The sequence below is a fragment of the Podarcis erhardii genome (genome assembly GCF_964252035.2).
Source record: "Podarcis erhardii genome assembly, chromosome: 10".
In the NCBI taxonomy this organism is placed as follows: Eukaryota; Metazoa; Chordata; class Lepidosauria; order Squamata; family Lacertidae; genus Podarcis; species Podarcis erhardii.
The window spans coordinates 72127474-72704189 of NC_138500.1; the positions used below are offsets into that span (position 1 = coordinate 72127474).

At 43.0% G+C, this 576716-nt stretch overlaps 5 protein-coding genes and 1 long non-coding RNA gene across 22 annotated transcripts; 3 read left to right on the plus strand and 3 right to left on the minus strand.

Annotated features, from left to right (window-relative positions):
• Positions 1 to 319: 319 nt before the first annotated feature.
• On the minus strand, positions 320 to 250080 carry LOC309351465 (guanine nucleotide-binding protein G(t) subunit alpha-3). 8 transcript variants are annotated; one of them, XR_014160849.1, is made up of 9 exons: positions 249745 to 250080; positions 202162 to 202204; positions 200775 to 200916; positions 198807 to 198964; positions 197101 to 197229; positions 195419 to 195548; positions 195039 to 195192; positions 193397 to 194056; positions 320 to 413 (listed from the first exon to the last, which is right to left on the minus strand). XR_014160849.1 is itself a non-coding variant. In XM_081879201.1 (9 exons), exons 2-9 carry the CDS (start codon positions 249797 to 249799, stop codon positions 193866 to 193868), a joined length of 1002 nt encoding a protein of 333 aa, XP_081735327.1. In that variant the 5' UTR covers positions 249800 to 249833; positions 249972 to 250080; the 3' UTR covers positions 192361 to 193865. The 8 variants fall into 8 exon arrangements, 7 of the variants coding, with proteins under 7 accessions (XP_081735327.1, XP_081735329.1, XP_081735325.1 ...); XM_081879201.1 differs by lacking the exon at positions 320 to 413 and having other exon boundaries at positions 192361 to 194056; positions 249745 to 249833; positions 249972 to 250080; XM_081879203.1 differs by lacking the exon at positions 320 to 413 and adding an exon at positions 243905 to 243954 and having other exon boundaries at positions 192361 to 194056; positions 249745 to 250079.
• On the plus strand, positions 116162 to 120398 carry LOC309351481 (uncharacterized protein). Of its 3 annotated transcripts, XR_014160851.1 has the most exons (5): positions 116162 to 116429; positions 116895 to 117115; positions 117303 to 117518; positions 117760 to 117975; positions 118997 to 120398. XR_014160851.1 is itself a non-coding variant. In XM_081879234.1 (3 exons), exons 1-3 carry the CDS (start codon positions 116956 to 116958, stop codon positions 117915 to 117917), a joined length of 534 nt encoding a protein of 177 aa, XP_081735360.1. In that variant the 5' UTR covers positions 116162 to 116955; the 3' UTR covers positions 117918 to 118988. The 3 variants fall into 3 exon arrangements, 1 of the variants encoding a protein (XP_081735360.1); XR_014160850.1 differs by having other exon boundaries at positions 116162 to 117115; positions 117760 to 118910; XM_081879234.1 differs by lacking the exon at positions 118997 to 120398 and having other exon boundaries at positions 116162 to 117115; positions 117760 to 118988.
• On the plus strand, positions 125595 to 146029 carry LOC309351467 (guanine nucleotide-binding protein G(i) subunit alpha-1). 3 transcript variants are annotated; one of them, XM_081879212.1, is made up of 9 exons: positions 125635 to 125756; positions 127230 to 127339; positions 135197 to 135239; positions 135321 to 135462; positions 136705 to 136862; positions 138227 to 138355; positions 139281 to 139410; positions 140249 to 140402; positions 143168 to 146029. In XM_081879212.1, the coding sequence occupies exons 2-9, from the start codon at positions 127264 to 127266 to the stop codon at positions 143356 to 143358; spliced, it is 1023 nt and encodes a 340-aa protein (XP_081735338.1). In that variant the 5' UTR covers positions 125635 to 125756; positions 127230 to 127263; the 3' UTR covers positions 143359 to 146029. The 3 variants fall into 3 exon arrangements, with proteins under 3 accessions (XP_081735337.1, XP_081735338.1, XP_081735336.1); XM_081879210.1 differs by lacking the exon at positions 125635 to 125756 and adding an exon at positions 127097 to 127128; XM_081879211.1 differs by lacking the exon at positions 127230 to 127339 and having other exon boundaries at positions 125595 to 125756.
• A 1149-nt stretch (positions 250081 to 251229) lies between the features above and the next one.
• CD36 (CD36 molecule (CD36 blood group)) lies at positions 251230 to 323392 on the plus strand. 6 transcript variants are annotated; one of them, XM_081879170.1, is made up of 15 exons: positions 265137 to 265157; positions 273886 to 274012; positions 288749 to 288982; positions 301764 to 301924; positions 303974 to 304118; positions 305563 to 305745; positions 306555 to 306646; positions 308406 to 308452; positions 312371 to 312440; positions 313197 to 313384; positions 314704 to 314822; positions 316392 to 316465; positions 318809 to 318863; positions 320478 to 320642; positions 322818 to 323392. In XM_081879170.1, the coding sequence occupies exons 3-14, from the start codon at positions 288863 to 288865 to the stop codon at positions 320640 to 320642; spliced, it is 1419 nt and encodes a 472-aa protein (XP_081735296.1). In that variant the 5' UTR covers positions 265137 to 265157; positions 273886 to 274012; positions 288749 to 288862; the 3' UTR covers positions 322818 to 323392. The 6 variants fall into 6 exon arrangements, with proteins under 6 accessions (XP_081735297.1, XP_081735300.1, XP_081735299.1 ...); XM_081879171.1 differs by lacking the exons at positions 265137 to 265157; positions 273886 to 274012 and adding an exon at positions 251230 to 251370; XM_081879174.1 differs by lacking the exons at positions 265137 to 265157; positions 273886 to 274012 and adding an exon at positions 255110 to 255129.
• A 22464-nt stretch (positions 323393 to 345856) lies between these two features.
• SEMA3C (semaphorin 3C) lies at positions 345857 to 476495 on the minus strand. Its single transcript, XM_081879141.1, has 18 exons — positions 476324 to 476495; positions 470293 to 470434; positions 417614 to 417774; positions 410754 to 410816; positions 404524 to 404643; positions 401620 to 401710; positions 393182 to 393301; positions 392285 to 392427; positions 389796 to 389910; positions 388901 to 388970; positions 381325 to 381469; positions 373578 to 373800; positions 366769 to 366857; positions 362555 to 362596; positions 361256 to 361413; positions 355032 to 355099; positions 352680 to 352810; positions 345857 to 350819 (listed from the first exon to the last, which is right to left on the minus strand). Exons 2-18 carry the CDS (start codon positions 470393 to 470395, stop codon positions 350406 to 350408), a joined length of 2256 nt encoding a protein of 751 aa, XP_081735267.1. The 5' UTR covers positions 470396 to 470434; positions 476324 to 476495; the 3' UTR covers positions 345857 to 350405.
• A 58944-nt stretch (positions 476496 to 535439) lies between these two features.
• Positions 535440 to 570517, minus strand: LOC309351504. The gene is made up of 3 exons (XR_014160872.1): positions 570364 to 570517; positions 536549 to 536650; positions 535440 to 535782 (listed from the first exon to the last, which is right to left on the minus strand). It is a non-coding gene; the product is annotated as an uncharacterized lncRNA (long non-coding RNA).
• Positions 570518 to 576716: the final 6199 nt, after the last annotated feature.

Consider the following 576716-nt stretch of genomic DNA (forward strand, 5'->3'; position numbering starts at 1 on the left):
ATTGCTTCTTCTGTCGGTTTCGTCATGAATATCGCAGACAAATTATGAGAATTGTATTGAGAGTATAGGGACGCGGGTGGCACTGTGTGTTAAACCACAGAGCCTAGGACTTACCGATCAGAAGGTCAGCAGTTTGAATCCCCGGGACGGGTGAGCTCCTGTTGCTCGGTCCCTGCTCCTGCCAACCTAGCAGTTTGAAAGCACGTCAAAGTACAAGTGGAGAAATAGGTACCGTTCCGGCAGGAAGGTAAACGGCATTTCTGTGTGCTGCTCTGGTTCGCCAGAAGCGGCTTGGTCATGCTGGCCACATGACCTGGAAGCTGTACGTCGGCTCCCTCGGCCAATAAAGCGAGATGAACACCGCAACCCCAGAGTCGGTCACAACTGGACCTAATGGTCAGGGGTCCCTTTATCTTTATTGAGAGTATATGTAGGCAAAAATTGAAACCAGCTTCATTAAAACACCCACCATCCTCACCCTCTTTGTTTCTCTCTCTGGTTTTAATCCTTGTTGATCCAGAAGCATACGGAATAGACACTAAGATGAACAGAAGCCAGAAGCTTGATGTATTTGGGGTTGTCTATTTGGGATATACAGGACTAATAAGCACCTGCACTTTATATAAATGGAGCTGTGAAATAAAATAAAAATATCAGCAGAAATTGCCATAATATTAGATCGTTTACACCACAATTCTATACATGCCTACTCACAAGTAATCCCACCTACAATCACACACACACACACACACACACACACACACACACACACACACACTAAGCGAATGGGTGAGTTCAAAACATTTCAGAATGGTCAACCTTTTATCACAGTATCCAATGTGGTACCCTGCATATATTATTGCAGACAGCTAGACCAGTGGTCAAGGAAGATGGGAGTTTTAGTATGATGACATCTGCAGTGCATCAAGAAGGCTACCCCTGCTTTCTACTGTAAAATAATACATGGAATATGAAGTGGTCCATTTTTGTGGGGAGTGGGGAGTTCTTATACTTGACACCCTCTTGGAGTATCTTATTATTCCAAAGAACAGAACAACTACTGGACGTAAGAAGCATTTCCACTTTAAAGCCGAAGTCCTCCCTCCCAGCCAAGCATAATATGGAGATCAATTTTGTGTGCAGTAAACGTGATGGAGGATAACCAATCTTGTTCAAAAGGTTCAACACTGGGGTGGATTTTGATACTTGCTTTGGACTCAAGAGGAGTGTGTGAACCAACCTTCCTATGGGTCTTTCTCAGAATAACGGTGTTGCTGCTGATTAAAAAATGGAAGGGACCTCTGTGCACAGATTCTTTCCTACCACATCATTTCTGGTTTGTGATCAGACGCCGCAGTGGTGTTCTGGTCCAGGCACACTGTTCCCAGTCCCACCTCTCCCACCCTTATTATTACAATCACTTAAAATGTATTCCCCAGCTGACAGCGGATGCCTCAAAGAACAGATAAAAGTGTCCCTTGAGCTCGCTTAGAATTTAATGTGTACGAGCAAAGTACTTTCCTGTGGCCAGACTTTGATATTTTATGACTGAGGTTCACTTCATTTTACTGTTTAGCCAGCACAATTTGTTCCAGCTGGAGATTCTCATTTGGATTACCCAAGGAGAGTGGCTGACATTGTCCTGTGTTCATGCCACACATATTTTGACATGAGTATGTTGGGTTGGATCCAGGCTACATTAGTTGTACTCATATCCCACTGACATCAATGAGACGGACAAGGCATTATTTAACGTGCCCTGCTGATTTCGATGGAAACTAAGTGCAACTAAAAGTCTGGGTCCAAAAGCAATCATAAAGCAGGGAACCTTTAAAAATATGTTTCCCATAGACAGCAATAGACATCACTCTCCTTCTTCCTCCCAGAACCCAATTAATCTTTCCTGGACACACATTCTTTCTCTCACTCATCCTCTTCCCACTCAGACAGGCACATAAAAAGATCACATTAATTAATGGAAAGAAGATAAATAGTCAGGAACAAAGTAGGGGGTGAAATGGGGAGAGAGGGCTTGTCATATGGAGAGAAATCACCACTTTCTAAAGTTAAATTCTGAGAGGTGGGGAAGAAAGGCATGGCTTGGCAATAGGTCCCAGCAAGTTCAATGGGATTTGCCTGTAAATCAGAAGCCCCCTCTTCACATGTAACCAGTGAGCACCCCTGTGTGATTGTAACCTCTGGAAGATCAAGCTAGTGACAGCATAAAAACTTACTAAGGAGCTTTAGTTCGGTTCAAATTCATTATTTTCAGAAATGGGGGGGGGGTGTCTACTGGCTGGTTACTGACTCTTTTTGGGGAAACAGAGCCACCCTATTAGTGTTGCTAGGCACATTCCCTAAAGTGGAGGAGGATACGGATTGTCTGTGTGCATATATATGGGGGGGGGGGGGGAGGTTTTGCATTCCAGGGAAATCAGCTGCGGAAACTGTAGAACTAGGACTCCATGGGAACTTTTAAAATGATAGACTCACATTCTTCTCCCCCGTGTAAATCAATCATTTTTCTGACATAGGACGGGTACCCTTTTTCTCTATCTGCCGTTCATTAAGTCCAGAGACACAAAAGGATGGCTAGTATTCTCTTATTGTCTCAGCATTACCTTTGTGAAGACAAACACAAAAATGCCACTGTTTAAATAACTCAGTGCATAATATGTAACATCATATTAAAAAGTGTGATACTTCCCCCCCCAAAAAAAAAGAGAGGGCAAAAGAGGACATGACCAATTTTGCATAAAATCTTCACACACAAACTAATCTGTATATAATTACTGTAAGTTACGCAAATATATAATAAATCTCCCCAGAATGGGGAACAAGACTGTGTGCAGATGGCCCATGTGCCTATTGGTGCCTGCAGAGTCTGCTGTTCTGGTGTTGATGGACAACTTTAAGGCTCTCCTTAAACCCAGCCAGATGGGCAGGGTATAAATAATAAAGTTATTATTTTTATTCTTATTGTTGTTATTTATCTTTAAACAGGGCATGGACTGAACAGGTGTTCAAATAAAAGACACCTAGGACTATTCTCTTACAGGTCTTCTGACAGTGGACTCTGTAAAGTACGTCTAGTCTAGCTAACTGGTACGTAAATATTTTAATTGCAAGCAGCTACAGTAGCAATGATTGACTCATGCCCCATTCAGTCAGATCCTAATTATTTGCATTTCATTTTTTTATCGAAAACATTTATAACGTCCCACTAGTTCTGCATACAAAGCAAGAAACACAGTGGTTAAAACCACAATGAAAACAAATATATTTGAAATCAGAGCCTGTTGCAAGTCAGCTAGTGTCCACATACTAAGAATGTCTCTGCCTAGGCGTGGGCAAATCTGTAAATTTCAGTTCCTCTCAGTTTCTCATTTTAATGTATATTTATCCTAATGTATACATTTCGCAAAGCAATTTCCTTTAATATGGTGCATTTTCATATTTTATTTTCGTTAATATATGCATTTATTTGCAGATGACATCTTAGTATGTGCATGGTACTTGGCTGGAGAATTGCATTGCAAATTTCAGATATGTGCCAGTCCGAAACATTTGCTTATTGTTTAAGAAACTGCAAGATAGGTAGGTTTGCCTTTAAATATGAACTGAAATGATATTTTCTCCAAACTCTACCTCTCCTCCAAAAGCAAAACAGAGCTGTCGATTGTCTGATAAATATATAAACCATGGGATTGTCCTTGGTGGAAAAGGTCAGCTGGAGCATTTGGCAAGAGCTTTGTTTGAAGTTTCCTGTGCATATTATATTTTGAAAATACCAAGCAAGGAAAAACGTCGTGGGCAAATATATTGTTTTTGAACAACTACTTGGTCTTTATATCCCTCTTCTTTCCCTCCCACAAACATATTTAATTTTATGACACTCCACTTCCTCCTTAAATTCAATTTAGATCAATTTAAGGCTATTCCACTCCTTCCTTTATGTTTCAAATAATCTCTTACCAAAAAAAAAAAAGGGGGTTCCAAGGAGACATAAATCACCCAAGGAGGCAGTATATAAGGAGCCATTATTTGTAAGCACAACATCCTGTTCCGTACATCACCATTTCCCCCTCCGCCCCAGGACTCATAATACAGATATATGAGGAAGCATTGGAACAGCTTTGTGAAAAACAAGCAGCGATCCAGCAAGTGAACTTTTGCTCATGATTTTAGCAGCTGAGATACACTGCTCTTTCCCTCTGAGCATGATTTATGGCGTGTGTGTGTTTGTGTATCTTCATTTTGGGCTTTGCACACCAAAAAAAGAAGCCAAAGGCATTTTAAAGAACACTTTACAAGCCATGTCTCTCATTTTCCAATATTAGACCCATCAGTGAATATCTCTTCACTGTAACCAAAGCAGCCATGTCTTCAGTACATTATCAACATTTTAAAGGTCCACCTCTGGCTTGTCTAAATAGACAATTTTGCATGGGGATGCGTGCGCGCACACACACACACACACACACACCTTACAGCCTTTATCCTGAGTCATAAACAGGGATGTTTGAAATTGCCATCCCCCCCCCATTTTTTTGTCTTACATCTCTCAGGCTCCATCTGTACTATACTGGGGGCCCCATCATGTTCTGGGCCCCTGCGCGCATAGTGAAATTGTGTAAAGTGGGCAGCACCCACTAAAAAGCTTCTAAGAAGCCTCTAAATGCCTATTTTTGCCTGCTCTCCAGCTCTCTCTCCCACTCCTTCTCCAATCCAGACCAAAATATCTAGAGTTGATGAGCTTTAGAAAAATAGTGGAATGAAGTTATATGGCTTTGGCAGAAATGTTATGAGGAACTAGGTACAGATAGATTGTTAATGTATTAAAGGGAAAAAAACAAGGTTAGAATATGTTAAGATTAATTACAGGACAGAAAACAGAGGAAGATGGAAAGGATTTGCTGAAACAGTTAATTGAAGTGGAATACAAAAAGGGAGGCGTGAGGAAGTCATTGAAACAAGTGAATGAAAGATAAGCTTGAAAATATTGGAAGTGTTTTTAATTGTTTTTGTTTTGTTTTGTTAATTCAATGTTTTATGTAGTGTTTTTGTTTCTGTTTTTGTATTGTATTATATTGATTTGTTTAATTCTTTTTCTTTCTTGTAATCTTTAACCTCTTAATAAATATTATTTAAAAAAAACAAAAAAAACACAAAATATTTAGAGTTGAAGCTTTGGGGTTGGCTGGGAGCTAGAGGATGTGCAGGAAAGCTGTTGCTGCTGCTGCTGCACTAGCCCACATGTCAGCTGTTAGGTGGGGAGGCTGAGAACCTAAACAAAGACCTGCCTCAGGTCTCTTTGGGGCTTCCTCCACCCTCACTGATGTCCTCTTTGGGCTCCAGGGAGGGTCTCTTCACAAGCCACAAGAACTCTCCAGCTCTCTCCTACCGTTTCCTCGCATGACCCGCAGGTATAGGGTGGTATACAAATTTTATTATTAATAGGTATTTCTTTCCAGGTGTAGCACATAAAAATGGTCACACATGTAAGTGGGGGGATGCATCATATCACTTCAGACATTCATGACTTCTGCCAAAGAACCATGGGAACAGTTGTTTGTTAAGGGTGCTGAGAGTTATTAGGAGACCCCTTTTCCCCTCAAAATGTAGTAAGATATTTCTCCCTGTTGTGGCTGGTCATCTCTGTTGCAGTTTTGGATGTTGGTCTGCCAGTGGTTATTATGGGTTCCCAAGAGTCAGTTGTTTTAGTATAGATTGATGTTTAAGGGGAACTTACCTATTTGTTCTGGGCTGCTATAAGAAATGGATTTTTAAATTGCATATCTGGTGATGTTTTTCTGACATAAACTGCTTAGATATTTATTTGAAGTATGAAGCAGTGTACAAGTTGCCACCTTCTCTTCCTCCTTCATCTGGAGCCATATTTATTTCTCTTTGTCTCCACTTGTTTCAGTTTGCCCCAATTCCCTTTGGACTGACTTGAAGATGAACCTTGATTATCTTTCTCCCATATTGGAAATACATTTTCTGTTCCATTTAGAGGCTTCCCTGCCAGCCAGCCCCCTGATCCCCAAACACCCTCCCTGCCAGATTCCTGCTCCTCAAAAATATATTATCCTTAATGTTTTATTTTAGCTGGTGGCTAAAATAAAAGTCTGTCTGTTCTGCCTTGCCTACTGGGTTGCAAGGCCCAATGACTCATGGGAGATGTAGTTCACCCAAGAGCCAATTCAATTTCAGTCATCCTCAAAAGGTCTGTATCTCCCACGGTCCACCAGACCTTTTTGGGAAGAGTTGGGGAATTGGGAAGAGAGATACCTCCCTTTCTCCCTCCTTTGAGGTGAGCTTTTGCAAGCCCCTGTAGTTCCTTGGAGAATTTCACCAGCATTCCTGTTGACATGACTAGAAAACAAAAAAGACCGCAGTAGCCACACAAGGTTTGTGAGCTCATCCTTGGATTATTGGGAAAGATACTTCTTCATATCCAACACTGCCACACACTGCCCCTGGGCTCTGCAGTGTAGCTAAGTCCTATTTGGTACCTATTTCTGTCCAAGGGTTTCTCTCGGAAGAAGGCAACATAATGCTCCAGAGGTCACCTCAATTCAGCTAGTGTGAATGAGCTGCAAATGATAAACTGACACTAATTAACCTCAGGTTGACAGGAAGTGGTGAAACTGCAGTAACCTGATGTTTTATAGTGAAGCAGTTCTCGCTCCTTCAAATAACAGTGAAATCTATCCTCAACATACTCTTCTTTGGCTGAATAGCTCAAAGCCCTTTTTTTGCCACTTTAGGTATCACTCCTGCCCTCTCAATGAGAAAGCAAGTGAATGAGGATAGACTCTAATGATCTACAGTCATGCTATGTTACGGACAGGCTAGCTGAATAAGATTGTGAGTGGATGGGAAATGAGGTGGTTATGGAACCTGTACAGCAGGGGTAGCCTTGCAGATGTCGCAGGACTACAACTCCCATCACCCCTGACCATTGACAATACTGGCTGGCACTGATGGGTGTTGTAGTCCACAAATATCTGGAGGGCACCATCTTGATTACACCAATGGGGATTGTCTGTTTAAACAAACAAACAAAAACAACAACAACCTTTCTTGTATGCTTTTATTTTCTTTTTAGAAAGCAGCAAAAGCTTCTACTGAGCAAGCAAAACCCCATCTTCTGACAATTAGCAGCCCAGCAAAGAATGTCTCACTTTATTACCAACACAAAAAGTCACCAGATACTCATAAAATTTTGCTGAATTTAATCAGCAGAGAAATACACCCTTTAAAAAAATGGAAGAACTGATGATTTGGATATTCATTTTACTGGTGCTATGGCTGATATGATGGGGGATATGATTATTATTATTCAGTGATCAAACTTAAGAAATGTCTGGTTTTGCAAGTATTCCATCAGCATAAGTGAATGATGCAAATGGGCATTTGATTCTGTATTGCAAATTTCCTTTTCTGCTTCAAGTCCCTTTTCCTTTTGTTTCCTGGTTTTATTTAGATTATGAGCCCAGGAGCCATATCAACAAGTGATGTATTTAGGTGGTAAAAAAGGATGAAGTTTATGTAGAACAATAAGCTGACTCTGTGCCCTTCCTTATTGGCATTGTAAGGACAGTATCTGGCTGTCACTGGAGTCGAGTGTTTGCTTCTTTTTCATTTTTGGCTCTAATTCTCTAGCTTCCCTTTGTCACAAACAGAGAGAAAACAACCCCACTTGCACTCTTAAGTTGTAACTCAAAGTCATGCGGAAGGGTTATGACTCAGGAGTAAAACACCTGCTTTGCATGCAGAAGGTCCCAGGTTCAATCATTGGGATCTCCAGGTAGGACTGTAGAAAGCCTTGTCCGAAACCTTGGAGAGAGCTGCTGGAGTGTCGAAATTACTGAGCTACATGGACCGGTGGTCTGATTGGTATAAGGTGGCTTTCTGTGCAGTTCTCAGGTCACTGTTGTTGGCATCTGTCTGTCTCAAGAGACAATGGAGTGTGCCTCTGTGGGTTAAGGCAAACTGCTTCGTTAGCAGCACTGAAGTGACCTCCCTGAGATGCAAGCCTGGGCTGAAGGTCCTGGGTTGCCCAGATGTTGAGACCCCTTCTTGGCTTCGCTGATGTGGTCCAAAGGAAAGCAGAGCAATACATTTGGCTGCAGGAGTTGCCAGAAGGTGTACAAGGCACCATCCAAATCCACTCCAGATTTGTGTAGGGTTTGCTCCTTAGCCTTTATTTTTCTCCTGAAGACATCAACCCAGGAAATGGAGGTTTAGGATTAGCGTTTTCCTTCTCCTAGATGGGCTGCCTGCCCAGGTTAACGAGCCCCATCTGCCCCTCACTTCTCTCTACAGCACATACAGAAACTGCCTTCTGGATTGTTGGGTCCACTATTGATTTCATCCACTCAATCTGCCAGAACCTGTCTTTGCATGCAGGAGGAAGTCCCTAACTCACCACAGATTGGAGACCCATTGGCTACCTGTGGTTATTTTCACCCCCCTCCCATTGCGAGAATCTCTTGACAATGTTTTCAGAAAGGAGAGGGCGGAATCTGCTCATCGCTTCTTCCGCTTCTGCCTGACTCTGTGGGCATCTGAGTGTTATCTGTGTAGAGATAAGATGACTGCATAAGAACTGTAACACTCATGCAGTCCAGTAGCCTCCTTTAGTCTTTTAGTTTATTTTTAGTTTGCAGGAGCCGTAAGAGAATAAAGAAGTTATGCTTCAGAGCTTTTTTTCGTGTAGTTCATACTCGGCTGAGTTTGGTGCTCACAGCTCAAGGTTGTGGGTCTGTTGCACTTAGACCTGCTCTCCTGCACTGGAAGGTCTCTGGAAGTGCTTCCCAGTTCGCCTAGCCCAGTCGGGGCAGAAGAGGTGGAGCCCAGTCATTGGCATCGGCTCAAAGGCGAAGCTGACACTACCTTCACCTGGTTTAGCCAGCCTGTTGAAGCCATTCCTGGGGTGTGGCCACTGTCACGAGGAGCCACAGGTGGGAGCTGAATGCAGGGTGGGGACCAAAGGTGGACATCTTCCAGAAGGATCATGACCTGCCCACCACCAGAGGTGCTACCCCTCCCCTAACACCCCTCTCATGTCACAGTTGGTCATTATCTACATTCACGTAGGTTTATTTAATTTGTCAATCACCTTCCCTAACAAAAAATTCCAATAGAATAAGAATAAGGGTACTTGTTAGCCACCAGGCCAGATATTCTCTTACATTATGATTAAGACTGAATTCAAAATTCACCTTTAATTGTGAACTGAATTTAATCCCCCCCTAACATTTTAAAGCGACACAGTCATTCTATGCTCCTCCCTTCTTGTTGTATCCTTTATTTCATTTATTTATGAACCATAAAATACTCCAAAATGATTTAACAACAAAAACAACAGCAAAACAAATATCAGGACAATTTCAGTCCAACTGGGATAATAAATCTCCACCCACAATGTTTATTTGACCAGGAAGGTTTTCTACACTGATGTTTTAGTTGAGGCAATTTAATTCTATTTGCATTAAATTTGCATTTAAAAAAAATGTATTCTTGTATTCTAGTGTTCTCAGTCTGCAAGCTGCCTTGGGGGCCCTTTGGGGAGCTGAAAAACAGGGTAGGCATTATCTAAATAAATAAATAATTTAGTATTCACAAGCGACAATTTTGGATTCCCTTTCTTTCCCCCTTTAAATCTAGTTACATGAAGGGTTTGATTCATTACACCCTTTTGTCTAATTTATCCATTCTCACTGTTGCCTCCAAAAAAACACAATACATCCCAGACTAAGTAAAATATCTAAATGAGATAATTAAATGTGAAAGGGACTAAAAATTATTTATTGTACACTGTGGTAACAGGGTGTGTGTGTGTGTGTTATCTCTATCCAATCTTCACCAAACTACTTCTCCATAAAACTTTTGCTATGGAGCTATGGACACAAATACATAAACAGTTTCAGTTCTTCACAAAATTGGCAGGTGCTTTCAAGAACAAACTTATCCTATGACAAATATGCAAGTTGCAACACAAAAATTGAAACCTGTAAAAGTTTAGCTTAGCTATAAAACACAGTTTCATATTTCCAGTTCCCCAAGTGGCAGGAAGTTCCAGGGCAGGTCCACAGCATCCGTTTTTCTCTGAGAAGACGCAGAACTGGAAAGCAGAGACTGTTTCCTTGCTGTTTCTTTACAAATACGCTGATAAGAGGCAGAGCCGTGGGAAGTCAGGCAGTATGTTGCTGGAAAGCACAATAAATCCACAGAAGAAGCGCTATAGCCTGCCCAAGCTGGCCCTTTTGCTAGTTCCAGAACTCTTCCCCTAGCTGTGCTTGTTGATTCTGCTTTGAAACCAAGATAAGAACGTTCTGATAGCTGCACATTGTCCATTTTTTAAATGTATTTTTTTTGCCCTTTATTATATGGTTACTATAATACAATATGCAGCTATAAAAACACAGGTCACTACAAGTATAAAATAGGTATAATCCTGAAGTAAAATCATTCCAAATGGAACACTAAAAATTGGGGCAAAAGCGGTGGGTCCCATGGAGCAAATTTAACTGTCAATGGGTAAAGAGGTATGTCTTCAGCATGTGATACGTACAATGACCGCTCCCCGCTTAAAACGGGGGGCGCCCTTTGCGTGGATGCGTGCAGCCCTGGATCTGGAGTGGCCCCATCAGCATAGGCTTTGCCTTCCCTCAGGTGGGATACCTGGAGGTCCCCGCCTACCCCAGTGAGTTGTCCAATCCCACCTGGGGGGAGCGTTGCCAGGGAAACCAGGCCAGGTAGGGGGCGGGATTACCTGTACAATATAGACACACAGCTCTGTAGGAGATCCACAGTTCAGATACTTGCACACCTCAATGCTGCTTCTTTTTTTAATAATATTTTTTATTAATTTTCACAATTTAACATGATCATCACATAAGTATAAAAGAATAAACCACATAAAGTAAAAAAAATAATATAGAAAATAAAACCTTTTCACACCATAATGAATTCCTATTTTGGGATTACTTAGATCCCTTGCCTTCCCCCCCCACTCCCCCCCTGGTTCTTTTGTATTTTCTTCATTTATACATGTCAATAATTTCCTTATCTTTAATTATTTCCGAATTTAAACATTCTCCTTAATATTTCAAGTGGTTTTTTAAACGACGGTATGAACTTCCTTACAACATTTTCCCTTCTTTTTTATATTTGTTGTCGCCTTGATTTCTAATTCTTCCACTTAATTTAGCCATTTTGGCATATTCCATTAATTTAAGTTGCCTATCTTCCTTGGAGAAGATTGGCCACACCTCATACTTCTGAGGGTGAGGAACTAGCAAGAGAGACCCCTCTGTAGGTGGTTGAGACCCCTCTGTAGGTGGTTGAGGCAGCTGGCCTTTCAGGTATTGGGGGCTGAAGTCATTTGGGGTTTTGAACATGAATGGGATCACCTTGATTTTGCCCTGGAGAATTTTCCTCTGGGCAGCAGATAAAGCATTGAGTCTCTGCAACTTCTAAGAACTGCTTGAGCTGGCAGTGACTTTTCCAGAACAGCCAAGTCCTTGCTGCTTTCAGAGGTATTTTCAGAGCTGAGTTGATCTTTGCCAGTGTATAAGAAAAGCAACAGCAATACCAAACTACAACTCTAGCTGAATTAATCCCAAGTTGCATTTAATTAATATATATTTTAAATGGGGAAATATCTTGCCGCACACAAGAGGCCTTTTGCCGTGAAGCTTTGAGTGATATGCTATACAGTACTGCCTGGTCTGCAGCAGAGCTGCTTGGCAGACCCTACAGGTTATTGCTGCAAGAAATCTTGATGAGCAGACAGCCGAATGTAGGTTACATTAAAACCAATAATGAAAGCCTGAGCATAACGTCCTTTGTGACCAGAATTGCTATTGATCCCACATGCCCATCAATCGTCCTCCGCTCTAGATACTTATGTCCATTCCATATCACTTTTCCAGTTCCCTGTATTCTAAATTTGGTCATCGGGTAGATGAGTTGCAGCATAATGGTCCAGAGTTGTCAACTAATGGTGATGAAGGAAATAACGGGTTCATTGGATAAAGCATCACAGGCAATGTCAAGGAAGAGATTAGCTTGTAAGAATTCGATCTTTTAGTGTGGCATAATCTTCATTCTGGAACTTCCCGCCTACTGATGACATCAGGCACATAGGTGCCCTTTGCCATTCTCTTTTGGGTGTCTGCTTAAAACATTTTTATTTAGGCGAGTATATCTGGATGTGTAGAAGTTTCATGTGTTTTATTTCTTTTTAGCTACTGCTGATTTTAATAATCTTCTGTGAAGTTTTAAACACCTTTTAAAACTACTTTTTTATCAATAATGCTAATGTTTTAAATGTTTATAAATTTCTTAGAGGTCTTGGAGATTTATTTTTAATTTTTACAATCAAGCGGTGTATAACTTTTTGTAAGTAAGTAAACAAAACAAGCTGTGCTGCTACTACCCAGTCACACAATAAACAGATGTTTGGGGTGTCGGGATACTGCCAGGGAGATATGGCCCATCATGGCCCCCACGTCGCCTCCGGACGATCCATCGATCTCCCGTAGATACAGTATCAGCAATTAGCGACACGAGCTCCAGAAAATAGCTTGCCACATTCCAGAGCTGATGCACGCTCTATCAGCAGAATTCGCACAGCGAAAGATGCACACAGGAGAACATTATTTAGAAGTTTATTCAGCGTTGGTCAGAACAAAGGAAAAAACATGACTGCCTGTTTGTGTGTTCAGGCACAGAGAGAGAGAGACAACAGCTCTATCAAAACAGAAACATCCTGTGATCAGGAAATACGCAGACTCTGTGACTCACAAAGCCTGCTCCCTTTTAAGGTGGAACGGAAATATCCTAACATCGGGCTCACCGAGGCTCTTCATATACAACATTGGGAATATGTTATTAAGATGAGAAGGGTCTCTGTAGCTAAAGTGACCAGATGCAAAGGACAGCAGGACTTTTCCCCCTTTGGAACTTTTGTACATGACAAGGGAATCTTGCATGTGGGGTATGCCACTCCAGTACTGCTGAAATTCTCCCTTCTGCACCCTGAGCCAGCGTGGTGTAGTGGTTAAGAGCGGTAGTCTCGTAATCTGGGGAACCGGGTTCGCGTCTCTGCTCCTCCACATGCAGCTGCTGGGTGACCTTGGGCCAGTCAGTGGGACCAACTGACGAGAACGACACAGATTGAAATGCCCAGTTGTGGAAATAGCAAGAAATAAAAGCTATAAAAACGACAGACCTCTCCGCTACTGTTTGTGTGTGAAGAGAGCAACTATGCGACCCTGATGGGGAGGGGGAGAGGGAAATTTATTATGTATTGGAATTCTATGTGAAATTGTGGAAATTCTTATAAAATATATATTGTTTAAAAATCCCGGGATGAGAAAGAAAGGACTATTTGTTTGTTTGAAAATGTGTATTTAGATTTTCAATATAGCTTACAAAAGGGAACCACAAAAGAAATAAATATAAAACAGATCAAAGAGCCGGCTTGGCTCATCTCTCCTGTTAAAAAGCTGCACCCTAGGAATAGCAATGGTCCATTGACCTCAGTGTTGTCCACATTGTGTTTCCTTTGCATTGACATGAACAGGGTGGAATAATGTACCGTACATTTCCTCCTGGTGCTGGTGTTCCTGTCTGTCTGGGCTCATGTGAGTACTGAGCATTTCACTCCCTAAAGGGAGTGAAAGGCGGGATATCAAATCCAAACTCCTCTTCTTCTTCTATTAAAAGGGCAGGTACCCGTCATCCTTGTTCATTCTGTGTTTGCCCTGCAAATTTATGATCAGGTGCTGGGGAGGCGGGCTTTCACTGGCAGAAATTAGGAGCACGCTGGACCACTGACATCTCTTGTTAACGGGATTGGGTGGTAGATGGTGGGAAGTATTTCTGTCTAAGGCTTTAGAGCAGCGATGGGAAACCTGTGGCCTTCCAGATGTTTCTGGGCTACAACTCCCATCATCCCTGATCCCTGTCCATGCTGCTTAGGGCCGATGGGGATTGGAGTCCTACAACATCTGGAGGACCACAGGCTCCCCATTCACTGCTTTAGAGTGTCACTGCTATTTAGAATAGGCAATAAGCAGACCAATGGTTAGAGAGTCAATAAAAAGCAGCTTCCCAACTCTTCAACACCAGTAGGCAGAGTGCCATTGCATTTATGTCCAGCCTGCAGACTCTCCATGCACATCTGTTTGGCCACCATGAGAGCAGAATGCTAGAGTAGATGGGGCACTGGCCTGATCCAGGACGCTGACTTTATGTTCTTAAAGTGAGGTTTTAATTTTGGGGCTATGTTGATAACATATAAGAATGATCTTGGTTCTCTTATTTTCAGAGTCATTAATCTACATTTCACCAAAGTTCACTTTTGTCTTTATTCTGCTCCTCTTGAAAGGGATGCTAGAGAATTTTGTCAGAAATGGAAATGTGAGTGGAAATGGTTGCAATTCACATGTTCACATGTCCACCCGAGGTCAGGAACAAAAATCAGGCAAGTGAATACAAGTGGTATTTGCTACCATTGTTTTTTCTTCTTCCTTGAAATCATTTTTATTGATTTTACAAATACAAAGTACAGATAAACAATTTAAAAACAAAACAAAAACCTATCTATATAAAGAGATTCTCTGAATCTCGGGGCTGCCCCCCCATTCCCTCCATGGGGTCTCATTTAAAACATCTACAACTGCATATCCACCCATACTCCATTTTTATAGCAAACCATATTATCCATAGTGATTTTTATGCTACAAATGAAATAAAAGTCCTGCTCTTGTTTCCATTTGCTTACAGTGGTCTCCTAAGTAACTTGTAGTTTTTCCCCATTCTGCTACCGTTGTTTTTTCAGTGCACAGACATTACAAAATGAGGCCATTTTCCAAATAGGTTTTGATGTTTCCCTTTCAGTGAGACAAAGAATGTAGGTTCTAAAGGTAAAGGTACCCCTGCCCATACGGGCCAGTCTTGACAGACTCTAGGGTTGTGCGCTTATCTCACTCTATAGGCCAGGAGCCAGCACTGTCCGCAGACACACGGAATGCCGTTTACCTTCCCGCTAGTAAGCGGTCCCTATTTATCTACTTGCACTTAGGGGTGCTTTCGAACTGCTAGGTTGGCAGGCGCTGGGACCGAGCGACGGGAGCGCACCCCACCGCGGGGATTCGAACCGCCAACCTTTCGATCGGCAAGTGCTAGGCGCTGAGGCTTTTACCCACAGTGCCACCCGCGTCCCTAATGTAGGTTCTAGCAGAAGCCAAACTGTAGTGGAACAGAAACAGTGCTGATCTTAATGCACACAGGGTGGGGTGAAAACTGCTGCCTAATTACATCCCTGCTTCCTCGTCACTATTAACCCTGGCTGAGAGGCAAAATCAACCACGCTGCATGTATGTGAAACTGAGCTCTGGCGGTCAGTGAAGGGTTTAGAATTACATGTGCAAAGTGTGAATGGTTTTATATACATGGTGAAAAAGTGTGTGAATTACTGAATGGTCAGTTCTCTCCTCCAAGTACCATCGGCTGGTAGTCCGCTCTTCTACCCAACAGCAGTGCCGTGTTCCTACATACAAATTTTATCTGCACTGCAGAAATCATGAACAAACTCATTTCTGGAAATTTAGAATAAAACTAAACTCCTCAATAATAATCTGGGAAGTGACTAAGCCAGCTGATTGATCAATTAATTAATTAGGTGACTCTGGCTCTACTATGTCTTAATTAACAGCTTGTAATTTTAACAGCTTGTAAGATTTTGGGCCTACACTACGGAAAGTCACTGGATATTTTGGACAAAAGAATTGAGATCTACAAGGATATTCCTAAACAACTGCTAGATCTTAGATCTAACTATTTGGAGTTGACAAGACTACTAAGGAAGAATTCAATCATCTTTAGGTGGGAATTTCCTCAAGGACTATCTTTTACTTTTAGAGGGAAGAAGATCAAAATCAGAACATCGGAAGATAGAGATAAATTTCTGAACGTATACGGGGAGGACCTTCACAAAGGAATTGACCAACTTCCAGGGCCTGAAACACCAGAGGTACCTGCACCCTTGGACCCTGAAGATCCTCTGAATAAGATACCACCCCTTGAAAAATAACCAGATTTATTCAGGATGTCTCTGCAACTTATGAGTTGGAACATTAATGGCTGCAACATCCCGGAAAAAAGAAGGAAAATTTTTCATATATTAAAAAAAGAACAATTGGATATTATCTGCTTACAAGAAACACATGTGACTAGGCTCCATAGAAAGGTGTTAATAAACAAAAGACTTGGTCAAGAATTTATATCTTCGGACAGAGTAAAGAAGCGAGGAGTGGTGATATATGCAAAAGAGAGCCTGTCACCTAAATTCTTATTCAAAGACGAACATGGAAGAATATTAGGAATTGAGATACAACATCAAGGAGAAAAGATTCTGATATTAGGAATTTATGCACCAAATGACGGGAAATCGGAATTTTACAAGAAGTTGCATGAGATCATGCTGGACTATCTGGACTATAACAACATCATTATGATGGGAGATATGAATGGGGTCGTATCGACAAACATGGATAAGTCACAAAATCAAAATGTTACAAAAGACGGCAGACTGCCAAAGACCTTTTTTGAATTGGCTGACAATATGGACTGGATTGACATTTGGAGAACTAAGAACCCCCTGGGAAGAGAGGGAACATTCTTCTCTGAAGCCCAACTGACTTGGACAAGAATCGACCAAATATGGATATCTAGAGGTCTGGCACCCAAGGTCAGAAAAGTGGAAATCTGCCCAAAGACCTGCTCCGACCATAATGCGCTGAAGATGGATATGACACTTTTGCCAACCGGCTCCTTTAGATGGAAGATGAATGATAGCTTGTTTAGAGACCAGGAGATCGTTAAGAAGGCCCAAAAAACTCTGAAGGACTATTTTGAAATAAATATGAACACTACGGTGGAAAAAAGAACTATCTGGGACACAAGCAAAGCGGTGATGAGGGGGTTCTTGATACAACAGAACACTGTAAAGAAAAGAACACAAAATGAAAGGAAAGATAAGATTTTGCAGAAAATCAAAGAATTGGAGAAGAAATTAAGATCAAATCCGAAGTCACAGCCGATTCTGAGAGAAATTAAACTATATCAAGCTCAATATTCCAAATTGATAAACCAAGAAATAGAATGGAAGATTAAATTAATGAAACAAAAAACTTTTGAATCGGCAAACAAATGTGGGAAACTGCTAGCCTGGCAGTTGAAGAAGAGACAGAAACTAAATACAGTTACAAACCTAGAAATTGAAGGAAGAAACATCCAGAACCCCATGGAAATTAGAAAGTGCTTCCAGAGATACTTTAAAAAATTGTACACTCAAGGGCCGCAAGATGAGGTTGAGATTAAACAATTTTTGGAAAGAAATGGACTAACAAAGTTGTCACAAAAAAACAGATTAATCCTGAACAACAAAATAACACAGCAAGAGATTGAACAAGCTATCCAGAACATGCAATTGGGCAAATCTCCAGGGCCAGACGGTCTGACCTCCAAGTATTATAAGACATTAAAAGACTATCTGATCCAACCATTGATGGAGGTCTGTAATGAAATTATGGAAGGGAAGAAGGCGCCGGAATCGTGGAAGGAAGCTTTTATCACATTGATACCAAAATCTGAAGCTGAAAAGACACAACTTAAAAACTATCGTCCCATCTCCCTTCTGAATGTGGATTACAAAATATTTGCAGACATTTTGGCAAGTAGATTTAAAAGAGTTCTTAATGAAGTAATTCATAAAGACCAGGCAGGCTTTCTCCCAGGCAGACATATGTTTGCAAATACTAGGAACATTATTGACGTTTTGGAACTTTTGCAAACAGATATAAATACAAAAGCAGTGTTAATTTTTATAGACGCGGAGAAGGCCTTTGACAACATTTCTTGGAAATTTATGAAGGGAAACTTGAATGAAATGGGAGTGGGACGGGGGTTTGAGAATGGGATTGACGCAATATATTCAGAACAAAAGGCTAAACTAATAGTTAACAATGTGGTTACAGAAGAGTTCAAAATTGAAAAAGGAACACGACAAGGCTGCCCGATTTCCCCTTTGTTATTTATTTCGGTTCTGGAGGTGCTCTTGAACTTGATCAGAGGGGACCGGTTGGTGGAAGGGATTCAGGTCGGAGCGAAACAATACAAACTGAAAGCTTTTGCAGATGACCTAGTTTTGACTCTGCAGGAGCCAGAATCTAGTACGAAAAGAGTATTACAACTGATACAGGATTTTGGTCGGGTGGCAGGATTTAAATTAAATAAACAGAAAACTAAAGTGTTGGGAAAAAATTTGACAGATATAGAGTCGGAAAGGTTTCAGAGAGAAACAGAACTAACTATGGTTAAAAAAGTAAAATACCTAGGGGTAAACATAACAGCAAAAAACCTGAGTCTATTTAAGGATAATTATGAAAAATGTTGGTCTGAAATTAAGAGAGACTTGGATAGTTGGACAAAATTGAAGCTTTCTTTGTTAGGCCGAATTGCTGCTATCAAGATGAATGTATTGCCAAAAATGTTGTTTTTGTTTCAAACATTACAGATTGTGGACAAAACGGAGTGCTTCCGGAAGTGGCAGAAAGATATATCCAGATTTGTCTGGCAGGGCAAAAAGCCCAGAATTAAGTTTAAGATATTAACAGATGCGAAAGAAAGAGGGGGCTTTGCCCTGCCAGACTTAAAGTTGTACTATGAAGCCGCAGCTTTTTGCTGGCTAAAAGACTGGCTACTTCTCGAAGACACTGACGTGTTGGACTTGGAAGGTTTTAACAATGCTTTTGGTTGGCATGCATACTTATGGTATGATAAAGTTAAGATCAATAAGGCCTTTAAGAACCATATTGTCAGGAAAGCAGTGTTTAATGTCTGGACAAAATACAAAGACTTACTGGAAAATAAAACTCCAAGGTGGCTCTCACCTCTGGAGGCTAAGGCCCTAAAAAGACCCAATATGGAGGCCAAATGGCCAAAATATTGGGAAATATTAGAAAAAGATGGAGACAATTGGAAATTGCAGAGTTTAGAGAAAATGAAGGATAAGGTGCGAGACTGGTTACATTATGCTCAGATTAAAGAAGTTTTTAAAAACGATAAAAAGTTAGGGTTCCAGGTGGAGAAATCGAAGTTGGAAACAGAATTGTTAGAACCAAAGACTAAGGTATTATCTAGAATGTATAACTTGCTGTTAAAATGGAATACACAAGACGAAATGGTTAAATCGGCTATGATAAAATGGGCACAGGACATTGGGCATAATATTATGTTTGAGGACTGGGAAAGGTTGTGGACCACTGGGCTGAACTTCACCGCATGTAATGCTCTGAAGGAAAATGTAATGAAAATGATATATAGATGGTACATGACCCCAGTTAAACTTGCCAAAATATACCATTCGTCTGATAATAAATGTTGGAAATGTAAAGAAAATGAAGGAACATTCTTTCACCTCTGGTGGACATGCCCTAAGGTGAAGGTCTTCTGGGAAATGATATATAATGAGCTGAAAAAGGTATTTAAGTATACCTTCACTAAGAAACCAGAGGCCTTCCTTCTGGGTATTGTCGGCCAGAAGGTGTTAAAGAAGGACCGAACATTCTTTATGTATGCAACAACGGCAGCAAGGATTCTTATCGCAAAAAACTGGAAAACTCAAGATCTACCCACACTGGAAGAGTGGCAGATGCAACTGATGGACTATATGCAACTGGCCGAGATGACTGGCAGAATCCGTGACCTGGGAGAAGAGAAGATGGAGGAAGACTGGGAGAAATTCAAGAAGTATCTACAAAAACATTGTAATTTGGTTGAATGTTAAGAAGGATGCTAGATTATAAAAAACTGGCCACCACTAAATTAGATTTGAAATTTGATGATAAGTGAGACTAAAGAAAATATAAAATTTTTTGGAAGAAGTGTTAGATTATATTTGAATGAGTGGACATGAGATTGTAAACAAGTTGATAATTTGTCTGGAAAAAACCTTTAACGATGTAAATGGGAGCGGGAGACGTGAGGGAGTCCAAAGAAGTGATGAAACTATGTCTGTGATAGAAGTAAGATTGTTTATTATTTGTGCATTTATATTTAAAAACTTTAATAAATATTTATAAAAAAAAAAAAAATATAGGCCAGGAGCCAGCACTGTCCGCAGACACACGGAATGCCGTTTACCTTCCCGCTAGTAAGCGGTCCCTATTTATCTACTTGCACTTAGGGGTGCTTTCGAACTGCTAGGTTGGCAGGCGCTGGGACCGAGCGACGGGAGCGCACCCCACCGCGGGGATTCGAACCGCCAACCTTTCGATCGGCAAGTGCTAGGCGCTGAGGCTTTTACCCACAGTGCCACCCGCGTCCCTAATGTAGGTTCTAGCAGAAGCCAAACTGTAGTGGAACAGAAACAGTGCTGATCTTAATGCACACAGGGTGGGGTGAAAACTGCTGCCTAATTACATCCCTGCTTCCTCGTCACTATTAACCCTGGCTGAGAGGCAAAATCAACCACGCTGCATGTATGTGAAACTGAGCTCTGGCGGTCAGTGAAGGGTTTAGAATTACATGTGCAAAGTGTGAATGGTTTTATATACATGGTGAAAAAGTGTGTGAATTACTGAATGGTCAGTTCTCTCCTCCAAGTACCATCGGCTGGTAGTCCGCTCTTCTACCCAACAGCAGTGCCGTGTTCCTACATACAAATTTTATCTGCACTGCAGAAATCATGAACAAACTCATTTCTGGAAATTTAGAATAAAACTAAACTCCTCAATAATAATCTGGGAAGTGACTAAGCCAGCTGATTGATCAATTAATTAATTAGGTGACTCTGGCTCTACTATGTCTTAATTAACAGCTTGTAATTTAAGCTTTTAGAAGTCTAATTTTTTTGCATTATATCCACAATTACCACAAGATGTTCAAGCAGACATACTGCAAGAGCAGCTGGGAATTGTATAGAGAATTATCTTCCAATTACATCCTTCTGAGCTGCTCTCGCATAAACTGAAATTAATGTAACACAATCAGGTGGGTGGCTGCGAAACCTTTTCAAGCATTTTTTTTTTTTTGCTTGCAGTTCTGTTACTATATTTCATAGTGGAATTAACTTCTGAGCTGAAAGGAGAAAAACATACCCCGCAACAATGGTCAAGTGCTTGGATTGAGATTTGGAACGCATAGTTGTTGCTATTTGCTCTAGGCTAGACACCCCTGATATGTACTCAGATAAATGTTTCCTTCCTTGCCCACATGGCTCTGTCATGTTAGTCTGAGAGAACTTAGAAAAATGCACATCCACAAAAATCTCTCTGAATCAAACAGTATGGGAACTCGACAATTCTGCATGTAGCTTACAGGCAATAGATGAATATCACCAGGTGTCACCAAACTGGAAGCCCCCTTGGTGGAGAAGGAGAAGGGTTGCAGGACTCTACCTCAGGGGTGGTGAACCTTTTTGAGCCTGAGGAGAGCATTCCTTTCTGGGCAACTTTCCAGGGGCCACATGCTAGGGGTTAGTGGGGCCAGAAGCAAAAGTGAGCAGAGCAAGGAACGTGAGCTTTCCCTTTATACAGGAGCCTTCTTTCCACACATGCTCCTCTTTGTCTGCCACCCAGGCCAGCAAGAGTCATTGTCAGAGCTTTAGGAAACTTTCCAGCCAGGCAAAAACCCTAAAGAAGGGTGTGAAGCACACAGGGGGATGGCCTATGGAGGGGGGAATGGCTCTGCATGTGGGAAATCTCAATGGCAAGATAGAGGAGCTTGCAGAGCTGCATTTGTCTCATAGGCTTGTGGTTGCCCACCTCTGCTGTGCTATTTGATCTTGTCATTTTTGTTTGCCAAACCACAAAATCTCAACATCTCTGTACTGCGTGTGTGAATGCGTGCGCATCCTTCCAAGCTGCACAGGGTTGTGGGGAAAGAAGAAAATGCGGGAGGTGGGGGAAGTCATTTCAGTTGCAGTGTGGCTTACATGCAAATTGATGAAGTGCAACTCATTCTAGCTCTGTTTGTTCATTCTCCTGGTGGGGTGCAGTACTAGCAACAAACATCAGTCTATTTGCATATCACAAAATGACAAAAGGTCTTTGCCAAACTCTGGTTTTACGTAGAGAGTAACTTATGTCTGCTTTGTCTTTCCCAGCATTATAGCACCATATTTTCCCTGGCAAATCGGGATAATCGTAATAAATATTGTCATGATGCACTCACTTTTTTATAGCTGTTGTAAGTAAATAATACAAACTAGAAAATGACAAACAGCAGAAAGAAAATGCCTTGGGGACTATTGCTGCTCAGATATTATCTGCTTGCATGTTGTTCACTTTGAAGATGGTTAAACAAAGATGTCACACGTTGGAAGAAAACAACAGTGGATGGTGTGGTGCTACAGCTTGTCTGGACGTGGTTAGAGTGGGGTGGAGCAACAACAAGGTTGGAGCTGTGTAGACACACCAACAAAGCCTATCTGGTGCTCCTGTCAGTGTGTCCACACACACCCAATCTTGTCACCCCCCCCCCCCGCTCCACAGGTGTACCCCATCACACTAAAGAACATGAAGTATTTTTTAATAATTAAAATTTTATCCTTATGCAGATAAGGAGGCAATGGAAAGAGTCCATGGAGGTGAAATTGTTGCATATTTTTTACCACAGCACTCTAAAGCTGCACTCCTAAAGCCTGGTCCAAACAGATCTATAGATAAGCTTCTGTTTGATCTTTAAACTGATTTTTTTGCATGCCAGTAATTTGAGAAATCAGATCGCTAGGCTACAGAATCATCATGGCAACCCACCTGTACTGTATATAGAAGTGTGAATTTGATTCTATTCTTCACTTTGTGGTAAAGGCAGGGTGCTTATTTGTGGGGTGGGGTGATTTTGGAACTAGGTAGCATAGCTGATGAAATTCAACAGAGAACTGATACATGATAGGATATACATCAGGTACCAGTTTTTGATCCACCAACAAAATGGGAGATGAGGCAGGCATGGCTTCTTCAACAGATTTCACTTGGGTCTTTTCATTTGCTTCTTTCCCCACTTGCTATGGTGAGCAGGTGGGATGTGAATGAAAGAATCATAGAATGACAACAGCTGATGCATCTTCCATGACATTGTGGATTTAAAGGAAAATAGCAAATATCCAAGTTGGCAATTGAAGTTTGAGCAGAAGTGTTTGGTTTGGGAGTAGTCAGGTGTGTTTTGAGAAGCTATATTGTTCTCAGTGCTGCCTGTGTGCCTGCTTCAGCACTTTCGCAATACCAAGGGAATAAATTCAAATCTCTTCACATTTAAATGCATATCCTAGTGTAAATTGTGCATGTGACTGCATATAGTAGTAAAGTTAATATACAAAAATTCCATTAGGAGAAAATGCTTTACAAAAATATATATGTTAGGCAAAATTGTGTACCAACACATGTCTGATAGGAAAGATTTACACTAAAATGCTGATGGATTTTTCACCAGGACTTCCACAAAACTCATGTGGAAATGTGGTGAATGGAACTGAAGAAGAAAAGAGAGAAATGGAAAGAAACTGAAATGGACACCTTCCCTCATTCCAAATAAAGAGAAAATCCAGTGAGATAAAACAATTCTTGTTCAAGATGAAGCTCAGTTCTAAGGTGAATTTTGTATGCTGGTGGAATTTTCCTTGGAAAATGGCAGCTATGACATTTCCCCCTTGAAAGCCAGACACCTGACAGAAAATATCTTAGTACAGAAGCAAGGAAGTTTGGGCTGGGTGGGGGGGGGGATACAGAGGGAGTAGAAAGCATGCTTTATATAGAATACAGACGTTGCAGCATGTCAATACTTTGAAGTTGACTCTATGGTTCTGCAATATTGATTTCTATTGTTGTACTTTTATAGCTACTGTGTTATAAGATTAAAAAAATTTTTTGCTACTCAGCATCTACTTTCTCCTTGGGAGGAATTGCAACATATTCTGCTGACATTAAAGAATCTACTGTTTTGCCATACCAGTAAAATGGATTTATATTATATACTAGTTCTGCTGTGCACTTGATGCTCTATACGATTAAGAAAATTGTGCTATGATCAGAGGCTACCAGATAAAGTCTTATTAGAAGCAACTTAGCATCCTTTTTCAGTGTCCTCTCTTACAGAGTTCCAGCTGACATTAAGGTGATAGATTATATCCTCCTACAAGAATTGACTTTGGCTGGCTTCCAAAGCAGTATATAAATCTATATACCCTAGATGAAACTGCTCTGTGCTTTGGACATTTGCCATCTCATTCAAACAGGAAATAGCTGGAATTGCAGGGCTGGAAGAGCTCGTATGGCAGAGGAATAAAAACTGATGCAATTTTATCCTGCACCACCATATTTGAGACTTGGTCCCAATGATAAATCCTATGGATATTAAAAGTGCCATTGTGTAATCAATATGTTGAACAAAACTTATGAATGGCTACCATAGTGCCTTGTCTTGGTTTCTGAGTAGAGAATTCTTTCAGGAATGAGCACCGTGCCACCTGGAGGCGGTTGGAGGTTGGATGGCGGCTAACAGATTGAGGTTGAATCCTGACAAGACAGAAGTACTGTTTTGGGGGGACAGGAGGCGGGCAGGTGTGGAGGATTCCCTGGTCCTGAATGGGGTAACTGTGCCCCTGAAGGACCAGGTGCGCAGCCTGGGAGTCATTTTGGACTCACAGCTGTCCATGGAGGCGCAGATTAACTCTGTGTCCAGGGCAGCTGTCTACCAGCTCCACCTGGTACGCAGGCTAAGACACTACCTCCCCGCGGACTGTCTCGCCAGAGTGGTGCATGCTCTAGTTATCTCACGCTTGGACTACTGCAATGCGCTCTACGTGGGGCTACCTTTGAAGGTGACCCGGAAACTGCAATTAATGCAGAATGCGGCAGCTAGACTGGTGACTGGGAGTGGCCGCCGGGACCACATAACACCGGTTCTGAGAGATCTGCATTGGCTCCCAGTACGTTTCCGAGCATGATTCAAAGTGTTGGTGCTGACCTTTAAAGCCCTAAACGGCCTCGGTCCTGTATACCTGAAGGAGCGTCTCCACCCCCATCGTTCAGCCCGGACACTGAGATCCAGCGCCGAGGGCCTTCTGGTGGTTCCCTCATTGCGAGAAGTGAGGCTACAGGGAACCAGACAGAGGGCCTTCTCGGTAGTGGAGCCCGCCCTGTGGAACGCCCTCCCATCAGATGTCAAAGAGATAAAGAATTACCTGACGTTCAGAAGACATCTTAAGGCAGCCCTGTTCAGGGATGTTTTTAATATGTAATGCTGTATTGTTTTTAATACTGATTGGGAGCCGCCCAGAGTGGCTGGGGAAACTCAGCCAGATGGGCGGGGTATAAATAATAAATTATTATTATTATTATTATTATTATTATTATTAACTTGGGCACAGAATTGTCTGATAGCAGACTTTAGCCCAGGAGTGAGGGTTTATATTCTATATCCACCAAGAAAGCAGGACCAGTCCATGGGCTGGATGAGTGTCACGTTAGTTCTCAGACAGCAGAGGATCAAGTGGGTGGTGGTTCATTAATTCAAAGTGCTGCTTGTCTCTGCCATTTGTGCTGCTTACAACCACTTGGCTTCATTTCAGCCTACACTACAATGCTGGCAACACTAGATCAGCAGGTGCAGCTTTATATTTATTTATTCTTAACTAATTAGTAAACATCACTGCTTATGATCTCAGCCTGGGCCACATTCAAATAAAAACAATACAAGAATATGCAAAAACAGCAATGAATAGCAGAACCATTCAAGTCTATAAAATGGATTTGAGGTGTACTGCTTCTTAGGGCTGTTTATGTATTAGATTTGTCAGTGGTATAATAAATTTGCAAGATTGTGCTGAGTTTTCCCATCCACCTTTGAAACGTGGAATTTCCAAGGACCTGGTGGTGTGACACTCACCTGACCTCTGAACTCAACATCTCTGCTGTTTACTGGGAGGTAGAGCAGGAGGGGAGACTGTGAGGTCAGTGCAGTGCAAACCAGCAGAGTTAATCTGGCACTCCTGCCAGTGCATTTGCACCGCACGGACCCCATCGCTGCTTCCATCTGTACCTCCTGATAAGAAGCAGTGGCACAACCCACTGGAGGTCAGGGGAGTGCTGCCACCTCACCATGTCGTCTTCTGCTGCGTTTCACCTCCATGTCAAATGTGCACTTGTGACAGACCTGGGTTTGCCATACAAAATGGCCTCATATAGCACAAAACAAACAGTGACTGGATAGAGGCATTCTTCTGTGTTAGGTTAACTTTCCCCATTTTTGTGCCCTCCACAAGTTTTTGACTACAACTCTCATCAACCCCAGCCAGATGGCCAATTGACAAGAATGATAGGAGTTGTAGTTTAAAACATCTGAAGGGCACCAGATTGGGGAAGGCTGTGTTAAGAGGATGCTATGGCTACAGCTTTATATATATATATGGAGTCATTGTGTAGCTTCTGGACTTCACAGCACTCCATTAGCATTTTTCAGCTCAAACAGAATTGTATGAGTAAAGGATTCCTGATGAATGCATTCTCAGAATCTGCTCCCGAAGCATTATAGTTTATGTTCGCCATCTACTCATAGGCATCAACCAGAGACATTTTGTTCCCATAAATGTTTACTGAACAGATCAGTCTGAGAGGCCTGACTGAAAGTGCAATTTCTATAACAACCATTATCCAATCCTAGTGATCCACATAATATATATGTTTGTGTGTTTTGTAATCCCGACAGATACATAGATAAAATGTGCTGCAGCCTGAATATAACCTCAATAGCTGTAGAAGACACAAAGGCAGCACCTGCAACAGAAAAGGCTGAAAGTTTTATCGAGTACAATTAGGTTGCAAAAAAAGGAGGAAGCAAGAAGCCATTGCATAAATGCTCCTCCATATTAACTTGGGGCATCCTTCCTTTACCCCAACGCAAAGAATAATGAATGAGACCAGGATTAATTACATTTTAAACAACTGTGCTAGTGTGACAAAGGTGAGGCAAATGGGCAGCAATGTTGAACACCGCTGGCAATTTGAGATAACCTTCTTTTAACCCTAATTCTACCCATTAGGAGATGTTGCATGAGTTGGGAGACCATAAATCACTTATGAATAGTAATACGGCTCATTTATCTTTGTAAGACTTGCCATGTGGGAACCTCATTAAACCAAAGGACTAATTTACCACCATGAGGGCCAGTGTGCCTTTGGTTTTTTAAAAGGAGAGGCGAAAGGTAGGGGTCTTGTAAACTTTTGTTTTCTTAAATAGCTTTGTTTCTTCCTTCCTTGAGGGATGGGAAAATCCATGCCAGTATTATATGGCCAGTTTCCTTTGGAGTCGAGAGCTGTGGTGATTTCAGGGTCCCTCCTGACACGTCTGCATGCAGGAGGGTGGCTGATGTGAAAGGAGGGCAGCCGGCAGAAGACAAAAAGTTGTTTGTGGAAGCCATCCCACCTTCTCAGGAATCGTGGCTGCCACCAGCACCAAAGCTAAGGAAGAGCATAGGTTGCTTACCACAGAGTTTGGTTCATCTACTCTGGAGTAACATCAACTCTGAGCTACCTTTCCCCATTTATTTATTACATGTATACCCAAATTTTCACCACCTAGGTCTCAAAAGTGGCTTAGAATGACCAAAAAAATTTCAATATGCAAAATTTAAAACGTGAATCAGGAAGCCTAATTACTTTGACCCTGAATTTGTAACAAGCAGAAGCCCCCTCCCCAGATTAGTGGGGCTTTAAAGCCCCACCTTCATCCCTGCTATGATGGCCCACGGTGAGGAGATTTCACCCCTCCCATACCCAAGAATCTCCTGAGAATCTCCTGAGGTCTCTGCTGACTCTACAGAGAGGAGGAGCAATGTACTGCTCTCTACTTAATTAGTCAAGTGAGTAAGTCAGTCTCTGTGTGAGAGAGAGAGTCAGTCAGTGTGTCGGAGAGAGAGTGCAAGAGATTGTGTTTATAGATAAGATTGCTGCTAAGAGCAGCTGCAGGCACTCAGAGTATAGCATTGATTTATGCTCAGAATATTTAGCTCTGTATATAGTTTTGTATTATAGCTGTAGCAATAGAATAAAAGGAAGATATTCTACAGAGCTGCTCTCCGAGTGGTTTATACTCTGCAAGACTCTGCAAAACGCTGCTGCGCAACGACTGTATCATTGAGACAGTGAATCCGGTGCTCTCAGCTCCAAGCTGTGAGTCCACAGCACTGTGACCTGTTCCTGTGGGAAAGGAGGTCTCTGGCAGTGCTACCCAGCTCGCCTAGCCCAGTCGGGGCTGTAGTGCATGAGTCCAGTTGGTACACTGGCTCAAGGGCGATGCTGACACACGGGAGGTCAGAAGAAGGTTGGCAGGGCTGGGGGAGGGACATCTCCACCAATCCAACTTCACCTGCCAGATCAGCACAAAAGGAGTTTGGATTGCTCTGTACAATACCTGTACCAATCCAGGCAAGCTTGCCATGTTTGCAGCAAAGATATATGATGGCATGGCTTAGCTGTTAACTAAAATGTCTGCCAGGCAAATTTGGCATAAGGAAAATTAATGAAGCAAAGTTTTGAAGTGGAGAAAATTGCTCTCCAAACATGGCTGGCGTCTACAACTGGCTACAGTTTTGTCCATGGAGGATCACAGATATGTGGAGTTATTGTAGAACAATTGCTGGCATTCGCTCCTGTTTGTCCCTATGAAAAAGCTTGGCACCTTCCCTATTTAGTCTTATGAAGGAGAAGATTTGAGGTGGATTGTCAAAACGGTTTCCAATTAGAAAAATAAATTTGATTTCATCACATTGAAGGGAAAATAAAATGGCGCTTTGTAATTGGATTTTTCTCAACCTGTCAAACTGGGCTCTCACTGCTCTGTCTGTCCCCAAGAAGAAACCGTTCTAGCAATTGTAATTTTTATTAGTGCCTCTGATCAAAGCAAACTTATGGATTTAAATCGGGGACAATGTCTTTGATGGGAAATGTAAATCTGAGGACATCATTATTATCTACTGGGGGACTCTCACGCAGTGGGAGTAAAAACATAAGTTCCATCTAGCTGAGGCAGACAGGTAATTTTAATGACTGAGTTGCTAGGCAACACCCTTTTTGAAACTATGTTTTCATTTATGCAGAAGGAAAACTGGATGTCCGCCTCCTCCACAAAATCGGGAATTGCAACCAGATTAACCTACGTAAAAACACCTGAGAAGGAATCAGGGCTCCCACTTCCAGAGAAAGGGAAAGTCTTCAAGCTTGCAATCCTGTGCACTTACTTGTGAGACATTATGAGGCTGGGGGAGAAAATCGATTTCCTTTTTAATATATCCACATGTATTAGGATACAGTGGTGCCTCGCAAGACAAAATTAATCCGTTCCGTGAGGCTCTTCGTATAGCGGTTTTTTCGTCTTGCGAAGCAAGCCCATTGACAGCTTAGCGGATTAGCGCTATTAGCGGTTTAGCGGCTTTTAGCAACCAGCTGTTAAGCGGCTTATCAGCGGATCAGCTGATAAGCGGCTTAGCGGCTTAGGAAAAGGGGGGGGGAGGGAAAAAAACCCGCAGGAACTCGCAAGACATTTTCGTCTTGCGAAGCAAGCCCATAGGGAAATTCGTTTTGCGAAGCGCCTCCAAAACGGAAAACCCTTTAGTCTAGCGGGTTTTCCGTCTTGCGAGGCGTTCGTCTTGCGGGGCACCACTGTATGTGCGCACAAAAATGGATATATTGGTGAAAGTAACATACAAAAATGTATTACATTAGGGGAAATTGCTTGCAAAAATGTGTACCGTAGGCAAAACTGCATGCAAAAATATGTAAATTAGGGAGAAATACTAGTGATTTTAAAAATGAAATATTAAGACTTTTCATAATACAATAAAAATGTACTAATCTAAACAAAAATAAAAAAGAGATAGGAGAACGCAAAGTCCTTTCTCGCAGGTATGTTTACCTTAATCTTTTTCACAGTCAGAAAAAGGTGAGCCCTCCTAGCTCTCACCTGGAAGCTCACCTGGAAGCTTTCCCCATCCTCTCACCCATGGAGATCTCCTCTTCCCTGTCCCTCACACAGGGTCCTTCACCAACTGTCCGTCACTTTCATCTGCATGCAGTTCTTGCTTCCTGAGGGGAAATTAACTTTCTGGATCTTCATGACCTCACTGGTAAGAAAGTTCAGCCCAGAGAAATGAACAGCAAGACTCTACATAGGGTCAAGGGAGAAGGGTCACTTCTACCATACTCAGGTATGTTCTGCTTTTGGACCTCAGATAGGCGCCAACAGTGATAGCCTTGTATCAGGGCATAATACCGCTTAAACTAGAGGTAATGTAGCAATACCTCTTATAGTAGAGGTATTATACAGTAACCACTGATAGCCTTACCTATGAATTTGTCTTATCTGCTTTTATAAGAACACAGTTTCATAGCACTGATGTCTTACCACACAATTTTATGGCACTGAAGGCTGTTTCATATACTACATTTTCTGGTGTGAATATGAATTCTCAAGTCATAAAGAGGAATGTGTGATCACTCCCTGGGATACGGACGTCTCTAACAGTGCAGATATGGGAGAGACATTTTGCAAGAATTACAACTAACTTTGCTAATGTTCCCTTAGAGAGATTTATGAGACTACAGGCTTTTTCTAGCGGTATCGAACAGCGGGCTTTTTTGGTGTGTGTATGGCAAGCCGCCAATTACATTTCTTCCTCAATTTAATATGCTTGGATTTCCGTGATATGTTTATGATAGTCACTTAGCTTCTTGATCCAGACCATGAACATCATTTTCAGTTAGCTAATGCAAAGATGAGATGCGCTTTTAAATGATCCTTATTTTTTTCTTAAAATAAAACAAAACTTGATTTTCTCTACAGCCATTAGAAAAGTTGATTGAAGAAGGGACAGTTGTCAATGACAAAATAGTATTAACAATATATGTTAAATTTAAGAAATTAACTGGCAGGAGAAATCACTAGTAGGAAAGCCCACAGACAGAATTCCACTGACATGCTTGACATTTTCCCCATGTAGTGTGCATTCTCATCATTCACTATATTCAGTAGTGTTTTATGTAATGTACATGGTTTTTAGTTTTAAAACTGCATAATAATAAATCCCATGGTTTGAGACTGTCCTTGTGGCAGTGGTTCTGTGGGTAATGTACCCCATTATTTCTTTTATTGCCCCATATTGTCTTTGATCTGAACTGAATTTTAAGACTCACTTATTGTGGAAAAGGCCAACTGGTCTGAGCTGCAAATAATTGGTGTTTTGTTGGCTTCTTGTAACAGAATAACTCTTTTAGCTGGCAGAGCTCAAACCTATTTTTTTACTTATCCATAATGTGACAAAAAATTTTTTTATGTTACTGTGAAAATTATTTTTGTTGTTTTTGTTAATTGCTTTCTTATCTCCTGTTGTAACCTATGGTTAAAACCTTGAATACTAACTGACTGAAAAATACATAAAGCCCCAGTTCTTCTAACATGATGAACATTTTCAGATGATGTCACATTCCATAACATAATTCGCCATCTTATAGCTTCGCATTGAGTTGTGTTGAAAATTTCATTTTTGACTGTTTGTTGGATTGGTAGGAGCCAAATGAAACCTGCTTGAAAGAATAGACAGGGAAAGTAATTTCCAGGAAAGCGTGCCACCTACTTTATCTAGTCTTATAAGTTTGCCAAGGGCTTTATTTCTACCACCACCACTAACATAACCATAGGAAGGTCCCAGACCTCTCACAGTGCCAGAAGGCTTGCCCCCATGTCATACTGCACAAATCCTAAAGCTGTTGGGAAGCCGTTTTCCACTGGCTGACTTCTGGGCAAGACCTAGTAAAGTAAGTTATAATCCCCTCCTGAAAATGTCAGAGAAATTTCCCCAGTTTCAAAGGGGGGTAATATTTTTAGAAAACAGAGGGGGTGTGGTGTGTCTTTGGCTCAATCTTAGCTGTACAACTACTGAATCATTCTTGCAGCTGTGTACTGGGCCTTGGCACAACAGGGGGACATATTAAAATGTCAAGAAATGATTTAGCACAAAGTGGTGAAAGGACCATGAGAATGCTGATATTGCAAAGATATGTAGATAATGCATGCTGATGAAAAAGTGCCTATGCTGAAAAGTTTCAGGCCCAGGGTGAACATGTAGAGGTTTTGGCCTTCAGAATGGTTGCCATGTCGGCATAATGAAGGCTCCATTTCTGTTTATTGGATGTGCAATGTTGAAACCAAATCCCACTTCCTGCAGATTTTGTTAGCCACCCTTGAAGCCTCTGCCTTGATTGGTCTTTGTCCACAGATGTGTAACAGGGCAGACCAATCCACTGTGCTGAAGTGGGTTTGGGTCAGGTGCAGGTGTTGAGCTCTGCTGGGCTCTGTCATGCTCTGCCACTGGGGGACTTTGGGAATACCAGAGGTCCCTGTTGCACCTGACAAAATTCAGCTGAACACCCACACACAATGGAGCATTTCTGGGGCATGGAGGCAGCAGAGAAAGAGTCAAACTAGATTGGTCAAAAATCTGCTGGATCCTAAGCAGGTCCAGCTACCAGCAATGGCCTTGAACTGGATGCCTTTGCTAGGGGCTAGCACAAATGGTAAGGAAGGGGAACAATGGGGCCAAACTGTTTGCCCTCCACCTTGGCCAGCACGAGCATCAGAGTTTGGGATGTGGCGGCGGCTCTCCCACTCCTAGATGAAAGGCTTGCTCTCTAAGTGTAGTTCATAGCTTCTGGACTAGTGTACGCTGCTGAATATGACACTTTCCACAGAGGATATTTCTTTTCCAGGCCCTCTGCTTGGTTGTTTTAAAATGTATATGCATCTCAGAGCACAATGGTTACGTTCGCCACATTCAGGGGTAGCTCTGCCCCTCCGTCATGGCTGGCTGGGGTATGTTTATGGTGTTTTCATTGTCAATGAGATGGGGCTGGTTCCCACAGGAGAGATGAACTGTAGGACCCCTTCGTGCATTTCCATCATGCATTTAGGCCCTGGGTCCTGAAGACAGGACTAGGGTTTTTGAAAACTGGGAAGATGTTAATCAAATGAAGTGTGTAAGGGGAGGAAAAGAGGGAGGGGCAAATGCATGAACACCAGGCTCATTCATCTAATCAAACCGTGGCTTGCAGCGACATTTGCAGTATTTCTCCCCACCCCTAAAATCTAGGTTCTTAAATGAAGACTACTCTGAAGACCCGCTTCCACATTTATAGCCTGATCTTAAGCATATTTATCAGAAAATAATTCCCCATGGATTCAGTGGGATTTACCTTTTAGTAAGTATGCTTAGATTGCAGCCTTGCTCCATATTCAGACAAGCCCTAGAATTAGTCTCCTCTAGGCTCAAATGTCCCCCAGATTCAAGCTTACTCAGCATTTTGAAACAGACAGAGAAGTGATTACTCACAGTATTGACCAAAAACATGTTTATGAAAATCGGATCAATACATGATTTAGAGACATCCAATTTCACGTATTTCATTTGAAAATGGTTCATGGTAGATTTTATTTACTTTATTATAAAAAGCCTTTGGCCTTATAGAAAATCAATCCTCTGCCATCTAAATGTTGGCATATAACTCTGCATGGTCTTAATTTATCCCCCCCCCCTTGTGTACCTAGTAATGGAGCTTTATATTTGAAAGAGCAGCCAAGAAAGCGCTTAGTTGTTTTGCTGGAGGGATTGTAGAGATTTGGAAGAATAATTGTTAAAGATTACTGTACCAAGTTCGTTAATATTTATATAAATATTCGTTTAGTTTTTAGAACGAACGCTTCATTAATCATGAGTGTTGCCACAGATATGAATAATGTGATCAGCTGCCACAAAAGCAATAATTAATTAGTCTAACAAAGCTAGACTTTGGATCAAGTTTCCACCCTCTGAGATGTATTGATGCAATTTCATATTATCATCCCTTTGGAAAGAGAGAACGAGCTGACTCAGACATCATATCTTGGGCTTAATCTGCCTTGACCCAGAGTCAGTGCCCTAAAACCATGCCTTCTGATCTGAGATATTTGACTCCTAATCCTATTACATACATCTGGAGTTTACGTTGTCAGCAATATGCTGACGACAAATAGCTCTGCTTCTCCTCTGCATCTGCAGGTGTGGCAGTGGAAGTGCGGGATCGTTGTGTTGCCTCAGTAATGGACTGGATGAGAGCCAATAAACTGAAGCTCAATCCAGATAAAACTGAGGCAATATCAGGGGGAGTTCCCTAGTCCAGATGGATGGGACATTGCCACCCCCCTATTGTGCAATGTGAAGCACAAGAGCAGTCAAGTACAACCTTCCTAGAGTGAACATGTTTACACATGGGGAGGAATGTTTGTCCAGCCAGCAGGTAAACTTCCTGTTTCCTTCTGGGCTGGGACAGACTTCCTCTGCATGTGACTAGAGGTGGCTGTGGCCTCACCTGCGCAGGTAACGACAAAAGCACAGGGCAGGGCAGCCATCTCTCTCTCTTTCACTACATGCATCGAAGAAGCAACATCTGCTTAGCCAAAGATGCTCTCTTGGCTCCAGCCAAGAGAGGACAAAGGGACTGTCTTCTTATGGAATAGTTTCCAAGTGTATGTTACAGTGGTGCCTTGCAAGACGAAATTAATCCGTTCCGCGAGTCTCTTCGTCTAGCGGTTTTTTCGTCTTGCGAAGCAAGCCCATTGACGGCTTAGCGGATTAGCGCTATTGTGATGGCCTCGGATTCCGATTCAGAGGCTGAACCAGAGGAATCCCAGCCTGCACAGGAGTCCCCGCCTCCAGGGCCGGCTGAACTGGGGCAGGGCCTTGATTCTGAAGCGCCTGCACCTGTGCCGGATCCTCAGGAGCAGGCACCAGGTGATTCCACTCCGGCTCCAGAGGTGGTTGAGGACTCAGTGCCTACAGGTGAGCGTCCCCCTGGGCCCAGTAACCCTTCAGCCTCTCCTGAACTGCAGAGGCTCAGGGCAGAGAGGCGAAGGGAACTGGTTTCTCCCAGGAGGAGTGCTCACCTTAAGGCCAGGAGAGGCGGGTCTCCTAGGGGCCGGGACCGCCCCTGGCCTCAGAGAAGATAAAGGCCAGTCAGCCCGGTCCCAGGTTGCGGGAGCAACGTCGATGAAGAGCTGTTTCGGCCAGCATCCAGTCCTGTTCCTCCAGTGTCCCTGTCCCTGCCCGGCTTCCTGCTTCGGACCTCGCCCCGCTCCTTTGGAACTGTTTCCAGGCTATTGACCTAGGACCGGACTTTGACTACGCCAACGGTAACCTTCCCCCCGGGACCAGCACACTCTGCTAAATTGTTAACACAAGTTGGAAAAGGATATAATCAGACAATATATCCTCTCCTGCATCCCTGAACATTCCCACACCTATCAAGTAGCTTGGGGCAGTACTCCTGGATCCTTTGATGTCACTTGACACTCAGGCAGTCTCAGTGGCATAGAGTGCCTTCCATCAGTTTCGGCTGGTGGCCCAGCTGCATCTCTGTCTGGACAGGGATAGCTTAACATCTCTTGTCTATGCTCTGGTAACCTCTAAGTTTGATTACTGCAATGGATTATATGTGGGGCTGCCTCTGACGATGGTTCAGAAACTTCAGCTGCTGCAGAATTCAATGGCCAAATTGCTCAGCAGGCCAAGATAGTATGATCTTATTACACCAATCCTGGAACCAACTGCACAGGCTGCCAATTAGTTTCCAGGCTGAATTCAAAGAGCTGGTTTTGACCTAAGAAGCTTTAAACGGCTCAGAACCACAAAACCTCAAGGACCGCCTCTCCCCATATTAACAGACCTGGACTGGTGACGAGCAGGGTCAAGGTAAGTTTTCATTCTGTCTTTTGGTCCCATGCTCTGGTGTGAGCCAGCTGACTCGTGTCATAGCACGGAACCAAAAAATGACCGTCTTTTGGTCCCGCGCTCCTGCACAGCCAGAGCACGAGATCCAAAACAGGACATCTGGGGTTGGGATCAAAAGCTGGGGTGGATTCTGTCAATCTGGAATGTCCCAATTAAATGGGGACACTTGGACGCTATGCACTTCACCTTTCCTCACACAGAGCTCAAGGCATCTAACAAGAATGAGTCAAAACAAATATAATGATCAGCTGAGTACAAACAGCAGTTGAGAAAGGAAAAATATACAAAGCTGTTAAAATCAATTTTCTCAACTGTTGTGTGAATTGGTTGCACATCAGAATGTAGCATGCACTGAACTTAGAAAGAAACACACACACACACACACATCATCCCCAGTAAATCAGCCTAGTTTTCCATAGCATCACAGTTTTGCTGAGGTTGTTCTCAGCTACTCCACTGCTTCACACGCAGGCTATACAGGGCATTAGGCTAAAAGGGATTGCTTTGCTTCTGTTTTTCCTTGCTCTGCCAGTGTCTCCTACTCACATTCTTGCAGCAGATGTTTGTTCTCTCCAACACTGTGGTCTTTTCTGGGGAGACAAATCTTCTAATACTCCACCCAGTCTCATTTGCGTAGAGGCAGCAGAATGGAACATCTGGTCCCTCCCTGCCGTGATTAAGCAAAGCACTCCTGCCATAAAAAATGCCACCACAATCAGTGCCTTCGCTTGAGGCTTTGAGAAAGCAGGGCTGAGTCAATGCTCTGGCCTTAATGAAATGGCTCTGTTGCATTTGAGACTCTCCCCGTTAAGGCAGCACAATATGCAGAGCACTAATGCAGGACTTTAATTTTTAAAAGCTTTTTGTGGAGGGAGCCCGAAGCTCTCTTAAAAAATTTATCGTGATTCAATAAGTTCATTAATCACTTCCTAAGCTCTAAGTGCTAGAAGAACTTTGGGGCTCTCAGACTTCTTGTTTCTCTTGTTGCTCTCCGGGTAGCTGTGGGGATGCTATCATTTTTCAGGAATGAACATAAATGATAGTGCCAACCAGCACATATTCTCACCTGTGGTGCTCTGATTCCCTTAAATGTTCACGTGCCTAATTCTGCCCCTGCTATGACATTTGCTTATGTGCTTACTCTCACTGTGTAAATACTGTAGAAACAATCCTGCAACCAATTACTTGATGAGTAGCCCCATTGGTAGTCTCTAGGGGCCTTTGGGAGGGTGGTGTCTGCAAAGCAATTTCAATAAATGCAGGCGCAGCTGTTTTGAGTAAGACTAACTGTTAAAATATTGACAAGAAACATATAGTCTGAGAAGAGAATTTATTGCTAATGTGCAAAGCTCGAATCTCCACTCCTTATTTGGTTATTAATGTAATTAGCTTCATCATGGGCTGCTTTAATAAGACATGGTCAAAAACAAACATCAATGTGACCAATGAGACACAGTCCCAAGCCATGTGCCTTATTATTATTATTATTATTATTATTATTATTATTATTATTATGGTCTCCTTAGGTGGGGTTAGAATGATACTGGTGCTGCTGCAACTGGGTTACACCGTATCTTACACTCTGCTGTAGTGATATGTGTGGGGCAGTTGTAAATACGGGGGCAGCTGTTTTTCTGATATTTTCTCCCCATCACTGAATTTAGCTGAGAGAAATATGACACTGGTATAAAGTTGTGCTGTTGATGGGTGTTTGGCCATGGATTGAAGGGCACGGAATAAGATCTGGCATAAGTTTGCTCCTCCCTGTGTCACCGACATTCCACCCCTGATTTAACCCTGTTTGGGCCATTTTGGTGGCAAGTTTTTGCTGTTGAAACAGTGTGCCAACAGCCTATCTGGGGTGCTCAACCAGTGTTACCTTTTGTACTGGCTGCATATCTTGGGTTCTTCCAGCACAGTGGAATCCTATAGCCCTTCAGTTGGCAGATCTCAAGTATAGGATCACCCCCTTAGTTACTCTGCTAAAGCATTTTCCAAAACAGAAGAATGAAAACAGGTGAACCAACTAAACTAGTGGCATGTGAAGGCCTAATCAAATAACTGGGGCCAGATCATCTTGTTGCAATGGCTTCTTTTTACCTCCCTTCTCCCATAATCCTATGCAAGTACTGCTAACCTGGGCAAATGATAAAACTATATAATCAGAGACAATATTGTGTGACTGGCTGTGCAAAGCATTGAGGAATGTTTATTTACCTGTTTGTTCGTTCAATTTATATCCCAGCCATCATAGGTTCCATTGATCCCAGGGAAGGTTACTTCCGAATGCATGATAAAACAATCCAATAAAATGTTTATTAACGAAAACACCAGCCAACTAAAATGCAATGGCAGGCAGGTAGCTGGGAGCAGTCCCAACTGCTTCACCTCACTCCGTCTGACACAGCTGGGTGCCAACAAGATGCAAGAGCAGCCTGGAGGTTCTGACTCAGCCCCTGCCTACATCTAAGGCAAGCAGCAGGAAGAAGAAGCAAGCACAGGGAGCAGAAGCTGAAGGAGCTTTAAGAGCAATGTCACCACAACCAAGAGGCGGATTTAAGGACTGTGAGTGGAGCAGCAGCACAGTTGTGGACACTGGAGTGGGGAGAGGGTCTATAAAACTCTGGACAAGATTAAAACTGTAAATTAAGGCTCTCAGGAATCTTACGACGAGAAGGTTCTCAGGAACCACCCCCCCCTTATCAAAGGAATAAGAGTCGCAACAAATCACCTCTACAAACTTGAGTAGACTTGGGGCTCTGAAGGACGTGGGATGTAAAACTGCAGTCAAGTACAACATTCCTACAGTAGACATGTGACTTGAAGTGGGTGTGGTCTGTTGTCCTAGCATGGAGGAGCACACAGCTGAACATTTTTGTTGTTGCTGTCTGTTTGGAGAAGTGACTGCTTAGCCGCAGTCACTTGGGACTAACTTCTTTATGGAATAGTTCTAGTCGTTATGTAACCTAAGCCTGCCTTCAGGGATGTGTCTGTGAACCTGAATGAATCTGTGAATGAACTATTTTTCATAGAATCCTAGAATCATAGAGTTGGAAGAGACCACAAGGGCCATCGAGTCCAACCCCCTGCCAAGCAGGAAACACCATCAGAGCACTCCTGACATATGGTTGTCAGGCCTCTGCTTAAAGACCTCCAAAGAAGGAGACTCCACCACACTCCTTGGCAGCAAATTCCACTGTTGAACAGCTCTTACTGTCAGGAAGTTCTTCCTAATGTTTAGGTGGAATCTTTTTTCTTGTAGTTTGGAACCATTGCTCCGTGTCCGCTTCTCTGGAGCAGCAGAAAACAACCTTTCTCCCTCCTCTTTATATATTTTTTATATTTGAACATGGCTATCATATCACCCCTTAACCTCCTCTTCTCCAGGCTAAACATGCCCAGCTCCCTTAGCCGTTCCTCATAAGGCATCGTTTCCAGGCCTTTGACCATTTTGGTTGCCCTCCTCTGGACACGTTCCTGTTTGTCAGTGTCCTTCTTGAACTGTGGTGCCCACAGTTTTATATTAACGTTAATCAGATTCTTGTGTTTATTCTTTTTAAGAGGGAAAGGCAAGGGATTTTACCAGGAAGGAATCTTTAATAGTGAGACTCAGATGTGTCAGCAACAAGCTGATCGCTGCGTAATCTAAAAAGGGGGATGTTTGGAACTCTGCTAGAATATGGAACTTGCTAGCACAAGTTTGGAAGAATATTATTAAATAATACATTCTCTCCTGCCTCCCTAATCATCCCCACAAAGGAATCCGGTTATGCCACAGCATCCTTCAATGGATAGACTAGGATGACAGCAAATAACAATACTGCAGTGAGACTGCAGTAGGCCATTGCTAGTGGCTAGTGGGGCATTTACTCAGCTCCTACCCAAAAGCCTGGGCAAAATATGCGTTTGGAGGAAGTTTGTAGCCAAAAAACAACAACAGTGTTTGCCTTACCTCAGTCTCAAAACCAAGGTGCCACCATGGAGACAGTTCTTTCTATCTCCAACATGCCCCTAGCAGTGGAACTTCTCACGGTCCTCAGCAAGAAGTGACTCCTCTGCAGATCTTAATGTCTGGTCCTTCCTTCAGAGAATTGGGTCCCAAGTCATTTAGGGCTTTATAACGTAAATCGGCACACTTGAATTGGGCTTAGCAGGCTACAAGCAGCCAACACCATCACACAGAAATGACACAGTTCTTTCCACTGAGGGTTTGGACTCAATAACCTTCATATATGTTCAGTCTTAAATATCTATTCTGTTCTCCCTGGCAGCTTATTCAGGTCTGCTGTAACACAGTCACCTGCCCTATCACAGAGTTTCATAATGTACTTGTGGCGCTAGTATTTAAACAGAGGCTCTAGGAGAGCAAGTGCACTGGGGTAGTTGATGTGTTGGGTTGAATTTGGTCTGGGGAGTCATGGACCAGGTGAGAAATTCAATATTTATGAAGGCTGCTATGAACTCCCATCACTATTCTGATACAGTCATTGGCTTAAAAATTGCATTCTAAAACACAGTGGAGGTTGGTCTATCTGGGCAAATGGGGCACAGCTCCACCCACCTCAGTCTGGCTAACTTAGCTAGACCCCCACCTGCCGACCTTCCTATTTACAAGCTATCCAGGGGCTGCCAGGTTCCTCCTCCTTCCTCCTAGTTTTGCTGGGAAGGAAGGGAACAAAACTCGAAGTAGTTGGCTCAGCTTTTCATTGGCTCTGGCTCCTCCTATTATTCATTTTCCTACCTCCTGCCGGTCCCAATGGGCATCAGTCCTCACTGCTAACATGTGTATTTTGTGAAAAGGCATGTTTAACTTGGCAGATTTTGAGAGAAAATGCATTCAGAATGGCAGGTTATGAGGGTGGGAAGGAGCCAAATGTAAATGCAAATGTAATTGTGCAGATTTAAAACAAATTGTAGATTAATGCAGAAACGAGGCAGGAGGGATTTGTGTATGAACACCTGCAAAAGCAACATGGACTGAAAGTGGACTGATTGGTTCATGCCTATCGGCGTTGTATCCACACTCAGCTTTGAAATGGGATATTGTGGGATAAATCACTCTTCCTTTGTGGAATCTATCTTGCAGGGTTATTGCGACTGCAAATAAAACTATAAGTAATCTCATGTATAATGCCTGGAGTTCCTAGAGAAAAAGGCCAGTATATATAGAGGATTGTGGAAAACAGCTTTTAATTTTTAAAGGAAGTATGATGGAAGCTGCCAGCTAGCTTGATGCCATACTTAGGAAACTTTGTCCTTATCCTAGAATACTACAAATAAATGCTTGAGGGCTTTTATTACATATGTATCTTATTCTCTCTCCTTATGCTTCGCTTCACTACCCAAACTTTCAGATTCTTTCACATAACAGAACCCTGTGACCCAATGTTTTCAGAATTATTATTAGGAGTCCATTTCTTTGTTGTGAGGGCACCTCAATCAATACTGCAGCTGAGAAAAGCATGGTGAGCGTCCCTGGTTTGACAGCTTCTCAATAATTCTGGCCTCTGGTGCAAAAGGTCCCTAGAAGGTATTCTCATCACCTAGACTAGGCGAGCAGATGCTGGCTGACCTCACTAAGGCTGGAGGGAAGCAGGTAATAAAAGCTTGCACGTTTATGAAAGGAAGCAAACCAAAGGCAGATGGTTGGGAGAAAAGCATCCTGAAATTTTAAAAAAAGAACTTGGATGCCCATCAAAGTGTGTGGCAAACAAATAATTAATGAGAGCTTACTATTAGGGCTGTGGGACACCAGGCACTTACCCCAGCCGTACACCTTGTCAGTTTCAGACAAAATATTCTCCAGAAGTTAGATGCTTCTTCACCTTCCCCACTTTTTGCTACACGCACAGAGTCTTCCACCTACTTTTCGGGAAGGCCTTTGGAGAATGTAAGAAAGCTGAAAAAGCCGAAGCACGTGTTGTTCTTACATAAGGAGCCCTCAAAGGGAATTGCTCTGCTTTCTGGAAGACACCTCCTGTCCTGGTGTTCTGAACTGTGAGTGCTTAGAAATGGTGCATCGAAGTGGAAGACCCAGAGAAGGGATTGTGGATAAAGCAGTAAGGGATGCCTTCCTTTTTTCTTGCCATGGGTCTGTCTGCGTGACCAGCTTTCAAGGGTTAACTGTTTGGACTTACAGTGGTGCCCCGCAAGACGAACGCCTCGCAAGACGGAAAACCCGCTAGACGAAAGGGTTTTCCGTTTTGGAGGCGCTTCGCAAAACGAATTTCCCTATGGGCTTGCTTCGCAAGACGAAAATGTCTAGCGAGTTCCTGCGGGTTTCCCCCCCCTTTTCCTAAGCCCTAAGCCACTTATCAGCTGATCCGCTGATAAGCCGCTTATCAGCTGATCCGCTAAAAGCCGCTAAACCGCTAATAGCGCTAATCCGCTAAGCTGTCAATGGGCTTGCTTCGCAAGACGAAAAAACCGCTATACGAAGAGCCTCACAGAATGGATTAATTTCGTCTTGCGAGGCACCACTGTATTCAGAAAGCTTGTGCGCGTCATAGCAAGGAGTTCCCATTTGGTCTTGAACATGCCTCTTAGCTAAGAATGCCGTTTCTAGGGCAGGTTGTGGGAACGCCTAGGGCAATCTGGCCACCTGAGAGCTAAGCAAGACATTCTTATGTGGTGCACTTTGTGCCTGCAGGTGGTGTGCTAGAATCCCCCCCCCCCCACATAAATCACTCCCTGAATATAGGCAATGACATCATGAGAAGGCTAACCTAGAACCCTCCTCGCTGACAAGTATAAGTAGGAAACTTCTTTCCATTGGGCCTCTGAGGAGAAAGCATCATAGGAATTGATCCAGACTTCAGTTCTTTTTCTGACATCAATATCTTGACATTCCAAAGCTAGAACTCTAATATGTGAGTTCTTTTTGTTTGAGGAAATGCCATTTAGACAAGGCCATCTACAAACCCCATTTGGTGTCCTCTATCTGCAGTTCTATCACAGTTCTATCACAGCTGACATTTTCCTTCACCTGCTCTTGCTTCTATTTTAGTCACATGGCTGAGTCCAGCCATTTGGGGACCATATAGTGAGAAGTACGGCATTACAAGGTTATTAAGCCCATCAGATTTGTCTTTTTGTTCTGATGCCGCTATGGTCCATTCAGAGTTTGCTTCCCAAACTGGAAACACTTTTGAAGCAAATGCCAACAAAATCACTGGAAATGGTTTGGGTTTTTTTATATATATTGCTGGAAATGTGGATAAAAACAGCAGGTACTTTGGGTCCCAGTGTTAATGCCATTTTAGCATTTGTGTGTACAACTCCTGTACTGAGCAGGAATGAGTTTTCAAAAGTGTCGTCTTCTGTTAGTTGAGGGAATGTTTATTTTAGATGAGATTGGGCAGGTTATCCTGCTTGCAGACTTCGCCTGTGTGGTTGCTGCTTGCCAGTCATGTGTGGTTGAAGGAAAGCCTGCTGCTGGAGAGAGCTGACAAGCAATTGTGAATTACAATACAGTGGTGCTCCGCAAGACAAATGCCTCGCAAGACAAAAAACTCGCTAGACGAAAGGGTTTTCCGTCTTTTGAGGTGCTTCGCAAGACGAATTTCCCTATGGGCTTGCTTCGCAAGACGTTTTCGTCTTGTGAGTTCTTGCGGTTTTTTTCCTCCCCCCCCCTTTCTAAGCCGCTAAGCCGCTAATAGCGCTAATCCGCTAATAGGGGTGCTTCGCAAGACGAAAAAACCACAAGACGAAGAGACTCGCGGAACGAATTAATTTCGTCTTGCGAGGCACCACTGTATGAACATCAGCTGGGTAGTGTACAGATCTCCAGATCATCTCCAAAACACATTTGCTCTCCTTGGGTAGCAGTTGTGGCATGACATAGCAGCGCAGATTCAGTAGCAATGTGCGAAGACCAGCCTTGGCTAGCCTGGCACCCTCGGGACGTTTTGGACTATGACTCCCGCCAGCCGTGCTTAAGCGCCCATGTGTTCATGGGGCCCTATCCTTTGCTTTCTGTCTTAACACCTCGGTGAGGGAATTCTCTTCTTTTTAAAGTTGCCTTTAAGCCAAGCAGAAAATATGTAGAATCAACTTACAAGAATTCATTGAAAGTAACATTATTTATTTATTTATTTATTTATTTATTTATTTATTTATTTACTTACTCACTCACTCACTCACTCACTCACTCACTCACTCACTCATATTTCAGATGCAGGGAGTCCAGATCTTATATATAGCACGGCTGTCTCGGGATGGTTCTCTTGTATTGACAATGACCCTCAATCATTTCTTAATGGCCCTAGTTTGGCCAGGTCTTTTTACACAGGCAAAACCCGGGAATTCCTCTGCACCTTGTTATTTCTCCCTTCACATCCCAAATAATAAAAATCCTGATACTTCTTAATTACTAGGATTTAGCCTGCACCCCAAAAAACCTTATAACAATACACTAATTTAAAGCTCAGCTGAAATCTCCATTTAACTGTCCCATTCATGGGTGGGAAAACAGTGTGCGTGTTGTGTTAGAATTTTTTTAGCAAGAGAGAAAATACCACCTACCCAATCACTTCATGTATTTGACACAGAGGGCTATATAATATCAAGCTAGAAATAAATATGTCTGTCTTTAGGATGCTGCAGCAGCAGGACTCATTTTGACGCAACATACTAAGCATGGCAACTCTTCTGTAATTAATGGAGTATTTCAGAGGGCAGGCCATTTTGGCAGCTTGTGTGTGTGGGAGGAGAGGAGGCAAATGTTTTGCATAGAGTAATTCCTAAATATGATTAATTAGAGGGGCTTTGCACAAAAGATGGCAAGGGATTCTAGAGACATGAGTTTTCTTCGCACAGAAGTATGACTTTCAAAATGCAGGCTACCATGAACTCCCTCTTTTCACTCTCCTTGTATTTGTGGCTGTTTTAAAATGCCCACATCAACAGCAAATCCTTTAGAGTTTGCAGAATCAGCACAAAATGTACCCTGAATTTCAATTAATTGTTCAGTAATCTGCTGCATCATTTGAGACCTTCTGAAATTACAAATGCACATCAAATTGGCCGTTTTCAAATCTGATAAAAGGCCTTTATTAATTGCTTTAGGCAACGCTTTGGAGGAAATGATGCAGGAAAGGTGAATTTAACCCTCTGTGTTTGCTGATTTACTATGCTAATATCCTCATGACATACTCAGAAAAGGTTGGTTTTACAAAGTAAGGAACAAATGTGTCTACTTTAAGAGATTCTTTGGGCAGTAGCTTGTAGAGCTCAATCAATACTTCTCCTGGTTAAAGTTCAGGAAAGGTATATATATATATATTTTAATAAATATTTATTGAAAGTTTTTTTTTAATTACCATACAAATAAAGAAACAAAATAACACATATCGTAACATATTTTCCTAGCTTCTTTGGACTCCCTCGCATCTCCCGCTCCTGCGTTCCTAATTTATAAATATCTAACCAGCAATTTATCACCTTATTTCCATTCTTGTTATCTATTTTTCCAATGTTGTGTCTCTAATTTTAGATATCATTTTATCAAACCTTAAAAGTTTAAATTTAGCCTAATAATTATCCAAAATTTGTCTTTTCTTAAATTTAACTTATCTTCATATTTCACTTCATCTAACTTAATGGTGCCAAGTTATTTATAATCTAGCATCCTTCTTAACATTCATACAATTTACAATGTTTCTGTAGGTAGGTCTTGAATTTCTTCCAGTCTTCTTCTACCGTCTCCTCTCCCAGGTCTCGGATTCTGCCGGTCATCTCGGCCAGTTCCATGTAGTCTATCAGCTGCATCTGCCATTCTTCCAGTGTGGGTAAATCTTGGGTTTTCCAGTACTTGGCAACGAGTATCCTTGCTGCTGTTGTTGCATACATAAAAAATGTTCGGTCCTTCTTTAGCACCCTCTGGCCGACAATACCCAGAAGGAAGGCCTCTGGTTTCTTGGGAAAGGTATACTTAAATACCTTTTTCAGCTCATTATATATCATTTCCCAGAAAGCCTTCACTCTAGGGCAAGTCCACCAGAGGTGAAAGAACGTTCCTTCGTTTTCTTTACATTTCCAACACTTGTTATCAGACAAATGGTATATTTTTGCAAGTTTAACTGGGGTCATGTACCATCTATATATCATTTTCATAACATTTTCTTTCAAAGCATTACATGCAGTGAAATTCAGCCCAATGGTCCACAACCTTTCCCAGTCCTCAAACATGATATTATACCCAATGTCCTGTGCCCACTTTATCATAGCCGATTTGACCGTTTCATCTTGTGTGTTCCATTTTAACAGCAAGTTATACATTCTTGAAAGTACCTTAGTCTTAGGCTCTAACAGTTCCGTTTCCAACTTCGATTTTTCCACCTGGAATCCTAACTTTTTGTCAAGTTTAAAAACTTCTTTAATCTGAGCGTAATGTAACCAATCTCGCACTTTGTCTTTCATTTTCTCCATACTCTGCAATTTCCAATTATCTCCATCTTTTTCTAATATTTCCCAATACTTCGGCCATTCGGCCTCCATATTGAGTCTTTTCCGGGCCTTAGCTTCCAATGGTGAAAGCCACCTTGGAGTTTTACTTTCCAATAAGTCTTTGTATTTTGTCCAGACATTAAACACTGCTTTTCTGACAATATGGTTCTTGAAAGCCTTGTTAATCTTAACCTTGTCATACCATAAATATGCATGCCAACCAAAACATTGTTAAAACCTTCCAAGTCTAGCACATCAGTGTTTTCGAGAAGCAGCCAATCTTTTAGCCAGCAGAAAGCTGCTGATTCGTAATACAACCTTAAGTCTGGCAGGGCTCTTTCTTTCACATCAGTTAATATCTTAAACTTGATTCTGGGCTTTTTGCCCTACCAGACAAATTTGGAAATATCTCTCTGCCACTTCCCAAAGCACTCCGTTTTGTCCACAATCTGTAAAGTTTGAAACAAAAACAACATTTTTGGCAATACATTCATCTTTATAGCAGCAATCCGGCCTAACAAGGAAAGTTTCAGTCTTGACCAACTTTCTAAATCTCTCTTAATTTCTGACCAACATTTCTCATAATTGTCCTTAAATAAACTCAAATTTTTTGCTGTTATGTTCACCCCTAGGTATTTTACTTTTTTAACCACATTTAACTCTGTCTCTTTCTGAAACCTTTCTGACTCTGTAACTGTTAAGTTTTTTCCCAGTACCTTAGTTTTTTGCTTGTTTAATTTAAATCCCGCCACCCGACCAAACTCTTGAATCAATTGTAATACCCTTTTCGTACTAGATTCTGGCTCCTGTAAAGTCAAAACCAGGTCATCTGCAAAAGCTTTAAGTTTGTACTGTTTCGCTCCGACCTGAATTCCTTCAACCAACCGGTCTCCTCTAATCATGTTCAAGAGCACCTCCAGGACCGAGATAAATAACAGTGGAGAGATGGGGCACCCTTGTCGTGTTCCTTTTTCAATATTGAACTCTTCTGTCACCACATTGTTGACTATCAATTTAGCCTTTTGTTCTGAATAGATTGCATCTATCCCATTTTCAAAACCCCTTCCCACTCCCATCCCTTCCAAATTTTTCTTCATAAATTTCCAGGAAATATTATCAAAGGCCTTCTCCGCATCTATAAAGATTAACACAGCTTTTGTATTGATATTTGTTTGTAGAAGTTCCAAAATATCAATAATGTTCCTTGTGTTAGCAAACAAATGTCTACCTGGGAGAAAGCCTGCCTGGTCCTTATGGATTACTTCATTTAAAACTTTTTAAAATCTACTTGCTAAAATGTCTGCAAATATTTTGTAATCCACATTTAAAAGGGAGATGGGACGGTAGTTCTTGAGTTGTGTCTTTTCCGTTTCCAATTTAGGTATCAATGTGATGAAAGCTTCTTTCCACGATTCTGGCGCCTTCTTCCCCTCCAAGATTTCGTTGCCAACCTCCATCAGTGGATGTATCAAATAGTCTTTCAGTGTCTTATAATACTTGGCAGTGAGCCCGTCTGGCCCTGGAGATTTGCCCAGTTGCATATTCTGAATGGCTTGTTCAATCTCTTGTCATGTTATTTTGCAGTTCAGGATTGATCTATTTTCTTGTGATAGTTTTGGTAGTCCATTCTTTATCAAAAATTGCTCTATCTCAACCTCATTTTGCGGCCCTTGAGTATACAATTGTTTGAAATATCTCTGGAAGCACTTTCTAATCTCCACAGGGTTCTGAATGTTTCTTCCTTCAATCTCTAAATTTGTAACTGTATTTAGTTTTTGTCTCTTCTTCAACTGCCATGCTAGCAGTTTCCCACATTTATTCGCCGATTCAAATGTTCTTTGTTTCATTAGTTTAACTTTCCACTCTATTTCCTGGTTTATCAATTTAGAGTATTGTGCTTGGTAGAGTTTAATTTCTCTCAGAATCAGCTGTGACTTAGGTTTTAATCTTAATTTCTTCTCACATTCTTTAATTTTCTCCAAAATCTTGTCTTTTTTCTCATTTTGTGTCCTTTTCTTAACAGCATTCTGTTGTATCAAGAACCCCCTCATCACGGCCTTACTTGCGTCCCAGATTATTCTTTTTTCCACCGTAGTGTTCAAATTTATCTCAAAATAAGGAAAGATAACTTAGGTGGACCCCTTCTAAATATAAGGCTGCTTCTGACCTGCTTCACAAATCATTAGCTAATATACACAGGCCTATTTTTAGTCAGGGTGAGAAAGTCTTGCCTTTTTTCTGGTATGTTACCTCTGTGCAGAGGAAGGAAAACAATTGATGCCCTTCCATTACTATCACAGTTCAGAGGTCAGAAGCAGACAACATGGTGGGTTCCTTGCTTCCACCCTTCTGACCGTGGTGTCAATGCAACTCACCAGGAGAGTCCAGGAGCAGTGAGGAGGCTGGGTCTGGACAGGTGGGTGGGGCCTGGGGCTGGGAAGCTTTTGGCTTGATTTTGTTCTTGATTTTATAATGCATTTTGTGGTTTTTTACTTTTATGTTGTGACCTGTTCTGAGAGCTACAGATGAAGAGTGATATACAAATTTTATTCTTCTTCTTCTTCTTCTTCTTCGAAACAATCCAACATGGCCACCAGCGTACAAACACACTCAACCTCAACCCCTTTCCTGCTTCACCATCCTGGGAAGTGCCAGCCAAGCTGCTGTCAGGAGGACTGTGGTTGACCACTGCCCCAGTCCTGCTGGTTTTGCTCTGAACGCTCTGGTGTGTTTATTTAAAACTCTTCTGAGTCCTGAGTAAAACTAGTGCAAGCTTATTTCACTCTGGGGTCCACCTTTGGTGGTTAGCCACTTTCCCATTCTCATTGTTTATCTCCATAAGCAGGTGTTAACAGGTGTGGGGAAGGGCCAAGGTGGGGGGGGGGGTTTGCCTGGGGCAGACAATCCAAATGGGGCCCTTCCAATTCGTAAATGGATTTTCCAGTGGGCTGGTTGAGTCTTTACATTTGGCTGATTTAAAAAAAAAAAGTTTAATATGGTGCATTTCTTACCAGCCGCGTGGTATATCTCTAATATGAAATTTATTTCTGGAGCTTTAAGAGGCTATTGATTAGGCATGGGTAGGCAAACTAAGGCCTGGGAGCCGGATCTGGCCCAATTGCCTTCTCAATCTGGCCAGCGGACGGTCTGGGAATCAGCATGTTTTTCCGTGAGTAGAATGTGTGCTTTTATTTAAAATGCATCTCTGGGTTATTTGTGGGGCATAGGAATTCATTCATTTCCCCCCCTTCAAAATATAGTCCATCCCCCCCAAGGTCTGAGGGTCAGTGGACTGGCCCCCTGCTGAAAAAGTTTGCCAACCCCTGGATTAGGGTAAAAGTCTCCAAGTTTATATAATACCACTGTTTCCCACATAGCAAATGACCTCATTTGGCTGCTGTGTGAAAGGAAGAGTGTTGAGATATCAGGATTAAAGCGGAATCTAGAGGTAAACGTTTCAGTCTCCATTCCTCCCAGAGGAAAGAGGTTAACAATGATTTTGGAAAGAGGTTAACAATGTCTTCTGCTGTCTTGTCCATTTTCTGAAAGGGGTGTGAATACATAAAATCTTGATCTCTATCACCCCCCAATTTTAACCATAGGATCTGATCTGAGCCTTGTAAAATCAACAGGATATGCCAGTAAGTCATAATGAGAGGATACACAGCACACTCTGTGCCAAACCAAAGCATGGTGAGCTCCCAAGAGACATTGTTTGCTTTAGCAACTTCATCATTAAAAAATGACTTATTTCAGAAGTTCAGAACACTGGAACACTGGAAAAAATCATAATAGAAAATTCAATAAACATCTACCAGGATCTCTGTGCAATTTTTCATTAGGCATGAGATGGCAGGGGGGCAATGAGGAATCTGCTAAAATCTTCACAGCCTTCCTTCAGCACTTGCAAAACTCTGCCAATTACAACTTTGGATCCAATTCATAGTTTTCTTTTGTATTCATTTCCCTTGGTATCCTATTGACAGTCAATAAAAATAAGTATGTTAAAAGGGGAGAAATAGCTTAGATTTAATCTGCCACTTCAATAATGTGACTAACTCAGTACCAGAAGCCTGACAGGTGTTCCTCTTTGAAATAAACATGACTTCTCATATGGGGGACAAATTATATTTTACATTTTGGAATAAATAGCTACAAATCAAAACGGACTCCCCCCCCCCCTTAACACCCACCAAATTTGACTTTTAAAAACAAACAAAACAAAAATGCCCAGGCACTCAAATTGAATAATGAAAATGGATTACAAAGCTTAACCTGGCCAAACTAACAAAAAATAATTCTGCCTGCAAAACGTAATACAGCAAAGGTAATGATTGCTGAACACACTGATTTTGGAGAAGAAAAATAGTAATAAATACAGAACAAAGTTTTGGGGGAAAAACAAGGGGGGAATCAAAACAGGCAAAGAGGAATGAATAATAGAATTGTAAATTTGGATGGGATCCCAAGGGTCATCTAGACCAACCCCTTGCAATGCAGGAATATCAGCTAAAGCATCCATGACAGATGGCCATCCAACCTCTGCTTAGAAACCTCCAAGGTAGGAGAGTCCACAAACTCCCAAGGGAGACAGTTCCACTGTTGAACAGTTCTTACTGTCAGAAAGTTCTTCCTGATGTTGAGTCGGAATCTCATTTCTTGTGGCTTGGAGCCATTGGTTCAGAGCAGGAGAAAACAAGCTTGCTCCATCTTCCATGGGACAGCCCTTGAAATCTGAAGTTGGATATCATCTCTCCCCTTGGTCTCATCTTCTCTATGAATTATGGCACCATATATCTATTCGCAAAGCACCATCCACTTTGACACTTAACTGACTTTTCCTTCCATTAGCAAGACAACTTCCATGTCCCAGCCACCCCAGAGGAAGGATGGGGAACCTGTGGCCCTCCAGATGTTGGTGGAGTGCAAATCCCACCAGCCCCAGTCAGCATTGCCCAGGGTGAGAGATGATGGGATCTGTAGTTCAGCAACATCTGAAGAGGCACAGGTTCCCCACTCCTCCACCCAAGGGAGTGTCATAAAGCCACTTCGGTTGGGTGACCATTTTTGAGAACTTACAGATTTCCCAACTGGTTCCATAACACCAGTTCCCCAGTGATGGAATAACTTCCTGGGATGGTATCATCTAATTTAGTCAAAGCCCCATTTTCATCCCTATAATGGCGTCCTTTTCTTATATGGGTTTATTTCCTCTGAATGGAGGAACTTCAATAAATTAAAGAAATTTAAAATGAGGTTGCGCTCAAATCCTGTCATTCATGAAACTAATTTGCTTCCTCAACATATAATATAAACTGGGATCATTAATAACGGCTAAAAACTTTTATTAACTCTTCCATTTGATGAATTCTGTAATTTGAAATACTGAGCCAGTTTTCTAAATCTTAAATAAATGGAAACAATTAAAACTTTTACCCCCACACAATTGATCAAAATCAGACAGAGACAATATAGTTGTTATTAAACATAATGTCCTCTTAACTTCATTTTCTTTCTATACATTTATTCCTGGCAGTCAATAAGATATAGCTAGTTAATAATGCTATCCTCTTGACAATAAATATGCTTAATTAGCTCAGCTTTTAACAGAAAATATTTGTACAGAAATAGAACCCAATGTTACCAGCATTTATTTGGATTTCCCCACCAAGTGCTCATCCACACTTAGCTTTTGCCCTGCGCTTTCTAGGCACAAGTCTGTGCTTTAAAGTGCCAAGTCTTCTGGTTGGTGTTGTTTTCCCTGGTGCTTTCCCTCTGAAAACCCACTCTGTCACTGAACCAGAACAATTCGTGTTTGCTCCGATTCAGTGGCAAAGAGTGGCTTTTTGCAGGGAATGTGCAGACTGCAGACACAGCACTTTGAAGCACAGACCTGTGCCTAGAAACACGACACAGATTTGGGAAAATAACAAATTCATGGGGGGGAAATGGAATGTGGCACAAGAGGAAGTCTTAATGAGCCTTTAGATAACAGTTCAAAGGATGCTGATCCATTGTAACTCTCACAATATTCATTTTTATGAAGAACCTGGACAATTTATTGCTGGTTACCTTCACTCCTATTTTACAGAAAAGAAAACAGATACTTGGGGGGGGGGGGAGAAAGAGGAACTCCTAAAGGTCATGACAAAGGTTACTTTTGCTCCTATTTCACAGTTGAATTAACAGATGGAGGGGAAGAGACAGTGATGCTTAAGTTCATTGTGAACACTGAGATCTGAAGCTAAATGTATCATAGAAGCTAAATATATCATGGAATAATATAATCATATGCAAGTGCTGCACTCTGTGGACTCAATCACGCTGCCTCTCAGGGCCAAACAAAACATGGTGCTAAATGCAGAATCTTTGTGTTTAATTTACAGGGTTCTTAAAAAATGAAAATCGCGTCAACAGAGGAGGGTATTAATTTACAGAACCAGAGCAGGCATGGAAAGGGAATTTAGTATTTTCCTCCTTTGTCGTGTGGTCCTGAGGAACATTCTCATCTGAAGCTATTATTTGCATTGGGACGAAATTCCCCATAGGTGCCAATCAACCATGGTTTCATTCAGACCAAGAGGTTAGTAATCAGCTTCTGGGCCTGCCCCAACTACAGCTTCTAGCTTGGTTTGGTAAATGCAGACCATACACTTGAAATATACTTGGTGAATCTTGATTAGAACAAGAGGAAGAATTTGAGGGCAAGGGATCATTCCTCAGAATATTCTGAGTTTGGAAAATCCATATTCTTATTTCATTATTGTCAAATTTCAGCAGCGTAGCATGTCCAAAATATGCCAATAAGAATACAACTCCTTTTGGATTCAGGTAGTAGAACTAATAGGTACAGTGGTACCTCAGGTTAAGTACTTAATTCGTTCCAGAGGTCCATACTTAACCTGAAACTGTTCTTAACCTGAAGCACCACTTTAGCTAATGGGGCCTCCTGCTGCTGCCGCGCCACCAGAGCACGATTTCTGTTCTCATCCTGAAGCAAAGTTCTTAACCTGAAGCACTATTTCTGGGTTAGCGGAGTCTGTAACCTGAAGCGTATGTAACCCGAGGTACCACTGTATCTAAAACGGTGCTGTAGAATTAGAAAAAAAGATGGGCTGGGTTTAAAATGGCCACTCGCAAAATTAGTATTGCTTAATTTCATATGAAACACAGCCCCTGTTGTATTTTACATAGAACAATTAAAAATTGTTGAGGGAGCAGAGAGAGGGGTTGTGGGGAAAAGAAACAGCTGGCGGCTGTGAAGAGGGAGAAATAAGGGAGAGAAAATGTTTCTCCTCCCCATTGGGCAGCACTGCTCCTGCTCCTGCGACACCTCTGTGTGACCATCCTCGTTTCCAGGTGTTTGTGCTGCTGGAGCTTGGAGCTGCTTTCCTTTCGTTTTCTTTTCAGGTAACAGTAGATTTCTCCAGTCCCCTTGCCAGACGCCCGCCCATCTGTTCCATGTTGCTCCGGCTTAATGATTGCTGGAACAAGCAGCCCTCAAGAGCTTTCATTCAGCATTACGCTGACTAATAAGGACTGCAGCTGAATGTCATAGAAAGCCTGCTTTAAAATGTAGTGTGCGAGCAGAAAAACATTAGCTTTAAGCAATTGCACCATTGCCATGAAAAGAAACCCAAGCGAGCAAACCAAACAGAGAGGTCTCTCCAAGGATGGGGTAGGGGGCAAGAAAACACACACACCATACAATGTTAAGCACCATATTAAAAAACACTAATATGTGCAATATATTAAATGGTACAAGTAAACACAATGTATTTTAAAAATTTAAAAGGATGTAAATTATTTAAATCATCTGGGCTTTGAGAAGGGATTTAATTTATCTCTGTTATGAAAAGATGGCATAAATGGCATAACAAAATACTTCATTTAGTTTTCAAAATAGCCTCCCAGACGTGTCCCAGAATCCTAGTCTCCCACCTGCATGCTCCCTCCTCCTTTTCCCTCTTCATGTCCCCTCTCCACTGCCCTTTTGAAAAAACCTCTGCCACCCCACTTTAAAGATAGAATGAACATGTCCATGCAGAAGGAGCTGCTTCTCTCTCTCTGTCCCACCCACAATTTTCCCGGCTCCCCTTTGGGTACCATCTGAGGCTTTTGCATGATGCCTGCTGGCCGCTGCTGTTTATCTTTTAAAAATCTCCCCTGTAAACAAATTTCCCCCCCACCGTTAGTAATACCCCCCCCCTAAGAGCGCCTTCATTTTACACAGAGGGATCAAGAAATGCAAGAAAATAGCAAAATAGCTGTATGGTAGGTTTGCCTGGAAGCGTATGTGTGTCCCCTCCTGTTTGGTTTTTTGCTTTTTCATAACGCACACCCCCACCCAAAAAACCCCCACCAGACCAATAACCTCCCTCCATTTTTGAGAGTCCCCCAGTTCTATAAAGAGGGATCTAAAAATAAATCAGAAAGTGAGGGGTGCCTTCTGTGTTTCTCTCTTCTTATATCCCTCCCCCCTCGTCTTCTCTACCTCTCCCACCCAGGCAACCTCCTTCTCTCCCCCCCCCCCCCCCCGCTTGATGGAGTCAGGGAGAATGTCGAAGGAAAGGACCATTTCTGCATGTATGTCCTGTGCTGTGTTTCTCGCTTCCATCCCCCCAATAACATATTTCCCCCAAATGTGCACACTAATTTCGGGAGAGGCTGGCGCTGTCGTGTGGAGTTCGTCAGCTCAGCCCAGCCCAGCAGTGGCATTGCTTGGGTTCCTGTTGGTTTGAACGGGGCTTGTGCAGGAGAACTTCCTGCTTGGTTGGATCTTGTGCATTTAGGACTGGTGCACATTATCACAATGAGATCCCATCTTTTCTATACGGAGCTCAATGTGGTGTATGTGGTTCTGCCACCCCAGTGCCCACTCTATCCACACAACAACCCTGCAAAGTAGATCAGGCTGAGAGGCAGTGACTGGCCCCAAGGTCACGCCCAGTGAACTTCACAGCTGAGGGGGATCTGAATCCCTAAAGCTGCCCCAGACCCCCAGGCTGGTTTGATCATTGCCCCTTTACTTCAGTTTTTCCAACTCTTCAAAATGGGGCAACCAGAGCTCTTTGCTTGATTGCAAAGCCACACATTTAAAGAGAGGTGTAGACATCTGTAAGACATTTAATTTACTCTTGAGTAATATTAGAAGCAAGGGACGCGGGTGGCGCTGTGGGTAAAACCTCAGTGCCTAGGACTTGCTGATCGTATGGTCGGCGGTTCAAATCCCCGCGACAGGGTGAGCTCCCGCCGTTCGGTCCCAGCTCCTGCCCACCTAGCAGTTCGAAAGCACCCCTAAGTGCAAGTAGATAAATAGGGACCGCTTTATAGCGGGAAGGTAAACGGCGTTTCCGTGTGCTGCGCTGGTGCTGGCTCGCCAGCTGCAGCTTCATCACGCTGGCCATGTGACCCAGAAGTGTCTTTGGACAGCGCCGGCTCCCGGCCTCTTAAGCGAGATGAGCGCACAACCCTAGAGTCGGACACGACTGGCCCATACAGGCAGGGGTACCTTTACCTTAATATTAGAAGCAAAAGGCCACAAAGGTTGGTCCTCTCCAGGGTTGCCTCAGGCCATAATTAAAAGTATTCCCCACCCTCACCCTGCTCCAAATAATAAAGCATTTCTTTACTGTCATTATTTACATGCTGTCCAACAGAAGAACTTTCAATAAATAGAACTGTTTGGATAAAAAAATAACATGTCATGTCAAACTGTAAAATCAAGGCAAGTGTTAACAATGATGGCATTCTCCTACGACTGCCAGTAATTGTGGCAGCTGAGTTTGTTTTGGCCCTAAGTTGCCTGTTACTGTATTCCTTCTGCTTCCAGAATTTCTTGCCACCGAAAAAGAAATACGAAAAGATTCTTTAGTTTGGCAAGCACTACTTAAAAGCAAAACAGAGGAATCCCCACTTGCACGTGATTGACATGTGCGTTCCCGCTTATATGCTCTCCAAAAGTGGGTGGGGCTGGAATGGTTGGAATCCTGATTTACGAATGTCCCAGTGACAGGAATGGTGTCCCAGAATGGACTTCCCACATAAGTGGGGATCCAGTGCTATTTTTCTAGAAAAATAGGGGCCAGAACACTTTTGTTCTCTTATAGTGGCAATGGCGCCCACCTGAGAGGGTATCCCACAGGGGAGAGTGTGGTTGGTCAAGGGAGCCATGGACTCAAAAAGGTTGAAAACCACTGCTCTATGCCACAGAGTGATATAATCCATGTAGCACATTTCTCTTATTTACTTGGGTTGCAATGTTACAGAATGAAGCAATCCCAGTGACAAAGCCATGCCGTCTATGATTTATTCCCAGATAAATGTGCACAGAATCGCAGACTGAAGATGATGTAGAGGCAGTTGAATCTCTGACTTCTCTCCTTTGAATTGTCAGAATTTCACAAGTCAAGGGACAAACTGAACTTGCTTCTTCCTGTGCACTCCTGACACGGCGATGATCTTCCTTCTTGCATCGGCTCCTGTTGATCCGCAAGGAGCGCCCAACACCACAACAAGGCTTGGCTGGGTTTTGTCGGCCCATCTGCAGATCTGCAGCTTTCTCAACTCTTCATTCAGCTGTGTACAGAACAGTTTTCAAAAGCAAAGATATAGGAGACTGTGGGCAAGGCTTGGAAGCTTTGAAGACACACACTGCTATCTAGTGGCAAAAAGGGGTGGCATCATCCAGCAAAAAGGGGTTGTGACAACAGTAGCTACTTCTTATACATTGATTTTTGAACATGATTTTTGAACATCATCTGGCTTTATCAGTAATTAATATTCTATCAGAGTACCGTGTTGCAACTAATGCCCTTCAGCTTGTAAATTACGTTGGCTAGTAAATTCCTGGGTAGCTAGACTGAACAAGCAGCCTCTCATCCCTGAGGGCAGAATGTGGCTTTGCCTGGGTTTACTGAAAATATATTGTAGTGACTGCTAATCATTGTGGGCGCACTAGACAGAATCTGCTTGTGCATCTGCACAGCCACAACTTCTCCCCTGCCCTAATCTGCTCCACCACATGGGCTGCTATTGAATAGCAGGTATAGGGTGGTTTTACTAAGGACTGCAGTGCATGGGCAAGGGAGATTCAACTCTTCAGTGCTGCAATCCTGATGAAAATTCCTCCCTATCAGTTCTATTAGCTCTGGAATGTGTGTGTGCATTTTTCATCAGTCACAGCACAGAGGAAAGGACTAAACCTCTCCTCTCCTGTGCTGTAGTTCTATCCCCCCCCCTCCACCCTACTGCCAATGGGGGCTTTGCTTCTGCGGATAATAGCAAGCCAGGAAAGAATGGGTCAAGCTTTGCCTCCCTGCACCCAGCAATTGTGACACACACACACACACACCATCCATGCCTGTTATCAATTAGAAACAGCACCTGTGCAGACATGGCTGCAAATGATGCATTCAGCAAAGTTTGGCCCTCACATACAGTGTGCCCATCTCTCCCAACCCCTCTTCCTCACTTTCTTTCTCTACCAGTAGCTTGGGCTTCCCCTACTTCTTCCTGACTTTTTTTCAGTCACCATTTCTCCCATCTTCTCTCTGGTCACATCCACAGTACACATTTAAAGTCCTCTTATATCACTTTAACGGTCATGGCTCTCTTCCCCTCCACACACCCCCCGCCGCAAAAACAGCATCCCTGGAACTGCAGTTCATTACGGGTGCTGATTGTTGTTATGAAACCTCATAGAGCTTTGATTCCCAGCAGCCTTAGCAAACTGCAGAGTCTCATATGTTTTTAGGTGCCAGACATCTAGTCCTTCATTTTTTTACGTTATCTCTTAGTGGGGTGCAGTTAAGTTGGATCTGAGATTTTGTTGTTGTTTATCTTTCTTTCTAATGTTCATTTTGGAAGTCAAGAAGCAAATAGATAATAACCTGGTGGTTACCAGAGCATAGACAACAATTTGAGGTGATGTGAACCTTTCACTGATTTTAAAACGGCACTGATTTTTTGTTTCTTAGAATTCCCAAGGAACACTGGTTCTCGCAGAGAATAATGTATGTAGCTTGGGGCCTTGAGCAGATTTCCACAGCAAGTCTTGCTATCCATGTCAATTCCACTCTTTTACTATTATCAGATGTTCAATTCATTTAAGAGCTCAGTATATTTTCACACATTCATTCTTCCCTTGCAGACAGATTGCACTATGTTGGGTTTTTTCATTTGCAGTCCTAAGGATTTGTAAACAGAGTTCCACGCTTGTGTATTTTGACTGTGGCTGCATTACAAAGGCACATGCATGGGTATCAGGGAGTGTTTTGTTAAGGCCCTTGCCAGATTCAAAGAGATCATGAAATTCAGAATGTTCATTGTCACTGAAGAAAATCACTAGGCTCTTTCTGGATAAATCAGCATGAATTGTATGTATGATTCATCTGCCAGCTGGTTTGCAACTTTTCTGCTCTACTAGAAGTGTGCATTTTGAACAAAATCCCACTTTAAGTAAAACAAGATGGCACATTCCCCATGCTGTCCTTACCTCAGGGCATTCTGCTGGCTCTCACCTCCTACGTTGCCCTAAAGAGTGTTCTCCTTCATGGAGAGCATGTGTTGCGATGGGGTCTAGAAGTCATCCCTCTGTTGCTGAGCGGGTAAATTTAGATGGCCACATTTGCGACTGGCTCCTCTATGTTGTTGTGGAGATTTTAATGTTGCTATTTCTGATTGACAGCCTAAAAGCTTTATATTCTCTGAACACAGTGTTGAGCTTCCTCATTTTGCTGCGCGCATCGGATCAGTGAAAGGAGCTACTCAGATGGCTGTATTGTCTTGGGCTGTTCATTGCATTTATTGCCTTTGAGTTGTCCTTATTTTCTTTTCTTTTGAGTGCCCCGTTTCCCCACCCTCTCCTTTTCCTGCCGCCTTATCCTACCTCACCCCCCCTTTCCCCCGTTTCTTTATTGTTTTATTTCTCTCCCCCCCCCCACTATCTCCTTCCCACACTTTGTCCTAGGTCTTCCCCTTACCTCAGTGGCCGGAGGGCTGCTTCCTGGCAGCGTGAGAGGAGCCCTGGTGCAGATCTTCAGCCGCCTGTCTTCCTTGCTCCAGCCGCTTCACGCCTTCGTGCTGCGTTTCGGCTCCAGTCGTTAGTCCTCTCCCCCAGCCACCTTCCCTCTATCTGTTGGCGGCTACTGCCACTTTGTTGGCAGCGTCAAGGGAGTGTGGCTGTAGCGCTGAGTTCTGGCTGCCTTCCCCTCACTCATTTTGATGGCTTAGTGCTGTGTCTCCGGGGAGTGTGGGAGCACAGCCTTGGAGTGGAGTTCTAGCACTCATCTCCCTTGGGGTTTGCGGCTTGGAGCTGCTTTTTGACGGAGCGTGGCTTGGGAGTTATGCCATAGGCGCCGACTCCATGGGGCCTGAGGGGGCCCGAGCCCCCTCAAAAATTCGTTTGGGGGGGGGCTCTGCCCCCCCAATAATTTAAATTATTAGTTATATTATGCTTTGTAAAATCACAAAATTATGTTGGTATTTTTTATTTTCCTTGTTTGACGATAGTTACCTTTTAAAATACATTCAGTAATGAGTTAAAACAAATAATTATTACGGTAGTAAGCAGGTTAACTGAAAAGAGTGGTGTGAATCATGATAGTGTTACGGTGCTGCGGACACACTTAGAATTTGTCCCGGTGCGCGAACCTTCGTGTAAAGTCTGGCGGGCCAGCGCTGCGGCCGCGGCGACATCAAAAGGACTGGAGCAGAAGCGCCTGGAATCCTCCACCTCGCGTTGCCTTGACGCTTCGAGACATTACGACGCCGCGGCTATATAAAGCCCACGCCCTGCTGGCGTAGTCATTCAGTGTGGATAGTTTCGTTCAGTGCATGCTGCAGACGTGTTTAGCGTTCCGACTTTAGTGTTTAGTGGACTCTTTTATATGACTATATTTTATTCGTTTACTTTAGTCTCTTAGTGTATTGTGAATTAAGTTTGCAAGGGATAAATTTGTTACCAAAAAGGCGTGCTTGGAAGTTGATGATACTGCAAGTCAACCTCCGACAATAATTGTGTCGTCAATTGCTTCGTCGTCTTCAGGCGAGAACCGTTCACAGCCGAAACCTGGACAATCCGGTAAGGGAAGATCATTTCAGAAGTCTTGGTTGATCAAATATACATGGCTAGAATATGAAGCATGTACCGAAAAAGTTTTTTGCAAAACCTGCAAAGAGGCAGATGCTAAAAATCTATTACAATTTTCTTCAAAAAAAGAAGATTCATTTATTTCCGTAGGGTTTTCTAACTGGAAAAAGGCTTTGGAAAAATTCCGTCTTCATGAAAATACGTTTACGCATAAAGAAGGTGTTCTGAAACTAAATTCCATCACTAACCGAAGTGTGGCCTCCCAATTGAATGAACAGTTAGATAGTGATATGAAGAAAGGCCGTTTAGCTCTTGAGACAATTTTTACTACCGTGCAATTTTTATGCCGACAAGGACTAGCAATTAGAGGGCACGAAGATGTAAACTCAAATTTTTTTCAATTGTTGGAACTCCAAAAGTTAAAAGAGTACCTGAGTTACCTGAGTTAAAAGATTGGTTAGGGCGTTCGGGGTATAAGTGGACGTCCCACGATATTCAAAACGAGATCATTGATCTACTAGGAAAGTCTGTGTTGAGAAAAGTATTGGCTTCAATCAAGAAGACTGAACATTTTTCTATTATGGTTGACGAAACAAGTGATTCTTCGATTCACGAACAAGTGTCATTTTGTATTCGTACTGTCGATGATTCCTTAATTATCAATGAAGACTTTATTGGCTTATACGAGACCCCCAACACTGAATCACAAACTCTGTTTAGTATTTTAAAAGACGTATTTGCTTGTCTTGATTTGTCAATGGATAACTTAAGAGGACAGTGCTATGATGGTGCCTCGAATATGAGAGGCAAGTTCAAAGGACTAAAAAAGTTAGTTTTGGATATACAACCAAAAGCACGTTATGTGCACTGCACTGCTCACAGTTTAAACTTGGCAGTTGTAGACAGTCTCCGCCATCTTACGTCTATGAGGGATATTATGGCCTTAGCCAAGGACTTAATAAACACCGTAAGGGAATCCAACAAAAGGATGGGACTTTTCAGAAGCATACGCTGTGAAAGCGCCAACGACCAAGCTGGTCTACGACCCCTTTGCCCGACTCGATGGACTATGCGAGCTTCTAGTATCTTGAGAATATTGAAAAACTTTGAAGAACTTCTAGAGTTTTTTGAAACATTTTCTGCAGAGGACAAAACAGAGGCAGGTTACAAATGTGCAGGCTACCTTGAGTCAATGTTACAATTCAAAACTTATTTCTTTTTACGTCTTTATTGCCATGCAATGAACCCAGTAGAGGATGTCAATGAAAAAATTCAATGCCCTCATCTAAGTGTTGCTGATCTGGAAAAAATATATGAGGGCTTGATTTGTATATTGAATGGAAGGCGTGATAGTTTTGAACACTTTTGGGAATTGTGTTTAAAAGAAAAACCTTCACAAGTTGATGATCCTTCGCTTCCTCGGAATCGACGTATACCAAAGAAGTATGAAAACAACGAAGCCAGCTCACCGCACACTTTCAAAACCCCAAAGGAATACTACAAAGCTATTTACATTGAAGTTTGTGAAACGGTGCAATCTTGCATTACTGAGCGGTTTGCATCAACTGGATTCACACAGGTCATTGCAGTTGAACAAGAGTGCTTGCTTTTAGTAAACAGAGGTGAAACAAATTTTGAAAAATCAACTGAGTTTTTCAAAAATGACCTAGACATTGAGAGACTGCGCTTACACTTGAATATGTTAGCTGATATCGCTAATAAAAAACAACTGGTCTTAAAAAACATGCGTGATGTGAGAAAGTACATTACACAAGAGCCTGCAGTTGGAGAAATGTTATGTGAAGTAGTGAAGTGCATTAAGCTTCTCCAAGTAGTTCCAATCACGACAGCAACAGCAGAACGGTCATTTAGCGCCCTTAGACATCTGAAGTCATATCTCCGATCAACAATGGGACAGAAGCGATTGAACAACTTGGCTGTTCTTCAAGCCCATCGAGATGTTTTGGATGAATTGGATATCCGACCAGTCATCAACGACTTCATATTCAGTAATCCAGTCAGACAGTCGACATTTGCACCTTTCTAAAGACACTCTAGCCCTAATAATGGTATTTAGAGCAATATTAAAAATCTTTATAAAATAGAGAATTAAATACATACAGAATGTTAAATTTTCAGTTTTGAAATATTAGTACTAGTTTAGTACTGTATTTCTATATTACTATAGTACTGTATTAGTTATTTTCAAATACTTAAATATTTTTAGGGTGTAAGACCCAATTAAAGCCCGTTATTTACATACAGTATTACAGTATTTACATACAGTATTAGGCATACTGTATTAACTTTATTAACTGTATTAAAGCATTAACTTTGAGATATTATTTTTATTTAATGAACCCTCAGCCTTATTCAAAGTAAGCTTAAATTAGCTATTTCACTTATTAATCAAAGTGCTATTACTGTGCGACAGCAATATTTTATGTTTTATTCTTTTAATGATAGTTTAGGATTTATTTAAATATCATTTCAGTCTTTTCAGAGCTATATATTCACTGCTCTGTAATAGTCTATAAGCATAATTGTTACTGTAAATTAAATTAGCTTTTTACGAAAATACCGTGCGTGTTTATGTTTTGTTTCTTTTTTCAAAGCCAAAAAGTGTTTCAGGCTTGTCGAGTTTCCCAGAGTGTGGAGTTATAGAGAGTCGAGTTTTCGGGGTTCTAATGTTGATCATATGACTCTAAAATACTTTTAAAAAACTTTAAAACTCACTAATTTTCATCTAAAATTTAGAAAACTTCCCGGGGCAGGACCCCGGTATGGGCCCCCCCAGTATTTTTTATAAGTCGGCGCCCCTGAGTTATGCCCTGGCCGTCTGCCCACTTCCCTTCGGCCATGTGGGGAGCTTAGCCTCAGGGAGCCTGCCTGATCTACCTCACCAGCTGTGTGGGGCAGCCGGTGTTGCTCTTCCGGCGGCGCTTTGCACACCGGCCATTCCTGCTGCAGCCCAGCTCTCTTTGGTCAGTGGCGTGCCGGCTTCGCAATCGGGGGGGGGGGGGCACCCTGGATAGGTGCCTGCTTCTGGTGTGTGGCTAGCCCTGTCCTTGTGTGCCATGGGCTTTGTAATTGTCACTGGCTAGTGGCTTGCGCAGGTGGGGGGGGGTTACTTTGTCTTTCAGGAGGGAAGCTCTTTAGACAGGAGAGCCATTTTAGGTCTCCTTTCGCATTGCAACTGCCAGTTTTGGTGGGAACGCCATTTTAGGTCTCCGTTCTCCTGGCAATATTGCAGACTTCAGCCCCTATTGGCCGTGCTGCACCTTCCATTGGGGGTGCAGTGTTAATATGGCCTGACGGCTGCTTGATATTGCTGCTTAGGGGTTGGTTTCTGTATAGCGGCCCCTAGTGGTCAGTTGTATATGTTGCTTTAATTTGGCAAGTTAACTTAACTGACAGGAACTGTTACATTGCTATTGATTGGTTTTTCTGTTCTGTACCTCATTCTGTTTGTTCACTGGCAGTTAGTATGGCTCCAAAGAAGGTTCCAACGCGGCCTGCCTCTACCACCCCACTGAAAAGGGTGATTCATGGACCATCTCAGTCACTCAGCTCGCCCTCTCCTGGTCAATTTACCAATCTTCAGTCCTTGGTTGCAAGTCTAGCTGGCGATCCGGTAGCGTTCTCACGCTTTGTGTAGGAAGTGGATGGTCTCATTCAGCGCTGCTCTTCCCGGCCCAGTTCGCAAGCAGAGCTTAATTCCCCAGCTGAAGTTTCATCTCCTGTTACCTTGGCATCTAGTGAAGGAGAGAACCTTACAGTGTCTGGAGTTTTATTTTCTAATTCACAATTTTACTGTATACCAGTCCCCACCTCTTCTCAGGGTTGTATGCAGGAGCCGGGGGGCCCGACTCGGCAGGCCAGCGGAAGGGGGGGCATACAAAGGCCCCTTCCGGGTCTGGGGTGTCTTCCCAGTCTTTAGCTGGAACTTCTGGGTCGGGTCATTCACCTATCACCTCTCTTCAGCCTCTGCCAGGTACCAGGCTCCATGGTCCCGTTTCCAAATCTTCTGCAGAGGACAGGCTTACGGCCAGCCTGCAGGCCCCGCATCATCGGGTTCGCCTTTCAAGTGGAGTGAAGGCGGGTCTTCGGATTTGGCTGGAATTCTTGAAAGAATTCAATAGAGTTTCTTTGTGGCAGGATACTTTGAATCTTCACAATGACTTTCAGGTTCATTCCGAAGCGGCTGGTTCATTAGGTTTCAGGCTTTATTGGAAGGGTGTGCCATGCCTTGGCCGCCAGCATGGCAAGGGGAGGCTATTACGCGGGATTTAACTTTTCTTGAGTTTTTTCCTATTGCAGTAGTTGTTCATTTGTGGGTCAAGGAGTTCAAGGACCATAAAGTCTGTTTCTGGTCCGATAATCAGGCTGTGGTGAAGGTGTTGACCAAACAGTCTTCCCGCTCCACTAGGGTATCAGCCCTTCTTTGGGCTTTTGTTCTGCATTGTTTGCGTTTTAATATTGTATTTTCCCGTTTTCAGATGGAGCGATTCAGGTCCCTGGCTCCAGAGGCGCAGCAACTTCTGGAATATTTCCCAGATCATCTCTGGAATCTTGGCAGCAATTAGTATTGCAGGGAGTAGCCGCGTACATTTCCCCTTCCACTCTTCGGTCTTACAAGAAAGCTTGGACTGATTTTCTAATCTTTTATCGTCAGTCCTTGTCAGCTGAAGTCAGCCTTCTACTTCTCAGGTGCTGCAGAATTTAGTGCATCTTTTCCAACTGGGTCGGGCTGCAAAAACGCTTAGGATTCAAGCGGCCTTAATTTCCTTTTTTTGCAAATCTTTCTTTAATAAAGACCCTAGTGCTAAGTTTGTAGTGCATAAGGATTTGGAGGGATGGGGTCGGCTCTGCCCTCCACGTCCTGCTGGTAGGAGACCCATTGCTTTCAATTTGTTGACCAGGATGTGTGCTAAATTGACGAGAAATTGCTGGTCTTAATATGAGGCTAGGCTTTTTTTCTGCAGCCTTTTCCATAGCATTTTTTGGTGCCCTGAGGGTAGGTGAGGTGGTTGCCAGGAGTGCATGCAGGAGCCGGGCCCTGTGACCAGTAGGACTTTGCAGGACTGGGGCCTTCCTAAGTTTGTTCTGAAGAGGCAAGGCACGGCCGCACAGGTGAGGCCAACTGGTAACTCACAGCACCTGGTGGCAAGAGCCGGGAAGGGATATAAGGTCAGCATTTTGGTGATGGCCTGGGATTCGGATTCGGATGCTGAACATGAAGAATTCCAGCCTGCACAGGATTCCCCTGAGCCAGGGCTAGGGCATGAGCCTGAAGGGTCCTCACCTGTGCTGGATCCTCAGGTGCAGGCACCAGATGAGTCGGCTCGGGCTCCTGAGGGGGTGGAGGACCCATTCCCTGCAGGTGCTCCACCCTCAGCCCCGTCAGGGGAAGCTGAGGTTGCCTCTGGGTCCAGTAACCCTCCAGGCTCTCCCGAGCTGCAGAGGCTCAGGGCAGAGAGGCGGAGGGAACTAAGTTCCTGCAGGAGGAGTGCTCGCCTCCAGGCCAGGATAGGCGAGTCACCTGAGGATCAGGGCCGCCCTGTGCCTTGGGGCAGATAAAAGCCAGCCAGCCAGCCCCAGTCCCAAGTTGCAGGAGCAACTTCATTGGCTGACAGTTCCTGCCTGAACCCTGTCCTGCTACCCTGCTGGAGCTCCTGACCACACCTGACTACCTGCCCTGCATCCAGCTTCAACTTTTACAGACTGCCGTCATACTGCACCTTCGACCTCAGACTGGACTCGGACCTCACCTCTCGGTTAGCCCACAGGACCAGCACAATTTCCCTTCGGCTCTTTGCCACAGCAACACACTTCCTGCCTTTGGCTTCTTGACGTCTTGCTTCCTGATCCTTGGATCTGTTTCCTGGCTCCCTGCTTCTTGATCCTCGGACCCTTGACTTCGTGACTCCTTGCTTCCTGACCCTCGGACCCCTGACTTCTGGACTCTCGTTCCTGCTCCCACCCTGCCATCTTGCCCCCCGGTCCCGACGTCCTCAGCCGGGACTTTGATCACCCGTAGACTGGATTGTGACAGTGGTCCTGGAAGTTTCTTGGGGTAGGAACTCTAGGGGTTTGCTATCGCAGGATGTCATCTGGTCCCCCTCTGAGGTATTGCTTACGATTAGGAATTAAAAAACTGACCAGCTGGGTAGAGGTGCTGTTATTCGGCTTCCTGCTACTGGGAGGGAGGACCCTTGCCCTGTGGCAGACTCCTCCAGGTACTTGGCCCTTAGACGTCCTAGGGATGGTCCACTGTTAATTCATGAGAATGGCATCCTGTTGACGAGGCATCAGTTTGCAAAAGTTGCAATGTGTGGCTATCCGGCCACGGATTATGCCCCTCATTCTTTTTGCATTGGCGCTGCTACGACTGCAGCGCATTGGGGTCTGTCTGCAGAAAGGATCAAGAACCTGGTTGTTGAAAAGCTGATGCATATAAAGGATATGTAAGGGAGCGGCGCTGAACAGCATGTACTTATATTTGCTTGTCTTCAATTCTTAGGTGTAGCTGCTTTTCGTATCTGGATTGTCGGTCACAGTGTTGTCCACTGGGCTGGCATCAGAGCATGGGAGTCTGGACTTGGACTCTTCCCCAGCATGTGCAGGTGTCCTGGCTGTCCAGATGTGGAATGCTGTGGGCTGAATTAATCCCAATGGTTCAAAAGCGTGTGTTTGGAGCCCCCCCTATGACAATTGTGCTGCACCTGGGAGAAAATGATTTGCCTGCCTCAGATTGCTTCACCTTACATTCCTCAATTCAAAAAGACTTGGAGTTGGCAGCCTTTTTGCCAGATGTAAAAAAAATTTGGTTGCAGCTGAAGAGGCGCACGTGGCGTGGTAGTCGTTGCCCAGCTGCCACTGAGAAGGCTAGAAAGCGCACTGCTAGTGCAGCCACAAAAAAGGTTATTGCATTGGGTGGATCTCTGCACCCCAATATTACCTTCAAGGCTGCTGCCCTTTATAGGGATGATGGGGTACATCTTTCTCCATTGGGGAATGACACCTGGTTGAATGCTGTTGTGTTGGGGTTGAGGGTATGGTTGCATATGTGAGTGGTAGGCGGCAAGCTTTGGAGCTCGATTGGCAGTTAGGCATTGGTTTTTATGAATTGGTTGGTGGAGGGGCATGGATTGGCTGTGCCTGCCCCTCCAATGCTGCAAGGGTATTCCGTTAAAGGAATCCAGGGGCTCGCCATGCTCTTGTCCAAACTCCTGTCAAGGGGCTAGGGCCACACAAGAGCCCCTGGGAACATTTGGGGAAAGGTGAGGGCCTGGCACCCAGCTCCATTTTCTCCCCAAAATTGTTTTCCCTTCTGACCTCCGCAGGCGTGCAGATGTCAGTTCTGTCCCTGGGTGGGGACAGATAGTCGCAACAAATGCCTAAGCAACCACTCACATTTTTTTGTATTTTTAATAAAGTTGTGGCCAAAATTATGCCAAAAACCTTAATCTAAAATTCTGTGTGAATTGTGTTTATTTGAGGGTGGCTTGGGGACCTCGACACACAATACTGTCAATACCTCCAATTAAGGCAAGTTAATAAAACGGCTGAAGCAAGAACTAAGCAATTTCACACAATTCCCTTAATTCCCATTATATTTTCTTGCTGAAGTAGTTTTACTGTCTGAGATTATTTAAAACAAAAAAACAAAAACAAAGAACACTGATAGTTTCCTGTGACCATTTCATAGAGCTAGAAACGTCAGAGGGCATGCAACAACAAACTGTTATGTTCTCTCCAATTTCTGAGCGGTGAGAGATTTCAGGGGTGCCAGCACATACCCCAGGTTTGGTTTCCTTAGAATGAGGGCCACTGATGTCTAACCCCTATTAACCATTCTGGAATTTAAGTGCTATGTAAATTGATTTAATAGCAATAATAATCAGGGCTTTTTTTCCGCCCAAACTCAAGATGGGCCCCATTGCCATTATAAGAGACCAAGGGAGGCATTCATGGTGAGTTTCGGCACCTTGTTTTCTAGAAAAATAATACTGATAATAAGTATTATAATTCTTTGAGAAGCTACTTGAGATATAAGGCTTCAGAATCTCCAGGTAAATTTCCAGATATTACCCTGGCCGTGGCAAAATTTCTCTAGGAGGTAATAAGAAATAGAAATCTACACGCTCAGGATAAAACATAGTGATTGCCTGGGAATCTTTTCCCTGTATCTCTGCTGCATTTTGCGTTTGAAACTGTTTTTGTGGGTCTTTGGACCGTAATAAAGAATATGTGTATAATTATAATTTGTATTATTATTATTCACCCAAATGTCTGGATAAGCTACTGCATAGTGTGAAACCTAGCGTTCTGTCACAAACATCTGAAATCACCGGAAGCTGTTTTTGTAAAATTACTAATAGTGTTGGCAATTTATTACAGTCTATGGCAGGCTTTGAAAGCATCATGGTGTAAAGAAAAACTTCGCAGGAGCTCTGTGGGTTCCAAATCTACATGGGATATCTTTCTTAAATATCATTTTAAAGTACGGAGAACATTGATTTAGAGGCCTCGGCCAAATGATTCTACAGCTGGACTCTCTCCTTAGAGAGAGATCTTCAGCAGTGATTTCCAGTGGCATCTAAAACTGCCACAAGAGTCCTGGCAATTTAATGCCTAGATATGATTACTAGCAAACACCTGGATCAAATGACTCCTTGAATAAAACCAGTAAATAAAGCTTCTTTTAGTGACAAAGAAAATGCTTAAAGGTGAAGCTGCAAAAAAATAAATATTGCTGCACATAACTCAAGAGCATAGTAAAAAGATTACTTGGAAGTGTTTTATTTGCAGAGCTTGTGAGAAAAATTCCCTTCCGAAACACTTCCACTCCCTACTACCTTATTGCAGGTGACAGTGTTGAACAAGGGTCACTTAGTCTTTCCATTTATACAGCTTGTGAAATGTACTCACAGAAAGGATTGCATTAATGCTTTATTTTAAAATACTACTAACAAATTAATAAAATGATTAAAACAGCTGTTGCTGCTGCTAAGATTCCAGTGAATACTATTCATTCTCCTCCAATCCCCCCACGCCACTGCTTTCCTCCTTGGAAAACTCAAGGATTACAGAGATCTAGGCATCTTTCTTATTATGCCATGTGTGATGGCCTGGGATTTGGACTTGGAGGCTGAACCTGAGGAATCCCAGCCCCCACAGGATTCCCCGCCTCCAGAACCAGTTGAGCCAGGGCTGGGGCTTGAGCCTGAAGGGTCCTCACCTGTGCTGGGTCCTCAGGTGCAGGCACCAGCTGAGTCGGCTCTGGCTCCTGAGGCAATGGAGGACCCATTGCCTGCAGGTGCTCCACCCTCAGCCCGGGATCAGCACCCCATGTGTGGAATGCTTCTGTTTAGCACTCCAGCCAGCCAGCTATGGCTTTCTCTGAGCACTCCATTTCCCCTTTCCCCATTGGTTTTACATTCCCCCTGCACAACAGACACTCAGTATTCTGTGGCCACTCAGTATTCTGTGGCCACGGAGCACGTTCAGCACTCCTTGAACTTATTTTCTGGGGTGGTGGTCCCCCCCCCCCGGATATTTTTCCCCTTCTTCCAACCTTGGGGCTCCCCGAGAATGCTGACATCTGTCCTTTTTAGCAGGCCCATTTAGGCTACATAGTTACTATCACTCCATACTTGAAATCAGTGCTCTTTCCCCTTTAAAAATGTTTAGGGGTACTCTCATTATGACTCAAGAAAATCACAATTTTATAGTTCAAATTGGGAAAAATAAATACAGTATATGGACAAAAATACAAAGAATATGCATTACACCGGGAAAGGAAATGAAGTCGCCATCGGAGGCAGTAACAAGAAAACCACCCAATCACCTTGCTAGATTCCAACTCCTACTTCACACCTTAAGTGCTCGCTTCTGTCTGAGACTCGGGAAACGCCGTGACAGGAAATGAGGCCGCCATCAGAGGGAGCAATGGAACCGCCGATTCACCGTGCTAGAAGAGAAACTATTTTTTTTTTAAAAAAAAATAAGTTTCTTTCGTTATATTCACAAAATGTTTAGGGGTATGTGTACCCCAAGAAAAAAAGCACTGCTTGAAGTTATATATTCTAATCTACCTATGGCTCTCTGTCTATGGATGTATGTATCTGTGATGGATACCTGGGAGAGTATCATTTAGGGTGGCAAACATTGGGTGCAGGAAGGGTTCTCTCATCACCTGTACATGCCTAAAAATTTGACACCACTTTATGCATGATTGGAGCAGCTTTATTAAATGCATCTCTGCCATCACCTTGTTTGACCTCCACTCTGTAAACAAGAAATACATCCAAAATGCAGTAGTTCTTAAAGATAACCAAATATTTTTTCACAAAAGCATTTTTTTCTTCTATTCCTTCTTAAAACAATTAATTAGTCTTGTCTCGGCTGGATATTTGTTGTTGATTTTCCCATGGACTAATTAACAGTACACTATCTTCTGAGAATTTCTCATACATGTTTCTTGTGGCTATAATCATTAATGATAGTACCATATTTTCTGGCGTATAAGACGACTTTTTAAGCCAGGGAAATCTTCTCAAAAGTTGGGGGTCGTCGTATACACCGGGTGCTGAAACTTCATAGAAGAAGAAGAGGAGGAGTTTGGATTTGATATCCCGCCTTTCACTCCCTTTAAGGAGTCTCAAAGCGGCTAACATTCTCCTTTCCCTTCCTCCCCCACAACAAACACTCTGTGGGGTGAGTGGGGCTGAGAGACTTCACAGAAGTGTGACTGGCCCAAGGTCACCCAGCAGCTGCATGTGGAGGAGCGGAGACTCGAACCCGGTTCTCCAGATTACGAAACTACCGCTCTTAACCACTACTCCACACTGGCTCTCCACACATAGCTGAACTGGAGAATCTGCGGTCACCGCATATGGTGGAGGGAGCTCAAAACTGGCCACGGCTGCATCCCCGCCGTATGTGGCGACCATATGAAAGCAGCAAGGGCGGCTCTGTACAAGCACGGTAGAAGAAAATCCACTCACCAGGATTCGTGGAAAGAAGTGACAACGCGGTCCCAATGACGAGGTGAGGGGGCGCCTCACCAGGAAGGTGAAAGGCGGAGCAAGCTGCAGGTGTCTGGGACACCCAGGGTATGGAAGAGAGAGATAGAGTGGCGGTGTGCCCAGTAAAACACGCTTCTTTCACCCATCTGGCCCGCCCTTGTATCCTATTACCGTACCTCCTTCTCTGCCTCTCAGATCTCGCTCCTGAGAACTGCAGTGAAGTGGCACAGGCGCACATGTGCGAGATCTGAGAGGCAGAGAAGGAGGTACGGTAATAGGATACAAGGGCGGGCCAGATAGGTGAAAGAGGTGTGTTTGTGCTACCGCTCTGATGGTCTTGGAGTCAGGGAGGGCTGGGCAGGCAGGGAGAGCTGACCCATCCAAGCAGGCTTCCAGCCAATCGCCGGTAAGGTACATATAGTACAATATACAAATGTCCAACAGTCAAAACCCCATCATGGCTTCACCAGCAAGAAGAAAGAAATATGAAGCCAGTTTCAAACTTAAAGTTGTAAACTTTGCCATGGAACATAATAGCTGCACTGCTGCAGTTGGAGTAACAGAAAAGATGGTTCGGGACTGGAAAGCAAATGAAAAAGTGGTAAGTGTGCATTAAGAAGAGGCACCCCACATTGGCCAGAACTCAAAAAACATGTAGTAGACATGGTGAATGAGCATCGCCAAAAACGGTTATGTAGTGACATGAAATAAAATACGTTTGTTTGCATTTCAGTGGGCCAAATCTAACCCAGATCACAGCAACAAATTTAAGGCCACTGTATCCTGGTGTATTAGGTTCATGAGAAGGCATTAATATGGTACTGAGGCAAAAGACGAAAGTTGCCCAAAAAGTACCTGCAGATCTTGATAGCAAGGTAAATAGTTTCCATTGTTACATAATACAACAGCGCACTAAACATGGCTATGCGTTAAGTAGTATTGGAAATATGGATGAAACGCCAATGAATTTTGATATGGTTGGAAATAAAACTGTCCATCAAAAAGGCGGGGGGGAAAAAACAATTTTAATAAAACAGGACACGAGAAGTCCAGTTTTACAGTGGTACTAGGATGCACAGGTGATGGCGCCAAACTGAGACCAATGATTATTTTTAGAGGACTTCCGGGTTGGCGCCATCGCCGAATGGCGGACTCCCTCAGAGCTCCGGAGGGAGCCTGCTCGGCAGGGGCTGGGTCCCACCACGCCGGCGACGCGGGGACCCTCAAAAACCATGGGCGCTGAAGCCCATGGACTTGGTGACTCGGCGGGCACCGTTTGCGCCCCCCCGACCTGCGAAGGAGCCTTTTTAAAGGCTCCGGAGTGGGGGACGGGGGGTGGTGTGGTGCTATGAGTCCTCCGCTTCCCCTGCCGAGCGAAGCCGCATGCCATTTGACGGAGAGCGCTGACTTCTTCCATTGAAAATTTGGACTAAAAAGAATAACCTGTGAGTAATTGGGAAATCGGACTTAAAAGGAAAAAAAAAAATTAAATTTGGAACGCGCGGGGGAGGTGCAAAAAGGAAGTCCGTCTCCCCCCTGTTGTAGAGGATTTAAAGCAAGGACCTGGCAACTAAGATCGAGAGAAGGGTCTACTTTTTATTGATTATTAATTTCACGATGGAAAACTATAAGATTGTGCTGGAGGAGAAAAGTGGAATGTGTGAGCTAAAGTGTAACCCCCCCCCCCCGGGAACCGGGAGTGATCCGAGAGAGTGCCTGGTGAGGAGACATAGAGATTTTGACAGCTGTCAAAGTAGCTGTCAAAGTTGAAGAATAAAAAGAGAACTTTGTTACAATGACTTTGCCGGTTATATTTGTTACAATTTTGATATAAATTGTTGAAAACAAGGGATAACAAGTTACTTTGACTTTTGGGTGTGATCTGGAAGGAAACTGAGTTACCATAATCCCTCTAGAGGGGGCCTTGGGACACTACAAGAACTGCTACAAGTAGAAAATTACGCATGGAATTCAATGGGACTTTTTATCTTCTGGGAAAACTGCAGAAATGAAACATTATTTTGTCTACAGAGGTCTCTACACTAAAGGAGAAAATAGATTTATCTATTGAAGAATGGAAGGGACTTGACGCAAGTTTTTGTTCCTGAACAAATAAAGCCTCTGTAGAGGAATTAGAAGCTTTTGGAATTAGAACGTTTTTGCAGTGGAACAGGAAAAGAAACCAGAGGAAAGTGAGGAAAGAGAACAACAAGAATTGGACAAAGCTGGAAGTGGGAACATTTGGGACATTCAGATTTAAAAGGACTAAGAAATAAAATTTGAGTTTTACTTTTAAATATAAAGATCAGGATGGAAAAAATGGACCTTCTTGAGATAGAATCCTTCCAAGATTGGGTGTTCGAAACTAAAGATTACCAAAAAGATGGCAAAGACTATTAAAAAGACGGCAAAGTGGAACAGAGAGAGATTTGGACATAGATGCGGGGTCTCCAGGTTGACAGCAGACATTGATGGACATTGGGGATCATAACCGGGAAAGGGGGGAGGGAAATTTGGAATCCAAAGGGTGTAAAATTATACTTTGTTCTTTCTTTTTTTTAATTACATTCTGCTCTGCGTATTAAAGAGGGGAACTCGTGGAAGGGAACAGGGGTCGATTTTAGGGGAAAAAAATATTTTTAACACTGGGTCAATGATAATAAGCATAAAATTTGGGGTAAGAACTTGCTGAACTAATGTAATGGAATTGGAATATAAGAGGGGGTGAGGTGGGGAAGTCCTGGAAAGACGCTAATGAAAATAAGGCCTAAAAGTAAATGCTTTTTTGTTCTTTTTTTCTTTTTCTTTTTTCTGTTATATTTGGAAATTTCAATAAATATTATTTTTTTAAAATGATTTTTTTAATGATTATTTTTAAAAGAAAAACAATGCTGAAACTCAAGTTCCCTGTTGGCTGTTTTGTACATGTGAATGAAAAAGGCTGGATGGATGAAGGGGTAAAGCTATGGCTTGATAATGTATGGAGCAGGCTACCAGGTGGATTTATTCAAAAATGTAGTCTACCGGTGTGGGATATGTTCAGGGCTCGTTTAACTCCCAGCACCAGTTGAACCTCTGGTTACAAAGTTGACATTTTTTTCACTAAAGCCCCCCTTGTGAGCCTTCTTTTGTTCACTTTTTATTTCGAGGCAGTGCACACTTATGTTTGTGGAACTGCAAACCTTTCCAGTCATGTGCTACTCCAGTCAAACAATCTCTTTGCAAATTGCATGTGTGGCTACTCTGATGTCTTGCTTTTCTTCTTTTTCAAACAGAGAAAGATGGATGGAGGTGGAGAAGACATTCCTTCGCAAAAAGCAAAGAAGTTGTGCAAGTATCTTGAGGAATGGGAAAGCAAATTTAGCTTCATGAAGAAGAGCAGAGTGGGGCATGGTCACACATTCTGCACAGTTTGCAGTTGTGATTTTAGTATCTCCCATAGGGGAAGGACCGATGTCACTCAGCGTGAAAAATCGGCCAAGCACAAGCACGGGGTAGAGGCACAGAAACACGCCCCGATGATGTCCGCATTTGTGACTAGGAACACCACAGAGGCTGACCAGGTCATAAATGCAGAGGTTAAAATGGCCATGCTGTGTGCCAAAAACAACATTTCTTTCACCTTCTGCAATGACTTCAAGTGTGTAGCTGACACGTTCCCGGACTCTGCCATTGCACGAAAATATTCTGTGGGGAAAACCAAAACTACGCAAATCATAAAAGGTAAGTTGATTCAAATTAAGGAAACAATGGTACCTCGGGTTAAGAACTGAGGTACCACTGTAATAGTGTCAGCTTATTGTTAGCTAACATTACTGTGCTCTTACTCAACAGGTGCCAAAGCAGCAGAGCTAGATGACGAGTTGGCCAAAACATGCTGATCTCAGCCCTTTTCATTGATGTGTGACGAATCGAACAACAGAAAAGCAGACAAAGAATTCGTCATCATGGCTAGACTCTACGATGAGTCCAGTCTGCAGGTTGTTACCAGATTATTGGAGATGCCCATATGCAACGCTGGAAATGCAGAAAATCTTTATGAAAAGCTGAGTAAAGCATTAAAGTAGGGAAGCTGCACTGTGTTGATGTGTACAGTAGTTTGCTCTTAACTATAACCTTACATTTTGTCTGATATTTTCTTGCATTTTTTTTCTTTTTTCCTATAGAAAAAGAGGCATTCCGTGGGAGAATCTGATAGCCTTTAACTCTGATAATGCGAGTGTCATGAAAAGCAAACACAACTCTGTTATCAGCAGACTGAAGACCAGGCAGCCCCACGTTCAGGATCTTGGCTGCATCTGCCACCTAGCACAGCTGGCCACTGGCTGTGCCATCAGAGCAGCACAGGTACCCCATAATGACCAAACCCCTAAATGTTAATTACAGGGGGCACGCTAACAATTAATTTTTAATTTTTATATTTAAATCCTTGTTATATTGTCCCTTGTATTTTTGATATTTTTTATGATCTGTGATATTGTGTGTGTTGACGCTGGTCTGTGACCGTATTAATAAATTCATTCATTCATTCATCCTGGTCAGAATATACACCCACTTTGATAAAGGGTGAATTCATGTACATTATTATTAGATAGGCCTTGCAAACATACACATACATATCCAGCCACTAACAAAATTATTTCCTATACAGTATTACAGTTCAAAAAGATGTGAAATCTACAAGGAGTTTGTAGATTTTACTGATTCAGACCACCTGAAGCTGCTCAGGTACGCCAGTACCCGATGGCCGAGTCTGTTACCCTGCATCCAGAGAGTGTTGAACCAATGGGCCACACTAAAGGTAAGGATGGTAAGTGCAGCAGATATATGCATGCTTTACTATGCTTTGTTTTCATTTTAATTATATTCTGCAGGCCTACTTTAACAGCCTTGAGGAGGTGGAGTGCCAAACTTCGTGATCTAGCCAGCCATCTGGGTGATCCGGTCATGAAGATCTACTTCATGTTCCTGTCTGCTGCCCTTAATCCTTTATCTGAATTTAATACTGCCTTCCGGGTGGGTACCAATGACATTGTATGTATGTGTGAATAATAGTTATAAATAAATAGGATTGTGCTAATTGTAGAATTCCCAATTCCCTGTTTTTTGACATTTTCTGCAGTCAGAGGAAGTGCAAATTCACAGGCTGATCAGGAGGATCCTGGGCTACCTGATACCAGCCAGGGCCATCGTGGGTGTACCTCTCAGGGAGGTGGAGTATGGAGAAGGAAATCAGTTGGCTGATGAAGACCTCTTTATCGGAGCAGACACAAAGGCGTTCATGAGAAGAAAACCTTTCAGTGAGTATATTACCCAGCAGTTATGTAATCATGATATCATCTCAGTGTATAGGCTGTATGCCTAAAATGTTGCCACTAATCAGTTTTTTCACTCTTATGCTGTTGTAGATCTGTGAGAAGATTCTATGAAGCAGCGCTTCAGAAGATGTCCTCCTCCTTTTCCCTTGACAATCCACTCCTGAGGGACTTGAAAGTGCTGGACCCTGCTGCTCACCTTGACATTACTCCAGGGGCAGGTAGATGTTTGGGACAGTTTCCGCATTGACAGAATGATTGAGTTAGTGCATAGTTTAGATCAGCAATGTTCAGTTAAACACTTGTTTTGTTCTACAGTGGGAAGGCTAGTGGCCCTGCTCCCTGTTGAGCTTGAGTGAAGATAAGCTGAGAGAGAAACTCATTGACTACCAGCTGACAGACAGCAAGCAACTCTCGCAAGAAGAAAAAATTGACAGATTCTGGGGCCAGCTAGGGAAGGATGTGAGGTTCAGTGAGCTGCCAAGATTAATGAAGGCTTTACTCTGTATTCCCCACAGCAATGCCAGTTCTGAAAGGGTGTTTAGTATGGTGAGAAAGATAATTACAGAGAATAGGATGTCATTAGACAACAACACTGTGCTTTGCTTGCATGTAAAATCAACCACTCTGGCCCAGCCCACAAATACACTCCTTCCAAAAGAGTGTTAAAGGATGCAACTTCTGCAACACATTTGTATAGTAAGTCATTAATGGATGCCAGAGAGCCAAAAGAGTGAACCTGATCAATCCCCTCATGAAGAATTGACGCTTTTGAATTGTGGTGCTGAAGTCCCGTTGACTGCAAGAAGATCAGACAGATCCTGAAGCATCGCATGAGAAGCGAAGACTCCCTGGAAAAGAGACCCTGAGGTGGGGAAAGATGATGGTGTGTAGCCTTGTGGGGACAACCGAGGACGAGATAGTTGGACAGTGTTCTGGAAGCTACCAGCATGAGTTTGACCAAACTGCGGGAGGCAGTGGAAGACAGGAGTGCCTGGCGTGCTCTGGTCCATGGGGTCACGAAGAGGCGGACACGACTAAATGACTAAACAACAACAAATATATATAATCAGCTTTGAGGGTTCTTTTCCAACCCTCCAGTGAAGCAGGTGGGGGAGATTTGTTGTGGTGGGTTAGCCATTCTGAGTGCGCAATGATTTAGTTGTACACAACCCTAGGTTCAGACCTGTGCATTAGTGTAGGAAATGTGGATCAGAATTCATAAAGAACAACTTCAACCGTCCAGAATTTAAATATACCTTTTAAGCATATTTCCCCATAAAATACTCAATTTCTAAAAGAAAGGAAAAAATCAGTGGAAGCAAGTTCCACTGAGCTCAGTGGGACTGTCTCACTGGCTGGTAAGTATAGGATTTCATTAGACTCCAATACACACATGAGTTGTAAAGGTGTGAATTTGATCAATTCATATCAGATGCACAAAGATCAGATTTCTCAAGCATTCCTAAATATGAGGACCACCAAAGATGGCTTTTCTAAATTAGGCGCTCAGGATGTTGGAATAAGAAAAGGGAATGACTTCTCCCTGGAACAGATTTACAAGCCTACACAATTTGCAACAAACTTATTTACCGCCTCAGAACCTGGTTGAATTTACACGTGGGTTCACGGGGCTTCACCTATAGAATGTCTTTCTCTTCTTTCTCCTGATTTTACTCCTGTGCAGTAAAAAAACATGTGTGGTACGACATAGTTGCATGAAATTGGGGCGCATGCACTGGTCTCAAGGCACAGTGCTGCTCCTGCCTGCATTGAGTGACTCCTCTCACTGACATGAGCGTGGAAAGTATTTCATCAAGTGCTGTGCAGATTGGAGCTCCTGTGGCTGCTTGAAATGATGGATAAATCTAAGTGCCTGATTACTAAATTGCCTCTGCTACGTTTTATATGGGTTGCTATCACAATGCATATGGGAAGAATGCTGCTATCTTGCCAGCATCCTTTCACTTGTTGGTAATAAAAGTGTGAAAAGTTTCTAAGCCACAGAGATAAAAGAGCTTAATATTGCTGCAACACAGAATTTTTACTGACCAATAAGATTCTTGATGTGCTGAATGCCACGGTTTCTATTTTTTGCTACATGACCCAGTCTTCCCAGATATTCTCCAAAGCTCAGCAGTTTTTAAAGTTGCCATTTCATGAAGCTGGTACATAATATGCTCTCCTATATCCCTTTGTGTAAGAAATTATTCTTTCGAAATGTAAAGATAGAATTCCCCTCCCCATATTGCTGACTGCACTAGAAAGAAGTTCCTTAAAGTATGGCTAATATACTGATGTTTCCTGTCACAGAACTAGTTGTAATAAATGACGTTGCATATGATAGAACTGTTGAATTTCAAAAGCCACTAATGTTATACTCAGAGTTCTCCATACAAGGACTTCTATTATCCTTTGGGAAGAAATGCAGGATATACATTTAATAGATCACCACCACCCTATTTCTGAAGCCAGATACCAATAGCTCCTCACCCCAGGGAGCCAAGATGGCGCCGAGGCAAGTCACGCTCCCTGGCACTCACTTTTATTCTTTTAAAACCTTATCTTAATTGCCCTCCGGATGCCAATTTTTAACAAACGGAAAACATTTTAAAGACTCTGAGTACTTTTACAATTCCTGCTGGCTCTGCGAGCTTCAGCTTGTCTTCAGCTTGTCTCAGCCTGCTCCCTCCCTCCTTATCAGCTGACCGGTCAAGGTTGCCAGGGAGGAGAGAACGCTGCCGCCTGAACTGAGAGCAGAGAGAGAAGAGGTCTAAAGATAGAACTGGGAACTGCTTACCCAACCAACGGTACCTGGAGAAGGAGGGAAGTTATTAATCTATACAATAACTCTACAAAAGTGCATCGGATAGGACCCTCTGGAGGTTTGGTAACCGGCTTCAGCAAGATTTCGTTCTGGGCCCGGCCTTATGTGGTAGGTCTTGAAAGACTGCTTAGAAGGAATCAGTGAACCAGCCCATAGGAAGTTTCCCTTCTGGGGCTCTTGGCTCTTCAACGAACTGCGGAGAAATCCCTGGAGCTAAATACTCAGCTGTATAAGCTAAATCATTGACTGTGGTAAGAAGTCCCCTTCTTCTCTCCTGTATTATTTACATTATTTAGCTCATATATACTGTGGCTATGGGCAAGAGGAAACGCCTCAGAGAAGCAGAGGAATTACTACTTCTCCCTAGCCCTAAGCTACAAGCTAAAGAAAGAAGAGACCAAGCAGCAGCTATTACATACAATAGATTCCTTCCACTAAGTGACTTGGATGTAGCTAATAACATTCCCAAGTCCCAAAATACCACCCTACACACTTGTAATCTAATGAGCACTCCCATCAAGGGTGGGCCCGAGCTGGATGGGGAAAAGATCCGAGACAAAGAAAACCAGCTGGGAAATGAGTCCTCCCATTTACAACTAGTCATTAGGACACTGGACTGTATTTTTAAAAAGATAGACTTCCTGACGTGCTCAATTTCCAAGCTAAGGGAAAAGTGATGGATATGGATGCCAAAATTGCCCTCAAAAATAACTACCAGAGGTGACCTCCAGTGATAGCCCCGCCAAACTTTGGGGCAAAGGGGATGAGAAAATACAAACTAAACGATCTCATGTGTAAGCAAAATCTAACACTGCAACCTAAGAAGGTGTGCCTAACAATAAGGTCTGAGATATGGGATTGGTCAAGCTTGGAAGGAGCTAAAACTGCCCTAAGCAAAAGCCTGAGAATAAGCATAGCTCATATCGATCTTCATGCTTTACTTCCGCTAACTCAATCAAATGGCCCTTACAAAGTTATTTTAGCCTTCCGTTCGCTGAGATTACCCTTATTAATAATAAGACAAAAATGGAAATTTATAAAAACCAAAATTATACCAACAAGGGTTTTTGCGGACAGTATAGTAAAACCACTACTTGTGGAAAAAGAGAAAGAAATACTAGATTCAGAAACAAGCTCTACAAAATCACCAGACAAAGAGATGTTGTTTTCCCCACTGAGAACGGAGGAGATTGCCTGCAGTCCACAACCAAGGACGAATTTGGGTGGCTCCAGAATATCCAACGATGAAAGCGCTTTTATGAATTCATTTGACGAATTACAGTCACAAGAAAAGGAAAAAATAATAAATAAATTAGATAAATTAAGAGAGAAGATGTCTCAGGCTAAAAGCAAAATAGGAAACAAAGGAATTCAAACCAACAGGGCCATTGGAGGCTCAGTGGACCTTCTCAAATTCAGCCCACAGCCCCAAAATAGTTCCATAAAAGCCAAGACAACGATACAGACAACCGTCTCGCCACCCCTATTAGTTAATCTGGAACCAGCTCTCCCTGCATCTGCTGAAATGGTTATACCTACTCATCTCACTTATACCGAAATCAGAACTTGAAAAACATCAAGTCAGGAACTACCGCCCTATATCACTTTTGAATGTGGATTACAAAATTTTTGCAGACATTTTAGCAAAAAGATTTAAAAAAGTTTTGTTAGAGGAGATTCACAAGGACCAAACAGGCTTTCTACCAGGCAAACAATTGTCAGATAATGTGAGGAACATTATAGACATTTTGGAACTTTTGGAAACTGACATAAATAGAAAGGCTGTGTTGATTTTTGTGGATGCAGAGAAAGCCTTTGACAACATTTGCTGGAGTTTTATGAAGAGGAATCTTCAAGGGATGGGGGTAGGCCAAAATTTTGAAAACGGTATAGGTGCAATATATTCTGAGCAAAAGGCTAAACTAATTGTAAATGGTATGGTTATGGACGAGATCCCAATTGAGAAAGGGACACGACAGGGATGCCCAATATCCCCCCTATTGTTTATATCGGTACTGGAGGTCTTGCTGAATATGATTAGAAGGGACCAGCTGGTTAAAGGAATACAGGTCGGAACTAAACATTATAAGTTAAGAGCATTTGCAGATGACCTAGTTTTGACATTGCAACAGCCAGAAACCAGTACAAAAAGAGTTCTGGAATTAATTGAAACATTTGGTCAAGTAGCAGGTTTTAAATTAAATAAACATAAGACAAAGGTGCTGGAAAAAAATCTAACGATGGGGGAAAAAGATAGTTTCCAAAGAGAAACTGGTTTGGAAATTGCAAAAAGAGTGAAATATCTGGGGGTGAATTTAACATCTAAGAATGTGAACCTATTTAAAGATAATTATGAGAAATGTTGGTTGGAAGTGAAGAAAGATCTTGATATATGGTCTAGGCTGAGACTTTCCTTGTTAGGCCGAATTGCTGTTATCAAGATGAATGTATTGCCGAGATTGTTATTTTTGTTCCAGACATTGCAAATTTTAGATAAGATGGATTGTTTCAAGAAGTGGCAGAAAGATATATCTAAATTTGTCTGGCAGGGCAAAAAGCCCAGAATAAAATTTAAGATTTTGACTGATGCAAAGGATAGAGGGGGTTTCGCCCTGCCGGACTTAAGACTTTATTATGAAGCAGCAGCTTTTTGCTGGCTGAAACAATGGCTACTTCTTGAGAATACAGATATCTTGGATCTGGAAGGCTACGACAATAACTTTGGTTGGCATGCATACTTATGGTACGACAAGGTAAAGGTTCATAGAAACTTTAAAAACCATATTGTCAGGAAAGCACTCTATAATGCAGTGTTTCCCAACCTTGGGCCTCCAGCTGTTTTTGGACTACAACTCCCATCATCCCCAGCTAGCAAGACCATTGGTCAGGGATGATGGGAATTGTAGTTCAAAAACAGCTGGAGGCCCAAGGTTGGGAAACACTGCTATAATGTATGGAATCGATATAAAGATTTGTTGGAGAGTAAAACCCCCAGGTGGTTGTCACCAATGGAAGCTAAGGCGGTAAAAAGATTGAACATGGATTCAGACTGGCCAAAATATTGTGAAATTATAGAATATGATGGTGAAAAGTTGAAACTACAGAGTTTTGAGAAATTAAAACCTAAAGTCCGAGATTGGTTACATTATTACCAGATTAATGAGACCTTTAAGCAGGACAGGAAACTAGGATTCCAGAAGGAGAGGTCAAACAGAATTGTTAGAACCCAATACTAAGAATTTGTCTAGAATGTATAATCTGCTGCTAAAATGGAACACACAGGATGAAACGGTTAAATCAGCTATGATTAAGTGGGCACAAGATATTGGTCATGATATCATGTTTGCTGACTGGGAGCAGTTATGGACCACAGGTATTAAATTCACGGCATGTAGTGCCTTAAAAGGGAATATAATGAAAATGATCTATAGGTGGTACATGACCCCAGTCAAGCTTGCAAAGATATTGTGATGGTCTGGGATTCCGAGTCTGAGAGTGATCCGGAGGAATCCCAGCCGGCGCAGGAGCCCCCGCCTCCAGGGCCGGCTGAACTGGGGCAAGGCCTAGTTGCTGAGGAAACTCAAGAGCAGGCACCAGGTGAAATCATTCAGGCCCCAGAGGTGCTGGAAGACTCAGTGGCTACAGGTGAGCCTCCCCCGGGGCCCAGTAACCCTTCGGCCTCTCCTGATCTGCAGAGGCTTAGGGCAGAGAGGCGAAGGGAACTGGTGTCTCCCAGGAGGAGTGCTCGCCTTAAGGCCAAGAGAGGCGGGGCTTCTGGGGGCCGGGACCGCCCCCGGCCTTAGAAGAAGATAAAGGTCAGGCAGCCCGGTCCCAGGTTGCGGGAGCAACGTCGTTGTGAAGTATCTGCTTTACCCAGTCCTTGTTCGGCACTCCCAGTGTGCCTGTTCCTCGCCCGGCTTCCTGCTTCTGCCTTACCAGTGTTCCTGTTCCCCGCCTGGACTCCTGCTTCTGCCTTACCAGTGTTACTGTTCCCCGCCTGGACTCCTGCTTCTGCCTTACCAGTGTTCCTGTTCCCCGCCTGGACTCCTGCTTCTGCCTTACCAGTGTTCCTGTTCCCCGCCTGGACTCCTGCTTCTGCCTTACCAGTGTTCCTGTTCCCCGCCTGGACTCCTGCTTCTGCCTTACCAGTGTTCCTGTTCCCCGCCTGGACTCCTGCTTCTGCCTTACCAGTGTTCCTGTTCCCCGCCTGGACTCCTGCTTCTACCCTACCAGTGTTCCGGTTCCTCGCCTGGATTCCTGCTTCTGCTCTACCATCGTTCCTGCTACCCCGCCCGGCTCCCTGTTGATCTTGGCCTACGGTAATAGTACCTCATCCCCCCTGGGACCAGCACAGATATATCATTTGCCCAATAACAACTGTTGGAAGTGTAATGAATGCGAAGGAACTTTTTATCATCTTTGGTGGACCTGCCCGAAGATTAAGGCCTACTGGGAAATGATCTATAATGAAATTAAGAAAATCCTTAAGTGGACATTTGCAAAGAAACCGGAGGCTTTTCTCTTGGGCATGGTAGGCCAAATGATTCCAAAGAAAGATAGAACATTTTTTATGTACGCAACAACAGCAGCAAGAATTCTTTTGGCAAAGTACTGGAAGACTAAAGAACTACCTACTCTGGAAGAATGGCAGACCAAGGTGACTGAATTTATGGGACTGGCAGAGATGACCGGCAGAATTCGTGACCAGAGGAGAGAGACAGTGGAAGAGGACTGGAAAAAATTTAAAATTTATCTTAAAAATTGTTGTAAAATTTCGGAATGTTAAGATGTCAAGGGATTTGATATAAAGAATTACAGCTGTAAAAATTTAAGCTTAAGAAGAAGAAGAAGAAGAAGAGTTTGGATTTGATATCCCGCCTTTCACTCCCTTTAAGGAGTCTCAAAGCGGCTAACATTCTCCTTTCCCTTCCTCCCCCACAACAAACACTCTGTGGGGTGAGTGGGGCTGAGAGACTTCAGAGAAGTGTGACTGGTCCAAGGTCACCCAGCAGCTGCATGTGGAGGAGCGGAGACGCGAACCCGGTTCCCCAGATTAGGAGACTACCGCTCTTTACCACTACACCACACTGGCTCCCAATTAAGAAAATTTTAAAGAGAATTAAATATAAAAATGGATGAAGGATTGCTAAAAAATTTTAAAACAAGGATGCAGTGAAGGGGAGGTATGGGGAAGTCGGGTTATGTTTGTTTGTTTTTTGTTTATGTTGTAAAATTAATAAAAATTATTTTAAAAAAAAGAGAAATGGTTATACCTACTAAAGAACAGCAAAATATAAACAAAATTTCGACACATTCCTCAATGCCTGACCTGGAGTCATCATTATCGGATGGAGAATCTCTAGCTGATGATTTGGAAGTTCAATCTGCTATCGATACAGACTGGACAGAAGACCCCTTGGGCCATATAAATAAGATGATATACCCACAGAAGGAAAATCTAATAATAGTTAAAACTTGTACCGACTTAATCTCTGCTCCCCTAGATGACAAGCTCTCTGATAAAACAAGGGATTTCAGAGAGGAGACTAGACCAAACCAGGACACTACCCCTATAGGACCGGGCGAGCAGAGCATAATTACAAATAGCTCAAGAGGCACACCTGCGCCAAAAGGAGAGAAGTCATTTACTATTAGCCAAAGGAAAATTACTGACTCCTTCAAATTTGACAATCCACCAAGAAACGCGTTTCCCCCTTCTCCATTGTGACTACCCAAACCTCAGTCAAATTCTCCCCCCTTCTCCCTTTTAAGCTGGAACATAGCAGGTTGGAAGGGGAAAAAATCTGACCCGGATTTTGTAAAACTAATAAACTCACACCAAGTAATTCTCCTGCAGGAAACATGGGAAGAGGGGAGAGTAAATATTAATGGTTTTGATGCTATATCATTACCGGCATGCCCGTCTACTAAAGGAGGCCGGCCTAGTGGAGGATTAGTTATAGCAATTTCCTTGAAAATACGGGCAAAACTTACGCTTGTAAATGCTTCCACCCTTGCAATTACAGCCCTGATTACGGGGAAAAACTTCGAACTTGCTATAACAAATGTTTATCTTCCTCCTGGAGGCAACATTGCAGACTTATACAATAAATGGGGAATCTTGGAGGAACATCTTATTCTTTGTCACTCCAAATACCCCAATATACCCAATGTTATAGCAGGGGTTTTCAATGCTCGCATTGCAACAAATTGGGAGTCCTTAATCAAAGCCAAATGGTGGATAACCCCAGAATTCATTAATGACCTCTCCCTCCATAATCAAAGACTTTCCAAAGACAAAAGGGTATATGAAGCAGGAACCCTTCTTTACCAATTGGTACTACGTTTAAACTTAGTGATTCTAAACGGGAACTGCCCGCCTGACGTACCGGGTGAGTTCACACACATAAGCTCCTCTGCAAACAGTGTCCTGGACTATATGCTGGTATCTCATGATATATTCCCCAAATTTTCCCATTTTAAAGTTGAAAATATCCAACTGAGCGACCACCTACCGTTGGTCGCCACAATGATTATAGACTGGACCCCAGATGGAGACAGACATCCAACACATTTGATTACGAATTCAGTACTGCAAGTCAAAAGTGTAAAATGGTCCGAACTACAGGCTCAAAAATTCTCAGCATATTTCCAACAAGGACTAAAACAAGCATTTTCAGGCTTAATTGAGGATTATCATGATTATGACCAAACTCTAAGACTATTCTCGAATCTGTCGGAAGATCTAACGTCTTTTTTCTCTGTCCCGACGCATAAAATAAATCGAACACAAAGGAAGATAGGTGCATTGTGGTTCAACAGTGCTTGTAAACAGGCTAGACAACTTCTTGGTAACATCTATAAAGAGTACAAAGCCTCTGGGGCAACGGTCTTGCCAAAAGAATATTTCCAAGCAAAATCGGCCTACAAGCAAATTCAAAAGGGTGCCAGACTGGAATGGCAAGTGAATCAATGGCGGGCAATTATAGAAGCCTCATCATCATGGAACTCCAGACAATTTTGGCTCCTGGTAAATAAAAGAACTAAAAGATACCCTTTAACTATTATTCCCGCCCCGGTTTGGGAATCTTATTTAAAAAATTACTTTGCCACAACTGACTGTATCGTTAACACAAGAGACGGATTTCAAGATCAGCTTCCCCTCTGGCCCCCCACCGATCCGGAAGACATCCATGACTTGATCATCAAACTCAAAACAGGGAAAGCGCCTGGGCCAGACCTGATCCCGGCAGAAGCTATAAAATACCACGCGGACTGGTGGGCCAAGGTCCTGGCGACCATCTTCGATGCAGTTAACAACTCTGGAATGATCCCGGAAGTATGGAAGGACGCTATTATCGTTCCAATCCACAAAAAGGGCTCACCAGATGACCCGGGGAATTACAGAAACATCAGTCTGCTCTCAATAGTGGGGAAACTGTATGCCCGCTTCCTGTTGAACAGACCTATCCAATGGTCCGAAGAGAAAAAATTAATTGGGCCCGAACAAGCTGGATTCCGCCCAAAACAGTCAACAATTAATCATATTCTAATTTTACAACATCTTGCCTGGAAATATTCCACCCCAAAGGGTGGCCAACTCTGTGTGGCATTCATTGACCTAAAGGCAGCATTCGATAGTATCCCCAGGAGCATCCTCTGGGAAAAACTCACCCGCTGGGGCATCGACAGAAGGCTTCTCTGGCTAATGAGAACTCAGCGGCTAGAGTGAGATTCACCCCGGAGGGTGATCTCACCAATTCAATTCCCATTAACAGAGGTGTCCGACAGGGTTGTATATTGGCTCCACTCCTGTTCAATTTGTTCATAAGCGACATGAGGACTCCCCTAATAGAGGCCCAAGAAAGGATTCATGCACCCCGCCTAGCACTTTATCGCTGCCCTTTGTTACTATATGCGGATGACGCAGTCATTCTTTCTTTTTCTAGAGTAGGTCTCAGGAGGGCCTTAAAATTTTTTGAATCATACTGTAACGCAAATTCCCTTACAATTAATTATGGAAAATCTAAGATCCTGATTTTCTCAAAGAGCCGGAAACTCCATAATTGGAGAATTGATGGGAGAGTCATCGAACAAGTCTACAGATTCCAATATTTGGGAGTTTGGTTACAACATAACCTCAGATGGAAGGCCCATGTAGCCTATGTTACAAATAGAGCCAAAGCTATCTCCTTGGCGATCTTGCGATTCTTCTTCACCGATGGGGCCCTTCATATCCCATCGGCGCTGAAAGTCTTCAAGGCCAAGGTGATCCCGACAATTGTTTATGCCATCTCTATTTGGGGGACTTTTGTCAACCTATCTCACCTGGAGGTCATTCAGAATCAGTTTTTAAGAGGGATATTGAAACTGCCCAACTGTGTAAGTAATACAGCGTTACGCATGGAACTTAATATTGTATCCCTGGAAAATGCTCTGTGGAAGCACATACTTTGTCACTGGTTATCTCTATGGCACAATCTCCCAAACTTGTACTTGATACAATGTATGTGGAGAGATGATTTCCAGAGCCCATGGGTAAAAAATTTACAGCTGAAAATTACGGCACTGGGAATCTCCCCATCCAAATTACTAGAGCAGGACATAGTCCCAGCTAAAAGAACAGTAACCTGTAAGCTAGAGGAGATGGACTTACAGCAGAAAATGGTCTTGGGCAATGGTACCTGCTCACCTCTAAATCTTGGTTTATTACCCCTCTTAAGGCTCCCAAACTATTTGAATTCCTTAACTTCCTCAGCTCATAGATATGCCTTTGTAAAGGCAAGATTCAACACCTTCCCATCGAACGTGCTGAGAAATAGATTCTCCAATGGACAGGTATCGCTCCTATGTGATTGTAATTGTGGGGCACCGGAATCGTTACATCACATATTTTTTGACTGTGCTTTTCACTTACCGGCCAGGAGCAAGTTTCTTGCTCAATATCTTAAGGGAATTGCCGATGATACAATTGAAGCCAAACTGAGATATCTACTAATTGATGATGACCCCCTAAGATCACTCATGGTTGCCAGATTCTTGATCAGCGTCCTATCCCTAAAGAAGAGAAACGGTCTCCTGTGTGGCTCGGATAACCCCTTTAAACCATGATCTATGTTTTAGGTGATATCACCATTGTTTTAAACCATGATCTATGTTTTAGGCGATATCACCATTGATATCCTTGATTAATTTATGAGCAGAGGGCGATGTATAGGTTACAAATTTATTGTAATGTATGATGGTGGTCTTTGTTTTTGTTTTGCTTCGGTTCCTGTTTGTCTTTTGTAAGTTTTGGCGATTTTAAATTTGGAGGTTTAAGTATAATATGTTGGTATGGGAAACTGTCGTGTAACGGGCCAATGGCCGTAATAAAGATCAATCCAATCCAAATCCTCACCCCAGTGTGACATAATGGCTAGAGTAGTGGACTGGCACCTGGGAGACCAGGATTTGAATCCTCAGTCGGCCACGAAAATTACTGGGTGACTTCCCCCTCAGACTGGGGGCTGGCAGTCATAATTCCCATTTTTAAAAAAGGGTCAAAGACTGATCTGGCAAACTATAGACTAATCAGTCTACTTAACACAATTAGCAAGCTCTATGCAAGACACATGCACAATAAATTCTTGGATTGGCTGGAGGAAGAGAGCATTATTCTAGCAAAGGAACAAGCTGGTTTTAGGGAAAGTTGATCTACTATCAATCAATGCTTCATTTTACACAATTTGATTGGGAAATATTCCTCTTGTAATACAACCTCATTCTATGCCACCTTCATAGACTTTAGAGCAACCTTTGACTCCATATCTTGACCCACTTTATGGAAAAAGTTGGAGGCATCCCTCTGCCTAATAAGAATGTTTTGTGAAGGGATTTCTCTTAAAGTAAGATATACTCCTCAGGGCCATCTTACGAGAGCAATTAAAACTGATAAGGGAGTTAAAACAAGGCTGCATACTGGCACCACTTTTGTTTAATTTCTATATCAACTTGATGGTGGATTTTCTCCGCAATGCTAATTTCCATTCCAGACATTGCTGCCCTGCTCTATGCAGATGATGACACCATTCTTTCAAGAACTCCCATTGGCCTTACGAGAGCACTGAGAGCCTTCTCTCTTTTCTGCAAACAAGATAACCTTGTGCTCAATTACCAGAAACTAAAATTAAGGAATTGGCAAAAAAACTTAGGGGACATTGCTGGACTTTAGATGGACGTAAGACAGAACAAGTTTCCTGCTTTAAATACCTGGGTATAGTTTTTCATGCCCCAGGAAGTAGAAAAGTACATGGGGGCCATGTTTCTAGCAATGCTCAGAGGATCTCATTGGATATAAAAAATTCTTTAGATCCAAAGGAGGCTATTATATACCAGCAGCACAGAAATTATTTGAAGGTCATGGGGACAAGTGGGACTGGAATCTTATACTTCTTTCTTGGAAACCAAGTGTGATGGCCTGGGACTCGGGCTCGGAACCAGAGGAGTCTCAGTCTGCACTGGATCCTTTGCCTCAGGCATCATCTGAACCAAGTCTGGGGCCTGATCCTGAAGAATCCCAGTCTGCCCAGTCTGTTCCCCTGCCACAAACACCAGCTGGGCCAAGTCAGGGGCCTGAGCCTGCCCTGGCTCCAGATGCGGGGATAACCTTGTTGCCTTCAGCTGGGCCATCACTTACAGCTGCTCCACTACCGGTTTAGTCAGGGGAGGCTGAGATGGCCCCTGGGTCTAGTAACCCACCGACTTCTCCCGAGCTGCAGAAACTAAGGTCTGAGAGAAGGAGAGACCCGAGTACTTGCAGGAGGAGTGCTCGCCTTCAGGCGAAACAGGGAGGTGAGTCGCCAGGGGATCAGGACCGGCCGCTACCCCAACAAAGATGAAAGGCTGTCGGACCCCGCCCCAGGTTGTGGGAGCAACATTGCTGTATGCTAGATCCTGCCTCAGATCCTGTACCTGTCCTTGCCTGGTTTCCTGCCTCATGTCCTGCCCTGGCCCTGTCGAACTGACTCCCAGAGGAACCTTCAGATTCTGGACCAGTTCTGAACCGCATTTCACGGGTTACCACTGGGCCCAGCACACCAAGTTTGATTGTGCTAGTCGCGGGGGGGGGGTGTTACCCTGAGACGTGGTCAAAGTCCAGTCCTGGGCCGAGGGTCTGGGGACTGTCCACCAAGGGGGAAGCGGGGTCCAAAGCAAGAAGCCGGGCTGACTGACAGGCCTTTATCTCCTCTGAGGCCAGGGGCGGTCCTGGCCCACAGGTGACCCGCCTCTCCTGGCCTTAAGGCGAGCACTCCTCCTGAGAGAACTTAGTTCCCTCCGCCTCTCTGCCCTGAGCCTCTGCAGCTCAGGAGAGGCTGGAGGGTTACTGGACCCAGAGGCCACCTCACCTCCCCCTGACAGGGCTGGGAGAGGAGCACCTGCAGGCAACGGGTCCTCAATCACCTCCAGAGTCAGAGCGGATTCATCTGGTGTCTGCTCCTGAGGACCCAGCACAGGTGCAGGCCCTTCAGATTCTGAATCAGATTCCCAGGCCATCACATTGATAAAGGTCAAACTTGTTGGGACTTTACCTAAAGCACAAGCAGTACAACAAATGAGGAATTCATTTCTCAAGTGGCTGAAGTTTGCCCACCCCAGTGATGAGCCACTCTGTGGAAAAAGCTTTCCGCAAAACATTCCCTCCAGATGTTAGGGACTAAAGCTCCCATTATATCCCTGACCATGGTCTACCCTGGCTGGGGCTTTCTGGGAGTTGCAGTCCAGAGCTTCCACCAGGTTAGGCAGGCTGCTGTAAATTTTGTCAACCATTTTGACATTTGCTTGGTTTGTACAATCAACTGAGGTGTAAATGTTCCGACATAGATAAAATAAGTAGAAATAGATTAGTGGAGTACACTGTACCACAGCAAGATTGTACCATTTAATTCTGCTATAGATGTAGAACATTATACATAATGAAAACAAAATAAAAAAATTCCTTCCAGTAGCACCTTAAAGACCAACTAAGTTAGTTCTTGGTATGAGCTTTCGTGTGCATGCACACTTCTTCAGATACACTGAAACAGAAGTCACCAGACCCTTCTATATAGTGAGAAGGTGGGGAGGGGTATTACTCAGGAGGGTGGTGGGAATGGGTGATTGGCAGATAGCTGTGATGAGCCTGTTGACGACTCTTAACGACTGCAATAGGTCTTACAGGAAAAAGCAAGGGGTGAAAAGGTGAAAAATGGCTATGTCATGTATAATGAGATAAGAATCCAATGTCTTTGTTCAGACCAGGTCTCTCCATGGTTTTAAGTTTGGTAATAAGTTGCAATTCAGCAGCTTCTCTTTCCAGTCTATTTCTGAAATTCCTTTGTAATAGAACAGCTACTTTGAGATCTTGTATAGAATGTCCTGGGAGATTGAAGTGTTCTCCTACTGTCTTGTGATTCCTGATGTCCGATTTATGTCCGTTTATTCTGTAACATTATACATAATGGATACTCCCACGATTCTGGTGGCACTTACAGAATAGTGCTAATTATGCCAAATGCTGTCAAAACCTCTGGGGTTTTTTCCTAAACTCTGAAAATACATATCTTGTTGGGTTTGTAATGGTCACCTTAATATGATATAATCATTATGAGCCAAAAGTGCTTTGTCTTAGATAAAAATCTGAGCTAGAACAGAATATAAGCCCTTCCTTGTCTCTGAGGCCCCTCCTCACCCCCAATACCAATTTTGGCTGTCCTGGCAGTAGTAGAAAGAGGACTTGCTCCCACATCCCATCTGTGATGTCTGGCACACTTCTCTAGCACTGGGAAAATTGCATTTCCCAGAGCTCCTTGTGCCTGGCATGTAACAGAGTGCCAGACATCACAGATGGAAGGGAGAGAGGCCTGCTTTCATTCTCCGGTTGCTGCTACCATGACATCAAGGAGGAAATGGGATGGGCATGATGCAAGGAGGCTTACAAATAGGGCATGGTTTTAGAAACTCACCAGAAGTCGCTAAGAGCTATTAAGCTTTTGAAGCCTTCTAATTTGAGAATATCATCATACTAGAAGTCTTTAAACATCCAACAATATTTCCCTCCAATTATCCTTCATGGTGGGTGTGCTTACCTTGGGTTATAACAGATTCATAATCCTGAATATTGAAGTGAATGAACAAAGTAACTGTTTTGCCCGCCTCCCTTCAGGTCAGTTACTTAAGAGATCTTACAAAGCTTGTTTGAAATCGAGAGTGGATTTCATGCTCTTTATTCAGCTCATAGTGGTGAGGAGGAATGGAAGTTTCCCCAAAGTATCTGCTTTATACAGTGGCATCTCAGGTTAAGTACTTAATTCATTCCCGAGGTCCGTACTTAATTTGAAACTGTTCTTAACCTGAAGCACCACTTTAGCTAATAGGGCCTCCTGCTGTTGCCACGCTGCCGCCACGATTTCGGTTCTCATCCTGAAGCAAAGTTCTTAACCTGAAGCACTATTTCTGGGTTAGCGGAGTCTGTAACCTGAAGCGTATGTAACCTGAGGTATCACTGTATACATTTTTTACACAATGGGCTGCACGTGATTGGCTAATTCCGAGATTCTCCTGTAGGCCAATCAGGTTGTAGATTCACTTCCACCTGGAGCTGGATTGGGTGGCTCCTGCAGACCAATCATACTGCTACATTGTTCTAGGACCAATCAGACTGCTGCATTCTGAATCCTATTGTTCTAGGACCAATCAGACGGCTACATTTTGGATCCTATTCAACTCAGTACATAAATTGTTAATCTGTAGCTGTTTTCTTAAGAGACTCTTTACCTGCAGGACACAAATATATTTAGAAATCAAAAAACTGAAGAGGAGGAACCCATGTCAAAAAAAGACCACATGCAGCCACCAGGTGGCAAAAAAGAGTTTCCAAGTTCTAAGCATTAGAGTCTTTTCAGTAAGAAACTATTTTTAGTTATGTTCTCCTAAAGAATATGTCTTGTGCTGGATTTATCCATCTGGAGCTCATTTGTTGTTCGCCCCACATCAACGAGCAACATGAATAATACAACTGCAGTGCTAGGTCTTCCGACCCTTGGGAAAGAATGCTGATGATGACAAGAATCTGATTTGTAAAGAACCCTTTTCTTTAAAAAATAATCATATGACACACAGGATGACGATCACTGAATAACACATCTGAACTAACATTGCCACATCACTGAAATCATTACTGAAGGAAAACATGAAACATACCGTATTTTTCCGTGTATAAGACAATGTTCTTTTCTAAGTTCTTTTCAGTCAAAAATTTGGGGTCGTCTTATACATAGGTTAAAAAAAATCATTTAGCTGTGCAGCAACATGGGGGCTCCAGGGTGAAATTCATTTTAAAAAGCTGAACAACTTTGGGCTATCTTCTTCCCATGGCTGCCATGAAGAAACTGCAAGAACCACCATTTACCACTTGCGTTGTGAGGGCAGCATTTTGGCATTATTACAGTACACTGCAAAAAAATATGTTGAGCGCTGATAAAAATGGCAGAAAATAAAAAGCGATTATCATATTATTGCAAAATTCAAGTTAAAAGTCATCAATTATGCAAAACAACATGGAAATCTTCAGAGAGGCTGTATGGACCTCTTTCCAATGAGTGTATGATCAGACAGTGGAGAAAACAGGAAGAACAGCTACCCAAGGTGTCAAAAAAGAAGAGGGCCTTAAGAGGAAAACCAGCAAAATGGCAAAACTTGGAGCAGAAGCTTAAGACATGGATTATGGAGGAATGTCAGGATGGGGTAATTATGTCTACCAAGTTTATTCAATAAGAAGCAGAAAGGTTTGCAAAGGAAATAAACATTGCTGATGAGATGGCCTGGGACTCGCGCTCAGACTCAGAACCAGAGGAGTCTTCATCTGCACTGAATCCTTTGCCTCAGGCATCATCTGAACCAAGTCTGGGGCCTGATCCTGAAGAGTCCCAGTCTGCACAGGTTCCACCACAACAAGCACCAGCTGGGCCGAGTCAAGGGCCTGAGCCTGCCCTGGCTCCAGTTGCGGGGATTACCTCGTTGCCTTCAGCTGGGCCATCACTTACAGCTGCTCCACTACTGGTTGGGTCAAGGGAGGCTAAGGCGGCCCCTGGGTCTAGTAACCCACTGATGTCTCCCGAGTTGCAGAGACTAAGGTCTGAGAGAAGGAGAGACCCGAGTACTCGCAGCAGGAGTGCTCGCCTTTGGGCGAAACAGGGAGGTGAGTCGCCAGGGGATCAGGACCGGCCGCTACCCCAACAAAGATGAAAGGCTGTCGGACCCTGCCCCAGGTTGAGGGAGCAACATTGTTGTATGCTAGATCCTGCCTGAGATCCTGTACCTGTCCTTGCCTGGTTTCCTGCCTCATGTCCTGCCCTGGCCCTGTCGAACTGACTCCCAGAGGAACCTTCAGATTCTGGACCAGTTCTGAACCGCATTTCACGGGTTACCACTGGGCCCAGCACACCAAGTTTGATTGTGCTAGTCCTGGGGGGGGGGGGTTTACCCTGAGACGTGGTCAAAGTCCGGTCCTGGGCCAAGGGTCTGGGAACTGTCCACCAAGGGGGAAGCGGGGTCCAAAGCAAGAAGCTGGGCGTGGGGGACTTCGGGTTAGCGCCATCGGCAATGGCGGAATTCCTCTGATCCAGAGGAACCCGCTCCGCGAAAATCGGGTCTTGCCGCCGCAGCGAAGGCAGAGACCCTTTAAAAATCCCAGGCGGAGGAAGCCTGGGAACGTGGGATTCGGCTGACACCAGGGAAACCCCTTTTTCGGGGATCCGAAGCAACGTGGCGGTGTTTTGAATTGACCGCTATTTTTACGGAGTGAAGCCACACAGCCGTTGCCGGAGAGCGCTGACTTTTTCCTGTGGACAATTGGACTCTAAAACAAGTACCCGTGGGTAGTACAGGTAGTCCGGTCCTGGGCCGAGGGTCTGGGGACTGTCCACTAAGGGGGAAGCAGGGTCCAAAGCAAGAAGCTGGGCGTGGTCGGGAACTCCAGAAAAACAGGTTTGGGTCAAGGGAGGCTGAGACGGCCCCTGGGTCTAGTAACCCACCGATGTCTCCCGAGCTGCAGAGACTAAGGTCTGAGAGAAGGAGAGACCCGAGTACTGGCAGGAGGAGTACTCGCCTTTGGGCAAAACAAGGAGGTGAGTCACGGGGGACCAGGACCAGCCGTTACCCTGACAAAGATAATTGTTGCAGGAGCGACATTGCTGTACGCCAGAACCTGCCTGAGATCCTGTACCTGTCCTTGCCTGGTTTCCTGCCTCGTATCCTGTCTTGGCCCTGTCGGACTGACTCCAGATTCTGGACTGGTCCTGGACCGCGTTTTAAGGGTTACACCCCCCCCCCAGGCCCAGCACAGCTGAATTCACAGGAAAAGCAAAATGTTGCTTCATCTTCATGAGGACATGAAGCAAGTTAGCACAGAAAATGCCATCAGCTTAAGAGTACAAAATCCAAGAGTTTTACTTCCTATGTCATAAAACACCAGAAAAAAATTTGCTTTTGAACCAAGTCAGATTGCAAACATGGATGAGTTGCTTCTCAATTTTGATGTGCCTTCCAACAAAACTGTTGATATGAAAGGGGTCAAAACAGATGGAATCAAAACAAGTGGTCATACTGCTGTCCTTTCATGCTGTGCAGACGGTACCCAACTGTCTCCTATGCTCATTTTTAAGAGGAAAATGTATCCTAAAGAGGCCATACCACCTGGCATTCTTGTCCAATGTCATGAGGAGGGCTGAAGGAATGAAGAGGTTATGGGTATATCGTTTGCAAAGACTTGCAAAGACCTAGAGGGCTCTTGAAGAAGCCAGTTCTGCTTGTGTTTGATCAGTTCTGAGAACATTTAACAGAAGATTTGCAAACACAGCTAGCAGTTATTCCTGGTGGACTTACAGGTCAGCTACAGCCACTAGATGTTTCAATCAAATATAAAGCACTGATGAAAGAAGGATGGAAGAAATGGGTGCAAAAGGCAGGTGCTCCTTCATATATTTGCCTTTTTTAGAACCCACTTATAATTAACATACACATTTCTTTATGCAATTCTTTCCTTTGGAGAACTGCGGCACACCACGAAGGAGAGAATTTCAAAGGATAGCTGCATTTTGGTAGTGCCTTGGCTCAGAGTGTGAATTAGGTTTGTCGGTCAATTTCTTCCCTACACTGCATCCCGCCAATTTCACTAAAAAGTGGGTTTTAGATCTGGGTGGGGGACAGCAAGCATATAACATGTTTGCAGAAGAGAAGTGACCCAAATTGAGAGAAGTCCCCCACCAAACAAAAGATTGATTAGTTAGATGTCGGCTCATAAAATTGAGAGCAATCAATAAGGGTTTCACAGAAAGCAAGAGGCTGAATTCTTTCAAATGAATGATAAAACAGCTGGATGGCTTTGTGGCTCATGTAGTTTCACAGGTAGAATTTGACAGAGGTGTAGTAGGACGGACGGACCCTGACACCAGCACCCTAGAAGCACCCAATCAGCATGGAAGGAGGCGAGTCAGCCACCATGGGCAATGTCTCCTTCCATTTCCATCCTTTTTCAAAATCTTAAGCTGGTATCTAGGTATGGTAAAGAGTTAACCCAGCTCAGAGAAGGCACAAGTCTGTATAGCAAAGGACAACTTCAATCAGAATTCAAAGACACCCAGCATGATAACGAAAGGTGGGGGGGGGGGAGGAAAACATGTAACTTACTTTGCTTGATACCTGGAGTGGAGCTAGCTACTGGATTGGAGGAATGGGGTTTATAGAGGGCAGTGGTGTAGCATGCATTGCCAGGGCCTGGGGCCACATGGAGGGAAACAGATGGAGTACGCATGCGCATTCAACTGCCTAGCAGCCCCCACGAGATCGCAGCCACAGAGATAAGGAAAGAAGAGTTGTTCCATTGTCTGGAGAGAACACTTCCTGGTTTGCATGGAGAAGCCATTTTCAATGGAGTGTAGCAACAGAAGTGTGTAGCTGCACTGAGGCACCATAAGGTGCTGAAATTTTGCACCCAAACAATTTAGCACCTGGGGCAACTTCCCCAGTCCCTCGCTATACCACTGATAGAGGGTGCAGGGATACAAACTAGGGGCATTTAGATGAGTTGTATAAGTGTGCAAACAAACACTGTGATTCGAGGAGTTCTGAACGTCCTAGTGCAAGAGTAAGGGATTCACCAGTCTCCCTCAGTTAATGCCAGAGGGTCTTGGAGCTTTAAGGATCTTCTGAGTGAAGAGAAGAATGTGAGCAAAGACAAATTAGGATGGAACTTTACATCATATGGGGGGGGGACCCTAATGAGGGAAGTGATCAGGCAATATTATGCGTCTGTAATGTTTTCAAACTGCACAGTTAAGTCTATGATTAGCTCTCTTCCATTGGACTTCAAAATACACTAATGCTAGCTGAATCATGTCCAAGATAATTAGAGTTTAAAAAGAAGGTGTGCAAATAACATCAAAGTATAATTGCTTGCTGACAAATAGATTTTAATTTTCTAACACGTGGGGAAAGCGTGTTCCTATCCGAGTCCATTCAAATTAGGGAGTAAACAGGCACAATTTAATATGGAGCCAGGCATGTCAAATGTACTTTCAACTAATCTAAACTCTTGTGCTAAAAATACAATTGTTCTAAGCAATCATAAATTTAGTATTCAGCTCCATAATTTTAGTGCCTGTGTAGATTTACTACCCGTTTGTTATTCAAAATAGCTTCTGTGTGAGGTTTGAATCAAGCTGCCTGCCATTCTTGTCCCTGAGGTAAGTGTGTTGTTTGATCTTCTAAGAAAACCCTGCATTTTAAATGCTGCTCAAGGCATTGTGTGTGCTTGACCAAGAAAATATTTTTTATGTCTTGAAACACTCTCATTCACATGAATAGAGAGGAAACAAAGTAAGGAGGAAACAGAACTCGGGCCAAGTGTTCACCATTGACCTCTTTTAGGCTCCAGCCTAGATTCACTTGGCTGTTTTGACCCAGAGGGCAACACTACCAGAGCTTACTACAGATACAGAATGGACAGAAAATAAAATAAGTCTAAACCAAGCAAGTGCAGCATGCTTATAGTTTTGCTCAATTTTTAAAGACCCGTGGTGGTGCTGGTTTTTAAAAAAAAATTAAAAAAAAAAAAGATTTTTAAAATGTAAAACTTCATTTCAAAGGGTTAAGACTCATTAAGCCTTTGGAATGTATAATAAATTGTAATTACTAGGCCCTGCATGCTGCATGTTTGCTGACCACGCCACTACCCTCATATCTACGTGTGGCGCTTAGTAAGTGAATTTCTTTCTTGCAAGCTTTACTCCCAATACATTATGTCCCCTGGAGATGCAATGTTCCAAAAAAAGAAAAAGGAAAGAGGAACATTCATTTAGAAATGCTGTTTCAAATAAAGGAACATCTGGCAACCCTTATATAAACTAAGCATGAATAAATGTAATTCTGAAAATCAAGATGGGGGGCTGGAGTTTCTGAACATCACAGAAATAAAGTGACGGACTATTCTTTCTCAGGTCAAGAAACAGGCGAACTTTAAAGTGGGGCTCATTCATGCTATTATTTTGATATGCCATAGATATCCGAGAGGCAGAATGTCTAAGGTATTTCAGGGAAGCAAAAAGAGTTTTGATAAGACCAGCATTTTCTTTTTTTAAGGAGTATTAAATTCCTTGCTTAGGAACCACTGGAAATATTTCATGCTGTTTCTTAGTCAAGCTGTTCTCCATTTGACTCTCATGTTTCCTTTTCAAGACCCCAGAAGTGTCCAGCGGAACAATGGAAGAGGAGGACAAGGCCCAGGACCACAACTGCTACTGAATTTCTCTCAATGTTGATCTTTGAGGCAAATCTGAGAGTTCTTGCTGAGGAGAAACATTCAGGAACTTGGGAAGAATCAATGTGTTTTGATAAAACTCAAGAAGCTTTTCAGGAAGAAATTCTGAATCTCTCGTTTTCCGGAATGTCTGAGGGAAGAACCTGAATTCATTGCCACCGATTCTGCTCCTGGATCTCATCTCAGGGCAGAAGAGCACTTCAGGGAAGAGAGAGCTCTTTATTAAGGGCGAGATTGCCAGAACCTCCACTGACACCAACTGTAACTTTAAGAGCCTGTGGCTGAGTTTGCACCCCCATCCCCATTCCTTGCAAGTCTTGTCTTTTTAGATCCATACCCCAGGACAGAGACTTTCTTAGAAATGACTGTTGCTGGCTACTCTAGGGCTTTTTGTGGCTAAGCGATAGGGTATCAATTCTGCTAATGAATGAATGAATGTTAGCATGTCCCGCAGTGGGGGGAGCAGCTGATTGCCTGCCAGGTGCTGCTTGATTCTAAAGTGACTATCAGAGGGATAATCCAAAGACTGCAGCCACCGCCCAATATAAAGTCCTAAGCTTGGTGCCATTCTCACCCATATGTAGACCATACATGCAGAGAGTATGTGACAGAGAGTGTCTGAGAAAGGAGGCTCTTTTTTGTTGTTACATTGGTGCCAGGAGTTAGAAAGGATAACGCTTGGGGTCCTTTCTAGGCATGTAATTCTGTGATGCTGAAACACCTAACAAAGAGGCAGGTTCGTGATGAATTATATTGAAGAGTTGTTTACATTACGCAAAAGCAAGTGTCTGAGTTTGCAAGTAAGAAATGGCTGCCAGTTATGGATGAAGAGGTAGAACAATCAATTTTAAATGTGGACGATAAGTCCTACGTTGCATTAGCAAATTGACAGAAACCTCTTCATAAGAGCAAGCCTATTTATTAATCCCCACCCACACACTCTTACTTGCACTAAAAATACATTTTTAAAATGGCATTTTAAAAAGAACAACCCTTGATGGCGCCGATATTGCTGTAACTTAAAAATCATATTGGCAAGAATGTCACCTTCACCAATGCCATTTCTGTTTGGCAACACGTCCATGAGATTCAGGATTTGAGAGTGCATTCCCTTTCTTTCCCAGATGACAGAAGCCAGGCTCATGTTTATTAAGCAGAATTTATGTGAATATGTGCAAAATGAGATGTTTTCCCTGCCAAATATTTCCAGTCCCTGCTGCCACCGATTCTGTTTTATTTACCAAGGCAGATGGAGACATTATGTGTTAACAGAGTGCTATGAAGCTGTTCAGGGGTCTCAAGAAGATGTTAAGAGTAAAAAATATTAAATATTTCCAGGACCTTATCAATAACCATCCTACTCTTAAATGGCTAATCCGGGAACATCAAGCATTAGCAGAAACTGAGAGAACCAAAGGCCAAATCATTAAAGTAGGGTGAGTTTCCCATATCTCATCTGGAAGTAGCTTCAAAATAATCTGTGATATTCAGGAACCCTCAGGAAAACATCATCTCCCACAGTCCCCTGTGTTCTGTGTCATGCTGTTAACCAGCACTGCATGCTAATAGAGAGGAGGGAAGGGCAAAATATGTCCATCAACTCTTCTTCTGCTTCTTTATTGCTGCTTTCACTGCTGACCAGCTTCAAGGCAAGGGAAAAAGAAGTCATTCCCCCCCCCCACCACCAGCTGGGTCAGTGTCTACAAGACATGATTAACAACCAAAGCAGACAACAATCTGGATTAAAAATGGCCACAACTTTATTGATTACAGTTTTGGCTCAGGCATTGTGTGCTGGTCCGGGGGGGGGGGTTTACCGTGAGGCGTGGTCAGAGTCTGGTCCTGGGCTGAGGGTCTGGGGACTGTCCACCAAGGGCGAAGTGGGGTCCAAAGCAAGAAGCCGGGCGTGGTCGGGAACTCTGGAAAAACAGGTTTCCAACGTTATTGCTCCCACAACCTGGGACCGGGCTGACTGGCCTTTATCTCCTCTGAGGCCAGGGGCGGTCCCGGCCCACAGGTGACCCGCCTCTCCTGGCCTTAAGGCGAGCACTCCTCCTGAGAAAACCCAGTTCCCTCCGCCTCTCTGCCTGAGCCTCTGCAGCTCAGGAGAGGCTGGAGGGTTACTGGACCCAGGGGGAGGCTCACCTTCCCCTGACAGGGCTGGGAGAGGCGCACCTGTAGGCAATGGGTCCTCAATCACCTCCGGAGCCAGAGTGGATACACCTGGTGTCTGCTCCTGAGGATATGGCACAGGTGCAGGCCCTTCAGATTCAAGCCCCTGCCCGGCTCAGCCGGCCCTGGAGGTGGGGACTCCTGTGCAGGCTGGGACTCCTCAGGTTCAGATTCTGAATCAGATTCCCAGGCCATCACACACTGGGTGTATATCCATTCCCGCCTCCTGCCAGAGGGATGGAACTGCTACAGGGTCGTGCCAGGATTATGGCCTCCCCACTGAATACCTTAACCACCACACGAGGTGATTCCCTAAGACCCGTCACTGTGAAACCACCTACAGCTGCAAGCATTCGGAGATACCCTGAAACATATCGGCTAACCAGCACTCATTCCCTAAGAGAGATAGGCGAACGCCGTCAGGTCTCCAAAAGTCAAACTCATCTAAATTGATATCAAAATAAGATGCCACAATGCCTTGTTGATTTCCTGAAGAGAATAATTTCTATGTGCAGGTTCATTTGCTCGCCACCACTCTTGCAAATGAGCTGAAGGAGCTCTGACAACAGAACTCATGGAGACCCAAATCATTTTTGCCCAGCTGGTGGTCCAGGAGATCTGGCGGGCTGTGAATGGCAATTTCACAATTTAGTTTTGGAAGGGTACCCCACCGCTAGCCATGGTGTCCCATCCATGTAAACTTTGCAATGGGCTGAAAGCCAAGGCACATGCTCCAGGATAACACTTCAGCATGCTGTTGCGCCCAATAGTCATTACTGTGGCCCAGAATCCAAACATCCTTGCCTGGGTTACCGGAAAGAGAAATTATTGAAAGGATGCATTAAGAGAGGGACTGTATGGATGTACATAGATCTTCTATGCTCTAGACCTCCAGGGTTGAAATGTTTTTATGTGCTCTGCCCATAGACCCCATTTGTATGCTGTGGTAGCAGCACCAATGCAGAAGGAGTGACTCACATAATCTTTGGGGTTCCGTCCACACAACCTTAGCTTTTTGCAGTACTGGAGCAAAATGGCTATACTCTACTACATAGAGCTGTACTGGTTTTTTGCGCCCAAAGGGGGCAATCGCATGAAGGTCTTAACTGCAAGAACATCCTGGTGTCCTTCACGGGGCAAGGGCCATTGAGAGAAGAAGTGGCACCCGTGCACTCGCCGACACGAAGGGCACAAAATAATGTATTTTGATTACTATGGAATCTCATTAACCGAGGCCATGATTAATTCCATCATTTAAGAAGAAAACTTCCAACACCACATTTTGGCTGCTTAACCAAGGATGAATGTGGTGTAACAAAATCACATTAGAGCTTCCTCTTCATTTTGCAAGGGTGACCCCCCATGAGGCAATGTGTGCTGGTCCCGGGGGGGGGGGGTGCCGAGAGGCGTGGTCAGAGTCTGGTCCTGGTCCGAGGGTCTGGAGACTGTCCACCAAGGGCGAAGCGGGGTCCAAAGCGAGGAGCCGGGCAAGGTCGGGAACTCTGGAGGAACAGGTCTGGGTGCTGGCAGAAACAGGTTTCCAACGATGTTGCTCCCGCAACCTGGACCTGGGCTGACTGGCCTTTATCTCCTCTGGGGCCTAGGGCGGTCCCGGCCCACAGGTGACTCGCCTCTCCTGGCCTTAAGGTGAGCACTCCTCCTGGGAGAAACCAGTTCCCTCCGCCTCTCTGCCCTGAGCCTCTGCAGCTCAGGAGAGGCTGGAGGGTTACTGGACCCAGGGGGAGGCTCACCTTCCCCTGACAGGCCTGGGAGAGGCGAACCTGTAGGCAATGGGTCCTCAATCACCTCCGGAGCCAGAGTGGATTCATCTGGTGTCTGCTCCTGCACAGGTGCTTCAGATTCCAGGCCCTGCCCTCTGGTTCAACCTCTGAATCAGACTCCCAGGCCGTCACACAAGGTGAGTCAACCGCATCAGTCGGCAGGATCTACATGGCAAGGAATGAATTGCCCACTGCTGCTGTTGCTCTGGTGGCAGCAAAAGGTGCGGCACACTCCTTGGAGGTCAGATCTGCCTCCTCCTCCTCAGCAGCCACCCCTCCCCTGAGCAGTCTGCTAAGCCACTGCTAATCTTCATTCACCCCTTCTTCCCTGGCCAGGCAGGGGACCTTGTGTGGTTCACCTCAGGTGCCCAAATGTATTGGGCTGGCTCCAGCAGGTATAACACAGTCATTGTGTTAAGAGCACAGAGAGAATAGAGGACTAGTAAACAGGGAGAAATTGATATTTCAGTTTATTGCAGATATGAGAGAAAATGGTCCCATTTCTGTTAGAGACAGAACAGGCAACGAAGTTTGACCTATGATTGTTTATTCAAAATCTCTCACCCCGTTGCTCAGGATAAATATTTGGTTAGTAGATGACAAAGTGTGAGTTCTCACTTTATTATAAAGCTGCTCTGGTTTTCCATTTTATATATTAACTTGTGTTTTCTTCCCAGAGACTGTTTTGTTGCGTTCAGTGAAAGTTAATAGGTATATATATATATATATATATTTGCTTTCGTAGATTTTCACGGGTACAGGAATGCAGGTTTTGGTGTCCTCGGGTGTCTTCCCGTGTAAAAGTTGGGGTGTCTAGGCGACGTTTCGACGAGGTCTCACTCGAGACACCCGAGGACACCAAAACCTGCATATATATATATATATATATATATATATATATATATATATATAGACAGCTCTGTCTCAATTTGGATGAGAGGTAATTTGTTACCCATCTCTGTGCCACAAGCGAAGCCATTGGAAAAGTCAGGAGCAGAGTCCAGATGTTCTGCTGTCTGGTTTTATGCTTTGAACATTGAACTATGGTTTTCAGCAATCAAAACATACTACCTTTTGCAAGTAACATTGTTTTCTGCAACTTGGTACATTATTTATTTGTTCCATGTATTGCTTTTTCTCACAAAAAGGGACTTAAAACAAAGTATAGAAACCAAACATTTAAAAAGGGTAAAAAAGCTATCTCAAATGCTCACCAATAGTATGTATAGAAAGGCAGATCCAACTAAAACCCACCTTCAGATACCTCTCACTGACCCACCCCATAATCAAGGCTGTACACACTTGACCGTTCTATAGGTTAAATGTGGGCAGACTTCAGTCTTTGGGGAGTGAAATCCACTTCTTCTTTATTAGACCCAGGAAGTTCATCTGCCAGAGGAAGACACAAAATGGTGGCTCAGGAACAGAGGTGCTACAACTGTGCCATGGCAGGTGATCTGCTGGACATTTTGGCTTTTTCAAAACCATCCACTACATCTACTGGCTCTGGTTCAATGCAGACACTGAATGCTATTTCATGGCCTGTCATGCCTCGTATCAAACTAAAGACTGACCTGGCAAACTTGCCCATTTACCATTTCTACTACAGACCGCTTTGGCACCTTATAAAGGATTCCACAAACGCAGTAATTATCCCTCATTTGCATGCAAACGTGCATCCAATTTTAGTGGACTTATTAGTACATTCAAGACTTGAAGGCATCACAGGAGTCTAACAGAACATTAGATAACTGGATTGTTGTTGAACATTTCCCCTGTGGTAATTGCAGCGTCTGTTCGGATTGTAGTAATAAAGTATGCAAATTGACTTTGTTTACACAGGTTTCATTTTCCTTGGCACAGAATTCAGATGAATTTTGTGTAGCATTTTTTTAAAAAATTAAATGGTAGAGTACAGACAACTATATAGCTATGGATTATGGATATACAATTTACTGTAATCTTCTGCTGAAATAGCTCCTAAAAATCAAGTCCTTGTCCTCAGGTTTACACAATCTAAAATACATGAATATTGTTGGTAGACCAATAGAAAAGCCAGAGGCGGAGCCCACCTGTTTATAAAAGGGCTTAGCCCGAGGTTTGGGTTGGTTGATTGGGAAAGCAGTTGGCAGGCAGTTGGAAATAGACAGTTAATGCAGTTGGTTCTTGTGTGAGGGGAGGTAGAAGAGTTAGAGACAGGATAAAAATAAGGCTAAGAAGGTAAAGAGTAATGATGTTTTAAATGCAGTTAAAGTTTATTTGTGTTTGCAATAAACTACACTCTTCTTTGTTAACTTAAGAACCTGACTGAAACGAAGTGATTTACCAGGGAAGACCTGGTTCGTAGCAGCGGATTAGTGGTGTACGGGTCAAAAGTCCGTGAGACGACCGGGGGCTCTGTATGAACGCCACAGCCTTGCTGATGTGGTCCAAAGAAAGAAGAGCAATGTTTGGCACCCTCTTCACTGCAGGAGTTGCCAGAAGTAGTAGCATAAAGGTGCCATCCAGCCATCTTAGGGACTCCATTCCAGATTTGTGTTGGGTTTGCTCCTTAGCCCTTTCTTCTTCCGAAGATATTCTGCAATGCAGTGGAGGTTTAAGATCAGTTTTCTTTCTCCTAGATGGGCCACCTTCCCAGGTTGACGAGCCCCACCTGCCCCTCACTTCCTTCTACTGCATGTGCAGAAACGACCTTGACCGCTGGACCCACTATTGGTCTTGTCTGCTCAATCAACTTCGCATGCAGGAGAAGTCCCTAATTCACTAAGACTGAACGGCTGCCCTCACCTGGTTTAGGCAACTGGTTAAAGCTGTTTCACTCTTGATTGCTAACAGCTTCTAGGAGACACGTGTGAGAGCTGAGTGCAGAGTGCGGACTAAAGGTGGACAAACTACCCCAGGAGCATGATGTGCATCCCACCAGAGCTATTACTCCTCCCCTAACACCCACAACCCCAAAAGACATGGAGGCCACACCCCTTCTCACTCTGTTCCCTTCCAAGGCCACTCAACCCCAAAGAGCTGTTGGATCAATAGGAAGATACATGACTCTAGAGCAGTGTTTCCCAACCAGTGTTCCGCGGCACACTAGTGTGCCGCGAGACGTTGCCTGGTGTGCCGTGGGAGGAAGGCGGTCGGGGGGGAGGGGGCGCCGCACGCACCCGCGTCAGGAGCCAGCACTTACCTCCCACGGTGCATGGAAAGACTGTAAGAGCGTCGCAGCAACGCGCACGCGCAGAGCAGCCGTAAAGGGAGGCGTGTGGGTGGAGAAAAGGAGGGAGGGAGAGAGAGAGCGGGAAGGGGAGGGGGGAATCCCCCTAGGCGTGAAGGGAGCGCGCGCCAAAGGAGGGAGGGAGAGAGAGAGAGCGGGAAGGGGAGGGGGGAATCCCCCTAGGCGTGAAGGGAGCGCGCGCCAAAGGAGGGAGGGAGAGAGAGAGAGCGGGAAGGGGAGGGGGGAATCCCCCTAGGCGTGAAGGGAGCGCGCGCCGTACGTTCCAAATTTAAAGGAGGGAGGAAAAAAATCCCCACGTGACGGCTTTTGCCTCCAGGACGGCATCTGCCTGCGCCAACTCGCGGCTGAGCCAGGACTTTTCGTACACGTGTGGGCGCTTCGTAGCATGTGCTCGGCTTTGCCCGGAAGTGCTACGGAAAGCGGCTTGGATCAGAAAGCCTGGGCTCTTGCCGCGCGCGGCATTGTGTTGAAGCGTGCTGGTAGTTAGTGGGTTGGGAGAGCCGCAGCACCCCATTTTTTTTTTCATACGAACATGGTTAAGAAGCTTTGTGGAGTGTCAGTAGGTTGGCACAAACCATGAAGTTTGGGGACATTAATCTAGCTCAGGGTTCTTAATACCCTGAGACGTTGCCTGGTGTCCTCTTTGAATAAGCGGGGCCTGAGCGTTCCACCAATTTAGGCCTCCTGCCCGGATGTGATATGGCTCCACCTTCCTCAAGGTGGTTCTGCTTTTAAATATTTTCCACCCTGTCACCATGAGGACTAGCGACTTCGTTTTGTAAAATATAAAATCGCTGCTCCTTGCTCTCGTGAGACTGTGTGTTTCAATTCGAAAAGGGTGTTCCGTGTACATTTGTGCGAGCTGTGCTGTAAAAAAAAGGGGTCTGTATCCGTTTGTCAGTGGCAATTGGATGGCCGGATACTGCAGTGATGGAAAAGTTTTTGAAAAGAAAAGAACTGGACTCTGAACAAAATTTGGAGCCGGATGAGAGCCCAAGTATGAGTGGGCATGAAAAGAAAGCAAAGATGGTTAGCTCAAGCAAATTCTCTGGCACAAGGCAATATAGCGAAAGCTATATTTCATTTGGATTTACTTTCACCGGAGATGCAAACCAACCAACTCCACTGTGCGTGGTGTGTGGTGAAAAGCTAGCTAACAGTGCTATGGTCCCAAGCAAACTTAAACGCCATCTCCAAACGAAACACCCTTCGCTTCAAAACAAGAATGCGGACTATTTTGTTCGCCTGCGTGAAAACACGGAGAAACAGGCAACTTTCATGAGACAAACCTCAAAGGTAAATGAAAGAGGTCTTAAAGCTAGCTATCACGTTGCTGAACTTATAGCCAAGTCAAAAAAGTCGCACACTGTGGCAGAGACATTAATACTTCCCGCCTGCAAAGCTATTGTAGAGGAGATGCTCGGACCTGAAGCAGCTAAGGAAATAGCCAAAGTCCCTCTCTCAAACAACACAATTTCCAGATGTATTAATGACATGTCTGCAGACATTGAAAGTGTGGTTTTGGAAAAGATCCATAGCAGTGAGAAATTTGCATTACAACTTGACGAGTCTACTGATATCAGTGGACATGCTCAACTCTTGGCCAATGTGCGTTTTGTTGATGGTGATGCAATTAGAGAAAACTTCTTTTTCTGCAAGGCATTGCCAGAAAAAGCAACAGGAGAAGAAATTTTCCGGGTCACATCAGAATACCTTGAACAAGGAGGACTTAAGTGGGAAAACTGCACAAGTGTCTGCACCGATGGAGCTGCAGCCATGGTTCGTGTGTATGAGCTGCGGGAGGAACTTAAAGTGTTTCTGACAAATGAGAGGTCAGAATACGCAAAGCTGCTTGCAAGTGATGAGTGGTGTGCAAGGCCGGCATACCTGGCAGATATATTTCATCATCTGAATGAACTGAACACACGAATGCAAGGCCGAAATGAAAACCTGCTTACAAGTACAGATAAAATAAATGGATTCCGTTCAAAGGTGCAACTCTGGCATCAACACGTGGAAAGTGGCAATCTTGAAATGTTCCCACTCACCAAGCAATGGCAAGGTGTTCACACTGCTGCACTGTGTGAGATAATAGGTAAACATTTAAAAACTCTCGAGGGGAAGTTGTCATTTTATTTCTCTTCAGTCTCCACTGAATGCCTTGACTGGGTTAGGGACCCTTATAGCTCAGCATCAGTTGGTGGAAAGGACATGACTTTACAGGAGCAGGAGGAACTAACTGAACTGAGACAAAATCGTGGTTTCAAGCTAAGATTTGCTGATCTACCTTTGGACAGTTTTTGGTTGGAAACTGCCAAGGAGTTCTCCCTTCTGGCAAACAAAGCTATTTTGACATTGCTCCCATTTTCCACTACATATCTCTGTGAGTTGAGCTTTTCAAGCATGATTGCTATAAAAACTAAATACAGAGAGAGACTGAGAGCTGTTGACGAAGAGCTACGTGTGTGTCTTTCTTCGGTTCCAGCCAGAATATCAGCTTTGTGTTCAGCCAAACAGGCCCAGGTTGCGCACTGAATAAAGTATTTTATAATTTTTCATATTTCTGTTTACTTACTATTTCATAATAAAGTAATTATAAAATACTATCTTTGTGTTTATTTGATTCCTATTAAAGAGAGTTACTTTATATATAGTCAATATAGGCACAGAGTTAATTTTTTAAACATTTTCTAATGGTGGTGTGCCTCGAGATTTTTTTCATGAAACAAGTGTGCCTTTGCCCAAAAAAGGTTGGGAAACACTGCTCTAGAGATGAACTGGCTATATAAAATGCCCCCGATACTTATGATTCATTATTGATTTATCTTACTGTTGCCTGAGCACACATATATAAATGTATTACCAGTCAAAGTTTCAGGGAAAGCATATGTCACAGTCATGCTGTGAATACTTTGCATTAATTCTGTGGGAGTCAGACCAGGATTTAACAATTTAACAGGTTTCATCCATGAGAGACACTAGAAAACAAATATAAACATCAAGCTAATTTTCTTGGAGACAAAAGTGCTACTCTTCTTGTTACACAGGCGGCATCAAGCCCTAGAGAAAGGGGGGGGGATGTAAGTCTGTGCCCCAAGGGCTGCATTTTGACCTTGACCTAATTCCATGTAGGTGACGAGGAGGGGGCAAACAGGAGGAAGGGGGCTGGCAGAGACAGCATGCAGAAAGTGGTGCCCTGGCCGCATTTGACTTCAGCGTACCCATTTTGGGTTTCAGTCCTCATGTTCTGCAAGTGCATCACCCTTAAGGGAATGTGGTTCTCAACAGAGTAAAGGGTTCCTCAGAAAATCAGCTACAAATTTTCTTACAAACATCAGATCATCAGCAACTATGTTATCCTTAAAGGTGCAGGTTCACAGTTTGTGGGGGTTTCTGTGTCCAGATCTATCACTGGAGGCCCAGATAGCCTCCGTGCCTTTTACCAGCTGCACCTGGTTCAACAACCACGGCTATTCTAAGACCAGCAAAGCCCTGCCACAGCAGTTAAAGTGTTGGGTGCTTCAAGTCTGGATTGTTGCAGTGCACTCTACGTGGGGCAGTTAGTTTAGAATGCCGAAGCTCCCCAGGGCTGGCAAGGAAGCAGGCAGCTTGCCAGAGTAGCAGCCGCTGCCCCCCTTCCAGCCTGCCTTCCTCTCTCTCCTCCAGGCCAAGACCGCTTGTCAGGAGCCCTCCGGCACTTGGCATCCTCCCACCTGGCCCTCTCTGCTGCTCTCAACCCTTCCTGGGCTCTGGCTCAGCTTTGCACACTGCAGACCCAAAGATCCTCTGCCTTTTTGGGCCTTGGAGCCAATGGCTCACCTTTCCCCGCCACATGATGCCTGCCTGAGCCAGCCACACGTTACAAAAATAGACACCTATTATGAAGGATACTACTCATTTCATACAAACTGAATCAGACATTTTCTTCCCCATGGATGTACACTCCTTGTATACGTCCATTCTCCTAGATGTGGCCAGGATCTGTCAGGGACTGGTTTGAGGAGGAATGGCGGGGACCACTGCCCCCCGCACTTCCCAGAGAAGAGGGAGACAGTATAGATTTACAACAGTGGGTTGCAGAAGATCATAGTTCAGAGGCTGCAGAGGGGAGAAGCTGGGAAATATTGGGAGATGAGCAGGAGGAAGAACAACCAGGGGAGAAACAGCTGACAAACTACGTGTCTTTAGAAAGCCTTCCAGATCCCCCCTCTCCCAGGACACGGCGGGCACTGAGAGTAGGAGAACAGAAAGCTCAGAGGCAGAAAGCACAGATCAGCTGACGCAGGGATGATGTATAATAGGAGAGACGGAGGGGGTGAGACTTTATTCAGAGCAACCACCATTATCTGACAGATGCATCCTAAGTCTCTCTCTGTGAATGTTGAATAAAATAGTTTGGTAAGAGCTTCTTGTTTTTTCCATTACTGGCAGCCTGCCATGAGGAGGCAGATCAGATTCCCTGAAGCCTGACAGGACCATTCTGATAAGATATATGGGAATGGAGCTGTAAGTTGGGCTAGTCATAAACAAAATTCAGTAGCTCACTCTTCAGCAGAAGCAGAGTATGTTTTTGCTGAAGAAACATGCAAAGAACCACAAAGTCTTGACAAGATTTTAGAGGATCTGGGAATGCCAGATTCTAAGCCCATAAAGCTTACGGAAGATAATCATTGTCTTAAATCGGTACAAACAGAGAAGACAAATACACATACACATAGCCCTAAAATGCCATGTGATAAGAGATTTGAGCCAGACGGAGGGGGTGAGACTTTACAGCACAGTGGTACCTCAGATTACATACGCTTCAGGTTATAGACTCCCCTAACCCAGAAATAATGCTTCAACCCAGAAATAATGCTTCAAGTTAAGCATAATGCTTCAGGATGAGAACAGAAATTGTGCTCCAGAAGCGCAGGAAACCCCATTAGCTAAGGTGGTGCTTCAGGTTAAGAACAGTTTCAGGTTAAGAACGGACCTCCGGAACGAATTACAGTGGTGCCCCGCAAGACAAATGCCTCGCAAGACGGAAAACCCGCTAGTCGAAAGGGCTTTCCGTTTTGGAGGTGCTTCGCAAAACGAATTTCCTATGGGCTTGCTTCGCAAGACGAAAATGTCTTGCGAGTTCCTGCGAGTTTTTCCCCCCTCCCCCCCTTTTTCTAAGCCGCTTATCCGCTAAGCCGATAAGCTGCTAAAAGCGCTAAGCCGTCAACGAAAAAACCGCTAGACGAAGAGACTCGCGGAACAGATTAATTTCGTCTTGCGAGGCACCACTGTATAAGTACTTAACCCGAGGTACCACTGTACTGTCCAACAATGAAAATGATATTTTAACAAAGCCTTTGTCGAAAGAAAATTTTGAGAGTTTATGTGCTAAATTAGATGTGATGAATTCAAATTAGGTACAGTGAGAATACCTGGCCTCTCGTGAGCAGAGCTTTGTGCTGTACTCTAGAATCGGCCCCTCCCTTCAGGTTGTCAGTTAGAAAAGGCTGTTCCTTGCTTCAGTATGTTTCATTTCAGTTAGTATGTTACATTTCTCTACTATTAAAGCTTTGTTTCATATATATATACATGAGCTGTTTACTTCACTGGATGAAGAGACAAACTCTGCTAAAGAAGGAGAAGGTGTAATATCTTTTACTGGGTGAGTGAGAAGATATTTCCCTGACAGGAGGGCTGATTTTTAGTCACCTTCTCCACAACAGCACATGCTTATAGGGCCTCAGCAGCAATCTTGGTGATGGCCACAGTTTCCATATTATGAATAGAAAGGAGGCTGTTCCTAAACAAGTACAGTGGTACCTTGGGTTACATACGCTTCAGGTTACAGACGCTTCAGATTACAGACTCCGCTAACCCAGAAATAGTGCTTCAGGTTAATTGCTTCAGGATGAGAACAGGAATCGTGCGGCGGCGGCAGGAGGCCCCATTAGCTAAAGTGGCGCTTCAGGTTAAAAACAGTTTCAGGTTAAGAACAGACCTCCAGAACGAATTAGGTTCTTAACCCGAGGTACCACTGTGTACTCCTTCCTTCCTTTGGAATGTCTGCTGCCATAATGCCTAAGAGGAAGGCTTCCTTTTTTTTTTGTAAAAATTAATCTAAACCTTTTATAAAGTTCATTATAAATAATTTCCCAAAAGCTTTTGATCTCTTTACAGTTCTACCACATATGATATATTGTTCAGCTTCTTGGAAACTCGTGGGCATAGCCAGGGGAGAACAGCTGCCCCAAATCAAGTATATAAATAAAAATATTTAACTACAAGTAGAAATTATATAAAGATTTTGACAGATTTTTCTAAGCATTTGGGGTCAAATGAAAGTAATTTAAAACTGTTGTTGAGACATTTCATTCCAAATCTGCTAGACAGAGGATTATGACCCCCCCAATCCTGGCTACATCCATGTATATATGTATATTTAGTGTATTAATAATTTTACTTCACACACACACACACACACACACACATTGACAAATGCACTGTTATCAAATCTGTTTAAGAATGAAATCTGAGCAAACAAAATCCTGGACAGCTGCTGTAGACACGACACCAGTCCTGGTGTCTGCAAACAATTCTGCTAATAAGATTTAATGGTTCCAGTGAATTATTCTCAGCTACCTCCGTTCTGCCACAAGCTGTGTTTATAACAATGCCTGATAAAAAAAAATTCAACAGAATCTGTGAATATAATTTTATTCTTTCTTTGAATACACTCTGATGAGCATGTTTTCCCCCTCAAAAACAAACATATTTATTTTATGCTGGGTATTATAGCCTGAAGGTCGTTCACGAACAGGTTACTACTGCAAACAGGGCTATGTACAGTGGATAGACTTTAGGTCTCTACAGAAGCAGCAGACGGGAACATGGGAAGATGAGGAACCTATTTCCTTCTCCTCAGATTCTAGTTGTATAAGATTTGGTAAAATATATTGATGCGATGCAATGGAGCTCAAATTTAGTGACATCTACCAGAATATCCCAATCACAACAGCTTCCTTGCTAATAATCTTAAATCATTAGTGAATCAATATTATACAATGATCACTGAGTGATTAGTTTCTTGTTTATCTACAATGGCAGCTTAATGCAAATTCTACATTAACATAGCAACAGAAAGAGCACCATTGAGTCATGCAATGGCTTATTCATACTTTGCTGCATGGAGGGAAGAATCAGAATGTATTGCATCCTTTTCCCTGGCTTCATTAGCAATAAATCATGAAACCATGATTTGACCCTTGTTCCAAAACAATGAATTTAGATTAGCTCAATTAATTGGTGACTTCTGAACGGTATCTATAGTCTGATGTAGATGTATATAAAGGACTCCAGTTCACATCACATGTGAGCACAGCATTCTGACACTTATAAAGTCCATATGCAGAGACCTGGTGTCTTTTTAGAAAATCCTTGCGCTCAGAAAAAGTTGATGGGAAAGTATTTAAAAATAATGCTCAGTACTCACATGAGCCCAGACAGACAGGAACACCAGCACCAGGAGGAAATGTACGGTACATTATTCCACCCTGTTCATGTCAATGCAAAGGAAACACAATGTGGACAACACTGAGGTCAATGGGCCATTGCTATTCCTAGGGTGCAGCTTTTTAACAGGAGAGATGAGCCAAGCCGGCTCTTTGATCTGTTTTATATTTATTTCTTTTGTGGTTCCCTTTTGTAAGCTATATTGAAAATCTAAATACACATTTTCAAACAAACAAATAGTCCTTTCTTTCTCATCCCGGTATTTTTAAACAATATATATTTTATAAGAATTTCCACAATTTCACATAGAATTCCAATACATAATAAATTTCCCTCTCCCCCACTGCCCCATCAGGGTCGCATATTTGCTCTCTTCACACACAAACAGTAGCGGAGAGGTCTGTCGTTTTTATAGCTTTTATTTCTTGCTATTTCCACAACTGGGCATTTCAATCTGTGTCGTTCTCGTCAGTTGGTCCCACTGATTTACGGCGTCTTTTCCAACAGCTAAAGCGGGGATTTTTTTCCGACCTTCCGCCTACGTTCGCGTAATCTCCCAATGCGCCTTGCGTGAGGGGACTCAGGTCTTTGCCCCTCCTCTGACTCGGAACTTAACCCTTGCACGGTCTGTGAACTTGCCTGTTCACTTTCCTGCGTCTCTTTTCTTTGTGTTCCCTCCCCCTCCATGGGCTGTAAATCCAAAAAAACCCCTGCTTGTTCCTGGCTCTCTTTCATCTTCGGTAGCAGGGTTTGCTATCTCTTCCTGCTGCTGCCTGTTCAGTTCAGCCTCACTGGGGTATCATATGCTAGGGGACTCAAGAGTGTTCTGAAGTCACCCTGACACCTACTTTCCATCCCGTTTTCCATGTTTTTTTTAATTCTATCGCATTGCTGCACCCTAACTTCACTTTTTTGTATCATAGCAAAACTACAACAGTCTCTAATTATTTCCATTGCTCATACGTCAAATCCTGCTAGCGAATTCGTGGTATTGTCATATTTCTTCAAATAGTCCTAAAAAGGCTTCCATTAAACATAAAACAGTCATGGTTGAGTTCTGTTATTTTAGCTGCCAGCTCTGCAGATCTATTCTTTGCTTATCCATTTTTTTCTGCTGGGAACTTCTTCATTTTTCCATTTCTGTGCATAGAGAATCCTAGCGGTGGTAGTCACATACGCAAATAACTTAACCATATTTTTAGAACTTCTGACCCTATAACCCCAAAAGCTTCAGTTCTGTTTTGTTTGCTTTTCTTTGGGGAGGGTGTATAATCACTTTGAGCTTCCTTTTTATCTCGTCATATATCATTTCTCCAAAATCCCTTGCTTTCTTTCCGGTCCACCACACTTTCTCATCCTGGTCTTCTTTTATCTTCTTCCAGCTGCCCATGATTGTCAAGGAGGTTTACCACCATCTCCATAGGATCTGACTCGAGCACCAAAGAAGAAACGCTTACGGCACTTGTCAACCTCGCCACAAAGCATCTCAGCCCAGTGATAGACAGCTTGCTGGAGTGCTCAGCAGAGTGCAATGAATAAGGGCCTCTAAGAGATGAGTGTGTTACGGGGAAATAACATATAGAAAGATATAAAATTAGGGGACATTGCTTTGCAAAAGGTATATGTGATGGGATAAGGGGCTGCTTGTGCGTAAGAGCTGAATCCCTCAGAGCTTTGCAATAAGTCTCAAAGCTCTCCTTTTGCGCGGAGCCATCTAAGCATGACTCCCTCAATCGCTGGCAGAATCTGTCAGTGGGCGTTTCCGGAATTTACGCCAACATAAGAGTTCCTTAACGGAAACTCTCCTTCGGGATTCTCGGCGTGACAGTTTCCTGCGAGGAGTAGGTGTTCCCAGAGGAGGTCCTGAGACCTCCCCGCTGTTTTCACTGGAAGTATCTTGGAGCCATCCCTCCGACTGAGTTTCTCCAGGAACTCTCTCTCTCCCCCTGCTGGTTCCTTCCTCCGCATCCGAGGGTCTCCTAGCCTCCTTGAGCCCCTCCACCACCTGACTCTCCGATGGCAGTTCCCTGACAGTATATATGCCAATGTGCAAAGTTTTTGTGATGTGGAAATGGGAAGAGCTGAATTTAATGCACGTGCCATATAAAGTTTAAAAAAAGGCCTGACTTTTTTTAAGGGAAAAAAGAAAAATTCTCTTTGAAAAATTGCAGAAGAGCCACAGCGATATGGAAGGCGTTAGCCACCGATCCTTATTCCAGCAGCAAGCTGATGAAACCCATCCTCAGAAGGCTTCAGGATAAAGACCCCAATTACAGGCGATGCAGCATGTCACAAACTCCAATAGTGGTACAAAACCATTCAGTTTTTCTCTCCTGGATTGTTCTTGAATGGGAGCTGGATGGGGGTGGGGGCTTCTTGCTGGGAGGGGGGGTAGATCTTAATAACTGGCCTAGCAGCATCTTAGTGGTCCATCGCTGTGAGGCTCAGTGGCAGAGCACCTGCTTTGTATGCAGAAGGGCCCCAGCATCTCCACGTTGGGGAGTCCCTCAGCTGAAACCCTGGACAGCCACTGCTGGTCGGTGTAGACAACACTAAGTGAGATGGACCAGGGTCCTGAGTTCCGTCCTGCATAGAGTTGGGAGATCTTGATCTGATGATGACCTCTGCTGAATGCCGTTCTCCTGTCCTGAAAATACGTATCTCAGGCATCACAGGCCGGGGTAAAGAGGTGCACCTTCAGTGGAACACTTAGCGGTTCTTCCTGCCAGCTTCAGGCTTGGGCATCCTTTGTCTCTTACTCTGATGTTTCAGGACCTTGTTCACATCACCCATAGAACAATGCAAGAACATTGCCAGACTGGCCAGAGATAACATGTGCCGTCCGAACACTAAGAAAAGAGCCATAGGGGTGTTTCAAGACCTTGTTCACATCATCCCAGGGGCAATACAAAAGCATTGCCAGACTGGCACGGGAATATATGAGTCATCCCAACTCGAAGAAAAGAGCCATAGGCATGGCATTCTACTTGGAGGTGAGGGTCGGAAATGAGGAACGTCTGCAGGCACTCCTGCTTTGAAACAACTGTGGGGGAACACAATCAGGTGGGCGGGGTTCAAGTAACCCTGGTGGTGGTGGTGGTGGTTGTGCAGGAACACTTAGCAGTTCTTCCTGCCAGCTTCAGGCTTGTGCATCCTTTGTGTCTTACTCTGATGTTTCAGGACCTTGTTCACATCATCCACAGAACAATACAAGAGCATTGCCAGACTGGCCAGAGATAACATGCGCCATCCCAACTCAAAGAGCCATAGGGATGTTTCAGGACCTTGTTTACATCATCCCAGGGGCAATACAAGAGCATTGCCAGACTGGCACGGGACTATATGCGTCATCCCAACTCGAAGAAAAGAGCCATAGGCATGGCATTCGACTTGGAGGTGAGGGATTCATTTGCAAGATACTGCCCTGCACCCTCAAGCATCCCTTCCTTAACAGAGAGAGCTAGATATGACTTGGGTGAAATCGGAGAGGAGTAGAGGATAGTGACGGGGGGGGGGACACAATCAGGTGGGCGGGGTTCAAGTAACCCTGGTGGTGGTGGTTGTGCAGGAACACTTAGCGGTTCTTCCTGCCAGCTTCAGGCTTGTGCATCCTTTGTGTCTTACTCTGATGTTTCAGGACCTTGTTCACATCATCCACAGAACAATACAAGAGCATTGCCAGACTGGCCAGAGATAACATGCGCCATCCCAACTCAAAGAGCCATAGGGATGTTTCAGGACCTTGTTCACATCATCCCAGGGGCAATTCAAGCCCATTTCCAGACTGGCATGTGACTATATGCGTCATCCCAACTTGAAGAAAAGAGCCATTGGCATGGCATTCTACTTGGAGGTGAGGGTCGGAAACGAGGAATGCCTGCAGGCGCTCCTGCTTTGAAACAACCATGCCCAGGCAGGCAAGGAAAGCAGAGGGTGTGAGAAGATCTCGTGGGGGGGGGCACCATTTAGGGCTAGCAGGCCTGCACTCTGCCTGAGGCAGCAATTTCTCCAGGCCTTGGATATGAACAGAGGGCAGCGCGCATTAACTAAGGGCCATCCTCAGAGCAAATCCACCAAAATCGTTGCACCAAAAATCGTCATGCCTATTAGCTGCAGCTTCTTTGCCTTTAGCTCAAAATTGCACAAAGTTGCTCTGTTCCCCCCCCCCTTTCTTTATCCTTTTCTTTGCCAGGGGCACTCATACTCTCCAACATTCCTCGGGTGAAAATAGGGGGGACATTTTCTGTAGCCAAGGTTTGTTCCTAGTTTACTGAGTATGGTCCCGCGAGCCAGGAGTAGTGAAACAGGCACAATTTGCTTGCACACAGTAAGTGTGCTTTATGTCAGTGATGAACCTGTAGCCCTCCAGATGTTACTAGATTCCCGATCCCATCACTATTGGCTATTGAACATAGAATTTGGAGTCTAAAAACATCCCTATTCTAAGACATACAAATGGAGCTAGTATTCCTCATAACTGCTTTTTAGTGCTTCAGACAAGAAACAAAACAGTAGAAAAGTATAACCAGTTAAACAATCCCAATGGCAGTGAAAAAGAGTTACTGGTAGGTTGTTTGCCTTGCTGTTGGGATGTGGACGCAGCCCTGTGGTAGAAAGCACAGCATCTAACAGAAGCTTAATGTGCCAGATATTGTAGTAGAAGACAAACTCTCTAAATTGGCCCAAACAGTGGAACTTATGGCAGAGAATGTTAATGCTGCATGGGAAATGGCACAGGCCAACAAAGAAAAAATGATGGCTTTGCAGGAGCAGACCAGGAAACTGAAGGTACACAATAAGCATGTTAATTATAAATTAATGGACTTAGAAAATAGAGCCAGAAGATCGAATTTACGTCTAAATTTTTTTTCCAGGGTCAAAAAATATGGAGAAAGCGATCGAGTGGATGGCCAATTTGTTGCCGGAATTGGGAATTTTGAAAGACGCGCTCGACCGCATACATAGGGTCGGAAAGCTGAGAAATGAGTCAACTTGAGATGTGGTAATGTGCTTTGAGAGATACAGAGAGAGCAGGTATTCAAGGCAATGAAAGACTTGGATAGACTTGATAAACTGTTGTATAATGGCAAGAAAGTGATGGTTTTTGATGATTTATCTCTGGAAACAATTAAAAGATCAAGGCAAACTGATAGAGTACTTACAATTAGCAAGGAGAATGGGGATAGTGAGAGGAAACTCAAAACAAGTAAATAAGGAATAAATAATTAAGGAGTATCTCAAAGGGTACTGCGACAATACTGTAAAAGCTTCCTGGCAGATATTGAATGAGCCATGCAATACAAAGTATCTGTTAGAAAAAGTTAAATTATGTTAAAGAAAAACAACTTTACATAACTGTGTAAATAATAGTTTAATTGTAAATCAGCACAACGGGTTTAGTCGGAAGTTTCTTTTCTTTGCAGATTCACACATAGTGTTTACTATATTTGATGGTTGTAATTTACTTCTTAATATGTATTTTAAAACTGTTTTTTCTATCTACACTCATTTATTTTTCTTTCTTTTCCTTCTGTCCTTTTTCCTATCTATATTCTTTATAATCTACAATTAAGTGAATGTTTGTTGGTATTGTATGTATTTTAAGATTTCTCTTGCTCAATAAAAAAAGAAAAATAGAAAAAAATTACTGTGGTTTTTCTATGTTAAGTACTATTGAATGTTTCATAAAGTTTCGTCTGTGTCTTCTGGGGGGAAAGAAACAAAAAAACTGTGCTTTCTCAATGCAGTTCTCAAACAGGAGAAATGTGCAGTTGTTCCACTAGGGACACTGCAGGGAAAAGCCTCCAGTTTAGTTTGTGTACCTCAGACCTCCAACAATTGAGTAATTGTTGGTATACAGAAGGTGATAGTTTCTGTCCTCCTCTCCAGCCTTAACTGACAGGTAAGAGGGTAAATTTGTCTGACAAATTAGTTTCTCTTTTGTAACCCTTAAATGATGCCTGATATCTTTGGGATCCCTGGATCCTGAATTAGAATTTGAGGATGAAGTCCGTATTAATTCTGATGTGCATCTTGATTCTGGGGAACCCCAGTGTGACACGAGGAAATGTCTTTGTAAAGCATGCTAAGAAAATGTTCCAAATACATGGAGAAAATGTCACCCTTTACTATGAACATCCTAGAAAAGCAGCTGACATGTCCCTCATTCCAGGACTGATCAAGGATCCTGATAATGTGTTGGCAGGCCCACTGTATAACCAAAGTGGCCTTTTTGCTACACCTCCTTCTGAATTGAATGGCACCTCCTAGTGGTATTTCCAGCAAAACCAGGCATGAAATGTGTTGATAGCAGGTGGATTTACAGGACAAAAACTGACCAGAATGGTAAAATAGTCAGGTACAAAGCCAGACTAGTGGCACGTGGTTTCTCTCAAAATACCTGATCAGGACTATCATGAGACATACTCATTGACGATAAAGTTTGAGAGTATTAGGCTGTTGATGAAAATTGCTGCTAAGGAAGGTATGACTGTTACTCATCACGATGTAAATACTGCGTTTGTATATGGAATTCTCACTGAGAATATTTACGTGTTACTGCCAGATGGAGTGCAAATAAAACGGAATGGTTTGTAAACTGGAAAACAACAACAACAACCACCACCTTGTATGGCTTAAAACAAAGCACATGATGCTGGCACCCCAAGCTGACAGAAGTGCTGTTTTCCCTAGGTTTTCAGCAAGGGAAGGCTGATTCTTGTGTTTTTGTGAAAGAATCTAATCAGCACAAGCTCTACTGCATTTGCTTTGTAGATGATATCTTATTTTTGTGGAAAGATGAGAATATTTACAAAAACACTCTAGCAAAGCTGCAGAAACGTTTTGATATGAAAGATCTCAGAGAAGTCAGCAATTATCTCTCACTAGAGGTAGAGACAAACACACAAGGTGATGTTTTACTGCATCAGACACACAAAATCAGTGATGTTATTGAAAGGTTGAACCTGAGTGATGCTAATGCTATAGACATCCCCATGGTTCTCAGGTTATCAACATGATGCTGATGTTTTGCCTGATACGCTTTTCAGGAGTGTATTAGGCAAACTCAGTTTTATCGCAAGCTGTACAAGACCAGATATTGCTGTAAGTGTAAATCTGCTCAGGAGACATGCAAACCAACCCAGTTTAAGACTGGAAGGCGCTGAAATGCATAGCAAGGTACTTAAAAGGCACTGTGCATTACAGGTTGAGGTTCACCAGCCAAAAATCTGGAGGTCTTGAAATTTATGCCGATGCCAGTTTTGGCAGTGATGCAATTGATGGTAAAAGCACTTCAGGTGTGTGCTACTTGTATAATCAATGCCTATTTGGTCTTGTAGGACGCAGGCAACAGTAAGCATGAGTTCTTGCGAAGCAGAACTTAACACTTTAACTCTTTCCCTCATGGACAGTGGTTATTACAACTGTATGAGGATGTAAAAGCGAAATTTACTTGTCCTATTCAAGTCCATCAGGACAATAAAGCTTGTACAGGTATAGCTTTGCTCCACTCTCAAGGATGCAAACAGAGAACAAAATAGCTACAAATTAAGCTTCACCGAGCTAGAGAATGCATCCAGAAAGGAATTGTGAAAAGTTTCCTATATGCCAGGGAAAGAAATACCTGCCGATGCACTAACCAAAGTTGTTAACAGAGAACAACTTGCTGTATATGCTCTGGAGAACTGAGGTTAAAAAGCTGCTCTTTTCAGGTAGCTCACTGGTTGCAGGCTCATTTAACACACCAAAACTGGATTTAAAAGGATAGTTAGCTCATTAACTGGGTTCCCTAAAGGAGAAATCTAATGAGTTACCGGTAGTTCACCTAAATAGTGAGGTTCAGAGTAAACGTAAATCCTTTCACACTATACTTTTGGATCACAAAGTGACACAAATAATCACTTGTTTTGTTACTCTAATACACATTTTAAGGTAGCATAAGAAATATGTAAGTTTTTTGGCACCTTAAAGAGTAACATCACTTCTAAATCCACCTCCATATGATTGAACATTCTAATCCATTGTGTGTATATCATATGCATTTACTTTGCAACTAGCTCTCAGTTTAAAAGCCATGAATATAATCGTTATTTTGTACTTTGCAAGACACAATTACCAGCAGAACAGTTCAAAATATAACTCAAGACCAGTGGGGATTTTAGGGTGCACTCAAGGGTATGCGGTACCGGCACATCTTTTTGTTGTTAAAAAGTGTGACACTTGCTGTAACAACTTCATGGTGAGTACTGGCACCTATTTGTTTTAAAGGGGGGGGGGAGCACTGCTCAAGACTAAGGTTATCAATATTTTTTTTTAAAAAAAGGACTAAGGTATGAAAATGCAAATTGTGCATTTGATGATGCTTTATTTTTCATGAGCATGCACTTATGCTAGAAATTACCAGGGGATTTAATTTCTGGGCATCCCTGAGGTGGTCACCACCAAACAACACTAGCAGCACATTTGGGCCCCACTCCTCAGGCTTCTTGCCTCTGACTTATTTCAATCAATGTGATCTGTAAGAAGGTAGATGCAAAGGCCTCTTTACTTCGTGTCTTTTGTCATGGGAACAACTTGCAAGATCAATTCAGGGAACAAAATCCATTACTTGAAGAAATATCCCTTAGTGAGCCATTATGTCTAAACAAGTGGATACTGGGTGAGTGCTGCAATTAATGAACTGACACCTGGATGATTATATAGCCTGAGGTAACGGATGGGTATTTCAGGCTTCATTACACCTGCTTTTCTACAAGTTTGCAGGCAAATTTGAGGTCAAGAACTTCCAACAGACTTCCACCTTTTTTTCTTCTTTTTTTGGCATTATCTAATTATAGGTCACCTACTTCTCAAAATGCTGTGCTGACACAACACTGATAAAAATTACTGGAACTTGCTACTCTAGATTGTTCAGAGGACTGCAGGTGTTTTGTATAATTAGGCAACTGTTAAATAAAATATTTCAACACTGATGTTAAGGTCATCAAAAGGAAAGACCAGAAATAACTTTGTATCTGAAGAAGTGTGCATGCACACGAAAGCTCATACCTAGAACTAACTTAGTTGGTCTTTAAGGTGCTACTGGAAGGAATTTTTTTATTTTGTTCAGAAATAACCTAATTACAACTCCTGCTGTGACAGAGCACATGCTAGACCCAGAGATTTCTCTCTTTTTTTAATAATATTTATTAAAGGTTTTTTGTTACAACACACAAAAAAAACATACAAAAATATCACATTTTATAACATATTTTCTTATCCTCTTTGGACTTCCTCACATCTCCCGCTGCTGCGTTCCAGATTTATAAAAATTAATCCAGCAAATTTATCACCTTATCCCCACCTTACAATCTAGTTTTCCAATGTTATATCTTAAATTTTAGATATATTCATTTCACTCTATTAAACCCAGAGATTTCTCATTTCACTCTATTAGACCCAGAGATTGCTCATTCAGTAGCTCATTTCACCTAAATTATGTTGTAATTGTCAATATTTCACTTAGTGGAAGAGTTCTGCATAAAGGATAGTGAAAAATATGCATTGCAAAGCAGTTACATAAAACAGTGCTTTATTACTTCCACCATTTCACTGTATGAGTCAGCTACTAGTAGGTCTTTATGTAAAAATGCACCCACGGACTTGCTGTCTGATCTCCCCCCCCCCCCAAAAAAAAAACATTTACTACAAGTTGTTATTATGGAGTTGTCTTTTGATGCATTATCTGTCCCACCCCAATTTATTCTCAAAGTGACCTACTGGTAGTTGCCGAGCACATAAAAGGCACGACACTGTTCCAGTATAAGGTTCAATAGCTAACAGGACAAAAGGAATGTATGGTGCAGCTGTATTTCAAAAGAATTCAAATTAAACCCAAGAGTTTCTGACCATAGGGGCCTGCCATTTTAATTTTATTTGCATTAAAAAGCACCTTCCTCACGGCCACCTTTGTAGCAAACATTCCTCTCCCTGCAAAGGAGTTCAACCTTAAAGCTCCCTCAGCTTCTTGTGTTATTTTCATTTCTCTTCCGTGCCCTGCATTCATCTTCCACATCACAGCTTTAAAGATAGCCCTCCATTCCCCGCTTTTAAGATACGTGCGGGTTCTGCACAGGACCAGCCCGCCGAAGCAGCAAGGGGAGGGCAGTTAATCCCCCGGTAGAGAGAGCCTGACCCCCGCCTGGTTCCTGAGCCTCATTCACCCCTCATTCACTCGGGCAGGAGCAGAGACCACCGATTTGGCGCTTCGCCTCAGGCGGCACAGAGCGAGGAAGGAGCCCTTGGAAAACGGCCTGCGCCATGGAGAGCTTAGGCATCGCCAGGAAGCCTTAAGAGAGAAAACCGCCTCCTCTCCGTCACCCAAACTAAACCTCGAGAGCGGTAGGGCTGTTATTGCTGCAAGTTTTAAAGGTGGCGAGAGTGTGGGCGGATCACAAACTAGTTAGAAAGGCGTCAAGAGAAAAAGCCCCAGCCAGTTCGGTCTCCTGACTCTCCAGAGGAGCCTTCGAGCGCCCGGGCGCCTCTTTCTGAAAACCCCCAGCATTTATCCTCACAGGAGCCTAGTGAATATTCTGGCACCTCAAGAGCTGCCGCCCCCTAACACTCCCTTCGCTACTAACAAAACAAATTCCTAAATAGTGAGGTTCAGAGTAAACTTAAATCCTTTCACACTATACTTTTGGATCACTAACGGTCGCCGTCGCCACCTCAGCGCCCGCGCGCCCATCCCTCCCCCGCCTCAGCCACCCCAGAGCCGTTGGCCGCCCCAACTGCCGCGCCGCTCATCTATTTAAACATCGCGCGCGCCGACGTCACGCGCAGCCCCCGCCCGCCCGCCCACCCACCAACGGGCTGCTCCCCTTCCCCAACTACCACCCGCCCCAATTATCCCCCGACGCCGCCACGCCCAGTCCTGCACATGCGCACCTGACGCCCGCTCCCCCTCCCCACCTTTCCTTTTTAAAAAAGACACGAGAGAGAGAGAGAGGGGCAGGGGAGGTGCGCGCGTGCACGCGCCGCCGCCGAGCGAGGCTCAACAGTTCCGTGGGGGGTGGGGGGGGTGGGACGCGCACGCGCGCGCACACACACACACACACACACACACACACACGAGGCCCCGCTCTCTCGGCCGGCTTGGCCAGGGGAGCAGAGCAGAAGAGAGGCGGCCGCGCGCCTGGCTGGGAGCGTCTTGGCTGCCCGCGCGGCCTCGGCCTCGTCCCGCCTTGGCGGGGGTCGCGGGCGCGCGCGCGGTGCGGTGCGGTGCGGGGGGAAACTGAGGCAGAGCCATTGAACTGGGCTTGTGAGGAGGGCAGGCGAGGGGCCGCGCGGGGCTGGAGGGCGGCGGGTTGGGGGTCGCCTGGCGGCTTTTTCTTTGGACGAGCGAGCGAGCGCCTTCGTCCCGAGCCTTGGCTATATATTATTAAGAGGCTTGAGGGAACGCAGCTCCGGCGCCTCCGTCTTCTCCCGAGGGGCTTTCCCCTCCCTCGGTGTCTTCGAAGCCGAAGCCCCCCTGCAAGATGGGCTGCACGCTGAGCGCCGAGGACAAGGCGGCGGTGGAGAGGAGCAAGATGATCGACAGGAACCTGAGGGAGGATGGCGAGAAGGCGGCCCGCGAAGTCAAGCTGCTGCTCTTGGGTGAGGACGGCGGGAGAGGCGGCTGCTGCTCTCTCTCTGGCTTTGCTGCTCTCCCCCCGCAGCCTTGCCCAGAAATTGAATTCTCCCACGGCAGCACCCAGCATCTGTTTTAGCCCCGTGTGAATGATCAGTTGCGTGTCAGATCACGTTCCTACCTCCTCTGCAGCACTGGCAGGGCAGCCCCACGCCTGTCTACTCAGAAGTAAGCCTTGCTGAGCTTGGTGGGACTTGCTCTCCAGTAAGGGCTTGCAAGGCTGAAAGGGTTGAGACTTCATCATCGAGATCATCATCCCTTGGCCTCGCCTGCCCCCTTCCACTTTTTGCCCTGCCAGTTAACAAGTGATCAGCTTCTTGACCTCAGCTGAAAGGTGCAGGGGAAGGAATTTGCCTTCTGAGCATCCTAATTGTGATTGGGGTGGTGGTGGTTAAAGTGTCGGTAAGATAGAACACCTCTTGTGTTGAGAGATCTGTGATGTGTGGTCAGCTGTGAAGGCATATTTGCCATATTTTCTCGGGTACCATATTTGTAGCCCTTACTGCAGTATGTCACTTGGGCTCCTATTGTTTCCCTGAATGGTCTGCTTCTGTTGATGGCAAAAGCATAACTACAGGGCTGTGTAGGTGAAATGCTCCTAGCATGAAGGCTGCAGTTCAGACCTGAAGGTGAAAATCCTTTGAACTCAGGTCAGTGGGACTTACTCTTGGCAAATAGGATGGGAATGTTCATGGGCTTGACTGTAAATTTCTTAGAATAGTTGGATGACTGGTGTCAGGAATAAGAAATGGCTTAGGATTGCTAAATGAAAATACCCCTCCATAAAGTAAACAAGTCCACATACACACTGTGGAACTTAAGTTAGTTTGGGGTACTGGTGTTAGATGAAAATCATTCTAAATAAGGTGCATCTGGAAAACTTTACAGTAGTTTACTATACTTAATATACTAAATGTTTAGTATGGAAGGAAAATACTTGGGTGCCCCACCCCCATTCCAGAAATGTGTGTTGCTGCATTAGGGTGTTGCTTATGAAAGTTTATACCAGATAATAAAGCTTGTGCTGCTTATTTTTCATACGTATTCCCCTGTCCTGCACACCATGGATAACTTACTGCATTTCAGAGCACTTTCATTCATGCTAGTTTTCCTATATTGATATTGTTTATGTGTTGATAAAAATGTGTAAATCTGTCATGTGTGATAAATACAAATATATTTATCCTTTAAATTGCTGCCCAATAGTACATTCTATGCTGAAGTGATATCTGTGGTCTAGGAAAATTGTCATTGGCTATTGTGGCCTTTTTAGCCTGATTGACTATGCATTTATGACTACATTTATTCAGAAGTGACTTCAATGGGACTGTCACCTAGGTACATAAGAACAATGGAAGCTGCTTTATACTAAATCCTACCATTAGTCCTTTTAGCTCAATATTGTCAACACTGATAGTATCAACTTCCCAAATTTTCAGACAGGATTTTTTCTCAGCCCTGCATCAAGATGCCATGCAAGGGATTGGCCTTGGCTCCTTCTGCATGCAAAGCATGTGCTCTACTACTGAGTTACAGCCCCTCCCCTTAGGTAAGTGTGCATAGAATTATAGCATGATCTTCATATTTACCGAGAAGTGCGTCTCGCTCCTGCATGTGAGTGCATAAGGTTACAGTCTTATCTGGAAGTACATCCCATTGAATTCACTGGAACTGAATAAATATGCATAGGGTTGTTCTGCATATATACATATCTAGAGTATTCAAATAGGGTATTTTAAAAGCTGGTCACTTTCAAGTTACGAGATTAGAATAGGAGAGTGATACAGATTAAACAAATAAAAGTCTTAATTTGCGCTGCTGTTCCTCATTTAACTAAATACTGTTCTGGTTTGCCTATATTTCCATATTTTGACACTTAGGGCCAGATTCAACTCACCTGGTACACTTGCAGAAGCCAGTGTAAGGACTCCCAGCAGCACAATGGGGTTCCCTCCTTGCCCCCATTCCTTTGTCAAATCTGCTCTGGAGGTTTAGAACTGCTGCAACAGCACACCAGGGTGAGAGGTTGTTTCATATGGCAGATAAATGCTTGTGCTGATGGAACTCTACCCTTACTTTTGTTAGGCTAAGTATTTAATTGTGATTACCCACAGTTTGGACAATGAACATAATAATAGGCATTTATATAATGCTTTCATGCATTCAAAACACTTCACATATATTATATTGTAGGGTAAAAGGTAAAGGACCTCAGATGGTTAAGTCCAGTCGGATTTGACTATGGGGTGCGGCACTTATCTCTGCTTTCAGGCTGAGGGAGCCGGTGTTTGTCCACAGACAGCTTTCTTGGGCATATGGCCAGCATGACCAAACTGCTTCTGGCGCAACAGGACACCATGACAGAAGCCAGAGCACATGGAAACGCCATTTATCTTCCCGCTGCAGTGGTACCTATTTATCTACTCGTGCTGGTATGCTTTTCAACTGCTAGGTTAGCAGTTAACCGTTCAACAAACATGTAAATAGTATATAAACTATTCTGTGGGTAAACCCTATCTCCACATTGCAGATGGAGGAGGTTTTTGGTTGTATCCAGTAGAGTAGTTTGCCTAAGGACATGCCATGAACTAATGGTAGAAGTGAGATACGAACTGTGAGTGCTCTGATTTGTGTCTTAGAAACCATGTTGTTGTTGTTTAGTTGTTTAGTCGTGTCCAAATCTTCGTGACCCCATGGACCACAGCATGCCAGGCACTCCTGTCTTCCACTGCCTCCCGCAGTTTGGTCAAACTCATGTTGGTAGCTTTGAGAACACTGTCCAACTATCACGTCCTTTGTTGTCCCCTTCTCCTTCTGCCCTCAATCTTTCCCAACATCAGGGTCTTTTCCAGGGAGTTTTCTCTTCTCATTAGGTAGCCAAAGTATTGGAGCCTCAGCTTCAGGACCTGTCCTTCCAGTGAGCACTCAGGACTGATTTCCTTCAGAATGCAGAGGTCTTGCAGTCCATCGGACTCTGAAGAGTCTCCTCTAGCACTATAATTCAGAAGCATCAATTCTTTGGCGATCAGCTTTCTTTATGGTCCAGCTCTCATTTCCTATGTCTTCTAGTGTGAATTCCATTGAATTCAGTGGGGCTTCTAGGTAACTTGGGCTAGAATTGTTGCCCAAGTTACTCCTGTTTAGTGAAATTCATTCTGTGTTGAAAAAGGAGTTTGCGATTTTCTTCTATTATTTATACTGCTTAATATGGAGGACAGCAACACAAGAGTGGGCCTTTTCTTCGGTGGCTCCCTGCTTACGGAATAATAATAATTTTTATTTATACCCCACCCATTTGGTTGGGTTTTCCCAGCTACTCTGGGTGCCTCTCCCCAGGGAGGCTCACCTGGTGCCTTTGTTACATATCTTTAGGCACCAGACAAAAACATTCCTTTTCCAAGCCTTTAGCTAATTAAACAACCTATGGCATTTTAAACTACGGGGGGTATTGTTTTTGTTCATTACTGTGGTGTGCATTTTTGTGTTTTTATATTGTAAACTGCCCTGTGATCCTCAGATGAAGGGCAGTATAGAAATTTAACTAATAATAATAATAATAACGATAATAATAATGTATGACTGAAAGCATACAAGGACTACGGTTTACAAATCATTGTAATAAATTACTGTTGAAAACAGTTCAAAGTGTATGGAATATTATCATGGAAGTTCCTCTCATTCAAAGTATGCCAAATCTCATGCTTAACCATATTTCAGAATTACTGGAAATTAGGACCTCAGGCCCAAGGGCCAAACACATCCCTCCAGGACTCTTTAGCTGGCCCTTGGGACACTCACCAGGTGACACCCCTCAGCAGCTTTGAGGCGGTCTGTACACCTTTTCTCATATATGAAGCTTCACCACCTCCCCAGACCCATTTAAAAGACCATAGATTGTTCAAGCAGCCCAAAACCTGGTTGAAGAGGCTTAAAGATATGTAATGAGGGTGCCAGGCGAGCTGTGGATGCAAGCAATTTTACCCTCAAAATGCTTTCCAAACAAGTCATGGTGAGCTACCGGCTCCTTCCAGCCAGTCTGTAAAAGACCCCACACTTCCCAGAAAATGTCTGCCGGACGACATAATAAGGATGTAATGGAGGCAGGAAAGTATGCCTTCTTTTTGCCTTCACTGTCACTAGTTAGGCTCAACAATGAGCTCTCACTAGTGTTTGATAGCATTCAACTAGAGTTTTTCTTCACTTGCATGCAAGCAGTTTTCCAGTTTGTTTCATTGCCCTAAGCTCTTGAGTATATCAAGGAGCCAGGCAGGCTCTATGAAGTGGGAGAGGGCTGTCAGGGGCAATGACCCATGGACCTGTTGTTGTTTAGTCGTTTAGTCATATCCGACTCTTTGTGACCCCATGGACCAGAGCACACCAGGCACTCCTGTCTTCCACTGACCCATGGACCTATTTAAGCCCAAATAAAAAAGACCAAAGAAAGAAACTTGCCCCCTCAAAGGACCCCACCCTATAAAGCTAATAAATCCCCTGCCCCAAATCTTGAAAATTCTATTTTAAAATATCAGGAGGAGCAGGGGGTCTCAGTTAAACTATATATATTACACAGGGAGTACGCAGGTGGCGCTATGGTCTAAACCACAGAGCCTAGGGCTTGCTGATCAGAAGGTCGGCGGTTTGAATCCCCGTGATGGGGTGAGCTCCCGTTGCTCGGTCCCTGCTCCTGCCAACCTAGCAGTTCGAAAGCATGTCAAAGTGCAAGTAGATAAATAGGTACTGCTCCAGCAGGAAGGTGAACGGCATTTCCGTGCGCTGCTCTGGTTCGCCAGAAGCAGCTTAGTCATGCTGGCCACATGACCCAGAAGCTGTACGCCGGCTCCCTCAGCCAATAAAGCGAGATGAGCACCACGACCATAGAGTCGTCCGCGACTGGACCTAATGGTCAGGGGTCCCTTTACCTTTTACCCTGTGTAATAGGGTACTAATAGCACTCCTTCCTAATGTGAATTACTTGGGGGTGTTTCTGATTTAATTTAAAACACGCAAATATGTGGTCACAGAATCATGGTTTAACAGGAACTAAGGTTCTTCTTTTCTCAGTTTCAACACTGATGTGATTTTTCAGTGATTCCACCTCCGACCCACAATACTCATTCTCCATTAAATAGGCCCATATGTTTGTTTGCAGCCTTCTGAAAAGACAAATGTGTTCAATGTAAATGCAGGCTGGTTTCCAGGTAACAGAATGAGGAGTTCAAATTGAAGCGAACAGGAACACAAGTACCGTAAAATAATTCAGACTTGAAAATATATTTGTTAAGTCAACCTGTAACGTCTCTTACAAATATATTTGTTAAATCAACCAGTAACTACTCTTACTTGTTAAATCAACTATCTGTATATTGATTTAATTAAGGACAATAGGGCACTATATTAGTATGTCATTGGATATGTCTACAGAAGGATCCAACCAAATTCTGTTGGCAAAGTTAATATAACAAAAAAGATCTATGGAAATGTGTGGGTTATTAAATGCTCAAGGTCCTGAAAGTGATATAGATGAAATGTGTGGCAGATAATTTGGAAATTAGAATAGAATGGGGCTTATATTTGATTTTTGAGATAGTCTGAATAAACTGGGGTAGTAAAATTGTTGCCAGATTTTTTTTTAAAAAGCGAAGATTTTAAAAAAGAAACAATATTTCTGCATGAAATTACATATAATTAAAAAGACAGTATGATCTTGAATAACAATAGGAAGCCATTTTATGCTTTCTTTTGTGGTTTGAAATGAGTAGTGTACTTGATATTTTGGTATATTTAAGCTGTTGGTCCCTTACCTTTCCCGCCCCGACCTGGCGACAGTGATCCATGTGACGGTCATCTCCAGGCTTGACTACTGTAATTCGCTCTACGTGGGGCTGCCCTTGAAGCTGACCCAGAAACTCCAGCGGGTGCAGAATGCTGCAGCGAGGCTCCTCACGGGGTCTCTGCCATGGGAGCATATTCATCCAGTGCTTTTCAAATTGCACTGGCTCCCGGTAGAGTACAGGGTCAGATTTAAGGTGCTGCTTTTGACCTTTAAAGCCCTTCACGGCCTAGGACCCTCGTACCTACGGGACCGCCTCTCCTGGTATGCCCCACGGAGAGCCTCAAGGTCCATAAATAGCAACACCCTAGTGGTCCCGGGCCCTAAGGAAGTTAGATTGGCTTCAACCAGAGCCAGGGCCTTTTCAACTCTGGCCCCAGTCTGGTGGAACGCTCTGCCTCATGAGACCAGGGCCCTGCAGGATCTGATTTCTTTCTGCAGGGCCTGTCAGACAGAGTTGTTCCGCCTGGCCTTTGGCTTGAAGCCAATTTGATCCCCTCCCTCTCTTTCTTTCTTTTTTCCTTCCCTTCTGCGATTTTAATATTTTAATGTTTCAATATTTTAATGTTGTATTTTAATGTTGTTTTTAAGTTGTAATCATTCAACTTGTTTTTATTATTGCTTGTAAGCCGCTCTGAGCCCGGCCTTGGCTGGGGAGGGCGGGGTATCAATAAAATTTGTTGTTGTTGTTGTTGTTGTTGTTGTTGTTGTTGTTGTTGTTGTTGTTGTTGTTATGTGGCTGGATGGTCTTCCTAGAGATGTAATGAAGCTGTATCAACTTCTTTTAAATTTTGAGATACTACATTAATCTATCGTCTTCCACTAATTTTTATCTTAATGGTACAGCTATAGAGACTTGTTTTGTTTTTGATAATTCACATTTCAAAAAAACGTGATTTTTGATCTTGGCTTATTAGGAAACAACTTTAACCATCATTATTTTCTCCAAAGAATCCTGGAGTTTGTTAAGGGTGCTGAGAGTTGTTAGGAGACCCTTATTCCCCTGACAACACAGCTACACTTTCCAGAGAAATTTAATGAGTCCATCTTTGTAGGGAATTCTGGGGATTAGAGCTCTTTAATGGTACCCCCCACATACACACATGTCACACATACACTTGATACTGAAATCTGCTACATTTATCTTTGATTTACTAGAAAGAAAACATCCCTGGTAAGCCAGGATGGAAACATGTGATGTAATCATCCCAGTGAATTTTAATATAGCCGCATAATTTTTCTTAAGTGGTGAAGTAATTAATGAGAAAAACCTGGTGTGGACAGACTTCAGGCTTGCAGTGTTTTTTGTTTTGTTTTGTTTACTGGAACCATCTCCTTCAAATGGTGCTTAGGTACAAAATACTGGTTTCACCCCAAGCTTAAATAGGCAGCCCAGAGTAACCAATGTGGTACTCCCCAGATCTTAGACTGCCATAATTCCCTAACAGAATGGCCAACAAGCAAGTATGATAGTCCAACAACATTTGGAGAACATCACTTTGGCTGTCCCTGAGTAGCCTGATTTTGGAAGGCTGTCTCTGGCTTAGAAGCAAGCATCAGACTTGTGCATCTTCCTCCTGTTGGGCTGCTCACCTGTCAATTACCTGATGTCATCATGATGTTAGATGACCCAGCTTCAAAGGAAAGAAGCAGGAGTGCACTCCAAGTTTTTAATGTGATTTCATCAGTAAGATGCATTCATGAGAAGGGAGCATAATTGGAATCCATAGAGTTATATATGTTTTTATTCAATATCTTACCTATGCTTTACTGCAAGGTCCCAGGGTGGGTTAGAACAATTGTTTACCTCTTCTGTTCAAATTCACGAAATCTCAGAACTGATAGTAAGAGCTCTTAGTTTTATAAATCATTAATTTAGTTGAAATTTAGTGAAAAACTTTAAAGTATTTAAATACTTCTCTCCAACAACTTTAACATATATTGGAATAGTAGTGTGTGGATGTTCACATGTAAATATTGTAGCAATACAATTGTTTCTTATGTCTGCTCAGGCAGTGACTGTAACTTGGTAACAGAACATATGTTTTGCATGAAGAAGATCCCAGCTTCAATTTCTGGTGTCTCCAGGCTACTGAGCAAAATGGAGCCACAGTCTTTGCTCAGTATAAGGCAGCTTCCTAGAATTATACAGTGGTACCTCAGGTTACATACTCTTCAGGTTACATACGCTTCAGGTTACAGACTCCACTAACCCAGAAATAGTGCTTCAGGTTAAGAACTTTGCTTCAGGATGAGAACAGAAATCGGGCTCCGGCGGTGAGGCAGCAGCAGGAGGCCCCATTAGCTAAAGTGGTTCTTCAGGTTAAGGACAGTTTCAGGTTAAGTACAGATCTCCGGAACGAATTAAGTACTTAATCTGAGGTACCACTGTATTGGAATATGAAGCTTGCCATGTTCCCAGTAGTTTACCTACTTCAGTTCTTCTCTGGTAGCAAGCAGCCAGGCCCCTCTAGCCTGTACGATGGTGATATCCTCTTGTTTTGTGTTCATTCTTTGGTATTTTGAATTATCCTGGCTCTCGAGTTATATTCCTGACTCACACCCAGGTTGGAATATTATCTTCCAGGAAGTAATTTGCAACTAATCAGATTATGGTATAAATGTGAAAAGAAACTATTGATAACCATAATAATGTGTGGTGGTGTGTGTGGAGAGAGATTGCCAATAGGTTCAACCTTTACTTAGTAAGTTGGTTTTTGTATGTGCAGATTTAATGCCATTGTTTTAATGGCAGAGGTGTAAACTTCATTATTTCCATTAATAGCAAACTCTAGTGTGTTGAGTGCTGAGTCTAGGAATCAGAACAGATTCACTGACAAGAGGGCGGTATCAACACGCTCAGGGGAACCCTGAGACAGGCAGACATTCCAATAATTTAAAAAATCCTAAAAGGGCTACTCCACTCCAAACAATATAATAAACAGTACTTGATAGTGTCACGGAACCATGCAGTTAGAACAGAGAAATGGGAAACGGGGAGTTGAAGGGAGAGTGAATTGGCCTCTTTCAGATTTCTGGAGGGGGGGGGGTATGACCAGATTACCTCTTTAACAGGAGTGTTCCTAGGGATGCACTTTTAGTATTTGTACAGACTCCACTTGTTTTTCCTAATGATGAAATTGTTAATATAAGTAATTGAAACTCCCAAATGTGCAGAAAAAAAGGGAATTTTAAAATGTTCCACACATAAAATGTTGTAAAACACATTTAACAGAATTCAAACTTCCTACAATCAGTTTCACACTGATTTCCAAACATTGCATTGTATTCTACAGTTTGTATAGTATGCTGGCAAGGCGTGCTTAGGCCTCATGCATGAATTGAGACACCAACATAGATTGTGCTCCATAGTTTCCTATAGCTGGGCTTCGCAAGTGAAGATCAGTAGTGGTGGACAAACTATTTTGGTTTTTTAAAAGGAATGTGGACTACTATTACTGATATTTTGTTTGCACAACCTCTCAGTCTCAGTGGAAATAAAGCTTGAAAAGTGCTGATATATGGAATGAGCAACAGGCTTTTGGTTAACAATGTTTTGGGTGTTGTTTTTTATAGGAGCTGGTGAATCAGGAAAAAGCACAATTGTCAAACAAATGAAGTAAGTATGTTTTAGGAGTGAAAACAAAGTTAATAGATGACTTTTAGTTAAAACAAAGACTGATTTTTCTTTCTTTTTTAGGATTATCCATGAAGCTGGTTATTCAGAAGAAGAATGTAAACAGTACAAAGCTGTTGTCTACAGTAATACAATTCAATCCATTATTGCTATCATTAGAGCAATGGGGAGGTTGAAGATAGACTTTGGGGATTCTGCCAGAGCTGTAAGCATTGATGTACTCCTTACTTAATGTTCACTTTCATTGCTGTACTTCTGAAATCCATTTACAAGAATTAGTGAACTATATTATATGTGAAATAGTTAATCTTTTTCTTTCAACACATCTTCTCTGACTGGACAAAGAGTCAGCTTGCAAAATAGGGCAAGTTTTCATATCCCAAAATCTTGGCATAGGTGAAAGAAGTAAAAGACTAGACGAAAATAAAGTCAGTTAATTTCAAGACCTGTGGAAAATTTAAGGCAGGACAAAGAATCTGTCCCCCTTCATGCCTAAACAAGGTGGAAGAAGCCAGTTAGATGCCATTAGAGTACATCTCCTATCATCTGTGACTTTTGACCATGATTGCTGGGGCTTATGGGAGTCCAATAACACCTGCTAGGTCACAGGTTCCCTACCTCTGCTTGAAAGTCAACTTGTATCTGATGGTTGTATAAAGCTTTCGAGAAGTAGTATATTAAATAATTTGGCTGCATTAACAGAAGTATGGTGTCTAGATTAAGGGAAGCAGTAGTATCACTCTATTCTGCCTTGGTCAGACCACACCTGTAATACAGTGTTCAATTTTGGGCACCACAATTTAAGAAGAATTTTGACAAGCTGGAACATGTGCAGAGGAGTGCAACCAAGATGATCAAGGGTCTGGAAGCCAAGTGTTATGAGGAATGGTTGAAGGAACTGCGTATGTTTAGGCTGGAAAAGAGGAGATAGGATGGCCATCTTCAAATATCTCAAAGGCTGTCACATGGAAGATGGAACAAGCTTGTTTTCTCCTACTCTGGGGGGTAGGACTCAGACCAATGGCTTTAAGTTAAATGGAAGGAGATTACAACTAAACATCAGAAAGAACTTGTTCAGAAATGTAAGAAATGTTCAGCAGTGGAGCAGACTCCTTCAGGAGGTTGTGGACTCTCCTTCCTTGGAGGTTTTAAAGCAGAGGCCCTCTGTCATGGATGCTTTAGCTGAGATTCCTGCATTGCAGGGGGTTGGACTAGATGACCCTTGGGATCCCTTCCAACTCTACAATTCTGTGACATTTTGGAAATCCCCATTTTCTTAAAAAGGCTTTCTTGTAATACAGATGTTAATGTTTTTTGTTTAATTTTATTTATGTGAATTGATTGTCAACTTTGTAGAAAAGTAAACATCTGTTTTGCTATTATGACAGTTTGAAAGCTGAAATAGAGTTTCTGGGAACCTTCACAGTTTTTGTTTCTTTTTTAACAGGATGATGCTCGTCAACTCTTCGTTCTTGCTGGATCAGCAGAGGAAGGCTTTATGACAGCAGAGCTTGCTGGAGTTATCAAGAGACTGTGGAGAGACAGTGGCGTTCAAGCTTGTTTCAACAGATCAAGAGAGTATCAGCTTAATGACTCAGCAGCATAGTAAGCTTAAAACAAGAAACAGCATTGCTGTGATGGCACAGTTGCCAAATTCATTTTGCTGCTGAAAAGAGAAGCAGCAAGCGAAGGATACAAGTGAGGGACTCTTCAAAAAAAAAAAAAAAAAAAGTCCAAAGAGATTTTGAGATGAGCACATTCTTATCACTATATTTTTGATTAAATCCCTAAACTAGCTGAGCAAAGTATAGCAATACATTTTATTTCCAGTATAGTGTCGTTGTTCTTTTAAAAAGATGTTGCCAAATAGATGAAATACATCTAAAATTAATAGTACTGTCAGTCTATGATGAATTGCTGTCAACTTTGCCAGGATAGAAATAATCACAATGGTCTAAAGTTGTCATTTTATACATATATGCATAAGGTAATACAATATTCAACATTGTTTATACTCGGAGTAGACCCATTGATAATGTTAAATAATTTCAATACATATTTATGCATACATTACTTACACACACACAAACATATGTAATATAAGATAGCAAAATCCATAGGTTATATTTACTAACAAAATGGCTACACCTGGATAGTGGAGTCAGATTAACCTGGCAAGGTGGTAAAATAAACATAACCTTGCTTTTAATCTACTATTACATACTACACATATTCTGCAAACTTAATAAAGCAAATAGTATTTCTTGCCATCTCCACATGATGATAAGCCAGAATGTGTATGAAATCAGCCTTATTTTTTCCAGTGGGTTTTTACATGTAGAATCAACCTTAGATTTAATTAATTGGTAAATCAACATTTAGTTTAATTTCCTGTTGGCATTTCATCTAACATATTTATTTCCTCTGAGGTTATAATCACTATCCTACTAATTGTACCTAAAAGTGAATCCCACTGATGTTGTTGGGACTTCCCCCGAAGAAAATGAACATATATACGAATGTAACCTTAGAGCTCAATTCTATATCTGCTCAGAAGTGAGTCCTACTAGGTTTGGTGGGGCTGCCCACCAAGTGTGTGTAAGATTACAGTTTTAGGTTGTGTGCATTCTTACTTGGGAGGAAACCCCACTGACTACAGTTGGACTTGTCTCTGAGTACACGTTCATAGGATTTTACTGCGAGTGTTGTTGAGTTTATTTACTTGTTATTGAGTTTATTTACTTGTTAAATCAAGGTAAAAATTTTGCTACTGTATTACCTAAATGTGTCAGGTGGTGTAGAATAGAGTTATTCAAAACTGCCCATAATTTATCTGTACCCTACCAATACCTGAGTAGCATGAAGTTGGTATTTACTGTCCATGCCATTTGTTTTAAATTGCATGTTATGCTTAAGTATCAAACGGTTGATTTTTATTTTTATTTTATACATTAAAAAAATACTTCTAGCTACTTGAATGACTTGGACAGGATAGCCCAGACTAGCTATATCCCGACACAGCAGGATGTCCTCAGGACTAGAGTGAAAACCACAGGAATAGTGGAAACTCATTTTACTTTCAAGGATCTCCATTTTAAGTGAGTAGTCTCAGGAAATATGATATGTATATATTTTGTGTAACTATTTTGTATAAAATGTTAATATTTTCAAAGAGTAAAAGCTACTTACATTTTACAAATGTAGATACTTTCCTGGTGTCAATTGGAAAAATCCTACTATCTGTTCTGAGGCATTCTATAGCAAGCAAAGAGATATATTAAGAGTTCTCTTTTCCAAGAGTTTCTTCTAATTCCTACTTTCTTTGCTGGATATCCTTAACTTCTATAACATGCCATTTTTCAGTTTGCTCTTCATAACTTATAATTCTTCTTTATCTCCAAAAAAACAATGAATGCATGAATCTTATAATTTTCATATTCATTTTGTATTTCTGCTCTGCAGGAGGAGGAGGGGTGGGTTACATTAGAGAATTTATTTAGCAATCTTTATAAAGCAATCTGAAAAAAAATCATTGCATTTGAATGTGATATAATAAGAGGGCACTAAGCTGCACAGCACATCAGTTACACTACTAACTTTCCACCCTATTTCCCAGTGATTGGTTTCAGTCCCTTCCGTCTCTCTTTCCTGCTGTTAACATCTGAGGAAGAGAGGCGGGGACATATGTAATTGTCAGGTAAGATTAGAGAAAACTGCAGGCAAATATAGTGCTGCTCTGTAGGCAGGTATATGTAGTATTACTGTGATGATACTCTTCGGCTCATATTCTAAAATGTGGATTTATTAATAATCTGCATTAATGACCATAGAAACCTGTAATTTAAAATGTTATCTGGTTAAATTTTGCTCCCACATAACAGTGTTTGGAGGCAAATTTGGAGGCTAAAATTGCAATAGCCTACATCTTCAGCTACATTTGACCTAATCAGAAGAATCATTCTTGAATTTGGGGGGAAATCCCGCCTTAAAATAATCATTCACATTTTTTCCATTTTTTTCCAGGATGTTTGATGTTGGGGGCCAAAGATCAGAACGGAAAAAATGGATTCACTGCTTTGAGGGAGTAACAGCCATAATTTTTTGTGTTGCACTGAGTGATTATGATTTGGTCCTTGCTGAAGATGAGGAAATGGCAAGTAAACCCACTTTGAAAGAAGGAACATTAGGCCCACCCAAGTTAGTACAGCTCTTTGTGTTACACAGTAGTCCTAGGTACCCCTTCTGACAATGACAGCAGCATGAGATCTGTTACAGCATATGAGCTTCCTGTGCCACTTTCGTAATACTGGACAATTTAGGTCACCTATACAGACTCAACAATGTCAGCACTGCTCAGTTTCCTCTGCATGGAAAAAGGCATGTAACGGGTTCTTCCTATATTTTATGGATCTTCCAAAACTATTGTGTGCTGCAGATGCGAGAGCACGTAGCATCAGCTCTTACCCACCAAAGCTAATCGTGGAAGGAGCCCCTGTATTCTGTGAAACTTCTAAATTAAATACTGTCCTGTTATTTATCATCATTAGATAGGGAATGTGAGTGGGTTAATCACCATGTCTAAGCAGATGATGGTTTATAGATTTTGTAAACTGGTAATGCAACCTTTTCCAGAGTCAGATCCCACTGAAAGCAAAATGTGCAAGTCTCCAAGAATATAGAAAAAAAGTTACTGTAAATTAAGATTTAGGCGCCCATTTAATTCCAGTGGGAGAATTAAACATATAAATGGAATTTCAAAGTGTTTAACTTTAGAGTGATAGAGGCCGTTGCCTGAAACATATAATCATCCATTAGAAATTATTATTTTGCCCTTCTTCATCTAATCCATTGTCCTCCTGGAGAGTTCAGTAACTTGTAAAATGTCCTGACACACAAGCTTCAAAAAAACACACCCCATGATGTAGGCTTTTTGGATTTCATTGGGTAGGAGAGAGGGGGCTAAATTTATATATCATATTTTTCCATTGCAGAATAGGATGCATGAAAGCATGAAATTATTTGACAGTATCTGCAACAATAAATGGTTTACAGACACTTCCATTATCCTCTTCTTAAATAAGAAGGATCTTTTTGAAGAAAAAATCAAAAGGAGTCCCCTCACTATTTGCTACCCAGAATATCCAGGTATTTACCATTTTATTTCCAAAAGAAACAAAAACTGAAATAGAGAAGAGAATGTATTGATCTGATACCTTAGGTTATAACAGTTGAGAAAACCATACTTGTAAATAAGTACCAGATTACTGTAAGTCAGAGACTTTCACTGTGCAGCTCATATAGCCCACTCTAACCTTTTACAAAAAGTAGTGTAGTATTCTAATAATCGGTATTGTTTTGTTGTCTGATTAAATGAGGATATTATCTGCAGTCTGTATAATCAATGTTTGAAAATTTGATTTTTGTGTAAGCCTGAGGACAGAGACTACATTGTGTTTTTTGTTCAATACCCAGAAAAAGAGATGCTTCAAAGTAATAATAATAATGAACCAAATTCTTATATGAAAAAGCAGTGCTTATCAAACTCTTTCAAGAAATTCTATCTCTCTTTAGCAGCTCATTCGGGGACTCTGTAGTGAGGAGAAAAGTAATAGTGACAGATTTATACTTTAGTGCACAGCTGTAAGGAAGTATGGACTTTATTATTATGTATACTCTCAATTAAGGCAGAGCAGTGGTAAGCCCAGGAATCCTCTTGCAGTGCCCCATCAAAAACTCTGTGAACTGTAGACCATGACTCAGAATACTTTGCAACATGCAGGAGCTTCATGGTAGCAACTTGGGGTTGGAGCACCAGAAGAGATGAAATGGAAAGTTTTCTGTGACAGTAGAATGTTTGAAAAATAATGTTAGATGAACAAGTGTGGCAAGGAAGGTTACTTTGTACATTACTTAGCAGGAAGGCAATATACAAATTTTACAAATAAGTTACCGTAAGTATATAATGACTGTTTATCATTCGTAAATTTGACTGTCACAGCAACATCTCAGATAATCCAAATTTATTCAGGCTAAATCTTCACTACCAAATTCTTATTTCAGAGTTCTGATCTACCTATGACAAAAAAAAAAAAAAAATCTGCAGTGATAAAATTCACATAGCTCTCTTCAAGCATTCTTCTTTTTGCCTATTTCAAATGACATATCTCACTAGAAGTTTTAAGACAAAGTCTATGATTCAGAGAGAACTTTATGTTCTGAAAAATGCTATGCTAGATAAGGATAAGTGTAAAAACTGTTAGTGATTTAGGCAATAATCCTAATATGCACTGAGTGGCTTATTTCTGAGTAAACAGGATTGCACCTTAGAGTTTATTTGTTTTACAAGTTAATCGCTCTGAATGGTTTTAGGGTTGGCTAACATTTTTAGAGCCAAGGGTTTGACCCTTCAGCGGCCACATACCTCCAGTGGGTATGGCCACCAGATGCTCTCACAAACACCCACACTTATGCACACATACAAAGGCACACAGCCCATCCCTCAGGGAGGGCAGATATTTCCCCACCTTGCTCATCAAATGATATATATGATGATCGGGGAAGAAGTGATTTGTATGCCCATTAGGCTGCTAGACTGGGCTGAGAAGTTTAAACTTATCCATCCACAACAGCAGCATGTCTACTTTAATTTTTGTCTCTTTTTACTACTGAAATCAGCAGGGCCTGATGCAGGCTCCAACCCAGGGATTAGTCACCCCTGGTATTTATTAAGCATTCTAGAAATAATTAAATTATAATTTTTCTACCATTTACTATGCATAAGTAAAAACAAAGTGTGACATCCTGGGATTGACCACCTATTAGAGAAATGGACTTCTGCCGGCAGAACCAGAATGTCCCTTCTTCTTTCTGCAGCCCCTCATGCCCCTCACACAAACAATCCCAGATGTTCACTGGAGGGTTGAGAGATCCTCTAGAGCAGATTTGGGGAGCGGAAGAAGAAAGTAAGGGGCTGCATTGTGCATTCAGAAGTCTATCTGCACAATATTGGATTTTTTCCCCCAGAGTTCTTTAACTCCTTAAAAACTAACAAGACAACTATGACAATAGTTGGGGTTGGACTCGATGGCCCTTGTGGTCTCTTCCAACTCTATGATTCTATATTAATTCTTTTGTAGACTAAAGCCCACTTCCTTGGCTACAGGAAGTTTTTTTGTTTTGTTCCTGTTTTTATCATGCATTTTGTGCTTTTATATTGTATTTTTATGTTGTGAACCACCCTGAGGTCTGTGGATGAAAGACAGTATATAAATTTAATAAATAAATATTGATCTATTTATACTAGAAGACACACATACAAAAAGAGGGGGGGGGAAGCATTGGGTCAGATGTCATGAAATAGAAATTTACATTCATACAATTCAATTGAAAATTAAATGTGCAAAATAAGCTCAGTAACAATGTCAATATTTTGTTGACAATAGTGATCTTAACATTGCTAAATTACTGTTGTGGGATAGAAAATCATCATCTTAGTTCAACATTCTAGTTGAGTTCTAATTCTGCAATTAAATCCTATAGTCTCTTTTGGAAATGTGTTTGCTGTAGAATTGCCACTTTTGAAGATTGAAATGTTTCCCCATTAGTTTCTGAATGTTGCCCTTTCTAAGGTAAAGAGAGAGCTGTTTGCCATATAAAAAGACTATTCTTGATAGGTATTAGCTTAAATCACATTAGAAGATGGAGCAAATAAATTAAACTTTGAAGTTACTAGAGCTGATGTTATTAGATTCTTAATGATGTTATCTGAGCAGGTATAAAGATGATCCTTCAGATATGCCAGATGAAAATTAGTCAATCTTTCTGTTACCGTCCCTGTTGTTATATAGTATGTGCTACAATCTTCTGTTTTAGAATTTTGTTTGTGCATTTTATCTTTTTTTTTTTTTAAGGATCAAATACATATGAAGAGGCAGCTGCATATATCCAGTGCCAATTTGAGGACCTGAACAAAAGAAAAGACACAAAGGAAATTTATACTCACTTCACATGTGCTACAGATACTAAGAATGTTCAGTTTGTCTTTGATGCTGTAACTGATGTTATCATAAAGAATAACCTAAAAGACTGTGGTTTGTTCTAAACATTTATATCAAATTGTACCTTTTTTTTTTTTTTTTTTTTTTTTTTTGCATTAACCAAATGAGTCACAACTTCATTTTTTTAGACCATAAATATGTTCATGAGTGATACTTAAGTCATACTCAGACTAGACACTCTGAAATTATTGGACTTAAATTTATTGATTTCAACAAATCTACTCTGAGAATGAATAACATTGGTTACCATCCTATGTTTTTGTTTATGTAATCTGCTTTTCCTGGTCTTGATTAGGTTGAAGCATAAAATTCAAATCTACAGGTTTGTGTGGTAACTTGAAAAAGCATTGGCCAGACCAATATTGTACTAGCTTGTTTAAACAGTTTTATTTATGTTTGTTGGATAGATTTAAATAGTGTTGAATAACAATCAACACACCATGATTGTCTGTTTATGTGTGACTGTGTGTTGTTTATGTAAACATTGAACAAATATTTTAATGCATCCCGTAGAATTTTCATGTTTTAAGGACTGCTTTTTCTGTAGGAGAAAATGTTTTTCCTTTTAGATTTTTCATTATTCAAACATTTTTTAAAAAAAAAAACCCACAAACCCTTAATTTTCCATATAATACATGTGACATAGTTGTTCTTAGATTTTATTTATGCCCCTGTAATTAGCATAGTAGGCTTTTTCTTGATTATAGGATCCTTTACACTTGCTCTGGATTAAATAAGAAATGCCCCAATGGATTTCCCCGAGTTATTTTCTCCCAAACCTTTAGAGAACCACTTTTGAACATTTCAGGTTTACAGCAAACAAGCCATTCTCCCATCTTGCATACTTCTATGCCAAATGTTTTAACTGTTAGAGGAGAATTCTTGCTGTGATTCAGCATGTAGAATCATGATCCTCAGAAAGTACATGCCCAAGACATTCTAGATTTCCTTCTAGAAGAAATCCATAGCATTGATCGTGTCTCCCTGGATGGAAGCATATTTTTTTACTTGTTTTATATTTTATTGGTTCCTTTTAGCTTGTGTGTCTCGTGAGACATACTAAAAGAAAAAAGTATTTGAATTAAAATCAAGGAGTTGTGTTCAACCAAGTCTTACTGAGAGAAGACAGACTGAATTGAATGAACCTAAGATAGTCATGTTTATTAACTTCACTGAGTGTACTCCGAGTAGAATTTGCTGTGTATACCATCCAAGGGATGGAAATGAACATTTCAAGCTTCATGCAGTTTTACCAATGTAAATTTTCTTTGCCTTTTCTCAGGGGAACGGCCTTCTACTTTTAATATGTGTTCCATGAAAGCTTAATGCCAACTTTTTTAAACGCAAAGAATTTTTCATTCAGAGCAGTGGGCACATTATCCATTGTAATTGAAATACATATGCAAATAGGGGTTTTTGCATGCTTTCAGAAAGAAAATATTGTCCAACAAGTATCATTTGTGTCATACAGTAACATGCAGAGTTACTGGGATCCAGAGAGGCCCATACACAGGTGCAAGGCACTTCCATCCACACAAGGGGACAAGATGTGGAATCTTTTCCCCTCCCTTTTGGCATCAGGTTCCTTATTTGCAGATGCTGTTTTTGAGGGCCTCCAACCTTCAGAGTTACATTTGTGGAGCATAGAGTGCTCCTGCTAGAAGGGAGAAACTGGCAAGTCCCCATGTATGAGTGGTACACTGCACAGGGAGCTTTGAATTCTTGTCTGTGTAGATTCCATGGAGGTTTCATCATCATTTGCTTCTACTCCCAAAGAGGCAAACCATTATGGCCTGCCTTTTTAGCAGTTAGAGCTGCTACGGGAGGAGTCTCAAAAACAGGCTCAACTTACTATGTTGTGCCTTACTGATAACTAAAAGGTTACTTTGAATTGCAGCTATATTTTACATTGCTTTATGCTACAAGGCTGATTGTAATGTCTATACAGATTTCTAAACACACATAAACATGAAATAAGGAGCTTTGTAAATAAACGTTGACTTGGCTTTCTCTATCATTCTGTCACCTAAAATATTGATGTAGCCAAGTTGCAAATATTGTTTTCTTTTGGTATGTTGGTAGATTTCCCACAGAGAATGTGTTCTATGTTTCTGTCTATTCCTCTCTCCCCTGTCCAAATCAAACAAAACTCTGAACCTGGTCCTGTTTAGTGTTATGATCAGAAGGGTTTAGCCCAAACATAACAAGATCTCTCCTGTTTTTCAGTATTGATCTAAATTGTCACCTTGCCATCCATGTTCCATTCTGGGGAATATTTAAATTATTGGTGTAAATCCCCTTTGCATCCTGCCTTTCCTCTAAGAAACTCAGGGCAGTGTACATGTGCTTGAAAGCACAAGTTTACTAGAGAAAACAAAATGGCAGTGAAATGGTGGAAATGGACGGAACAAGTCTAAACAGACTTGAAGTATTAGCACCCAAAAAAGTGATTTGTGTACTCCGACAGTTGTGCATCATCGTGCTTGATTCGTTTAATTCTGTCACTGAAGTATTTGGTAGTACATGTATATCCTTAATATTAGATTTTGTACATTACTGCAGTTTTTTAAAACAAGATTAAACTACAAGAAAATTTCAATTTAAGTTATTTGTGCCTTGTCGAAAGAAATATTTTTTCATTGAGCACAACTAGTGAAAAGCCTTCTGTAACCATAAGTGAAGTGCAAACAAAATAAAAGTTTGAGTAAGTTCAAATGCTGTTTTGGAAAGATAAGTATATCTTAATGGCAATTGCTTGGATGAATTGCAAAACCACTGGTTACACTTGTTACTATTCTCTCCACACCTAAGAATCTTTCTTTTCCGTATAAATGTCTACCTCCCCTCTACTTATAATCTGACACTGTCTGCCAAGGTTTGGTCAGATCTAACAACCCTACTGTGGAGCAGTTCAACCATAAATTCCCCACAGCATCTGTAGTCCTTGGTTTTTATGTCCCAATTGGAGCAACTGTGGAGGATTCCATTGAGGCTTAGAAGGTATCTTCCTAACCTCACATTGTTCTTTGGATTAGAAATTTAACGCATGGGCCTGAAATTGTTGGAGTTCATATCCCAACCTAATTTATTTACTCTTCACGGTAGTTCTGTAGACATATCTAAAGGTCAGTACACTTATTTGAACAAACATGGGGGAAGAGCTATCGACAAAATTAGTCTTCATTATTCACATTTGTGAACACTTGAAGTATTAGAACAAACAGATAGTGACCACTTTCCAATATCTGTGACCCTATGTCCCCTAATAGGACACATACCAACAACTGGATCTGCAAGAGTGTATGGAGAAATACAGAGCGTGAAAAGACTGAAACGGCCTCACAGATTGAGCAGTGATATTTAGGAGACGCTATATAGAAATCATCTGAATATTCACAGCCCTGCATGACTATAGATGACTTACCTATCATCATCCCAGTATGAGTGATTTTGAAGAATTATTTAAGTAACATTACTGACTATCTTGCCATTAGGCTATGTGAGCTTGCCAAAAGTGTTCTAATTTCAGTTTGCCTCAGTATTGATCTTGTGCTGTGTTGTAGTTGTTAAATACTCTCATGCTGCCCACCAAATAGTCAGAAAGTATTTGCGACCATGTAAAGATTGGTTGTAGCTGAGTGAGTACCAGTCACATCTCTTCCCAGCTTGCTTTGCACACCATCTGTCATTCAAGTGATTTGTATGGCTTTCACCTTTGCAATTGTATTGATAGAAACTGAGCTGTAATGTCTTCATCTACTGGGGATCCAGCTCCTCAGGAGAAGAAATATATCGGAGGCTGTTTTCTGTAAAGCCTTTGTCCTCTGTAGAAAAAATGAGTGTTCGTTCGTTTTATATGACATGGTTGGAAAACATTTTAATCGGAGGGAGGCAGACTCGGGTGGAAGCATTTGCTTGGTCTAGCTTTGATGATCAAGGCATTGGCATTCCTCCCATTCAGGCTGTAATCTTGCTTCTCCACTACCCCCAGACAATTCAGAGTGAAGGCAATGTGATGCAGGAAGCACTGCTTTTGCTGGAGGCATTATTTTTGCTTTGTTTGCCTTCAGGGGTGGTATCAAAGCACCAAATCTTATATGCTGTGCAGTGCTTTGCCATTATCATGCTCACTCAGTCATCCTTGGTTGACCAGGATCACAGTGATCATGGGAAAAAGCATTGAGGTGAGGGGAAGTTGCTGAAATAGCAGAGCTTGCTTAGGAGGAGGCCTGAAAAGAGACAAATGTTTGGGTAGGTTGGGGAGTCACAGTTTGTGTGTGTGAACATTTGGTGCACTGTTAACGTTTGAAAAGCATGGATCTTCCAGGCGCATATAGAGAGATATTCACTGAATGTTTCTGCAACAGTCACTCTTGTGGGGTGCAAGAAATTCAAAGCAGACTTAATATAAGATGTCCTCAGTTCTTTGAAGCTGCCATTCAAGAAAAATATTCAGAAAAGCAAATGCCAGCTCTGGAAACAGTACTCTGGTAAGTGTTTATGCAAGCCAATAAAATATTTAACGGTGGTCCAGTGAAATGCACTCAAGGATATTATCTATGGATGAAGTCAAAGCAAAAACCACAACTTGAGTATTTCTGTTTCTAGTGAATTCTTCTTTTTAATGGGCTTTCAACTATTTCAATGCAGGCTTTTTTGTTATTCTAATTTATGAAAGTTGTTGTGCCATTTATTTTGAGTATTGGGCTGTAGCATTTTTATTTGAAATCTTGTTCTGTCTTTCCATAAGCCAAGCCTGTAGGTGGAAGCTTTGCACATTGACTGCACCATCAACTTTTTTTGACTCGGACGTGAGTGTCATTGAGCTCAATAGGGCTTACTCCCAAGAAAGAGGGAACAGACTGCATCCTTACTCGAGTATCTATTATTGCATGTTTTGTAGACAGCCACAGCTCTGGTAAAATTAAATTTAAAAGTATATAATGCTTTATTTCCAGCAAAAAGTCTTTTTTAAATGTTAAGGCTGCAAATTAGGAGATGTAAAAATCATGATTTCAAGCTCAAGGACTTAGATCCATATGCATGTTATTCATATGTACATCATCTTCACTGAATTTTGTTTGTTTTGCAACTGAATGCATGTTGTGATAGTTCCCCATTTGTGGAATCCCTTCCCTAGCACCTGTCATTATTAACATTCAGGAGGAATTTTAAAACATTCCTGTTCACCAAGGTATTTGATGACTGAAAAATCCTGTTCCTGGCATCCTTGAATAATATTAGCTATGAGAGGTGACTTTTTTAAAAAAGTTGATGTTTTTACTTTTTGATTATGTTTTGCTGTTTTGCTCATCACTGCCCCATGCTCGTTTGGGCAGGATAGAATTTTAATAAATGAGTGAAATGGTTAGCAGGAAATCCCACTGAGTTCAATGAGATTTGCAACTTGACGCATATTTTCATGTTGGAAGGAAAGGTTGCATCCCACATAGACATTAGATTTGGAGTGGCTTGAATGCAGAAATCACATTCTGCAAGTTGTGCTGAAGACTTTGTCCAGATGTCCATTTTAGATGTGCCCTATACGTTTGTGCACTTTCAGCACCTCATCAGAAAGCATCTTACTACCTCAGTGCAGCAAGGCAACCCATACAACAGCATAAGCACTTGTCAGCTTCAAGCCTTTGTGTCTTGATGGGCCTAGATTTGTTAAGAGTGCAAGAAAACAACACTGTGTATAAGTCTCAATTTCGCATGTAAATACACACTGGAACTTTGTGGTAGGCCAAGCCTTCTTTATCTTGCATTGCTGAGAAGTCTATTTTAGCAGAACTCCTTCAGCAGAACCCATTTGTCTAAGCCACTGTTATACTTCGGATCATCTTTCTCATTCTTATTTCACTCTAGACTGGTGCTTTCACCCATTGTAAGACCTTCCATCATAGTTTCTGAACTCACACATCTGGCTACCAATGCAATTACCAAAGAGAGCTAATTCTTCATAGGTGGAGCTGGAAGTATTTGGCATGCACCAGTCCTAATCATAGTAGATTGTGTGTTGACCTAGACTGCCAAATGTCTGGTATGTGCTGATGCTCATAAAGTTCTTCCCCTACCTGCATCATGACAATATGAAGCACGTAACTATTGCAGACAATCGATAGCATCTCCTGGCTAGGAATGCACAATCGCATAATGGCTGCTCTAGAATGTCATATCGGCTGGCAGCAGCTGCCCAAGGTCTCCACAGAGACAGAGATATTTACTATTACCTGTTGCCTTATCCTTGCACTGCAAAGGCCAGGAATCAAACTCTGAACTTTCTGCAAGCAAAGGACGTGCTTTACCACCCAGCTTTGGCCCCTTCAACTTTTTTAAAAAAGTCTTTTGTTTGAGTTTGACTTAAGATGACTCCTCTTTGCTGCCCTTAGGAATCTGCTCAGAATCCTGGGTTGCAAAACCTCTTCATGACCAGGACCTGGCAAGACAAGATTTGCACAGTTCCAGCTGTGAGTTCGCTGTGATGGAAATGTTAAGCCTTGACCTCAATTTCTTCTTATCTTCATCCCTTTTAAAAACATTAGGTTGATTAGACTAGGTTTTATCCAGGTGTGCTTGGCCAGACCATTGTATAAGACTTTAGAAGTGCTCTTTGATAATGAAAAACAGTCAGATCAATCAGAGAGAGCAGTAGCAAAGCATTGTTTGCCTAGAGAGATGCCTGCCGGTAAAGACTCTCAAGGTCATTTCTATAAATAGGACATCTTTTCCCTGTGCAATCCTGTGCACACGGTCTGAAAATTTGATTATTATGGCATTCAAAGGGAAGCTTTATCTTTCTTTGGTCAACTCTCACAGAATTTGCAATGATGTCAGATCCATAAAAGATGTGGGTGAGGGCATCAGAAGATGACTGTTTATTTCCTTTGCTACAATCATGCACAAAAATAGAACCAGATAAGATATCGGGCAGCTCTCTGTTTTGATGCATTTAGCAGACCGAATAGATATTAGCATGAAAGCAAACTAGAGAAGGCCTATTTTAGGCATTTTACAAGAAAACATTTTTTGCTCATAAAAAGACTGATCTACCAAAGGAGAGCTGTAATTGCAGATAGGCCTTCCTATGTGCATCGCTTGATGAATTGGGCATATTTTTCCTGCACGTTTGAGTGAAGTTGGCGCAACAGAACACTGAAACCAGAGCAGCGCACGGAAACGCCATTTACCTTCCCGCCGGAGCAGTACCTATTTATCTACTTACGCTTTTTGGCATGCTTTCGAACTGCTAGGTTGGCAGGAGCTGGGGCCGAGCAACGGGAGCTCACCCTGCTGTGGGGACTTGAACCGCCGACATTCTGATTGGCAAGCCCAAGAGGCTCAGTGGTTTAGACCACAGCGCCATCCGCATCGCACCATGCCCCTTAGTTGTGTTCTAATTCCCTATTTGAGCATAGTGTCTTAACAGGCCTCTTAAATTTGTATCAGCTTCATTAACTATGAACCCCCAAATACGGGATCCTCTCAAAAATGGTGCCAGGTTTTTGCAGTGCTTTGTAGTGAAAACCCCACATTTTGTCATGCCCCACAAATGGAGGAATAGACCCTCAAACCCGGGGGGTCATGGAGTCACCAAAAAATCCAACGTTGTCCAATTCACTCCCAACCTGTGCCAATATTTGGCAAATGTTTTGCAGTGTTTTGCAGTGAAAACCCCACATTTTGCAGTGCCCACAAATGGAATGCTAGCTTCATGTATCCCTTGATGTGCTTTCTGCAAAACCTTTGCCAACAAGAGCCACTCTTGATATGTAATGTTCTACACCCCCTCCATTGAAAGATACAGGTTGTAGACATAGGTAAATGAACCATATCTCATGAACACACTAGCCTCCATTGTGTTTTAATTTTCTGAAGGAAACACAAATCTGGGTTAAGTGCCAAGACCCCTTGAATCTTGTGCTCTGCTCGGCAGAGACTGGGGTGGCCCATAACAATACTTAGGGAAGTAGACACCTACTGTTCCAGCTGACTCTAAATGAAAGACTCAAGCTCAGATCTCTTTTTCTCCCTTATTGTGCAGTTAAGAATGGTGCAAAAGCAAAGCAAGGGTCACTGGCATAACAGGTGCAGAGCATGGCCAGGGAAGCCAAGATATAGATCCTGCAGTTGACCCTGAGCTGCTATAAAGGAGATGCTCTAGAAAGCCCAGCCCAGTCCATTTGTAAAGACCGCGGGAAGGGAGCATGCACTGTTGCTCTTCATTTCTAACCACAGACTGTTTGCACTGCGTTCCCTACCTACAAGGACCTCTCCATTCATTTGAAGGGGAAAACCATGGCTTATTTGTTTCAGGCACCTAGTCCCCACCCTTTAGCCAAAAAGGCTCTTAGAGCAGCTTCCTAAAATCAGTACTAAGATGGTCCTCTCCCTTGTTATCACCCTCTGAGTCTCAGGGCTCCAGAAAAGGGCCTCAGATGAGGATCTAAGAGTCCTAGTGAATTCATATTTTGCTCACAAGCCATTTGGATCTGAACTTTGCGACATGAAGTCGCCCTCTGCAAGCCTCCCAGGTACTAGCTTTATTGTTTTTTGCAAGAAAACCAGAAAAGTAGTGTTTCCTGCACTGTGAAAATGTGCCAGTGCCTCTGTGTGTGTAATCCTGACCTTTGTAGTGTTCTATAACATGATCAGTAACAGAGTCACAAACCCACAGGGAACAGGTGCCATGTGGTTCCAATCAGACCAAGCGCACCAAAAAGGTCACTGTCATTTCTAGAATCTTTTGCAAAATGTGTTAGGATTAACCTTTTGAATCTCAGTTCCATTCTTCTGCCGAGATGCCAGTGCTAAACTGACTGCTATATATGTGAGAGATCTGCCAGATGAGCTAACTCCATTGAATAGTGTTGGGAAAATGTTGGGTGTACCAGCCATGACATAACATCTGTCAGATCTCTTTAGCCATGTCAGTCATCACTTGAAGTTGCAATTATCAGGTGATGAGTATGCAGCTGTGGAACTAGAGGGACTGACTGTTAAAGCACTCTAGTATTCCCAGAATGGTTTAACAAACAATCCTTCACAGAGAATTCTGGGAGCTGTAGTTCTGTAAGGGGAATAGGCGTCTCCTAACAACTCTCAGTGCCCTTAACAAACTACAGCTCCTAGAATTCTGTGGAGCAGGCCATGACTGTTTAAAGTGGTATCATGGAGCTTTAAATGGTATGAATATAGCCTTTGACTCATTTTCAACCATCCTCTTTTAACCCTCTTTTCTTCCCCACTTCTATCAGCATTTTCATACTTTTCTTCCTGCATTGCTCCAGGCCTCTTGGAACCATCTCCTTTTAAAACTCTCCCATCACTTTCTTCCTCCACTGCAGAATGCTTTCTCACTCTCTCGTCTTGTGTGTTCATTTCTCTTGAAACCATGACTGTCATCTCTTGCTAACACCACAAACTTGGATTACTGACTCAGCCATCTTTCTGAAGCCAGATCTCCCAGTCACTCCATCTTAGAGCCCTCCCTTCTCCTTGTTCCACCACAGGTCTCTCTGTCCCCATATCTGTTATATCCCTTTCCTCTTCCTTCCACATCTCTCTGCATCCCTGTACTCTCTCAGCCATTCCTCTTTCTTTCCCTCTGCCAGATCTTTCTCTGCTTCAATCTCTCTGTAACCCAGTTCAATCCATTTCCCCACTCTGCATCACACAACACTTTCTCTTCTCTCTGTACCACCACAGGCCCTTCTGCAGCTCCATCTCTGTTACTTACCATGTTTTTACTTTGTCCCTCATCTCCCTGCTGTTCCCTTTTCTTCCTCCAGCCTGTAGCTTGGTTCTGCTTCTGTCCACCACTTCACTATCCCAATTCTTCATCACGGACTGCAGCAGGAACATTATATGGGCCATGAATTCCCCCAGCAACTCACACTGATGAAGGGACATCAGAACTAGCTGAGCTGTGCAGCAGAAGAGCGGCTGGCAACAGCAGACTGGAGAAACTGGCATGAGCTTTACCATGCACATCTGATCCAGAGAGGAGTGCAGATGCAGAAATCCTTTCATTTGTAGTTCCATTTTGGATGGACTTGAGCTGTCTCTGCATATTTCCAGAAAGGCCTGCAAACAATGGGTGTTTTTCACCTGAAGAACTGCCAATCTAGAAGATCTTGCAATCAACCAATGGACATTATGTTTTTCCACCGAAGGGCCTTTCTAAGTCCTGTTTTGTCACTGGTGGAAGATGCACCAGCATCATTTAGAAGTGTGCATAGGACACTAGAGGCTGAAAAGGATCCCTCCCTAAGGCTGCAGTCCAACCCCACTTTCCTGGTAGTAAGCCCCATTGAATTCAACAGAGCTTTGGGTTCAATAGCATTTACTTCTCAGTAGACATGGTTAGGATTGCACTGTAGAATACTAACTTAGACCTGCAGACAATTCTCTGTAAGAATTCAGCCAAAATTATCATCAACTGCTATGACCCAAAGTGAGCCTTAATGTTAATTCTTTCCGCCCTCTAGGAATGCAGAAGCACCTGAATTCTTCATATAAAAACTAAAAAGCCAGTTGCCAAATATCCAGCCAAATGCTGCACAGCATTTAAGTACGTAGGCTCTTGGATAGTTTTGTTGCTTTATTGTTTGGCACCCAGCCACGCTTCCCCTGCAAGTCTCTGAAACTTCTGTTTACGCAGTGTGGCTTTGGAGCGGTCGTAAAGCAATTAGCAGAATTACACAGCAGTCGTGTGTCGAAAGGGCAGTAAATAAGTCCAGACGTTTCTTCTATCCTAATATCTCTTTATTGGAAACAAATAGCGTATTTACAATCTCCAACAGAAATCCGTGTTAGGCTGCATCTTCTCTCTCTCCTTGCAGCATCTGTACTGAAAGCTTTCGATTTCCACTCAGTACACAACATTCCAAGATGCTTTCGTCATGTCCTGGCTTACTTCCCTTGTAAGCCCATCCCTTCAGACTCCAGGCATACAAGGTTAACCTTTCACTACACCCAACACCCCCTCTTGTCTCATGCCTGAGGGGAGAATCGACCTTTAGTCGTCCCAAACCCAGACCTTCGCAAAACTCCCCATGTCTTTGGAAGGAGAGTGGCTTCGTGAACCCATCAGCTAGGTTCTTGGCAGAGGGACAGTACTTCAGCGCAACTAATCCCTCCTGAACACTCTGACACACATTCTGAAAGCGAATGTCTAGGTGTTTAGTCCTGGCTTTGAATTGACCCGTCTCGGCCAAACGAAGGCATGGTTGATTGTCTTCGAAAACACGTATCGGCAGACAATCCACTCCGCAGAGTTCCTGCACTAAGCAAGCATAGAACTCTACTTCTCTGCACACCTCTGAAAGAGCACTGAACTCAGCCTCAGTGGATGAGAGCGCTATAAGACTTTGCTTCTTGGACCTCCATCCAACCACTGAGTTCCCAAACTTCACCACTAGGCCACCACTTTTGATTTCCACTCAGTACACAACATTCCAAGCTGCTTTCATCACGTCCTGGCTTACTTCCCTTGTAAGCCCGTCCCTTCAGACTCGAGGCATAGAAGGTTAACCCTTCACTACACCCAACATAGGCAGACACAGAGGTTCAAGTCCATGAATGCAACAGATAAAAACAGGTTTATTATTAGCTCAGTTGGTTAGAGCATGGTGCTGATAATGGCAAGGTTGCAGGTTCAATCCCTGTATAGAACAGTTGCATATTCCTGCATTGCAGGGGATTGGAGTAGATTATTCTCACGGTCCCTTCCAACGCTACCATTCTGTAATTCTGTGTCCTCCATCTAGCTTGCTGCCCTGTTTACCTGGTCTGACTTGCATTGTTGCTGGACCATTAACTCTGACATTATAGCCTTAAAAGTAACAGTGCTAAAACCTGATGCATAAGAAACAAGGGAAAAGTCAGGAACTTAATCCTATCATATTAATGACTCCAAATCACACCTCTAATGATCCTTCCTAGATGGCTCATACTACTTTAGTCATGTCTAAAAGCACTGCTATAGCATAGACTGGAGTTGCTGGAGGTTCTTGGCAAGAATCCATCATAATCACTGCTGGATAAGGTTTTGCCACCTCTCTATTTTAACAATTCAGATATAACTTTGATTATTATTATTTAAAAGGCTGGATTTTTGTGATTAACTTCATTTCAGTATTCTGAAGGAGTCCCATCAGTGAAACTGCTGCACACAATTGATGGATGAACGAAAAGTCTTTGCTCAGCAAGAGTCTTAGGAATTAATTATACTGTTGGCAGTGCTTTATGCTTTTAGGCTGCTGATTAATATTCATGTCTTGTTTCTTTTCATTCCCAGCACCTAAGATATTTGTGCACCTTTAAATTTCCGTTAACCATTTTTAAAGCAACAAATCCCTCTGTCTTTTGTTTGCTTGCTGTGAGGAACACACTCGTCCATGCTTGAGATAAAGGGGGAAGTGGCATGCATTACAATTTCATTTGGACTCTGTTCTGGAGTTCAAATGTTAAATCAAGGCACAGTAAAAGAAAAGAAAAAATAAACCAATTTATTTTTACAAATTTTGTTTTTCCTTTCTAAAAGCTACTTTTAAACTGTCCACCTTCACATCTCATTCAAATTCTGCGGCCTGGTTCTGGAATTTTTTAAGGCAGGCTGGCAAGAGTCTTCATATATATGAAGGACTTTCCCATGCACCACACATGCACATAACATCACAGACGATGTTAGCATTCCACATGAATGCCCAATCACACAGATGCTTAATTTCATCAAAAATGGAAGGGGAGATTGCATTGAAGAAGAGGGTGAACCTGATCTTCCACCATTCAAGGACTGTAAATATTTGATCTGCTCCTCCAGGAATAGGGTGGCAGTGGCTTCAATTAGGAGCTGCTTTCTTGCTGCAACAAGTTTCCTGCCCATTATGTTTGTACATTGATCAAACTAACAGTTCAGGGCTAATGGCATGTTAATAATTAAGGGGAGGTTGCATCTGTTTCCCCAGACTAATCATCTCTTGACAGCCGGTGCACAGGAATAAATTAGCGTTGATCTCAATTTCTATGGAAAAGGAATATTCCAAAGCGGCAGCAGATTCTCTGATTCATAAAGTTGCTGGCCTCTTATGAGTCAATCATTGATTAGCACTGGCAAGAAAGCCAGTTATTCTGCATGTTATTCCACTGACATTGATAAAGACCAAATGACTCCTCCCACCACCAGCACGTGGTCCCATTACTGTAAAATGTGTTGTACATGTGTCATTTGCACATATCCACTGACTTCCGTAAAAGCTTTTGCTTCTTTCCCCCTCTAATCTAGTACGGTATATTGTGAAAAGAAGTTGTAAAGTGCTGCCATAATACTGGGGTGTATTTTCATTGCTTAGATGATACAGAAGCCACAGTGAATATGGAGTGACTCCCATTTAATGGTCAAAACAAAATAAAAAAAATTCCTTCCAGTAGCACCTTAAAGACCAACTGAGTTAGTTCTAGGTATGAGCTTTCGTGTGCATGCACACTTCTTCAGATACACTGAAACAGAAGTCACCGGACCTTTCTATATAGTGAGAAGGTGGGGAGGGGTATTACTCAGAAGGGTGGTGGGAATGGGTGATTGGCAGATAGCTGCGATGAGCCTGTTGACGACTCTTAACGACTGCAATAGGTCTAACAGGAAAAAGCAAGGGGTGAGAAGGTGAAAAATGGCTTTGTCATGTATAATGAGATAAGAATCCAATGTCTTTATTCAAACCAGGTCTCTCCATAGTTTTAAGTTTGGTGATAAGTTGCAATTCAGCAGCTTCTCTTTCCAGTCTATTTCTGAAATTCCTTTGTAATAGAACAGCTACTTTGAGATCTTGTATAGAATGTCCTGGGAGATTGAAGTGTTCTCCTACTGGTTTTTCTGTCTTGTGGTTCCTGATGTCGGATTTATGTCCATTTATGTCCATTTATTCTTTGGCGTAAGGTCTGGCCTGTTTGTCCAATATTGTTTGGCGTAAGGTCTGGCCTGTTTGTTATTGGACAAACAGGCCAGACCTTACGCCAAAGAATAAATGGACATAAATCCGACATCAGGAACCACAAGACAGAAAAACCAGTAGGAGAACACTTCAATCTCCCAGGACATTCTATACAAGATCTCAAAGTAGCTGTTCTATTACAAAGGAATTTCAGAAATAGACTGGAAAGAGAAGCTGCTGAATTGCAACTTATCACCAAACTTAAAACTATGGAGAGACCTGGTTTGAATAAAGACATTGGATTCTTATCTCATTATACATGACAAAGCCATTTTTCACCTTCTCACCCCTTGCTTTTTCCTGTTAGACCTATTGCAGTCGTTAAGAGTCGTCAACAGGCTCATCGCAGCTATCTGCCAATCACCCATTCCCACCACCCTTCTGAGTAATACCCCTCCCCACCTTCTCACTATATAGAAAGGTCCGGTGACTTCTGTTTCAGTGTATCTGAAGAAGTGTGCATGCACACGAAAGCTCATACCTAGAACTAACTCAGTTGGTCTTTAAGGTGCTACTGGAAGGAATTTTTTTTATTTTGTTTTGACCATGGCAGACCAACACGGCTACCTATCTGTAACTCCCATTTAATGGATAATGGACGACTCCCATTATCTATAGATTAAGGCTTTATTTCCTAGTGTCTTTCTCTTCCCAATTGTATCCTGTCATACTGAATAGAGAAGACTCATGTCAAAGTTTGGCTGAAATTCAAGCATCACATTAAATTCCAGAGAATGGCTTCTGTTGCTTCTCTAAATGTCTATAATCAGTTACCCCATGTAATTTTGAGACTGTGTTATTCAAAGGAGTTTTTACAATAATATTTCCTTATTGTGGGATTAATTTTACTAATTGTGGTTGGATATCTCTCCTTTTCTTGCTTAGGGTTGTCCCAGCCCTAGACAGGTCTTTGTGTTGAATGTTTGTTCTGACTTCCCTCTCCTGAAACAGCCCATTCCTAATTAAAAGGTGACTCTTTCCAATTGAGCTGCTGTTAACGTCTTGCTCCAGCTGCCCCACACAGGATCCTCTGCAATTGCATCCCAAAACTCAAACAAGACAAGCTTTAGCCATTTGCCATGAGTCATTCTTTATTAAGCTCTTGGTTTTTGTGCTCTTATCTTGTATTCTAGTCAGCCTTGCCTTTAGTTATTTAAGAAGTCTCAGAATAGCATCTCTTAAAGTCAGGGCATATTTAGACCCAAGCCACGTTTATTCCTTTTTAATGTGTCATTCTACGTAGCCAATCTCCCAGCAGCTTCCTTGTAGCCAAGCTTTCTTTTAATAGGCTAAAGTGGAGATGCAGAATAAATGTGACTATAATAATGTTCCCCTCCCCCCAAAAATATTGGAAACAATTCCTGACTGGACCAGGCAGTGAAAATAAAGACCTCTCCGAATTGGATGCCGCCCCCGCCCCCAACACTCTGGGGAAATGTTATAAAAATGCTACTGCGGCTGCACTGGGCTCTCTACACACCCCACAAACCCCAGTAATAACTTGGGAACAATAAAGTGTGTGGGCGGGGTGGCGATTCTGATAATGCTGTGCTCAGCACCCCCACCCCGCCCCACCCTCACGTCTCCACGCACACACTTTCCCAAAGCCCCTCCCTGGCCAGAGCACTTTCCCAGTGCTTCCTCTTGGAGGCCCTAGAATGGGCACAGTGAATCTCAGTCTCCCGTCTCCTTTCAGAAAGCTATTCTATGAGCATCCAAAGCAGAGGAGGTGCAACAGAATCAGCACGTTTCCCGCCCCAAACCCCAAGGGGTAGTGTTATGTAAGGTAAAGGTAAAGGGACCCCTGACCATTAGGTCCAGTCGTGACCGACTCTAGGGTTGTGGCGCTCATCTCGCTTTATTGGCCGAGGGAGCCGGCATACAGCTTCCGGGTTATGTGGCCAGCATGACTAAGCCACTTTTGGCGAACCAGAGCAGCACATGGAAACGTTATTTACCTTCCCGCCGGAGCGGTACCTATTTATCTACTTGCACTTTGATGTGCTTTCAAACTGCTAGGTTGACAGGAGCAGGGACCGAGCAACAGGAGCTCACCCCGTCGCGGGGATTCGAACCGCCGACCTCCTGATCAGCAAGTCCTAGGCTCTGTGGTTTAACCCACAGCGTACTGAGCTTTAATCCAAGAACAATACGCAGGTAGGATCCTAGAATGCAACAACCTGATTGGCCGGCAGGAGCAGGCCAATTAGGCCCCAGGAGGAAGTGAATCAGCCAATCACACGGGACCCATTATGTAAATAATGTATATAAAGCCAGACGTTTGGGGGGAATTTCAATGACTGTTCCTATGAGTTGAAATAAAGAGCGTGAAATCACTACTATATTTCAGGTGGCAAAACGTGGGCAAAAGATTCTTGCATTGTAGGTGGGTCAGACTAGATGGAAATAGCAGCACATGGAAGAGCCAGCTCTAGCCAAGCCTGGGTGCCATTCTCTAATGAGCCAGTGGGACAACTCACATGCTTAATCCTCAGTAGGTGCTGAGCCGAGGCTTTAGCCTCAGAAGGCCAATCCTTCCCTCTCTCCTTTCTCCTTCAGTGAGCCTAGGCCATGGGTAGCTTACATGTCACGCTCCAGATGTTGGGGCTGCAACTTCCTTCATCTCTGACCACTGGCAATACTAGCTGGAGCTGCTGGGAATGGGAGTCTACAACATCTGGAGGGCATGGCTTTGGGTGCCCATGGCTTAGGCATGAAATCTAGCGACAGGTAAGTCAAGTCTCTCAAAAGTGAGGCAGGTGCTACACATTGCCGCAGCAAGTATGAGTTCCACAAACCATATTTGCCAGGGTAACATGAGTATGGTTTATAAATACTTATAAATAAATGCTGGAATTGAGTGGGGGCGGAGTGAGAGAGCATCTGCACAGAGAATCAGTGGGTATGAGGTATAGGTGATTTTGGTAATATTTGATTGGCCTTGTGGGAAATATGATGCTAAACTAAGTAGGCCCTTGGTCTGATCCTGCAGAACTCTCCTTATATTCTCAATTCTTCACCATGCACTCTGTGTCTCTTCCACACAGGCTTCCCCCATAACCAGCCTTATTCCTAGTCTTGGGGTCTGGCTGTGGAGAAAATGAAACATGTTCTGCACTAAAACTGCTTTCCCAAACTCACACTAGTGCCAGAAGGCAAACATTCCTCATAAAGTGTGGTTCCGGCCTAAAGATTCCCTCACATTTTTGCTAGTTAATAAATGCTATTATCCTGTCCACCACCACCCGCCCCCGTTCTGTGTCTTTTCCAGAAAAGCTTTTTCTGCAAAGAAGAGCCTGGCTGTTTGCCTTTGACAAAGCCAGAAGAAAATGGAGGAGGGGGAGAGAGAAGAGATGACAAGGCAAGAGCTTTTAAAAAGAAAAATAGCTACAGCGAGCAATTCCATATGTGTGTGTGTGTGTGTGTTGCATTTGCAATTTGTTTCAGGTTTCCAAATTATGCTTAGATTGGATCATATTTCAAATCAAACATGCAAAATAACAGCTTGTGTGTGTACATGCATGTGAGACTATTAGTACAATGTATGAATGCTCTTATGGGGGTAAAGCTAGTGTTGTTGTTGTCCTTGTTGTTATATGTATATATATATATATATATATATATATATATATATATATACACATACACACACACACATACACACACACACACACACACACACACACACAAACACGCTGTAGTTATATAAATAGAATCCTGAAAGACAACAAGGAAACGCCTGCAAAAACACTCATCCTCAAATGTCAATATGCAGTGGAAAAAATGAAGTCATTTTAAAAGTCAGATGCCCAGGTAGTACAGTGAAGGCACTGAAAAGAAAACTCAAAGGCCAAAGTTCAAATCCTGATGGGAAGAAAAAGATTCATGGATGGAGAGCATTTGAAAACTGCCATCTTGAGAATAGCAATGGGTAAACTTCTGTTGATTCAATTTGGCATTGGATTTGGCAAATTTCCCCCTCCCTCAAAACACACACACACAAAAAAACACCACCACAAGTCATTAGCACCTTCTCCTTTTATATGAAATTTGAAACCTGTTGTATTTCTGCTGATACTAGAAGCATGAAAAGGTTTGTTCCCACCCTTTGCATGTTAAGATCCCAAGACCTCCCCCAATAAATAAAGACACAATTGACACGGAATTTAGTTTAAGGTTATTGGCATAATTTTGGCCACAACTTTATTGATTACAGATCGTGAGTGGTTTGCTTAGGCATTGGTTCCCGACTAGCTGCACCTGAGCTCAGCAGGACACCACTGACACCTGGACTCCAGCAGACGTCAGTGAGGGAAGACATCCTGGGGGAGCATTGGACCAGGTTCAGACTCAAGATCACTCCAGATGCTCCCAGAGGCTCTGGCGTGGCCCTAGCCCCTGGAAGGAGATCGGACAAAAGGAAGGCGAGGCCCAGAATTCCTTTAACAGAATACCCTTTCGCGCATTGGAGGGGCAGGTGTGACAACCTCCCCTCCCCTCCACCTTGAACCAATGCCTAACCGCCAAACCTTACAAAGTTGTGACGATTTGCTACGCAGCAGGCGAAACCCAAGTGGCACCAGCCAATCAGCCAAGTGGGAAAATTCCTACCAGGCCCCTGTCCCAAGAACAGCTGACTCACGACGGCATAGCAAGGTCATAAAGGTAAAGGTAAAGGTACCCCTGCCCGTACGGGCCAGTCGTGTCCGACTCTAGGGTTGTGCGCCCATCTCACTTAAGAGGCCGGGGGCCAGCGCTGTCCGGAGACACTTCTGGGTCACGTGGCCAGCGTGACGAAGCTGCTCTGGCAAGCCAGCGCCAGCACCAGCACAGCACAAGGAAACGCCGTTTACCTTTCCGCTAGAAAGCGGTACCTATTTATCTACTTGCACTTTAGGGATGCTTTCGAACTGCTAGGTGGGCAGCAGCTGGGACCGCAGACGGGAGCTCACCCCGCCGCGGGGATTCGAACTGCCGACCACGCGATCGGCAAGCCCTAGGCGCTGAGGATTTACCCACAGCGCCACCCGTGTCCCTATAGCAAGGTCATAATGAACCCTAAATATAGGGAGGGTGGGCGGGTGATCCGGTGCATGAGGTGAAAAGAGGAAGCTCAATGCAATGTGCAGCGGTATATATGGGTCCCTCGGTTAATGCATGAAACCCATTGGCCAGAAATACCCCAGCAACCGAGGGACCACCAATCGGGTTGTTGTGGCTATCCAATTGCTCCCACCCACAACAGCAGTCTTGATTATCTCACTGCAATGCGTGCGGTGATCCTCCCCAATTTACACAATTTGTGATCCTCCCCAATTTACATATTTATGAACCTTGCCTGCTTGCCTTCCTCTTTACCTAGCAGTGCAGGTAGCCAGGCTGGAGACCTCTCTGTTCCTCCCTCCCTCCTTGATACTTTGAATACGTCAAAGGCAGCATTCAAGGTGCTTCAGGGGATGCAGTTTCCAGGGCACCTGAGGTCTATATTTAAGGACTCAGTCGCCTTTAAGAACTACATTTTCTGGGCAGTGCTCAAGCTGAAGGGCCTTTTCCCTTCATTGGGAAAAGGCCCTTCAAAGCCACCATATTATCTGGGCAGTGTGTTTAATGCAGAGCTTCAGAAGGACGTTGGGGGCAAATGCCACTATCTTCCCAGCATTACAGGCTAGACTAGTTTGTATTCTGAGTTAGGCCTTGGGTATCATTGCGGCTTGGGGTATCAGATTTAATCTAAACAACCCCCTGCCTTTGAATCCGGGGTAGTGGGAAAACTAATACGAGAATTCTGTTGAATATGAAAAGTATTTTGACTATCTGTTTCAGCACTAGTTGGTATATATCTACATATTTTACAACTGTGATTTAAAAAACCATTTCTGCAAGTTGCTTTGCCATAAAAAAGTGTAAAAAGATGGCTCTGTTTGGGAAAGGCTTATTTCCAGAGTATTATATGCTCTCATAAACTATGCCCTGTGATATACTGTGGGCCCTTTCTGTTTATTAGATCTACACAAAGCCTCATACTTCAAAATGGCAACAATAAACTTTATGGAGATGATTAAATTGCATCTAATTCCACCAAACCGTTTTTGACCAGCCTTCACCTTTGGCTGACAGTGCTCTAAAATATTTATATGGGCCGGGATTTATACCTTAACTGCATGCAAGTACAAAACCAGCTTAGCTTAGGGGATGAGTTATTTAGGAAATAGGTCCTTTAATCCTCAAAAGAACACCGAAATCAGCAGCCTGTCATGAATAGCTGTCACTACTCCACTGCTTAGACCTCATATCTTTAAAAAGGATCCTTTAACTACCAAGATTAGGTTTGACAACTCTCGTGCAAGGATCCTCAAGCTCTTTTTTCAATCTTGAGAAACTTAAGGTTCTTCAAAAGTCTGCAGACATGCAGTTCAACAGGTATGATTCTGCATCCCTATGAAAAGACACTCAGTGTTAGTCTTTACGGTGCCACAAGACTCCTTCGTGAATTCAAGGACAGGTCTATTCAAAATAGCACACTCTGTCATTTTCATAAACTGCGAAAATGTCTCCTGTGGTCCACGGTCCTCACAATAACTCAGACATCGAGGGATGTGTGAAATGGGCCATCACAGATGCAACGCGACAGGCAAAACCTCAAACACAGTGCCTTACAATGTTGTTGGTTCATGCATTCAGCTGACTGACATCAATCGTACAATTACCAAGGTGGCTCGTTCCAATTGTGTGCACAAGGGAGAGGGATCAGGCACGCCCCATTTGCATTGTAAGGTCTGAAAGACCCTCTGTTTCGGCAGCTGGTCATGTGGAGGGAGGGCTCTCTCCATCTAAGAAGGAACTCTGCTTTTGCCGACTGCATAGTTTTAAGAGCTCCCAATACTAAATGCAAGGAACTCAGGGTACGCCACACACACCAAACAAACATACAGGGCCAGATTAAAAAAAATTAAGGGATGTGCATGCAACATGCGAAGAACTCAATAACTTCTTTCTTCTCTGCAAAATGGTGAAAGATGCTTTTCTTAGTGAATGGATTTTTATTTGAAAATCCTCAAGAAACGCCGTATCATTGAAGCGACAGACGTTATTCCTTGCCTACAGGAAACTGACTTGGTTTATAAGTCCTCACCTTTCTTTCTTTTTACTAAAGCAGACAACTGTCGAGTTCTAGAAAGGTGACAGCACTGTCTAAAACCGGAAGATTGCAGAAAAGGATAGCCCAGGCTGTGTAGCAGGAAGTGCTGACTTGATATGTGGAAATCGCTCAGAAATCCCTGCTGTTAGGCTTGAATGATTTGGGGTGTCATGGAAAGGCAGCAAGTAGTTCTTTATACAGGGTTGTTGTTTTTCATTTTTCCTGCCTATGTAGGAGAGAAGTGATGGTGGGAATTTTCTGCCTCGAGAGTCAAAATGACTTCACCAGCCTTGGGAGAAAGCATTGGAGAAAGCATTTGCTGCTCTGGCTTGGGCTGCAAAGTGTCTTGGACTGACTTTGCACTACGCAGTTCATATTACTTTGAAAAGTCATGGGTTCTGTAATGGTTGTAAGGGGTTACTTGTGCGTAAGTTGCCTTCAGTTTCAGTTAGATTGCCTGGTTCACCATGCCTTGGCTGACAGCCCACACTCCGTGGCCGGTCAGTCACTTGCAGAATCCGTCAGTGGGCGTTTCTTGAACCTCTTCCAACATAAGAGCTGTTTGACGCCAAGTCTCCTCCTACTTTCCCTGCGCGGAACTTGTCTGCGCAAGTAAGGGGAAGGCAGAGACGTGTCAGCGCTCTCCCCACTAGTCTCTGGTGAAGGGTCTTGGAGCCCTGTCTCCCAATCCTCCATCTCCTTCTCTTCTCTACTGGTGTTACGCTGAATTCCTTCCCCCCTGCTGGTCCCCTCTCCTGCATCGTTTTGGAGCCTTGCCTCCACCTCTCGCTCTGATGTCAGTTCCCTGACAGGTTCCTTCACTGGCAGCTGTAGTTTGTTACAGGTGCTGAGAGTGACTAGAAGACACCTAGTTCTTTCACAGAGCTACAGTTCTCAGAGTGCTTTAACAAATACCTCTTCACAGAGAATTATGGGAATTGTAGTTCTCTGAGGAGATTAGAATAATAGAATCATAGAACTGTTGATTGGGTAGGGAACCGGAGGGCCATCTAGCCCAACATGCAATGCACCGTCCCCTATCCAATTTAAAATATTTTTGGACTCTGATTAGCTTTGCAAATGTTCTAGCAGTTTTATTGCTGCACAACTCTCAGCACACTTAGCAAACTACAGATCCCAGAATTATTTGGGGGAAGCCATAACTGTTTTAAGTGGTGTTATATATTTTTTAAAATGTATAATGTAGCTGGAACCTTGGTAAGAGATTTCACTCAGCCAAAATTCTCTAGTGTTTTTAAAGTGGCAAGTGGAAGGAAGACACTACACCACTCTTTAAAAAAAAAAAAATCTTCCAAACCCAATAAAGAAACACAGGATTAGCAGAAAAAGAATTCCTTAATAAACAGATGGTGATACTGCAAGTCATTTCAAGATACTTTCTCTCTGGCTAGACTAACAAACATACTTGTATATTTATTTTTATTTTCTATCTAGCTTGAGGCAATGATACATTTGGCTTCTCATTTGACATTCATAAGATCACTTTATGGACATTATTATTCCTTGTTCTCAGTTTGAGTGAGAAAGTGCCCTCAGGACAAGCATATTTTCATGCCAGAATTCTTAAAGGAATATGCCCTGCGTTTCTTAGATAAAAGAAGTGGCCCAGATCCTGACACTAGACCTCTGTGTTCACTATGGAATTATTGCATTCTGCTCTTTCAACGCGGGCCGGTGAATGGACTGAACAACCTTGTGAATTTGGGACTGAATGACAAGGGGACATTGGTCTGCAACTTGTTCACAAAGCAGGTATCTGCAATGTTCTGTGCAATTAAGAAAATCAGGTAAAAGTGAAGCTTTCATGATGAAATGGCCAAGAGGAAACAAGTTGGAGGCTTGGATTTCACTGTATACTTGATTTTCAGAGGGACTTGGGCATGCCTATTTTCTTGATATGGCACTAGAAAATCTAGGGGGAAAACTATCCATTTTATCCGGTGTGCACAAAGTGGTGAGTGACAAAAGAGTTTTGCAGGCATTGGTAAATTTGCATAGTTAATGTGCTTCCTAAGAATTTGCATCACTGCCCCAGCCATGTAATGCATGCAGATTTATGTTAGCTAGGAAATAGCTGGCATTGCTTGGTGTGGCATAACTTGCCATTGAGGACTTGGCATTGCATGACATCTTTGCTCACTGGTGTTGGGGTGGGAGTTCTGCAGCTTCACCACTTTTACGTTCTAACACTTGGGGTAACTTTGGTGCCCTTTGGACATCACAACAAGGGATGAGGGACAAATGGGATTTTGTTTGCATTTTAACGAGAAGCTAATGCACACTTATTGAACTTATGCATACTATATTGCTCTCAGTCAAGTTCCCTTGGGAGAAAGTGCTAATGTTTTCAAAAGTGTTGACTTCCAATTAACCACGTGGAAAAGGAAGGGTTTATCTTAGACTTGGATCTTTTCCTTTTCAACTTGCTCCAGAGCAGGCCCACACCATACATTTAAAGAACATTCAATGCACATTTCCAGGGCACAACTTCCGCCTGGGAACTGAACTATAGTTTCCCCTTACAGGGCTACAATTCTCAGCTCCCTTACCAGGATAGTATGGGAGATGCACTGTGTGGTTCTGCCCTTTGATTTAAGAATGCCCATAGCTTGAGCAAAATATAATAATCATGAAATGGAAACAAGTAATAGCTAGGGACTGCTATCCCAATCCATATAAATATTCTATTTGCAAAAATCTAGCTAAAAGCAGTTACTTAAAGGGCGCATGGAGCCCTCCAGATGATTCTGGACACCATCTCCAATTAGTTCCCTCCAGCATGGCCAATGACCAGACATTAGGGCAGCTGTAATCTTGCAATATCTAGAGGGCTGCGTGTTCCTCACCACAGATTTAAGGCATGAATTGTCTATGTTTCTCCTAAAGAGCTTTGCGTGTTCAGACCCAGAGACCTGCCCCTAAATAAATTCACACATGACTCAAATTTTAGTTTTGGTTTTTGGCAGAATTTAGGCCACAACTTTATTGTTTACAGAGAGTGACTGGTTGCATAGGCTCTGGTTCGACTAGCTCCCTACACCCTGGCAGGCAGCGCTGACCCAGGGCACCAGCATAGGTCAGCCAAGGGTGAACACCTGGGAAGGCGAAAAGCCGGGAACAGACTATGTTCACCACCCAGATGCCCCCCTGGACTCAGGCACAGGCACAGCCCCCTCTCAGGGGTTGACCAAACCAGTTGAGTCCCTGGATTCCTTTAACGGAATACCCTTCACATAGGGATGGCGAGAGCGTTCTCCCATCCCTATCACCTGAACCAGTGCCTATCCGCAACCTTACAAGTTGTGACGAATTGCTACGTGGCAGGCGAAACCCAAATGACAACAGGCAATCAGCCAAGTGGAGAAATTCCTGCCGTGCCCCTGTCCCAATGACAGATGACACATGACGGCATAACGAGGTCAAGCGCAAAGCCCGAAAAGTAGGGAGAGGTGAGCGGGTGTTCCGAATGCACAAGCCAAAAGAGGAAGCTCTGGTCACGTGCATAGGTATATATAGGTCCCTCAGTCCGTTTAGACTGCACCCCATTGGCCAGATTAAATCCAGCAATGAGGGACCTACCAATCGGGTGTTGTGGCTAACCAATCAACCCACCCACAACACAGCGTGTCAGTCTCCAGGTCTCACCACAACACGTGCCCTCTTTTAGGGAGGACATGATTTCTCTTTCCAAATGAAGGATTTTAAACAGTTCTGAATCTGACAGCCTCCCTTGTAACCCATCTGTAGGCAATTAGTTTGCTCTTCAGAACGCATTTCCTCATTCTTGAATAGTTGGCATTATAGAATCAGTATTGCTAGTAATGGAGATGATGCATAATCTTTATTATCATGGGCTGTGCGCTCCTGGCACTCTGAAAACAACCATGCTCTGGGGATAATGTGTACAAAATGTTTAGGGGTACTCTTACTTTCCTACTCATATTGAAATACTACTCCTTAATGAGGCCAAACTTAGATTCACAAAATGTTTAGGGGGTATGCATCCCCCCGTGTCCCCCCCCCCAGAAAAAAGCTCTGCATATATGTGTGCGTATACAACTTAAAAACAACTAGCAATCCATCTGCTTTCTTTCTGACTTAATGTTTTATATTCCTTGAAAAAACACCTTAGTAATTTTATCAAGAAATTAAAACAAGCATATCAAAGTTCCAATTGCACTTTTTTAAAAAAAAAACACCCCAAAACCCTTTATAGTTTCTTTGACACAGTTATGTTCTATTTGCAGTGTAGTTGTGGAAGTTAAGAAGTGCTGTGCTCAAATTTCTAGAAAGTTGCAATCAGTGGCTCAGTCAAATTGTCATTGTGAATGACAGGAGCCTTGTGGGCACCCGAGCCAAGTGTGGGTAAATAACACTCAGGACAGGTGTGGGTAAAGACTTTTTATTGGCTACAGTGGTACCTTGTTACAATTGCCACAGGTTACAAATGCTTCAGCTTACAAACTCCGCTAACCTGGAAGAGTTACCTCAAGTTGAGAACTTTGCCCCAGGATGAGAATGGAAATCGTGTGCCAGCTGTGCAGCGCCAGCAAGAGGCCTCATTAGCGAAAGCACGCCTCTAGTGAAGAACAGTTTCAGGTTAAGAATGGACCTCCGGAATGAATTAAGTTCGTAACTAGAGGTATCACTGTGCTGTGAAGAAAGAAGGGGTGGCATGGCACTGGGTCAGAATCTGTAAGACTTCTGATCTGAAACCCAATAGACCATCCCAGCATGGCTCCTGGGGAATGCCATAGGAGTGGACCAGCCTAGATGGACCCACCGTGGTACATGTCATGTGACTAGAATCTGCCTGGTAACTCGAAATGAGGGGCATCAGGTTTGGCCCACGGGAGCTCAAGCCTGGAACCAGGACACCTTCTCAAGACCCCTTATGAAGACACCCCTTATGTTTTGATCCTACCAAATGCCATTCCCATCCAAGTTGTGACAAACGGATATGCAGAATGCTGTGTGGCTCTGGAATAGAGCAGCCATGCATTCTGCTTTTCAGAGGACATCCTGTGTTTGAAAAAGTCCTCTATTTTAAGGGCTGTCTGGTCCAAACCTGGTTTAAAATGGCAAATCTTCAGGTGGCTTTAGAAGAGGATTAGACAAATAAGGCTGTCAATGGCTGCTAGCCATGCACTGTGTTCCATCTCTACTGACAGGATACCTATGAAGTCTCATTGCTGGGAATCACAGCTACTCCTATTTTCCTACATGTTCTGGAGACACCTTCTCTGAGCCTGGGCAGTTCTACCGCGTTATGATGGATATTCTAGCGACTGAACATTCCAGTCACTCGAATGCTGCAGAGATGGAATAATTTACATTATCCCTATCAAAGGCTGATTGGGTAGAGGCAAAACTTGGGCAGTAAATCACAGAGAGCTGTATCAGGCAGCTTATTTTCCAGGGGAGTCCAGTGGTCTCCCAGGAGCCATTCATTGATGAAATCATTTCTCACTGCACATTAGCTGTTCCCTGTTAGCACACAGCTCGGGCATTAATCTCCTGTGTGTTTAGCTCTCTGTCTAGACTTGCAGTTTCTAATTTCTTTCACGGTCAAACTTCATTGATGTAGGCAGCCAGGAGGACATCTAAAACATGCTGATAACGAAAAGTTCCGATAAACAAGATGGATTAAACTGCAATCTTACATGTAAAACGAAGACAACATTGTAGTTGGTTTCTAGGAGTTTTGGGTAACTGATATTCAGTATCTAAGAGTTAAACTAAAATCTAAACATCAACCTTAAACTAATCCTCATAATTCATCAGTGTAGTGCAAATTCCGTATAATATACATATTTTTATACAGTTTTGGGCAATATTCACATTTTCCCAAGCACTTTCCCATAATGAGATGCATATTTGCTTGTTTTTTCAAAAATAAATATGTGTATATCTACACACACTTGCCCCCAATATGTGCACTTCTGCAGACATTGGCTGAAGAACTCCCAAAGCTTGTAAAAAGATAGCTGCACTTTGTAGAAAGATAGCTGCACTGGTTCATGAAGTGCAAATGAGATAATTTCTGATTAAAATGCAAGCAGTTCTAAAGTTCTCCCCCATCTCAGCCTTACCATGTTGCCTTACATTGATCTGTTCCGTGAATAGGGACATAGTTCTGCGAACAGAGATATGGCAGGCATACACTATCTTCACTTTCCAGAAACAGTTGAATACATTTTTGTTCTGGCCAGATTTCGCAGCTCTTGGTCATGAGTATCTATTTTGTACTGTCTTAATGGCATCAGCTGCCTGTTTGTGTTTTAACTGCTTTTTTTACAGCTGTTTTATTGCACATCACCTTGAAATGATTGTGTAGAAGGTGATTAATTAATTTAATAATAATAATAATAATAATAATAATAATAATAATAATAATAATGGTCCTTCCACTCAAAACACTCAAAATTTACTGCAACAGCATTTTTGGAGTGCAGGACTCTAACCCTTCTCTTCATTCTATGATAAAAAGAGCCATCACCTGCAATTCTCAGGGGAATTTACTGGATGAAAGAATCATAGAACCTTAGAGTTGGAATGGACTTTGAAGGTCTTCTAGTCCCAGCTCCCTGCAATGCAGGAATCTCAGCTAAAGCATCCATGACAGATGACCATCCAACCTCTGCTTAAAAACCTAGAATCATAGAATCATAGAGTTGGAAGAGACCACAAGGGCCATCGAGTCCAACCCCCTGCCAAGCAGGAAACACCATCAGCGCACTCCTGACATATGGTTGTCAAGCCTCTGCTTAAAGACCTCCAAAGAAGGAGACTCCACCACACTCCTTGGCAGCAAATTCCACTGTCGAACAGCTCTTACTGTCAGGAAGTTCTTCCTAATGTTTAGGTGGAATCTTTTTTCTTGTAGTTTGGAACCATTGCTCCGTGTCCGCTTCTCTGGAGCAGCAGAAAACAACCTTTCTCCCTCCTCTATGTGACATCCTTTTATATATTTGAACATGGCTATCATATCACCCCTTAACCTCCTCTTCTCCAGGCTAAACATGCCCAGCTCCCTTAGCCGTTCCTCATAAGGCATTGTTTCCAGGCCTTTGACCATTTTGGTTGCCCTCCTCTGGACACGTTCCAGTTTGTCAGTGTCCTTCTTGAACTGTGGTGCCCAGAACTGGACACAGTACTCCAGGTGAGGTCTGACCAGAGCAGAATACAGTGGCACTATTACTTCCCTTGATCTAGATGCTATACTCCTATTGATGCAGCCCAGAATTGCATTGGCTTTTTTAGCTGCCGCGTCACACTGTTGGCTCATGTCAAGTTTGTGGTCAACCAAGACTCCTAGATCCTTTTCACATGTACTGCTCTCAAGCCAGGTGTCACCCAAGGAAGACACTCCTCCAAGGAAGGAGATTCAAGCATCTCTTGTGGTCGTTTGTAACGCAACCGCTCAAGTATCTGTAGAGGACAAAATATACTTGAGACACTCAAGTGTCAAAAACATCCTTTGTATGCTATGAAAATATTTTCCAGCAATGCTTTTTTAAAGCCTTAATTGGTTCTCATTAAGGCTAAGAAGTGTAACCAAACATGTGCCTCTTACAGGCACTTTTAATACACCCTGTTTGTTCATAGCAAGAACACTGGCAATCCTCTGTAATTAGCTTGAACCATTTATAATTAGTGTATTCTGTCTGAAGACCTTCTGGCATGTACTTATAAAATCTATCATGGAATTTAAAAAAAGAAAGAAAGCTGAATCATAAGATGCCTTAATTAAATGGGATGCAGAGGGGGGGTGGAGAGAGAGAGAGGGATTTAAATGAAATTCAGCCATGACGGACACAGGCCAAATATAGCCTTTAGAAATGTTGTGACCTGAACACAAAGGCATTTCCAAAATAGCACCAAGGGCATATTTTAAGTGCTAATGGGGGGGGGGGATTGTGATGACGAAAATGTACAACTGATATATTAAAAGTATTATTTCATTGCTGATGGCATGTTAATAAACCTTGCTGTGTAAGGATCTAATGATCATGTGAGCTCAGTTTCCAGGGGAATGCAGCTGTTTCTCATGGTTTGTTTTCAGCAGAATGATGGGGCGATGACTTGCATGCAGATCTTTTACTGAACATGCAGAGGTGTGTGTGTGTGTGTATTTTGCAGGTGTGTGGAGTTGGCTTTGGGTTAGAGAGAGAAGGAGGGAAACTCCTATTAGAGTAGCAGTGAAGGCAAGGGATGGGCTTGTGAGAGAGCCTGTGGGTGAGTGCATTAAAGGTCTTCTTCATCTTGGATTAAAATCTGAGCAAGAGAGCAGCTTCCAGGCCCATCATGCTAGCCCTGCAAGCAACAAGGCTGCAAAGCTACTAGAGTGACGCGGCGCCACACCCTCAAGTTCTTGATCTTCTGACAGAAATGGAGCCAGTTGTATTCAAAATCTGTCAATCATCCTAACTTTCATGTGGGATTGGAAAACATCAGTCGGGGTGTCAATTTTTTTATTTATTTATTTATTTTTTACATCCCCTTCAGCTATAGCTACATTCACAATTGCTGCAATGTTGCTCATCTCTATACCATGAGAATGTTTGGCTCCTGGTTTCTTCAGATGAAAAGAGCCTACTAAAGTGTCAAGAGCAGGCCAGGCTGGCAAACAAGAAGGAAGAATCTTGGCTTAAACCAAACTGCCTGTTCATGATTCTTGGTTTTGCCAGGCATTCTAACACAGTTCCAGGCTCTACCTCCTAAATGACAGAAAAATGCACTACCTTCTGCAGTGCAAACAGAGGAATCTTCAAGATATAAAATCAACTGGAGAGATGAACTCTGAGTGAGTCACAAAGATTACCTCAAAGCAATAAACAAAGCACTCTGAAAGGTCTTCTTTGCCGTGGCACAGCGATCAAGCCTCTTGTCAGAAATAGAAGAGAAAAGAAAGCAAAAGATGTATGTTAGGGTTAAAAAAAGAATTAGTGGAGAGAGTGATCTCAATAAGTAGTACCTCAGGTTGCAGGCGCTTCAGGTTACAGATTCTGCTAACCCAGAAACAGTACCTCGGGTTAAGAACTTTGCTTCAGGATGAGAACAGAAATTGCGCGGCGGCAGTGGGAGGCCCCATTAGCTCAAGTGGTACTTCAGGTTAAGAACAGTTTCAGGTTAAGAACGGACCTCCAGAACGAATTAAGTTCTTAACCCGAGGTACCACTGTACAAGCAGTCACAACTCAAAAATTAGCAAACACATTTTCCCTGCACAGGCTTGAAGGAGCAGGGAGAGAGATCTCATAACAAACTACAGTTCCCATGATCCTTTGTGGGAAGCCATGACTGTTAAAGTAGTATAAGCTTTAACGGCTGTTGGTATCCACCTGTCTTGAGAAACAATGGAGTGGGCCTCTGGAGGTGAAGTCAAACAAGGAGGAAGAAGAAAGCTGCCATCTACACAAATAGACATGTTCCCTCACAAAGGCCAGGGAACATTACACTTCAGGACCCTTCCCCATAGCAATACAAAAGCAAGTGCCAACTGCAAACCAAGGTGATGAATTGGGGAGGCCATATCAGGGCCAATTGCTTGCTAATGCACCAAGTCTTCCAGGAGGACATGCAAACCAGATCTTCTTGATGGTGATGGGCCAGGTAAAGGGGCCAAGAAGGACGGGAGAGTGTTGGAGAACGATTATCAGGAGTATGAGGGGACGCACTTTTGCATGGTCACAGCACACCTGTGGAAAGTGAGTAGGATTGTCCCTGTGGGTCATCCCTGGCGGGATCCACCAGGTCAGTCCCACCTCTGCAATCCAAGTGTTTAGCACAGAGGTAACCCATTGGTGGCCTCCACATATTTGTTGGACTACAGTTCCCATCATCCTTGACAACTGGCCATGTTGGCTGAGACTGGTAGTCCAATAACATCTTTGAGGGTACCATTGCTGCCTATCTCTAGTTTAGCACAACACCTGAAATGGAAGACTATGCATGCACAGCTGAAAAGGCATAGGCTCTCCACACAATCAGGAGACATGATCTCCCTCAAACCCCTCCACATCTCTGTCCCTCACCCTGCTGTTGAAAGTCCAACTATCATTTACCCGCTCTAAGGTCAGCCGGTTAGAGTTCCTCATTCACTCTGAACCAGCTGCACCTTGCATTTATTTCCCTTATCTCAGTCAGCTGGGAAGAACAGAGAGAACTATGCAACAGTAAAAGGAAATCTAAATTGCATCTAGTGCTTAAGGCTCTGGGAGGAACATTTAGAAGAGAAATATCAGCAATTTCATAGGAAATATTACATCTATTCCCACTTTCGTTCTCTGGGGCGAACTTCTAGCAGGGGTGAGGAACTGGATCCCGAAGGAGTGCTAGACCCAGAACTGGACCACCTTCCATGGGTGGCCTGGGTGCCCACACAGGGTCAAGGAGGGTGCTTGCAACTCCTGGAATCCTGAATGTATTTATTTATTTTAATAACACCCAGGTGTGAAATTCAGCCTTAGGAGTTTTAAATGTTGTTTGGAGACCTACTATATTGTTGTTCAATGGACAGATTGAGGCTGTCCTCCATCCCTACCCTGTACATCACTTCATTGTTTTTAAATGGACAAATAAAGCAATTTTTGAGAAGTTAGATCTGAAATGTACAGCCCTGTACAATACAGTAAATCACCAACAGGCACAGCCCACCACTGTTCCTTGTTGCTTCTCTTTGGCACAATGTAATGGTGTGTGAGGTTCAGTCGCAAAAAGACTGCACTTAGTCAACAGCCTGTCCTTACCAGTCATAGACTTTGCTTCCCAACCCCCTAATCATTTCTGCTGACACCCATGGTGTGTGTGTGGGGGGGGGGGGTCAGGCAATTCAAATGTTGAGCCTTCTGCCCTAGCCAGAATGTGTATGTGGTGGTGGCATCTCTGCTTCTCCCGTCCTCCGCAGCCCTTATCTAGGATTACTCTGCTCACCAGTAAATTGGCCCATTTTAGGGCATGCATTTACTTGGTTGTAAGGTCCATTGGAGTCAATGCAATATACTTCTTCTGAAGCATGCATAGGACTGGGCTGCATGCTTCCGAGCTATGCAAGACAAGAGACCTAAATAGAATGTTATAAAGTAAATCAACAGCTCTGTTCCCTTGGAAGCCCACTCTGCAATTTGAGAACATAAAGCCGGGCTCTTTATTATAGGGTAAAGGAGACGAGAAAAACCCCTTAGCTATATTTAAGACGAATCTTCAAAATATTTTGCGTCCAGAGCTGCATATCGTGCATGTTTCTGGGCTAGCAGCTTCCAGCTGCACATACTATAATTTTTGTGGCTACAGCAAATGATACGTTATACTTAACAAATGAGTTGGGGACAAAAGATCTATTGCAGATGGTTTGTGTTTTTCCTTAGTGACTCAGCATGGAAAGCAAACCTATGCCTGTAGGATACCAGCTGCATTTGCTTGTTTGTGCATGTGGTGAGTGAGAGAGAGAGAGGCTCCCAGAATATAAAATGCTCACAGGTGATGGAGTTTACAAGCGCGTCTACATATTGGCCCACCCAGCAGTGCTGACAGTCATAGAGGAAGTGGAACAGGAAACTCTTTGCAGAAGGACTTCCTGTGGTGGGTGATTTAGCTCTGATTACTTTTGGGACACAACAGTACTTTGCCCCCCCGTGCTCTTTTTTCTTTTCTATCAGGATCTTGGCCCAGGGAGCACTTTTCTGATTTAGTGGGTTACAATTGACCAATATACTCATTCAAAGTACTGATCACCAGCAAACACATTTGGTTACAAATTCCCCCACCCCCAGTCTTGGCTTTTGCCTGTGGAAAATTAAGGGAAGTGGTGATGTTCTTGTAATACTCAGGTAAACTTCAGAGAACACACCCAGGTGCCTTTTCTTAAACGCATTTACTAGGCAGTAGCCAAAGCAGTTTCTCAGTCACTAGAGATCAGAGAGAAATTCAGTTCACATTTAAAGGCAAACTTACCTAATACATGAGTCAAACACAACTATCCTTCAAAATCTGCACTACTCTCACGGCAATGTCAGGCAAGAAATGTCCAGCGTGAGGAATAAACTCTTTGCTGTCAAAAGTACACTTACAAGTTAGGAAAAGGCATGTCCATCAGCCCTTCGTCTCTCAGCTACTCCTAGGTTTGCACTCAGTAGCAGCAACAGAGAGGCCCCTCCCTGCCCTCAGTTTATGTATCCCCCATTCAAGGGTTAACACACATCTATAAGAAGTGCAAATTATAACTCCAGCAAAAGATCCCAAACCTCTGCATATGACCAGACATGAGTGCTGACTGCGCACATGTGAGTCCAGCAACATGACAACTTCACTGAATTTTGAAATACATTTCTCCAGCAATGTAATGTGTAGGAAAATGCATACACTTGGGTTACATGAGCATGTAAATGGATACATTAGTGAAATTAACATACACTAATGCATCGAATGAGAGGGAATTGCTTTGCAAAAATGTGTATAGTAGGCAAAATTGCATACAAAAATGTGTCTATTAGATGAAATGCACATAAAATGCTGATGAACAAGGACTTTAAAAACTGACAAACTGAAGTGGAAATGTGAATACAATGGTACCTTGATTCTCAAACGCCTTGGTTCTCAAATGCTTTGGTTCTCAAACTACGAAAGCCTGGAAGTAAGTGTTCTGGTTTTCGAAAGTTTTTCGGAAGTCGAACATCCGGTGAGGCTGTCAGCTATTGTTTCCGGGGCGCCTGCACCAATCAGAAGCTGTGCCTTGGTTCTGAACATTTCGGAAGTCAAATGGACTTCCAGAACTGATTCAGTTTGGTACTTTTGTTTTTGCTATGTATTTTCTGTTTTTGAGGTTTTTCCGATTGATTTGTTTTTGTGACTGTGTGGAACCCAGTTCAGCTACTGATTGACTGATTGATTGTGTGACTGCAGAAATGGATAAAAGCCCCCCATCCAAACAAATCAGTATAGGTAAGAAAGAAAATTAATTTTAATTTTTATCACCTACAACACTGTCTTATTTATTTTATAGTACAGTACATTGATTATTGCTTTCATTTTATGGATCAGTGGTCTCGTTCGATAGTAAAATTCATGTTAAATTGCCGTCTTAGGGGTTGTTTTTAAAAGTCTGAAACAGATTAATCCGTTTTGCATTACTTTCTATGGTTTTGGAATGCTTTGGTTTTGGAACAGACTTCCGGAACGGATTAAGTTTGAGAACCAAGGTACCACTGTAACTGAACGTAAGATGGGGAAAATGAGAAATGGCCAGCAGGGCCTGCCCAAGACATTTTGGCACCTGAGGTGCCCCCACCCCCGTGCCAAGGAAGAAGGGGTGAGATCTATATCAGGCAGTGGCGTAGCGTGGGTTGTCAGCACCCAGGGCAAGGCAAGTAATTTGCGCCCCCTAACCCGTGGATTTGCACCCCCTACCCCTACCCCTAACCCTAACCCCCAGATGTTGCGCCCGGTGCGGCCGGCCCCCCCTGCACCCCCCACACTACGCCACTGATATCAGGAACATGGAGGGCATAAAGATCTACACTGGGAACCAGGCAGGCGCCTTCTAGTCACCAAGAGGCTGTTGTAGAAGCAACACGGGGGGAGGGTGCCAAGGAGGCCCCCAAGGAATGTGCCGCAGCTGTCACTGTCACCATGGCAACGGCAGCAGAAGGTGATGCATTCCTTGGAAGCCAAATCTGCTGTCCCTGTGGATCCTGCCACCTGAGGCAGTGCCCCACCTTGCCTTGTGGGTGGACTGGCCCTGGTGGAGAGAAACCCAAATTGATTGACAGATTCAGCCATCCTTAGTCACTGCTGTGACTGCATGGAACTCAGACTTGTGCATCACATTGTTGAGACCGGGGAGTGATTCTGAATTCAATCAGCAGCATTGTTCAAAGAGAAAAAATAAAAACACAGAAGCTAGATTTGCAGTAGCTTATGCAATGCTGTCCTTGAATGCAAAGGCCAATAAATTCATTTCAGTTTATGGTCTGCAGACCATAAACATCTAATACAGTGTAGTGTTTTCAAGGCAGCTATTGGAGGAGGAGGGGGAGAATATGCACACAACACTATTGGTGTCTTTTAAAATGAGAGCATAGCAAAATCCATAAATAATCCATAAATAATATATATTTAAAATGACTCAAAAATCTTCCCTTTAAGAATTGTGACCTGGTTTTGATGGCTACTGTGAGGAATGTTGCTATATTTCCTGTGATCAGGAATGGTTGGACTCTCTCATTAAAATGGAGACATAAACTTCATATGAGTTCCCTAAGTATAGTGAAAGTCAATGAGATATAAAATGGGATATTACCGGTATATCCCTATAAAAATCACAGTATAGGAGAACACTGGCTAAAGTTGAAAGCGAGTCACTTTTTCAAGGGCAAACTCTCAGGTGCCAATTTGGTCTGGGAAAAACCTTATGTAACTACTGGTGGCAAAGCACGCTTTTCTGTATCAAGGGTCATTTGATGTTTCCGAACACCTAGCAGGTGGGTGTTCGCTGCTAAGTCTGTGGACTAAGATACACTGGTAACAGTCGACATGCTAAGGCAAACTTTGGCTTGGCTTGGCTTGGCTTGGCTTAATGCAGCCGCAGCAGCAGGAAAGACCAGAGAGGAGCAAAGTGCCTGTCAGCTCCTCTCTGGGAGCTCCCAGGTATCAGGCCAACAGGCCCATCTAGTCAAGCATCCTGTTCTCTCAGTGGCCAACCAGGTGCCTATGGGAGGCCCACAAGCAGGGCTTGAGTGCAACAGCAGCACTCTCCCTAAATGTTGCAAATAGGACACAATTATAGCTACCATAATCATAGCAGAAATAACTTTTGAATCAAAGGTGCACGCATATGCATTGATTTTTTGGGTGGCCTGGCAGGGACGCTGCTGATCTTCTTTTATCACACTATAGCTGGTTCAATGGTGCAATGATGGTATGCCTAATATTGCTGCTTCACCCTGATCTCTCTTGGAGCTGAAGGCACTAGCATGGAAACAAACCGCTTGGCTTCTGCTCCCCATTCTGCTTGATGAAATCTGCGCCACCTTTTCTGATGTCAACACTGTTGCTGCAGAAGAGAAAAAACCATCCCAGGGTCTGGGTCTGGGGATCCATCTTCTTCAGGGATAGAAAGCCTGTGGCCCTCCAAGCATTGTAGGATTTCAACTCCCATCAGTCCCAGCCAGCCTGGTCAATGGTAAGAGATGATGGGAATTGTAGTTCAACAACACCTGGAAGGCCAATAAGTTCCCCACTTCAATCTACTTCCTAAGCAGAAACACCACCAACCACCCTGTGATCTTGCATGAAGGGTAGTATAGAAATTTAATGAATAAAATAAGCACCTCACATGAAACTGAGCTGTGCTCCCCTGCCGGCCCATACTGCTCTGCTGCAGCACCTTTTCAATAAACAGGTACTTGCTTGGAAAAAGGGCAGTCCTTTGGTGGGTTTTTGGTACTGTTTGGTTATAATATTTTATATATATTATATATAGTCAACAATCTAATGTTCATAGTGTCATTTAAGTTCATTTGGTCTCTTTTATCAAACCATTTGATTTCCTTAGATTGTGAGGCCCTGGGCAAGCGATTGTTCCAAGAGAAGTGGCTTCTCTGCCACGCAGGTAACACTCTTACTTTATCAGATTTGTACCTAACATTTTGTTCACAGCAGCTCAGGATCTCTTGAACAGGTTTTCACATTTTGTGCTCAAAACTGCCTGGGGTGGGATGGGGACAGATGGGGATGTTGGGCTGAGAGATTGTGAGTGGCTTTTGACAACATTTCCTGGAAGTTTATGAAGAAAAATTTGGAAGGGATGGGGGTGGGACGGGGATTTGAAAATGGGATAGATGCAATCTATTCAGAACAAAAGGCTAAACTGATAGTTAACAATGTGGTGACAGAAGAGTTTAAAATTGAAAAAGGAACACGACAAGGCTGCCCTATTTCCCCTTTGTTATTTATTTCTGTCCTGGAGGTGCTCTTGAACATGATTAGAGGAGACCGGTTGGTTGAAGGAATACGGGTCGGAGCGAAACAGTACAAACTTAAAGCTTTTGCAGATGACCTGGTTTTGACATTACAGGAGCCAGAATCTAGTACGAAAAGAGTATTACAATTGATTCAAGAGTTTGGTCGGGTGGCGGGATTTAAATTAAATAAGCAAAAAACTAAGGTTTTGGAAAAAAACTTGACAGTTACAGAGTCAGAAAGGTTTCAGAAAGAGACAGAGTTAAATGTGGTTAAAAAAGTAAAATACCTAGGGGTAAATATAACAGCAAAAAATCTGAGTTTATTTAAGGACAACTATGAGAAATGTTGGTCAGAAATTAAGAGAGATCTAGAAAGTTGGACAAGACTGAAACTTTCCTTGTTAGGCCGAATTGCTGCTATTAAGATGAATGTATTGCCAAAAATGTTGTTTTTTTTTCAAACTTTGCAAGTTGTGGACAGAACAGAGTGCTTTCGGAAGTGGCAGAGAGATATTTCTAAATTTGTCTGGCAGGGCAAAAAGCCCAGAATTAAGTTTAAGATATTAACTGATGCGAAAGAAAGAGGGGGCTTTGCCCTGCCAGACTTAAAGTTGTATTATGAGGCCGCAGCTTTCTGCTGGCTAAAAGATTGGCTACTTCTCGAGGACACTGACGTACTAGATTTGGAAGGTTTTAATAATGCTTTTGGGTGGCATGCATATTTATGGTATGACAAGGTTAAGATCAATAAGATTTTCAAGAACCATATTGTCAGAAAAGCAGTGTTTAATGTCTGGATAAAATACAAAGACTTATTGGAAAATAAAACTCCAAGGTGGCTTTCACCATTGGAAGCTAAGGCCCGGAAAAGACTCAATATGGAGGCCAAATGGCCGAAGTATTGGGAAGTATTAGAAAAAGATGGAGATAATTGGAAATTGCAGAGTCAGGAGAAAATGAAAGACAAAGTGCGAGATTGGTTACATTACGCTCAGATTAAAGAAGTTTTTAAACTTGATAAAAAGCTAGGATTCCAGGTGGAAAAATCGAAGCTAGAAACGGAACTGTTAGAGCCTAAGACCAAGGTACTTTCAAAAATGTATAACTTGCTGTTGAAGTGGAATACACAAGATGAAACGGTTAAATCGGCTATGATAAAGTGGGCACAGGACATTGGATACAACATTATGTTTGAGGACTGGGAGAGGTTGTGGACTACTGGGCTGAAGTTTACTGCATGTAATGCTTTGAAAGAAAATGTTATGAAAATGATATATAGATGGTATATGACCCCAGTCAAACTTGCAAAAATATACCACTTGTCTGATAACAAATGTTGGAAATGTAAAGAAAATGAAGGAACATTCTTTCACCTCTGGTGGACTTGCCCTAGAGTGAAGGCTTTCTGGGAAATGATATATAATGAGTTGAAAAAGGTACTTAAGTATACCTTCCCTAAGAAACCAGAGGCCTTCCTTTTGGGTATTGTCAGCCAGAATGTGCTAAAGAAGGACCGAACATTTTTTATGTATGCAACAACAGCAGCAAGGATACTTGTCGCCAGGCACTGGAAAACCCAAGACCTACCCACACTGGAAGAATGGCAGATGCAATCCGAGACCTGGGAGAGGAGACGGTGGAAGAAGATTGGAAGAAATTCAAGATTTATTTATAAAAATATTGCAAATTGTATGAATGTTAAGAAGGATGCTAGAGTATAAACAACTTGGCACCATTGAGTTAGACGAAGTGAATTATGAAGATAAGCTAAATTTAAGAAAAGATAAAAATTTGGAAGATGTAACATTGGAAAATTAGATATTAAGATTAGAAATAAGGGGATAAATTTGTTGAATAAAATTTTATAAACAGGAACGCAGGAGCGGGAGATGCGAGGGAGTCCAAAGAAATGAAAAGATCTATGTTAAGAGATGTTATATTGTATTGTTTTATTGGCATTGTGATTTAAACAAAAAATTGTTAATAAAAATTACTATAAAAAAAAGAGAGAGATTGTGAGTGGCTGAAGGACGCTCAATAATCTTTAGGATTTAGCGAGTTTCTCTGGTCCAAACCCAACTCTCCATCCATCATAACTTGCTAGCATCAAGTCAATGGGGACATCTGTAGCATAAATTTAAAGCGCATCAAATGCCCATTTAAAGTTCATGGCTCTCTCCAAAGAATCGTGGGAACTGTAGTTTGTGAAAGGTGCTGGGGAGGGAGTGCTGTGAGGGAGAAGTTTTTCTCAGGATTCTTGGGGGGTGGGGTCAGGGCCAGATTTAGGGTTGATGAGGCCCTAAGCTACTGAAGGTAATGGGGCTCTTTATATATCCAGCTGTCCTTTGTCAATAACAAATTGTCGCTGTTTTTTGTGTTGGATATATGCTATATGGTAATTTATGGACCTAATAGGTTTCTAGAGCCATTTGCACATGTTGCCATGCAATTAGTCCATGCAGAATGTAGGCACCCAAATATAGGTAAAGGTAAAGGTAAAGGGACCCTGACCATTAGGTCCAGTCGTGACCGACTCTGGGGTTGCGGCGCTCATCTCGCTTTACTGGCCGAGGGAGCCGGCGTACGGCTTCTGTGGTCATGTGGCCAGCATGACTAAGCTGCTTCTGGCAAACCAGAGCAGCGCACGGAAACACCATTTACCTTCCCGCCAGAGCGGTACTTATTTATCTACTTGCACTTTGATGTGCTTTCGAACTGCTAGGTTGGCAGGAGCAGGGACCGGGCAACGGGAGCTCACCCCATCGCGGGGATTTGAACCGCCAACCTTCTGATTGGCAAGTCCTAGGCTCTGTGGTTTAACCCACAGTGAGCAGGCTGGCAGGCGGGGCCCATTTCTTACATCATAGGAGCCTACACAACACAAAACACTGTTGCTGTATGTAGGTTTTATTTTATTTGTTTTTTATCTTATATTTTGGAAATGTACATCCAGGTGTTTTTTTCTTTAATTATTTGGGGGAGGGGCAAGAGAGTAGGGCCCTAAGCTATAGTTTGTTTAGCTTATACATAAATCCAGCACTGTGTGTGTGTGTGTGTGTGTGTGTGTGTGTGTGTTAAATGAAAGGTGTAGATCTGCCCTTCAGGTTGTCAGAGCTGCTCAGGAGAAAGCTGGAAGAATTTGCACAGTCTTTCGGTTGAACTTACAAAACAGGCCTGCTGTTCTGACGCTGGTAAAAAATCTCCCCAGCTGAGTTCACAATGACTCTCCACAAAACCCTGATCTTGTATCTGATGCAGGAGGTACCCCCCTGCTTACCCCACCATGAAAAAGAATCTGATTGCCTGAGTGCTCTGCTTGATACTAAAGAGGAGTATTAAGGTTCTCGTCTCCATGGTGACCGATGTCAACACTGAAGCCTTGTCAGGGAGGGAGAATTCAGAACCTGAGGAAATGATCTATGAATGTAGTGGGATCAGAAGAGTTTCCCCATTGTTGTGACATTTTACATGGGACCTGTCAAGTCCACTTCTCATGAACATACACACTGGGGGGAGATCTAGCCATGGGCAGATGAAATTCAGGATTCAGCTTACACAGGCAAGCAAGCAAGAGCACCGGGAGGGACGGACAATTTGCATTAGGGGTTAGCAAACTTTTTCAGCAGGGGGCCGGTCCACTGACCCTCAGACCTGGGGGGGGGGGGGGCGGACTATATTTTGAAAAAAAGGTGAATGAATTCCTATGCCCCACAAATAACCCAGAGGTGCATTTTAAATAAAAGGACACATTCTACTCATGTAAAAACATGTTGATTCCCGAACTGCCCGCAGGGCGGATTTAGAGGGCGATTGGGTCAGATCCGGCCCCCGGGCCTTAGTTTGCCTACCCATGCATTTGGCAGACCCCAGTTGAGAAGAGGTGGGAATGTTTTCTCTGGGAGCTTTACAACAAAACAGAACAACGCCATGCTTTTCAGGGCCGGCCCAATTCACGTTGGCACCTGGGGAAACCGCAAAATGCCTCCCCCTCCCCACCAACAAAAACGGGGGGTGGGGGTGGATAAAGCTCTACACTGGGACCTGCTGTCCTTGTGGATCTTCACATTGCCTCCTGTGTGGACTAGCGTGGACTCTTTGGGGCAACAGGTTGGAGCAAGAGTTTAAGGAGCAGTACTTGGGGGACAGTTGCAGTAGGACAGAAATGAACCTGTATCCCAAAGAAAACAATCAGACCTAAGCATTTAAGGATACAGTGAAGTCTCTTTGACTTCCATGCAACAGTCCTGCGCATACATGGATGGGAATAATGCCCATTCAGCATAGTAGGGCTTATTTCAAACAAAGTGTTATACGTAGGGTCACCTCTGAAGATAGTTCGGAAACTTCAGCTGATGCAGAATTCAGCAGCCAGGCTGCTCACCGGAGCAAGACAGCATGGTCACATCACATCAATCCTGGTCTGACTCCACTGGCTATCAGTTAGTAGGAAAAACCACCTTCCGCAGAAACTGCTGCTTGGCTTCTTTCACTGTGCCATTGAGAGCGTGCTCACTTATGGCTTATGTGTGTGGTATGGAAGCTGTACTACCCAGGACAGGATGGGGTTGTGCAGAGTTGTGAAGGCAGCAGAGAGCATTGTTGGCTGCCCACTCTCCACCTTAGAGCAGATTTATGCCACAAGGTGCCATAGGAAGGCACTGGACATAGTAAAAGATCCATCGCATCCTGGTCACTGTCTCTTCGAGCTCCTGCCGTCGGGACGGAGATACAGGACGATGAAGACAAGAACGAGCCGTCTCAAGAACAGCTTCTTCTCCAGAGCGATCTCGGCCCTGAATGGGAAACCTGGACTTTGAAAGTCATCTAATCTTCCTTGCTGTATTATACTGTATTGTTTTAATTAGTGTTTTTATAGTTGTTCTGATTTTGAGTGGAGTGCCCTACCTGGGTGGATGGAGCAGCCAAGTAATTTCGTTGTCCCCGAGAGGGGGCAATGACAATAAAGATATTATTATTATTATTATTATTATTATTATTATTATTATTATTAGTTTCCGGGCCCAATTCAAAGTGCTGGTTTGGACCTATGAAGCCTTAGAAGGCTGAGGACCGCAATACCTCAAGGAACGCCTCTCCCCATATGAACCGACCCAGACCCTGCGGTAATCATCTGAGGCCATGTGCCTCCACCACAAGAGATCTGGAGGGGGGCAACAGGAGAAAGGGCCTTTTCTGTAGTGGCTCCCCATTTGTGGGATGCTCTCCCCAGGGAAGTTTGCCTGGTGCCTTCGTTATATATTTTTAGGCTCCAGGCGAAAATGTTCATAACAGTGTATGTCCTTTTAAATGTGATTGTGGAAGGGGACAATTTCCTTTCCTTTCCTCTCCTTTCCTTTCCTTTCCTCTCCTCTCCTCTCCTCTCCTCTCCTCTCCTCTCCTCTCCTCTCCTTTCCTTTCCTTTCCTTTCCTTTTTCCTTTCCTTTCCTTTTTCCTTTCCTTTTTCCTCTCCTCTCCTCTCCTCTCCTCTCCTTTCCTTTCCTTGTTTTTATTGTGTCTGCGGTTTCATCTCTACACATTAAAAAGCTTCCTTATACAGGGCTGGCTTCAGATGTCTTCTAAACAACAACAACAACAATAAAGTTCTAGATCTTTGGCTGAAGTATACAAGTTTTTTTAATAATAATAATAATAATAATAATAATAATAATAGGCTGATCATTTTGCTAGAATGTGCCCACTATATTCCTCTTTTGTAATACATAAGCTAGTATACAATGTGTATTTCATATTAAACTAGGGCCATGATCTGTTTTTCTAGAATGACAAAAGGGGGCGGGGGGAGCTTTCAGCCAACTGTTGATTGGCTTATTTTTTGTGATCTTTTTTCACTGCGTGGTTCCTAGAATAACTGCTGGTGTTACCAAAACAATTGAGAAATCCGAGGGAGAGTGTGCAACATGGATGATGCCAGCTCGCCCTCCTGTGGCTGAAGCATGTATCTTCATCCATACTGATAAGGAATCCTGTCTTATACTGTAATTTCGGTTCTGTCTTTTGCCATTTGTACAGGCTCCTGTTCTTCCCCCATCTATGATATGCAGGACATGTTTTGGATGTGTTTTCCTGCAAGTAATAACTTGAAAATGATGTGCTCTTAGAGGTTTCTGTGTGCTTGGTACACCTCCTAGAGTTTCCTAGCATGTACCAATTCACCAAATTGTGGCCTGATCTTGGCCCAGAGCTCCCAAACAAATACTAGACTCATATATTGATTCTGTGTAGGGATGTATGAACCTGTTGATTTTGGATCTCTACATTTCTCATTTTTCCAAATTTTAATTCAGGTTTCCACATTTCCTTTGCAATTTGCAATTGTGTATGCTCCTGCATAAAAAGGGAGGTGGGTGGCGCTGTGGTCTAAACTACTGAGCCTTTGGTTTGCCGATTGGAAGGTTGGTGGTTCGAATCCCCACAACAGGGTGAGCTCCTGTTGCTCGGTCCCAGCTCTTGCCAACCTAGCAGTTCGAAAGCACACCAAAAAGTGCAAGTAGATTAATAGGTACCGCTCCGGCGGGAAGGTAAACAGTGTTTCTGTGTGCTGCTCTGCTTTTCATGTTCTGCTGCACCAGAAGCGGTTTAGTCATGCTGGCCACATGACCCGGAAAAAGTGTCTGCCGACGAAGGCTTGCTCCCTCAGCCTGTAAAGCGAGATGAGCTCTGCAACCCCAGAGTCGTTTGTGACTGGACTTAACTGTCAGGGGTCCCTTTACCTTTACCTTTATGTTCCTGCATAAGGGCTGGCTCAAAGACCAGTGCTTGACCACAGTGACAACAGATAATATATGTGTATATGAATGAGATATCACAGATATTACACTACAGACACTTCATTATCCTAAAATGTAATGCTTTCCAAAGGAGTACCCTAACACATTCAGCTGCTTGTCATTATTATTTTAGTAATCAAGTGCAGAAAAGTTAATTGATGTACATTAGTGTGTGAATAGGTCAAAGTATTTATGGATAACTAATTAAAGTATTAAACTCAGCTCTTCCTGCCTAGTTCATTACATACAGGGGCGGAGCTACCTGCCCCGGGACCCAGAGTGGCGCGGGGGCGGGGCTAGCCATCCGCACGGCAAGCGTGGGGGGGGGGCACCGCTAGCTGCCTGCACGGCGAGCGGGAGGGGGGGGCGCTGCTCGCCACCCGGGACAGCAATATCCCTAGCGGTCCACTGCCCGTGCAGTGAGCGTGGGGTGGGGTTGTGGGTGGCGTGGTGATGTCACCCGCCCTCACGGCTGACACCCACTGCGCACCACACCCTCTACGCCTTCCTCCGCCAATGATTACATCTCACCATTGTTGACTGTTCTCTAATCGAAGGTTTTGAACTCATTATCCAGAAAATGCATTTCACAATATCAGTGTTCTGTACTAATAAAGAGCTTATATGAGGTTTTCCTCTTCTCTGAAAACCCAACTTTTCTGCAGCCTTCTGATGCCATTTCAAATTAAATTTAAATAGTACAGCAAATACACTATTTCTAGTTTTATTTAACAGAGTATGAGGAGCTCTTCTTCTCAGTTAGCCTCACCTAGAAGGTGGGAAGACATCTTCACCTTCGGAGTCTATCTCCCATGGGATAACCCAACACATGAGGAATTAGCAGGATGGCACAGATTAGCCCCACCCCCTGTGCCAGCAGGCTTACTAGCCAAGGTCCTGCCAGCTGCTCATATAAGGGCTGAGTGAAGAGTTCCTGTGCATACATGGACTGATCCCTCACATGGAGAAGTTCCAGAAACATAGCTTGGTAGGTGCATAGGGTCCTTTCTCACAGTTGACCAATATGCATATGGTTTAGGAGGGGTGTTTAATGGGGGGCACCAGCAGCCCCATGGTCCTCTCCTGCCTGCTTTTAATACTTTAAGGACATTATCTGAACATCCTCATAGCTTCTGGTGGGTCAATGGGGAGGATCTGCCCTCACCTATGCCCCCTTCTGGAGCTTCGGTGGAAAAAACTTGCATGATTATGAGCACTACTAAAGACAACAAGCAAAGGAATCTCCAAACTGGGTGAGCTGTCTAAAATTTCACAGAGCAGTAGCGGATGGTGTGGTCCTGCAGTGATTCTCACTTGACCTCCAGTTGGTCCTGTTGCTCCTGCTGCTTACTGAAAAGTAGGGGTGAGGGTGAGCTGATGGCTTGGTCAGCACAGTCCCATGCATTGCTGGAGCCAATCCACTGCTCTTGGCATGCATTTGCAGCACACCAACCTCACGGCCACCTTGCCCATCTCTCTCCTAGTAAGCACCAGCCAGAGCTCAAGTCACTACTCCAGTCCTGTCATGCTTTGCACTCCTGGCAAACAGGATTATAATGTGCTTTCCATAACAAGGCAGATACTTATTCTGGGCACCTGCTTATCTTTGACAAAATGTGGTAATAATTTGAATAAGGCTGCTGTTCATTTCTTTCTTTCTTTCCTTTTTAAAATAGCTATTTTAATAAAGATTTACTTGAGTGCAGTTTGCTGCACAATGATGAAAAGAATAGATGGAACCCGACTATCATTCCTTTGCATTAAGAGCATTGCGGTAGGAAGTCGAAATGTTAGGTTTTGCAGTTCCTTTTACACGCTGTTGAGCTATGCTACTGTGGTATTCAAATATTTATACTGGGAGGCTTTTTAAGGAAACTTCCTATTGACAGTATTTACTTTAGAAATAATTCATCGAACAACAGCATTCAGCAATGCAGATAATAAATCAGTGAAAGTGCTGGATTTCAAAAGCTCATAGGTGTGCATATTGCGGATGTGGCAGAGGTCACTTGGGTTAGCATATACCATGCCCTTTCACTATTGATTCACCACTGTTGTGCATGTGTCAGGACCAGAGCTTGTGCTGGGTCTTGGACTAGAGACTGAAAGAATGGCAGGGTTTCTGCCTCTGCATCACCACCTCAGCAAGGAATGAAAGGCTAACTAGCCACATGGCCCTTGTTTGTGTCCAGGGCCAGATTTCGGTTTGATGAGGCCCTAAGCTACTGAAGGCAATGGGGCCTTTTATTTGTCCAGCTGTCCTTTGTCAACAACAAATTGTCACTGTTTTTTGTGTTGAATATATGCTATATGGTAATTTGTGGACCTAATAGGTATCTAAAGCCAATTGCACATAACAAAATATGTATTTTATCAAAGTAAATCCAGTTTTTTCCCTTTAATTTTTTGGGGGGCCCCAAGAGAGTGGGGCCATAAGCTATAGCTTGTTTAGCTTATACGTAAATCCGGCGCTGTTTGTGTTGTCCGCAGCTGGTCAGGTAACACTACAGCTGAGCTTAAGTTTTTACAGGAGTGAAACGGGCACCAGGGGTCTCAGAAATGCCCCCCAAAGCACCTGCACTGCCTTTAAACTTGCTTCTTCTAGGAATGTTCACAAACGCTTCAGCCACCAAAGAAGAAGAGGAGACAGGCAGCACAGCACTGAAAGAGACAAGGGGTCACCCAATTGCTTGGCAACCAGGCAACTCACACTGTGCTGTACCAGATGAGTGGGAGAACTCTCTGTCCAGTCAGCTGAATAACTCTCCCGTCGTTGTGTTACAAACTGCAGAAGAACGTAAAGAGAGAGAGACATGCCCTGGCATTGCCTCCACTTGCCCCGAACTCTTCCTGCGCCAGACTGTGAGGCTGCAGCACAGTGCAGGAAGAGAACGAAGTGCCCCCTGGTTGTGAAGACAGAGCTCCTTTCCCCCAAGCTATGCCCATCTTCAAAGCTCCTTCAGCACTAATGAAAGCTTGTAAATGGGACTACTGATTTCACAAAGGCTTTCAGGTTAAAAGTCTAAGTAAAAGAAAATCTGCTTCTGTTGACCACCTTTACCTTGTCCCAATCCCAACAGCTCCTTGGCTGAATCTGGTAGAGGGACTTGTTCTGTCCAACTGAAATTCCCACATAAGTGTCATGACCTGGGTGCTGATGGGATTGAGTCCTTCTTGAAAGGGGCACGTCTTTCCTCCGCCCTCCCCTGGCTGGAGGTGGCCTCTGCATGTGGAAGAAGAGCAGAAGTTCATCCCACAGAGCCTCTCCAGGGCAAATGGACAATATCAACTATTTTCTACCAGCCTGGAAGACATGAAGAGTGTTATGCTATCACCTCTGTCACAGACATTAGGGTCCCCTCAATGCATTCATGGGGTAAAGGACCAGTCGCAATGGTCCACCTCTCAGAGATGGAGAGATCTGATTGGTTTTTAGAACTCTTCTGGGGATTTTTCCGTTAATGCTGATGGCTGCTCTGCAGGTGGTCTTGTCCTCCTCGAGAGCCAAAGGACCATACATGCAGTTGCTTTGCAATATGTTGCTGTGCAACATTATGTTCTACAGGTTGTCATCTATATCCATTGCTGCCTCTATCTATATGAAGCTGCTGCAAGAGATATGCTGAAGTTTTGGAGTGAGCTGACATTTCCATGCTGATGACAACCAGTTCTACTCTTTTGGGTTCCATAGCACCATCCTAAACTTGTATATGGCAGGGCCAGGGAACATGTGGCTTCCTTGATGTTGCTGGGCTACAGTTTCTGTTGGCTTCAGCCCCCATGGCCAATGGTTTGGGAAAGGGGTCAGCAAACTTTTCCAGCAGGGGGCCAGTCCACGGTCCCTCAGATCTTGTGGGGGGCGGGACTATATTTTTTGGGGGGGAAATGAACGGATTCCTATGCCCCAGAGATGCATTTTAAATAAAAGGACACACTCTACTCATGTAAAAACACGCTGATTCCCGGACTGTCCATGGGCCAGATTTAGAAGGCAGTTGGGCCAGATATGCCCCCCAGGCCTTAGTTTGTCTACCCATGGTCTGGGATAATGGATGTTGTATCCCAACAATAGCTTGTGGGCCATGGATTTCCCCATCTCTGGTGTGGTTACTAATAGACTGGATAGGAAAAAACAGCCTTGAGTTCAATATAGTCAAGAATTATGGAACTTCTAGGATCTTTAGACTTAGGAAGAAAAGACCTCATAGATCAAAATTATGTCTCCTATGGAGCATCAGGTGATCCGAGTTTTGGTGTGTGGCAGCAGTTGCTGTGGCAGCAGTAGCTCCAAGTGCCGTTTGCCAATTATACATCATCTTACATCTTCAACCTTTACTACAAGATGAGGGCCTGGCCACTGTTGTCCATGCATCTGTAACCTCAGTAATAGACTACTGTGATACAGTGGTACCTCGGTTTACGAACTTAATCCATTCCGGGAGTCCGTTCTTAAACTGAAAGTGTTCTTAATCCAAGGCGCGCTTTCCCTAATGAGGCCTCCTGCTGCCAGTGCCCTTCCACCGTTCAGCTTCCGTTCTTAGACCGAGGTAAAGTTCACAATCCGGGACACTGCTTCCTGTTTTGCAGAGTTTGTAAACTGAATAGTTCGTAAACAGGGCTGTTCTTAAACTGAGGTACCACTGTTTGTGTTATGTCAGGCTGTCCTTCAAGAGGGGTCAGAAAATGCAATAAGTAAAGAATGAAGCAATCTGTCTCTTGATGTGAATCAACAGCTGTGAATCAATCAGAAATATTTTCAAGTCGTGTTGACTTCCTATGAGCTTCTGCACTCAATTTAACTTTCTGAAGCCTTAAACCAGCCTAATACTTGCACAGCTTAGTGCTGACTTCTCCATAGAGGGACCCCCTGCTTGTTTCAGATTCAGCCAATGAGTTTTTGTAAGTTCAGCAAAAGCAGGAAGCACAACATTATCTATCATGCTCCCGCTCTGGCATTACAGAGTTTCTGTAGGCAAATTAAAACCTACTTAACCAAACAAGCTTTTGGTGATATAGCAACATTTGCATACATTTTATTGACAAAAAACTGCTTTGGTTTTCTATTAAGAGAAACCATACTATGAAATTTAACCCAACAGATAGACAAATGTGTCAGAAGACTTGCCACTTAAGACTTGGGGGGGGGGGGTTAGGGGGAGAAGACAGCTGCCTCTTATCCAGAGGATCCTATCACAAACAGTAAGAATTTCTTTTATTTATCATTTTTCTATTAATCCCACTGATGTGATAGCAAGGGCATTTTTATTTCAGCATCTGCAAGGAAAAAAAATAGGACATGATCCAGTCAACATGATCCAATGGATTTCACCAGTTAATCCACGGGCTTCATTGTCTTCCACTGTGATCAACTGAACTTAATAGTGCTTAACTTTGGCAGAATTGTGTTCTTTATATATTTTGCTTCCCCACAACTTATCATGAAGCTTGTAGCACCAGTTAATCGACACCCATGAAGCAATGCCAATCACAACTCCATGTCAACATTTTAGATAGAGATTTGTGGCACTGTAAGCAAATTTGCCAATGGAAAAGTTTAGAATTTCAGATTGCAGTAGGGTACAGGCAAACAAAAATTCTCAGTAAGATCGAAAGAATTGTGGAAGATTAAATTAGAAGGGAGGGAGAACATTGTGCCTGCAATGAAGTTACTCTACCCAATTTGGCTGTGTTAAATTGTGATTCGACACAAACATTTTAGCAAGTCAAAAAGGACTAGTATTTACAATATTGTGTCTACTTCTCTCTTTTTGCTTTTGCAGCGCAGACCAATGCATGTTTACTTCAAAGTAGGGATGGAGGAAGTGGGACGCGGGTGGCGCTGTGGTCTAAACCACAGAGCCTAGGGCTTGCCGATCAGAAGGTCGGCGGTTCGAATCCCCGCAATGACAGGGTGAGCTCCAGTTGCTCGGTCCCTGCTCCTGCCAACCTAGCAGTTTGAAATCACATCAAAGTGCAAGTAGAGAAATAGGTACCACTCCGGCAGGAAGGTAAATGGTGTTTCCGTGCACTGCTCTGGTTTGCCAGAAGTGACTTAGTCATGCTGGCCACATGACCCGGAAGCTGTCTATGGACAAACGCCGGCTCCTGTGGCCTATAGAGCAGGATGAGCGTGCAACCCTAGAGTCGTCCACAACTGGACCTAACAGTCCAGTCCTTTACCATTACCTTTTAGGGATGGAAGAAAAAAATTCTAGCTCACATATTTAAGCAAATCAACCTACCTTCCAGATTAATCCATAGATCACAATGTAAATATCCTTCAGATTTCTCAGTTCTCTGAGTTTTGCTAGGTCAGCTGAAAAATGCTCAAAGAGCATATTTTAGGATTATATGTGATTAGAAAGGTGTGCATTTGAGATAGATGATGTATTTAAATATGTATCTTGTTCAAATACATATTTTTGAACTTTCAATTTTTTTTAAAAAAATCACATTTTTTGAGAAATGGGATAAAAGAGACTTATGAACACACACGGGGAACTGACACAAACTAGTAGCAGACTGATCCATCCATCCCTACTCAAAAGTAAGCCCAAGAGGTTGCAATGAAAGCTTACTTTCAGGAATGTATGGCATCCTTAACCAGAAAGAGAGAAACAGCAGAATGAAGGTGGCCCAGGGGGAAGAGCTAAAAGAGCCCACAGTCCTTCAGGTTCTCTTTGATGATTATATCTGTCACAGCATCAAACACAAACTTAACATTCTGCGTATCGGTGGCACAGGTCATGTGGGAGTAGATCTCCTTGTCCTCTTTTCTTAAATTCAGATCTAAGAATTGGTTCTTGATGTAATTTCCTGCATCATCAAATGTGTTTGATCCTAGTCAGAGGAAGACAGAAGGAACTGTCAGTAAAATGCCACACTAATTAATTTGTTAGAAATAGCGCTTTCCCTTCCCTTGGCACACAATCTGTCGAGTTCCGCCTCCACTGACCTCTGCCCTCCTCCCCAAACAAAAAGTATGGCGTGCATTAAATCTTCAGTGCACATGTAACTGTCTCTACAATTCTCATTTACTGCATGCAAGGAATCCCTTTTTCATTCATATAGAAAAGTAATGTACCATGAGTAAGATTAAAAAATTATTTCCCTTTCCCAAAACTATCCCTTTGCATTCTTTTAATCGTTATTCTTATGGGAGTCATGAAAATGCACAACTGTGTCCAGAGATGGCCCACACAGCTGGACTCACCAAGCTGGACACAGCCTAGACTTTGGGTGCTGTGGGTTAAACCACAGAGCCTAGGACTTGCCGATCAAAAGGTTGGCGGTTCAAATCCCCGCAACGGGGTGAGCTCCTGTTGCTTGGTCCCTGCTCCTGCCAACCTAGCAGTCAAAGTGCAAGTAGATAAATAGGTACTGCTCCGGCAGGAAGGTAAATGGCGTTTCCGTGCGCTGCTCTGGTTCGCCAGAAGTGGCTTAGTCATGCTGGCCACATGACCCGGAAGCTGTCTGCCGGCTCCCTCGGCCACTAAAGCGAGATGAGCACCGCAACCCCAGAGTCGGTCACGATTGGACCTAATGGTCAGGGGTCCCTTTACTTTACCAAGGGCTTAAGAAAGCAGTCTCAAGAACATGCATCTTAATTCAGTGGTGGGAAATCATTTCAATCCGGGGACTATGTTCCTCATGAGCAATCTTCAGAAACCAAAGAAGTGAGGTGTGTAAGCCAGCACTGGCTCACCTGTGGTCCTCCAGATGTTGCTGGACTGCAACTCCCATCATCCCAGATTCTTGCTCCTGCTGGCTACGGCTGATGAGAGTTCAACAACATCTGGAGGAGCACAGGTTCTAAACTTACCATCATATTCTGGAAAGCAGACACTGAGATGAACTTTCAATATTTTTTCTTGGAAGAGATCCTTCTTATTTAGGAAGAGCACAATAGAAGTGGTTGCAAAGTACTTGTGGTTACAGATGCTGTTGAACAGGTGGAGACTCTCATGCATTCGGTTCTGTAAAAGGCAGGGAAATGTGACTATTAGGCCCCATTACCTGGTGACATGCAAAGTCCAATGTTCTTTTTTAATCAAAGAAATAGGAATTCAGTGGGTTAGGGTTATCAGAGCAGGGAATGTGAATAATGTTCTTAAGGAACCATGCAAGGTTACCTTAAATGCTTTCCACAAATTGCAACTCCCTTGCCCCCCCCCGCCCCCCATATTTGCTGTTCTGACTCACCACTTCTTCATCTTCCACCAGGACCATGTCATAAGCACTTAAAGCTGCACAGAATATTATGCAAGTAACTCCTTCAAAGCAATGAATCCACTTTTTCCTCTCTGATCTTTGTCCTCCCACATCAAACATCCTAGGAAATGAAAGAAAAGATAAACATGTACGTCCATTCACTGCATCTCTGACACTAGTTATGTTGGGCATGTGGGGGGTGTGGGGGGGTGTGAGGATTCTTTCATCACTACAAGTCTCAGAGATTTGCTGTGTGGTGTCTGCCTGAGAAGTATTGTATACAGTGGTACCTCAGGTTACAGATGCTTCAGGTTACAGACGCTTCAGGTTACAGACTCCGCCAACCCAGAAATAGTACCTCGGGTTAAGAACTTTGCTTCAGGACGAGAACAGAAATCGTGCTCTGGCGGCGCGGCGGCAGCGGGAGGCCCCATTAGCTAAAGTGGTACCTCAGGTTAAGAACAGCTTCAGGTTAAGAATGGACCTCCAGAACGAATTAAGTTCTTAACCCGAGGTACCACTGTACACAGTGAGCCAAGAAATCCTTCTATCTCCTGATCACAAATCATCTATGTGAAGTGCTATGGAAACTCAAATGCATAGCTTTTGTCAAACCAATCCATGCCTCTTGCATGGCAGTTTGTTGTTTCTTTGCTATTTGCTTGCCTAGATTTGTAAATAGCATGCAAAGCATTTCACAAATATTTATTTGCTTCCACCTCCAACAAGAACCACTTTTCAAATATTATAATTGGAAATGATATGTTCTGCATGAAATCCAACATGCCTCTCACACAGCATGATGGACACAGCAGGCAAAACAGTTTGCTCCACAGAGCTTACCAGGCAAAAATCAGAGGGGATGGGAGGGGGTGGATTTGCACATGACACCAGGCTGTACAGGTGTACATAAACTGTTGCAGGTTATGGACAAGTACAGAGGTAAGACTGGGACGAAATGAGCTAGCTGCAAGTGTACGGCAGGCAGTAGGAAGCCTGCAGTTCCAATAATGGTTTGAGTTTCTCCTGAGCACAGGCTTTTAAATTGTTCCCTACCACAAATAAGCTAACTGAGACTGCTCTGCATGTGAGATGTTTATGTGCAGTATCTTAGTTCATGAATTGGGCAGTTTCCACCATGTTACATCAAATCCTACCATCTAAATCCTCCAGCAGTTTGGAGGAAAATCACCTATCTGCATCTTGAACTGATCCACATGACGGGCCCAATGTAAAGTAATCTGCGCAGCTCAACGATAATATGTAAAGCAGCTGAGAAGAGAACAGCCGGAGATTCAGAGACTTTCCAAATTCAGTAGCCCATGTGCCGCAACCCACAATTTTAATTCTATTACTATTTTTTTTTCTGCCAACATCATGGAAGCTGACTGTGTACAGCTGTAAAGTTTCCATAGGTGGAATAGAGAGAGAGCATTTACAAAATGAATACAGCTGAGGAAACTGCAAGATTTCCTGGTAGAACATTGGATGTGGGGAGGCTCAAATTGCTGGCTGTGACCATAGCCATACCAAAGCCTCCAACTGCCCTTTAAGCTGTTTAAAATGTCAGAAATCCAGCAGCCTGAATCAGGTAGACTGCTTTGGCCTCTAATCTCAAACCACATGCACATCTATCATACTCAGGAAGAAACACGGAAGAACAGCTTTCATACCTAAAGTGCAAATCTTTGAATGAAAACTGTGTCTCAATAATTCCTGTTGTCTTTACTCGTGAGCGAAGGACATCTTGCTCATTTGGGACATAGCCAGGAGCTGTTATCCTCTCCAGATCATTGAGATAGCTACAGAATCAGAAAGAAAGAGAGAGAGAGAGAGAGAGAGATAAAGCATTGCAGCTCCATCTTCCTGCAAGGTGGAAACAGGGACACTCTTGTGCATGAGGAGGTGAGGTTGGGGCAGCGTCTGGAAGTCCAGTGCCATGGCCTGGGGGATAAGGGCAGGCCAATACAATCCAGCCATAAATAGGGCACAAGCAGAAATAAGAAACCAAATCTGCATCCAACTGGATGGTTCTACATGACAAAAGTTTTGGGGGAAGTCACGTATAGAAAATATACATTCATGCCAGGGGTGTGTAATAGTCCCAGGATCCACCTTGCATCTGTGCATTAAAAAAAAAATCCGATCTGTTTCTGAGTTACTGGCCCATCTGCACTCTCCATTTAAAACAGTGCCATACCACTTTAAATGGTGATAGCTTCCCCCAAAGCATCCTGGGCAATGTGGTTTGTTAATGGTGCTGAGAGTTGTTAGGAGACTTCTCTTCCCCTCAGAGCTACAACTCTCAGAAAGGTTTAACAATCAGTTGCAAAGTCATGTCAAAAATATTATTTTTTTACTGCTTTTTATTCTTTGTTTTTCATATCCCTTCTCACATTGCCTCCTCCTCCTTATTATTATTTAATTCGATTCTGCAGTTTATTTACTGTGTTCAGTATTCACCGGCTTGTATCAAACCTGGTCATTCCCAAGGAGAATAGACTTCTGTCCAGGCAACAAGACTCCACCTTCCTCCCTTCCCTCTTCCATCCCCTGTGCACTCCCAAGTGTGGAGGGTTGGGGGATTCTCTGGAGAAGATTTTGGGAGACATGCAGGGGGCTGCAAGGGGGAGGAGCAAAGTGAAGCCCCACCATGTGAGCAGAAGTCTTCTCATGCAATTTGGAGTCTACTCACAACATTGGTATTTCAGCATTGGCTCACATTGTATGCCTTTCGGCCTGTTTGAATGTTTGCAAATGTAAAGGCCTTTGGCCATAAGCAATAAAAAATTGAACTGCAAAATAGTAGCATTAACCATAATGGAAATGGTCTCAAAGATACAGAGATACATGTATTCAGTAAAACACACAGACACACACACACACACACACACACACACACACACAAAGAGAGAGAGAGAGAGAGAGAGAGAGAGGGAGGGAGGGAGGGAGGGGGAGAGAGAGGTTATAGGTACAATTTGATTTGTGATTCCTGCGCTAGGTGTCATCTTTAGCTGCCTGCCACAGGCACATACAATGTGAGGAAGACGAAGACAGAGGAGGAGTTGTTGAAGGAAAGAAGAGTGCAGTTGATAACTGAAAACTGGGATGTTTGGAGGGTGGTTTACAAGGCTCTACTGGAGAAGAGGATAATTAATTGTGTAATTCTGTTGTGCTTATGCTAGTTTAATAGCATCATAACAATTGCTTAATACCATAAATACAGAGCCAGCACCCTGAAGGCGGAATCAATTACGTAACTTCTAAGCATATTATTGTGAAAAACAACAGGCATTAAACACACACACACACACACACACACACACACACACACAGACGGTTTAGGATTGCAGAATTCAGTTGTAAACTGGCCCCTTACTAGGCAGCTGAGTCATTGAGTTGGTACTCTGATGCTCTTTCAAAGCAGGCCTGAATCCCTGAATCCTTCCACAAACGTTTGATGATCCCAGCCAGTTCAGAAGACATGGTGCCATCTTCCATAGAATCTGCAATTGCCAAAAGCTGCCTTTCATCTTCCTGAAACGAGATTTCTGTGAATCAGGCTTGACCATTGGGGCTGATACTTTATTTTTTAAGTAATGAAAAATGATCTACCATATTAGGAATATGGGGGTGTGGGGAGAGGGAAGCAGGAAGCAAAAGGGCATGGAGAAAAGTTAAACATCCAACACATTTATCAGGCTCTTCACCAGGGAATTTCAAATGCAGAAGCTCATTTTTTTGCTTTTGTTATCTTTAGAGATAATAAGATATCCTTGTGGTTTTGTTGTTCTTCCGGGACACAGCACTACCTCTTGCTTTTGTTGGTCTTCTCAGGTTCAGAAGAGCAGCAGGGAGGATAAATAAGGGGTCACAGAAAAACAGTGGTCTATATATGGCTCTGGGCCATAGCCCACCCTGGTGCCTGTCTTGGCATACATAAACTTATAAGAAGATAACAGCCAAGCTGGATTGTGCCAAAGGTCCATTTAGTTCAGAATCCTGTTCTCACAGCAGCCCATGGGAAGCCTGCAAGCTTCCCTCCACTTGTGATTCCAGGTGGCTGGTGTTCAGAAGATGCTGCCACCATCAGTGAAGGCAGAGTATAGTCATCAGGCCTTGTAGTCACTGGTAGTCCAGACCTCCAAGGATTTGTCTAATTCTCTTTTAAAGCCATCCAAGCTGGCAGTCAACACAACATTTTGTCAGCCTTATTCATGACTGCTGTGAACCTCTGTTCTTCAGTTGTTTTGAAGAAAGGTCGTGGCAATTACCAGGTTTGCTTAATGCCTCCCTTAACAGTTCTGCATCTAAATCTATGAGGTCACTAAAAGTACTCTGTCACCTTGTGACTGCAAGCAACAATCCTTTCTTAGCATTTTTTTTTTTTTTTGGTACAGCTCTGACTCATTATCTGAATGGTTTATGGGTCTTTCAGATTAAACTGACAGCCATAGCCGAATGTGAATAATTGAAATCACCACATTTTTTGCTCTATAAGACGCACCAGACCACAAGACGCACCTAGTTTTTGGAGGAGGAAAACAAGAAAGAAAATATTCTGAATCTCAGAAGCCAGAACAGCAAGAGGGATCGCTGCGCAGTGAAAGCAGCAATCCCTCTTGCTGTTCTGGCTTCTGTGATAACCGTGCAGCCTGCATTCGCTCCATAAGATGCACACACATTTCCCCTTACTTTTTAGGAGGGAAAAAGTGAGTCTTATAGAGCAAAAAATACGGTATGTTCAAAAGAGTGTTCAAAAGGATAAGGAAATCTCTCACTGATGTCTTATCTCTGCTGCAATAATATGAGGTCTGTTCAAAGCCACAACTTCTTCACATTTTCATTTGAAGGAGTTGGATCGTGTCTGCCCATGTCTAACCCTAACTCTTGTATATTGCATAAGAATAAAGGTCTGCACAAGAACTATGAGATCCTTTGTTCTCATATACAGAAATATATACATATGAGAATTAAGGTTTTTTCAGAGCAATGGTCACTTGGTGACCCTGAGGCTGTTACTGTCTGGGCAGAATGTCTCAGGCAAGCTTGTGAATGGGAGAATGTGCTTGAATGGCTGGATGAGGGCCAATAAACTGAAACGGACCTTATTCAACAGAATGGCAGCTGCACTTCCCAGAGGTGAACTGAATTATGGCACTGCTGTGAAAGACCAAAAAATGAAAAGAAAAGAAAAAAGAAAAGTTTGTGCAGGAGGAGAGCAAGGCTGCAATCTTCCCATGTTAGAGCATCTTGAGGTTCTGATGTGAGAATTCCAAACTGGTGTCCTGGGGTGACACTGGTTCAGAGACAAAATAATACTAGTTGAGAGAGACATTATACTCACTTTGCTTTCTGAGTTCCCATATTCAATTCCTAATGTGGACATTGCCTTGACAATGGCCAGAATGGATTGTAGCATATTGCTGTAAACCACAGATCTATACTCTCTGCATTCCTGATCTGTATAGCCATCTTTATGGATGATCCTAGGAAGCAAAGAAGGAGACAAATCTCACAATAATCTAAAATAAGAAGAGGGTGAGAGGGCAGGATTCTAAGAACTGGAACTGGGGAGAGACTGGCAGTCATAGACATGGCTGCATAATCAGATTTGAATGTCCCATTATCTAAGGAATAGCCTTCCAGATGTTGTTGGCCTACAAATCTCACCATCTCCAACCACTGGTCATGCTGGCTGTGGCAGATGCAAGTTGTATTCGATCAACATCTGGAGGGCACTGCATTGGCTACCCCTGCTCTAAGCAATGACATCTGGCACACCTGTCACTGGGGAGGAACATGAGCCCTGCCCATGCTTAAAGTCAACAGGACCAGGGCTTGCTTTCTGGAGGTACTCAGGGGTACCCAGTACCGACACCTTTTTCCCTAGAAGAAAAGTGCTGAGCAGAACCATATCATCCAGCCCCAGCCCTGATACCCACTGGTGGAGAAAGAGGAGTGCAGGGGAGCACACCTCCCCTGGCAGCGCGATCCCAGTGGGGTGCCATTGTGGCTGCCCCCCACCTGCGCTGGGTGCCACGCCCCCACAGGTGGCGTGCCACGGCCCCAGGACGTACGCCAGCCCCGCCCCTGCCTGCTTTCCACCCCCCCTGGTGCCGGAGCATGAAGCTCCGCCACTGCTGATACCTGCACACTTCCTGGCCCTGTGCCACTCCTTAAAAAAAATGATCCAAGGGAAGGATGTACTCATATGCATATTTCCATGTGCTTTGATGAGAACAAACATTATAATGTTCAGATGTGATCTAATATGCCATTGAACACATCGGAAAGTCCTGCCAATGTAAGAAAAAGGCATATTTGTTTTTGTTGATAAATACATTGAGCAGTGAATATGACTTTCAACGGCAGGAAAATAACTGCAAAGCTTTTAGGAAAGGGTGTGTGTGTGTGTGTGTGTGTGTGTGTGTGTGTGTGTGGCATCTCTCCCCTCCACCCTAATACCTATCTTAGCTGTCCCTCTGTCTTTAAACTGGTATCCTTGGCTTCAGATGGAAGAGGCCAAGCACATATTGATATATTGGGTAAAACATCAGGTTAGTGAATGAGGTATAAAGGATTGCTTTTTTACATCCTCATGTACAGTATCTGTTAGGATTAGATTGTCAAGCTTGATTTGTTTGATCGCTCCCCCACCTCACGCCCTTTGGCATTGTGCTTCATGTAGCACTTTGTGCTACCCAATGTGACATGAATATTGATGCACCTACTTCATTTGTTTCACAATAGTGCTCTTCCCTGATTCTCCAGCTCCTGCAGACAAAGAACATGCACATATTGGTCACATTTAAAGTTGTTAAAAAGGAGCCAAGTGGGAAAACGAGACAATGAAAGTAAGTGATGGAGGAAAAAAGCACATAAAAATATGCAAAAGTGGTGGGTTTGTTTGCTTGCTTTTTTAAAATAAAAAAACACTTCTACTTGGAAAAGAGGCATTCTGTTTCACCAGCACATGTTGGTCCAACAAGGCTTGTGTGTGTGTCCCTCAAGCAGTGCGAGTGCTTTAGCCAAATGGGCAACTTGCGCTAGCCATGGTTTGGGGACATTTGTTTATGGACCAGGGTATTTAGCAAACCCTAGAGGAGTATGGGTTGCCTCCAGAAACATGCTGATTTGTAGCTACAACACATTTAGCTACTCCAAACAAAAGTACTCAGTTTATGGAAGCCACTCTGAGCATATCAAGCTTTGATAAGCATCAAATAAAAGTGTTTGATCTTACAGGGCGAAGGTATGGGGAAAGTGCAGACCTGCTGGACCAGAATTCTAAGCGCCTTTATTTTACTACTCCCTAGATTTCTTCTGATATGATTGTGGGGGTGGATGTAGATAAGGATCAAATGGAAAGGCTTTCACTGCACTGTCAGACCGATTTCCCCCCCCCAAAAAAACCCCCACTTTAATATTAGTGATATATATATATTTATATGTTGCAGTAGCTGAAAAGACAGCCATAAGCAGTCAAAACAGAGAATGATTGGGCAGAGAAACCATTGCAAGGGCAGTTTTATGGAGCTGAAGAATCAAAAAGCACAGCAACGATTTCTCATTTTGTTCAACCTAAATTGTCACATATTATGAGCCAGAAATCTCAGATAATCACATCTAAACATTTTCCACCATAGACTCCTCAAGTCTTTAGACATATGTGGCAATCCAGGTTTAAGGATTTCATTTTAAGTACAGCTTTCTTTCTTTAAAAAAATAAATAAATCTGACATTAATGCAAAACCTTGAGCACATTTTTATTTAGCATATGTATTAAGAGATCTCTTGACCTAACTCACAGAACTGCAGTGGAAAAGAGGAAATTCCTTCTATTCTAGTTTAGGAATGTCAGAGTAGTCCGAAAAATACCCTCCAGATATTGATGAACTTCAAGCCCTATCAGCTCCAACCATGATAGCGAAAGGTGAGGGAAGATGGGAGTTGTAGTCCAACAACATCTGGAGGGTACCATGACAGTACCTTCCAGTACTACAGTACATTGTCTCCCCTATATTTCCTGTTTAGATGGTCTCCTTGGGAGACATCTCATGTTTCAAAAGTCAGGATAAAGAGGTGCATCTTCAGCATTTGAGGAAAACTAGTTCCACAACTTAGGGGTTGCCACAAAGAATGCCCTTTCCCAGGTCACCCCACCCAAGTTTATAAGACAGTGGGGCTGCCAGGAGGACCTCTTTTGCTGATATTAAACTGTAGGGAAGGAGATGGTCTTTCAGATATTGGGGCCTAAATGGTTTAGGGCTTTAAACACTACCCTTAGCACCTTGACTAGGGCCCAGAAATGAACTGGCAGCCATGTAATTTTTAAATTTGGAGGCAGAGGACGTCTAGGTGGAATGCCAGCCAATCTGGAAGTTACCAGAGCATGGAGTACAGCTGCCAAGTCATTTCTGTTCAAAAGAGACCACTGCTGGCAAACCAACCAGAGCTGGAAAAAGACACTCCCAGTCACCAAGGCCAACTGAGTCTCTAGGGACTATTCCCAAGCTACTGACCTGCTCCTTCAGGGAGGTGCAATCCTAATCCAGAACAGGCTGTCTCCTCACCTCTTGGACTAGAAAACTAACCCTTACACTTCTGTCTTTTAGGATTCCATTTCAGTTTATTGGCCCAAATCCAGCTCATCACAACATCTTAGAAATGGTCTAACAGCTTAGCCACCTCCTTCAATTCAGATGGAACAGAGAGATTGAGCAGGGTGTCATCTGCTTATTGATGACCATTCACTCTCAATCTCTTGCTGATAGATATCAGTTTATGGCACTCTGTAAAGCACCGAGAAATTGATGCTGCCAGTGTATTCACTTACAAGCACAAACTTAGGACTCACCTGCACATACATGTACTTTATGGATTGTTAGTCATGATGAAATTAAGTCCATTGATTTCATTGGGTCTACTCTGAGTATGTTAGTCAGATACAATCCAGTGTTTCATCACTTTCTGGCAGAATTGCCTCCACCGGAAATGGCCGAATGAGATGCAATATGGGAGTTCTGCAGGTAGCGTTCATCCACACTGCTGCTTTCAAACACAGCAAGCCATCACTCAAGGACTGCAGCATGTATGTGAGACCTCACTCTTAGTGGAACGGACCCAGTCTCAGGACCCACTTAGTTTAAAGTCGTAGGGAAAGGAGACTGGGGTGGATGACCTCCAAAACGTTTTCAGCCCTGCATCCTCATTAGTTAGAATGGAACAGTCTCAAAAAATATTGTTGAAAACAGATTTTAGCAAGTTAGCAACAGTCAACCATGAGTGATGAAGGGACAAATGATCCATGTTACAAAAATAAATGTAACAAAGAAACGGTATTATTTCTTTTTAAATGAGAAACCTTTTGGAGGCTGAGATTTTGAGCTGGGGGAAAGTCAAGTGATGTTTAACCCTTTCCCTGCCATCCCATTCCACCTCTCCAGCTTTATTTCCTCGCCATGAGTTCCAGGCAGGTGTTTACAGGAGTGAGCATATTTCTGATCTGGTGGCAGTGATGGTGAGAGCAGCTTGAGGGGTGAAAGGGAGGCACTGAGTAGAAAAATGGCTTCACTCCAAATATGAGGCTGCTGAGGTTACCTTTTATTTATTCATTCATTTTAAAAGGCTGAGATTCATGATATGAATTTGCATGTAATATGTAGCTTGCCCTAACTCAAGCAAATGAATCATGACAAATGACCAAATATATGGAAAGTGATCCCTAAAACCCACGATGTAAGAAAGCGAGAGAAACACAAGCAGCAGGTTCCATGATTAGGCAAAGTTCCTGCCTGCCAAGTTTGTATAAATAATGACAACTTTTGTCAACAAAAGTTTTGCATCTGGGACTTGCAAATTCAGAATTGCTCCCTGCTATTTCCCAAATGCATTTCTGAATAAACACATATGCCATTAGGCACAATGTTTTTACTGTGGAGCAGAAAGAGCACATGAGCATCGTATACATGCAAAGTACAGGGAAGGCTCAAGAATCACAGCAAAAATTATAAGCAAATGAAGCCCTTTCCTGGGCATCTGAATGGCAACGCTAAACTACAGTAAGTCTTATGTTGGTAATTCCCAGGTTGTGTGTCGAAGCTCTTGAATGTGCTATGAGAGTGTGTGCACAGGTGCCATGAGCCCCAAAGGGCATCAAATGCTGTGTCTGCAGCAATAAAGGACACACTGACACTTGTTTGGGTTTAAATCAGGCTACAGTTTTAACAATTACAGATGGAGGTTTGTTTGGCTTAGGAACTGGGTATCTCCCATATCATCCAGCCCCCCTGCCAGAAGATTTGTTGGGGTCAATCCTGGGATGAGATTAGCCTATGACATACATCAGGTAGGTGCAACCTTGACTGGATCACCTCGCTAGCAAATGCTATGGTCCTCAGCCTCGCCTGGGCATTTGGACAGATGTACCTCCCCTAGGATTCCTTTAGCAGGATACCCTACAACCCAGAGGGGTGGCAGAGGCATACAAGCTCCGCTCCTTCCTCGGCTAAGGATCATACCCAATGCCTACCCTGCCAAAGTTGTGACAATTGCGGTGAGGGAGGCAAAACCTGCAGAACGAGGCAATAAGTCGGGGGGGGGGGAATCCTCCCTGGCCCTAAAATATGGCAGCTGAAAAATATCAAGGTTGTAGCAAAAGACCACCCTTTGATGAGAGGGTACATTACAAGCAAAGAGGGAAGGGTGTGGGTGAGAGATCACATGACAACTGTGGCACTGAGGAGAGGAGGCAGGTTGAATTTAAGCCAAATTTTAGTTGAATTTAAGCAGACCTGAGTGAAGACTCTGGACCAATCAGGTCTGCTCTCCAGAAGCCCATCTCCAGGCCTGCCTATGATTGGCCAAATTCAGGCAGGCAAAAAAATTTGAATTCCCAGTGGCTAATAGGAGAGGACATTATGTCTCCTGCCAGCTGCTGGGTACCATCTTGTTATAGCCATATGTACAATCACCTTTATTACACTTTTAATTTTGCAGAGGTCAGCTGATGCACACATGTACATCCTTGAATTAAATTTGGAAAGTTATAAATGAGCTGAAAGAACTGAAATAAATGCAACAACGAAACAGTGGGAAATTCTCAGTGCGCAGTGGGGAAGGGCCACAGCTTAGTGTGGGTTTCCACACTAGAGTGCAAGGGGAAGATTCACCTCTGGTACTCTGCCCACATTTGCCTCTGGATCCACCCACTTTTGCCTTGGTCTCTGTCCACCTTTGGGAAAGTGGCTCCCAAAGGTTCTCTGTGAGAGAATGTGGTTCTCTACCCCTGTTTTAGCTGTAGGGATTAGAAAACAAACAAACCCCATTTTGTAGGAGGGTTAAAAAATGATGTTGCAACCTGGAATGGTAGAGTCTGGATTCTACCACCTGATTCTGCTGCACCTGTCAACCAAACTTCAGGTAGTGATAAGGAAGCAGCTGTCTGTCCTGTAAAATTTAGGGAACCATGAAATGACAGCTGTATAGTTCCTCCTTATCTTTTGCTCCAGAAGTTCAGGATGGAATCACTCCACTTTTTTTATGGCAATAAATATTCCACAAGCAAATTCCCCTTTCCACTGACAGGCGTCATTTTGGTGTGTGATGAAAAGGGTCTGTGTGAGCAGCCTGAAAGAAACATCAAATGTCAAGCTCCCATGTGGTAGCTATGATAACTCTATTCAAATCCCTGGGGTGTGATTCCATCCTCAGAGTCATGTCTTCCATAGACAATGGATTGCTGGTGAATTAGACTCCCTAAATTTTGCAGGAAAAAACCCCCAACCTATCTGAAGTAAAATAAAAAATAAAAAATGCTAATGACAGAAATTAATACAGCTATAAATGACCCCTTTCATAAATTCAGAACTAGAAGCAATATAAACAGTGTACTGTTTTCCTTACGTATACCAGGACTCTTATCAATAGTCATTGATCTTTTCTCCCTGGTGCTTTATTGCTGCTACAGGAACAATACTGACATCTGGTCCTTAATACGGTGGTAAAATAAGACATGGGCGTGTGATAATCATCCTTCTGCATTGAGCTCAGGATAATCCTTGTGAAACTATTGCAGAATAAATTGGCTTTGAGATCATTCCTAGCAAGCAATATTGAAAACTGAGTATGAATTCTTTGGTGTCCACCCACCACAAAGTAAAAAAATACAGGAGAAAAAAATCAGAAGCAACCACAAATTGTCTAAAGGAAATATAATTACCATCTACAAAGTGTCCCAGAGTTACCCCTAAATCTGGAGGTTCTTACTCTGGCAAAAAATGGAAGAAATTTCACAGGATGCAAGAAGAGTTTCAATAGCCCAACAAACCCATTTTTCTGTGGCACAGAATGCACCCCTCTCCCATCCCATCAAGGTTCACATAAAGCAAACATTTCAAGGCAAATCTGATTGGGAATTCTAAAGAAGCAAAAGGTCTAAGACTAGTGAAATTTACAAGGTTTCCACACATCCTTAGTACTGCAAAATAATAATAATTTTTTTAAAATGACCCAGGATCAGCTGAAGTTACTGAAACATCAACAAACACTACTCTGATCCACATGTGGCACTCCCATTCATTTCCATGGAGCTCCAGCCTGAATGCTTCCTGGTTTTAAACATGCCTATAAAGATTTTCAGGACTGCAGTTAGCAGCTTTTGAGCAAAATATTTTGAGCTGAAGATTTTTTAAGCTGCAGGCAGAATGTGCATTTCCCCTCACTATATCATCTGTTAAGTGTTTGATTCAACAAGCTGTAACGGCTTTATAAAACTATAAAACTAACCAGTAGCATCTGGTGTTTTTTAAAAATTATTATTAATCAGAGAAACCATTAAAAACATTTACAAGTGCTAGCTTTTAATTTTTTAGAATGTATTTTAGGTGATATGCTATATATTCCCCCCAAAAGCAGACAGTTTTACTATCAGATAATTATCCCGACAGTATACTGTTCACAATTTGTTCTATTCACAAATTCACATTTTCATATCCCAGGAAACCATATTAATCAACAGTCACAATTTGGCTAATATGATCTGCAAGCAAGTCTCTTTAGATTTATTGAAACATGTTTCTTTTCCTGTGTGCACATTCTTTTCCTGATTTATATCATATCAAGGCTACAGGGGCCATCCACTCTGAACATTCTCTGGAACTGAACTCTATGGCCCTGTCCCAGAATCATCCATGCACTGTCATTTGCTTGGCCCATTGTGATGCAGGAGGAAATGCACATTTATACCACGAGCTTTTTTTTGTTTTTTTTTAAATAGACATCTTCCATGTGCATTGCCAAGGATGCTATTCAACTCAGTTTCACCCTAAGTCGGCACATGACTAAGTTAAGGACAATAAAACTCAGTGGGTGTACTCTGAGTAAAACTCGCTGATATGGACTGTGCATCCATATCCATTCTGTGCATGCAGATCCAACAAGGGAGCGCACCTGTGAAGGCTGCAGCCACACAAATATCTCCATTGTTGGTCTGAGTGTCTGGATCATCTCCAGGCTGATGAGTGGCTTGTGACTTGCAGCAAATATCTGAAAACAAAAACCACTCATTTCCAGTTCCTATCAGTCTCTATCATTCGATTTCATGATTAAAATAAGTGGCAAGCCCTAAGTGAGAGCTCAGAACACTTCTGACTATCAAACAACTTCTCCCATTCATGCAAAGGTTAATGTAGCCGTTTCATGAATGAAATGACACATATTTACCCAACAAGAGCAACTTGACTGTCCTGGCATCTCTCACGGCATCTTCTTGGAGTCTTTTTTCAAGTTCCCGTGACCTTTTGGCTGATTCTTTAGACTCAGAGCTGACTCCACTGCCCATAACTGTGGAGCTAAATTATTAGCTTATTGTCCAAGCAAGCTGGTGATGTCTAATCACAAGGAGCCTAGTGCAGAAGTGTTACAATGGAGCTTAGTTATTTCCTAGTCAGCCTTCTTTCTGCTGGCTGCCTTCACTCCAGAGAGCGGCTTCTGGTCTGTCACATGTCTCAGAGGACAGGACAGAAGGGATTTTGTAGATGCCCATGAAGTCAGCTTGCTATGATGTCAGAAATGTAAATGTACCACAATGGTGCTTTACCTTTGGAAAAGCATGTGTAAAAAGCACAGCAATGAATGTGATGACTCTGTGTTTGTGTGACACCAGCGGTGCTTGTGGTGCAGAGCAATTTCATAGGGGAGGGGGGATATATGGTGCAACCAAAGTAAAGCAGTATGTTTTATTCCCATTGATCAAAGTAGTTAGGCACATGCTTAATAGAATGAGAAAATCAGGGACCATGTCAGATGCTGCTGTTGCTGCTGATTTATCTACCCATCACCTTATGGTCCCAGGGCAGCTTATAACATTAAAACACAGAAGTTTTAAAAAACTTACATGTAGTGTTCACCTCCATGCCTTTTTATCCTTAGCCCCCCCCCTTTTTTTGCTTCATAACTCCCACATTGTTTGCTTTTTATTCAGCTGTGTTTTTATTCCATGACACAGAAGGCTTACCTTTTCCAAATGTACTCTTCACAACAACCCTGTGAGGTAGGTTTGACTGAGCAGAAATAATATCTGGCTGAAAATCGTCCCAATGCAATTCATAATTGAGCTGAGATTTGAATCTGGGCCACCCCCACCAAAGTCGAACACTAGAGCTACTGCACCATACTGGTTCTTTATTGTAAGCTCTTTGGGGCAGGGATTTGTGTTTTGGGGAATTTAATGTCATATACATACTTGGATGGTTCACTAATGACAACAACAACTGTCAGACCACGGAGGTCAGTGGGACCTTTAAGGTGATTGGGGTGTCCCTTTGTCTGGTTGTGTCCTTTGCTATTGAGGGGGGAATAGCACTCTCTGTCAGCAGGCAAACCAACTCATAGAATCCTAGAATCCTAGAATCCTAGAGTTGGAAGAGACCACAAGGGCCATCGAGTCCAACCCCCTGCCAAGCAGGAAACACCATCAGAGCACTCCTGACATATGGTTGTCAAGCCTCTGCTTAAAGACCTCCAAAGAAGGAGACTCCACCACACTCCTTGGCAGCAAATTCCACTGTCGAACAGCTCTTACTGTCAGGAAGTTCTTCCTAATGTTTAGGTGGAATCTTCTTTCTTGTAGTTTGGAGCCATTGCTCCGTGTCCGCTTCTCTGGAGCAGCAGGAAACAACCTTTCTCCCTCCTCTATGTGACATCCTTTTATATATTTGAACATGGCTATCATATCACCCCTTAACCTCCTCTTCTCCAGGCTAAACATGCCCAGCTCCCTTAGCTGTTCCTCATAAGGCATCGTTTCCAGGCCTTTGACCATTTTGGTTGCCCTCCTCTGGACACGTTCCAGTTTGTCAGTGTCCTTCTTGAACTGTGGTGCCCAGAACTGGACACAGTACTCCAGGTGAGGTCTGACCAGAGCAGAATACAGTGGCACTATTACTTCCCTTGATCTAGATGCTATACAGCCCAGCCTAGATGCTATTGATGCAGCCCAGAATTGCATTGGCTTTTTAGCTGCCGCGTCACACTGTTGGCTCATGTCAAGTTTGTGGTCAACCAAGACTCCTAGATCCTTTTCACATGTACTGCTCTCAAGCTCCATTGGTATCTCCCTGTTCAATGAGGCTAGTTCATTAAACTTCACAGTTATGGCAGCAGGCTACCTAACAACAGGGTGGAAGCTCTGTCTTCCCCCAAAATGCTTCCTTCCCATGCTGCTCTGCATGCATGTGGCGAATGAGGCAGTTGCTTCTCTTGCAAATCTCATCCAGAAGGAGAAAAGGTGGTATTCATGTGGGAAAGTGACAACGTCATTGGTCCAACACCTATACTTGACGTTGTTGGCATTCCACTGTCTCATGAAGCAATGGAGTATGCCTCTGGGGTGAGGTCAAACCACTGGGTCAGTAGCACTGAAGTGACCTCCCTGGGGCACAAGCCTGGGCAGTGTATCTGGGGGTCCTGGGCTGCCCAGACAACACGACCCCCTTCTTGGCCTCACTGAAGTGGTCCAAAGGAAAGCAGAGTAATCTGTTTGGCACCAGCTTGGCTGCAGGAGTTGCCAGAAGGAGGCGTACAATGCCCCTTGGATTTGTGTAGGGTTTACTCCTTAGCCTTTTCTTCTCCTGAAGGTGTCCCCCAAGGCAGGAGAGGTTTAGGATCAGAGTGACCCTCTTAGCCACTGCTGTCAATGGAAGGCAATATTCAGTGCACAACAAGAGCGGGAGCTGGGCCTTTGCACAGGAATGGAGACCTGGAATCCCAGCAGTATACAAGCAGCCTGCTCTGTGAGTGGCAATTGCCCCTGCCTTGCTTGCCTTGCTACCAGTCATCCTACGCCACTGAGGTTTTGCATCCTTATTTGCATTGTTTGAAAGCCCAATGCAGTGATAAGCATATCTGGGGGCTTCATTTATTTTTCAAAATTACAAACGGACCACAAGATTTGGTTTGGACCTCACTTCTTCAGAAAACAGCCAGTTTGGTCTGGTGCTTCAGAAGCTGCCTGGTTTGGTTTCACTCCACACCCAAATCCTAGTTTCGAAAAGCAAAGTTTGGTGACTTCCCAATGCAGTAAAGGGAAATCTAGAAACAACTATGCCCCTCCCCCCCTTTAGAGTGTTAGGTAGACTTTGCAGGCACAGTAGCCCTTTCCATCCACCCAAATATCCGAGAAATAGGTCCAGGGTTTTTTGTTCCATGAATTGTCTGTACTTTTATTATTTATTATTCTTTCATTTTTGGCAGAAACTAATGAAATTTGCCTCTTTGGAGGAGATAGATCCTGCCAAATTTCAGAAAGATAACTGTAGTGATTTTTCTCACAAGGGCAGCCTTTACAGTTTGGAAATGGTTAAAAAAGGACTCACTTAATCTTCCCTATTGTTTATTAGCAATTTGTATAGTAATATACATCCAAGAAGTGCCCCTATGTAAAAAAAAAAAAAAAAAAAAAAAAAATCTGCCAAAGAGATGAAAGGGGGCTGTGGTGGGTGCTTTAAAGTGGATTTTGGGGGTATCCCTTCTCTCCCTGTGTTTTTTGGGGGAGCGAAAGGTTTTCTGTGATGAACATGGCATTCAATGAAGAGATGCGCCGGAAGAGTAACCTGCAATATTTCAGAAAGAGGAGTGTGGGGACCAGAGAGTTAAGATGAGTGGAACAAAACAGCTTCAGGATTGTGTTCTGCTCAGCTGGCACCAAAAATCACATAAACTAAATTGCAGATTTGACAGGAGCAGAAATGTGAGCCTGTGGCACCCAGGCAGGAGGACTGGAAAGCCCAGTGCTACCCAAACCATGAGCAGAACTAGCAAAGAGCACAAAACAGACAAGAACAAGGCTGGATTTAGACTTTCGGAGGCGGCGCCACCGGCAATAGCGGATTCCCTCTAACTTAGAGGGAGAAAGCCCCGCAGAAATCGGGTCCTACCGCTACAGCGAAGCGGGGACCCTTTCGAAAACCACAGGCGGGTGAAGCCTGCGACCGTGGGACTCGGCGGGCACCTTTTGCGCCCCCCCCTGATCGGCAAAGGAACCCTGCAAAGGGCTCCGGAGCGGGACAGGGTGTTTGGCGCGGTGCTGAGAGTCAATCGCTACTTCTGCGGAGCGAAGCTGCACAGCTGATGCCGGAGAGCGCTGTCCTCTTTCCTGTGACAATTCGACCTTTAAACAACAACCCGTGAGTAGGACAATTGAAAGATTGGGAGATCAAAAGAATCGCTCCTTTGATCAAAGGAACAAATTTGAATTTGGCACTGAAGCGGGAAGGTGTAAACAGGAAGTCCGCCTTCCGCTTTTTGTAAATAGACTGAAGCAAAGATCCTGAAAGCTAAATAGCCTAGAAAATTGATTCCAAGATTGAAATTTCCTGCATCTATAACCACCAAAACCAAAACCTTGACAGCAGGAGAAAAGGGGGAAAGAATTTTTGACCTCTTAATCCTGCAGAGAGAGCGAAAGAATATAAGCTTCCATTGTCCCAAACCTGGGGACGGGACGTCAGGACAGAAATTGTTGGAGATGTCCAATAATTGAAAACGGAACACCTTTGACAGACAGAAACAAAAGAGAAACAAAATAATTCTAATGCTGCCTTCTGCTTGTTTGTATTGTATTGTAAGGAAACAAAGTATCTGAAAATCGAAAGTAAATTTTCCTTTGTTGGATACATTTTAAAGATGGACGTTAAATAGATACTGTGTCCCCTAGAGGGAGCTTGCCAGCGTGTTTGCTGTAACTCACAGGGAAGATATAACAGCTGTGAAAATTAGACTGTGGGACCAGCTATTTGACCTTGAACAGAAATGAATAGGGAGGAAGTTTTACTTTCTGCCCTTGGCAAAATAAATGCTGTGCTGCAGCAGTTGGATGAGAAAGTGACTTTGATGAATGAAAAGTTGGATTTTATATCTGCTGCAGCTAGCAAATATGAACCAACAGGAAACGAAGTTAAAGAAATCATGCAACAGCCAATCCAGGAAACTGGTTTAATGGGGCAAGTCCAAGGGCAGATGAAGATGGAAGAGGTTGCGATTGCACCTCAAAAGATACAGAGACTTAAAATCCCACACGATCAAAAGTTGCAACATTGGAAGATTGAACTTGGAGAATATTTGCAAGACTCTGGAGTTAAGGAAGTTCTTAGCTCCGGTGGGACTGTGAAACAAGCTGATGATTATTTCTGGAACAACTACCTTTTGGATTATAAATCAAACATAGGGGAGTGGATTAGCGGGGAATGGGACAACCTGATGAAAGAAAATAGAGAATACTACTATATGGAATTCCCCGGAGACTCACTACCCAAGGAGAAAGGGAAGAAACTACGTAAGAACCCAACAAGGGACAAGGATGTGTGCAAGTACAAACAGGAACAAGAAAACCCACAGAGGGGGCATAGAAGGGACTTGAGAGCTTCAGATATTAGAACACCGGATTGATGGACAGGATATAATGGTGAAAGGACTGACATTACCCGAAACCAGGAAGAAGGGACGTTGGATAAAATTAGAATGAGAATTCCTTCTTATATTTTTTATTTTATTTTTGGAATTAGTGTAACACTAATGAAATACTAGAATGTGCTGGAAAGGAATTAATTGGCTTTAGCAGAAAGGTTTGAAGGAGTTAAGTTTAAATATGGTTTAAATGTAAAATTTCTGAATGTTAATGATGTTGAAATGAAATGAAGTGGTTTTAGTAACAAGGTAAAAATAGAATTTGAAAGAATGGATTGATATTAGACGAAAATTTGAGGATATAATACATATGAATTTGCTGAACCAATTTTTAAATGGAATACAAAAAGGGAGGTGTGAGGAAGTCAGGAAAATAAGTAAATGAATGATAAGAAATTAAAAAGAGGGATTTTTCTTTTTTCTTTTTCTTGTTATGTTAAATTTTGGTTTTTGTATTTTTCTTGTGCTTTTTGTGTTTATCGTTTTGTAACTCTTTTTTCTTGTTAAAAATCTAATAAAATATCATTTAAAAAAAAGGGAAAAAAAGAACAAGGCTGGATTTAGACCACGTCAAAGAAGCAATTCAGTTAAACACGTTGTAAACTCACATAGGGAAATCCAGCAGGGAAAGACAGGACTCCACAGTGCCACCTGGTGTCACAGTGTTATATCGCACATAAAATGCTTTTTCTTTATCAATCTAGCTGAGTCCAAAGTGATGCATTGCTTCAACAACCCTGCCCCAAACTTCTGCAGTTGAAGAGCCTTGGTAAAATTATTTCCTCTGATTAGAAGTTAAACCTGTCAGTCACAAAAGAGCTCTCTCCCCACCCCCCACCCCTGCTACTCTCAGCCACCCTGTCATTTCACATGTCAAACTTTGGGAACAAATGTTTCTGGTTTTTTTGCAGACATGGTGCCTTATCAGAAATGCTGGTGTATTTTTAAAAAAACAACATTTATCATCTTTGAAACATGCAAATCTAAAACACCATACAACCCTGCCCCCCCAAAAAAAACCCCTACAGAACAAATAGCATTTCGAAATGATGGTTCTATTCTCTTCCATGTGGTGGCTGGTGCACCAAAAGCCATTTTGAGCCACAGGTTGTTTTCACTGAAAGCAGAACACTGGAAAATCTTTCCATGGCTTCACTTTAAGCAAATTGAAATGACAGTATGGGCCTGGAGATCCTGGGATGTCATCATTTAGGATAGAGTGTCTGTGAGATGGCATGTCATGGCCCATCCCAGATAAAGAAGAAGCACATGCCTGATATTTTACTGTCTATTGGCAAGAGAAACCTTTGTAGCAGCTTCTGTGGTGCTCCAGATACACATGCATGCCTGCTTCGAGCCTGTAGACAGTGGTCCGCAGGTCTGGGCCTTATGGAGCAGTTGCAGCAACAGTGGGGCCCCTCTGCTCCTTTGGTTTATATAGCCTCCTCTGATGGGCTGCTTGCCCACCACCTGAGACGTTTCCTGTATGGAAGTCATTGCTGCTCTGCCTTTTTCATGCCCCTCCTGGTTCCAGGAGACTCTGGGGTGGGGGAAGGTGGGAGATCTACTGACCCATCCGTTGCCTGAACTGCCCCTTCTTCCTCAGCTACATCCTGCGCATCTTCCTCTGCCTTCAACTGCCCTGACTCTCCTTCCTCCCCTGGCTCCTGCCTTGTGGGTGGCATGACTGGTCCCCTCTCCTGGCTCACTCCCCTGGTCTCCTGCCTTCGCCACATTCTTCTCAGGAGCCCTACATGGCAGATTTGGCCCAACAGCTTTAGAACCTCAGCTTTCTTCAAGCCTAATTTTGGGAGAGGCGAGAGAGTGGGAATGTGTGGTTGCAGAATGAGCATGATGCCCACAACATGCTCTCTGGTTTGCAAATGTGCCCACGAGCCCCAAGTGTTGGAAGCCCCCGAGACTGTGTTTTTCTATGTTGCTTTCTCTCAAAATACACATTTTCAAATGCATTTTGAGAGCTCATTTGGGTCAAGAACTGGGTTAGAACAGCATGTAACAAAGTTCTGGTATGCACATTTGTCCAGGGTTGCCCTCCTTCAATAAGTGAAAATCCGGACACATATTCCAAAAAGTGAAAACCCGGACATTTGAGCAATTTGCGGCCGGACATTGTTTCCGACGACTGAATCCCAGCTATGTCCAGGAAATTCCAGGCGTATGGCAACCCTATCTTTGCCCATCAATCTGGATGAGAATTCACAAAGATTAAATTTGCCAAGCATCCCCCCAGCGGCGTAGCGTGGGTTGTCAGCACCCGGGGCAAGGCAAGTAATTTGCGCCCCATAACCCGGGGCAAGGCAAGTAATTTGCGCCCCTAACCCCTAACCTGCCGCCGCTGGGGGCACGGTTGCAACGCAGTGTGGGGAAGAGAAGAAGAGAAACTAGCAGGAGAACCTTGATTTCCCTCTGCAGCTCTGTGGGGAAGGAGGGCGCAGACTGGGCTCCTTCCTCGCCACAAGATCCTGGCTGCGGGGCGCAATTCGGGAGGCTCGGCTGGCCGGGCCCAGGCCCCGCGGGGCTCCTCCACGCTCCCCTCCCCCGGCCGGCGCCTGCAAAGGCTGCGGGTTCCGCTGCGCCTCCGTCTCTCTTTCCACTGGTAGCGAGAGTGGGTGGGAGGAGGCCACCCGGGAGCCGGAACCAGGCGCCAAATAAGGGGAGCGGGGCGGGCCTGGATCCTGGCCTTGTTTGGTGCTTCCCCTCGGCCGGCGGCCCAGCCAAGCCCGCGGCGGCGGCGCGGCGATGCCTGCGCAGGGGGGCGCCCACCCCTCGGCCCCCGCCCAGCGCTGCCGCCCCAGCACCTGCCCGCTCCTCCCAAGGGGCCTCCTCTCCCTCCCGCCTCTTCGCAGCAGTCCTCGCGGGGGGGACAGGCTCGACTCTCCCCTCCCTCTTGCGCCCCGTCCTGCGCGCGATCCTGGCCAGGCTCCGGCTCCGGACCTCCTTGCTGGCGCCTGCTGCTCCCCCTGGTCGCCCAGCCCGACCCCTCCTCCCAAAGGAGCTGAGCCCCGAGGCTCTTCGGCGACTCTGGAGGCGGCGAGTGCGCCCCCCCAGATGTTGCGCCCGGTGCGGCCGGCACCCCTTGCACCCCCCACGCTACGCCACTGCATCCCCCACAGTCCGGGATGACTTTACTGATGGCTTACCTCAGTTTAAAGCAGCTTCCTATTTTTACTGTGGCCTTGCTTAAAAGAAGAGTCTTTTTTTTAAAAAAGAATTAGAGACAGTCCTGATCTCCCTGAAAAACAAAGTCAGAGCTCTTCCAGGTTTAGTCAGGCTTCATCCTGATTTGTTTGTACTGCAGTTATACAGCCTCACCATCATTCCCACTTTCCCAGCTCTTTTCTTACCACATTCATCCATGTTTTGTTTCATTAGTTGGTTTGTTACACAAGTGCACCAAACCCAACTTAATTGTACTGTATAACTTAAATCTGTCATTAAATGATCTGAAGATCTGATACAAAATACTGCTGTTGTGCACTAGATGGCAGGATAAACACCTGCAGATAATTGCTGCGGAAACTGACACACTGTATGCAGCCGGATCACTGACATAGATGCATTTTGCAATACAAATATTATCTGAGCAAAGTGCTTCTGCAGTCAATCAAAATGTTCATATTGTTTTTTGAAACAAGAACAGCAGGCAACCCACACAACTATATCTAACTTGGAATGTGGAAAACCTCCACACCATTTGGTCTGCCGTGTATTTTCATTTGAGCCACCTGGTATCAGGTGCAGAGCACGTCAAGGTAGGGAACGCTTGTGCACAGCTCTGCCCTTCCCAAGCACTGAGCACAGGGCTTGCACAGCCTTTGAGCAGTGCTGGGTGCCAGGCGTTTGGGAATTGCTGTCAATTACCTGATGCCTTGGGACACGGGTGGCGCTGTGGGTTAAACCACAGAGCCTAGGACTTGCCGATCAGAAGGTCGGCGGTTTGAATCCCCATGATGGGGCGAGCTCCCGTTGCTCGGTCTCAGCTCCTGCCAACCTAGCAGTTCGAAAGCACGAAGTGCAAGTAGATAAATAGGTACCGCTCCGGCGGGAAGGTAAACGGCGTTTCCATGCACTGCTCTGATTCGCCAGAAGCGGCTTAGTCATGCTGGCCACATGAACTGGAAGCTGTACGCCAGCTCCCTCGGCCAATAAAGCGAGATGAGTGCTGCAACCCCAGAGTCGGCCACGACTGGACCTAATGGTCAGGGGTCCCTTTACCCTTTACCTTTACCTGATGCCTTTATGATGTCACATGACTGCCAGGTGGGTTGTCCCACCCACCTGCCAAAGTTGGTGCTTGTCAGTGAGAGAAGTAAGGATCTGGCCCTCTGTTTTCTACCTGAGCTGTTGGAGGTAAAGGGTGAAGATTGCAATCCAACTTGGGAGTAAGTCCCATTGAATTCTAAAGGATTTATTTCAGAGTAGACAGAGGGGCGTGCACTCTGTCCTGCTAATTCCGGTGAAAATCTGGAGTATTCCTCCCAGTGCAAATGATTCTCCTCATTTCTAGCTAAGCCCTAAAGCTGCAACTACCTAAGGTACACAGGAAAAGCTAATGGGTGCGCCAGGCCCGGGGTTAACCCAAGCAACACGGTCCAGGTCCAGTCCCGAATCCAAGGGTTCCATGAGGAGTCAGTCCGATAGGGCCCAGGCTGGACACGAGGCAGAAAACCAGGCAAGGTCAGGCACAGGTTCACAGGCAGGTTCTGGAAAACAGCAACGCTGCTCCCACAACCTGGGGCAGGGTCCAGCAGCCTTTTATCTCTGTCAGGGTAACAGCTGGTCCTGATCCCCCAGTGACTCACCCCCTGTCTCTCCTGAAGACGAGCACTCCTCCTGTGAGTACTCAGGTCTCTCCTTCTCTCAGACCTGAGTCTCTGCAGCTTGGGAGATGTTGGTGGGTTACTAGACCCAAAGGCCGCCTCAGCCTCCCCTGACCCAACCGGTAGTGGAGCAGGTGTAAGTGATTGCCCAGCTGGAGGCAATGAAGTAATCCCCACATCTGGAGCCAGGGCAGGCTCAGGCCCCTGACTCGGCCCAGCTGGTGTTTGTTGCAGGGGAACCTGTGCAGACTGGGGCTCTTCAGGATCAGGCCCCAGACTTGGTTCAGATGCCACCTGAGGCAAAGGATCCAGTGCGGACTGAGACTCCTCTGGCTCTGAGTCTGAGCCCGGGTCCCAGGCCATCACAATGGGTGGCAAACAGTGCAAAGTTTCCATTTTGAAGGAAATGTTAATAGTGATCAGCATCTGGGGCAATGCAACATGCTCTTTCCAAGAATCACTGCGTGGGTAGATGGGGCAATTGCTGATACAGAATGTTCCATAAATTTGTTCCTCAGTCCATTAGGTGATTGAACTGAATATTGATGCTTGCAAGTTGCAACAGGATTTGCTTTCCACAGTCTTTTAAACAGGAAGATTGCACACTTATAGTAAAACAACAGTGCAGAATATATATATATGTGTGTGTGTGCACGCGCACATGCGCGCACTACTTAAAGCTATTTTGTACCTATAATTTTCAGGGACCACAGTGCCAACAACATTTACATTCCAAGGCTAGAATGTATTTCTGGGCCTCTAGGGGTACATTTTCTGCTGATAGTGTATGTTGTCACCCAGAATCTAAGGACAGCAAAAGAAGATGAACAGAATACAGCACAGCCTTCTTTAAGAATGTCTGAACTGCGTATTTCCGTTCAGAGGGGTATGGGCCCAGCTCAACCCGGTGTCAGACCTTTTGAATTCAGAACGTTCACATCATGAGTTCCCCTCATTGTGAATATACCCCATCCCTATCTCTCTGCTGCCTTGAGGAAATCTTTGGGAAAAGAAAAGGCCATGGAGTAAACCCTACACAAATCTGGAGTGGAGTCCCTAAGATGCTTGGTACGCCTGCTACAGGCAAGCTGGTGCCAAACAGATTACTCTACTTTCCTTTGGACCACATCAGTGAGACCGCGAAGGGAGTCTTGCTGTCTGGGCAGCCCAGGACCCCAGACACACTGCCCAGGCTTGTGCCCCGGGGAAGTCACTTTGGTTTCTGGTTTGACTTCACCCCCAGAGGCACACTCCATTGTCTCTCAAGACAGAGGGATGCCAACAGCAACAACTGGCAGTGGCTTTCAAGGATTTCAGGCTGGGTTTGAACCTAGGACCTTCTGTTTGCAAAACAGGTGCTGTGCTATTGCCCTTCCTCCTTGCACCACAACATTCCTGCTCTAATAAAGCAAAGGGATTTATGTGTGGTTATGTCTTTACCATAGAGAAGCTTGCAGAAACTCTCCTCTGTGCAACTCTCACCTGATCCCTACTTCCTACGCTAATGCAAAAACAGAATGCAGCTAACCATGAGATGCTGCCCGGCTCCAAATCTTGCAACATTATCTGTGGGCTCAGCTCTAGGCAGGAACATTGTCCTGAGAGGAGAAAAAGAAGGGGAGTTTGGATTTAATATCCCGCCTTTCACTCTCCTTAAGGAGTCTCAAAGCGGCTAACAATCTTCTTTTCCCTTCCTCCCCTACAACAAACACTCTGTGAGGTGAATGGGGCTGAGAGACTTCAGAGAATTGTGACTAGCCCAAGGTCACCCAGCAGCTGCAGGTGGAGGAGCGGGGAAGCGAACCCTGTTCACCAGGTTACGAGTCGACCGCTCTTAACCACTACACCACACTGGCTCAAAAGACGCTGATACAAAAGACCTTCATCCTAAAAGAGTTTTGCCTTTTACCAGGTGCAACTCATTTTCAGTCCGGAAGCTTCCGTTAGTGCAGAATGCAGCAGCACAATTGCTGACCGGAGTGAGGCCTTGTGAGTGAGTAACACGTGTGCTCAGAGAGCTGCACTGCTTGCCAATTTGCTACAGGGCCAATTTCACAGTGTTACTATTAGCATACAAAGCCCTTAGCTTACCTACAAGATCGCCTTACTCTGCATGTGCCCAGTTGACCGCTTCAATCCGCAGAACAGGCACGACTGCAGATGCCACAGAATACCCTTGCTGCATTTGTAAGAACTGAATCATTTAGTGTGGAACTCCCTCCCTATTAAGATCTAGCTGGTGCCTTCACTGTACTCTTTTTGCTGCCTGCTAAAATCAGTCCTGATTGGACAGGCCTCCCCAGGTGCTTAGAAAGCTGAGGTAAATTTTATTTGTTTTAGTATTTTGACTTTTGTATGTCTTAAAGCATGGCTGTGATTTTTTTTCTTGATCTTGCTGTTTCATCTCTGGTACGCCGCTTTGAGGTTTTTGTGTGTGCAAATTTATGAAATAAATAAATTATATCGGTGAGAATTGCTTGCGAAGATGTGTATATTAAAAGAAATATGCACAAGATGCACATAATTATTACTGAGGACTTCCTTTTTTAAATAAAAAAAAACCACCATGAATTGATGTGGAATGTGGAGAAGTGAATTTAGTAATTGCGGGGGGGGGGGGGGGACACCACCTTTAATCCCTTGTTGCGCCCTGTTTTCCTTTGTGGCTCTTTTGAGAGCTCAAAAAATCTGACTTGTGGGTTTGGGGAGAGGAGGAAGAGCTGCCCCATCTCTCTGGGGTATGAGTAGGAAAACTGGCAACTGAAGCTCTTGGTGAAATGAGGACTCAGGAAGCTGAACGAAGTCTTAGAGAGGCCCCGCCTTTCTCAATTGCTTGACATGAATTTCCTGTCAAAGGAACATTTTGTGTCCTGCGACAAAACACCTCCACCCTAAAAGAGTGTTGGCCCCTTTAACCTTTTTCTTTAAAAACTTAATTTTAATCCCCACATCAATTCACATTTTAATCAACAGTGCGTTGCAATCATAAATCATGCCTACTCCGAAAAGCAAACCTCATTGAGTTCAGGGGGGCTTACTCCCAAGTAAGTGTGTGTTGGATTGCAGGCTATGCAGTTATATAACTTTTAAAGTACTCCACACCTATTAAGCCCTTTTTAATGATAACCCTGTGGCTCAAATTTAACACCACCTTATAAAAGGGAAAGGTTGAAGAATATGCTTCAGCCAGAGCCATTAAGCATCTGTAACTGTATATTATGGGACTAGCAAACATGTTACTGGTCTTCTAAAAATTGAATATCAGGTTTGTGGATGTGCGCGCGCACGCACACACACAAGATATTCATCAGGTTGCCCCCAAGATTGAGGAGGCCCAGCACACGTAGTACATGTATGACATCATATGTGCGAAATGCATCACATGACATCACACATGTCTCCCAACTTCGTGTAGGCTGGTGCAGCCTTCTGCTAAGCTCTGCTGGTTTCTGCAGCATCTCCTGACACCATGCAGGCCAGGGCAGCTTTCTGTGAGATTCAAACAAATATTGAGGGGGGCCAAGTCTCTTGCAAACATATTATATAAAATTGTTGAATAATACAAATAAAATCATTGACTGCCTTTTCATTACCTCAACCCACACGGTTCCAGGAAAGAACAGCAAGACCTTTCTTGATATTTACTAATCAGTTATGTTATCTTAAAGGACAGCCGAAGGCATAATAATTTGCTTTTCTATAAATATCCCTAGGCCTGGGCATTTGTTAATGGATAATCCCTTTGATTTCTGGAAAATAAATTGCTAGCAGGGTAGGAGTGTAGGGCTTCTAACCTGGGCATATTTCTTCCAAAACTTGCATTTGGATCAATATAACAAATGGCAGAAAGTAATATCTAGATTTATTTGGCAGAGGAAGAAACTAATAATAAAATATAAATTACTAATTTATTCTAAAGAAAGAGGGGGCTTTTCCCTGCCAGATCTGAAGTTATATTATGAAGCGTCCTGCCTCTGCTGGTTGCGGGAATGGATTTTGTTAAAAAATACAGATTTACTAGACCTGGAAGGTCATGATAATAGATTTGGGTGGCACGCATATTTGTGGTGTGATAAAATGAAAGTACATAAAGGATTCCTGCACCATTTGATAAGAAAATTGATCTACAAGGTATGGGATAGGTATAAGAACTTATTAGAATGGAGAACACCATAGTGGCTCTCTCCATTGGAAGCAATTTCGGTAAAAAAAGTAAATATGAGAGGCAAGTGGGCCACCTATAGAGATTTGTTAATAGAGGCAGGAAACCAATTAAAATTGGGGGGGGGGGAATTGAAGATATTAGAGAATTGTTAATGGACTGGCCTCAGTATCACCAATTAAATAATGTGTTTAAGGTTGATAAAAATGGTTTTGATACAATGAGATTGAGGTTTGAAATAGATCTGTTGGAAAATAATGTCAAAGTGTTATCAGAAATGTACAAATTACTTTTAGAATGACATACAAAAGATGAAGAAGGAAGGCAGTGATGATACATTGGGCTAGAGATTTTGGGTATAATATCCAACTTTCATCTTGGGAAAAGCTATGGAAAGAAGAAATAAAGTTTACTGCATGCTGTTCATTGAAAGAAAACTATGTGAAAATGATATATCACTGGTAAAATTGCTGAAACGTTCAAAACAAGTTCAAAATTGTGTTGGAAATGTAAAGAGAAGAAGGTTACTTTTTACCATATGTGGTGGACATGTACATTGGTAAAGGCTTTCTGGCAAATGTTATATAATGAACTAAAGAAAATGTTTAAAAATACATTTGTTAAAAAACCAAAAGCCTTCTTACTAGGTATAATAGGTGAAGAGTTACCAAGAGAAGATAAAAGACTTTTTATGTATGCAACAACGGCAGCGAGAATGCTACTAGCCCAGAGATGGAAGGAGAAATACCAAAAAAAGAAGAATGGCAGATGAAACTGATGGAGTACACAGAGATGGTGAAACTGCTGGGGAAGATCCGAAACCAGGAACATCAAGTATGGTTAAGTTATATATATATAAAATTATCAAAAACCCATATATATTTCAATATATATCTATATCTTTATCTATCTATCTTTCTTTCTTTCTATCTATCATCTATATCTATCTATCTATCTATCTATCTATCTATCTATCTATCTATCTATCTATCATCTATCTATCATCTATCTATCTATCTATCTATCTATCTATCTATCTATCTATCATCTATCTATCATCTATCTATCTATCTATCTATCTATCTATCTATCTATCATCTATCTATCATCTATCATCTATCAATCAATCTATCTATCTATCGATCTATCTATCTATCTATCTATCTATCTATCTATCATCTATATCTATCTATCATCTATCTATCATCTATCTATATCTATCTATCTATCATCTATCTATCTATCATCTATCTATCATCTATCATCTATTATCTAACTATCTATCATCTATCTATCTATCTATCTATCTATCTATCTATCATCTATCCATCTATATCTATCATCCATCCATCTCACAAATGTTCCCTTCTTTTCTGTTGGAGCATATCTGGATATTATTAGGATGGGTAACAAATTCAGGAGTCTTATGGCTCAAAAACCTCCTGCTCTTTTCTCGCAAGTTGCCTTTTCCAGATTGCAATTCTCTTTCTCTAGTTCAGGGGTCTGCAACCCACGGCTCCTGAGCCGCATGTGGCTCTTTTACACCTTTGCCGTGGCTCCGGGGCGGATACTAGCGAGGGGAGGAGGCGCATTGTGCGCCCCGACACTCCCCACTGTGGCGGGCGCTGTACTGGCTGTGACGTCGCATGGGGGCAGTGCATGCGTTAGTCACGCACCATCCCGACGTCACCTTCCCGCCCGCTGTCAGATCGCGGCTCCGGAGATATATTTGTTTTAAATGTTGCAATGGTTTTGTGGCTCCCAGGTTTTTTTTCTTCGGAAACGGGTCCAAGTGGCTCTTTTTGTCTTAAAGGTTGCAGACCCCTGCTTTAGTTGGTACAACTTGCCATTGGGCGGGTGGGTTATTTGAGCAATCTTTTAATTTGAATAACAGCTCTCTGTCAGCAAACATATGAATTAGAAACCAAAATTTATTCCATTCATCAGTTCAGATTCTGTTTTCATTATTCTGCTGGATTTCTTCACTGGCCTGTTATGAATGATCACCGCAAGATCATCTGGGGCCCTCTTCCTAGAAGAATCACCATTGGAATTCGAACTTTCCCCCTTGTTCAGTTCCTTTCCAAGTATTTTTATTCTTTCACCATTTGGTGCTTTTCCCTCCTGTCTTCACTGTAGGGCAGGAAATGAGATGGTGTGTCAATCTGAAGTCCCCAAAGTTCCATCAAAACACGCCTGATTGGGGCTTGAACAAATCAGATTAGGTGAAGGGCTGAGATCATTTCCTTGGAAGGTAGCAAGTGGGTGGTCACTTTACTCCTCTCCTGTCTATAGCCTTGGATCCAGAGGGGTTAGGTTAAGAATGAAAAGCGACTCCTCCAAGCCCATCTCTTGAGCATTCATACTGATGTGAAAGCAAGTTTCCGAGTTCAGGTTCAGATCTTGATAGATATCATTTAATTGTTTTGCTACTGTATTTCATAGGGACTTACTGAGCTCAGACCCATCCCCATCTTGATGTACCTTCAAAACTTCACTAACTTCAGCTGGTAGGTCTTTGCTGTGGTGATACAGTTTAATTTGTTGTCTTCACTAACCTGGCCAATGTACCTTTTATGGTATTCAAACCTGAAACTTCTTTTTCCAATTCTGCTAAAGATTTACTGTTTGTTTAGACAGGAGACACTGGTTGCGTAAAACATCCCAAAGTGAGGGAGTTTCAGTCTCTGTTGTGCCAAGTTTATTATTACACACAGTTGATGTTTCATTATATGGAAGAAGTTGGCGTTTGCCTGGGAACATATGTATCGGCTCCTAATAAATCCAGATCAACTGACTAGTTAGCTAACCTTTCATTAAAGGAGTATGTAGCAAATCCTCTTATTTTGAATAAGGCACCTCCAGCCCTATTCCTTGCACACTCGCCATGTAAAGGATCAAGGCTGTCCATATAAAACAGGTTAAGTACCTTTTGCCACAATTGCTTTGCAGGTACCACTCACTGCCTTCCTTGCTCCAGCTGCTGAGTCATAGTTCAGCATAAACTTCTGTATTAAATTTGGCAATGGAGTTCTGGAAGACTTGTTTGAAGCACTGTAGGTCTGTGCTAGCATGTTAATCATGATGAAAGTGTCAAAACTGCAGCGTATCCTTCAGGCAAGATGGGTGGTTAAGCGTTCCTTATCAGCTGAACACCGAGCTGAAGCAGCTGTTTTCCCATCACCTCTCCAATTAAAATATATGGCCATTAAACCCACATAGAAGTAAAACAGATAAAACTGATACACTCCTTGCCTGTATGTTACAATTAACACTGCTGAGGCAACTAGAACTATTAAAAAACAAATTTAACTAGAACAGACGGCAGACCTGAAAGACAAGCAGGCTTCCTTGTCGCTATCTTCACCTCATCTTAGTAAAAAATATTCCCTCCCTGCATGATATGGGCACCAGTGGCAAGTTTTATCCTCACATCTCACCAGGAGAAGGACAACTTAAACATCTTCTCCCTTCATATTGTGGGGAAGACTACTGACCACCTCCAACTAGTATTTAATTTTTAAAGAACAACAACATCCTAATTTTGTTACTCTCATATTGTGTACTTAGTAAGAATTTGAGTTTTCAATTTACAATTGATGTGAAATTTGAATTGGGAATTTACAGCTAGGGAGTGAGTGGAGGATTCAATTCAGTTTGCGTTTAAAGGCAAACTTATCTAATTTGGACTTTCTGAAACAATGAGCAAACCGAAACAGAGTCATCTTCAAAATTCATAATTCTCCAAAATATGCAGTGCAGTTCTCCAGCCAAGTAAGGTGTGCATAAAATGCATATATTAGTAAAATAACATACCAAAAATGCATTATTAGGGACAATTGCTTGTTAAAAAGTGCATATTGGACAAAAATGCAAAAAAATGCATTAAGTGGAAGAAATTTGCATCAAATTCTGGTAATTTTCAAAAGGACTTTTCTAACAAATATATTTAAAAATGAAAGAGAAAACATTGCAAACTGATGTGGAAATGTGGAGAACAGAATTTAGGACTGGAAAAATGAGAAATGGAGATAAAGTGAAATTGACAGATTTGCCCATCCCTTTTTCCAGTTTACAGTCCATGAACATACCCACTGCATGATATAGCCAGTTGTAGTTGCTAGTAGCAGTCATCTCAGTACCCAGACAGTAATCTGAAGAGAGTATCACATGCCCAGAATATTCTCTCCACCTCATCTAATTAATATCTTCAAGAATCCTATTTGTATTTTGGTTTCACTCCTCCAGCAGTAGTTGCTATTGCTGGAAATAGGTCAAAGCATTATGTATATGAGACGCAACTCCCTGAAACGAACCTCTTGCCGTCTTAATTCCTGTAACCATCTGGATTTAGCCAGGCTTTCATTTATGGATTCTTCCCACTCTTGATCCTGCAGCTTCTCTTGGGACAATAGGCCTAAATTCATTCAGTTCATGGCAGTAGATATTAAAAGGGACAGGTGGATGGGCCTCTACAAAAGTTCAGGTAAGCACACAAGTCAAGAGGCTGGTTCATTAGGGCAATGGGGCACTGCCACACCAACGTCATTCTGGCCTCATTCAGACCCCACATGTCTGCCTTTTTCTTATAACCAGCCCAGAGGGTGGAACTGGCTAATCAATGGTTCCTCATCATCCTGGAAACAAGTGACAAGTGGGGTGCCGCAGGGTTCCACCTTGGGCCCATTGTTGTTCAACAGCTTTATAAATAACTAGTGTGAGGGTATCAAGGGGCTGCCCTTCAAATTTGCAGATGACACCAAACTGGGAGGGAGAGCCAATGCCACAGAGGACAGAATTGGGATTCAGGATGACCTTAAGAGATTGAAGAGCCGGGCCAAAATGAATTTCAGTAGGGACAAATGTAAGGTTTTACACTTAGGCAGGAAGAACCAGCTGCACAATTATAAGATGGGGGACACCTGGCTTACTAGCAGTACATGTGAAAAGGATATAGCGGTCTTGGTAGACCACAAGTTTAACATGATGCAGCAGCAAAAAAAAAAAAAAGCTAATGTTATTCTAGACACCATCAACAGAAGCATCCAGATCAAGCGAAGTAACAGTACCACTCTATTCTGCCTTGTTCAGACCACACCTGGAATGCTGTGTCCAGTTCTGGGCATCACAATTTAAGAAGGATTTTGACAAATTGGAATGTGTGCAGAGGGTGATAGACGGTTCTGGAAAACAAGCCTTATGAGAAATGGCTGAGGCAATTTGTCTGATAAGGAGATAAGATAGCCATCTTCAAATATCTCAACGACTCTCACATGGAAGATGGAGCAAGCTTGTTTTCTCCTGCTCATGAGGTTAGGGCCAGAACCAATGGCTTCAAGTTACAATAAAGGAGATTCCAACTAAACATCAGGAATGACTTTCAGACAGTAAGAGCTGTTTGACAGTGGTACGGAGTCCCACAAAGGGTGATAGACTCTCCTTCCTTGGAGGTTTTTAAGCAAAGGTTGGATGGCCATTTGTTATGTATGATCTAGTTGAGATTCCTGAGGTTGGATTAGATGACCCTTGGGGTCTCTTCCACTCTACAATTCTATGATTCTATGAAAATGGGGACAACATTAGAATTAGTTGGCTTTGCCTGTCACTGACTCTAGCTCCATCTTTCTGCTTTATGCCCTACCAGTTCTGATGGGTACCAGCCACCTGTGACCGAAGCCAATGAAAATGTCCAAGTACTGTCACAATAATTTCATACTGACCAGTCTGCAAACTTGCTGCCATGTTCTGGATCCCCTGAAGTTTGTCTAGCAATCCAAAGGCAGACACATGCACAGAAACCCTGCATTTAGGGTGCTTCCAGGCAGTCACCATTTTAAGGTTTGGGTTCAATCTCATGCCAACAAATTCAGTTCAACAAATTCAGTTCAACCCCACACTCTGACATTTCACAAAAAGGAAAGAAAAGGGGAAATGCTCTAGAAATTATGGAGTAATGATTGTTTGATGCCTTATCATATAACCTCCTCACAAACAAATCAGAAGGAACACTCAATAAATACCCAATGTTGTTTAACCTCCCTGCAAATTTGTGCAAACTAACCAGCAGGAATATTCCATAAACAGGCTGCTTGGAAGTAACCTTAGTCAACAACTTAAAAAAGAAGAAGAAGAAGAACTCTGGTTTACACATAAAATTTAGGGCTATTTGTGGCAAAGGTTCTGAATGGAGCTCCTCATATAGCTTTGAGGACATTTATGGAGGAAAAAAGCCACTAACTTTTGGACCAGATGATCAAGGCTGGGCATCAACCATTAGCTGCTGTGCTGCTCCTGAGGTACGTTTTCCGGTCTTATTTTGGGAGGAGGGAAATGAGGCTTTCCTGTTGCTTCAAGGCAGCTGGCATTTATCCTCCTAGGCTTGCCTTTGCATTGTATTTGCGGCAGGTCTGGATGTAAGCCTTCAGACAAGAATGCAGTTAACTGGTGTATTTACAAGAGGGCGGTGGGAAAGGGCCACGTAAAGAACATCTACTTCCGGAATACACCCATTCCCATTGTAGCACCTAAGGCTGTGCAATCCATCAGTCCCCCCACCGTGCTTTGGTACACAAAATGGAACAATAAGAACACAGCCTTTCCTCTTGTTACCTTTCCTCCAATAATATGAGGGAAAATGGGCACAAATATTTCTAAGTATGCTGTTTAGGCATAGCTCATTCATTGCTCTCCATATCTAAAGAAGTTCTTTCATCTTTACATTTATGTTTACTTCAGTCCTGGGGGCTGGATGCGGCCTGTACAGCTGCCCGCCACCCACAATCCAGCCTACAGACTCCTCTTCTTGGCTTGCTCCGGGCACAGCAATGAGGCTTCTCCATTGGAAGCTGATCTTAAACCTAATTTCCATGCAGATCATTTGGATGAGGGCAGAGCATGGGGTGGATTTTAAATGGTATTGCACCTTCCTTCATATGCATTGTGACCCTCCGCTGCCCACCCCCTTCAGTGTGGCAATTAGGCTTGAATATTCATGGCAATTGTTTTCAAATTTAATTGCCACATGAATGGTGGGGGGAGCTCTGTGGAGACTACAGTTAGTAGGAATGGATTAACCCTTCCTTTCCCACATAATATTAATAATAAATATTTTATTATTTATACCCCGCCCATCTGTCTGGGTTCCCCGAGCCACTCTGGGTGGCTTATAGCATATATAGAAACATAGGAAAATACTATGTTGGCATCTCCACAAAGATCACAATACACACACACACACACAGTATAATGTGTGAACATGGCTTTGTGTGAGCATGGATTTGTGTGAACACTATCAGACCTTCCAAGTGTCCCTATTTTCCAGTGATGTCCCTGATTTAGAGAAGCCGTCCTGGTTTCTGATTTGATCCTGGAATGTCCCGCTTTTCCTTAGGATGTCACTATTTTCATCAGAGAAATGTTGGAGGGCATGCACTGTGTGTGAATGTGTAGGAATGCATGTGGGATGGGTACAAGAGAGAGAGAGAGAGAGAGAGAGAGAGAGAGAGAGATTTTTTTCTCCTGTGGGAAGGTCAGTAATACACTGAAAGGGGAACAAAGGCTAATATTTTACAAAAAAGAAGAAGAGAAGAATAGTGCCTATACATTTCTCCTCATATCTCAGGTTCCACAAATGCTAGAAACATGCTTTTAAAAAAATGAAACTAGCAATCCAAGTGGTGTGAGAGGCTGAGACACTGCCCCCTTGCACCCCACTTCCACTGCTGTGGAAGTGTCCCTGCCCACTACTGTCATGTAGCTCCCTGAAGGCCCTCAATTTTTTTGGGGGGGGGGAATCCCTTCCCACTTTTTGCCCAGGCAATAAAAAGGAATGGGCCCTTCCTTTATGTTCCTGGGCCATATTTGAGGCTCCTGTGTTGCTCTACAGAGCCCTGAACAACTTGGGCCAAGGTTCCCTTAAGGACCACCTCAGGATCCAGAGGAGCACTGATAGTGGTTCCTCCTGTTGCGGAAGCCCAACTGGCCTCAGATAAGAGTTTGAGCAATTCACAATGTTGTTCACATGTTGTGGAACACACTTCTGGCAGAGATTGGGCAGCCCGCCTCCCCTTTGACTTTCAGGTGCCTTTTGAATACCTTTTTGTGTCAGCAGACCTAATGAACTGTACTTTTTTGTTGTTGTTGTTGAAATGGTGTTTTATGTTTGAATATTGCAAATAGCCATGATATTTTGTGGCAGGATGGCATAGAAATAGTTTTATAAGTAAATAAACAGGGGAACTCACTACTGCAACTGGATCTGGATCGTGCTCATGTCTTGGCAAACCTTCTCAGAGCAAGCATATGGTAGTTGCCAGCTGTATGTGTCATGAAATTTTGATTCAGACCTCACCTTAGTTGTGAACTTAGCAGGTGGTTTCATAAAGTGCTTTCATAAAGCAGCTCCAGCCTTCCATATTTAATAGGGATAATCTATGGGGCTTTTGCAGGGATTCCTAAGAAGTGCATGTGAAACACTTTGAACTGGTGCCAAGTATTATTGTTTCTCCCTCGCCCATGTCCAGGGCCACCAAAACCTCAAGAAAGGTGTGCCTTCTCCATTGTCTGGCATTAAACTGCTTTCTCTCTATCCCTGCCACACCTTCCTCAAGCCAGGAATAATGAGTCCTGCCTTCCTGCTGGCATGTAGATAATTACAGCTGGGACCCATTGGACCATTCTGGTATTGTTGGCCTTAGACTCCTGGCAGCTGTTGTAAGCTGACGTGGGGAGGTGAAGCTGGTTGTTTGGTCAAGCCTGGTCTTGCTTATCCCTCACGGGCATCCTTGTCAGTGACTCACGCTGTCCGCAAGCAAATTATTTTCAAGGCAACACACAGCCTGGAATTGCTGAAACAGATCCCTTTTCAGGATTCTCCTCTGCCAAAGGTGGTTTCCCATCTTACTCCTGCCTGGTTAAGAATAGATGAAGCTGCCATATAATGAGCTAGACAATTGTCCCATCTGAGATGAAGGTGATGGACTACATGGAACTGGCAGAAATGACTGGCAGAATCTAAGACCAGGGAGAAGAGTCGGTGGAAGAAGATTGGAAGAAATTTAAAGTTTATTTACAGAAACATTGTAAAATTAAGGAATGTTAGAAGGATGTTGGAATGAAGTTACGTGGTTTTAGCAGAAATGTTATAAAAGATTAAGTAAAAATAGATTGTTAACTGGTAAGAATGTAAAGCTACATTATATTAAGATAAATTATTAGGATAAAAACAAAGATGGAAAGGATTTGCTGAAATAGCTAATTGAACTAGAATACAAAAAAGGGAGGTGTGAGGAGGTCAAGGAAACAAGCAAATGAAAGATAAGTTATGGAAGGATTAATTTGGGGTTTTTTTCTTAATTGTTTTTTATTTCTCTGTATTTCTGTTTTTTTGTTTTTTCCTTTTCTTTTTCTTTAATTTTGTAACCTTTCAAAACCTTAATAAATATATATATATTTTTTTAAAAAAAGACAATTGTCCCATCTGCCTCAGCGGCTCAGTATTGTCTCCAATGACTGACAGCTACTCTCTTAAGATTTCAGGCAGGAAACATTCAACCTGTGACCTCCGCAGGTAAGGCTGATGCTCCGCCATGGCCTATGGAGGGTCAGCTCGAGATCTAAGGAAGCGTTACACATCCTCTGATGGACCCGCTTCCTCTGGCGGTGAGATTACCTGGTTGCAGTGGCATCGTTTCAAGCTTCACTGAAGGGTGTTCAGCCACCCTTTTTATCTCCCACAACTCCCCAAATCAGTGCTACATCAGAGACCCTGAGGGAAATGAAGAGAGAAGAAAGAGCCAGCTGAATGGCAATGTTTGGAGTTCATACCTGTATATTTCAAGGGAGAGCTGGGCAAGCATCAACAGTGAGCCCTGGCAGCTGTCCAAGGGTGCCAGTGTCATCACTTTGGCTTTGCTCCAGTCCTGCTAAAAGGGACATCCCTGGCCCCGATCCCAGTGAATGTTTCCCACATTCCTGTGTACAGCATCTACCTTGACAATGAACATGACGGAAACATTTCCTCTCAAGGGGACCTTCGGCCACAAGTGTTACATTGCAGCTTCAGATGAAAACAAAAGCTTACCACTTATCCCTAAAAGCAATTAACATTGCATTATGCCTCCCTGAATGCTTAGATACAGGAATAATGTGTTTCCTGTCCAAAATACATGAGGCCCACCCCTCTGAGGAATTTGAAAGAAAGAAGAAAAAATAGAATAGGACTGTAGCCATACGCTTTGCTCACTTACTGGGGCTGGGCCCCTAATTAGGCCCCAGCTAAATTTGGCATATTTGATGGGATTTTGATGAACTAGGTACAGACAGTCATGAATGAGCCCAGAGGTGGGATGAGCCCAGAGCTCATCGCTTTCAGGCAGGAGGAAGAGGGAGGCAAAGCAAAAAAGTATTAATAAAGAAAAACACTGAAAAATGGTTATATATAATCATATGATATGATAAGGGCTTATCTAAAGAGCTAAATGATTTTTGTTGGTTCAGGATGATGACACTGAGTTACAACTGCTATGGGAAGATTGGTGTGACCCTTTGATTGGAGAATAGAATTTACATGTGTAATCTGGAGGTGAATAAGGATCATTGCTTGGATATGGTTCTTGGCAGCAGCTTTCTGATTTCTTTTAGGAAGCTGATCCTACATACATTTGTATTCAATAAAGGCCTATTCTTTCACTTGGAGCCCACATCCTTTGCTTTGGGGTTTCTGTGAAGGATTCATCCAGTCTAGGAACCCCTTTTAAATTTATCCATCATGGACACTGCAAAAAATTGTCTGTGTGATGAGCACTGATCCAACAATAAACAGTAAATGCCCATCACAAAGCACCCATAGAGTCTTAAGACTAACAAATATACCAAAGCATAAGTTTTTGTAGGATAGTGCCAACATTGACAGATGGGTTTTCTGCAGCTGGAGTGTTATAAACTGAGTTGAATAGGATCCAAAAGGCAGCAGTCTGATTGGTCCTAGAACAATAGGATTCAAAATGCAGCAGTCGGATTGGTCCTAGAACAATAGGATCCAGAATGCAGCAGTCTGATTGGTCCACAGGAGCCACTCAATCCAGCTCCAGGTGGAAGGGAATCCACAACCTGATTGGCCTACAGGAGAATCCTGGAACTAGCCAATCATGTGGGGCCCACTGTGTAAATAATACATATAAGACAGACATTCTGGGGGAACTTCCATTCACCACAATGAGATGAATAAAGAGCAGGAAATCCACTCTTAACTCCAAGTATATTTCATGGAGATCCATCATTTGATCAATACACAGACACATATTATCTACAAAGTGAGGTCAGATCCTCATTCAGGATATAGGTGCGTCAAGCAGAAAACAAGTTCCAGTTCAAAGAATAGAAGATCATATCAGAGTGGGTCTGACCCATTCTCAACAGGTAATGCATTAGCAAAATAAGCTGAGTAGGGTTCATCAAGACAGTATATGTGGCAACAATTATATCCTTATAATGCCTATAGAACACCACATTGAACCCATCCAGTCCTGGGGCCGATTGCACATTCACAGAGTCGATTCCTGATCTAACTTCCTCCTCTGATATATCCTTATCCAATTCCCTTCTAATTTCTTCATTTAATTCTGGGAGTTCCAATCCTTCACAAAATTGAGCCACCTCTTTGTCTTTAATTCCTTTATTTGCATACAATCTATTACAGAAACCTAAAAAGCTCTCCAATATTTTCTTAGGGTCTTTTTCCAATTCCCCTTTATTATCTCTAATAGCTCTAATATTTTTCCTTACCTGATAATTCTTAATTTTATTTGCCAATATTTTCCCTCCTTTCCCTTCAAATTCATAATATTTTTGTTTAAGTGGTACAAAGCAAGGATGCCCACTTTCAAAGCAAGGATGCTCTTTATTTAAGCACTGGAACCATTAGCAATTAAACTCAAAAAGAATAATGAGATTAAAGGATTTGAAATCCCAGGGAAAGGGAGAACAGAGGAGGAGTTATTGACAACGTATGCGGATGACATGATGGTGACAGTTAGGGACCTGGGGACCCCAATGGTGCCATTAAAAAGAATTTTGCAAGGATTTTCAAAAGTATCAGGTTTAAAAGTTAATTTTAATAAATCATCAATGATGTGTTTAAATGTGAAACCTAAAATTCAACTAGAAGCCTATAAATTATTGGGTATTCCTATAGCAAATAAGATGGTGAAATATTTAGGGGTAAGGATAACTTAAAATGTGAAGAAAATATTTGAATATAATTATAAAAAAACTTGGAGCGGTATTCAGTCAAAATTGAAAATATGGGAGAAAATGAAGGAATCAATTAGTACAAGAATTGCATTAGTTAAAATGTTTTTATTACCCAGATTAATGTATCTTTTTTATGTATTATCCTGGCACATAGTTGAACGAATATTGAAAGGGTGGTAAGGGAAAATTGATAGGTTTGTTTTTGCATCTAAGAAACCAAAGACGGCTGGTAGATATAGGTATCATAGGATCCAAGATGGAAGATGGGGGATTCCCAACTTGGTTTTATATTACAAAGCCTACCAACTGAGGCATCTTATGATTTGGTTGGAGGGAGAACAGGGGGAAGATTTGGGGTGTATTGAGCGGGAGAATTTGGAAGTAGTAGGAGGGAAAATAAGAATATTTGATAGGCAGAAAAGGAAAAGGGAAGTATATAAAATATCAGCATTTACAGGGTCCATCTGGGTATGGGAGAACTGGAAAAGGGAGCTTTTTCCTGACCTCTCTTCCCTTACCAAAATGTGGTATTATGATAAAATGGCCCCGTTATGGGAGCTCATCCCAAAGGAGGTAGGGGATAAATTAAAGGAGATATTGAGGAGATGGACAATTGAGGAGATGGAGAATAGAGATGGAGAATAGTTGGGGAATAGAAGGTACAATGGAACAGGAAAGTGGTATTTGGAATAAAATGAATTGGTTACAGAAAAGACAAATTTCCTCTCTGCTAAAGGAAAAAGAAGTTTAAAAATGTAGTAAAAGAATTATTACATCCTTTGAAGAATTAGTGAAAGGATATAGGACAGATGGGGCCAAAATAGTTTCAAAATTGTACAGTATAAGGTGTTATTAAACAAGGGAAAATCACCAAAGGAAAGTTTGTAAGAATATTGGAGGTTAGCTACTCAGGAACAGATTTTAGATGAAGATTGGGAAAGAATCTTTCGAGAACCACCCTTTGTTGCAACCTCTAGGATAATCCAGGAACAGGGGTTGAAGCTGGTACAAAAATGGTATTATACACCAGTAAGGTTATATCATTTTACAAAATCTGGAAGTAAGAATTGCTGGAGGAAATGTGGAGTGATGGGAACATACAGTCATATGTGGTGGGATTGTCTGTTAGTTAATGAATTTTGGAAACAGATTGGTATAGAAATATTGGGAATTGTGGGAAGGAACATGGAAATAACTAAATTAATGGTTCTTATTAACCTGAGTAGTACCGAGTTAAAAACAAAAGAGGAATGCAAATGGGTAAAATAGATGGTAATTGCAGCTAGACAGGTTATAGCGAGTAAAATGCAGAAGAGCTAGGAATGAACCAATGGAGGAAAAAAATGAATAATATTATAATTTTAGAATACAGAGGTACCTAGGGTTACATACGCTTGAGGTTACATATGCTTCAGGTTACAGACTCCACTAACCCAGAAATAGTACCTCAGGTTAAGAACTTTGCTTCAGGATGAGAACAGAAATCGTGCAACAGCGGCGAAGCGCCAGCAGGAGGCCCCATTAGCTAAAGTGATGCTTCAGGTTAAGAACAGTTTCAGGTTAAGAACGGACCTCCGGAACAAATTAAGTACTTAACCCGAGGTATCACTGTACCTAACTGTGAAGATACATAAAATGAAAGGGTTTAAGGTCAGTGAGAAAGAGGAGGATTGGTTTGAGAAGATATTGAATTATTTGAGTAGGTTTGAACAATTTAGGGCAATTAAAATGTTAAAAGTAAAATAAACCTTGTGGAAGGAGGAGTGTTAAGGTATATAGAAGTGGACTTATGGTTAATTTGAATATGTTATTATTGAATATTATTGAATATGTATATTATTGAATATTGTATACCCAATGTATCAGCCGCCTGGGAGGTTTCACTGTTTGTTTTTTGGTGGTTGGTAAAAAATAATAATTATTTTTTTTTAAAAAAGAAAAATCCTGAGGAATTTAAAAAATTACTAACAGATTGGTTACAGATACATCTGATTAACCAACTGTTTAAGATGCATAAAAAATGAGATTTTCCCAATTTACGATGGATTTATTAGATAAAAGTATTATCAAAAATGTACAAACCGCTGCTGGAGTGGGATAAAAAAGAGGAATTTGTGAAATCAATCATGATTAAGTGGGCACAGGATGTGGGTCATAACATTGATTATGAGCTGTGGGAGAATCTATGGACGGTAAACATGAATTTTACGCCATGTTATGCATTAAAGGAAAATATGATGAAAATGACACAGAGATGCTATTTAACACCTCCCAAACTAGAGATAATGTTTTAAAAAGAAAAAGATACATGTTGGAAATGCAATGAAGTAGAGGGATCCTTTTTCCACATGTGGTGGTCCTGTAACGTAATCAGGGAATTCTGGGAAGTAATTTACAACGAATTAAGCAAAGATATTAAAAAAACACCTTCCCACAAAAGCCTGATACATTCCTTTTTGGAATGGTAACAACAGAAGTCCCTAAAAAACCAAAATTATTACTATATACCACGACTGCAGCTATAATCTTATTGGCACAAAGGTGGAGAATGATTACAGTACCCATTAAGGAAGAGTGGCAGTTTATACTGCTTGAATATGCTGAACTGGCAGGTATAGCAAATAGGATAAGAGAAAAAGATGATAAAGAATATAAGGAGAATTGGAAAATGTTTATTGACTATTTTAAGAACCAGTATAAAAATGTAAATAACGTAACAGGCCTTGAGTAAATCCAGCAGAATGGGAGTTAGTAGAATTTAACAGAGGAAGAAATTTGAAGATGACAAATTTGGAATATGCAATTTAGTAGAAAAGTAAAGAAACCAGGAAAAGGATGGAAGGGGAGTCACTAGGTATTTAGTTGTATGTTGTGACTGAAATGAAAGTTGAACAATTGGTGGATGAGAGAAGGGGATGTGGGAGGTGTGTGTTTTGTTCTGTATTAAAAATGCAAATTATATATATATAGAGAGAGAGAGAGAGAAAGAGAGAGAGAGAGAGAGATATGTTGTTGTTATACTCCAACTCACATGTCTAGTGGTCAGACATGTGGTCCATCAGTTTTCTATCACTGCTATAAATAAATCCAACTCAGCCTGGAGCTTTGAAGCTCTGCCCCCCTCTAATGTTTCCAGTACTACATGGGCCACCAACCTTCTAAACTTGGATTGCTGGCATGCTTTATATCAGATCCTGGTTATATGAGCAATATTACTCTAGACTGGGGTAGCCAATGTGGTCTTCTCCAAATGTTGTGAATCCCAGCTCCCACCAGCCCCAGTCAGCATGGTCAGTGTTGATTGAGGCTGATGGTAGTTTCAGTCCAACATCTGGAGAGTACTGCTCTGGATACATGCTTTGATCTAAGGCCACAGTATCTTACAGACCTCCTCCTTCGCCTAAGTTCTTCATTCTGGACTTGGTTCCATGCATATGCTAAGCCCATCAAGATGGAATGGGAGCCTATCCACTCAGTGTGTAGTGTCGATTGTCAGTGCCCAGGACAAGCCCCAACTGGTCTGGCCCAGAAGCCAGTGCACTGCCAGCCAAGGCTCACACAGTGGCCTCTTTGTCTGTGCTGGGTGCTCCAGTGGCACCCACTGTGCCTTCCTTCTCCCACATGGGGGCCTTGCCTGGGGGTTCTGTGGCAGCCCCAGTAAGAGGGAGCAACTGGGGCATGCAACACTGGGGCAGAGCCAGTGGGAGCTTCTCCTCCTCCACATGTTTAGCATGAGTCTGGAGGCAAAGTACCTGAATGGGGATAAGGCTGGTAGCACTTCACATAAAAATCAGACAGAATTTCTTGTCAAGATGGAGAAATAGTTGGGCTGCCTTCAGATTTGAGGGGAGCAGTGCATCCATTACTACAAAGTGAACCGAAAGGTTGATCAGGTTGATCAGCCGTTTGAGCCCCACCCCCAGGCCAAGTTAGAAACCACTGGTTCTGGTGTGATAACATGGCTGTGTTACCAACTCAGCGCAAAAGGGTTTACTCTTCATAAAGGTGTGTGTCAAAAAAAGTTCCCATGAATTAACCATAAAGCATTATATTTATTAGATCAGAATTTTCCGAGTGCTGAATGGGCATGGTTAACTTGAGCTTCTTCTGTTTTGTTTGCTTACTACAGCCAATATGTTGATAATGTTTTTGCAGAGTCCCTGCACTTTGACTTATATTAGGTGGTGAAAATAACATTTGTTCTATAAAGGCATGCAGGCTATTAATCTGAGGCAATTTCCTAACATTGTCATTACTTCCTATTTACATGCAAACCTCCCCAAAGAAGGGGAGGTCACCTTATTGACAAAGGTGGGGGGTGGCTTTGGCTGTCCAAATGATGGTGGGTGATGGCTTTTTTATGGAATATATTACTTTATGTTTTATCAGTTTTGGGTCATTCTCACAGGAAGTAGCTTGCCACGGAAAAGTATTCAGTCCACCTTCTTCCAGACATGCTTTTTTTTTTTGTAGTCAGTTTTTCTGTATGCTATTTTTCTGTATGCCCTGTATGGAACACAGAGCCAGTTCGCTCAAGAGGCATAGCAGTTTGCCTTGGGTGGCAGGATCCCATGGGGCAGTGCCCCCACAGGGAAACCCCACCCTGGCTGCTGCCAGAGTTTTATGGTATTGGTGGCAGTGGCAGCAGCTGCAGCTTCCAGCAAAATTTAACTGCTGCCACATGACCACAATATGTGAGGCTACAAAGGGGGGGGGGCACATTCACATTTCACCTCAGGCAGGAGACGGTGTGGGCCATCCCTGGTGGAACAGTATTCAGATGTATAAATCTTCATATACAACCTGAGCAGATTAGTCTAGAGGCACTTAAAAATACTGGTTTTTCACACCACACATTTACAGTTTCTCTCTATTGTTAGTGCTGGGAGAATTATTAATTCTGAAATGGGCTCAGAAAACCACCCCCCAAAGGGCTATTTTTCTTTTCCTGTACACAATAAAATTTGGAGCCTGTTGGTTTTTCTGGGTGTGTGTGGGTTAGAGTGGCTTCCTGTGACCAGACTGCAGATGCAAAGCATTAGAGCAGGGGTAGATAAGATGGTCTCAACATTAAAAACTAAGATCATGGCCACTGGTCCCATCACCTCCTGACAAATAGAAGGGGAAGAAATGGAGGCAGTGAGAGATTTTACTTTCTTGGGTTCCATGATCACTGCAGATGGTGACAGCAGTCACGAAATTAAAAGACGCCTGCTTCTTGGGAGAAAACCAGTGACAAACCTAGACAGCATCTTAAAAAGCAGAGACATCACCTTGCCGACAAAGGTCCATATAGTTAAAGCTATGGTTTTCCCAGTAGTGATGTATGGAAGTGAGAGCTGGACCATAAAGAAGGCTGATTGCCGAAGAATTGATTTTTTTGAATTATGAGTCCCATAGACTGCAAGACCTATCCATTCTGAAGGAAATCAGCCCTGAGTGCTCACTGGAAGGACAGATCCTGAAGCTGAGGCTCCAATACTTTGGCCACCTCATGAGAAGAGAAGACTCCCTGGAAAAGACCCTGTTGTTGGGAAAGATGGAGGGCACAAGGAGAATGGGATGACAGAGAACGAGATGGCTGGACAGTGTTCTCGAAGCTACCAGCCTGAGTTTGACCAAACTGCGGGAGGCAGTGGAAGACAAGAGTGCCTGGTGTGCTCTGGTCCATGGGGTCACAAAGAGTTGGACATGACTAAATGACTAAACAACAACAAAGATAATATGGTGCCAGATGTCATGGACTTCAACTCTCATCAGCCTCAGCAAGCATGGCCAACGTTCAGGAATGATGGGAGATGTAGTCACAACATTGGATGGTCTCTGCATACGTGGATTTCCAGGAGACATTGTGCTTGATGTCCTCATAAAACCTTTGCAAGCGTTAGTGTTAAATTAAATTATAAAATTATAAAATATATTCTCTGCTGCTCTAGGAAGAGATGCAAATGGGGACACTCACCCGCATCTGCAATAATCATATCGACTTACCTTTCACAATTATTGGAAGGCAGGGATTGCTAGTGTGGTGGCGCAAGTGCACCCACGGAGTCCTTCACTGGCATTTGCCTGGTCCCCTCCCCTGCTGAAATGTGGCTTTTTTAAAAAAAGGTATGCTGTGGGGGGGGGGGGGCTTGAAGGATAGTCAGTGGTGATGTGGCAACACTGGCCTCTGTCCCTCTTTCCCTCCCTCCTCTGATGCCCTCTTGCCTCCCCAAGGCTTGCACGGCTGTTTCTTGTAGCAGCCCTGGCTATAAGCTCTGCAGGTGAAGGAAAGGAACCTCTCTTTGGGGTGGGGTGGGGGCAGCTCAGAGACCAGGGACGGCGGCAGCAGTTGCCCAGAGGACTCCCGAGGAGATAGGAGAGGAGAGGAGAGGAGAGGAGGCTGAGGGAACACTCCACAAGGGAGGGTGTTCGAAAAAGGGTGAGAGGCTACTAGGCAGGCAAGGAGTGACATAGCTGGGCTCCTGAGCCCCACAGGGGTGACCCAGAAAGAATGCAGTTGGTCAAGGGAACCATGGATGCAAAAAAGTTGAAAACATCTGGACTAGGCTTTGGAGTGTGCCTGGCTGCAGTCTCTGTGTTTCTGGTGCCCATAATAGTCTGTCCCATTGCAAACATACCCACTGTTCCCAAAAGCTTGGTAGCCCTTGCTGTAAGGAATACAACTCCCATCATCCCTAACATGACCAGTGGTCAGGGATGATGGGAGTTGTAGTCCAAAAACATCTGGCGGGCCAAGTTTGCCTATGCCTGAACTAGATCATGCATGTAATGTGGTTTGAACTCTTGGAATTGTTATTGATCTTTCCTCTGCAGAGGTTTCTAGGAATTGCTCCACACTTCAGCAACCCAGCGAAGAGCTTAGCCTTTGTTAATATGTGTCTGTCCTCCCTTTCCTCAGGGCAGAATGGGAACCATATTTAAGCAGAATCTTCTCTGTGGCTCTAAGACATAAGGAGACTCCTCCTAAAAACCTGCAGGTAGGCAGAAGGTTAATGAGACTTCCCAGAATGTGATAATGTTTCATGGGGAAGATGGGAGTTGTAGGTCAATGACATTATCTTTATTGTGTTGAGTTTCTGCACACCATTGTTGTAATGAAGTGGCATATAAACTGTTGAAATGAATAAATGAATAACATCTGGAGGACTCACAGTTTTCCCTACCTTGATTGTGGCCCTACAAGCTATGCTATACCAGCTCTGATACATCACAATCTGCACTTCTACTCAGAGGTAAGTCCTATAGTATCAAGCAGGATTTACTTTCAAGCAAGTGTAAGCTGCAAAGTCTTGCATTTCATAGTATACATTTTTAAAAGTGTGCACCTAAAGTGGTGATATGCAAAAGAGGAGACCTTTAGTAGTTGAGTAAAATGAAAAAGGGCAGAAAATGCAGCTTGTTCTGGTGTCCTCTTTTGCATCTCACCACCTTATGTGCACCTAGAAGAGGGATAGCCAATGGGGTGTTGTCCAGACGTTGTTAGGGATGTTGGTAGTTAAAATCTATCAGCATATGAAGGGCACCATGTTGGCTATTTCAGACCTAAAAATATAATATGTAACTGAAACACGCATGTTGGAAGCACATGCCAGGTTACTGTTTATTCATATACATAATATAGCTCATGTATTATTTAAGTACGCTCAACACAGATCCAAAATCCACTATAATATGTTGTCAACTGTACACAGAGATCCGAAATCAGCTGTAGAGTGCTGTCAAGTGTGGGTGGGTGTGTACACACAGAGAGAGAGAGAGAGAGAGAGAGAGAGAGAGAGAGAGAGTCCCTGCTATTTTTCTAGAAAAAAGGGTGCTGGAATTCACCATGAATACCTGTATACCTGAAGGAGCGTCTCCACCCCCATTGTTCAGCCCGGACACTAAGGTCCAGCGCTGAGGGGCTTCTGGCAGTTCCCTCAGTGCAAGAAGTGAAGACACAGGAAACCAGGCAGAGGGCCTTCTGGGTAATGGCGCCCACCCTGTGGAATGCCCTCCCATCAGGTGTCAAGGAAATAAACAACTATCTGACTTTTAGAAGACATTTGAAGGCAACCCTGGTTAGGGAAGCTTTTAATATCTATTGTATTTTAATATTTTGTTGGAAGCCACCCAGAGTGGCTGGGGAAACCCAGCCAGATGTGTGGGATATAACTATTATTATTATTATTATTATTATTATTATTATTATTATTATTACTACTACTACTACTACTACCTCCTTTGTTCTCTTACAATGACAACGGCACCTACCTGAGAGGGGCCGGAACTGAGTTCCAGTGAGTTCTGGTTGAAAAAAAGCCCTGCATACAGTACACACACACACACACACAGCGAGAGCGAGAGATACAGACCTAAATTTGCTGCCACATAATGAAAGCCCATACATCAATATCCCCTTTAAACAGATTTCATACATATGTATCTATGGTCTCATGGCAAAAATCCATCTTCTGCCTGCCTAACATCAGAAGAGAACCAGCCCCCAATCCAGTTCATAATAATCCACCATCCATGTACATAACAGTAATATTTTTGATAATAAAGCACAGTGGAAGAAAGATGAGTGCATAAAATACACAGGGACTTGGGATCCCATCGTGTTATCATACCAACTACAATAAAGTAGGGATGGCCCTACTATTAGGCTGCGTGAGGCAGCTGCCTCAGGCACCCAAATCTGGGTGTCATGGAAGGCCAGCAGATAGACAGTTGTTTCATTTATTTTTGTTGTATGTTTTACTGCTGGGGAGGGGGAGACGCACTGGGGTGTTGATAGTGCTTGGTCTTGAGAACCAGAAGCAGCTCACTGAGTGCGGTGGAACAGCTGCACTAGTTTCCCATGAGCTGGGCTGGTGTTGCTTACTGGGTGGGAGAGGTGGAGGGGCCACGTGGTGTGGAGGTTGGTGTAGCACCTTGGAAAAATGGGGGGGGGCAGTATCCGCAAGGCTTCAAAATGTGCTTATAATGCACATATAAAGATTAATATTTCCCACTCTCTCAAACCATGTCCTAGTTTAAGAGTACAAACCCAGCTATGGCAGCTGGTGTCCAATGGGGTAGGTAGAGTGTAAGGCAGGAGGTCAACAGCAGGTGGAGCCAGAGTGAGTGGCAGTTATGTGACATGATTTTTCATGACTATTTAGTCCTAGAGTTACTTGTGCATAGCTGGAAGGGGGGGGGTCTCATAATCATTAGAGAAAGGGAGTTTATACAAAAAGCAACCCAAACCATTACTTTGGGTTTTCAGATCATAGAATCATAGAATCATAGAGTTGGAAGAGACCACAAGGGCCATTGAGTCCAACCCCCTGCCAAGCAGGAAACACCATCAGAGCACTCCTGACATATGGTTGTCAAGCCTCTGCTTAAAGACCTCCAAAGAAGGAGACTCCACCACACTCCTTGGCAGCAAATTCCACTGTCAAACAGCTCTTACTGTCAGGAAGTTCTTCCTAATGTTTAGGTGGAATCTTCTTTCTTGTAGTTTGAAACCATTGCTCCGTGTCCGCTTCTCTGGAGCAGCAGAAAACAACCTTTCTCCCTCCTCTATGTGACATCCTTTTATATATTTGAACATGGCTATCATATCACCCCTTAACCTCCTCTTCTCCAGGCTAAACATGCCCAGCTCCCTTAGCCGTTCCTCATAAGGCATTGTTTCCAGGCCTTTGACCATTTTGGTTGCCCTCCTCTGGACACGTTCCAGTTTGTCAGTGTCCTTCTTGAACTGTGGTGCCCAGAACTGGACACAGTACTCCAGGTGAGGTCTGACCAGAGCAGAATACAGTGGCACTATTACTTCCCTTGATCTAGATGCTATACTCCTATTGATGCAGCCCAGAGTTGCATTGGATTTTTTAGCTGCCGCGTCACACTGTTCGCTCATGTCAAGTTTGTGGTCAACCAAGACTCCTAGATCCTTTACACATGTACTGCTCTCAAGCCAGGTGTCACCCATCTTGTATTTGTGCCTCTAATTTTTTTTGCCCAAGTGCAATACTTTACATTTCTCCCTGTTAAAATTCATCTTGTTTGTTTTGGCCCAGTTCTCTAATCTGTCAAGGTTGTTTTGAAGTGTGATCCTGTCCTCTGGGGTGTTAGCCACCCCTCCCAGTTTGGTGTCATCTGCAAATTTGATCAGGATGCCCTTGAGTCCATCATCCAAGTCGTTGAGAAAGATGTTGAATAAGACCGGGCCCAAGACAGAACCCTGTGGCACCCCACTAGTCACTCTTCTCCAGGATGAAGAGGAACCATTGATGAGCACCCTTTGGGTTTGGTCAGTCAGCCAGTTACAAATCCACTGAGTGGTAGCATAGTCAAGTCCGCATTTTACCAGCTTCATTACAAGAATATCATGGGGCACCTTGTCAAATGCCTTGCTGAAATCAAGGTAGGCTACATCCACTGCGTTCCCTTCATCTACCAGGCTTGTAATTCTGTCAAAAAACGAGATCAGGTTAGTCTGACATGACTTATTTTTCAGAAATCCATGCTGACTATTGGTGATCACAGCATTCCTTTCTAGGTGCTCACAGACTGTTTGTTTAATGATCTGCTCCAGAATCTTCCCTGGTATTGATGTCAGACTGACTGGGCGGTCATTATTTGGGTGCTCTCTTTTCCCCTTTTTGAAAATAGGGACAACATTTGCCCTCCTCCAGTCTGCCGGGACTTTGCCTGTTCTCCAGGAATTCTCAAAGATGACTGCCAGTGGTTCTGAGATCACATCTGCCAGTTCTTTTAATACTCTTGGATGCAGTTCATCTGGCCCTGGAGACTTGAATACATCTAAACTAGCCACGTATTCTTGTACTATCTCCTTAGTTATTCTGGGCTGTGTTTCCTCTGCTGGATCATTTGCTCCAAATTCTTCAGGTCGGGCATTGTTTTCTTTATCGGAGAAGACTGAGGCAAAGAAGGCATTGAGGAGTTCAGCCCTTTCTGTGTCCCCTGTTTGCATTTCACCATCTTCTCCTCTGAGTGACCCCACTGTTTCTTTGTTCTTCCTTTTGCTACGAACATACCCATCAAAGCCTTTTTTGTTGCTTTTAACCTCTCTAGCAAGCCTGAGTTCATTCTGTGCTTTAGCTTTTCTGACTTTGTGTCTACACGTGCTGGCTATTTGTTTGAATTCCTCTTTGGTGGTTTCCCCCCTTTTCCATTTTTTGTACACATCCTTTTTTAATCTTAACTCAGTTAAAAGTTCTTTAGATAGCCACCCTGGCTTCTTTAGGCACCTTCCATGTTTCCGTCTCATTGGTATTGCCTGAAGTTGTGCTTTTACTATCTCCCTCTTAACAAACTCCCAGCCATCATGAACTCCCTTTCCTTTTAGTATTACTGTCCATGGGATCTCACCCAGCACTTCCCTAAGTTTTATGAAGTCGGCTTTCTTAAAGTCAAGAAATTGAGTCCTAGTATGCTTGGCTGCTCCTTTCCGCTGTATAGTAAACTTCAGAAGAGCATGATCACTCGCGCCTAATGATCCTTCCACTTCTACCCCACTAACCAGGTCATCAACATTGGTTAGGACCAGATCTAAAATGGCTGTTCCTCTTGTTGCTTCTCCCACTTTCTGGACAATGAAGTTGTCTGCAAGGCCAGTGAGGAATCTGTTTGACCTTATGCTCTTGGCTGAGTTTGACATCCAACAAATATCCGGGTAATTGAAGTCCCCCATTACTACTATCTCCCTTCCTTTTGCATGCTTGGCCATCTGTTCCAGGAAGTCATCATCTATGTCCTCCGTTTGGCTTGGGGATCTATAGTAAACTCCCACAATGAGGTCACTGTTATTCTTCTCTCCCTTAATTTTGACCCAAATGCTCTCACTTTGGCTTTGAGGTTCTAAATCTTGGATCTCTTCACAGGTATACACATCCCTGACATATAACGCCACTCCTCCTCCTTTCTTGTCTGGTCTGTTTCTCTGAAATAGATTGTATCCCTCCATTATTACATTCCAATCATGGGACTTATCCCACCAGGTTTCAGTGATGCCTATTATGTCATATTTAGTTTGCTGTACCAAGAGCTCAAGCTCATCTTGTTTCCCATGCTTTGCGCATTAGTGTACAGACATTGAAGTCCATTAATCATGCAATGCCCTTCTGCAGTTTGGCTCAAGCAATAAATTAACTAAGGAAGAAGATGCATAAAAGCAATAATGTTAATACAGAGGCCATGCCTGTGGCAACTAATGATGAAGGAAAGTTGCTGAATGCATCAGGTTTGTGACTCCAGTGTAATGCTTTAGAAAAAAAGCTGAGTTTGTGCCATTTTAGTTTCCAGAAAATTTGCTGCGTCAGTTTCTTGCAGCAAAACCAGCAACATATCTCATGACACTTTGAAAGCAAACCCATCCACTAGAGCATAAGGTTTGTGGAGAACAGTTTGATGGAGAGTGGACTGTATCTGATACATCCATTGAAGAGGACACAGGAGCTTATGCCACAACAAATACGTTTTTATAAAGATCCAGGCTTTTGGCCTATCATAATAATTTAATAATAATAATTTATTATTTATACCCTGCCCATCTGGCTGGGTTTCCCTAGCCACTCTGGGGGGCTTCCAACAGAATGTTGTATTTTAATATTCTATTAAAAAATCTATTAAACATTAAAAGCTTCCCTAAAAACAGAACAGAGTCTATCCATAAAAATATTGTTCTATATGTGGTCCTGACTTTTGAAGAAATGTAGAAGCTTGAAAAATCAATGTCAAAACATGGTAGTGGGCAAAAGAGAAAAGAGACCAAGAGACCAGGTTGCTTGGAGTGTCAAATGAGGGCTGCACTGTTGTCTACACCTGAAATGAATTATAAACAACTTAGTATCGTGGCAAAAAGAATGAAGGATACTGTTATTGGGGGGGGGAGAGTTGAGACCCTTCTAACCCCTGGACCCAGCAAGTGTTAAAATATAAGATAGGCTGGCTTCCTGTGCTGAGGTGATTGCCTGGGTGACAGGCCACTAAGAGAACAAAAGCTCAGTGGAAGACAGCAAATGGGTGGGTCTCCCCCTCCCTGAACAGACAACGCCAGAGTTGGAAGTGGAGTTTTGCAGGAATGGGACCGAGTAGCAAGTTGGAAAGCCAGAGAGGCAGAACAATGGTTTATTTCTGTGGCTATGTGAAAACAAGACATTTTTGGGGTGTTGAGGCTGTGAAGCCCTCCATCATAGGCTCAGGTTGTATATATGTGTAAAGAAACCATGTATCATAAAGGCACCACAGCCTCCACTGCCCCTCATTCCAAAATATTCATTTGAATGCAAAGCAGCGTAGAAATGTAATAAATCAAATCCATTCTATCAAATCAAAAGGAAACACGAGTCCTGGGAAAGCGCCTGGAACCCCTGGAATATCACACCGCTTGGAGGGTGGCGTGGCGTGCGACAGTATTCCTTAACTGTGGGAGAAAATACACTGTGTAAACTAGGTACTAAACTCCTTCGGGAGGAAGGACAGGATATAAATTGCATAAACAAATACATTCATAAATAGACTTCCTGCACATGAAAAGAACACAGAACATAAAACTTGCTACTGCCAGTGGGAGGAATTACAGCAATCATTGTCACAGGTAGGGATGGGAGATTGGTTTGATTCAGTCCAGATTTAAAGGAAAACCTGCTTCTTTTGTACTAACTGATACACAGGAAACTTTCAAAATTCATGTTTGTCTGAATTTTGCAATACAGTTTTCCTGTCAAGTAATGCGTGTGAATGGTGTGAATAAAGTAAATTGTGTAAAGAAATGCTAACATTAGTGAAAATAGCCTGCAAAAATGCATTATATTTGGGGGAGGAAACTTTGCAAAAACATTTATGCAGTATTAGGAGAAGTGGCACATAGAAATATATATTTTTGTAGAATTAGCAAAAATGTTGATGAATTTTCAAGATTTTTTTTTGCTAACTGATGTGAAAATGTGGAGAACGGAACTTAAGAGTGGAAAATAAGAAACTGAAAGAAACTGAAATGAATAAATTTGCCCATCCCTAGTCATAGTGAGGTTTGAAAACCAAATATTAACCGAGGCTACAAGTTGAAAAGAAATATTGGAAAGACTGTTGGATATTACCTTGTATCTTGCTACCAGGGCCTCCAGTGACAGTGCTGGCTCCAGAAGTACCCATAGCTGTCAACTTTTCCCTTTTCTTGCGAGGAATCCTATTCTGAATAAGGGAATTTCCCTTAAAAAAAGGGAAGCTATGGAAGGACCCAGGATGCAAACCTGGTCCTTCAAAGGGAGTGCAGCTCCCCCAAGGTAGGCAGTTGACCACCATCTCGGACATGGGAGCTACTCACCTCCAGTGCCTCCGTCTTGCCAGGATTCAAGCTCAGCTTGTTTCTCCTCATCCATCTCACCACTGTGGCCAGGCCCTGATCCAAGGACTGCACAGCCTCTCCTGATTCAAATGTTATGGAGAGACAGAGCTGAGTGTCATCAGCCGATTGAGAGCACCTTGTCCCCAGCCTCCAAATGACCACTCCCAGCAGGACTCATGAGATTATCTGCGTGTAATTTGATCATGGTATGTGTGTGTGCAGGGGCGCCAACTTGAATAAAATATGGGGGGGGGCAGGCAAGCCCCACCCCACACAATCACATGACCTGATGCAGACACACCATTTGGATGGCAGTGCCCATCAACTTGCCCCCCTCAAATATTTTATGGGGGGTGGGGCTGAAGGGACCTTAGCGTCTAGGAGTTGGCTCCTATATGTGTAAGAGAGAGAGAGTGGAAAGGGGCAGGTTACAAATTTGTATTGGGAATGAGAAAAATGGTCCCTGGTCTCTGCTCTACAGGTACCAGCAGCTTCTCTGACAAAATGCAGGGACCACAGCATTGTACTTTGAGATGATGGGAGGCAGAGGTTTTTTGTGTGCAACGGTGCTCACCAGTACAGATTACTGCCTCCTCTTATTTTGCCGCCCAGGTAGCCATTTTGTGCACTGCACTTTTATTAAGATATGAGTATCAGCACTTCATTTTTTTTTTCTAACCAGAAAAAGTTTCATATATGGGGTTAGATTTCTGAGGAGTCATTCACTTTCTCACTCTCTCACACACAAATCATCACTTGATACTGAAGTCACCAAGTGACTAACAGGCACAAGAGAATCAGGTTTAAGAGTTACACAGAGGGGGAAGTTGCACTCAGCGTGGGTTGGTCTGTTTTTCTCCAGGATTTGGAAACTCCGCCTGGTGAAATTCTACTTCCTATGGCACTTGGGGGGTCTGGACCTGCCCACCCTATATTTAGCTAACCATGCTCTACTGCAAGTGTGGGGAAACTTGGGCCCTCCCATCATCCCAGACCATTGGGGCATGCTTGCATCTGCTTTGCTGGTTTAGGCTGTAATCCTAACCATGTCTACTCAGGCAAAACTTTTATTAAATTCAATGGGGCTTACTCCCAGTTAAGCAGGATTAGGACTGCAGCCTTAAACATTTCCCTGTAAGCAGAAAAAAACAGAGAAGCCAGCTGATGTGCTCAAGTTGTTGCAGAGTTTGATCTTTCTGTAGATTTCTTGGAAGTGCAGCTGAGTAAAGCTTGATTAGCATTTGACCCAGATGGAGGAGGTTAAGTACTTGAGAAACAAACTTTTAGGACACAGCTAACTTCCCTACTAGGCGAGCTGTAACTCTGGTGATTGAAAGAGTGATATGTGTATTTCATGTCCTGCTAGGCCTGAAGTAAGGTAGGTACTTACTGTGATGCAAGGTCTGGAAAAGTACATCTCTCCACATAGAGGGGAAATGGCATTTTAGGAAAATAACAGCTATTAATAATATATTAAGACAAGCATTGGTTGGTGTATGATTTTGAGATTTATTATTAAGTAGGCCAAAGTAATTGATTTATCTCTATGAATGCTTATGCTTTAATAAATCTCTGTTAAAAGTAAAGCTTAGCAAGAGTGGTTTATTCAAAACTTCATGCTATTTTTGAGCAGTAACATCTGGCAAACTGTTTGGTGAACGTTTTCCAGGAGGCTTCTGTGACACTTTTTTCTTCTTAGTAGATGTTGCCATTGGCTTAAGAACAGTATAGTTTTGGGTCCCCTCCCCACTTTCCCCTAAGTTTTGTTCTGTTTTTGCTGTGCTTGTGTGGGTATCTTGCCCACATCTTGTTTCCATAATACAATTTCATAGTATTGTCTGGACACAGTGGTGGTTGACACACACACACAGACACGTCAGAAATCTTGGGGAGAGTTCATCAAAGAGGCAGTTGTTTGTTCTCAAATTTTACTGGAAAAAATCTGTCTTGAGTAACTTTTGCTTTTTATCTAGTTAAAAGACAAAGTGGCTGGAGAGAAATTTCACAAGCTCTTTTATTTTTAGATGTGCATCTGAGATAAATTCCAAGGGTTCCAAGTAGACCTCTTTAAGTTAATTGGCATAAATTAGTAATGTGTATTAATTCCAGTGGGTCTACTCTCGGTAGAATTTATGAGGCTACAACCCTGTGTGTGTGCCGCAAAGTAACTGATAATTGTCTATAGGCCTGCATAAAGTAACAAGGTTAAATATCACTAAATGTTAGTTTTCATGAGCTTATCAAATGAGGTATAGGGATTAGAGTGGTCAACTTGCCACTAGATGTGGGGGATAAATCTGATTCCGTTTGCCTTTTAATGTGAACCTACCAAATTCATGCTTCTGAAACAATAAGTGACCTGAAATGCAACAATAAGTTCCCTGACCCCAAAGTGTGTATGAAAACAGTGCAGTGTTGTATAGTGATTAGAGTGTCAGACTAGTACCTGGGAGAACGGGGTTCACATCCCCACTCAGCCATGAAGCTCACTCTCAGCCTAACCTACCTCACACGGTTGTTGGAAAGATATAAGTGCAAAAAAACCCCCTAAGTAATAAATCGAAATGTGTACTAGGGGAAAATGTGAAAGGGGTTTGTAAAAATGGATTACCTTAGGAGAAATTGCTAGGCAAAAGTACTAGGCAAAAGGGCATTTAAAAATGTGCCCTTTATGAGTAAAGGACAGTTTCATGCACCCCCCTTTATGAGTAAAGGACACAGTTTCATTCACCCACCTCAAACTAAAGCGGAAATGTTAATGACAGGACATAGAATTGGAAAAAGGAGAAAATGAAATGGACTTATCGATACAGCCCTCATTACCTTTCCTTTAGAAAAGTTTCTTTGGAGAGGGAACAACTGAGACCGGAGAAGTTGCAGAGGTGCATAAATAAAATATTGAATAATACTGAATATTGAATAAAATATTATGGGTGGGAGCAGGCCTGGCTCCCTCAAATATTTTATTGGGGGCTGAAGGGACCTTAGCTCCTATGAGAAGTTGTAATGAGGGTGTAACACCTCCTCACCTGCTCTTTCTTTATTCCATTAGCAAATTGATATTAAGCTTGAGAACATTCTAAATGTAACCCCCCCCCCCCATCATGAAGACTGAGGTTGGGCAGGGAGAGAAAAGCCCTGGGACTCTTTGATATGTACATTTGCAGACAGTTTGCCCCTTAGAGACTGCTTCTAAGTCCCTTTATCAAAATCTGCAAAGTTATCAGGGGAGTGTTAAGCTCTCAAATAAGCAGAAATACCATGTGCAACAGCTGTGTCTCTTGAACATCATGTGGTGGGAAGGGAGAGAAAAAATGTTTGCTGAATACCTTTTCCTGGTTTTTCTTTTCTTGATCAGCACATGAGCTGTGTCACGGATGGGAGGAAAACCGCTCCATAAATGCAAGAAACTTATTAAAAGGCTTATGCAATATACTTCTGGTACAGTGGACTTCCTGAGAACGGTGCCTGTCGATATGATTTAACGATTATCTGCCTGAGACTTTCCAGTAGTTATTTTGGTCGTGCCTCTTCCCTAACCGGGCCACTAGTTACAGAAAGGGGTAAGAAAATGCAAGATGTAACTAGGAGAGCAAGAGGAACAAAACAGAAGGTTTTTGAAGCTGCAATGGTAAACAAAAAAGAGGAATTAAGATGCAATTCAAGCTTTGATTTATGAGCCTGAGTCATCCTTAATCTTGCTTGTCATGTGCTTCTCCTGTTAACATTCAGTGAACTCTAGTGAACTTCCAGTCTAAGGAATTGGAACTTTGTCCCCATTTCTGCAGATGTACAGGTCTTCGTGGATTTCACGGACGCTTACAGGGGGATTGGACAAATTCAGGGAGAGAGCTCTATCAAAGGCTATTAGATTTTTTTTTTATGGTGTGAAGGGAGTGTTCATATTCTCTTAATTTCACTTTAGACAAAATTTGGCAATTCCACTGTTGGGGAGAACCTTTGAACTCAAATCGTATAGCTCAGCTTTGAACGCTGTTGTACCCATTAACACAAAGCAAGATTGGGAGCATAATATCCAGTGCTATTTTTCTAGAAAAAGAGGTGCCGGAACTCACTGTGAACCCCTCCCTTGTTCTCTTAGAATGGCAATGGTGCCCACCTGAGAGGGGACAGAATTGAGTTCTGTCGAGTTCTGTCTGGGGAAAAAAAGCTCTGATAATAACTGTAGGTGAAGTGATCTGGGAAGGGTTAAGACTCCTGTGGTGAACCTAGGTGTCCCTCCTCGTCATGTTTATTTGGATGGGGAAACTCTGGTCCTTAGATGGTTGGCCTGTGTGAGAACCCTGAATGTCCAGAGCATTTCTTTATTAACCCACAAGGTCAGGAGGGATGGAACATCATTGTGAAACTTGGCATTTGTAGGCAATGTAAGTTGGGGGGTTTTCTTTGCATGCTTGGGCAATGCTTGTAGTTGACACTAGCATATTTTTGGGTGCAAGAGCAGCAGATGTGATGTTGTGGTCAAAGATAAGGAAAAGCAAAGCACTTTTGATATGCTTAGGTGACTGAACATGTGCATGGGAGAACTCTGTTGAGAGGCCAGTGGGTGTGAAAGATGAACGCCGCCTATGAAGTGGCTTTAAAGGAGCCAGGGCTGTGCAGCCACACCTTTGGAAAACACATCACAAGGTGGGAAGGTGGGAAATGATGTGTATGGTTTGAGCTCTCTGAGGCTCTAGTGCAAATAAAATGAGTTTCTGTGGGCAGGAAGGAGGCCAGCTTATGTGGGAGTTCATGCCGTTTGAGTCAGGCAAGCTCTCCTCCAGCCAGCTGCAAAACATTAGCTTCTTGTTAAATGACAGGCCAGGCAAATGCCTTCACTTCTGGTTTGGGGGGAAAAATGATAATGAGGCATTGGGAGTGCAGTGGAAGAGACACGTGGCCTTACTAACTGTAAAAACCTCTTCAGTTTTCAAGTTTTGCTTTCCCCCTCAAGAAGCAGCCTTGAAAGACGTCACTCTCTTGCAGCAGAATGTGCACATTTTGCATGGGTGTGTGTGTGTGGAGAGAATGAATGGCCTTCATTCGGGAATGGAAAGGCAAAACTCTTTTTTCAAAAGCAGACTGCTGTTTCCTTGCTGAATGACAAGAGGTGGTGGATCCAGAAGGCAGTGCTGTGAGTCAAACTAAATATGACTTCAAGTGCCATTTTATATTGTAATTTTATGGTGTGATTCATGCTGAGATCTATGGATGGAGGGTGGTATAAAATTTTAATAAAATAAAATGAATAAAATTTTAAACAGCATCTGCAAGACTAGCTAAATCAAGTTCTCTGGGTTTTTTAAACAGCCAGGGGGCTGGGAACAAGGTGTAAAAGGGGGAAATCAGCACTTCCTGTTTCCCCGTGCTTTCTAGGTACAGTTCTGAGTGCTTTTCAGTTTGCCCCACTGCTTTCCCCAGGAAAATCCACTGTTTACCACTGAGTTGGAATAAACATGAATCTGCAGAAATACAATTGCCCACTTTTTAAACTCAACAGCAGTTTGAAGTACAGAAAGCCAGCAAAGCTTTTCCTGGCTTGGGCTTCAAGAAACCAGACTCCTGCAGCCTCTCTGGTAGGATGTTGTTGGACCTCAGTTCCTGTCAGCTCCAGGCAGAATGGCCAACAGTAGGAACCGCAGTTCCAAATGTCTGGGGAGCTGCTGTACTCTGTGGGGTTATGGGCTGAAGACGTAGGGGTGGAACTAGTAAATTGGTACGCCTCTGCTCAGATGCATCTCTTCTTCTTTGGCGGTCACTCGTAGCTGAATAAGATTTGTCTTCCATAAATATGGTTTTAAAAGTGAGTCCGTAAGTGACTGTGGAGGCCAATTCTGGATCCACATGTCCTTCCACAGTGGGGACATGGGTTTCTGGGCAGGAGTTGATCATGGAAAGGTTTTGCCAAACGTGCCTTCCTCTTAGTTCGTTTTTCCCTTTCGTCCTGAGTTCGAGTGTCTTCAAAACCCATGACACCTTTGGTAAAGGCTGTTTTCCAATTGGAGCACTCGCAGATCAGGGTTTCCCAGTTGACAGTGTTTATACTACATTTTTTTAGATTTGCCTTGAGAGAGTCTTTAAACTTCTTTTGTTGACCATCAGCATTACGCTTTCCATTTTTAAGTTTGGAATAGAGTAGTTGCTTTGGAAGACAATAATCTGGCATCCACACAATATATGACCAGTTCAACGAAGTTGATGTTGAGGAATCATTGGTGATCTTTGCTTCTTCCAGTATACTGGCATTAGTTTGCCTGTCTTCCCAGGTGATGTGTAAAACTTTTCGGAGACACTGTTGATGGAATCTTTCATGGAGTTGGAGATGGTGTTTATAAGTGGTCCACGTTTCACAAGCATACAGTAAGGTTGCATCTACCGCTAGCTAGCAAAAGTGGTTGTGGATGAAGTCCTTTGATGGGAGATCTGTGACTGACAGCAGGCACATGGCTCAAATGTTAAACACAGTGCTTTTCTTCTAGAAAAAGAGGTGCTGGTACTGCGTACCCCTGAGGACCCCCTCAAAAAAGCAGTGGTTAAACCCTACTTATTTCACTGTGTTTGTTTCTGTTTTCCCTATTCAAAAGGACTCTGTCTCTACCAAACAAAATCCCTCCCCCCATTCTTTCAGTCTAGATTTCTTCTGCTAGGGCTTCCATTCTCTCCTTTGGATGCAATCCAAGATGCTGCAGGACTTTTACTGACCATATTCTAAGGCCTGCTAAATGAGCATATTCGATTTCTGTATAATTTAAAGATTTATTGGAACAAACAACCAAGCCTTAAAATGCTACCCAGCTGTTGCCAATGAGGACTCTCTCTCAGGCGTCTAAACTGCATGGTGTTCTGCATGGATAAGTGCTGGATAAGGTTTCCAAACTTGTGTACAGGTTAACTTATAAAATTCTTGTGCTGAAATGCCTTTCTCTCTGCGTGTAGGCATTAATATCAAACCTTTATATAAAACATAATGGCTGCTCAAGTGGGGACCCATCCTACTGGGGAGAAAGGGGGCAGGCTTCTGGTTTTCCCCAATTCTGTTGGAGCCACTGCAACAGGCCAGGTAGGCACTGACAGTGCACCCTCTTGTGCTTGGGGTGGACTTCTCCTGCACTGGACTGCAAGACTTGTTTCTGGTCTGTCGTCTTATCCCCGTTCTGAGTGCCACCATTTTCTTCATTGGTAGTTTGGGGCCACAAGGATATCGTTAGGGATGGCAGGGAAGTCGATTCAGTTCTCCTTTAAAGATTAGCCTACCTAATTCACATTTTCTGAAACAATATGCTAACTGAAACGCAGCCATTCTTTGACATTCGCTCTTCCTCTGCAAAAGTGCAAGCCAAGCCAAGTGTGCAAAAAATGCATTTATTAGTGAGAATAACATACTGTTGAATCCAACCCAGTGTCTGAGTGGTGCAAGATTCTAGCAGTTCCAGGTGCTTACCCAACGTTCATGTTTGCTTTGTAATGAGGTACAATGCAGACTATGGTGTCTTTATGATACATGGTTTATTTACATATATATACAACCCGAGCTTATGATGGATGGGTTCACAGCATTTACACCCCAAGAGGGTCTTGCTTCTTCCATAGCCACCATCTTGGATTCCCCTGCTTGGGGAAATTGTTTTGTACTGCTGCAGGTGGTGTTCAGCCTCGGCTGGTGGTGGGGAGTCCAAGGAGATGAGTCTTCTCCTGTGTTGGGCCCCTGCCACACATCAGGTTTTCTCAGCAGTTGGGTTGTGCTTGTGTGCAGGTGCAGATTAAAGCCTCTTCTAATTGTTACATACCCAACCAACTAGAAGTGTGGTTAGGCACAGCGGTGTTCTGTTTGTTCTCCTACTTCTGCGTTTTGTTCTCAGTGAGAGAGTAAGATGGAAGTCAATGTGCATCATGCATTTTGGAATTTCTCCCATCTGTTTATTCCCTAAATCAAAGGGTGTGTGGTGAAACCTTTTAACAACACTCCACAGGCGACTAGGTGTGGCCACCACATTGAACCAAAACTTTAGTGATGGATTTTATACTTTGGTAAGAAGTTAACAATTGAAATGATATGATACACACACACACACACACACTATTCGAAGAGTCTACATTTAAAATACACCGAAATTTGAATTTAGTGGCAGGTTAATTCTCCCTCTGCTGACAGCTTTTCTGGGAAGATCTACTCCTGCCTACTTCATACTGATTTGTTTAAGGGAGGTATCTTGTTGTGCCATTCTGAACTTGATGCAGATGCAGGCAACTTGCTGTCACCAAGCACCTGGTGACGACCAGCTTTCTTTGTGTTCAGAAGCCATTTCTTCTGACCCTCTAATAGGCTGCAGTTCCAGGCCCCATGAAACCATCTCCACTCCACCCTGTAAATGTGGCTTAAGCCATGTATCATGATTAAACAGGAAAATGTGGCAGTTATTTCTCTGTTCTCTTTCTTCAAGGCCTATTCTTTCTCTGTTCTGTATCAGCAAGGATGGTGGCAAGGAGAGTGATTGATTAGTTATTTCAAAGGCTTCCATTGTCCTCCAAGTGCCTTCTAGCACAATGCTCAAGGTATCTTAGGAATTCGTCTTACAGCCATAGTTTTCACCGTGCAGTAGATCTCTCCTCCCCCCTCCCCCTCCCCCCGCCCCGAGCCACCTGAAGAGGAATGGGAAGAGATTTTAGACTGGAGGTAATCGGCAGGATAGTCACCCTACTTTCCAGCAGGGCTTCAATGACTTTGACAGTTCACTGAATGATACAAGATTCAGCAGGTGACGTTCTTTCTTTGCATTGAGATTTGCAGTGCAATCCTATGAACATCTACTTTGAAGTAAACACAACTGAGTTCAATAGTTCTCACTCCAAGGTAAGCATGGAGAGATTTTGAGCCACAAAGATAAGTTGAAAAGGGCACAAAAGTCCTGCAAAGGAGTTAAAAGAAAAGGCTGGTGGCTTGCTCTTTGTGTCCAGTAGGTTTTATAGTTCAAAAAAGACCGAGCACAACAAGCTATTTGAATATTTCCACGATTGTTGTAAATGACTGTAAATGAAGCCTATGCAAATTTTGTTAACTGCCTGCAATACTATGGCACCTCTCATATTTATATGACTACTTGAAGATTTTAAAATTTTGTTTTAAGCTCCATAAAATAAATGGGATTCAATCGTACTGTGTCAAGTCCAAAGTCGCTGTACATTTGTATGTTGGCTGTCTCTAACTGTGACTGCAAGCCTCTCGCTTTTCTTCAGCCTTGGTCTTAGGTCAGTTCTCTCACCAATAAGTTCCTTATCAGTTCAATAGTCAGGTGCTTCTTAGATAGGGCTGGATGGTGTTGTCTTACAGAAGAATTGGTACATAACTCACCCACTAAGTCACGGAAGTCTTCTCGTGGAAAAAAAAGACCTTGGTTCTCTGGTGGCTGATGAGGTGAGTTTAATTATTTTGCGTGGACAGGCGGAGTCCCCAGATCCCGAGTGGTCCCCCCCCGTCATGTGGAATAACGACTCTAGACAACGTGCTATGGGATTAAATTGGCCACAACTTTATTAAATTTCAAATGTGGGTAGACCTTGGCTCAGGCATTGGGCGTTCTCCCTCCCTAGTCCCCAGCCGGGGACCTAGGGAGCATCAGGGTTATCCAGTGTGTGTGTGGGGGGGGATGGGCCGGCTCTGGAGAACATATGTTCAAGCAGAGATAGCCGCCCCCGTTACGCCACCGCAGGGGAGAGCAATGACGACCTTTCGGCGTACAGCCAAAGCCTCCCTTCAAAAACCCCTTTAACGGGGAACCCTGATATCGCCGCCGCAAAGAGGAAGATGGACTAAAGGATTCCGCCCAAGGCCTGATACCACCAAAGTTGTGACGTTTTGCTACGGGAAAGGCGAAACCTGCCAATGCAGGGAAATTCCATTCCGGCCCTTTAACAGCGACCTTATCGTAGCAGCGCCCGCATACCTGTGGAGACAGGTTAACCTGCAAAACCTATGAAGAAAAGTTAACCTGCAAAAGAAGACATTAACTGAGGGTGGGTAGGGTGGGAGAAGCTCTGGAGCCAAGTGAGGATTACCAATTAAGATCCACCCTCTATTGTGTGGGCAGGTAATCCCTCCCCCTACCTGGCCTGGTTTCCCTGGCAACGCTTCCCCCAGGTGGGATTGGACAACTCACTGGGGTAGGCGGGGACCTCTAGGTATCCCACCTGAGGGAAGGCAAAGCCTATGCTGATGGGGCCACTCCAGATCCAGGGCTGCATGCGTCCCCGCAAAGGGCGCCCCCCGTTTTAAGTGGGGAGCGGTCATTGTTTCTAAACACATCAGTTGGATTACAGTCTTTAGCATTCACATACAAGAGGTCCCAGTGATTAACAGTGATTGACAGAGTGGAGAAAAAGCCTTTGAAGTTTTTGGGGATGGTGAAGGGGGGGGGGGCGAGGAAGTTTCCAAATGCTTAAACTGGAATCAGTGACTTTTTCTAATGTTGCCATCCCTGGGGGTGACAACAAGCTGGCTGTCACTGTCATTAGCCATTCTGGGCTGGATCCAGAGACATCAAAGAAGCGTTTGAGTTAAATGCGTTGTAAATTTAAACAGGGAAAATGGGTAGAGAAAACTCGACTCCACAGCACCATCTGGTGGCACAATGTTATATCACATACACAACGCATGTAAATCACTTTTTCTTTACCAATCTGGCTGAGTCTTTGATCTTACCATTCCTTAGCTGTTCCTGAGTATTTTCCTGTCTTGCCCAAAGGCACGTAATGGAAGACATTAAAACTCCTGACCCATTTCCGTTGGCTAAGGGGCAGCTATGTGTGCACATGAGGGAGAAATTTGCACTTCTCCTAATTTTGCAATGTAGTTCTCCAGCTAAGTGATGTGCACACAAATGCCTGTACTACGTTAAAGTGTGCATAAAAATGCATGCATTACTTTAAGTAAGGCAAATCTATTTGACAAACTAGCATTGGTTTGCAAAAATGTATGCACTGGGCAAAATATCATGTGTATACTGGAAGAAATTTGGAATAAACTGCTGGTATTCCCCCCTACAAAGTCACACTTTAAACAACAACAACAGTATCACTAACTGATATGGAATTGTGGAGAACTAAACCTAAAATTGGGGAAAAAAATGAGAGACTGAGAGAAACCAAAATGGACACATTTGCCCATTTCTAGCTGCATGTAATGGGAAGATTGTGGGTATCATTAGCCCTTAGCACCTCAATAAATATAGAGATGTACCAGCCTTATTCTGTGCTTCATGAGGTGCTGACTGCAGGGGAAAAGAGAGGCTACAACTTACTAGACAACCTCCATGCTCAGCACCAGATCACTAGAGATGCAGGTTGGTGGCATCAGGGGATCTTATAATGTGCAGTTTGCTAGTTGTAGGTTGTCGTTTTGGCTAACTTGGAGCCCCTCAGATGTATTGGGACCAAATCTTCCATCAGTTCCATCCAGCATGACCATGGCACATAAATGTGCAAGGGAGACAGTTATACCTGCTTCAAAAATTCAGTTTAATCTCTCTCTTTCAGAAGGCTGACTTAGGGCCAGTGAAACATATTGTTCACATTTCCTTTTCCAATGTTTTTGTATTAAAATGGAACGTAAAAACATTTAAAAATATGAAAGGGGTGTATTGTTGCCCATTCTGCATGCTGGTTGTTTAGTGTTTCTCTTTATATGAACTTCTGTATTCCTGCATTTCTCTGTTGAAAAGGCCATTGGGCTGCATGTTTGCAATAGCATTTGGAGACATTTTGTCCTTGTAAGTTGTGGAGTCCTTGGGGCGATTATGGTTTAATACAGATTGCTTAATGCTTATGACGTTGTATACTTTAGGAACTGTTAGGATTCCACCCCAGTGCTTTGTTTTGTCCCTGCAAAAGTTTATAAGACAGCAGTTCCCTTCTATTTAATGGACTTAATATTCTGACCTTCTTCCCGTTTCAGGGTTGCCAGGAACCATATCTGTCAGCTTTCAAGCACTTGGGTCCATTGTTTTATGTTACCATATGTTCCAGAGGGCAAAATATGTCATGGGAAAATTGTCCCCAATTATTTTTTATAAGGAAGCCTGCAGTTTAAATCTTATACAGTGGTACCTCGGGTTACAGACGCTTCAAGTTAGACTCCGCTAACCCAGAAATAGTACCTCTGGTTAATAACTTTGCTTCAGGATGAGAACAGAAACCGCATGGTGGCAGCAGGAGGCCCCATTAGCTAAAGTGGTACCTCAGGTTAAGAACAGTTTCAGGTTAAGAACAGACTTTCAGAACGGATTAAGTTCTTAACCAGAGGTACCACTGTATAGCAACCACTTGTTGGGTCACAGCCATACTTGGATGTATCCCATTACATTGTTAGGTGTTTTAAAACTAATTCACTACAGCCCTTTGGGGGAGTTATATAACTTCTGTAATAGCCAATAATGTTTTGGATGGTTGGTGGAGAATCAGCTGCAGAGGCCTTGCTTGCAGACCTTGCATGGCGGGAACATGAAGTGAGGTCTTCTTCATGGTGGCTCTGTGGTAAAACAGAAACCTGTCAGAATAGAGATAGTTCAGTATCCAAGGATTCTAACTCTATAAAATAAAGGATAGAGGGGGATGTATTGGTGGTGATGGGTAACACTGTAAGTCAGAGGGCATGCAAACTAGAAAAATAAGAGGAGTAGCTGCCTCCACAGATCACTGTGGGTAGTAATTGTAGACCCAAAAAGAATTTTTTTACTGGAAACTTTCATTTCTAAAGAGGATCTCAAGCTGGAGAAAGAAAACGGGAAGTGAAACCGCTGTAAGGAGAAGTGACTTCAATTAACCTCACAGTTTGCAAAACAGCACTCTCCTGCTCTCCATGGTCAGGATGTCAGGAGGAGGTGCAGGGTTTTAATAACCCTAATTAGCTCTGCCCCCAATAAAATTCAGCTCAGGTGTTCCCCAGGTTAGGTTGTGGTGATCTGCGTCTCTCATTGGATCAGGGAAAGGGACACAGCTCTAGTATTTTCTGTTCCATAGGCCTAGTAAACAGGTTATTTTTTTGTTCCTAAACTTGTGTATGTGTCTAATATATTTCTTTAAACATTTGTGCTCTTGCTTTAGGAGTTTAAAGATTTGCAAATGTCAGGAGCTGGAGTCAATGGTAGATTAAGCAAAGAAAAACACAGTGTCAATGAAGTTAACCAAAACAGCGCAGCCTAGTGATCCCAGCACCTCTTCCCAATGAGGCAGCTGCAAGGACAGAAGGTTCCTACCTTCCCAGTGCTCCCTAAGGCTCCTTCTCTGGTTCCTTCCCCAGCAGCCTGAAGCTCCTTTGCTTGACTCTTTGCTCCACCGCCATCATTTTTCTGTGTGTTCTAGGACAGTGTTTCCCAACCTTTGGTCTCCAGCTGTTTTTGGACTACAATTCCCATCATCCCTGACCACTGGTCTTGCTAGCTAGGGATGATGGGAGTTGTAGTCCAAAAACAGCTGGAGACCAAAGGTTGGGAAACACTGTTCTAGGAGACTAGTGGGGAGGGGAGCTTATCACAGCAGCAGGAGGAGACCCCCTGGCTTCTTCAGCAGCCTGCCTCATCTTTGCTTCTTTGCCCCCTCCTCTCCAGCTTCCTCTTCTGCTTCTGATTCTGGACTGCTCTCTTCCACAGTGTCTTCCTGTTCACTAAACCCTGTTACCTCTTCAGCTTCTGACACCGCCTCATCCTAGTCTGCTCCCTCTTCTCCCTCTGACCATTCATTGTCATCCCACCACCAATCCCTTGGCTCTGAGCCTTTCCCCCCTGGGCATTCCCTTTGGGATTCCCCAGCTGGTGCCTCTCATCACTTCATCCAGCCTCTCCATGACAACAAAGGAGTGTGTGTGTGTGTTTGTGCGCGCGCGCTAGTGCATGTCATAGGTTTCCATTTACGTGGAATGTTTCCTACACTTATAGGGAGTCATAGCTTCTCCTCCATCTACTCACATGCTTATTAAATGAGACTAATTGAATAGATGCTTATAGAATAAATCCACATTGGGATTTAACATAAGTTATTAAATGGGGCTGAAATGCAATGGTTAGTTTCAATTAGAAATGCAAATAATCTGGGGTCTCAAAGCCTATACCTATTGAGCAGGGTTGAGACGACAGTTGTATGGAGGGTACAAGCCCACCTCCAAAACCACGTTGGGGGCAAAACCCCTCCAAAGCCATACCATTCAAGGGAATCTTTTTGGGGGTTTCATAAGAGGGGAGAGGAATCCTAAAATGGTGCACAACTTATGGTGAAAGGGGGTCAGCTGTCACTTTTAGTTTGTGATGGATGCATACCTATCATGTTTTCTTCATTTGGGTCCATAAATACATAAATACTTTAGTTAGGTAACAGGTTCTGCCAAACTTATATAAATGTTTGCTTAACTGCCTGAAACTTTCTGATATAGAGGACTTCTGCTGAACCTGATTATTACCTAAGAGTGAAGGAACTTCCAGATGAGCAAGGATGATTTCTGTTAGCTGATATGCCTGGCATTATCTGTCTGAACCAGAACTGCATGTCATGTGTCACATTGCTAGCAATTTCATTGGTCAACAAATAGACCTGAAGGGGTTATATCACCAATGTGGTGCATGAGGGGGGAAAGAGAAAGGACCAAGCAACGGTAGAAGATTGGAAGAAATTTAAAGACTATCTACAGAAATATTGTAAAGTTAAGGAATGTTAGAAGGATGCTGGAATGAAGTTGTGTGGTTTTGGCAGTAAATGTTATAAAGGAGTATTTAAAGATGGATTATTAACAGGTGAGAATGTAAAGTTATAATATATTAAGATAAATTATTAAGATAAAAGCAAAAATGGAAAGGATTTGCTGAAATAACTAACTGAACTAGAATACAAAAAAGGGAGGTGTGAGGAGGTCAGGGAAACAAGTAAATGAAAGTCAAGATATGGAAAGGTTGATTTGTTTTTAATTGTTTTTACTTTTTTTTATTTTGTATTTTTTGTTTCTTTTTCTTCTCTTTTTTTTACTCTTGTAACTTTTTTGAAACTTTAATAAATATTTTAAAAAAAAAAAAAAAAGAGAAAGGACCAAGGAAGAGGGGACCTAAGACCCTCTTCACATGTTTTGACCAGACCATTAACCTGTTTGGAGATTTGATCGATCTCTCAGCGAGGGCTGGAGAGTTGGTGAGACATTCTTGTTTTGTAGTAGATATTCACATATATTGTGTGAGCAATGAAGGCTTTGAACTTTATTGCTGAGTGAAGTATTCCCTTGGGCTGGAGGGTGCCTGACTATTTCTGGGAGAAATATGTAAGATCTGCTGGAGGTGATATGATTTCCTGAGCTCTGCATTTGTGTACTAAGCATCTGCAGAAGAGAGGTGAGGTGTGGTGACCCTGTCCACTTGTCTAAGACGGTTTGATGTTTTGAACAAATAATAATAATAATAATAATAATAATAATAATAATAATAATAATAATATTTATATCCCGCCCATCTGGCTGGGTTTCCCTGGTGATATATTGTGTGCATCTTCTTTCTGCACACTAGATCCAGAAGCTTTTTCCAGCCCTGTTTATTAAGTAAACATTTAGGGAATAAGTGCTCTGTTTCATTAGCTGCTGCTTACTAGAGCTTTGGCATTTGGTGGTTTTCTTTTGGTTTTTGGTTTAGCTGTTTAACGAAAGACTAAATAGTTTCTGGGCTGTATTTCCCCCCTGATAGAATTGCCTTCTCGCTTCGTCTGATAGAGCATTATTTCATGAGATCAAATTTTGCTAGACCAAAAATGTTAGGAGTGGGGACAACGTGTTCCTCAATGTTATTGTCCCACTTAGCACATTTTCTAGTTCAGGAAGCATTGGCTTTCTGCTTCTACCCTTTCCTCTCCATCCGGTTTTCATTTTGCAAATTTCTGAACTTATGACCATGCCAGAGGACATGAAAGGGGTAAGAAAATGCTTCTGGCTTTCCCCACTTGCTCATGTGTCAAAATAGAAATAAGATCCATCTCACTCTTTCCATCTTGTTTTCTTCAGAAATTATCGATGCACATCATACATGTTTTGACACTTGTATAATGGTAAGTGTGCTCTTCTCCATATTTGAGGGCTGTTTTACAGCCTAGGTTTGTTTCCTTAAGGGTGCCTGTAAAATGTGGGCGGTAAAACAATGTTGCAAGCACACAAAAAAGCCTCTTCTGTATGTACGTGCACTACATGGGTGCATGAGGCAGGAAACGGGGAGTTTCCGACAAGCAGGGGCTTGTTGGCTAACAAAGGTTTTGCCGTGTCCATGTGATGTATGAAACAATCCAAAAGATGGGAAATCTTGCAGTGAGGGCAGCAAATATTGTACCCAAATCACTTCAGCTAATTGTGTAGTGGCTGGATTGCAAGGAAAATTAGCATATTTAGATTGGCATTACTTTAACCCATAAAATAATAGGCAGTTAACCTAGTCACCTGCAGTGGTAAGAATTTCCTCCAGGTGACCAGGAAGAGCAGAGATTTTATCTTGAGGATGGTGCAAGTGCATGAAAATTTGTAGATTAACTATGCGTTCATTACCAGTAACTTTACTTGGATACTTGGACCTATTGCTCCATGATTTCTGAAGGATGAATGTTGTTAAGAGGCCTTATCGCCCCAGCACTTATCTGAATGTTTTTCTTATTAGTCTTCAGGCGCCTGATAAAGAATGCGGTTTGATTTTCTGCAGACCTCATTGAATCTGTTCCCTTCTCTTTTGAGCTTTTAACAACAAGCAATAATGCCTCTGTGTTGCTTTCTGTCACATGCTTGGAATTTGATGATTAAGAAGAGCCAAGTCAACATGTCTCAATGATCTCTTGAGAAATATTGGCCTGTCCTCCGATCGTTCATTGCCACTTCAAGAAAATATCCACAGTGCTTCTGCTTCCCCCATGAGCTCCAAACTCTGACAAAGTGAAAAGGGCCTTGCAGCCTGGGCATACTGTCAACCGAGGGACTGCTGAATGGGTTTCTCCTTATGATCTCTTTAGGTTACTACAAATTGTTTTAGCTGTGGAAGCATTTTCTGGGAAGGAAAATGTTAAGTTCATTCATGAGGGATAAGGCTAGTCACATTGGCTATGTCCTCCCTTCACTGTCAGAGGTCCTGTGTCTCTGAATACCCGTTGCTGTGGTCCACAAGTAGGAGAAGGACTGTTGAGCTTCCCGTTGGCTTCTGCTGGCCTCTGTTAGAACAGAATGCTGGACTAGATGGGCCTCTGCTCTTAGAGACCTAGTCAAAGCAGTTTTTCTTTCTTTGCCTGTTTCATGCATGCTGCATGTCTGTGCTGAAAGCAATTCACAATTTAAAGTAATATAACTTTATATGGTCTAATGGACAGAATACAGAATGAAATCTGGATGGGTAGAAAAGCTCCTTCAGGTACCAATTCTTGCCATGCAATGGCACATGGCTCCAGCCAAAGTTCAAAGGCTGTTCAATACCCCCAATAAAAACACGTGCGTTGAATAGCTGTGGTTGATAACATATCTGTCATTATGGTCTATGTTAAAGAAATCAGCTTGGGTAAAAAAGTTCCTCCTTTAGCCATCACAGGTAAACAGCTGTTCCTTCTTGCTGAAGACATAGTACTTGCCCTGTTTAACTTGCTCCTGTATCCAGCAGGAATGGGCAAATCTATTAGTTTGCTTTCTTTTGCTTTCTTACCTTTCCAGTCTCAAATACAGCTTTTTTACATTTCCACATCAGTTTATTTTTTAAAAGTTCTCTGGAAGATTCACTGGTATTTTAGAGCAGTTTTCCTCCTGTATGCAACTTTGCTCTAATCTTCGTATTTTTGCAAAACATGATGTATTTTTGTGTGCATGTCTGGAGAACTGCCTTGGAGAAGGGTAAATTTAAAGGGATTCAGTTGCCTATTGTTTTGGAATGTGCACATTAGGTAGGTTTGCCTTTAAATAAAACCCGAATTGAATTTATCCACCATCCCTAGTAGCCACTCAAGTGTGTCAAAGCAGTGTCTGTAAGAAATACAGGTTCTCCAGACTATTAAGGGAATGTGGTCTGAACGTTGCCTAAAATCCCATATCTGCTGGTGGGAACTTTGTGGGAATGGCCTTGTTTGTTTTCACTTTGGGCTATTCTGTGGCAACTTGGATTCAACAGGAATAGGTTGCATGTAGAAACGTGTCTTGCATATTCAGAACGTTTTCCCATAGAACGGATTATTTTTATTTTTAAAAAATCCTGGCTCTATTAGCACTTGATATGGGAGGGCTAGAAGCCTACCCTGCCTGCTCTTGACTGGGAATGGGCAAATAGGTCAGTTTCTCATTTTTCTAGTCTTCAGTTTTCCACATTTCTGCATCAGCTTGCAAATTGATTTTTTAAAAAGTGTTCATGAAATTTCATTATTTCAGTGTGAGTTTCTCCTAATATTTGTATGCCTAATGCATACAATTTTTGCAAAGCTATGCTCCCCAATTTTGTGCAGTGTTGCATGTATGTTTTCACTAATATGTACATGGCTATGCACACTGTACCTCGGGTCCAGTATTGGACCACTTTGACCGGATATCCCCAGCCGATGTAGACAGACTCCTCTGAGCTGGAAAGCCCACCACCTGTCCTCTTGACCCGTGCCCGTCTTGGCTGATTAGAGTGTGTCCAGACAAGGTGTGGGCCCCCCAGGGGATATCAACAATTTGTCCCTTGGCACCGGGACATTCCCAGGGGAACTGAAGGAGGCAGTGGTGCGCCCGCTCTTAAAGAAAACATCATTAGACCCTTAGATCTACCCAATTACCGCCCGATTTCAAATCTTCTGTTCCTGGATAAGGTGATTGAGAGAGCGGTTGCTGAACAGCTTGGTGGGTTTCTGGATGAAACATCGGCTCTGGATCCATTCCAGTCCGGATTCCGCACTGGCCATGGGACCGAGACAGCCCTGGTCGCCCTAACAGATGATCTCCGCAGGCAGCTGGATCAAGGCGGGTTGGGGCTGCTGACTCTTCTAGACCTGTCAGCAGCCTTCGACATGGTCAATCATGAACTCCTGGACCACCGCCTTGCCGACGTGGGGATCCAGGGCACAGTCCTTCAATGGCTGCACTCGTTTCTCTCTGGTTGGGGACAGAGGGTGGCGCTTGGGGGGGAATTGTCATCGCGCCACTCCTTGGTGTGTGGAGTTCCTCAGGGTGCAATACTCTCCCCGATGCTTTTCAACATCTTTATGCGCCCCCTCGCCCAGGTTGTCTGGAGTTTTGGGCTGGGCTGCCACCAGTATGCTGATGACACCCAACTCTATCTGTTGATGGATGGCCATCCTGACTCAGCCCCAGACACACTGATCAGATGCTTGGAAGCTGTGGCTGGATGGTTACGTGGGAGCAGGTTGAAGTTAAATCCTTCAAAGACAGAGGTCCTTTGGCTGGGTCGGGACGATATGGGATTGGGGGGGGCAACTCCCATCTCTTGTGGGGGCGCAATTAGTGCCAGAACCATCCGTCAAGAGTTTGGGTGTAATCTTCGACACCTCCCTTTCCATGGAGGCGCAGATTGCAGCTATAACAAAGGTGGCATTTTTTCATCTCCGCCAAGCTAAGCAGTTGGCTCCTTACCTCTCTCGCCCTGACCTAGCCACTGTGATCCACGCGACGGTCACCTCCAGACTTGATTATTGTAACTCGCTCTATGTGGGGCTGCCCTTGAGACTGACCCAGAAACTCCAGAGGGTGCAGAATGCCACGGCGAGACTCCTTACGGGGTCCTCGCTGTGAGATGACATTCACCCGGTGCTATACCAGCTGCACTGGCTCCCAGTGGAGTACAGGATCAGGTTTAAGGTGCTGGTTTTAACCTTTAAAACCCTATACGGCCTAGGACCCTTGTACCTACGGGACCGCCTCTCCTGGTATGTCCCACAGAGGAACTTACAGTCTTCAAACAAAAACATCTCGAAGGTCTCAGGCCACAGAGAAGTTAGGCTGGCCTCAACTAGAGCCAGGGCTTTTTTGGCTGTGGCTCTGATCTGGTGGAACGCTCTGTCACAAGAGACTAGGGCCCTGCGGGACTTGACATCTTTCCGCAGGGCCTGCAAGACAGAGCTGTTCCACCAGGCCTTTGGTCAGGGCGCAGCCTGACCCCCCTCCTCTGGCAATCTGCACAGAATTTTGCTTAATGGTTGCCATCAATTTGATTTGAATTAATTTTTATAATGAAATGTTTTTAGAATCATTGGATTATTTTGATTGTTGTTAGCCGCCCTGAGCCCGGCTTCGGCTGGGGAGGGTGGGATATAAATGAAATTTATTATTATTATTATTACCTCAGTATGCACATTTTTTATGCATTGTTTGGCTGAAGAGCTGCATTGCAAAATTCAGAGCTGTGTGAATTTTAAAAGGCTTCCTTTCGGTTTGCATCTTGTTTTGAAAAGTGCAAATTAGGTAGATGCCTTTAAATTTTTATTGATTTATACTTATTTATTAAATTTGTACACCGCCCTTCACCCATAAATCTCAGGGCGGTTCACAGCATAAAAATACAAGATAAAATCACAAGATGAAGTGATCAAATTTCTGTACTGATGACCATTGTTTTATTATTTTATCAAAGCACAGGTAGCTAGTATGTTTGGGGGACTAAGGGCTGCAACATCATAAGTTGTTGGCATTTGTCTGTCTTGAGGTGAATGGAGTGATAGCAGCACCAAAGTGACCTCCTTGGGGCGCAAGGCTGGGCAGTGTGCATGGAGGTCCTGGGCTGCCCACACAATAACCCACCCCCCTCAGCCTCACTGATGTCGTCCAAAGGAAAGCAGAGCAAAATGTTTGGCACCAGCTTGGCTGCAGGAGTTGCCAGAAGGAAGCGTGCAAGGCACCACTCAACCATCTTAGGCACTCCACTTTGGATTTGTGTAGGGTTTACTCCTGAGTCCTTTCTTCTCCTGAGGATGTCCCTGGGCTGCCTTCTCAGGTGGACAAGCCCCATCTGCCCCTCAGTTTCTTCTACTGCACATTGAGAAACCACCTTCTTGACTGTTGGACCCACTATTGGTCTCCTCTGCTCAATCCACCAGAGCCTTTATTTGCATGCAGGGGGAAGTCACCCCGGGTTTTAGACCCATCAGCTACCCTCCCCTGGTTTTAGCTGGCCAGTAGAAGCCACTTTCTGGGGTGTGGCCTGCTGACAGCTTCTCAGAACCACAGGTGAGAGCTGAATCCGGGGTGGGGAACGTGTCCCCTGCCAGAGGTACTACTCTTTCCCTAACACCCCATATACCCCATGATACGTTCGTGTGGCCAGAGAATAGAAACAGGCATGGTAAGAACTGCTGTTCTCAAAGCTGCCTTCCAGAAGATCTTATCAGCTTTTCAACAGTATTTTAAGCCATTTTATTGCTCATTGTTTTGTTTTGTGAGACAATTTGGGGGCCCTGCAAAACACTTTTGGTATCACCATGAGGGATCTCCAGAAATATTCATCTTTTTCAGAATAAGACTATTTTTAAGTGACAAGCTTGGGGGAGCCTTGATGGCCTTTGCCCATTTTTTTAGGGGGTCAGATACAGCCCACAGGTTGGTCACCCCTATACCACGGAATGAAGTTCATTCCATTTTAAGCAAGGAAGTTTTATCCTGCCTTTCAGCAGAGATGCTTTTAAAGTAGCTAATAAATCCAGGCAGTTGAAGTAACATATGTTAAAATAGCATAAAAACAAAGCAGAAGTAAATTGTAAAAGCATAGCAATTGTATAAAATCACGAGACACAAGGTTTTTAAAGGTGATAAGGTTAGGTCAGCTTTCTTGGGGTGAGCACTCTAGAGGTGTGACTGCAAGTAGACCCCTTTCTTGGTTGCCAGCTGTTTCTGGAAACTAGTGCTGACCTTCATATGCTCCCTTCATCCTGTTTGAAATGAATTCATTGTCCTGTTTGCTTCATATCTCAAAGGGAATGCAGTAACAGGTCTTCTCACAGTTTTCTGACAATTCATTGCTTCTCTGATGTTTGCAGAAAGAGTCAACTTCCTTTAAATAGAAAAAAAAAAGAGGTGGGTGATTAGAACAATATAAAAACAGACAACACAGCAGAGATACCACAGGGCTAGGAAATTGTTCCTCTCCCCTGAACTACAGAAGTGGACAGGGGTGCCAACTTGAATAAAATATTTTGGGGGGAGCAACATAATCCATCACAAGTAATGACGCATGCATGCCATTTGGATGGCAGTGCCCATCAACTTGGGGCTGCCCTCTCAAATATTTTATTGGCGGGTGAAGGGACCTCAGCCCCTAGGAGTTGGCTCCTATGGAAGTGGATTTTTTTTTAGTAGTTGCCATTTCCTGGTCGATAGCCCTCAAACCCCATAGCCCTACAGTCTGTGGAGTCTTCATTATGCACCCATCTGGACCTTGTGAAGCATCAACATTTAATGACCTGCCAGTTGTTTGTGATATAATCACAATGTGAGATACAGCTTACAAGCCCTGGCTGGTCATAAAGCACATGACTGGTGGGCTGCCTTCAGATTGGTGAGTCACACAATTTGTGTGTCCATACTGGGTAATCACTAGGGATGGGAAAATGTGTCAATTTTGATGTTTCCCAGTTTCTCATTTTCCCCCAAGTTTAAATTCTGTTCTCCAGATTTAGGCAAGTTTGTAGGGGAAAAGGTGTCAGTCTGCTAAATGCAGCATAGCATAGCATAGCGTTAATGTTAAAAAATGACAATATTGCCAAGCAGTCGTATTAACTTTGCAACACTGACTTTCAGACATTGTGTATGCAACCATGATAGAAATATAATGGTGTTTATTTGGTATCCTGGGTTTAGCTGTTCTTTGTCCAATGTAGGAAACAGGGTGCTGAACTGCCTTTTCTCTGACCAAGCAGAACTCTTGTGTTCTCATGATCTGAGTAATTGTTGAGCATGTTTGTTATGGCTTTAGACATGATGGCCTGACAAGTCCCTGAGCTGGCTGCACCACTGTAAATCCATGTTCTTTGGGTTCCTAAGAGGTCTCTTGAGCTAGGGTGTTGTTGTCTTTCAAGCTACCCCAGCTGTTTCCAGTTTGGCACCCTTATTTACGGAAGCAAAACTGTGGTGTGTTTAAAATTGGAAACAGAATTTCAGAAGGGCAACTGTGCAGATTTAGGCAGCTGTGATACCATGTATGAAATAACCTTATTGAGTGGAGTGATGGTGTATCATACACAAAACCATAACTAGAGAGAAAAGCTTTATGTCCCTTTTCCTTTTTTTAAAAAAAGAGGAAACTCCCTCTAGAACCAAGGGATCTTGTGACTTTGCTTTCTTTAAAAGTCTCTCTTGCTGTCACAGCCTGAGCCAGCTTTGCTGGCATGCTTGCTTCTCCCCACTCCGATGCCCTTGCAAAAGTGTGGCTGTAACCACTGCTTCCTGAGAGGGTGTGTCTGTTTGGGAACAGGGATGTAATTACAGGGAGCGGTTGCTTGTCACACCGCAAGCAGGCTACAAGACCTTAAGGTCTGGAGCAGTCAGTTCATTATGCTTTCATCTCATTCCCCCCCCCCCCATATAATTTCAAAAAGTGAAGTTGAATAACGACACCCCCTTTTCCCAAACAGTCTCATCTTCAGTTGCATTTTAACTGAATGCTTAAAAAAGGGCAGAAGAGAGCAGATTGTGTGCCAGCCAGGCTGAGAGAGGATCGTACAGTGTCTCTGTCAAGACATTTCTCTGTGTTGCTGTGCCTTCCTTCCTTCCATTTCCTCTTATGATGCATCCTTTGCTCCCATCAGATCTTATCACTCTAGGCAGAAATCTCTTCCTTTGGCAGCTGTTCAAGCAGGTAGGTGAGTGGCTAGCAAGTGTGCTGCTTTAGCCTGCTCATCTGGTCTGAGCAGGTGTGCCTCCTCTTTCCTTGTCTCTCAGTGCTGTTGTGGACCAGAGTCTCCCGGCAAAACTGAATCAGCCTCCTTGAAGGAAGCAGCAGCTCCACAGTTCTCCTCCGGTGTGAAGTTAGTGGAGAAAAGGAAGAGGACTGGAGACAATCTTGCTGGTGGGTTCTTAAGAGGACACTGTAAGGAGGGGAAGGGAGAGTGTTTACTTGAGACAGTGGTAATGTTCTCTCTGTAAACAGAGAGTTGGCTTGGGACCCAGTTGCCTAAAGGATCACCTCCTCCCACGCACACCTGTGTGGCCTCTCTGGATGCTCTCGCCAAAGGACACGTGGCTGGTGGCTGGTGGCAGTTAGAGAAGAGGCTCTTTGCAGTGGTAGGACATGGCTGTGCAATTAACTTCCAAGACTAGCACTTATGGTGAAGACCTTTTCTAGTCTTCTAATCTTTTCTCTCTTGAAACATTTTATAGTAATATTTGAAGATCTTTTGGGTGTTCATGGAATTCTTAAGGTGTATGATATTTTGGTGTTCCTGCTTTTATTTGCTGCATATGGTTTTCTGCTCTCTTTTTTCAGTGGTTTCAGATCCTGCCTGGAGAACCTTTGGGTGACATATAAGCATTGGTTCTATCCAATGAAGTTCCCCTGTTTGTGCAAGGCATTTACACCATGGAATGTCCCTTCCCTCAATTATCTGGAACAGATCTGAGGATGTATAGGGAGAACATGGGGAAGAGAAGGGACATTCTGTTGTACAAGTGACTGTCCTTGCGCAAACAAGGTGACTTGGGTTAGATACAACATACTGTAATGAATGGAAATGGAAAAGAGAGAGAAACATCAAAAAGGTTCTCTGGTTAAGTGAACATCTGGGAAGGAACAGCTGGACCAGAAGAACCTATGCTCACTGCTCATGGACCCGGCATACTGTTTTGACACTTAAAACAGACTTTTCTACAACTTTGTAATATCTTTGACAATGAAAAATTGCTAATTTTACCATTGTGAGCACTCCTGACCTATTATTGCCTTTGCTGAAATTGTGGAAGCTCCTTCTTGTTTTTAAAGTACCAATTTCCTTCCATCCCCATATTTAGAAAAAATAATAATTAATGAAGCTTTAGTGGAACTGTTTAAAGGGTAAGTGGCTGCAAATTTTGTTTTGAATGTGCCCAGTCTAGCTTGGCTGTGGGTTTGTAGGAAATGGTTCTTGAATGATTTCCATGGTTGCTCAACCATTTGCTCACATGTAACATGTGCTTTGCTTGGCAAGGTGGAATATTATATCTGGCCTGTGGGCAAGATCCTTATCTCTCCTGTTGCCCATGGGCAAAGATTGGCAGCCCCACCTGTCAATCTGATGCTGACTGAATTTTACAAGGGCGATTCAAAATTAAACTATGCATGGCGTGTGGCACTTTGAAGGCCCAACAATCTATTGATCATTGGGGCTTCAAAGCACTGTGCAGGGCTCTCTGCAAGCCCTGACCATCTCCTGATTTGTCTGTGCTCCCAAAGAGCTACACAGGGTACTCTACACCGTGGTGCAGATTAGCTGATTGGTAGTACTTGCAACCCCCTTTTTAATAAGTAATGTCTTTGCATCTTATGTATGACAGGGGGATGGGGCTTTCCCAAAACTCTCACCAACTCAATGGCAGACTAATTAGGCCCACATGGAAGAAGTTCTGCACTGTTGTTTTGTTCACTGGGGGGAGGTGATGGCGTTCCCCCCCCACATCCTCTTAACCCCTTCTTACCAATGCCTAACCACCACACGAGCAATCGCTCGCCGCCAATACTCTCATGTCTGAAACCAATCCCTTATCCCCTTTGCTATATCCATCAGCCAAATATTTCCAGCATCTGAGAGATGCACGCCATCAGCCAAATATCATTTCCCGCATCCGAAAGATGCACACCATCAAGCCAGTAGAGGGCCTCACAGTTGAAACGTATGCCCAGGTGGTCAATGACCCTCCCACCCAGGGCTGCCACTCTACGCACCACCACCCGATCCAAGGCTTTCCTAGCCCTATCTATGGCTATCGGGCATCTGCAATCTCTCCAAACCCGCCTTTTCATCAACGAGGCCCAAATAATGGTGACGTTTGGGTAAGAGGCCTTAAGTTCCTCAAAGTCACTAAAGATATGCCACATCAAGTCGACTGCCTTTCTGTAAGCTAACTCATTTTCGCCTAATTGGATAACTAAAGCATCGGGGGGGGGGGCTCCACTGCCGCTCTGGCCCTAATAGCGGGCAACATTTTGGCCCAGCGCATTCCCCTCCGAGAGATCCAAGGTATATAAGAGGGCGAGCACCCTCTGTGCCGGCCCTAAATAGGGAAGGCCACGCCCCCCAGCCAGCCAATTGGCTGGCTGGGGGGGGGGGAGACATGGCCAGGATTCCCCTGCTCTCGCGGGGGCTGAAACCAGCCCCTGCTCATGTGGGGGTGGAGGTGAAGCCCGCAACCCCACCTCCTGGGCAGGCCGGAAGTGGCTTTGTGACAAATGAACAAAGTGCCTAAAGGAATAAATGCTGTACCAACCATTTGCCATATTAGGCATCTCAGGTGGATAGAGGTCTTTTTTAAAATATGCCTGCCTTGTATCTTATCCTTTTGTTTTCCTTGATATTTCTGGAATATGTCCATTTTGAAAAGGAAGACAAATGTTTTCCAGCAGCGTTATAGAGCTACAAAATGTGGTGGTACTCAATTTGTCTAGTTGTTTTTAAACTGAATTTCAAAATTTTAATTTACGAAGTGGTTTACAATAAACAACAAGGTGAAACAATAAGCAGGATCTTCTCCCCCCCCCCACAAAAAAGAGACTAAAAAGGCAAGAATCATGGAATAGGAAGGAACTCCAAGGGTCATCTAGTCCAACCCCCTGCAATGCAGGAATCTCAGCTACAGCATCCTCAACTAATGGCCACCCAACCTCTGCTTAAAACCTCCAAGGAAGGAGAGTCTACCACCCCCTGAGGGAGATGGTTCCACTGTCAAACAGCTCCTACTGTCAGAAATATTTTCTGTATATTTAGTTGGAATCTCTTTTCTTGTAACTTGAAGCTATTGGTTTGAGTCCTATCTTCTAGAGTAGGAGAAAACCAGCTTGTTCTGTCTTCCATGTGACAGCCCTTGGCTATTGTCTGTCTAATCTTGTCCAGGCTGAACATATCCAGCTCGTTCAGATGCTTCTTATAAGACTTGATTTCCAGATCCCATCATCTTGGTTGCCCTTCTCTGCACATGTTCCTGCAGAAAGTCCCAAGTTCAACCCCCAGGTGGGGCTGGAAGAGAACCTTGTCTGAAAACCTGGAAAACCACTGCTGGTCAGTATAGACCAGGCATCCCCAACCTTCAGCCCTCCAGATGTTTTGGACTACAATTCCCATCATCCCTGACCTGTTAGCTAGGGATCATGGGAGTTGTAGGCCAAAACATCTGGAGGGCCACAAGTTGGGGATGCCTGGTATAGACAATGGCATGCTAGATGGACCCAGTGAACTGACTCAGGGGTCATCCAGACTTCCTTTTGTACTACGCTTTCCAGGTACAGGTCTGTGATACAGTGGTAAAACACAGGTTTTCCTGGGGAGAGCACTGGGAGGGGGTAAAAAGCCCCACTCCACTCAGACATGGAGCTTTAAAGTCTGGACCTGTGCCTAGAATTGCAACACAGAAGTAAGTCTAGGTGAGTCCTCTGTATGAGACATACTGGAAGCCAACGCAGTTGCTGGAGAGAAAAGGTATGTTAATTGAAGCTTTGGAACTTTCTTCCAAAGGGCCGTCCCACAAAGAGTGCATTGCAGTCATCTAATCCGTGTGTTATCAAGGTGTGATAACCTCAGTTTACCTCAGTTGTTTGGAGCATGAGTGATTCTGGCACATGTTCGGAGACTTCACTGCTCCATCCAGATCCAATGAAAAGGGAAATGGCATTGGAAATAATCAGCATACTGTTGGCTGGATATTTCAAACTATGTGACCTAGAGGAATCTCATGGGTGGGGAATATCAGGCTTGGGAACTGAAAGATAGGGCTGCAGTTTGGCTCTGAGCAATCCCACAGCCACAACCACAACCTTTGCTGGTCCGGCTTTACAACTTGTGCTTTTGTATGGCTGTGATGTGTCCTTGAATTCTGATAAGTCTTGCTGTTCTGGATAGAGAGGAGTATGTGTTTAGGCTAGAAAGTAGCCTAAAATTCACATTTGTTTCTCTGTCCACATTTGCTTCTGCTCTTCACTGGCATCTAGACTTAGGAAGGTGGCCCTCAAGCTGGCCTAGAGGCTTCATAGTAGACAAAATGGTACCCTGAGGAGGACCAAAGACAACTCCAATAGGGTGTCAAAATAGCTTCCTAGTGCTGCCTTCTGAAACTTACTGTCCCATGAAGCTGTGCCCTTCAGCCATATCTCCAAGTGATTTCAAGGGACCCTAGAGTTATCAGACTGCCTAAATCTCTTGGGAGGTGCAGGAGAGATCACAGTTCTCTGGATTGAAGTAGCAATTGTATGCTAACACTAAGGAAGACTGACTGGGTGGGGGAAAGCCTTGACTCGGTTGGTAATGGACCACCAGGGAACTGGAGGGATGGCAGCCGTGTTAATTTTGTGTAAAGTTCTTAAGCTTCAGACTATTACCAAGCCAACTTTTCAGTACAGCAACCTTGCTTTCCCGTGTGTCTTGTGCTCTCAGTCTTCCCCCCTCTCTCAAGTAGTAACCTGAGCAGGCTTTCGTATACTGAGTGTGGAAATAAATATTGTACCTTCCCTCTTTGTTTACCTCCCATGTATATTGGAGAGGATTAGTGAAGTATTAAGGTTAATATCTGTGAAGAGTTTTGTAGACCAAAAGTGCCACATAATTGTTGAGTGTGATTAGTGAAATTTCTTCATTCAAACCTGTTCTCCTGGATTGTCCAATCCAATATATACTTGATACCTTGCCTTTTGGTTAAAGGCCACTGTACTGGAAGAAGAGAACTGGATGCAGTGTGAGTTTGTCTTATTCCACCACCACCCCTGCTGTGGCCGGTGCTTGTTGTGAAAAGTAGGGGAAAGGGTTTACTGTCCTGACTTCTGGCAGTAAGTCTTGATCTCTGGAGACTGTTCAGCCACTCAGGCATTTAAGTCTCTGCAACTTGCCTTTTTTTGTCCCTACTGAGGCTGATGAAAGATCAACGGACTCTTGGAGAACTGGGCAGTCTTGTCGTGCCCTAGGTTGCTATAGGGTTGCTACAGCAACCTAATTTCTCTGTGAATAAGGGCTCGGCAAGCTTTTCTGCAACTCTACAACTCCTTTTGGCAGGGCTATTGAGAGAGAGAAGTTCATCCATTCTTCATCCAGGTTTGTTGGCATCTTCAGGCAAAGATGGTGCAGGCCCTCAACTAATGGATAAGCTTTGTAGTGGTCTTAGATGCCAAGGGGCTATGTGGACTGGGAGATAGGTGTCAAAACTCATCTAGAAAGCTAAATTTCTAATGAAAGGAAACTTCACATGTGAGGACTCCTAAGAGAAAATGTTAACTTGTGTGCACGTAAACGTACATATAACTTTATGTGCTCCTCTTGATACTTGGGAATAGGTGTATTTTTTATGTCAAAATATTGTTTGGATTTGGGCCTGAAGGTAATCATGTATGCATTAATGTTTTTTTAATTACTCTAAGAGGTCAACAAGTGCCAATAGATGCATTCAAATTCTAAGTTTTAATTTGTTTCTAATCCGATTGAGCTAAATGACTTCATCTAATTAATTTCTAAAGCTAATGAGTGTATGAACAAGTGGCAGTCTTTTCTATCTTTGTGAATCTGTGGTGCTGCAATTCTAAACATGCCTGCTACAAAGTTAGTACCATTTTGAAATCTATGATTGAGCAATGCAAAGTTTTCCCCTTGTTTCTAGTTTTATTCTCTTTCCAGCCTTTCTTCCTTATAACTACATAGTAAATTTAAAACATGTAATTTGAACGATGCAGCTAGATTACCATCTTAAAAAGCGTTTTCACTCACAGGAAAGCGTAAAACTAGGGAGGGCAGAGTCAATCCCTTGTATTCAATATTTCTTTTGCATATGGGAGGGTCACTGCAGGAAAACAATGACCTGGAAATATTTTAGGCATATTGCAGTGGGATTTTTTTAAAATAACGGAACTATGCAAAGTCAAGTAGAATCTGACTGGAGAGAAATGACTTTGTATGTATGGCCCTATCCTCTTGTGGACTCTTACGGGTTTTCAACATTGTGCTTTCCAGTTGCTGTGGACTACCAGACCCATAATCTTTGAACATGCTGGTTGTGGCCAATGGGACTTAGAGTCCAGCAACTTCTGGTGGGCCGCCACAATGGCTACATCTGCTCAAAGGGTTCTTCCAGCGTCAACACTTCTTATTCTTGCAGGTGTTTCTCTTCCCCCCCAGTGTGTTTCTATCCAATGATGGTTTTCGTTACTGCCCAAGTTAAGACACCTGATGTGCTGATATTGTCACACGCACCCAACTTTGTGCCACAACCTATTCTTTCCAAATAGTTTCCATTTCCTTGGAATCAAAGAGGTTAAGTAGGAGAGAGGTCAGCATAAAGAAAGTGCCCTTTCCTGCCTTGCATAAGCAGAAGTGCTTTCTCTAAGACAAAACCTCAACCCCTCCTGAAGCCACAGGGAAAGTAGCTGCACCTGCGAAAGGGCAGCATAATCTGCACACAACACTCCTTGCAGGTGGGTGGAGGATCCAAAGACAGGGAGCCACCAGAAAGGAAGCCTGTCCATGTTAGGGTAGCCAAATCTGTCAATTTGGGTTTCTCACTTTTCCAATCTTAAATCCAATTCTCCATAATTCTGCAACATTTGGTGATAGATCTTTTAAAATCCTTGTGAATACCTCCAGTTACAAATGGGATCTGTTCCAGAGGTCTGGCCTCATCCCAAGGAATTCGCAACTAGAGGACCGCTTCTGCACATGCGTGTGGAGCGTAAAGCCCTTCTGCACATGCGCGCCTGCGAAACCTCGGAAAAATACTTCTGGGTTTGTGGCGTTCGCATCCCAAAGTTTGTGTATCCAGAGGGATCTTAACTCATGGGCAAGTCGATATGAAAGGAAGTGCTCCTTCAGATATTTAGGTCCCAAGATGTTGCAGGTTTTATATATCCACATCAGCACCTTGACTTGGGCTTTGAAATAATTTGGCAGCAGGTGCAGTTTGTTCAATGCCAATAGTATGTCTGAGTTTGAACAGTTGTGCCCACTAGGATGCATTTTGCACAAACTGGATAGCCTTCAAGGCACACAAACTATGTTGCACTGCGTAGCAGCAACTCACGGGCCATTTGCCAGCCCAGGTGACTTCAAGAAGCTGGTTTTCTCCCTCAACTCCTAGAAACGTTCACCATTCTGCCCCCCCCCCATGGCTACCGTGCTTTTTAAAAACATTCTTTTCTGTCCAAAACTTTTTAAAATGGGGGAATCTCATTTTCTCCAGAACAGAAGCCTGTGCTGTCATGTTCAAACTTTCTGTGGGGGGCAAAAGCATGTGACTAGCTAAATTAACTGAGCAGCCAGATGGATATATACACAGAGAGACAATAGCTTATTTCCTTTTTGGCTCTTTCACTCTGGAGGAATTTGATTACATTTCTGTGACAAAAGAAGGAGTAGCGATAGCACTGTGGTTGCCTGCAGGATGCTCTGTTTAGCTAGCAAAACAATGGCCTTACACAAATGTTTACAAAGCTCCAGAAACTGTCTGAAAGGAACATGAAAGTGGAACATCTTACTATACTGTGTGGGAGGGAAGCAGCCTTGGGTGTGACACTTCTTACAGGGACAACTGGTCTGCTTTAGGAGTTTCCCTTCTCTCACCCTGGCCCTTGCCTTACTTGGATCACCAATTCAGCCCCCTCCTTGCAAAAAGCAACACTGTCAGTAAAGCTTTTTTCGCTGGTATAAATAGCCATTAAATGGCAATGCACGATCAGAGCATCTTCTGGCAATAAATGGAGAAGTCAAATCAGCCATCTACCCCATGAGTTAATGGATTTTATTTTTGTCTTTAGTAAGGATATGCATTTGTTCTATTGACAAAGTTTCTCTCAAACTCCTTTACAAGGAGGGGTCTCCTCTCTCTAGAGGTAAGGAGTTTCTTATGCTGGTGTTTAGAAGTTGTCTAAACATATTCAGTATTTGTGGCAACTTCTAGGATATTTCATATATTGGAAAATTTGTTTCTCTGCATTATTTGGAAGGCATCTGGCTATTTAAGCAGCTTCGGTGGGCTTGTTCTATGTGTTTATCCTTGGTTCCTTTATGATTTTAGACAATTTGAGAAATACAGTTAAAGACTCCCCCACCTTCTGTGCCGAGGGAATTCTTCTCTGAGTTTGGATTATTCCCTGAATACTCAAGAAATGCTTGGCAATTTTATTTGAGTACTTGTATTTAATATCCTGGGATATTTGGGTTCAGTATTGGGCAGCTTAGGTGTACTGGCATTTTGTTACTGACCATTTGGCAACTGAGAGATCATATTTGTTTGCTAAAGCAAGATATGCCCAGAAGTCTGGAGCTCTTTGATTTTGAATCCAAAACTTGAATGGAAGGATTGGAAACTTTTTTGTTGTTGTTCAGAATTTGGAACCTTTCTAAATACTCCATTTAGTGCTGCTGTAATTCTCACATATAAAATGGCAACACCTTAACTTGTTTATACTTAACTTATTATAAGAAAAACAAATAAACTCAAGGTCTATACAGATATCATTTTAGCTCTTTGTTGCTGCCTGATGTACTTGGGTTTCTCAGGTGCAAAGGAGGACAGGGTTTGTAGGAACAGAGGAAGCTGCCTCATAAAGGAGCCAGACTTTTGGTCCACACAACCCTATATTTCATACACTGACTGGCAGCAGGTCTCCTACCTAGGGCTGGAAGAGATGCTAGGTATTTAATCTGTGACCTTCTGTGTGCAAAGCATGCATACTGCCACTAAGCTATAGATCTACTCAAAGAATAGATAGGTGTCACTTGTCAAAAGGGGTGGGCGCCAGCTGTACAATTCTTTTAGCCATACAGGAGTCCTCATCTAATCAGACCCTACAAGGCTTCAATTTCCAAGTGTACCTATTAAATAGAGCCAAGGGACAGAGAAGGTGTCCCTGAAATTCTACCAAGGATGTCTGCAGCATGTCACTAATGAGGGGAGAGATGACTGCAGCTTCTTGAGTAAAACTAATGCATAAATATTGTGAAACATGAGGTTTGCACAAGCCTTCTGCAATATGCTCTCTGGCTCAAATGATTGGCAGGGACCCCATAGCGCTGTGGCAGCTAAATGAATATCTGTCCAGATAGAAAATCATGTAGGATTCTCTGGACTTTGTCACAAGAATTCTGTATGGAAATACAGAGACTGTACTGAAAGCTTCCTTACTTTCTTTTCTTTTCTGTAAGATCTTCTGAAACCTTCCAAGGTTTGCATACTTGTGAGTTTTACCCCAGTGGTTGTCTATTTTTTGAATTGTTTCTTTAATCTCCTTGTAACAGTAATCTGTGTTGTCAGTAGCTCAATCACTAATGGTCTCTTATTGACCCTCAACTGCAGTTATCAATAACCTTGTTACTATCTGAATACATTGAACTATTGTGAAACATTAATCAACATTGTGTAACTTGAAGGATGAGTCTCGACTGGCTGTTTTTTTACAGTTACAGTGGTGGATAGAACTTTCAGTAGTTGGCAGACTTTGCTAAATAGCTTGTTGCAAAAACTTGACAGTAATTCAGAGCAGGCTGCCCTGCATTATGTAGCTGAAAAGAAGATTATCTGCTAGCACTAATATGTTTTTCAAGAGGTGCTTTGCCAGTATATTACCATGCAGGTTCAGGAGAGTGTTGGGTAGACAAATATGGAAAAGGTGTTTCCTTCTCCTGAAGTTAGGATGACCTTTTTTAAAAAATGAACAGTGGATAGAGACTTCTTTCCCTAATCTATCAAATTGCTGCTTAAGCATCTCACAGCATGGACCCAAATAAGTAGTTATTATTAGGTGTGCACTTATAAGGAGGAGAACTGAGATCACACCTGCTGTACCTAACTTTTACATGATGATCCAACGGGGGCCTTGTGCACATATAACTGTGGGTTCACCCACTGTGCAACTGGATGAACACTTCATTCACATGTTTGGGTGACTGCATGGAGGTCAACACTGGGGGGGGGGGGGCGGGATGGGACTCTCCTCTCCTTTCTCCATATCCCCACTTCACATCCCCACTTCACAAGTGGTCCTTAGAGTGACTTGTCTGTTGCATTCATCTGCTGTTGCCTGTGTTGGAATTGCTGGGTCCAGCTGGGGTCCAATCTGCACTACGCTGTCATCAGTGGTTTGATTGCACTGGGCATGGAACTTTGATTTAGCAAGGAAGGTGAGAGGCAGGCGGGGCCCCCAAATTTTGGCACCACATAGGGCGCTGCTGAAATTTGAGACCCCCACAATCTGCCACTGCTGTTTTGAGTTTAGGAGAGTGGTTAGGCTGCATGCCTGAGACTGCCTTCTAAATCCAGCATCTAGTCATTAAGATAACAAAGGTGTGGCACAGAAGGGGCACCTCACCTGCCTGTAGTACATGTGAAAAGGGTCTAGAGGTCTTGGTGGACCACAAGCTGAACATGAGTCATCAGTGTGATGCAGCGGCAAAAAAAAAGCTAATGCTATTCTAGGCTGTATTAACAGAAGTATAGTGTCCAGATCAAGGAAAGTAATAGTACCACTCTTTTTTAAAAAAATAATATTTATTACTTTTAAAGCTTACAAAAAAGAAAAGGAAGAAAGAAGACAAAAGAAAAAAAGAGAAAAAAGAGGAAAAAACAATACAATACATAAACAATACAAAACACAACCTTAACACATTAAACTAACACAATAAACCAAACCAAACAAAAACAATTTAAAAACATACATACAATTTAAAAACATACATCATACCTTTTCCATATTCTATCTTTCATTCCCTTGTATCATTGACCTCCTCTCACCTCCCTCTTTGTATTCCACTTCCATTAATTGTTTCAGCAATTCCTTTCCATCTTTCTCTATTTTCTATCATATAAATGTCTTAACATATTTTTAATCTTATTTCCATTAAAATTAGTATACTTATTTAAGCTTAACTCCTTACAGCATTTCAGCTAAAGCCATAAAATTTCCTTCCAACATTTTTCTATCACTCATTAATTTTACAGTATTTCTATATATAGACTTTAAATTTCCAATCTTCTCCCACCATCTCCTCTCCCCAGTCTCGGACTCTACCAGCCACTTCCGTCAACTCCATACAGTCCATCAACCTGGAGATCTTATGTCCGAGGCTCTTAACTCTTTTCCACGTCCCTTCTGCCAGTCTTCTTCATAATCTTTGATGTTAAAGAGCAGATCTCGGGGAAACTCCAATCCAACGATACTTTTATTCCTTCTCGACAGGTCAGCCAGATTTCCATAATTAAAACTAGGATCCATAAAGTATTTCCGGGCATGTTTCAAAATTCCTCCAAATCCAAAGGCCCCCAGAACTCCAATCTCCTCCTGACCCAAGTCCATATTCCAAAAGTCAGTTAATCCCTGCATAGAGGGATCTTTCCAACTTTCCTTTTCTAGTCCAGGCCAGGCTCCGATCTTCAAAATCTGACTTTTTCTAGTCTCAATCATAAAGGGCCTCAACTTGTAGTCCTCAATTTGCCTCTGTAAGGCTAAGGCTCCCCCTTGTATTACTTTAGGTTCGACAGCAGCAACTTTCTCCTTCTCCTTTTCAGCAATTTGTCCTGTTGAAATAGATTCCTGTGCCAAATCCTGAATAATTTCTGTATTGGTGCTCACTTTTGGTTCCAAAATGTCAATTTTAGTAGTCATAGCATCCATCTTTTTATGAAGCTGTTCCAACAAGTGGCTTATCTTAGAAAATGCAGTCCATAAGGCTTCTCCTGTCGACATTCTTGAATATCCAAGGTCAATCTCTAGTTCTCACAGTTCTTATCAAGCAGCTGGAGCTTTCCCAGCTCCACTCTTGTAACAGTTTCAAAAGCTCCCTCTAGAGGGGAACAGTCTCCACTTGTATCAATCTTTTCCAACACAGATCAAAAAGTAAAGATAGTTTCAATTTTCAGATACTTTTCCTTCCTTTTAAACGCAGAAGTGGACAATGGAAACAATATATTTCTCTTACTTAACTGACTGTCAACATCCGTTCTCTTCGCTGTCAATGAACTCTCCCGAAACGTCAATCACTGGGAGCCCGTTCCAAGGTTCAGAGCAGTGGTAATTTAATTTTAATCACTCTCTCCTGCAGGATACACAGTCCAAAATTTCCCCCCTCTTCTCCTGCTTCCAAGGGGGGTCTAATAATTTCAATCGATGGAAGTTTAATCCTTTACATAAGGCTTTCCGAGACCTTATTTTGTAAGCTCTTTGCTTCAGTCTATTTACAAAAGGGGAAGGCGGACTTCCTGTTTTGAACCTTCCCCGTTCGATGCCAAATTAAGATATTTAAAAATCCAATTTTCCTTTTTACTCACGGGTTGTTGTTTAAAATCCAATTGTCCACAAGAAAAAGTCAGCGCTCTCCGGCAACAGCAATGCGGCTTCACTCCGTGAAAGAAGTGGTCGATTCAAAGCACCGCGCCGCTCACCCCACGTCGCTCTGGATCCCCAAAACAGGGTTTTCCCGTGAGTAGGGGATGCGCAAAAGGTGCCAGCGGAATCCCAGGTTCACAAGCTTCTTCCACCTGTGATTTCAATGGGTCTCCGCCTTCGCCGTGGCGGTTCAGAAACCCAACTTTCCACAAAGCAAGTTCCTCCCGATCAGAGGAGCTCCGCCATTACCGGGGGCGCCAACCCGGAAGTATTAGTACCACTCTTTTCTGCCCTGGTCAGACCACACCTGAAATACTGTGCCCAATTCTGGGCACCACAATTTAAGAAGGATGTGTGCAGAGAAGGGCAACCAAGATGATCAAGGGTCTGGAAACCAAGCCTTATAAGGAACAGTTGAAGGAGCCGGGCATGTTTAGCCTGGAAAAGAGGAGACTGAGAGGAGATATGATAGCCATCTTCAAATATCTCAAGGGCTATCACATGGAAGATGGAGCAAGTTTGTTTCCTGCTGCTCTGGAGACTAGGAACAGAACCAGTGGCATCAAGTTACAAGAATGGAAATTCTGACTAAACATCAGGAATAAGTTTCTGACAGTAAGACCTGTTTGACAGTGGAGCTGACTCCCACAAGAGCTGGTGGACTCTCTTTCCTTGGAGGTTTTTAAGCAGAGGTCAGATGGCCATCTGCCATGGATGTTTTAAATGAGATTCCTGTGTTGCAGGGGCTTGCACTGCATAACCCTCAGGGGTCCCTTCCAACTCTATAATTCTATGTTTCTATCATAAGCATCTTTGTAGAATTATGTCCCTGCATCTCAAGCTACACAAGTACAGTTTGGAGTGTATATAATCATAATCTCCAGTGCGGCATTTGAATCTTGAAATTAACTTTAAAAATAGATTTTAACTCCTCTGACATTTTGGTGCTCTGTTCTTGCCAGGAAGCAACGTTACACCTGTGGAAAAAACTGTAATCTTGAAAATTAGCATGCAGATATCTGCTTCTGTGTGTTCCCGTATGAACTGACCCAGACCCTGAACTCATAATCTGAGGCCCTTCTTAGTGTGCTCTTTTCATGAGATGTCCGGGGGGGGGGGCCCAACAAGAGAATGGGCCTTTTCTGAAGTGGCTCCCGGATTGTGGAATCCTCTCCCCAGGGAGGCTCAGCTGGTGCCTTTGTGACATATCTTTAGGCACCAGGTAAAAACATTCCTCTCCTACCAGGCCTTTGGCTTATTCAACAATCTATGGTCTTTTAAACCATATTTTTCTTGTTGGGTATTGCTTTGTTTGTTATTGTATTCTTTATACTGTGGTCCTTGGATGAATCGTTGTGTATAAATTTGTTGTTGTTGTTTAGTCGTGTCTGACTCTTCGTGACCCCGTGGACCAGAGCATGCCAGGTACTCCTGTCTTCCACTGCCTCCCGCAGTTGGGTCAAACTCATGTTCGTAGTTTCCAGAACACCGTTCAACCATCTCGTCTTCTGTCGTCCCCTTCTCCTTGTGCCCTCCATCTTTCCCAACATCAGGGTCTTTTCCAGGGAGTCTTCTCATGAGGTGGCCAAAGTATTGAAGCCTCAGCTTCAGGATCTGTCCTTCCAGTCAGCACTCAGGGCTAATTTCCTTCAGAATGGATACGTTTGATCTTCTTGCAGTCCAAGGGAGTCTCAAGAGTCTCCTCCAGCACCATGTATAAATTTAATAAATAATTAATACAGACCTGCTGAAGAATGCAGCAATTGATGAAGAATTGTGTGTGCAGGTTATGCTACCATAGTTCAAACTGGAGCTTTAAATGCTTTATTAAGCACGGTGCCTTTTCAGTGTTGTTGGTCCCCCATGTTCAGCCGCAGGTTGAGTGTTGAGTGACCACAGGTGAACCTGGCCCCCTAAGACCAATCTTTTGATCCATTTTTCTGACGCTTCTTGCTCCAGTTTTGGGTACAGAATTTCCTGTGTGGAGAGAGGGCTTAGTACTAAGTAGTCAGCAATCGGCACATGAGTATGCATGAGTATTTGCTGTGCTTGAGTACTTACTTATCTGTGTTGCGAAATGTAATAATACAAGCGAAAGGGTGCATAACTGAATTCTCTGCTACAACCTGCAAGAAAACGATTAAGTGTGTGTGTGTGTGTGTGTGTGTGTGCAACAATTTTTTTAATGGTTAGATTGATGTGAGTGTGTTGGGTGATATCTCCAGCTGCTGCTCATACTGTACTTTGTACTTTGATCTCTTTTGAAAGCTCATTTAGGACCTTGCTGTGTTAGAGGCTGCTGCTGCCGAGAGGGGTGCATGTGTTCCTGGACGACAAAGTTGTAAGAGCTCCCAGAGGTGGAAGAAATTGCAGACCAGAAGGATGGGCGGTTTGCTGAACTGTGGTTTGCTGAGTGGAGCAGTCATTGGAGCAATTCTAGCCATCCTTGGAGGTGCCTTGATACCACTTGGAAACTATTTTGTTGAGAAGACAGTGAAAAAGGTAACGAGCTTCGATAAATCCTGTATGTTTTGCTATTGTTTTAATTCCCTCTTTGGTCTCCTTATTACAGTGCCATCCCCCAAACACACCTAAAACAAAAGTGGGTTTACATGTGAAAAGAGTAAACCCTGTTCCAATACTAAAAATGAATTCCAGGATTGAGATGCATACAGAAGTGTCCCAATTCTATGCCCTTGTTATGCATTCTGCTTTAGCTTGTGAACTTTGGGTTTCCAGCTTGAAGTCCTCTCATCTTTCCAATCCAGCGATGCCTTGGGGGGGGGGTGTCCTGTAATGACAGCCAATGTAACTTGTCATATTCAGATAAAGGAACTTTCCCCAAATTAATCTATACCTATGAATGAGGGAGGGAGGGAGAGAGAGAATACTGAATTGCAATTACTTGCTTCATTTTAAATGACTTCAGCACTCTATTTGTGGATAGGGTAGAGGGTAGAGGGTTGGGAGACCATTTTACCAAATCTATCCAGGTAGAGGAGAAATTCAACAGTTCCTTGCAAGTGAAGCCCACCATGTAGTGTCATTCTGGGGCATTTTGTGGCATGTGGAAACAGTGAGAAGTGGCCCTTTTTCTTGAGGAGGGTGAAAGAAAACAATATAAAAATGACTTCTGAGAAAATTCAGCTCAGAAAATCAAAACTTTAATATCCCATTCCATGCTCTTTGGTATGAATTTGGAATGCATTTAATGAAATTTGAAGTTTCAGGCTGACAAGATGAAACTTTCCGCACAACTTTCTTCTGGGCACCGGAACCTGGGGCATATTCCTAATCCCCCCCCCACCCTACTGAATGTTGGCATGCATATGTCAACCCTGACAATCTCTGCTTATGTTCAGAAATTCAGACGTCATGATAAATGTTGACTGTCATTGAATTCTGGTTGGCACCAGATCAGTGCAGATCAAACTGAGGAATTTATGTTTTATTTTTGGTCCTTGGAGAAATTCATTTGGGATTGTTGGCATTTATTCACATGTGAATTTCAGTGTTCACCAAGGTTTAGATGTTCACTGTACACACTACAGCCTAACATTCAATTGTATGTTAACAAGAGCACTTTATTGAGGAAGTTAATTTGACTCCCCCCCCCCCACTAATAATATACATCTCAAATCTGTGAGCATACAGCTACTTTCTTCGAACACTAAATACTTGGGGTGATCATTGAATGCTGTGAGTGAAAGTCCACTTGTGCAATGAGACTTGCCTTCCAATCTGCTCCCCACATCTTTTCCATAACCTTTTCTGGAGGGTCTGCTACCCCTACAGAGCTGATTTTAGAAGGACACAAGGGGCTTCAATGGGGAAGAGAGGAAGCAGAGTCCTCTTTCACCAGGGGAAGTCCATTCTGCTGGTGGATGGTCTCGGCTAGATATCACATGGAGTGTTTAAATATATATTAGTTGCCAACAGCAACATGCTTTCTCAATCATCATTTAACAGCCTTATAAAGCATTATTCCATGTTGCTAAAGACACTGACAGAACAGAAGCTTTATTTGAATCTGGGATCTGCTAGTTTTCATTTTTTTCTTCCTGCCTGCACTGACCGATTTTATCGGCACTGTACAGGATTGCCAGCTTGACCCTGCGACTGTAGGTGCCCTGGCTTGTGGGTGCCGTGCAGCATGCATGGCCCTGGCCCTGAAATTTGTGGGTGCCCAGCCCCTTTATGGGGAATTTGGTGGGTGCTTAGGCATCCAGAGCCCCAGGGAATTGGCACCTATGGTGCTGTAGATGACATTTGAAAAGTGGTTTGCTTGAAATTTTTGATACCCAGTTACAACAAGCCATGTGAGATCTTAGGGGGTGGAGTTTATAGTCAATTTAAAAATCTATCCCCCCCAAAAAAACCACTGTAAAGTGCATGTTTATGTACTGCTGTGTGCTGAATTTTTCTGTTATCTTGTTCAAGAGACAACATTTCATAACACTTATCTTTTTATCGGTAGCTAATCTTTATGGCACAATACTCCGTGGTTGGTTCCAACACTGTCATAAAAGCTAGGGAACTTGAATTTAAATACAGATAAAATGGGTTTCACTCCGAGAAGATGGAATCAGCTGGTGGGATACTATATAAAATGGGTTTTTGCTCAATATTAGCTGCGGCAGAATTATTACTAAAGTGTTTTTCCAATAAAGAACTTTTGATTTCAATTACTCTTTTTGCTCTTAGAGCAAAATGAGTTTCAATGTCATGGATATTATTTTTTTTTTAAAGCATTGAGGCATCCTAAAATTTTAGAAAGCTAAATTCAGGCTGGAGGCTAGAATATTGTTGCTATTGATGTATGTTTGCCTTCCTGATATGAAATACATTTCTTTGAACAGTGGTTTCCAAATGGGCTTTTAAAAAATGGGTTAAAAAAACCCCTGGGCTTACTCTAAACTGCTTGGAGTTCCTCCAATGACAATATCAAAGGGGTTTGCCTATAATTTCTAGTCTTCTCAGAGAAGGAAGAGGAGGAGGAGGAGGATTCTGGGATGCATTCAACAAGCTTGGTGCATTGCCCAACAACAAGCTTGGCCAGATCTCCATATGAACTATATGTTTCCTAGAACACTTCCCAGGAAGCTGGGCATTACTCAGCAGGTTAGTTACTTAATGTTTTTTGTTGTTGGGTGCTCCCAGAGGGTGGATGTTGTGGGATTAGTGCTCTTCAAGCATTAAAGTTTCTTTGAAGCATCCACATGATATTTTATGTTTACCTGTTTTTAATATTGTTTAGAGCATTTGCTGCCTGCTTTTTAGCCAAGAAGGCTCCCAGAATGACTTATGAACAGTCAATTAAAGCAGGGGGGGGGAGCCATGGATCAGTCTCGCCCCCACCCCCCTGGGATCCAATATGGCTTGTAAGGTCATTTCACCCAAACCACGCACACCTGTCAATCAGTTGACATCGCTTGTGATATCAGCTGGTGGGTGGGAATGTGGGGCTCAATTCTGCACTGATCCCAGCAAAATTTAAACAGCTTAGCAGTCTACAGGTGATGGTTTAGCCCTGCATAATTTGGCCAAGCCATCTTTGGGAAAAATGTACACAGCCAAAGGAAGCAGCAACCCCCCCCCCCGGTCTGCTTGCTTTTAACTGCATGCACCTGATCTCTGGGAAGGGGCGACTGGTGAAAGCAAGCAGACATCATTGCAGAAAGGAGAAGTACCATCTCCTTAGAACTGTTTTGGGGAGGCTGGACTGTGCAGAAGGGTTTATCGTTCTCCTTTCCCTAGGAGGCATGTATTGAAAAAGGGTTAAGTTCTGCTCAGTTTTACTGCATGTAGCTCCCCAGGAAAGTAGAAAAAGAACTGCTTTTGCAAGCATCGGTCTTCCCCAAGTGCTGTGGTGAGGGGCCCATCCACATGCCAATCTTGCCACACAATGATGATATCACATGAGTGACAGGTGGGTGATCCCTCCCACATGTCAAAGTTGACCTGCCAGGCTGATCCTGACCAGCGACACTAAACACCTGACTTCTAGTTGAGGCCAGTTGGACCTCTGTAATATGACAGTGGTGCTTATGGGGTCTGGAATCATCCATTTAAGATTTATACCATTGCCAATCCAAAAACTGCATTATATCTCTTCCACATTTAGATACTGGGGTTCCATATAAAATGTTTGGTACTGCATGTGGGAAATAGAGTTGGTATGAGCAGGGAGCCACAGTGCTTGGAAAAAACCTTAGAACCTGAACACACCCACAAAGAGCACATTTTAAAATATTTACTGTGACCCACATGAAGAGCAGTCTTTCGGTGTTAGGACTCAGAAGTGGATTGGCAGCATTGTACAGATCTCTTTGCTGATTGGGTTTGTGCACTTGAACAGTCACTCAGTCAATACTTTTGAAGTGTTGCCCAAACACTGATGAAATTGTGTTCTAATGGGGCTTTCTTGTATTTGCAATTTAAATTACTTTGGGTTTTGTTTTGTTTTTAAAAAAAGTTCAAAGGGAAGAATTCAACTTTGTCCTAAGGTGCTATTTCTGCCAGGGCAAGCATTTTTGCTTGTCAGATGGAACTATCCCAGCTTTCCTCCCATTGTGTTCTGTTCCAGGGGTTCCCCAACCCCCCAAGTCAATTTCAGGGACACAGCAGGACATGGTGTGAGGAGAGGAGGAAACCCCATTGCTCAAGCAGATTCCATTGCACAGGGCTTCCCCTGATGGGACTTGTTGAATCCTGCCCCGTATTTTTAGGGGAAATCTTTGAACTATTTGTAGGACATCTGCTTTTCTACCAAAGGAAGCTGAGGTCTGTTCAGCATAGAACTTCCTTAAGTCATCTGTGGCTCCACTGCACTATTCTTGTTTCCTGTGATTTTTGTGTGCCGATGAAACACAGCTTTGCTAATGTGTCAGATTTTATGCCCCCACCTCCCCTTCCACCCAGTCCCCCATCTTCATCTACCTGTGTGATTTCTGCTTAGATGTTCTGTGCCATCTTGGAAATGTCTAAATATAGATTGTAAGCTTCGCAGAGCAGGAATTGGACTCTTTGCATTTGTATGTTCTGTAAAGCATCACACATGCTGATAGAGCTGCATACATTAAAGCAGAGGTTTTCAACCTTTTTGAGTCCACGGCTCCCTTGACCAACTGCATTATTTCTGTGGCAGCCCTGTGGGGCTCAGGAGCCCAGTTGTGTCACCCCTTGCCTGCAGAGCTGGCAGCCTCTCACCCTTTCCCAAACACCCTTCCTTGTGGGGTGTTCTCTCAGCCTCCTCTCTTCTCCCTTCTCCTTGGGAGTCCTTCGGGTAGCTCCTGCTTCCATCCCTGGTCTCTGAGCTGCACCCCCCCACCCTAAAGAGAGGCACCTCCCAGAGGCACCAGTTGCCTGTTGAGCTTATAGCCAGGGTTGCTGTGCAAGCCTTTGGGAGGCAGAGACGCAAGAGGGCATTGGAGGAGGGAGGGAAGGAAAGAGGGACAGAGGCCAGTATTGTCTGTGGCACTCCTGACCAAACTTCAAGGCACCCCAAGGTGCCAAGGTACATTGGTTGAAAACCACTGCATTAAAGTGTTCAATGTCCAGCCTTCATCCTTGTTCTGAGAATCTGTGTTGGGGAAACCCTGGTAGCAACACTGTCCTCCGAGACTTTACAGTACTTGACTGTGTGTAAACAAATGCAATATAGCAGGCCTGTAGTTCTGAACAGAAGCTTCAAATTAAAGCGTAGGACTCCAAGGCAACCTGAAATGTCCAGGTGTGTATAGAGTATCATCCAAGAAACTAAGGTGTGCCCATATCTCTATTATTTAAGAGGCTGAACTGCAATTAAGCTTCCCAGTAAGGGGTAATTTTCTTTAACCAGCTTAGGTTTCGGGGGCTGGTGGCAAGAAAATGTAAAGGAAACTGAAACAGGCTTGTTTGGGGTTTTGGAAGTAGGGAAGGAGATTGCTAAGTGGAATTGGCACAAAGGTTTTAAACTAGATGGAGTTTCTGTGTTCTCGTTTAGAAATGGGTTGGCAAAAGGGGCTTTTTAATGTGGCATTTTTGTCATATTTCCTTGAATTGCTTACTCCAGAATGAGCAGCCAAGTAGCCAAATTTTTATTGTCAGTCTAGATAATTCTTTAGCACTACTGGAAGGCATACGAATAGTATTGCAATGTGTGGTGCTATTTTACCAGTTTTTGCCTCCCCTTCTGATCTTTAAATAGTGGCTTGCTGAAGATTGACCAGCTTTATGGATTACCAGGGACAACACGGCCCAAGTCCTTTAGTCACTATACTGACACTAATTTTTAAGTGCCTCCATCTAAAGGAAACAAGACATAACAAGCAATATTATGCATAGCACTCTCGGGTCAGTTTCTTGATTTTCATATCTGATAGGCAGTATCTGGTGAGTTTTTTGTTTTGCAAAGAATGCAGTTCTTTATGAAAACTTATTCTGCACACTGCTATCTACTGATTTGAAAAGTGGCCTGACTTTGCCCTTGGCTAGATAAATAAAATGACTGCAAGCTATTCTGAGATAATGACTTGCGTTGCATAACTGACTTGGGTTACTCAGTTTAACCGGGGGGGGGGGGGAGTAGTTGAGATGCCCCTACCAAAACTTGTAACAGTTAACTCATCTCTGTTCTGCAAAAGTGAGAAAAAGCAGTTCATGAGTGTCCTGCATCAGACTCCTGATCTAAGAAATACTATGGCGTGTGAAGTTCTGTATAATGGAATTGTGGGTGATTCCCCACTTCTTCTTCCATTTCATCTCCATATTTGCTTCTGTTAGGGCTGTGTAAAGGGACTCCTGACCATTAGGTCCAGTCGTGGCCGACTCTGGGGTTGCGGCGCTCATCTCGCTTTACTGGCAAAGGGAGCCAGTGAACAGCTTCCGGGTCATGTGGCCAGCATGACTAAGCCGCTTCTGGCGAACCAGAGCAGCGCACGGAAACGCCACTTACCTTCCCGCCGGAGTGATATCTATTTATCTACTTACACTTTGACGTGCTTTTGAACTCCTAGGTTGGCAGGAGCTGGGACCGAGCAACGGGAGCTCACCCCGTCATGGGGATTTGAACCGCCAACCTTCTGATCGGCAAGCCCTAGGCTCTGTGGTTTAGATCCACGGCCAATTCAGGGAGAGTGGCCGGCAGGAGGGCCAATTGACCAGGGCCTCAAGCTCAAAAGTGGACCTCAAATGTAGACACTTGTTAATGTTTTGGCATTTGATCAGTTTTGCAACTTGTTTTTATGTGCATTGGACCAAAATGTGACATGGTCTCTCAGCTTTGAGCTGCAAATTGTAGCAAATAAGAGATGTGATTTGGTAGAAGGCATAATTATTCTCTTAGCTGGTATGTCTCACAGTCTTCTTTTTGCGGCGTCTTATTCTGTCATAATAATAATAATAATAATAAATTTTATTTATACCCCGCCCTCCCTGGCCAGAGCTAGGCTCAGGGTGGCTAACATCAGTAAAATTACACTAAAGTCATGAGTCATTGTTTCTTATTTTTATTGTGGCAAGGTACCTTAAGGACTGAAAGTGGCCTGGGCCTCTCTGGACCTCTGAGAAGTCTTGCATACATCTGTCTGGCACTGAGTCAAGTGCTACTATGCAGCCCAGAACAAATGTCACATTGAACTAGCTTAAAACAAGCCACAGTTTATTGTGAAGTTCTTGCAGTGCTGCTGTAATGTTGCAGATGAAAGAAGCCACAGACTGAATCTGGGCTCTGGGCTCATTTCTCTCCAAACTGTGAGCAGTAGCCAAGGTTTGTTTTTGACTTACCAATCATGAGCCCAGATTCAGATGACACAACAAGCCAGACTTTGGCTTGCTTCATTTGCAGCATGACAGGATTGCTGTAGGAGCGTTTGAGCACCGTGCACAACTTTGCTGCTGTTTCACATTGCAATATAGTTCATTTTACAAAAGCAACTGATGCGGAGCAACAATCAGTTATAGGTTAAATGTACATTTTTGCAAGGAGTATCAAGACACTGTTGAAAACTGGAGGCAATTTTTGGCAATGTTGAAAGATCTTCAGAAACATTTTTGGAACATATCTGACTCCTCACCTGTGAAGAATGGCTACATGTGTGGTAGAAATACACCAAGTGAACATGGTTGAACAATTGCCGACTTTTAAAAAATAGAAAACAATCTGGGAAATTTGCCAGCATTTTAGTATAAATTTCTCATAATCAACACATTTTTGCATGCAATTTTGACTAACGTACACATTCCCCCAAATATATAATGCATTTTAGTATACTATTACTTTCGCTTTTACATTAGCACACTTTCCCCTAAAATATGCATTTTTGTAAATATTGTGTGGTTGGAGAAATCCACTGCAAAACTTGTAAGTGCAAATTTTGAAAGATGGCAATTTTCATATGCTTTTAGCAAGTGCAAATTTTATAGATCTACATTTGAATGTGAACCGAATAAAATTTCTCACCCATCCCCCACTTTTGACTGCTGCAGTAGGACTTCCCTTGCAGGCTAAAAAAACTCATGTGTAGGTCATTAACTAGATGTACAGTGAACTGGAGTTGCTTCTGGCAGTGCTGAGTAAATAAGGAAGGCACCCAGAATGCTCATCTAAATTAATTTTAGAACAAGCCCTCTTTCTGGCACTGGGTGCCATTTTGGCTCAGGGATGGGGAAGCTGTTGCCCTCTGGGTGTTGCTGCCCTGCAGCTCCCCTCATCCCTGACCACTGGGCTTGCTGGCTGGGTCTGATGGAAAGTTCAACAAAACCTGGATGCACAAGTTCCCCAACCCAAGTTTAGCCTAACAATCCTAGTTTATTTCTCTTTGAGATTTCTATTGCATATGAGAGACTGACAACATTTAGCATAGCCACAGGAATGCAAGCCTCAAAGTGTTTCAGGCAATAGCTATCACTACTAGCAGGTTATTTTAAAATGGCATATAAGTAACTTCCAAGTAGAAAGTAACAATCTTGTTTTGCTATTTTTTTCTTCCCACATAAAAATGCTTGGTCTTGCAGAATATGCAAAGCCCTTTTGCCAGGAATTGCAAGAACACAATAGTCTCTCTCACCCACTTACCTCTGCCACAGTTTCACTGTTTCAAGAAAAAAGAGGAAAAATAGGATACACAGGAACTGCATGTGTATGTGCAGATACAGACACACACACACACACACACACACACACACACACACACACACACACACACACAATGTGATGCATTGAATGTGATCCAGCTTTTATATTTATCCTGCTTTAAGAGTGTTCAGAATTAATGAGGATGTTGCTAACTTGACCAACTCATTCAAAGGCCAACCCTCAGTGCTGGAGAGCAGAAGGTCTCTGGGTCAGACTGAGTAAGCCTCTTGTCTGATACCTCAGAGAGTTGCTGCCAGCCAGTGCAGGAAACTCATCCATTGGTCAGGCTCTATATAAGGCAGGTTCATTGGTTCCACATTCACGGGTGGAATGTTCCCTTGCATTTTGGGTGCTTCCTAACTCTTGCTTGGTTTCTGACTTGCCTTGCGCACCCACCCTGAGTTCTCTGACTCCAACAAGGCTTCTGAGTTGACCGCTAAGGAAAAGATGATGTCTCTCTGTAGCATAGGAATGACACACTGCGCAACATCAGTGGACGGTTGACACAAAGAGTGCTTTGAGAAGGTGGGTCTCTTTAGGCTGGTCTTCCTCTTGCCTTCCTTCTGCATCTTGAAATGTGTTTTCTTCCCTGGTAGGCCAGTTTAGGACTAGTCCCAACTTTTCTTTACATCAGCCAGGAGATGAAGCAGAATAGTCACTATGCTTTAAAAAAAATAAAAGTGAATTCAGTTTCATTGGATGTCCCCAAGTTCTAGAAGAGTAATTTGATAAGAATATAATATAAATTCTCCCTGAGGGTGCATGGTGTAATTGAGATGCTTATTGTTGCAGGTTTCCCCATGCAAATCTAGATGCCTTTTTCATAGGAAAAAGCTCTAGGAGAAAGTTGTTCTTCCGAACATGCTGCTTTTCTCTGTGTGGATCATAGGGAAAACCTGAGGTCCCACCTGCAGCTTGAAGTGGGAGACCTGTGTCTCAGGAATACCGTCACAGAATTCTCTAAATAAAATGACAGAGGGCTTGAATTTCCTGTCCAACCTCACAGCTCAGGGGAGTGGGAAGCATATTCTTTGATGTATATTTCAGGGATATGATTGGAATGGCAAGTGCTAGCATGTGCACCCTGGCTTTTTATTGCTTCATGTTGATGCTGTTAACACCCTTTTAATCTGTTTGTGGAGATTAAGGGTTGTTCTGGAAAGGGCAAGGAGGCCTTTGCTATAGGCTGGTTCTGAATGTTGAGTTTCCATCGGGGTGATTGTTGCTCCATCCCTTCCAGTTGTGGCCCAAATCAGGCTGCCAGATGTGTTTACCAAACAGCCTGACTTGAGGAATTAACTGTACCCTGTTAACATGGGATGAGCAGTGGGAGAAAGCGGCTGTCAGCTGTTTAGCCGCAGTTAGTGCCAGTGAACTTTCTGTATGTTTGTGTCTCATAGGTCATGTAAAGATGGCCTTTTCCCCTCTGAAGGCCTTATCCAAAGTCCCAGACAAAGCATGTTGACCTTTCCCCAGTAGATTCCTGACTTTTCATTTCAACTCGTCCTCCTCCTTTCTCAGTGCTCCACATAATCCCTGGCCTCCTGGGACCTGCTCAGTGTTGAAAAGCTGCAAATGTTGAGTCAGGGTGACACGAGTTTGTAAGAGAGTACATGAACAAGCAAATCTATTGCCATCAGGATTTTGCCTTCTGGAGCACTTCGGGCAGATCCTGTTACAAAGCTTTTTAAATATAAAAAATGGGTTGCCTTCTCTATGAAGTTCTGCTACCTCCCCCCACCCCCACCCCCCAATGCATCTTACATTTCCTTTCTGTCTGGCTGGCTGTAAAGGGACTATGAACTCTGAAGTGCAGGGGTTCCAGCATTCGATGGAGTTGTGGCATTTGCTTAGCAGGTTTTGACAGCATTGGGAAATGCACACAAAGTACATTGCCTGACCCTGAATAGCTTAAGCTCAGCTCAGTGCAGTGTATGCCCACTGTACAGACACAATCCTTGGTTGCATATTTTGGAGTGAAGGTTAAGTCCTTGGCAAAAATATGAAGCAATTTCCCACAGGAGCCTTATGAGGACTTGCTCAAAAGTTGCTCTTTTGCAAACTTTGAAGAGACATGTGAAAATCCTTCCTTTGTCTTCATTTCCTGTTGTTTTTTTAAAAAAATAATGGTAGTTCAGACAAATGAGTTCTGAATGGAAACCGATTTTTCTATTGGGATGAAGAAATGAAACCAGCTATATACAGGTCAGAAAAGATGGTGGCAGGAGGGGGAGCAGTGAATAGATATAAAATAGGAGTGAAATTTTGCAGGTTTGATCCTTCGGAAGGGTAATAGTTTGACCCGAATTTCATGGGATCTAAAATACAAAAGTTATAAGCGACAGAAGATTGGTGGGGTGTCCATTGAATTAAATGGGAAATGAAAGTGAATGAACTGCTTCAGTTGTTAAAATGAATAAATTATAGAATTAATGATAGTTTATCCTATCTCCATGCTTCAGTTGTCACTTGAGTAGTGAAGCCAAGAGGCAAGATGAGTATCGCCAAAGTTATGTATTTAATATCACTTTAAAAATGCTAAGGCCAAAGCCTTGGGGGGTTGATTGTATTAGCCCTTCTGTCTGCACAGAAGATTCTGATCTGCTATTTTCTTCTTCTAATTTAGAAATTAGGTCTAATCAACTTTCAGGCAATGTGCTAAAGTCTACTTCGAAAATCGTGGATTTAAGTTTTCACTTTCTTTTTTTTCAAATGAGATTTTGTATCAATATCTGTACATTACTAGTTCAGCGTCTTCAGTAAAGCGTGTTCTCCTTCAGGGAGAGCACGTGTTGCGGTGGGGTCTACTGAGCCACCCCTTTGTTGCTGGGTAAGTTCTCCAGGATGGCCAGGGGGCATTTATTGGATTGCCGAGTTGCTGGGGGAAAAGTTCTGTTGCAATTTTGGTGGGAGGGGTAAAAGGTTTAAATACTTTGCATGCAGCCTTGTACTTTCTCTTTTGCTGCTTGCAACGGATCACCCGCCCACCCGCCCTAGAATAAGGGGTTGTTGCGTTGACCTTGCTATGCCTGTCATGGGGTCGTCTGCCTTTGAGCAGGGGCCTGGTAGGAATTTTTCCACCTGGCAAATTGGCTGGCTGGGTGGTTTTTGCCTACTGCGTAGCAAATCGTCACAACTTGTAAGGTTGTGGTTAGGCATTGGTTATAAATCTGGTGGAGGAGGGGTTAGGATAGGCTGGGCCTGCCCCTCCATGGAGGGGTTAGGATAGGCTGGGCCTGCCCCTCCATGGTTGCTGCGGAAAGGGAATTCCGTTAAAGGAATCCTGGGGCTTGCCATCTTTTCGTCCAATCCCTGGAATGGGACTAGGGCCGGCAAGCCTTCGGGGAGCAGGCGGGTGAGAGTTGAGGGTCTGTGTCTCAGCTCCAATTCTTCCCCGACTTGCTTTCCCCCGCACTGTCTTTCGGTGGTGCCCGGAAGTCAGTTCTGTCCCCAGGCAGGGGGACAGATAGTCTTAACCAATGCCTAAACAACCACTCACAGTTTGTATTTTAATAAAGTTGTGGCCAAAATCATGCCAAAAATCTTAAACAAAAAATTACGTGTCCGTTGTGAGTTATTTTGGGGGGTGGATTGGGGACCTCAACACGCAATTCTTATTATTCTCTTAACTTGCAGGATTATCCTGACAAAGTGTGTTTCTCTGATTTGGGAAAGACCAGTCCTAGAACAGCTATTTATAATTGATGAGCACTATTTTAGGAAATGTTGAAGGAGAATCTTGCTAGAACCACCACAACTCCTACTGCATGTCAAATAAGATAATTTTAAGGCCACTATTCCTTAATGCAGTACAGTAGTTGAAATAGTTTCTCTTGACTTCACTAGAAGCTCCCCCTGCCCTTTCTTCCCTTCTCACACCTACATATTGACCTGGAATAAAAAGGAACAGAGTTTAAATCTGCACTGATAAATGGAGCACTTAGTTAAAATGTTTCCTAAGCTGTATTTATCAATTATTAGTTTGAGCAATTATAATCTACTTTTATAATGTATTTTCCAAATTCTTGTGTCTTTTTTTTTTTTTAAAGTAACTTTTTTTTATATCAGGTTGAAATGTATGAAGGTTCACACTACTGTATTAGCCTGATTGGAGGGAGCACAGCACACAACACTCCTCCTTTTCTCCTTGTTCTTTTCTTCTTCCAGGAAACAGTCATTGAAAATGGTACAATTGCATATGAGAACTGGCTTGTACCCGGGAGTCCAGTCTATAGGCAATTTTGGTTCTTTGATGTGCAAAACCCAAAAGAAGTGATGGAAAATGGATCACATCCAATACTCAAGCAGAAAGGGCCTTACACTTACAGGTAGGCAAGGTTTTTTGTGTTAAATGTGTGTCTCCTTCTGTTCTTTTTTGAGGGTGGGTTAGTGGGCAGACCTGATTATTCCAAATCTGCTGGTTCTAGTGTTGTGCCAAAAACCTCTTCTCCAATTACACAAAAGTCTTCTGTGAAAAATGAGTCACCCCCCCACACCCTGTGTTTTTCCTAATACCGTATTTTTTGCTCCATAAGATGCATTTTTCCTCCTAAAAAGTAAGGGGAAATGTGAGTGCATCTTATGTAGCGAATGGCACTGCGCAGAGAGGGAGAGCTGTGCAGCGCCCCTTCAGCAAAGTGGGAGGAGGAACGGAGCCCCTTCTGTTCCTCCTCCCGCTTGGCTGAAGGGGCGCTGTGCAGTTCCTGCAAAGGAGAGGCACTGCGCAGAGAGGGAGAGCTGTGCAGCGCCCCTTCAGCGAAACGCCTCTCCTAGCTTCTGCCTTAGCCACGTGCAGCCTCTTCAGGCAGGGGGAGTCTTCATCCCGCTACCCGGGAGAGGCTTGGCGCAGCTATCCCAGAAGCCAGAACAGCCAGAGGCTATCCCAGAAGCCAGATCCCTCTTGCTGTTCTGGCTTCTGGGATTCAGAATATTTTTTTTCTTGTTTTCCTCCTCCCAAAACTAGGTGCGTCTTATGGAGCGAAAAATACGGTAATCATTGCTGGGTTCAGGACTGAGTTTACCCTGTCTTTGTGAGGTGGCTATCTTTCTATTAAACACTCATTCAGACTCCCAAGCAGCCTTCATTTCCTGATTTATTTATTTTTAATCTCAATGAGAGGAACTACTTTTTGTTGCCTTCCCTGAGCTTTAGTTGGGGAAACTGAGTTTGGCCACCAACCTCCATTGCACTATTTTCATCTTTGTTTTGAAGGAGAACAAACCTTCATCTTCACTTTAAAAATAATAATAACAATAATAACGAAGCCCAGCAGTCAGGTGCACAGTAGCTGGCACCTCTGCCTTCCCCCTGCTTATGGGACAGACTGACTGATGTCACTGGGGAGGTTGCAGGAGGTGCACGTGGCTGGGAAGGCTGAACAGTTCAGGTCACTGAAGAGATGATTTGTAAAGTAAAACAAGTGTAGCACCCCTCCACCACCTCAGAACAACAAAAAGCCTGCACCCAACCTGTGACTTAGAATAGGTAAAAGAAAGGACTTCTTCCCGCAGCGCATAAATTATGGACCCTCTTCCCCCAGGAGGCAGTGATGGCCACCAACTTGGATGGCTTTGAAAGAGGATTATTCAAATTCCTGGAGGAGAGGACTATTGATGGCTACTAGCCAAGATGCCTGGGCTCTACAGCAATGCTGTTGAATACCAGTTGCTGGAAACGACAGGAGGGGAGAGGGCCCTTGTGCTCATGTTGTGCTCCCTGGTATCCCACAGACACCTGGTTGGCTCCTGTGAGTGCAGAATGCTGGCCTAGATGAGCCACTGGCCTGATCCAGCAGCCTCTTCTGCTCTTATGTAAAAAATTTTGGGGGAACTCTTCTGAAAGTATTGACTTGAGCTGGATTTTTGCACAGATACATGTTCAGGATTACTATATAAAACTCATTATGAGGGCAAATTTAATGCAGCCTTAAATATGCATTGCTCGGCTTTATTTTCTCACTGCCTGCTGCTCCCCACTTGTAACAAAGGTTCTTTACCGTAACGGGGTAAGAATAAAAATAAAGCATAGGAACACTTTTTGGAGGTGATGTCTGTGTTGTCATAAGGTGGTATTCAACTAAGTTTAACTCAGAGCAGACTCATTGAAATAAATCAGTAATGAATAATAAAAATAAGTCATGTTCATTACTTTCAGTGGGTCTATTTGGAGTAAAACTTAGTTGGATACCACCTATATATTTTTTGAACAAAGCACTGCGATGCAAACTTATACCCAAAGGAACCCTAAAGATGTTAAGAGTGTTTGGGTGGAGGGAATGCTCTGGCACTGGGAAGAAATGCTGATTCAGCTGGCTGGTGCTAAATTGGCATTCTTTCAATTCAGCTTTTGCAGTTAAATTTCTTCTTTGATTTCTAAGGGTGCGCTATTTGCCGAAAGAAAACATCACTCAACATGACGACTCCACAGTGTCTTTCTACCAGCCAAATATTGCTCTCTTTCAGCCTGATCTCTCAGTTGGGCCAGAAAACGACACTTTCACAATAGTCAACCTTGCCGTTGTGGTACGTAAGCCAGACAAATTACCTAATTATGTAATATTAAAACTTTCTCATCTTCAGATTACCTTTTTCTCACACATGCATCTTTCCAAATGCACAGGTTGAGTAATGAGGACAAAAATTGTCCTCCAGCTACAAAATTAAATCAGTTTAGAAATAGAGTGGTTGTCTTTTTGTTTTCTTTTTCCACCACAGAAAAGGCACTGTGTGGAGTTTGCGTGATTGTAGCCATACTCTGCTGCTTGAGCCTTCTTTGCCTTAGCCGCTGGGGATGGAGAACCATTCGCAAATCCCTTGTCCAGCCTATACTTGGCTTCTATGACAAGGCTACTAACAATGGTGCCAATTAGTGCCAGAGTGAGGCATCTCCAGAGCCATCCAGCCCTACTGAGACTGGAGCTCTTAAGAAAAGCACATTGCCAAACCCCCTTGGGGCCTGATTTGTAGAGCGATACACTGCATGTTTGCATCAATTTGAATTGTTTGTTTCTTTATATGGGAAGAGTGTTTCACCCTTCTTAAACCCTCTGATTGCACCACAGTAGCGCTAATTTCTTCCAGAGTTGACTGCTAAAGCAGGTAGGGCTGGGAATAGCTTTCATTTTCCCAGATTAGAATTTGAGGTTAGAGATCTGGTGGTGATCTTGATCTAATGAGACTACTTTTCTTTGTGAACTGATGTTAAAGCTGCATAGTTATTGATGATTAGGTGAATATAGTTATGTGAAGGGCTTGAAATTATCTCAGACATCCACCATATTCTGTCATACTTAATAGCATGAAATCATGTCAAGCAATTAGATTCATTGTATAATCAGAAGTTGGAAGGATCTTCGATTTGTGTGTGTGTTTAAAAATCCAGACATTTTTTTCCCCTAGAAGACTAGGGCGGGTTTCTAGTTCTTTTTGTACATGGTGGGCTTTTAAAACATTGGGGAATGCTTCAAGATTTCCTTCCAAAATGAAATACAGCAGAGTGCACCAAAACTTGAACCATGCCACTGCTCTGATTCCAATCAACCATAATGCTATTCACTAATGTTCAAAAGTTTTCATTGCCTGGTCTCTGGCTGGGTTATTGCAGCCTCCCCCCCAAAAAAAGAGGGGAGGCATCTTGGTCGCAACCTGAATGCAAGTAGGTTAGTCAGAGGGAATACAGTGGTACCTCGGGATGCGAACGGGATCCGTTCCGGAGCCCCGTTTGCCTCCAGAAGCAAACGTAACTAGCGACGGCACGTCTGCGCAAGCACGGGTTGTGATTCGCTGCTTCTGCGCATGTGCGCGACATCATTTTGAGCATCTACGCATGCATGAGCGGTGAAACGCAGAAACGCAGATTTTAATGCTCCATTACTTCCGGGTTGCTACGGAGCGCAACTTGAACGTGCTCAACATGAAGTATATTCAACCTGAGGGATGACTGTATATGTGTTTGTGTTTGTCTCAGGCTGCACCTGCTTTGTATCAAAGTGGCTTCATACAAGCGTTGTTGGACATTTGGGTGAAGTCATCGAAGTCCCACTTCCTTCAAAACAGAACTGTGAAAGAAATACTCTGGGGCTATGAAGATCCTTTCTTGAAGAAAATTCCACTTCCAGGAGTTGAAAGGGTTGTTGGCGTATTCCTTCCTGTACGTATGTGTCCCAAAAGGGAAATAAACCACTTGTCTTGGTGCTGGGGGAGAATGGAAAGGCCCTTAGAAATCAGATCTGACAACCAGGCTGGGGAAAAGGAGAGGGTAGGGTCGAAGAAGGGGAGGGGAGTGTGAAACAACTCAGCTGTGTCGTCCTCGGCTGAGCTTGCTCTTTCTCAGCCTTAAAGTAGCAAACCTGCTCCTTAGGGCCTTGTTCCGCCATTGCTGGGGGCAGCGGCAAAGATTGTCTTTCCACAGTCCACCATGTTGCCTCAGTCCACCCCCGCTGGACTAAACAGTGATCATGTACCCAGCCTGGCCTCTCCAGACCACACTTCCCATCAGCCTCGGCCAGCATGTTGGGAGTTGTAGTCTGGCACCATCTAAAGTCCACCCCACTGGCTAATTCTGATGCAAAAGGAGCAGGTGCCCACCCTTGAGAAATGAATAGAGTGATTTTCATTTCTGTGTCATCCTGTTGACTGAGGCTTTAAATTGAACATTAGTATTTCAGTATCTTACTTTGGGTTATTTTTAAAAGATGCAAATTCTTGGTGGTGTCTAACCCATTTTAAATAGATATATTGCTGATAGATCTACTTTTCTTGCCTTCAGTTTTGGCAAATCCATGCCTTAGAATGGTATGTCTGCATGCAAAAATGTGTAAGAGAAATAAATTGATTGCTAAGAAGCATGAAATGAGGAATGGTGTACATTTATTTGAACATAGAAAAGAACCCTGGGATTTACATTCATTATCAAACCCGTTTGTACTGAAAATTGTGTATTTTCTCTCCTCTCTCAAGTATAATGAGACACTGGACGGCCTTTATAGAATCCACAATGGGAAAAATGACACAAGCAAGACGGCACTCATCGAGACTTATAAAGACAAAACGTAATGTATATCTGAAAAATGTGCATAGATTTTTTTTCAATGCTTTGTAAAAGATCCAGTAATCATGTACTTTGGATCCTTTCTCACTTTGCTGTTGCAAACTTCCATGTCTCTGCATGCTTTTACAGCCACCTGTTAGAAAATTCAGGATAGAATAAAGGACTTTCTCACACAGCACATGGTTGAAATATGGAATTTCCTCCCCCAGGAGGCAGTGATGGCCACCAATTTGGGTGGCTTTGAAAGAGGCTTGGACATTGGGGGTAAAGCTATGTCCTCCCTCGACTGTTGGAGGCAGGATGCTTCTGAGTGGCCCTTGCGGGGAGGGTGCTGTTGTGCCCCAAGTCCTTCTTTCAGGCTTCCCGTGGGCACCTGGTTGGGAGAACAGGATGCTGACCTTTGGCCAGATCCAGCAGGTTCTTCTCAGATTGTTATTTCAGTGCAGAAAGCTGGAACACGGGAGATTGCTAGGCTTGAAACTACTCTATTGCAGAGATGTGTTTGACAACACTTGTTTGGGATAAATATATTCTGCTGGCTTTATGAGCAGACACAGGGCCAAGATGATTGTCATTGGGTCCATATGCCTCCCTGCCTTGAAGCTATGGAGGAGAATAAAACTTGCTACCACCAAGGTTCTGGTGCAAAAATTAACTTTAAGGGGATCACTTCTTCTCACCATAGGCTACCTCACAAGATGGTTTTAAATATAAAATCAAATGTCCTATGTATGCCTTCCTCAGTTCTTTTTTTGGAGGGAGGGATACAGATGAGATTTTAATTTTAATTTTGTCGATCAACAGCACACTAAAGCCAAGCCTTGATTTTTACACTAGTGTTCTTGACAGAGGTGAGTTTTGTAGACCTTCAAAGCCATTCCTACCTTTGGCTCATAGAAGCAGGTCCTTCAAATGCAATGTGTATATATATAGCAATGCTTCACCTAGCACAGCACCCACCCTTCTAATGCACTGGTTTGGGCAGTTCTGTTTTGTTAAATGTTTCGCTTAGGCTGGTTTCACAGTTCTTGAAAGAGCAAGTAGTGTAGAGGGCAATGGGGAAATAATCGCCTTGAAGTGGCTTCCCTCACTAACAAGTAAGATGTAAACCCAGCCTCCAAATGATAAGGCTCTGGCATATGTACCTTCTTGCGAGTATGCCATAGAATCCTAGAACTGTAGAGTTGGAAGGGACCATGGGGACCATCAGGTCCAACCCCCTGCAATAATAAATTATATTATATATATTTAGGGAAGCTTTTAATGCTTAATAGACTATTGTATTTTAATATTCTGTTGGATGCCACCCAGAGTGGCTGGGGAAACCCAGCCAGATGGGCGGGGTATAAATAATAAATTATATTATATATATTATTTTATATGCAGAAATCTTTTGTCCAATGTGGGGCTCAAACCCACGACCCTGAGATTAAGCATCTCACTGACTGAGCTCTCCAACATGCACGGCTCCTTTCCATTTAGCTGTGCCTGAGGCATGACACGGGTTGTCCATGCTTGACATGGCTGACACCTGCCAGTGTAAGCCAGGCTTGTGAATCCTGTAGCAGCCCTAGACTCTGGGTTAGGAAACTGCATAATTGAATCCGGCCTTGGATTGCGTCAGAGAATCCTTCTAGAAAGAAGGCACTGTGGCATGAATCAAACTCCTATATTAATATAGAAAAATGTATAGCAAAATGGATCTTTCTTTGAAGTTCTGTCACCTGACCTGTATCATCCCACTTTTTTTCCTTTTAAAGCACCCTTTCATACTGGGCTGGAGGTTGTGCTATGATCAACGGCACAGGTAAGTAAGTGTGGGTGGGTGTAAACTACTGACATTTAGGACCAATTTCTTACTAAAAATCTTGAGCCAGAGGGATAAGAGCACAAGTGTTCTGCATTGTCAGTACACTTAATGGTTCTTCGATATGGGTCTGTCCCAGGTTGCCACCAAACACATTCCTACATGTCATGCACCTTGCAAAGAAAGACTCTGTCCTGCAAATGCCTTGTCATATCCATGGGGTTGTTTGTGGGCTGCACTGCGGATCTCTGTAGATAGAAGGTGGAACAGCAGATCTGCCTGTTCTCACAGTGCTGTGCATGACAAACTGATGCTCCGCACCCTGAAGAGGTTTGCTTGAAAATAAGGCCATGGGCGGTGGGGGGGGGGACACAGGAGGGCTCTTCTACAACTTTGGATTTAGAGGCACAAAAATTAGTGCTGGTAGGGCCTTCCCCTGGTGACCAATTCGAGTGCATTGATGAGCACAGAAAACAAACAACTGTATGAGAAGGGCTTTTTAATTTGTATTCTGCACGGCTGTTTGCGTTGTGTTTTTGGTGGAAACTACACACACATAAAAAATGCTGTGAAAATGTTTTATTTTGAGACATTTTAAAAATACATTGAATCTTGCACAGCTCACTGTCGCCTTCTAGTGTCACATTTGTATATTGTACATTACAGCACCTTTAAAATGTTTTATTTGCAGCTGTGTAGCTGAGTCCCTAATGTGCTGTGTCCTGCCCTGAGACCCTCTGGTGCAGGGCAAGTAGGAAAAATATAACAAATAATATTAAGTAGTACACAAGGCCTGGGGTGAAAGCTTTGAAAGGTCTTCCTGGGCAGGAGCCACTCTGCTAAGAGAATCATTACTTTGCTTAAGCTTGTCTCTTCCTCCCTGTTTTGGCTGCTGCTGTTCTCCTATTACGTGCAGAAATGCACTGCGAACACGGGAGGTTGATGATGTTTGTACCTTAGATGCCTGGTGATGCCTCCTATCCTACATGCCTCACCTCTAGGATGTCTTCTTGGTGGGGGAGAGGGATAGAGAAAAATGGAGCAACAAGACAACTAAGCTAAAAGCAGACAAGTGCCAATAAACACACTTTTTGAGATTTTATTGCAGCACCATCTCTTGGGAGCTCCTGTGCGCTGTGTTTGTCCTTCAGCCAGATGCACTGGCTGTGTGTTCCCTGCAGGCCATGGAAGCCTGTGGGAATTGAAGGAGTGTGTGTTTGTTATGAGTCAATGGAGATAGTGCTCCTTATGCCATGGGGCTGGCAGCCATAGCTCTGCTGTGAAATCACATTCAGATTTAGATGTGATCAAAAAAGCTGGTGCTACCTCTGCAGCTCATTTATTTCAACAATCACAAACAGGAACACTACTTACCCTTGGAATTGGTTCAGAGTACTTCTGACCTAGAGAATGGTAATTGTTCTTACTATTGGCACCAATTATGAGTTGTTAATGCTCCAGTCAAACAAGTACCCACAAGTCTAGTTCAATGAGGTAGTAAAGTCCCATTCACTTAAAGGAATGAGTCATCTAGGAATGCTTATGAAATTTCTACTTGGCTGAACTCCACCTATTTGGGGTTTCTAAACTACCCAGCCTTAGTCCTTGGATTGGCACCAATAAATTAACCTAGCATTATCAGGTGACATCAGTTTTCTTATTCTACTGTAGATTGTTTTCCTGTAGGTGCATGTTGGGTCATGATAGTCTTTCCTCCAATTTTGTCGGTGCACGTTTGATTTCCCTCCTCAAGGCGCGGTCTATTTTTAAGCCACTAAATAGCATGACTGGAAACGTTTGCAGATATGAGCAATTGCTGTCGCTCTCCCTATATCCTACAATAAGGGTGGCTTTGGGTGGTAAGAAGGTAGCACAGTCCCTTCTGTCATTCTGCATGGTGTTACCATTTGAAATTGGTAGCTGTGCTCAGTGAATAATTCCCAAGCACTCTTAACTTGCTTTTCTTAAACACATACCAGGAGGTTGCGAGTTCTCTTACCACAGGTCTTTTTAGTTCCTATCCTGTGACTATTTACGCGCACTTTCCCCTCAAATAAAATGCCAGTAAAAGACACAAGAGTTGAAGTCAGGCCACAATTGTATTGACTACAGATCAAGAGACTTGGGATAGGCAATGGGTAACCATTTATTTCCCACCCGCCTGCCAGAAATGACATCAGGGTCAACCCAATAGTGGGAGTTCCTATGACTTACATCAAACAGAGGGATCCCCACAAGGATCGCTGCTGAGGCCCAAAGACCCTGTTAGGGCATATGGACAGAAGCAACTCCTTCACTGATCCCTTTATCAGGATACCCTATTTTTTTGGGGGGGAGCGAGGGTACAACCTCTCCTCCAACCAGGACTAAAGTTACCCAGTGCCTAAACCACCAAAGTTGTGATGATTGCTATAGACAAATTCCTACCTGGCCCCGCTAATATGGCGACCGCACCACCCATAGCAAGGCCAATTCATTAAGTGAAATACGAAATTAATGGAGTGGGTGCGTGGGTTGATCTGACACAGAAGAGCTGGGTGTCGGGGACTGTTTAAATCCCCTGGGAGAGGACCTGAGGGAAGTCTGATTGTTCCTTCAGGCCCTCAGGATTTGCAGACCAAAGCTTGATATTTTTAAACAGCTGGTGAGAAAAACAGTGACAACATACTGTTGAATAGTTTCTTTAAATGTAAAGGTTCATCATTGTTCCACCCAATGTGTATGTCTTTAAGGGGCCAGAGCAAGGGCCAGAGCAAATAACGAGACCCAGCTTTACAGCTGTGAAACATAGCAGGTGCTGCTGAGTTGCATTGATTAAGCTGTGTCATCAATTGGGTGTAGTATATAAGGAGCAGCACCTAGCTCTCCCATAACCCGGGGGGATGGGTTGGTGGTTGGGTCATGGTTGTTGATGTATTCAGTGTAAATGGAGTTTTTGTTTTTCTTATTAAAACCTTGTTTAAGTTATTTTTGAGTCCCCTTTTAATTCATGGTCTCCCCAGCAAGCTCTCTGCAGCGCTACCATACTGCAAATAGCCAACACATACCTCTGCACTCCTTTCACCATTTTGTCATTGGGAGTTTTGAACAATAGCCCAGTGCCATACACAAAAGCAGGCTGGTCAGCATTTTTAGCAGTAAGCGCTGCAGTTTTGCTGGGATGTGTGCTCATATTTAAACAAGAGGTAGTCATGGTAACCTTCAGATGTTGGCCAGCCAGCATGGCGATAGCCTGGGATGATGGGAGCTGTGGTCCACAATATCTGGAGAGCACAAACCCATTTAAATTATTAAAAAGATCCTACCTATGTGGACAGAATGTATCTCGCCTACTTTTTATGATCCATGTCTCCAGTCATTGGATGTCTCCCCTCCTGCCCCCCCCCCCAGGCAGTGAAGTAGAAAAATAAGAAAATATCTGTCACCCCTAATCATTACAATAACATGCAAACTGGTCTGTTCATTATCCTGCTTCCCTGATATCTGGGATAGCTGAGATGTGGAATCAGCCTCACTTGCTAGTCAACAAGATGTGGGTGGTGTTTGTTTAAATCCAAGGAATGGTTTCTTCTTTGCCATGGACTCTGTGTAACCTTAGATGACTTTTTGTATCTTGGCTTCAGGTCAACCAATGGGTGGTTTCCAAATTAACTCAGACAATATTTTTACAAGTACCATTAAAAAGCTTCAGATCTTGCACTCTAATGTTAAAAGCCTTGGGAAGATGTCAGATGTATGTTTTTCTTGCCTTCCTCTGAAATGTCTGTCTGCAGTGTCTCTTAATCCAGTTGCGAAAATTGGCCAGATGAGATAGATGAACACAAGTGAACTGGCAGCTGAGTTTTGCACTTACATGTGTGTTGTGCAAACCTGAGCGCAAGCTGGGAATTTATATGATATTTCTCATTTTATTTGCAGATGGGGCTTCCTTTCCCCCTTTTGTCCAAAAGACTGCAAGACTTGACTTATTTTCTTCTGATATTTGCAGGTAAAGACCATCATAAAGTCCTTTTCTATGCTTGAGTTAGGAAGAATATAATGATTAAAAGTTTGTTTTTGTTTTTTATATTAAAAAAATCTGGCTTATAGTCAGCCTGGGGTAACATTGAAGAGAACCAACAACATTGATCTGGCAAAGCTTCTGGATTGTTTGGGCCAAATTTGGGCATCACATGAGAGATCAATGACCAAATTCTTCCACATTTTTTTAAGTTAAAGGCAGGCACAGAATGCCCCAAACCACACAACTACAGTACTATTTGCAAATAGAAACTGTCCCCCAAAGTTACTATTTACCCTTATGGAAAACTAGTGTGTTAACTCTTTTGGTACCATTTTTTTTACCAGTTATTTTTCATGGCAGCCCATCAAATTTTTGGTCCCACTGTATAAAAAACTGCTGTGAGGTAGTACTACTGAAGCAATATTTCTTCAGGCCTTCCCAGGAGGAAAATCATCCATAAGGGTTGCAAATTTAAATTAGCTCTTCAAATGTGTTTAGGCTTGTTTTGGTCACCTCATGCTTTTGGAGAGGTGTTGAAAACACACTGAAAGTAATGGGCACAGCTTGAAAATAATGGGCAGGTTGAAATCTCTGGCTCGTATTTTAATTTTGCAGATAGCCACCAAATGTATGGGAAGTATATGGATAGCAGATTAGGATAAAAGAAATTATGAAATTACAGGTGCCTGTATGTTTGCTCCTAAATTAAGACACTACCTTCCTGTCCCATTTCATATCCAGATCCATCTACAGCAACTTTGACAGTGAACAGACTGTGAAGGACATCCCACTCTATCGCTTCGTTGTCCCTCCAGGTGCTTTTGCATCTCCTCTTGTCAATCCTGACAACATCTGCTTCTGCACAGAGAAAGAGATATCCCAGAATTGCACATTAGCTGGGGCACTGGACATCAGTTCTTGCAAACAAGGTATCTGCCTGCAATTTGAGATGAGCAAGCTACTGGAGTGGTTAATATAAAGATTTGGAGCTCTGGACAATATGAACTTGGGAAGTGGTGCTGCCATAGGCTGTGCCCTCTGCTGTCCAACTAACAGCTCTTTGGTGAGAACGGAGGCACCAGGGGCAAGGCTCTGTATTGGGTCCAAATTATGTTACTTGCACTGAGTTCTCACTGATTTCATTGGCGCTTAAGTCATGTCTTAAGTTGTCCCATTAGATTCAAAAGGGAACCAACAGCCCTTTCTCTATAGCAATACTGCTAAAATGGAGTTGATCTATTAAGAGTAAATCTATTAAGGGCTGCATCTGAACTCACTTGCAAGGGCACATTTGATTGAGGCTTTATAATATAAAGCTGAGTAAAATTCAACAATGGGGTACATTGAAAAAAGAGAACTGAAATACTTGTGAGAGTTTTGTTTTTATTTTTAAAAATGCAACAAATTTCATTCACTGTACACAAACTTTTAATACTTCAAATGTACACACATTCATACATCTACATATAGGTGTGTGCATGTGTACATGGAGCAGAATTCCACATTGTAAAAGTTTTGCTTGCGTATACAACAACCTGTACAACATTACTCATAAGAATTGCAGGTGTGCCTGGACTCCCACTGGAGGAAAAATGAGATGAAAATGAAATAATTTGAAAAGTCTTTCTTTTTTTGATGTTAAGCCATGTTAGCATCCTGAGCTACACTGGCACTACACATTCAAAACTTATATCTGATCGTGTGGTGGAGGCAAAACAGACCTGAATTGTGGTTGCATGTCAAAGGTTTATTAGCTGTGGTTGCATCATGTTTCTTTACAGTATAAATTAATGTACATCTAAATTGTCACTGTTGCACAATGCAACATCTTGTGCAATTTAAGTAGAGATGTCATTATACTTGCCACAATGCTTACTGTGAGTCCAAAATCCTTTTTCAACTCAGTTTTTAAAAATGAGAATAACTCAAGGACTTCTGCCTTTTCTTTCCTCACTACCTGCATACCTTTGAGCCCCCTCCACCTCTTACCCAATTAACCTGACCACTGTTGGCACTCTGGCAGCTGCAAGCATGAAGAAAATGGCCTTCAGTTCCATTCTGAGCCCCTGGCATGCTGCTGCATAGGGTCTGTTTGGTGGTGGCCCCTGGAACAGATGTAGTTTTCCCCATATAGGCTGAGTAGCATGGTTTTTAGCATGCTAGGTGCTAGAAAGAGAAGGGAGAAAGTAATCTTGCTTGCTTACTGCTGTGGGATTGTACTGATGTTTTTTCTCCTCTTCCTCCCCAGGAAAACCTGTATATGTCACACTCCCCCACTTCCTCTATGCAAGTGAAGAAATTGCTCAAGGCGTTGAAGGCTTGCACCCAAATCCACCTGAGCATATGACCTTTTTGGATGTAGAGCCAGTAAGTAATCACACTGTACCCTTTCGCTCTCTCCCCCTCCCTAAGTGCCTCAGTTCTGTCATTTAGAAAAACTAGGATTTGGCTTGCAGTAGAGCTCAGACTGATATCCTTTCCATGCATAACTTAAACATAACTTAAATGTAGCCCCACAAAGGGGGTGAGGTGGGATCTCAGTATCTTCTGTCTTGTCACACAGGATCTTGGCACCAGCGCTCTGGTGCAGTAGCAGCCTGTAACTTATGGATACTGCATGTGATCTTGGGATTAACTTTTGGGGTTCGTGAAAGAGTGGCCAGAGTGTTTGCCTCAGGAAAAGCTCCCTGAGGGACCTGTTGTTGCCAGATGTTTCTGAAGCTGGGCAGGGCCTAGTTTGCTTCAGCCATGTGAGACAAGGGAGAATTATTCTCCACTCTTGGCAGAGGTCTCCCCTGCCTCCCCTGCCCCATTTCTTGATATCAAAGAACATAGGAACCTGCTTTAGACCAAGTGAGACATCTAGCTCAGTCTTGACCACGCTGCCTGTGTGCAGCTCTCCATGGTTTCAGGTGCGGAATATTTCGAGCCCTAACTGGCAGTGCCAGAGATTGGATGTGCACACAAAATCCTTCCCATATTGAACAAAAGCCTGATACAAATCTTAAAGGGAAATGTCTTAAAATTGGCTGCCATCACTTTAGGGCTGAATTTTGCACTGTGGGCTCATGCACACCTCCTCTTGTGTGGGGCGGGCAAGCCCATGTCCTGCAAGCTGGAGCAGGCATGACAACCCTCCTCCCTATCACAGCACTTCCAGGCCAGCAATGCAGATGGGATGGGGATTGACTGCCTGTGTTCCCCCACCCAGCACTGCACAGGGGCATCGGGGCGGGGGGAGCAAGTGAGTGCAGGTCTGGGGGCAATTAGCCCTGGGAGGTTTGAATATAACCCTCAGGTCAAACAAGGACCTAGCTACTCTGATGTAACTCATGTGGAATCATGATAAATAGCCTCTGTTCAAGGTGTTGCCGCTAGGAATTCACTCTTCCCAAAAGAAAAAGTGGACTGAAACACAGCCCTCCTTCAAAATTCTTCATAGCTCTTCTCCAGATTTTTGCAATGCAGTTCTCTCGCCAAGTATTGTCTACAGAAATGCATATACGACAATTAAGTCTACGTATCAATGCATATATTGCCAAAAACATCTTAAGGACGCATTATAGTTGGGGAAATTGCATACAGACATGTAGATTAGGATAAATTTGCACATAAATGCTGACAAACATTCATGAGAGTTTCAAAATGCTGTGGAAATGTGAAAAACCAGACCTAAGATTGGGAAAATGAGCAACTAGGGAAATCTGAAATTGCAGTGGTGCTGTGATTGCCAATGTCTAGTTGCAGCTAAAGATAAATCATGTAACTTTGGCCATTTCCTGTTCAGCTACTCTAATAATAGGAAGTGCTCTAATTTTGGATCCAAATAAAAACATGTTACTGTATTTTAATGCTGCTAATTACTAGTGTCCGCCCCCCCCCCCGCGGCATCAATTGTTCATGGCACTTCATATTTATTTGTGTTGTGTTTTTTAGACCACAGGGTTTACACTGCAGTTTGCCAAAAGACTGCAAATCAATTTGTTGGTGAGGCCTACTACAAAAATTACGTAAGTTGCTGTTTTAATTGAATTAAAAAGTAGTGCATGTGCTTCTCTGTAAATTCTCAGTGTTGGGTTTGTAAGTCCCTCTGCATTCTTCAACCTGATCATTTTCAGGGTTGGACACTTTGTTCCTCAACATGTTATGGATACAATAGAAATTATCACTCATTGTATGTCTGGACAGTTAATTCGAATATGTAGTGTGACATAACTGGACACAACTCTATCCCAGGTCCCCTGCAATCTAACGTAGAGTTTAGATGACAAGGAAAAAGACAGAAGTTTCCTGGTACATAGCTCCTTTCTGAAGAATACACAGTATTCAAGTCAATATTATTGGCTTGAATAGGAATGGAGAGAAATCAGATACAGTTTTCAGTTAAAGCCAGACTTGCTGAAGTTGCACTTTCTGAAGCAATACACAAACCAAAGCACGTCCATCCTGTGATGGCAGCAGGGGCTGATGGGAGTTGGAGTCCAGCAACATCCGAAGGGCACAAAATTGGCTCCTGCTCCTTTAGGTTTTCTGCTGAAGATGAAACTTCAGAAAGAACTTCTATTCCTGCTTAATGCAACATAATTTTGACGAAAACCAAAGGAAAAGCATCACATGTGCTCTGGACACCTGTAGCTTCCCACCAGACATGCTGAAGTGAAATTTTGGGAGAATCTTTATTTAGGTTTTAACTTGGTGAAAAATGTGAGGAAATTTGTGACAAGTCATATAGTTCTTTTCTTCCATGCTACCTTGAAGAATATTCAGGTCTAGCCTTAGGACAGCACACAATAGTGACAATATTGTCTAAAATGCAATAGGAAATACAGATCATTCTCTTTAGCCGCCCATACTGGGCTGGTTCCAATGATCATAGCTATATATGTATGCAAATAATTTGGTTTAATAGAGAGATGAATGAGTCTTTTGCCTGGTCACAGGACCTTTGCTCCTCCCTTCGCAGCACAATCAATCAAACCAAGAAACCTCTGGAACCTTAGCCTCCTCTTCTGTCCAGAGCAGGGAACTATGGTTACCAGCCTCGGACACTAAGGTTAGAGTTTTTACGGTTTGATGGCTCACACTGTGAAAAGGGTATGTGTGTGGGCTTTTAATTATTATTAAAGACTGCTTCATAAGATGTGATCATCTGAACATATCAGGATGTAGGTAGTTCTTTTTAGGTTTATTCCTGTTGAACATGCAAAAACTGCTGCATTCGAAGTTGGAAACAGAGCTGTTAGAACCTAAGGCTAAGGTACTTTCAAGAATGTATAACTTGCTGTTGAAATGGAATACACAAGACGAAATGGTTAAATCGGCTATGATAAAATGGGCACAGGATATTGGGCATAACATTATGTTTGAGGACTGGGAAAGGTTGTGGACCACTGGGCTGAACTTTACTGCATGTAATGCTTTAAAGGAAAATGTAATGAAAATGATATACAGATGGTACATGACCCCAGTTAAACTTGCCAAAATATACCATTTGTCTGATAATAAATGTTGGAAATGTAAAGAAAATGAAGGAACATTCTTTCACCTCTGGTGGACCTGCCCTAAAGTGAAGGTCTTCTGGGAAATGATATATAATGAGCTGAAAAAGGTATTTAAGTATACCTTCACTAAGAAACCAGAGGCCTTCCTCCTGGGTATTGTCGGCCAGAAGGTGTTAAAGAAGGATAGAACATTCTTTATGTATGCAACAACGGCAGCAAGGATACTCATCGCTAAGAACTGGAAAACTCAAGATCTACCCACACTGGAAGAATGGCAGATGCAGCTGATGGACTATATGCAACTGGCGGAGATGACTGGCAGAATTCGAGACCTGGGAGAAGAAAGGATTGAAGAAGATTGGAAGAAATTTAAGATTTATCTACAAAAATATTATGATTTAGAGGAATGTTAATAAGGATGCTTGGTTATAAATAATTGGCCATCACTAAATTGGATCGGAAATTGACGATAAATGAGATTAAGAGAAACAAAAATTTGTTGGAGAATTGTTACACTATATTGAATTGAGTGGTTATAAATTTGCAAATAAGATGATAATTTGCTTGAAAAAAATTATTAACGATGTAAGTGGGAGCGGGAGACGTGAGGAAGTCCAAAGAAGTTATGAAATTTTGTTAAAACAAAGCAATGCTGTTTATTATCTTTGTATTTCTTTTATAAAAAACCCTAATAAATATTTTTTATATATATATATATATATATATATATATATATATATATATATATATATATAAAAACAAAACAAAAACTGCTGCATAAATGCTATTCTGACTTATGGATCTTTGCCCAATTTTTTCATTCTAATTATATTTTCATATGTTTTATTGCAGCGCCCTAAAACAGGTCAAGCTGCCATTTCTCTTTCCTATTTTGTGGCTGAATGAGGTAAATTCTGTTTGTTGTTGTTCTCTGTTGCTCTTCATTAGTTATATAAGTACTGTTGTGACTAGCTATTCCTACCCCTTTAATAATGTTGGCCAAGATTTGAAGACTTTCTTTCTATCACAGTTAATCTATATATTATGCTTGTCCTACTTCTTTAGTGTTGATGAGTTCCATGGGTGCAGCAGTGGTGGAATTTAGTTTTTAATATTGGAGGTTATTTGCAGCTGAGGCCCTGGCGACAGCAAATCCACCTGCTCCCCCTCAGATCTCCAAAGGAGCAGCAGCTGCTCCCAAAGACACTCTCCTGTGTTTCTCTCTGAGGCCTCACTCAGAGTAAAGCCTCTTCCCAAAATTCTTTCTACTGTGTTTTCTGCTTAAACTTGCTTGCAATATGGCTGGATATATGGGAAAATAAGTCTGAGTCATCATCTTCAAGTGTCGCCTTGGACCACTTTTCTGTTGCTTCCCAAATGGAAGGTGTGCCTTGCAAACTTCACTGCATGAGAAATGCCTAAAGCAGGCATGGCCAAACATGGCCCTCCAGATGTTTTGGGACTACAGCTCCCATCATCCCTAGCTAACAAGACCAGTGGTCAGGGATGATGGGAATTCTTGCCCCAAAACACCTGGAGGGCCAAGTTTGGCCATGCCTGGCCTGAAGTCATCCTGGCTCCATTAACCCTCTCCAATCCAACCTGCCGTATCCCAACACCATTGGGTGAACTGAAGTGGCACAATCTTGGATGGTGTCCCTTCCCTTCAGGGGCTCATCTTTTCTGAATGCTTTGTGTTGTAAACCAGCTGCCCTATTAAAGTTGTTTACTACAGCCTTCTCCTCTGTGTTTGGTTTCCCCAGCTGTCTTGTCTGTCTGTCTTATCTATCTGGTCCCCTTCAGAAATTGCTGAATGACATGATCCTTAACCCTTGGCCATACTAGCTGGAAGTCCCAAGAGCACCTGAAGGCCAGCGCTGCTATAGAGCACCTGGGTTCCCAGGGTGTGGCCTTGAGACCATCACTTTGTTGACTAAGCAGGTGTGAGTCTGGGTCATTGCCCAGATGGGAGGCCTCCTGGAAACCCAAAGGAATAACTTCAATCGAGAAGATAGATAAATGTGACATTTATCTTGCACTGTACTATGTGCAGCATGTGCTGGTTAAACATTTTGAGCACTGTATGGATAACCACTTAAGTCCCTGACTCTCTTCTTGCACCCACTCCTGGCTGGGTCTGTACATGAGTCTGTATAGGCCCACTGAGCCTCCCCAGTTGTCCTGCAATGCTGTATTCACTGAGCAAACCTGCCCATCATGATGCCAGGTGTGGGGCAGATAAAAGCCTGATGGCCACGAGCAGGTTTGCAGGTCTTGGGTAGCACTATGAAAGAAGATGTGACAATCAGCTGGTTGTTGTTCCTCCCCCTCCTTTCACCATTCCATTTATTATTATTTTTATGCAATGGAACTGGCTGTAATCAGGGATGTAAGCAGGTTCCTTTTCGTAGATCCAAGATGGAAATAACTTGACATTGCAGTTCCCACATGTGGGGAGGAAACTGCTTGTGGACTTCTGTGTGGAATAATGTTGCTCTTGGTCTCCCTCTTCTTCCTCCAGACGGCCATTATTGATGATAAGAAAGCTGAGTTTTTCCGAGAGAAAGTGACCAATAAGATCAAGCTTCTGCATCTGTTGGAAGCGGTGCTCATCATTGCCGGCAGCGTGATGTTCCTTGGATTCCTCGTCTCGTTCTTAGTATGCCGAGCGCAGAAATCAAAATAAGTAAGGAAACAGGACTCTGGCAGGATTTCCTTTGATGATTATTTCTGAGATTCTTTGGCTGAAATAATAACAGCAATTGGGCACCCACAGTTCTGTGTATATGAGACCATTTTGCACATGTCGAAGGCAAGGCTTGGAAAAAGATGTATTGATTTTTATCAAGCAAATCTATACCTTGGGTGAACATTAAATGTGCCGCTACTCTGATTCCAGACACCGGGTGGTATATCCAATGAAACTGTACTGTCAATAGCAGATAGCTTTTTAGAAGGGTTGTACATAGATGGTGCTCAGAAATGAAACTTCCAGTGGCCTCTTGGGCTCCCAATATCCTTATGCAGTGGCTTAAGGCTTAGTGTGTATCTTCACACAATCCTCTTAAATTTCAGCTTTAAATAAGCATACATTTAAAAACATAATGCAAGAAATAATTTTTTTACCAGTGAATCCAAATTTGCTGCAGTTTTTCAGTGAGTTTACATTAATGGGAAGCTGGAAAACTGAAGCAGATTTGGATTTGCTGGTAAAAATCACAAGTTTTGCCTCCACATGATATATGGGTTGCTTCCAAACCTACCCCTCTCTTGCCCTCACCACTCCCTTCGGGAAATCCATATAGACTAGCCTTGGTCCCTAGAAGTTGTTGGACTACAACTCCTATCATTCATAGCCAGCATGGCCAGTGATGATGGGAGTTATAGTCAACAACATCCAAGGACCCAAGGATGAGAAAGGCATTAATATAGATAGTAGTAGTTGGTCCTGGAGCACTGCTTTCCTGACCTCCCACCCACTGGGCGTGAGGCAGCAGTGAGCTTGGCATGGTGGAAATGCACCAGTGGGAGCACCGGATCCACGACTGCATTTGCACTGTGCCAGCCTTGCCACTCCCCCTCCTGGTAAGCCACAGCAATGACAGTGATGGGAAGTCGGGCAAGCAGTGTTGCCCCCTCAACCACTACCAACAGCCACCGACTCCAGCTCCTGATATATGTGGGGCGGACCATCTCCAACACTCCAGGCTTTGGCCTATAAGAAGTGTTGACATTCATAGTTCTGTCGCTGAATTTCCACATCATGCTAAGTCATGGTTTAATAATAATAATAATAATAATAATAATAATAATAATAATAATAATTTATCATTTGTACCCCGCCCATCTGGCTGGGTTTCCCCAGCCACTCTGGGCGGCTTCCATAAAAACCAAAAATACACTAAAATATCACAGATTAAAAACTTCCCTGGACAGGGCTGCCTTAAGATGTCTTCTGAATGTCAGGTAGTTATTTATCGCTTTGACATCTGATGGGAGGGCGTTCCACAGGGCAGGCGCCACTACCGAGAAGGCCCTCTGCCTGGTTCCCTGTAGATTTGCTTCTCGCAATGAGGGAACCACCAGAAGGCCCTCGGCACTGGACCTCAGCGTCCGGGCAGAACGATGGGGGAGGAGACACTCCTTCAGGTATACTGGGCCGAGGCCATTTAGGGCTTTAAAGGTCAACACCAGCACTTTGAATTGTGCTTGGAAACGTACTGGGAGTTTACTGTTAATACGCAGATCACTTTTGCTATGCTTCTCCCTAGCAGCTAGTGGAAGCAACCCCCGCCCCCCCCCCCCGCCCCTTGGCTTAGTGTTACATCTGACCTGGGGACTGTGGTGCCAAATGACCCATGCATGGCAAGCCAAGAACAAATATTGGCTTCAGATCACAATTCCCAATTCAGATGTAATGCTTAGTCAAGAATTGTTGTCTTCGCTCTCGCTTTTTATCGGGGAAGAGTGATGTGGGAGAGATCTGCATATTCATAGGAAAACATTTACTATGATGCAAGAATCCAGCCATTGTCCTCTCCCCAAAAGTCAGAAACATACTTAACAGAGTTTGCCTATGGTATGAAGGCCCTGTGCAATACAAGTTTCAAAAAATTACAGAAAGGTTACTCCTTTCCCCAAGGAATGTTGCTTTTCACATTAAGCGGGTTTCTATCTTTAGCCCAATTAATACAATGCGAAGGATGCTATCTGAGGCTTCTGATAAACGATCAAAAGGTCTTTATGGTTCTATTATAGAACCACAATCTCTGCTGTGATATGTCTGCTAAAGCCTTCCATGAGAAAATGATCCAGATACCCCGGATCTGCTGAACTAACTTGGGGTGATTTCTTTTCTCAGGTATCAAGCTACTTCAGGTATCAAGCTACTGCAGATGTAGGCAATAGTCATTTCAGACTTTAAGCAAGGGAGGGTAATGAACCTTCCGGATGAACCTTCCTGATGGCATTGCTGGACTGTGCTTTGTATGTGGCAAATCAGCTTAGGATGAAGCCCCGCCTCAGTGTGTTGAGTGAAGTGCGTGCCTTTGCCTGCCAGAACCCCAAAGATGTTCTGAAGAGAGACTATCGTTAAATCTGACTTTCTGGCATTCTATGAGCCTTTTATAAGACATCCATCAAACCTGTGCTACCGTTTATGCAGCTTGCTGCTGCTGCCACAGTCTCTTCCCACCTGGGGAATTCAAGAATGGGAAGAGAAGTTCTTTGCCTTAACTGTGTCCAGAAAGCACAGAATCTTGCTCTCAAACATGTTCAGTCATTTGTTTTTCATCCACATCTTCAAGAAGTTGAAGAAGCCTCTAAAATTAAGCTGTGCTCTTTTTTTCTCTCCAAAGATGTGATTTTAGAAGATGAGAAATGTAAAACACCATTAATTGTAACATATGGATTTCAGTAAAGAGTTTGTCAAAAAGACTGTCTATATTTCCTTGTTTTTGTACCCACGCTTGCAAGTCTATGTGCAACTACACTCCTGCTCACTGCCAAAGTGGAGATGGGTAAATCTGCTAATTTCAGTATCTCCATTTCACCTCCACTGCATTTTAGTTCAGTTACCCACATCTCCACAGCAGCTGGTGGATTTTTTTAAAAAAGAAGTCCTTGTGAAAATTCACCAGAGAATTCCTCCTAATAAGCACCTTTGTTTGCAATTTTGGCCTAATGTAACACATTTTTGCAAAGCAATTTTGTGTATTCATGTATGTTAGTTTCACTAATACACACATATTGATGTACATTTGCTTTTAGCACACATTACCTGGCTGGAGAACTGCATTGTCAAATCTGAAGAAGTGCCTATTTCAAAGGTTTCAGTTGGTGTCTTGTTTCAGAAAGGGCAGATTTTGGTAGGTTTACCTTTAAATGTGCAAGGAATCCAATTTATCCCCTGTTGCTGTGTTGCAGCCATGGAAAGTAGACTCTCTAGCATATCGTGAACTTCTCTTCACCAGATATACTGTATCCAAATGGCATCCATTGGACTAGCTGTCTGTTAGCTCTCAGAGTCCCCATCTGTGCTGCTGCAGACCTTCACATGGGAAAGTAGGGGAGCTCAGTGTTCCACATCCATTTTCATATACATACATCATCTCATAGGCTGCTATAAGAAGTGGGACACTGCACTTAGATTCGCCTTTGGTTCTTGCAGCAGGCCTCTTGTGTCTGGTCCCCAAAACAAACCCAGTGATGGTTCAGCTACAATTGCCATATTGCAAATGATGGGGCTGAGGATAAAGAATGGAGTTTTTATTTGCTTGCTTACAGTAGTTCTCTTGGTTGTCTACTAACAGATCTGGGTAGATCACAAAGATAAAATAAAAACAGGATATTAAAAGTATAAGAAAGTTGCATAATAAAAATATCCAGCAGAAAACCCTAAATCCAAGTTCACCTTGATCAGAATAGGCTTTGTTTATGTTCTCTGGACGTCGATTGCATGAAGCATATCTTATGGCATTGTGGGCAGTACGAGCAAGCAAGGGACCAACTGATCAACCCCCTACTGGCAAATTTGCCGGGAAAGTCTGAAGACTCCCATATTAAATATCTGCTGGAGGACAGGTCTAATGATATTACACTACCCGTGGCAAAGTTTCTTTTGGAAGTTAAAAGAAACAAAGCTCATCATGCTTGAGACATAACAAAATGACTGCCTCGGTTTCTCTCTCTCTTGTGGTTGGCTGTCTTAACTGTATTTTGTTCTATACTTGTTCTATGGGTCTTTGGACCGCAATAAAGATTTAAAATAAAAATAAAAATCCAATATGCAGGTAGTGGGATAAAAATTCAGATTTCACATGGTGCTGAGAAGACTGTATTTAAGGTGCCAGACAAGCTTCTCTGAGGAGGTTTATCCATAAGTAGGGTGCTATCACTGAGAAGGCCCTGTCCTTGGTTGTCATGCCTCCCCACAACCTGCGCAACCTTAGTGGCTAAGGTGAAATTTGAGTTGCCCATCTGCTCCACCTGGTCCTGCTAATGCGCAACTATAATTCACTTCTGTGCAGGACAAGTAGACTTCATTTTTGTTGCCTGAGATTCTCAGAGCTTGTGTGTTGTGACTTGTACGCTCACCACCAGAATCAAATCTTGGCCGTGGTGAAGTAATAAGCCATGTTTCCATTATTAACTAGCCGCAACATGACATCAAGGCATCATTTTCACGTTATCTGGGAAGTGTGAATGTTGAATATGTGCAACTTAAGCAATGACCGCTAGGTGGTAATGGTGCATTTCAAAGTCAACTATTTTCTTCCATGCTAGTTCAGATGAAATCTTGCACATTTTCCAGAATGCTGAACACTATCACCTCAGCAAAATGATGATGTTGAAAGATTTGGAATACTACATGCCAAAGGAAGTAAAAGATACAGGATTAATATTGAGAAGTAGTTAAGTAGTAGTTAACACAAGTTAAGGCTGAGTCAGTCCCTGTTTCACAGCTTAAGTGAAAATGCCCAGGATAGAACCAGTAGAACAAGCCAGATTTCTCTGCCATAATCTCACTAGGCTGCATCCAGATTCTTAGTATTTTGTGGGAGGAGTTCAACTGCATGCTTTAAATTAAATATAGGGTTCTGCAATTAAAGTGGATTAAAACTCTGGCACAACAAATCCACTTTAACAGAAACAGATTACTGGTAGTTTGCGGAAGTGATGCCCCAAAATGTGTGGGTCTATGATTGATAAATGGGGAGGCATAAGATCTCCAGGCAAACTTTTCTGAACAAATGCTCAATAAAGAGTGGATGCTGTAGGACAGTGGTGTCCAAACTTTTTTCAAAGAGGGCCAGATTTGATGAAGCGAAGGGCCATGAGGGCCAACCAAGGTTGTTGACCTTTTTTTAGGATTTGAAGTTGTTGAGGGTTTTTTTAGGATTTTACCCCAGGAAATAAACTGCCACAGGGGCCAGATTAAACTGACCGGCGGTCTGGATTAGGCCCCCGAAATGGACTTTGGACATGCCTGCTGTAGGATTTCCACATAAACATTCTGCAAGCCAAGCTGGATGCTGACTTGACTCCAATAGAATTGTAAAGATTACCAGGGGATAAAAAGCATGTGAGGGTTTCAAAGCGCTACACAAATGTTGTGATAATATTTGGAGGGCTCCGTCACTTTCATCATATCTTTTTCGCAAGATATTAGAATCCAAATACAGGCTGCCAATATTTGTGTATGTTTATATTATAATCTAAGGGACGCGGGTGGTGCTGTGGGTTAAATCACAGAACCTAGGGCTTGCTGATCAGAAGGTCGGCGGTTCGAATCCCCACGACGGGGTGAGCTCCCGTTGCTCGGTCCCTGCTCCTGACAACCTAGCAGTCTGAGAGCACGAAGTGCAAGTAGATAAATAGGTACCGCTCCAGTGGGAAGGTAAACGGCGTTTCCGTGCGCTGCTCTGGTTTGCCAGAAGCGGCTTAGTCATGCTGGCCACATGACACGGAAGCTGTACGCTGGCTCCCTCGGCCAGTAAAGCGAGATGAGCGCCGCAACCCCAGAGTCATCTGCAACTGGACCTAATGGTCAGGGGTCCCTTTACCTACATTATAATGTAATCCAAGATCAGGTTTGTGCAAGTATTATGCCTTTAAAGGTGAGTGTCGAAACAGTATGTGGTCCTTCATGTTTCATTTTGAACTAGTTCCGCCAGCCAACAACTTTGCCCCAATACTGAAGGCCAACCTCTTGCATCTGAAGTCAGCGCAATTAAAGGTAAACTCTACTTTTAAAACTTAGGCACACTGAACAGCTATTTAATATGTTGTGCAACTGGAATTTCTGTAGTGGAACTATTTGTGCCATAATGTGAGTTTTCCCTTTCTGATCAGAGTTTTGAATTCTGCTGAGAAACATGAACAAGTCATGCTGGCCCATTAACTCTACACTTGTCCAAACCCCAGATTATTCAAAGCAGTTGGCCTGTTCTTGGCTGTAATCATTTTTATTCAGAAGAGTTTAGGTTCCTAGGTCTCTTTATACTGTGTACCTGTTGTCTGCAGCACATTTTATGGTTCAGATCTAGGGAAAGGCTTCTGGGTGATTTTTGCTATAATAATAATAATAATAATAATAATAATAATAATAATAATAATAATTTATACCCCGCCCATCTGGCTGAGTTTCCCCAGCCACTCTGGGTGGCTCCCAATAAAATGTTAAAAACAGTATACCATTAAATATTAAAAACTCCCCTAAACAGGGCTGCCTTCAGATGTCTTTTAAAGATAGGATAGCCGCTTATTTCCTTCACATCTGAAGGGACGGCGTTCCACAGGGTGGGCGCCACTACCCAGAAGGCCCTCTGTCTGGTTCCCTGTAACCTCATTTCTCGCAATGAGGGAACCACCAGAAGGCCCTCGGTGCTGGATCTCAGTGTCCAGGCTGAACGATGGGGGTGGAGACACTCCTTCAGATATACTGGACCGAGGCCGTTTAGGGCTTTAAAGGTCAGTACCAACACTTTGAATTGTGCTCAGAAATGTACTAGGAGCCAATGCAGATCTCTCAGGATCTGCCAATAGGACATGTTGAATTTTTCAACTTTCAAATTCCAAAAATGAGGGGTGCTAAAAAGTTGTAACATGACTTGGGGATTCAATAGATATTTGGGTTAAATGAATATACCGGTAATTCAGTTTTGCTTGGCAAGTAAAATGTGTGTAAAATTGCATAGAAATGATTAAAAATGATTGCCAGGTATGTTATTACCTGACACTCTCAGAAGGTAAAACTAAAATTCTTTGGTTTTCCAAGAGCAATTTATTTGCTCCTTAACCAAACAAAGACATACCAAGCTAAATGTCCAGTCACAAAAATAATAGCAGATTTGAATCGCTCACACCCAAAGGCATGTTTTTAAGATCCCTTACTGAAGGGATGTGCAAAAATTGAGTTTCACCCCCTAAAATCACATGCACTGCTCTGCCAGTAATGACCAGATGGTCTTCTAGTTCTTCTCCAATGCTGCTTCGATGAAACTATGGATTATCATTATCTAAGCAGATGCCAATTGATTTGGGGGCGAGGAGAGATAGTGCAGAGTATATTTTGGTTCTGCTTTAGCTAGTGATGCTTAAAACGCCTGGCACTAAGTGGTTTAAATCTGATTTCTTGCTGGCATTTGCTAAAGTGCAAAATAACACTCTGGGGAAGAATTGATTCCTTCTGAGAGCTGCCTGCACTTTTGTTTAGTCCTGGATTTATCAAGACACACCATCTTTGAGCATCTGGAGTAGTAGGAGTCCAAAACAAATTGTCCGCTCCACACATTGTTTAGCCCTGGCGTGGTCATTTGATTCCTGAGAAATGAACACATTCGGCATGTGCAGGACAAACTCTTCACCTCCAAGAACGGCCGTCTAGCAAACACCAGCTGCAGAGAGTGTTGAGCCAACTGAGCAAGGAGGGGGAAGCCCAAGCGCTGTGTTCACAGCTGCATTAGCACTTAATAACCGGGATGCCTTTTAAACACCGACCAAAACTGGCCAGCAGGAATTAGGGGATTTGGGTCTTAGAACAGAAGAACATGACTGGGTTTTGTGACAAGCCCACTTGGATCACTGGGCCAGCAGCCACCCTTTCATATGGTTGCATCACCATCCCAAAGGGATACTAAATCCACCCCCCACACACACACCTCCTTGGTTTGGACAGAATGGATTATGCAGTGCTTTCAAGTAACAACCATAAGGTCAGACAGATGTAACGATCTTGCAATCTGCGGTGCAAAGTGCACCGGATCCTGAGATTGGCTTGTCTACATAGCTCTCCTTGGATAGTTATGGATACAGTAGTAAACTTCATTCTATGAAACAATTTCGCTTTCTTAAACTGCCCCAAATAGGCCTTTCTAGTTAATAGCCATTTCACCACTGAAGGTGATGCCTCAGAGATATGGCTGTGATGAGGGGATATTGGACAACTGCTTCATAAAATCCACACAAGGCAATCATGGTCACCGGCGTGCAACGAGGATTAGCCAAATTCACAGAGGCTAAGTCAGAGGCAGTGGGAATCATAGAAGGGGAGAGGGAAGGCTGTTGCCCTCAGGTCCTGTGAGAACAGGATCCTGGACTAGATGGGCCATTGGCCTGATGCAGCAGGCTCCTCCTAGGTTCTTAAGCCCCAGCCTGGCTAGCCAAAGGACATTGTATTATTTATTATTATCATCATCATCATCATTAGTAGTAGCAGCAGCAGCAGCAGCAGCAGCAGCAGCAGCAGCAGCAGTAGTATACTGCCCTATACCCGCAGGTCTCAGGGTGGTTCACAGGATAAAACCACAATATAAAAACACAAAACACATAATCAAAATAAGAACAAGAACAACCCAATAACCCACCCACCCCCAACACATTTTAAATGGGCATTGAATGTCAATTAATCAAAGGCCTGGTTGATGACGAACGTTTTTTCCTGGTGCCTAAGGGTGTATAATGAAGGCACTGTAGTCACTTATCACAGAAACCTGGCCTGGACTGTTCTCCATTAGTGTGCCCACAGCCTATGCAGGTTGTTTAGGCAAAAACTCATCCTTCCAACCCTCCAAGTGTCAGGGACAGTCTGAGATTTATAGATGTTGCCTCACTTTCTGATTTGCTCCCAGAATGTCTCATTTTTCCTTGGACATCCCTACATATTTTCATCAGAAAAATGTTGGAGTGTATGGAGTTATGTGGCACCTGAGCCAAGGATATAAGCAACTATGCAACCTTTAGAAGACATCTGAAGGCAGCCCTGAATCATTTTGTTATGTTTTTATAGATGTTGGAAGCTGCCCAGAGTGGCTGGGGCAACCCAGTCAGATGGGGGGGGTATTATAAGTATTATTATAGAATAGGACATCCCTATTTTTGTCAGAGCAATGTCGGAGGATATGCATCCTTGAGAGAGGAAGCAGGTGGGAGGTTTCTGAGGCAAAGGGATGAGGAATGGCCCCTTGCAAGTACATCTGAGTGACCTTGTTTCTAGCTGCTGGAAGAGTGCAATGTTGAATTTCTCCCACAGTCTATATGGCACTCAAAAAGCTCTCCTCTTCCCTGCCAATAACCATGAGACAGTGAAGCAGCTGCCTTTGGACAGCAGGTGCTGTCCACCATTTAAAAGCCAGCATGCTGTTGGTGCCCTTCCAGCGAGAGTTACATTTTCTGGATTTTCTGCCTTTGGGGTGGCAAATACCTTGGGCCAAATCTCCCAGTGACCTATTCTGTACGACTCTCTTCAGGAACTGCAACTGGCTTCCTTTCTCACATGTGCATGGCAGACAGAGTCAAGTCTTGATTCTGAAATGGGCTAATTCTCTCCATGCCTGTTCTGGACTAGGGGTGAGGAATGGGATCTGTCCAGTGTCAATCACCCGCTGTCAGGCAACCTTTTTGCCTGAAAGTATCTCACAGAGAGCTTTGAAAGGGGCTTCTCATGATTGCCAGTCAGCTGACTGTCGGGTCCTCCTGAACCCCTTGCAAAACACTTTGCAACTGCCTGCATTCAGCTGATTGGCAAGGCCCACACACTCCCTTTCGGTTGAGCCGGGTTTTTACCTGTTTTACCCCCAGATGTCATACACAACATCAGGTGTAGGACAGTGGGCAAGACTTGGGCAAAATGGCCTTGTGGGCCAAATGGGGAGGCCTAGGAGGTTTAATTTGGTCCCTGGGACAAAGGTTCCCAAAGCCGAAGGGTTTCAACACCTGTGTTTTGGGCTTTTCTTCTTGGCCATGAGCTGCTTCCAGGATTTTTAATTTTTTAGTTTTTGCTTGGCACTAACATGATGAAGACAGCAGACAGCAATCTGGACAGGCTTTCTTTTCCCCCTTTTTTTTGTAGGAGTGCTAGGAAAACAAACTGAACATGTGACAATCCACTTAGAAAACTTCTCTTAAGGTCTCTCTTCATCTTACAGGCCTGTCAACAATATTTGCTTGCTTCCTCTCCCCAAGCAGCTGGATGTTGAGGCAGCTGTCTGTGACTGTGTGGTTTATGGATCAAAACCCCCAGAAAGGTAATTTCTTTCTCTTTGAATTCTTAGATATAAATGTTTATAGCACAAGTTCATACTGAAGATTAAAGATGTACATAGAGGATGAAATATGCTCCTCCCCTTCCACTTTCTGTCCTTCAAACAGCCCTGTGAGGTAGGTCAGGCTGCCAGACAGTGATTGGCCCAAGGTCACCCACTGAACCTTGTGGCTGTGTGGGGAATTGAACTCTGACCTCCCAGGTTCTAGCCCAACACTAACCACTGCACCACACTGGATAATGAGTGAAGGATGACGCAGAACCAAATACAGATCTGGCTGATGTAAAACCATGAGCAATGCTTTTAAAGCAGGCATCCCCAAACACGGCCCTCCAGATGTTTTGGGACTACAGCTCCCATCATCCTTAGCTATCAGGACCAGTGGTCAGGGATGATGGGAGTTGTAGTCACAAAAACACCTGGAGGGCCGAGTTTGGGGCTGCCTGTTTTAAAGTCCTGTGTCCGTCTACTCGGAAGTAAGTTTGGCTAGAAATCAATGGGGCTTACTTCCAAGTAAGTGAGCATAGGGTGGCAGTTTAAGCTTCTTCCAAAAATAAGGTATTTATTATTTCTTTATTTTATATAATGATACGGTATTATAAGTAATAGTAATCTTAATCATTAAAATGGAAAAAAAAGCAAACACCAAGCAACACATAATTCATTCTTTTGGAATCCCCAAAGCAAATATAAGTACGAGCACATTTAATGTCTCCAAAATAACCCCCTACCGCTTTTAATTTGCTTTAGAATTGTTTTATATTGTAAACCACCCTATGATCCTTAGATGAAGATGGTATCCTCTCAGCCTCTGCTTTGTATGGCTGTTTGGAAATCTGCCTGCTTATTTTTTCAGAACTGCTTTGGAGCATTGGCAAATCATTTGGCACCAGCCCCATCTAGAGACTGTTTCAAGAATCACACCTCTGAACTTGAACTGTTCTAAAAGTGTTCAAAGCATACTTCCTGCTCTGTTCAGCAGTGCTGCATCCGAGTTGGCTAAGTGGCTATGGACCTGAACAGAAACTTGGGTGGAAGACTATTGCAAAGCCTCTGTGAGTAACAGAAGTATAATACTTTGTTTAATTATACTTTGTTGCTATAAAAAAAGTTTTTTAAAAAACCATTTCACCCAATTGTCCACTCTAAATGCCTTGCTTGTGTACCCTCAATAACCATATTCTTTCTAATCTACACTGTGTGAGATGGATGTATATCCATAAATGGCATTGGGACGATTTATCATGAATCCCTTCAGCTGTAATCAATGGGAAGCAATAAAACATGCAAGGCACGCAAAAAAACAACAACTTAAATTAACCTTAGAAGGGAACTTTGCTAAAGGGGATTTACTAATGGGACACGTTATGGAAGCATCTTGGTCACAATGAAACACATTGTTGGATAATATAGCCATATACTGCATGGTGTGTGAAACCTTCAGAAAGTTACAGAAATGGGAAGGTCAAATATCACTACTGAACTGAACACGGACCAGTTGGAGAGTCAGTTCAGTGGTTGCAGAACAAGTGAATATGTTCCTGTCTCACCCAGCCACAACATGATGCTAGCTGCTCTTCATGAGCAGCTGTCCCTAGACAACAAATTGGAAACTTGTGGCCCTCTAGATCAGGGGTCAGCATACTTTTTCAGCAGGGGGCCGGTCCACTGTCCCTCAGACCTTGTGGGGGGCCAGATTATATTTTGAAGGGGGGGGGGAATGAATGAATTCGTATGCCCCACAAATAATCCAGAGATGCATTTTAAATAAAAGCACACATTCTACTCATGTAAAAACGCGCTGATTCCTGGACAGTCCGCAGGCCAGATTTAGAAGGCGATTGGGCTGAATCCGGCCCCCGGGCCTTAGGTTGCCTACCCATGCTCTAGATGTTGTTGGACTACAACTCCCATCATTCCTGATCATTGTCCGTGCTGGCTGGGGCTGAGGGGAGCTGGAGTTCTACAACAACTGGAGGGCCAAAGGTTCCCTCCCCTTGCGTTGGACCAATCTTTCTCATTTTTCCACCCTGATAATAAAGATTAAAAGGATATGGTGGTGGTCAGATTCTTGATATCCTTTAGGGGTCCAATCTGCTCCTTGCAAAGAAGTTGTAAACTTCACCAACTTGGTCTGTGGAGCTAATATATATGGCCACTTGCACCCCTGCTAATGTTGCTGTGGCCTGGCTTTGGTCCAGAGCCTCCCATCTGAACATAGCTGTTTAGAGACAGGCAACACTTTCATCTTCCCTTCAGGCTCTCAGTTTGTTTGGCAAGCGAGAGATGTGGGCTTATGGCTGGTACTGCCTACTTGAGACAGATCCAGTTTCAGCATCAAGTACCAGTTTAATTTACGATGATTAATGTAAAGATTTTTGCCCAGGGGTGGTTTCTATTATTATTCAAAAATCCCAACTCTTGGCATTGTGCTATGAAAACTCTCAGGCAACATTACTTGTATGATTTCCAAGGGCGTTGCTGGCTTGACTTGAAATCGGTTGGGAAGATGTAGAAACCATTTCTGTTCACCTTAGAACATTTTTCTTCCTCCGCTTTCCCATTCCAAAGTATCATGCAGTTTAGCGCCTCTTGACTTGCCTTGTTAACAGCAAAGAATAAACAGGCCTGGTGGTTCTTTGCCAGACTAATGGCAACACTGAGAAATGATGTGTAATTTTCCACCCTTTGAGGTGAAATTGGGATGAGTCCAGTGGAAGCAGGTAATTTTCAAGCCTCTTGTGCCTGTGGCTCCCTCCAGAGTGGTGGGGTGTTTTTTTTTTTGCTAGTATTGTGCAGCATGTTGGTAGAATAATTGTGCGTCAGTGGTGGACTTATTCTGGATTGTCCACACATCATTCTGCTTTAATAGTTCTTCTGTGATGCTTCCCCAATGTTGCTGCTTTATTGCCATCTGGACAGGCACTCTGGGCACTATAGCGCAACAGAAGCAGGACAGGATACAGAACATCTGTGGTAGAAACTGTTACAGTATTTCCACAGGAAGTTTTGCATACCCTCCAAGTATCCTGATTTCCCTGGGACATCCCAGAATTACAGAAGCCACCTTAGCTTCTGATTTCATCCCAGAATGTCCTGTTTCCTCCCTCCAGCGCTGCCGTTGTTGAGCTCGGAGAGGAGGATGAGTCAGAGCTTGCAGTGGTGCCACGTGAGCCAGCTGGCTCCCACAACAGCGCTGTACCAAAAGGCACATGTCCTTTTGCACTGCGCTGTTGCACGGGTCAGCTGGTTCCTGCAAGAGTGCCACACCAAAAGACACATGTCCCAATTTTCATCAGGCTAATGTTGGAGGGTATGAGTTCTGGGATATGGGCCTGTTGGAAGTGAAGTGGTATGTCAGCCTTAAACTCTTGCAGGCACACAGAGTGTTAAAGTGAGATTGCCCTGTTCCCATCACAAGCACAAATGGTCACAAAAGCCCAAGGAAAAGGGCATGTGGAAGAGCGTTGTGTTCCTTCCAGCTCCAGCTAGGATACTGCAGCAATATCCCTTTTGCTTCCTTACTTTTGTTTCCTGACAGGCCAGCAGCTAAGAGGTGCCAGGCTCCACCCAAACAGCAGAATTACTGTACAAGGTACAACTTGTCACTTCAGCCTGCAAGAGGCAAGAGATGACATGTCTGACTCCTCCTGTATATTAAAAAATTCTCATTGAGTGTAGAAAACGTGCATGTGGTGACCAGGCAAAGGACCTGACTTGCTATTTTTCTATAGGCAGAGAGTTTTTAAAATCGGAGCCTGTCTTCTGGCATGTAACCCCTGCTCAGTGTGGTTCTGTGTTCCTGTACATCCGGATTCCACACTGTGATGCTGTTCTTCCTCTGGAAGGACCAGAGGTTGCATATGTGACATGTGGTATAGTAAGTATTTAACTCTGAGACACATTATGGTTATGCTTTAGCCCCTTAACAGGCTTTTAGACCTTTTAAGGCACCATGGAGACAGGCTGCATCACATCTGTGTGCATGCGCTTGACAAACACTTGTTCATAGGCTCACTTCAACCGCTGAAATGAAGATGTGTAGTTCAGGGGACAGAGCCTGCCACTGCAGTGCTGATTCTCTATACCAGTGTTTCCCAACCTTGTGCCTCCAGCTGTTTTTGAACTACAACTCCCATCATCCCTGACTAGCAAGACCAGTGGCAAGGGATGATGGGAATTGTAGTCCAAAAACAGCTGGAGGCACAAGGTTGGGAAACACTGCTCTATACCACCAGTGCATTCATTTGATATAGCTGGGCTTTGGTAGCAGTAATCGTGAATTTGGTGGGCATCATGGTTCATGCAACTTTTGACTACAGCTTGCAAGGTGCATGCCACAATAAACTATTTAATTCCCATGACCACACAACCTGCCCATATGAAGAACATGGATGCCTTGCTGGATTTGTGCCTGGATATGTCTTGTGTGCATTGGCTGTTATGCTGTAAACAGTGGACTTGAAGCACGGCTCTTTGGTTGAGATCAAGGACCACAGTCTACCTTGGCTTTGCCCAGCGCTAGTGATGGGACCCCTAACTACTGTGATGGTCTTTACTTGTTGACACTTATTTGTGGGGAATCCAACATGGCGGATGCAGCAGTGCAGCTAACGTGAACAGTTGCACTGTGGTTTGATTCCTAAAGGGAAACGTACAGAATGTCCACCAGCAGAATTTCTGAGGTTGAGCAGCTGCTAATTTAGCAAGCTGGTCATAGGGGGAAACAGATGGTCATCTGTGAGAAACTTTTGAGAATTAGTAGTGGTCTTTTGCTCCAAAGGGTTTGGGAATGGTGGGGCAAGAGCCTCAGCAATTATACGCATCTGATGAGAAACTGCGTGGGACAAATCCGATTGGGCACTGAACAGAATTCATTTGGGGAGTTGGCTGAGCTTTCCTACATCCACCTCTCCCTTGCTAATCTTGGTTTTGCACAGCTGCGTCTGATTAGAAAGATTAACTCTGGTGGAGATGGTGAAATAATCCTAGAGAATCAGCACAATTAACACGCCATTGCAGCTTTATCCCAAGCGAAACACACCCGGATTGATTAATTCATTTGATTTCTCAGCTGCCCTTCTGAAGGAGTGGAGACCAGAGGTCCACTTTGGAGAGCCAGACTGAAGCCATTTTATAAGGAGCAAGCTAAAAGCTAAAAGCTATCTCTCTTCTGTTTGCAAAAGCATTCTTTGCAAATGCAGCAAATGTGGTCTGAGCACTTCACACCTGCTCTAGCTGCTGACCCAATTCCAGTAAACAGACCGAGAATAGAGCGAACAACAGGAAGATGTAGCCCACCACAAATGAGCAACAGGAGAAGGTAGCTCGCCACAAGTCTAACAGATGGTCAATGCGGCTTTACTAGGAAGGGTATGTAGGTCAAGAGGTTTATAAGCTTACAGCACCACCTTGCGGATAATGCAGCCTGGAACCGAAGGGCCACCATCAATTCTTTAATTGGTTGAGTTTCAATTAATATGCATAAAGGGGAATGTTTGGGGGCTGGGTCAAGGGCTGAACTGTGCTTTTGCCAAAAGGTATAAAAGTTGTCTGCCCCTGGTGTTCGGGGGCATTCTCTCATTTTTCCTGAATGTACCCACTTTGCTTTGCTTGTCTGACAAATAAACCAAAGTCAATAAAAATATTGCTGCCTGGATTTTTCCATTCTGGTCTAGATTCTGAATTTACAGAATCTGAAGTCTCTAACATTTCTGGTGCCACAGGTGACTCGGATCAAGGACCTTAAGTCCTCAAAAAGACCAGAAGGCAGCTCCCTTGTCCTTTTCTAGGCAGGACGCAGGGGAAGGGCCAATAGGCCGCTTACTCCTGGCGCCACCGAGGTTTTTCTTCGGAGGAGGGCGAAGCCAATTTGACCCTTCTGCTGGATCCTGTGAGAGGAGACAACGGATTGAAGGACCGAGGTTGGGAGAACAGGGCAGAGACCAGCCGGCTGGGGTGAGTACATGGGCAAAGGGCCCTGAGGACATAGGAAACCTCCTTGGCTAAGGAGAAGGGACAGACTGATCACCTGTCCAGCGTGCTTGGTGGCAGTAAGGGTAGAGTTGGCCCCTGAAAACCACCCACACTTAAGGATTTAAAGGTATAAGGAAGGCAGAAAGGAAAAAGGGGGGGAACCGGGAGGCTAGTGTGTGGTACAGCGTCCAGTGAAAGAGGCACTTGGTGCATGTGTGTGTGTAACCCCAGGGTATTCCCCTAGGGTAGAACCAATAAGTACTTCGTTTCCCAGCAGCGCGAGCTCGACTGGGCAAGGAAAATTGGGAACTACATGTGTGTGTGTTTGGTGTTTGGGGACGCTGCACAAGGACCATATTAAATATGGGAGGGGGTGGCTCGAAAGGTCCAATAACTCCCCTACAGTGCATGCTGAACAATTTCAAGAAAGGATTCAGCGGAGTATCTGAAAAAATGGGGTCTGAAGCAAGCCAATGTAGTCCTTTTGAATGCTTTTGATTTGGCCCAAACTGCTTGCAATCAGAGAGAGGAGGCCTCAAAGGAATAACCACCCCCAAATTTTTCTGATGCCTGTTCCTCAGTCATCAGGCATCAAATCTTTCAGAAACATAGAGGCCCTAGCTGGGACAGGGCAACAAGGAGTATCTCTTTTGAGGCTGAGTATCTACTTAGGGAAGAGTTTCAGACTCAGATGCAGCTCTGGGAGCGATGGAGGGGATCGCTCCAGAGATCCCTTAGCTTATCCAAGTTAGTATATAGAACTAGAGTGTATATAAAACTTTCAGATCTCTGGACCTCAATGAAGGCAAGAGTTCAGCCAGGCAGAGTTGGAGAATTCTCTGCTGAGCTGTGGCTTTGGTAGTAAGGCAAGCCTCCTAGTTTCTCCAAAGCCCATTACTGAACTGGGAAGCACATGAGCCTTGCAGACCTCCAATAGTTTTGATCCCTATAGTAACTACAACTTGACCAGGAAGGTCAACCTAAATCCCAGAATTTAGTTAGGGAAGAGCTGGGTACCTCTGTGACCAGCGGCAGTTTGGAACACATCAGGGAAACCACCAGCAGCCCCCTAGCTTCTCTGATGACCAGTGAGAGGTGGTCTATGGCTAGGAAATACGAAATGCTTTCAGACCTATAGCAGTTACAGTTGAGACAGGGAGGACAATTTAATTGGTGTTCTTAATCAGGCACCAGCTGGATGGCTCAGAGCTCAGGTGTGTCTCAGAGAACACTGTAACAGACCCCTGGTTTGAGGCTTAGGCAGAGGAGCCTCAAGAGAAGACCTGCATCTTTGTGGCCACCACAGTTGACAAGTTAGTTGCCACAGAAAAAGGATGAGGGAACAGATGAAGAAGCAAGCCGGACACCTGAAGCTGACCACAGGGTGTGAGCAGCCAAGGTCAGGTGTCTGCTGGCAGAGGTACTAGAAGTTAAAAAAAAAAAACTGCATAAAACTAAAAAAAAAAAAAAGAGGAAGAACTTTCTCCATTTAACTTGGATGAGTTTGTGAACATGGATGAAGTTCTAGAGGTTTACGTGATAATAGAGAACCCCCCCCACCCCCCTGGCTGAAGAAATATAAGATTGATCAATGAAATTAAAGGAGCACAGGCAGGAAAACGCCTCAAGAAGCCCATTTACCAGGGATCCGAGGCAAAAGTGCCGTGGTGGCCCCTTGGGAGGACAGGGACAGCCCCATATCCTCAAAGCTCCACCGCTGCCCCGATATGCGGCCCCAGGAGCCAAAGCAGGAAAGGGGGGGCTGCCAGCCAGCCCAGAAGTACACAAGGCAGAGCCCAGTGACCAGGTCCTGGATGAATTATACCCCAGTCTTACAGAATTGAGGAAAAAGATGAGCAAATACAGAAGTTCGACCACTATGTATCGAGATGCTGCAGACGCTTATCACAGGGGTCGAGAAAAAGCCTTTTGAAAGTACCTAAAACAGTGCAGATCCAATCAGCCCACGTCCAGTGTAGAGGCAGGGACAGCAGTCCTGCCCCCCCTTCGCGTGGTTTTTGACAATCCACCACCTCCACCCCCTGCACCTCCGGCAGGGCAAGACGGTGCTCAAAATGTCCCTGCCCCACCTGCCCCGCCACCACAGCCTAGGACATTCACCCTTCAATATGTCCCCCTCACCACCATTGATTTGATGAATTGGAAGACCCACAGTCCTGCGTTTGCTGAGAAGCCCCAGGCAATGGTGGACTTGCTGTCCTCCATATTTGCAGCACATGAGCCTACCTGGACAGACTGTCAGCAATTGCTGAACACTCTCTTTACTTCAGAGGAAAGGAGGAGAATTAATACACAGGCTCTAGAACACCTAAAAGAACAGCAGGTTCAGGAGGCAGAGTGGCCTCAACGATATCCCTTAACCAACCCACAGTGGGACCCAAATAATGTGGACAATCGCAATGCTCTAAGTACCTATCATAGGACAATGTGCAAAGGACATTAGAACCAAAATCCAAAAACAGCCTGAGTTCCAGGACATGTCCAGATCTCAGCTCATGGCCATCGCCCAGAAGGTGTTTAAACAAAGAGGAGAGGCTGAGAAGAGGGAGAAAAAGCAGTGGAGGAAAGAAAAGGCAGCAGTGTTAGGCACGGCAATGGCTCACAGCCCAGGGACCTGAGGGGTCCGCCGTAGCCATTCAGAGACCCGCAGCCAAGGGGAGGAAGATGCCTGCTCAGCAACAGCAAGGCCATAAGAATTACCCCTGTAAAAGGCTGCATGGAGCCAATTGGGAAGTCTGGTCAAAATGCATGTATTACTGACTGGCAGAAAAGCAGCTATGGGAAAGTACACAGGCTGAAACAGGCGTTGCCCAGCCCATTAAGAAGTTTACAGGCGCAGTGGAGGCTTGTGAAGCAGACGTGGTTGATGCTCTTGAGCAGCCCTGGGTTGTGTGGCAAGCAGTGAAGACGGCATGTCAGGCTGCAGTAGAAGCCAGACCAGAGGGACCTGGAAGCCCAGAAAGAGTACCAAGCCCAGAGGGGGCTGAGGCTGTTTTGGGAAGTTGTTTCTACGGTTCAATGCATCTGTGTGATGGACTGTGTGTTGGAGAAAGGCTGAAAAGGCAGTTGCAAGCTGTTCCTCAGGCAATAGAGCACCCAAAAGTGGGGGTGCAGGCCAGGCAAGCCATTCCAAGAGTTCTGAGGAGGCCAAAGTCTCCAAGAGTTATTTGTCCTTTGAGGTGAAGTCCAACAGCGAAAGGCATTGCCATGCAATTGGCAGCTGGATGCAAGGCTAACATCTATACTGATTCTAAATATGCCTTCTTAACCCTGCATGCGCATGGCGCCCTATGGAAAGAGCCGGGAAAGCTCTGAAATACGGTCCAGAAGTTGAGACGTTACTAGAAGCTGTATGGGCCCCCAAAGAGATTGATGTGATGCACTGCAAAGGCCATAGCAGAGGTCGGGACATGGTCACCACCGCCCTCAACCCAGCTACCCTGTTGCCGGTAGGAGAAGGTGAGGAGCAGACACACGATTGCATTGAGATTATGGACACAAGACTGGACCAGGAGAAGTGGCCAAGGGAAATCGATTGGCAGACAGAGTGGCCAAGGAAGCAGCCCGGTAACCAGCCCCAGCCTCAGTTATTGGAGCAGTGGTCCCAGAAGCGATCTTAAGCACTGCTAACAAACCAGATACTATGAGTCCACCCACATGAGGCCAGATGCCACAACCAAGCAGCTGGAAAAGTATGTCTATATAGCCAACCTTTATCAACTGGCAGCCCAGATTTCCAGGAAATGCCTGCTATGCCAAAAGAATAATCCCAGAACTCACTCCAGATGATGTGGAACCGCGTTACACCCTTGATGAACGACAGTGGGCCAGCCAAGAAGGAGCAACGCTCCAGGAAGGACCAGACAGCCGTGTTTTTGGTGCCCCAGCATCTGGCCAGCGTGATTGTGAAGAATTACCACGAATCCACCCATTTGGGAAGCCCAGCTGCTAAAGCACATAACTAACTGCTGCTATATCCCAAAACTGTGTCCTGTGCACCAACCAAGAGACTGAGATCACCCTTTGAGCTTTTGTATGGCAGGCCACCTCCTTTCGTCCGAGACATCCCCGCCAGTTTGGGGCAGATGAAAAAATCACATCACCCAAGGACAAGTGCAATCCCTTTGTTTGTCGTGGGTGTGTTTGCTTCCTTTCCAGGTATTCCCTCGAGCGTACATCGTGCAGTCCCGCGGCAGTCTCACTGAGCCGGTTCACCAGTTCCTCTGGGTGACAGCGTCTGGCGACCCCCTCATCCCCAACTGCAGTGAAAGTAGCCGAGGTGATCCCCTGGGTACATCACACGCGTCTGAAATCCTGCTGACCCTCTGAAGCTGATCATCACCTTGTGTTTGACGCTACCGGGAATGCGTTGAGCCACGGGCAACGAGATCCTGTGACTACTCATCACAAGGACAGTCACAAAGACTTTATCTTTTCTCTCTTATTTTCTGTATTGATTTGCTCTATGTCTTATTGCCCTGACCCTACCGAGCCATACCAACCCTATTGGCCTGCTGACCTCTGCTATGACTGGTTCGTCTTGCGGGGTACCACTGTACCAACCCCATTTGATAAACCAGGCCCAAATCTTACTCCAGGTGTTGCATGGGAGGGTGTCTGAATCAGGTGCACATTAAAATTGCTGAACAGGTGCCTGTAAATTCTGCAGTCCCACCTCTGATTATTGTGGTGGCTCGAGTCTCCCAAAATCCCAGAATACTGCCTGAACTACTGGGCCTGGTAACTCCACACCTAATACCCTTGAATGTGGCAGGGTATTTTTGTGGCTGCATAAGGGTTGCCACCCAATAGACAGGGCACCTAGTTCCAGAAGAATTGGATGGGAGGGGTGCCCGAGGGCAGCGTCCCCAGCGTAGAAACTTGCTCTCCAGCAAATTTAGAGGCACCACTAGGACTTTTGGTATTGGGACCAGAACCCCTTGATATAGTCACTCTGTGTGTGTCAGGCCGTTGCAGGGGTGGATATATTCTTGTGGGTGCAACATCATTTACGTGGAAGAAGAAGCCCCTTTTGGATATAGTACTCTCCCAGGAGACCACAGGGGTCCCCACCCACCGGGAATGGTTGGGAAGTTGATCCAAGTGGTAGGAGCTTCCGAAATAAGGTGGAGAGTCACCCCTGAGGCCCAGCAAATAATTGAATACGAATATCAGTGGGCCCTTCAGCAGTAAAAGAATATTAGGAATGACCCCGAGTATTGGTGGGAGGAACTATGGAAATATTGAGGTTGGTGGGTAGGAGTGGTATGTACTGCCCTCTTTCTTTGGATGTTCATGTATTTTTGCTGGCATTGGCCAAAGCGGGAAAGAGTCCCCTGGCCTCCCATGCCAACTTTTCCCATCTGGCTCTCTATGATGTGGTACCTATTGATCCATCAAAACGAAAATGATGAACCGGAATTGGTCAGCATTTTCGTGATGGAAAGGGGGGAATGAAGGAGTGGAGACCAGAGGTCCACTTTGGAGAGCCAGACTGAAGCCATTTTATAAGGAGCAAGCTAAAAGCTAAAAGCTATCTCTCTTCTGTTTGCAAAAGCATTCTTTGCAAATGCAGCAAATGTGGTCTGAGCACTTCACACCTGCTCTAGCTGCTGACCCAATTCCAGTAAACAGACCGAGAATAGAGCGAACAACAGGAAGATGTAGCCCACCACAAATGAGCAACAGGAGAAGGTAGCTCGCCACAAGTCTAACAGATGGTCAATGCGGCTTTACTAGGAAGGGTATGTAGGTCAAGAGGTTTATAAGCTTACAGCACCACCTTGCGGATAATGCAGCCTGGAACCGAAGGGCCACCATCAATTCTTTAATTGGTTGAGTTTCAATTAATATGCATAAAGGGGAATGTTTGGGGGCTGGGTCAAGGGCTGAACTGTGCTTTTGCCAAAAGGTATAAAAGTTGTCTGCCCCTGGTGTTCGGGGGCATTCTCTCATTTTTCCTGAATGTACCCACTTTGCTTTGCTTGTCTGACAAATAAACCAAAGTCAATAAAAATATTGCTGCCTGGATTTTTCCATTCTGGTCTAGATTCTGAATTTACAGAATCTGAAGTCTCTAACATTTCATGATGAGATCCTAGAACAGATTACAGCAATTTAAAAATACAGGATTAAAAATGGTTCAATGAAACAGGGTGGACCCTAAAATGTACTGTATATATCAGGTGTCAAAGGTCAGGGTAACATCTTCGGCATACAATGAAAGCTACATAGTGAAAGTGCTAGACAGGAATTCCATAATTCAGCGGCTGCTGCAGAGAATGTCCTCTCCTGAGCGGCTACCCCCAAAACTTGTAAGGGTGGTGGATCCCACTGCTGATCTCAACACTTCAGAGTGTCTGTAGGGAAGGAGGCCCAAGTCAGGCTTTAAATACTAATTACATATCCTGAATTAGGCCAGGAAATGTACTGAAACTAGTGCAGCTGTTTTAAAACAGGTGCTTCATGAATTCTAAATAGAACCCTGGCCAGTAGTCTGGCTGCCACATTTTGGACAAGATGAAGTTTCTGAATCATCTTTAAGGCAACCCCACATAAAGTACATTGCAACAATCCAGTATGAAACTTACCAGAGCACAGAACACAATGGCTAAGCCACTGCTTTTTCAGGGATATTGAAGAGCCCATGGTCCTAGTTGGTGGGAAAAGATATACTACCCTGGACTGAGTTTTCTACTGCATTGTGTATTTTAAAAAGGACAAACCTGTGTGTGTTGATGTGCCCGTGTGATTTTAAAAGAATAGGGTGCAGAATATTATACCATTTTGATGGGATTTCTGCAACACTTGCGTTAAATGCAAAGAGAAAAAGAGACATGGATGTCCTCTGATTCAAAGAGCCTGCATTCTCTCCCCCCCCCCCCAAATCTTGCCTCTTCCAAAGAGTAAGATCAGTGTTTGATGTGGAAAGCGTCCAGAAATGAGTTGCAAGCAGAAGCCAAAGGCTAGGTCATGAGTAAAACAGATCTGAGGCCAAGATGCTTAGAAGACTGTCCACCACAGGCAAGAGGCTGAGGTTTAACTCTATTTCCTTTATTGCTGCATGCTGTCAATTTTCTCTTGACACCCTTGTATACATAATCTCTTAATATGGTAAATATGTTTGCCAAGGTTTAAGCATCTTTTAATTTGTGTCAGTTGGCATGTTTCAACTTGTTCTAGAGTACTTAGCAGTGTAGAATTTTGTTTCAAATCCCCCTTGGCTTTACACGTTAGGCCTACAACTTCCTTTAATGCAAGGGCCAAGGTATCTTCTGGTTCATATTTAAGTCTGGCATTCAGATCTGATTTAATGAAGCGGATACAGTTCGAAGTGCTCACAAAATGCTTATTTGCTCTGTACATTGACTCCAGTACCAATCCCTGAGGCACAAATGCAATCCCTTAGTTGACATGTTCGTAAGGTAGTTTTGAGTTGAACCAATTTTCTTTGCTTCCCCAAATTCCACCTCAGCCTTTAATTTCTCATTGGGCACAAAAATGTCTGATTGTACATCAATTGATTCCAGAGACTTAGAAGGTTGGAAAGAACTACTTCTCTTTGAAAACTGACAGCTTCTATGCAGAACACAAAAGACCGAGGAAGAAGGCAAGTTATAAAGCTCTTTGGTTATTTCCTTAGCCTGAAGCCTCTAATGTTTGATTCAGTTGCCATGATAACTTAGACTGTATTCAGACGTGGGGTTTATTGCGCTAGTTTTCCTACTTTTAATGCTAGTGCTTCTGTCCCAATTTCTGACATTCCCTTTGCAGTACCCGTCACATTATGGAACTGTGGCTTTTTGACTGATATGCTGCCATGTCCTAGTTAATTTTCAACAGTTTGAAAGAAGTGTATGCTACCTCATAGTTTATCACATGAAATTACAGTGCAAAACTCCTAGAATTTTACAAGTTAGCTGGTTTGCAAATGGATTTTTTAATATATATTTTTACAATTAACACAGAAATGAATTCTAAACCTTCACTAGATTTCCAGGACTGGCTTTTGCATCATGTGAAAGGTGGCATAAAACACAGAATTTGTCAGGTAAGGAAGTATCAGGAAAACAGCATAAGCTCTGGCTCATGACTGAAATAGGCCTGAATGCCTATCTTGAAGGCAGAAATGTTTTTCAGTCCGGAGTGTGTGAGAAGCACAAATGTTGACAAGGCCTTAATCAAGCTAAGATAATGCACCAGTTTGAAGAAGGTGCAATATTTGTTACTCCCTGTGGCTAGCAGCACTGAGTGGCCTTCATGCCTCTCCCTGTATCCCAATAAGACCTGGGACCATGTCCACCAGTAGAAAACTGTTTCTGCAGATGTTTACCCCGTGGCCTTTCATTTGCTAACAGAAAGAAGTTACGTTGTGATAAAAGGAGGAATTAAAGGGAAGCAATCAGTGAGGAGCAAATGGTTTCTGGGATGTTTGGTAATAGAGAGTAAAGTAGAAGTTAATTTAATCTGGCATACTGTTCTTCTGAGTAGAGTACTGTTTAAAAGCATATTCATATTCTATTTTGCATTTCCATATAATCATTATTTGCATATGTTGTGCATCATTTCTCCCTTATCCAAGATTCATCACTGCATAATGTACTTTTCTTTTTTCTTTGGTATTATGCTTATATCTGAAATGCATTCACTAGTCTTCTGTTGAGGGATTTAAAATGATTATTTCCAAACGGATTTTAGCCTCTTGGGTCCTGTTTGGCCTCCATCCATTGGAACAAATTAAGAACATCATTTCTGTCTCATTCTAGGCTATGAATTACATGTGGTCAAATGCTTCTAGCAAAAGAGTTACATTTTATCCCACAACCCCTCCATGCCCCCCCATGCAAAACCATTCATGAAATTGACCGAACACCCTTTATTTTTCAGGCAAATAACATTTGGGATATTCAGTTAAATAGTATTGTGTTACTTTTATTTTTAATCCAAGGGCTACTGAGTATTCACCGTAATTGGTTTCATCATGCTAAATTTGTACACGGAACCATACTTGGTTGAAAAAGGGGGTGGTTGGTGTGTTTTTTTTTAAAAAAAATGAAATACACATATCTACAGTAGCAATTATCACAAAGAACACATGGTTGAATGAAGATTTCAATCCAACTTTACAAACGACAACAAAGGCGTCATAAAACAAATTTCGTACACACTGATGAATAGTATTGACTTTCTTTACATTTGGCAAAGTTATGACCAGAAGACGGCATTTAAAACATTTTTTAAACAAATGCAAATATATACAGGGGGTTGCTTCCAATGCCTCTTTTCTGTTCATGCAGCAGAGTTTCACGTGCACAACATAACTTCCCCTTCCCTGAAGCCCCCTTCACACCCTCAAAATCTGCTCCAAACAGTTGCAGACACCCCCCTCCCCAATAGAGCAGATTTTGGGTGCGTTCAGGAAGAGGAGAGGAAGGGGAAGTCATAGAACCCATTGGATACAACCCTTTTGTCAGTATCCTCAAAACAGGAAGACATTAAATAGCAACAAACAAACAAACAAACCAATATTATAAACATAAGTATTCATGTTACGTATATGGGGATAAACTCTGAACGTGTAAAAACTCTAACGGAAACTACCCTGTACATGTGAAAAATAGGTTTGTTCATCACATTTTAGCAACTCTGTGTTCGGAGGTAAACCTGGTGGTAGGGTCTCAGGACGGAATAGGCCAAATATTCCTAAGGTTTGTTGCCCTTAATTCCAAATGAGAACAATGACAAATTAATCATCACGTGAGTTCAGTTCAATTGCTTCCAGTGGGACTCCAGCTTGAAGCATCTTTGTGGGATGGTGTACGCACTCGCTAGGAACAGAGCAAAAAATGAAAGGTCTGGTTTTCTTTCCATTTGGCATGTGTTGATGGTAACTTGTTAAAGAAGAGGAAGCAGAGAGCAAGAAAAACGGTCAGTTCCCATCATAAAGGGATGTAGGAAATCCTCCGCTTGCTTTTTAAACTTGTTCATAAATGATCTGAAGTGAGGGATGAACAGTCACACGACCATTTTTTTTGCAGTGGCATCAACTTATTCAGGGTGGTCAAAACAAAAGTGGATTGTGAAGAGCCCCAGAATGATCTCTCCGAGCTAAGCAAACAGGCAATGAAATGGCAAATGTAGTTCCAGGCAAGCAGGTGCAATGTCATGCACACTGCACCAAAAAAATCCTAATTCCACATATCCACTGATGGGGTTGTGGTTGGCAGCTTAATTGAAAAGACTGACCCAGTGTGTGGAAGCTGTGGATTCCGTGTTTGGAATCATTAGGAAAAGGATTACAAATCAAACCGGCAATACTGTAATACCTTTATACATAGCTATGCATTGTGTGACAACACTTGGAATACTATATACAGATCTGGTCACCACATATCAAAGGAGATCTTGTAGAGATGGAAAAGGCAACCAAAATGATGAATGGGTTGCGGCCATGCCCATAACTTGGGTTACCTACCATATGTACATATAAGACTTACTCCTGCTATCTATCTCTGACAAAAAAGGATAAACACGTTACTAGATTTGGGCCAAGCAAGCAGGCCTTGCCTCGTACAAGATGGTGAAGGAAGCTAGCATGAGCACAAGACTGGCTTCCAAGCAGGACATTTGATTTATTTCCATGACCCTGGGGTTGCTCTGCTCCACAGGCTACTGTAAAGCATAATGGGTGAACAATGCCTTAGACACATTATTGCCATCTAGTGTAAACTACTTCACAGTCATCTATAATGATTATACTTAGCTGAAGACCTGGATTTCATAAATGCTGGAGATCTGTTGCAGCGTGGAAGTGGCTATAAACCAATAAAAGGTCTTTATCTAGATACATACATTTTTCATGCAGCAGGTGTGTGGGGGAAATGTTTAAGTTTTATCCCTTAAACAGTCATACCATTGTAACTACATATAAAGCAGCTTTAAAAATATTATTATGGAAAAGAAAGCTCTACTGATTTTGTTAACTGAACTACACATATTGCCAACATTTTGTTTTTAATGAAGCATGTTAACTGTTGTCATTCCTCGGGCCTAATGGGCGCCTAGTCAGATACAACCATACTTGGCTGTTAAGAGAAATAAATTGTGCCCTTGAAAGCTTATCAGCCACCGTTCTTAATCTGGAAGCAATTACAACGTTATAAATGATATTAAATGTTGTATCAACTGTACTTTTAATGTGCTTGGTAGAAGAAGAAAAAAGCCAAACAAGTAACTGCAGCACTCAGAAAATAGGACCTATAAAGGACCAGCGTTCAGACTACAGGAGGTAGCTTCATTTTGTGAAGGCCCAAAATATTTTGGTTTTGTAACTTGGATGTCTCTGTGACATTATATAGTTTTATACACACACACACACCATGATCCCATCATGCCATGGCTTAGTGTCCCTAAATGTTGCAAGGGAAAGGAGGACAACTCACAACGTGGATTCTGTTTTCAATAGCATCTCATGAGACACATCAGGTCCTGTGCTTTCCAATTGAAAATTTGGGTGTCATGTCTCAGGCTGGACAGCACTGAGGAGCTGTGAAGACTGGAAGGCAGATGATGTAGTTTGGCAGAAGTGGTTTCTTCATGATCACTGGGAGAAGAGCAAAACCTCTGGTTGACAGAAGTTACTTGAAGGTAGAAGGAAAGAGTCTAAAATGGCGGCAGAATGGTGGTGGTCTTAAAACAAATATGCTTACCTAATGGAGGCTGTAAATTCTATACAGTCTCATAGAAGTTTTCAACTTCAAAATTATCTCTCCCCTCCCCTTATTCAAATACACAAAGGGGGGGAGAGGTGGGTGTATTTTGATACAGGGGTGGGCAGATGGTAGATCAGTGGGTGATTTGAAGCAGATCAGCAAGGTTTTCTGACACTTCGTTGCTTAACAACAATGGAAACAACAAAATGACTTTCCTCTTAAAATTATGCTGCTGACATGAGTAAAAGGGAGTGACTAAGTGAATTTTTGAATAGGAGGACTGGGAGCTCTGTTCAGTTCTGTTACTCAAAACAAATTCCCGGGCTCTTTTAACTCTAATCCTTTACCTACAGATCCACTTGGTGAGTCTCAGTGTTCCAGTAAGAAGTCTGCCCTCCCCTGTTTTAATGTGTTCAATCTCCAAGTCTGCTGGAGACATCAAAATTACAACATTGCCAAAACACAGCTGCATTGAGTTCAATAGGACTCAATCTCAGGTAGGGATGGGTGAATTTATGCATTTGTATGTATTACTTGGTTGTAGAACTGCATTGCAAAATTGAGAGAAGTGCAAACTTTGAATGATGCCTCTGTATGGCTTCCAAAAGTGTGAATTAGGTAGCTTCTCCTTTCAATGCAAACTGAATCGAATTCCTCTCCCATCCCTACTCCCAGGTAAGTGTGGATTGCAGCCTCAAAAGTGCTTAACTTTGGTCCTATTGCCCTCCTGCACCCACCTTTGCTGGTTTCCCAAGGCAAATGCCCCCCCCCCCAAATTGAAATACCAAAGGGCACAGGACTACTAATAGCAGCTCAACACCACCTGCCTCTACAGCCCATGTGATTTTATCCTGGTTTTAAAAGGTATAGTACCTGCCAGTGCTCTGTTCTCGCATTCATAAAGTATATTCATTGCCTACAATTAACTGGCTACATAAGAATCAAATAACACATAGCACAGTTTGACTCCTGAAACCTAGCAGTTCTGTCCCTGGACTGGGAATCCAAAGGTAAGCTGCACTGAAGCTTTCTAAGGAAGAAAAAAAATATTTAAAAGCAAGTGTCACATGACGGAGAGTTTACCATGTCAAAAAAGATTGGGAGTGAGCTGTACATGTAATGAACCCCACTAAGAGAGAAGGAGATATAATCATTACCACTCCCACGTTACATTTGAGAAGCCCTGAGCTGTGTTTTCAATACTAATATGAGAAACGGGCTTCTAAGTGCTTGCTTCAGAGCTTTTCAATGCAATGTACCATAAACAGAGACATATATGGAAGAGACGTTCGTACAACACTTAGTACATCCCTCTTAACCCACACGCTTCCTTTGCTTTGCCACCAAGTGTGAGATCTGGTGTGTCTATTTCTGTGTCCCTTCTCAGGAAAAGAAAGATGGCATCTAAACGTCATGCAAGAAAGTGGGTTAAGGCAAACCATCTGGTGTTAAAGTTAAGGATCTATCTGGTGTCAGTGGGCACTTCACAAATAAATCTCTTTGGATTTGTGGTTTCCCGCCTGCCCTCCTCTTTAGCTTATGTAGATTGCATTTCGTGATCTTTTATCTTTTTTCGGGCTTGCTTTGCTAATGTTTTGTCTATGATCTCAGCAGGAAAACAAACACCCCCCCCCACAAAAAACCCAAAATCCCTTGAGGGAGGGTAAGAAAAAAAGTTTGATGCTCCTGGATAAAACCTTACGACCCAGGCAATTGATTTCTTCGGTTCCTGCTTTTCCTGCTGTTGATGAGAGCCTTCAACTTGCCATAATCCCCTCTCATCTTCTGGGAATCTTCGGCCTGCTGGCCAAGTTGCCTCGTGTCTTTGCAATATTGATTAATCATCTGCAGTTCCGAGTGGCTGAAGGCTCCCGCCAAGTCCTTTGGATGGAACGGCAGAGACTGGAGTGAACTAGCCCAGGTCCACGGGGACCACTTTTCAGTCATGAAGGCCACCGTGTCTGAATCTAACACCTTGAAGTTCACCTTTGCTATCGTTTGCTTGAAGCCATTTTCCGTCGCAATGCAGTGATAAAGCCCTCGGTCGGCATCCTGGACAGAGCGAATCAAGAGCCCTTGTTCGGTTGATATGATTCTTTCATTAAGTTTGACCTAGAAGACAGACAGGCAGCATGTGATCTAATGTCATGGGTTTGAATATGACCAGTATACTAAAAGAAAAATCCATATTTATCTAGATATAAAAGATATACAAGCCAAGCAAGCCATTTTCTTTCCACTAGACAGACACCCTGCTTGAAATGTATTTCTAAGGGAGAGCTATTAAGCACAGCGGTGCTTTTATTATTATTAACTAATAAGTTTAGTCTTGTTTTTACATCCTCATTATTATTTATTAAAGGGATTAGTCACTTTTTTGCCCTGCAACTTGAGGTGACTTACAATATTTTAAGCAAACAAACATTAAAATCGTACATTAAAAGATTTCACCCAAGCAGGAAGGCCTGATGGTTAAAAGCCAAGCTGGTTAAAAACTTGGTTAAAAAGGAATGTTTTGGTTTGTCAGCTGAAGATATGTAATGACAGCGCAGAGGCAAGGCTCCCCAGGGAGAACGTTACACAAGCAGGAAGCCACCACTGAAAACTGAAGACCTGGAACATACTGTTTCTCGTGTTGTATTTCTGTGTGCCATTAGAAAGAAATTGACAACACAGAGCTCATGTCCTGGCGAGTCAGGAAAATCATGGGACTTGAACTCACAACTACATACCTCACTGGCGAGGCTTAAACCATAAAAACACATTTTCCAGAAGACAATTTCAAACTGGGGGTGTAAAGCAGAGGTGGGGAACCTATAGCCCTGCAGACATTTTTAGACTTCAGCTGCCATCGGCCTCGGGCAGCCTAGCCAGTGGGAAGGGGTGACGGAATTTGTAGTCCAGTGTTTCTCAAACTTGGGTCTCCAGCTGTTGTTGAACTACAACTCCCATCTTCCCTAGCTAGGAGGACCAGTGGCTAGGGATGATGGAAGTTGTAGTCCAACAACAGCCACATCTTCCCCACCCCTTTCCGCTTGCTATTATTCAGACAGGTTCATTCACAAAGAACAGGAGCATTTTTCCTCCTGCAGAGACACTGCTTGAGATTTGTAAATAGCAATAATTTCATTTTTTTTTTATTTAAGGAAGGATAAATATGGATCCAACTTGGATCCAGATACACAATTGCACTGTATATCATAAGAGTTGAAATTTGAGAGCTTTGGAAAGGACAGTAATGGAAAATGTGATTACACAACGGTCAGGAAAATTCTTGTTGCTGTGAGTATTTTTAGTTCAGGCTAAATCCTTGCTACAAAAGCTTTCCATATCATCTTCTCTCTCGGCTCCTCAGACTTAACTCCTCTGTTATGCCTGTTGTTCCTTTCTCACATTGGCAGCACGTTTTAACTGCTGGAGACATTCCCATGCTGCATACAGAAGGCAGCACCCAGCCCAAGCCAAGTCCCCACTGATTTCAGTGTTATAAGGTTAAGCAAATTTAGTGATAAGAGGATGCCCCGGGGTGGGAGGGGGAAAATTTATTTATTTATTTTGCAAACTGATCAATTTGCATTTCCCAAACCAAAACACAGCTATGAATTTTGTGAAATGGGTCTCCAACCAAAAATGCATACCAGAATTATCAATCTATTTGAGGAAAGTGCATACAAAAATGTTTATATTAGTGAAAGTAATGCACAAAAGTTTATTACATTGAGGAAAAGTGTTTGCTTTGAAAGAGTTTACAAACATATTATGCTGGTTGTATGTCTAGAGTCTCAGCAACTCAGATGAGTTCGGTGCCTTGTATTTTAAGTTTCATGCTACACTGCCATGGGCATTTGGAGACTGGCGTAACTCGAGAGAATATTCTATATGGACAGAAGACCCAGCCTTTATCTTCAGGGTTCCCAGCTGAGTGCACCCTCTTGCCTTCGACCCTCCAATGCTTTTGAGTGAATTTCTCACCTCTTTCCTTCTGTCATTGTCCTTCTGCAACAGCCACTTAACGGAGGCCTGTGGCGATTTTGGCGTACACTCAAGGAAGGTGGTGTTATTCTTCACTCCGTACTGAATTATCTCTGCTGCATTGCGGTAAGCTGGAATGAGAGAGAGGCCAGATGAGAATTATGCTTCCTCTTGACTTGGAAACGCATTGCACTGCTTATAAAACTGGGAAGTGCATGATCACACCTGAAACAAGGAGGATCTCAGGCAGACAATATTCAAGAGCAAGAAATCCGGGGCAGAAACATAGAACTGGAGCTGTTTTAGGAAAATGCTATTTTATTCTATTAATAGCATGGCTACAATAGATGGTTTAGTCACCTGGACTAATTAAGGATCCCATTTCCAACACTGCCCCTGTGAGTGGGATGGAGCTGGTAGTAGACCACATAATTAGATGTTTAAATATCCTAGCCTAGATTCCAAATGTATACCAGATAACTGAAATACAAAATATCCATTGAGTTGTTCAGGTTTCATAATAGTGCAGTTTAGACAAATCATTCCTGATCACCCCTCTTCCACAAAAATTCACTCTTCCATTATTTGGTTTAACCATTTATTTTTAATATTGCTTGACAGATTGCATTTTTATCCTGTTCTTCTTCCAAGAAGCTACATTTCACACCCAACCACCCCAAATCTTATCCTTTTTACTCTCAAAAACACCCTGTGGTGTGGGTTAAACCGAGATGAGAGTGACTGGCTTTGTGGCTGAGTAGGATATTGAACCTGTATCTCCTTGATCTTAGCTCATATTAGTATAAACATGATTAAAGCAACATGATTATGTGCAACTATGGTATGCAAATCCACTTCAACTCATGAACTCACAGTTCAGTTACCACTGCATCCTGGTTTGCTTTTACCATGGTCACCAAGAAACATGGATCCTATTCTTCACTATGGTTAAATCAAATCATGGAGAGGGAGAGATTTAAGATGAAGGATGGTATATACAATCATAGTTAGGGGGACAATATATGCATGTACTGGATTGTAGTATCCAGAAATGGTTAGGAATAGCTTAGAACAGCACAAACAGAAGGGTGGGAAGATATTTTGTCCCAGATGTATCCAGAGGCAGGCATTTGATACATCCTTAGTAAAAAAATAAAATGTTTTTTTTTAAAAAAAATATATTTTGGAAGCCAACAGTAATTTAGCATTTCTAATTGTCTTTGTGAACAGAATGTTTGTGTGATCATTAGCAGCCTCCAGCATTCTATTTTTAGAAATTTGTGCTCATTAAAGTCAAAATGCTACAGCTTTATATACTCTTAAATATGGGATCAAGCACGGGTTAAGCATCACAGTTAAAACCCAAGGCTGGGGAGAGAAAACCATAGACTGAGCAATAAAAGTAAATGGTGATTTTTGTTTTTGTATTTGTCCATTTAAATTTTGTTGTAGCTTCCTCCAATGACCACTCCAGGATTTTTGGGAGCCTCAGAGAAGGAGCCTCTCATGGTCACCTTTAACAGCAATGGGGGGGTCTCTAAAAATGGCTGATCCTAACTCTGAATATATTTTCCAGACGTATTTCCCAACCATTACTCTGGATTTACCTTTTTGGGAGGATATCCAATTTTTATTTTTTTAAAAAAGTTGCCAATTGCAGTATCTCAAGGACCTCCTTCCTTACAGTACAGTGGTGCCTCGCAAGACGAAAATAATCCGTTCCGCGAGTCTCTTCGTCTAGCGGTTTTTTCGTCTTGCGAAGCATCCCTATTAGCAGTTTAGCGCTATTAGCGGCTTAGAAAAAGGGGGGGGAGGGAAAAAACTCACAAGACTCGCAAGACGTTTTCGTCTTGCAAAGCAAGCCCATAGGGAAATTCGTCTTGCGAAGCGCCTCGAAAAACGGAAAACCCTTTCGTCTAGTGGGTTTTTCGTCTTGTGAGGCATTCGTCTTGCGGTGCACCACTGTATTAATTACTCCCCCCCCCAATATATATATATATATATATATATATATATATATATATATATATGGAAACACTAAGGAAAATAACAGCAGCTGTACTCCATGTGACCATGGATGTATCTTCATTTGTGATGCTGTGATACCATACTGAGACAACATTATAGTCACAGACTGTCTCAGGATCAAACCTTTTGTTTCTTGCATTGCTGTTGTTTAAAAAGATCAACATTAAATCTGCCAAACAAACATAGCACATGAAAAGGAGAAAGGAATGCTAAAAATACATGGGTACTATACTAATTTTTACCACTAAGCCACAGGGATATTATGATTCACTTATAAGAATGACCACATGTGTTTATAGCCCGTCATATTTCAGTTCAAATTACCTTTTAGGTTAAATCCTCGGCACTGAGTCATAGGGTTTCCATGCTTCACATCTTGTCTTCGGCTTCTCCTAAGATATTAAGGGAAAGGAGCAAGATGGAATTGCAAAAATGACTTTCAGTTCCTAGGTAGCTTTAAAAGGAAATGCAGTACTCAAGTCATTTCAAACAGTAAGGTCAATGAGCTTCCTATAAATAATTGCCCAGTCTCTATGAGAAGATAAAGTCTCATTAAGCCACTTTATCCAGATCATGATGAACCCTTACAAGTGATTCTATACAGTGGAAAGAATGAAAGTAACTTGCATTTCATCCAAACATCTGCCTTCAGGTTTTGGGGATTCAACAAAATGTTGTAATTTGAGCAAGGAAACTAGAAACTAGAGACTTTTGTAATACACCTAAATGTTGCCACTCTTCCACTTTTATGGAGCAGTAGCAGCAGATTGTTTACTTAGGCTTTCCATATAACACTGTCGTTCTGAATGAACGCTGTAATGTTCTGATTGAGTACCACCTACCTACCCACATGTTTACTTGGTGCCATTGCAATTTATGCAGTTCTCAAATACGATGGTATTCTTTGAACTCAGTGCTCACACAGATCCCCATTGGTTGCCCCATGCCAATGTTTCACCCTCTCCCCTATGCACATTGTGCATTCTTCCCCACAGCAGTGGCCCAAGTTCTAGAGTGCGAATGGGAAAACAAACCAATTCGTGATGCTAGAACTAAACATTACCGAAACATTATCAGAGAAGCGGGAGGAATGGAAATGTCACTTTTGGCAGAATCTCAATGTCACTTGCAATGTGCAGTTCTGTATCGATTAGCAATATGAAGTTTGGAGGAGTGGAACTTAACTAAATTGAACTTAAATCACTTATGAACATAGGAAGTTGCCTTCTATGGACCATTGTCCCATCCAGCTGAGTACTGTCCACTCTGACTGGCAGCAACTCTCAAAATTATCAGGAAGAAGTCTTTACAAGCTCTTTCTCTGGAGAGGCTTTTAAATTGGCGATCTTGTGGGCTGAACATGGGAACTTCTACGTGCAAGGTGTGAGCTCTGTGGCTGCACAAAGCTACCATACATACACAAGAGACACAGTGCTATGTAAATATTAGCACCTCAGAAGAAGGATGACAGAATTTCTCAGCCAAACCTTCACTGAGAAAGTTTCTACAAGTTGAATGTTACTCAAGGCTGGCTCAAGATTTTTTGCTGCCTCGGGTGGCTGCACTACAAAATCCATGTAGCTTCCCTATATGAACTTAAAGCACTTATGCCCAACTTTATTCATGCTCCTAAAAATATTCCTGTCCTAAGTGTCACCTGAGTAAGTGTGCAGTTAGATGTCACTATATAAACTACATATGTGTGGACTCATATAGTATGATATTTAGTTGTCTTTCATTATTGTGGTCTGTATTATAATTGCAAATGGGACAATGTGCCATATGATGAGTGATAATATTTTAATTATATATTTTTCATGGAAAGTATTCTCTTTATATGGAAGTGTGGTGATTTCCCTTTCGTTGGGTAGCAACGTCAACAAGCTTACATGGTTTGAAATGCCATGTCCCCTCCACTTCCCTTTACAGAAAACTGTCAGAATTATAGTTATGGATCAAGTTGATGGATTTCCAACAGAGTTCTCAGCAGTGTTACAAAACTGTAATTCCTACTGTTGTTGGTGGGGAGGGGGAAGATGACAAAATAGTTAAGAACATAAGAAGAACCTGTTGAATCAGGCCAGTGACCCACTTAGTCCAGCAATCAGGTGCCAAGGGGAAGGCTGCAAGCAGGAAGAACCCCTCCTGTGGTTCGCAGCAAGTAATTTTCAGAAGCATATTGCCTCTGACAGTGAGGGCAGAACATGGCAATCAGGTTTAGGAGTCACTGATAGCCTTATCACCCATGAATTTATCAAACTCTCTTTTAAAGACATTCAAGTTGGTGGCCATCACTGCCTCCAGTAGGAGCAAATGCCATAGTTTAACTATGCAATGTGTGCAATGATTAGGCAACTACACTTTCTTTCCTTCAGGGTGGTCATTCTAAGGATTCATCCCATAGAAGGAACCTCTATTTATCCATTCATAAAACCTTGCCTTAACAGAAGCCAGAAATATGTGGTTTGTATCCAATGTTCGTCATACACAGAGTAAGCCCACTGTAATTTATGGACATGACTAAGAGGCCAATTAATTTCAAGGGGTGTGCTCCGAGCTGAATTTAGTTGGATACAACACACTGGCTCTTAAAAGAAAATTATTGAAGAGAAATACTTACAGCATGCTGATCCATGATCTTTAATACTAACAATCATAACCTGGCTGGGGTGCTCTGATCATCTCAAGAGAATATTGTAAGCACAAGAAATGAGATGCATCTACAAATTCTAGCATTGCTTGCTTGTCCTCCCCCCGCCAGAAGTTCCATGCACACACTAATTCATGGAGGAGGGGGCTAATGACAGCTGTTGTCCATGATAACTATGTTCTGCCTTCAGACTTAAGAGGCTCTTGTGCTCAAATCCTGCTTGTGGGTTTCTCATGGGCATCTAGTTGGCCACTGTGAGAGAACAGGATGATGGTGGACTAGTGGAGCTATCAGACCACTCCAGCAAGCGTTTATGTTCATACTGAAATCTGCATTTTAAAGGAGCCTATAACCCTGGTGAAGAATGGACAAGTAGAAACATTTGTTAAGAAAGATGTGTCATGAGTGTATTTTGGAAATAAGGACATGATCAGATATCCTGAAGTTCTGTTTTGGGAACAAAATTTAGTAGGAATCCAAAGGGCAAAGTAATAACAAATGCAGCCTATATAAAAGCTACTACTACTGTCTAGACTTTGAGACTTGACTTCACTCCAATTACTGATGTTTTCTCAATCATAATCTGTTGTTTTTATTAAGATAAAGGAACAACTTATTTCCTAAACATATGAAAACCAGACTTCATTCAATATGCATTTATTTTTTCTCCCCACTATAAAAAGCAAAGGATATGCAAAACATTATCTCAACTAGATGATGTATTCTGCTAACATGCTGGAGATATTAAGAAATCCATAGGCATTTGTAAATGTTTGGTTAGGTTCAGTCCACACCTATACTATACTTGGCAACTGGATAAAACATCTGAAACCAGCAATTGCCATATGTCCCTTGTAGTAAGGACATGCTGCCTTACTTCAAAGCACAAGAGCACCGCTGGGAAATAAAGTAACTATAGTAACACAGGGAACTAAAGTAATGCTCTGTGTCTTAGCTTCCAGAATAGACAAGGCTTTATTGAGCCTTATTTTTGATATGGCTTTAATACCACTTCCAAATGCTGGCAGAGAAGAGAACTTAGTATTGATGAATGCAGTTGTTCATTGGCAGGCACAAATTCTGCTTTTGCTCATTTCAGAATAGAGAGATAGTAATGAGAGATAGTAATGGCTCCGTGATGAGAGCACATCTTTTGCTCACCAAATGGAGCCTATCAGCCACCAGGTAAGATGGTTCCCTAGGGACTTGTGAAATCACAGGAACAAAAGAAGCTTCCTTATACTGAATAAGGCTAATGATCCAGCTGGCTCAGGGCAGTCTACACTGATTGGCAGCAGCTCTCCAGGATTTTAGACTGGGATCCGTCAGGTTGAAAACTTCTCAATAAAGCAGAATCAGAAGGGGCTCAAATCTGCCTGAATCATCTTCCTTGGGTACGTATTAAAAATGGACACTAGTATTAGAAACTGATGTCCTGTAACTTTAGATACTCCCTCCAGATAGTGGCAAATGAAATCACGACAGCAGCAAAAACAATTTCTGATAGTCTTTAAAAAAAAAAAAAAAATGTGATCAGCAAACTATTCTGTTGTGTTGATTATCTATCAATGAAGAGTCTTCTATGGTTCTATCCAACGCTGCATGGTCAGCATTCCATTCATGCAACAAGATTTTTTTTTTTTTTTTTAAATAATTTTTATTGGGTTTTTACATTTTATAACAACAAACACACACACAAAGACAAAGACAAACAAACACACAAATACAATTACATACCCTAAGTTTCTTTACCCACTTTCATTGACTTCCCCCCACCCCCTCCTCTTACATCCCAATTCCAAAATTAATTCAGCAAGTTCTTACCTAACCTCTTAAAGATATTCACATTGCTTTTGAAAATTAAAATCTTTTGTTTATCTGTATTCAACTATCCAATTCTCTTATAATCATTAATTTCTTTTTTTTTTAAGGTCGATCTAACTTCCCCTTCACAAATTTTCCCTTTATTATATTAATTATAGGTCACATTGACCAAGTAAAACAAAACATAACATTTTATAATTCTATTCTCTCCCCCCCCGCCCCGGTTTCTGTCCCTTCCTAGACAAATGTCCAGAAAACAAACAAAAAATATTTCTAGCCCGGATTCCTCACGTCCGAGGCGTCTGATTCTCTGTCAGTCCCTCTCTGCCAGCTATATTGGTAGTCCTCTTTGATGGTCCTAAGACCCCGAAGGAGTTCAGTCAGAGTCAGATCATATTTTCTTTCATTCAGAATGTTGAAGAGTGTTTGCTGCGAAAGACCATCTAGTTTTCCATACTCAAGAGAAAAGTCCCAATCATATTGCTTTGTTCTTTCTAGTTTTAATATTCCAAGTACTCCAGGGGCTTCTCTCTTCTTCTTTCTCATCTTTCGCAGGTCTGTAATCCAGAGGTCTTCTTGCTCATACTCTAACGCTGCAGATTTCTGGTTGATATTTTCCACTTGTAGTGTCTGAACTCCTTCTTTTTTCTCTGTCAATTCCAAAGGCATCTCTTCCTGCTCAGCTGCAGAATTTTTATCGTACATCTCCTTTGTGCATTCAGCAGAGTTGTTTGTTTCAGGATTCAAGGTCATAAAAACTTTACTCAGAGCCATACTCTGCTCCTGCAGGATTCCCACGAGAAAAAACATTTTTTCTATCTCCGCCAGTAATTTTCCCTCTGCAGCCATTGTAATGTCACTAATTCCCCCTAGGGGGCTTTCAGTTATTTAGTAGTCCTTTTCCAATAATCTGTTACTTTGTTATTATCAATACTTTGTTTCCAATCGCCTCAGTCCAAATGTATCAGCTTTAATTCCAAGAGTTATTAAATAGCAAAATTCTTTACTTTGTCCGCCCGTTTGACAGCTTCTTTGACAGCTGTCAAACTCCTTTCACTTCTTCCTCCGGGACCCAAATAGGACACTCCCGGGTTTTTTGGGGGGGATACACACAAAGTTCCAAATTCCCTTTCTCTCCAGCACAAAAATCTTGTTCTATCAAATTTGTGAGAAACTTTTAAATCCTCAAAACAGTATTCATTCCGCCTTAATTCTCCATTCCTTGCTTTGAAACGTCTATAAGTAGAGGGGGTGCGGACTTCCCTTTAACACATCCCCCGATCGTGCCGAATTCACAGGATAAAATTTTTAAAGTCCAAATTCCACTACTCACGGGTCCTTTGTTATCCAGTCCAAATTTGGGAAGAAAGTCAGCGCTCTCCGGCCATGGCTTGCGGCTTCACTCTACTGAGGTAGCGGTCTACTCTCAGCACCACGCCACTCTCCGTACCCTCTCCGCAGCCTTTAAAAAGGCTCTTCGTGGGTCGGGGAGGGCGCTTAAGGTGCCCACCGAGTCACCAAGTCCGCAGGCTTCCGCGCCTGCGGTTTCTGAGGGTCCCCGTGTCGCCGGCACGGCAAGACCCGTCCTCAGCAGAGCCGATTCCCTCCGGAGCTCGGAGGGAATCCGCCATTAGCCGTTCGCGCTAACCCGGAAGTCCCATTCATGCAACAAGATTTGCCCTTGCCCTTCCTCTTCGTCCCCTTCCCTCACCTCCCTGCAATGCCCAAAAAGCTGTTCCATTGAGGCCCTCAATACTACGGAGCAGATTTTGAGGGTGCCCAAGGATCAGAGAGGAGGGGCAAGTTCTGTTGCACAAGGGGACGAGTGGAATGGCAGTGTTGGATACAACCACTATATGGAATCTGTTTGACGGGAAAAAAAACAGACCCTCAGTACTTTCAAGGAAGTGCAACACCTTTGCAGTGCAAAGACTTCAAGTAGCAATGCTTTGCCAATAAAAATGGGTGGTATTTTTTAGCCCTTAAAACATTAGCAGTGAAAAACACTCCATTCCAATATTGTATTAAATGTGGTTTGTTTTTTTCTTCCAAAGACAATCTAACACTTTGTCACCTTTTCCCTGTTGGGTAGAACCTGGAGCAGGAATTGCCATCCCAAGCACAGTAAGGGTCTCTGGCGAGGCAGCAGTCGGCACAGGCCGTCCCGTAAATATGACAGCGGTGCAAGGAAACCTGGGTGACCCCTTCGTCCGAGCTCACGTACAACTGTTGCTGTTTGACAGGAAAGGGAGAGATTTATTTCAGGCACGGAGATTAGAAGAGGAACTTTAGCCAGGATGCAACTAATAAAGGACTAAGCTCTTCCATTCTTTAGGTATTAACAGTGAAACCAAGAGGTGAGCTACCTATGGGTAAAAGGCCAAAATAAACATAAGAGATCTGTGTTATAATATGCCTATAACATTATACCTTCCTGTTAGAAAATACTTAGGGGAGAATGTTAATGCTTTTGAAACACTGAGGGTCATTGTTCTCCTTTGTCAGGCAGAGGGCTGGACTCAGCTTCGGAGATCTGATATGCTACTTCTTTCTAGGTACTTTAAAGTTCTTGGGCCATTTTACCCAGAATAGACCCACTGAAATTAATGAGCACGGCTAAATTAGGCCCATTAATTTCAATAGGTCATCCTGAGTAAAACTTAGCTGAGTACCACCTATTGCCCCATAAGAACCATTATGCTGCATGTGGTCTTCAGCTCCTACTCCCCCTCCCCCGAATAACATGTAAAAAGAACCACTTTATATTATGAATGATGAATTCACATATGAAGTTGTTACCCACAAGCATTCCATAGTATATATGTACAATAGAATGGACACATGTAGCTGCTTTGGATATGACAATAAGTACTATGAGTACAATCCAGCCACCTCAAAGCACTTTGAGCCGCCCTTAATTTCAATGTCAGAGAATTAAGCATGCATTTTTAAGCCAATGATGCAAAAGAGGATGTAAAAGTGCTCATCTTTGACTGGGTTGTGTCCCATGTCTACATCTACGGAAATCCCTTAATCTACAGCATGTTGGCCCACAGCAATATAGTTCAAATTGTTTGAACACGGGAGAGTCTGTTTTAAAGTCCTGCTCACATATGGAGCTTTTTGGCAATCATAGAGCAAGTCACTTTCTCTCACCCTAACCAACCTCATAGGTTGGTGCAAATACAGCTTCAAAGAGGACACAATAAAATGGGTTGGGCCCAGACTAAGCCAAATGCATATGCAGTTGAAATCTATGTGGCAAGTTAGTCATGATCTACAATATCTGCAAGTTATACATCTATAGAGATGCATTTAAAATGACATTAACCCCACACCACGGCTGCTGAATGAATATTATTCCTTTCCTTACCTTTTTAGATGAAATGGCCATTGTTGTTATAGGAATATTATTCTGCAAGACAAAAATAAATGATAGCTCCAAACTCCAGTCTTCTATTTTGGTTAACCACAGTCATAACATTTTCCAGTACACAGAAGGGCACCCCATTCTTCTAGAAATACTTTTTCCCCCTTCACGGTCTCATCGTTTGCCCCTCATCATTCTCTTTGACAAAGCAATGTTTGACATGGATAAAATATTGAGGCTATGCGCATGAGCCCCTTGTCTTGACAACTTTGAGCCCCTCACCACAAACACTTGCAGCTCAGACAATTCTAGATGAAGAGCCCATCAATAGCCACCTCAGAACTGAAGATAGCCAGCTTATGCCTTCAAACCATCACGTTCTGTTGGCAACAAATCCCTGTATTTATGCTTTGGAGATAATAGTAAGGAACATTTTATGCCACAGCTCATATTTAATTAGCACATTAGGAGGATGAAGGGGAATATCTAACATTTCCTGCATGCAATACCTAATGTTGCACACTATTTCATGGTGTGAGCTTTAGATTATCGATGGAAAACGTCAGCATTAAAAACGAAGTGTTGCTCTGTTTGACGTTTTGTTTGCATTTGGGTTATTCAAAGGGCACATGGAGTTATACAGCACATTGCTCTCTTTTGCTCCACTGGCCTTCGGTTGAACACAAAAAGGGCAAAAGACTCCACCAAAGTGTTAACGAGCATGTCATGTTGAATTAGAGAGACAGTATGCACTCTATTTGTATATATAATAGACAAGAGTGTGAATCATTATTCTGGGGCTCAGGGATTAACTAGAATGAGAAAAATGAAGTTGTGGCAGATCATGTTGAACTGGATCCAGCTGCATGGAAGATATGAAGTGGAACAGACAAGGCGGGGTAGACAGAAGATAGACTTGTGGTGGCCCATCGGCCAATATTTTGACCACTTAGTATCTGCTGGTTGTTGGGATTCTTGCAAAGAATGCTAGGTGGGCCTGGGTCTGATTCTGCATTCTACTTCTTATGCATGCTCAGGATCACTGAAGACAAATTAGTTATGTCTTAATTGTTAGGCAGCTCTATGAATGCACTGTTGCTTGTTAAGCAACTCAGTTTGTTGTTCTTTCTAATAGCTGTTCTGCTGCTGCTGCTGCTGCACAATACAGAAGACTGAAATGGGTCCATGTCTGAAGACCATACTGGGGAACACTTATTTTGACACGAATGATCACATTTGCTGTTTTAAACCTAACATTGCAGGTCATACACAGCAAATGCTTCACACTGCACCATGGAATATCCCCCTCAACAAGAAAGGCCACAACATTTGTGACTCTCTAAAATGGCAAGTAAGCAGGGGGGTGACAAAAGTTTTTAAAATTTTGTATGGTGTTGAGAAAGTGAACAGAGAGAAGCCTCTCTTCTTCACTCATGACATTAGAATCTCATGAACAGACAAAAAGAAGAACTGACCCAGCCAGGCAACTGAGGGAAGCTCTGGTGAACTCCAAGGTACAAACAAAACCCCTCCTAAACTGTCTGTTTGGGGTGGAAGATGGGGAATATGGAAGCAGGCAGTGAATGGAATGAATCATCCTGCAAAATGACATGACCAGCTGGGACCTTAAACAGGAGCAGACCACATCACAACATTTTGTTGTGGAACCCACTTGTTAACTTGTTCTGAACAGTCAGTGGAGTGAGCAAGGCCTACTGGCTTACCATAAACCACTTCAAACACACCCGTGGGGGGGGGGAGGAACAGAAGTGGCTCTCACTGCCATTGCCCCTCTACTGATCTGATCTTACAAAAGGTAGCCGCTGCTGGACCAATTCCAAGCATATCGGCTCCAATTCTGGATATCTATCACAGACATAATAGCAAGGTGAATTCAGGCTCTGATTTAAGAATCCTAAAACCTGCCCCAGACAGAAAGTAAAGCCTCTCGGTTATTTATGCTTATCTTAGATCTCATTTAGATGCATATTTTCCTTAGGAACTAAGAAGAGGAGTGGCAGGGATAATTAGCTGAAAGAAAAGAAGGCTGGATAACAAACTGGTAGAAAAAGGTTGCCAAATGTTCTAAAATCCCCTCCGGCATTCTCTACTCATCTCTGGAAGAGCTTTCAGAAGACTTAATAGTCATGCCAATGAAGTTGTCCAAATTCTTGCCTGGAAACAAGCTTTCTGTGCTTATAACCCCCCCCCCCTGAAATGACAGGTGAACTGTACAAGCCTCAACATTCTTTTCTGGTTTGGATGAAATCCAGGTCAAAGAAGAAATCCTAGTTTCCCTTCCACATCTGTATCCACTGCACTTTCCATCTCAAAAAGCTGTGCCCCACCATACATATGCTTCCCTCTCCCTCAAAGCTGGGAATCCAGAGTTGGGGGGGGGGCGTTGCTTGGGTTTGTTTGTTTATTGTCTCCCTTCCCCTTCCCCACCATTCCATCACACTGGCTAGCAGTATGTACCAGACTGTGAAAGAAGTAATTCTCCCAAGGGCTTCTGATAGGTGGGATAGGTCAAATTTGGATTGGCTCAAAGATAAGCAGAGCTATTTCCTGATTTGGGGATGGGGTGTTAAATCCAATTCAAGCAGAAGGAGGCTATTAGTCAGATCCTGGCTTACAAGTAGGTACATTTAATCTGATGAGAATAAATTATAGCCAGGATTTTGTTCTATGAACTGCCCTGAGACCTCAGAGTATAGCACGGTATAAAAATAAAATTATGATGATGATGATGATGTTCAGAATGATGATCAATAGGAACATGTTGATCTATTCTGATTTCCAAACAACTAAAGAAAGACTCCTAGCAAAGTGGTGGAATAAGTATACACAAACTGGGATAGACATTTAGGAGCATAGGTGCACAAGAAGTTGTTTTATACTGGGTAAGATCATTGATCCATCTAGCTTATTATTACCTACACGGTCTCTCCAGGGTTTTAAGGTACAAGAAAAGACTTTCCTTTTTTGCTCTAATGGAGGAGCACGTCTACCTGTCAAGGTGGGAGCCAGTAAGAAATAACTCACAAGGTGTCACTGAAGTTAACTTTTTATTCCAAGAAACAAAAACAGCTCACCTCTTCCCAGTAGGTCTTGCCCCAATGAGGCAGTTGTGAGAACTGAAGGTCAATGCTTCCCTACAGCTCCCTATGTCTCCTTCCTTGCGTCCTCCCCAAGTGACCTGAGAACTTCTCCGCTTTATCTGTCTTTGCTCTGCCCTCGTCACACCTCTGCAGGTTCTGGGAGACCGGGGGTGAGGGGACTTGTTCACAGCAGGAGGGGGAGACCCCCTGGCTTCTTCAGTAGCCTGCCACATCTTTGCCTCTTGGCCCCTCGTCTCCAGCCTCTGATTCTGGACTGTTCTCTGCCTCAGGCCCTTCCTACTCATTAAACCCTGTTACCTCTTCGGTTTCTGACACCTCCTGCTCCTAGTCTGCTCCCTCTTCTGCCTTGGACCATTCACCATCATCCCACCACCAATCCCCAGACTCTGAGTCTTCTTTTCTTGGAGGTTCCCAAGCTGGTGCCTCCCACCACTCCTCTGCAACCAGCCAGACACTACCCTGTTCCATTACGTTCCGTTATAGAGGGATTCAGCAAGATGATTATTTATTTAATTTATTTAATTTGTATACTGCCCTCCATCCAAAAATCCCAATGTGGTTCATAGCAGAGAAATACAAAATGACTGACAAGGCCTGGTTCATTTCCTTTCTCAACTATTTATCCCAGGTCTATGGTTTTCTAACACCAGGAACATCTGGGCTTTCAATACATACAGGAGAGCAAAACTAAGCCTATTTTCCTTAAGATTTGTAGCTTGCCATCAGAAATCCTATCAGATCAACAAAAAAGCAAGAGAATTTGGCATTCCCCTGCAGGCGGTTGAAAGAAAAATAACAATACAGCAAAAAGGGCTGTTTCTGGAAGCCGTTGTATCGTGGGGAGGGGAGGGGAAACAGTTATCGAAATCCTTTAAGCCAGGATGACAACGTAAGAAAAATAAGCAATTTAAATGCAGTATAGAAGATTTAAGACTCTTCTCTTGGAGAACTCCAGCCTCAAAAAAAGTTACACTGTTCCTCATTTGATCTTTTATTGAAGACATTTCAGTCAAACCAAGCTATATTAGATCAAATTGTTTTGTACAGATGACGACACCCATGAGACAAATAAGGCCGAGGGAGAGAGAGACCAACCTTAAAAACTTCCAGTTCTTCTAAGATGAGTTCTCCAGTTGCAGAGGAGTTAGTGGGCAGGACTACAACCTTCTGTACTGTACCCTGGTCTGGAACAGAGAAAGGGTAGCAGGAGAGGGAGGAAAGGAAGAAAGAGGGAGAGAACAAAAAATAATTAAAAGGATGCAATGCTAAAAACAATAGATGAGAGAGCTGTGTCTAACAGCATGCAGGAACTTCGTGATAAAACCAACGTCTTCCAATGGAATACCTTGCAACTGCTATGGATAGTATCTTCCATCATAGTTTTTAAAATACTAATGTATTTATATCTTGCATAACAGGTTGCGTGTGTGTTGTTTAAAAAATTATTAATATTTATTGGAAAAGTCCCGTCCCCCCCAATCGCTAATTGTTGCATGTGTGACTAGCATTGCAATTTCCCTTCCTCATACACTGCAGCCCTGATGACAACTGCTCCCCACCCCACAATACTGAACATCAATGTTAATGGTGTTTCCTGCTTGGCAGGGGGTTGGACTCGATGGCCCTTGTGGTCTCTTCCAACTCTATGATTCTATGATTCTATGATTCTAATGTTAAGTGTAGTTGGGCCCTAAGTTTTTGTGAAATAGCAACCTTTGCAGGCTAATTTGCAAGGCTATGTTCAGCCAGGGTCGAAAGCTACAAGAATCATGAACACTGCCAAAAGGAGTGATACTTATAAATCATGCTTTTCAGACAGGAAAAAGAGATGGATCAAACATACTTCTCTGCATGCAATTTCAATCCAATCACTGAGGCAACCCAATGCCTCACTAGTATTACACTTCACGGAGAGTGTGGTTCAAACTAGAAATGTAGGAAACTCCTTAAATATTGGAAAGCTCCACCACCTTTCCTAAATTTCTTGGTTTGCCAAAGAAGAACCCCCAAATTCACAACCAAAATTCACTTTAGCTTAAAGGTGGTAGTGCCTTTAGGCCAGGCACGTGATAGCCTTATTCTCTGTTCACCCCCATACAATATGCAGACACTCCAGATTTTGGGTACAAATAGCACCAAAGCAGATATGACATAAATCGGGGCTTCCCCTGAAATGCAAAAAGCAGCGTAGGATAGGTGGGGGGTTTTTTGGGGGGTGGGGGTGGAGGACTGTGGCAGGGAGAGGAATAGTTAACATTTCCCACCCCCAACCTGGATGGTCAGGCTTCTCTGTGAATAGTTTTTGCACAACAAGAAGCTAGGCACGTTACTTACTTACTTAATTTCAAGACCACTTTCTATCCATCAGGATCACAGGGCATTCATTCATACTAAAGCACTAATAAAACAGCATTTTTTAAATAAAAAAACCCCCACACAACCCCCATAAGATCATAACTGAGCCAGTTAAGACAACTGTATCATTAAAATGACAACTATTTCTGCAGCAAACTGATGATTTCATTTTCAGATGATTTCATCCCACGACTCAGCTCTCCCATAGTCCTGGGTCTTAAGGCAAGGGTAGAAGAAGCCCACCAACAAAGGCGTCATGTGTGCTTCCGGGGGGTGGGAGTTCTACATGGTTGATAAAATTAGAGAACGAAATTGACAGATTCATCCATCCCTACTTGCAGATGTTAGGACTACATCTCTTATCTGCTCTAGCCAGTCAAGGCTCCCAGATACCATTTGCTCAGTTACAGTCAAAGAACTATGACGGTTTACATCAGGCTACGGTTTGCATCACACTATACACAACACTTAGGTGGTATGGAACACCCAGATGTTTGGCTGTTTATGCAGTAAGTTCAACTTTCTAATTCAAGGGAAAAGTTCAACTCTTTCCATATATTTGTAATATAAGCCAGCCAAAAGAGAACGTTCTCGTCAGTATCTTCAAAAGAGAGACTTCAAAACAGACCTATAAAAGCCCTTCCCTAAGAAAACAAACAAACAAGTAAGCAAAAGACAACATCTGAAAGGACAAACTAAGCCACATCATAAAAACCACCATCAGCACCACAATGGTAAGAAGTGCTGACCCGGGTGACAGTTTTATGAGGGAACCTTCTCCTTTGTGGTGGTCCCAGTTCCCCACCTCCCAGCCTAAGGATGAGACAAATTACAATTGCAGTTCTGGCTCAGATATGCATGTCTGACCTCAATGTCAAGAAAACAAAAAGAAGAGAAAAGGGAAAGCCTAAAAATAAAAATAAATTCTGTTTGGAACATTTCTGTCAAGTGAAAGTACAAGGATCCACTGGGATGACAAACAATGCCTCCAGAATCTTCTTGCTGGTCTTGACAAAACTCCCACTCTGCTGCCCTTGGGACTGTTCAGATGTTTTCCATCATAGAATCATAGAATGATAGAGTTGGAAGAGACCACAAGGGCCATCGAGTCCAACCCCCTGCCAAGCAGGAAACACCATCAGAGCACTCCTGACATATGGTTGTCAAGCCTCTGCTTAAAGACCTCCAAAGAAGGAGACTCCACCACACTCCTTGGCAGCAAATTCCACTGTCAAACAGCTCTTACTGTCAGGACCATCCAAAATTATTTCAGAAACTTGGTAGCAATTTAGGGAGACTTGTGCTCCTGTGTGAAATGTTAATTTATTAAATTTATATCCTGCTGTAGCAGATCCCACCTTCCTGACTACCAATGGCAGCAGACCCACCGCTCTGTATACCACCACAGGTTTCTGTGCAAAGTAAAACTGATGCTTGGAGACTCAGGCAGAAGTTGAACAATTACTCTGAATATATAACAGACCCAGGGGATCCCCACTAACTGGACTGAGAGTCTTCTCTTTCTAAAAGATCTCTCCCCTCCTGACTGGAATGAGAACCAAGTAGACTCACAGCTTCTATTCTCCTGCTCAAACTCAGCCCTCCAGTTAACTCCTGTCTCAATACTCTCCAAAGACACTAAAAACTGTCTTCCAATCTAAGCTCAGAGACTCCTTTCTCTAGTTCTCTCCCTCTCTGAACTCTCTCTCAGAAATGGCTCCTTTTACCCCCCCCCCAGTACTGCTCCACCCCCTCCGTCTTGGTAGCCAATCAGAGAGAGGCTCCAGCCCTCTGGTAGAATCCCAAGTCACTGCATCACCAGACTCTGGTCTGGCTCAGCTGTCCATCACAGCTGTCCTTCCTCCCAAAGTTGCTCAGGGCAGCAGATCTTATCCAAACCCCTTTTTGTTTCCAATTTGAGACATGCTGGAAGGTTGCTGCTGAGGCAGACAAGAAAGTTATATGGAGTAAAGCAAAAAAGGGGTTTCAATAAGGCCAACACATTGTTTTTGGCAGGCAAATGTACCTGGTGCTGAGCCTTTATTACGCAGTTGTCCCAGGGGTGGCCCATCCCATTTCGCCACATGAGGTGAATTGATAAGATGCCTCTTTCCCCTGCTGCTGCCCCCCCCCCAAAGCCTTGCTTACTAGGCTTGCACACAGTAGTGCAATTCTGGTAGTTTTATTTTTCATTCTTTTCCCAATGATCTTGTGCATGGAATGAGCCTTTTCCCCATCTGCCACACACTTTTGTAAAAGTTATCACTAATGCCCCACCACATCCCAGCAAAAGCCTGCTTTGGCGTGGGAAGAATGGTCTGATCAACTTGGTGAGCACTTGAACAGCACACTGTGAGTTGACATCTGCTAGACTGAGTATTTTTTAAACGGCCTCCACACAACGGCAAAAAGTGTGATTCACCTTTGGCCAGAGAATCACAGAGTGTCTGTCTGCATATGCTGATGTCTCTCTGCTTTACTGTCTGATCTGTAAAATACACTTTTGCAGGGCCATGGTGAACATTTCTATTATAGCTTCTCCACCACTTACTACATCTAGTGTCAAAAAATACTTTACACACCCTGTCTGCACAGTTCTCGGAGGGACAAGTCACTCCTCTTCCTGTTGCACAGATGGACTCTGAGGCTGGAACTGAACATTTGTGTTTGTTGGTGCTGTGCCGAAACCTCAAAATTTCCTCAAAAGATTTATTCTCCTGCAAAAGATGCTTCTATTTTTCTCTCTCATTCTCAAGAGCACTTTTAAAGTTCTCTCAAATTCCTTCAGCATTTTGGGAAGTACAGGATTGATCTTACTTCATCGTTGCAAGGTGGCCACGGGTAGTGTATGTTCCCCTGAACAGCTCTCTCTAACAAACCTCCACCTGCAGCTCTGTCCATGAGATTTATCTGCATGAGCAGAGCAAGTCCTAAAGCTACACGGGAGGAGGTATTTCTGAACCTGGCAGGCAAACAACCTAGCTGGAAGAATGACTCACTTCTTAGACCGAGAGAGACAGAACTGGCAACATTTCTGTCCCGCTTTGTAACTCATCCATGCTGCCTCGTGTCACCACGCTGCCAAGTCCCTCTTGCCCTTGCCAAAGGGATGCCGGGGCCTGTGCCACCAGCGATCAAGCCTGCCAGGATCACACAATGCACTTGTCAACACTCGTAAGAAGGAAATTTGACACAAATCTTTTAATTAACCCATGATCCCCATTCCTTTTGCTCGCTTGCTTTTTGTTGGTGATTGCGTTCTCTAGCAAATCCCTTTAGTCCTATTGAAAGCACAAAACACTGGAACAGAAGAAAAAAATGCCACACCCTTGAGCTTCATTTATTTTTCATCAGTTATTGTGTGCCACCCATGTTCATGACATCAGAGACATGGTTGGAGGTGACATGAGAGCCCTTTTGTGGCTGTTCCCTTCCAAGGCTCCCTCCTTGTTATCCTTCTGCCAGAAGACTAAGACCTTCCTACTCAGACAAGTGTTTGAAAACGAGGTGCAGACTAAATATCTAATATAAATGAGATTACTTGACAAAAGCAAGTTCACACATCTCATTCAGCTTGTATACATACTCAAGGTACATATGTAAGAGGCTTGTTTATAATTATATTTTGGAAATGATTCGTGTTCTTATGTAGCTGCATTGTTCCACAAACATTATAAAGTTGTTGTGTTCTATGTTATAGATCAAGCACTGCTAGGAGTTATTTCCTTTTGTTTTCTCTTTTTATCAATTAAAAAATTGGTGCGGCATGAGCAAATATTCATTCTGAAAGTGTGGCCCAAAGAAAAAAGTTTGAGAACCACTGCTTTAAATAAACGACAGCAGCAACAATTTTAAGGAAGCAAAGCCAGGGGGAAGAGCAGGGACCTATGGAAAACACTTCCATTATCAGGCTGGACTGGAATATGGATGGACCAGTTCAAAGAAAGAGGAGCCCTTTACTGGTGTCAAGGCAATAAGAGCTAGGGCTCTTGCCAGGCTACCAGAAATGCAAATCATGTCGGAGTGTGTGGCGTCACATTGACAAGCCCCACAGACTATCACCTTAGTCCTGTTTACATCCTTCCATGAGTTGGAGTGTGAATTTGTGAGGGGCGGGGGTCATGCAGGGCTAACAGACAGTGAACAGCCCCCCCCTTACATTTTGGCAGATGTGTCCAACACTGCCTTAACCTGATTATTAGGAGAGAAGCCTTGTTTAGCCACTGCTGCTCTGAGAGAATGTTCTTTTAACGGTTGTTAGTAATTATCAAAATGATGGGCAGCGTGAACAAGGAGGGAGGGCTCAGACAATGCAGTGGATGAAGTGAGGAGGAGAAAGGTGGCTTTGCTCTCAGCACACTGTCTCCACGTGCAGCCTTTTCTCCTTTGATGTGGAAGAAGGGAAATGCCTCGGGTGGACTAAACCTGCCCTTGGTGCCTCTAAGCACCAAGAATCAAGCGTTCACCTTCTTAGCCCCAACTTGTCTTCTTGCAAGCCCAAGTGGCGTGATGTGTGACACAAAGCCCCTCTGTGCAGCTAAGGGCTGGCACACCAGCAGCAACTTCTCCTGGGCAGAGACCCATCAGCCAACATTATCCATGCTGTGGCAACGTCTAGGTTAGACTACCACTGTATGTGCTATATTTGAATGGGGCTTCCTTTAGTTATCATAATAGGGCTGTTAGTTGCTGGCTGGGACCAGCCAAACAGACCCCATTTTGCCAGTCCTTAAAACAGTTGCACTGGCTGCTGCTTCTTTTCCACCTCATCCGCTGAAATGGGACAGCTGTGTAACGAAAGTATAACATTTGTATAGACACCATAAGATTCTACTCTCAGTTGACCAGAGTACTGGCATGTTTGAACATTGGAAAGCATAGCTGTTCCTGAAAGAAGATCAAGAATTTTCTAGGAGGCTACAGTGTGAAACTATGAGAACGCTGAGCTGGAATGCTGGTTTAAGATTTCTCCAGAGGTGACTATTATTAATCGGACTGTATTTTTAAGAAAAACAAATCCAAAGCCTTAAATACAACTTTAATTTAGAGCAGATGACAACAATCCCCCCTTTAAAAAACTTATTTTAAAACACTTTTAGGAGATCTATAGCATTGATTAAGATACCTAAAGAATGGGAGGATAACCTTCTAGGCCTCTTTATCTGGCATCCATAACTCTTCTCAGGCCACACCCTTCACTGGCCCTTGCTTTGCACTCTGATTCCCCCCGCCCCCCGGCTGCAATGTGTCCTTAAATTCTGATTATGCCTGTTGTTTGACTGGATAGAGGATAGAGGTGGATGGGTGTAGAAACTGCCTACTGCACAGAGGTGAAATTTGCATCCATTACTCTTCCCATTTTTGCCCCTGGCCCCAGCTACCATGAACAGGGAACACAGCCTTCATATTGACAAAAGCTCCCCTGACTACCGTATTGGTGGGGATCGCATCCATATAACAGCAAAGTGGCAGTGGTTGATCTCGAGGCAACCTGTTGTGCAAAACAGATTCCTGCAGATTACTAAAACAGCAGGTTTTGTTTGTCCTACCTGTTCCAAGAAACAAGACGTGGTATTTTCCATCCGCCGCATTGACACGATCGACAGCAATCTTTGTATATTTGTAGTCTGTGCCTGTGCGGATTATTAATGGCCTCTTATGGACTGGATAGATGGGATTAAACATCAAGGGATGGTTCCTGATGAAGGTGACCACATCATCTGGAAACTCCTTGGTGGTCCGTATGTTGGGTGTGAAGGCTCCTCCAGGACACTGTAAAAGAGGCACTGGCAATCATCACTTAGTAACGATAGCAAGGACCTTTCAATTCCCAGTTCTTTTAAATACCCCCTGAATTGTAGAAATGTGCATTAATTCTCCTTTGTCCTTGGGATAAGGCAGGCAAATCTAAATCACTATGAGAGCATGAGCTGGCATTCAAGCGTTTCAAGGTGTACTTAAGCATACTTCATCAAAATATGATTTCATTCCAGTGCCGTTAAAGCTGTGTTTGAAAAATTGCAACTACAAAACTCCAGTGACTCCTAACACTGAATTTGTGAAGTTCCTGCAAATAATATATTTGTGGTAGGAAAACAAGCGACCTACTGCTAAATGATACAGACTTGTTCCAGTAAGAATATTAATTAACCTGATGTTAATGCCTATCAAAATGCCGATCTAGTTGTCATTTAATTTGACGGATGCAGAAAAGGCTGCACATCCCTTTATGTGGCTACTAATCACCCACAATAATGTATACTCAAAAACTGGGCTGGGGCCTTTAACTTGTAATTTGCTCCAGAATGGTACACCAGGACACATAACTGACCACAGATGTACACATGTAATGTACTGCAGCAATCTGTCACATGCATACCTTCACCCAAGTTTAGTTCTAGTACTAATGTACCGATTCTAATTGGACAAACAACTCTGATGGCTTATGGAGTGGTCTGTGTGTGCACAAATTACGTGAATGCAGAATGCAATGCTGAAAGTTAGCTTGCAATAGCATTCAACAAGTTACTTCAGGCAAACAGGTGGCTGGCTGAAATACGTTAAAACACTTTCCCACAAACAAGTCCCGCCCCCTGTGTAACCTCAACCTGATCCTGGCAAATCCCTGTCTGCTTTTTAATGAAATTACATCATTTTGGGGAATGGGCTGTTTCTAGCATCAGAAAAGGGAAGGAAAGGAAAGGACAGGACAGAATTGCTTTGTTGATCTATTCTGAGGTTTACTTATACTGCAAGGGCAGTGACAAATCTTAGTGCAGCTGCTCATCTGACTGAGTCTCAAACAGTGTGGTGACCAGGCCCGTCATAGCAATGCTGCATTTTAACAGCTTCCTGTAACTGCTGTAAGAAGGGAATGATTGCAAGATATGTCAGCACTCACTGTGAAACCACAATACAGGCTAAAATGTCCTTGAAAGGCAATGTCAAAGTCAAGACAGTTTAACACGGCTCTACATTTTGCTTGAGCAAATTATCTGATTGCCAACAGTTGATGAAACTATAAACTTCCAAAATAAGAAAGAAAAGAAAAGCAAAAGAATAAAATGCAATCCTGTTAAGCATCAGCTTGTCTTGTTTTTTTTCATCTGTTGTGAGGATTGGAGGTGCAGATTCCTACATCCAAGGCCACAATTCTAGCTGCTGTTTTAGCATGCTACTTCTGACCCTCTGACTCCTTTCTACTGTTTCAGTATGAACTGGAACAGCCCAAGTTAACCCATCTTATTCACCTGACTTTCACTCCACTTATTTCACAAAACCTTTCCTGGGCCATCATAGCCCCACGGACTCACTCATTACAATATGCTAGTGGCCTGGGAACTGCAGTGACACCAGTCTTTCCTGAACCACAGGGAAGAGATAGCCAATGTGGCACCCTCCAGCTGTGGTTCGACTGCAACTCCCACCATCCCTGACCACTGATCCTGCTAGCTAGGGAGTTGTAGTCCAACAACAGCTGGGGACCCACACTGCCCTAGAACTAAACCTCAGTAGTAAAGGACATGCAGCTGCCCTGGGCTGGAGCAACTGCAACTATACAAACCACTGACAGCAGGGCTGGGAAAGATCTCTGCCATTCAGAATGCACAGCTAGTGTGACCAATGGTCTAACTCAGATCTCCCTAACATGGTAACCTCCAGATGTTTTGGACTCCAACCGCTATCATCCCTGATCATACAGCGTGCTTGCAATGGCTGGTGGGAACTGTAGTCCAAAACACCAGGGAAAGGCTATGTCTGGAGGAATGAGGGAGAGTAGAGGGAGCTGCCCATCCAAAATCCGACCCCCTCCCAAAGATGAGGGCTTAGACCCTGGATCGTGGTGGTGGGACGCTGAGAAGCAGTCTGGGGAAGGTGCTGGTGGAAGGGGGTTTGAGTGATCAAGGGGGGTCAGGAGAAGGAGGGCCTTCCAGGTTAGAGGCTGAGAGTCACAGTGTGAGTGCAGACTCAAGACAGAGGTGTCAGAGGTTGTCCTTGTTACCCGGCAGCAGGGCAGTCCGAGCCCTGTTGGCTCGCCTCCTCCTCTGACACCCCCCTCGAGGAGAGTCCTGCACGTTGCTGATAAATGGGCCAGACAGGCTCATACTCTTGATGCAGCCTTCGTCTGCTTGGGATGGATCCAGAGTGAGAGGCTAGAGGGGGGAGGGGGGAGGGGCCAGTGGTCAGTTTCAGAAATGATTCAGTTGGATTAAGATGTGTTGCTATTTTAGATTAATCAAATGCTATTTGCATCCCATGCTTTCCTGCCCTGTGGATCACCTGGGCTCACCTGAGAGCTCCTTGACAGGTTGTCTAACTCAACAGAAGGCAACTTCATTTATCCAACTTTTACTTCACTTTCACATTGAGGGAGCAGAGCAGTACTGTACCCGATTCCCTCGAGACAAGTTCCAACAATGCTCAAGAGAGAAAAATCTGTTCCATCTATTTTATGCACACACAGAGAAACATCACAGTCCATGCCAGAAATGGCCAACTTATTGATCACACTTATACATGATGTAAACAGCATTATTAAATGTGATTCCTTGGCAGAATTATTTATACACTTGCCATGGGGCAATTAATGCACCAGGGAGACAAAATAAATGGGCCTCAGACTATGAAAAATGACCAGCCTCTTGTACTACTTCAAAGCTACACCTCAATTCTATTCAGTTTCCTAAACGCAGAATTAGAGACTGATTGATGTAGGAGATCAGCCTTGGTATGAAAGAGAAGTAACTGGCCAATGGCAGACATAGACACAAGGTAGAGTGTTCTAAGATGGTAGGACTTTAGTTGGTAAGTTGTCGTCTCATGACTGAGTTATCTCATTCATGTCACAAGCGTCATGTTTGTGGAAAGTTAATATGCCAAGTTTCTAGTGTAGCTTTTTCCTGGTCCAGCTATTGTTCTGCATTTAGTGAGTTATGCACACACAGAGAGGTGTGCAGGAAACATTCAAATATGCAATCCCTTATCTGCTGCATGGAGTACAATTCTAGGAGTTACTACCTAATGCTTTATCTACACATATGGTTTGGCTGTAAACTGCTCATTTAGGACAGGGATAACTAATGTGATGCTCTCCAGCTGTTATACTGCAGCTTCCACCATCCCTGACCATTAGTCATGCTGACTGCGCTGAGGAGCATTGGAGTCTAACAACATCTGGAGGACTCCTATCTCTGATTGAGATGAGCAAACTGGCTTTGCTATCTTCTTCCATAACAATTAATAATGGCTCAATTAGGTCCTTTGGCAACAGGCTGATGCTTTGTTAATGTAAAGAAGAAAGTGCTCTTGTGAGCTTTCCAGAGGCTTCTGCTCACTGAAATGGAATGGTGAACTAGGCAAAGCTCAGGCCGATTTGAGAAGCCAGCACTAACCTCCTAAGGTACTCATTTCAGCAACAGTTTTACGTGGATTTGAATATGTAACATATTCACTGGGCAAACGCCAAGCCCTGCAGACTTGGCATTCCTGCAATCCATACCAGTCATTGCAGATATTTCTTCTACGATTGAATAGAAGTCAAAGGAAACATTAATGGCGTAACATACTGGTTCATGCTGGGTTGGCGGCTGTGTTTTAAATCTTGTTAGTCAACTGGACTTTATACAAATCATGTCATAGAATACGTTATGAGCCTTACATCATCCCTTGTCTAAAGGAATATTCTTTGCGTCCAGTGACTATATAGCTGGTTCATTTCTTTAGGGTACAGAAGAGTTCGCTGCCTCCAGATAGTGCTTATTTCAAAGTTGTTTTACGTCTGCAGTAAGCCATTCTTTCTGCCAGTTAAGAAATGCAAAGCCAAATAATACAGGAACTCATCTCAGCTGTAACCGAATAACATCCCTTTCTCCCGCCAGTTTGCCCTGGGCATACCCACATGCTTTTCTTGGAGATGAATGCTATGTTGTAGTTCCTAGGAGAGGGCTGTTCTTCGAACTGAACAAATACGGGAATGTTTTATCCCCTTCCAAGCATGACCCCCTGCTTAAGATGTGACCACAGGAAAAGTACAGTGTTCTTAACAGTTAGTCTTCTGTCAAACGTAAGAACCAAACTGCATATCCTAAAACTTCACATAGCACAACTGTTCCCGGACTGTACCACTTTGGAGGGTCATGGGTTTGAGCCCTGCATTGGGCAAACGATTTCTGCACTGCAAGGCACTGGGCTAGATGATCTTTGTGGTCCCTTCCAACGGTACAATTCAATGAACCCAAGGCAGTATATTGCTAATAATGTCTGTGATATTGTGTCAGAATTGTGTATAGTATTTTATAGTATTTTATTGTTATGGTGGTGTTTTAGCGGCTGTTTTTTTTCCCACCACGTGCACAAGCTGTTATTTATGTGTTGTTTTTACCTGTATGGGCCTATGGCCGTAATAAATATTGTTTGTTTGTTTGTTTGTTTGTGTCAGAAGCTGTTATTCTAATAGGATTACTCTATTAAAAATATTCATAGAGCACAAATGTAACTTTAACATGTAACTTTGTTGTGTATATTTGCTTTAAAATTGCTGATTTTATTCATATTTTGATAAATTCCACATCAATTTGTTTTACTTTTCCAGATTTTTAAAATGCATATTATACAGTGGTACCTCGGTTTACGAACTTAATCCATTCCGGAAAAGCGTTCTTAAACCAAGTCGCACTTTCCCTAATGAGGCCTCCCGCTGCCAGTGTCCTTCCACCGTTCGGATTCCATTCTTAAACCAAGGTAAAGTTCTCAAACCGGGGCACTATTTCCGGTTTTGCGGAGTTTGTAAACCGAATTGTTCTTAAACCGGACTGTTCTTAAGCCGAGGTACCACTCTATATCTTTTCTAGATAAACTGCTTATGGGTTTTTTGTTTTGTTAATGTTGTTGATTAAATAGTCTCTCAACCTTTTCAAATAAATAAACAAATGGATATGTGTTAATTATTTGCTTGCATAAAAATGTCCCAACACACCAGTCCTAGGCACAGATATGGTATACATACATAGTATCTCATTGCGTTCCATTACTTCTGAGTTTGGGAAGAGAGTGTATTTTAGAAGCTATATTCTTTCATATAACTCAACTTTAACTTTTGCATATGGAACATCTGTCTTTTTCCAGAAGCATTTAACAATCCCAGGCCCACTAAACTTCCTTGCAAAAGGAGTAACTTGATTTGTATATCCCAAGAATACTATTAAAATAATGAACCTCTGAAATGCAAGCTATTCGTAACTATGATCCTTCATTCACCTTTTATCTGTTAAAAATGGCTTAAAGTGTAACCTGCATTCATCTTTATGTAAAGCTGCATTGATACGCTTGGCGCTAAAGGGAATTCCATTTCACTTGTGTCTAGTACTGCTCGCCGTCGAAAACCCCAGATGCAGGAACCGGATCTGTCTAAGCTAATCAAATTATTTTAATCATCAGTGCCATTAACAGCCATTACGCTTCGGTTACAAGTTTATCAGCAAAGCTCTCATTGCTAATCAGCAGAGTAACTGATCTTTGCTAACGAGGCTGCTGCACTTTCTCTATCTGAAATCACTGAAATGTTATTGTAAGTTCCCCTAGGACCAAGAAAAAGGAAGACAGGATATTGAGGAATAAATTGGCCATGACCTTAGTCGAGAGCTGCAATGTCATTCATTTGCTGCTTAAGGAAACTGCAGCACATATGAGGTTGCCCTCTGAACACTGATCCATTTAACTCAGCGCTACTTCAACTGGCAGTGGCTCTTCATCTTCTCAGGCAGATCTCTGAGCCAATATAGCCATCACAATGAATGGTGCTATCCTAAGAAAGCTTGTGGAGATTTGAGTCTTACAGAGTTGGCCATGCATAGGATTTCAGTCTGAAAGATGGAGACTGAACGGCAGGCCCTACTGCTGAGCTCCTTGCTGTTGTCACCACTGTGTCTGAACATGTAATTATTTCCTATGTGCAAGGAGGAAAGCGGAGTAGCTGGCTGGCTGGCTGTGGCCAGGAGAAAGTGCTAAATGAAGGTTGGGGAGCCTCAGTCTCCGGGGATGAGTGTCTCTTTCCGGCCCTTGAGACCACACCCCTCACTGGCATTGCTTGGCACTCTCCTCAGGTGCAACCTGGTTGCAATGTGTACTTGACCTCTGATAATGCCTCTTGCCTGCTTGGATACAGGACAGAGAGGCTGTGTGTGGTTGTATGCAGAAACTATCCCACTGTAAAAAGGGGACACGGGCCTTCATTTTGCCTCTGGCTGCTGACTGCTGTTGATGGAGCTGCTCTCATAAGGTTAAACAGAAGGTACCATGGCTCTCAGGCTGAGGAAGGTTCCCCCTTGCACTAAATCAGCTTGAAACCATAGAGTACAACAAGAAAATTGTCTCAGTTCCTCCCCCCTTATCTATTTTATCTTTTCTTTCAGTCTTGTCAGAGACAGAGAGCCCACCTTTTCCTAAGTGAATCCAGAACTTTTAAATGTTTTTAAACATTCTTCAATGTTTTAAATAGGTTTTTATTTTACTTTAAATTGTACAGTTTTAACATATTGCTGCTTGCCGCTCCAGGCTCCTTTAGGCAGAAGGGTGGGATAAAAATCTAATAAATAAATGAAACTTCCCTAGAAACGTCACTTCCATTAGCTCTTATAGGTTAACAACTTTCTAACAACTTAAAAGTCATGTTGCCATAGCCTAGGCTCAGTGGTTTTCATCTCTTAGTGCTGAGGAATATGCAGTAAATTGTTCTCCTCCCCTTTAGAATAGGGGTCAGCAAACTTTTTCAGCAAGGGGCCAGTCCACTGTCCCTCAGACCTTGTGGTGGGCCGGATTATATTTTGAAAAAAAGAAGAAGAACGAATTCCTATGCCCCACAAATAACCGAGAGATGCATTTTAAATAAAAGGACACATTCTACTCATGTGAAAACACGCTGATTTCCGGATTGTCTGGAGGCCAGATTTAGAAGGCAATTGGGCTGGATCTGGCCCCCAGGCCTTAGTTTGCCTACCCATGCTTTAGATAACTGTCTTTTAAAAACAGCTATCTTCTCTCTAGGCTAAACACTCCAAACTATCCACTTCCCCAATTCTGTCAAAATCCCCCACAGCTTCCTTTTATCAGCTTTACTGCTTCTTAATCCTAGCCAATTTGTCCACATGCCTTCTGAAATGTGGCCAAATGAAATAAAACCGAAGGGAGCAGTCCGGGAACAGACCAAAGCGATGCTGAGTGAAGGATCATGCCTAAGGCTGATAAAGATAACACAAAGGCAAGCTGGACTTGTAAAACCTTGTTTAGATGAGTACTTACAGTCCCAGGTCGTGGATAAGGAATTCTTCCCTGATAGGGAATCAGCTGGTGGTTTGGCCCTTCCTTGTGTGCAAACGGCCCATTGAACACTCTCTGGATATCAGACAAGTGATACACACAGACTGCTGAACCTTTAAATACAGAGCTGGAGAAGAAAAAGAAACAAAGAAAGAATCTGTTCATGCTACCTTCTTGTTACTGTGCACACAAAATCATTGACACCATTCTAGCTTGCTTACAGAATCACAGAACTGGCAAAATTGACACAAGGATAACTGTGACTTTAAAGAGGAATGGGAACCTTTTACAAAGTACCTAAAGACGCAACAAAGTGAACTGGACTCCTTGGCAGGCTTTGAATAAACACTCACAATTTTTTTATAGATATTAATTAGTTAGATATATTAAGGACTTATACAATTCTGTAGCATGCAGAGAATAGCATTCATAGAGAAACCAGAGATTGTAACTGAGGGAAGTCAGGGGGGTGGTGGCAGGTTGTTTATGGGAGGGAGGGGGAGGGGGGAAATGAGGGAAAAAATTAAGGATGATATGTTTTAAGATAATATTTTTGTTGAATTACCTAATTAAAAATTAAAAAAACAACAAAACAATAACAACATTTTGCTGTGTTTTTCAAGTGTCCAAAGCACTTCGCCAGCACTATTGAGTTGTAATTCTTACAACAACCCTTTAAGGTAAATCAGCATTATTATCCCCATGCGAAGGATTGAGACTGAGGAAAAGCAGCTTGCCTAAGGCCACCTAGTGACTTTGTGGTAGATGCAAGATCCATACAGGATTGTTGTACGGATTAAAAAAGATTATGAGGAAATACTTTGAATGCTCTGAAGTATTACATTTCTATTGGCTATTGACAGCCACTTTATTTAGAAACAGGGATAAGTATATTCTAAATAAGATTATTTGAATCCCCCTTTGGATCTTGAAGTATGGGTTCCCCCAACAAAATTTAAAAATTTGGCTTTGTAATTCGGAATTTATGTGATGTGATTTAATTTGATGTGATAGGCCAGTTAATAAAAATTACTTAATAAAATAAAATAAATAAGATTAATGAAATGTCGATCTTGGTAAAAAATAATATATATTTTTTCATTTCCCCCCAATTTTTCTGAAATAGATTAAATTAAAGCCGAGACTGAAAAACACGAGAACCCAAAATGAGATCTGAAAGAACGCAGAGTAATAGAAACCCCTGACTTTTCAGTTGCTTCCAAATGTCTGCACACAGAATGGCTAAGAGGTAAACGGGCCTCATTAAAGGGGTAATTAGTTTTCCCAGGTTGATTACAGAGTTAAAGGATGCAATCTTACACTGCAGAAGGATTTCCCACCATGTTTTTGATGCATCTTGCTTAATCTTCATTCTCTAGTTTATGCAAATATATCTGCTGAAATGCTTATCATGGCAGCTTGAAGCTAAACACTACAACAAAGTTTTTTTAAAAAAGCAACTACACTTAAGCAAATTAGAATTTAATTAAGGCTGCACTCTGAATGATTAGATGCAAATCTCATGCTACTTGGTGATTCTAGACGTTAATAAAATCAGTGATATTGAGTTGGGAGTAAGTGCATTTGAGACTGTAGTTTAAATGTAAAACACATAGATATTTATGTTTGGTAAGACAATTTAAGATGTAAGACCTCGCTCTCCCAAAATTTACATTGAATATTCCTTACCACCCAAATATTCCCTTCTCTGTACCACCACTGAAGCATGAATATGTCCATGCTGTACAAGTAGATATGCTCTGTGTGAGTCCTTCTTCAAATTTTATGGGAAATGCTGCCAACAAAATGCAGAAACGACTGCGCATTTTGCTGGCAGTGCTTCTTCACTTGTAGCCACTTTGCTTTTCTAAACATTAATCAAATTTTACATAGTACGGCATGAAGCTGTGTGGAGGGGGCTAAAAAATGTCTTTCACAAATGGAATGGAAATTGGCCCCTGCAGAGAGGAACATAACTGCTGCCATAGTGTTGATGGGCCTCCAGAGACCTAAAGCAGTGAAGTGGCTGCCACATCACAGAAATTCCCTCTTTAGTCCAAGGAATAATGTGCTAGACCTGGAGGCATAACATGTGGGCAGATGGAAGTGGCAGGAAAGTCTGCCTCTTAAGGAGGGCAATTCGTGTTTCTGGAAGTGGCCTCTTCATGCCTTGTGGAGCAGCTAAGGATCGGAGGTGCCAGGAAGCTGTCTTGCCGACAAGCAAGTGCAAATGATTGCAAACGCCAGTCCTCTCACAGTGTGTGACATGAGTAGCTGCTCTGTATCAAGGTGCTGGTGCCACAACTGGGCATTCAGAAGAGCAAGACCCTTTGAGTAAGGCGGCTCCATTTAGCTCTCCTAGTAGATAGTCATTGACAGGCAGATCCATCGTGAAATGGACAGTTCCTTTTCTCAAGCCACCTGCGTGAAAGGCCATCCCTGCAAATTGTGGTACAACTGCTGTAAGAATTACCTATTTTCTCTCTGTGTGAAGAGCTGCTTATTTTGTCTGTGCTAAACTGGCTGCCAATCAGATTCTCTGGATGCCTCTCAATACAATCCTTAAGGAGGAATGTTGTAAAAGTGCCACAGAAATAAGTGCCCAAAGGAACCATCTCAATGGCTCTCTACCAACACACATACATGCATTTGGTGACAGTAGGACATGGCCCAGCCAGACCAACTAAACTTCCCACTCATGTGACAGAGACCAATGCCCATGTCTACACCTTGGGTTCCTTCACACTACTATGTTCTACCTCTGCAGGCAGAGGCCAGTTGCTGAGGACCACAAGTGGGGAGACTGGTGTCTCACTCAGGTCTTGCTTGTGGGCTTCCTATAGGCTTCTGGTTGGTTACTGTGAGAAAAGGTAAAGGTAAAGGTACCCCTGCCCGTACGGGCCAGTCTTGCCAGACTCTAGGGTTGTGCGCTCATCTCACTCTATAGGCCGGGAGCCAGTGCTGTCCGCAGACACTTCCGGGTCACGTGGCCAGCGTGACGAAGCTGCATCTGGCGAGCCAGCCCAGCACACGGAACGCCGTTTACCTTCCCGCTGGTAAGCGGTCCCTATCTATCTACTTGCACCCGGAGGTGCTTTCGAACTGCTAGGTTGGCAGGCGCTGGGACCGAACGACGGGAGCGCACCCCGCCGCGGGGATTTGAACTGCCGACCATACGATCAGCAAGTCCTAGGCGCTGAGGTTTTACCCACAGCGCCACCCGCGTCCCATACTGTGAGAAAAGGATGCTGAATTAGATGAGCATTTGGCCAGATTCAGCAGGCTTCCTCTTAAGTTATTACTTCTGAATGAACGGTTTCAGGGTGGGTACGACCAGCGGGTCCGAACCCACTAGCTTCTTTGCACTGGATGCATTTGAAGAGGGCTGCTGTGTTCACAAAAACAGGGTTTGGCCTAAAGTGCAGCCTAGCTGGAACCAAACAAGCATACGTGAAATGGAAGGCTGTTAACATCCTACATGTGAGATAAAAGAGCTTTTAATAAGGTGCCTAAAAAGCCAAGTAATATACGATGCACTTAAACACAAATGGCGCTGCCATTATGTTGTGTACATGAAAGCAGATGGATCCCTAGGCTTATGTTAGAATGGACAGGAAAAAGCAATAGGAATGTACATTGCCTGCACTTTCTTATGTGAGAACCAAAAACAAAAAGAAACAAACAACTAAAAACAACATTTAAAACAACAACAACGAAAAGCATTTCTGGGAGTCTGGTCAAGCATGAGAAGTGTGAGAGCTGACCTGCCTTTTATTTACAATAAACTCAGCCTGAAATGAAAGGATTTATAACAAGAACTGAAACTCTAAAACTGAGCACGGTGGTGGTGGGGGGGGGGTAGAGAGAAAGGAGATTACAGCTGACGATGAAACTAAGGGAATACTCTCTCCGTGTATCTGAAGAAGTGTGCATGCACACGAAAGCTCATACCTAGAACTAACTCAGTTGGTCTTTAAGGTGCTACTGGAAGGAATTTTTTTATTTTGTTTTGACCATGGCAGACCAACACGGCTACCTATCTGTATCTCCAAAGGAGATTAACCAGTGATCATTAGGGCATGCCTACATTACAGACTTAGTTTAATAGTTATTAACTCACTCCAGAGACACCTGGAAGTATAATTCTTTGCCAGGCGAGGATTCACCAACAAAGGTTTTCTGCTCTGTAATTTTGAATATTGCTTTGGATGAAGACATGACAGTGAAGCTGGGGGTACCTCAGGCTCAGGAGCCCAGTGGGGCCTGTCAACCCTCCACAACTGCCCCACCACCACATACCTTTCTCCCCAGGCTCCCTGATGCAGAAACAAGCCTGCTGTCTACAGCCGAGGTGGTACAACTGGATCAACCTGAGGGCCACCCTCCCTTTTGGGCAGCCTTCTGGAGCGCTGTGGGGCTCCAGGCAAAAGCAGGGAGAGCAATGAATTTTACCTTAGCCTAGATTCCATGTGCGCTCACTCACACACCTGTCTCTGTTCTCCATCCAGGCAAGGAAGAGCCATGAGCAGAGTTCAAGGGCACAATCCAGCCAGGAAAAAAAAAAGACTCAAGGAGGCTGCAAAATAGAGCTGATGAGGGTTTTCCTTGGGTTGGGGGGAGGATAAAGGTGAGCAACCGGAGAGGCCTGGGGGCCCTCATTCAGTTCCTGGGCCTGAGGTCCCCCACCTTGGGAATTTAGGTAAAATTTACATTCACTGCTTCACCCACTTTTGTGTCTCTCCCAACCTGCCCCTGGCATGTAGCCCGCAGAAGTTTGCCCCCAAAGGAATGGGGTCCTTGAGCCAAACAACCTTTCCCCTCTGTGCCTGGATGTAGCTCCCTCACTGGAATGGAGAGAAAATGGCAGACACACCAACTGAACAATTTCTTAAGTTGTATCCTGCTTTCCATGTGGGATTTGAGACGTGGTCTTCTGATGGATGTGTGTATGTGGGGTTTGCATTTGGGGTTTGCAGGAACTTAAACTGCAAACAGGAGTGATATTACACTAGGTATGTAATGATTACAATAATATAAGCCTTGGCATAGTAATTCAACATGGGCTCAGAAAGGCAGAATATTTACCAGACACTGGACTATATCCTGCATTTCAGTGCTGTACAAACCTTACATCAGGTTCTAATCTGATATTAAAGTTTTCAGCTTACTGAACCTTCCCTTCCCTCTCTGAATCTTGCAAGATAAGCAAATCTGATTCTACATCACATGTGGGTTCCAAGGGAAAATGTACCAGGATCTGTTGTCCTAAAATCACTGTTCCGCTGCTCATATAGGTGTGAGCATAAATCAGGTACAAAATGCATTAATCACTTCAGGCTATGCACCCTATGTTGAATTTATTATGTTTTCTTCAGCACAAAAAAACCTGATTCATTTCAGAAACACCCATAGAAACATGGGCTTCAATTAAAACTAATTACAATCCTGTGTTCTAACATGTATCTGCTGTTTGGAGCATGCAGAGGTTGAAAATAAAATAGGCTCTGCTGCCAAATGAAATCCATTAAGACCTTTAGTTTTAATTATACTGCATGTTTGGAATGGTGTGTGTGTGTGTGTGTGTGTGTGAGAGAGAGAGAGAGAGAGAGAGAGAGAGAGAGAGAGAGAGAGATCCTTAGGGTCTTGTGGAGAAAGAAACGTACAGCAGCATAAACTCCTGCATACAGGACAGGAAACGTCTCCAGGGCCTGGAATAGAGTCAGTGCTCCCTTGCTTACCACCTTATATGGCCTGCCTGAGCCTAACCCATTTTCCACTTCACCATATGCATTAGGCAAACCAATTTCTAGCTCACACATCCTGCGTATGTAATCATAAATGTGGTCTTTCTGCCCCCCCCCATTCCCCTGCCTCTACTCCTACTGGTAAACTTTATTCTTTCACTGTTGACAGTTGCTCAAAAGAAAAAAAGGCGGCTCAGCTGCTTAAATGATACCTTTTTGATTGCCAAGCAATTAAGAAAGAAAGAAAATTATCATATTTATTAGTCTGATGACAACTGGAAATGCATGCTACCAATGTAATTTGGTGATGTGCCTAGACAGGGAGCAGTTTCTGATTATTCAGTACACACACATACAGTACAAACCAACCTCAATAAAAATTGAGTTGTTAAAGCATTGGATGGTTGGGGGGGGGGAGAGTCCTTTCAGTTTGATTTGTCTTTTGACAGTGAAGTGTCTTACAGTATTTTTTGAGCCCAAGGGACAGAGTTAGAATTTAAATTATTGGTTATAGATCACACCACTAAGAGATAACTAACTGTTCTCTGTCGTCAACAAAACAGCTACAGTGTTGGCTGATACAGAACAACAGATAAGAAGGTAGGGAAAGGTTCATCTCCAATTTTAGAACGACATTCATGAAAATCAATGGGAAGATGGCAGACAAACGTGTCTTCCAGTTTACAAATGTGTGGAAGCCATTTATCTGACCCAATGCCTATTTAGAGACGTCGCTGGAGCACGTGAGACCAGACACATGGAAAAGGTTGAAATGCTGCTCCAGTATTGTGTGACTGGACCAGAGGGAACGTACGATGAATGGTTTCAGGGAAAAACCTCATAAGAAGCTTGGAGAGGTGTGTGTGCAGAATGCTCTCACTTTTTTCATGGCTGCAATGCCACCCACTGTGCAGTTGAGGGGTCTGTGGTTCCCCCTCTTCTCTTTGCTGCATCTCTCACTCTACCCCCCATTGCCTCAGGCCCTGTGGTCCCCAGACGTTAGCGAATGAAGAAATACAGTCCTGGGGCTGGAAAAGGTCCTCCATCCCTGGCCTAGGGCAATCAGACCACCACCTTTGATGTCAGGATGCAGCTTTATTGTACAGAAAGCCTTTGGGTGCTGCTATTCCATGATAAAAGCTATACTGTAGTTAAAGCTTTTAGTTAAAGCTATGGTTTTCCCAGTAGTGATGTATGGAAGTGAGAGCTGGATCCCAAAGAAGGCTGATCGCCGAAGAATGGATGCTTTTGAATTCTGGTGCTGGAGGAGACTCTTGAGAGTCCCATGGACTGTAAGAAGATCAAACCTCTCCGTTCTGAAGGAAATCAGCCCTGAGTGCTCACTGGAAGGACAGGTCCTGAAGCTGAGGCTCCAATACTTTGGCCACCTCATGAGAAGAGAAGACTCCCTGGAAAAGACCCTGATGTTGGGAAAGATGGAGGGCACAAGGAGAAGGGGACGACAGAGGATGAGATGGCTGGACAGTGTTGTCGAAGCTACCAGCATGAGTTTGACCAAACTGCAGGAGGCAGTGGAAGACAGGAGTGCCTGGCGTGCTCTGGTCCAGGGGGTCACGAAGAGTCAGACATGACTAAATGACTAAACAGCAACAACAACAATTCCATGATAATTTAAATTACGGCAGTATTGGAAACATTTGCTTGCCATGTTACATAAAACCCCCACCTATTCCTTTGTGCGGATATCCCCTTAGACGAGAGGCATTTGTAAAACATGGGAATCGCCTCACCACAACTTCTCTCAGGCGTAATATTTAATCTGTGGATTTTCATTCACAAATGTGCAAGATTACCTGGATGTTGTGAAAATGCCATATACCAGCGTTGTTCTGGGGTTATCTGTTTCTAGCAGGAACACATCCTCTGTGGGAAAGAAGTAAAACAGAGGCTGAATATATCTGCGTGTGATTTCCAAACTGCACCACACATACCCTGACCTTATTCCATCTGAAGCCAATGGAATTTTTTGTTTAGGCTACAAACCCATGTTGCACAATACTTTTATTATGTCACTGACAAGATAGTCTGTCTGATGGAAGGAGGAGAAAAATGTTTAAAAGTGTATGTAGCTTATATGATAATCAAATTGGTGCAAGTTTCAAATGGATGACTCCCAATCCTTGATTGCCCTGAGGACATCACTTGCTCTATGCTCCTGAAGGCACCTCAGTGCAAATGAAAAAATCAGAGGGAAATTAGAGGAAAAAATATTTTTTTCTGTTTAGAAATTGCTACAATTATATACTTTAGCCTGTAATGTGGATGTATCTGAATCTAGTTACAGATAGGTAGCCGTGTTGGTCTGCCATAGTCAAGACAAAATAAAAAAATTCCTTCCATTAGCACCTTAAAGACCAACTAAGTTAGTTCTAGGTATGAGCTTTCGTGTGCATGCACACTTCTTCAGATACACGTGTATCTGAAGAAGTGTGCATGCACGCAAAAGCTCATACCTAGAACTAACTTAGTTGGTCTTTAAGGTGCTACTGGAAGGAATTATTTTATTTTGTCGTATCTGAATCTGTCATTTTAGCTTATAATGTGTATTATAATGGCTGATTTTGTTCATGTTTTGATTCTGATTTTAGCACTGACTTTCATTGACAATTTTAATACATATTTCACATGCTTTGTAAACCACTTAGAGGTTTTGGCCACAACAACTAAGCAGGAAATAATAAATTGTACCTAATTCATCAAAGTAGGTTTCTGTGCCATCGTCATCCATTACTGAACACACAAGTCTTGCTTTCAAATAAGTTGTCCACTTGTTCACAAGGCTGCGTTGTCCACCAGTGTCATTCTGGGGGTGGGGGGAGCAGAGAAGAAACCACTTACTAACTCCAAAAACTACACATCTACTAGCACTTTCAACATTAGTTAGTGATGTGTTTGGGTTTTTTTTAAAAAAAAATAATGCATGAAAATACACCAGCATTTTACTGTCAATTTCTCCTAAAACATGCATTTTTGCAAAGCAATATTTTTCACCACACGTATATATATTCTAACACATGATTTTTTGTACATATTACTTGGCTGAAGAACTGCTTTGCTAAATCTGGAGAAGTGTGAATTTCAAAAGATGACTGTGTTTCGGTTACTGTGAGTGGAATCAATTTTCTTTCCCATCCCTACTTTCAATTAGCATTTGGACTTTAAAAGCTTCTCATTTTTCCTGCCCAAACTGCACAATCAGGACACTAATCAGAATATCAGATCCTTCCACCACTGAAGAGACCTCACCATCTATGGTGTAGAATTGCATTATGAATGCACAACATATTTGCATTGAACAAAGAAACAAATTAAAGGTGGAAGTTAAATTATGAGGTTGCTACCAGCCAATGCAAATTATGTGGTACAGCTTCCTGGACTGAACCATATCTGGCTGCTGGTAGGTGGGCTGCATGCTAGAACACCGGCCCAGAAAATATAGGTAAATAGCATGTCAGAGTGGAAGAAAAGAAACACTAGCATGCCTAAGTCTTCTCTCTTATGGTGCCCCATTTCCATTTGCAGACAGGGTTGCTGTCCCTCATGGAAGAGCGTTCAAATATATAATACCCATCAGCAGTAAATGAAAGGAGCATATGTACCTAGCAGGCCACAGTGCAGAAACCATTCTTTTCATTCTAATAGGGAGCATTAGACCCTGTCCAACCCTTACAACAACAACAACAACAACAACAACAACAACAATTATTATTATTTATTATTTATACCCCGCCCATCTGGCTGGGTTTCCCCAGCCACTCTGGGCGGCTTCCAACAAAACACTAAAATACAATAACCTATTAAACATTAAAAGCTTCCCTAAACAGGGCTGCCTTCAGATGTCTTCTAAAGGTTTGGTAGTTATTTTTCTCTTTGACATCTGGTGGGAGGGCATTCCACAGGGCAGGTGCCATGACCGAGAAGGCCCTCTGCCTGGTTCCCTGTAACTTGGCTTCTCACAGCATGGGAACCGCCAGAAGGCCCTCGACGCTGGACCTCAGTGTCCGGGTAGAACGATGGGGGTGGAGACGCTCCTTCAGGTATATTGGACTGAGGGCGTTTAGGGCTTTAAAGGTCAGCACCAACACTTTGAATTGTGCTCGGAAATGTACTGGGAGCCAGTGTAGGTCTTTCAAGACCAGTGTTATATGGTCTCAGCGGCCCGCTCCCAGTCACCAGTCTAGGTGCCGCATTCTGGATTAGTTGCAGTTTCTGGGACACGTTCAAAGGTAGCCCCACATAGAGTGAATTACAAAAGATTCCTGTTGCTGACTTCTAGCAAGGTCATCAGATACAGAGCATCACACACATCCATCCCATGTTCTTTTGAAGCCTGGTTTTGCAAGTTTTGGCATAGACAAATGCAAGTGGAATTGTGCCCCGGGACTTTTAGCAAGTCATCTGGGTTTCATTATGACAATGATGGTTTAATAATATTTAGTGTTTTCTGTCTCTGGGTGCCTTCACAGCAACAACAACAGCAACAACAACAAAGAAGAACTAGATAAAAGCACAACAGGCCTTTTTCCATTGCTCAGCTCTACCATTGACATGAAAAGACCCAACTCACCAACCAGTTAGACCATGTGCTAGGGAAACTGTTTGTACCAAGGAGATTTGTGATGTTGGAAGCTTTCCTCCATGCACATTTGCTGCCCAGAAGAAGGACCCTACAATATCATCAATACCTGCATAGAGCCAGCCGGCCCTGGGCCTTATGAAACTAGCTGTGATTAAGAACCAAAGATGAGTCTACTGGATAAGACCAATGGCCCATCTAATCCAGCATCATGTTTTCACAGTAATTAATCCACTAGATACTGGTGGGAAATCCACAAAAAGGACCTGAGCACAAGAGCACTTTCCCCTCATACAGTCTGAAGTAAAATCGATTCATTCCTGCCTTCCTTTCTAAAGGAAAGCACAGAACTGTATCTAATTCCAGCCATTTCCAGAGATGTCTTTGGATGCTACTCCCCCCTTCTGCTGAAACATCATATCTATTTATGCAAGGGAGAAACGATCAAGCAAGTCAATAATGCTAAATAGAAGCTCACGGTAAATATAGACTCAAGCAGAATAATTTTGCTGACTCAGGCAACTACTCCACTGCAGGAACACTTTGCAAAATCAGGCATAGGGTATTGATAGCTGTCCTTCCTGCACCACTCCCTGCTTACCGGGCATATTCTAGCAATCATAGAGTGGATCTGCTTGGTGCTGCCACTGTTGTCCGTCAGTTTCTCCTTGAAAAAGAAGTAGACTTTAGCATCGTTGGGGTCAGTGCCATCTGGGATGAGGTGGGCATCCACAAACACAGGCTCTGAAATGACACAAAACATGCACCATGGAGAGCAAGAATCTACACCACAGACCAACTCTGCAGAAGCCTGCAACAAAATGGGACTCCCTGTGGTCATACAGCTGTTGCCTGCTGTGAGCTGTGGGGAATGTATATTCCAAAAGTCTGATTTGTTACCTGCATGTCAACTATTAATAAATTTATCAAGCCTAACTCGATAGTCCTGGAGAAAAGGTTTGCTTCAAGATACATATTCCAAGCATCTGATGCTATTTTTGTCTGAGAAATTATTAATTATGCAAAGTTTACTTTCTCTCCTCTTTCTCTTGTGTAAATTGATAAGATTATTTGATTGAGTGAGGGACACTGCAAAAAAGACTTAAATCTTAACTTTGAAATCCATGAAATTTGAAGAGTGCTACTTAATTTCAAGAGTACTACCTTGGAGTTTGGCTTGTCACACAAACCACATTGCAGATTACATGTCACCTGAGCAGAGATGTGTAAAAAGACATGCATACATAGTGTTGGATAGCAGATCAAATACTATGGCTGACAAATCACATGCCTGATATAGTCTGATGATCCATTTGAAAAATTGTATATATTGAAATTTGTCAAATTTGCCAATCAATTTGTCAAATGTGCCAAATTAATCTCTTGTTTTGCAGAAAAGCCAACCAAGCTTATTTATCTGTTTATAAAAGCATTTCCATGTCACCACTTACATGCTGCAACATGTACAACAATGAAACTCAAAACCTGGCTCTCTTACCACTCAGCCACTTGGAATTGTGTTGGTCGGTCCTCACAGCATTCCGTCTGGTTAAACTGCGGAAAATGGCAGCGTCAGTCCCCATGAAATCAATGTACATCCCTGAAAATAGTTCTTCATCTGCAGAAAGGAAAAAAGAGGGGGGAAATAAATGCATCCTCATTTACTTTGGGACAAATTCAGCAGTCATTTCCTATTTGATCCATGCACACTTTCTAATTTTGTCAGAAGTGGGATGAGAGCAGGATTTCCCTCTAACTCACGATTCCAGGTCTGCAACGGAGCATCCCATCTTCATGGAAACCTTTGGGCAACCATATAATTAAACAGAATAGCGTAACCAACCACAAATGTGGAGGAAATGTTTCGCGTGGAAGATCGTTTAGTGGTTGAAGTTGCCGGGGGAGTCAGCTTCGGAAGATGGAAAAAATTAACATGATGCTACTTCCAACAGAAACAGCCATCCCAGTTTATGTGCTATAAAAGTGGCAAAGTGGGGTGAAGGAGGCTCAAAATAGTTTTGTTTCTGGTGTGGGTAGGCAATGCAGCAGACCAAAGCCACACCCTAGTTCAGTTTCATGGGTGATAAGAGTCTAGAGCTATACATAATCAGGAGTGCAACCCGACCCTCAGCATACTTCGTGCTCCCAAGGGCCCCTGCGTGACTGTGCACCCTAGCCACTTACTGTGGCAAAGACAGAGACTGTCTGACTGTTGCCTCCAAGTGAGAATCGTAGCAAGGGCAGATGAAGAAGCAAAGATGAGCAAATAAAAGCACACGGCTGAGGTGCACAATGAGGAGAAGGCCGTACCAAAGCTCCTGTTACATTAAATACTTGAGTTTGCTAAAGACATTGGAGTTCATTAAATAAGTCACAGCTTGTGTTCTGGTGTTCATGGCTAGTGGTCAGAGATGGGGAAGCTCAGGCTTGGGGGCAAAATATGGCTCTCCAGGCCTCTCCCTCTGCTCAAGACTCTCCCCAGGCTACAACCCTCCCAAGCCACACTCCCTCCCCATGGCTATCATCTTCCACCATCCGTACTTTGCCCCCTCCTTGAATTTTTTCGCCTGGCTGGAATGTGTCCTTGAATTTTGATAAAGATTCTTGCTTGCCTGCATGGGGGTGGGGGTGTTTAGAAACCAGTCTATTGTACAAAGAAACATTCACATACATTGCTCTCCCTGCTTTTGCCTCTGGCCCCACACATCACATGGGCCCCAAAAAGGTTGTCCAGAAAGAAATGTGGCCCTCAGGCTGAAAACTTCCCTCTACGCTTGCTGTAGATGCCTTCCTCCTTGGAAATGGGGGCCAGACAGGAAACCTTTCTAGGGAAATAGCCAATCATTGTGGTGACCAACACACAAGGAAGAGGATTCAAGAGTCCTGGATCCCGAAATGAGAAATTCTGAATCTGGGCCATTTTGCCTTTGTTTCCCTTCATGTGTGATGAACATTTGACAATACCACTGGCCCTTCCAGTGAGCAGAGGGCTGTCCTTTTTCCACTCTCGGGACCCCTGGGAAACTCACCAAACCCATTGCACCCGGAGCTGGGTGCGGAGAGTGCAGCTGCCTCTTAAGGTGCCACAGCAGTGGGCAACCTGAGGAAACACCACCCAGCTTGCTGCCTGCCCATAAAAGCAAAGTCTGCCCATGGGGTGGTAAAGAAGCTGGAGGAGAAGCAGGCAGAGGCCATATAAAGAATGATGAGCAGAGGGGGACTATTTGCATTTGCAATGTTTTTATATGTTAACTGTATTTCTGTAATATTTATGGTTCTTTAAGTTGTTGGTTGTGTATATATATATATATATATGTATATATATGTAGTGGTATAGAGATTGTGTGGGGGACGGGGACACATCTCAATTTCAGTGTGGCACTCTGCAGATGGAAGCCACAGGAAAGATTTAGCCTTGTATCCTTCAAGTTTCAACTGGCTAATAAGACTGAACAAAAGCTGAACATATTAAATTGGAACCAAAGTGAATTTCAGTCTCAAAATGTTTCCGTAAAGGGAATTAGGCCTGTAACCTTCACTTGTAATAACAGGATTATGGACCAAAATTCTTTTGCGCTGAAGGATTCAGCTCATGTATCACAAAGTGTGTACACTGTACATAGGTATGAATTACAATTCCCCTCCTGTCTGGGGCCCTCAACACAAGTCTGGTGGGTTGGCGAGGCAGTTCGTAGAAACAAACCATTAGCAAAAAATAATCACTCACTTTTACAGTTACTGTGAAGAACTGGCTGAATTCCCTCCCCTCCAATGGTATCTTTTTTACTTTGGTTTGCAGATTGCCCACCAGCAATAAGAAATGGCCATTCGTCCACTTAACTATTGTTAGTTGCTGTCAAGACCACCAACTCAACACCCACTCTTCATGCAATCACGGACAACTTTCAGCCTCAAGGCACCTTCCGTTTTCTCTCTTTCAACAAAAGCAACACGGAACCTGTTGCTGAGGGACAGGGCAGCAGCCGAAAAGTGAGCTTTGCTTCTTTGTCCAGGTACATAGAAGCAAGATGGCTTGAGTCATATTGTACAGCTTTAGCACCGGCCTTGAGTGCAAGTGAAGATGGAAAGTTTAAAGCAGCTGCAGCCAATGTGGTGCTTTTCAGGTGTTCTTGGGCTGCAACTCCCAACAGCCCCAGTCAGTGTGGCCAATGGCCATGGATGACAGGGTCCAACAATCTCTGAAGGTCACTCACAACAACATCTGGCTGCCCCTGGCATATAGAGCCTGAGTTCAAATAACTGGCCTCTGCCAGAGGCTTACCAGTGCCTTCTGTAGATGTAACACTGGATCTCTGTAAACTACGGTTTGCAACCATGAACCCGTCTTGGGAATAATGCTCCCTTTCCTCTTCAGCACATATCCCATCACACTTTAATCAGCTTTAATCACAGGCTAGCTTTATAGCCAGGCATTTATTTATTTAAATGTAAGTCAATGCCCTGCCTCTTTCCCCCATAAAAGCCTAAAAGTGGCTTATAAAAAAACAAAAGCCTAAAAACCACAGTAAGTGGGACTAGTTAATATACAGGGTTATACTAATGGGTAATATACTAATGTCAGCAAACTCAATAGCTACAGAATATTTGCCAATTAGTCATCTGAGTTGGCCTGTCAGTTCTTATTGTGAAGGCAGCTCCATAGCAGAGATGCACCATTGAAATGCTTCTGCTCCTGTTAGACAGCTACTAGCTCCAGGTGATCTTCCAGTAAAAGTTTCCAAGCTGTCTTAAAACCACAGATATGGCGGCATTTGAACTAGTGGTATTAATAACTGTATCATAAATTGGTATTGTTATAATGAGGCTATTACTGGATTGTAATTGAAAACTAATCAAAATTATTATAAAATAAAATAAAACCACAGATATGGAGAACGACTTTTGGGTCTGACAGTGCACACTCCTCCTTGATGTAGGAGATCTATAGGGATAACATTCCCAACCGATGGCTGTTCAGTCTCTGCCTGAAGACCTCTAGCAAGTGAGAGACTATGCCACCCAAGTAAATGGTTCCATTGTCAAACTGCTTTTTCGATTAAAACAGGGGCAAGGAACCTTTGGCTTGCCAGATATTGCTGAAACACAGTTCCCATCATCCCTTGCCCTTGGCCACAGCTGCTGGGCATGATGGGAGTTCAGCCAGAGAGGAAGGAAGGAAGGAAAAGAAAATGTACCCTAAATGGATGGGTGGAAGGAAGGAAGGAAGGAAGGAAGGAAAGAAAGAAAGATTGTACGTTCCTGAAGCTGGTTCCTGATTTGTATACCATAGTTTGCCAGTGTTTTGTCTGCACTGAAAAAAGGCTATATAAATCTGAAACACATTTTAATTAACCTTTCCACTGCAAACACAATTACCCCATATTTTTCTGTCATTGATTTCCTACAGGATTGCCTGTTACAGCTCAGCTTTATACCGTAGTTCTCACAAAGCTCTGATGTTTATCGCTGATCCAGTTTTTTAATATAAAAAATTAAACACTGGAAAAGAACATTGCTATTCTTAATCCCACTGCATACCAGCTTTATTAGTTATGTCTTAAGCATTCCAAGAGCCTACTTGTCTAATCAGGCACCAATAATATCTGTCAGCTCCACTTCCTTTTGGCTTAATTGTTAAATTCCCCCAAACAATTTGTCTTAGTGAGTGCAGTAACCAGCTCACACACTTTGGTATTGCTTCTCTCCAATGCATATCTCATAAAATCTTAGAATCATTTGTGGTGGAAGAGAAAGAACACACAATTAAGTTTTTGGTTTTTTTCCATTGCCAAAAAGATAGAAAACAAACCATAAACCAGTATTGAAAACCATAGTTTGAATATGGATATGAGGACAACCTGTTAGTTAACCATGGTTACCAATGGTGCACATATTACTCTACACCAGTAAAGGAAAGGAGACCAGAGGAGGAGGAGGAGAAGTTACATGTTATGGTAAACCATGGTTTGCAGGAAGCCAGCATTATATTTGCACCAGACTGTACTGATATATATGTTGAAAAGGTTTAGCTGTTCAAGATGCAAAATTATAACTTGTATTTAAAATCATGTTGATGTGTTTGCATTTGGCTATGACTGATTTTAACACAACTTTCATTATTTATCCCGTTCCCAGTGAACTTTTAGGGTTTCATTAAAAAAAATTCAGTTGACCACCAGTGAATCCCTATTTCTACATTAGAATAAACGTACATATTTCAGAGTGCTACTGTTGTTGTTATTTTTAAACTCCTAGGAATAGTAGGAGCTGCCACTCTACAGTACCCCCCCCCCCTTTCCTTTCTTTTTTGAAATATTCATCTGGCAACCCAGTGCAGAGGTCAAACAAATGATCCTCTTCCCGCTGCCAAACGCCTGTTGATCTTGGTGTGAGCAGAAGGCCTAAAGCTACAAGACATGCTACACTGAAATCACAGAGCTAAACAGCCTCTGCAGTTTGTTTTCAGTTACTACAAAGGACAAAAACCGTATGCTAAGGTCAATGGCATTCTTTGCTTTGTCCAGGAGAATCTGAAATCCGGACAACGACGGCTTTCTCCTTTGGCTAGGAACGCCAGCGTGCTGTGCTGCTGGCTTAGGGACAGTGGGATTAGATACAGAGTCATGATCCTAGACTTTTGAATCAAAGGTTCTTCCTGCCCCCTGCTGAAGACAGTGCAACTCTTTGCATCCATGGTAGAGAAAGTTGCTGCTGATACATTCATAGGGATGGGGAGGAAATTTGATTCAGCTCACATTTAAAGGCAAAGCTACCTAAATTGCACTTTCTGAAAAAACAGGTGAACTGAAGAAAAAGCTAGAACTGAAGATTTGCACTGCCAAATTTTGCAATGCAGTTCTCCATCCAAATGATGCACACAAAAATGTATATGCTAGTTAAAGTCACATGCCCCAAAATGCACTACATCAGGAGAAATCCCTTGGTGAGAGTGTGTACTTTGGGCAGAAATTCACGCTAAGAGGATGATGAATCTGCATGAGGACTTTAAAAAAATGACAAGCTGATATGTAAACATGGAGCACTGAACACAAGGCAGGAAAAAAATGAGCAAGGAAGAGAAACTGAAATTTACAGTTCTGCCCATCCCTAATTGAAAATCATGTGTAGGCAATACTGCTGTGGGAATAAGTACACAGCCATTTCCAGCCAGGCAACTAACACAGCTCTGATGATAACTTGAGAACTGTGAACAGGCAAAGGGGAAAAGATTACACACAAACACACCTGTTTATATAATCATTTGGATGCAACAAATAAATTCAAGATATTATCTAACCTCCAGAGAGGTCCATTATGCCTCAAAGCTTATCTTTCATCCCAAAACAAAATTCCTATCATTTCTTTCTTGGGAAATCAGTGAGGGATGAGGTCACAATGCAAATGGACCAATTTTATTGGGAACATTTCTTTTCATAGACTAACCCGTCCTGGGGCCTTTGATCAGCTGCTCTGCACTCTAGTACAAAAGCGAGGTATGTAACATCGAAAGAAAGAAAGCCCTAGTTTGACTGAAAGCATATGGGTGAAAGATGGGGAGGTGGGAGGGACATGCCTGAAAGCCCCACCCACTGCTGCCCATGTCTGCCCTACTTTCAGGCCTTCTTCTGTCGCAAGAGGGATTCTAAGCATGTTTGTCAAGGTTCCTGATCTCAACACAGGAAGGTCTGAAACTCAGGGCACTCAGGGAACATTGGTGTCAGGGCCTGCATGCATGCCATTACCCTCCCCACTTTTGAGCCACACAATTTTAAGTGAACATCTGAATGGAGCTCAAATGAACCAGCATTGATGAGCCAGTAGAACTTGGTCCAGTTCCAGCATCTGATAAAGCGTGATGGAACTGACAAAGTGGGCTCTACTCCAAGACGATCCTGGTGTCTCAGTAAATCTGTCACAATAAATATGATAATCTTTATAGCAGAATAGGACTTACTGTGGTTTGGACCAAAAGATTTATACCTCAGCTTTATAACAGGGTACAGTTGGAAGCAGAGGAAGACCGCTGGGAACAGAGGAGGAATTGCTGAACGCTTGAATTCAGGAGCCTTGGATTTACCATGAAACTTTTAATGTGTAGCAGATTTAACCAACGTCATGATCCCCAGGCCATATATGGCAGGCCAGCCATCTCAAGCTGCAAAAGCCATGTGCTGTTAGGTGCTTTTAAACTTAGAGTTGACATGCTGTCAACAGGTAACAAGGTAGGCTAGCCTTAGAAAGGCCATCAGGCTAATAGCATCTGTGTATAGAGCATTTGCAGCAGAAGAAAATATGGGGGAAATTCCTTTGGGAGGAAGGGTGGGATATAAATTCACTCACTCAATAAACCTGAATATGAATTAAGTTCCTTTTGCAGAGGAAAATGGGGCAAGGTTCAGTTCAGTTTAACTTTAATTTTAGTGCAATAATTTATGAACATATAAGGGTTTCATTAAATTAAGCTCTGTGGCCATTGCACTGACAATTTTTACTGATCTTAAAAGTTGATGTTTAAGTTTAAGAATCACAATTATTGGGAAGAATAAATATAGCAAGTGCTTATGTTACACTATATGTGTGTTTTGATATTTTCTCAGCCTTCTTAAGTATATTTTATACTTTAGCAGAGCAGAATTCTGTAGAATTCAGAGGGCTGGGGGGAAATGCTATGGATCAGGCATAGGCAAACTCAGCCCTCCAGATGTTTTGGGACTATAACTCCCATCATCCCTGACCACTGGTCCTGTTAGCTAGGGATGATGGGAGTTGTAGTCCCCAAACATCTGGAGGGCTGCGTTTGCCTATGCCTGGTATGGACATTGTGAACTGAACTGTGAATTAGTTCCTTTTTGGAAGGGATGAACTTGAGCTGAAATTAATGTTACTGGCCTGCTGGTGACTGGAAGAGCTCTGTCCTCCCTCTGTATTTCTATGATGAGTGTGTGCAAAAGCCCATTTGGGTCTGTACTGTGCTCAGAAAAGAGTTATCCACCATTCAGCCAACAGCCCACTTCCATGTGGGCATGGAATTTTATGCATTCACCTCCATGCTTCCTATGGCTACCAGGCAGGTGCTCAAATGCCTAAGGGGACAACCACCTTTCTTTCCATACAATGTCTTGCAAAGGTATCATGGATATTGTATGGGGTAAGATGCATGCCCCTATAAGGAACTGAGAGCAGTCATCTTTTTCGCCATGCAATCTCCAGGAAGGGGCTGCCTTTTGAACCAGGTATTTTACTACGTGGCCCCAGAGGAGGCAGTGGTGTTCTAAGCAGCCGTAAAGTGTTAGAGAAAGAAAAGGGCAGTCCTTGGTCTACCTTTCAAGCACTTAAAAAACAACAACTGCATTGATTTTGTGGGATTTTTCATTATCAAAAAATCTGCCTGCAAAAAAGGGCAACACTAAGCTTGTTTTGTATTGGAACTAAGTTAATCCACTCTTTCCTAGCAATACATTTTCCTACAATTCTAAAATCAATCTCTCAAAATCTACTGCAACCACTAAAACCTAGTCACGTCTCTTTCCTTACTTTATTAAACTAAATCAAATATTCTTTTATAAACATTAAGGTTGGAAAAATTACGCAAGGCAATCTTGCTTCCCCCCACCCTCAAATTACACTAAAGTGCCTTTGGACCCACATATTATCTGCTCCAATAGACAGCTGAAGATCTCTAACATATTTCCTGAACTCAGCAATCACTTTTACATGGAATTCAGCCTAAAATAATGGAAACATGTTGCTGGAAGTGGCCTGTAGTCCAATTCCCTTAACTGAGGAAAGATTCGCTAGAACTAAACAGTCACTGACAGTTCATTTTTTCCAGTTTCTTCTCTTACCCTGTGGCTCAATTTGTTTACAACACCCTCTCATTTCACTCTCGGCACCTAATGATTTAAGCCCCAAGAAACCCTAGTTGTTTTCACTTACTGATCATAACAGAGACGGTATTCACATTAGGGTTGAAAGAGCAGCGGCCCTTCCCAGATTCACATTTGGAATCGATCTTGAAAACTTGCTCCTGTAACAGAGAAATAACATGCAATTGGTAGGGAACAGTTGAAGGTTAATTTTAAAATGCCTGGCTTGGGTGGTGTACTGTGTGGAAAAGCAGTTAACGACTACCATAAGACCTGCAAAAATAGTGCCTGAAACAACAACAGGTCTTGTGGCATCTTAAAGGCTAAAACATTTATTGCAACATACAGCAGCCCCTGCGCAATTGGTGCTTGTTATTCTGAATTTTCATTTGATTCCGTGGCTATAGCTGAATATTGCACCAAAATGAAGGAAGGAATGCTTCTCCACTTTTCTGTGGAATTTTGTCTGATCTAACGGACCTCTTCATTTAGGTCCACTTTCAATTAAGAATGGACAAGTCAGCTTATTTCCGTTCTGTGTCAGTTTCAAATGCATCCGTTAGTAAGTCCATCCCATCCTGTTTTCTGATTATATATTTTTAACTACATGAAAAATCCACACTTTTCCCTAAAATATACACTTTGTATGCTTTTCATTCACTTTTACATGCATTTCCTCCATAAAATTAATTCAGTTTGCTTTAAAATGTGGACCAAATGAAATTATCAGTCACACACAACCATTTATTTATTTGGATAGATGAAACACTTATTTTCCAGATTCCCAGACTGAGATTCCTCAGTCTCCAGTACTAAGAGCTGTTCCACAGCCAGGCTCCCATTCCATTTCACAAAGTGACTGTGTTTCACAATCTCCACATGTTCTGCACAGTCATGTGACTATAGGCAAGGGCTGGAGAGCCTATGGCCCTTCAGTGCCTCTCAGACTCCAGCTCCTATCATCCCACACTACTGGCCATCTTGGCTGCACCTGATGGGAGTTGTAGTCCAACAACATAGGGGCAATGGTGATGATGATATTAAACATCTAAGAAAAACTAGAGCTTGGACCCAGAAAGACTTGGATTGGAAGACAGCATTGGTACCCAACCTGAATTCTGTCAGCCTGGTTCGAACTTTACAGCACAGGCTAGCTCTGTGAGTCCTAAAATGATATACTGCCAGTAAAAGTCTATTGAGGAGTCTTGTAGGAAGCTGTGAAAGTCAATGACCACCCTAGCAATCAATCATTTATGTGTTCCCTGCAGGCAACACCGTTGTAAACACAGCAAATGCACCTGCTACTGGAGCTGAATCCTTGGTCACAATAATGTGATATGAATGAGGCAAGAATAATAAGGCCTAGCCTTCTCTAGCCCACCTTTGATGGCTACATGTTCAGTGCCAGCTGCCATGCAGAGACATGTGTTATAGCTAGGAATGGAAGGATCTGCCATTTTTGTTCTCCCCTTTCTCAGTTTCCCAACACAGTTCTCCACATTTGGCAGCAATTTGTGTGTGTGTGTTTTTAATCTCCATGAAAATACAGCAGCATTTTAGTGTAAATTTCCCCAAAGAAACACATATTTATATGCAGTTTTCACAAATGTACACATTTTTGTAAGCATTTTTTCTTAATATAATGAACTTTTGTCTGCTATTTTCTGCTAAAGTCTTTCTTTTTGTGCACCCTTTCCCCTAGGACATGTGTTTTGCTAACTTTGGTTGGAAAGCTGCATCACAAAAATTTGGATAAGTGTGAAGGGTACCTATGCATTTTGTTTTGGAAAATGCACATTTGATCAATTTGGCTTTACGTGTATACTACATCAAATTGCTTCCCCATCCCTAGTTATGGCAAGGTGGGCTCTCAGTCCAGTTTCATGCAGGTGATGAAGGGAGGTGGGCAGTAGAAGAGGAAGCGGGTGAAAAGGGGTGACAGAGAGAGAAAAGGGATGTGGGAGAAAGAGAGAGAAAAGGAAGGGGCTCTGCCCATTGCTGGCTCTGATCCTGCCATTGCTGGCATGTCCCTTCCCCAGATAGATTATCCTCAAGGAAAAGGTGGCCTTCAATGGAAAAAAGGTTGCCAGTGTTATAGCGTTAGGAGAGATTCTAGCTCTGCAGATAAAGCAAAAGAAATTGCTTTTCAGCCTCTTTTTCTTTCTCTCCCTTTTCACCTGGAAAAACAGCCTTTCACCTATGAAAAACGATGGCATTGCTTGCTGATAAGCAGTGCAATTTTCTCACTAGTCTTGCTAAAAATAAATCCCCTCTGTTCTGCTAATTAGGCCCATGCATGCAAAGGGGGGGGGGGAGGCTCACATTAAACCCCGATACTCCAAGCGGCTTTGCTGTTGTTGGCCGTCACCATCCCAGCAAGGAAAGTGGAAGGCCTAACAGTCCAGTGCCTAACAAACTCCAGACGTCTGAGGCAGCAGTTTATTTAATCAATGGATCACAGGCATGCAGCTCAGGAGACAGGCGCGCTGAAGCCCAATTCCAGTACGCTCAAGATGCGTATCTATATTTTGCCACTTAAGAGCACCACTATTTCCTCCTCACTGCGAAATCTTGCATTTGATTGTAAATTAATTATGCCAACAAAATGTGTCTGCTGGGTGCAAGCTTGTTGAAGAATAAATTGAAGGTTCCTTTAAAAATGGGGCAAGATTCCTCTCACATTAGTTTCAAGCTGCGATGGGGAGGGAGAAAGCGATGCCTTTCGTCACCCAGTGCGACACGCCCCTCCGTCTTTTCGGCAATTTTTAACAGAGGTGTTGAGAAAGGGGTGAAAGTATTTGCAGGAATGAGGGGGGGGGGGAGCTCACGGCTCAGTGCCAAAGCAACTGGGCAAGTCTTGCTGCATCACAATGTGCTGCTGACAAAAAGAGGGGCACTGAAACCACCGCAGAGCAGCATTAGGCAGTCTTCCACCCAGCCAACTCACACACCGCTACTTGACTGGCATACTTACCTCTGCCCTTCGCCCTCTGTTGAGATATGCACACACAGGGCTAAACGCGCCACTTCCACAAACATATAAATGGGTGCGGTTGAATGTCTGTATCACACGAACAAAGTTGCCGCAACCGTGCTGCAGAGGGGAACAAGAAAACAAACAAAAGGGGGTTGTAAATCTGCTCCCAGAGGTGACTGATTTCCACTGGGACCATAGGAGCCAACTTCCAGGGGCTGTGGGGGCTTCAACCCCCCGCAAAAAATATTTGAGGGGGCTGGGCCCCCACAAAGTCGATGGGCATTCCCGTTCAAATGGCGTGCATGTGCTGCATCATGTGATCGATTATGCGGGGTGGTGCTTACCTGGGCTCCCACAATATTTTATTCAAGTTGGCAGCCCTGACTGGGACTGATGGGTGAAACATTCGGGAGCCCACCAGCAGGTGGAGCCAGTGCCAATGGCAGACAGAACCAACCAACTCTAATTTTGCCCCTGTCCTCCTCCTTGCTGAATTCCACAAGTGGCATCACTGAGACTACAGAGGAGGAACCTGAAGGACAGCGCCACCCTCTGGACTGCTTGTTAGTAATAAGGCAGGCAGCTGGAGGGTGGCTGAAGGCAGACTCACGTTGGTGGGGCAGTGCCCCATTTGTCCTAATGGACCAACCTACACTACTTGCTCCCCAGTACCATAGACAGGAACCATACTACCTTAAGGCATAAGGAAGAGGAGCAGAATAGGTGCTCTAACAGATGCCTCCCAGATTATGGACTTGACTTGGCATACTAGGTGGCACAAGATTGGCTAACCCTGTGGCTAAGGAGCCACAAGATTCTCAGCGCCACCTGTAGATCAGGATCTGACAGCTTCCATACAACGTTCCTATCTGCGGTAACCGAGTCCAACTCGTTCACAGCTATACTTGTACATGAGGACTTACCAGAAGAACCATTACATTTGAGAATTGGTATACATGCACATCATAAATGAAAGGCAATGGCTGAGATAGCCCCTGAAGAACTTAAAGCAAAACAAAACAAGATCTCTCCTTTTCCCTTTTTGGCTCTTGCTATCACTTTGAGGCTGGAAGTGTCAGCAACATGTTAATAGTCCTTTCTTGTCCAGACAGAGCCAACCCCACCCCACCCTCCAGTATCGAAAGCCTGGCATGCTTGTAGCATAGGCCCCAGTAAACATGAAATATTTAGCCACATTTTCAACATGTGGCAAGGTTTTCAAAGCCACACTCATAGGGAAAAACTGTAAACCAGTAGTTGACTGATCCAAGTTCTGATCTCTTTCCTTCCTGCTATACTTTCACATTCTTCCTCATTCTACCTTTCAGGAGCCTGAAATGTGCCTTAGTACACAGATGTTTCCTTTCCAGATGTGATGCTATGGAGGACCCATGAGTGGGCCCGTATGCCAGTTGTCAGTGCATCACATTCATGTTCCATTCTACATTCCATTCCATTCCATTCCATTCCATTGCACTTGTTTTACACGACACCCAGATATGGACGCGTAGATTAGTTAAGCAAATTCAATTATAATTTTGCTGGCCCTCCCTCATAGGTCTGTTCTGTCCCATTTGGCTTCCCTTTGGCTTTTTTATTTAAAAAAAAAAAACCTTCCAGCTAGTCTCTGTTGCTCCTCAGCATCTCATGCATCCTGGAATGTCCACAGACATTAGGACATCTTCTATGGGTATTCTGTGAAGCATGGAAGGCCGAAGGCTGCCTGGAGAACACCAAAGGGCAGTGAAGGATCTTATTTTAAATTAAAAGAAAGCTTTAACTTTACAACTTGTTAAAAAAAACTAAACAAAAACATATCCACTGTTCTTTGGCACCCTGCTGCCAGTCTCCCTGCTAGATGCACATAGAATCCTCTTTGTAGAAGTGCAACTTAGCTTCCCAGAAGTTTGCATCATTGACCCCCAGTGATTCTTACTTCTGGGAAAGTGTGTATAGAAATGCAGCCTAAGTCTCATGCAGAATTCAGCCACATATTGCTCTCCCTTGAATAGTGACTTCATTAATGACATACAGCATACCACTAGATTCAAATAAACATTCTTAATATATAAAGTACATTGCATTTTGCACAGTATGGGGAAATACTGGAGCTTGGTATATATGATGTATTAGACTGTTATAGTCATCTGGGAAGGGAAGCAGACACCATGCTAACATTTTCAACGCTAATTTAATTAAACAGAAATCACTTGAATCCATTACTGGTGACATTTTAATGGAAAATGCTACGCTCCATTATGCTCTGCAGATCCAATATTTTCTTCCCTTGAGAAGTGTGGATCAAGATAAGATCAAAATGGAAAAAGTATTTGCCGTATACTCCTTTTAATTACAAGTCCACAACCAAATGAATCCTTATTAGAACATAGCATAATATGCTATTATTTAATTAAGATTAGAAATTGTGCACCTTATTCAAATGCTGGTGGGGAAAAAGACCTGATACAACACCTAGATATATTTAATGGATCAACATAGAAGCACTTTCTGAGCTGCCACCTAGATGCATCACAAACAATTATTTATTTGGGGGCTGGAAAACTTTAACCAATCAAGTGGAATTTATTTATTACTATTTCTAAGTCATAAATAAGATGCGGGTGGCGCTGTGGGTTAAACCACAGAGCCTAGGGCTTGCCGATCAGAAGTTCGGCGGTTCGAATCCCCGCGACGGAGTGAGCTCCTGTTGCTCGGTCCCTGCGCCTGCGAACCTAGCAGTTCGAAAGCACCTCAAAGTGCAAGTAGATAAATAGGAACCACCCCGGCGGGAAGGTAAACGGCGTTTCCGTGCGTTGCTCTGGTTTCGCCAGAAGCGGCTTAGTCATGCTGGCCACATGACCTGGAAGCTGTATGCCAGCTCCCTCGGCCAATAAAGCGAAATGAGCGTGCAACCCCAGAGTCATCTGCGACTGGACCTAACAGTCAGGGGTCCCTTTACCATTTACCTATTTCTAAGTCTGCCCTTTAGCACCAAAACAGTCCTCTAGATAACTTACAAAATATAAAAACAACAATCCAATCCATGGAAAACTGTATCAACAGATAAAATAAGTTGGACCACTCCAAGAGGAATAGTAAAAGACTATGAGAGGGATCAAAAGTCCCATTCAGTCAAGAACTTCAAATGTCTTCTCAGATGGACAAGTTTTAGTAGTCATCTAAAGGCAGCTGTGATTGCTGCTGTAGATTTGCAACTGCGTGGCCCCTGTTCTCCATTTATATCTTTACATTATTATTTAAATTATTAATTAAATTTGTATACCACCTTTCATCCAAAGATCCCTGGGTATTTCACAACAGAAAGATAGAAAATGAGAATACAAAATACACAATGAAACAAAAGCAAACCAATAATTCCCCTCTTACAAACACATTTTAAAAGCCATAGAATGTTAACCAGCAGAATGCCTGGCTGAAGAGAAACGTTTTCAACTGGTGCCTAAGGATCTGTAATGAAGGCACCAGGTGAGACTCCCTAGGGAGAGCATTCCACAGATGGGGAGCCACTGCATAATTTTTAATTCATTCAATAAAATCTTTTCCTTCTAGTAGCACCTTAAAGACCAACTAAGTCAGTTCTTGGTATGAGCTTTCGTGTGCATGCACACTTCTTCAGATACACTGAAACAGAAGTTTCCAGACCCTTCTATATAGTGAGAAGGTGGGGAGGGGTATTACTCAGAAGGGTGGTGGGAATGGGTGATTGGCAGATAGCTGTGATGAGCCTGTTGATGACTCTTAACGACTGCAATAGGTCTTACAGGAAAAAGCAAGGGGTGAAAAGGTGAAAAATGGCTTTGTCATGTATAATGAGATAAGAATCCAAGGTCTTTGTTCAGACCAGGTTTCTCCATGGTTTTAAGTTTGGTGATAAGTTGTAATTCAGCAGCTTCTCTTTCCAATCTATTTCTGAAATTCCTTTGTAGTAAAACAGCTACTTTGAGATCTTGTATAGAATGTCCTGGGAGATTGAAGTGTTCTCCTACTGGTTTCTCTGTCTTGTGATTCCTGATGTCCGATTTATGTCCGTTTATTCTTTGGCGTAAGGTCTGGCCTGTTTGTCCAATATAGAGAGCTGAAGGACACTGTTGGCATTTTATGGCATACAGAATGTTAGACGATGAGCAATTAAATAGTCCCGAGATGGTATGTGTGATGTTGTTGGGGCCAGTAATGGTGTTGTCCGGGTGTATGTGGCAGCAAAGTTCTTCCTTTCATTGCCTACAGACAGCCACCCAGTCTTAAACAACTCCTAACCCACAATAATACTACAACCAGACCTAACACGGACACTGGCACCAGAGCCTGCAATAAACCCAGATGCCAACTTTGCTGCCACATACACCCGGACAACACCATTACTGGCCCCAACAACATCACACATACCATCTCGGGACTATTTAATTGCTCATCGTCTAACATTCTGTATGCCATAAAATGCCAACAGTGTCCTTCAGCTCTCTATATTGGACAAACAGGCCAGACCTTACGCCAAAGAATAAACGGACATAAATCGGACATCAGGAATCACAAGACAGAGAAACCAGTAGGAGAACACTTCAATCTCCCAGGACATTCTATACAAGATCTCAAAGTAGCTGTTTTACTACAAAGGAATTTCAGAAATAGACTGGAAAGAGAAGCTGCTGAATTACAACTTATCACCAAACTTAAAACCATGGAGAAACCTGGTCTGAACAAAGACCTTGGATTCTTATCTCATTATACATGACAAAGCCATTTTTCACCTTTTCACCCCTTGCTTTTTCCTGTAAGACCTATTGCAGTCGTTAAGAGTCATCAACAGGCTCATCACAGCTATCTGCCAATCACCCATTCCCACCACCCTCCTGAGTAATACCCCTCCCCACCTTCTCACTATATAGAAGGGTCTGGAAACTTCTGTTTCAGTGTATCTGAAGAAGTGTGCATGCACACGAAAGCTCATACCAAGAACTGACTTAGTTGGTCTTTAAGGTGCTACTGGAAGGAATTTGTTTTGTTTTGACTATGGCAGACCAACACGGCTACCTATCTGTAATAAAATCTTTGTACCACTCCATCATCAAAACCTATGAGATCTACCTACAATATAAAATAAATTAAAACTGCTGATATTTAAAACTGTTAGCCTATTTCCACTCTCAAAAATGTATACAAAACCAAAAGTTTCAAAATATACATTATAAAATAAGATAACGCTTAAAAATCCAGGTAAAATTTACATGCCTGGGTAGGCTTGCTTGAACAAAGAAGTTTTTGGCAAGTGTTGAAAACAGCATTGTGAAGGTGCCTGGCTAATATCAATGGGCAAGGAGTTATTTTCTTAGGGTTCCTTATCTTTGAGCCAGACCGCCTCCTTAGAGTTCTTTCTTTGTCAGAGCAGTCTCTCAAATAGAGGACAGCTTCAGATCGAGAACTGCCCTCTGTAAAACTGGCCACCCTACTTGCACTTGGCACACTGAAATCATTTATTGTTATAGCTGCTACTAACATAATTTCCAAGTGCCTTTTCCCTAGTATTGCCTGAGGTGATGTACAAGTTATTAAGCTCGTAACAATTAAAGGAGTGGTTTGTTCGTTTGAGCAAGAATCACTCTGAGATTTGGAAGAGGTAATTGGCTCAGCAGATGGTTCTCGTGCAGGATTCTTGCTTTGACTCCAGTAACAGTCGTGCCACATTTACCTGCGTTAAGGAAGTTCTGCTTTTTTTCAGGCATCTGTTCAAAATGTTGCTTTATAAAACCAATAAAAGAGTCTTTATGATCAAGCAGTAAGTGCTGTTGGAATGTACAGGGATTATTATTTTTTTCCATACAAAAGGCTGCCTGTACCATCTGCGAGTCTGTCCAGGCACTTACATTAGCATTAGCTCAGCAGTCTGCAATATATTCTCTAGGAGATACGCAGAGCAAGCCTTATTAATGATATCCATCACTAGCAACAAGGTAAGCAAGAAATGGGTTTCCTTTTTTAAAAGGGGAAAAAAATGTCCTGAACATAAGCAATGTGCTCATTTTTCCAGACATCAGGAGGGAGATCCAGGCTGTGTCAATATCTTGCTTGTTTCAGAATTTTGCATGACTGTTTCAGCCTGCAGAGTATTCAATGAAAACACGCCTCTTCCGCTACGCTTTTGGCTGCACCCAAGGCGCTCTTTCTCGGTAGCCAAACATTTAATTAAAAAAAGGGGGGGGAATACTTACTGTAGGATCTTTGCCAGCCATTTTGCACTCATCAACTTTGGTTGTTGATGCTGGCCAGAATATCTGTGTGGAAAGAAAATACATACATATACAAATATGAATTACATAATATTCAATGCACATTTAAAAGGGTTGGGGAAATTTATCATTTCCACCTTGTTCAAACTACCACACTGCCTGCAAGGCATGCCTAAACTCGCAAGATCAATATTTTTACAGACCTGTGTTGCTGGGGAAAGTATTTTATCCAAGTTTTTCTTGCTCAGAGAAACTCTGAGCAAGCAAGCCTCCCACAATGCTGGGTTAGTTCAGTAACAACTGATAAAATGCATCCCAAATAGATCATTTCAGTTACAGGCTGGCGTACGTTACAGCCTTCCAGAAAGTAGAACTTTTGAAGTTAATGGGTTTGTCATCTGAAGCCGGTGCAGGCCTTGCAAGCCTACGCCATGAGGAAGACACATTTGTTAACCTGCTTGCAGCAAGGATGAAGGGATCCCAAATTGTAGCATGGGGCCAGTTCACATCCCCATCCAAATATGAATTGTTGGTCGGGGTGGAGGGGAGGCACACACCTTCCCCCACCACCTGCATAAGGCACCATGTGACCTGGATACCTTTCCCCACCGTTCAAGGGTAGGGTGAAAACATGTGAATGAAAACTATGCATGCACAATTTTTGGCTTCTCATTTCTTGCTCTGTAACACAGTATCCACTGAGACAGTGGAATGAAATTTGGCACACACATCCAGAACACAACCTCTCCATTTCAAGATGTATAAGCTCACACAGTGCCTATAAGGTCCTTCCACCGTAGGTCAATGGGATTGTTCTACCTGGGTAAGCGAATGAACCAGTGTATCGCAAGCCTCCTCGGGAGTAGGAAAAATTGTGGACTGTGCCACTCAATTTCACCTATCAACAAAATCTGAAGTAGATTGGAACATCCTTCCGAGTTGAAACGTCTGCAGGGAGTTCAAAGGAAACTAACAAGAATTTTTATCAGGCCTCTGGAGTTTTTCAGAATGTAGAAAGAAGCTATATCTTGGTTCCAACAAATGTGACTTAAAGCACAAAAGCTGTGCCCAGTTCTGCCTCATCAGAACATTCTGCCTAGCCAAAACATCTGTGGGGGAGTCAAAGTAGTGATTAGATTTGGGAACTAGGTCAGGATATCTATGCTCTGCGGCATAAAAATGTTAATCAAATAAAATGAGAGAAAAAAACTAGATGGGTTCGCAAGAACCTTTACGGCAGTGATGGCTGAACTCGGTCCTCCAGCTGTTTGGGGACTACAATTCCCATCATCCCTGACCCCTGGTCCTGGTAGCTAGGGATGATGGGAGTTGTAGTCCAAAAACAGCTGGAGGGCCAAGTTCGGCCATCACTGCTTTAGAGGTTTTCAGATCAAGCACCCTTCAAAAGCACAAAGCTCACAAGTATGATCTGCAACAAAATGTCACATGTGGAGTGCTGCTGTTAGGATTCTAGCCACTCCATTTCACCCCCAGCAGCCAATTTTCTGTGCTCCCCACCCCTTTCATCGGTTGAGACCTGTGTTCAGAATACCCCAGGCGCCAGGCACGTTTTGTGACTGGAGCGCGTCCAACTGCAACCATGTGGAGTTCTCTGGACGACACGTTGGTGACGGACATCTCCATCTGCCTGGCCTCTCCAGAAGAGTACATGGTTCACCTCCCTCCTCTGTTAATCACTACAACGACCCTGTGAGGTAAGTTAAGAGACTGTGACTGGCCCAAGCTAGATGGAAGTTACCTCCTATGTGTGGTGTGCAAATGTTGTTTTGGCTACAGCATGTATGTCAGAAATAGAGGGAATGATGGTATCTCTTCCCAACTGCAATGGGGACCTTCTGCCCATATGACACTTGACTGTAAGGATGTGTTTTGGGTGTTCTGTTTCCTGCCTTTTAAGATAGCCATGAAAAGTAAGTTGATTGAAGCAATGGAACAGCTTGGACCTCCCTTGAAAATGCCTAACCTCCTCAGGGAAGCTGACCTCCCACATTGAGAATCCCAGAAAAATATAAAGTTGCCCTCTGACCTTTGGTGTTGTTAGGAGTGGAACTGAAGGCAAATGAGAATAATCAGACATAAATATTTTTTAAATGATTGCACAAAGTTTGGTTGTTGTTATTGTTGTTTTTAACATGGACGCTGCTCATTTCTTTCAAAGTCTAGATCAACTATGTGCAAAAATGCTTCAAAATGAGGCTGATGTCGAAGAGTTTCTTTTTGGATGCCAAAGTATAACACAGGGTGTCACCTAAGAAAATATGCTCCACTAAGCTTCCAGCTGAACTGAGCCCAAGAGCTTTAGTTAATTTCTAGATAAACATCTCAGCTTCAGAAGAATCCTCAACCAGCACACACCCAAAATCAGAACAATGGAGGGTTCATCTCTCTAGCAGGCTCCAGTTTAGACAAGCAGTAGAGAAAAATATATTTCCAAGCAGTCAGAAGGCAAACTCTTCATGTCATGCACATGATAACGCTTGCATTTGATAAAGAAAGAAAGAAAGAAAGAAAGAAAGAAAGAAAGAAAGAAATGTTGTAAAAACGGCTTTTTGTATTTTATCTTATGGTACGCCACTTTGATAACCACTGGCTATGAACTGGATTATAAATTTGTAAAGCAAATAAGTAGTAAATAATAATAATCCATTGTCATAAGCAGCATGACATGTCTGCTGTAGAATGCAGCAACATCTGGAGGTTCTCCACACCTGCTATAGAAGGAGACCTTAAAAATCCTTTTTTGAGGGTTCCATGTGCTTTCTCAGCAATCTTTATACCAAAATCTGTACTTGATCAGGCTGATACTAAAAGGACAATGTCTACATTTATCGAATTAAATTTTAATATTTTCTTCACCACTATCATATATTTTATCCCTCAGAATGGTAGATTTTTATTGTTGTTGTTTATTTATTAATTTCAGAAGAAGAAAAAGATAATACCCGTTACCCTCAAGCTTGAAATCTAAAAAGTCATGACACAAAGGGGGAAAAGAGAGGAAGGGGAAAGGAAAAATGAAAACTACAGTGGTGCCTCGCAAGATGAAATTAATCCGTTCCGCGATTCTCTTCGTCTAGCGGTTTTTTCGTCTTGCGAAGCAAGCCCATTGACGGCTTAGCGGATTAGCGCTATTAGCGGTCTAGCGGCTTTTAGCGATCAGCTGAGAGGTGGCTTATCAGCGGAACAGCTGATAAGCGGCTTAGCGGCTTAGGAAAGGGGGGGCAAAAAAACCCCGCGGGAAATCGCAAGATTTTTTCGTCTTGCGAAGCAACCCCATAGAGAAATTCGTTTAGCGAAGCGCCTCCAAAACAGAAAACCCTTTCGTCTAGCGGGTTTTCCGTCTTGCGAGGCGTTCGTCTTGCGGGGCACCACTGTATGGCCTTGGTTGTAAAGAACACAAAGTAAAGAACAGTTAGATAGGATGTGAAAACAGATAAGAGTAGCAAAGAAGCACAGTTTCCATGAATAATGAGCAAGTGTCAGTTCTTTATGACTGTTGGACATATTCCAGTGTGTAGCAGTCTAATGTCTGGTGATGGTATACCCTGCCAATAATATACAGAGCTACAGCTTCATTTACTGTGTCTATAAAGTTGGGTAGCAATTATCTGGATTCCGGTTCACTCTGTGATGTTTCAGCAAATTCTGCTCAGACAATTCCACAGAAAATAAATCCCTAATTTCTTTCATCGATTTAGCACTGTCAGTGTGACAACATTTTTTCCAGTGAGATGTTAAAGGGGGATTAGTGAGTGCAGTAAGGACCTGCATGTGGTTGTTCCAAAATCCAGATACTAGGATACAGCCTCAAGCAACACATGCTAACGTAGGAGAATGAATAAGGAGCCAAGAAGCATATTATAGAAAGACAATTTCTGTGCTTAGAAAGTCAGGAAACTGCTCGTAATTGCTAACACTGTCTTTAAAAGTCAAGACTCCTCTTTGTTCCATGGGATTAGTTTGAGTGCTGTACCAAAGCCTTTCTTGAAAATTTTCCTCCCCTGCTTAATAAATTTCTATTTTTCTGCTGTATTTTCAGGGAAGCATAAGAGTTTCTTTATAGTCATAGTGGATGCAGATTGTGGGAACAATCCCTATTTTTGGAAGACTTTAAATATGCCTTTTTAAAATGTTGCTGGCATGTCCATTAATGTCATTTCCGTCAGGCGTCCTCATTGCCAGATAACACATGTTGATGAATTTGTTTGCAGCTAACTTGTAATATGTGCAATCAGATCCACCGTGGGGTTAAACACTGTTAACTAAAAATAAAGAAAATAAAGAAAACTCTACTGCCAGCTTACTAACACTCCCTGCCTCAGAAGCCAGGGCAGGACATGGTTTTGCAGAGCAAATAAATATAGTGTGATGCAAAGACATGGGACACAGGTGGCACTGTGGTCTAAACCACTGAGCCTAGGGCTTGCCAATCGGAAGGTCAGCAGTTCGAATCCCCACGATGGGGTGAGCTCCCAGCTCCTGCCAACCTAGCAGTTCGAAAGCACGTCAAAGTGCAAGTAGATAGATAGGTACCGCTCCGGCGGGAAGGTAAACGGCATTTCTGTGCACTGCTCTTGTTTTGCCAGAAGCGGCTTAGTCATGCTGGCCACATGACCTGGAAAAACTGTCTGGAGACAAAAGTTGGCTCCCTCAGCCAGTAAAGCAAGATAAGCGCCGCAACCCCAGAGTCGTTCACAACTGGACTTAACTGTCAGGGGTCCTTTACCTTTTTTTAATGCAAAGACAAGAGCCTTCAGCAGTGTGCAATAGAAAGTGAGGGACTATTTTGGCAGCAATTCTTGGTGTGGGAATAGGGTGTTGTAAATACACAAATGTGTCCCTGTTTTGCATCTGTGAAATAAGGAAGAGTATTTTCTCTGCTGCCCATGATATGATTTCGTAGCCCAGTGAAGAGCAGTAGGAAAAAGACCCAGCATCTTCACCAACTATAGTTGGGCTACTCTCAGGATGCAAGCCACCTGGAATGATCCAACTCCTGCTGCCTGTCCTGGGACTCCTTTTAAATTAGTTAAAACCACGTTGTTAACTCTCCATCACTGATGATCTGGGACTGAGCAGTTTCCAGTCGCCATCTGAGTTTTGCCTTAAATGTTCCTGACATTGTCATTTCAGGACAATGTCAGAACAATGTTCCACCTTCCAAGGGTGGAAGATGGCCACCATCAAAAAGCATGGCAGCCACTATACTACTGAGTTTACCTCTATTTGGAGTCTACCAGTCATTTTCCTTCTCATGGCAAGTTAAGCGGAGGTAAAAGAAGTACCAACTTTGTTTGGAAAGGTGGAGAATGTGCATTCACAGGTTGTACTTGGAAGAACTGGAGAGCAAATTTCCAGGGAGGAATTGCACATCCCCAGGGGTAAAACTGCAATTAAGAGGCCATGTGATTTTGCCTCCTACAAGTTTCATGGACTGGTTGGACACAGAAGAACGGTGGGAGGAACCAGCGGGGGAACCACCAAGGTCCAGGGGCTTTTTGTGTAGGAAGTAAAAGGCTCAGAGTCTGGGGAATGGTGGTGAGATGATGAGTGGCCAGAGGGAGAAGACTGGGAGGAGGTGTCAGAAGCTGAAGAGGTAACAGGGCTTAGTGAGCTGGGTGAGTTTGTGGCAGGGAGCAATCCAGAATCAGAGGCAGAAGCAGGGGAGGAGAGCCGTCAAGAGGCAAAGATGAGTCAGGCTAGTGATGAGGAATGGATCTCCCCCTCCTTCTGAGAAAACCTCCCCACTCCCCTGGTCTCCCAGAACCAGAAGAGGCATGAAGAGGGTGAAGGATAGGTTGACTTCATGCGGGTGCAGTCTCTGATTGCTTGGGGAAAACACTCAAGATGAGGGGACTTTCAGTCTCAGCAACTGATCCATTATCTGCTGTGCTCATTAGGTGTGTCCGCCAAATCAGATTCTTGCTAATAAAGAGTTAACTCCAACTTGCACAGTGTGATTTACTGCAGGCTCACTCTTTTCCCAGATGCAGCTGAGCTTTTCCAAGCAGCATCCTGAGAAGCCAGTAGACATGTTTCCCTGCTAGTTTACCTAAAGAGCTCCTTTAATGAGGTGCACTTGGGGGAAAAAGACTGCTGCTGACAGACATCCTTACACAGGGATCCTCCTGCTCTGAAAGGCTTTCACCTCCATACTCAGCAGCTGTTTCTCTGGCCATGGTTTGTCTTCACCAGCTGCTACCTCATCCCTTTCCCCTAAGACTAGGGTCTTTTGTTGTTGTTTTGAAGCGGAACAAGGTAGCAGTCAGTGGTCAGGTATAAGTAGACTTAAGGAAATGAACCTGCTTAGGGTGGGCTGTCCTCACCTGGATTCTGCTTATAATAATCTGAGTGGGGTGTTCACATAGCCAGCAACCCCTACTTCTAATTTTTGACCCATCACTGGACAATTTGTCAAAAGCACTGGTTGTAAGTCTAGGTTCACTAAAATAATAACACCCTAAATATCAGGCAAACATATTGTCCAGCTTTGGACAGGAGCCCCCTCTCCAGAGTGGATCAAGCCTACCAAACTGCAGACAAATGGGTCCAGGGGCTTCTTGTGCTGGAAGTCAAAGGGATTCATTTTCCTCCACAGTCCCAAATGAGGGGGCGGGGCGGGGAATGAGGCTCTGTCTTAAATATGCTGTTTGAACATATTGTTCTGCTAATGTACAAGCAGCAACTGTTCTGAGCAGGCGTGGAGCTGGCACGTTGCCTGACAATGGGATAATGATGAAACACCCTCCTTCCTCTTTTCTTTGAAAGCAGAAGCATGCAGTAAAACGATCCCAGCTTCCCAAAGCGCTTTGTGGACTTACACTCAGAGGGTCCTGGCTTATATTATTGATATTCAAAGACAGAATGTGATCTTTGCTGCCAACGTAGATGCGGTCCTGATCTTCATCCATCACCAATATCCTGTAGTCTAAGGGGTGGTGGGAAAGAGCATAAAACTGAGCGGTCTTCGTTTCCTGCAGTTCTGCGAAAGAAAGAGGAAGCATAGCTTAATAGATGCATTCATTTGTTTCCCTTGCTTGTATAACCGCATCTTGATAAAAGATGTAGCGTGCCAATAAAAATGCAGATTTAGTTGTACCCTTAGCAACTTAAGAATTTAAATGCATCATTCTTAGACTAAAGTAAAGCATCTGAAATAGCCTTATTCATTCATCCAAGTGTTGTCTTAATGGAAATTAATATTTACAGCTGTGCCTTCTAAAGCACATCATATATCAAATTAATCAATGAGAACTTTGCATATTATGGCCCACAGAAATAAACTTCATCTAACATAACTAAGATATAGATTAGCTAGAATCAATTGAGGCTTATTTTCTGGGGAACTATTATGTCACAAAGAAATGTTTTTCCCAGTCTCTTAACAGCCCAACCCTGTGCATATCTACTCAAAGGTAAGTTCCACTGGCTTCTCTGGAACTTGCTCTAAGATAAGTATGTACAGGATTGCAGTATAAACTGCTTTTAACTCTTTCATGTATAACTTTTTTCACTTTTAAAAGTGCCTGACTTTTAAAAAAAGGAACAATCACACACACAAACACATACAGAGAGATATGTTTGTGTGTGCACAGAGACATTTATGAGCTACGTTCTTATTTTCTTGCTAACTAGGAATCATATTCAGATTGTCTAACTTTGCATACCATCGGGCTGCTACAACTCAACATTATGAATATTGCTAGAGGACAACACTGCTGGCATCAAACATAGCTTTAGTACTTCAAAATAAGCCACCAGCATTTTAGTGTGTATTTCTTCTAATAGACACATTTTTGCAAGCAATTTTCCTTAATAGAAAGAATTTGTGCATGTTATTTTTGCAAAAGCAGGCATTTTTATAGACATGTTCCCCCTAATATGTGCATTTTTGTGGAAATAATTTGACTGAAGCACTGCACTACAAAATTCAGAGAATTGTAATTTCAAAGGAGAGCTGTGTTTCTGTTCACATATTGCTTCAAGCCAACCATGCAAACTGCAGCATGACAGCATCCTTAGGATAATTTGGATTAGGACAGGTGTAGGGAACCTTCTGATTTGCAGATGTGGATGAGCTACAACTCTTATCATCCCTGGTCACTGGCCATGTTTGCTACAGCTAATGGAAGCTATTGTTCCAGCAAGTTAAAGATTCCCCACTCCTGCATTACAATTTTCAGTGGTGGTAAATTTGTGGTTGTTCATTCACACATGCCTATGTTCACCGATGAATACCCCCTCTTTCCACATAAGTTCAAGTGATCAAAGTTGAAGGATCTGCTATCATTTCATTAGAAAAAATATGTTCTTTTTAAAAATAATAACTTTTAGCAATGACACTCTCTCTCTCTCTCTCTCTCTCTCTCTCTCTCTCTCTGCGTGTGTGTGTTGGTGTGTGATGGCCAGATCTGCAACTTTGATCTCCTGAAAAACAATCCAAGTCGCATGCCTTATGAATCTGGGAATGTCACCAAGGAAAGCATTCAAGCCTAGATGTTAAATGAGCCATTAGAAAGTAAAGCCTCTTAGCACTTTTGCAAGCAATATTTTTGCATGCCGATCAAAACAAGGCTCCACTGTACTCCTTCAGTAAATAACTACTGACCCTTTCTCTACAAGAGTTACCTTTGTTCTCTCTGCCTAAAAATGGTCCACGAATAAAGTCTTGGCTGTCCTGAGGTGATTAAGTCAATACCAATGACAATCACACACTCAGAAATCTGATCTATAACAAACCAGTTACTTAGTGCTCCCATTTCTTTAAATAACAATAGATTATAAATATTTGCTCTCCAGCACACTCTGAAGCTATTATCTGAAGGCAAACTGGAGTTGTACTGAGGCCAAACCATATGATGTGTGAAATATGTGGATACATGTTGATGTGTGTGTTGGGGGGGGGGGTGAAATAGCAACCAGCAGCAGGAGGAAACATGTCATCAGGCTTGCACAAAGCAGGAAGTATGGGTTTAATCTTTTTGCTCCATGCCATTGTCCTCACAAATAAGCCCCATAGCTGCTTTTTACCCTAGGAAGATCTACTGGAGCCAATTGAAACATCTCTCTGGAAGAAAACAGCAGCTTGAGAGGAGGGAATTTGTGCTGGGAACTCAAGTGTTGAGAAAAAGAGGGTTTTAAATAATAAACCTTCCCTACAAGGCTTGATCTCCGTCTCCCAGATGTTATTTAATTGTGTTTGTTTTCTTCAAAAAAGAACAACAAACCATCACCAGCTTGACCCATTGCCTACTGGCTTTGACATAACACCAAGATCCACATCAACAGTTGAAAACAGAAGATGAAATAGAAGTGGCGGACAATGAATTCTGCATTGCTCAAGGTTAGCCATCTTGACATTCTTTTTAATTTATCTGGAGTCTACATCAAGCAAGTTCACATCTGCACATTTAGAGCACAACGGTAGCATGCATGTGTGAATGAGCCACCACAGGCCTGACACCAGAGATAGCCTATTTGTATCATACACAATACTTCTCAGCGGAATTGGCTCATGCAGCCAGCTGCAAATGATCAAGTCCTGAGTGGCGGGGGGATTGAGAAATCAAATGATGTACAGCCATGTGTAAACCAGACCGGTACCATACATTTCATTCTCAGTGTTATGCTTAGGCAACAGACACTGAAATAATTTGTCTATGTGTCCCTTCTCTGCATGAGACATAGGAATGACCCCCATGGCAGTGAGGATGGGCTTGCAGGCATTATCCTGCAACCAAATTTGGGCAGAAAAAAATTGAGACTTAAAAGATAAACTCCAATATAGAACAGAAGCGGAGAGATAGATAGATGATAGATAGATATAGATAGATATAGATTCCTTTTTTAGAAGCACGTAAGACATAGGGCCAATTCTTATTTGATTGTATTGATTATATTGGTCAATATTTTGCAAGTTGCTAGCTTTAATTAAAGGAGCACGTAGAAATTACGAATTTCTTTAATGGCTCCAGTGGAACTGCAATCCAGCATACACACAAAACCCCCACACCCACCATTTATGCCGTATCATTCAAATATAGACCCTGTAGAGAGTGTGGTGACTGGCCAGGCTGCCAACTGCATCCCTGTAGCTGCCAAGCAGCAGTGGCACCATCAGTTAAAAATACCCAGAAAGTTTACTGGTTAATTTTTCTAGTAAGGCTCTTTTCCACAGTGTTTGGTACCATTGGTCCATGCTTATTCCTGACAGGTCTCTGGCTATGATGTTAGTGGCTGCTGAAAGCATACAAATCGATATGGCTAACCTGATCCAAAACACCCACCCACCCCACTCACACATGAAAACAAAGACCACCACAACCAACCACAAATGAACAGCCACACCCTAGGCCAACCCCAACCTCTCTTACCACCAAAGGAACACAAGTGAACAGCAGAGAACCCGCACAAGGAACGCTGACACAAAACCCCACATATATTAGCTAAAATAGAAACATCGCCACCCGATCCCACCCCCACTCACCTTTCCCCCCTCCACCTAGGACATTTTTAGACCTTGTCCTAGAGTTGAGCTGAAAACACTACCCTACTGGGGCTGCAAAGGGGCCCATGAAAGTGAGGCAGCATTTTCTGCTTAGTATTATTAGCATGATGGCAGGATGGGTGCTTCCACTAACTGAATGGTAGGGATGGCGTCCCTCTGGCCTTCTAGATGTTGTTGGACTCCAACTCCCATCAGCTCCAGCCAGCCTGGCCAGAGGACCCAAAGTTTCACAGCATTTTGAGGGTCAAAGATTTCCTATTCCTGCTCTGTTGCCAATGTGCAATAACATGTGGCCCAGAGCCAAACACTCAACGGTTGATTCAAGTGAAATTCTTTCTTCTTTGGAGGATTGCATAAACTGAGACTGCATGCATGCCACACAGTAATTTAAACACACATTGGGATATATGCATCCCTACGATCCTTCCTGACATGGAAAAGATCCTGTGTAGGCATGCAAACAAGCCTTAAGCTAGGCTTATTATATGTGTGCAAAGAAAATGATAAAAGGCCACTCACTCATATATTAAAAAGGAAGACAAAAAGCAGTAAGCAAGGGTGTCAGTCTGCAGTTACACACCATGTTTGATTAAAGACTTCTCTTGAGTCCATATAGTGGCAATATGCGTGTCAGCATTTTGCACCTTAATAGATTGAGTACCCTCCAAAAATCTATTCCTTATTTATTACAAAAAGATTGCTCTGTTGGCTTTTTAGCCAATAAAATATACAAACACTGGAGCTTAATTAAAAAGGTGTCATGATCAAAGCTTCTGCCTAACAAAGGAATGGATTTTAATTCCCCAAGATGCTGTTTAGAATTAAGATTTATTGTCCCAGTGTAGGATATGGGCTTTCTCAAGGTGCCCTTGGAAGTGGGGGAGAGGCCGGGGGGACATAGATGTGGAACATTTTCTCCTTAACTCTAATGGTTATAGAAATATTTATTGTGCAGTAAGTTTAAACAGCAATACAAGGCAATAAATCCATGCCTGTCATGGATTGTGAGGGGACGAGAGCTGTTCATAAAACAGGAGGAGGGATGCAACCGTCCTCCAGATGTTGTTGGACTCCACCTCCTACCACCTCTGGCGAAATGCCACAGTAGCTGGGGCTGATGCAAGCTGATGTCCCACAATACCTGGCGGGGGGGGGGTACAGGTTCCCTATCTCTGCTCTCTCGGACAAGTGCTTTGATATGACACACCTTTTCAAGCATCTCTTTGGCTTGTTTGCAATGTGCATTTTTGGGTGTCCAGATGAGAAATTCTTCACACACAGAGAGAGAGCTGCAATAAGAATGAATATTTACACAAATTCCTTAAATCATCCTGTAACTATGATCATGACTCAGCCAAAGTTAGGTGCTAAACTGCCCAATCCTATGCAGGTCAAATCAGAAGTAAGTCCCTTATAGTTGAATGGAACTTACTTACTCCAGACCCTCCAAGGGTCCCTATTTTCCAGGGACGTCCCAGATTTGATCCCGGAATGTCCCACTTTTCCTTAGGATGTCCCTGTTTTCATTGGAGAAATATTGGAGGGCATGGAGTTATCCAACCCCCGAGCCGTCTGAAGGCAATCCTGTATAGGGAAGTTTTTTAAAAAAAATATTGTGTTTTTATATATGTTGGAAGCTGCCCAGAGTGGCTGGGGCAACCCAGTAAGATGTGTGGGGTACAACTAATAAAGCTGAATTATTGTGTCGTGAAATGATGCATGTCTTAAAAGTGTGTCAACAACATGGGAAGTTTAGAAAGCTCTGCTCCACACCGTGATCCAGCCAACATGAGCAACTTTTCTCATGTTTTCTAGGTACTGCACAAGACTTATGACACATTTAGTGGTTAGGGCACGATCCTAACCTTCCCCTGGTTGGCATCCATCTGTCTCGGGAGACACTTTGGGGGTGAGGTCAAGCTGTTGGACGGTTGCAGCACCTGCTGTGACTATAGAGTAACCTTCCCCTACTCCACCCACAACCAGATGGTAGGTAGAGGGCTTTGCAGCATAGTGGGTTCATCTCCATATCCATGGCTCTGTAGCTCGTGGAGGCCACAGTGGAAGATGGGAGGGGCAGGACAATTGGGTCAGGCCCCATGCCTTCATGTGATGGCAGTAAGTCTAGCTCAGGATCCAGTAGAATCCAGACTGCCCCTACACCAGAACTGCCCCACCCTCAGGATACCCTGTTTCAGTGGCGTAGCGTGGGGGATGCAGGGGGTACCAGCTGCACCGGGCGCAACATTTGGGGGGCGCCCTCGCAGCTCTCTGCCCCTACCTGGCTCACTCTCTCTCACTGCAGTGCTAGCTGTGCGAATCCGATCCGAGCTGCCGGGTCGCCGCCCACTGTGGAGGGGGAGGGTGCCAGGCGTGCGTTGCGTTGCAGAGCGGAGGGAGAGCGAGGGAGGGACTATCTGGGGGAGGGACAGTGCAGCGGCCACCCAGCGCAGCGCTCAGCGTGGTAGAGAACCATACCCGACCAGCCCAGGCAGCAGCAAGAAGAAGCTGGCAGCGGCGGCAGGTTAGGGGCGCAAATTACTTGCCTTGCCCCGGGTGCTGACAACCCACGCTACGCCGCTGCCCTGTTTGGGGATTTCTGCTGACTCCTGCCACTGCAAATCCTACCACTGGGCCTCCCACCTGCCTGCACACCTCCACTCATTTCAGCACCTCCTCCAGTCCAGCAGAAGGGTGTTTGCATTGCTCTGTTATTCAGTTAAGGATTGAAGAGCCTGAAGTGAAAGTTCCTTTCTCACTGGATACAGCAGCTATTTTGCCCCCATGTCTGGCTTCAGGTTTGGTCGCTAGTAAGGTTTTGTGGTGTGTTTTGTTTTTTCAATTAACTGCTACCGAGCTGTTCATCTACCCCATGCTGAGTGAATGTACGGAACAGGAAATTGTTAAAATGCTGAAGCTCTCCAAGTCACTGGGGATACACAACTTCTCCACAACAATTCGAAGCTTTAACCAGCCCCAGAGTTATGCATTTGTAAGTCTCATTTGTTTCAGTATGACTTTCGGTTTGTGCCTGTGTGCAGATAGCAGGTCAAATATGAACACCACACATGACTGTGAAAACTATTCCCCATCCCCTTTCCAGCCACTCTCTTCTCTACTTGTACATAATCACAGAGCCCCACTCCTTACATAGACTTGAACAGTCACAGCTTCCTCCCAAGAATCCTGGGAACCACAGTTTGTTCATCACAGAGCCATAATTCCCAGCACATTTAGCAATCTACAGTTCCCAGGATTCCTTGGGGAAAAGCCATGACTGCTAAGGTGATTTAAGAGTGCTTTAACAGTGGCAGGACCTCGCCCCTTTCCTCCCCTCCACTCAACACATCCATCAATAGGTACTTATGAACCAGGAATTTTGTGCACATGCCTGCACCTTCTGCAATGCAACTTCCTTTCTTGGTGAGGAAAGATGCACAAACTGAGCAACCCTGTATAAAGCCAGATGAAGCACCTTCATCACACACTCTTCATCAAATACATTAATAGTAAGGTAAAGGTAGAGGGACCCCTGACCATTAGGTCCAGTGGTAGATGACTCTGGGGTTGTGGTGCTCATTTCGCTTTACTGGCCGAGGGAGCTGGCATACAGCTTCCAGGTCATGTGGCCAGCATGACTAAACCACTTTCTGGCGAACCAGAGTAGCGCACAGAAACGCCGTTCACCTTCCCGGTACCTATTTACCTTTCAAACTGCTAGGTTGGCAGGAGCAGGGACCGAGCAACGGGAGCTCACCCCGTCTTGGGGATTCGAACCGCCGACCTTTCGATTGGCAAGCCCAAGGCTCAGTGGTTTAGACCACAGTGCCACCCGCGTAGAAGTACTGTGCTAAAACCTCTCTTCCTGTTTCTTGAAACTTCTCTTGCAAAAGAGGCTTCTGTTTTTCTGCTTCATTTGCATGCTGCTTTGGGATTTCTAAATTCCATAGAACAGTAAGGTTCTTATCATTGCAAGATGGTGAAGGGTGGGGTCTGTTTGTCTTTCCATTAACCATTTCCCCAGTGCAGCCTGGGTAATTCTCCCCTGAGCTATAACTGAAGCCCAGGAAGCCCAGGAGCCTGGCTACCAAGCACCTGAGATTAGGGTGCTTGCTGAGTTTCTTTTAAAAGGGAATTCTTCCTCTGACCTTTATAAAACACATCTTTCAGTACTTCAGAAGTAAATAATAATAAAAAAAGAAAATTAACTGTCGGGAGCATGGTGTCAGGGCTGCCCTACCATTAGGCATACTGAGGCAGCCTCTTCTGTGCCCCATAAACCTGCCTGCTGCCCTCATTTGTGGTGGGCCATGCTGTCCTACTGCCAGTGCTGAAGCTGACTTTGGTACATGGAACGGGGGAGGGAAATGCCACCTTGTCCTTTGCAGGTATTGGGATGTTCTGAGAGGCAGACTATCCATCATTTTGTTCACAGCAAAGTCCAGCAAAGGAGCACCTGGGAGGGCTGCAGAAATGCAGACCACCAGACGGATTGTGAAATGAAAAGGAAAAACACTCACAAAACAACTTGGCCACTTCAAGGTAAGTACAAAACCCCCCACCCTGCTCCCCACTCTTAAGAATTTTGTCAAAAAAAATCCCCCTCCTCTTTCATAATTTTTGAGAGCAATTTCTTTTCTCATTAATTGATGGAGTAAAGCCAGACAAAAATTAGAAGACTTTTTTTTTTTTTTTGGCAAAGCAATAATTGATAGACTTTCTGCACCTTTGAAAGGGGTGATTTAACCCATTTTAAGTCCTGATCCTGTTCAACCACCCTCCTACCCCCAAAAGCTCTTTGACAGTGAGGGTGAATGACACATTTAATGCAGCATAGAGTTTGGCCTTGAGACAAAGAATTAACAGAGCATTTCTGAAAAACTTCCAAGCACAATGGTGTTCTTCTGACCTAAATAAACACCCAGAGTGCCACAGAATGGGAGCATATAATACCTGTTTGCACAGGCAAAGTGCACATGCCTGCACCTTCCATTTGCCTTTTGCAAATAATTTTGAAGCATTCCATGTACTGATCTGTGTTCATGACAAATGAGTATGTCAACTGGCTTGCAAAGTTTGGAGTGGACTCAGAATACAACTGTAGCTCAGGGGCACTGTGGTTAATGCGAATTGGCTCCTTATTGGTTCCTCTTCTACATCCCAATGAGACATCAGATTATTACGCCATTTCTACCCCTCACAACTATGAAAGAGAACCATAGAATCATAGAGCTAGAAGGGACCTCAAGGAACATCTTCCAATCCAACCCTCTGCCATTGCAGAACATTCAGTACTATAGCCTCCATGAACCTCCTGCAAATAGTTTTGAAACGGAATGAACTACTTTTATTCGAAGCTGTGTATGAAAGAAGCACAAGTCCGTTGTCTCTCCTCTCCCCTGACTCCCCCGAAAAAATATCTCAACTTAGGTTTAGCCAAAACATTGGTTAGGATTTAAGAGATAACTTGTGTGCTTTTCTGTTTAGGTTTCATCCGAACAGAGAGCAATTTAAATAAATAAGCCATCTGCAATCACTCACACCATGTTTAAACTAAACTTGCCATATTTATTCAGAGGCAGCAGAAAAGCCATACTTTGGTCTAGAAAAAAAAATTAAATGGAATTTACTCTCCTCTTACCCTTTGATTAAGCATAAAATTGCTTCAGATAAGAGCCACTGTGTTTAGAAATCAAACCTTACGAGTTATTTTACCATACACAGTGTTTTAAGCAGTAAGAGTTACTCATATTATCAAGCTATTTATCTCCTTGGTTGTAATAATCACAAAGAATGCAAATTAGAGTCGGTTTTTATGATGCACTTGCATGGCCATTAAGGTAGAACCTAAAGGGGATGGATTCTTGAGAAGCACAATGTGCAAGCCAGCATATCCATCAATCAAGGGGACAAATTAGATGTGACCCATTCAGTAATGACTGGCACGGCAGGAGCACCTTCCTGACCTCCTATCATCAGCATTACTCTAGCTTATAGGAGAGATGGAAGGATGAAGAGGCAGTTAGGTGGACACAGTGAAAACACACAGGAGAAAATAATCTATTGGCACCAACCAGGTATTCCCTCCCAACACAAGCAGCACTTTCGGAGGAGAATTTTTCCTCAGGACTCTCAAAATTCATTAGATATTTCACCCCAAAAGGACCCGCCATTTTACAGTTAGTAATTGAGTTTTGCAAGGTCATTCACAGTGAATACATTCATGAGAAGTCCAAAGGCATGTAAAATAGCATGGTGTCTGCACAAAATATTGTGGCAGAACTAACAAGTGACAATTCAAGCCAATAGTGAGTCCCACTAGGACAGTGATGGCCAAACTTGGCCCTCCAGCTGTTTTGGGACTACAACTCCCATCATTCCTAGCTATCAGGACCAGTGGTCAGGGATGATGGGAACTGTAGTCCCAAAACAGCTGGAGGGTCAGGTTTGGCCATCACTGCACTAGGAGAACATCTGAGAAACAGCTGCCTTCAAATATTGGTTTCTAGGCCAATACAGGCACTCCAGTGTTCCTTAAAAGCTGGTGAGTCAGGTGTTTCTCAATGTGATGAATAACAATTGACATTCTTCCCTGAAAGTCTAGCATTACAAAACGCTTCTCTAAAAAGCACAAACATGGGTGAGTGCTGGATATCCTGTTAGCTTGTACAGATCAGAAGTGAAGCCTAACAGGCCTGGCTTGTGCCCATGTAAATGGTGTGTGCTCTAGAATGGTGTGTGCTCTAGAATAGTGGGTGTCAATGTGGGACTCTCCAGCTGCTTTAAAATACAATTCCCATCAGCCTCAGCAAGCAGGACCAGTTGTCAGGAATTACTGAAGTTATAGTTCAAAATGTCGGGGGGGGGTACCATGTTGGGGACCCTTAGCAGAAAAATAAGTGTGCCATGAGTTCTCTGAAGTTAGGATGCCCTCTAAGACACAAATCAGAATATGCCCTTTATATATGCTTTCCATGAGGCAGCCTGACAAAACATACACATCTGTTGCTAATCCTGTTTCCTATTCATTACTGAATGAAAAGGTCTCCTTCCATCGACTTGTGTAATCCTGGACATTTCCCTCCCATCTTCCTGGGTCTTGGTTGTCAGTAGTGTTTATCTGTTAGGTTTATTGCTGGCTTAAGCTAATAAACGGTTAAAAATTTCACACGCAGAACTTCAGGTGCAAAGCACAATATTAACTCACACAACCAGTAAACAGTTGATGCCTTTGGTTTCACTTCTGCAGATGGGACTGTGATTTTATTTCCAGGGAATGCCAAGACTGCATTTAAATGCATTAAACAGGCATTGCAATTACTTGAGTAGGGCAAATACTTTCTTCACCCAATTTAAACCTATCAGATGCATCTGCAATAGATCCATATAAATCACTCTGGGATTTTTGCAGAGGACAAAAGGAACGTGCTTTGTTGTTGAGCTCAGTTAAAATGTTTTGTTTTTCAGCCTTTTCCGTCCTTTCCTCTCATCTCTTCTCACATCATTTACAGTTTTCATTATTAAAGCACAGGCTGCAACCATTTTGTCCCCCCCCCCCCACGCACCGATGTAGTGTGTATAAGCTAGTCCCTTCCACCCTCCTTCTGCCTTCTTCCGGGTCCAAAAGGACCAGTGTGTTGGCGATTGTGCACCCAAATGCACCTAAAATGGTCACTGCTCTGTATATTAAATAGTTGGTAGTGCACAAACATTATGAGTCTCTTTGGAGACTCCAGGCAAAAAAGGAAGATGAAAAACTATTTTGGTTTCATGCTATTTATAGACTGCTTAACATCAAAATGGTCTCTCAGTGGTTTACAAAGAAGGAGAAGGAGAATGGTAAAGAAAGCAAAAAGCAAAAAATGCCACCAAGGCACCCAGCTGTTGCTAGGTATGTTAGGAGGCTTCCTGTGAGACACATGTGTTCTTAAGTATTCCTGCCACATGCAAAGCAGGGAGAAAATGTGATTTAAAGCTTGAAGTGTGTGCATGAAGAATGAGGACTGAGATCTCCCACTTTTCCCATCCCCAAGAGTCTGTTGCTCAAGGGAACAGTGATTTCATCCCACTAAATACTAGAAATGAGTTTGGTTAGTAGAACAAAATGGTGGCGTAGGACAAAGCAGGTGGGCAGCCTAGCTCATGCCCCCATTTCTCACTTTAAATGATGCCCTCCATCCATGAACATCTATGGGGCCCAAGGAGAGCATTTGCCTCCGCCCCATATGAACCATAACCCCCAGGGTCCCAACTTTAAATTTTAAAAAAGTGAAAGTCTGTAGAACCTGAGACATCAGGCAAACATACATTGTTCTTCTCATTTCTAGTAAGAAACTAGCCAGCTCCTCCCTTACAATGTCTTGCTTCCCTGGTGCTCCCATGGAAAAAAATCCTGTGGACGCCCTTGCCTCCACGTCTGCCACTGTAATAAGCTGATTTTCCCTCTGCCCCACTGATTTCAACAGAATTAAGGACAGTTTACTTTCTTTCACTTTAAAGAGCACTTCACTTTCACTGAGTCATGCCCTAACTTTTCAAATAGTCCATACTATATTATGGTATTTATATATTATGTATATTATTTAACAAGGATTCACCTGTGCCAGAGGAAGTCTTCTCAAAACATTTATGTTCAATCATCTTGGTTAATCAGTTGGCTCCTTTTGAGCAAATAAAATGTAGTCTGCACTGTTTTCCCTTCACTGTATTAATCCTTCCCACCCCCTGCCTGCCAATAATCACAGAAGGGGCTTCAGACTGGTCCCAGTATCACTGAGCTATGATCTGATTGGTATGTGAACTCTGTAGTGTAGATACTGGTAATCTTTTTAACGGTGAAAGGTTCCGGAAAACAGGTTTTCCTGTTTAAACAATATCTTTAAATTATGCAAAAGGTTAAAATAAAATCTTTATCATAAAATATTTGCCATGGATCAGATGCGTTTTAAATACTATAGAGTCATTTCAGTAACTTCATCACAGTTTAGATATGGCTTATCAGTCTGCTCACAATGGCTGTTTGTTTTCTGGTTAACAAAATGTGCCCTAGTACATTGCCAACCATGAATGATTGATTGTTAAACTGTGGTACTGTAGCAAGTACAAGGTGAACAGTACGAAGTGTGTGAACTAATTCTTCTGCGGTGATATTACTGCTTACTCTGGGGCTTTATCATTTGCATGGGAACAAAAGAACGCTCTGTTAATATCTTCAAGAACGCTCTGTTAATATCTCTGTTAATCTCTTCAATGTTCTAATCAGAAATGAGCAGGGTTTGGGGTTCAGGGAAGACTGTCAATGCAAAAGCCAGAAAAATTAGGCAAAGGACCATAGCTCAGAGATAAGAGTATCTGCTTTGCACTCAGAAGGTTCCATGCTCAATTCCTGGAATCTCTAGGTAGAACTGGAAGACACCAGTGCCTGAAATCCTGGAAACCCACTTTCAGTCACTGAAGGCAATTCTGAGCTCAACAGACCAATAGTCTAACTCAATATAAGGCAGCTTCCTATGTTCCTGCGTTGCCTTTGTTTTGTTTTTTACCACTTAATGACTCAAGATAGCAGTGTTAGATAACATCTGGTTAGGAAGGTTTTTATAATTGGAATACACTAGATTTCTCCCGAAAAGAGGATGAATCAGGATTCCTGTCTGCATGAAGTTTATGAATGTCGATTAGTATGCAATGCTATCAATTTAGAAATAATTACTGTAACTTCAACGGAGGTCTCATCCATCTCATCATCGTGGGGGAGACCTGGCGACCTATGTGCCTAAGTCAGTCTGCTGTCCAGGTGATCTCAGGCTCCTGCTCTCACTCCGCAGTGGTCTTTCTCTTTAAACCAGACATGGAGCAGACAGGGCTTCAAACAGAGGACATTTACAAAACGGGGACTGTCCCCTGAGAGGACCTCAGAGAGATGACTGCCCTCTGTAAAGCAGGACACATGACCACTCTAGATTTCTTTTATCCAACAAGTAGCTTTACTGAAAAGTTTCTTTTGAAATAAAGCTTTTGGGGCTCATGGAAGTGACTTACCTAAATGAAACAGCAACCACAAAGTTCTGACCTGGCATCACTTGCGGTTAACAAACATCCAAGCCCACATTTACAAACATATGGTGTCACTGATGTCTGAATCTGTTTATTTCGGCATCTCAGAAGTGTTTATTTTCCCATCTGTCTTTCTTGAATGCATCTGGAATTTTTCTTCCACCTTCACTGATGGTATACGAAACATTTTTCCAACCTGTTTCCCATTATTACAGGCATGCATGATCTTCCTAATAAAGTGAAAGAAAATAATGCCCATCCTCTAAAACCATCCCTGTTTCCAGGTACCCATCCTATAATAAATTACCATCCCTACTGCTGCTACTACTAAGAACAATAAAGATAAAAATAATATCCTCATCATATTTCTTAAACCTACTCCTTCCTCTCAGGAGAGCCCAGTGTGGATAATCTGCTTTAAATGTTTTTAATACTCTATTTTAAATTGTTGCAAGCCATCCTGGGACCTTATGGAGACAAGCGGGTAGGAAATCAAATAAATAACAACAACAAAAATTGAGTATTAAAAATAAAAGTAGATCATTGATGCAAAATGCAATGTCAGAATACATTGGTCTTAAGCCACCCCTGGAATTAACACAGTGTGATCACTGTTGGGAGGCAGGTCCATAGCCAGGATGTCCCTATAAGATCACATCTTTAAAAGTCCCCAGGACATTTTTCAGGGTGAGAAGACAGTAACAAGAATCAAGGCCCCTCTTCTGTCTTGACATATACTGTACAGGCCCACAATTCCATTCTGTTCTTCTTATGCTTACTTCTGGGTAGGTTTTAGGGTAATGAATGGATGGCATTGTGAAACCAGTCCTCTAATAAAGAGCCTTTTGATTGCATGTTCCCGTTCAAGATTCTTACAGCACTTAAATTTGTTGTGCAGCACTAAGTAGGGAAATCATAAACACCAGCTTAAGTGTATACAGGTCTTTGTGGGCCCTTAACAGTATTCTACCTGTGATTAATGGATGTCTGCAGACTATATAATAGCATGCTTTAATTAGTATGTTAAGGCTGCATGGAAAAATCACCCCTCTTAATACATAATAATTCTGATTCAATGGTACTACAGAACGGCAAACCTTTTTTTCATTAGATGGTGCATTGCACCCAAGTAGCAAATAAAGGTTTGCAGCAACTACAACTAGACCAATAAAAAATGCATCCAAAAATCTGAGCAATAAGGCTTGATTCTGTAGCTTCCCAAATAATGAAACATTTTTTGTTTACACCAGTTAGTCAATGATTGGATATTTTAGCCCCTAAAAAAGGATTCTATTGCTGCTTGAACCCAGAATAATTTTACTTATCAAATGAGCCACACAATGCCTGTATTACTAAACTGCTAAAGATGTGGGTATAATAGTAAGCATTGTTTATTTGCAGAGTTGGTATTTTAATGATCAGCCACTGTTAGGGAAGCACTGATGCTTCAGAAAGCTTTTTACCTTTCTTCATTAATGCACGTCTCTAAAAAGACCATACCAAACAGAGCTGACAAATGTTCCATTAATAGAGCAGCATTCTTGATATCTGAAAATGTCACTCATACACACTTTATTATTACTTAATGCATCAGTAGATTTGAAATGTAGATTTGAAAATCATCAGAAATACTAGGTGTAAGCCTTAAGAAATGCCAAGCCATGCTGGATAACAAATCAACAGCTTTGTACAATTAGATTTGGCAAGGCTGAATACATGCCTTAGATAAGTGCTCACAATTAACGTTGATTAATTGGCTAGATGCTAATGAAAGAATGCTGCAAATGAGCAGAATTTACAACCAAGGAAAATGCTACATAGCTCTAAAATCATTTCAGGCTTTGTGCTAATTCCCTGCATTTTCAGATAACAGAGAAGGACAAGGGCAGATTGTGTCAGGATCTACAACCAGGAAGTTTCCTTTCTTCAAAATACTTATTTATAAGATTATTTATTTATTACTCCTTCCATAGTTTCTGCCCAAAATGGCTGCCACTGATTAGCAAAACATAAACAAGTAAGGAAGCGGGCAAACTCCAGACATTTGGATATCTGAACATCCATGTCGTGAGGTTTGGGTTGAATTCTTTGTGTTTCTATAACTCAGGTTTCAAATAACAAGAATTCTGATAGTGGGGACTGTGTGTATACATTAACCCTCTGGCAGCTTTCTCCTCCCAGTACAGTAGATATAATAATAATAATATTATAATATCATAATAATTTATTATTTATACCCCGCCCATCTGGCTGGGCTTCCTCAGCCACTCTGGGCGGCTTCCAACAAAATATTAAAATACAATAATGCATCAAACATTAAAAGCTTCCTTAAAAAGGGCTGCCTTCAGATGTCTTCTAAAAGTCTGGTAGTTGTTCTCTTTGACATCTGATGGGAGGGCGTTCCACAGGGCGGGTGCCACTACCGAGAAGGCCCTCTGCCTGGTTCCCTGTAACTTGGCTTCTCGCAGTGAGGGAACCGCCAGAAGGCTCTCGGCACTGGACCTCAGTGTCCGGGTAATTAATTTAATATTCATTAAAGCCTATTCCAACATTTAGAAAGCCACTTTACATTGGACTTAGGAAGCCTTTGTACACTGTCAACAAACATTTGAAAAGTAGGGCATGCATGCCACTCAAAGGGGTTGCACAATCCAGTTGCACATGGTACCCCCATGAATAGGGCTAAGCAAAGAGCCCAGAATGAGCAAAGGCAGAACCTTCTGGTTAAGAGCAGAATCTGGAGAAATCTGGCTGCTGGGAGGTAACACATACATATCCAGCCGTAGGAAGCCTCAGCAGCGCTTGGTCCATCATCCTTATCCTCCTTGACATGTTGCCCTGAGCCATTTGCACCTGCCCCAACCAGGCAGGGCTGGATGTCTGTCTCCACGACCCCCACCTGTGCCAATTAGGGCTCCTAATCCGGGCAATCCAGCCCCAGCTGGGCCACCTTCAAGGGCAGAAGTGCTCCTGCGAGGACTCACAGGAAGGGTTGGCTGCACAAGGCCAAACCTACACCTACTTGAACTTCTTGCAAGTTTCCCACTACAGCTGGTGACCGTGTGGGTCCAGCTGGCCGGGAAGGAGGCAGAGAGTGAAGGTCCAGGGAAGTGGTGAGCATCTGTTACGTGAACAAGGCCCAATGTGGCTTCCACAAGCCTAGAGAGTTTGGATCCCAGGTCCTAATGCCTACTCTGTATCAGTAAAACAAACAAACAAACAAATAAATAAATGATAACATGAGATGACCGTGTGCCTCTGCTCATAAACGTTGGCATTTTATACTCCCCTCTTCCCCCAATGCGTCCTCCAGCCAAAGGGTGCCAAACACTAATTGGGCCACCACAGAGACGCTTCAAGACAGCACAATTATTAGCTTGTGGTATTGTTGACACACAGCCATGTGCAGAAATAGGAGGATGTCATCTGTTGCAGGGAGGGAGACAGTATACTTGTTGTCATGATTCAGGCGGCCTCAGTGAGTATCACTTACGTCTTAAGCTGCCAAGTTCCCGCCCATGTTAGTCCATAGTTTTCAACACAGACGAGGGGCAAAACTGACCATTCCAGAACAGGAGAGTGAGAGGATGTGAACGGAGGGATTTCAAGTTCGTCAGGAAAAACTCAAGCTTCCAACCTCCAAAATTGTGCTCTTATTTGCAAGACTGAGTTTTCACCTCACATGCACTTACAATAAATCATCCCTGTGGATGATACTAAGTATAAAATAAAATTATACACCATCTTTTATCAGAGATGTCAAGGCAGTCTGCAAACAATTAAAATAACTAAGTAGAAGAACCAATATGCTCAAACCAGCCAGCGGATAAAAGCAACACAAAAAGACAAGAGTCCTTGGTTGGGATACAAGGCAGAAAAATGAGGTGCATTCAAAAGAAGTTTTTTAAAAAATAAACTGACACAGAAGGAAATTCTCCTCCAGTCCATTCTCAGCAGCTACACTAGTCTTTTTAATTTGAGAGTTTTTTTTTCCCAAAGTGAGCATTAAAAAAGCAGACGCCCCACCCATTCTAGTACCTCAGACTCTGCTACATTATTCACACCTCAGTCTGTTGCAGGCAGAAATTCTGAGAGGTAGAAATGATCAACCACTCTAACTGAAGTGGAGTAGGTGGCCAGGCCTACAATAGTCCGTTGAGTCTTAGTTGTGACTTGAACAAAAGCACTATAATATTGTGATACCGTAAAGCCTTCACTTTAAATTATTCTGCTCTGCTTGGGGTCTCAGAGCTGGACAGTTTTCTCTAGTGGCTGCCAAAAGGATGCTGTTAAATTTATTTATGCAAACAAAAGTTTCTTCTTCAATTGCCTCATGAAGAAATAGGACCATTTTTATGACAGGCAGCCCAAAGTATTTTGCTGCCTGTATCAAAAAATACAAAATAGTGGTCAAAATTATATAAATAAAAGAAATGACAATTTGCTCCCTTTTAATGCACTCTGATTCCATCTTGAGATAGGCTGCCTCACTCTGCTTGATGGTAGGACTTGATGATTACTAAATGCAAGGAGGCCAGCAGACTTTTCTGGGCCTGGTACACTGTATGCGGTCCCCTCCCCATTCTGAAAAAAGGGAACAAATTTGCATAAAATGCACATAATCGTTGTGTTGCATCTCTATCCTTTTTTTGGCCCCAAATCAATTCTCTACTAGGGAGGACAAAAAAGAAGCAGCAGCAGCAGCTTGAAAATGAACCGGGAAGCCCCTTCCAAGCAAGCCATTGCCAAAATCTACACACCAAGAAAGACCTGAAAACCAAATCAATTTTCTTACTCATTCTGAAGTCATTTTCAGGGCTTCTCTTGGGATTGTATGGTTGTAAAAGTCTCTGCAGCACTCATCAGTCACAGCTCACACTGAAGGAAGGGAGCAGGCTCATAATTCACAAAGTGATTGGTTCAAATGGTAACTGCACATTTTGCTTCGTAACTTTATTTCTAAAGGAGGCAGAGAATTACCCCCTTTTTAAAGAAAGCTCTGAGTCTAGGCTGCTGCTGGCCGTGGGCCCCAGTACAACAGCACCCCTGTACAGTTGTACCTCGGGTTAAGAACTTAATTCTTTCCAGAGGTCCGTTCTTAATCTGAGACTGTTCTTAACCTGAAGCACCACTTTAGCTAATGGGGCCTCCTGCTGCCGCCGCTGTGCAGTTTCTGTTCTCATACTGAAGCAAAGTTCTTGAGGTACTATTTTTGGGTTAGCAGAGTCTGTAACCTGAAGCATCTGTAACCCGAGGTACCGCTGTACCTTTTCTTGGCATCCCTGTCTACATGTACTACACTAATGAGAGTCAGCATGTCTTATTGATTTTGGTAGCTTATCCAGTTTTCCTACTATGGTGGCACCATTATATTTCTAAACTGGAAGATTCAAAATACTCCAAGAGCTTCTCACTGTGGAGCCTGAACAGTGTCAGCAGCTATCCCTGAGGTAATTCGCACTTGGCCATGGAAAACTGCCAACAACCACACCCCGGGCTTTCTTTCTGTGAAATGGAAGGTCAGTTCCAAGAACAGCTCCTTGGCTACAGGCTACATATGTCAACTTGGAAAATCAGATCTGATTCTGATCCAAACCAGAAGCAAGCGAAGGAAACTGCCACGCCTCAGATTCAGCAGACACGTCTCCTTTGATACCAATATCTAAAGTTCATGCCACTAAAAAGTTTGCTATCTTATAACATCAGTGGCACAATTCTTTTTTGGTTCCACCACACACACTCCAGCAACCATTTCAAACAATAATTCTAGTGTGTGGGTTTGGGAGCAGGCAACACGGGCCATTTTATATTTTAAAAATTTCAGTACTGTATGTCATATACCAGCATGCAAAGGCACCCAGCTTGCTCTAATAGGGAGAAATGAAGGGGGTGGCTTTATAACTTGAGAGCTGTGCAAACACTTCCACTTAATGCTAGGCTCTAGTAACAGACAAGGATATCACATGTATAAAAGAGATCCAGCTAGTGTTGGAGAAGGAATCAATTCAGTCTGCTTCTGGCTGCAATTTGACCCAATTCAACATTTGCAAACTTGGTTGCAGTTCAGAATAAAATTATGAGTCAGATGATGGATTTCAGTCCCAAAAAGTACACCCCCAAAATATGGATTTTATATTGTTGCTATTTTAAAAAGAATGCAAAATGTGTCTTTGTGGGGAAGAAATGCATAGATATTATGAGCAAATGCATGCAACTTATATGCAGATTCTTTGTGTATTCTTTCAGAAAGTTTGCAACCCAAAAAAGGGGGCTGGAACAAACCTATGACTAAATGCCAGAAAATCTGACACAAAACAGACATGGGCTGTATCAGTTCATCCCTAAAGTAATACAAGATAGCACTTGTACATCTTCAACAGTTGAAGAGAAGGCTTGTTATGGGGAGGCTTTGCTAAAAATCTCCTCTACAGGAGCTCTGGCCTTTATAGCCAGAGGTGGGAGGGAGGAAACAGCCTGAAGCAACTTCCCAATGCCTTCAGCATTATTAAGATAGTGAGAGATGGTCCATGCCTGACTCTGTGGATCACATTTCCACATCAGGAGAGCCTTTTCCGCGGCTGCTCCTTAAATTGTGTAATTTCTTCCCTTGTTATATTTCCGCCCTTTGGAGACTAGATGCTGCTGTCAGGGCAATTGTTGTTTTAATGCTGGTTGTTGTTGTTGTTGTTGTTTAGCTGTTGTAAATATCTAGTTTGCTTTTGATACTTTGCATTTGTAAGGGTGTTTTTAGTATGTTGTAAGATGACTTGAATCCCAAGTTGGGAGAAAGGTGGGATAGGAATCCAGACAAAATGACAATCTCAAAATTACCTCATAGTCAATAGTAAATTTCCACTTTTTATTTCAGTTTGGATGGTTGCTGTACGCACATGTCTACTGAGAGTAAAGCATGAAGCCCTGATCTAAGGTAGCCCAGATCTTTGATGTCAACTATAAACACATGTGTGGCAGGAATAAATGCAGGAGCGCTAGCTTTGTGCTGGAGGAAGCTTTCGCTTGCCATGGAACACCCTTTGATGTCTGTCGTAAATTTGCGAACCAGATGCCACAGGTCCTTTTAAAATAAAGTTCAAATGCAGCATGGCGGGCATAAATGTAATTTGTAAAGCAAACTGTTTAAAGACTTGTGGAATAAATAAACAAAAATTATGGCAGATGCAGAAGGGGAAAAGTCTAGCCGAGTTATCTCAAAATGTTTTGACAATGCAATATTTAGTTCCCTTGAACTACATAGTAGACCAGAGCTGAAGAAGACTACAAGCTACAGCAGAACACAGATTGGGGTTTAAAATGGAACTCTCGCCCACCAGGTTGAAAACAGAATACTGCAGGCAGGGCACACACATTCAGAAAGGGGCTTTGCAGAAGCAAAGGCCGTCAGCTGATGGGTGGGCTTTGCTCAATGAGGTGGAAGTGGCTTCCATTCAGTAGACCCCACTTCTCTACCCATCACTGCTCTTTGAGGGGGAGACTCAAACAGAAAAGCATTTTGCAAATCAGGACTCCTAAGCCCCACTTGATCTGATGTCACCGTGACATCAGATGATTGGCAGGTGCGGCATGTACACCTGTCAAATTTTGCCCACTAGACAATGGGGAGATAATCATGGGGAAATAATGAACAGATAGAAAATGTTCCCACCCCTGATGTAGGAATAAGAGGGTGAGGGAGAATTACCCAGAGAGTGAACCATGGTGGTCCTCACTGCCCTGGAAACACTCCAGCATATGAGAAGGAAGCCATCTTGTCAACACCTCTCCAGCCTCAGGAAGGATGTATTGCTCATTTTCTGACCCTGAGGACTTCAGCCCAGCAGCTCCAACAGAAACACATTCTGCCCTGCGCCATAGGAGTCTACAGCTGCTGAAATGCACAAGGACCTCTTAACCTGATGGGTCTCTTTTAACTACTACCCAGACTGAGCTACAACCTGACATAAGGGTCAGACAAGGGATAATTGTTGCCGAAGGAACATTCTTAACTTGCTCCAACTCATACTCCACACAGAGCTGCCCAATTTGAATGCCTTGCCTTATCTCTTCTGTGTACCAGAGCCGTTAGGCTAAGGTCTTTCAAATCCCTGCTTCTCAAAACCCTTTGAAGAGACTGAATCCAAGACCTTGCAGATATGCAGCACATCCTCAGCTGCCGAGGTTCGTTTCCCTCCACCTTCCATTCAAGAGTGGGCCTTTGAACCTGTCTGCTTTCCATAAATCTCCTGACAGACACCCTTGTGACCGAAATCCAAAGGCGCAACCCTTTAAGCATATGGACACAACTGCTTCATACACCCATAACACGCGAGAACAGCTTGGAAAAGAAAAGGCAATATGAATTGGAAGCGTTTCACAACTGCCTCTCAAGCAAAGCCAAGTAGACAGTCTGCTTTCCAAGGAACAAATTACACTTCTGATTAGGGTTACCAGCTTCTTTTCATTTTCATTTTTTTTTAACAGCCCGGAGGAATAGGTCATTAAAAATAAAGGGGCCTCAGCATTCAAAGGCCAGCCGGGCTGGTCAAAAGCTGCCCAGGTGGCAACCCTACTTCTGATTAGCCCTTATGAGGATCCATCTTTTTGTTGCCTCCATTCAAGCCACAAAACCCTTTCATCTAAATGAGTTGCTGTTGCTGGTTGGGCTATTAGCAGAGAAAACCTGCTGCTGTAAGCATCCATTACCACCAAGCTGCTTATGACATATTGATTTCCAAGCTGGAGTCACTTCCCTCGAGGCTGCAGAGCATATGGCTGTTTGCTCAAACCTGCTGGCGGAAGCATGGCGAGGGTAGGGAAAGGAGAAGGCAGCCCTAAATGCAGATGCATATTTCCATATTTTGCACACTTTGATTAATTAAATGGCATTCTCTTCGGGGAGGGTTCAGGTCGTCTTTGTTACTTGACATATTACAGCTTCGTGCTGTTGTGACATTTGTGTCATAAATACAAAAGTTATTATGGGGGGGACATGGTTTAAATGTGGGTTGCTACCCACATTTAATGTGAGAAATGCTAATACAAAAATTAAGAGCAGCACCAGAGGACAGTGTTTTGTGGTAGCTTTAGATACTTCAGTATTCAAAATGCAGTTGTCGTGACTTCCTGGCCTGCCATCTTCCTTTCAATGGAAAAAAACCAAATTATTTATTTGTGCAAAGGAAGACATGGTGTACTGAAGTTCTCTTTCTGTTAAAGCAAATGGTGATCATCAACACAACCAGGCCTCCATGTGGGATCTTGAACATGTACAATGCTTTGGACTGAGTCAATGAAACAAGCAATGTCTTACTTAATGGGTCATGAATTCTTTGTAAGAATAGAAGTATACAAGTTGTACAAGTGACAATAAAGTATTTCAATCAATATTTCAATTTCAAGTAGTACACTGTGCTAATTTTTTACCTGTTACAATTTTAAAAGCAAATGTGAGGGGGAAGCATTTGTGTGGCAGGTTCCTTGCCACACAAACATTATCCTTATCTTATCCCCTCTTTGCAGCTTCTTCTCCCCATGATCTGGAGGGATTTTTTTTTTTTTAAAGAACTTCTCTTTGAGGCAATCCCATCTCTCGGGGGATCATTTAGGAAGCATAATTATTTTATGTCATCATGCAGCTAATCGGATTTGGCTATGTGACTGGTTCCTTCAGACAGGGTGCTTGCAGAAAGCATTGCCTGATGAGACCGCACCATGCCTCAAAGTCAATCATATTTGGCTATATGATCATCTAATGAAGACACATCAGAAAGAAAGTGTTGCTTGCTGTCCTCACTTCTGAATAGTCAAACATTTTCTCCCTTTCTTGTGTGCATGCACCCCAACAATTTTCCCCAAAACAGAAAGTTGATAATGAAATGCACTTTCAACCTCCTCTGTTTAACTCAGCTTTAAAAAAGAGGTCAGGCTACCAACATAAACATACATTAACAGACGTGACAACAAAAGAGGTAGCCCCCAAGGTGTAATGAAAGCTGATTGGGCCCAAGATTTTTCAAGGATAGACTTCATCAACCACACCATTTTAGTTCCATCCCTGGAAGCTATATATTTCAAGGTATATATTTCTCGGAGGCTTCCTGTTTTGTTCTTTTCAGCTTTTAAAAAGATTTATTATTTATCCAAGACACATGGAATAAACTAAAATGTTGGCATGAGTGGGTTCATTGCATAGTACTATAAACCAGGATGGATTTTTTCAGCCTTCTTTATTTTTGTTAAACAAAATAAGCTAAAGAAACAAATGAAGTCATCCTCTACTGCAGAATATACCAAACTGGAAGAAAGATCAAACCAGTTAAATCCAAAACCACCACAGTGATCATATACAGACCCATGTTTAGCTATTATTAACTGAGCTGTAACTCAAGGGTGGGCCTCTCTACCTGGCCCTGGGAACTGTCTTTGGGGCATATCCTGCACTCGCCTTGCCCATACCCCAGTTGCTTTTGTGAGGCTGAAATGCATCCTTGAACTCTGATCATGCCTCCTGCTTGTCTGGACAGTGGATAAAGAAGAGCGTGCAAGTGTGTGTGGAAACTAGCCATCCTGTCTAAAGGTAAAATTTACATTTGTTGATCTGGCTCCACCCACCACTAGCATGTGGCCCTCAGGAAAGGAATGTGGCCCTCAGATTGAAAAAGGTTTCTCACTCCTGCTGTAAGTCATTTGTTCATCATCTGAAACCTGCGCACACAAGTATCAATCTGTTTTTAAAAGGTGCAGATTCTGTATCATTTGTTCCACTGGGAATGGGGGGAAATCAAGATTCCAGTCAAGATTCCACCATCAGCCATATGATTTATTCACATTCACTGAATGTCAAATAGGACAGATTTAAAACTGATGAATATTGCATGGAGAGGTGTGGAATGCTGCAATCACTAGGTTATTTTCCATTTGCATTTATAGGGCAAACGTTTAACCCTTCATTTTTAACAGGAAGAAAGGAACATTGAGAGAAACTTCACATAGGCAATGAATGGGCATCTCGCTTTTCCTTTATTATTACTATTATTACTCCTGTGCCTTAACCATTTAAAGTAAATGTGCAGTTTCTGAACATTATAGATTGTTTTCCGAACTGTACAAGAAGGAAAGGCAGATCAAACATCTGAAGAAAATTAAGGCTTAAAAGGAAGTAATAAATCTTCACGCAACTGAAAGTACAGTTGAACCAAGCATGTCAAGACAAGATAGCTGCATGCACACAGGACCTCTAAAAGTTGCACAGGGCACCTTTGATTTGGGTCTGATCAGCGCCTGGATGAGTGGAGTAGGAACAACACATGCTTTGGGTTTCATGGGAATCCTGGGGTCCATTAAGAAAGAACCCAAGAAGGGCCCAGCTGGATCAACCCAGTAACAAATCTAGTCCAGGGTTCTGTTCTCACATTGGTCAGCCAGATGCATATGGGAAGCCAGGATAGAAAGGCAGAACAGAAAAATAATAATTAATTAATGGTGTGTGGTTCTTGATTAATCTTTTTGCGTTCTGGTATAATCCTTTCAAAATACCAGCTTGATTTATTTATTTTAATTGTTTTTATACAGGGGGGACCTGGTCCTTGGGACTGGAAGAAATAAATCCAAAAGCATGATGGCAAAATGTTCCAGTGAGGTCCTTGATGCCAAGCAAAGTGTTCATCTTGACTTAAAGCTACAGCTGTTGTCATGCAATATGTAGCTGTACTTCTGAAGCCAATTTCTTTCAATGGCCTCATTGTGGACACGGGATACAGCTGCAGAAAACTGCTCCAACAATCCCAACAACTGGTTGTAGGTTTCAGCAATGTGGCTACCAGCAACTGTTTGTGAAATGCTTCTGTTAAGTTCTCTCTAACATGAAGAAATCAAGGCAGAATTCTGAAAGGTCCAAGGAAAGGAAAGAGTGCTCGTTGTTGGTTTAAATAAGCTCAAGAATCAACAACTTCCCCTCAGGTTTGTCCCTATGGATCAAACTTTATACAACTGAGAAATCACCTCAGTACCACCGCGGCTCCATGTCCAGTGCAACCAAACTGGTTGCGCTCCCCTACATCTACCTCTGTCGTGGGGAAGTTGTCTAAGCCTCAAAGGATCAGATTAAAGAGTTGGAGGGGTAATTAAGACTTATCCTAAGTAGATAACATTCTTCAGCCCTTGTTTGCTGAAGCCAATGGATTATCCCTGGCCCTCATCAAAAGAAGAGGGAGGCATCAGAAGATCTCCATGTAACTGAGCTAAGAAACCCAACTTTCCAAAGACAGTTGCACATGTGGTTGAAAAACCATCAGTCAGATTTTTGGGAACTTCAAAAAAATGCACAAAGCAAAAATGCACAAAACCTGTTAGACTTTTTGATATTATGAGTACCATGGTTTTTTATTTTATTGTTTAAGCACAAAATCTCCACCATTTTTTTCTTAATAGAATTTTTGTATGTTCTTTGCAGCAGGTGCTGAAAACTGTTGACAGTGTTAGGTGCCTAAACTGTACACATGGTAAATATTATGGTTAGATACTATATTATTAGTTCAATAAAAGTTACTGTATTGGGGATCATTGTTTGACTCCTGTCTTGATCTACTGTTAACTTCATCTTTTTTGTGTTTTTCTCATGAAAAGATACTGCCTGTTCACATTTTTTCAAGCTCTAGGCTATGAACTAATCTGTATATGTACTGTAAGAATACAACCCTATGCCCACTTATCTTGGATTAAGCCCCACTGTGGCCATTGTCACCTGCTGACAGCTTCTAGCAGCCACAGGTGAGAACTCAGTGCTCAGTGGTGGGGATCAAAGGTGGACAGACTATCCCAGAAGGAGCATGACATGCCTCCCACCAAATGTACTACCCTTCCCCTAACACCCCATAAATATTTGCCACCCACTCACTCAAAAAATATTTGCAGGCCCTTTCAAGCTCCCTCCCTCCCTCCCGACCCCAAACCCCACTTCTCAAATTGCCCAAAAATGTTCAGTGCATCTTTTGAAGGACATGAAATTTCTGAATAGCTCTCACACAGGAAGACCTTGAATGGCCCTTGTTACCCAAGGGTAACCTTATTTTGGAAGCCATACAATAGGACGAGACTGAAGCTCATGGACTTTTGAACTTTCCCAAACTAGTTTGGCACATCTTTCATTATAAAGTTCACGGCCTTCCAGAAATAATATCGTGTCTGAAATGCAGCAGTCCAGTATCATTTTGCAGCTCTCCTGCCACCCGTAAATGTCGGGTAAGCTTGGAAAACTGAAGGAGTTAGAGGCAACTGAGTGGGAATCTGCCAATAGATCTGGCAGCTGAAACAGATCTAGGCTAAAGGTCACAACCTACATTTGTGAACAGTGTGGAGTAGACAAAAACTAAAGTTGTCACTAGCCCATTCTGGTTGCCTGGTGCCACAGCACAGAAGAAGGCAATGCATGACTCAGATCACCTCAGCCATCCTTTGAAAGTCTGAATTTTGCAATGAAATTCTCCAACCAAATACTGCTGTACAAAAATGCATATGCTAGGCTAAGTATTGTATTAAAATGTTTATGTTTTAAAGTATTTTTATTGTTTTATTGCTTGGTGTTTGCTACCTTGGGCTTTGGGAGGAAGAGCAGGATATGCATTTAATAAATTCTATTACTGCTGCTACTACTAATGATGATAATAATAATAATAATAAAATAATATATTTGTGAAAATAACATAAGAAAATGCTTATTAGGGAAAATTTCTTGCAAAAATGTGTATATTAGGGGAAATTTCATACACAAATGTGTATATTTGGATAAAGTTACACTAAAATGCTCCAATGACTTTGGGGAAATCAATGACATGTTACATGTATGCCTAATGGGTCCAAGATGTGGAGGAACTAAAGGAAGTTGGTTGCAGATGGATGGACTACATTACCCTTGGAGGTCCCTTCCAACTCTAAAGTTCTATGATCCTCAATATCAACCATCTTGGGCACTATGATCAGCAGGGAAGGTCTTGTCTTTTTTTTTTTTTATAAATATTTATTAAGGTTTTTTTTTAAAATATAAATGCACACATAAAACAATCTTACTTTTATAACAACAAATTCTTCACTTCTTTGGACTCCCTCACGTCCCCCTCTCCCATTTACATCATTAAAAAAAAAAAATTTTTCCAAACAAATTATCAACTTGTTTACAATCTCATGTCCACACATTCCAATATGATTTAACACTTTTTCCAAAAAAATTTTTATATTTTCTTTAGTCTCACTTATCATCAAATTTAAATCTAGTTTAGTGGTGGCCAGTTTTTTATAATCTAGCATCCTTCTTAACATTCAAACAAATTACAATGTTTTTGTAGATACATCTTGAATTTCTCCCAGTCTTCCTCCATCTTTTCTTCTCCCAGGTCTCGGATTCTGCCAGTCATCTCGGCCAGTTGCATATAGTCCATCAGCTGCATCTGCCACTCTTCCAGTGTGGGTAAATCTTGAGTTTTCCAATTTTTTGCGATGAGAATCCTTGCTGCCGTTGTTGCATACATGAAAAATGTTCGATCCTTCTTTAACACCTTCTGACCGACAATACCCAGAAGGAAGGCCTCTGGTTTCTTAGTGAAGGTATACTTAAATACCTTTTTCAGCTCATTGTATATCATTTCCCAGAAGGCCTTCACCTTAGGGCATGTCCACCAGAGGTGGAAGAATGTTCCTTCATTTTCTTTACATTTCCAACATTTATTGTCAGACGAATGGTATATTTTGGCAAGTTTAACTGGGGTCATGTACCATCTATATATCATTTTCATAACATTTTCCTTCAAAGCATTACATGCAGTGAAGTTCAACCCAGTGGTCCACAACCTTTCCCAGTCCTCGAACATAATGTTATGCCCAATATCCTGTGCCCATTTTATCATAGCCGATTTAACCATTTCGTCTTGTGTGTTCCATTTTAGCAGCAAGTTATACATTCTAGATAGTACCTTGGTTTTGGGTTCTAACAATTCTGTTTCTAACTTCGATTTCTCCACCTGGAACCCTAACTTTTTGTCATTTTTAAAAACTTCTTTAATCTGAGCATAATGTAACCAGTCTCGCACCTTATCCTTCATTTTCTCCAAACTCTGCAATTTCCAATTGTCTCCATCTTTTTCTAATAATTCCCAATATTTTGGCCATTTGGCCTCCATATTGGGTCTTTTTCGGGCCTTAGCCTCCAGAGGTGAGAGCCACCTTGGAGTTTTGTTTTCCAATAAGTCTTTATATTTCGTCCAGACATTGAACAGTGCTTTCCTGACAATATGGTTCTTAAAGGCCTTATTGATCTTAACTTTGTCATACCATAAGTATGCATGCCAACCAAAAGCATTGTTAAAACCTTCCAAGTCCAGCACGTCAGTGTCTTCGAGAAGTAGCCAATCTTTTAGCCAGCAGAAAGCTGCGGCTTCATAGTACAACTTTAAGTCTGGCAGGGCAAAGCCACCTCTTTCTTTCGCATCTGTTAATATCTTAAACTTAATTCTGGGCTTTTTGCCCTGCCAGACAAATTTAGATATGTCTTTCTGCCACTTCCGGAAGCACTCCGTTTTGTCCACAATCTGTAATGTTTGAAACAAAAACAACATTTTTGGCAATACATTCATCTTAATAGCAGCAATTCGGCCTAACAAAGAAAGCTTCAATTTTGTCCAACTATCCAAGTCTCTCTTAATTTCAGACCAACATTTTTCATAATTGTCCTTAAATAGACTCAGGTTTTTTGCTGTTATGTTTACCCCTAGGTATTTTACTTTTTTAACCATAGTTAGTTCTGTTTCTCTCTGAAACCTTTCCGACTCTGTATCTGTCAAATTTTTTCCCAACACTTTAGTTTTCTGTTTATTTAATTTAAATCCTGCCACCCGACCAAAATCCTGTATCAGAGGGAAGGTCTTGTCAATGGTGTTGCTGCTGGGGGTTGTTCAGCTGGTGCTCAGCTGTGATGGGGCCTTCATGTGGTGCTTTCTGCTTGTAGAAGGCATTCCCTAGGGATGTGTATCTGTATCCCTTCTTCTTAACATTCCAGAGGAATTTAAAATAATTCCTGATCACTTAGGCATTTGATGGCTGAGAGAGACTGTTCCTATAAACCTTGAGATTTTTAGCTTTGAGGATAGGTGGCTTTTGTTAAAAGTTTTCAATGTGCGGGTTTTAAAAAATTGTACTGGTTTGCTATTTTGTTGTTTACACGCATAAATCATAGTCCAGCCAAGTCGATGTAGCTGTAAGATTAACAGAGAAGAGGAGGAGGAGGAAGAGGAGAGATGCCATGATCAGAGGATCTGATCACATCTTGCAGAAATGTACTGATGCAGGACAGAGAAGCCTTATTCTGTAAATTCAGGGTGAATCACCAGCTTCTCTTAATATGAACCCAGCAAAGCCTTCCATATATGGCTACATACAAGGACAGGCCCACTGAAGCCACAAGACAAGAACGTTCCTTTCAAAGAGCTTCCCTTAGGCTCCAAACTGCTTGAAATGTTTGGCAACATGCACACATTAAAGCTGCCACATGAAGCTTACGTTTACAAGTGCACCGTAGGGCTTGGCGACCTTGACAGACCACACGGTTCAAATTTCCATGCATCAATGGTTCTTGAATGATTCCCCAACCCCAAAGGGGCAGACAACAAATAAGCTTTCTTTCTCAACACAAGGTCTCCCTATATTCTATAAATACTTTTGCTTCCTGTATTGCATTTCACTGTATTCCACAAATTAAAATAACCAACACACTGGGCTAATGTTACAAAAGGGGTGATTTCCACCCCCCTCCACCCGCCCCTTTGTCATCTACATGCTGCAATTTTTACAGTTCTCTCTCACTCCTTCCAGTGACCAGGGGCTCGTCCACACTTCAAGCAGTTTCCCACTTGACCTGCACTTTCTAGGCATGGATCCAAGTGGTTTCCCCCTTGACCCGCTCCTCCCCCAAGGAAACCTCACTCTTAGGTGCTAAATTGGAGCAAACATCAACCCGGGGTAAACCTGAATTGCCATTTTCTCCAACGGAGCTCTATAGAACACTTCTCCCCAAGAGAAAGCAACAGGACAAGAGGAAGTGTGGCTGAACCCTAGGAATGCAACAAATACACACAACCACCAAGGATAAAATGCATATCCACAGCTACAGAGTTCAGATATCTTAAAAGTAATAATAACCCAACTAATTAGTGTCTTCTTGCACAGGATGTTTCACTTTTAAGTCAATTGCACAGAACAACACAGGAATAGACAGGTGTCTGGGATACAGCTCAGCAGATACCTGTCTATTTCAGAAAAATCATTTGCTGTTCAGATGATGAACAGCAAATGATGTGGATTTAAGCTAATCATTGCTTGAATAATTTCCCGTCTTGAAGCAACTACTAAACAATTTCACTGGACAATCCGAGTGAAAACAACCATGCTATTTTCAGAGGCAAGAAAACAGTTCTCTCCATTCATTGTCTCCATGCTGCCCCTGACTTTGTAATTGTTTATTATGATTTCTCACTGTTACCGTAATCATCACCCCCCTCAACCTCACAGAGAGTCTGAAGAACAGAAGCTGAGCAAGAGAATGGATGCCAGCAAATATGCAGTCCTGTTCTCAGACACTAATGGATGTCTGGCAGTTGTTAAGTAAAGCCAGAGTCTTCCTTTTGTGTTGTCTCTTTCTTTCCTAACACATTTCAAGGACACAGGTTCTGCTCTGACAAGTGTGGGTAAGCATCTGAACATCTCCCAAAAACTTTCCAGCAGAGTCTAAACAAATTTGCAATGTTACCACCCTTCCTTTTCAACCCTGCTCTCCTCTGTTTCCCTTGCCTTCTGTTCCCAAGGACACACCTAATGAAGAAGATTGTTCTCCGGGCATACAGCACATCCATCAAAAGAGGACAGGAACTATTTGCTAATTAGCAAACATGCTTTCATTGCCAGTACACATAAGCGTTTGGTGGTCATTGTAAACCAGAGTGCTGGACCAGGTGCTTTTCTTAATGTTCTTTAAAAATACTAGTTTATTTTAGGGCGACCTTGCACATTCCTTTTCTAATTTTTAAAGCCTACACTTAAACCCTTATGAAGACCATGTAAAGATAAATAAAGTCTGCTAAGATCTGCCTCATTTCAGGTTCTATGCACAGTTTGAAAGCTAGAAGGCTGGATCCTGATCAAGTCAAATGCCCTAAGGTTCTATGCAAATCCATAGCACCAGTTCTCAAAGTTGGGGGGAGACTGGAGAGATGTCATCCCACTTCTTTTCGAGTGGAACTAATTGAGTGTGACGGCCTAACTATCTCATCTTCTGTTTTCTCCCACTTTCTTCAAAGCCATCCCACTTTGGGCACTGAGTGGGTCTTAAGCCAGGAAATGGAAGCTAAGCATGTCTAACTCAATAGGTCATCCAACCCATAGTCTCTTCTTTCGTCTCTGCTTTTCGATTTTCTGAACCACTACCTCACACGAACACGAAGACAGGAACAAGAAGGCAGGGCAGCTGGGAAAACAAGATGACTCTGAACTAGGGAACCCCGAGTTAATTCATGAAAGAAGATAAATGGTTGGGCTTGGGCTGATGTTGAGGAATACTTTTTCCAGTGTAAGCACTGGTAACAATTCAGCCTTCACCTTCATCATTTCTTCTGGATGTACTATTTAAATATTGCATCTCATTAATATGATATCATTCCTGGTTCTTTCTTTTTTTTAATGCTTATTCTCTCTCTCTCTCACACACACACACATACACACATACACACACACACACACACACACACACACACACACACACAAGTACCTCCAGCTTCATTGGAATTTATTACACTAGGTAACACCTGCTAGGAGCCTTCTATCACAAAGCTTTCAAAGGCAGATGGGAGCACCATGCTTAATACCCTTCAATGACTCTGGGATTTAAACCTACATCCTCAGGATTAAGTAAGATCAACTGGAAATGAATAACTCTTTATTGCAAATAGCCCTACGTAATTCACCATATGGAGAAGGAACCTTCTTCGAAAGGGGGATTCTACAACAATCCATCATTTCAGACAACACTTTCACACCCTCTTTGTATAGATTTACTTGGGGCTTCTTCTTTTTCTCTCTCTCCCCCGCCTTCCCAGTTTTATCATCCTCATATGTTGTGATGAAACATTCCCTTCTTTAACCCAGTCAGTAGCAAAGCTGTAATTAAATTTCAGTGCCAGCTCCAGTTTTGGGGGATCTTTGGGCAAATTAGCCTAGAAAGTCCCCCTCACTGACTAGCTGCTCTCTGTGTGCATATCCACAACTGAATGGGGAAAGGGGACATAATAGGCGGCTACTGCCCAGGCATTTCCTAAACCACAAAAGCCCCATATACAGGTCAGATTTGCAGAAACATTTGTTTGTTGCACACATTAGTCACTCAGTTAACGCAACATGCTCTGCCATGAAGAACAAGTAAAAATTATTTTTTAAAAAAGAAAAGAAAATTGACCAAACACACAGAAAGAGAGCCAAATATCACAGCAGCTCAAACAATGCAAGCACAAATAACAGGCATCCCTTTGGTATCACTGCTATGGGGAACTGTAAAGACAAGAACCCAAAATGTCATGGGTTTTCCCTTTTTCTGCCCATGAAGAAAGATATTTATGTATGCATTTATTTATTTATTTATTTATTTACTTACTTACTTACACACACTTCTGCAGAAGAGCCCAGAGTGATAAATGCATCTCAAATATGAACAAGTGCTGGTCCCTACCAATATGATGTTATCGTTGCTTTTATGATTTTTAAAAAATCTTCTGCAAGGGGTGGGGAATTATTTCTCTTGATTCTGATGCCTTACGTAAGTATTGATCCGCTTTTAAATAATGGCTGGACCACGTCTGGGGAGCAGAGTAGATAGTAATAGGGGCTTGGGTGGGACCAAGTGTTGGGATAGAAGTGATAGTGGGATGGTACAAACTATACCTTTAAAGCACATTCAAAATACCTCCCCGCCCCCATGAATTATTTGAGAGAAAGAACATGTTTTGAATATGATTTAAAGGTGCAGTGTGGATACAACCTAAAGGGCAGCTCAGTAACTGATTTAACCCTGGATGTGTAGGCAGACCTGGAATGAGTAGATGAAAAGGCAGGATTACTCTCTCCCAATTGGACTCACACTGACATCCACTGGAATGGAAGGAACCTCGGACACACCTTACTTTGCCCAGAGTGCATTTGTATTCTAATTAGAAATTGCAAAGTTAAATGCTGTCTCCAGTTATTGTTGAGCGGGAGATAAAACTCCACCATTCAACTTGATCTTGTAATTACTGTCACTTCTCTGTGTTGTCATATGCTAGCCTGTTCATCAGTAAACAGCCTTCTGTTCTGGGCCTACAAAATGAGTAGTTTAATAGTGTAACTCTATAATTACTAATTACTATCCTAAGCAACTTCTTGGGTTGCTTGTGCAGGTTGGATAGGCACTAAAGTTATTGCAGGGTTTTGTTCCAGATAAGCATATTTGAGATAAGTCACTTGGTTGTCAGACATCCATATTCCTGCTTCAATTCTCCTGTCTCTTTCAAACAGTCAGCCTTGAGGACCTGAGCCCAGATTGCTCAGATCCAGCCCTAGCAAATATGCTACACTGGGGCCCAATTTCTGTACATACATATTGCAGACATATGTTAGCCGTGTGTGCAGCATTCCTGCTATATAGTCACACATTGTTAAGTGCTAACAAAACAAATTCCTTCCAGTAGCACCTTAAAGACCAACTAAGTCAGTTCTTGGTATGAGCTTTCGTGTGCATGCACACTTCTTCAGAAGCACACTTCCTTCTGAAGAAGTGTGCATGCACACGAAAGCTCATACCAAGAACTGACTTAGTTGGTCTTTAAGGTGCTACTGGAAGGAATTTGTTTTGTTTTGACTATGGCAGACCAACACAGCTACCTATCTGTAATTGTTAAGTGCTGTTGATTGAAGTGGAAATCTAGTCAAATCAGATATAGCTGGAAGGCAAACGTCTAAAGCTTTAAGTGCAAATGTTTATTGTAAAAATGTGAGCTAATTGAAGATCATGTCTTGATGCTGAATGGGGATGAAAGCATGTAGAACATAAACTACACAATACAGCTACAATGGAGTCTGCTACAGAGGGTGGCCTTTCAATGCCATTTAATCCCTCAAAATTTAGCTTGCAATGCATTCAGTTTTTCTATCAACAAGATCACCAAAATAGCAAAGATAAAATCCCCTCTCTTCCATTTGAATGAGACAGCTATCGTTGGCGACAGCATGATTTCGTCTAGCTTTATGTCACTCACCGCACAAAGCATTTTGGACAGCAATCTTTTCAGGATGGAATTGTGTTAGGAAAAGAAATGGACACATGGGGCATTTCCCCCTCTTTGGGCTGAAAGGACCACACTGTCTTGTAAAATAAACAGAATTGGCTCTTGACAATGTGCAATATGCCAAATGTTGGATTTCCTAGTGGAAAGAAAGATCCTTTCTCTAACATACAAACAGCTGCCCTTAAGTAGTTAGGAGAAAAGGCTATTGTGAACACAAAACTCAGGGTGGATCGAGATTAATTCCAGAGAAGACAAAATACTGCCATGTTGTAGGAACCACTCCAAACACTGGCTAGGACTGCCAGCTCTTGAAATAAAAAATCTGGTCACCTTGGTGGGTTCTGGAAGCATAGCCCATTGCAGAGGTAGCCAATGTGTTGTCCTCACGCATGTAGCATAGGGGGCGGGGGGGCCATAGCCCAGGCACATGACTTTGAGGGGGTACAAACTAGGTGCTGCCATGCAGGGAACCCCATCCCACCCTGCCTACTGCCAGGGGCCTTTGGGCCCTGTCCTCGTCTTGCCGCCACATCCCCGGCTCCCTTGCTCAATGGTTGTCTGGCCAGAGTTGGGGGCATGCGCCTGCCAAGGGCCATGTCGGCTAGCCAGGCTTCCCCGAGTGGGCAGGCAGGGGGCACAGTGTGGCCCTGTGAGCCCTCCATGCCCCGCACCTCCCCGGCAGCATCGGCATCAAGGCTGGGCTGGCGCAGCAAGTTCTGTTCACCCTCCACACCCTGCCCTCGCTCCTGCTCAGCGCTGGCAAAGCAAACAATGCTACTGGTTGCCTCCATATGTTGTTGGAATCCAACTCCCATCAACCCCAGTCACCATGATCCATAGGGAGGGATGGTGGGAGCTGTAGTCCAGTAACATCTAGAAGGCACCATATTGGCTATCCCTGGTCCAATGCAAAAGCTGCCCCATTCACCTACGGACAGTGTAGCCAACATACCATGCCCAGTGGAGCTACAGCAGCAACTTAGAGAAGGTCGTTCTCTGCAGAGGCCCATAGATTGTGGAATGACCTCCCTTTAGAGGTACAACAGGAACCTACAATATAGTTCTTCCAGTTGGTAAAATGTTATTTATTCATGCGGACATGCCCAGGCACCTTAGCACCAAATTGACTGAACTCCAGATATTCCGCTGTATACTTTATCGCTCTTTTATTGCATTGGTTTTATTTTATAAATTGTCTTTTTTATTTTTTACAGTTAATGATGGCATATAAATTATTTTCAATCAAATAAATGAATGCAAGTAGAGTTATTACTGACTGTTCCCTGCTGAGTGAACATTCTGTGTTAAACCTGGTTTGACCTTTTCTGGTCCATCTAAGAAAGATTTTGCTATGTTCAAAATTATAGTATGTCATGTAGCTCAAAAATAATCATCAGGCCAACTCTTTTCTGAGCCTCCTACAAATTAAAGCCCATAAGACGCAATCTACAAAAGTAAGGGGAAATCCCAACACAGTATCTGGTGTGAAGGGAGTATGAGCATCTCAAATTGACCTTTCATGGCAGTGACTGACATTTTGGGCATGTATAATACTTGCATTATTCATATGGTCATCCTTGACCCCAGCACTGCCTGTTGCTTAATGCCATGCATATATAATGCAAAGTTTATAGGAGTCAGATCAGTATCTTCACACGCGACAAAGCCAAGATTTCTACTGAGCAATTCTATGTGACCACATAGACAACCTGCCATTTCAAGATGCAATGATGATAAACTCACAAGCATAGCAGTCACACAGCCACGACAACTTTAAGCTTGCAGAGATGTTGCAAAACTGCCATCTTAGTCCTAAAACAATTTGCACAAGGCATGCCAAGTGGGAATTGCAGCCCCTCTAAAGCTTTGCAGGAAATGTCATTCATTCTGAAAATGCTATGCATTTGACTGAGGAATCTACACTGCACCTTCCACGTGGCACTTACAATGCTGGACTACCCAAACACAACTCCTGGCTCCACCCATATTTTATAATTTGTCTGTATTTCCTGGAAATTTGGGCACAAACACTGCCTCCTTTTCTACCAGTTCACATCAGAAGAAACAAGATAGTTTGGTTCAAACCCAGCTTCTTCTGTGACCTCACAGAGTGGTATTCACATAGGTTTTTCTCAGAGAAGACCCACTGAAATTAATAGATCTAACGTCATTAGCACCAATGGCTCTGCTCTGAATAAAACTTACTAACTACCACCCACTAGGACTAGGTGGTCTTAGGCAACCAGCTTCTCCATTTGCAATATGGATAATATAATACTGACTTGCTTAGAGAGTTGCTGTAAGGGTTGCAAGGATGACACATTCGCACTTTGCACACCTGAAAGCACTATATCAGTACTATCATCATTCACACAAAGCCAAGGACAGACATGCAGCCTTACTCCTCCACCCCTTCAACTTTTCAGTTCCCTAAACTGAAAATTGCCCTGTCACCATAGTACCCCATCACCAGAGTCCCTCCCCCCCCCCCGCCTCAAACTTATGAATTCTAAGTGTGCAAGCCATAAGAGCCTCATGCTGCAAATCTCATCACCTTGGATCGCATCTGTGTGGGCTTTAGCTAGGGGTCTAGATGTGCTGCGATAAGAAGCTGAACTCAGTCATCCCACACCCTGAACTCAGTCATCCCAAGATGGGAGGTGTGGGGACTGCTTTGCCATTCACCTCCCACTAAAAACAAAAGGGGTGGGGGGAACTGCACACATCAGTTCCTGATGTAAAGTTATGCTGTTGTTGGAAGAGTGTTGCCAAAATGAGAGGGCTTAGGCTATGCCATGCTCACATCCCAATCTGCTCTGCAAGTATAACCTCTCCAGTGGAGCATGAATGCCGCCATACTGTGGGAGTTCTGCCAGCTGAGCATCATTCCACTGATGTGACTCCATCTCACAAGGGAGCTCTCACCATCCCCAATGCTTCCTAAGGCTGCTCAGCCAGTATAACTGTGGTGTCAAACCTGCCCCCTAAATGGTGCGGTCTTTCTTCTTGTACATACCATGCTGGTATCTAATGCATCTCTGTCTCGATTTTCTTGCAATATGGGACACAGATAGAGAATTAAGGTTGGACTTGCATGCCTTCATGTCCCCAGGTCACCCATCCCAGTAGCTCCAGAAGTTTCAGAGGAGATGCAGCTCAAACAGTCGCACTGGGGCCCATAGAATGAGATGGAACAGAGGCACTTTTCACAGTTGATCACAATGTTATGGTGCATGATTAGCACTTCATAAAGCACATAAAGTGTCTTATTGTGCATGATCTGGAAATGCTCTCCATCACTAAATCCAGACACATACCCTGAATTAAAAGACAATAAAGACTAACTAAGGGATGCCTTTAGTCTTAGCAGTAGGTTGCATGCATTACAGAAATGGTGCATTGGAAGCAATTAGAATGAATTCTTGCTAGTGGCAGGAAGTGGGTTTATTAACAGAATCAGCTTAAGAAATTCCAGCTGTGTTCGCATTAAACACACCCTCAAAAGATCTAAACCCAGGATCAAGTTTTCCATGCCAACTAAGCCTTTATCAGGCCTCTGAAAGTGACTTTTTGAAGGAACGCCAACCATGAAAACAACTTAATTGGTTCATATGAATAAAGGCGGCAAATGCCACTTTCCGCAATGACAGTGCTGGCATTGTTTCCTGCTGACTTGACATTTTGATTTCCAAGAATGCCGTGCATCTGTACAAACTCCAAAAGACCATTCCCTTTACTGAAATGAGGACCAATTGGTTAAGTTGGGATGATGACAACAGGATGACGAAAAGGCTTTTTATAACACTACATGGTCAGATTTGGACAGGGGCAAGAAATCTAAAATACCACAGGTAACAGCTACTTGCATAATCAGCATTCTGTAGAGTAGGACACAACAGATTGCATAGATGGAAACATCATGCATTAAAGACTCTTTTGTGCAGTGCTTCAATCATCCCATGTGTGTACCTGGGCACAGTGGCATCATGCCTAGCCCTGACCTGGTGCCAAGCACAGAGTCCTTGGAGGATGAATGTGACACCTCACAGGTCAAGGACCTTGGAAAGAAAGGCTTCTCAAGCCCAATGCTGATGATTCCTTTGAGGAGCCCTCTGAGTTGGTACCCTAGTAAGAACCTCAGTACATTGTAGGAGTAGAAGGTGGAGCTGCCCCACAGTTCACACTTTTGGAACCAAGACACAGCTATTCTTCAATATTCATACATCTCTGAATTTTGCAATGTTGGTCTCTGTAACAGGGAAATGCACACAGAAACGCATACATTAATGAGAATAGTACACAAACATGCATTATAAGTTAAGTTGCTTACACAAATACATATATTAGGCAAACAGATGCAGCATTGGGGTGAATGTGAAGACTGGTCAATGAAGGAGGAAGAGAAGCCCAAACTAACAGATTTTTTCCATCCAAAATAATGGAGAATAGCCGAATTCAGATGTGGGGATCCTTATTCCTACTCACAGTAACAAAGATTAGCTACTCATCCTACCCTTGAGCCAATTATTATTTCCACTGTAAGACTCCAGACTGGAGCTGTCAGAGTTCTTCCTTTTCCTCCAAGCAGGCAGGCAAATTGAAGGAGTGGCTGACCCCAGGACTTGCAGTGGGGCTTTTCACTTTTGCTGGGAGCAGTGAGCCTCCGTAGCACAGCCTAAACTGCTTTTGAACTTCCCTTAAGTTTCAAGATCAGTTTGCCATGTGGTGTGGGATGTTGTTGGTTTAGAAAGTTAAGTAGAAAGCACAGCTGGGGTTATGGATCCAGATGCACCGTTCTCTGGATTGTGCCTTACAAGTACATTTTGCTTGGGTTTCTGGCAGCATCTGACCAGGTCCATCAGCAAGATGAAAATCATATGTTTCTTCCCTCTTCCCCGCTGAAGAGGTCTGTGATGTGGTGTATCCATTGCAAGCCTAGAAGACCAGTGTTGATCTAACCACATTAAAAAGACCAGATATATATTGCTTTATAGCTAGACAATCTGATCCAACCAATCTATCAGGGTTAAACCATCGTTAAAACCATCTAACAACATGCCGGATTTAAATTTGCAAATCTCATTCCCTTGCTCATTTCAGCTGGGCCACAAGCAGAGTAGCAGCAAGATTTATGCAGATGTTCAAAGAAGGAAAATATCTGCCAAATCGAATCTCCATCTATCAGATTATTCTGCTACTTGCAAAAGCTGCTGCCATAACAAACATTTTTCAAAAATATGAAGAATAGGGGAACATTCACCACAGAGCCATGTTCAGGGTCAGGGGGAGAGAGAAAAGGAGCCGAAGAAGACCACTTCATCCACATGAAAGATGAGGTGGTTTTATTTCCATTATTCTTTTGGAAACTCCTGGAATATGAAAGTAATGAATCCACAGCCTGAAATAAATGATTTCTCCAATAACAGACCACAGAAAACACTGAAGAGGAGAAAATGTAGAGTTTTGAATGTTAGCATAGTGCATGCAGTATGATGATAAAAAATACAGTGGTGCCTCGCAAGACGAAATTAATCCGTTCCGTGAGGCTCTTCGTATAGCGGTTTTTTCGTCTTGCGAAGCAAGCCCATTGACAGCTTAGCGGATTAGCGCTATTAGCGGTTTAGCGGCTTTTAGCAGATCAGCTGATAAGCGGCTTAGGGCTTAGGAAAAGGGGGGGGAGGGAAAAAACCCCGCAGGAACTCGCAATACATTTTCGTCCTGCGAAGCAAGCTCATAGAGAAATTCGTTTTGCGAAGCACCTCCAAAACAGAAAACCCTTTCGTCTAGCGGGTTTTCCGTCTTGCGAGGCGTTCGTCTTGCGGGGCACCACTGTAAAGCAAGTCTTTGTAGGATATATTAGGTATAGGTAAATTAGGAAAATGATGTATCTTGTTCCTTTGCCTATGGCTCAATAGCAAAAGAAGTAAAGGAAAAGGATCCCTGGATGGTTAAGTCCAGTCAAAGGCAACTATGGGGTGCGGGACTCTTCTCTCCTTCGATGCCAGTAGCTCAGTCTACTTGAGGTGGCCCAATGGAACTCCTATATGTTGTTCTTCCAGCTGTCAATTTTCTGCACAGCCTGAGTTATCCATGCCTTGCCACTTAAGAATATAAAAGGAGCCCTGTGGGATCAGAACAAAGGCCCACCGAGTGCAACATCTGGTTTCCCACAATGACCTTTGAGATGCTTATGGGAAACCCACAAAGGTAATATGAGACCAATAGTCCTTTCTCAGTGATGACTTTTTTTAATTGAGTGGTTTCAATCATGTTCACATGAAACTCCTGTTTTGAAAGGTAGTCCAGACCCATTTAAAGATAAGGAACTCTAAGAACGAAGAACATAAACAGTTAGCACCTGGGCAGCAGACTAAGCAGGTATGGGGATCACCTGGTTACAGTCTTCCTTGGTATGGTGAGATGCATTGTATTTCTATTTAAATGAAACAAACTAAAGGGTTTTTAATAGCTTTTTAAAACTGAAGTGTCATACTCCCCTTCCAACTCCTTTTCATTTTAAAAGAAGCTTGCCTTAGAATTTGAGGAAAAAGAGAGCCACTGTTTCAGAAACACAAGCTAAAGGCCCCTGGAGCAAAGCACAGTAGCACTGGTCTTTGGATCCTAGCCTACAAGTGTATAATGTTGGATATGCAGAACAAGGGATTCTTATATAGGAAATTCGTGGGGGGACCACAGATTCCCCCTACCTGCATTACATGAATCTACCCTCCATTATGCATATGATCAGCCCTAACTGGATCAGTATAACCATGGCCTGGATCCAAAAGGGACCTGCATGAGCAAAAGGCTCTTCTGTTAATAGAAGAGACAGTCTCAGATTTCTGCTTACCCCAAGAGGACATTTGAATGAGCACTTATACAACACCAATAGCAATGCCTTTTGAGCATTCGTTTAAAAATCATAATTAAGTGACTGCTCTGAAAGATATATTTTTTTCAAAACTCCTGCAATAATAAATTACATTGTTTACTTGTATTTTTCAACACACACAAAAATAGGAAAACGTAATAAATTTGCAGACTTGTGGCACCCTCTGTAATTACAGGTAACACAGAGATCAAACCACTCTGCAGGGAATATAATATTCTCTCAGGGCTGTGCATTTCAAGTCATTAAAGATGTCTCCTACTGGAAAGTTGTGCTTGGCCTGTGGTCTGATCTTTACTGCAAGATGGTCTGATCAGCAAGGGAAGGGGAAGGTCTTCAGTTCAGTTTGCATTTTCACATGAAACTACCTAAGCTGCACTGCCTGAGCCAATAAGTGAATTGAAACACAGAGATAGCTCAAAAATTGCTCTTTTCCAGATTTTGTGATCCAGTTCTTCAACTGCACATTAGTGAAAATAATGTACCAAACAAATTTATATTGGGGAAAATTGCTTGCAAAAATGCTTGTGTTAGTTCAAAAATGCATATATTAGAATTCTGCACAAAAATGCATATGGGTTTTTTTTATTTTGTAAAGAAAAATGCAGATTGATGAACTAGGTGAACTGGACTTAAAAGTTGGAAAAATGAGAAAGCAACATTGGCAGATTTTTACATCCCCAGTACATACTGGCTTACAATGCCAGCTCAACGGGAATGTGCTATTTGTCACATAGAGCTGTGTGTTTTTCCCTGGGATATACACAACGGCTTCTGTGGAAGTTGTCAAAATAAGCTCTGAGCTCTTCCAACATGTAGACTTTTGTGCCCAGAATGTCACCGTGAACACGTCCTGCTGTGAGGCATTTATTACCAATGTTCACAGTGTAGTCAGAGTGTTTGGATATTAGGAACGCCTCTGACCTTTGCCTTTCTCCTTTAGAAGGGAAAGAGAAAGAACTATTTACCCGAGTCAGCATGGCTTTTCGCTGCAAGGCCTAGAGCCTCAGACAGGGGGAAGAAATGAAGAATTCAGAAAAGTAACCAAGGTACTTGTTTCATCGGGCTTTCTTCACATTAGTCTTCTGGTCAGGCTCAGGAATGCCATGGAAACTCTACATTTTTCTGGAACTAAACCATAAGTTTTCCCTGAGAAAAATGACACACACACATACACACTCTTTCACTTACAATATCAGGATAAACAAAACAAATTCCTTCCAGTAGCACCTTAAAGACCAACTAAGTCAGTTCTTGGTATGAGCTTTCGTGTGCATGCACACTTCTTCAGATACCAATATCAGGATAGGTACTCAGGAACATAAAGCTGCAATCTAACCAGCTCCAGTGGGTTCTCCCAACTCTAAGGGTCTTCAGAAGGAATTCTTAAGGGCGTATTGGTGCAAGGGGAGGTGGGCACCAAACAACGTTGAAAATGTTCTTCTATTTTATTTATAATCCCTATCCATGATGCCAGAAATTAGATCCCTGAGGCTCCTTGAGCAACAGCAAGATTGTAGTTGTAAATCTGGAACCAGCATACATTACATCAGATATGGGGGAGCTGGAGACCTCCAATTGTTGTTGGACAAAAACTCCCAACTTCTCTTAGGACCATCAGCCATGCTGGATGCCCTTCAGCCCCAGCCAGGAACATCTATCAGCCACATGTGAATCACTCCACCATTCTGCGCATGAGCAAACCTAGCAGGATCAGGATGGTCATGGGCTTGGATCCAAAAAGGTTGAGCACAAGGGGCAGTCTCAGATTTCTGCTCACTCTTCATTTGATTTCATGCCACACACCCCATCAAGTGCAGAGAAGTTTTGTTTTTTTGCACCCCTGGGGGTTGTGATGTTGCTATGAGAAAAATGAGCTGGAAAAGTTGTTCTTGCGATCTTAGACTGCAAGTGTGTACAGGCAGAACCAAGGTGATCCCAAGCAAGTGTGCAAACACTGTGGGTTTTGTTTTTTTTAAAAAAGGAATTACTTGATTTACAGGCTAATCATGCCCATTATTATCTGGATTCGGTAAGCAGAGCTATACTATGCACAGCTACAAAACAGCGAGACAAAGGAGCAGATTTGGTGGGGGGGGGGTTTCTTAGACAGAAAAGAGCTATGCGTATGGATTTTTGTACAGTCCACTGCTCTAGAAGAAGCAAAGACAAACGAGAGGAAATGGATAGAACTAAATCTCCTGGCTAGAGTTTATGTGGATTCACTTGAGCCATCAGAAAGCCGCCAAGATTTTAACGGGAGAAAAATCAGATAATTCTGAAGACTCATGACACTCTGCACAGACAGTAACAAAGAACGGTTGTCTGAATACACTTTAAAGACACGTCCTTAAAATTTAGATACAATTTTAATCCAAATATAAAGCTTACTCAATAAAGCAACATGCCTCGGTTTAAATGTGCTTTTAAAATGACTATGCAATTTACAATATTCCCGACGAGCCATCAAAACAAAAAGAAATGTGCCTTTTTAAAAACCCTTTATTTCCTTTACAGCTCAGCATTCTGATTTCTTTTGGAAGCAACTTTAAAGGGGGGAAAAGCTTGACCACAGTCTCCCTGACCTTTTCAGCAAAGAAAAGCTTCTACTGGCTACTGGCTTGTCATCAACACAAAGTGCCCCAAACAATCAATGAATGCTTTATGAGCTGTGGGGCAACATTAGCATTACAATGCGGGATTGTTTGGGAAAGAGGTATATTACTGTTGCTCAGGGAGATAAAAGAACGTCTCTCAAGGGTGAATTAAAAAAAAGAAAAGAAATAAAGAATGATCCATGGGGGTTATATTAAATCTTTCTTTAAGATGTTGACACTTGGGGAAAGTGCTTTCCTTTGCTCAAGTGACCTTCCCCGATTTTTAATTGCTTTTAATGAAGTGAGTGGGTTGCTTGGATTTTATTTTTTTTAATGCTAGGTACAATCCAGCTGAAGCCAAGCTCTTTAAAGTTCTCTTGGTTTCAATTCAGAGACAGTAGCATTTTTAAATGGTTGGATTGTCTCACTGTTTGCTTATTTGACAAGGATAATTGTATAAAAATGCTTTCATATATTTAGAGCTGACCTGGCAATCGTTAACTATTTCCTGTGCAGAACTGAGAGCAAAGATAGAGCAGTAGGTGAAAAAGCTGCTCAAATCAAGATGTTGTGGATAAACACAAATGAAATGCAGGCTATGAAGCCGAGATCACGGAAAGGATGGTTTTCGAGTCCGCAAAACATTTGAAACTAGCCTGTGTTGCAGAGGAACCAATCAGGTTCAGTCATACAAAGAACCCGGGGTTCATATAACTTTTAATCCATCAATTTATTAATTTGTTTAATCAAATTTCTACACTGCCCTTCATCCGAGGGTCACAGGGTGGTTTATAATATAAAGCACTAACATGCATACTATAGTAAGAAAAGAAACAGAACCCCCTCCCCCCAGTTTTAAAAACCATAAGATTATTTAATTAGCCAAAGGGCTGGGAGGAGGAGACTATTTTTGCCTGGCATCTAAAGACATATAATGATAGAAACAGGCAAGCCCCTCCCTGGGTTCAGCATTCCACAAATGAGGAGCCACCACAGAAAAGGTCAGTTCTTGTGTTGCCACCCTCCAGACATGGGACAGCTGCCCCCCCCCCAATCTAGTAAATAAATAAGAATACTTAACTAAAAGTAGAAATAATCAGAGTATTTGAAATTAAAATGCTTGCTGCGGTCACTTGGATAATGTTGTGGCGCATTCTAGCGATGCAACTGGCAACCCAACTGAGTGATAGAAAACTTGTTTTAGTTTAGATTATTTTAAAATAAGGTGATTTTGTAATTTGATAAAATATACTAGTTAACCACAAGGGAAGCAAAAAGGAGAGTTTCTTAAGAAAAGTATTGTACTGTACATTTGAGCAGGATGATATGACATTGTTCTCATAAACGCTGTTTTTACCATCTGGACAACATACTTTAAAAACAGCATCTTAAATTTTTCATTTTACAGGAGACACCTGCCACTTTGTGTTCCAGAGAACACCAAACATGTTCCTTTTCAAAAGTCTTTCACAAAACTGTTAAAAGCGTCTCCCTTAACTGTTAAAAAAAAGTCTCATACTCCTCTGTGAAAATGGAAAAGAAAATTGCTCTTGGATTGACATTTTCATGTACACAACTCAGATCATGTTCAAGGAAAATCTTTGAACATCACTAATAGCTCTCCTCAATTTATGGCACAGTTAAAAGAAATTCAGACTGTTCAATAGAACTCACTTTTCTTCAATTCTTCTCACCATTTTTCTTTGTCTCCTTGTGAATTATTATTATTTTTTTGAAGGATACCTATACTAAGAGTGTTTACATTATCAATATTTCTTAAGTACCAGGATGTCAACAGCTCTGTACTGGGGCCAAACAACAAGGTGAATCAGGGTTATTTCACCCCTCTCCAAGTCAAAGCAGAAAATCAGTGTCTTCACAAAGCCTCAAACTGCCATGTGGTTCCGTACTCTCTACTTTTCTATACATTTTCTCTCTGTGTTTTTTCCTGTGTCTCTGCATTTCTCTCCTCTAGATCCTGGGCTTTGCACAAGGTGAAGTGGTGTAAATACTTGCTCTGGGTGATTTATGTTGCTGTTAAAGCAGAGCTTCATTTTCCTAAGCTCCTGGGTCCTCTGGACCCTCCTTCATCTGAGCTCCTGAGCCCTCGGCCAGTGCCTGACCTGGCCAGCTGCTGCTGCTGCTGAACTGTGCACCACAATTAGGCTTGAAAGAAGTGCTACTGGCTACAGCAGAGCACTTTTTCTCAAAGTTAGTTTCAGCAGGGTGGGAGCGATACTGCACTGACTGGGTGGGGAGTCCCAAGGTTTTCTCCAGGGCATCAGGACAAAGGGCTGGTGATCCCTGAATTACAGCTCTGCATCTGCCCAAACCGCAGCTTGCACCAGTTCAAACCATCATAGAGTGTTCTATACAATCAATTCACACTGCCTTTGTAGCTGATCATCCACTCCTTTAAATTCTGATCACTTGGGGAAGCCTATCTTTACATATGAATGTGTTATTGCATGACGAATATACAGTTCCAAATTTTTGTGGCTGTGATTTTTCTTCTATGATAAACAAGCCCAAGTCCTCTGTGGTGTGCCAAACCTTTTTCAAAATTGAATTTCACAGATACACTAGTAACTGGGCATCCCCACTCTACTGATACTCTATACTTGTACACAGATACAGTACAGATATGCTTAAATATGCAATGACCAGCCAAATCTCTCCCCCTCCCCACCTGAGGCCTATCTGGAAATGCTGGTACCTTGTGCATCTAGCAGAATGGACCAAGGAACTCTGCCCAGATATTTCTGTTGAGCCAACAAGATTACTAACTTGAGTTGTTAAATATGATATGCTTAAGACATAAAACTTTGCTGGTTCAGGGCAAAACACAATGCAAATATAGTTCCCAGTGGCACCTACGCCAGTTGCCAGATGTCTTCTAAGTGTGCAGATGGGGATGAGGTGTCAGCGTTGGACAGGGGAAATTTGGAATCAAATCTCCACTCAGCCATGAAGCTCAGCAGGTGATCCTGGGTAGTCACAATCTCACATGATTGTTGCAAGGATAAAACGGGACCGATGAACAATGTAAAGCACCCCAGGCAGTCAACTGCAAAGCTAAAAATATGCTAACTCGGCTAACTAGCTAGCAAAACAGACACACCTTGGGTTTGGGCTGAAGCAGAGACACACCATGAACACTGGCAAGAACTGCCCTCTCGTTGCCATCACAACAATGAGTCTACACAGCGCAAACGTTATGGAAAATGTAAGAGAAGAAGCTGTCATGGTGCCTAGACTTGACACCTTCAAGGTAACCTACCTTTCGCACAATGACCAGAACGAAAAAGGAGGAAACGAAGGGAAATTTGCTCTTTGCCCCTTGAAACTGTGCTTGCTGTTTGCATATAATGAACAGAATTTATATAACAATATTGAGTTTGAAAGCATAGGAGTATATGAGGCTGCTTTACGTATACTGAGACAGACCCAGTGGCGTAGCGTAGGGGGTGCAGGGGGGGCCGGCCGCACCGGGCGCAACATCTGGGGGTTAGGGTTAGGGGGCGCAAATCCACGGGTTAGGGGGCGCAAATTACTTGCCTTGCCCCGGGTGCTGACAACCCACGCTACGCCACTGGACAGACCATAGGTCCTTCCAGCTCACCACTGCCACCCTAACCAGAAGGGTTTGTGGTGGTTTACTTAAGGACATAAGACATAGGGTCTTTTCCCCACTCTTTACTGTTAAAGAAGCCTTTCTCTGGACTTGTTCCCTGCAGAAAATAAAACCAAACAGGGTCAATTGTACACCATTCTGTGGCTGCACCCTAATTTTGGAACCAGCTTCCCATGGAGGCCTTACAAGCATTACAGCACCCCTCTAAGCATGTTTTCAAAAAGGTAAAGGTACCCCTGACTATTAGGTCCAGTCGCGGACGACTCTGGGGTTGCGGCGCTCATCTCGCTCTATAGGCCGAGGGAGCTGACATTTGTCTGCAAACAGTTTCCAGGTCATGTGGCCAGCATGACTAAGCCGCTTCTGGAGAACCAGGGCAGTGCACGGAAACGCCGTTTACCTTCCCGCCAGAGCGGTACCTATTTATCTACTTGCACTTTGACGTGCTTTCAAACTGCTAAGTTGGCAGGAGCCAGGAAGCGAGCAACGGGAGCTCACCCCATCGCGGGGATTCGAACCGCCGACCTTCGGATCGGCAAGCCAAGGCTCAGTGGTTTAGACCACAGTGCCACCCGCGTGGCAGTACTGTGCTAAAACCTCTCTTCCTGTTTCTTGAAACTTCTCTTGCAAAAGAGGCTTCTGTTTTTCTGCTTCATTTGCATGCTGCTTTAGGATTTCTAAATTCCATAGAACAGTAAGGTTCTTATCATTGCAAGGTGGGCAGGAGCTGAGACCAAACAACGGGAGCTCACCCCGTCATGGGGATTCAAACTGCCGACTTTCCAATCTGCAAGCCCTAGACTCTGTGGTTTAGACCACAGCGCCACCCATGTCCCTCCTAAGCATGTTTACCTCTGCATTCAACTTAATCTCTGGTTAAGGGCATTTAGAGTTGCAGCCTGAAGCGCAAACATAACTCCCTTTTATTTTCTTGTGCATTGCAAAACTTCAAATTCCGTGATGTAATTTTCCACTTCCGTTGTCTCAGTTACCTACAGCACATTCCTATACATGTTTATGCAGAAGCAAGTCCCACCATGTTAAGTGGAACCTATGTCCACGTAAGTGCATAGGATTGCAGTCTTAGCTTTCTTTAGAAATCAGCTTAAATGTATTTTTAAGAGAATGGCCATTTGCAGCATTTTATAAAGGACATGCATGCATTAGCGGCTGAAAACACAAAAGGGTCATATTCCCTCCGCTACATTTCAAGCTGCATTTTACATTGCTGTACACCCCATCACTCAATTACCTGATTGGTTTCCCTACACCTGCAACTGCTGTAAACTCCTATTCAATGAAGCTGTCCTCTGCACATGTGCAACGGTTGTTTCAAATGGACACACCTCAGCTTCACTGCCGCTTACATTTTTTTAACCTGATGGAAGCTGCTTTGAGGGTAAGCACATTATTCAGAAGTATTTCTCAAGAAACAACAGGATACCTACGGACTGGGGCTATTGTCATTTGCACTTAGTGGGAGCACACGGCAGCCGGAGTAAACACTAATGTGTACACAACAAAAGGAATGAAAGAAAAAGACAAATATGCATTCCTGGGTTTCATCTAGATTTTGCTATCAGCATACAAGTCAGCTGGGGTGGCAATTTTAAGCAGAGAAGAATGAAGCACAAGAGCAACCTTCTAGACACTTGGGTGACTGTAGCAACAGGGGAGCAAACAGCCAGTAATTAAAATGGAATGGGGGTGCCAGAGAACCTGAATGGATTGACTGACAGAAAGCCTGATCCCATTTATTCCTCTGGTGTTTCTTTCTGTTCCGTTTATTACCTCTGGATTTTCTTTTCTTTCTTTTTTTCTTTACAAGCTGAATGACTCACACATTCATTCCACTTAACAAGTGGTTTGGATTGTAAGGGCTGCTGCTACATGCGCTTGGCAGCTTGTGCTTTTAAAATTCGCCTGAATTTTGTGATCGCTGGTAATTCCTTACATGCCCCAGAAGATACACATGTAAAACAGAAATCCCAACAGAAAGCATATTTGCTAGCCTTACGTTTTATTCACCCTGAAATGCAGGCGTTGGCAACAAAGTCGAGAGACACCACACACAAACTCTCTCTCTCTTTTTTTTTTTTTTTTGCAGAAATACAGACAATTGACTACTCAAATGACACATGGGATCATCAGTCTATTGGCACACAGCCAACATGCTATTTGAGACCTTCTAAAGAGAATACTTCAATGGTTAACACACAGCTAGACACTAATTATGCAGTTTTGCTCTGTAAGTGGGTAAGTGACAAAAATCAACAGCAGCGTTTGGAGTCTATCCAGAATGTGCAGCAACCCAGGCTCAAAGATGATGAAAGATTCAGTTTGCATCCATGCCCAACACAATGTTGATAGGAAACTTTCATATACATGTTTCCCCACTCACATGGACACCTGGGTCAGGATGACCCAGGCTGCCCACCAATATTAACATGCATTCAGCACACTTTGATCATACCAGTATACTTGCTCCCAAATATACCTGATTAGCTTCAAAGTCAAGTGAATCCATGGACATAAGGACCTGCTTTAGATCAAATGGGACCAGTGGTCCATCTACCTCAGACGTCCATGGTTCACTGGCCCCAGAAAGAGCTCTTCAGTGCTCTCACAAGTGAATGGGGATATTAACATTCAAACCTAACACTCCCACTTGGTTCAAGGTAAAGACACATTCCTTTCTGACAGTTCAGGATCTTTCACATTTAACATTTTACAGTCATAAAAGTTGCCACTTCAAAAATGTGCTGGGTTTTGTACACAGATAGCTTCATTTTTCTTTTCTCAAAGCATGCAAACCACATGTTGTATACATATTTCTTTTAAAAATCCTGCAAAGTAAGGGCAGTCAACAGCCGTTTTGAATTCTGCATTTGTCACTGCGTCCCTCCAAGGCTTTCAGGAACAAAAGACCACATAAATGGACCAAGGAACAGCATGAACAAGGAGACCGGGGGGGGGGGGGAGAGAGATGATGACAACAGCATGAAAAACCCCTTCTAACATGGAGAAAAATATTTCCCTCTGAGCACAGGAGGGGGAGCAGCAAAAAATTGTTTTGAACCTCCCTGGGGTCTTCAGATGTAGGACAGTATACAAATTTAACAAATATTAATAATATTTATTATTAAATATATGAGGGAAACTCTCAGCTCAGCTGATACAGGAGCAGATACCCAGATGCTTAAACAGTTGAGGTGATTTTAATCAGTTTTAGTATTTTAACTTTGGTGTGTTTTTAAGTATAGTTGTACATTTTTTCTTGATTTTATCATTTTACCTTTTTGTAATGCACTTGGAGGTTGCTGCTGCTGTTTTTTTACAATCAAACGGTGTATAAATGTTATGAAATAAAAGCCAAATGTGCAGGTGACTCTCTTCTCCTGCCCACACACTCCAGACTTGTGGTATCAGGCCAGCTGATGTTAAGTGGCACATCAGCAACATGGTGTGTGGAAGTCATATTGAACATAACGTGCAGTCAACATGGGGCCCTTCAGATGTTGTTGGACTCCCATCTACCCCAGCCAGCATGGCCGAAGATGGAGGATGATGGGAATTGGAGTCCAACAACATCTGGAGGCCCAGCTCCCATTTATATTCTTGGGAAGCCACTGCTAACTGCAGTTTCCTTGCATATGTGCCTTCAGTGAAACACACAGATAATGAAGTTTGCCAAGTTTGCAAATATTTTCTATTAAAGGTAAAGGTAAAAGGACCCCTGTCCATTAGGTCCAGTCGTGACCGACTCTGGGGTTGCGGCGCTCATCTCGCTTTATTGGCCGAGGGAGCCGGCGTACAGTTTCCGGGTCATGTGGCCAGCATGACTAAGCCGCTTCTGGCGAACCAGAGCAGCACACGGAAACGCCGCTCACCTTCCTGCCGGAGCGGTACCTATTTATCTACTTGCACTTTGATGTGCTTTCGAACTGCTAGGTTGCCAGGAGCAGGGACCGAGCAACGGGAGTTCACCCCGTTGCGGGGATTCAAACTGCCAACCTTCTGATCAGCATGTCCTAGGCTCTGTGGTTTAACCCACAGCGCCACCCATGTCCTAATTTTCTATTAGGGATGTGCTACTCATACAGAGGTTTTATCATCTCAGAAGCAGCTCTACTAGCCGCTTGAAATGCCTCTCTGTATATCCTCCTGAAGGCATTCCCATTTCAAAAAATAAAAGGATCCAGTGAATACTCAGGATTACATTTGTGCTAAAGTACCTTTAAACTTTTCAAAGTCAAAGAACATGCCACCCTTTAACCTAAATAACCAAGCATGCTTTATAAACGTTGGTAAGATCAGACCTAAGGCAGAACATTAAACTTAGCAGATCAAGCAAGGCAAGTTAGGAAGATGAAGCCATAATTTCCTTTCTTGCTTAGTTACTGGCGTAAAAGGAACGAAGACAATGTTCTACAATAACATTTGCCTAGGAATGTTTATCTGCTTTCTTACCATTGAATGTTAAGAACACCCTGGCCTGCGGCAGCGAAGATCCGTTTACAGTGCAAAAGAAAATAAACAGCCCAATCAGCACTTGGAGATGTAGAAATGCCATTATCTTCAGATGCAAAATGTAATATCCAAGATATGAAACCTAAAACAAAGCACAGGGAGAGAGAGAGAGAGAAAGGTCACTGGAGATTCTACGCATTTTGCAAGATACAACGTCCACAGTATGCAATGTCATTGGAAAGCATGTTTGTACCATTTTCTCTAAAATGAGAAAAGCTTGGCACAGGCAGCAGCAAAATAAAAAAGCACTGGAAGTAAAAAAAGGGGGGGCTGCAGTAAGGATTAGTCTCAGTTTATTTCAATAAGGACGATTCCCACCTGCTGGAAAAATAATTACGTTAAATGTCAAGGCAGAGCAAATCAAGGCCAAGAGATCAGGTTTCATGAATGAAAACGTCTTGATATTTTTAGACCTGTCTTTACTGTGCTCTTTTTCAAACATATATATGTGTGTGTCTAAAGGACCTACTCTGCTTGAAGAGACCACAATAAAAACTTTGGGGTGGCGTTAGCATTCTATAAAACAAAGGACAGATAAACGCCTCCAGGCAATGCCATGCAGCCCAGTTCTGTCTGGAGACCTGGAGCAGGATGACTAACTAAGGGCCTCCCCCATCTCGATGCTTTTGCACAGGGTACAAGTGACACCTGAGAAGGCTGGAGGCAGAAGGAGAAGATTCTTGGCTGGCAGGCTGCCTTTCACCCAGCAAAAGGCACCGGTTAAGGGGCCCTCCTTCAGGATGCTTTGCCTCCCAAAGCCTGGAACTGACACTGAAAGCGTGCGCTCCTATAAAGCCAACAAAAGGATGAACACGAACTTTAAGAGCAGAGAGCTCATATACTCCAGACTTGTCTCTTGAGCAATCAGACATCCACTGTGGCTTTGGCAAGATCTATTCTTGAACAGCTCAGCTAAAGACCAAATGTTGCTTCTGCATAAATAACCCCGTATCAGTGAAAACTGAACAGCAGAGCCATTTATCGGTGACAAGTATTCAGGCTACTATAATCCATAATCCATAATACAGATTATGCACATTGCTGGGTAACATGCATAATGAACATGCAGACGATACATGTTTATTGGGTGATGTACAAAATACCCTGTTGACTGGGCAGAATCCCCTATAGATACTGTCAGGTTTTGCATAGTCTCTGTCTTCAGGTGAATGTGCACAATCACTGATAGTCATTTGTTAGTTAACTAACCCAGAAATAAATACAGATATATGCAGGCTTAACAAAAGATGTAAACTTATTTCAGCCAGAGACTAAGAATTGCAATCACTATAATATCAACCACAATAGCATATAAAGCAAATGACAAAAATAATAATCAGAACAATTAATACAAGCCACTAAAGTCATAGTAATTTATAGTATTGCCAGGATACTTCCTAATCACATGGAACCTTATTCCAGAACAACAGAAAATGGATTAGCTGTTGGAAATCAAATGCATTGCTTTTCAACACTGCAATGGGTGGAAGCCTCATTCACTGTACATGAACTATACACTTACATGGAACTATACATTAGGTGGGCACCTTGCTAATGTATCAAGGTATAGTCAGAAGTAGAAATGGGAGAGAGCTAGCAGCTGTGATATCTACTTTCTAAACAATTATTTTACACAGTGTAGAGAAGCTACTTTGAATGAACATTATCTATTAGCCGCATACATTTTTTTTAAAAAAATACAGAGTATCATTTTCATCCAATAAATAGACCATTACAGCCTATATATAAAACAAGGGTGCTAGTTCCTGGGGGCCCAGCCCTTTCAGGGCCCCAAAATATTTTGGGTGTGGGGTTCCAAAAAGCACTGAGGCAAAGCCAATCATGGAGTGGCTCCAGTAGTTGTCTCCTTCTCCTTCTCCTTCTCCTCCTGCCGCAGAAGGGAAAGAGGGTCAAAGCAGGCTGCCATCAGTGGCGGTACCAGGAGGCGGAGGAGGAGCTGCCAGCCTCTGAAGCTGCACGGCCGCCACGTTCATCTCCGCCCCCAGCTCCTGCCAATGTCCTAATGTCACACGCACGACACTGCCCCACCCCAGTCACCCTCATAAACTGGCACCTCTGATATAAAATATTGCATATAGCCAGGAATGTGTGGTGGTGAATGACTCATTCATGGATTTACTCATCCATGGAGTTACTCTTTTGTTTGTGGGTTTTAAAACTCAAAAACTGTAAGCGAAGCAGCAAACGGATTGAAGTCATAGTGACTGCATATTAGGCTGAAGAGCAAGAAAGAAATAACTTACAGCCCTAAGAAACTGACAGAATAGATGCCACTTTGAATTCGTCACACTGGCAGCTAGCCCATTCATTTGGGCTAGTTCACTACATCAATCAGGGGGACTTTCTTTGTCACCGACAACCAGTACAGGGCATGATTAAACCAGCCTCTACGTGGCCACTGTATAACATGCACTGCCCTCAATGCCATGTCACTGAAGCAGATCACATCCCCTGCAAACAGTACTATGAAACAGGAAATGGGTTTCTACGTATTTAGAGAAAAAGAGATGGTGGCATCGAGAGAGACTTGGGAGTCTTAGAACAGAAGTTTGGTCATCCATAATGCTTGATGGAAACGTCAGTATGTCAATCACCACCTCTCAACCTGATGTGCTTCACCAGTTTGTTACCAATAAAACCCTCAAGTACACCACTCTTGAATGCGAATGCTTTTAGGACTGATATGGAAAAGGAACATTTTTTGGCCAAGATTTTAATCACCTCTTAGAAGTGCCTCCAGCCATTTATTCAACAGGAGCAGCTGAATAACTGCCTACCATGGTTGCCTATTGAAAGAAGGGCAGAATTGCCTGGACTCTGAACTGGCCAACTTCCAACAGGCTGCATTCTGACTCCATGCTGCCATGCTGTTATCAGACTATATACTTGCTCCCCAACTGGTTGGGATTGCATAACTAGGAAGAAATTGTGCAGGTTTAAACAGAAAAACAATGTTGGAAGATGTGCTGCAAAAGACCAAAAAAATGCTGAGGAATTTCAAGGGATGCTATAGTCCCCTTAAAACTGAGAATTTAACACCAAACATGTTTGCATGTGAAACTCTGGCAATGTTCTGGAGGACTTGCAATGCACATTGTAGAACATGTGAATATGAAAAAGAGCCATGCTGGAACTGGCCAGTGGCCTATCTCGTGTCTTCAGCCTGCCGCTTCTCACAGTGACCACCAACTAGTGCATCCTCCTGGACGTACATGCAGGACCTGTGCAGCTCTTGCTCATTTCAAGAGGGCTTGAGCAAGAGTACTTTTTAGAATAAGGGCAGAATTGATCTCCATTTCACTCACCACATTCCCCTTTGTAATTCACATGTATAATTCAGGCATTGTACACAAAAGACCAATCTGTGAGCAGGAATTGGGGCCACATGGAGTAGCCACTCTCCTAATGTTGCACTTCCTTGTTTAAACCTGGGCAATTTTTTGCCCAACCGACTGGCGAGCAAGTGCCTAGAAACTTAACAAGGGAGTCAGCCCTTTGGTCCTGAAATCAGTTGACTTTGAGGCAAAAATTATTTTGGGAACAAGCCCATTGATTTCAGTAGCGTTGTTGCAGAATGAGTTGTTTAAGTGCCCTCAGGTTCGTACCCTTTGCTGCACAGTATTAACTTCCCACTGCAGCATGCGGGAGCCGAAAGCACTCTGCACCTGCCCCTTAACACTGTGAACATTATACTCCCCAGAGTGTTGACAGCAAGCCATAAGCTTTTTATCCTCATATTACATGGATCATTCACAGCCTCTGAGTTCTACGGGGGCAAACTCAAGGAGATATATTTCCCCCCTCCGTGCACATTTAGACTTCACCGTCCTTGAAGGGAGAGAACACGTGCTTCAGAAGAACCACAGCAAATCCTTTTGCACAGCGTGGCCAAGGAGGGTGGACTGATGTGACCATGTCCAGTGCATGAGCCAGAGCAACAATTTAGGCTGCAGTCTTAATCGCCACACTTAGCAGCGAATGGGTTGGGGAGTGCGGGGGGCTGAAGCGAAAGGCTCATAATCCCACATTCAGCCAGCAAATTGCCGTGCGCCCTCCATCATTTGAAAGGAGCGTCAGGCTGCATCAAAGTGACCTGGAGTGAAATGACGCCTGACACAACCATTTCCAATTGGCAGTGACTGATGGGGACTCCCAGCGGCCCTTGGACCTGCCCACTCAGTTAGAGTGGGATTTCTGTATTCCCCACGAAGCTGGCACACGCTCAAAACAGCCCTGTTCGTTTCTTCCCATTTTATACCTGGGGTTCAGGAAAAGGATCCATTTGGAGTGCAGGTCAAGTTTCTCACCTTACTTTCAAATAACATTATCAGAAAAATGCACAAATATCACAAGGAAGAAAAAATGTCTCAGTGCCAGTATTGACACATTTTCCAAAAAAAGGGTTCAGCTTCATCGTCATCCCCCCACCCCCGCAAATTACTTCTGGCATATCCACTAGCTGATAGGATATCCTTCACTATCATCCTTTTGTCTTTTCTTTCTTTGGCAAGGGAAGAAAATGCTATTAAGTCCCATTAAGATTGCTTTGTTCGACCCAAACAAATGGCCAATTATGCTGGACTTGCAAGTTTAATAGAAGCAACAGGATTAGTATTCCACAGTTGTCAAATGTATTCCTTTTCATATATTAAGGGAGGAGAGTGATGGAGTTATGCAATGCGCATTCCAATTATATTGGAAAGAAACAGTCACAACAAGTGCTCTTTCCAATTTATGTATTCTAATTTAATTTAGGATGTGTATGGCCAAATTTTACTTATTATTTTCTATTTCAGCTTTGCTTTGCTATGCTCCACTGACGATCCCCTATGAAACCAATTTTTTAACAAACAAATAATGTGGGCAAGACTGCAATATCAGGCACAAGTTGAAATCGAATGGGGCTTACTTCTGAGTAAATATGGATAGCATCAGACTGGAGACTGCAGTATTATAGGCATTCACTTTGGAAAAAGCCATATTTAAAGCACAGTGAGATTTACTCCTGAGTAAATATGCAAAGCACCAGTCTGCACATGACACTGCTATGTTATTACAGCATTGTGTGCCATGTGAATTTGAGGGCGGAAACAGAATTTTTCAAATAGTCTCTTTTTAAAATTCCATTCTTTCACAGAAAACCGTATCGTTGTAATTCACAAAAAAGAAGCATCGCTTTTGAGCTTGCAGCCCAAGTGAGAACTTGATCTTCCCCAAAACCAAGGCAGTGAAATATTCGCATGTGTCTTAATAACGCACGATCTCTCCCGGCAAGCAGGGAGATCCTTGCAGAAGCAGAACGCCCAAGAAAAGGGAGAGCCTTCCTGATCCCAATGCTCATCGCTCCTTAGTTAGCAGACCAGGAGGAGGAGGAGGAGGAGGAGGAGGAAGGGACCCAAGGCGCTGAAGTTCAGGCACTGCTCTAGGGGAAGCGGAGGGGAAAACAGCAACCTTGTGCCTGCTGCTTTTGGAAAGCGTTTTACAGCTTCCCTGGGAAGGCAGGTGTCATGCGCTCGCGCCGGCACTAAGAGGGGAGGAGGAGAGAATTAGTCTGTGGAAGGAAGATAAAAATATTCACACATTCAGCGGCTGTGAGAAGTGTGTATATATAATACAAAACAAATTCCTTCCAGTAGCACCTTAAAGACCAACTAAGTCAGTTCTTGGTATGAGCTTTCGTGTGCATGCACACGAAAGCTCATACCAAGAACTGACTTAGTTGGTCTTTAAGGTGCTACTGGAAGGAATTTGTTTTGTTTTGACTATGGCAGACCAACACGGCTACCTATCTGTAACTGTGTATATATATTTACACATACACAACGCACACATTTTCTACACAAACACAATATTGGCGTCCACTAAGAGTTTTTTTTTTAAATCCCAAGAATCAGTCATCAGTTTCCTCATCCATTTGCCAGGCTGAAAGGGAACTTTCGATTGTACTCACCGACCCACGGAAGGATTGAGTCCTGAAGGTGCCCAGCGGGTCCGGTTTGGGGGAGCGAAACAAGACTTTTTTTAAAATCCCAGCGCTCTGCCACCACTTTTTCCTTTCCTGGGTTGCGCTCAGGCGATTCCCAGCTCGTGCGCGCGTGCCGAGAGAGAGACGCGACTGGAGGAGTTGGCACCGGAGCCTCTTGCGCGCAGAGCCCCGCGCCGGAATGGCCAGCAGCAGCGGCGCGCTGGAGGCTGCGCTTCCCCGCCCAGGACCCGCCTCACTCACGCGCCCCGGCGCTGCCCACCAGCCTCTGCATACACCCCTCGAAAAGAAACGCCCGAAGCCCCACCTCCGAGGAAGGAGCCCCGGCGAGAAGGAAGAAGCAGCGAGCGAGCGAGCGAGCGCCTTGGCCGGCGGGCAGGTAAAAGCGCCGCCCTCGCCGAGAGCCCAGCCCTGCCCGCCTGGCGCCAGTGGCAGAGGGGGAAGGAAGCCCAGGAGCCCCCCTTCGGGGACTCGCAAGAAAAGGAGGCCGGGACCCCACCAAGTTGAGGAGCGCTCCCATTCCAACAGTGCGCCTGCACGGCATCATGTCAGCGGCGTAGCGTGGGTTGTCAGCACCCGGAGCAAGGCAAGTCATTTGCGCCCCTAACCCCTAACCTGCCACCGCTGCCAGCTTCTTCTTGCTGCTGCCTGGGCTGCTGCCATGGGGCTCTGCTACAGCCTGCGCCCGAGGCTGTTCGGTGACTCTGGAGGCGGCGAGCGCGCGCCCCCCAGATGTTGCGCCCAGTGCCCCTGCACCCCCCACGCTACGCCACTGCATCCTGTGAAAGATAACCTGGGCCCCCACAACATTTTACTCAAGTTGGCACCCCTGGAAGGAACCCCAAGGGTCATCTAGTCCAACCCCCCGCAATGCAGGAATCTCAGCTAAAGCATCCAAGACAGATGCTGAAAAACCTCCAAGGAAGGAGAGTCCACAACCTCATGAAGGAGTCTGTTCCACCCTTGAACATTTCTTACTATCAAAGTGCTTCCTGGTGTTTAGTCGGAATCTCCTTCCTTGCAACTTGAAGCCATGGGTTCGAGTCCAGCCCTCCAGAGCAGGAGAAATCAAGCATGTGCCCTCTTCCGTGTGACAGCCCTTGATATACTTGAAGACGGCTACCATATCTCCTCAGTCTCCTCTTTTCCATGCTAAACATTACCAGCTCCTTCAACTGTTCTTCATAAGGCTTAGATTCCAGACCCTTGATCATCTTGCTTGCCCTCCTCTGTGCACATTCCAGCTTGTCAACATCCTTCCTAAACTGTGGTGCCCAGAATTAGACACAGTATTCCAGGTGTGGTCTAACCAAAGCAGAATAGAATGGTACTATTGCATAAGATACCGCTGCTGGGCTGCAAACCCCTGCAAGTAAACCTGGAAGTAAATCCCATAGGACTTTAGGATCCCTATAACATCCTTAGGAATGGCTTGTTTTCCATTTGTAATTGGCTCAGAGATACAGCAGGACCTTGAAAACAGACAGATTCACTTTCATCACAGACTCCCAGTGATAATTTTTTTCCCCCTTTCCCCAAAGAAAAGATGGTTTTCCATTCCCACCCCCATATTATTTCAAGGCTAATCTGTTGTGTTGGGACCTCTAAATAAATGTCAAGTTCAGCTTCCAGCAGCAGGCAAGCCTCTGAAAGCAAAACTGCAGAGTAATTAAGATGAGCCATAATGGCCGGTGTGCATACAGTGGCATGCCTCTCCTGCAGACCCTCAAGCACCTCTGCCAGCCATTCAATCCTTCAGTCAATTTGCACCTCCCAGCCATTGATTTCTGCAACCAGATGCCTTTCCAAACAATTGCAAAGGACTTCCTTGGATCCAGGGCTCCGCTCCAGAACTCGATGCTATGAATGCTGGGGCTCAATCTTAGAACAAGCGAAAGAAAGAACACCACTGAGCATGTGCAGAGTGCATCTTGCTCATTTATAACCAGCAACCAAGTAAGGGTCAGAATCCATAACACCAAAAAGGGTTGGACAAACATCAGTGCCATCAAAAGCTTTCAACGTTTCAAAGAGTTCCCAGAACTTTGAGCAAACTCCTGCCTTCTCGCTCCAATAGACCAAAGGGGTTAAAGTTGGTATGGGAAACCTGTTCCACTTTGGATGTCATCAGACTCCCATTCCAATCAGCCCCAGCCAATGTTGTTGGCATCCCTCTGTTTCATGAGACAATGGAGTGCACCTCTGGGATGAAGTCAGCACTGAAGTGACCCCCCTCCTGGGCACAAGCTTAGGCAGTAGGTAAGGTCCTGAGCTGCCTAGATGACACAACCTCCCTCTCAGCTTTGCTGATGTGGTCCAAAGGAAAGCAGAGCAATACATTGGGGACCAGCTTGGCTGCAGGCACCATTCAACTACTCCAGATTTGTGTAGGGTTTACTCCTCAGCTTTTTCTTCTCTCAAAGATATCCTGCACAGCAGTGGAGGTTTAGGATCAGAGTTTTCCTTCTCCTAGATTGGCTACCTTCCCAAGTTGACCAGCTCTTGTTTGTTTCTCACTTCCCTCTACAGCATGTGCAAAAACTACCTTCTTGACTGTTGGACCCAATATTGGTCCCATCCACTCAACCCCCTGGAGCCTGTCTTCTCATGCAGGGGAAGTGCATAACTCACTGAGTGTTTGAGACCCATCAAAGCTGTTTCCTGGGGTGTGACTGCTGTTGCATGCTGACAGCTTCTTGGAGCCACAGGTGAGAGCTGAGTGCAGGGTGAGGACCTAAGGTGGATCAACTACCCTAGAAGAAGCACGACATGTCCCCCACCAGAAGTACTACCCCTTCCCTAACCCCCCATGTATTCAGTAGTGACTACATTAACTACTGGAGTTCAATAACATCTTGAGGGAACTATGTTGGCTACTCCAGGTTAAATAATGCCTTCTTTTACCCATGGAGATGGTCTTAGGGATGCACTAATAGGATCACTGTCAAATATTTATTTGAGTTTGGATCCAGAGAGGTTGACCCAGAAAGTCCCTGACAAACTAGGGAAAAACTAGGCTTTATTTCACCTGGGTTAAAGATCCAGTTTGGCACACACCTCAAGCACATTTGCGCACGCACACACACACACACACACACACACACACGGGGGGGGGGGGGCTGGGAGCCTCAATGGCACCCCCCTGGAGGCTTCACCCAGGGCAAAAAACCCAGCTAGCCCCCTCTGCCCATAGCTATGGCACTGATTGAAGGTTCTGGTTTGTTTGCAGGGAGGTTATGTAACAATGAGGACTCATCTTGATTTGCTTAAATTATTAGTCATTCATTTATCCCAGATTTTTTAATGCATTCCTCTCTCACTTTCCTAGTTGCAAAAAACTCTTTTCTTTATCTCAAGCAGATATGTTGTGCTATGATGACAGAGTGCTTTACTCCACTTAATCACACAAAGCTAAATTTCCTGGTATGCATGTGAATCCCTCTCGCAAAATACTGACATGCTGGAGGTGTGCTCAGTGGGGAAAGAAAGGCACCGCACATGCTTAGAGGCACTCCAGTCTTTCCTGATTTTTCCTGGGAAAATGTTATTGCAAGGAGGGGTTGGGGCTAAAATCTGGTGAGCCTTGATTCAGATTAATGACTGTGGGGCAAGAGGAGGGGACATGGAGCATCACAGTCCATTTGTTGTCTCTGGAGCTCATATCTCTGTGATTCTCCTGCGACTCTAAACAATAAATCTGTTCTGTACTACATTTGTGAGAGCCGTTGTCTCCTTGGCAATATTTTCTTTCCAAGTCTCTGGAAAGTGAAAACACATACTTCAATGGCATGCCAAGTTAGATAAGTATTGCCAAAGTAGAAAGGGACAGGCCCTCAGTCCTCCCAAAGCTTGCTCACTCCTTTGCTTGGCTACAGTGCTTGAGATTGTGGGCTTATCATTGCTTGCCTCAAAAGAGCAGAGCAAATTCCCCAGGCATCAAAAGCCATCAGAGTGCTAAGAAAAATTTAATCTTGCACTAAGTGTTTCTCTTCTCTCTCACTTTTACAGAGGTAGTAACAGAGAAAATCCTAGCATGGCCAATTTCATGAAAAGCCAATGTAATGGGGACATGCCCTGGATTTTCTCATTAGGAAGAGCTCCATGCCTGCCTTCTATTAAATGCTTGAGATGAGATATCCCCCCATCAGTACAGAGGAAGGACAAGGCTTCAATATATTAAGATCCAGTAGATGTCACTACACTGTGAAGAGAGGATAGATGAACTAAAGCTGTGCTTGCATGCAGAGAGCAAATCTCAAACCTGGTGTTGACTGGTTTTTTTAAAGTACTTTTATCTGTAAAACTTTCATTTGTGTGTTTGTGTATCCAGGGTGCATACAGGATGGAACAGGATTCCGCAGTTCAGAGATTCCAAGGCCCTTTGATACCCCTTGGTCATAGGAAACTGTGTTATACAGAGTCAGACCAGTGATCCATCTAGCTCAATATTGTCTGCATTGGCAGAAGGTGTCCAGTTGTCTTGCAGCCCTACTTAATGATGCTGGGGATTGAACTTTGAATCTTCTGAATGCAAAACAGATACACTACCAACGAACTACGACCTTTCTGCATCGGTTCTAAATGTTCTGCTTCTTTGTTGAGAGGTGACCATGTCAGAACTCTATAGACACTTTTCTGGATCCCAGCTGGAGACATACCAGACCAAGGATGCAGAGGGGGGCAGCACTAGCATTTATGCACACAGCACAAGAAGTGAAGGAAGCCTTCCAGGTACATTTTGTTTTTCCAGCTCTCACAAGGAGCTGGAGCATTTCTGTTGTAGCAGAGGAGGGGAGGTTCTGTTCCTAAGCATTGCATAGCATCCTTTGGCCTTCTGTGGGGTCAGAGAACCTCACCCTCTCGCTATAGATATAGAGGACAGGGCCCCTACTATACCGCTTAAGGGTGTCATCTTCTTCACACTTCTGCTTCAGTGGAAGGTCTGAACTTTTCTAAAGATGATTGCACAAGGGCTTGCTCAACCCCTAAAGCTCCTTTTTGAACATGAGAAGTTAAGGGAGACAAAAGGAAGAGCAGCTGCAGCAGAAAAAGTGGGAGAGGGTAAGGGTAAAAGTGACTTGAGCACACACACACACACCCTTCCCTGCCCTCCATCTGACACATCATGGTCTTTTACCCACTGGTGGAGGAAGAGGAGGGGGGAGCACACTGTCCCCGGCAGTGCGATCCTGGCGGGGTGCCATCGTGGCTGCCCCTCCTGCCTGTACTGGGCGCCACGCCCCCAAGAAGCCCCGGCCCCGCCTGCTCTCCGCCCCCCAGTGCCAGAGCATGAAGCTCCGCCACTGCTTTTACCTACTTATAAAAAGAGTTAAAGCTGACTGTGCTCTCATAATCACAGATCAAAATAAAGCTCACCTCTCTCTGAAGTTATCACAAATTTCCATAAAAAAGCTTCTTTCTAATGTCAGCCAGTTATCTTACATTAACTGACTGCTGTTTGTATTTTTGGTCATAATGTTACATGCAATTTGAACAGAGAATGTAGTCCCTCTTTCATTCATGTGGACATCCTGTTGCTTTCAAAGTAGCCATTTGTGGCTGGCAACATACCTAGGAGAGATTTCTGGAGGCTGGTCAGTTCACTCATGCACATTACTTGATTACTCAATATTTCATTGCTGAGCATGTGAATTGACTCCACTGAAAGCCCAAAGCTGGAGGTAGTGTGAGATAATGTGAAAATTATAGGCATCCGTACATGCAAGTCACAGCTTGATACAGCCATCACCTATCAAGCAATAACCATTGGTGTGTGAACCAGCCCCTGCAAATCCATCATACTGAACCGTCAAAGCATTTTGCAGTTATTATGGCAGCATCATTAACTATGATGTTCACAGAATCTTGACTGGAAACTTGATATAGAACAGAAGATCTTACTAAAACCTCAAGATCCTTCACTCAGAGCCAGTTGCAAAAGTCATACAGTTAAAAATGAAAGCATTCCAAGCCCAGGAATTTATTCAGAGTACCAGAACTAAAACAACATTCAAAGTCCTTCCCCACAAAAAACTACTTCCCTAAAGTTTCTTCATTTCAGCAGCCTAATTTAGGATGGCAGCAAAGCAGGGAGGGTCATTTTGTTGTTTAAACAATTGATAGTCAGAAATACTTGCCAATCTAGTGCACATCACCTCCATCACTGGATCCCAATCTAACCTTTGTCCACATCTGATTTAATGTGACTTGTCAGTCAATGCACTCTAATATTTTCTCAGCTGAGTAACAGAGACCTTATAATAGATATGCTATTAAAACTTGCAAAATAATCACGATCGTTTATGTGCGAGCAATAGATCAACACAGCAACATCTAACATTTAAAGGCATCACCTTTGTATGCCTCTTAGTGCTCTCAAATCGAGGGTCTTAAGGTTTTAGATGTCATTGTGTTGGCATATTTCTCCCACATAAAAGATTGTGATAATTTTGAAAGTCCTGAGCACAAATAATCCTAATAATCTGGGCACATTTATTTTATTTTATGAGCAAGAAATAGTAGGAATGTGAGCTCATGCTCTATTTTCAACATTAGACATCTAGCTTAAGTAGCATGCCTCAGTTTCTGTTTCAGTTGCATTGCAACAATATGAGTTAATGTTAAACCAGATGTATGAATAGTTGTCCAAAACCTGAAGTGGGGTTTCGATACAAGCAGATATCAGGCTTGTGAGTGAAGGAGTGGGGAGCAAAATTTGCTTCTGGCTGCAATTTTTAAAGCAATCCAAAAAAGGAGAAACACAATAACTTTTATCTGAAGACAAAATAAAATGTCTGAAAGCCCTACTGAAATGAATGAAGGGGTTAAAACTAGAATTAGCTGGCTCTGCCTGTCATTGGCTCTGGCTCCACCTCCCGGTGGTCTCCACATTTTTCACCCTACGGGGCACCAACCACCACTGGACAATCACCTTTCCCATCCCAGTTATGTAAGAGACAGAAGAGCCTTATAGAATCCAGTCTAAAGGGGAAAGAATTTTGGGCCAGAAAGCCTCAGAATGATATTACCGAGAAAAAGATGAACAGCAGGTTCCCTTGTTTTATTGAAGCTGCATTTGGAGACAGTCAGGTTGCGTATCCACAGCAGTGACCAGAGGAGAAATAACTGCTGGGAGGAGCATAGAAAGAAGAAACGCCATGGTCACCTGCATCGGCACAACCGGATGCCTTCATCTACCCCAGATGCATCAAAACATGTCTCTCCTGCATCAGTCTCTACAGCCACAGCAGGCACTGCAACTCTCCAACAGTTTGACTTCACACCCAAAGGTGCACTCCTCCATTGTCTCCTTAGATAGAGGGATGCCAAGCACTAATGGTGACCCCAAGAGAAGGGCAGCTTCATATACCGTAGATGCAGGCAGTTCTTCAAATCACTTGGTCCCAACTTAGTCCCTATTTCATCTTCCTTATTTACATTTTTTAAAAGTTGATCAAAGCTACTATTGTTCCAATGACATCATGGAAAGAGTGCAGATGCCAAAAAGACAATAGAGAAGACATAGCGAGAGGGCAGGCAATAGTAACAACAACAATGGAAAAACAGTTTTTAAAAAACAAAACATGACCTGTTTCATGACTCCCACTTCAAGCATTGATCTTGGCACTTGGCAACATGCTTCATGAGGGTGTGTATTGTGAAGGCGCCAATTAGTATAATAATTGAAAGCAAGTTGTTAGGAGGCATTTGGGACCAGGATGGATCGTGATGGCAGAAGAAGTTGTGGCTCTACAGTTTGGTCTGCAGAGGATCTGAGTATGTACCCATGTGCTGGAGAAATCCCCTGGGGCCAGTAGCAAACCAGGCCACTGTTAACAGGTGCCCATAATTCCTCTTACACCTTGAGTCAGAGTCCTTCAAAGCAATACCACATCTTTTGCTCAAACAATGCTTCACAGTTTCTCATCCCGTCTCACTAAAGTTGCCAACAGATTCATCAGGAAATGACACAATAGTGGTGGAGTAGAAGACTGAAGACTTGGATGATAAATCTTGAAGAATGCCCTCGGCAAGAGGCAGGGTTTGGGATAGGTAGCAGAGTGGATGTGTTGGCAGCAAGGCTTAGTCTTGGTGTGCAACTCTTTGGAGCTAGTTGTCTACTAACTTGAAGCTCTACTTGAGGTCTCCAACTCTGTGCTTCTTGTTGTCTTACTGATTTCTGACTGGCCTTTGCTGCCAGGAGGACACCAAGTGGACCATCCTTGCCCACTGCATCCTAGCCACCCTTCTTCAGGTGGGCTCTGCTTAGTCCTCCCACTGTGTTGGTTTTGTCCTGATAGGACCAGACAAATCCACTGAATTGTGCTGAAAATCTGTCCTCTAAGATGGTGAAGGCCCATGCTAAGGTAGTGTCTGGTCTGATCTGACACTGTCACAAGCCACATGCAGAAAGGGTTAAATAAAGTAGAGCAAAGTTTTTCAGATGAAAAAATAAATATGAGAACAGGGGGAAAGGGAATGTGAAGTGGGAAAGTGTAAGGATAAGCAGCATGGTTACATGAAAGGGAAAGGTGGGAATTTATCTAATTGGAATGTGAAGCCCTTCAGAAGATCAAGAGGCACAGCAATGAGCTTTGTGTGCTTTGATTGTAATCAAACACGTTTCTGATAAATTGTGTAATTATTGGCTCTTACTGATGCACTAAAATCAACATCAAACATTAGCTGCAGCACAAGAGGAAAAAACCTTTACAGACATAGCTAATATACTCAGACCAAGGTTTGTATCCAATGTTAGTCCTATTCAGAGGAGAATGAAATTAATAAACATAAATAACATAGGCCCATTCTTTTCAGTGGGTCAGCACTGAGTATAACTTAGTAGTACACAATAGAGAGGAGTCTATTCAGCCTACAGGCTGCATTTTTTATTCTCTGATCTAATTATGCCTTTATTACTTATTACTTATTTTTGCTCCTTGTAAGAAAAACAGAATCAGGTTGTTTATCTAGTAACTTCAGCTCTTTTTTTTTCATTTCAGGAAAGGGGGCTTTGGAAAGCATGTTTTAGATATGGGAGTCATTGAAGTCTCAATACAGTGGTGCCCCGCAAGACGAATGCCTCCCAAGACGAAAAACTCGCTAGACGAAAGAGTTTTCCGTCTTTTGAGGTGCTTCGCAAGATGAATTTCCCTATGGGTTTGCTTTGCAAGACGAAACGTCTTGCGAGTTCTTGCGAGTTTTTTTCCTTCCCCCCCTTTTTCTAAGCCGCTAATAGCCGCTAAGCCGCTAATAGCGCTAATCCGCTAAGCCGCTAATAGCCGTGCTTCGCAAGACGAAAAACTGCAAGACGAAGAGACTCGCGGAACGAATTAATTTCGTCTTGCGAGGCACCACTGTACCAGAGCACTACCAGGCAGGACTTTAATATGGCAAGGTCACACCCAGTGCTACTCTTACATATAGGCTGCAATATATGAGACAAACCTGGGGCTGTCCACTAATGAGGGATTGGAGCTGAAGAAGAAGAAGAAGAAGAAGAAGAAGAAGAAGAAGAAGAAGAAGAAGAAGAAGAAGAAGAAGAATTTGGATTTGATATCCCGCTTTATCACTACCCTAAGGAGTCTCAAAGTGGCTAACATTCTCCTTTCCCTTCCTCCCCCACAACAAACACTCTGTGGGGTGAGTGGGGCTGAGAGACTTCAAAGAAGTGTGACTGGCCCAAGGTCACCCAGCAGCTGCATGGGGAGGAGCAGAGACGCAAACCCGGTTCCCCAGATTACGAGACTACCGCTCTTTACCACTACACCACACTGGCTTCCCATGACTGAGAAGTTATGGGTGGAAGAAATGTTCCACACTTCTTTCTGCTCCTAATTCTGACCCACAATCCATTCTGCTGCTACTTTCCTCAGTCCCTTCAGTCCAGAAATAAGTCCAAGCTGGAAATGACCAGAGGAATTGGGGAGGGGAGAGAATAAGTGAGCTAGGACAAGTTTACACACTCATTCCTTTCCCCTGATTCTCCCTGAATATATGCCTGTCCTTGTGTCACTGGTAAATTAAAGCTTGCCCGCTTGCCATAGAATCCCATGCTAATTAAACTGTTTTGCAGACTAACAGAATGATCTTTCAAGCACTCTTCCAGAGACATCCTTTGCAAATGGATGAAATGCTAGAACTGCTGGGTAGCATGACACCCATATAGCAAACTATGCATTAAAGATGTAGAATCACACTGTAAATGAAAAATAAGAAATGTGTTAGGTTTCATTAGCCTCACACATATCAGGAAGTCAAAGCTGACGCTGTTTAAAGAGGGGGTTTTAAAAGTCAAATGCACAGTGATCATCTGCATTCAGAAGAGCACATCAGCACTCATAGGCTGTCATCTATTCATGTATTCAATTTTCAGATAAAGCCAATTAGAATTTGCTGTTATTTTGCAAGCTTGATGCAGCGCTCCATGGCAGATGAAGTAACTATAGGTTTAAGTGGCAGCAGGTTTTTGAGCAGGAGTGTGTGGCTCACTTCCTACGTAGTCCTGTATGTGTAACCTCTTGCAATGTCCTTTTAGTTCCTGGGCTACATCCCAAGAGAATAGAGAAGAAAAGATATAAAAAGCTAGGGAAATAGAACAGAGAGGAACTGCAAGAAGACTGCTGTGTTGTATTGATCTGTCTGCAGCATCTCAGCTACTAGCTAGAGACTTCTACACATCCAGTTCTGAACCTTGCAGTGATGATGAGTTAGACTAGCTGTCCCCAACCTGGTGCCCTCCAGAACTTTTGGACTACAATTCTCGCCAGACCCAGCCATCACGGCTGTACTGGCTGAGGATATTGGAAGCTTTGTGTTCAGCAATGTGAATAGTCAGAAAGATCTCACATTAAAATATGAAAAGGGTTAAAAATCAAGGTCTATTCATAGACGTTCTAAGAAACATGAGAATGGATCTTTGTTCTTTTTACAGTTGCTTTCTGAATAATTAGCTATAGCCTATGTACAGCATGCAAAAAAATGTTGATTTCCCTGGAAAGATGCCAAAATACACATTTGCTTTTGTCCCATTTGTGCTGATGTAAAATTTGGAACTGATAATTTTCTTCTTCAAAAATGCCAATTTCCCGCTCTTTCCTATTAACAAATGTTAGCGTGACAATCTGGTCTTTCTGAAAGATATAGCCAAGGCCTTCCCATCCCCTACCCCAGCCACCATTATCTTTTAGCCTTGTCGTTGTTCATAGTCTTCAAGTATTCTCCTTTGGTTGTTTTCTCATGCAATGCTACTTTTCCTCTTAAGCTTCTTTATCATTCTTAATGCTTAACAGAAAAGGAGACTTAGGAAATTGATTTGTATTGTGAAAACCATCTTGGCAGACATGCCCTGGACTGTAAGCCAAGTCCACTGCAAAGTGAGTAGCAATCATGTGAATGAATCCCAAAACTAATACAAGGAAGTATGAGTGTTCTCCCCTTATCATCATGGCTCCAGAGTGATCTCTGTCTCCCAGACAAAGAAGAAGAAGAAGAAGAAGAAGAAGAAGAAGAAGAAGAAGAAGAAGAAGAAAGTGTTATCAGTGTTAAAAGTTTGGCAACAAATAAGACCTCTGACAAACTCTGGGCTAAATTGTGGGAATCATGAGTGTGTTCCCACTTGATCAGGAATGCTACTAATGTCGGCCTGGATATGTGATAAGCGATAATGTCACTCGCTGCACACCAGACCTTTGCAAGAGAATGCAGAAGAAACTCTCCAGCTCAGGGAAGACCCAAAACTGAACAGGAGGGAAGGAACATGACAGGGATTTGGTTTGGCTCATATTTCGATTTAAACCTAACCAGTGCCTTCCCTCCCCCCTAGAAAAAAGGTGGCAGTACTCACCATGAAGTTGTTACAGTAAGTGCCACACTTTTAACATATCCTCTGATGTACCCTCATCTTCTCTGGATCACTCCCTGCTTTTTGTATCAACTTCAGAATGACATCCTTGTAGCAGCCATTATTCCACACATTTGGTAGGGCAAGATAAGGTCCTACCATCCTGATGAACATCAGCGAAGAAGTTGTCCATATAAGCATTGCCATTCAAATAGTGTGCATGTACTGTATCTTGTGATTGATTATGTGGGCTGGGGCTTACCCCCCCCCCCCATGTTTTATTCAACTTGGCAGCCCTGGTTTGGACCTTCTTTACTTTTTGCCCGAGGTTTCCACATGCTGCAACTGTCAGTAATGGAGAGTGAGAGACGTTGCCTAGAAAAGAAAGAAAAATGCTGATTAACACCTTTTATTAATCTAGCCTTAGTTTAGAACAAAATAATGCAGAACTCACACATCAACTCCCCCTACCAGGACTGAACTTCACATAACAGCATGTCTTCAAACAGCACTTGTGCTGCAGACTAAACAGTTCCTCAGCGAGTGGGGCTTGGCCAGGAATGCAGCTTTTGGAGCCTTCTGCTTTGCTGATGGACAATTTACAGAAGAGCCCTGGCTCTCGCCTTTCAGTCTAATCTTAAACAACTTTAGGTATTCCTAGAACATCAGCCGGCCTAATGATTGACAGGTGAAAGCATGCTTCTTTTTTTTGCAAATAAATAGCAGAAACCAAAACAGCTCACCAGCAAGAAAAACCAAGAATGTGAAAGTTTCTTTCTTGGGAAAGGTTTCGGGAAAAGACTGGCTGGCATCTCTCAAAGATGCTCTAGATCAATGCCAAAGAACATTTTTGAACCAGAGGAACTCATTCCCTTCTGGACTGTTTTACAGGGGCCATGTACCAATGGCAGGCAGGACCTGACACGCAGCGTAAATTAATAACGCAGAGTTTTTAAGTGAAAGAATAAGAGCTTTACTGAGTTAAACTTCTTCATTAAACAACATGGTTCCAAACAGTTTGACTGAGATTACATGCTGACTCTGCTCACAACTGAGGCAGACTGACTCTGACTGAAGTCTTACTGAGAACAGAGAGAAAATGGCTGCTACTTATAAGGAGAATGAGTCACATGTCAGAGCGACTCAACAGTTAGCAGTTAGGCCTGAATAACTTTAGTAGGCCTGAATGATTGTACAGTCCCAGCACTTCCCAGCCTGCTTTGCTGCTTCTGCTCTCATGTGTCTTTGTCACATGACAGGACCAGAGGAAAATGGGGTGAGATCAACACCATTTTTTCTTAGTTCAGTGGAGTACCATATTTTTGCTCCATAAGACGCACCTAGTTTTTAGAGCTCAGTGAGAGCTGGACCATAAAGAAGGCTGATCGCCGAAGAATTGATGCTTTTGAATTATGGTGCTGGAGGAAACTCTTCAGAGTCCCATGGACTGCAAGAAGATCAAACGTATCCATTCTGAAGGAAATGAGCCCTGAGTGCTCACTGGAAGGACAGATCCTGAAGCTGAGGCTCCAAGACTTTGGCCACCTCATGAGAAGACTCCCTGGAAAAGACCCTGATGTTGGGAAAGATGGAGGGCACAAGGAGAAGGGGACGACAGAGGACGAGATGGTTGGACAGTGTTCTCAAAGCTACCAACAAGAGTTTGACTAAACTATGGGAGGCAGTGAAAGACAGGAGTGCCTGGCGTGCTCTGGTCCCTGGGGTCACGAAGAGTCGGACACGACTAAATGACTAAACAACAGCAACAGTTTTTAGAGGAAGAATACACACACACACAGAAATTCTGAATCAAATGTTATACTAAACTATTTAAAGCAGCAAAGTGGGCGGCTCCTGTCCACTTTGCTGCTTTAAAGTGAGCCACAGAGGAGGGAAGGAAGGGTAGCTGCCCGCTTTGCTGCTTTAAAGCGAGCTGCAGAGGAGGGACGGATGGGAGCCATGGCTCCCCTTCCTTCCCTCCTCTGTGGCTCACTTTAAAGCAGCAAAGTGGACAGGAGACACTTACACATCCCTCCTCCACGCAGCATTCACTTCATAAGACACACAGACATTTTCCTTTACTTTTAAGGAGGAAAAAAGTGTGTCTTATGGAGCGAAAAATACGATAATTTCTTCACACACTCACACACCCCTCTCTGGCCCCCTCCCAGCCAAACTGCATTATCCTAGTTGAAGGATACATTCCACCTAGGCAAAAAAATGGTAAGAAGCAGAGTCTACGAGGACTGTGGTCTGGGGAGAAGTTGGAGGGGGGTTGCCAGGAAGAGGCCTGGAGGTTCACAACTGGCCCCCAAGCCCGAGGTCCCTCACTGATGGTGTCTACAATCTGTTTGAAACAGGACCACAGCTTCAAAACTGTCTCTGAAACAATAGGGAGATGGCAAGAAAAATTGTGCTAGCAAATGGTCATGCAGAAGCTATCGACTTACCACATTCCTGAAGGTTTTTGCTCTTGCTCCCCCCCCCCTTCTACTTCTCTCTGCATGTCACAGCCTGGGGCTCTGTACATCCAAAGCGGGAAGACAAAAAAAAATTAAGAAGGTCAAAAGTGAATAATAAGGAGTCCTAGCATTCCAACTCTTCACATGAGAATAGAGGGGGAAGCCCTGCCAAGGGCTCTCAGGCATGCAGCTTCTCAGGGACAAAGCAGTGCAAACAGGTGCCGAAGGAGACGGAGAACTGCCCTGGGAGGCATCTGTATAATTCTAGGTTTACCGCAGTGGGTCAGGCTGCCGTGAAAGCCACAGAGGCAGCAGGGCCAATTAAAAAGAAAAGAAAGGGCACTGAAGCACCCTAATTAGTACAGAGGGGGATACACACACTTAAAACAAGCATTTCATAACAGCCCTTTTCAGGTGTTCTAGCCTGCACTGCACAAAGGAAGATCTGGAGCAGAGACCCCCAACCAGGATGGGTGAATCTGCCCATTTTCGTTCCTCTCCATGTCTCATTTTCCCAGTCATAAGTTTCGTTCTTCACATTCCTACATCAGGTTATTTTTTAAAGGTCCTCATGAAAATTCACCAGAACTATAGTGAGGATTTCTCCTAATATACGTGTTTGTATGCTATCTTGCCTACCAGGCACAGCTTTGCACAGCAATACGCCCTAATATAATGCATTTTTTGTCCATTATTCTCTCCAAGATATGCACTTTACTCTACTATATGCCTTTTGTGTGCCATTACTGAGCTGCAGAACTGTATTGCAAAATTCAGAGAAGTGCGAATTTTGAAGGAGGAGGCTTTTGCAGAAGACTGCATTTTGGTTCATGTATTGTTATGGAAAGTGCAAATTAGGTAAGTTCTCCTTTAAATGCAGACACAGTTCCATTCCATTTGCATTTAAAGGCAGATCTACCTAATTTGCACCTTCTTAAACTTTATGCAAACCAAAGCATAGTCATCCTCCAACATTTGTACATCTCTAAATTTTGCAGTGAAATTCTCCAGCCAAGCAATGTGTGCTAAAATGCATATACTAGGTTAAAGTGTGCATATAAATGTTCATATTAGTAAATTAACATCCAAAACCACATTATATTAGGTAATTCCCACCCCCACAAAAATGTGTCTATAGTGGAAAAATACAGACAAAAATATGTGTATTAAAAGAAAAACCCAGAAAACTGCCAATTAACTTTCAGAAGAACTGTTTTTCAATAGAAAAATTTAAAAAATCTCAAACCAATGTGGAAATGTAGATATCCAAATTCAAGACTGGAAAACATGAGAACCTGGGAAAAGCTTATATTGAAGTATTCAGTCATTCCTACCTGGATGTAAACCTCATTGGACAAAGTGGGGCTTACCTCTGAGTAGACATGCATAGGGTGCACTGTTAGCAATTTCTTGGCAATTGCAGCTTGGAAACTGCTGTGTGTGGTGTCACAGAAGCTGCCCTAGTTAATAATAATAATAATAATAATAATAATAATAATAATAATAATAATAAATTTTATTTGTATCCCGCCCTCCCCAGCCAAAGCTGGGCTAACATCATACAAATAAGACGATATGCTGAATACAAGCCATCAATCAATTAAGATACACCCCACAATTAAGTCAAACAATTAAAATTAAAACTGGACAAGTGGCAATCTTCAGTTAATAGATTTCAAATTGCCACATTTGCATTATAGTCTTAACCCCCACCCCAATGATCATTGAAAGCAAGCTCTAATTTGCACAAAATAAAGTAATTCAAATCTAGGACTGTATTTTAGATCAATAAATCCAATATTCCCATGTGCATGTTCCTTGACAACAGTGACACGTAGCTGACACACATACAGTAGACTTTGGAAAATAAGTAGCAGGCCTCTTATTCTTCTGCAACACATTCAGGATGCCTGTGCCAAGGTCATGTGATTCACTCACTGTTGAAGTTGATAAATATGTACATAGGTCAAGGCGACACTCCCAGGAGCTCTACCTAGGAGTGTCTTAACCTCAATTCCCCATTTTGCCTGAGGCACAAAAAAGCAACACAACTTTATGGCCTTACAGTGCAAATATGGGATTATTGCTCACACTAAGCCATCATCATGGCAAAGTCCAAAGAGTAACTGAAATGGCTGGTATGTCAGCTTGTGTTTTAAAAAATAAAATAAATGAAAACATCATAAAAGCAGAGTGTTTTACAATTAGGTCACTCAGTCAGTTAAATAATTTTTATTTATGGATTCATTTATTATATTTCCCTACTGCTCATCTATTGTCCAGGCAGTTTCCAAAGAAATAAAACACAAAATTCACAGTAGCTTTGTTCACACTTAACCCAAAGCACAGGTACAACAACCAACCATGCACACAAGTACCCAGACTGCACACTCACCGAATGTAACGTGTAAACAGCCCTAAGAGAAACACCAAAATCCTAAAGAAAATGAATCAGGGGGAAAACCAACCATAACCAGCAACTTTAATAAACTGCCTTTTAATGAAAGAAGTGGTTCATTTTGGAATTCTATAGTGAGGAAAACTAAACAGACACAGAGGTGTGCAGAAAGGCACCCATGGGAACCTTTGGGAGTCTCGATGAATGGGGTTCCAGGTTATGTGCGAGGAGGCCTTTGGGTGCCAAGTTTCCCTCTCTACGCATATTCATACTGAATGCACAAACATCACGGCATGAGTTAAGCCAATGTATGTGATAATGGGTGGGTGGCCCTTCAACACAGGCCAGCTCCCCAGTGGAACGAACATGTGAGCATATTATTATTTTAAACTAAAAAAAAACCTGAGAGCCCTTTTTCACAGCTCCCCAGATTCACCCTTGCTAATTAACCAGTTATGAATGAATAGGTTTAATGGGCAGACGGAGGCATGTCACTCTAGCGATAAGGCTCTGAGACCTCAGCATTCCTCCCATTCAGAAACACCACATCAAGCTTCCTCCTACATCCTCTCAGCCAAGGATTGTATTTCAATCGATTACGCTGCTGCCTGCCACACCTTCTACATTTTCCAGCTCCAGAGAAAGAGGCGTAGCGATCAGCGGCTGCTCATTTCAGAAAGTTCAATGCCTCCTGCCGTAAAATCAGTTTCCTCTTTCATAGACCTTGGACAACTGGCTTGACTCAAGATGTAACAAATGTTTGCAGAAGAAAAGCAAACTGTAATTTTCTTTCAGCAGTAGCCAGAGCGCTGACAACAGATGCCTGATTAAGTAGACGAGGGGGTCAAGGAGGCATTTAGGACTCCAGTTCTCGTTTCAAAGAGGGAGTCAATTTTAGACATCTGCTCTTTCAGCACCAGAAGGCAAATGTATCAGTGAATTAGGATCTATGTGGTAGACTGAGAAACTGGAGTTCTTGGTTATCACTCCCTCACAGTGGAAAATGTCGAAACCATCAGTGGCAACAAAAGAAGCAACTAATACCCATGATTTTTTAAAATAAAAAATTGTTTTTCAACTTAAGATTTTTCAGAGGAAAAAGAGCTATAATTTCCATATTTGTTTGCTCTTATACTTCAAAGTTTCTCCAATTTCATATGGCTTCTCACATTTCTTTTCAGAGTAAATGAGCTGTCTGGGGTAAAAAAACAACCAAAACCCCATACCTTTTACATCCATCTATAAGTGAAAAGCGTAATGCCAGCTAAAGTATTTTAAAGTCCCACTGATTTAAATGTTAATTCTCTCCAGGTGCAATAAGTGGGGATTGCATTTCACTTTGGCTGGACTATAGTGGGCCCACAGCTTACGCAAGAGTTCGATTCACAGGAACCACATGTAAAGGAAAAAACCTTAAACAACCTGAGGAAATATCTCTGCTTTTAACTTTCCCACCAGTAGCGGAAGAAGATCTGCCTTGCTCTCAGACTGAAAGTCTTCTTGATCTCAGACCACCTTCCACTTGTTCAGCTCCCCTCCCCTCCATAGGAGCCAACTCCTAGAGGCTAAGATTCCTCCCCCCAAAATAAATATCTGAGAGGGCTGGGCATTGCCATTCAAATGGTATGTGCGCACTGCATCTTGTGATTGAGCATGTGGAGGCTCACTTGCCCCCCCCCCATGTTATTCAAGTCAGCACCCCTGCTCCCCTTGCTCTCAGACCAACCCTGCTTGTTCTCTGTGCTCTCACTAGACCCTATCACACTCTGACATTCTGACGATGCCCAAACACTCTCCCAGGGTGAGTGCAATGGCTGATGGGATTGCCAAATGTTGTTTCTGCTCTTCCACCACCTTCTGACATTTTCCTACTGCATATTTTGATTTCCCCCACATTCCTTGCCCTGTTCCTGCAGCTGGTCAACGGCAGAACTGGTGGCATCTCACCAGTATTCAGGTGCTGCAAATGGATTCAGTAGAGGGAAGAACCATAATTCAGTGGTAGAGCATCTGCTTTGAGTGCACAAGGTCCCAGGTTCGATCCCTGGCATCTCCAGGTAGTGCTGGACAAAGATCCGTGCCTTTGAGCCTGGAGAGCCACTGCCAGTCACTGTAGACAATATTTGGCAAGATGGACCAATGCTGTGACTCAGTGGGAGAAGTGAGCCAATAGTCAATCAATCACACGGAGGTATTAGCAAAAACTGGATCTGCACAGGAGTGTCAGACCTAATGAGCACAGTGACTCATCTCCAGTAGGGCTTGCCCCATGAAACACTTGCTGAAACTGAAGGTCCCCACCTCTCTCTAGGGTTTCCCCCAAGCAAGCAGAGACTGCGTCTGGATGCAGCCAACCTCTCCTATGCCTTTTTCGTGTCTTTTCTGGTTCTTGCAGACAAGAGGGTAGGGGAGTTTGTTGCAGCAGGAGGGGCAGACACCCATGACTCCTCACCAGCTTGACTCATTTCTGCCTCTTGGCCTCTCTCTTCCTACCCTCAGGCTTCTGCTCCAGCTTCTGACTCTGGACTTCACTCTGCCATTGACTCTCCCAGCTCACTAAGCCCTGTTACTTCTTCAGCTTCCAACACCACCTCTCCCCATTCCCTGCCCTGACCATTCATGATTGTCCCACCACCTGGGCTCTGAGTTGTCTTCTCTTGGTGGTTCCCCAGCTGCTTCCTCCCACCATTCCTCTGTGTCCAGCCAGCCTCTGACACTCAGTTTAAGTCATGTGATGGGCAGTCACAGTGGAGGCAAGGGGGTGTCAAAGCAAAATGACAACAATGGTGGTTTCTTTGAATATCAATGAGCTGAATCCTGGCTTGCTCAACAAACCATCGACAAACAACAGCAATTGTCTAGCATTGTGTCCAGACACAGCCAACCCCACCCTCTTCTGAATCTCACTAATCTTGTTCAAACAAAAACTCACTTCCCTTGAAATTCCTGCAGACATTTATCCCAGGAAGGGCCCTCCAAGTGCAGTCTGAATTTTACTTTAGGAAAACTTCAGAGGTAGCTCTATTTCCTTGGTCAGAATTTTAAAGTATACTTGAAAACGAGGTGCAAAGAAATGCAGCCATCTGTAGCCAGGAGATGAAAGGTCTACTTCATTAGAAGCTAGGCCAAAAATGTTTGAATAAAGCTTCACTGAGGCAAAACTACTGAAGAGGATTTGGTAACTGTGCAAAGCAAATGAGATATGTATTTTAACTATATCATCAGAAAAGTCTTCTTGCACCCTCCTCCGCCTGCCAAGATCAAAGCATATAATAAAGACAACTGTCTTTTGCAACTGTTAGGACAAATGCAACAATGTCGGGCATTCAGTTCAATACCAAAGCATTCCTGCCAAGAGACGCAAAAGTGAGGAATGTAAGCACGTTCATCACAGCTGTAAATTTATCGTAAAACCATTTCTTTATCCCAGCATTCTTGGCCCTTTTTATTCAGCTTGCCTGCAACCTAACGCTGACTCAGATGCAGCAAAATCGTTCTATGGCTCACCATCAGCACCAATGAGGAACAAGGACTCCATTCTCATCGTCACTGTAAACATTTTTGTCAGTTGTTACAAAGCAATCAATATGGCTGGCGGACCAAAAGATGGTCTTTAATGTCTTGGCGTTAATGCCCTGGGTCTTAATCATTAATGCCTGTGTTGGCCATGCCTCAACCAACTTTTTTTATTCTGTCTCCAGAGTTCAATAATAATTCTATTCCCTGCAGAGTTCATTTGCTTAAATATATGGCTTGGGAATTCCATAGGAGCATTGGGGAAATGTAGTTAAAATATGCTTTGTGGTTTATTACTAGGAGAAATTCAATGCATGAAAACAAACAAAGAAGCCCAACTTTATATGGCAGAGAGCTTCGCGTTGCAGTCTCACCTATGTCTTTATATTGTAGTCTAGTACTACACCAGTGTGGTATAGTAGATAGAGCAGCCTTTCTCAACCTTGGGTCCCCAGATGTTGTTGTACTGCATCTCCCACCATCCCTAGCTAGCAGGACCAGTGGGTCAAGGATGACCGGAGTTGTAGTCCAGCTTCTGGGGACCCCAAGGTTGAGAAAGCCTGGGTTAGAGTATTAGACTAGGACCAAATACATCAGCATCAAATCCCCACTTGGCCGTGAAGCTGGCTGGGTTTCCTTGAGTTGGTTACTGCCTCTCAGCTTCACTTACCTCATAGGCAAGTGTATGGCACCTTGAGATCCTTGGGGGGGGGGAAAGGTGGGATACAAATGAAAAGAAGCAAGCAAGCAGCCCTGGCTCATGGGTTGGATCAGGATGTGAGTGTTGAGCAGGGTTCTGCTCATTACACCTCCCCCACCATGGCTTGCTCTGATTGGCCCCATCCTGGTCAACCACACATGGACAGCTTGGGCGTCTGCAGGGAATGTGGATGCTTTGGCTGGTACAAATGACCCCCTTTCCCTTTGTCTCCTTCTGCACAATCTTGCCTGTCCACTCAGGTAATCAAGGAAGGTCCTGTCTGAAGTCCCACCACTATTAGGCAAGTGATTGGTTGGTGTACCAGACACGACCTTCCCTACCAGTCTATGGAATTCCTTGTCCTAGAAGATTCAGTTGCTTGTCTCACTTCCTTGTGGTTTTCAGGCAACAAAATAAAGATGATCTTAGCAGGAACATAGGAACAAAGGCAGCCTCCTTGCCCTGAATTGCTCAGGGTGACTGATAGCATCACTTCAGGATTTCAGATGGGATCCCTTCCTGCCCTCCTTGAACCTGGGACCTTCTGCATGTGACATGTGTGCTCTGCCACTGAACCCTCAATCATGATTGCTGAATACTTACTTTGCTGTTTTATTTGGTGCCTCTGTTTTGCACTTTTAAAATTGTGTTTGTTCTCAACTACCCTGGAAGGTTGGGCATTGCAGAACTGTGCTTTAAACAAACAAACAAAACTATGACAATGAGCAGTTATGAGGCATGCTGTGTCAGATGAAAATGATCTTTCCATTCTTATATTATTGGGGGTTGGGGTGCGGGTAGGGAGAGACCCATAATCTTTTAATAGAGCAGTCGGAGTTAAATAATTCCAGACTCCCTGAGTAGCTCATGAGGATGTTGCCTTTTGTTTGTGTTTTTTAGGAAACTGCTGCCAGCTCAGAGGTCTGGAGCTTATTACAATGAGGCCTATGATAAATATATATAAATATATTACAAAAATGGGCCGACTGAAGTTTTAACCAAAAGCAAGAAGCACAAACTGCCTGGATGATCTCAGACATAACAAGCCATAACAAGCATCTCTCTGGGCAACCAATGCCTTGTAAAAAGGCAGTTACAAATATATCAGTTCAATTTGCACATAGTTGAGATTCAGTTGTGAGAAAGAACAATGGGAGCCAGCTTGATCCGATGCATGTTTATCCAGAAGTAAGTTCCATTGAGACCAGTGTGTCTGGGGGGTTTATATCTAATTAAATGTACATGAGATTATAACTTAAAATGTGCTTTCCTTGGGAAAGTGCCAGTTCTTCATCAAAAATGTTGTATTCAATTTTTTTAAAAAAACCTTTTCATTTATGCATTAATACTTATTCTTAAATATTTTTACAAATTAGTTTTGGTTATAGTCACTTTGCATTTTTATTTTTGTCTCAATAAAGATAAAAAGGGAGAAATAAGGTTAAAGAATTACGAAGCTATTGCTTATGAAAGCCTAGTTAAAACATTTCAGAAATTAGCATAACATATTCTTTGAATCATTTCTAAAGAAAATAAAAGTTATATAATATATAGAAAATAAACAGTTATATTCACATTTTAAAAAATCAATGGAAGCTGTTGTACTAGGGCTACGGAGGCACAGTCAAATACTCAATTCTGGGGCTGCCTTATTTCAAAAAGTGAACATCCAGACAGAAAAGTTAGATCTTTTTTGACTTTGGGCAACCCTAGGCCCAACCCCAAATTGTATACTTCCATTTGAACTCTGAGAAGGTCTAGAGATGTTTCTGCCAGTGTCCTGTTCTCTGTTCTTCTGCATCTGGGCAGAAGAAAAATCCATTGAAATTTGAATATTAGGAGGACTGCTGGTTATTCAGCACCTCTTGTGCAGCTTCCCATTCTCTTCAGTTGTTCTCAGGGCAATCCAGCCACAGTTCAACACTAGGCAGTGCTGCCAGTCCAGCAGGCCTGCCTTCCTCTGTTCTGAGCATGCACAGAGCTCTTTCCTTGAAGGCCGCATCTCCTCACAAATCTTAGCATGTTCTGGTAACCAGAAAGGAAACGGAGTGTTTCCTACTTTGAGAAGCCTCTTTGTTGTCCTTTGTTTAGTCTTTGATGACACAGTGACTGAGAGAGAATTAATTGACACAATGTGAGTCTCTTTAATAAATTTCTATTTTTCACTTAATCATTTTGCATTTTATGTGAATTGGATTGGGAGAAGAAATGGAAGATGACTTGTATATGTGTTGCAACAAACTCTGTAATAATCTGCAGTGGACGGATGTGAGCCTCATGCAATTTCAGAGTATTTTCTGGTGTATTTCCAGAGGTGTGTGGCTCTGTTTGCAACAAGTCCCTTCCCTAGCTTATGTTAAGAATATGCTGAATACAGAACGGCAGAAATGCTGCCGCCATTGTCTCTGGCTTGCTTTTTTGTGAGTTTGTCAATGAATTCCTAAAATGAAAAGTTTGTGTTCTGCCTGTCTGGATATCACAGACCCTCCTGGAATGTCCCACTTTCCCCTAGAATGTCCATATTTCATCACAGAATTGTTGGAGAGTCTGGAGTTATCCAACCCCCGAGCTGTCTGAAGGCAATCCTGTACAGGGAAGTTTTTTAAAATGTTTAATGTTTTATTATTTATGTTTTTATGTTGGAAGCTGCCTAGAGTGGTTGGGGCAAACCAGTAAGCTGAGTGGGGTATAAATAGCAAAATTATCATTATGGAATGGGACGTCCCTGTTTTCATCGCAGAAATGTTGGAGGGTATGATGTCACACTGACTGACTCCACATCCTTCCCCATATATTTAAGACATTTCCCCTAATCTCATATATAAGTAACTGATTGTGACCATTCTGGTGTAATGAACTCTGTACATGAGCAGAGACTATTACTGCACATTTTCAGGACTGAACAATGCATTTCAAATCCTTTCTGTTGTGCTCTGATGTGCCCTGGATCAAATGCTCTGTCATCTGGAATATTTTTAAATTAGAGGGGAAAAGGGGGGGGGGGGGGGTTGATAGCAAAAAGTTAATTTGATATTTTTGAGAAAGAAAACTGCACGCAACCAGAAGTGAATATTCACCAAATTTTAAAAAGTCCTTTTTTGTGATTAGTTTTTTGGCATATCCAGCAAATCTTCTATGTTCATGAGATATATATATATTTAATCAAGAGAAAGGGACAGTGGGGAGTGTCTTGTGCATACTATGTAGGCCTCAGAATATGCAGAGACTCTTCCCAACCCACCTTTGGTTCTGTAGAGTTCATGTTCATCTTGTGAACTCAGAAGGCCACTGTTGAAATAGAGCACTCTTCTGATCTGCCATGGCAGTACCGTAACTGCATTTTAATTACAAAAAGAAATGGCAATTTGTACTGAAAGTAATAGGATTTCTGTGTGTGCAGCTGTGTATAGAAATGAAATCTATGTATGAGATGCAGGCAACGTTCAGCACTTGCCTCAAACTCTTCAGGAATGGAGTATTTTATAGACACCAAACAATGGAATATATACATTACAAATGTCTCTAGTATGACCTAATAGTTTGATTCAATACAGCAGGCAAACCAAAGATCCCAGGTTTAATCCCTGGGGTCTCCAGTTGGGGCTGGGGCTGCCCCCTTGCCTGAAACCTTGGAGACCCACTGCTGGTCAGTGCTGACAATTCTGAGGGAGAGGGATCAATGGTTAGATGTGGCACAAAGCAGCTTCTTAGGTTCCTAAGAAACACAGCCCTGTTCACTGTCTGTGGTTGCTCTCTCTTTCTTCTTGAGGGGTATTTTTCCTGCTTTGCTACTGTATATTCCAAAGACGGTGCCGCTGCCAAGTGTGCTTCTATAGTTTAAGCAATTCACAAAAAGGCTAAAGTTTAATCAAAACCACATTGCAGTCTGATAAGATGACAAATCTTAAAGATGAAATTAGGTTAAAAGAGATTGGTTCCATATTCATTTTCCCTCTGTTATTCTGTTGGTTCTATCTTCCCACATGTTTTGCTTTGCTAAATACATGAGCGCACTACATGTTGTGAGAGTCTGTGGCAAACACAAGGGATTCTCCCGGTTATGCTCTGTCCTTTCTGAAGCTGGCCTCTGATAAGACTGTGATTCTGTAACTGTTCCAAGCATGAATTCTTCTATAGTTAGCAATAGCTCAGACGCAAGCCAAGTTTGAATGAATGAACATGGATTAAATCAAATGGTGTGATATCACCGAAAGCCTTTCCCTTGATAATTGTAGGTAACACAACTTTGCTATAAATTAAACTGGAAGGGAACTTCCATTTTTCAAAGAGATTGGCATGAAATTCATGTTAAAACAAAATAGTCCTTTGTGAATTTTGCCATTCCTGGGACTAAAGTCAACAAAGACTGAATTTGCCAGTTAAATTGGTTACAGATTTATTATTATTATTATTTAGCATTCCTACTGGGAAGACTTACAGCACCTCCAGAATGTCAGTATTTTGCACTAGGGATTCAAGCACATATCGGGTGTATTAAGATTAGTGGCAGTTCTCACTCAGGGCCACCAGTATGTAAATGAAGGATTGAAAACTGTTGCTCCTGATTGGTTAGCTAGTTGTGAGTTGTTACTGTTGCAAGTTACTTAGTATTATATAAAGCAGCCAGCTTGGTTGCAGTCAGTCTGATTCCAGGAGCAGTTCTAACTGCTGCAATAAAGAGCTGTGAATCCAACAGAGCCGTGTCCTTAGTCCATCTTTTCCACTATTCAACACTGGGATTTAAGGTTTGCACAATTAAATTGTATTAAAACATCTTGTCACCCTAGTACTGCAAACTGACTGTAAAAAAACAGGTTTGCTTTTTAAAAAAAGTGATGTGAAAATGCATTGAAAACTTTAGAATGAATGATGAATGAAAAGCTGCTTAAACACCCTGTAAGCAATTGAGGATGTATGCTTATTGTCATATAATCTCCCCACAAACAAATCAGAATGCATTGATATAGTCTAATTATTTCCCTTGCCCTCCATGATCTGATGGGGAAAGCCCCTCGCACTGCTTCCTAGGCAGCAAAGGCGGTCCCTGGGCTGAGCTTGCTGCCCAGGAGACAGATCCCGCCCACTCACCCAATTGGCCTACTGCAAACGGGCATGGGGATTGCCACTCCCGGCAGGTGGCTCTGCCAGCCCCTTGACATATAAGGGAAACACTACAGTGTGCACTGTTAGAATTCCTGCTCCGTGATTGCAGTCATGGGATTTTTGTCTATCACATGACGTGGTATGTTTTGACTCCACAAAGCTCCTGACATGCACTTACAGCCACTTCCTACAAGAACAACAATTTATTTCTTACACCCTTTCCATTGGACTGGGTTGCCCTAGCCACTTGGGGCAGCTTTCAAAGAAATACAAATAAAAACAAACAAACGAAAAACATCAAACATTAAAAGCTTCCTGCGTTCAGATGTCTACAGAAATTTATATAGTTGCTTAACACTTTGACATCTGCCAGGATGGAATAAAATAGTCTTCATCTGCCAGAGGAAGAACCACAAAAAGGGAGTGAGTCTATAGCTTCTCTGGGAAGGGAGTTCCAAAATACAGTATGAGAACAGCAACCAAGAAAGCCCTCTCCTATGTCTCCACCAAACATACCTGTGAGGGTGGTGGGATTGAGAGAAGGGCCTCCTCAAAGATCTGGAGCAAACTAGTCAGATGGGTGGGGTAGCAAAAAATAATTTATCATCATCATCATCATCATCATCATCATCATCATCATCATCTCAGAGCCCAGGCAGATTCACATGGGAGCATACAGTCCTTCAGGTAGCCTGAGCCTTAGCCATATACAGCCTCAATATTTTATACCATTCCCTGGAAATTGTTCATCAGGTTAGCATTTGCATAAGAAGCCAGCGATTTCCATTGATTCCTATGGGGAAAATTCCAAGGTTTTCCTGACCAAAGAATTTTGATCACAAAAAGAAAAGAAAGAGAAAACCCAGAAAACAAAACAAACAAACAAAAAACTTGTGGGGAAACCCGGGGCGGGATGCTCTTTGGTTTGTCTGATTGCTCCCCACTCTGCTTTCCTCAGTCAATGAGCAAAAAGCAAAGAAGGAAACAAAAATACCCTCTGTTCAGATCTGTGGCTTGGGTACTAGTTCCTCATGTTCAGATAAGCGAATTTGCACATAGCCAATGTTCATAAAGAGGGACCTATTTTTTGGTGCCACATTTTTGCTCTGGAATATTGCTTGGTTTACCTGCCTGAATTATCTGCTTTACGAATACACCTCTTAACCTGCAAAGCTTATTTTTTCTTGCTTCTCTTCCCCTTCCTTATCTTCTGCTAGGTTTTTGTGACTACGCCACTTCCCTGTTGGTATTTTGTAATTTGGTTAAAGAATAAAAGGAGAATTTCCTCGATGCCCAGATCCCGGTTTGGGATGAGTACTTTGGTGAGAGAGCCTGAGCAGATTTATAATCACAAAACATGCAGTAAAGTGTGGAAATATAGGCTGTTCAACCCCTTCTAAGTTGCTTCCAAATTTTCCCACTTTCCTTAGCCTAGAAAGAGACCACATGTTTGATAAGTTTAAAATTGTTTAGTTGTAAACTCTTCAAAAGTCAGATTCATGTGCTTTTCCACACAACAGCAAGAAAAGACACACAGTACAATTTAGTTTCAAAAAGGGGTAAATGTTTTTAAATTAAATTTAGCCCAAAAATGGCTTGCTAAAGCCATCCAGTCTAAGCTTGGAGCATCCAGCGTAGACACTCTTACTGATTGAGTTCCCACGGTGGAAGAAAAACGTGTTTGGTAACCCTCCCTCCCAAGGTGAGGGGGTGCAACCTAGCTAAGCCTGGCAGAATAGCTTTCTCTATTGTCTTAACCCCTTCATGTATTAATTAGAATTAAGCATGTTGAGAGACTGATTTATCCCATATTACCTTCATAACCAGTCCTGTGCCCCCAACCTTTGCATGTTTCTTTGCTCTCTCTTCCTTTCTCCTCCTCTCCTCTGTCTTTCTTTGCTTCTGGTTCTGTCGCCCTCCTCTTTCTGCTTTCTATGGGGATCAAGAGAGAACACTGTGGGATTCTCACAGCATCCACCACAACCTCTCAGGGTTCTTACTCCCTTGGCTGTGGGTTGGGTCAGCCATGGAACTACACAGGGTGTGACACTAGAATCCCTTATAAATGCTAATTGATTTAATCTAGTATGGCAGTTCTAGTCTGAAAATACCAGGATGCACAAGAGAGGAAATGAGAGAGGAAATCATTCTTCCTAGCACTACTGATCTGACACGTTCAGTGCAGAGTTATGCCAGAATTGGTTTCTTTGATATTTTAAAGTCTTTCCTCTCCCTGCTCAGCCACACATATCACAAGCACGTTTTTTTTGGCATTTCGGTTGTTTATGTGGGCTACAAAAGCTCAAAGAGAAGCAAAAAGGATATTTTTAAATAATAGGTGACTTGCAGTTTCTTTTTTATTTCTTTTTTAGTTCATACTCAAATATTAGAGAAAAAATTAGGGGCTGGGTGAATCTATATCACTTTCACATGTGTTCATCCAAAATTCCATTAGGTCTCATTTATCATTTCCACCATTACTCTGAATTTAAAAAGAAAAAAGAAATTTGCACAGAAATTTGCATTTGAATACATATTTAAATATGTCATTTAATCTCTGCAGCATGCATTTCTATTTTCTCTCAAAATACAGATTTTAAATAATTTTATGTGTTTCTTGAGCCAAGAAATATGTCAGAAGGTTCAGGAAGAACAAAACTGGTAAAATGAAAGATGAAAGTCTATGCACACTTACTTGAGAGTAAGCCCTATTGAATTCAGTGGTGCTTATTTTCTAAGTAGACATGTAGAGGCTTATACTAGTTCAGGAGGTGCAAACTAATTCAGTTTATACTGGAAACTGCAAAGGCCCCCAGTTCTCAGCGCAGTAGTCCCAAAGCCATATCTTTTCTACACACAAGCCAAGCTGGATAGATCTAGGCTAGGCAACCAGTGGCTCTCCAGATGTTGTTGGACTTTAACTTCCACCAGCCTCAGCCAATGTCTAATGGTCTGAGTCCAGAGATGATGTAGTTCAATAACATATGGAGAGCCCCAAGTTCCTCATCCCTGAGACAAATTCATGGATAAATTAAAACATCTTGCCACTATAGAAGGCATGTGGTTGAAAGCTATATTTTACTGCATAACATGAGTTCCAAATTGAGTGTAAGAAGCTTGCTGGGAAATTGTGGGAAGCTTCAATTCCACTTTGAATAAGAAAGTGGAAAATAGCTGTCCAAGATCATCTCCTCAAAGTTAATAGCTTCAGTGGTCACAATTAGCAAAGAATAAGAGTGCGCTAGAAGAAAAGTCAGAAGCTGAGGACCTACAAGTTCAACTGCCTGTCAGAAAATGTCGTGTCCTTTCAGGCTTTTGACAGAATTCAGTCTTTTACTGAACTCTCACAGGAAGAGAAGCATGTTTCCATTTTCTAATGAAATAGAGCATTGCAGCCTGGCCACACACAAAAAAAGGATGCTCTTTAACATGAAAGACAGCAATGCCACAGATGTTTGAAGAAGTCACATTCTGGGGGATCGTTAGACTACTTAGTTGGTTCTAATTAAACAACATCTCAACCCTCCTGTTTTATATTTTTGTCATTGTTTTGTCAAAGGGTACCTCCAGTAGCAACAGCGGGATATTTCTGCTGGGAACTGAAGAGCCATGCCTACTCACCCAGGTGTTTCCTGACTTGAAAATTGATACCTTGCGTCCTGGTTAACTTGCTTTTGCTCTCACACACCCCCACCTCCCAGTTTTACTGATTGCTTTTAATGGAGATTGAGTTGCTTTTACCATGCTGTGAGCTGCTTTGGTGTATATATTTTCCAGAAATCAAAAGTGGTATATAAATTCTAGTAACAAACAAATAAATAATTACTGAAACTCAGAGATGTTTCAGAAAAAGAATGCCATGCTTACCCCACACCACTAACTACCAAAAGGTTGGAGGTTTCTGCACAAAACACACACCTCTCCATCTTCCATCCCAGCAAGCAAGAGACTTTATCATAGTTCCATGATGCATTCCTGCTACTAGGCAAAAACACTCCAAGTCTATGAATCTCAATACAATATATCAGCACTTTTATGTGGAATCCAAATGCCCTGGCAATCATTATTAGAACACCATTCCCATTTTACAGATGGGACCATAGGTGACTGTCTCAAAAGCAATCTCTGTAAAGAAAAAGAAAAAAGTAACATATAAATACAGTGGTACCTCGGGTTCAGAACTTAATTCATTCCAGAGGTCCGTTCTTAACCTGAAACTGTTCTTAACCTGAAGCACCACTTTAGCTAATGGGGCCTCCTGCTGCCGCTGCACCGCCAGAGCACGATTTCTGTTCTCCTCCTGAAGCAAAGTTCTTAACCTGAGGTACTATTTCTGGGTTAGCGGAGTCTGTAACCTGAAGCGTATGTAACCTGAAGCGTATGTAACCCGAGGTACCACTGTAATAGTAATAAACCAAATAGTGGCATAGCAATGGCTGCAAAATCAGTCTGTAGCAGAGGTTAATTTAGCTTGCTCATCTCTATAGCTCAGTTTCTGTCCCTTGGATCAAATTGATTCAGAAAACTCCAAAGGGAATGCCTGGGTTTCTTGTTGCAAGATCATTCCACTGAGCACCATGGATTTTTCACCTGATTTTTTCAGCAGTACATGAAATGGAAGGAAAAGTCCCCCATGAAGGTACACAGCCAACCAATCCCTCCCCACTAAAAGAGGAAATAGATTCTAATAAGGCCTCTGGATGTCCAAATGCACAGCTTCAGTGAGCACCACTTTAGATTATCATTACTTAAGCAATCTTCTTTCAATAAAATTAATGAAAGACACATGAAAACATGCTTGAGCAGAGCAGAGTTATTGTAGAATATTGTGTGTGAAGGCAGCACAGGAAGCCTATAGGACTGCTGCCAATGGAAAGGCCTTCCAAATTTCCATCTGCAAGACTGGAATCTGAAGCAGACATGGGAATTCCAGACCTCGGAATAAATGTGTTAGAGTGTTTGGAAAAGAGGTCACTTTTGGTAACTCTATATAAAAAAGTGCTTGCCACTTGAGTCGGTGCTCTCCTCGTAGAGTGAAATTCTAGCATCCAAGAAACTGTTGCCGATGTTGTGCATAGGTAGTACCTTAGGGTGCGTGAGGATTCTGCATGGTCCACATTGTGAAGCAAACAAACCTGATCCACACCTCCTGGACCAATATGCAGGTTGGAATGCAGTTACCCGTCAGATTTCCCTCTTCTAATTTGAGTTGCAAGTCTCAGTTTACAAAAACTGTATAAAAAGTATTCTATCATAAAATACACTTACAAATCCATAATTTATGAGAATATACATCAAAAAACACATATTTAAATAAACATTTTGCAAATTAATTCAGAAATGATAAGTGAGTGGATTTATCAGTGAAAATATGTGTAGCCAGATTAAAGTAAAAAGTCCCACTAGTGGCAGCCCACACAAAGACTTCAGCTGGTGCCACAAGGCTGGCCACCTCTCCTTCACCCCGTGCCCCTCAAATTGGCTCTGGGAGGGTCAGGAGGAAAAGTGGGGGGGGGGTCATTCCATTTGGCAAGCTTAAATGCTTGCACTGACAGAACAATTGCCATAGCAATTGTTGAATTCCTCCCAAGGGAATGGTACAGAATAGACTTATGCGAAACTGACATGGACTAGAAAAAGACATCTCCATCCCTAGTGGGACCGTGCTCTAGGATTTGTTATGTCCTGGAGCAAGGTGTCCTCAAATAGCCTCTCCCTCTGGGCAGTAGCATGGATTGAGCCTTAAAATATCGGACTTCAATGCATTACTTACTCAGACCTATAACAAAACTTGCTCCTGCCTGGTTGAATTCTGGGTTCAAGTTTAAGAGCTCACTCTTCAATTTAAAGTGACATGCCCAGGTGGTAAGTCAAAGTTTGAAATGTAAAATTGGGACAGGACTTTCTAGTTCACACCTAACAATATAATATTGTTTGGTACAATGTCCCTTTTTAACAGAGTTATATTCTGAGACTTACTGTGCCAGGAACCTCTAGGTTTGTACAATGTTGTTTTCCTTGACCTCCCCCTCCCTTATATTTTAAAGGATAAGGCGTCAAAGCAAGAGATTCTCTCTACCAAGGCAGAAGGCTAGGCGCAAATCCCAGAAGTCTCAGTGCTGAAATTAACCTCTGCTCCCTTATGTTGTATCAAGAGGACCAAGAAAAGAGAAGAAAGATGTAAGCCATAAAATATAGTTCTACCTTCAGTTATTTGTGCTTGCCCTTTTCTGAAGTCTTGGTGAAAAACAGATCAATATGAAAAGCAAAACTGTACTGATCTTCCACTGGAGTACAAAAAAAGCACAGCCAGTTCTTCACGGATAAGAAAGGTGAACATAAAGACACAGAGATCACGAGACAAAAGCAGAACCTCTTTATGTGATCCTGTCACTTTAACTCCACCCGGAAAGCATCCCACATTACTCAGGAGATCAATTTCAGCCAGCATATTGATTTCAGCTCTCATTGACCTTATTAGCCTCCTGAACCAGAACCAAACCTGGCTTCTCCGTGAACAACATATCAAGTGACCGGCCCACTTCAGTCTCAGATACATGAGCACAATTTTTATTCCTTTCCAACCATTTATTTCACATTTTTGTAATTGACCAAAACTGTTTGGCTCAAAAGGAAAAGTGTGGGGACCACACCACTATGGATGCTTGAGGAATTTGTTTTGGGTTTTGTGTGTGTGAATTGACCTCATTCATTTCTTCCAGACTAATGTACAGCTCACAATTCACCAACATTTGCACTCCCCTCAGCCAATAATAATAATAATTCATGAAAATGTGCTTTTTGGGGGGGGGAGGACATTTTTTTAATGCATTTCATGTGGATTTATTTATTTTTAATCATTATTAATGCAGAAACGGGACCAAACTAAAGGACGAACATGTATGAAAGTGACAGATTCATCCTTTGAATCTGCTTTCCAAAAGCAAGATGTTAAAAATGTACAAGTCCAAAGCCTTGAGCATACTCAAAGTACTCTTTGGAACTCAGCTACTATGTTTGGGTATAAATGTCTTTGTTTGCAAAAAAAAACCCAACAACATTGCGCCCTGCCTGCTTTGACTTTCCATAGACAGACAGGTAATAAATCTCTCAAATAGATTGACGACCAAAGTTCTCATTTTGGTTTTATTCCAGTGTAACCTTGCGGATGCTAATTTAAATTCCTCAGTAGTCTGAAAACAATTTGTATCTGAAACATAATTACATTTTAAAGGTGGAGGTGGGGCGGGAGAGTGGTTTCCTTGCTGTTTGTTTTGTTATGAGCTAATGGTAAAATTTAATGGGTCTTTTATTGGCCAGAAATGTTTCCCTCCTACTGCCGAGCACAAATACAGTTTCCCTCACACTTGTGTTTATTTCACAAGCCAGAGAAAGGCCTCACTGTTCAGCTCCAGCCTTCCCTTCTGAAATTATGAACTCTAATTATTGCAGCAGAAGTATATCATATTAACTAGCACAGTTGGCTTACGGAGCACGAAAAGCAAGAGTCTGTAAAAGGTTTCGGAGACCTTACCTCACACAACAGCTATGAGACAAAGACCATCTATTGTCATTTGTTCATCCCCTCCCATGTGGAACTCTCAGGACAGGACCAGGGAGGCAGTCAATGCAGCCATTCATGCCACAGTTTAAACAGATTTATTTAAAATGGCCACATGTCACAAGTGGAAGGTCAAGCAGGGGGGAAAGTTTGTTTCTTTCGAAACAAGACGAGAAAAGAGAGTCAGCACCCGCTTGCGATTAAACAGCCCCACAGCTGTAAAATATACTTTATGATTTGAGAGTTAAGGTATTCCATCTGATAAGGAAAAGCCTCCTGAAGCGAGTTGCTAGACAGCATGTGTCTGCCATGATTATACTAGGAACAGCAATTTATATAGGCAAGGGTGTGCGTATCACATGCCAGCAGAAAACAATTTCCCTTTCAAAAGAAGGAAAAAACATGCTACCTTGAGTGAGAAAAATGCTTTAATAAGCTCAGCCAATAAAGATTTAGCTCTGTACCAGGCTTATAAATATTTAGCTTTACCGGGCCTGGATATAGCTAATAAATATTTAGCTTTGCCAGGTTTGTGAAATCACCCTGTTTGGTAAGTATTTACAGGATTTGACACACACCCTTCTCCCAGAGCAATAACATTTAGAAATACAACCCAGTTCTCATTTCTGCCATTTTCACATTATGGATTTGGGGTTCCAAAAGCTACACGCAGCCCGAGCCCATGAAAGTTTACTCATAAGTAAATCCTATGGAGCTCAATAGGACTTCTTCCTTGTGTGATATATTGAAGCTGTGAAGCTTGAGCTTGGCTATGTCTACTCAAAAGTAAATCTGCATGCTTTTCTATGGAACTTACAGTGTAAGTCTAAACATTTTTACCCCAAAGTAAGACCCATTGAATTCATTGAGGCTTGCTACCAGGAGAGAAATTTCATTCAGTTTGCATATTGCTTCAGAAAGTGCTAATTAGGTAAGTTTGTATTTAAATGTGAACTGAAACACAGGCATATTTCAAAATCCACACGTCTTTGAACTTTGCAATGCAATTCGCCAGTCAAGTAATATGCATAAAAATGGATATACAGGGGTATAGGTTAGGTTCTCATGTGTGTGTGTGTGTGTGTTTTTAAAAAAGATTGCAGACAGATGTAAAAATGTGAAGGACTTAGGAATGTAAAAATAACAAACTGGAAGATACTAAAATGGACAGATCCACCCAACCCAGGTAAGTAGGGTTACTGCTGCAGTTTTCTCCAACATTGCAGCATTAGTGCACTTGCAAAGGTCTTGCATAAACCCAGTGAAATCCATGACTTTTATTTTTCCTATAAGTGTTTGACTCCCCTGGCATATCATAAACTGCTTTTGAAGCTCACCATCATTTCAAAAAGCCGTTTGCAGGAGAAGGGGTACTGTTAAAATAAGAACAACCCTAAAGCTCCCTCGGCCTCACAGAACTATTTTCCTGGTTCTTTGGCCCCGGTCCATGGCATTCCTCTCACACATTGACTGAGATGCGCTAATAGCAGCGGTAATGCATTTTGCTGCTGCCAAGATGAAAGCAGGAGGAGAATGAATTCTAACAATGGTGCTCTCCAACCTTCTATTTATTTGTAGAGAAACTGAATGTTAAGAGAATCTATGGGAATGGATTTCTCAATGCTTTAGCCTCACAGTCAGAAGGTCCTTTATAGAGAACATTGACCTAAACGAACAGGAGCACAACCTACAGCCACCGGGGTCGATCCAGTCCTTCCTGCTTGCTGCTTCAGCTGCTATAGGATATGAGAAAGGGCCTTGTAGCAGCAGCTGAAATGACATTGTATGCTAGGGAGGTGGGTGTACAGCCAGTTGCTCTATAAATCACATGGTACACGAGTGCACCTTCCTTCCTGTGCAAATTAGAAGTCTTGTTTCAAACATAACTTGTCAGCTCTGTGCCCTGAAACAGCCCCATTATTAGAGACTGGTGAATCTGCTAGTTTTCCCTCTGTTTCTCATTTCTACAGCTCTGCATCCATTTGCATTTTTTAAAGACTTCATTAAAATTTACTAGCATTTTAGTGCGAAATTCTCCTAATATACACCTTTTTGCAGGTAATTTTGCTTAATATGCACATTGTAAAGCACTGCAGGCTATATTAGCTTGGCTGAAGAAATGGTGGTCTACCTTGATCCCTTGGTTCTGTAATATTATAAAAAAAATTATGATTGAAATCACTAAATGTAATGACTAGTTTGTTTATGGAAGTAGATTTTTTCCTCTATGGGGACCATTCCAATTATTGCAATCACATAGCAAATATACCATTCTAATACTGGAATTATATCATTAATCATGACCACTTTAAAAAATTGACCGCAGAAAGCACTACAGCTGTTGAATGTATCTGTACACCACCTGTTGACATAATGGGCTTGACATAATGTGCATGATAATACTGTTGGGTACCTCAGTAGATGAGTCATCCCAAAGCACAATCTGAATTGGACTGTAAGGAGACAGTGAAATAATTTACTACAGTTTTGTTTTGCAGTGCTTATGACAAGCTTTCTCAACCTCGGCCCTCCAGATGTTTTGAGACTACAATTCCCATCATCCCTGACCACTGGTCCTGCTAGCTAGGGATCATGGGAGTTATAGGCCAAAAACATCTGAAGGGCTGAGGTTGAGGAAGTCTGGCTTATGATTTCAAAGCTTAGTGAACAATGTGCTTGGCTAAACTGGGTGCCCATAAAGACCCCATGTTCTTGGTTGTCTCAATACTAATGCAATATATGAAAATCAAGGCATAATTTGATGACTGGCAGTTGAAGCAGACTCCCCAATTTTGCTGTTCTATTTGGAGGTCCATTTCTGCTTCTTTTTCAGAGTTGGGGCAATAAATGGCAAACATGTTTCAAGAGAGAGCCTTGCTATAGCTCTCCTGCCATCGCATTCTGTGGGTGGTAGCACTTTCTGTATGAGAAAGGCCCCATCTGCATTATCCCACTTCAAACAGTCATGGCTTCCCTCCAAAGATTTACACAATTACAAAAGCACAGTAAAACACAAGCAGTCATAGACAATAAATGAAAACATCTCAGTTAAGTGTGCAATAAAATTAAAGACACCCCTATGTAATTCATAGTAATATCTAACTGCATAAGATGAAAAAACATAATCCAATAACTGCAAAAAATTAAGCATTTCCATAATAATTATTGACCCCAACAAAAACTCCTAAACAATTCCTCACCCCAAGTCTCTCAACATCCTGAGAAGCAAGTTTGTAGGATCTACATCAGTGAAGACCTCTAGTCTTTTCTGCAGCTGCAGTCAGTCAGTCAGAACCTCACCCTTCCAGCTCAGATGGAAATAGGCCACCAAAGCAGGGAGCAGGTCTTGTAGGACTTGCAGCAGAGGTGGTCTCAAAGATACAGACAACAAGGGCAAAGAATGAGGAAAATGGGGGAGTAGTTTGGACCCTAGTTTGACCCTAAAAGCATCTGCTGCAGTTTTAAAACCAGTAGTTCTCTTGGAATAATTTTCAGCCTGCAAGAGCTGCCTCTCTTTATTTTTTATTTTAAATAGTCTTTAAATGTGCATTCATCACATGGACACCTGCTCTCAGCAATATGGAGGGCAGTGAGCTTTCAAGTAAAATAGAAATGTTGCAGATTCTGAAGTAGACTTGGGAAAGTGAAATGGTAGAACTCTCTTAGCCTTTTTTCTTTATACCCAAACAATACAGTGTGTTGGTGCAGTGCTTGTTGTGTTTATGCTTTTCTGATCAAGGTTTATCTGGAGCCCCCATGAACTCATGGCATCCAGGAAAAGACACAAACAACTGTTGAGGAAGACCTTTGAGGGAGATTGGCATGGGTCCCTCCACACAGAAGGAAGCTTGGCCTCCAAAGCAAAGGCCGAACACCCAAGTGCCAGTGCCTCACAAGATAGACCAAGACTCTCATAGCCAGGAGAAGTGCTTGGTTGCAGAGAGGATTCCTCATGAGTAAAGGGCCTTCAAGAGTAAAGCCCTCCCCACAAAGAGGGCTTTCTGCAGAAATGCCTATGGGACTTCAGCTGAGCTCTGGATGAGGGTTCAGACTTTTCTGGCTTAAAAGTCTCAATGTGAGGCTGGGAGAACTGCTGGAACAAGATCATCCGACCAGCCGGATACTTTGCTTGAGCTACTAGCTCCATATGAGCCGTCTGTGGACTGCCTCTTGACCTTGCCTTTGCCTGAACTACTGCCTTTGTGTGACCAAATTGTGGACTGCACATTGGCTTTGCTTTCACCTGTGCCTTCACCTGAACTGCTAAGCTAGGCATTGCTGTGGATTCTTGCTAGACAGAGCCTGGCCTGAAACAGGACAAGCGCAAATTCATATGTTCATCTGGCATGCCTAAACATTCTTACAACAGCGGTTTTAATATGCTCCTTTGAGGACGACTTCCAGCCCTGCTGTGCCCTGCATTCTTATGCATGTCCGCATGGCTCCATTGCAACAGGACCATTAAAAGTTTCCTTGCCTTCCTTTAGTGGGAGGTTAACAGTGGTCTGTCATTGGAATGGCTGTAATTAGACATGAGCAGTAACACCACTGGAATAGAAGTCGCCTTAATGTGTATGGAGATATGTGCCAGTTTAGGTATCTCACGGAAGGTGCATTAGTGTTTATCATTCTACACACACACACACACACACACACACACACACACCCAAAGCACCATAGAAGGAAATTCTGAAATAGTTAAACATTTGCTATGAGCTGGGAAAGAATTATATGATTGTTTGAAAAGTGACAAGTGATCATCTTATTTAGTTGAACAAGACACATAACAAAGATGCTAGGAGATTTAACAAAAATAACCCCATCAAAGACATTCATTTGATTTAGTGCATACAAGTCTAGGAAATTAGTGTGTGATCTGGCATAACTCCACTAAAACATTTCACATCAAACAAAATTAGTTGTTGCTTACCAGTGGCAGGGCTATGGTTTAGATTTACATCCTTGTTTTATTCGGGTGTGTGGTTTTGGAAATGATCTGAGTATGTGCTGAACAGATTATTATTTATTTCTTGCTCTGTGTGCAACATGCTCTACTGTATAAAAGCCTGAAGAAAATATAAATTTTCTTCCAATTGAAGCAGTCAGCTTTTTATTTATTCACATATCTGGTGGTGGCAGGTAACTAACAGGCTGGAAGTCGGGGAGCCAAACAGCAGGTGAACCCAGAGTCAGTGATAAGCAGGGCCAACTAATTCTAGTTTTGTCCCATCTTCCTGAATTCTATGAGGACCACACTGAGACCAAGGAGTAGGACTGACGACCAGGACAGATCCCTGGACATGTCAGCAAGAAGACAGGCAGATGGGAATGTCTGAGAGCAGATTGATATTACCGAGACAGTGTCCCATTAGCCCTGTTGAACCAGCCTCCACCACAATGTCCAGATATTTAGCAAAGTGGCATATTCGGGCCCAGGTTTTACTTATCAGTTCCACTAGTTGGAGCCAGCACAATGAGTCCAGCTAACACAATGGGGTTTTCTCCCCACCCGTTCTCCTGAGACCCTGCAATCACTTTGGGGGGGGGGGTGTTGAGATCCCCCAGAGCAGCAAGGGGAAAGAGGGGAGGTGGTTCCATCTGGCAAGCAGAAACACAGGTGCAATGATGTGAATTCCTCCCATTGACAAGGGATAGATGACACTTCCAGTTTTGGTTCTCTCGGTTTCTCATTGTTTCCACTCTTAAATTCAGTTCTCCACATTTTCACAGCAAGTTGTGATTCTTTTAAAATCCTCTGAAAAATTGTTAAATTTGTATAAATTTCTCCTAATATATTTGTACTTGCAGTTTTGAAAAGGTATGCATGTATTTTTGCAAGCAATTTTGCCTAAGGTAATACATATATTTTCACTAATACATACATTCTAATGCAAGTTTCCTCTAATACATGTATTTTTGTAAACGTTGGCTAGACAACTACACCACAAAATTCAGAGGAGCATAAATTTCAAAGGATAGCTGTGCTTTGGTTCACATACTGGTCTGAGAAATGTTGGTTAGATTGTTTCTCATTAAAAGGCAAACAAAATCAGATTTCTCTCCAAGCCCAAATTCTGTTCCAGGCATAGCAAGTCCACTGCAACAGCTAGGAAGAACAGTTTTATGGGAAGCTTTGAAGATCATAAGACAATAGCAACGCTAAGGCTCATTTACAGTATGAGACTTTTTAATATTGTTTAGAAAGATGCTGTTAGTTTAGAAGGTGACTGCACTTGTGATCACAAGATATCTGGATAAGTTTTCCCATCAATGTGTCAGAAGTTCCATTTCCACAGGGATTATGTGATGGTGATGTGTCACCAGAGACAAATATTGAATGTTGTGCAGCCTAATGCCTGTCAGGAAAGTCATCATTATGAGTGAGTTAGAGGCTGTCTTGCCAAAATAAATCCAGTGAGACCACTATGAAATTTTAGGAGTGCTTTATACACTCCAGTGCTTTAGACACCTTCATACACATCTCATGGTACAATCAGCTACCTAGACACTATTATATTGGAGACACTAATCTGAATGAACTGGTGCCAACAAGTGTAAGCGGAACATGGGGGTTGTACATATCATGTTATTTATCTTTATTTATTTAAAATATTTTTGAATCTAAATCATAGATCACTAAGCAATTAGCAATTAGCAGCAAAATAAAAGAGAGATTAACACACATCCTAAATAAAACAGTGACGTACGACTATGGCGGCAAGGTTATTAATTGCCAAAAACTGGAAAAGCAGCAGCGTCTCAACTAAAAAAGACTTGCTATCTAAAATGATGGAATACTTTCATATTGCCGAATTAACAGGGAGGATAAGAGGAGACATGGTCCAAAAAGTGAATAAGGAGTGGGCTATCTTCAAGGAATACATTAAAATCTATGTGGAAAAAGTAGAACTTTTGACAGATATTGAACGAACCCAGAAAAAAATTAGACTGAAAGGAGAGTAAAGTTAAGATGGAAGAAGAGATTAAAGAAATAATGAAATGCATTAAAGTAAATTGGAAAAATAAAGTAGTGTAACAAGAATGGTTGGAAGTGAAGTGACTTTGTTGCTGTGCGTATGGGATAGGTTTGTAGGTAAGTATAGTATAGGTGTGTATAATATAGAGCGGTGTAGGTGTATTTTATGTTATGTTATGAAAATAAGGTATTGTGTAGTGTATATGTACCGTGTATATGTATATGTTTGTGTTTTATATGTTAATAAAACAAAACAAAACAAAACAAAACTGCGGAGTATTAAAAGTGACCAGATAAAATTAATGTTTTGAATTGCTTATTGAAATAAAAATGTTTTCACGGCATAAAATCCATTCAGTACCAACATCTGCCTCACCTCCACAGAGACGACTGCACTGAATGCTTTCTTTTGAGAATAGAGGGAATAGAGAGGGCATATGCCAGCTCAAGAGTATGGCTGCCATACGTCCCATTACCAGAATTTCTAAGACAGAATTGATGTCTGGAGGGAATAATATGTCAACCCTAGAGGCACCTCCAAGAGCTATCTCGCTAAAGAGTGAGACACTCTTTAAGGTACTCCAAGTTGTTCAGGGTTTTCTCATCAGTACTGAAACCTGGAACCTGTTCTAGTAGCATCCAGGCAGCCAGCACAGTCCTTGCAGCACAGGTGTTATATGCTGTCAGAAAGTTACTTCCATCAGCAATTGAGCCAGTACATTCTGCAGCAACTGAGACTTCACAACCCACATTGCAATCATCAAGTCTTGGTACGAATGATGCCAACTACCCCAATCCAGAAATGACCATAGACTCGACTGGGTTGGCCGACAGAATCTCACCAGTCAAAGCTGGTAAAAGGCTCTCTGAACCGTTGAAGACACTCATGCCTCCAATGATAGTGCTGGATCTGGGAATACTTTCCAGATTATAAACTTGCTCCTTTAAATGTGCAACCCCATCTAGAGCAGATAGTTTACCGATCCCTGACTTGAAGAACATTCACAGTGCCTTCATCTTGCCAGGTTTCCAGGTCAGTGTAGTGGCTCTTATCCAGTCTATCATGGAGCCCAGACATTGAGCTAAGGTTTATTTTTTAATAATCATCAATCAATCAATCAATCAATCAATCAATCAATCAATCAATCAATAAAATAATTAAGATTGGTGACATTTTTCAGATGTTCCCACTCTTCCATAGCTTATCACCAGATTTCACCTAAAGTGAAATTCAAAGCACATTTAAAGAGGTTGGCTTTTTTTTGCAAGTGGAGGGGATCTGAGAAATGTCATGGGAAGCCAGAAATTTTTATAAAAACTGTCCGTGTCTTGTGGAGGGTGGAGGTATCAACAATCCGTACTCTCGTGGCAAATAAGCTGATTTTATATGAATGTAGACTGAGATTGAGAGATACAATAATTCACTCTTTCCAGGGGTCAAGAGGAAGTTTAAGTGCTCCTTTTATCTTCAAAAGATGTTTCAGTTCCTGGACTCCCCTTATTAAATGTCTTTATTCTCATAGCAAATGAACAGAATGTACTGTCTTGTCCCAGATTGTGGGATCTTTTGGCACAAAGATTCAAGTTTGGCAACAAAGCCACTTGTGATTTTTCTCAACAGGATGGCAATCTGTGCTCTGTAATTAAATTAGGTTCTGTCTACGTATTGTTTTGGCTTATAAAAACAGAAAGCATGAGATCAGATCCATCCACTTGGAGGCTCATCAACACAAAACATCCCCAATTCATTGAGGCTCTTTGGCTCTGGGAATACTAGTAGACAACACATTAATCAATAAAGCAATGATAGAACAAGGGCAGATTCAAAACACATGTCTGTATAGGTATCTGCAGATTGGGGGCCTTCAGTGTTACACCCGGTATAGATTAAACATCTGATTTGATTTTATCCATTTTGGCTCTTTGTGGGTGATTTAAGTCTTCATGAATCTTGTGACAGACAATTGTTCCTCAAATATTGTTGAGTTTGCAGAAAGTCCTAAAATTGTGTATTGGCCACACAAACATAATCTGACAGAAATCAATGCATGTTTACAGTCTGCATGCACACATATTCGCTCCTTATACCGGATATTATGATGTGGACTCATTTTGTTTACTGAAGGAGCTAATGATCTGTGCTGAGTTGAAGTTCTTGCTATGCGATAAAGTGTTTAGGAACAGGGTTTGCTTCGATGTGCGGGAGTGGAGACACCTAGGGAGGTATGCTTGAGGAATTTAATAAAACTTCTGTAATGCAAATGACCTGATACACATTTCTTTGAGCAAATTGGAGTTTGGCTATCCACTGCATTTCACACTATTTTAATGCCACAGCACAGTTATTATCAGTTTAAGCACAGTAAAATGTACTTTTTGAAAAATGCATTTTGAAAGAAAATGACAAAAAATACTTATTTTGAGAGAAACAAGAAATTAGCAGATTAATGAGAAAATGGGATAAAATTATGGGCAAATTATTTTTAAAGTGACATGAACTGGAAATAAACATATTTCCTCATTCCTACATCTAGGTAGGTCAGTAGCTAAGATGTACTCCTGTGACTATAAATGGTTTTAACTGTTTTAAATTCTGAATTTCAAATTGTTGCAACATACCTTGGGATCTGCTGGTGAAGAGCTGGTAATAAACTTATTATTATAATTATTACTGCAGTTCTAACCCCACTTACCTGGATTTAAGCCCCACTGAATTAAACAGGATATACTTCTGAGTAGACGTGCTTAAGAAGGCAGTCATTACAATAATGCGCCAAATGCAATAATACATGGCATGGATATAGTGCTTTTTGAGGAGCCGGGCTAGAATTGTGTGTGTGTGTGTGTGTGTGTGTGTGTGTGTGTGTATAAAGGTCTCCAAAGTGATGTACAACAACTGGAGATATAATAAAAGCAATAAAAAACATCAAATGTGCCATAATGTGTGTATCATTGTATTTTAATATTCTGTTGGAAGCTGCCCAGAGTGGCTGGGCAAACCTAGCTAGATGGGCGGGGTATAAATAATAAATTATTGTTATTATTATTAATCTGAGCAGCAAACAAAAAGCAAACAAACCAATCTGCATAGTTAGAGCAGGTACATGTGTTTAGTAAGGGAAAGGCCCTCAGCAGCATAAACTTCTCTTTCTAGTAAGGTTCTTCTGTTCCAACTATGATTTCCTCACTTTTCAATGCTTTAATCACGAATGTCCAAATCACACAGCACAATATGCCTCGAAAGAGCACATTTTGAGGTTGAGATGTGAGAGGGAGGCTCAGCTGTTTAGTGCAGACTATTCATGCTCAATGAGGAAGCGACAACGCATGATTTTCCTTTTCTTCCGCAGAAGGGAGGGGGAGCAGAGGGAGAAGGTTTGTGCTGAAAGAAGAAGAGTTGCGTCTTCCCCAACAGGACCCATTCGGAGACAAATTGAGATTGATTCAGTCATCAGCTTTCTGACAAATGGCAGCTATTAGCTCCCACTTCCTCACCTCCCCACCTCAACTGCTACAGCTGGGCTTCATTTAAGGCGTATCAGGTGCTCTGGTAACCAGTCGGCAGGAATAAGGCGGCAAAACATGAGCAATATGTCCTCTTAAAGATGTGGTGTGAATGAAAAAGTCTTGTCAGACATGGGAGAGGAAGATTGACTGCGGCGTATATATATTCTGCCTAGTCCATTCATATTCTGCGCCCAACCCAAACATGGGACTAGTACTTTGGAACACTGATCCCACTGAAATCAGCCACCACTGGAAATGTTTCTGTTTTAATAAGTGTTTTCAAAGAATTGCTTTGATTCGGTGTTGATTCTTTGATCTTGTATTTTATAATTCTATGATGTTTAAATGATTTTATTGTATAGTGGTCCCCCACCCTTAATATATATATTCTGAAGGGTTTTTAAAAGCCATTTTATAAGTTGCCCACAATTGAATTCTGTGACAAATTATACAAAGGTACCTTTAAAAACAACAAGAAAAGTATTCTTTTCTTATAAAAAGAAATACCATTGTAAAGAACGAGAGCAAGTCATAATAATAATAATAATAATAATAATAATAATAATAATAATAATTTATTATTTATACCCCGCCCATCTGGCTGAGTTTCCCCAGCCACTCTGGGCGGCTCCCAATCAGTATTAAAAACAATACAGCATTACATATTAAAAACATCCCTGAACAGGGCTGCCTTAAGATGTCTTCTGAACGTCAGGTAATTCTTTATCTCTTTGACATCTGATGGGAGGGCGTTCCACAGGGCGGGCGCCACTACCGAGAAGGCCCTCTGTCTGGTTCCCTGTAGCCTCACTTCTCGCAATGAGGGAACCGCCAGAAGGCCCTTGGCGCTGGATCTCAGTGTCCGGGCTGAACGATGGGGGTGGAGACGCTCCTTCAGGTATACAGGACCGAGGCCGTTTAGGGCTTTAAAGGTCAGCACCAACACTTTGAATCGTGCTCGGAAACGTACTGGGAGCCAATGCAGATCTCTCAGAACCGGTGTTATGTGGTCCCGGCGGCCACTCCCAGTCACCAGTCTAGCTGCCGCATTCTAGATTAATTGCAGTTTCCGGGTCACCTTCAAAGGTAGCCCCACGTAGAGCGCATTGCAGTAGTCCAAGCGTGAGATAACTAGAGCATGCACCACTCTGGCGAGACAGTCCGCGGGGAGGTAGGGTCTTAGCCTGCGTACCAGGTGGAGCTGGTAGACAGCTGCCCTGGACACAGAGTTAATCTGCGCCTCCATGGACAGCTGTGAGTCCAAAATGACTCCCAGGCTGCGCACCTGGTCCTTCAGGGGCACAGTTACCCCATTCAGGACCAGGGAATCCTCCACACCTGCCCGCCTCCTGTCCCCCAAAAACAGTACTTCTGTCTTGTCAGGATTCAACCTCAATCTGTTAGCCGCCATCCAACCTCCAACCGCCTCCAGGCACTCACACAGGACCTTCACCGCCTTCACTGGTTCTGATTTAAAGGAGAGGTAGAGCTGGGTGTCATCTGCATACTGATGAACACCCAGTCCAAACCCCCTGATGATCTCTCCCAGCGGCTTCATATAGATATTAAAAAGCATGGGGGAGAGGACAGAACCCTGAGGCACCCCACAAGTGAGAGCCCAGGGGTCTGAACACTCACCCCCCACCACCACCTTCTGGACACGGCCCAGGAGGAAGGAGCGGAACCACTGTATAACAGTGCCCCCAGCTCCCAGCCCCTCTAGACGGTCCAGAAGGATGTTATGGTCGATGGTGTCAAAGGCCGCTGAGAGATCCAGCAGAACTAGGAAACAGCTCTCACCTTTGTCCCTAGCCCGCCGGAGATCATCAACCAGCGCGACCAAGGCAGTTTCAGTCCCATGGTGAGGCCTGAATCCCGATTGGAAGGGATCCAAATGGTCCGTTTCCTCCAGGCGTGCTTGGAGTTGTTCAGCAACCACCCGCTCAATCACCTTGCCCAAGAATGGCAGATTTGAGACTGGGCGATAGTTGGCCAAATTGGCCGGGTCTAAAGATGTTTTTTTAAGAAGTCAGGCAGAATTGAAATAAATGGAGCAAGTCTTTCTCCAGACCATATAAGAAAGCCATCAGAAATTAATTCCTGCTAATAAATTTACATGAATATCATACAGAAAGCAACATTTAAGACTTCACGTGTCCTTAAGAATATATATATTCAGACATTTCAATAAATGCTATTATATTTAACGAGTAGGGACTTGACATTTATACAGAAAACTCAAATATCAAAATATTCCTAGATGTCTTATCAACTAAATCAGTGAGCAAAGGAGATCTTTCATGGACTGATCTCAAGAAGTAGTGCATTAATTGGCTACATTAGTAGTTTTATAGGTTTCTAAATGGAGTGAAGCGTGGGTGATCAGGATTTTGCTTTTAGTCATGACTGCTTTTACTGCTAACGGGACAGTGTGAGTGGCTAGGGATTTGTTTATTTTTTACTAAGAGAATGCTGATAAACCAAACAATTTACTTAACATATCCTTTCACTGTATCTTTATAACAACTAGATATGGCTGTTTTCCATGAACTTTTGCCTTAATGAGATTAGCCTTCCTGCACAGGAAACATCTGTCAATAAATCATATATTTTTATGCATCTGTGGGGTTTTTTAAAACCTTAAATTGGTTAATATTTCATGTCAACATAAGTTATATTATCTTGGGAATGAATTCTAATCCTCTTTAAGTGGTTGGTTAGGAGAATTTGCCCAGCTTATTCCAGCACAATTGGAGGTCGGTTCACACAACCCTTGTAAAAAAAGTCTATGGATTTTGAACATCCTATTAACTTTCCAAATGTATGTTGGAAATTAGCAGACAGATATGCCATCAGATCCTATGTATACCTACTTTATCCACTTGGATAGCATTTACTTTCATAGGATTGCAACCTTATGGCCAGCCAGATAATCTGTTCACAGAAAACAAAAATGCTAACACCCAAGTAAGAAATTCTCCCATGGGCCTCAGGAAATATCTTGCACATTCTCTGGTCGTTATGCGTAATCTCCAACTAGCTATACAGGTCCCCCAAGTCCTGTTGGGGACTCTGCATATTGGCCAGAGAATATGCAGAATTCTTTCTCTGTAGGCAGGCTATGTGCACATTCTCCACATTCTCTGATTAAATGTGCGCAATGGGCTAGTGGTTCTTACTCACAGCAACCATTCACGTGACTCCTAATTTACATATCCTTCCCTTCTTCCCCACCCACAATCAAGCAGTTCTACGAAAAGCTTATTGGTTCTAAGGTGGGTTTTTATTAGCCGGCTTTTCTAAGCAGGATAAAAGAAAGATAAAGCTTTATATCAGGAAGTACAGTTAAAATGTGGAAAAAGCTAATAAAAACCTTAACTGGTTAAATCACCAATGCCTTCCTGCTACAAGATTCCCTTCTTGTCTTCGTGAGAGATTAGCGAAGGTGATAAAAACTGCGGTATTGTTATTATTGAGATAACAGAAAAGCAATGAAGAGACAACAAGTGATTTAAGGAGATTGTGTCTAAGCAGGCCATACCGAGGAGTAATTGTGGGTCTTCGAAAAGAGGTTGTTTGGCATCGAACCATTTTATCTGTGTTCTGTACTGTTTGCCCAAAGCAAGGATGTAACTTACAGTTTGGTGGCAGTTTCTGGCTGAAAAATAAGCTTGAACATAACAATAAAGAGTGTTAAATTGTTTCACCTTCAAGGTCAGCAAATGTACTGCACCACTTGGTTAGATGCATGCGGTGTTCCTCTCAGAAGCCTCATTTGTGTGTGTTATGTGTTCTTTTCCCATATCAATTTAATGAGCCAAATTCCTACAAAGACTGACTTCAGGCCCTCCAAGTCTTTTTCAGGAATAGTCCTGGATTTGCAGAAACTGTCCCAGTTTCTGATTTGATCTTGGAACATCCTGCTTTTCCTTAGGACGTTTCAATTTTCATCAGACAAATGTTGGATGGTATGGGAAGACATCCCTATTTTCATTAGAGAAATGATGGAGGGTATGGACTTATGCAACCCCTGAGCCAAGGAGATAAGAAACTATGCAAACTTTAGAAGATATCTGAAGGCAGCCCTGTATAGGGAAGTTTTTAATGTTTATTGTTTTATTATGATTTATATATGCTGGAAGCTGCCCAGAGTGGCTGGGGCAACGCAGTCAGATGGGTGAGGTATCTGTTAGAATTCTGCCTCGGTCAGAGGTGTGTGCCTATCTGTCCAGGCACCGGCTGAATTCCTTTGACCTCCCTCCGGCGACTCCCGGCAGGAAAAACACACGAGGTCCGTTCCGGCGATTTTCCTCAGGCTGTGAGAAAAACACACCGTTCCTTCTCTCTCCCCTTTGGTGTCCCCCAGGGAGGGGAAAGAAGCAGACAGAAATCTATTTACATCCTTTATTTCTGTCTCTTACATCAGTACAGAGAAACATGTCTGCACTCCACAGCAGTAAGAATAAACTCCACCCATGTACTTCCAGTATGGGTCATATGACACACACACTGAGCTAACATCCGGTGCTCAGTACAGAATGGACTGCCCCTTTGTTCCCATGGCAACAGTCACAAACTTCCTGTTTGGCTTTCCAGCCACAAGCAGCTGACTGAGCTGCTTCTTGCTGCTGCATTGGTGCTTTATAATAACAGTATCATCATCATAATTGAATAGGGCGTCTATTTTCATCAGAGAAATGATGGAGAGTATGTAGACTTCAACCACAGTTGGCAAATCAAATGACAAAGCCAATTCAGAATAGTTTATCCAATACGTTGCAGCAGATTCCCCTTTGATAAACTTTCTAAAACTGGAGCTGGTGGCAGAAAGGAGGAGAGGTGAGGCAGAGGACATGGCTGGGCCAGTCTTGCAGTGGTTTTGGCTCTAATAGTCCACACTCTGATTGGAGGAAAGAAAGACAGTGTCCATCTTTATTGCCCCTGGAACTAAAACAATAGCCCAGGCCTTTTCATTGCCAGCCAGGAGTGCAGGTGTGCTGTCATCACCCAGCATGGCTCTTGAGCCCGGTAAGCTGATGTGTCACATCAGCAGAGAAAGCAGTGGAGGGGTAATGAACACACCTTGCCAGGATCCCTTCAAGGCAGGGCAGACTTTCATCCTGATCCCTCTGTGGATCAGGGTGAGGAAATATCACTGCAACAGCCTTGGCGACATGGCCGTAGTCCCTCCCCTCCTGAACAATTTTACACCCATTGGGAAAAATCATTTGGGGGGAAAGGAGTTGTTTGATGGGAAGCAAAACATTTGCTAAATGTGTCTCCCTGTTTCAGCTCAGCACTAACATTATGTCCATGTATAAATTGTAGATCCAAATAAGAAGGAATTATTTACTTAAGTTAATGGGTTTCCTGTTTTTATCATCCATTGAACTGCCCGTAAACAAAAGGCAATGTTAACAAGAAGGGGAGTGGAGAAAGGGAGATTTAAGTATTATGTTTATGGAGGGTATATGCAGCCTCAGAATTGAAGGCTTTAATAGCGGGTGGTGGGGTGAGGTCTGGAGTGATGGTAACATCCCTACCCCATTGCAAGCAGATTCAGTTTCGCTCTTGGCTCAAGGCCTGTGGAAACAGAACAAGGCAAAGCGAGTGTTGGGTTGAGAGCGTGGTTCTTAGTGCCTTAGAGACAATATTGTTCAGCAGCAGTACTTAACAAATGCAGGTTCTTCAGGTCACATGACCTCTTCGTTAATGCTGAAATCATCAGCATGCAATGTGTCTTCAGACAGTTTGGTTCTGCCCTCAAAAGACCAGAAAGATCAGCAGGTGCAGCAGTGGAGCTTGAGTCAAGTGAATGAATCAGAGCCATGGATTGCATCCTCTGGGGATGGGCTTGGTCAAGGCCTTCTTAGATTTCTGCAGAGTTCAGCCTTTCTGAGATGCTTTAAATCCAAGAGCTGATGCCTGAGGGACTTAACAGGCACAGACTAATTAATCTGGTTTACATAAAAGTTACACTTAGCCTTCGGATTCAATCAGATCGTGAATCATTTCAGTCAACAGCATGTAAGTGCCTGCCTCTCCCAAACCAAAACTATTCTAAGGATTTTTGCAGGGACAAAAGGCATTGACAGCTGAACAAAAGAGTTTGGCATTCAGCTGATTCTACATCTGCAGCACAAGCATTCCTGGAGTGCTGTGATGACTTTGGGAGAGTGTCGCCTCTGGCTGTCAAAAAAAGAGAGGGTTGCCAAAGTAAGTCCATGGGCAATGAAAAATGAGTCGCTTTGCGCATTGAAAGGCACAATTTCATAATCTGCCTTATTATGTCCACAGTGGCCCAATTCACTGGGTTATTTTTTAATGCAGTAACTGAATAGCAGTTTGAACATGATGGGTTGGTCTATATGGGGACAGTGTCTTCTGCTCATGGAAAAATTGGTTTATGTCACCAGAACACTGGTGCAAATGTTCTGCATCAGAAACTAAACCCAAATATGTTCCCTTTTTGTACGCATTTGCAGGATAGTCTTAATGGCTATTCTGCTCATGTTTTTCTTGATCTGATTGAACACATTCTATGGGTAGCAAAGCTGAACCACGTGTTCCCATGATTCTGTCCCACATAAATTCCATGACATTAAACCAAATTCAAATGAGCACCAGGCCATAAAAGTTTCACAAATATGTTCCTCAGAATTAAAATTCCACATTTCTGAGGAATTGTTAGGAAAGGACCGGCAAACTGCTCAATTCTTATGAGTGATCCCTGATTGGCTGGGACCATCAGAGTGACTAATATAGGAAGATGCTTTCACTCATGGAATTAATAATATCAGTGCATGCCTAAATTTGACTGATTGCAAGGTGACAGCTTCACATATAATATATGCTCCCTGAGTGGCTGAAATTATTTGAACTGGTGGGGAAATGGCTAGCCAGGCGGCAGCAGATGAGGAAAACTACTGGGAAGCTACTGTGAACAGACTTGAACAATTGTGAACAGTTAGGGAAAAGATAGGACCCTCCATGAAAAATTAAAATTAAGTTCTGGGCAAAAATCTGACTTAGAGAACAAGCTAGGTTCAGCACTATCCTGTATGCATGCAATTCTTGCATACCAGAAGACGTCATACACATGTGGTTAGACTTACAAGATAAGAAAGGGACACGGGTGGCGCTGTGGTCTAAACCACTGAGCCTCTTGGGCTTGCCAAGTGGAAGGTCGGCAGTTTGAATCCCCGCGACGGCGTGAGCTCCTGTTGTTCGGTCCCAGCTTCTGCCCACTAAGCAGTTCAAAAGCACGTCAAAGTGCAAGTAGATAAATAGGTAAATAGGTACTGCTCCATTTCCATGTGCTGCTCTGGTTCGCCAGAAGTGGCTTAGTCATGCTGGCCACATGACACGGAAGCTGTCTGTGGACAAACGCCAGCTTCCTCAGCCTATAGAGCGAGATGAGCGTGCAACCCCAGAGTCGTCCGATTGTGATTGTGAAAAGTGCATGTTGTGCATGTAAGTGTCTTCACCATCAAAAAAGCTCAAGGAAAGAAGTCACTAATTATAGAAACTGATGGGCAATACATTCAATAGTGTACAAGATGTGCAAAAATGAGTCACACAGTATTCTGTGGTTCTCACTGCTTTTGAATGAGGAACATGATGTAGTTAAGCCAGCTACTGATAGTATACCTGCAATGTGCAACAATGACGAGACCTGCACTTCAAGGCACATGGACTCTCACAGCATTTTCTATGAACGCAACTACAAAAAAAAAAAAAGGTTAAATCAGTTTTTTGCACAGGATACTGACCAAAGAATTTAACCACATAACTCAATTTGACTCTTCATTCTCTTCTCCCCTTGAGATGGTAGTTCAGCAAGAGGCCAGTCAAATAAAGATCTCCTGGTTGAATTCTGCGGTCAGACCTTTCCTGAAATTACAGGGTGGGGTTGACAATGCAAAAAGCTATTATTTCCAGGTTTGATAATCTCAGAACAGATGTGCAGGGCAATAAAACATTCTTAAGGGGGGGGTGCCCTTGTTTAGATGCACTTTCCAGAAGAGATTTTCTAATCATGACAACATACTTCTGAGTGGTTCAGAACTGAGCCACAAGCTCACCTTCCAGACTCTTTTGGGAATCATAGTTTAAATGCAGTAATAAATGGAAAATGTCTGGCTATTGCCAGCACTGCTTTGCAGGATGTATTGTCTTGTATTTTAATGCATTTTGAGCAGTAAATTCAAATGGGATAAAAGGTACTTTTCCACAGACAGGCATTCTAGGTGGAGACAATTTGATGGAAGTGGTTTGCTTTTGCATTTTGGTCTTGATTCATTGAGCTGGATCTGATTACTGGATTTTTATTCTACGCCATCATGATGGGGGGGGGGATGATTTGTGTATTCTTTGTTTGTTTTGCTGTTGCCACCCCTTCAAAGGCTATTCTAAATGTTATCTTTTGTTATCAGCTGTTAACACTTCTGTTATCAGTTGCATTGCTCTGCACCCCCCCCCCTTAAAGCAGCATCAAGAGAGTATGTATGTTTTGCTATTACAATGTAAGAACATACCCGTGCCAAGCGGGGAAACAAATAGTCAGTTCCTTACTATTGGCTAATTCTGAGCTCCTTGAAGGAGAGTGTGGACTCCATCCCCTTCCTTTAAACCACTGTAGTTTCTAAAGGCAAGGTTGTAGGATTAGCTTAGGAAAACCTGAAGCTGCTTTAGGTCAAATCAGACCATTGGTCCATCTGGCAGTGGCTCTCCAGGATTCCAGACATGGCCTCCTCCCAGCCCTGCTTGGGGACATTCTGCATGTAACTGAGCTACAGTAGTCCTTCTCCCTCTTGTTACATGTGTCAGATCCTAGCTATGCGGGAGAAGTGGCGCCACTGCTGTTCCAGTTTCTCAATATCAATCTCTTGGCCACCTTTAGGGCATGGAGAATTGTACCTTCTTGTGCTGAAACAGTGATGCTCTCTCTGCATTGCTGCACAACATACTTTGCTAATGGGTACCATACTTTGACAAAACGCCTATGTCATCTGAGACATTAAAATGTCAACATGTGTCTAGATGCACTGGTGATAGATTAAAATTTAAAATGGTGACATAAAACTTTAACGTTACTTCCGATCCTGAGACATAGTATGTAGGGAAGTGGTTTTAACTGCCTTGCCCATTACTGTTTGGCATTTTCATCCTTTTTGGTTCCTCTGATATATGGAAGTAGCCTGTCAAGTAATTTATGTCAAGTTCAAATGTTAAGGGGATCCTGAAATGAGAAGCAAAGAGTGTAGATAAAAGAGTATGAAAACCCTACAAACAACTAGATATCAATGAGAAAGAGATTCTAAGAGGTATTATTCCTTTAAGGCAGTTGTTATTGCAGACCTTCCCAGGTTATGAAATCAACAGTTAGAGGCTCCAACAGATGAAATGATGACATAAAAATAGATGGTTCTCCTGCTGGGTTTGTCAGGCCTGGCAAGCAGACAGAAAACAGTCAGTCAGTGAAACTGTTGGGTTGTCAAGCTTGTCAGTAGGTAAAAAGGCATGGGCAGATCAAGAGCCACACAGTCCCTTTTGTATCTGATCAGTGAGTAACTCAGAATGAGAAGCCAAGCAAGAATCAACCCCCTTCATGCATTACTTGTGCGAAAGCACACAATTAAAGGGGGGCACAGTGTGGTGTAGCTTCCGTGGACCACCCTTGAGTGGGTGGGTGTAGAGGGTGCACATGTGCATGTAGGATTCTCTGGGAGCTGCAATCCTTTCAAGCAGGATTCCTGGTTCCCTGGAGGTCTTTGCAAATAGCTTCTCTGCTGAGCACATCCATGCTCAAGGCATGGACATTGAGGACTGGAAAGCCTTGCAAACTCAGGGGTGGTGTCAGTGGCACAGCCCCACATCCTTAGAACTACATTGTTATGGGTTTGTGAGCTCCTTGACTCCTCTAAATTCCTGGATAACAGATCCTCCCCTAAATTCCTCAGTGTCATGGGTGTTGGAGTTTAATCAATGCACAGAGTATTAAGATGGGCTGCCATATGCTGGATTTAGCAATGTCAAAATAAAGGCCAAGCCAGTTTTTTGTGCTCAGGAAATTGCCTGGGAGAAGAGCCATCATGGAAAGCAAAAGGAAGGTGATGGGCAATTAACAAAGCAGATACTCTGTGCTGGATGGCAGATGGGAGTGAGTCTTTCCTTCCACTGAGAGATTGTTAGCAGAGAAAAGGGGTCAGTCTGTAACAGAGCAGAGGGACAGAGAGCCCTGTTTGGTTTCTTTTTGGATCCAAGGCTGCAGCAATGGGAGAAACAGGATCCTCTGAGATGGAAATGGCAAAATCACAAGGGAGGCATGGAAGTGCAGCAGAGAGCACAGTGGGACTATTATAAAAGCACCTAGGCATCCCATTGCAAAGCCTGTTTGGACACTCCAGGCAGTGCCTTAACTCCCTGTACAGTTTGATTCAACCCAGGACCAAGCAGATCAGAAGACGCAAGTGACCAGCACCATGACACTTACAGTGCATAGTCCCCATCCAGCAAAGTATTGATACTATTTGAACTGTATTTTGCTCCCCACTGTTTTGTAGTGCACAGAAGCTGAGATTTCTACTGCAACCTTGTGATATAGTCCTTCCACTCAGAATCTGGAAGAGGCAGAGCCCCTAATTTCTAGTTTCTCATGCTATTTAGGGCCAAAATGAAATGTAATGAAGACTGCCATTAACATGTCTGTAATATTAATGCATATAGTGTGGGGTTGGGGTCTAATCTTTATGTTGAAATGGGTCCATTGGTGGGTGGAGAGGAATTCTACTTCTCCCACACCTTCAGGAACCAGTCAATGTGGTACTTTCCAGGTGTTTCTGGGTTCCCATCAGCCTCTGCCAGCATGGCCAATGACCCAGGATTAGGGCAGTTGCAGTCCAACAGCAAATTAAGAATCCAAGGTTCCCCGTCCCTCATCTAGAACTACAACACACATGATGGACCATCCCCAACTTTCTGCATGGTGACAATGACCAGCCTTCACCAGCATGTTACCTCCCATCATCCCTGGCCAGCATGGCCAGGGATGATGGGAGCCGTGGTCCCAATGTCTGGAGAGCACCAGTTGGATTTGCCCTGATATACCCAAATGGGCAAAGGTGAATAAGCAAATGCAGCCCCCAATTTAGTCTGACTTGGCCCTGAAAGGTATTCTTCTCAGTCGAGTAATATACCTGTGTCCTTCCTTTTGTCCCTACAGACTGCCACTCTCCTCCTGCCCCTATTCCACCTCTTTGCATTCTCTATGCTTTTCAGTATGGATGGTTTGCAAAGGAGGGGGGGGGTGAAAAGGAAATTTCTAAATGTTGCATAGAAATAGCATAGGTAGGGATTGTTGGAACACAATCTGGGACCTAGAAAAGTACTGTACCCCTCTGACTTAAATATAATACAGACCTATTTATGGCCGAGTTTTCTATCCATAATGCAAAAGAAGATGAAACATTCATGCCCCAACATTACATCAAAGGCAAAACCACTTAAAGCAACCTTCGGGGCATTCTCATCATTAAGGAATTCTTGAGCATTTTTCGGGGCAAACATCTTTTCTGAATCTGGATTGCATTTTAACTTTCATGCTACATCAGTTGTTGAATGAGGGATCACTTTTTATTGCTCCTTACGATGAGTATTGCCCTTGATTGCCCACAAATGTTGGGAGTTGAGAAGACATGCTGAAGGCAATCTGTCTTAAAACTCTGACAAAGGACATTTGGAATTTATAGGCCTTTTTTGAGATTTGAAACATGGTGTGAGCCTGAATTATTTGGGGCAAGGAATGGATGTACACTTAACTTCCCAATTTTTTTAGGTATTGTGTGAACAAGCCATGGAACAAGCCTTAATTAATTACTGGCATATGCTACACCTCTCCTAGGAGGATTCCAGCAGCAACAACTAAACTTCACAGGCAAAATAATTCATCCTCTTGATGGCTCTGTGATTTAATATTCTCCTTTTAATATTATTTTTAAAGGGTGTAATTATTTAATACTGAGGTTGCAGAAACCTATTTAAATAAGCAGACACCACTTTTTAACATTCTAGTCTTCTTAACAAACTCATGATCCATGGGAATCCGAAAGACGTTAAGAATGCTTACTACTAATAAGAATTTTCTATGCCAATAACTAAAGATGTTCCTGTGCCTTTAATAGCCACGTGGAAACAGGGACAGATCTGGGTGCGAGGTAGTCTTCAGGTAAGATTTTCCCCACAACTGCAACTGTTACAAAGACATAGCCGCTAATCCCTTCCTGATTTTCAGAGCAATCATAACCCAGTTGGGCAGACAGATTGGGTCTGACTCTGTGGCAGCTTCAGGCTAGCTCAGCAATCAAGTCCAGTGCAGGCTTAATGGATCAGGTCTAGATCAGGCCCAGAGGTCTGGTTTAGCCTTGCCCTGACCCCAGAACGCCCTGTTTGGGGGACTTTGCCAGGCTCTGCTGGTGGTGGGGAGACCACTAGTGAGCCTTCTGCTGATACATTTGGGTGATCTGTGCCAGCAGAGTGATGCAAACCAGCAGCTATGGGAATCTGGAGACTGGGAAACTGAGAGAGACTAAAATTGGCATATTCATCCATCCCTATGGGCCAGGCAGGAAGGCTTCTCCAGTTGATCACAGTTATCTGGCTGGTATATAGGAAGAAAGCAATGCTCCAGGCAACCTGGTCCAAAGCCAGCTACACATGCAGAAGCTGTCAGTATTAGGGCAACAGAAAAGTTCACCCATTCTATGTTTTGAAAACAATATTAACATTGTTCAATATATCAGAGGATGGGAAAACCATTTTCTTCTTTCTTACAAATGTTAATGAACCAATAAGTAATTTTAAATTATCCTAAATAATGCTGTCTAACTGTGAAAACCACTTGTTTCTAAAGAGGCCAGCTTGTTAATTAAAGCAAAGCATATTTTATGCATTTCTGTTTAATGACTGGATCAGTAGTAAAAAATGCAAATGTACCACTAAAAAATTATTGCCACAAACTAAACTTAATCTCTTTTAATTGTGTTGTTCATAAGTGAGAATTGTTTGTATTTTAGTGAAAAATGTAGAAAAGGCATTGCTTCTCATCAATATAAAGGAGATGGGAGTGTGTGACATCTATATTTTCAGAAAATTTCATCCATTTATAGTTTTTGGTGCAATATGCAAAAATACAGCAAGATGGCCATGTTTGCGGATAACACCAATTTTTTCAGAGTGGTGAAACAAACAGGGACTACATTAGTCAATCTCAGAGTAGACCCATTGAAATAAATTGAGCTACTCTCAAGTATCACTAATGTTGGCCATCACCCTATATACGTAATCCTAGCCTAACACAGCACTTTGCTATTCCCAGAGCCATAAAAATAGGGCAATAAAATATTTAAAGGAAACTAAAGTGAAAGTTGGGAAATGAATCAACTTTTGCCCAAGAACACGAGGGCAATAGTTAAGATGAATTGACGTGAGGCAACATTTTCCCAGCAACACATTTTTAGAGCTTTGATATTCTGGAGAATGAGACATTAGATGAAATGATTAAACAGAGCAAACAAAATAGGTGTGTAAATGTAAGAAAACCAGTGGTATGGGGTGAGAGCTAAAAGAGATCTGTTAAATCAGAGATCACACCTACTTTTTAATTTCCTGTTCTAGCTAGCTGTGATCTGTTCCCCATTTTGTCTACAAACAGGAATAATAGAAACCCCCCCCCCCACGCACACTTAAAGCAGAGGTTAGCAGGGACTACACATTAATAGGTATCTATGTATATTTTATGGGGGAAATATGCTGTGCAGTTGTGGGGAATAAAATTGTATTGTGGAAGTTTAAAGTTTCAGATATGGCTGCAGTGCATAACCAGCCCTTTGCTTTTAAGCATACACACAACTCCAGACGGAATGGGTATCACTGTCTGATCTGAATTATTAGATCTGCATGCCTTGGTTAGAGGAGTATTGCCTGTGAAGACATGAAGTAGAGAATTCATAGCAGAATTGCCATTAACATTTTTGCCTAAAGCAGAGTTTGGTTATAGGCTTGTTGACCCCTGACACTGAACACAGGTACAAGCTGTCTCTCATACATAAACATCTGTATGTGACTTGTTCATTTGTTCATTGCTTTTATATCTTGCTCTTCTTCCCAAAAGGAGTCCATGGTGTCAAATAGCGTGTCTATATAATATATATAAATAAATATACAATAATAAGTTGTGATTGTTTGTATATTTTTAATAGATTTGAGAGATTTAATTCTATTTATGCTTAATTATTCTTTTTCTATTTTTTTAGCCGTACTTATTTCATCTGTAAGGGCAAAAGGTGTGGTATAAATAGTAATGGTAATAGTAATAATAATAGTATATGTGAAAAGAGTATACACTTGTTGATTTGTACAGTTCAACTACTGTACACACAGGTACACAGATTGTACACTCAATGAATGCAGTCTGCAAACACCTCTTATATGTGGCCACGTCCAAGGAGACTGAGGACCACAAGAAAGAAAATCCCCATAGTTCTCGGTACCCTTCCTATAGGGGCTGCTTATGTAACACAGAGGGACACAGGTAGCGCTGTGGTCTAAACCACAGAGCCTAGGGCTTGACGATCAGAAGGTTGGCGGTTCGAATCCCCGCAACGGGCTGAGCTCCTGTTGTTCGGTCCCTGCTCCTGCCCACCTAGCAGTTCGAAAGCACGTCAAGTGCAAGTAGATAAATAGGTACCGCTCCGGTGGGAAGGTAAATGGCATTTCCGTGCGCTGCTCTGGTTCGCCAGAAGTGGCTTAGTCCTGCTGGCCACATGACCCGGAAGCTGTATGCCAGCTCCCTCGGCCTATAGAGCGAGATGAGCGCCGCAACCCCAGAGTTGTCTGCGACTGGACCTTATGGTAACATAGAAGAGGAAGTGCATCAACAGAAAGGGGGTGCTGGTTTGCATAAAATTAGCATGTGCTAAGTTATATGTAGAGATGAAAATTTAGAAATAATGACTATCATTTTAATGATAATGATAATAATTTTATTATTTAACCCCACCCATCAGGCAGGGTTGCCCCAGCCACTCTGAGTGAATTCCAGCACATACAAAAACATAAAAAAGCAAACATTAGAAACCTCCCAATACAGGCTGCCTTCAGATGTCTTCTAAAAGTTGTATAGTTTTTTTATCTCCTTGACATTTGATGGGAGGACGTTCCACAGGGAGTGCACCACTGCCAAGAAGAGTAACTTCACTTTTCACAGTGAGGGAAACGCCAGAAGGCCCTCAGAGCTGGATCTCAGTATCCGGCCTGAACAATGGGGGTGGAGACACTTCAGGCAGAAGACTCTCTCTTTCAGCTATAGAAATAGAATGCACATTTAAACAGTGCAGGAGATTGGGCGCAATCAGCCCACTAACAGCTGAAGAGCAACTTCATTGTCCCTGTTCTTCCTTCTTATCTTTGTTTATCTTAAACCAGACTTTGACTGGGCAGCCCTTCAAAAAGGAGAATATTTTCTAGCAGCCTACGTCAAGTAGGGCATACGGCCATCCTAGACTCTGTGTATGTTCATAGCAGTATATACGCTCGGAAGCCTAATGCCCCAGCTCAGAGGCTCCTGGGAGCCCTCCACCCCTCACCTTGGTGAGCTAGGAAAAGGAGGAAAAGGAGAATGCCAAAGAGGGCATTCAGAGACTGCATGCTTCTAGGCCTCTGCTGTGACAGGACCAAGAATCCTGGCCAATAATTTACAGTCATATTAGTCTTGGATTTCCCTCCAAATTAATAATGATTTAAGGAGATTTATTTCCTGTTGGACTTGGGGGGACACACCCATCTCTTTGAACCTTGCGAAAAGATAAACTTGTATTAATAGCTGTTCTGTCATTACATATTGACTGCATCCAGCTGTTATTCTGCACAGATTAATAACAATGGCTGAAATCTTATTCCCAGGCTGCCTGATGCCCATCGACTTTGAACAGATTTAAGCCAAATTACAACTGAGGGCTTGCATCTTGTGAATAATTTGCACCCCAAACAGATGAACATGCATAGGATCAGTCTGCCCATCTGCCTGGTATGAGGAACACAGGCATCCAAATATGAAACGGCATCCTTACAAGTAGTTGTGCTGACTGCAGTGTCATTTCCTGTAAATGGCTTCAGGAAGTACCTCTGCTTTGAACATTGGGCTGGCCATAAACATTCATTAGGGACAAAACCTGAAAAACAAAACAGTTTATCTTATAATCAACTGGATATGGTAAGCAGATACTCTGAAACTTTGCTTTCAAAGGTGATTAACGGGAGGGTAGGATGATCATTTTCATGCAATCTACAAAGATGTAAATATTTGAGAAAGGAAGAGCAAGCCAATAGGTAGCTCATAGGCTATCCTGTGTTATTTGAACTTTCATCTTGAGCATGGTCCTGATCACAGCCTTTGCATGCCAGGCTTTCTCCATATATAGGACTAGGACTGGTTACAGCCCTGGCTTATGCACCAGTTATCCCAACAATTACATAGGGGGGATTAACAGGAAATGAAGAAACCTAGCGGGACTTGACATCTTTCTGCAGGGCCTGCAAGACAGAGTTGTCCCACCAGGCCTTTGGCCAGGGCACAGCCTGACTCCCTCCTTTGGCAATCTTCGCGGAGCTCTGGCCCAATGGTTGCAATTGGTTGGATTTGAATTAATTTCATAATGAATGATTTTAGAGTGTTGTGTTGTACTGTTGTACTGTTTTATTGTTGTTAGCCGCCCTGAACCGGGCTTCGGCTGGGGAGGGCGGGATATAAATAAAATTTAGTTTTTTATATATTATTATTATTATTATTATTATTATTATTATTATTATTATTATTATTTATTATTATTATTATTATTATTATTATTATTATTATTATTATTATTATATTTTTGCACAACCCGTGTGTGTTCTCTGGGGGTTTTGTGGTCCTGTGGGACTTTATAGCCTCTGGTACCTTTTAAAATGCTCCCTTGGACCTACCTGCACAGCTCTCTCTAAGCCGCATAATTGTGTGCTGGGCTTGTCTGAAAACCAGCAACTAAAATTTTAGACAAATGGGTTTTTCAATGAGAAGGAAACTGAAACTACATAAATAATTTCAGCTGAACTCCAGCTCTTTTCAAGCGTTCTAAGTCAAGGATGGAGAGCTCACCCCCAGATGCTGTTGGGCAGCCATCAGCCCCAGCCAGCAGGACTCATGGACGGCCATGAAGGAAGCTTCGGTCCAGCATCATCTGCAGAGAACCACAGCTTCCCTATCCCTGTTCTGAGGGACTGTGCACAGATGAATGGGTCTGGAGGGCTCGTTCCAATTTAATGAATGCATCTTGGCCAGCTGCCATGGTCTCCTCCTCCTCCTCCCCTCCCCATGCCTTCCCTGTAATCATTCAGAATGTCTATAAAGGCTTCTCATACTTCGTCAACAAAACAAAACGGTGAGTGACTTGGGAAAGGCTAATTGTCTCCTTGGAAGGAAATCTGAGGGAGCCTCTCTTCCCCTGCCCTCCTATCTGACTTCTCCGGAGTATTTAATTTCCATGGTATTGAAGCAAACGACCCTACAGACATTTGGAGACAATAGTTGCACAGTGGCACTGGCATTGAGTTTCGCATCCGTCAAGCATGCAAACATACCCTTGAGTTGATGCAACTCATATACCTTGAATGGGGTGAATTGGTTCTCTTTCATTCAGGTTTGATTCCCCCCTCCACCCATTCTCTGCATTCTGTTGCCTTATTCAGGACTTCCTTTGATGTCCATATCTCATGATTCCAATCAAGTTTAAATACTCTTTAACAATTTACATGCGATCAAAAACCTGAGGAACCAAGGGAGTGGCAATCCTACCACCAGCACTTGGCATGACAATACAGTTCAGTCAGCTTAGTAAGTGGTAAGTTACCACTTCAAAAACAATTGCCTATGTTCACCTGCAGCATGGCCTGAAGATGTAGTTTCAAATCAACCAACTATACTTTTCTTAAGTATTTGTCATTCAGCTGTTGGATTCAATCATTCTATCAATGTTAATTGACTTTTTATGACCTGGAGGGATTTCCATGAAACTCAGACTCCTTTTGTAGGATGGAGGAGAAATTCCACTTAAAGGCAAACCCGCCCAATTCACACTTCAGTACATGAACAAAAACACAGCTAGCCATTGAAATTCACACTTTGCTGAACTTTGCAATGGAAAGGATGCCTAAGAATGTATGAAGGTAAAGGACCCCTGACAGTTAAGTCCAGTCGTGAACGACTCTGGGCTCATGGTGCTCATCTCGCTTTACTGGCCGAGGGAGCCGACGTTTGTCCGCAGACAGTTTTTCCAGGTCATGTGACCAGCATGACTAAGCCGCTTCTGGCGAAACCAGAGCAGTGCACAGAAATGCTGTTTACCTTCCCACTGGAGCAGTACCTATTTATCTACTTGCACTTTGAGACGTGCTTTCGAACAGCTAGGTTGGCAGGAGCTGGGACAGAACAACGGGAGCTCACCCCATCGCGGGGATTCAAACCACTGACCTTCTGATCGGCAAGCCCTAGGCTCAGTGGTTTAGATCACAGCGCCACCCGCTGTATACACTATACACTAGTGTATAGTGAAAGTAACATGTAAAAGGGCTATTTATTATGGGAAATTGCTTTGCCAAAATGTGTTGTGAGCAGATGCGAAAAACCAAAGCTGACATATTTACCCATCTGTAGTAGAAATCACATTGGCATAAATTTTCCATTTAGCAACAGTGATGACAGGATAGTTTCTGTCTCCTACAATAGATTATGTTTCTTTGGGTTTGGATTTTAGCAAAGGCACGGACGAATTTCGAAGCCACTCTTTGGTAAGTAGACATCCAAAATATCAGCATTCATAGCTTAAGATTTGGAATTGGGCCTGGTAAATTAGATTTGCCTTTGCTGAACCCTCCTCTGCAACCTCAACAAAACCCTAGTTCTTCCATCAAGATCAGAATTTCTCATGGGTCCCCTAAATTTAGTAAAATATAATCACAAGGCTTTTCACAGCTCTCTTTGCTCACTGGGCTCGCTGTACTGATTGCTTCCTCAAGTAAAGCAGAAAACTCCCTGGGGAATGGCTTTTGAAAAAAGGAAGAAAGCCCAATATGGTTGCAAGCTTGCTCCCCTAATTCAAGCTGCCAGAGCCAGCCAACTTGGAGGGCTCCATCCAAACTCAGAGAATAAAGAGGCAATTGTAATCGAGGTAGCCAAGGCAAAACATGTCACAGAGCTGCATACATTTAGCAAGATGCTAAACCTGAGGTAGAAACTTCTAACTTTAATTGTTTTCATTATTTTTGCACAAAAAAGTTTTTTTTAAAGAACAGAAACTCTATATAGCTTAAATATAAGAAGTTGAAAAAAATAAAATAATTATGAAGTTGTGTATGAAATAAACAGGGCCAAGATCAGAAAAGTAAATAGGTGTGGATCTGTTAATATGGCGGACATAAGTGAGCACATTTAATGATAAAAGGAAACCACGGAATCAAACTATAAGGTAAATATCACAAAGTTTAACAAATGTATAGAGTTTTGTATTGTCTTCAGTCTGTGCTGCTGATCTCTGGCACACAGGTAATGGTAAGGAGAAATCCATAGTAACCTGTTTCACTCTGATCATACCTATCCCATCATTATAGACTAATAGTGGACCCAATTCTCCATATGCTGGTCCTTATGTAGGCAAAATGACTCCACCCATGCACAAGAGCAGGGCTTTTTTTCAGCCAGAACTCACCAGAACTCAGTTCCGGCCCCTTTCAGGTAGGCACCATTGCCATTACAAGAGAACAAGTGGGGTGTTCACTGTGAGTTCCGGCACCTCTTTTTCTAGAAAGAGGTCAGGCTTGGGTGGTAGGGAAACCCTGATTTATGGAATTACAATAAATAAAAACTTAGAGAGAAGACAAACACAGCCCAAAGTGGAACAAGCATGCTCAGGGAGCATGGAATGCAAGGGAGCGGGCAACAGAAAACCTGAGGAAAGTAGAAAAGGAATGGAGTGACCGGAATCCTGAACTGTAGCACTTCACACTTCAACCTTTTGTTCCCGGTCCTGTTTGTCCTAACTTATTCTTCTTTTAAAGACACTTATAATACCAATGTTTTCCAAAGTCTTGCAGATGAGCCTCCATCCAGAGAAAGACTAAGGAGGCAACTCCCTTCAAGATGGAGATTTGCGATTGAATACCTTAATCACATGGTCAAAGGTTAAACACTCATGTGTAAAGAGCAGAGAACATTAATCATTAACTCAGTGAGAGAGCTGCTTCTAGCTTACTATACTCCACTGGACTATTCCAGTGTTCAACCCGTAGAGGCATTTTTCATTTCATAGAATCATGGAATCATAGAGTTGGAAGAGACCACAAGGGCCATCGAGTCCAACCCCCTGCCAAGCAGGAAACACCATCAGAGCACTCCTGACATATGGTTGTCAAGCCTCTGCTTAAAGACCTCCAAAGAAGGAGACTCCACCACACTCCTTGGCAGCAAATTCCACTGTCGAACAGCTCTTACTGTCAGGAAGTTCTTCCTAATGTTTAGGTGGAATCTTCTTTCTTGTAGTTTGGAGCCATTGCTCCGTGTCCGCTTCTCTGGAGCAGCAGAAAACAACCTTCAGTGTGAATTAAAAAATTATACTTAACAGGGAAAACCTGCTCCATTTTGCAGTCCTTTCTTTTTCTTCTGCTTTAGTTGTGACCCCCGTGGCAGACATTTTGTGACTGGCCCCCAGAGCATTTTCTGAAAATTCCAAACATGCCCACAGGCCCCAAAAGCTTGTCAATATAGAAGTCTAGGGCACAGTAGATAATTCAGTTTGTACTAAAATAAATAAATAAATTGTACTTTAAAAGCTTGGTATAAATAAAGGCAAGGAAAGTTTCTGATGGGGAAAGTAAAGGGGACGAGAAATATAACACCACGGTACTCCCAGAAAATATAATTACGTCAGGGGAACCTTTCCTTGAAGTGCAGGGGCCAGAAATGTACTCTTTTAATCCCCTCTGCTTCAATGAATTAAGCTAACCTGTTTTATTGCCAATACATTTTAAATCATATTATCAAGGAACTGTGAATGGAATCTTTATATGGCTTCAAAAGATCAGTAAAATCTGCCAGACTTTTGGTAGGCTCTCATTTCCCCTACCTGTGGGGTCTTTCAGGGAATATGTGTGCAAATTAGCAATTAAAGCAGCTGACAAGAGCTATACATGGTATATACAATAGGGACAGGTATTAATGTGCCGAGATTGGTTGCAATTAGCGTGGTTAGAAAACCCAGCTGAAACATAGCAGCACATCCATAAAAGAAGACAGCTAAACTAAAAATGAAACCTTTCACTGAGAGAGCACGTCAGTATTGCCCAGAATGTGGTAAGTAGCTCTGGCATGTAACAAAAGAGCCAAAAATATCAGCATTAATAGTTTAACAATAAAACCTGAAATGCTATAATTAACACAGTAAGATAAGAAACAGGCCATCGTGGATTTGCTAATGGGTTCTCACTTTATTGGTACTATTAAAGCTATGTTTATCCATCCAGATTCAGAATTTTGTCCATATTTTTTATTTGTGTATTATATACTTCATCCAGAAGCATCATAAACTCTGTGGGAGATATTCAGTGTTAGGCATACGTAGAGTAGACAATTGGAATCTATGAACTGGAATGTGCTTTTCCAGAGTATGCCTTTATTGGATATCAGCTGAAATCTGGGGTTGGGATCCTAAAGACCTCCTCATGTTGTTGGGCTACAATTCCCATCCTCCCTGACCATTGGCCATGGAGCCAAAAACTCAACTGAAGGCCCACAGAAGGGTGCTATATTTTAGTGTCCATATGGGACCAGCTTGGGACCAGTTTACCTGCAAGACCTCCTTAAACCATATATGCCCATTCAACTGCTTGAGTCTGTGCAACTGGCAGTCTTGTAGCTGCCACATGAAACTTGTTCTACATTGGTAAGAAACTGATCTTAGCACCAACACTTTGGAACTGAAATAAGGCCGGTTCCTTCACTGTATGTTTTTTGACACCTGCTAAAAATATTTTTGTTTAGGCAAGCCTACGAAGATATGTAGAATTTTGACATGTGTTTTAATCTGGGTTTTAGCCTACTGTTGATCTTAATTATTTTTTGAATGTTTTAAATTGTTTTTTTACTGCTAATTTCCTTGTTTTATTCTTTTCATTAACTGTTTTGAAGTTATTTATACAATCAAGTGGTATATAAAGTAAGCAAGTAATAAATACTGTAAATGCATTATGTGGCAACATGCCATGCCAGTCTGAGTGGAGACCTAAGACAGATTCCTATGCGTCTCCAGACTGCAAGGAACTGTGTTTGGCTATGTCATAATTCCATATTGATAAAGCCATCATTGACCATTTCCTTCACATAATCCTTATTGTCCTGAACAGGATTGTTGTTTGTATTGCTTCACCCAGCTGGCCAATCCACTGAATGCCCAATTATTTTAAAAATTACTTCAAGAGAAGTCTTGCTATAATGGTGTCTTACTGAAAACGAAGTTTGAAATATGGGAATACACGGATTTTGTGTGCAGAGAAGGTGATAGCCAAGGTTCTATAAATAGTCTGCTAAAATTAAGCAAAAACACTGAGTACAGTGGTACCTCAGGTTACATATGCTTCAGGTTACAGACTCCGCTAACCCAGAAATAGTGCTTCAGGTTAAGAACTTTGCTTCAGGATGAGAACAGAAATCGTGCTCCGGTGGCGTGGCAGCAGCAGGAGGCCCCATTAGCTAAAGTGGTGCTTCAGGTTAAGAACAGTTTCAGGTTAAGAACGGACCTCCAGAACGAATTAAGTACTTAACCCGAGTTACCACTGTATTCTTTGGGATTTTTGGAAGTGGCCCGCGTTTTGATAATGTTCAGTAATGCAAGTGAAAAGTTTAACCATGGATTTATTTCTCTCTTTCTTGCTTTTTCAATGGGCTTAAATTGTCCTCATTGACATCCTTATATTGCCTGATTTGGTACACAGAAATGTGACATCGTTCCATCCCTGATGGGCTGAGATTGACATATAAGAAAGACAAAAGAATTTTATATTGGGGGGTGGGTGGGAATAGGGTGCTGCAACAGTAACAGATAAGCAGGGAGGGAAGGAAGACATGGGGGCAGGGAAATATCCAGAACATGTAAACAGGAAAATCTGATACTAGTCTTTGATTATAATTTGCTACATAAGAAACTACATAAGCAGATGAACAAGCCTCTCACTGATTTTGATTATAGTACTTCTTCACCGCTAAAATCACATGATTCATTAGCATAAGTGCAATTCATTCCTCCTGCTATAGGGATTTGTACCCGAGTAAAGGAATGTCAAATGCATGTCAAAAAGAGCTTCGCCACCTAAGATAAAGGGCGACAGCTCATATGTCAGCCACTTGCACTGCTGCTGTGACATGAGTCTGTCTTGGATTCTCGATTCATAGTGCAGCTATTTTTCAAATAGCTGGCCTGTCTGAAATGTGAGGAGCAAGTGGGAAAGTAGAATATATATATATATATATATATATATATATATATATATATATATATATTCTTCTTTTTATATTTATTCTATATATATATGGCACTAAGGATTTATGAGCCTTGATTAAATTAACTGCAGTGGAAAAACATCAACAAGATGTTTTTCTAGGAAGCCTAGGAAAACCAGGTTGCTATACACAGCATCTTGTTCCTTGTCGAACACATCTACCAAAATGTAAATGTAGGGATGGATGCAGCATGGCAACTATTTTCCCTGCAGGAAGGCCATCCATCATGTCACAACAGTATCATCGCTCATATATTTTTTTTTTAAAATAATTTTTATTAATTTTCATAAAACCAAAAAACACACAAATAAACAACACATGACTTCCCCACGCCTCCCCTTCACTGCACCCCTGTTTCAGAAATTTTTAGCAATCCTTCATTCCTTTTCAATATTTCGTTTCCCTCAAAATTTTCTTAACTTAACTATTTACAGCTATAGTTCTTTATTTCTTGACCCTTAACATTTTATCAGTCCGAAATTTTGCAACAGTTCTTAAGATATAGTTTAAATTTTTTCCAGTCTTCTTCCACCGTCTCTCTCCTTTGATCACGGATTCTGCTGGTCATCTCTGCCAGTCCCATAAATTCAGTCACCTTCGTCTGCCATTCTTCCAGAGTAGGTAATTCTTGCATCTTCCAATACTTTGCCAGGAGAATTCTTGCTGCTGTGGTTGCGTACATAAAAAAGGTTTTATCTTTCTTTGGTACCAATTGGCCGACCATGCCCAAGAGAAAAGCCTCCGGTTTCTTTGCAAATGTCCACTTAAGGACTTTCTTAATTTCATTATAGATCATTTCCCAGTAGGCTTTAACCTTTGGGCAGGTCCACCAAAGATGATAGAAAGTTCCTTCGCATTCATTACATTTCCAGCATTTATTATTGGGCAAATGATATATCTTTGCAAGCTTGACTGGAGTCATGTACCACCTATAGATCATTTTCATTATGTTTTCTTTCAAGGCACTACATGCCGTAAATTTAAGGCCTGTGGTCCATAACTGCTCCCAGTCAGCAAACATAATATCATGACCAACATCTTGTGCCCACCTAATCATAGCTGATTTAACTGTTTCATCCTGTGTATTCCATTTCAGCAACAAGCTATACATTTTAGACAAATTCTTAATATTGGTCTCTAACAGTTCTGTTTCCAATTTTGACCTCTCTTTCTGAAATCCTAATTTCTTGTCCTGCTTAAAAGTCTCATTTATCTGATAATAATGTAACCAGTCTCGAACTTTGGATTTTAATTTCTCAAAGCTCTGTAATTTGACTTTTTCACCATCATACTCTATAATTTCACTATATTTTGGCCAATTTGAATCCATATTAAGTTTTTTAACTGCTCTAGCTTCCATTGGTGACAACCATCTGGGTGTTTTATTTTCCAACAAATCCTTATATCGATTCCAAACATTATATAAAGCTTTTCTGACAATATGATTTTTAAAGCCTTTATAGATCTTTGCCTTGTCATACCATAAATATGCATGCCAGCCAAAATTGTTATCATACCCTTCCAAATCTAAAATATCTGTGTCTTCAAGAAGTAGCCATTGCTTCAGCCAGCAGAAAGCTGCTGCTTCATAATAGAGTCTTAAGTCCGGCAGCGCAAAACCCCCCCTTTCTTTTGCATCAGTTAAAATCTTAAATTTTATTCTGGGTTTTTTGCCCTGCCAGACAAATTTTGATATATCTTTCTGCCACTTCTTGAAACAATCCATCTTATCTATAATTTGTAGTGTCTGGAACAAAAACAACAATCTCGGCAATACATTCATCTTAATAACAGCAATTCGGCCTAACAAGGATAATCTCAATCTAGACCATGTGTCAAAATCTTTCTTCACTTCCAACCAACATTTCTCATAGTTGTCTTTAAACAAATTCATATTTTTAGATGTTAGATTCACCCCTAGATATTTCACCTTTTTTGTTATCTCCAAGCCAGTTTCTCTTTGAAAACTATCTTTTTCCCCCATCGTTAGATTTTTTTCCAGTACCTTTGTCTTTTGTTTGTTTAATTTAAAACCAGCCACCTGACCAAATATTTCAATTAACTCTAAAACTCTTTTTGTGCTGGCTCCTGGCTGTTGTAAAGTCAAAACTAGATCATCTGCAAATGCTCTTAACTTATATTGTTTAGCTCCGAGGTGTATTCCTTCAACCAGCTGGTCCCTTCTAATCATATTCAACAACACCTCCAGGACCGATATAAACAATAGAGGGGATATTGGGCAACCCTGTCGTGTCCCTTTTTCTATTGGAATTTCGTCCATGACTACACCATTCACAATTAATTTAGCTTTTTGCTCTGAATATATTGCACCTATACCGTTTTCAAAGTTTTGGCCTACCCCCATCCCATGGAGATTCTTCTTCATAAAACTCCAAGAGATACTACTACTTTGACAGTATCATCGCTCATAAAAGGAATTGATGTAATGTCAAGCTAAGCATGAAATATGATGCGGGCATAATTTCAGTGATGATTCCAAAAGGCCCAAGGTTTGAAACATTTCCGTTTATTGTATTTGGCCTTTTAAAAGCCACAGCCCTTGAAGGAGGGCAGTGTTCATGTAGTACCTTACAGGATATGCTTTTTAAAAATCAACATAGATCTTAAGACCTGGGGATAGAATGGCTACCCACATCCTCAAATAGCTGAAGGGTATCAACAGAAATGGAGCCAAAACAAGGCCACTGGGATAAACTCTGTTTGGATGCATGCTTGGATGAACTCTGAGGTTTTCAGAAGTACAAAGAACTATTCTTTTTTAAAAACCACCACCACCTAAGATGGCAATTCCACCTCCTGCAAAATAAAATAAAAAAGCAGCCCAATGTGAACTGTGCACGCTCAGTGGTCTGATTCAATAAAACAGGAAGTGTTACTAATTATGTTATTCAGGCATGGAATTCTTGGTGACATGCCCAAAGTATGGTAGGAGCTGCCGCATCCTTCTGGCCTGGACATAGTCACCATGGAAGGTTTACTAGTACAGTGGTACCTCTGGTTACAAACTTACTTCGTTCCGGAGTTCCATTCTTAACCTGAAACTGTTCTTAACTAGAGGCGTGCTTTCACTAATGGGGCCTCTTGCTGCCACTGCACCGCCGGCACACAATTTCCGTTCTCATCCTGGGGCAAAGTTCTCAATTCGAGGTAACTCTTCCAGGTTAGTGGAGTTTGTAACCTGAAGCGTTTGTAACCTGAGGCATTTGTAACTTGAGGTACCACTGTAAAGTGCGTGCGCTTTGTGGAAGGGTGTGGAAACCTAGGTGGAATCTACACAAATATAAAAAAACGCTGAGAAAATGCTTTTTAAAATAATGTTTTGAACAAAATCTATTGAATTTACCGTAGCTCACTGTTGCCATCTAGTGTCACATTTTACAACACACTTAAAACGTTTTATTTGCAGCTGCATAGCTGAGTCCCTAGTGTAAGGATCTAAAGCGCTGACCATTTGAGTAGTGTGAGTTAAAGGCAGCTGTCCTATTCCCACTTATCTAGGAGAAAGCACAGCCAAACTCACTGAAACTGCCTCTGTATAGATATGTATAATTGTTTTGTCTGCAAAGTTCTCCACAGAGGTAAGAGGACAAAAGTGTCACCAGAGAATGCAGAAGGAAGGAATCTAAGCAGTAGCAGCCGCACCAGTAGGGCTCACAGGGCACTACCCACCAACCTGCCCTCATCCAGTCCCATCCATCTTTCTTTATTACTTGCAACCAACCCGGAAGTGGCTCTGTCTGTTACTGGCTCTCTCCCCATCTACGGTTGGTCTCCCTCCCTTTCCCAATGGACACCAGACACTGCTGGATAGAAGGGACATTCATAATAATTTAAAACTTGAGACCATTTCTTTCTTCAGTAAGTGCATGCCCTCCCATAGCCCTGGGATAAAATGCCACTGCTCACCAATTTCATCATATCAAATTTCACCTTCAAGTGGCAGATTATCATCATCATCATTTTTTTATTTGTATACCGTCTTTGTATCTTACAATACTCAAGGCGGTTTACAAGCTGAAGAAACAAAAAACGTACATCTTATAACAATCTAATGCAATGCAAAAATGTGATAATAAAACTTTAAAATAAGCAACCTACATCAAAAAGTAACATCCAACAATTATTATAGTATATGATAATAATATCAACATATAAAAGTTAAACAGAAATCCACGCAAGTTACAATAAATAATTTCTAAACTATAATCAATAAAACAACAGCAAGTCACAGTACATAAAATAATACAATGCAAATTGAGAAGCAGAGACTAGAGGATGGAACAAGACAGGTGGAAGGAGACCTTGCCTGATGAAGTCCCTCCCCTCACAGTTCTTCCTCCAGGCACAGAATAATAATAATAATAATAATAATAATAATAATAATAATAATAATAATTTATTTATATCCTGCCCTCCCCAGCCAGAGCCGGGTTCAGAGCGGCTAACAACAATAAAAGTAACACAGTTTACATAAAATCACTTAATTAAAATACATTCTAAAATCAATTCATTCTAAAATCAATTCAGAAAATAATAATAATAATAATAATAATAATAATAATAATAATAATAATAATCTTTATTTATTTATTTATGAGGAGTCCCAGGGCCAGGGGGTGGGGCAAGGCAAGAAGGCTCCCCCCCCAATACCCACACCCTACCCAATCCAGACCATCACCCCCCAGCCCATGTTTTCCCTTCCCCTCTGCACCCACCTTTGCAGGACTGCTTGCCCCCCCCCCCGTGCCAAGTCCCCTGTGCCAAGTCCAGCCCAGTCTACCTCCCCCATTCCTCCACTCTTTGCCTCCCCCACACCCCTCTCTAGTGAATGCTCTGGCCACCCACCCTCCTCCCAGCTGCACTAACCCCTGGAAGACGGTCACCCTTCCCACTTCCTTCCCTCCACATTCTGGCTCCAATATTTGCTTGCTGCGCCCCCCCTCCAGATTACGTTCTCCACTATCCCCCTTGTAGCTGCTATTGCCATTTGCCATTTGCCTTGCCTACCTGCCACCACTGAGCACCTGCCCACAGACCTCCAGAGCAACCATAGAGAGGGGAAGTGGAAGATGGAGCAGCATGCCTGGACACCATCACATTGACCAGAGGTAAGGAGGGGGGAGTCTTTGTTCTATTGGCAGTGTCTGGGACATTCTGGGATCCAATCAGAAGCCTGGAATGGATTCTGTCAATCTGGAATGTCCCAGTCAAAATGGGGCAGTTGCAGGGTATGTAAGTGTGAAAGTGTGAAATCATACTGTTTTAGCAACCCTGGTAAATGCTCTTTTTCAGTGAACTTAAGAATGAGTAAGAGAATCTGAAGGAAGAATAGAGACCCAGAACCCCCACCCCTTCCCAAAATGCTTTGGAATAAAATTAATCTGTTTCCCAGAGCGATCCAGAACGATATTGCGTTGCACTCCTCACAGCCAAAGACAACACTCTTTAACTTCCTGGACTAGTAGGAGATGACTGAAGAAAAAGTTCACAACTTATATGTCTTAATTATTAAATTAACTCTATTCAGAGCAGCTGCTCTGTGATTCAACAAATATGGTTTCCACAAAGGCAGCTGTTAGCAAGTGCTAATTATTAAGTTTCCACAAGACCTTTTTCCCTCAACAAATTTTCATCTGCACATCAGGCCACTATAAACCGGTTCCATTATCTTAAATTTCACACAAAACATTTAGTTAACTAGGACTGCAGTCCCTGACCACACATATCACAGAATAAGCCTCCCTAAACATAGTGGAACTTACTTCTGAGGAGGCCGGAGAAGAAATTCAATTCAGTACTTATTTTAAGCCAAATCTATCAAATTCACACTTTCTGAAACAATATACAAACCAAATAACCTCTGGTCAAATCTGAATTTCGCAGTCTAGTTCCGCAGCAAAGCAATGTGTACAAAAATGCATATAGTACGGCAGAGTGTGCTTAAAAATAAAGATATTGTTCAAATCGAAATAATATATAAAGGGAGGTATGTATGGCAATATGTAAGGATGGAATGTGATTTAAAGATTCAAATTCGAAGGAATGTCAACGTTGCTGAAGGAAGTCAAAAATGAATGAAAAGTTTTGAAGTTCGGATATATTGTATTTATAATGAAATCAATAAAAAATTTTAAAATGCAAAAAAAAAAAAAGAAAGAAAAGAAAAGAAAATGACATGAAGGAAGATGGGGACCTTCAGTCCTTGCAACTGCCTCATTGGGGCAAGACCTCTACTGGGAAGAATTGCTGGGATCACTATGCCTGCCCTGGTTTGGTTTCTTTGAATAAAGAGTTAATTTCACTGACACCAGTGGGTTTTTTTTATTGCTGACCTACACCTGACTCTGGCTCCCAACCCATATGAGGGCTATTCCGTGATTCTCATAGCCATGAAGTCCTTTGCTACTTCCGAGAAGACAGCCTTGTCATGGATGTTGAGATCTCTCAGGACCACCATCTGAGGAGTCCTTGGCACTAGGCGTGAAACCTCAACTGTGAGTTAAGCTGGCAAAACGGTTGGGCAATAGAGCCTAAAAGGTTGCAGCTGCAAGAGATAAACTTCTCCCAACACATCCAACTAGGACTTGACCATTATTGACAAACCAGTTCACCACAATAATTTCTAAGCAACATGCATCCTCTCCCAAATGCATAGCTTTTGGTTTCAGAGGGGTTTCCCCATAGAGCTTTATTTAACAGTCCTCCCTCTGTCCTACAGTTAGATTCTTGTGTGCCTCTCTCAGATAGACCCAGTGGCACCGTCCTAAAGCTGAGATCAGGAATTGCTTCCTGAAAACAAGTCAGGATTCACAAGCCTATAACAAACCTTGGTTTAAGACTGACTAGCAATTCTGGCTTGTTAGGGAAAAACAAACCCTGAACTCTGGTTCAGATGCAACACTACATTATCCCCTTTCTGGGTTTTTTACCCGCTCACCTATGCACCTATGGAGAATCTACTCTCACACAGGAAGAGCTCAGCTTCTCTTCAGAGTTCTGTACCAGGGTTTCTCAAACTTGGGTCTCCAGCTGTCCTGCTAGCTCAGGATGATTGGATTTGTAGTCCTAAAACAGCTGGAGACCCAAGTTTGGGAAACCCTGTTCTATACCTTTGGAAGGATGGACCTTGCTTATGCTGAATGAACTGAGCAAAGTCTTTTAGACAATACCACGGCCATAGTTGTAACATAAATGGCACAATATCCAAAGGTGGAAGTCAGAAGGTAGAGAACATCCATCCTGCTTTTAATCAGTCATCACCAGAATGGAGTCTGCAGTATAACTTTAGTTAATTAAGGCCACAAATTCAAGTGCACTGTGAATGTTATCAGTGAAACATCTGCTCCCTGAAGTACTTTATAGATTCCCCCCCCCCCCAGGCAGGAAAAGCCTATTGATTTATTTTATGTTTAACGTATTGCCAACAATATATTCTCAGAATGGGGACAGACTACTTTCCTTATGTACGCTGAGCTGACATAACTCTTCATTGCTGTCAGTTTTATATTAGGAAAACAATAATTAACATGACACAGTGTGTGGAGCGTTAGGCACTGCTCAACGGTCTGGTCGTTAGGTGATATTCTAGGTGGACTATCCAGTTGCTCAGGTCACATTAAACTGCGGTTTCTTAATAACCCAGCAGCAGAGCAGTCAACATGACCTAATCGTTTGGCACAAAAATACACTAAACTGTATTCAATTATGAATGTGTATATTTCACATTGCGCACAGGAAAGTGATGGAGCCCAAGTCATTTGGTGCTTCAGGGGGTTAGTTAAGCTGACTATGGGTCACTTGACTGAATCATATCTAGATTAGCAATAATGAACACCAAGAGCTATCTGCTTGATTGCTGCTGAGACCCAGTTCAAATCAACTCAGTTTCTCAATCATAGCTGTAAATGGAAAATGCAGCATTTCACCACGTTGATTTTAAATGCACCTCTGTTTCCCAAAGATTATTACAGCACAGAACAGAAAAAGGGGCCTCCTTGACTACTTTTAACTTAGTCAATTACAATGTTCAAGAGGACTCAATTCAGATTCCACAATGCATTTTGCATCTTTCCTCCTCCTGTTAGAAATGGGTGCAGAGGTCAGGCTCTAAATAGAGAAATTTCAACAGAAATCTCTTATTAACATACATATTTAGTTTTAAATTTTTTACTGTGTCCAAGAAAAACATATTTACATATTTTTAACACCCTTAAAAATGGGTGCTATAGTCAAGCTGGATTTAAAACATGAAACACAGATTTGCATCCTGAACATGCATACCAAGTTTGAATAGAAAGAAAGGTCTTCAAACAAACATCTCAAAATATAAAAAGGTTTCCTTATTATCAACAGAATGGATTCCAGAGTTTGTGCTCTATGGAGCAGTTGCAGCAACAAGAGGCCACTCCACTTCCACCAGTTTATGTACCTCCTCCTGATGGGCTGTATGCATGCAGTTGGAGACTATGCCTGCATGGAAGCTTCCTCTGCTCATCCCTTTTCAATCCTCTCCTGGTTCTGGGAGACAGTGGTGCAGGAGAGGGTGGAGAAGCACCTGGCCCTCCACTTTCCTGACCTGCCTCTTCCTCCTCCTCTTCTTCTTTTTCTGACCCATCCTGTGCTCCACCCTCTGGCGCTGAAGCTTCCCCTGCTTCTGACTCTTGCCTCCTGGCAGGAACAGTTCCCCACAAATCAGTGACCCCCTCTTCCCAATCAGATTCCAGTCCTGCTTCCCCCAATACACCCTCTCAATGTCCTTCCAGTCCCTGAATGCAGAGATCAAAGAAGGACGAGGGGAAGAAGGTACTGGAGATAAGCTTCCTTTGAGTTATACAGGACTTGAAATCTGGTGGTTACCTAAGTTCTGATCATGGACTTTGAAGACGCTTGAACTCAGAACAAAAGGGAGAAATGAGCTAAGAGGAAGGCACATTGGGCAAGCCCTCACTGTGATCAACTTCCACCCAGAAACCTATATCCCCTCTGTGGAAGGACATGTGGATCCAGAATTGTCCCCCTCTGTCACTTATGGACTCATAGTTAAAACTATGTTCATGGAAGACAATCTTACTCAGCTACAAGTGATCACCAGAGGAGAAGAAGAAGAAGAAGATCTAAAGTCACATTACTCCAAGTGGCATTGATTGGGTCATTTCATGTAGAAATCTGCAAAGTTCAAAATATCTGAAACACTCCTAGGTTGCATTGAGTTCCCCTGTGTCTATTGGAGACTCTCCTGTGTGCAGGAGAGAATCCTATGCTCAAGACTGCAACACAATACTCAGTTCCACATCTGTTGGTCCACATTTATTTTGATAGGACTTAACATGAGCAATTGGGTGCCAAACTGCAGCCAAAGAAAGCAAATCAAATCCCAATAAATCAAGCTAAAAAGTACCGGTAATCCATTGCAAAAGTATAATAAATAAAATTGATAGTGTTATAGGTGAAGTAATTAAAGGTCTCCCAAACTGTAACAAGGCCAAAGGTTGTACTGCTTTGTAATCCAATGCTATGAAGTATTGAAATACCCTGACATGACAGCTCATATCATCAGAGCAGGGCTTTCCAAACCTGTTGGTTGACCATGTAATCCTGTGCATGTCTTATTTAGAAACAAGTGCCATCAAGATTACTTTTAGGGTGGGTAAAAATAAGAGCTATCTACCCTCAGCCCGGACACGGGTGGTGCTGTGGGTTAAACCACAGAGCCTAGGGCTTGCCGATCAGAAGGTCGGCAGTTCAAATCCCTGAGACGGGGTGAACTCCTGTTCCTTGGTCCCTGCTCCTGCCAACCTAGCAGTTCGAAAGCACAGCAAAGTGCAAGTAGATAAATAGGTACCGCTCCGGCGGGAAGGTAAACGGAGTTTCCGTGTGCTGCTCTGGTTCGCCAGAAGTGGCTTAGTCATGCTGGCCACATGACCCGGAAGCTGTATGCTGGCTCCCTCAGCCAATAAAGCGAGATGAGCTCCGCAACCCCAGAGTCGTCCGCGACTGGACCTAATGGTCAGGGGTCCCTTTACCCTCAATGTGTCTCTCTCTGCGGCTCACTGTTCTAGGTGGTTCATCTGATAAGAAGCCCAAACTCTTCCCATTTGGCTTGCAAGACATTTTTGACCAATATATGCCCCCCTACCCTGAACCTGACATCGCATATATGGCATCGGGCAGGTAAGGATGATGTCACGGGACCAAAAGGGAGATTGCAGGCACCACTCATGAGCTGATTGGTGGCACCTGCAAAGCCCTGTACATGATGCTTTGCGGGCCCTGGCAATCAGCTGATTGTTGAGGCTTGCAGAGCAACTGTGGTTTGCATGATGGCAAACCACACAAGCAAAAATGAGTCACTTGATGTCATTGTGACATCAGATGATTGACAGGTGGGCCTGTCAATCTCTGGATAGCTAGCAAAAGACCTTTCTGCTGCTTAGCATCTCATTTACTCCAGAGAGGGGGGAAGCTTTTCTGGCCAAATTTGACATCACTATGGGAAGTTTGAAAGCTCCTTTGCAAGCAGCTTTGCACTGCTCTTTAAACCTTCAAAAACTGGAGGTTCAAAGAGTAGGGTAGAGTGGCTTTCAAACAGCCCCACTCTGTCCATTGACCCTTCAAAAACCAGAAGTTAAAAGAGCAGTGTGGGACTATTTGCAAAAGGATTTTAAAATAGCCCCATGCTGTGCTTTGGTTGTGCACACCAGTTCCCCATGGGTTGGAGGTTCCTCATCCCTGATTTACTACCCGCATCACCTCAAGTGAAAAATCGGCTGTTTGCGCCGAGTTATTGTCAAGCTCTTGCCTGCTACTTGCGAAAATCCTACAATGCCTGGTGTTACCCTGCAGGAATTACAGGCCACACTGAGAGGTTTTAACTATTCTGCAGCAACAGAAAAGTGAGCTGTTTTGTTTCATAGAGAGAATTGCAGCATTTCAAAGGTAAGCACACATGTCATCATTGTTTGCCAGTTTATCCAGCCTATTGAATTATTTAAAGGGAATTGTTTATCATGGCCAAGCTTTCGCTCAGTACGGACTTAAAAAATCACCTTAAAGAAAATGGCTGTTTTACAAGCCCGAGTTGTGACCCCCTTAGTAGATTACAAATTACTAAGAAGGAAAAAAGAATTTATGCTTTTATCAACAACACATGTAACCACTGGGGGGAGGAGATACCGATGTTGGATATTGAATGACTAATACCTTTTATTATATTTCACAAGTATGTGTTTTCTGAATGAAGAATCAACTATGCTATTAGAGTAAGCCCATCTACAATAATTATAATTCCAACCCTGGCTAGACTACTTTCATCATCTCAAGAACTTAGAAAGGTATGCATGGGAGATGTGAATCCTGGTGCAAGTCTAGCTGCCCACCACAGAGATGCTTTTCAGACTTCTTTTGTACATCCAAGTGCTTTCCCCGCATGAGTGGCCAGGTTTCTTTATGCCTCTTGACCACTGCCATGAAAAGCCTGCTCCACACTTGTAAGAACTCCATCTCTTAGTGTGGCCGCACCTCCACTTTGGAACTCCCTCTCTATTGAGATAAAGTGGGTGCCTTCAGTGTACTCTTTCCAGTGCCTGCTAAAAACATTCTTGTTTAGAGAAGCCTACCCAGAGACTTGGAAAGTTGAGGTCATAATAGAACTGTAGAGTTGAAAGGGACCACGAGGGTCATCTAGTCCAACCCCCTGCAATACAGGAATCTCTTGCCTAACATGGAGCTCAAACCCACAACCATGAGATTAAGAGCCTCATACTCTACCAACTGAGCTATCCCAATTTAAACCTCCAGTGTCTCAAAAATCAGAGCAGTGAACTGCACATAGAGGCTTCACATAGTAAAAAATAAAATCTAGCCATTGAGAACACCTTGTCAAACTCCAGATGAAGATTGTCCAGTAGGCAACCACACCCACTCCATTTCCTACTAAGATCATGAGCCAGATTGGAAAAACTCAAGAATGTCTCTTCTAGCAACATATCACTGCAGTCCATTTAACTTTATTTTCCTTTAAAATAGGCATAATTTATACAACTGTTCACAATTACAGAAGGGTTGTAAATTCCCCCCTTGCTATTATCAATGTGTTACAATAACTGTGGTCTAAGCAATTAGAAAGTATGCATCCGTGTAATTCTAGCACTGTCTGGGAGGGATTCCCCCCCCCCAAGCTAAGGCTTATGTTTTGTAGAAATTGCAGCTAAACTGATTGATGGTAGAATACAGTCTGCAATATTGACTGAGTGAAATAGTCAGCAAAGTTCTTTGGTGCTGGAAAATATTTCATCTCAGACAATGGAGAGGTCACACATGCATGTATCATTCAACTCTGGATGACTCACAGCTGAATGTATAAAGTGGCTCAACTAAAACCCATTGGGTCTCCAGTGTGATGCAAGGTGAAATTAACATTCTCTCTGTAGTTTGATCTACATTCACAAATGCTGCTCCCTACTTACTGTTGGCCTCCAAAGCCCTGCTGAGACATTCTAAATCCCTCACAGGATGTGGGAGAACAAGGATGAGTGTGCTTTGGCACCACCACCACCCTCTCACAAGTTGAAGCTCCCACAAGTTTGAACTTCTGAAGCTTTACTTATTGTAGAGCTCGTCACATGAGTTAGAACCCTCAAGTCTTGGTAGAGAAAGCTCCCTGCTGCAGAAATGATTGCACCAACTCAAGAACAACAGGGACACAATTGGGGTGAGGGTACAGCTGGCACACTCGTTCTCATTCTACCTCATTCACAATACCTGAACAGGGCAAAAGTGGTAGATGCACGCTTCAACAAACCTGTAATACAAATTCCCCTTCCCCCAAATTTAAACTGAAAATAAGGATGTGCTGAGGGGATGCCGGTGGCGGTTCGAATCCCTGCAACGGCGTGAGCTCCCGTTGCTCGGTCCCTGCTCCTGCCTACCTAGATGTTTGAAAGCACGTCAAAGCGCAAGTGGATAAATAGGTACTGTTCCAGCAGAAGGTAAACGGCGTTTCCGGGTGCTGCTCTGGTTTTGCCAGAAGCGGCTTAGTCATGCTGGCCGCATGACGCAGAAAAACTGTCTGCAGATAAAAGCCGGCTCCCTCGGCCAGTAAAGCGAGATGAGCACCGCAACCCCAGAGTCATCTGCAACTGGATTTAACTGTCAAGGGTTCCTTTACCTTTTTAAGGATGTGCTGAACTCCCTCAGACATTTCTGATCTTAACCAATGAATACTCTTTAATATTATGCATTGGTTTATTTGCAAAAAATTATATGCTGTCTTTTAAGCCAGCTTTGCAAAGTGGTTTATTTTGCCAATGGCAAAATCCAACACATTGTCAATATGCTACAGCTGCCTGAAAAAGGTTCCTACAAGTGCAGCAAGGCCATGTTTTCCACCTCATACACCATATTTTTTGCTGTATAAGACTCACTTTTTCCCTCCTAAAAAGTAAGGGGAAATGTGTGTGCGTCTTATGGAGCGAATGCAGGCTGCACGGTTATCCCAGAAGCCAGAACAGCAAGAGGGATTGTTGCTTTCACTGTGCAGCGATCCCTCTTGCTGTTCTGGCTTCTGAGATTCAGAATATTTTTTTTCTTGTTTTCCTCCTCCAAAAACTAGGTGCGTCTTGTGGTCTGGTGTGTCTTACAGAGCGAAAAATATGGTACTTAAGCAAACCACAGGTGGGGAACTATGGCTCCATTGATCATTTCCTTTATGATAAGGTTACCAGATTTTTTTTCAATGAATCAGGGGACACTTTTCAACTTCCTACTAAATAGATGGATTTTGTCAGGGGACTGATTTGTAAATCTGGGGACTGTCCCCGGGAAATGGGGACGTCTGGTAACCTTATGAGCTGCAGCTATAGAGCTGCTCCATCTGGGTGGGTTACCACGTACATCTCAGTCATTATTACCAAATGACAGTATTTTTGAGCCCATATTATGGATGGATGGATGGATGGATGGATGGATGGATGGATGGATGGATATGAGAGAAAAAGAGGCAGAAGCAGACTGAGATTGTGGCAACCTAAAACCAACAGGTCTAAATTAGAGACTTGGTGGATCAGAGCACAGGCCTTCAAATAAAGTCTTACACCCAGGTGGCTTATCCCCACACTGAGACAAGTTGCTAGACCAAGGGAGACACAGTGAAAAAGGCTAGGATCAAGCACTGCACCAATGCAGGAAAGCTGTGTCCCATCATACCTGACCATCGACCATGACTGATAGGAGTTGGAGTCCCACAATGACATGCCTGGAGGGCCACAGATTCCCCACCTCTTCACTAGACCAAGGAAGACACAGCAGGAGGGTCAGCCTTTTTATTTGGAAGTAATTTATTGATATGAGTGAGTGTGGATAGTGGCATTGTAAGGTTTGCACATCAGGTGGACTTGGCTTTTGCAGACCGGCAGAGTTAGGAATTTCCTGTGTCTACCGAGAGATGGTAAAAGTTATTGTCTATCTTCCCAGTTGGTCCTACAGCCACCCACAGGGGAGTTGACGTGCACAGGATTGTATTACAAGTCTTCCAAAAGCAGAAGATTTGGATGGAAATTGGAAAGTCATTCCCATTCAAAACCAACTGCAGGCAAATCACACAAGCCACGAAATGTGGATGTCACACACTAGCTGTTTCTTAGGACATTTTACTTAGACCATCCAACGCGTGTTCCATATTTATAGACTTCTCAAATAATGCCACATGTCACATTACGTTCCTGTAAGCACATTCAGGAACAACTATTCTGGCTAGTGAACACACGTTCTGGTATTTCTCTGTTATCTTTATCTCTTCCAAATATGCTGTTATACTGTTTTCTGACAAGGATTCATAACAGATTTGCCTCTCTCTCTCTCTCTCTCTCTCTCTCTCTCTGTGTGTGTGTGTGTGTGTGCTGCTGTATTAATTCTTTTCAAGGCACCCCTCATTATCAGTCTTCACATGAAACTCATTGTATATTAAATCTACTAAGAAAAGGCAGTAAAAAGCAATTATACCTCTGCAATCACCACATTTTATTAACTGTCAATTACAGAGCAAACAGGTGGCCTATAAACCATTGTTAGTAAATTCTCCTTTCAAAAACCACTTACTCAACAATTTCCTACAGTAAATGCTACTTGAAGACATTTATTGAAGTGCAGAAAAAAATAAAAACAGGAAAACTGAAATTCTAATGGGTAAAGCAGTACAATCCAACAGATTATCAGTCCCCAGGCTACAGTAACCTACTTTCTTCTTCTTTTGCTATCATTTACTGGTCTGTAAAGTGAAGATATGAAGCTGTCTTAGACTACTACAACAGCCTTTTTTTGATCTGATGCCTTCCAGAGGTTTTGGACCACAGCTCCCATCAGCCTCAATCAGAATAGCCATGTGATGGTGAGGGGGGCTGATGGGAGATGTAAACCAAACATCTGGGGGGGCGCTAGGCTGGACAAGGCTGGCTTGGACTGAGTCAGATCATTGGTCTATGTCAGGCCCTTCAGATGTTTCGGACTACAACTCCCATCATCCCTAGCTAACAGGACCAGTGGTCAGGCATGATGGGCATTGTAGTCTCAAACATCTGGAGAGCCGAGTTTGCCTTTGCCTGGTCTATGTAGTTAGGGAGGCTTTATCTACTCTGTCTGACAGCAGCTCTTAAAGGCTTGGGGCAGCAGGGTGTGTCATTTTAGGGGGGATACTTAATGTTGGCAAATTTCTTCAAAATATTTTTGCTAGAAATATACTTTGGGGTGTGAGGAATCCAAATTTGTTATTATTATTGTGACAAGAGAACATTTAACTTGATAAATTTATTTTTGATGAAGTATATAAATTGCTTTTGGAAAACCAAAGAATTTTACTGAAAATGTCAGTTAATGCTAAATCAAATAAATAAATAAATAAATAAATGGCAAGCACTTGGAAATCATTATTAATGATTTTTATGCAATTTTACACACACCTTACTTACCAAGCAAAATTATATTAATTTAACCACAATATCTTTTGAATTCCCAAGTCACGTTACCATTTTTAGCATGCTCATATTATGGATAATATGGATAGATATAAAATATAGATTATGAAATAATATGCAGTTGAAAATGTTGACAATAGGACCCATTGAGGGGATGGGGGAAAGTCTCTGGATTCAGAGAAATCTCTTTATATGGATATGTATTTGGTATTGTTATAATTTTATATTTTTAAAATCAAAGAAAAACGATTTCAAAAAAAGAAAAAAGAAAAAATGAGCATGCTCTACTGAGGCAGAGATCCTTTTCCTCACCTGGTTACCTAAGTTCTGTTTGAACTGGATAACAGACATTGTATCTGGACACTTTTACCTGCAAAGCAGAGGCCCTCCTTCTGTGTTCCTGTAGTCTTTTAAAAAGCTAGTGCTAAACATTTTCCCCACTTGGATATTACAGTCTCTATGCAAGATTATAACATATAAAAAGGAGCAAGGCAGTACATGTCTTGCATAGACTGTAATATCTAAGTGGAGAAAATGTTTAGGAACTCAGGGACTGGCCTATTTGTGGGACTTTCTCTTTTCAAATGATAGAGGTGGGGGGAGTTTTATCTCCTAGGCAGGCCCCACTACAGGTACCTTAGAATGGCAAAGTCTTCTTGTGTTTCCACCAGGACCTTCTCTATACAGTGGTATCTCTGGTTGCGAACGGGATCTGTTCCGGAGGCCCATTTGCAACATGAGCAGAACGCAACCCGCAGTGGTGCGTCTGCACACACGCAGGTTGCAATTTGCAGCTTCTGTGCATGCTCATGACATCATTTTGCGCATCTGTGCAAGTGCGAGCGGCGAAGAGCAGTGAAACCCAGAAGTAACCCTTTCCGGTACTTTCAGGTTGCCGCGGGACGCAACCTGAAAAAACGTATCATGAAGCAAACGTAACATGAGGTATGGCTGTACTGACATTTCCCCCCCGCCTCACCTTTCCTCCAAATGCAGCTCAAGGTGGCTAAGGCTGGAGTACTAAAGGAGGGTAGTGATGAAAATGGAAGTCCATAGCCCATGGGGAGGCAACCTAAAGCCCAGGGACCGGATGTGGCCCAATCGCCTTCTCAATTCGGCCCGCGGACGGTCCAGGAATCAGCGTGTTTTTACATAAGTAGAACATGTCCTTTTATTTAAAATGCATCTCTGGGGTATTTGTGGGGCCTGCCTGGTGTTTTTACATAAGTAGAATGTGTGCTTTTATTTAAAGTGCATCTCTGGGTTATCTGTGGGGCATAGGAATTCATTCATTTCCCCCCAAAAAATATAGTCCGCCCCCCCACAAGGTCTGAGGGACAATGGACCGGCCCCCTGCTGAAAAAGTTTGCTGACCCCTGCATAGACCTTTAAGCTTTTCAGAGTGTTTCCACTTAAATGGGGGATGGAGGATGGGGTGGGACTGTCTGTGGATAACCCTGGTGACTAGGACCTGATATGTCACCAACACATCTCTTCCCCAAATTCCCAGAGAAACTTTGCAACAGTTTTTTAAAAATGTTAATTGCTTTTAATAATATATAAATGTATAGCAAATGTATACACCACTAAATTAATAAAAAACAAAGGGTGGGCAGCTCCCCTGAAGAATGAAGGGAAGGGCAAGATGGATGGTTTGCCCACCATAAAATTCACCATTACGTTCATGGAAAGTGAAAGATCAAGAACAACAACAAAGCCAAGTCTTTGCATCTAGTCTCATTGGGTGGATAGCAGAGTTGCCGAATAATTTTTATTTTATTCTATTAGAAATATTCAACCAATGAGAACATATATAGATGTTTATGGAAAATGAACAAGTCTCGGGGAGGCAGATAGCGGCTCCTATCTTGGAGATATCGGAGGCTGGTTTCTTTCCAGCCAAATCTTTAAAACATTCTCTCTTTCTTCAACCCTGAATATAAATCTGCTGACACCAGTTGTATTTAGGGAGAAAGCAAAGGCTTTATTAAAAGCATTCTGATCTTTCTATTGATTCCAGAAGATTCTTACTTTGCCTTTTTCTACTGCATTGCCATCCAATGTCCATTTCCTTTGTTTCAGGTTAAGTTATTATTTGCCTGAGTCAACAGATGAACAGATACCTATTTCTTCCTCTTCCTTTCATCAGCTTTGCATAATTCAAACGTCTCTACTAAAAACACTTGTCAAAAGTGGCACCATTTCCAACCTTCTAGCAGCAGAATACTTTATCCAAATCAAAACCTTATCTATTCAGAGGAAATTGAGCAATTTCTTTAGCTGGGATTCTCAGCATTTCTGGGAACTGTTAAATAAGATTTCTATGGAAATTGTAAGGGCCAAAACAATATTAATAACATTTCTGTGAAAGAACTGTTGAAATTTTGGACTTTTGTTGTGATGTCCCGTATGTCCTGACCACTGGAAGTCTGCAACTAATAACTTGCATTTGTGAAACTGACATCATAATTATAACTACGTATGTTTGTCATTTCTTTTATCAAATAGCATGGAGATTTTTTTTAATGCCTTCTCTTCTCCCCCATTTCCAATCCAGTAAGGGTGTGTGGTAAAATTCTCTATACCACTTCATAGGACATCAAGGTGATACTAAGTGCTAAGCTTAGTTGAAGCAGTGGGCAGGAATGCATTTGTCTCTTAAAGCGTGTTCTCCATAACAGAGAGCACGTGTTGCGGTTGGGGGAACAAGCCACCCTGCATGACTAGGCAGATTTGGGAGAACCCAAGCCTTTAAGTGGTTAAATTGGGTTGCTGGGGAGTTTTGATTGTTGACAATTTGGAGGAGGGGTCAGAGTTCTTAAATTGGGCATCCTCTTGGCCAGTTTGCATCGGATCACCCGCCCTCCCGCCCTTTAATGGGGGGGGGCGGTTTCTTGATCGCTTGACCTTGCTATGCCTATCATGGGGTCGTCTGCCTTGGAGCGGAGGCCTGGTAGGAATTTTGCCATCTGGCTGATTGGCTGGTGCCATTTGGTTTTTGCCTACTGCGTAGCAAATCTTGTAAGGTTGGCGGTTAGGCATTGGTTAAATTGGTTCTTGGAGGGGTAAGTGCCTACCCCTCCAAATGGTGCGGAAAGGGAATTCCGTTAAAGGAATCCAGGGGCTTGCCATTCTTTTCGTCCTTGTCCCTGGCATCGGACTTGGGCCGTGCAAGCCCCACAGGAACATGAGGGTGAGAAGTGAGGGACTGATGCCCAGCTTCATTTTCTCACCCAATACTTGTTTCCCACGCTGGCTTCCGTTGGTGTCCGGAAGGCCAGCTCTGTCCCTGAGGGCAAGGACAGATAGTCATAACCAATGCCTAAGCAACCACTCACATTTTTTGTATTTTGAATAAGTTGTGGCCAAAATTATGCCAAAAACCTTAAACAAAAAATTGATGTGTGAAGTGTGAATTTTTTGGGGGGTGGCATTGTGGGACTCAACACGCAGCATTATTAACTAGAGCCTTAACATCACACTGCACCACACCTTCCTGTGTAGAATTTCGGTTTTTAAACCTAAATTTAAAAAACCAACAATGCTGTACTTCTGTGCAACGTTGTCAGTTAAAAATGAGGAGCAGCCTCCATCTGTAAAAAGTAAGCTGGTTGAATCGGTCACAGTCTGAGCATGTCAAATACGCAGCTTGCCAGTAATTGCATAGGAAATTCCACTGGCTGGTTGTTTGCAAAAGAGACCCTTCATTGACAGTTAACAGATACCATTCTGAAGCAGGCTTGCTAAAATTCAATATTTACAGTATATGTTTTCAATAAACATCTGGAATGCAATTAGCCTTACAATAGGTTTTTCTGGTAGAATAGCTCCACAAATGCAATCTTGTACATTTATCTTTGACACTGAAATCCCAGGGCTCTCTTAATATTAATAAATTGCTAATGTTTACTTATTTGTCTCTTAATGTTATTAAATTGAGCTTATTCTCTAAACATGCAGGAGTTAATAGATATTTATTATATTATGGCAAGCAGGGCACACTCACAAAACTACTAGAGAAAAAAGGCTGTTTCATCTGCAGCCCTAAGTCATATAGAGTTTCTTCCTAAAGGAGTCTTAAAACAAGGTAAGTCTCTTGAATTGGATTGAAAAGAAACTTATTCCCCAAATGCAAAGAACTTCACAAAATGTCATTAAGTTTGCGTACAAAGTATGCCTTTTAAAATAAGAATATCAAGAAGAGAGGTAGGAATAGTGTAAAAAGGTAGACAATTTTGATTCAAAATTCACGTTCCCTTGAATAGTTATGACCTGGTTTTGATGGCCACTACTTGGCTATATTTCTGTAACCTTAGACTTGGTGTCTGCCATCAAAACCAAAACGCAGAATTCACCTGAGTTCCCAAACTATAAAGAAGGTACTGGGGAGATAAATTGGGACTTCAAGATTATGTCAAGGAGAGCCAATTTCTTTGTTCCTTCCTCTGCCTTTTGAAAGAAGAAGCTGTCAGCAATTCGTGTCAGCAAGTTGATGGAGATTCCATGCTTAGTGGAGTCTCTCACCCAGTCAGCCTCAGGGTAGCTGAAGTTCTCCATTGGTACATTTTCTGCAGGGCCGTCTTAAGCATATCCGGCGCTGTGGTGCAAAGATCCTTCCAGCACACACACACACCGTTTCCCAGAGTTGTCAACCTTTTCCCAAGCCTCTGCAGGGATTGCTCTCCTCCCACAGAGGCTTGGGAAGGAAGCTGCACACCCGCCAGCCATATGGTTAACGGGGCGCAGCTAGCGGATGTGCAGGGAAAGGGGAGGCTGCCGGCAAAGCCGCGCAGCTCCCTCACTCGCTTTGGTGCCCCTGAGAAGCTGGCATCCTGGCGCAATGCATCACTAAGCCCAATGGAAAAGACGGCTCTGATTTTCTGGCTTCCTTGAAACTTGTGAAGCAACGTACTGTATCTAGCTAACAAAAGCAGTTACAGCTCTGTTTTATGTGACCAGAGGGGAAGGGCCACAGCTCATTCGTAGATACTCTTCTGCTTTGCATGTGGAAGGTCTCTAGTTCAATCTCCAGCATCTCCCTGTGGGGCTGGGAGAGCCCCCTGCCTGGCACCCTGGACACCCATTGCCAGTTAGTGCAGACAATACTTTTCAGACCAGGGGTCTGACTCGGTCTAAGGCAGCTTCTAATGTCCCGGGCTGGTGGCAGCTGAATTAAATGCAAAGATTCATCAAGAACTTCATTCACAAGTCATTTAATTGAGGCAAAGGATGGTTCTAATCAATAAGCTGTTGGACACCTGAAGAAATGGAAACCATTGAAAACTAAAGCATAGGTGTGGAAAATGAATTGTGAGGATTTCTTCCCCTCTTCATCAAATTACTTACAAAATATATACAGTGGTACCTCGGGTTAAGTACTTAATTCGTTCAAGAGGTCCGTTCTTAACTTGAAACTGTTCTTAAACTGAAGCACCACTTTAGCTAATGGGACCTCCTGCTGCCGCCGGAGCACGATTTCTGTTCTCATCCTAAAGCAAAGTTCTTAACCTGAGGTAATATTTCTGGGTTAGCGGAGTCTGTAACTTGAAGCGTATGTAACCCGAAGTACCACTGTACTCACAAGTAATTTAACTGAGGCAAAAGGTGGTTCTAATAACTAAGTATAAAAGATATTGGTCAGCTGAAAAAACTGAAGCCATTTAAAACTAAAGCATAGATATTTCAGTGTGGAAAATGAATTGTGAGGATTTTCTCTCTCCTCATCATCTCACTTACAAATCCTCATCAAATCACATATTTATGCACACAAGAAAGTCAGTCCAAATGTCAGTCATTTTCCATATGTGAACTCAACCAGAAAGGTCAGACTGATATACAAGTATCTCTTTACCCTCAGTATCTGACTATTTTCAATGAAACATTGGCACCCTGTTAAGGTATTTGGCCTCTCCTGTTTACATCTGGCAAATGATAAGAATACCTCTCTTCTTCAGGGGAAAACCCAGAAAATTAAACAAACTGATTAGAGACAGTGTGGCCAAAACAAGCAGAGAAACAACGTATCTGTTGCTCTAAATAATAATAAAGACTCACTTTTTAAATACCGGGTCATGGAACTTAATAGACAGCAAAATGACCTCCAGAGAATGGGAGAGGTTTGCTGCAAGCAAGGTAACAAAAGTCAAGAAAACAAATAATAATCTGATTTGGAGAAAATAAAAGACAGGTTTTGGCAAGCAGGGTTGTGAACATTGGACTAACACTTGCATTTTTTACAACTAATTCAAACTGAGGGTGCGTAGAAGTTTGACTTCTTTCAGCTAACCATGGTTATTACTAACCAGTTTGTTAGTCTAAAACAGCATGAGACCACAATCCCAAGGTGATCTGCGAATTCACTCTTTGTATCTTCACCAATTCTGATTTTACAGCAGTGGTCATAGGCATAAGACTATGCAAATGTTTACATGTTCAGTTTCTAGGTAAAATGTGGGATAAATTCTCATCCAGTTTTGAGAAGCTTTCCTGTTCAACTGCCTGGAGGTGACCCTATCACAAGAGAGTAGCAATTACATGTCTGTTCTTGTAAATAATCAATAGAAATCATTTTCACATTTTCACTGGTCATAGAGCAATTTCCCCCCCTAACATCTTATACACAGGGCAATGCAGAGTTACAGTCACTTCCTACAGAACCATTAAACTAAACACATTGAATAACTAAAGCTGAGGAGGGAAACAAAATCACCTTTTAGTTCTTAAGCTTCTGAGACCCATTGCCAAAATTATTTCATATATCAGGATGGTTTTGAGTGCAGGAAATTAGTTGCAAAGTCTCAGCCCTGGCAGATGTTTTTGACTGTTCATTAGAACTGTCTCTTTTACACTTCTATTTTGTTTTTGTTTTTTCTTTTGAGGGGATATATTTAACAAAATCAAAATGTATATTTAATTTCTATATTACAAGTAGTTTCCCCTTGCATATATTAATAGAATGTTAAACAAAGGCTGTATATTAGCAAACAATTCCTTCCAACAATTTTTAAATGGGAAAAGGTGTGAAATCCAATGAGAATTTATAGAAATGCATTTGTAGAAATGCATACTTTAGAAGGCTGAGACACTTTCCCTAGCATATTAGATTTACAACACATGCCAAATCACGGTTTATTATTTACACTCTAGGATTTCTGATGCACATTCTAGAATATCTATGCCTGATGTTTAGAATCATAAATGTATTTTATTTGGTGTAGCTGTTGCTTGAAATAGTTTCTTGTTGATATCATAATGACAAAAAACATCAGAATTACTTTAAACTCTAACAGCAGATTGCCTGGTCTATTTGGGCTATCTGGTACCACATTAATTAGAGTTGGGGATTGTTGCTAACAGAGAATTCTATAGAAAACTCATGCAAGCAAAAGGAAAGGAATATAGCATACATAAGTAATGATGATTTGGAAAGGTCAAAATTACAGACAGAGGTATGTGTTCATTTCATTTCAATCATGTTTTTCACATGCTCCTTGACAGCCATTTATCTATATCTTTGTATTATTAAAATATTTGTTCATATTGTAGATCTATCATTTTATTCTATACATATTGGTGTGTATGGGGTTGTTTGGGGTGGCTTGGTACCTCTGGTGGCGGACACATGTGCTTCTTCAAGGGTAGTTTGTTGGGATTAATTGGGATTAAGGGATTTTCTCAGGACAGTGGATGGGGTGGGTGCTCTGTCCCGTTGGTGTGGCGGCATTCACCCTTCTTCTTCTAGGAAATGCTCTGTGGCAAGGGGGAGAAAAAATTGGGGGGTGTGTGTGAGGAGGGTCAGTTGGGAGAAGTGAACTGAAATTCGGCTTGATGTGGTCTGCGCTCTGTTACTGTTACCTTCAGTTACAAAGTCAAAATCTCCAGTTTAAGAGGGCACAGTGTTTACTAGTTCCCTGCAAAGGAAGCCAGTAAAATGGTCTAATTCTGTGCCAGAAAACATTCAGTTCCACATCCCTGTAAACAGTGTTCCGTGTGGTCTGGCAGCAGAGAATGATGGAGGGGAAGAAAGCCTATTTTTCAGCAGTGAGAGATGCCCATTTCTTTCATATTCAAATAATGAATCCTAATGATTAATGACTTTAGACAGCAAGGCAGTAATCCTGAAACAGGAGAGTGTGGTGCAGTGGTTTGAGAATTGGACGAGGATTGGACTTGGGAGACCAGGGTTCAAATCCCTGCTTAGCCATGAAGTTCTCTGGGTGACCTTGGAGTCAGTGACAGCCGCACACAGCCTACTTCACAGGGATGTTGTGAGGATAAAATGGGGGGGGGGGAGAGAATCTATCTATCTATCTATCTATCTATCTATCATCTATATCTATCATCTATCTATCTATCTATCTATCATCTATCTATCTATCTATCTATCTATCTATCTATCTATCTATCATCTATCTATCTATCTATCTATCTATCATCTATCTATCTATCTATCTATCTATCTATCTATCTATCTATCATCTATCCATATCCTGCTATTTCCCCCTTCCTCCTAACGTGAAAGCTAACTTAATCATCCTCCAATGTATACTGAATAAACCTGTGGTGCTTCTTTTTCTGAACTATTTCCAAACTTTTCGCTGTAAGAACATTTCACACTGTTGCCATTCACGTCCGAAGCATCAAAACATGGAATTACTTATCAAAGCTTCTTTGGGGAGAATCTTCACTCTTCCAAAGCTAATTCAACCCTTCCTTCCTCTGCTTCAGTTGCTGCAATTTATTTTTCCCATTCAGCTAAAACAATTCTTCTCTTAGTACCCGTGCGGCTAATAGCTATTAGTAGTTGGTAAATAGGTTGCTATTGACAAGTCACGATTTCTAATGGGCACCCGCTTTTATCAGTGCTTACTTCTCTTCACCTGGTGCTGATGACTAGGATTTCTGTAAGAAACTAAAAAAATAAATAAAGAGCAGACTGGTCTTCCCACTCATGTCCTACGTGAGCACACGCACTGGGAGATCTAGACCATGCCCACCAGCCCCACCTCTGCCTTCACACATGCACAGGCTCTGTACACGTGACGGACACTTGTAAAACATGGGTGAAGTCTCATGGACAGTTTGTATGCATGTGGGCACTTTTCAAAAGCAGTGAGAAACGAGCATAGGCAGGGCTAGCATGTAAAAAAAAACAACTTGTTCTCTCTATGCACAAGTAATATATGGCATATGGCTAATGGCAGGAGACCTCAAAATGTATTCGGTACTGCATGCATCTTTTTCCAACAATAAATCATACACAGCAGATTTCTCAAGGGTATATTATGAATATCCCCACAATTACGAGATGGAAACATTAGATGAACACAGATCGGTTTGATTAAATTGCTAGAAGTGTATTTCCTTCAGAATTCCAGTGACACTTTAAAGAGAAGTAGTCATTAGCAGAAAGAAATTACTTTATTTTAATTAAAGTAAAGCTTCGTAAACAATCCAAGCAATTGGAAAATGCATGAGCTCCAATGACAATAAATTTATAGGCTCAATTGACAAGACTTTGCTTTTGCTTTGTCTCCCTTATTGAACATCCATCCGTCTTTTTATGTTCAGCTTTGACAAAATTAAAAATGTTCATATCCATTTAAATAAATGAGGCTTCCTCATCACGAAGTTGAAAACCACCTTATTTAAAGGGAAATCAGTACATTAAGTTTGCAATTGTATTTCTTATCTGGGACCAATCTTCACTGAAGTCAATGGGACCTGCTTCTGAGTAAATAGGTACAGAATAGCACTGTTGATGTAGGTGGAAGGAATTTGTGAGACTACAGCTCCCATCATACCTTACCAATGGCTTTGTTGGCAGGGGCTGATGGGAACTGGAGGCCAATAACACCTGAAGGCCACAGGGGTCCCACCTATGTTCTGTGGTTTAGCTCTGTGTCTACGGTCACATATTGAGCCTGACCAGAGGTATGGTGATCAACCAAAAGAAACCAAATCATCACCCAAGAGCAAATTGATACATAAAAAGAATAAATCAGTAATGAAAAGAAAAACATTCAGGAATATTAGTAGGTATTATGATGACCCAACCCCAGAAGGCAATTTATATTATATCTGGCGTGGCAGCCCTGTCAAATAAAAAATACCAAACTGAAGCTAGTGACTCTGGAGGTATTCAGATGCCTTCTAAAGTGAAGCAGATCTTCCCCAAAGTGGTCTGAAGTTCAATGGGCTGGTCCCAGCTTCTAGATTCATTTATAGCTTTTAAATCATTGGGCCATCTGTGAAAACCACAAACCACTTAGAAGCCTATTCTGGCAATAAGCACTCCATATGAATAAATAAAGCATACCTTTCAGAGCTCACACTATCAGCTTTCAGAGGTTTTATTCCCAACCCAATTCCATGCTGTCTTCATGGCTGACCACTCTGTCTCAACTGACTTGTTGGGAGATAATAACGGATCCTCTGAAAACGGAATCCCACCTGCCAGCAAGCATCCAGGGACCTATGGGCTGGACCTCCCCACACACATGTTTTTGGAAGTGCATCCCCACTGCCAAAGTCGACAAAAGCAGTAGATCTGTTTAGCTGCATACATCACCCCACCATTCCTGACAAGGATCCAGTTGCCCCCAGATGGGGAAGGAAGTGGGGAAGGGCTGTTATGCAGCCATTTTTAGAAGTGCAGCTCCTAATCCCTAATCCTGTGTGTCAGTGCATCTGGCTGTAAACCAGAAGATTGGTGGTTCGAGCCCACCCAGGGACGGCTGTGGACAGGATTCCTGCATTGCAGGGGTTGGGCTAGAGGGCCCTTGCAGTCCCTTTCAACTCTATGATTCTATTATTCTCTTCCCAGGAAAGCAAATGTAAATTTCTTCATTCACTTGCATGTGAAAAATGGCTGGGGGGGGGGGAGTGGTTCGGCCTTCACACAGCCATTCTTCAGGGGCATGCAGTCTTTATTTTCCCATTGGCTTGCCTAGGAAGGAAGATGTCTGAAGCTTTGGGAAACCAAGGCCAGGCTCTTGCTCGGATCTGCCTCAAAGCAAAGCTGGCCCAAAGCAGGCTGAAGTAAAGCAGCCCCCATCCAAAGCAACCCCCCCCTGTATCTATGGGATCCAGCAGCAGCCCTAACATTCCCTTCACTGTGTCCAGAACAATGGCACAGAACTGGTGTGAGGCTCTTAATCACTCTATCTAACCATTACCACATGAACTGTTCAATTGCCATTCTTATTCATAACTCTTTCTCCATTTCCAGGAATCTTAGGTGCATTAGTTAGTCTAATTAAAAGGCAAGCCAACAAATGAAATCACCCTGCCCTCCCCGCGGTGCTCCATAAACCTGTATTTAAAAGAGTGCCAAATGATTTATCTCATCAGAAATCATCAGAGAGAACTATTAAGGAGGGACGTTCCTGCTTCTAGCTGAAGTCATCCGGAAAGCTGACAGCTGAAATAAAAATTATTCAGCGTGACAAATCATTGAGCAAGATCCAGCCACAGTTAACACTCTGATGCCCCATTGACTTCTAAGGGTTTAACTCTCTTCCACTAAAATCCAGTGGACTCTGAGGCCTTGTACACATGAACGTTCACTCAGCTGCTGGTGTCTGAAGTGACACATGGCATTAACTACAATCCATCTATATCAAGGGTCAACAAGGTTTACCTTGCCTGGGCCGGTTCACTCCAGCAGAGATCCCTCCATGTGTGATTTCCAGCGCCTGTGCAGATGCAATTTCCGGCATCTGTGCATGCGCGTGCACAATTCTGGTGCCTGTGCAGATGCAATTTCTGGCATCTGCGTCTGCACAGACGCGATTTCCGGCACTGCGGAAGTTGCTTGTGTCGCGTGTCGTGCTGTGCCAGTTTAGCGTGGTGCGTGGGGACTCACCGAGCGGGCGGCTCGGTTTGGGGGCGGCTCGTGGGCTGGTTAACCGGCTCCTGTGCACCGCTTGTGGCCCATGGGCCCTAGGTTGCCTACCCCTGATCTATATCCTATAGCTTCTTGAGAAATGCTCCTGTGTGATGTGTTTTCCCTCAGGCCAGCTTACATCCAATCTGAAAACACAGGCCTCAGTTAAGCTGAGGTGTGTACAGTTTAGATAGCCATTGTGCAAATGAAGAGGAGTTTAGGGTGGGAGGGGAAAACAAATCAGGTAATGCATATTGGGTGAAGATAACCTCACAACATTTTAAGCTCCTCATGTGTCCATAGCATGAAACACATGACTGGATCATGCAGTTTAACTTACAATACTCTCTCACACATTATTATCCACAATAAGCAAGTTTCAGATAAGGTTTAAACTTGGACTGCTTAGGTAAGTTTAGAACCATCAACAAGAATGGTTGCCAAATCCTGCAAATCATGCACCAACCTTCTAACTCCAAAAGTTAACAAAAACAGAGTTGTTATCCAACATTCAATAAATATCTTTGTCTTTCAGCTCAAGGAACAAGAGGTTCACTGCTGCTCTTGGCTTAATATGGGCCTTCCCGTACTTTATAGTGGAATAGTTGCTAGTGGGTTCTCTTCCAGATTTTATGACATGTTGCTACACGATATCAGCACCATATAAGCTAGTATTCTAGAATAATGTACTTAAATGTACTAAATGTATTAAAAAGCCCACTTTGTTTTTTCCCCTGATGTTTGTGAAAGATCAGTTGTGGATCCTCAATATTTTCATTTGTGAGGCATGTGTACAAACATTGCTAGCTTCTTTGTAACCGCCACCTGAACTGCTATCAGTCAAGCACAGGTAATGCTATGTTATACTACCCTAGTATGGTAGAGAACAGTTTCCTATGTGTTAAGTTGTGGGTTGACATAGCCGACGACACAGCGATTTCTCCAACTAGCTCTTTATTTCGTAAGCTGGAATAGAACTGACTGCAAACAGCTCAGCCGGCCTGCTTTTATAGGCAGCCGGCTGTCAACATTGTAACAACAACAGCCCAGAGTTCCCGCCTAAAATAACTGACGCGGACCTGAGGGAAAACTATCTACAGACCTGAGGGAAAACTATATACAGTATCCCCCTGCTGGCCCAGGGTGAAACTTCACTACATAACACCCCTCCCCACCGAGATAAGGCGTTAGTTACAATCGTAATGGTTTCCTTATATACAGCACTACGCGTAATGGTTCAATTAGGCACAAAAGCATATTGGTTACATTTCCCATACTTAGACCAACAGTGATACATGTCCAACAACATAGTCCTTTAAATAAGTTGGGCGCTTGGGAACTCTGCCAGACCGCCGGGGACTGGTAGCCAAGTCCGGAGGGCCACACAGTTCTTGCTGAGGCTGTGGTGCGACCCTAGGTGGCGTTGGAACCAACTCCCCTGGATCCGCTGCTGTGGGTGGAGCCTCCGCAAGTGGAGTGGTCTGAGTCTGTGGTAAGTCTGGCAGACCCTCTGAAGCGGCTCGGTTTGGCTCCACGCTGGCAGTTTGCGAGGGAGGTGTAGGTGGGGCCTCGCCATCTGTACGTGTCTCTTCTGGAGCCGCAAGCGCAGTTGGGGGCACCTCGGTAGTGTCCAAGTCCCCAACCCTGCGCCTAAGCTGGTCTATGTGCCGTCGCCACAAGCGTCCGTCTTCGAGTGCCACCTGGTACGAGCGAGGTCCAGTGACTCCCACTACTGTGGCTGGCACCCAAGGAATGTCCCCCACATAGTTCCGGGCAAAGACCTGGTTTCCTGGGACAAATGACCGTGGCGCGTTGGCACAGCCTGGGGGTTCAGCCACGGCAAAGTCCGGGTGTAGCCGGTCGAGTGGTGACCTGAGGCGGCGGCCCATAAGCAGTTCAGCAGGACTCCTCCCTGTGGCCGCATGAGGGGTGATGTGTTGCACGAACAAGTATTCGGTGACCCGCTCATGCCAGTCTCCCCGGTCCAGGCGCGCCAGTGCCTCTTTTGTCGAGCGCACCATTCTTTCCGCTTGCCCGTTGCTGGATGGATGAAAGGGTGCCGTTAGGGCATGGCGGATGCCCAGTCCCAAAAGATACCGCTCAAACGTGCCTGACGTGAACTGTGGTCCGTTGTCAGAGACAAGGACATCAGGACACCCATGCGTTGCAAACAGGCCTCGCAGCACCCGGATGACAGCTTCAGTAGTGGTGGAGGGCATCAGGGCGACCTCCAGCCATTTGGAATAGGCGTCCACCACTACCATAAAGGTCCGGCCGTGAAAGGGGCCAGCCAGATCAATGTGCACCCTCGACCAGGGTGTCTTTGGCGTCTCCCAGGTGTGTCCCTTAGCTGCCGGTGGTGCAGGCCTCGACTCTTGGCACGCTTGACAGGCGGACACCCAGGCAGTGATGGCATCGTCCATATTAGGCCACCAGACGTAACACCGAGCCAACGCCTTCATTTTGACAATTCCCGGGTGGCCAACGTGCAGAGCCTCCAGGACGCGCTGACGGAGTCCCTGGGGAATCACGACGCGGTCTCCCCACAGCAGACAGCCGCGATGAGCTGAGAGTTCATGTTGTCTGGTTGCGAAGGGCTGGAACTCTGATGCAAAAGGCCCTTGTGGCCACCCCCTCCACACCCAGTTGAGCACCCGGCTGATGGTGCGATCCTGGGCAGACGCGGAGGCCACAGTGGCAGCTGATACAGGCGCTGCCGGAAGATCCTCAATCAGAAGGAGCGATGAAGCTGGAGCCGGGTCTTCCACAAATGCTGGAAGAGGGCAACGGCTGAGGGCGTCGGCATGGCCCATCGATTTCCCCGGGCGATGGATGAGCCGGTAGTGGTAGGCAGCCAGGAAAACAGTCCATCGCAGCATGCGTGGCGAGAGGACCGGTGGAGTTGGACGATCACCGGCGAGGAGGCCCAGGAGTGGTTTGTGGTCAGTGATGAGGTCAAAAGTCCTGCCATAGAGGTATTCATGGAACCTCTTCACTCCAGCCACAAGTGCCAATGCCTCCTTGTCGAGCTGGCTGTAATTCCGTTCCGTCAGAGATAGTGTCCTGGAAAAGTAGGCGAGTGGTGCTTCTCTTCCATCTGGAAAACGGTGACTAAGGACAGCACCGATGCCAAAAGGTGAGGCGTCGCAGGCAAGGACCAGCGGCCTGGATTCACTGTACTGTACCAGCACACTGTCTGATGAAAGGAGAGCCTTAACCGCGTTGAAGGCCGCCGTCTCCCGATGACCCCAGGCCCAAGGCGTCTTTGTACTAAGGAGTCGGTGAAGAGGCTCAGCCACTGTGGCTTTGTGGGGCAGGAACATGTTATAAAAGTTCAGCAGCCCCAGGAACGCCTGCAACTCCGTCTTGTTCTTTGGGGTGGGGGCCTGCTGGATAGCGCGGATCTTGGATGTGGTCGGGTGAAGGCCGGAGGCATCGATAAGATAGCCCAGGAACTCTACCTGTGGAACGGCGATCTGGCACTTCTCCCTCTTTACCTTGAGCCCGGCCTCTTGGAACCTGGTCAGCACGGCACGGAGGCGCTCGAACAGCTGCTGGTGTGAGTCTGCAGACACCAAGACGTCATCAAAATATGGTACCACGCCCGGAAGCCCTTGCAGGAGACGCTCCATAAGGCTTTGGAAGATGCCAGGAGCCACACTCACCCCGAACTGCAACCGGCGGCAACGGAATGCCCCCCGGTGGGTGACGATCGTCTGGGCTTCAGCAGTGGCATCATCGACTGGCAGTTGTTGATAGGCTTGGGCAAGGTCCAGCTTAGCGAAGACCTTACCCTCACCCAGGGAATGCAGCAGGTGTTGGACAACAGGAACCGGATAAGCGTGCTGCTGAAGTGCCTTGTTGATCGTGCACTTGTAGTCAGCGCAGATTCTCACCGACCCATCTGGCTTGACAGGCGTGACGATGGGGGTTTCCCACTTGGCGTGGTCAACCGGCTCCAAAACTCCTTGGGCGATCAGTTTGTCCAGTTGTTCGTCCACCTTAGCCTTGAGAGCAAAGGGAACCCGGCGTGGCTTTAGCTTGATGGGGGCGACTTGTGGATCAAGGCTAAAGGAGATGGGCGTACCTGTATATTGCCCCAAGGTGCCGTCAAAAACCTCGGCAAAGTCTTTGACCAGACCCTCAGTCTCTGCGTTAGAGATGCAGTTGATGCCGGTGACTTCCAGGCCGAGGGCATCAAACCAGTCTAGCCCTAGGAGGCTTGGCCGCTGACCTTCGACCACCACCAACCGGAGCAGGCCCGAAAAATCCTTGAAGGCAATCCGGAACCGGCCAACGCCTACCACGGGAATGTCGTTTCCCTGGTAGTCTCTCAGGTGTACGCGGTGAGAGTCGAGTTGCCTTTTGGACACTCTGGGTACCAGTCTTTTGATGGTGCTCCACGACACGATGGACAGGGCAGACCCGGTGTCGATCTCCATGTCACATGGAGCTCCTTCAATGAGCACCGTGACGTTCAGCTTGCGTCGCGTAGGCGAGTCGGTTTGGCCAATCGTGGTTCCAGACGGGCAGCGGCAGTTGGTGAGAGCGAAACAACTTTCCTTGGCAGACTGGAGGGAAGGCTTGGACTTGCGAGTCGATGAAGGGGGGGTGTCAGACGGAGCCGATCGGCAGACCTTAGCGATGTGGCCCCTTCTGGAACACTTCCTACAGATGGCGTCTCTGAATCGACACTTGGCACGGGAATGGTTGCCTCCGCAGCCGGCACATTCCGGTTGGCCCTTGGACTTCTGTTGGAACTTCCTGTGCTCCCGCTTTGTCTG

What these genes read in the sequence shown, in the direction of transcription:
- LOC309351481 (XM_081879234.1), top strand. Translation starts at nt 116,956, where the DNA reads ATGTGCCGTCCGAACACTAAGAAAAGAGCCATAGGGGTGTTTCAAGAC. An exon ending in GCATGGCATTCTACTTGGAG is followed by an intron (nt 117,116 to 117,302) that starts GTGAGGGTCGGA and finishes CTGATGTTTCAG; the next exon opens with GACCTTGTTCACATCATCCA. An exon ending in GCATGGCATTCGACTTGGAG is followed by an intron (nt 117,519 to 117,759) that starts GTGAGGGATTCA and finishes CTGATGTTTCAG; the next exon opens with GACCTTGTTCACATCATCCA.
- LOC309351467 (XM_081879210.1), top strand. An exon ending in ACAATTGTCAAACAAATGAA is followed by an intron (nt 135,240 to 135,320) that starts GTAAGTATGTTT and finishes TTTCTTTTTTAG; the next exon opens with GATTATCCATGAAGCTGGTT. An exon ending in CTTAATGACTCAGCAGCATA is followed by an intron (nt 136,863 to 138,226) that starts GTAAGCTTAAAA and finishes AAATACTTCTAG; the next exon opens with CTACTTGAATGACTTGGACA.
- LOC309351465 (XM_081879199.1), bottom strand. Translation starts at nt 249,958, where the DNA reads ATGTCCGAGATGGTGGTCAACTGCCTACCTTGGGGGAGCTGCACTCCC. An exon ending in ACTATTGTGAAACAAATGAA is followed by an intron (nt 200,917 to 202,161) that starts GTAGGTGCATCA and finishes TTTGCTTCCTAG; the next exon opens with GATCATCCATAAAGATGGCT. An exon ending in TGGTGGAAGATGAAGAAGTG is followed by an intron (nt 195,193 to 195,418) that starts GTGAGTCAGAAC and finishes TGCCTTTTACAG; the next exon opens with AACCGAATGCATGAGAGTCT.
- CD36 (XM_081879171.1), top strand. Translation starts at nt 288,863, where the DNA reads ATGGGCGGTTTGCTGAACTGTGGTTTGCTGAGTGGAGCAGTCATTGGA. An exon ending in TAGTCAACCTTGCCGTTGTG is followed by an intron (nt 304,119 to 305,562) that starts GTACGTAAGCCA and finishes TGTTTGTCTCAG; the next exon opens with GCTGCACCTGCTTTGTATCA. An exon ending in CCTTTTTGGATGTAGAGCCA is followed by an intron (nt 314,823 to 316,391) that starts GTAAGTAATCAC and finishes TGTGTTTTTTAG; the next exon opens with ACCACAGGGTTTACACTGCA.
- SEMA3C (XM_081879141.1), bottom strand. Translation starts at nt 470,395, where the DNA reads ATGGCATTTCTACATCTCCAAGTGCTGATTGGGCTGTTTATTTTCTTT. An exon ending in TACCGTCTCTGTTATGATCA is followed by an intron (nt 393,302 to 401,619) that starts GTAAGTGAAAAC and finishes TCCTTTCTGCAG; the next exon opens with ATGAAGAACTATTTTCAGGG. An exon ending in CGTCTTGTTTCTTGGAACAG is followed by an intron (nt 366,858 to 373,577) that starts GTAGGACAAACA and finishes TCTCTGTTCCAG; the next exon opens with ACCAGGGTACAGTACAGAAG.